The sequence below is a fragment of the Megascapheus bottae genome, chromosome 17, assembly GCF_031878675.1.
Source record: "Megascapheus bottae isolate mThoBot1 chromosome 17, mThoBot2.hap1, whole genome shotgun sequence".
Taxonomy (NCBI): Eukaryota; Metazoa; Chordata; class Mammalia; order Rodentia; family Geomyidae; genus Megascapheus; species Megascapheus bottae.
The window spans coordinates 14273871-14823135 of NC_143525.1; the positions used below are offsets into that span (position 1 = coordinate 14273871).

At 41.9% G+C, this 549265-nt stretch overlaps 4 protein-coding genes and 1 pseudogene across 5 annotated transcripts; 2 read left to right on the top strand and 3 right to left on the bottom strand.

Moving 5' to 3' along the window:
- Positions 1–4662: 4662 nt before the first annotated feature.
- On the bottom strand, positions 4663–18253 carry Apoh (apolipoprotein H). 2 transcript variants are annotated; one of them, XM_090349885.1, is made up of 8 exons: positions 18136–18253; positions 17207–17383; positions 13962–14058; positions 13158–13234; positions 10505–10693; positions 8733–8912; positions 6567–6764; positions 4663–4795 (listed from the first exon to the last, which is right to left on the bottom strand). In XM_090349885.1, exons 1-8 carry the CDS (start codon positions 18197–18199, stop codon positions 4686–4688), a joined length of 1092 nt encoding a protein of 363 aa, XP_090206011.1. In that variant the 5' UTR covers positions 18200–18253; the 3' UTR covers positions 4663–4685. The 2 variants fall into 2 exon arrangements, with proteins under 2 accessions (XP_090206011.1, XP_090206012.1); XM_090349886.1 differs by lacking the exons at positions 13158–13234; positions 13962–14058.
- A 46164-nt stretch (positions 18254–64417) lies between these two features.
- On the top strand, positions 64418–441491 carry Prkca (protein kinase C alpha). The gene is made up of 17 exons (XM_090349887.1): positions 64418–64654; positions 68052–68083; positions 223169–223251; positions 331332–331443; positions 335125–335253; positions 371427–371583; positions 372248–372382; positions 372601–372697; positions 394926–395063; positions 396096–396269; positions 398670–398761; positions 400824–400886; positions 401655–401793; positions 417924–418004; positions 424057–424164; positions 426581–426721; positions 439558–441491. The coding sequence occupies exons 1-17, from the start codon at positions 64482–64484 to the stop codon at positions 439720–439722; spliced, it is 2019 nt and encodes a 672-aa protein (XP_090206013.1). The 5' UTR covers positions 64418–64481; the 3' UTR covers positions 439723–441491.
- LOC150051140 (actin, cytoplasmic 1-like) lies at positions 250685–251419 on the bottom strand. The gene has a single exon (XM_090349889.1). The coding sequence runs from the start codon at positions 251402–251404 to the stop codon at positions 251078–251080; it is 327 nt and encodes a 108-aa protein (XP_090206015.1). The 5' UTR covers positions 251405–251419; the 3' UTR covers positions 250685–251077.
- LOC150051141 (actin, cytoplasmic 1 pseudogene) lies at positions 251574–252240 on the bottom strand (annotated as a pseudogene).
- A 20349-nt stretch (positions 441492–461840) lies between the features above and the next one.
- Positions 461841–501129, top strand: Cacng5 (calcium voltage-gated channel auxiliary subunit gamma 5). The gene is made up of 6 exons (XM_090349890.1): positions 461841–461995; positions 492782–493078; positions 494474–494560; positions 495962–496102; positions 497762–497907; positions 498174–501129. The coding sequence occupies exons 2-6, from the start codon at positions 492883–492885 to the stop codon at positions 498429–498431; spliced, it is 828 nt and encodes a 275-aa protein (XP_090206016.1). The 5' UTR covers positions 461841–461995; positions 492782–492882; the 3' UTR covers positions 498432–501129.
- The last annotated feature ends 48136 nt before the right edge of the window (positions 501130–549265 follow it).

Below are 549265 nucleotides of genomic sequence, written 5' to 3' on the forward strand. Positions count from 1 at the left end.
AAATATGTTAGTTCATTTATAATCGTTACGCTCAAGTTTCCAAAAGAAGTCTACTTTTTTAAGGTGTTTTTTTTTCTCCCCCCTTTCTCACTGAAAGTAAACACAGCCTGTTCCTCATTGTTTTGGAGAAAAATAAATATATAAAATGCTTTTTTTTTAATGTTCAGTTTCCTTCTCTTTTTTTATTTAGTTGTGGTATTTCCATACACATATGCAATCTAGTCTGACTACATTCTTGCCCTCCATTAGGTTTTCTTCCTTTTTATTATTGTAATGTATTAAAAGAAAACCCAGAAGTGGAACTGCAGCTCAAATTAATAAAGCATTAGACTCGAGTGAGGGGCAGTGGAGGAGAGGAGGGTGAGAGAAAAGAAAGAAGAAAACAAAAAGAAAGAAACAGAAGGCCCCAAATTACCTTCCTCAATATTATTTTCATCAAATGTCAATCCTATGAGCTCCTACTATAGTACGTGTGCTAGACATAGGAATGGATGAATGAACTAATAAGCCTCAACCTCTCTTTAAACAAAATTATGAATGAGACTTAACTAAGCATCTGCATGTCTCTTATTTGGCTCATTCTTCCTTTGTTCCTACTGTTTCCATTAGTTTGTAGATATTTGTCCTGTTTGAGGCTTTGTACCTTCTAGCCAACCTATTTCTTACTCTTTCCACCATGGTCCACTGGCAACCATTGTAGATAAGGATTTGAAACTTTATGATTTTCTGCTTTCTAAATTGTATAGATCCATGTAGAATTACTTCTTGATCTGTTCATGGACATCAGAGAGACTCACCTGTAGGGGCCTCCCACAAATTCCAGACTTTTCATGTATAGGTCCCATTAGTCTAACAATAAAAACTTGAAAATCAGCTCACTTTACCTCTGGAATCGTTGTAGGTGCTTGGGAGCCATTCCACTTGGCTTAAGTGTCACATAGATCGATGTGTCATGTGCAAAATAGAATGGATTTCTCAATAAAGGAATCAAATTACAAAAAAATTCAGTTTTCAAAACTGAAGTTGAAGTCGAGTGCTGGAGACTCAGCAGGAGACTGCGATCTGAGGAACATGTTTTGAACAGCCAGTTGGAGCAGGAAAGTCCCTGAGACTCTTATCTCCAGTTATCCACTAAAAGAGCCAGAAGCAGAGCTGCCGCTCAAGGTACAGAATGCTAGCCTTGAACAAGAAAAACTGAGTTCAAGCCCCAGACATTTGAAAATATTTACAGCAAATGATTGATCCATAACTCATATCATTTGCACTGAGAATCAAAGAAGCCACTGCAGTAATGTGATACTCAGTGAATACATTCTCCACAGAAAATTATTTTTCTCCTGTAATGGATTTCCCTCTCCTTTTCCCTCTTCTCCCTTTTCCTCTCTCCCTCTCTTTATCAGTGGGGCTTGAACTCTACCTTTTGTGCTTTACTAAACACACGCTCTACCATTTTGAACCACACTTCCAGCCCTTTCTTTGTATTGATCATTTGAGGTCGGTTCTTGTTTTATGCCTTGGTCAACCTGAGCCTTGAGCCTTTTATTTTTGCTTCTCCACGTCCCTGAGGTGTGATAGGCACACACCACTGCGCCCAGCTATTGTGCATGTACCACTGCATCCAGCCATTGGTTGAGATGGAGTCCAATAAACTTTTATGCCCTGGTTGCCCTTAAATCAGAAATTCCTGATCTCCACTTCCCAAGTGGCTAGAATGACAAGTTTAAGGCACCATGCCCAGCTCAGCATGAATTTATCTGACTTTTGTTCATTTTAAGAATTTGACTTGAGATTGATTAGCATAGATTTTCGTATTTTTTAAAATTGTTTCAAAACTACACAGTGCTTATTCACAAAGCCAATAATAAACATAATCTAATTGTATTCACCATTTTGTATTATTAAGCACTCTCATTATTATAGTGAAATATTTGAATGATTTAGCTATCTAGATGAGCAACAATTTATAAATACCAAGAATTATTGCAGATCATATAAACATATTAATGATAAACATCAGAAGAATTCCATAACCAGTAAATTCCTTAAATTGGATGGGAAATGACTCAGAACTTCCTATTTTGAGACAAAAAAAGTATAAATTAGCAAGGCACAGTGACTCATGACTAATCCTAGCTATTCAGGAACCTGAGATCATAAGATTAAAGTTAGTTCAAGCAAAAAATGTTCCTGAGCCAGGTACAGGTGGCTCACATTTGGGTAGCTGAGATCTGAAGATCATGGTTCAATGCCAGCCCATGCAGAAAAGTCTCTGTGAGACTATTATCTCCAATTAACCACTCAAAAACCATAAGTGGTGCTGTAGATCAAGTGGTAGAGTGCCAGGCTTGAGCACAAAGAGGCTTGTGGACAGTGCCCAAGCCCTGAGTTCAAGCCCCACGACCGACAAAAAAAAAAATGAGATCCCTATTTAGACCAATTCAATATAGGCACAGTGGCACACTCCTGTCATCTCAGCTATACAGCAAAGTATAAATAGGAAGATCGTAGTCCAGGACAGCCTAAACCAAACAAAAAGGCTATGAGTGTGGCTTCAGTGGTAGAGCATCTGCCTAGCAAGTCCTAGTACCTGAACTCAAGACCCTGAGTTCAAGACCCAATACCACAAAAAAGAAAAGAATATAAATTATAGTATAAATAGAAATACAGAGTAGAGACCAAAGTTTTGGAGGCATATTTTCTCCATTAATGAAAAAAGTCAGTGCTTTTATTAGCATGAGGATTCTAGATTCCTTCTTTATGCCATAAGTAATATTCATCATTCAATTTCTAGTTCTTTGGTTTATTTTATCTGCTTAGAGCAGGTAACATTCATTTTAAAATCCAGAGATAAGCTAACTCTTCCTTTCACTCCTTCAATAGTATATACATTGCCCTAGACAAAATATCCTTACAAACTAGTAACCAATTAATTATCTGAGTGATTCCCATACATAATTATCTTTCTTACCTACCTGTTCCAGTACTAGAATGTAGAATTCCAGCTTTGTACAGGGATTTCCATGAAATTTCTGAACAAGTCATAGCCTAGCTAGAAGTACAAAAATGGGTCAGCCACCAGTGGCTCACATCTATAATCCTACTACTCAAGGGGCTGAAATTTACAGAAATGAGGTTCAAGAACATCCCAGACAGGAAAGTCCACTAGATTCCATCTGAAAATAACCAGCAAAGGGCCAGGCTGCAGGCATGGTTCAAGTGGTAGAGCATCAACCAAGCAAGCAAAGCATGAAGTCCTAGGTTCAATGTCTGGTACCAGTAAAAGAGCAAAATATGAAAGACATAGTTCTAAAGTCTGAATAATTGATTCTGTCACTTATTAGCTATGGTCTAGATCAACCAAATTTCATAATTTCTTTGATTTCCTTCTGAGACTACTGGGAAGGCTGAACTAATGGAAGACAGTATATATGGAAAAATGTTCCCAAGATCCTTACGCAAGGACACTTCAATATCACATATTTTTTGGCTCTTTGTTCTTTTGCAGTACTGGAGCTTAAACTCTGAGCCTTGAACATGTCACACACACACACACACACACACACACACACACACACACAGAGCTTTTTTGTTGTTGTTTATATTTTTTTTGTTTGTTGAGATAAGGTCTCAGTAACTTTGCCCATGCTAGCATTATCCTCAGTTCTGGTTATATTGTCTGCAGTGTGTTATCTTGCCCTTAGTTTTGTGAAAATCTGCCTCCCCAAAGCAAATAGTATTCCCAAATCTGAAGGCAAAAGTTAGGATAATCTTTTCAGACCCCCCAAAAGGAGCATGTACTCTGCTTAAATTAAGTGATAAAATAAAACTTTTGGATTTTTTGAAAAGCAACACACCTTCAGAAGAAGTTTTATAGAAGTATAGGAAAAAATAAGCATCTGCCAAATTCAGGACAAAGATCATAAAATAAGATATTCTTTTGTGAAATGTATTAAGGTGTACAACATCCTTTTGTGACAATTCTGTAGCCTATAAATATGATTTCAACTTATGGGTGCCAAGACCTACTATATATACAGTATAGGCAAAATTGAGTAAATTGGAGTATGCATTTGATCATCCGTTTGTTTTTTTTTTCTTAGTGATGTTCTTCTTGAAATCATATCCCCATGGATATTAAGGATAGATTGTAACTACTCCCTACCCCCAGTTACCAACAGAAATCCTCTACCTTTGCTTATTCACAGTTTGACCTATGGTCTGTTCCACTGGTTTCCTTCCAGATGAATGGGGCTCATACAGGAAGGTAGCTCAAGGAGACAGATAAAGTCTTGGGTGAGTCTAGCCAGCGGGTATTACAGGGAAAAAGAAGAGGAAAGTTGTGGAGCATATACAAAGAAGTAAGGTCAGAGCTAGCTCCTAAAATGTCAATAGATAAGAGAAACCAAATTTTGGCATCATGTAGACACACCACCAAGGACTCCAATTTGGTTCTGTTGCCCTGGAAATTCATACATATTTCATTATGAGGATATTTCTCAAACTTAAGGAAGCATAAAGAAGGAAGTTGGAACTGGGTCAATCAGATCATTGTTTACACTTTCCATGTTATAGCCATGAAGTGGTGTTCCAAATATTTGGTTTTTTTTAAACCAGGGAACATAGCTAAAAAGCAGGTCATCATAAAAAGCAATGCTATAATGGTAGAGGCAATGAATTCAGTAATTTTATTCTTCTGCTTTCGTTGTATTTGTTGCACAAACAGAGCTGGAAATAGGATCTGAGCATGGTGTTACGTCCCATGCATCCTTTTTCCAGAAAGCCAGAGTACTGTGTTCTGTTAAGGAAGATAGAGAGAAAAAAAACCAATTAATTTAGTTTAATTGTATTATTTTTGCTGGTCCTAGGGCTTGAATTCAGGTTCTAGACACTGTCTGTGAACTTGTTTTGCTCAAGGCTAGCTCTCTTCCACTTGAGCCACACAGCTCAACTTCCAACTTTTTGGTGGTTAATTAGAACTAAGAGTTTCACAGTCTTTCCTGCTCAGGCTAATTTTGAACCAGATCTCTGCTTCGTGAGTGGCTAGGATTATAGACATAAGCCACCAGCCCCCAGTGAGATAAACATTTTAAGAGTAACAATCATGTCCTAATTTGTTAAGTAGCTAAGCCAAATCATACACATTTTACAAATGTGTATAATAAGTTTAATGATAGGAGAGAGACTACTTAGTGTGAGGATTAAGTGATGGGAACAAAACAGATGGGCAGTGATAAGACATTCATTTCCAGGAGAGAATAATGAAAGGTTTTGCATAACTCTGACAGTCAAGATTAAAACAGGAATAACTATGATCAGCCCTTTTTTTATTTGCTAGTGCACCCAGTGCTGCTGCTAGCTGAAGATCTTAAGGAAGAGAAGCCTGCAGAAATACATTAACAGAGCTCTGGATTTTGTTTTGTTTTTATTTTATTTTTTTTTACCAGTCATGGGCTTTAGCTCAGGGCCTGAACACTGTCCTTGGACTTTCTCAAGACTAGAGCTCTACCACTTGAGCCTCAGCACCACTTCCAGCTTTTTTCTATGTATGTGGTACCAAGGAATCGAACCCAGGTCTTTGTGCATGCTAGGCAAGCACTCTACCACTAGGTCAAACTCCTGGCCCTGGATTTTTTGTTTTAATTATTTTCTATTTTTTTCCTATTTTTTTTTACCAGGTTTATTTCACTTTATCAGTTTTAGTCTTTAACAGCTCACCAGGATTCTACTCTCTTCTGAACAAGAACAATTTATTCAATGCAGTTCTGTGTAAGTTATGATGATAATAATGTTATTGGTTGAGTCATTATTCCATATCTCAGAGAACATTTCTAATACTCAAACCAGCCCTGTGATGTGGGGTTGACTAAGTTGTTCTAGCTTTCTTCTCTATCTGCCCACTTCTCAGACATCTTCTCTTTGCAACTTCTGCTGTCAATTCTTCTCTTCCCAGCTATCAGTATGAGCCCACAGCATTCTTGAAACTTCTGCACACCTAGAACCAACAATAGCTTTCCACCTCTGGCTGCTTCTTCCTTCATAACAGAAAGATACTGAAACCATAACCCTGAAACCTACATATGCATTTATTTTGTAAATGCTGGCACACTTCTATATACCCCCACTCATCAACAGTATCATCTTTCTGATAGTTTGTTCTAACAAATGCTTCACACTAAAGAAATCTGTCAAACTAGGCCTTGCCAAAGGCAGGGGGAAAAAAACTAATAAGAGATCTGTAAAGCCAGTTAGTTGCCACCCCTTGTGAGTGTTTTATAACTTGGAACCAAGAGATAGTTTCAATAATTTAGTATTATTACTCCAGCTTAACTAAGAATCACCCAAGGTGGTAGAAATAACCTCAACATCTATTGAATAAAACAACACTGACTTGTCAGGAAAATATTTGTACAAGTGGACTATAAGCACCCCTTGCTTTGCTTGAGTTGATCATTTCTCCCCGTCCCTGATTTTAATGCCTTCTTATGGTCATTATGTGTAACAAAGCACTCATTATAGCGAAAGACAAACAGCAAAAGTCCTAACTACGCTTTGCAGTGTAGACTTACCCTTGAAACATTTGGGGATTTCGATGGTGCCATCTATGCACTGGGCCTCCTCTGTGTAGCTACATTTCTTTTCCTTATTTTTGCAAAAGAAACAAACCTTGTCCCCATGCGTCATTCCATTCTTAAATTTTTCTTGGAGCTTTACTCTCTGCCCTTGGTAGAGCACAGTGGCTCTTTTAACAGATACTTTACAAGATGCTGCAAGAGAAAATATTTGTAGTCAATATTCATGAGTTCAAGGAATCTTTCTCCAATAGAATCTAGATTTTTGATCCAGTAGAGGAGCACACCTGACACAAATGGGTCAAGACAGGAAGATTCCACAATGCACCGTGTAAGCGGTACCAAGTTGATTGCTAATGGCATCTAACATCATGGCTTCAAGAAGACCTTTTCTTCCCTCACAGAAGACCACACAAGGTCATAACAGGAACTCCAGGTTCTTACTTCAGTGAATAAAAACTTCTTTATTCAGACATAAACTGCCCCATCTAGATCTCATTGATGGAGCTGGTGCATCCCTTGGCCAGAGACTATACATGAGTGTTGATCATGACTCCTGAGTTGTCCCTTTTCAAAACCTTACCTTCAGCCATGATGGGAGCCACTTCTCCCAGGGGGTTATGCAAACCCACCCAAACCTAACCCTGCTCTCAGAAATGGATAGAGAAAAGCCCACAGGCAATGAAAGACTAATAGGGTGCCAGTTTCTTTGTTTTCTTGCTAGTATTGACTCTAGGGGATAATTCATGCACCCCTGGAACTCCTCCTGGAATTAAAGTAAAACCATACTGTGGCTGATGCCACAATCCTATTTAAAACACAATCGCCAAACAAGCAGTATTACTAGGAGACATGGTCAAAATGAAAATTCCCAGGTCCCATCTCAGATCTGTTAATCAGAAACTCTGACAGCAGAGCCAAGAAATCAGTTTTAACACATCTCTAGAAAACTCTGATGCCATGTCTGTGGACTGGTGCCTTATCTCAGCCCTCTTATCTTTCTTATCTTCTGAGACACTTTCTTAATAAATAAATTGCACTCAAATGCCCATTTCAAGCAGAGTGTTGTGGCTCACATCTGTAGTCCTAGCTACTTAGGAAGCTGAGATCTGAGGATCATGGTTCAAAGCCAGTCCGGGCTTTGAGACTCTTATTGCCAATTAATTACTAGAAAAATGGAAAGCATGGCTGTGGCTCAGAGGTAGGGTGGTAGTTTTGAGCTGAAGAGCTCAGGAACAGTGCCCAGGCTCAGAGTCCAAGCCCCATGACTGACAAGAAAAAAAAAATGCCTGTTTCATACTCTGCTTCTAGAGGATTCCAAAAGATGTCACTGGTCCTTCATCATCTTGTGTTTGGTGCACACTTTCCTCTTCTGCTCAAACTCTCAGACTAGAGCAACCTGAGCAGACACAGCTCTAGATTGCTGTTCCTTGCATAAGCGTAACACCTCAGGGAACTCACACCAGCTAGTGAACTCTTCAGTTGTGTGGTCCTGGTATAGATTCAATCTAAGTAACCAGAAGGAAACCAAAATGGAAGTCATCATGGAGAGAGGGAAAGCTAGCTGTAGTTCTAATTTGTTGCAATCCTCAGGAGCACCAATTGTATCTCATTTCCTTATCTCCATATTGCTTGTATCCTCTTTAAAAAATGATAAGCACAAGATGATTGGGAGGGGGAGGGAGGAGGTAAATGGGGACAAAAACATGAGAAAGGGTATCAGTGTGTGATAAGTAATGCACCTACTATCTGGCGAATGTAACTAACCTCTCTATATATTACCCTGACAATAAAAAATAAAATGGTAAGCACTATTTCCTCAAACTTACCCAAATGTGTGGCCAAGTTTTGTAGCACGAGTCTAGACTAGACAAAGAACAAAGATGTTTTGCTGGAGATTTGAAAACACATACAGACAGCCTATATGTACTTTCGCATCATCGGTGCTCAAGAAGGAAGGAGATGGTTACTTTTTCTAGGCAAGGGCCCATGCTAAACAATAGGCTTCCCATGTACCAATGAGACCTAGAGCCTCTGTCATGCCAGTAAATGGGAAGCAAGTCTGAGCAACAGTCAAAAGTGAATTCAATAAGAAATTGGCAAGTAATATTCTCCATTGAGTAAATTTAGAAACCTCCTAGGATTTTATCTTTATTTCCATACCTTTACAGCTTGGCTGGGCAGACCAGTTTCCTAGCTTTGTACATTCCACTTCTTCTGGACCATCCAGGCTATACGTATTGTGGCAACCATATGTGGCTTTATCCTTGTAAAGAAGGGCTTCTTTTGCTGGATAGTTCACAAATCCATTGTCTGGTCTTGATGGGAATGGGCATTTTACTTCTAAAAGTTGATCCAATGAGACAGAAATTGTTGTGAAAAGGTTATATTGTCATCTCCATTAAGCCATTGGGTCACCCATGAATCAAATGCTATTTCTGGGTATCTGTGCTTAATTCTGGCCCCATTCTTTTATACATATATACATTTTTATATATCCTAAATATTGTTTAAAAAGAATAATGTTCTTAAGAGATACTTAAGAGATGTGTATGACAAAACCAGGCACTGGTGGCTTGTGTCTGTAATACTAGCTACTCAGAAGACTGAGTTCTGAGGATTTCAGTTTAAAGCCAGATTGGGCAGGAAAGTCCATGAGAATCTTTTCTCCAATTAACCACCAACAGTAAGAAATAGAGATGTGGCTCAATGGTAAAATGCCAGTCTTGAGTGAAAAAGCTAAGTGACAGTACCCAGACCCTGAATTCAAGTTCCAGTAATGGCATACAAAAAGTTATTATTTATTACAAATTCCCACAGTCTAAAATGCTAGGTTTGACAGAAAAGGATCAAAGTCTTTCTTTCAATCAACAAACTATGAAAACCCAAGGACAGTGCTCAGTCCCTGAGTTCAAGCCCCATAAAATACATAAAATACAATAACATGTCTATGTTTCTGAATCCACTGTGAAAAATTATATCTGAACTAAATTTTTCATGATATTGTTATTATTTAATTATGATGACATAAATTATCAATAATTCAGATGTGTTCAATTGGCTTGGGTACAGAAATACTGTAGAATATCTTTGTTATTAATATATCCATGCTGAATATTTTTATGGGTGTCATGATGCATACAGTTTATTTTAACATGATTCATAGATAAGAAAATTATCTGTCTATGGAGAGAAGATAACAAGGAGAAAAATAGAACCTGCTGTTTATGATTTTGAAAACTTAGTGAGATGACACTTTTATAGTAGAAAAGCACTGCCTGACCAACAATGGTGTAAATTATTATAGTTCTTGAGAATTCTTCCATGTTCACAACCACATATGTTTTGAATCATTCAGTAGATTGAAATGGGCACCTATGGCTCACACCTATAATCCTAGCTATTTAAGAGGCAGAGATCTGAGGAACACAATTAAAGCCAGTCTGTGTAGACAAATCAACAATTCTCTTATTTCCAATTAACCAGCAAAAAGCTGAAAGTGGGGATATGAGTCAAGTGGTAGGGAGCCAGCAAAGTGTGAGAAAAAGAAAAAAAAAACTAAGTGAAATCACAAAGCCATTACCTTCAAGCCACAGTATTGCCACAAACACACCAGAAAAACATTGAAATATTTATCATTAGAGATATACCACCCTGAGAAGAACTCTGAGTACATGATAAACTCTATAACTTGTTTACTTGTTACGCAGTTGACAAACTCAAAGATAGTAGTGAGGGATCAAGTTTGAGAAGGATCACATACATGTTTTGTTCATCTGATTTCTTCAGTGCTAAGCACACTGCCAGGTACATAATATATCTGCTCATTAATCATTTATCGAAAGAGGTAATTTTAATACTCCATAATTGTTGGGCTATTCAATACTTTTCAAAAATGAGTAGCATAATTATTTTGTTCCCAATCATTCACTTACCCCTACATTCTGGTAATTCGGTCCAGTTTCCATGGGCTGTGCAAGTAATTGTATTGTTTCCAAACATAGCATGGTGTGGCAAACATTCAAAGACTGCTGTGTCCCTGTACAGGGAGTTGTTTCCAGCTGATGGCTTGTAAAATGAAAGTGTTGCATATTTAGGTATTGGTGGTGGAGGGCAGGAGATGGCTGAAAAAGAAATAGAAAGAACTATCATTTTTGTAAAACAAACAATAGCATCATAAATGTTCTTTCCAGAAAGAAAACAAATCCAAACATATGGTGACAAAAAATGTGAAATTTGAGCCAGGTGCGGTGGCTCACGTCTGTAATCCTAGCTACTCAGGAGACTGAGATCTGAGGATTGAGGTTCAAAGCCAGCCTGGACATTAAAGACCATGAGACTCTTATCGCCAATTAACTACCAGAAAATCAGAAGTGGTGCTGTGGCTCAAAGCCTTGAGCTAAAGAGCACAGGGAAAATGCCCAGGCCCAGAATTCAAGCCCCACGACTGAAAAAAGAAAAAGTGAATTTTGATCCAATCACAAGGCTAAAAAAAATGTCAGTTATAGTGGACAAGTAGGAAAGGGTGATCCCAAAACAGGTGTGTCAGTTTATTAAAACCCTCAAACATAAAATAAATGAAATCTTGCCACAGTGGATTTGCCTTTTACAACTTTTACAACAACATGGTGATTGGGTTTCCAGCTCTACACAGTCCTGACATTTGACCTCATTGTTAGTTCAGTTTGTTCCTACTAAAATACCTCCTGCTTTTGAACTCTGTGTGGGGGTGGCTTAAACACAGAGCTTTACCAGACATCTGTGGCTCACCTCTGTAATCTTAGCTACTCAGGAGACTAAGATCTGAGATCATGGACAGGAAAATCCATGAGACTGTTATCTCCAATTAATCATTAGAAAACTGATATGGTTCAAATGATACAGTACTTGTTTTGAACAACAACAACAACAAAAATAAAGCTCACAAACAGTCCAGGTACCAAATTCAAACCCTAGGCCTAAGACACACACACACACACACACACACACACACACACACACACACACACACTTAAATTAAAACATAGCTTCAAGGATCCAGAGACATACAGGAGTGGTTTATCTCCCTGCCCTGATAGAGTCTACGTAAGCTCAGGGGAAAGTATATTAATGTATGATAGAGCTGACCAACATGTGATTTAAGTTGCATTATCTGCATTCTTACTTCTCAATGTGTGGACTAGTCCCCTGAGCATTGCCTGGGAGCTGGTTAGACTTGCCAAAAGTTCAGAACCACCTCAGATCCATGAATCAGAATCCAGAGTTTAGCTAAACATGTACACATTAAAGTATAAAACATGCTCCATCAAATTCGATGGAAGCAAAATAATCTTTTTGTTAGTAACTAAGAAGTGAATGAAAAAAAATTGGGATAAAGCTCCTTAAACGGGAAGCTGCAAGGAACCATGACAATTCTTATCACTAGGTGAAAAACTACTTAATTAATCCTTAGAAAATCTTTAGCGGGACCAGGCATGGTAATGCATGCCTGTAATTCCTATTTTGTGAGGTAGAGGTAGAAGGCTGGTCCAGTGAAAATCTATGAAAACGTGGAAGTAGAAGGAGTCCAGTCCAGTGAAAATCTGGACCAAAATAAGAAATTAAGAGGCAAAAAATGACTTGGGCATGGCTCAAGTGGCAGAGGCGAGTGTGAGGCTTGAGTTCAATCTCCAGGACCACCAAAATCACACACAAAAAATCGGGAGCTGGGGTTGGTTTTTCTTCAGCTATTTCAAATTGTTTAACTTCTCCATTTGCTTTTGTTAGGACAGATCTCACTGAACACTTTTAAGAACCACAGCTATTCCTGTGATGCCAGGGCTTCCCACGTTAGGGAAAAGGAGCATATTCTTCCCTAGAGATGCAGACCCCAAGCTTCCCCTGACTGCTTGGCTGAAAATAGCCTGAATAAACCACTAGAGGAATCTGTCCTTGCTAGGATGCAAGGCCTGTGAGTGGCCACTTAACTTATCGGGAAGAGGACTTGTCTCCATCCCCAGACTCACTCCCATAGACCAGTACTTGACGTCTTCTAGCCTCTGGTTGAGAACGGGATCTGGCTGATCCTCAATTCATGATTATTAAGATATGAATGAATGAATGAATGAGGACCTAGGTTGTAAGATTTTCATCTCACTGCTTACATAAGTTCTCCTAGCCAAGAGTAAGGAGATAACTAGCTCAGTGGTTAAGCCTGTGCCAGGATGCTTGAAGTCCAATTACAATCTTAATCAAATTGTGGCAACTTCCCGTTACATATATTGACAGACATACTTAACCCCTTGCCTAAACAGCAAGAGATCTTGTGGTTCCACCTAGAGGTGATGGGCTCCCGCAGGTAGTGGATATAAAATGGGTTCTTGAGTAAAATGCTCTGAGGTTTCAGGATGAGCTGTTTCATCTTCTAAAATAGGATGTCCTGAGGATGAACCCCTCTCCAAGAAGGGGATGAACCACTTCCTTGATCCAGGATTGAAGGCTTTGTGGGATTGAGCGGTTTCTGGGATGTGGGGCTTTCAGTGCTAAAACCAGGAATTTCAAGCCAAATCAACTGCTCACCCTACCCAGAACTGGGACCCATGGACTCACGAGTACAGACAGGAAGTTCCGGACTCCATTTCCCTTCCTCAGTGCATTTGGCAGAATTTGTACCAGTCAGGTAAAATCTGCAAAAGGTAATTTTCATCTATCAAGCAGTGAAAACATCTATCATTGGCATCTCATATGTACTGGAGAATGAAACCCTGGGGCTTGTATGTGCTGAGCTTGAAGTCTACCACTACCACAGCTACACCCCCGCATGGGAGTGGGGTATCACTTCTTCAGTTAAATGGTGGCCCAATGGACAACCAATGTGCTATTTACAATGTCTCGATAGTGTCTTTTTATTCAGGGGCCAGCCATAAGCACTTCCTTTCTGGAAATGTTTTACTGCACTGAGGTTTAAGAGAACTATGTTCTGCATCAATGCACTCCCAACATTCTCTACAGAATATGCTTCTAAAGGCTACCAAGTTGGCCAATCCAGTTAGCCTTATAACTAAAATCCAAGCCTTAGTTCTAATGTATTTTAATCCCACGCCACCATCTGGCCCCTAGATTTTAAAGTGGTTTTGTCCAAGTCAGCGTGCCTCCATTTCAGTGTACCTCCTCAGATAAATATTTAATATGGAGCAGAAAGATTAGAGTGATGATTTCACAATGCATTTTAGATTTAAATCTTCCCATTTCTTTCCCTACCCTCAATACCCTCAAGAAAATATATTCAAAGCAAGGCTAAAATTTGTGCCTAACTTAAAACTAGACATAAAAAGGGTCTAATCTTGAAAATTATCATAGAGATACTAAAATATGTTCCATCTGTCAGCTGCTTCATCTCATGAGAGTCCTTACCCTGGGTTACAAGTAAAACTGATCGTGTTGGGATATTCAAAAGTTGTATAGCGTACAGATCCATGTTCTAGGATTCCAGCAAAAGGACATACTCTGGCTGTGATTTAAAGAAAAAAAAAGGTAAATTTCTACTGGTAGAATATCCCATGTACATAAACATATACAAACTCATTGCTACCCTTTGATCCAATAACTACAAAGTAACTACTTCAAGAAAGAAATTCAAAGACACACAAATGATGGATGCATCCAGGTATTCACTACACTGTTATTGCTAGGAACAGAAGTTGGACACTCTAAATGTTCACCAACAATGGATTGTTTTTTGTTTTTTGTTTTTTTTAATTTTTTATTTTTTATTGTAATTAGTAAAGGGGTTACATGATATTTGCCAGATAGAAGGTGCATTAATTCACATATATTGATACCCTTTCACATGTCTTGGTACCCGTTTCCCTCCCCCCCACACCCCCCACCCGTCTTAACAATGGATTGTTTTAATTAGTCAAAGTAAATTGACAATTTAACTATTATGCAGCCAATAAAATATGAATTATAAAGAACATAAATGGTGTTTATTATATGCTGATGAGTATAGAAAACACTGAATTTTACACACACTGTGCATTACTGAAAAAATACACAGTGTTCCAGAGTTATTGCTAAGATAAAGCAAAATGTTTCCTGGTAAGAGTATATGGAGTTTTCTTTTTTTCCCTCTTTTTATATAATTTTATATAGTTTTATTTTTTATAATTTTTTATTGTAATTAATAAAAGGGTTACATGATATTTGCCAGATAGAAGGTACATTAATTCACATACATTGATACCCTTTCAAATGTCTTGGTACCCATCACCCTCCCCCCCACCCACCACCCACCCCCCGTCTTGGTTTTCCCCCCTTCCCTATCAAATTTCAAATAACCAAGACATTGACCCATTTGTTAGGAAATGAAAAGACTTAGAAAAAATCATATTAAGTGAAGTAAGCCAGACTCAAAGGAACTTAGGCTCAATGGTTTCCCTCATTTGTCATAATCAGTAGAAACCTTGGGCTCTACTAGCAGAGATCTGCAATAGAGCAAAACCTTGATATATAAGGCCATATAGTATGAAGCTAATTGAAAGGACCTCCAGGATACTGAAACAAAAGCCATATAATGAATGATTGTTGTCCTTAATGTACTATGTTATCTTTCATTTCCTTTGCTGTCTCTTGGGTATCTCATATTGTTACAGTATCTCACTTTGTTATCTGATATATGGAGTTTTCATTTGAAAACTATGTTTATGGGCAGGAGCATGGCTCAGTTAGTGGTAGAACACATGCTTAACAGGAGCAAGGTATTGGATTCAATTCCTGGAAGCAACAACAGCAACAATAATAATAAAATTTAAAGTTATAATTTTTTTAGAATAAAAAAAGCACACTAGCCAGGTACTAGTGGCTTATGCCCGTAATCTAGCTAATCAGAAGGTTGAAGGATCTCAGTTCAAAGTCATCCTCAGAAGAAAATTCTGGAAGTTGGTTACTTAAGTTAACCAGCAAAATGCTGGAACTGGAGGCATGTCCCAAATGGTAGAATGGCAGTCATGAGTAGAAAAGTTTAGGGAGAATGCAAGGTCCAGAGTGCAAGCTCCAGTACCAAGCACAGATGAACACACACACACACACATACACACAGGCTTAAACCTACACTACAATTGCTTGCATGAACATATGCAATTGTGATAAAAGTCTTATGTGTCTACATAACACAAATATTTAGAGGTTAGGTAGATCTACGTAGCTATTATTACTACTTGACTTCTATATATATTTATCAAAATTATATGTTTGATTACTTAATATTTGATCATAAAAATAATGCTTTATCAAAATGAACTCCAAGCAATTTTCTCCTTTGTCGCTGTTTTTGAGTTCTGTATCATTTGTCTTGTAGTAAGTTTATATGTCTGGGGGAGCACAGAAATGGTGGGACCAAGGAGGAACAAAGGCACCTGTCATACTCACTAGACACTATGTTGAAAATGAACTAGCTGGGTAAGGGTGATTCACAACTGCAATTCTGACTACTAAGGAGGCTGAGATATGAGGATCATGGTTCAAAGCCAGTGAGGGCAGAAAAGTCCCCATGAGACTTTTTCATCGTTGTTGTTGGTAATGGGGCTTGAACTCTGTCCCTGAGCTCTCCAGTTCAAGGCTACCGCCCTACCCCTGAAGCCACAACCCAACTTCCCCACATTTTCTAGTGGTTAATTGGCTATAAGAGTCTCATGGTCTTTGAACTGCGATCTTCAGATCTCAGCCTCCTGAATAGCTAGGATTACAGGCATGAGCCACCGAGCCCGGCTCCCACGAGACTCTTATCTCCAACTATTCAATCAAAAAGCGGAGGTGGCACTGTGGCTCAAATGGTAGAGCACTAGCTTTGAGCATAGTGCCCAAGCCCTGAGTTCATGCCACACACACACACACACACACACACACACACACACACAAGACCTGAACTATATAACATGTGAGAGAAAAAAGTTAGAAGGAAAAAAGTGGAAGAAAATGAGGAAAGAAGTAATACTGTTCAAAATGAAATAGACTCATTACCTGACTTATGTAATTGGAACCCCTCTGTACACCTCTATAATACCAAAAAATAAACAAACAAACAAATAAATAAGGTTTTCATAAAACCATGTTCTGAGGAATAAACAAAGGCAACCATTCCCAATAAAACAATAGTGAAATATGTCGTTTATATTTTAATTTAGTATATGACATCTAGATTTTAATATAAAAGTATATGCAAATATGTAAGTTAGATGAAAATTATATTCATTTCAATGACAATTAAATCTGTTTTCATTCTGAGGCAAAGCCTAAAGATGGATAATTCCACAAGTTGTGCTTGTCTAGGGGTTTTTTGGCATCAAGTTATATCTCAGAATATCTCACATGTTCATTAACATCCATAATATTTCTCTTCCCTTTAATTAGTCCAGGTCTCTTTTTTGAATTTCTTGAGTTCCCGGTTACAAACTTTTTTTTTTCTACTTAGCAACTATTGCACTTACTCTCTTCTCCCATGGAGAAGTTTCCAGGCTGTTTTGTTTTTCCATGGCCCCACTCTGTAGTCCTTCTTGGCCCTTTGCATCTTGAGCAAGACAAACTAGCGTATCACCCCCATTACCAAAAAAAAAGTCCAAAACCCAAATGGAAGGAAAGGAGAGAAGATTGTGACTTACGTATGCATTTCAGAGTGTTGATTGGCCACATTCCTGAGAGAGGACAAGTAAACCGTCTCATCCCTCCCCGAGACACATAACCCGGCTTACAGGAGTACACTATCTGCTCTCCTGGGAGGTAGAATGTTTTGAATGGGACAACTTCAGCAAATGGTAATTCTTCTGGCTGGGGACAGGCTGAAATTGAGCACAAAATGGATGGTTAAGAAAGCTAATCCAGGATGCACTGTGGCTCAAGTGGTAGAGCACTAGCTTTGAGCACAAAGAGGCTCAGGGATAATGAAATACAACCCTAGCATTTGGGAGGCTGAGGAAGGAGGTAGTGAGTTTGAGGCCAACCTAATGTAAGGCCTTTTTGATCCTAACACCTAACATATACAGAGAGACAAGGAAAAAGAGAGAGAAAGAGAGAGAGAGAGAGACAGAGACAAAGACAGAGACAGAGAGACAGACACAGAGAGAGAGAGAGAGAGACAGAGACAGAGACAGAGAGGGAAGGAAAAAGGAAAAGAGAGGAATAGAGAGGAAGGAAGGATAGAGGAAGCAGAAAGAAGGAAGAAGGAAAGAAAGGGAGAGAGGGAGAGAGAGAGAGGAAGGAAGAAAGGGAGAAAAAGAATGAGATATTTATTGCTAGATATGGTAGATGAGTATGATATATGTGGTACCTCATCTAATCCCAAGAATCATTTGAAAGTAGGTATTATTATCCACATATTTTATTATCCATATATTATCCCCTGACATAAATCAGTACAAGGCCAAAAATGCCTTAATATATTTTGGTAGAGCAATAAGCTAGCAATACTGGAGTATCACTGTAGTCTCTCTAGCACCCATTTTGCATTTAAAACTATCATCATTAGTCCCTGACAGAGACTACAGGACTGTATATAGTAATTACTTTTTCCCCCCCAAATAAAAGCACTTACTCCGTCCAGCAATAGCAACATGGTAGAGAAAACTGGAGAATAAGACAAGCACTGGAGAAATCATTGTGAATGGCTCACACTGGCAACGCCAAACTGGATTTCCTCTGCTTAAGGGGGAAAAAGAGAGAAGAAAATATAAAAAGAGCTTAAATATTAAACCATTTTGGTGGGGGGTGTACTTTTATCTTTGTAAGCAGAAGATAAAGTGTAATGACTGGAAAGGAACACAGATCTTTAATCATTTACTCCACTTCTGTGAGATGTTGTGAAATCTTTCCTAAGTGATTCTCCTTTGATAGAGGACATTCTGATTAATGATATTTATTATCACCAAAGGAAAAAATTCTGGAAACTGCCAAATTGTCAGGGCCACTCATTCCCCATCTTTCTTTCATGTATGTTATAAGTGGATCGCCAAATGGTTGGAGTTGTCTCTAGAATCTCAGGACTATCACCTGCTCTCTGTGCCTCAGTCCCCTAACCTTTCTACATGTTCAAGCTTCTACTCATAGGATTTGAAAGAACATCTTCAAGCAGAAACAAATCTAATGCCCAGAAAACTGGTTAATGACAAGATCCTCTAGAAAGTTCCAGGAGAGACTTTGTAATTGTCTATAAATCTTCTATTTTCTCTTATATCAAATCCACATGTTAACCTTTTCACCAAGTCCTGCTCAAGCACTCAGATCTGTCTAGGTAGATTTTTATGACTGCATTGGGGCTAGGACTCAAAGAAGCAAAGTTGGGTGGGAAGACAATGGGCCATCTCTGATTATATTGCTTGGGAGTGTTTCACTAAGACCTCTTGGGGTCCTGAGTTCTCACATCAGTCACTCAAAGGAGTTAAACACAGAGAGAGAGACAATGGCGAGGCTATTCGAGAACACTGTGACTCATGATCTCTGTAGAAACCAAGCTAGAAAGCCAAATGGCAATCTTTGTAACCACTGACCCAACAAAAGAAAGTCCAACATGTTCCTCTAACCAATACCATAAGATGGCCTCTATCTAGTTAGTCTGCTTCCATTTTCCTCCTACCAACAACGAATTAAGGCATAGTGACAGTCTCCCTTTTTTTCTGTTATAAAGTTTTCCCATTCCTCTACCTCATTTTGAGTCCCTGCTAAACACAAGTGGTACTAGGTCATTTCCTTGTAGCAAGCTTTGAATAAATGACCTCCGCTTGTTCTTGTTGGGGAGACGTGGTTTATATCCATAGGTCTAAAGTTCCTTGAAATACATCACTTTAAAAAAGTTCCTGTCAGGCAGTGGTTCTTAAATTATGCCACTAATGAACATTGTGTTCCCTGATAAGAAAAGTGCACTGCTGCCAACCAAAAATAATGGTGGTCCTTCTCCCTTTGTCCTTCGAAGGAGAAAGATGCTCATTGGCTGGAAAATGCCCAGCTTCTGCTTTATTGTGAAGAATTCCCTCTGTGGGTGCAAAAGAGAGAAAAGTAATGATGTCAAGATGAGCCATTATGTTCTACATAACACAAAGATGGAGAGGGAAACGAAGCATGCTTGTCTGCAAGGAAAGACGATTTGAGAACATGAAGGTGGAAATGGGGAGGAGAATGTTTTAGCAGAAGCTATAAATGTAGTGCTCAACTTTAGGAAGAGAGCTGATGGGAAAAGGAGGCTTTAATGTTATTTGCTAATAGATAGGATCCCTTGCACAAGGGAATTTTCTAGAAGGGTAAAGATATGCTCTACTTTATTTTAGGTACTTGTACTTGGATCGTTTCATTTATCAAAACTTTTGGAAGTAAACATTTAAAAATCTATGTAGTTATATATTAATTGAAAACAATGTATCCTTTCCTCCTGACAAATATATGGAGAGATTAGAAGGTTCCTCTTCACAGGAGGATGCCAGCCAATTAATAAAGTAAGAATACTTGCATTAAGATTTGTAAATTTTCAATCATCATACAATCATTGAAAATGAGGACTGTAATGATGCAATGAGAAATACGATGCTCACTAAGTCCTAAAAAGTGTTCCCCCAAAATGCAATTATTCATTGCAAAGGGAAAAGGGAGAAAGGTTGAGTACAAGAAAGGAAAGAAAGAACTTGGAAGATGTCATCTTAATCAAGTAATCAAAATTAATGCCATCGTTAATTGGAGAAATTGGTACTGCATGATTCTTAGGATCCCATCTGTCTGTTAGGAGAGAACGATATAGTATAGTATAGCTTGCTGCAATGGTCCTATCAAAGGAAACGTTCTGCAATGTGGTATCAAAGGAAAACATTAGGGCTGACGGTGTGGCTCCAGTAGTACAGTGCCTTCTAGGCAAGCTCTGTGTTCAAATCCAGTTCTACCACAGAAGAAAGGAATGAAGGAAAAGAAAGAGGGAGGGAGGGAGAAAAGAAGGGGGAAAAGGAAAGAAAAAGGAAGGGGAAGGTAGTAGAAGAAGGAGGAAAGGAGAAGAATGGAAGAGGAAAGAAGAAAAGAGAAGGTGGGGGGAGGAAAGGAGAAGAAGAAAAGAATGGATGAATAAAGGTCACTGTACATACCTAAAGACCCCAGAGACATTGAGCAAAGTGACTGTCCTGTAATCTTCACAATGGCCAAGTTTGTAAAGGGCAAAGAAATGACTCAGGGAATTTAGGGAGACATAGTCATCTTTTTTCTATAAACCTACATTTGGTAGAATTTAATTGAAGATTGCTGAGATAAGAATATATGAACATTTTTCTTTAAGTATTGCATTCAAATCATCTGGAAATACAATTTAAAAAGAAAGATACACTCCTTTTGTGTTTTACTTGAGAGTATTTCCAATGAGATATGTTCATTTGCTCTTATTTGGGTGCCAAGGATTGAACCCAGGGCCTTGTGCATGCTGAGAACTTGCTCTGCCATCTGAGCCACACACTCAGTCTTAAACTATTTATAAATAGTACAATCTGAGGTCTCAGATTCCATTGGTATCACATTCTAATGATCAATACAACCAGAATTATTTCAATTTTTCCCAAGAGGTCCTCCTTTCCTCTCTCCTTCCCTCCTTGCCTTACTCCCTTCCTTCCTCTCTCCTTTGCCCCCCCTTCCTCTGTGTGTGTTTCTCTCTCTCCATCTCTCTGTCTCAACATTGAGACCTTGCACCTATTTGCCAGCTACTGAACTTTGGAAAATGATACAAAATAACAGGAGCATGAAGAAACAAGCAGATGAAACAGGCTGATAGGAAGTCACATGTCTTGTAGCTACTGGGCTTTTGCTTTTCTATCTGGTATATTTTTCTCTTGTCCCTACAATTAAATTTTAAGATGATGGAAAATAGTCCACACAATTAATAAATCATGATCATTCTTCATCCTGAGTTCTTTGCCACTTGAAAATGTGAACTACAAACTGTTCCCAGAATCCTTCCAAAGTCACATATGGGTCCAATGAAATGCCTTTTGCAGAGATGAGATAAATTGTACCTTGAATTATGTCCATCTTCTGGTTTGGGGATACATGGGAACATTTGCTTCATCTGTTGACTTTTCCATCTTTTTCTTCACATACTTCAACTCACACTCCAAAATCTGACCTAGGATAATAATCAAGCAGCTGATCCGTAATCAGGAGATGTCAGTTGACATCTTCTAGACATGTTTAAATGTACTATTAAAGTTTAATTTGGCAGAGCAAGTGGAAGAACTGGTAAGAAAACAATGCAAAGAATCTTGGCAAGTAAGTGGCTGGCTTGTATGGCTGGAGTTTATACTCACTGGAAAAGATTAGCAACTCTTTTATTTAACACTCACCTTTGATGTTACATGTTAGGTTATAGTACTAAGCAACCTTCTTAGGACTCATATACTGAAACATTCCGATACTTACTTGAACACATAGCAACACTGATCTTACAAGGGATAACAGTTTGTGCTTAACACTCTTCATGACTTTGTGTTCTTCCCTTCTGTAATTGTTTTTGTCAGTCGTGGGACTTGAGCTTTTGGCTTGGTGTTCCCTGAGCTCTTCAGCTCAAGGCTACCACCCTACCCCTTGAGCCACAGCACCACTTCTGGTTTTCTGTTGGTTAACTGGAGATAAGAGTCTCACAGACATTAGTGTCCAGGCTGGCTTTGAACCGAGATCCTCAGATGCCAGCCTCTTGAGTAGCCAGGATGACAGGCATGAGCCACTGTGCCAGGCTTTCCTTCTGTAATTTAAAAATTATGGTATAGAGAGGCAGAATTCAGAGTCCAAGGTCCTGCATTCTTGAAAGGACATTGCTTCATACCTTCAAAAACTTTCTTATTTACTTTATAAACATAGACTTTGACTACATCATTAAGCATTTAGCAACAGTGTAGGTTTTAAAATAAATGCTCCTAACGTTGTTTCTTTCTGGATTGAAATCCTAGCCAACATCTATCACCAAGATGCACAGGCAAATGCAAATATTGTAAATATATTTGTTCCTATAATAAAATCTATTGATAATGCACTTGCAAGGGAATGAGGAATATGTTCCAGGGTTTCACTGAAATGATTAAACATGTCTAGAAAGACATAGTAAGCTAGTACTGAGACATCTCAGCATGGCTACTGGATTCTTCTACACATAAATAGCTTTTACCTTAAAAAAATAAGAATAATAAACAACAAAAACCTAGTACCTATACCTTAAAATTTTTTTGCACAATCTTTTGTTTGGAAAAAAAATAATGAATGTGGCCTAGAGTGCTTGCCTAGCATGCATGGAGTCCTAGGATTGATGCCTCAGTACCACATATACAGAAAAACCAGAAATGGTGCTGTGGCTCAAGTGGTAAAGCACTAGCCTTGAGAAAGCTCAAGGAAAGTGCCCAGGCTCTGAGTTCAAGCCCAGTACAGGAAAAAAAGAATATAAAGCATCAAGATGTGGGGCTCTAGTCTAAAATACTGAAATGATTTCTGGGAATAGGTCCATTTTACATGTACAGTCCCTCAGGTCATTATGACTGCAGTGAGGATCAGGACCCACTGACATCCAGGCAATGTTTACCTAAGTCAAGTTCAACTCATAAGATTTCACCACACACCTCATTCTTGCCAAAGAAACACTATTTCTGTATTACACAATGCCTGATCTCTTGTGAATTCCACACCCCTACTAAGCCTCTACTGAGCAGTAGTTTGTGGGTAATACTGGAATTTCAGAAATAAACAAGACCTCACTATTATCTATAAGGAATTCACAGCTTACTAAAACTGAGATGCAAGACTATAATATAATAGCAGAAAATGTTAAGTACTTCTGTTTCCTGTTGGGCGAGGATGTAAGGATTGGAATTCCCCTTGTCAAAGCCAGGAGGTATAAAACAGCTTGATATATCCAACAGCTACAAATAATTGAGCATTTGCAGATAAGGAATATCAAGAAATGGGACAAATTTCCGAACTAGATAGCTTAGGCTCTTCTATTCCGTGTTAAGAACATACAACTCACCTTGAAGGCAAGAGAGACAGGTACAAGGTCCGGTTATTATTTCTGAAAGAATATTGACAGAAGTATAGGAGAAGTATAGAATATTGGGGTGAGAAGGTAATGTAGGAAGAACAAAAACCAGAGTATTTCTCTACGTAAATTAATGTTTCAGTCTCTGAACCAATGGTGTTTTCTGTGGTGCTAGTGAGTGGCAGACATTTCTGTGAAATGCAGGAAGGGAAATTGGCCACTTGTACATCAAACAAGGCAGATTCATCAACTCAGATGTATTTAGATCTTAGATTCGAAAGGGGTGCCTAGATACCAGGATGTCAAGCTGTGGAGAAGGAAGTAGACAAAATAGGAAAAGGACCATAGAGTGTGACTTTTCATGGGATTATTACCAGAACCAGAAACAATGTAGGAAGGAGACCTCCAAGAGTGGGGGAGATCATTACCACATGGGTGCCAAGTCTATGATGTTACAAAACAAGAACTCTAGAACACACCAAGGTAGAGACAAAGAAAGCTAATTAGTATAAGCAAAGAAAGGATGGCACACAATCCACGCATAGGTACAGGTAGATATGATAACAGTGGAATTAGTGCTTTAACGCCAGTGGTGTTTGTGATGAAAGAGTTGTAGTCCATCTCTATGCACAGTGCCAGTGGATGTTGTACTAGGCAGGCAAATATGGAAAGCTTCAATCTCTTCTCTTTTTCTATTATGTTGGACTTGTTTTTTTCTTTTCATCTTTACTCTAAAAATCTGGGCACAGTGGCTCATGTCTGTAATCCTAAGTACTCAGGAGACTGAGATCTGAGGATCAAGGTTCAAAGCCAGCCCCAGGCACAAAAGGACCTGAGACTCTTATCTCCAATTAATCTCTAGAAAATGGGAAGTGGGGCTTGGCTCAAGGGTAGGGCGGTAGCCTTGAACTGAAGAGCTCAGGGACAATGCCCAAACCCAGAGGCAGGGTGGTAGCCTTGAGCTGAAGAGCTCAGGAACAGCGCCCAAGCCAGGTTCAAGCCCCATGACCCACAAAATAATTATCAATAGATACACCAAAAAATTAGTCTCTCATTTGAGGTTTGGCTCAAACTTGGCAAGGAATTAGTGTCCCCTTTGTTCTGTATACCATACATGTCTGGACAACACTGCTTGGTAGATTGGGCCCAGAATATGAAGGTTGGTCTGTTTATCACATTTGGGTTGTTATGACACACATGGTTACCCATCCTTCTGCTGAATGTTCCCTTCAAGACAGTTGTCTATCCTTGAGATGCATATTTTCTTTTTGTAAACACTTTGGCAATCAAAGGAGTTATTTTCTCCAATGTTTTGTTCCCCCAAACAAGTGTCTTTCTGTAAGATCTCCTTGCCCTGTCCCTAAGATGCACCAATTATTTGGACAAGTGAGCGTGGTCAGAGGAAGAAAGCTAATCTTTTTCTTTTATTATTTTTCAGTCTTTCTACTAAATGGTACACTTCTGAAGAAGTAAAGAGCTCAAAGCAAATAGTGTGTATGTATTTTGATTCAAGCTACTCATCAATGTAGAGTTTATCTCTGAATTTCTGGATATTAACTGTCATTTCTCTGATTTATCTTGCTTCAAGGTGAGTCCATCCCCCCCCACCAAAAGAGACAAATCCATCAGCACAGAGGTAATGGTGCTATGGCTAAGAACAGAGATTTGAGTTATGGTGTACTTGAGTTCGAATCTTGACTATCTCTTACTAGGTTGGTCATCATGAGAAGTAACATGTACATGGTCTAGTCTTTTCTCTAGAGTGTGGGCCAAATAAGCTATTGTTCACGAGTTGTTATGACTAAGTACACACACACACACACACACACACACACACACACACACACACACACACACAGAATACTTACAACATGCTGCCCTGGCCATATAGGGAATGTTGGGTGAAATTTAACTTTCATTTCCATTCTTCATACCAACATAAACGTTTCAGATATCTTACCCCCAAATACTTGAAATGCTTACACCAACGATCTAACCAGTAGAGAATAAGATTCAGTGACTTGGTATGCATTAGGAGAACACAAACCTATGTGCTATTCTCTACTGCCAGGCATAATTGGTGTTTCAGTAAGCAGTCAAATATGTAGTAGCTTAACTCTTTTCTTTCAGTATGTTGGAATTTTGTTTTATTTGTGTAAAATTGATAACATTCATGGCAAAAAGAAGATATGCCTATATGAAAATCCACAGCATGGAGACACATAGTTGATGTGTGTTACGTGACAATTGCTTAATGCAGCTGCTTACCCAGACTCTGCCCTGAAGAGCAGAAAAGTCACAGGAATTGACACTTCCTATAACTCAATAGTGCCATTATCTCACCCAGCCAATAGTCAGTGGTCATCACAAGTCCTAACCAGTCCTAACCAGGATCCAGCTAGTCATTCCCCAGCCATATTTCTCAACTCTTTGTCCAGTCCTTATGTACAGACTGGGATCAGAATCCTATTTTTTTCTCCTATTTCATGTGAAGTACACATTACAGACACTTTGGACATAAGAAAAGAACACTGGGATTTTTAATTTTGACATCATATGTTACTAGAGAAATAATGAGCAGGGCTAGGTAAAGCATACCTGTAATTCCAGCACTTGGGATGCTCAAGCAGGAGGACTGCAATTTTGAATTATATAGTGATAGCCTGTCTTAAAAAAATGAAAGAAGGAAAGTAAAAAAAGAAAAAGGAAAGGGAAGAAGAAAGAAAGGGAGGGAGGAACATCTGAGAGAAACTGAAGGAAAAAAAAAATCAGTGTGATTGTATCACTAAGATCCTGAAAGGGAATGAGGCTTAACAGATGAGAATAGAGTGCTGAGAATGCATGCAGTAATGATTTGATACAGGCAAGAAAGAGAAGGCAGCTAAAAAAGCTAATGTGACTTCCCATGAAGATCTCTGATGAACTCAGACTTTAAAAAAATGAAAAGACCATGTGTTTTAACAAAGGATGGAGGAAGAAAACTATTACATGAAAGGTCTTTAAAGTGTGAAATGAACCAAGTCCACAAAATGTCAGGAACTCTGCTGACTAAACTAAACTAAATCCAGGATGAGATAAAGATTGCAAAAAGATGCCATGAGAAGCAATCGGTAGGGTCAGAAGGGAGAGAGAAGATGGCGAAGTACTTTACAAAGAAGGGCCCCCACCTATGGGAACTGGGTTTTTCTCAGAATACTGTATCATTTAAACTAATCTTCAGTGGGGAATGATGGTACACACCTGCAATCACAGCTATAAGGGAGGGACAAGTAGGAGGACCACAGTCTGATGCCTGTCCTGGGTGCAAAAAGGAGTGGTCCTGTGGCACAAGTGGTAGAGCTCTAGCCTTGAGAAAGCCTAAGGACAGTGCTCAGGCCCAAGACTACCAAACAACCACAACAACAGTAAAGCAAAAAGTGGAGAGGAAGGCGTGGATCCCAGCAAACACAAGGACCGAAGTTTAAACCTGACACTATTTTTTTTGATGTATAATAATCCTGATATATATATACTTATATATATATATATATATATTAGGGTTGCCTTTTTGAAAGGTTAAGCCAAATGTATGTTTCTACTTTGCAATATTGAAAGATTTTAACATAAAATGTCAACAGCTGAAAAATACCTCAGTCGTTTACTTTTGGTTCTCTTCTAGCTTATCCAGTAAAAGAAACTGTATTCATATTGAGAAGAATAAAATGGACATAAGGATGGAGTAGAAGCTCAACCAGAAAATACTAAGACCATTTAATTGTCCAAAATGAATTTAAGGTCTGACTATCCAGGAAAAGATAATTCATGTGGCAAAAATTTGGAACTATGACCCTACAAATATTCCTGTCAGCAATCTTTACAATACAGTATGGTAATAACATGTACATTTCATCTGAAGATATGTACAGTTATATTCTGATGCTATTAAGAACATGTATAGAAACAAATGCTGGCAGAACATTAAGAGTAGTTGAGTTGGGAGAAGTTTTATTCCTGTTTTTTTCTCTGGTTCTAAACCATATGTGATTTGTTTGTGACAATTTTATAGTGGGGAGAAAATGGAATTTTCAAAACTGAGAAACAGAAGCTATGCCTGAGCACACAGGAAGAAAAGTAATAGATCCTGACACAGAACATCAGCAAGTTCCACATAAATCTACAGCTTAATATCAGGAACTGCTACCAGATGGCTTCTGAACATTCAGATGAATGTGAGTGATCACTGAAAAATAACATTGCCTCCTGCACATGGGTAGAAGGTTACAATAAATTAATCCTCATTCTGTGTTTGACATAACTATTGAACTCATAGAAAAGAAGGAATACTCTAATTAAAATTACGCCCCCTACCACCTTGGGCTGGTCTTGGGGCTTGAATTCAACATTTCTTCCATTCATTGAATAACAACATGTGTTGCTGGATAGCTTGTGAAAAAAAAGGCATTCTAAATGAATGCCTTTCAATGAAGTGATCCTCCTGAAGAATCAACCGGGCCACTATTCTAATTAGAATCTCATGGTGGCCCAGTAAAATTAGAACAAGATGCAAGCTCCTCTTTGTGGCTTACAAGGCCTTCTGTGATCTGGCCCTTCCATGATCTGGTGCCTGCTGCTGTGTCTCTTCACCTCTCTCCCCTTCTCTAGTCTTCATCATTTGTTCTATGATTGTTCTTTAGAACTGAGCCATGCTCAGAGCAGGAAAAGCTCTGTCTGAAGGTAGCTGTCCCACTATCCTAGTAGGACAAGAGAGACGAAAATTAAATAATAAGTAAAGGGATGAAGAGTCAAGGGATAATTGCTGTGAAGAAAAATAAGTAGAAAAAAGGGAATGGAGGGCAATCAAGGCAGGGCTCTTAAAAGAGGTGGGGGCATTATATCAGGGATCTGAGGCAAGAAAAGGAGGGTTCTGAGGAAGCATTAAAGGTCTCTGGATGGTAGTGGGTGTGTCCTAGGCAAAGACCACTGAAGCTGGAGAGGAGAGCAAGCAAGCTCAAAGCTGCCACAGGTGAGGAAATCCTATATTGTGGGCCTTGTTGGCCATTGTCAGGATATAAATTTCATCAAGTGACATGAGAAACTTAAATGATTTCAAGAACTGACATAATGTAGATATTTTCAAAGGCTGTGAGGAGAATATTATCATCTGTACAACCTTATCCCCATTTCCCTATCTCCCATTCACCCTCATTTATTCTGCCTATGCCACCCTCTTTAGCCTCTCCATTATACTTATTAGTACCTAAAGTTATCTTTACTAAATATTTTCAGACAGGGTCTCCCTGTTGCCTATGTAAAAATATTAATTCTGCTTTAAGAAAATAAGAAAACAGTTTGTTCTAAGTCAGCTACAAATGATTATGACTGGAAACAGATTCAAATCACCCTAAGTGACAAGTTCTGCCATCAAAAAAAGTTACATAAACTGTTATAGTCACAGGAAATTCAGTGTTGAATGAATGTGTTCACCGTGCAAGTGGGATCATCAAACAGTGGGATGAAGCAAGGCAGGGAAAGCTATAGAAATTAGATGCTGTCTTGGTCACATTCTTAGCTAGTGGGTTGGTAGAATCTCAGTGCATAAGGACTAGCTATCTATTCCAAGAGTTTTGTGTAAAAATGAAGAGGCTATTAGGCCAGATACAGAGGTTGATAGGAAATAGAGGCCATTAATAGAGGCTAAAGATAATGTTTGGCTTCTGACCTACAACATTGCATTTCTCAATAACAGTTAAGTAGACTGCAAGATCAAGAGCTTTACCACAGAGGCAAGTTCTTCTGAGAACTTTAGCTCACTCTGTGGAGACTCCAAAGCCCTCAGAGTCATGATCCTTCTGTCTCAGCCTTCCAAGAGCTACTATTATGTGTGGGTACCTCCCACAATACCCTTCATCTTTATTAATTTTCATATCTATTAGCCATCTGCCTTCCATAGGCCCTTGAGGGACTGACTCATTACTTGCTCTATCACCGGCTCCTTGAATAGTACCTGACCCAAGCCAGTGCTCCCATAAGTGACTGTCAGCTGATAGACTGAGAGAAGAAAGGGTAAGGTAGCAGGGATGCCCAAGGCCATTTCCCTGGCAACAACTGACAATAGAAATCCATTGTCACTCATAAATTTCTCTTTGGAAATGACAAATGCTTCTTGGAAAAGACAGGCCTCTTCCACACTGTGCTATGAATCAGTTCATTTAATCAGATTGTCTATGCGACAAAGTAGCACTCCAGAAAGTAGCATTCGGATAGACACAGGTGGTAACTTCAGATCCAGAGTGGGGACCAGAGGCTTAGATGGAATCAACATCAAGAGTAAGGGTAGAATGAGGACCGATGTGACTTGCTCAAAGAGCAGGGATGGGAAAGATGTAGAAAAGGTTAGGCTCCAGACATATAAACCCTAAATAGGGCTGCAAAATAGCACCCCAAACTAAGCTTGGCAGGATATGAATTCCCATAAGCTGATTATGTTGAGAAACTGCAGATCCAGAAGTTGCTAGCTCTGGAAAGCTCTCTCGGTAAGGAAATTTTGATCCATAAAGCCTGCATTTGTAAGAGCCTCTCCTTTTTTTGCCCTGATCAAGGGTGACCTAACTTCATCACTGGAGACTCTTAAACCATAAAAAAGCACGGACTAAATCCAAGCAACAGAACTTTGGCTTCTCAGTGCCCTTCCAGGTTGTCTAGCTTTCCCTCCATATATTTCTTTCTTGGTTTAAGAAAGAAAAACAATGAATGCTATTTAAACCTGAACTTGAAAGCATTTCTTTAATGTTTACTTATATTTATTTATCTGGGATTTTCTCCCATGTATAAGTGTTTCTAAACTTTTGTCTGTCTCTTATTCACCTGCCCAGAGAATCCCAGTTAAATACAAAGAAGAGCAGAGGGAAAATTATTTTTTCCTTCCCTACATGACCAAATCTAATTTTATGGTTTCATGTCTTTTGAGGCCCAGATTGCAGTTTCTGTTAAGCCTGAGTGAACAGGTCAAGACTCCACTGAGTAGTTTTTTAACCTTTTGCAAACTACGATTTTAAGCATATCAATGCAGTTTCTCTTTCTTTCTCTTTCTTCCTTCCTTCCTTTCTCTCTCTCTCTCCCTCCCTCCCTCCCTCCCTCTCCTCCTCCTCCTCCTCCTCCTCCTCCTCCTCCTCCTTCTTCTTCCTCTCTCTCTCTCTCTCTCTCTCTCTCTCTCTCTCTCTCTCTCTCTCTCTCTCTCTCTCTCTCTCTCTCTCTCTGTCTCTCTCTCTCTCTCTCTCTCTCTCTCTCTCTCTCTCTTTCTTTCTCCAGTCCTGGGGCTTGAACTCAATGCCTGGGCACTGTCCTTGGGTTTTCTCAAGGCTGTCACTCTAACAGTTGAGCCACAGTACCACTTCCTTTTTTTCTATGTATGTGGTACCGAGGAATTGAACTCAGGGCTTCGTTCATGCTAGGCAAACACTACCACCAGGCTACCCTCCCAGCCCATCTTTCTTTCTTTCTTCCTTTCTTTTTTTCTTTTCTTTTTCTTTCTTTTTTTTATTTTGCCAGTCCTGGTTCTTGAACTCAGGGTCTGGGCATTGTCCCTGAGCTTCTTTTGCTCAAGGATAGCACTCTACCACCTGAGCCACAATGTCACGTCCAGCTTTTTTCTGTTTATGTGGTACTGACAAATCGAACCCAGGGCTTCATGCATCCTAGGCAAATACTCTACCACTAAGCCACATTCCAAGTCTCAGTGCAGTTCTTATTCAGTGTTCCTCATAGCAAGACAGAACGGTTTCATGCATTGAGGGCCAGGGAGAAATTACTGTATTTCAACCTTTCCTTTCTTCTGCACATAGATGTTAGTCATTAAAATGTATTTATCAGACTCTTCACTTTTTACAAATATAAAAATCTTATGTCCTCATTTCACATTATTTGACTACTATAGAATAACTAAATTTAGATCAGAGCAGAAAACAAAATTTTATTTTGAAGTGACTATATTTTAAGTGTAGCCATATGATACTATCTACCAAAAATAAAGCCAACCTAGCAAGAACAAGCAAAATTGTATCTATTTGGGGATAATTAAGCTTGCAATCTGGGAAAGCACAGATTCAAGCAGTCTTAAAAATGTGCTCTGCAGATTTGTGAAATGCCAGTTGTATTCATAGATATAGACTAAAAAGGGAGTTGGAAATTGCATTGTTAGGATTTAGAATGGATGCTGGGAAAAAGTAAGCTTTCTTATTTAAAAAAAATTGGGCTGAAAGGCAGTCACATATACAGGTCAGAAGAGGTTCTCAGTAGCTCAAAGGTGAATGTGTATGGGGCGGGGGGGCATGTCTATAGCTCAGTTCCAAGATTCAGCTGCAGATGTGTATGGGATCAGACTAACAATGGACTCTAGACACCATTTTAAGTGTCTAGAACCACTATTACCCCATTCTCACTGTTTTCTTTCCTTGACACTGTTAGTTTGAGCTTTGCCCCAACCTGATTGCTTCTGGGTTCTTTTATTTCCTCCCTACTAGTGAAAAACAAGGAGAATACAAGGAGATAGTTCTGTGAGTAGTAAAAAAAAAAAGGAGAATACAAGGAGATAGTTCTGTGAATAGGAACATTCTGGGTGACCTTGTTTTCAGTAATAGTACTCTACTTCATTACTATAGCTCTATGGTAGAGTTTGAAGTCTGGTATTATAATATCACCTGCCAATATTGCTCTTTTTGCCAAGAATTGTTATTCCATCTGAACTTTTGGATTACACCTTCTATTTCAGTAAAGAATGTCTTTGGGATTTTGATGGGGATTGCATTGAAATTGTATATCAATTTTGGCAATATGGCCATTTTCACTATGTTGATTCTCCCTGTCCATGAGCATGGGATGTCTCTCCATTTCCTGGTATCCTCTTTGATTTCTTTTCTTTAGGGTTTTATATTTTTCACTAAATAATTCCTTTACATCTTTGGTTAGGTTAACTCCTAAATATTTTATTCTTTGGAGGCTATTGCAAATGATATCATTTTTCTTGATATCTCTTTCTGTTTATGTACTGTTAGCATACAGAAAGGCTACTTGACTTTTGAAGGTTGATTTTATATCCTGCCACTTTGCCAAAGTAATTTATTAGTACTAGGAGTTTGGGAATTGAAAAGGCTTGGTATTGGCACAAAATAGACCAGAAGATCTATGGAACAGAATAGAAGATCTAGAAATAAAACCATGTACATATAGTCAACTTATATTCTACATAGGAGCCAGAGATATACAGTGAAATAAACACAGCCTCTTCAATTATATTGGTGCTGGGAAAAAATGAGCAGCCACATGCAGAAAACTAAAATTGATCCCAGCCTGTTGCCATGAACAAATATTAACTCAAAATGAATCAAAGACCTCAATATCAGAACTGAAATTCTGAAACTGCTATACAATAGAGTAGAAGAGACACTGGAACCCATAGGCACAAGCAAAAACTTCTTGAACAGAGTCCCAAGGTCACAACAGGTTGGAGAGAGACTCGACAAATGGGACTACCTAAAAAACAAGTTTCTGCACAGACAAAGGCATAGATATTGAAGTAGAAAGGCAGCCAACCAACTGGAAAAGGTATTTACCAATAATACATTAGACAAATGCTTAATATGTATTATCTACAGGGAACTCAAGAAACTAATTCCCCCAACTCAACAAACCAATCACTAAATGGGCAAGGGGACTCAAGAGAGACATCAAAAGAACAGGTTAAAATGGCAAAGAAATATATGAGAAAATGCTCATCATCCATGGTCATAAAGGAAATGCAAATAAAAGCAAGCCTAAGATACCATCTTACCCCAGTTAGAATGGCCAATATTCTGAACTCAGACAACAACAAATGCTGGCGGGGATGTGGAGAAAGAGGAACCCTACTGTACTGCTGGTGGGAATGTAAACTATTACTGCCACTCTGGAAGGCAGTTTGGAGATTTCTCAAAAAAAGAAAAAACAACAACAACAACTGAAAACAGACCTTCCTTACGATCCCACCATACCACTCCTGGGCATCTATCCTGAACATCATAACCCAGGATATGATAAGGACACCTGCTCAGCTATGTTCATCTCTGCACTATTCACAATAGCCAAGCAATGGAAACAACCCAGATGCCCCACTACAGATGAATGGATCCAAAAAATGTGGTACATATATAAAATAGAATTCTACATAGCCAACAGACAAGATAAAATAATGATATTTGCTGGGAAGTGGATGAAACTAGAGCAAATCATGTTGAGTGAGATAAGCTAAGACCAAAGGAACAAAAGGTGCATGGTCTCCTTGATATGTAGATATTAGATCCAAACTCTACAAGAGTGATGACTCAATGCTCGGTACTCAAGGTCATTGACATGAACTGGGAGATATAAATATACTACATAGACATAAAAATCTATGATGGGCTGTATACTCTATAGACATAATGTTATATCATATAAATAGCTATATATCTATGACATACCAGCTCTCAGCTGAATTTTAATCATGGTCTTAAATTTATGTGCCAGTGATTGCCCATGGACACTCCCTCCTTGAATACTTGTTTGTTACACATGACATTTGAAATACGATGTAAAAAATCAATGTTAATAAAAATCTTTTAAAATTAAAAATAGTACTCTACTTCCTTTGAAATTCAAACCTTCCAGAACACAAATTCCCCCCAAATGTCACTCATTAGAAACACTGCTGTTTAGGAACCTTAATCATCTGCAGGACTGAATTCTTGTTAGCAGTTACTTTACTTTTGATTCAATATAATCTCTATGGTTCAGCCCTTGCACCTCCAAACTGTCATCCTAGAGGGGGAGGAGATGAGGGGGATATTTTACTTGTGGAATTTCTATGTATAAGAAGTACAGAAAAGATGAACCAATACAACAGTGATGCTCATACTCATAAGTCACTACATTGGAAATGAACTTTAAAACTTGGAGGAAGAGGGGAATTGGGAAGGAGCTAAAGTGGGAGAAAACAAGGGAGGGGTAATGTTAAGACAAAAATGTACTCATTACCTTACTTACATAACTGTAACCCCTCTGTACACCACCCTTAAATAAAAGGAAAGAAAAAAAACAGAAACAGGACTGGGAATGTGGCTTAGTGGTAGAGTGCTTGCCTAGCATGCATGAATCCCTGGGTTCTATTCCTCAGTACCACATAAACAGAAAACTTCAAGAATGGCACTGGGGCTCACGTGGTAGAGTACTATCCTTGAGCCGAAAAAGTTCAGGGACAGTGCCCAGGCCGTGAGCTTAAGCTCTAGGACTGGCAAAAATAGATAAATATATGAATATAAATAAAAAGAAGTATGGAGGCTCTGAGCTAGGGTTGTAGCTCTAGTGGTAGATTATTTGCCTAACAGGTATGATCCTGGGTTAACCCCCCTGTACCACACACAAAAGGAAGTATAGGATGTTATATGAGTACAGTAAAATCAACTACAATTAGAATCTCAGAATAATACAAGTGTTTACATTTTGAGCAGGCAAGACACACACTGAAATTATTCCAAGCTGGCCACCAGTGGCTAATGCTTGTAATCCTAGCTACTTAGGAGGCTAAGATCCAAATAATTAAAAAAAAAAAAAAAAACAAGAAATTCTCTCTCCAATTAGCCAGAAAAAAGTAGGACTGGAGGCATAATTCAAATAGCAGAATGCCAGCAAGTGAGAAAATTGAGCAAGCATGGGACCCTGGGTTTGAATGCACCCCACTCAAAAAGTATTCCCATATCATGCAATATAAATAGTGAGAGCTTAATAGATTTGCTTTAGTTCTTAAACACCGCATGGTATCCTGTTATATGGATATATACACTGGTTATTTAACTCATACAACTCATACCCTATTAGTGGGACAGTTGTCTTGTTTCATTCTTCTGTTACAAACAGCTGTTAAGACTCTCCTCCCCTCCCCCCCCCTCCTCCTCCTTCATCTCCTCCTCCTCCTTCTTCCCCTCCTTCTCCTCTTCCTCCTCCTGCTCTTCCTCCTCCTCTTCTTCCTCTTCTTCTTTGGAGCTGGGAACCCAGGGCCCTGTAGATACTAGGCAATTGTTCTACCATTCAGCCTTGCTCCAGCCCCAAATATTCCTAGATGCATTTCTCTGTGTATATATGTTCAAGTATATGAGATAAAATCCTAAAAATATAATGATTAGATCAAAGGTATGTACGGTTTTCATTTATATACATATTTTCATACTTCCTTCCCTTAGAATTTGGCAACGATTCTGGGATTGCCTTTCACTGAGACTAACAATTTCACACCTACCCATTGCTAAAAATGTCTAAGAGAAACACTGTTAACTCATAATACCTCATGGACAATTCCTTCAGTGAACACCAGAGGGCAGAGCAGACCCTACTATGTGACTTGCTGGTAAACTGAAAACCTGAAAATTCATTTGGTTGTATACATTCCATAAATGAATTTGGCAAATGAGTATTAATGAATCTCTCTAGGTAAATGTTTCAGCTCATCATTGGTGGCAGATGGTAGCCTGTTATTTCCCTCTTTTACTTGAAGACACACTAAAATGATTTGCTTTGTAATTCTTCATCTCCTCAAGCACTACCTTTTCTTCAATGGAACAGAAAAATGCATGAGCCACATACAGAACATAAGTGAACCATAACAACTCTTGGAGTTGCTTTCATGTGCAAAAGTGAGGTATTTAATTCCATGTTGCTACAACAAGGAAATGTATGAGCATATGTATGTCACAGAAGAATATATTTAAGCAAATAAGAATGAATAATTAAAGTTGATGTATTTACTGTGATAAGGCTTCCACTTGGCAGAACACCAGCAAACCAATCTCAGAGCAGAAAGATGTAATTTTTTCTTGGAGAATGTGTCATTTGAACAGAATAAATACAATTAGAGTTGTTCCTGCTTTGCAACTTATTATTACACTTTTCGATGTAAAAATAAACAACTGATAGACAGTGGAGAAAAGGCTCTTGGCTTGTATAAACTCACCTGCAAAACCCTTTCCTGTCTTCAAGATTCATCATTGTCCCCAAAGGCAAAAGGTTAATAAAACTGGTCTCTTGTATAAGGCCAATACTGACTCTTCTTATGGTGTCTTCTATCACTCTTCAACAGACAGATGATATCGTCTCTAAAGTATCTAAGAGTAGATGTGCATAATTCAAGGAGCAAAAGAATCTAATTGCTATATTTGGGGGTTGGGCACTAAAAGTCCTAAAGCTAAACAGAAAAAAGTAACCCTTTTCTTCCTTGAAGAGTAATAAATTCAGGTTTATGAAGACCTATTAAGTGTTAGATTTCTTCCAAATATCATAAATAATGTAATGTACTATTACATTTACTGTTTACTCTATTTGTGGGGGGGCGGGCACTACTGGGGCTTGAACTCTAGGCCTGGGCTCCGTCCCTTAGTGTTTTTACTCAAGACTGGACCTCTCCCACCTGAACCATAGCTCTACTTCCAACTTTTCTCTGGCTAATTGGAGATAAAATTCTCAGACTTTTTTTTTTTTTTGCCCAGGCTGGCTTTCAACCACTGTCCTCAGATCTCAGTCTCCTGAGAAGCTAGGATTACAGCCATGAGCCACTCATGCCCAACTTTTTTACTATACCTTTATGAAGAAGTTAGTATGTCCATTTTTCAGATGAGAAAACTATGGCTCTGCAAAGTCAGTGATCCCCAGATTAACATTACTACTGAATGACTTAGCAGGGCTTGGATCCCTGCCTTTCAGACTAGTAGTTCTTAGCATCATAACAGGGAGGGTTCTTCTTTAAAACCAAACTCCTTTGTAACTGGTAAAATATTGTGTGTGTGTTTTTGTGCATGCATACACATGCATATGGATTTCACTTTAGTTTCAGCAAAATGTATGTGCATAAAAAATTTAAGTGCGTCCTTGTGATTATGACTCTATGATGTCAAACCCGTCAATTAAAAAATAAAATTAACTCAGTCTTTCTCAAAAGAAAAAACTTCTTTGAGTCAACCTATACCTACTGAGTCAGAAACCCTAGATGAGGAACTGAACAGTCCTTTCCTCCACCCTAGAAACTCAGATGCAAGTCCAAGTCTGAGAATCACTTCCCTAGACACATTCTTCCACAACATCCTAATACATGGGAAAGATGAAAGATGCAGAGAGAGAGAGACAGAGACAGAGAGAGAGACAGAGAGACAGAGAGAGAGAGACAGAGACAGACAGAGACAGAGACAGAGACAGAGGGAGAGAGAGAGTCTCCATCATGCATTCATGGTATTTGTGAGTATTTGAATTAGGCCTCATTATGAACTATGAGTCTTTTCTTTTTCCTTGTACTGGTAATTGAACTCAAGGCTCTATCCTTGTTAGATAAATGCTTTACCACTTAAATGATGCTCTCAGTCCTGTTTTTGTTTGTTTGTTTGTTTGTTTGACTTTACTTTTCAGATAGGTCTCTTGCTTTTACCTGGGTAGCCAAATATATATATATATATATATATATATATATGCCATTGTGGTTAGTTCAGTGTGATTCTTGAAATCCTCAATACAGCAACACAAGTTAGGGGGGTATTTAAATTATTGTTTTGTACTAAGGAAATTGAAGCTGAGAAAAATCAAGTTATTTGTGGACACTCCCAATACCAATAAGCAGCCATTTATACTTTAATCTATCTGATACCACAGCCTAAACTTACATGATCCACTCTAATGTGCTAGCCTAAAAGCCATATTGATTAGCTAAGTATGTGTTTTTCCTGAGGGTTCTCTCCATATACAACTGCAATAAGCGGGATTGTACAGTTTTCCAGCCTAAATCCAGATGAATGATAACAAATGAGAGGGATGCTGCTAGGAGATTAGAGAGACAAAAATAACAACAGTAAAACAATCTGGAAAGAGATAGTAAAAGCAATTAACAAGATAACTTTTAAAAATATTCTAAGATTGTTTCATTTCAGAGTTTTGTATTTTTTAAGTAGTTGAGCTTGGCATGTGAATTAATGGTAAAATGCTTGCCTAGCATGCATGAAGCCCTGGGTTCAAGTTCTCAGAAAAAAAAAAAGATGTGTCGGACCTTCAGGATAAGGAAACAAAAGCCATATAATGAGTGACTGTTGTCCTTAATGTACTATGTTATCTCTCATCTCTTTTGTTATCCCTTGGTTATCTCATTATTACAATATTTCACCTTGTTATCTGATATATTTTATATGTGCTTAATTGGTTATTTGAAATTGGATAGGGAAGGGGGGAAATCAAGATAAGCCCGGGGGATGGGGGAGGGAAATGGGGGACCATGTCATGAGAAAGGGTATCAATGTTTGTGAAGTTATGCACCTTCTATCTGGTGAATATAATGTAATCCTTCTATTCATCACAATAAAAAATTATTAAATTTAAAAAATGCCAAAAAAAACCCCAAAAGTGTCACTGTGACTCAAATGATAGTGTATTAGCCTTGAGCAAAAGAAGCTCAGAGACAGTGCCCAGGCCCAGAGTTCAAGCCCCAAGACTGGCAAAATAAAATAAATAAATAAATGTGGAACCAACCCAGCTGCCCCTTAGTAGATGATTGGATCAACAAGATGTGGTATTAATACACAATGGAATTTTATGCCGCCCTCTGAAAGAACGACATCTCTTTATTTGTAAGGAAATGGAAAGACTTAGAAAAAATCATATTAAGAGAAGTAAGCCAGACTCAAAGGAACATAGGCTCAATGGTTTCCCTCATTTGTCATAATTAGTATAAACCTTGGACCCTCCTAGCAGAGGTTTACAATAGGGCAAAACCTAGATACATAAGGCTATATAGGACGAGGTTAAATGAAAGGACCTCCAGGATATGGAAACAAGAGCTATATAATGTGTGATGTTGTTAATGTACTATGTTGTTTCTCATCTCTTTTGTTGTCCCTTGGTTATCTCATGTTGTTACAGTATCTTAGCTTATTATCTGGTATATTATGTATATGTTTATTTGTTTATTTGAAATAGGATAGGGAAGGGGGAAACAAGATGAGGGGAGGGTGTGGGGAGAGGGAAATAGGGACAAAAACATGAGAAGGGGTATCAATGCTTGTGAAGTAACGCACCTCCTATCTGGCGAATATAATGTAACCCTCCTGTTAATTACGATAAAAAAACTGAAAATAAAATAAAAACAGAAAAAGTTATTAAAACAAGAAAAAAAGCTGAAAGTCTAGAGCTATCTTATATAAGGATCAACACTTTGATTATTCTTGAGACTATCAAGGGGACCATGAATATGATAATGATTATCATGAAATCTACTGACAACAGATTGAGTTTGCCATTCAAGTTGCATGAAGTGCATTACAAAAGATCTGCCTGAAAAATAGTGAGAAACCAGGCACTGGTATTTATAACTGGAATGCTAGCTACTCAGGAGACAGAGAACAGAGGATTGCAATTCAAGGCCATCCCAGGCTGGAAAGTCTGTAAGACTCTTATTTTTAATTAATGAGCAAAAAGCCAGAAGTGAAAGCCTTGAGTGAAAAAGCTAAGGGATAGCACTCAGGCCTAGTCCCAGCCCTAGCATCAACAAAAGAGAAAAAGGAGACAGGGGAGAGAGAAAAAGTGAGAAATACTTTGGCTCTTGATTTTCTTGATTCAAGATTCTACTTGTACAATTTTTTTTCAGGTAGAAAATTGCATCCAGGGAGGGTAAGAATATTAAAGGAGGTGATACTGATCAAGATGCGTTGTCTTCATAAATTGCTTTGTTAAATGGCATCTCCTTTGTGCAATTACTTAAAGATTTTTTTTTAATTTTTAAAATAGTATCTACCAGGGCTGCCTCAAACCAAATTAGTCTTGAATTCTTACATTTTCCTGCTACAATTTGAAAATTCATTCCAAAATTCATGGTAAAAGTTAATACCCAATGTAACAGTGCTAAAAGAAGGGATATTTATAGGTGATTAGCCCATGTGGGCTCTGCTTTCAGAGGATTGGTACTCTTATAAAAAGGAGAGTGGGGGGGAGAAGAATTTGGCTCCATTTTACCTTACCACTGCCCGAAGATGGAGGACTAAGGTGCCATCTTGGAATCAGAACACAAGTCCTCACTGGATATGAATTTTGCTGCCACCTTGATCTTGATCTTCCCAACCTCCAGAACTGTGAGAAATAAATTTTCATTGTTTATAAGTTATCCAGCCTATGGTATTTCTGTTACAGCATTTTTCTTATTAAAAGAACCTCTGCTGCATGCAGCCCTGCAATTTATCCATTATATAGATCAATATGTATCTATGACATCCAAACTCTCAGCTTAATTTTAATTATGTTCTTAAATTTATGTGCCAGTGATTGCATATAGAGATTCCATTCTTGAATATTTGTTTATTAAACCTGACATTTGAAATATGATGTGAAAAATCAGTGTTAGTAAAATCTTTTAATTAAACAAAGATTAACTACCAATTACCAGTTTTAGATATCTAGGATACAGACCATCTAATGAAGAGGTGACACTGACAAGCCAGAAGGCCTGAGTGCAGGTAAAGCAGGATCTCGGAGTCCCTGGGCACAAGGTGCAACTAACTGGCATAGCAACCAGCACCATCTCCATCATACAGCTCTACTACTACCTCTTACCTGAGTAGTCCATGAAGTCTCACCCAGGAGAGCAAAGCCTGTACCTTTCTGCATCCCACTGGAGTTATTACGGGCTTCTATACTTGAACTGAAGCAACAGGAGAGTAATTTCAAGATAGCTGACTTAAAGCACATCGAGGTGGGCTGCTGAGCAGGCACAGTAGCATGAAATTCAAGGGAATTCCTTAAATGGCTCTACCAGCAAGGGGGATTTGGCGCTTTATAACAGTGTCATCCAAATAAATCCTGTAGCAAGTGAAGATCATAAGGCAGCACCATTTCCCATGGAGACTGACATGTGGAGAGGTGAGGAGGACGGTGTAGAATCTATAACCATGCCTGAAGTCTACTTGGTCCCTGGTCTATGAGTTACTCAGCCTCTCTCCCAGCTTTTGCTCACTTCAGTCTGCTTGTCAACATTAGTGTGCAGTTCATACTAGGCATGAGGAGCTGTGCTAAGTGCTTCCATATTTCATGGTACGTAACTCTCACAATTCTAGAATGTAAGGACCAGCATTTCTCCTTTTCTCACATATAGAAACTGAGGAGGATCCTAGTAATTAAGCATCATGCCTAAGTCATGCAACTTCTGAGCGAGCATTCGTACTCAGGCATTCAGATTCTAGAATCTGAATGAGAGGGGGAGATGGGGGAGTTGTTTAAGGATACAAAATTATAGTTAGGTAGGAAGAACAGGGTGTGGTGTACTATGACACAATAGGGTGACTGGTTAACAATATTGTGTTGCATATTTCAAAACAGCTAAAAGATTCTGAATATCCTCATCATGAAGGATAAATGAGATACTGGATAAGCTAATGCTCTGATTTGGTCCTTGACTATTATTATATTATGTATATATACAAATCCGAACATCACACTATGTGCCACGTAATAGGCATGATTGTTATTTTTTGGTGAGCAAAAAAAAAAAATTAGAATGCTGAATCTCCAGTCCCTCTGCCATCCCCACAATCAGACTAGAGTCTTGATTCTGGCACTTAGGAAAGCTAGAGTGGGAGGGGCTAGCCCCACACTCACTTCCCACTGCAGCCCTCTTCCTCCACCTCAGCTCAAACACACCCACAGGCTGCAAGTTAAGTGCTTGGGCCAATGGGGACCAGCAAATGCTAGAGGGCAGGGTGCGGATGGACTGGATGTGCAATTGCTGGTCCAGGCTAGTGTCCCCGAAGCAGTAGGGTTTACTGGGCCGCTGATCTGTGGCCCATTATTTCTGTGATTCTGGAAATGGGTTGTTATTACTACTTCCTGAGCTTGGCAGTGTTTCTCGATGCTAATGTGCTTAAGTGCTCATTGTCCTATCATCTCTCTTCAGTGCTGTAGTTATCACCAAGATATAGCCGCCTACCACGGATCTGTTTCTCAGAAAATCTCAGTAGTGCTAAGAGCTCCTCTCCTAAATGAACTAGAACTTCAATTCTACCTGAGATGACTGTCCATCCGCTTACTCATACTAGGAGAGGAGGGATTAGCTGCCATTTAATTCAGTGGCTCCTAACCCCAGGGTACACTCCAGGTTTCCAAAGGCTCCCCATACAATATACCCCCCCTGGATTCCTTTTAGATTCAATGAATCAGACAGTGGTGGTGGTTTTGAAATAAAAATTTCCAGGGGTCAGGAATGTGGCCTAGTGGTGCAGTACTTGCCTATCATGCATGAAGTTTTGGGTACCACATACACAGATAAAGCTATGGTTCTTCAGTACCATATATGCAGATAAAGCTGTGAATGGTTCTGTGGCTCAAGTGATAGAGTGCTAGCCTTGTGAAAGCTCAATGACAGTGCACAGGCCCTGAATTCAAGCCCCCAGGGCTGGCAAAAAAAAAAAAATCCCAGGAGATAACATACACTAAGGCCAGAGATAATCCCTAGCATCACACAACAAGCCTGACAATAGAAAGCTGTTACCTTCTCCCTCTGCATCATGGGAAACTGTGTTTCAGTGGCCCCATCCCCATCCTCTGTGGATACCAAATCCCATTATTGCTCAAGTCTTTTATTAAGATGATATAAGATTTCCATATAGGGTCGGGAGTTTGGCCTAGTGTTAGATTGCTTGCCTAGCATGCACTAAGACCCGGGTTTGATTCCTTGATACCACATACATAGAAAAAAGTGGTGCTGAGGCTCAAGTGGTAGAGCTCTAGCCTTGAGAAAGTCCTAGGACAGTGCTCAGACCCTGAGCTCAAGTCTAGGACTGGCACCAAAAAAAAAAAAAAAAAAAAAAGATTTCCATATAAACCCTGTGACCCTCCCCCACACCCTTTACAGTTTCTCTAGATTCCCTATAATACTTGATAGAATGCAAATGCTGCACAAATAGTTGTTACATTATTCTTTAGGAAATAACAAGGAAAAGTTTTCCCATGGTCATTACAGATATAATACTGATTTCGTTCCGTGACTGATGGAATTATGCAGAGGTGGAACCTAAATTCACTTTATACCTAATCCACAGTCTCCCCAGGTCAGATTGCAGGGACTAATCCAGTTTGTCTGGTCACCTTCAGGAATAAGGAACTCAATTGCTTGTGTTAGGTAAGATCTTTTTTCTTTGGGGTCAGCTACACTTGGATAGTTTTTTTTATTTTTTTCTAATCCAGCAGATCCAGTGGGATTTGAATTTACTTCTCCTGATATGTTTATTGGAGATCTCATTGGTTTCTTTGGTTTTTATGATTTGGAATATGAATGTCCTCGAAAGATCATGTATTAGAAAGGCTTGGTCACCTTCCTGTGATATTATTGGGAAAATAATCGCTGGGGGTGTGCACTTGAAGAGAGTATAGGAGCTTTAGCCACTTCTCTTCCTGGGCTTCTGCTCTCCTTTTTTTCCCTTCTCTTCCTTTCCCTCCCTGACTTCCTCCCCCACCCCCACCCCAATCACCCAGCCCCACTTCCTTGGCTTGGTTGGAGATGTGGCTCAAATGGGTAGAGCATAAGCTTAGTAAGCATAAATCCCCGAGTTCAAACCTTAGTACAACAGAAACAAAATCTCTCTGTTTCCCAGCCACTGAGGTAAGCAGCTGTGCTCCGGCATGAGTTCTCACCATGAGCTTCTGCCACTCCATAAGCATTGAAACAGCAAAGGAAAATATGCTTAATTCATTTCCTGCCTGCCATTCATTTGAATGTTTGAAGGCAAAATAGGAGAGGAAGGAATATGGTTTGGTAATGCGTTAGAACTGGGTTCCTGGGGCAGCTCTGTCTGACATAGAACATATGGGGATGTCATCATGGTAAATGAAGATAGGCATGTAAGGTCAAGCATCATCTGATTCTACTTACAGGAATGGTCAAGTACATTGAGATAGAAAAGGAACAGTGGTTACTGTTAGAAGGGTAAGTACACAGTCTCTGTTCCTGGTGAGAAGGTTTGGGAATTGGATGGGTACACAACAGGAAAAATATGATTAATGCCACTCAATTCCATTGGTAATATAGATACATTTGGTCATGTATCTTTTATCACAATAGGAAGTTTTAATGCACGGCTCTGCCATTTACTCACTGTGTCATTTCTCCATGGTCTCATTTCCTTATCTGTAAAATGGGTGAATAATATCTACCATATGATAGTGAGGATCTGAGAACTTTAGCCAAATAGAAAACCATTTTTTGTCTCTTCACAGAAATCCGTAGAGTAGAAATGCTCAGCTGGAATGAGTGATGGGAATGGTGAGTTGACACTACTTGATTTGTTATCAATGAGCTGCCAGGCAGGCACCCATGTCACAGTGTGACTCAGTAACAGAGCCTCAGACCTCTCGCTTGTCCCAGTCCTGAGGCTCTCCTCCCTTGGATCAGTTCCAAAATAAACTCCTGACCCTTAATTCTTGCCTCTGGTTCTGTTTTCATGCATTCCAGATTCAAATATGAAAGTTAATCATTTAAATCTATTCATGTACCTGTTGTTCCAGGCATCAGGGAGAATCTTGTGGTATCTGCACCTTCCATAAAGACAGACAGGGAGCTGGGCACGGTGGCTTACCCCTGTAATCCTACTCAGAAGGCTGAGATCTGAGGACTACAGTTCAAAGCCAGCCCAGGCACTAAAGACTGTGAAACTCTTACCTCTAATTAACCACTAGAAAACCAGAAGTGATGCTGAGGCTCCAGGGGAAGGGCAGTAGCCTTGAGCTGAATAGCTCAGGGACAGCACCCAGGCCCAGAGTTCAAGCCCCACAACTGACCAAAAAGAAAAAAAAAAAAGACAGGGATCATTACTCTGATGTAAGCTAGAATAAAACAAATAACAAAAAGCACTAAAAAAAAAAAGTCCACTACAAGTTGATGCCCATATGTGATGAAAGAGGATTGTTAATGTGTACTACATTAACAGGAACCCTGTACCCTTTTTCTATTTACTTCTCACCCGGCCCCCAAAAGTTCGGGCTGGTAATTTGCCCAGGATTATTTCGAAAATGCCAAAATTGACAGTCAGCTTTATCTGTTTCAAATATCTGTCTTGGTTCATCTCTTTCTGCTCTCTTGTTCTTACTTCTCCCAGCAAAACAGTAATTCTCTAATGCCATCAAAGTGAGAATAGCTCTTTGGCTCTATATCTTCCTGCAAATGAAGCCAATGTTGTAATTTTTATTCCTGCAAAGTTCCCATTCCTGGCAAAGTGCTTGGCTCCTCTCACTGTCCCTGGATAGAACATCATTTCCATCTGCTTTCCAGCAATCATTGGTTGAGCCTGGGCTACATGTCTTCATCCTTGGTACAGTGCCTCCAACACAGTCCTTCAGGGCAAGGGTCATCTTTGTGGGAGAGGAGCATTCAAATAAGGAAGCATGGCTTAGGTAGTAAACTGTTTCAACCCATTCCTTGGTTAAAACTGTAAGAACCCAGCCCCACCAGCTACTTATAGGACACTTCTGGAGCTGTAAGTTATAAAGTCACTCAACTTGCTGAGCCACTTGTCATCCAGTGCCAAATGAGGTATTGATACAGATTAAAGAAAATTCTACTTGTGAACGTTTTGTACAATGTTAGCATTGTTACTACTGCTCCTGTAAATCAGGGCCTTATATATAGTGTTTCTTACAGGACAGGCTGATACCTGAAATATAGGGGGAAAAATTAGTAATAGTATCTTTGTAAATGTTTTTTCAATCATGTAAGCAATGTGACAGATGAGATGATAGAGCCTGAAAAGGAAAGACAAAAGAAGCCCATTAACACCAAGTATGACAATTAGATAAGTGCCTGTGGCTCACACCTTTAATCCTATCTACTCTAGAAACTGAAATCTAGAGAAATCAAGATTTACGCCAGTGTGGTCAGCAAAGTGTAAAAGATTCCATCTCCAAAAGTAACCAGCAAACAAACAAGGCTGGAGGTGTGACTCAAGTTATAGATTATCAGCTAAGTAAGCAAACTAAGTGTATGAGAAACTCTGAGTTCAAACCCTGGTCCTGGAAAAAAAAAAGAAAAGAAAAAATAGAAAGAGCTTGAATGCTTCAAAATGGTGGTTCTAGCAATCCCATCTGAGAACTTGTTCACATTTTCGACTCTTAGACTTCCTTTCCCCTGCCAAACCAATTCAATCAGGAGCTCTAGGGAGAGTCCTGAAATCTGTACCTCAACTACAGGCCCTTTAAATTCACTTCAGTTAATCTTACAATCCTAACAGGCATGCTTTATTATTTCCATCATGTACTCCAGTAAAAGGAGGCTCAGGAAAGAAATAGAACCCTCCCCAATCTGAAGAATGTGTTTGATTTGCCGGTGCTCCTCTGCTTCACTGAAGATTACCTTTTAGAGGAATTACCTGGCTAGGACTGTGATTCTAGTAGATGACTGGGTAGGCTGGCACATTCTAGTAGATGACTGGGTAGGCTGGCACAAACTTCCCAGCTGGCCAGTTGGAGTGACCACAAGCTGTCAGCAAGATGTATCACTAAGAAAACAAAGCCCATAGAGCTCTGTGTTATGCCCCAGTGACTCACCGAAGCCCCAGGCTCAAGCTTTGACTACAAGTGTTCCCCAGTGACCTTTAGTGCCTCGAGGATCTTTTCTTACTTGGCTCTGCTCCACCCTGCACGCTGGGCCCTAGGTTGCCCCACCCACTCCTACTCTACCCTGTTCCTTGGTAGAGCCTAGTTTTCCAGGGAGCTCCAGAACCAACCCCAATGTGGTCATTTCTATCTTGCTTTAACTAACATGTCTCCTTGCAGCCTGGCTCATGCTGGTGCTGGGATGGTCAGGCTGTCCCTTCCCTTCTCCCTGCCCTCCTCGATCCCCCAAAGCTCTGGACCACCCACTTCCAATACTTCATTCAGAGACTGTTGCCACCCAAATGAACCCGATGTCCCTTCCCAGGAACCCTGGAAGCTAGAGCGACAACCATCATACCCCAAACCTCCCAGGCTACATACTCCATAGGAAGACACTGACCGCAGCTGTGTCAGGGGCAAAGGGAGGATTTCATTAAGACTGAATTCCTGTACTCTGCTGGAGACAAATTTCCTTAGGGGCCTCGAGTCTCCAAAGCATTACTTGGGTAGATGAAGAGCTCACCATAGAATCAGGGTTCCATTGCAGCAAGAGAAGGGCTGGTGACCTACTTGCTAGGCTGCCCTTCTCTCTTCAGTTTGTCTCTCTTCAGCCTCTTTCAGTTGCAGTGAAAAAGCTTTAGAGGGGATGAATCACCTCCAGAAAACAGCAGTAAGGACAAAGGGGGAATGGACTTGAGTGAACAGGAAGTATCCTCCTGAGCTGGGGCCACAGAGAGCTGTAGGAAAAGCCAGTTGGGGGAGAATTTTGAGGTTAGCCATGGTATCGTGTAGACTAAGAAAAGCTGCTATGATTTGGAAATAAAGAGGTTACTCATGACCTTTGAAAGGACAGGCTCAGAAGAGCTTTGGGTTGGGCATGAGTGTGGCAGAAAACACTGACAAGGTTGAAACACTCAGAGAGGGAGGTGAAGACATGGAGGCACAGGAACACAGATTTCTCCACTTCAGGGGTGTCTCTGTGGAAAGGGAGAGGCAAGGAGAGAGGAGGGTGGAAAAGGAGGAAGAAGAAGAGGAGATTGGAAATACACACATCATTCGCAACTTCTTGCAACTGCTTCTTTTCTTTCCCCAGCTCATTCTCCCTGCAAGAGTCAATAACAGCAAAAATCGACTGGCCTGAGCTTCCATTTCTCTCTCTCTCCTTCTTTCCAGACAAGGTGCTAATGAGGAATGAAATGGCCAAAAGCTGAACTGCAGGAGGGAGGAGAAAGGAAGCCCTTGAACCTGTGCCAGCTAAGTATTTGAGCACTGAGACTTTTCTCTACACCAAAAAGCATTCTGTCAAGTTTATGACTGCTTCTACTGGCCCTTACTGTTCTGTTTCTTGTCTCTTTATTTTTTTTTCATCATCGTCTCTCCCATCTTTAATATACATTTTGTAGGTAGGGATGTTTACTTACTAAGCATCTACTATATGCCAAATTTACTGGGCTTGGGACCAATAGCCTTTTTGGAGAATGCAGGTTATTTTTCCTATTGCACAGATGAAGAAACTGAAGCTTAGGTAAAACAGTATACACACCAAGGTCATACTCCTAAATGGACTGCTGCAGGAAATCACATCCAGATATCTGTAGACTCTAAAACTCTTACACTCTGCTTCTTTTATTTGAGGGATCCAAAAAAGTGCTAGTCAGGAGCTACAAAAATGTCCATTACTTTCTTGAATATAAACTCACATGACAGCCATGGTCTTGCAAAAGGCAGATATTTCTGAATCAGCTGCTCCTCGTCTGCTAGTGGAATTCCTGCGGAATCCCCATGTTGTGCTCTGTCTAGGTTTCCTGTGTGTCTGTGCACACAAGTGGACACTCCATCAGCTCCTTCAGGGAGGCCAGCCACCTGTCCACAGAGATAGTGAGCCGCAGCTACCGCCTCGTGCATCTGTTTGAAGGCTCTCCCAGACAACGGACAAGAGTAGAAGCTTTCATAACAACTTGGCATTGATAGAGTTTTTAATATACTTGGACGTTTTCTACTGTTACTACTGTGATTCTTTTTGTTAAAAGTAGAACAGGGTTCGAGCCCTGCTCTGAATAATAAGTATTAAAATGTCTGGAACGGATCTACTTGGAGCTTTCCCTCAAAATCTCTCTCTCTTTGTGAGCATGTGTTTGGGAATGTATCTTACAGGCATGGTGGCCTTTGCCTGTTATCTTAGCTACTCAAGAAGCTAAGATTTGAGGATTGTGGTTCAAAGCCAGCCCAGAAAGGAAAGTCTATGAGACTCTTACATCCAATTAATCACAGAAAGAGCCAGAAGTAGAACTGTGACTCAAGTAATAGTGCATTAGTCTTGAGCGAAAAGAAGCTCAAAGACAGTGCCCAAGCCCTGAGCTCAAGCCCTAAGATCGGCACCAAAAACAAAAACCAAAAACATATTTTATGCAACAAAGGAAGCCCAAAGTAATGGGTTGGTGCTTTTTTACTACATTTTTTAAGTAATAAAAAAGCAAATGCAACCTATTTGATTGTCAAACATTTACTGATCACTTCCCAGGCTGAGTAAATATTAAAAGACGATATTTGAGCTGGACAGTGGTGGCTCATGCCTTTAATCCTGGTTACTTAGCAGGCTGAGTGTAAGGTCTACCCAGGAAGGCCCATGCACACTCTCAGCACCCCCTCCCCCACCCAGCTACTGGTGCAGACACTTCCCCCTCCTGTATAAGCTTCCACCCAGTATCTCTGTTACCTAGGTAACTGTTACACCTGGCTGCAGGCTCCTTTCCTTTTCTGAGGTCACATCATGGACCACCCTGGTCATACCTCCTTATGCCCCCTCCCTACTTAAATTTGGACCCAGACTGGCTGGCAGTTTGCTCTCTTATAAACTGTTTTCTGCCTGGAACATGTAGTAGTTTACTCTCAACAAACCTTTCTGGTCCCAAAACCTGGGAGGGGACAGAGTCAGAGTCAGGAGTTGGATCCCTTCTATTTCTTCTTTTTCTGAGGATCATGATTCAAAGCCAGCTTAAGCAAGAAAGTCTATGAGACTCTTATTTCTAATTAACCACCCAAAGGCTGGAAGTGGAGTTCTGGCTCAAGTGTTAGAGCACTAGCCTTGAGCAAAAATGCTGGGGGTGACAGTGCTTAGGTCCTGAGTTTAAAATCTCAGTACCAGCAGAGAGAGAGAGAGAGAGAGAGACAGACAGACAGACAGAAATCAATCATGGAGATAAGCACTAGTGGCTCACTCACATCTGTAACTCTTCTTAACCGATACCTGAACATGGTGGCATGTGCCCATCATCTGAAGCCATTCTAGAGACTGAGATTGAGGAAGATCATAGTTCCAAGTTAGCCTTGGTAGAAGAGTCCATGAGAATCTGTCTACAAAGGGAAACTGAGTGCCGTGGTATGAATCTGTCACCCCAACAATGAGAGGCAGATTGAGGGTCCCCCACTTCAGGTAAGTCAGTGAGTTAATGGGGTTGGAGTGTGGCTCAGGAGTAGGGAGCCTGTGACTAGCAAGCAGGCCTGAGTCCAAACCTTAGTACTGCCAATATATATATATATATATATATATATATATATATATATATATATATATATATGTATACACACATACATCTATACATGTAAATATAATATTAAATATAAATGAAATATAATCTATAGCATATTATAGTAATATATAATACATTATTTTAATATTATATAATTTATAAACATATGTAAATATTGTATAAACAAACATTTATTATTTATCATATATTTACATATAATTTATAAACTTACATGTAAATATATAATATATAGATACACATCTATATATACATATATATACATATATGAATATGTATGTATACACACACACACATGTACATACACTGATGATAAGAAGGGCAGGAAGACCTCCTGTCCTCCAGATTTTCCCTCATGTTCATGCTAATTAATTTCTGTAAAAAGACAATTAATTGGCAGAAGAAAGGAGTCTTATCCTCCCGCAAAAGACTTTAAGATGCAAATAAGATCTAAGACCACTTTAGTTATTGATCTCATTATTTAGTTACTATAGTTAGAAGGGGTTGGATTAAAGAATGAGGGGCTGTTACCAGACTCAGTTTGAATCCTGATGGTTCAGTTTAGTCTAGCCTGCTAGAAGGGAGTCTCCTCAGAGCAGGGATTTTATTTTATTAACCATTGTGTTCCTAGTGCCTGGTGCATAGTGGGACATTTATATTTGCAAGGAATATTATTGACTGTGGAAGGAATAGGCCTGGGATATGTTTGATATGGTGGGGGAGGAAGAGAAAGAGAAATTTTCTGAAGCTTATACTTAGTGAACTAAATTTAAATGATTATTTCCAGAGTGGGCTGGAGATAAGCTTGAAGCATTGTTAGAATAAAAAGAAAGGAACAGAAGGCTAGGAACCTCATGATAATGTTGAGGCTCAGAAAGACAAAAACAAAAATGTATGTATCTCTTAACTCCTACTTCACTCCACAGCCAGGGTGGGGCTTCCACTGCAATTCCTTCCTGGAATGTAAGTGATTGCTGTGAATTCTCATTAACCAGGAGCCATGAGCTACAGGAGAGAGCTGAGAGTAAAGGCCCAATCCTCCCTCAGGATGCCTGCCAGGACAGACTCTGCCATCCTCTCTTCCAAGGGTTGATCCGTAGAGACTAGCTACAGCATTAACCCTTCCCCTTCCACTTCCCTGACAACTTATCCTCTCCACACCCCTGGTGACCCTCAGCTTCTCCCTACCCAAACGTCAACCTTATGGTTTGCAGAGTCTCACCTTTTGTGTAGGATTCCCAGACTGTGATAAGAAGTTTGATATCTTTTCTCCTATTGGATTGTCTATTTTCAGTTCCTTCCAGTGAGCCCCACAAAAGCCTTCTCCTAGCTCCCACCACAGCAAACAGGAGGCTCAGCTTCCACTGAGCTGGGAAGGAGGTACCTGGGAGGTTCACACAACAAACTTGGCTGTCCTAGTGCTGTGCCCAAGGCATTTTCTCCATGCAAAGCCCAACAAAAACTGTTGAAAGAGGGCTTTTCCCTGTTTGTTTTTGTGGTGGTGGTTTTGGAGATTGAGCTCAGAACCTCCATCTTTTGTTTATATCACACCACAGTCCTTTTGCTTTTGGTTTATTTTTCAATTTTGTCTTTTTGCCTCACTAGCCTTGGCTTGAGGTCCTCCTACCTATATCTCCAGCTAGCTGGGATTGCAGGAGTACACCACAATGCCCAGCTTGTTTTGACTGAACTGACCTCAAAGCACAATCCTGGGTAGCTGAGATGACAGGCCAGCTACCACACCTGACTAGTATTTTAACTTCTTAGGTGGAACATCAGCAGATCTCACGATGACAGTCTCTACATATCCATAGTATAAAACTAGGTGCGTCTAGACCAAGCTTTATCATCTAAATTCTAATCCTTGAGATAAGACATTTGCTTTGTGGTAGCAAAGAGAAACAACTTTATCCATTTTAGTGCATTTGCCAAGTCTGTGTCTAAGAACCTGTGGAGGACAAACAATAACTATCACAGTGGCCACAATATCATCGATCATTACTTCATCCTGTCAATACATGAAATCATTGAAAATAAAATCAGAAGCCACCAACTGGGTATCCATGGCACATGCCTGCAGTCCTGTCTACTCAGGAGGGTGGGAGTAAGAGGACTAAGGTTCAAGGACAGCCTAAGCAAAACATTATCAAAACACACACTCCCAACCAGACGTGGTGGCTCACACCTGTAATCCTACCTATTCAGGAGGCTGAGATCTGAGGATGATGGTTGCAAGCCAGCCTGGGCACTAAAGACCTGAGGCTCTTATCTCCAATTAATCACTAGAAAACAGGAAGTGGGGCTGTGGCTCCAAGGATAGGACAGTAGTCTTGAGCTGAAGAGCTCAGGGTCAGTGCCCAGGCCCAGAGTCCAAGTCCCATGACCAACAAAAACAAACAAACAAACAAACAAAACAAAACACATTCCCCCATCTAAGCCAAAATCTCCTGGAATAGCAAAATGATCTAACATTGTGCGTCCTCATTTTTAGGGCCAGTCCTAGTGCACTAAGGTAAATTACACACTGCAATCAAGGAAAAGCCAGTGGCTAGCTGCCAACTCACAATCAGCAGGAACACTTGTCTTACTTGTTTGGGACTACATAAGGAAGGTCCATGTTGAAACGCCATCGTCATTCTCACAGTGCCACATGGACAACGTGGCTTTGCTCCCACTCTTCCAATATTTACATCCTGTCTGCAGCAGCTTTAATTCTCCACCAGAAGAGCTCCAAACTGGAAAAAAGAAACATCTTTTCCCCAAGAGGACAACTTGGGAAAATTCCTCTTGTCAGAACAGGAAGGTTCTGGGTGAAAGATGAAAAGGATGCCAGCCAAGTGCAGCGAGCCAGTTAGTGGATGGATTTAGGGCTTGGCTGTGGGTCAGGCTGCAGGCTCAACAATCCTTGCAGGGTAGGTGTGGTGGTGTATACTTGTAATCTCAGCTGCTCAGGAGTTGGAGGAAGGAAGATCTCAGTGTGAGACAAGGTCTGGTCAAAATCATGTGACCTTATCTGAAAAATGAACCAAATGCCAAAGGATTGAGGATGTGACTTAAGTCATAGAGCATAAGATCCTGACTTCAAATTCCATTACTAGTTGATTATATGGTCTTAGATTGGCTATGAAAGCTAATAGCACCCCACTTTCCATACCATATAAGCCCCTACCACATACATGGTGAAGATGGAATGAGTTAAAAATCTGCCTAAAAAGTGCTTAAAATAATTCTTAGAACATAGTAAAACAACAACAACAGCAACAACTTAGTAAACACTACATGTTCTTTACTACTTTTTTTTCTCTCTTGTTAAACTTAGTAAATGATGTAGTTACATGAACTATTGGGAATGAAATCTGGAGTTCACTCAAGGTATTTATTGCAGACAATGTTTACTCATTTGAAAATAGTATGTCATTGGTTGAAATGAGCAAACAAATAGTGCTATCTTGTTGCTGTCTCTGTCTCTGTCTCTGCCTCTCCCAGCTCCATCTCTACCTGCACCAGTTTTGTCTGGGTACCATCATTTCTGGTAAAAAGAGTTCTCAACAAACAATGTGCTATCTCTACTTGGTGTGCTTCTTTTAAAATGCCACCATTTTTTCCCCTAAGGCCATAGAGAAATTTAATGGAATAGGTGTTTTTCTCTAAAATTAGATTTCTGCATGTTGTGTGTGCATGTGTGTATATTGACGTACACTGGTACAATAGCTTGAATGTTCGCACCTTGAACTAGCTCAGACTGCTTGCTAACAGCTGGTGTTCTACTACTTGAATCATGCTTCCAACTCATCTTTTTGTTGGTTCATTGAATATGGAGTCCCATGGACTTTTCTGTCCAGGCTAGCTTTGAATCTCAATCCTCTGAGGAAGTCTCCTTGAGTGGCTAGAATTGAATTACAGGCATGAGTGATGAGCAGCCAGCATCTCTGTGTGTTTCTTTTTAGCTTGAACTGTTTTCTAATCACTGACACTTAAACAAGTACAAAAAGCACTCCATTTCCAAGGTCATGAATCTGCACTTGACTTACAGACCAAGTTCACTCGGAATAGGTGTTTGATAACTACAGGCTCCGAATCTTATTAAAGGTCAGGGGAAAAAAACTCTATATTGGCCAGTTAATGTGCTTTGGCAATGTAGGTCTGCCATCCCACAATTTGGGATTCTGAGGCAGGAAAAACATCAGTTTGAGACCAGTATAGTTCTGTAAGTTCTAGCCAGGTGTGTGTGTGTGTGTGTGTGTGTGTGTGTGTGTGTGTGTGTGTGTGTGTGTGAGAGAGAGAGAGAGAGAGAGAGAGAGAGAGAGAGAGAGAGAGAGAGAGAGAGAGAGACAGACAGACAGACAGACAGACAGACAGAAAGACAGACAGAAAGACAGACAGACAGAGACAGAGGTGGAGAGACAGAGAGACAGAGGCAGAGAGAGAGAGATTGAGAGAGAGACAGAGAGGCAGACAGAGACATAGACAGGGAGAGAGATTTAAAGTTTGAATTACATTTTTAAAACAGATTGCTTCCTTTAAGCCTTATTATTCAGTTTGCCAATTGTATTCTACTTACAAGTGATGTTTGAGCAAAATAATAACAAACAATAATAAACATTCAATTGTCTGGCAAAGATTTCCTTGTTAAGACTTCAAACTTAGCCATAAAGAAGAATAAAATCCTGTCATCTACTGCAAAATGGATGGAGCCAGAGAACATTATGTTAAGTAAAATAAGCCAGACACAGACAAGAACTGCATGTTCTTTGTCATAGGAAGAAGCTACAAACCAGTTGGCCTGAATGTAAAATGGTGGTGATTAGAGGTTGAGAAGGGAGGTAGAAAAAGCGGGTGGATACAGAGATTGGATTTGATCCATCCATTCTGTGTGCACATGTGGGGATAACACATTGAGTCTCATAAATACATACAATTAAGTCATGCTAATTTAAAAAATAAGTGGTGACAACTTGGCACAGTGGCACATGCCTGTAATCTCAGCACTCAGGAAGCTGAGGCAAGAGGATCATGAGTTTTGAGGTCAGCTTAGGCTATAAGTGAGACTGTATCTCACTCTACCCTTCCCCCCAAAAAAACCCCCCAAAACAAAAGTCTGTAGTAAAGTTACGTTAGTGGCATTTGAAATAAAATAATTCTGTTTCATTTTTCTTAACAGCACTGAGACTAGATTCAAGAGTCTGGTGAACGCTAGGCAACTGCTTTACCATGGAACTATACACCCAGCAATAAAATAATTCTAAGTGGTATATAAGAAAATAAAAGAAAAGTAGTTAGAAGGTAAACTGCTATGAGACAGGAACATTTTTATGTCTTTCTATTACAGTCAGATATGGCTGCAAATGGCCATATAAAATATCGTCTCTGTCTTAGATTTCCTGAATCGTGGGAATTTAATTTATCCTAGTGAACTGACATGTTGTAATAATATTCTCAGAATCTGTATCATCCAAACTTAAAATCTCAGTTTAAGTTCAGATACCCATTTTTAACTTTGAATCACAAATTTAACCTGTTTAAAACCTAATATGCCAATGTCTCTTAAACACACATAGACGCACTTTTGTTTGCAGATTTACCTCCAAAATACAAACATGGTCGGTTTGGTTTAGTTCACCATCTGGATAGCTCCCAGATCTCACTGCTGAATGAAGGATGCTATGGTGGGCACATGCAGGCTGCAACTCATGTGGACAGCTGTCTCCCCTGCCTCATGGCCACAGCTGGGATAGAAGTGAATTCAGTCTGGGGCTGTAACACCCGGGGTGACTTTCCACAAGTCTGCTTGTTAGGGTTGGGCCCTTTCTGACAGTTGCTCTACTACAGATTTCAAACTATAGATGGCACAAAAATTATTTTAAGCTGAAGGCATGTGAGAGTCAACAGATGTGGGAAGAGGCTTTTTTTTTTTTTTTATCATTTCTTCTGAATCTCCCTTATCTGCCTGAAAGCAGGAGCTCTCTAAAGAACTCTGCTGTTCTTAATCCTCAACATAGTATTTTTGGGAGCAGGAAAGGTGGTTATTATCACTGGAGATATGTCAGCAGTAGGATAAGAGATGGCTTACACAGACTGACCATAGATCAGCTTATCCTGCCTTCTATCAACCTTCCAGAGAATCCATTTCTATTTTTCTTTTTCTTACTTTACAGAATAATAAGCTAGGCTCACCACACCCAAACATTGGTTGAGATAGAGTTTCAGTGAGTTTTATGCCAGGCTAGCCTCAAATTGCAGTTTCTTAGTCTCTGCTTCCAACTAGTTAAAATTACAGTCTTGAGTCACCATGCTTGACTAGGGAACTATTTCTTTTTCCTGAAAGTTGTAGCTGGTTTCTCCATAAGCTATTTTCCTCCTAAAAAGATGATACATAAGACTCAAATTCTCTCTTGGAGAGGTGAAGTTAGGAAGATCACAGTTCAAGGGTAGCTCAAGCAAAAAGTTAGAGACCTCATCTCAACAAGTAAGCAGACTTCCATGCCTATTATCCCAGCTACATAATAGGCATAGATAGAAGGATTGGATGCCATCTGGGGTAGAGGGAGGGGGAATAAAAGAGCTTATCTGAAAAAATAACTAAAAACAAAAGGGGATGGGGTGTGGCTCAAGCAATGCAGCACTCCCATCACAAGAAGAAAAGCTGAGTTCAAAACCCCAGTACCACTAAAACAATAACACCCAAGTTCTAAGTATTGTGTATCATTTTGTTTTATGTGTTTTACATATACACATGAAAAAACATGTCTTTTCTCAAGATATACGCCTTGTATTAGTTTAATTCAGAGGCTTCCAATCCCTGAGTCCTAGTAAGATGGGAAGCAAAACATTTTCCTCTCCAATGCACATCAACTGCATGTGGTCCACATAACTACTTAACATATCTATTCACGGCTCTTTTCCCTTCTACAGTCATTCCCAGTTTCATACAAACATGCTTCTATTTTCCTGTTAAGATTTCTTTTGAAGTGGTTCGCCAGTGGCTCATGTCTGTAATCCTAGCTACTCAGGAGGCTGAGATTTGAGGATCGCAGTTCAAATCCAGCCTGGGCTCAAAAGTCCATGAGCCGCTTATCTCCAAGTAACCACCAGAAAGCAGGAAGTGGTGCTGTGCCTCAAGTGGTCAAGCACTAGCCTTGATCTGAAGAGCACAGGGACAGCAAGTTCCCATGTCCAGAGTTCAAGTCCCAAGACCCACAAAAAAAAATATTTATTTTGAGCTAACTAGCTACCCTACTCTATTTATGGCAATCACATTCTGACATCTCTAATGCCAATCTCTCTCTTTCCTTTCCACCTTAAATGCCCTCTATATCAGCTTTGACCCCATTCCCTGATTACCCACTGAAATGGCTTTGATCACTCTTCATCTCCAGTACCTATTTATAACAATGCCTGAGTGGGTTATAAAATGCTCAATTGCTATTTATTAAATAAGTCATGCTTCTGCATGCTTTAAAAAATTCTTTTTACAGTGGCTCATGCCTGTACTCCTAGGTACTCAGAAGCCTGAGATCTGAGGATACCAGTTCAAAGCCAGCTCAGGACTAATGTCTATGAGACTCCAATTAACCTCTGGAAAAGCAGAAGTGGTGTTGATGCTCTAGGGTTAGGGTGGTAGCCTTGAGCTGAAGTGCTCATAGACAGCTCTCAGGACCAGAGTCCAAGCTCCACGACCAACCAAAAAAGAAAAATATTTTTTTTACTTGGTAGAATTGTTTCTCTAGACATTTGAATGGCATTCAAATGGGTTCCAGGGCTTTGGGAGGTTCTCTAATTCTGTTTCTGAGGCCACCTAACCACAAGACACAATTGCCAATGGTAGAGCATGCAAGACAATATTAGGCATGCATTGTAAACAACCAGGAGGTCACCATTGCAGCACATTGTGAAATAGCTCCAAAGAAGGGTATTATTCCATGTCACCCATATTTGTATATGAAGCTCATTGAACAGAATTGGCAAATGGCCACTGCAGGAAGATTGTGGTCAGATCTTTTATATGCATGTGCAACACACACACACACACACACACACACACACACACACACACACACACCCATGCTTATCTAGCCATAGAGAAGGGGATGGATGTGACAATGTAAACCTTTGAAAAAAATACCTTACTTTTGACTTCCTTCACTTACTGGCATGCTATAGACTTCTTTCAATACAATATAGTCAGTCAAAATTTATAGTCGTTGGTATTTGAAGACTTCTAATACACATATATGCATATGTATATATATATATATTCTCTTTCTGATACTAGGCATACATTTTCAAAGGTACAATCAGGCAGACATAGGAAGTAAATCTTCAAGACTCCCAATCACTCACTGGTATCTCTGGGCAACCACTATTCTTTATATAATTTTCTGATTTGGAGATGTGGTTAGGATGAAATTAATTGAACCAAGGCTTCCCACATATGCACTCTATTGAAGAGCTATGTTATCATCTTCTAGATTTTAATATGATGCATAATTATAGAAAGAGGTATGCATATCCCCCTGCCTTTTCTTTGCTTCTCTTGTCTCTATTTCTCTTCCTTCCTCCTTCTCTCCCTTCCTTCCTCTCTCTTCTCTTACTCTCTTTTCTTTCTTTCTCTTTCCCTCCCCCTCTCTCTCCTTCCCTCCCTGTCTTTCTCTTTTTCATTCCTTCCTTTCTTTCACCTTTCCTTTCTTTCTTTCTTTCATTTTTTTGTTTTTGCCAGTCCTTGGGCTCGAACTCTAGACCTAGGCGCTGTCCACGAACTCTTCAGCTCAAGGCTACCATTCTACCCCTTGAGCCACAATACCACTTCCGGGTATCTGGTGGTTAATTGAAGAGTCTCATGGACTTCAGTGCCTGGCCTGGCTTTGAACTGTGATCCCCAGAGCTCAGCCTCCTGCATAGCTAGGATTATAGGCTTGAGCCACACCACTGGGCTGCTTCTCTTTTTTATGACTGAGAGTTGGACCCTGTGCTTTGTACCTGTTAGGTATATACTCTACTACTGAGATACATACCTAGCCCTATCGTTTGTTTTTTTTTCACATACACACATCTGCACTTTGCCCTTTCCCTCATGTATGTGGAAGATATTTCTTTCTCACTTTATATAATTGATCTCATTTTGAAAATAGCTGAGATGACTGTAGCATAAGAATGTGTCATAATTGAGCCAGCTAGTCTCTATGGCTTGACATTTAGCAATTATTTGCCATTAAAATCAATTTGGCTTATACATACATCTTTCTTTCCATGTTCAGATTTTCATTTAGGATACATTCTAGAAGTCTACTAGGTCAAAGTGTTTGATACATTTTAAATTCCAATAGTTGCTAAATGGCTCTTTATGTCTGTATCAATATTCAGTCTTACCAATGACATATGAAAGTGTTTCCTTGCTCCTGCAGTGAAACAGTGTGTCTCACACACTTTTAATCACAATGGGATTTAGCATGGTCTTGTTTTACATCTATCTTATGAGTAAGATTGAGGATCTTACTTTAATAACTACTTGTAGTTCCACTTTTGAAAACTAGTGTTTTTGTTGTTGTTTGTTTGTTTGCCGGTCCTGGGGCTTGAACTCCGGGCCTGGGGACTGTCCCTGCTTTTTTTGCTCAAGGCTAATGCTCTAGCACTTGAACCACAGTGCCACTTCTGGCTTTTTCTGTTCATGTGGTACCCAGGGCCTCATGAACACGAGGCAAGCACTCTACCACTAAGGACATTCCTAGCCCCGAAAACTAGTTTTTCTTTCTTTCTTTTTCTCTCTCTCTTTTCTTCCTTTTCCTCTCCTTTCCTCCCTCCTTTCTTCTCCCTCCTTCTTTCCTTCCCTCCCTTCCTTCCTCTCTCCTTCCTATCTCTCTATTTCCTTCCTTTTCTCCCTCTCTCTTTCCCATCCTTCCTTCTTTCTCTCCCCTTGTCTCAGCCTCCTCCGTGCTGGGATTTGACATATGCTACCAAATTCATTCTATCTCTTTCTACTAGGCTTGTTAGGCTTTTATTTCTTGATTAATGTCTGATAGGATATTTAGCCCTGCATGTTTTTGTTTTAATTTGTACTTTTTAAATTCATTGATCTACTCTTAGTTTGTTGTAAGTAGCTGTTGAAAAAAATACCAGAGTTCAAAATGATTATAAAGAAAGAGGGTTTATATGTCTTACACTGTGTGTGTGTGTGTGTGTGTGTGTGTGTGTGTGTGTGTGTGTGATGGGGCTTAAACTCAGCCTGGGTGCTGTCCCTGAGTCAAACCATGATACTACTGTAACAAAAAAAAATCCATTTTTATCAGGCCATGTTATACATATAGTTTAAGGAAAATGCACATTACATATTTCTTCCTATATAAGGCATGTCTTTGCATTTATTCAAGCTATGAAGTGGATTTAAACAAGGTAGTGCTTTGGGTGAAGAGGGCAAGAACAGGAGCAGCAACCCAATGAAGTGGTCCTGCAGTGCTCCAGGAGAGACAGAGAGCACGGTGAGAGTGGGAGCCATGGCAGATTTGGTATCTACCCACAATGCAACACAAACATGATTGCATGAGGGAGAAAAGGAAAGGGAAGAATCAGATAATGCCTGATTTTTCCATTTGAGCCACTTGGTGGCTAGTGGTGCTGTGTGAGAGAGGATAGAGAGATTCCTGGAAAAATAGCTTGCCTAGAAGACAGACCTCAAACTCCAGGAAGACTGTCCACAGAACCTCTTTCTAGAAAGATGGCACTGACTAGAGCCATCTATGTTTATTAGGGTCTTCAGTAGCCCTCGAGGCACCTTTGTGTGAATTAGAAAATGGAGCCTATTGAGGAAGACAAGAGTGCATGGCTTTCTTAGGAGTGATATAGATTTTAGCATCTTCTCAGTCTCTTTACTGGGCGCTCTTACGCTGTGAACAACTTGTGTAACAGTACCTGGAGGTCTTGGAACTCACTCATTTCTGATTGGGGCTGCTGGCTTGCCAACTCCTATATAGAATTCTACTGCTGGTTAAGCTCAGTCAACAATGCCCCTGCCACTTATGTCTATTTATTTCAAGATCTACCAGACACTTTGAGTCTAACTAGCTGCTGCCTAGTGAATTATGCACTGGAGTAGTTTCAGTAATTACCTATCCCTAACTCTGACTATAATGCCTAGAATAAAACATGTCTTTAAACCATCTTAGACACTATACTCCTGAGAACCAGTTATCAATTTGAAAATGGTCTGGTCTATCTGAAAACAAATTGGTTGTAGAACCCAAGTTTTATCTCCAAGATTATTGGTCTTAAGTGAACTACTCTGGCTCTAAATAATTAGTTTAGTGTCCCAAATTGGATGCAATCCCCAGCCTCTGGAGGTCCTCTTGGCCTCAGCCACACTTCTCCAATGAACTACAAATGTACTCTTCAAATGTAGGTGCTACAGCATGGATTCTGATTAAGTCTGTGTTCAGTACTCCATTCCCTGTTCATATCCTGTACCTCCTCAATGAAACTGCAGACTCAAAATTACTAATGCCCATGACTGGCTCTCCTAATCTCAGAAATTTTCTCCTTCTTCCTCTCTGCCACCATGAAGGTTTCTCAGGTGAGCTCCATGAATGAACAGTGGTCCATCATTCCCATCAGTCCTCGGTAACTAACAACCCTCACTCCAGGTATACCCCTCCCTCCTCACTCAATGAGCTTAGATGTAGGCAGTGGATGTATTCATGCCCAGCCCAACTACCTATCACCCAATTTAGACAGACATCATTTGAGTCACAATTATTACATAATAAACATCAGTCTAGATGCCCATTGTGGTTTTAATAATTTGATCTATTTTCCCCAGCAGGCATTGCTTTTCTTTGCTTTCCTGCCTCTTCCTTTTTTTGCCCAGTTGGCTTGGAAGGGCCCCAGTGAGTGATGAAATTTCTAAGCAGTTAGAGTATTATCAAGCAAATGCAATCTCTTAAAGCACCAACATTATTGCCCGAAGAGATTGTAAATGGGTCAGCCAAGCACAGGCTCCAGGAATCCATAGCTTATGCTCCCAACCTAAAAAAAAAAAAATGCACATTGGTTTTTATATTTCAAATAGGAATCTAAGTATCTTAGAAAAGTTTTCTTTAAACAATTCTTGAGAGCTTAAACAGGTGTTCGGTGTTCTCTTTGTTGGTTCTCTTCATAGTTCATGAAGTTGTTTTGTGAATTTAGTCAATCTGGCAACAAAACCAAGAATAATAAAAGCTGGGAGATGACCATTTCCCTTCCGTGGTAGTTTAGAATCCTGGAGGCAGACCTAATCAATATTCAGCAAGTGATTAGTTTGTCCATCCTCAATGTGTCCTTTGCATATCCACTGCCAGCTACTCTTTCATAGGCAGTTTTATTTGGTAATTTACAAATGTTCTGGCTGCACTCTGCACCTGCCAGCATTGCAGCAATTAGCTTGGGGGATGCAAAATGATTTCTAAATTAAGGTTCTGGACTTGTGAAATCAAGAAAGCCTGATAATCAACATTAGAGCTCTGATGGCCAAAGGATACTGAGATAAATAATCAGGAGGAGACCTATAAGTACCCTGAGCAGTGACAACGCCCGACCTACAAATGGGTTCTCCAATCAACACGTGATGTGTAGGTCAAAGATCAAAGGTTGGCAGGTTATTTAAAGTTACGTAAAAATCCCTCCTTCTCCACTTGCCTACACAAAGTGGAGAAAGTCTAAGGTTTAATCATGATTGGAGCATCCTGGATGAGAGTTCATGTTAGCCAGGTAAAACCTCAGACAGGTACAGGCTCATAAAATGTGGGCATCGCGCCCTCTAATTACGGGTGAGTCCAGGAAGCTGGGAAAGGGCCACCTGCTGAACCCGCGGAAAGGGAGGAGGAAGACAGCATCTGGGACGGTGCGGTCCAGGGGACTCAGTCAGGGACGGGGGGGTCCTCGTGGGGGGATGATCCAGAACGTGAATCCCTGGAAGGGGAAAGAGAGGAGAGAGCAGGAGAGGGAGGAGGAGGAAGATGGGGAGAGGAGGAGGCCAAGCAGAGGAGCGGAAAAAGTGAGGGGAGGAAAAAGCGGGAGGGGAGCGGGGAGGAAAGAACAAGGCGGTGGAGAACAGGCCCGCCCAGCCAGCTTCCTCCTAAACTCCCGCTGGCCCTCCCCGTGCTTTTGCTCCTCTCCAAAAGCGCGAGGGCGTGGGCCGCCCGCTGCCCTGAGTCCCCGGCGCCCCGATTCCACCCATCAGCACAGCCCAGCACAGCGCAGCCCAGCCCGGCGGCGCCCAACCTCCGCGCCCCGGCAGCTGGCCTGGCGCGCGCCCCCGCCCCCGGGCGCGTCCCCCCGCCGTCTGCGCGCGCGCGCGCGGCCGCCTCGCCCCTCCAGCACGCGCGCCCTCGCACTCCGAGCATGCGCGGTGGGCGGCGCCGCTCGGGGCCGCCTCTCCGCCCAGAGTAGGAAGCGCTAGCGCCGGGCTGTCAGTAAGCGTGAGGCGAGCAAGCGAGCCAGCGAGCCAGCGAGCGGCTCCAGCTCCAGCTCCGCTCCGCTCCGCGCCCGTCCGACTCTCCCCGGCCGCAGCCGCTCCCGCCTACCGCCGTGGGTGCGCTTCCTCTCAGCGACCTCGGCCACCGGCCCGCGGCTGTCTCCCGGGGGTCGCCCGCGGCCCCGCGGCCCTTCCGCGCCCGCCCGCCCCCGCCCACCCGGGCCCTCCCCGGTCGCTGCTCCCCGGCGGAGGCAAGAGGTGGTTGTGGGGGGACCATGGCTGACGTTTTCCCGGCCAACGACTCCACGGCGCCTCAGGATGTGGCCAACCGCTTCGCCCGCAAAGGGGCGCTGAGGCAGAAGAACGTGCACGAGGTGAAGGACCACAAATTCATCGCGCGCTTCTTCAAGCAGCCCACCTTCTGCAGCCACTGCACCGACTTCATCTGGTAGGTGCGCGCGGGCCGGGCGCGCCCTCCCGCCCCGCGGGGACCCCGGCCTCCCCGCCGCCCCAGGGGTGGGGACGACCGGGGCACCAGCCCACCTCAAGTCCAGGCGCGTCCACTCCCCGGCTGACTCACTCGGAGAACTTGGAGAGCCGGCGGGAGTCACCCAACTCTTGCCTGGAATGACACGCGGCGCGCGCGCCCGGCCGCCCGGGTCCCTGGCACCCACGCGGGCAGGACTACCCGGGAAGTCGCCGCCCCGCCACGCGTCCTCCCTCCCCTCCCTCATTACCCTGCCGCCGGGTCTGGACGGGGGCGGGAATCTGGTCTTGGTCCCCGGGGATCGGAGTCCCTGCACCGGGCCGGGACCTCCCCCCTCTCTCCTCTTCAACCTTTCCAGGCGCAGCCCTATGTAGACAGTGGAGGATCCTTTAGCCTCCGTGTAAGCAAAAAGAGAGAGAAAAAGAGGGGGAACCCCGGGGATCTGAGAGTTTCCTGGAGAAACACGCCCTGGAGTAACTGGGGAGCCGCGGCGACTGCGCTGCGGGCCGTCCGTCCAAGTTGCTGGCGAGCCAGGCTGGGCGCGTTCTGGGGAGAGTGTTTGTGTTTCTCATCGGGCTGGAACTCCACTGGAACCTTGGGGCCCTGCCTACTGTAGGTTGTATCTGCTGGACAAGCAGACTTTCTCTTTTCGGGGTGAGGCGGGGAGGGGGGGAAGGGGGTAGGAGGTGGAGGTAGAGAGAAACAGAGAGGGACAGAGAGAGGCATAGAGAGAGACACACCGAGAGCAAACTGTTGAAAGCTTGTAGTGGGGGAGGGGGGTCAAAGCAGAGCAGGCAAATGGCAGAAGGGCAGAGGCAGGCATTTAAAATAGACCCTGTCAACACGAGATTAGACCTGTAACCCTGTTGATGAGGACAGAGGGCTTATTTAAGAAAAATACTGTAATGGCAAATGGTGCCAGAGTTCAGGTGATTTCCAGCGAACGCCAACATTGCTAACTCCAGGAGCTTGTGGGGAGACTGGTAACTGGAAAGACTTCAGGGGTCTTCAGATCCTGCAACTCTAGGTGAAATTATGTTCGTGCACAATTCTTTCTCACTCCCTCCCCCCACAAAGGTCACTGACCCGCCCATTCCTCCTCCCCCAAAGAAAAAACGTTTAGGAATTTGAAAGTAAGGGAACTCTGGGTCCTTGGTTTGCATAGCAGAATTTCCTTCCTCCCCCTCTCTCAGGGCACCTTGTCCCTTCTCTTTATTTGTGGGAATTAGAAGCTCCTTAAAGGGAGGGCCGAGGCTTTTGTTTTTCCCCTCCAGTAGGAAAGTTAACACCCCTGCCTGTGCAGTCGCAGGTGGTGACAGTGCTACAGTGTACAGTGTACCCTGCCACCAGCGGTGTGGCACTTGTTTTTGGTTGAATAAAGGATGGGGAGTTCTGTCTGAAACATCCCATCTGGAGGAAGGCATCTCCAACACAGAGTTCCGTTAGCACAGTTCCGAAAACGGCTTGGCTTTTTTCTTTCTTACTCCCAAGTACACTTTTATGAAAACCCCAACTCCCTCTAGGAGTGATTTCCACTGTGCACTGTTTGAAGCCGTTGTGCTCAAGGAGTGAGTAATTGTAGATTTGTAGATAAGTCTATTTAAAATGGGATTTTTTTTTTTGAGCATCAGTACAAAGAGGATATTGCATTTGAATAAGGAGAGGTCTTCAGTTTCCCCTCAGCCAGGAGACTGACTTCTGATTGCTTTTTCAGGCAGTAGGAAAGTTAAAAATGAGGCATGTAGCATTGCCCAGGCTAACTAATGCCTAGTCACTATCATCACCCTGGCAAACCCAGGGGTCACTCAGGGTCAGCAGGTGTACAGTAAATAGGAAAATAAAGGGCTCTTCCCTTCCTCCTTACTGAGCAGCCAGCCCCCAGAGCTCTGCTCCCTTTGATATTAAAGCCAGTGCTTGAAGCTTCCCATGGTATCTCCACCAATAATATAGCTTGTAGTTTCATTTTTCTATTTTCTTGCAGTATTGCTACTGGGAGCTTTTGATTTACAGTTTTGTTTCTGTGTTTAAGAACAGATACTTTAAAGCTAAATATTTGAATTTAAGGCTAGATTTGGGGGTGGGGAAGGGAGTGAAACAACTCTAAGTTATAGTGTTTGAAGTGCTTTGCAAATTTAAAAATGGTATGTAAAACAAGAGTTATGACAACCTGAGAATATTTTAATGCAGATCATTCAAGTGGAACAATGTTGGCAATTGAATATCCACATCAGGATTCTCTGTTTATGGAGTAAGCTCTCTAATGCCATTTACAAGAACAAAATAACCTCTGTATGTGCTTTGGATGCTATTGGGTCTCAGTAAAAATTAGATCCTGATAATCTCAAATGTGAACAGTAGTAATGTTATTTCATAAAATTGGTTCCTCAAGCCAAAATTAAATGTTGAAAATATTGCTATTTGGCAATTTTTAGACATATAATGCTTTTTAGACATATAATTTTAGACATTTAAGTGTGTGTGTGTGTGCACGTGCGTGTACGAGTGTGTGTCAGTTTTGGTTTAGTGCTCTACCACTTGATCCACATCTCCACTTCTAGTTTTTGGTGGCTAATTGGAGATAAGAGTCTCATAGACTTTCCTGCCTGGGCTGTGGTCAAACCTCAGTCCTCAGATCTCAGCCTCCTGAGTAGCTGGAATTACAGGTGTGAGCCACCAGCATCACGTAGACATACAGTATTTTACTTTTTTTTTTTTTTGGCCAGTCCTGGGCCTTGAACTCAAGGCCTGAGCACTATCCTTGGGCTTTCTCAAGGCTAGGGCTCTACCACTTGAGCTATAGCACCACTTCTGGCTTTTTTCTATGTATGTGGTACTGAGGAATTGAACCTGGGTCCTCGTGCATGCTAGGCAAGCACTCTACCACTAGGCCAAACTCCCAGCCTCAGACAGTATTTTAAACCACCTCAAAGTGAGCCATTTTTCAGTTATCTTTAGAGATAAAAATTTTAACTCTTTAGGAACAAAATTATACCGTTTCCTTAGTTTAAAAAAGTGAAAATCTATAAGCTCCTTTTCGTTACTTACTTCAGTATTATAGTCAACAACTTTGAATATGCAGGCATATTCTTGTTTCGCATTTAAGTATCAATGGCAGTGTAAAAAAATTAGGAAGAATCTTGGTATGTTGAAACAGTTAAGTGGTCCATGATGGGCAAGATACTTTTTCAAAGTTGAATTAGCACTGTAACGAAATGCTTAGGCATAGCTTTCCTGTGAAGCCATTCGGTTTCATGTTTAAAGACTTTAACACTGTAGGATGCTTGGTCATATGACTTGCTTACAATGTCTTATCAACATAAAATATGCTAAGATGTTTGTTCTTGTTTCTGTTTTCCAGGGGGTTTGGGAAACAAGGCTTCCAGTGCCAAGGTAAGCTGCCTCTGTGGGCTTCATTTTCACGTAACTCATGACACGAGTGTTCCAAGTAGGAACTGTATTTCTAGCCATCATTTCTTTGTGATCCACAAGATATGCTGTTTAGATAACATTTTCTAAATCTGAGGTGTATAAATTTAGGCCTTTAAAAAATCACACGCATTGCCTAGTAATCTGTACACAGAACTGCCTTGTTCTCATTGAAGAAACAAAGAAAGGAAAAAAAAAAACCATCCTGTAATTTTACTTTTGCTGAGAACATTCTTGTCAGAAACTGCTGTCTTTGTGTGGGTGTTAAGAAAAAAATGGAATCACTCTATATTCATGTGGCATTTCTTTCTTGTTCTTCCTTTTTGTTTTTGTTCATCATCTCTTTTAGGCTGTACATCGTGCTAGTATGGTTTTGCTTAGGTTACCAGTTGTTGGCCAGAACAAAGTTTGGACATTTTAAGGTGATGCCAGTGGTGTGAGAATGACTGACAGCTCCAGTACTGATGATGTGATGCACTTTTCCTTCAGCTTAAGTATCCAACAGCCCATATCCATAGTACCCAGAAGGAAAGCCATTCTTTTCCCTCTGATCTGTACTTGCATTTTATTGAATATTTAACCTTCCATACTCTCCAGTTTATTTGTATAACTACAGAAACATTTTATAGTTTGCAAAGGCATTGAGGGTTCATTAGGTTACTTTTTTGCTCCTCTGCTCATTGTCTATATTATGTTTATTTAGTTCTGGTTACATTCCTCATCTGGGCATAGGTTTATTATTAGGGCAAGTGGAAAGTACATTCTAGCCTGGAAAATATTATCTTAACACTGTTTAAAATTAAGTGCATTAGAGAGGACAGGGGACCCAATGTGTACTTTTATAACTGAAATTGTTCTAGCTAGTTGGTTATCTTTTAGAACATTTCTGAAATTTGTGAGGATTTTCTCATACACATATTAGACTGGGTGGGGGCATTTTTATGATGATGATCATTAATCTGCTAAATTTCTTGCTTTCAAGGTGTACCTAAAATCCCTATTCAATGAATCATTTAGAGAATTACATTTGGAAATAAGGAACATTTCATTTATTTATTTATTTTTATTTTTTGTACCAGTACTGGGGCTTGAACTCAGCCTTCACTCTTACTTGGCTTTTTCTACCTAACTCTGGCACTCTACTACTTGAGCCACTCTTCCACTTCCTGCTTTTTACTCTGGCTAACTGGAAATTAGAGCCTCTGAGATTTGTATACCTGGACTGGATTCCAATTATGATCCTCAGATCTTAGCCTCCTGAGTAGCCAGGATTAAAGGCATCTAGCTAAGAACATTCCTTTAAAAAGTGAGGAGAGCCAGGCTTGGTGGCTCATGCCTGGTTCAAAAGCCAGCCCAGGCACTAAAGTCCATGAGTCTCTTATCTCCAGTTAACCACTAGAAAACCAGAAGGGGCGCTGTGGCTCAAGGGGTAGGGCAATAGCCTTGAGCAGTGCCCAGGCCCAGAGTTCAAGCCCCTCTACTGACCAAAAAAAAAAAAGTGAGGAGACAGGACAGGCATATCATACCAGTCACTATAAAACATAAAAGACAGATATTTTCCTTTTTAGGCCTTTGGGCCTGAGGGATGATTTTATTCAAAAAGCAATGTACTCATTACCTGACTTATGTAACTATAACCCTTGGTATATCACCTCTATAATAGCAAAAAAAATGTTAAAAAATAGTTATGGGCCTGAAGTTTATAAGTGAGATTTGAGTCTGTAGTTGAAGGTGATTTTAGGAGGTTGAAATTTGTGAGACTTTGGGCCAACAGGATTGAAGTCTGCTATTTTGATGATACTTAGGGCATTTGTGGAAACCTATAAGAAAGATATTTACTGAATTTCTTGAATATTACTTGCTTAGGAAAATGTGAACATGTTATTTTTATTGTATCACTTATTTCATAAGAAATAATTTGAAGTAGGGTGGGTTTCTCTTAAAGCCACTGATCTGACAAGGTTTTGTTGATAAAAAATCAGAGTGGCCCCAGTAGTAGTTTATGGGGGTGAGCTGTGGTTTCCTCCAGAGCACAGATCAATGATCTCCTATCTGCATAACTCCATTTTATATATATTTAAGAAATGATACTCAAAAATTCTGTAAACTGTGTAAAATATAAAGTGAAACTGTATTCCCTTTTCTCTTCCTACTCCCAGGGATAACTTCTGTTCAAGACAGCCATTCAGCTGGGTGTGGTGGCATATGTTTGTAATCCCAGCACTCGGGATGCTGAGGCAAGAGGATCTCAAGTTCAAGGCCAGCCTGGGGCTACCATAGAAAGTTTGAGCCTAGCCTGAGCAACTTAGCAAGACCATGTATCAAAGAAAAACAAAAGTTGGAGGCATAGCTCAAGTGGTAGAGTTATCTCTGTAGCAACTGAGAATCCTTGAGTTCAAATTCCAGTATTACCAAAAAAAGACATCCAGCCATTCAATGATTCACTTCTACTTTATTTTTCAAAAGAGAGAAGATTTTTCCATCATATTGGAATTTGCTTTTTTTATTTACTTAGTATGCTTGCATGTCAAAATATCAGTTCTTTCTTATTCTAGTTAGTGGTTGCTGGGACAGTTAATTCACCCCTACTTTCACTGGTGTGGTATTTCAATTGTTCCTAAGTTATTTCTAGTACAAATATGATCATAGAGAGAGTATCCTCAGACACTAGGTATTTCTATCATAGATTCTGAGAAGTGTATATATTTATGTGTAAAATTTTAATGAGTACTGTGGAATTGCTGTCCTAAAGGGTTCCAGTTTACATCTTTAGTATTAATGTGAGAGAATGTTTGCTCCTTTCCCTACACTTTTGCTAGAGAAGATATTTGGGTAATGTAAGTTTTACATTTTTGCCAGTTGAAAGCTAGAAAGGACCTCTTGTTTCTGTTTCCATCTCCTGGGTTATAGGTGAGAGTGAACACTTAAAAATGTACTTGTCGTCATTTATATTTATTATGTGAACTGCTTTACTTTACTGAATATTTGAAATTCAAGATAGATAACCTGGACACATAAGAGAAGGGAGTATATGTTTTTATACTGTTCTTTGCTTTGGTGAAGGATTTAATCTCAGATTTCTTTAAATAATAAAAATCAGTTTATTTGTAACATGCTGTCTGCTTGTTACATTTTGTTTGGTATGTATCATCTGTATTTGACTCCTAATGGCCATGTGATAATCCATTACATCTGGTTATTTGTTGTAACTTCATTAAGGATTCACTGAGGACATTGCTTAAATCCCATAAATACAGTTACCCAGTATTTCCTGTTTTGACTGCTTTCTCCACATCAATCTTTCTCTTAACATCTAATTGTTTTAGAACATTTATATTTCTCTCTTAATGTTTCTTTTATTTTTCTCTCTGGTTCTGTTTAATAGAGTGTTATTCAGGAGTAAACTCATTCCTATTCATACCACCTGTACCCCATGGACCTGAAGTTTGAAACTTTTTATATTTCTCCTATGTCAGAGTTTCCTTAACTAGACAGGCAGAATTTTGTAGCTACTGGGATAGGATGTTGCTTTGGTGAATAGATAATACTGTAGCAAATCTTACTTTTTATCTTTCCTTTCTCTTCCCCTCTTATTCCCTTCTCTCCTATTCTTTTTCCTCTTCTCCCTCCATTCTTCCCTCTCTTCTGCACTCTCTTTCTTATTTCTGTGTTGTCCAAACATGAGTCACATGTTCATATACTAAGTTATGTAGCTTTAACATCCACATATTTGTCAGCATTTTACTCAAAGAATAATAAGAAGTAGAAGAAAATAATGAATTACATTTTAATAAAATTTGTCATTTATGGCATTAAGAAATCATTTTATTTTATAGGCATGTGAAATGCTAAGGTTATTTCTTGCTTCTTTCCTTCCCTTAGATTCAACACAAATGAATACAGGAGACTTTTCTGGAGAAGTGCTTGTTGGGTTATTCCCATTTTCTCATAGTAGGTGCTATGCCATTCTTATTTATATTGCAGTGTAGGTATATAACCCTGAAAACTGATATTACTGAGGCAAGTAATTCAGGAGGATGCTGTTATAAGAATGCACTACCTGAAATTATGAAAGCCAGGTCCTTCAAGAAAGAGAAATCACAAAATATTTTGTTAAGGATCTTAGAGATAAACAAGTCTGCCCCTTTGTAGCTCTTAGTTACATGGCTTAGATTTGCCTTTTTATTTTTTGCTCACTGTTGAGATAACTGTATCTCTTTGAGACTAGCAGAGAGCTGGAGTCCTCACTTTATCTATCTATCTATCTATCTATCTATCTATCTATCTATCTATCTATTTATTATTTTCCACAGAAAGGGAACTAGACTTGAGTGTTGTAGGCACGATAAAGTTGAATTTCAAGTCTGGAAGGCTGCTTTTCAGGCAGAAGTGTCTGTCCTTCACAGGCTGCTTCCAAAAGTAGTCGTTGTGGGTCAGCATGGCCTCTTGTACTGCTCACATGTTCCTGTCCTCTGGGGCAGTGGAGCTGAAATAGTTATCTGCTGCTTTTACTACTGGAAAAGGGAATGAGCCAACTCGATTATTTTCCCTCCTCAGAGTCAGCAACACCCATGTGCTTCTCTAATTACAGTGGTAGAATCAGCCTCTGAAAATGTGACCTGCTTATTTGAAGCGCCAGGCAGTTACTTGCATACTTTGTTACATCTGGCTCTCCTCCCTGTGTTTTCCTTACTTTTTTTCTGGCACTGCTCTGTGGTTTAATATCACAATTGAAATGAGCTGCTAGCCCAGGCTCTTTGATTAAGATACTCCCCAAAGAAGGTAACCTATGTAAGCCCTGCCAGTAACAACTGTCACCAGGAGCCTGTGGCTCTGACTGATCTGCACTGGATTCTGCAGAGGTCTTCAGGGACTGAGTTCCCATTTGTTTACTTCTGCGATCACACTGCTAGGCAGTTATGAATCTTATCATTATTGTGCTAAGAACACACCACATGTTGCATTTTACCTGTGATTCCAGCCTAAAGGTCTGAATTTTTCAGAGGCAAAGGGCTAAAAAAAATCAGCTTATCTTCTTTGCTTGCGACATTTTATTTTTTTTAAGTATAGTCTCATTGCTACCTCTGGTTACCATTTCATAGGTCAGATAATGAGTACAATTCTTTTTGTTACCCCTTCCTTCACTTTCCCCCAGTTTTCCATCCCCGTTCATTTGTTCATCCGTCTTCCTTCCATTTCTGTACCCTACCTAATCTGCCCCCCCCCCAAGTCAAAGACAAGAAAAAATCCAAAAGACAAAGCCACTACCACCAACAAAAACAATAAGAAAAGTTCACATTTCTTGTTTTAGGGTAGGTGCTGCCATCAGCTCATGTGAACAAGGTGGGTTTTGCTTTCTCAGAGGAAAATGAAAACTGGTGTTTGAGGGAAGAGACAGAAAAGAAGAAAGGTTGCTCCTGAGTGTAAGTGGAAGAAAATAAAACTGATTTAATGAAGTGTGGTAGTGGAGGTTGGGTTCTTATCTTTTTAGGAGAGGAATGTCCAAGTGTTCTTATCTGCCAGGAAGAATGGGCATTAGGTGAGGTACAAGTTGGGCAGAATTGTGAGGTTGGCCAGAGTATTTATTCTTCACATATATCTTTTATCTGTCCATCTGTCTGTCCTTCCATCCACTTGTCTAAACATTGGTTGGGTAATTCTCTGGGTTATAGAAATATTTGGAGGAGGCACTGCTCACCCACTGTCTCCAGAGACATCCAGTCATCACACTTGTGAATCACAAGAGTATCTGATCATTTTTCAAGTCTCCAGGATCACCTCCTACTAGTTATCCACTGGATTTGAAGGTGGTGCTCTGATTTTCCATCATCTTCTGTTTTCAAAGCAGGGATTTATAACTTGATACCTTATTGCTTGTCCACTGCTAAATCAGGAATTATTTTAACTATAGATAATCCCTTTGAAACTATCGCTCCCCAAAGAAAAAAATCAATGCAAGAGTAGGTACAACTTGAGATCCTGAGGGTTTTGCACCAATGTCAAGCCAAAATATGGTATTAGTCTCAAAATTGTTAGGGATGCCTGAAGTTCAGAGAAAAGTGCAATGGAAGGGGGCTGGTACAACTTGTTTTCTTCATAATGTCCTTTTTCTCCTATAAATGCATTAATGAATATTAAAAGTAGAGCTACTTAAGCTGAGTGTTGGCTGCTCAATTCTGTAATCTTACTCAGGAGGCTGAGATATGAGGATTGTGGTTTGAAGCCAGTCCCTGTAGGCAGGTCTGTGTGATTGATCTTCAATTAACCACTAACGAAAAGTCAAAAGTGGAGCTATGGCTTCATCATGGCTCCATTTTTGCTAGGACCTGAGTTCAAGTTCCTAAACCTGCACATATGCACACATGCGTGTGCACATATATACATGCCTACACAATATAACTGCTTGTCTAGAACCGTTATCAGATATTTTCATTCAGTGCTCTGTTCATTCTGAAATAATTGCTAATTATAAGCTATGCAGTGATTATTCATCCTAATAAGCAGTGGAACCTACTAAAGGTTTACTTTGGCAGATAGATCTCACATATATGATTAAGTTTTTTTTGTATATGCCAGGACTGGGGCTTGAACTCAGAACCTCATGCTCTTACTGGGATTTTTTTTTTTTTTTTGCCAGTCCTGGGGCTTAGACTCAGGACCTGAGCACTGTCCTTAAGCATTCCTCAAGACTAGTGCTCTACTATTTGAGCCACAGCACCATTTTTGGCTTTTTCTGTGTATGCAGTACCGAGGAATCGAACCCAGGTCTTTGTGCATGCTAGGCAAGCACTCTTCGACTAGGCCACGCTCCTGGCCCCTTTCTTGGCTTTTTTGCTCAATGTTGGTGCTCCATTTGAGGCACATCTCAACTTCTGGCTTACCCTGCCCCCTTAGTCTCATGGACTTTTCCGCCTGGGGTGCCTTTGAACTGCGATCCTTAGCTCTCAGCTCCCTGAGTATCTAGGATTACAGATGAGACCTACCAGCATTCAGTTTTATTTCCTTTTTTTCTAACTTCATGGTGATGTGATTTCCTGTTCTCTAATGAGAATTTCATTCATTCAAGTTACATTTTTTTAGGCATCATAACTCTTAGCTTGTGGATATGCTTTCTTTCACAAAGAATCAGAGTGATCTGTTTATAAAATATGCTTAAGTTCAGAGGTGCCCCATCAGGATGAATTTCAACTTCTTAGTGGGACATTTGCAAGCTCCTGCCTCCTGTTGTGTTTCTTTAGGCTTACCTAAGGAGGCTTCCATTCTTATAGTTCTCTGGCTATTTTATGTTGAGGTTGACTGGTAATTTTTTTTCTATTTTTATCAAACCATTAGCAGGTGACACCTCTTTCATGTGCAAGTCTTACTCCCTAGTTTAGCTCAAGCCTTTCCCAAGCTACCTGCCATTGAGGACATGCCTCCTATCTTAGAACCTTCTCAGCCACAACCTCTTTACTTCAGTGTTTCCCCTGCCAGCCCAAGTATAAAGGACCAGTCTTCTTTCATTTCATGTCCCAGAGGTCAGTGTGGTTATTGGACTCAGAAGCTCATATGTAAATATTTGATATGTATGTGATTGCATGAATAATGGAGCAAATACAATATGGATGCTATTACCAGAAAGACTGTGACTTCTGCTCAAGCACTATTCCTCCTCTTCCTTCTCCTCTTCCTCTTCTTCCTCCTTCTTCTCTCAATTAGTTTATAACCTAGAGGTATGGTAACTAGAATAGTGCTTTAGATGGTTTTTAAAATGGTATTCCCTAAAGCTAGAAGACAGATCAGAAAGTTCCGAATTGTATTCTATAAGTGTGATAATAAACCTATAAATGAATACAGTGGGACTAAGTCACTTAGCTTCCTTGCTTCTATCTTTAGAAAAGTCTCTAGGCATCAGGAATGAATCTTACTGCTACAAATAAAACAGGAACACATTGTGGGCTGTACAAAGAGGGAGATGTCGTGAGTACAGGGAGAAATAGTCAAACCAGTTGTTAGTACACGTGTTTAGTACATTTAGGTCATTTGTTTTACTTCAAGACTGTTAATAGTTGGAATCAAATTGTCATGCTTCAGAGGGAAGAACAAATGAATTTCACTGATTCTGTTATTGTTATTATTATTATTATTATTATTATTGTGCTATTGTTTTTCAGAGGTACTAAGTAAGGTTTGAAGTCAGGACCTTGCCCTTGCTATCCATTCTACCACTGAGCTATGTGTTCAGTCCTTTTATTTATTTATTTATTTTGCCAGTCCTGGGACTTGAACTCAGGGCCTGAGTGCTGTCCTTGGGTTTTCTCAAGGCTTGAGCTCCACCACTTGAGCTGTAGCACCATTTTTGGATTTTTTTCCATGTATGTGGTACTGAGGAATCAAAACCCAGTCTTCATGCATGCTAGGCAAGCACTCTACCACTAGGCTACACTCCCTGCCAGTGTTCAGTCCTTTTTGTACTGATTGTTTTTCTAGTAAGATTCACTTTATGCTTCCAGCTGGCTTGGATAATAATCTTCCTATTTGTACTGTCCCTGTAGCTGAGGTACCACTGCACCTATCCACTGGTTGAGATGGATCTCATGGAGTCTCCCTACCTCCCCCAGCCTATCTGGCCTTGACCTGTGATCTTCAGAGATCCATTTCCCAAGTATTTAAGATTATAGGCTTGAGCCACCATACCCAGCAATTCTGTTATTTTAAAACTTCCACCTGACAAGATTTTTATCTCTTGATATGTTAAACAGGGCATGAGAATGTGGCCAATACTGGAGTATAATTGTTTTTTTTCTTGTTGGTTGTGGAGTTGAACTTGGGCCTGGACGCTGCCCCTGAGCTTTTCAGCTCAAGGCTATTGTCCTACCACTTGAGCCACAGTACCTCTTCTGGTTTTTTAAATGGTTAATTGGAGATAAGAGTCTCTTAGTCTTCAGTGCCTGTGCTGGCTTTGAACCACAATCCTCAGATCTCAGCCTCCTGAGTACCTAGGATTACAGGCGTGAGCCACCATTGCCCAGCCTTGGAGTAGATTTTCTAAAAAATTGAATTGTAATTCCTTTAAAGGTTTTTTTTATTCCATTGAAAGGAAAGAAAAACTTCATGCACTTCCCTTCCAAAAGCACCCCTTAACGTATGGTGAGTTATCTTTGTTTTAGAAAGGAGACAGTTGAGCTTTACCAGGCTGGTTGAGGTGGAACTTGGGTTCAGGATTTAACAGTTTTGTAGCAAATATTCTTCAGAGCCAAGTGGAAACTTCCCCCCTCCTTCATATACACACTTCAGAAGTCTGGATTTCTACTAGGAGAGGAAAAAATGAAGCCATTAGGGGAAACACTGAACATTTCTTGGTGCCCTGAATTATTAAGCCTTTACTGTCTTTATATGTGTCTCAGAATTTCCATGGCAAGCCCTGTATTTCAGATCTTGTTTTCCATTGAACTGTGTAGCCTTGTGCTAGATTTTAAACCTAAGGTACGAACAGGATGGCACAGTATTAATAGTCAAATCTAGTCAAAATTGCTAAAGATTGATTTAAAAACCTCTATTAAATTATACAAAGTGGGGAAATGATTTCTGGAAATAGGTTTCTATAAAGAATGGAATAAAGGCAGATGATTTGATTAATTGTCAGCACAAGGTCAAAATTATTTAAGAGCATGCCCACAAAGTAAGATTAGCAGAAGGGCAATTCATCTTTCCTGCTTTCACTTTCTATGTCCCTACTCTCTCCTGCCCCCAAGATCTATACATTTCTATTTGTGATATTATGAGAGATACACCATACAGGTCATTTGTCTGGGGTAACTCTAATGAGAGCTTAGTAAGTAACTAATGTGGGGTGGAACTATGGGACCCGGAAAGATGTTAAAAATACTTTAGATCTGACTTAGACAAAGTTGAATGAGGCATTAAATAGCAGGAAAATTCGGCTCATAGCTGAAATCTAGGAACAAAATTTTGTTAGAAATTGCATTGATTTTCCTCTTGGTGAAACTATGACGTTTTAGGTTTCCTGTGCTGGGGATCAAACTCAGGGTCTCACATATACTATGCTACTGAACTGTACTTGCAACACAATAATCAATACCCATGTAGCAGTCACTGCTGGGCACTATTGGAAGTGTCTTTAATGTATTTTATTTTGCCAGTCCTGGGCCTTGAGCTCAAAGCCTGAGAACTGTCCTTGGGCTTTCTCAAGGCTAGAGCTCTACCACTTGAGCCACAGCACCACTTCCAGTTTTTTTTTTAAGTATGTGGTACCAAGGAATTGAACCAGGTCTTAGTAGATGCTAGGCAAGCACTCTACCATTAGGCCAAACTCCCAGCCCTTTAATGCATTTTATTCTCAATTAGGTTAACAAATTCTGAAGAGATAAGCAGGATTCCTATGTTACAGAAGAGAAAATAGGCACTGAGAGGGTTAGTGACTTGTCTATAGCTACCAAGTTAGAAAATGATAGATGCAAACCCAGGTCCAATTTGCCATACTATTAAGCCATGATGGACTCTATTACCTCTTAGAATTTCTTGTTTGTTGATGCTTTTTCCACATATCAGTTACATCATTAACTTGATGATCTAGGTCTGGAACAGTGAAGTGTGGTTCAATGTGGTTGCATTTAGGGACTACCCATAGTAGAAGATTATTCTGAATAGGAGACATCCCATATGTCATTCCAGATCCTGCAGGACAAAGGAGCTCTGAGTGGTTAATACTCCATAGAGAATTTTATAGTATTCTAGTCTGAGTTAAATTTTTGTTGAAGCAGGTGGGAAGGAAGGGAACATTGTGTGGGTTAATTGTGGTGTTGATTTGGGCTTTAGACAATGGGTAGAATTTTCTTTGATTTGGAAGACAGGAGAAGATATCTTAATATGAGGAAATAGCAGGCTCAGCAGAGAGGGTTGAGAGTGACTTGTGTGTCCTGGGGTCAGAGTAGACCAGACAGAGGTCCTAGTATTTAAGGTGCTGCTGGCCAGAATCCCCAAAGGGAAGAGCAGACTGGAGACCTGTGGGAGCTATTCTGCACTGCATACATTGTTTCTTCTATATCTTCTTAGTTTTTATTAGGTTGTATTCATGTTTCAGAAAAAAATGTCCAATACAGAAGATAAATCAGAGTATCTTCACGTGAAGAATATATTGTATCAAATCTTGAAAAGATCTCACTTTTAGAAAATGTGCTCCCAAGTATCTGTGCATTCTGTAGACGCTGGCAATACAGGTGATAGTGTCTCCTTGGGAGTCCAGGTCTTAATACATGGAAAGGATGATAGGATATGAGGCACTCAGTTATCCTAGGTCTAATAGTACACACTGATAAGGGAAAAAATGAATGAAAGCATTTACATATCTAAGATCAGCAATATTATTTTAGGAACTGCTTTCTTGGTTAGAATTTTTGGTTCATTATCAGTAGTTATTTATTTATTTATTTTTGCCAGTTCTGGGGCATGAGCTCAGGCCTAAGCCCTGTCCTTGGGCTTTCTCAAGGCTGAAGCTCTACCACTTGAGCACCACTTCTGGCTTTTTCTGTGTATGTGGTACCAAGGAATTGAACCCGGGTCTTCATCCAGGCTAGGTAAGCACTCTACCACTAGGCCAAACTCCCAGCCCCAGTAGTTATTTTTTCTTTTCCTGTGAGTTGTAAACTCATTACCCTCCCCCGCCCCATATTGTATACATATTGTACTGGTACTGGGGCTTGAACTCAATAGCCTTGATCTCTTTCTCAGCTTGCTTATTCATGGTTGAGGCTCTGCCAGTTGAATTGTGCCTACAGCTTGCCATATTGATTGTTTTTTGGAGATGGAATTTGTGAGTCTTGAATACTTTTTTCCCCCTGGATTGTCTTTAAACCTTTATCTGCCAGGTCACAGCCTTCTTAGTAGTTACAATTACAGGCGTGAAACACTGGTACCTGGCTCAATTGATATATTTTAACCATATTAGTGAATCAGTAACCTTTGCAAAGTAGGGATGGAGTTGTGGTGCAAATGGTAGGTTACCTATCTAGCAAATATTGAGCTCTGAGTTCAAACTCCACTATTGCACCTCTCTTTTGAGATTGGAGGTGTTTTCAAGTGGTAGAACACTCTGTAACAACTATGAGGATGTGAGTTCAATTCACCACCACCACAATCAACAACAACAATAATAGTGTTCCTTTGCAAGAAAATCAAAGAAGATTCACTAAGTTCTAGGGCTCTGGGTTGAAACCCAAGATGGTCTTCTATCTGGTCATACCATTGGAGAAATAAAAGCTCACAGTGGTACTGCCACTCTGATGATAGGTGATTACAGTGTGTTTCATTACAGTAGTTTTAGTATCTGAAGCTGTACAGATATGTACAAATGCTTTGACTTTCCTCTCTTTCCACTTGACTTCTTGCCTTCAGAGTTTCTAATAAAGTATGATTTGTGGTACTCTATATAGTAATTAGAGTAGTCAGGATCTCAAGAAACTTAGCTCACACTGATAAAGGGCTGCCTTAGTTCCTATTAGCCCATTGTCTTAGGGCTAAAGATGTGGCCTAGTGGGCTAGCACTTATCTAGCAAACATCTCACCCTGCAAACCAAAAGGGGTCTTGAAGTTAAATGGACATAAATTAGCTTATTTTTCATTCATTCACACAATGGTGTATCATCTGCGAATGAACTATCTTAAATGGAAGATTATTTTATAACTTAAATACTTACAGCCTTATCTACAATATAGAGTATGTTCAAAAATTCTTAGCATAAAAGTTTTCAAGTCAGTTGTTATAATCAAAATGGAAGATCTTGTGCATAGAAGATTTAAAATCTGATGGGTGGATTTAAAATAAACATCATATTGAGTCATTTATCTAATAATTTTGAAATTTTCTTTTGAGTATGTCTAGTTTCTTTTTTCATGAAGCTAAATTTGATCAGTCAAGTGATTTTTATTGCTTCGTTTTACAATGATTTCTTCCATTTAGATGACTCCTTAATGCATAAATTTGCTATGATTTAAAAATGAGGCTTTGATTTTTGTTTATCTCTGTATCATGCCTATATGTGACTTTGAACATCAAATGATCGTTAATTGTACACAGCTTAGAAATGTGCTTAACTTATTTTTGGGTTTAGGCCGAAGGTTAGGCCTAAGAGATGATAGATACCCTGTTTTTATTTTTATCTTTTGCTTCATTGTGCAGCTAAACACCCCAATACCTGCTGGCATTGGGCTGCACATGATATCAATGAACTTGTAGTGGTTAGTAAGGTAAGACACTGTGGTGGTCCAAAGTAAATCTATCGAAATGCTGTGGAATAGTAATGTAGAAGCTCTGGGTTCTGTAGTTAAGGTTTCTAATTAAGGTGATAATTTGAGGTGCATTATGCATGCTTTTCTAGGGATTTTATTTTTCATTTGAACTCTGGAAAAAATGAAACACCCATGATACTACAAAGAACTGGGTAGTTTTCTTAGAAAGTACTGCCTTAATATTGATGCAATTATAATATAGTCAACCATGATAAACACACATACTGATGTGTGTTTATGCTTATAAGTATGGACCTTTTATGACTCTTGGGTGGATCCCATGGTCATAGAGCCAATAGGGGCTATTCCCATAGAATCTGAGTTTAAGAAAGGTCTGTGGAAGCCATCTAGCCTATGTCTTTGAATTGCAACTGTGGGACTGGTATTGAGAGTTAAGAGACTTGTTGCAATTTCAGCCACAGTGACTAGGATCCCAGTGAGTATTTTCGTCTCCAACCCCCATCTCCATCAGTGCCTTTGTGTCCACTGTCACATTGTCCTATGTTCTGACAACTGGGGAGCCATTGTATTATCTGTATTAGAGTCCTAATGTGAGTGCTATTGGTGGTCACTACAGTTGTCAACCAACAGCCTCTGTACTACAAAAACAACAAGCAGGCATGAGGGGTATCTACAATCAAAGCAGGTACCTGATTCTTGCTGAATAAATCAGGACTATATTCTCCTTTATAAAATATTGGTCTGGAAACAATATATAATAGAGTATGTTAAAATACCAGAGACTTTTGAATTTGTATTGATGAAAATTTACGAATTCCTTTAAAATTATCTATTGTTTTCTTTGACCATTGTCTAATTTTAACTGTTTTTTTTTTTTTTTTTTTTTTTTGGTCATGGTGCTTGAATTCTGGGCCTGGGCACCGTCCCGAGCTCTTCAGCTCAAGGCTACTTCCCTACCTCTGGGCATGGGTATTGTCCTGGAGCTCTTCAGCTCAAGGCTACTCCCCTAGCCATGGAGCCATAGCACCACTTCCAGTTTTCTAGTGGTTAATTGAAGATAAGAGTTTTGCCCTGGGCTGGCTTTGAACTGTGATCCTCAGATCTCAGCCTCCCAAATAGCTAGGATTGTAGGTGTGAGCCACTACCCTTGTCTAATTTTAGCTCTTATGATTTTTTTTCTGAGGATAGGCAACAGATATGTGTGTCTACTGTTGATCTTACCTTGATTTTATACCAGAATTGATTTTGCATTTTATCACCTAAAATATATATAGAAAAATAAATTATCGTTTGGTTGATCTGAACATGTGCATGGTTTTAATAGTTTCCTAAGTAAAACTCAAAGGGATGGATTCAATTTTGTCACAGAGTTTGTATTTTGTAGGTTTGCCTTTGATAGTACAAATAACTTTAGCTTTAAGACTGTTTTCTTCTGGACAGTGGTATAAGCCAAATACAAAGCTAAACCTTTGTTTCCTCTAATTTCTGAGGTTCTGATCTTGGAAATATGGATACAGATAATAGATGCATGTAATGAACCATCCGATGATCATAAATTAAGCATGGAGGAAGTGGCACTGTGGCTCACGCACTAGCCTTAAGCTGAAGAGCTCAGGGACAGTGCCCAGGCCCAGAGTTCAAGTCTCACGACTGACAAAAAAATTAAGCATGCACATTTATGTATGCTTTTTTCAATGTTTACTTTTCTAGCTATAAAAATCTTGATAATATTTTTCATAAAATTTCCTCCATAGGCTAGATTTTTTTAGTTGCTTTAAAAAACTATCCCCAAATAATGGTTTGTCCATTTTTCTTGGTGAGTTTCCTTGGTATACTTTTGGACATTATTTATCTGAGACTTTTTACACGTGTTCTAAATTAGAAACTGAGAACAGTTATTCTGAGGCTAGTCTGAAGACAGTTATTGTCACATGATTAGATGTGCCTGAATGATTTTGGAAAATTTTGTTAGGCTTAAAGTACCAATGGCCAACAGTTTTTGTGTGACCTACAGTTTTCTGTTATCTTTCCCCAAAGGAAGTTAGTGACTCTTTCAAATGTTGGACTTCTTTTTTAGACAACTCGATCTCACTTTTTTTTTTTTTTTGCCAGTCCTGGGGCTTGAACTCAGGCCTTGAGCACTGGCAAGGCCTTGGGCTTTCTTAAGGCTAGGGATCTGTCACTTGAGCCACAGCACCACTTCTGGCTTTCTTCTATGTATGTGGTATCCAGGAATCAAACCCAGGCCTTTGTGCATGCTAGGCAAGCACACTAACACTAAGCCAAACTCCTGGCCCTCATCTCATCTTTGTTGGCCCTGTGGTAGAGGAGATTTGTAATCATTCTGTGGAATCTAGTTTATGACAAGCTGATATGGTCGGGCTGAACTCTGGCTCTAACTGGCTTTCCTATTAATTTTCTCTTCCTCTTTTTTTTTTCTTCCTACTTTTTTTATCTTTAGAAAAAAGTAGATTTATTTTCTCCAAACAAGTTATCTGGAGCTAATTTAGACACAAAAAGTTAAAATAAAAGATACATAGAATTTCTACATATCTCTCACCCAGCTGGTACTAAAGTTAACATACAGAGTCCTAGTGCACTGGTAAGGAAGAGGAAATGAGTGTTCACACAGAATTAGAAACTCAACTACAAAGCTAACTGAATTTTATCACATTTTCTACCAATGTCTATTCTCTGTTCTAGGATCCTGTCTAGGTCCCATTATAGATATAGTTATTTGTTCCTTAGTCTTGGCGGTTTAAGAGTCTTATACTCTACTGAATTGATAAGGTGACTGGAAAATAGAAGTTTTAGTGTTCAAGTTTTACGGGTGTTGTCAATCTAAGCATGTGTCAGTGTTATCAGATGTCTCACTCCATGACAAATAGGACCCTCACCCCTTCATTGTGTTGGAGTAATGCTACTCCGGGTGAGGTCAGCGAAGTCAGTATGGTTGCTGGGTGGTTGTCTCTATGAGTTTACACCACTACTCATTGGCAGGGATCATTTATATAAGCCAGATTTATAGGAATGGAAGCAGCTGAAGGACCAGGGTCTGTATTTGCTGGTCTTAGGAGAGATGAATGAGGAATTGATGGTGTTTCAGAGATCTGAAAAGTTAGCTCTACCTGGACTAGCATTAAACACTCTTCAAAAAGGATTCTGTGTCATGGAAATCTTTAATCTGCATTATGTAGCTTAGCCATGGGTACCCTCTGGCTGCTAAACACTTCAAATGTGGAACTGCATTTTTTATTACTTAATTTTAATTCATTAAAGCTTAAATGGCTACATGTATATCAGAAAGCTCAGCTTAGGGTTTCCTTAGGGAGTCAAATTGGATCATATTTTTTTAATTTTTCATTGTAAAGGAAAACAGATAAGCAGAAGATCACATAAAACAAATGCATTGTTTAATGAATGATCATAAAGTCAACATTCCTGTAACCATTACCCAGACCAAGTAAAGGAACTTGGGCAGTCTGCCACAAACCTGACCCCCCCTTGTGAAAGTCACAAATATTGTAGCTTTGAGATCCATTGATTTATCACCATCAATGTTGTTATTATTTCACTTTTATAACTCAAGTGTTATCCGTACACATTATGGTTTAATCTTTCACTTTTAAAAATAATTGGAAATGTCCTTGAATCTCTTCTCATCAACAACTTGTCCTTCATTTCCTTCTTTTGCTTAATTTGGGAAGCTCCTTGATTTCTGGACCTGTAGACTTTACCATTGTCAGAGTTCTGCAGATTGCACATTCCTGGTAAGATTCCTGTGCTATTCCTTTGCATTTTCTGTAGGTTGGAAACTTGATCCAGAGGTTTAATTGAGTGAACCCAGGTCAATCTGGGCATGCACTTCTTTCTTTCTTTCTTTCTTTCTTTCTTTCTTTCTTTCTTTCTTTCTTTCTTTCTTTCTTTCGTCTTGGGCCAAGGCCTGAGCACTGTCCTTAGACTTTCTCAAGGCTAGAGCTCTACCACTTGAGCCTCAGCACCACTTCTGGCTTTTTTATATGTATGTGGAACTGAGGAATAGGACCCGGGTCTTCATGCATGCTAGGCAAGCACTCTACCACTAGGACAAACTCCCCTTGGGCATGCAGTTTTTGAAGATAACTTTAAAACCCTTCCTAAAGCTGGGCACCAGTGGCTCATGCCTGTAATGCTAGCTATGCAGGAGGCTGAGATCTGAGAATCATGGTTCAAAGCCAGCCTAGGCACAAAAGTCTGTGAGACTCTTATCTCCAGCTGACCATCAGAAAACCAGAAGTGGTGCTATGGATCCATGTGGTAAAGCCTTGAGTTGAAGAGCTTATGGATAGCACCCAGGCCCCCAGTTCAATATAAAACAAAAGGAAACAAAACAGAGCCCTAGCTACTTGCTAACTATATGCCTATTTTTAATGTAGGAAGAACAACAATGGAGTGTGTTCTATCAAATGAAGTATCTCAAGTTGAGAGCAGTTCATGTAAATAAGTTTATGTTAAATTTTGCAGTACAGCCTGGAAGTTTGGCCTAGTGGTAGAGTGCTTGCCTATCAAGCACAAAGACTGGGGCTCATTTCCTAGGTACTCCATACATAGAAAAAGCCAGAAGTGGTGCTGTGGCTCAAGTGGTAGAGCACTAGCTCTGAGAAAGCCCAAGAACAGTGCTCAGGTCCTTAATTCAAGCCCCAGGACTTAACATGAAAGTTTCCACTGCACATGACTTGAAAAGTGTACCGTCAGAACTCTTTCTTAATATATTTAAATATATTCACTTGTCTTCTCTGAAAACTTTAGTCTTTTTCAAGTACTTCAATGGATAAGAAGTGTGTCTGTACATGTGGGTGTATGTCTGTCTTTTAGGGGTGGTGGAAAAGATTGCAGAATGAGTTATTTAAATTTTACCCACATGACTATATAGACTGTCTTTTTTGTTCTGGTCTTTTATTTTCCAACAGAAGATCAAAATTGGCTTGAGAGTTTCTTTTTGTGAGAATGAGTGTTTGAGAGATGAGGTATATGTGTTCCTGTAAAGAAGCAGAGGCTCAACAGCTCTTGGGTCTACTGAGTTTGGAACCATCCTTGAGGAAAGGTTTTCCTAAAAAGTACAAGCCTTGGTACTCTTATCAAAGCATTTTAAATGTAACTGGATAACTCTGACTTAGACATAACACCAAAAATGTTTTTAGAAGGAAGCATGTCAACACATATACGTTAATGTACTAAAATGAAGTCGTTCTAAAGTGAAAAATGAGCTCTTGCCTGAGAATTACCGAATCTTGACCCAAATCCAGGTTAGGCCTCTGTCCTCGTATTTGTAATAGAGGAGTGAGACTCAATTACTGGCAGCACATAATGTGATTTTCTTGCCAGCTCTCATGACAGGTAATGATAATTATCCATGCTTCTTGATCAACTTCAGAATTCTTCTCAACCCAGTGTTCCAAGTAGCCATTACATATCTGTTGATTAGAAATGACAGGAGAGAAAAATTTCATCTGTCATTGAGTGTAGACTTTCCAAGTTTCCTCTTGGCTCTTGCTCTTCTTGGAGGATGAAGAAGGTCCTTGGAAGCACTAAATTATCTTCCTAGTTGGTGCCAACATGCCATGGCTCTCCCACCTAGAATTCATGTTAGAGACCCCCCCTAAAGAAAATCTGTACAGGAAATAACAAAATAAGTAGGAGGAGTAGACCTTTGTGTTGGATCTTGTAGAAATGACAAAGAAGTATACCCCTCACTGCAGGGGTGCTTGATGAACATGGGGCTATGGACAGTTGTAAATGATGAAGATGTAGCTCAGTGGCAGAGGATGAGCTTAGCATGTGTGGAGCTCTGGGTTCAGGCCCTGTGCGTGCGTGCGTATGTGTGTGTGTGTGTGTGTGTGTGTGTGTGTGTGTGTGTGTGTGTAAGACATGTTGGAAATAAGTCAGGATGACAATGTTCCTAAAACTGTTTTGAGTGCAGGGAGGGGGGGAAGTTTTTCAGAGACAGGTAGCTATAATTTTTTGAAAGCTTGCTTACAATCTCTTGAGCTTGCTAGAGCGCCCTAAGATTACTTTGAGTTTATAAGACTGCATGCCTTTGCATGTACAAATCCTATTTGTGCAAATTTGACCTTTAAAATGATTTCCACTTCTGTCTCCCATCCCTCTCTTCTCTCCCTCCCACCCCCATTTAAAGCTGGCTTTTTGCATGAAGGTTTAGGCTTTTGGGTTGATGTTAGGGTCCCCAATATCTCCATTATCTCCATTTATTTGTGGTGGCTGTTAGGTATCCACATACCTAGTAATTCACATATTACCCACCAGGCACCAAGTGAATTGCTGGAAATAATAATAATAGTAATTATTATTATTTTTTTTTTTGCCAGTCCTGGGGCTTCAACTCAGGGCCTGAGCACTGTCTTTGCACTTTCTCAAGGCTAGAGCTCTACCATTTGAGCCACAGCACCACTTCTGGATCTCTTTTTTTTTTATGTATGTGGTACCAAGGAATCAAACCCGGGTCTTCGTGCATGATAGGCAAAGACTCTACCACTGGACCAAACTCCAGGCCCCTGGAAATAATTATTGTACCTAACCACTATTGAGAATCTCCTTCATTTATTGACTCAGTGTTAAGTACTTTACATGCAGTTTTTCTTCCTTTTTAATCTTCATAACCACATAGGCATGGGTTATTTTATGGATAGGGTTAAGAGAAGTTGAATGGGCTTAAATCTTATATCTTAGTTGACTGGGTTATTATTTGATGATAGATTTTTCTTTTAAAACTAAGGTCTATGGGCTAGGAATGTGGCCTAGAGGTAGAGTGCTTGCCTAGCATGCATGAAGCCCTGGGTTCGATTCCTTTTAACACACAAGACCAGGACTCCAACTTGCTTTCTGACACTTTCACTCATGGGTTAGCACTCTACCGACTAGATAGAGTGCTAGAAAAAAGCTGGAAGTGGTGCTGTAGCTCAAGTGGTAGAGTGCTAGCCTTGAGAAAAGCCCAAGGATAGGCCCTGAGTTCAAGCCCCCGGACTGGCAAAAAATAAATTAAAGTAAGCTAAGGTCTACTATGTTGTCCAGGCTGTTCTGAAACTGTGGATCTAATGTCTCAGCCTCCTGAGTAGTGAGAACAGATAGCAGTCACCATGCTTGCATAAGGTCAGATTTTTTATTTATTTATTTTTTTGTGGTGCTAGGGCCAAAACCCAGAGTCCTGTGTATACTGAACAAGTTCTCTACCATTGAAGGTAGACATTTATCACCAATTTTTTTTTTGTCTTCTCAACTTAAGGACATTTTGTGGTATTTTCACAAAAAAAGCATTTTGAATGGAAAATTTGTATTGGATATGTATATTTTTAAAAGCAGATCTCCTGTTTTAACAACTTAGGTCTGAATGTTGTCTTCCCTTACAGCTCTGTCCCCCATTGCTCATTATAAAATGTGGAAATATATCTGTAAGAACATGCTTTTTAATTTCCTGTCCTATATTCTGGTGATATATGGTAATGTTATAAAACAAGTGCAGTCAAGCCTGGGAAATGTTAGATGGAGAATATTTCAAAGGTACATGGAAGGGGCTTACATTTAATCAAAGGTGAATTCAATCCTATAACTTCTCTTTTCTATGTCCCTATCTGAGGTTGGGAACTACTAGTAGTTCTAGAAATAGCTTCATATCTCAGGCTTGCTGTGTGTCTACTCTGTCTGTTCTTTTTGAGCTGCTGAGATCAATTATGTTAAACTTACCCAGAGTAGGGTACAGTCCTGTCCATCAGAAAAGCAGCTTGTCTTAAAATTCAAAGTGTGTACTTACATCTCACATGTCCACTAGATTTATATGTTGAAGTTTACATATTAGCCAGCTGTTTTATCTATCAGCATTTATAAATTCTTACTATTATAAAGTTAGATGGGAGGTTTGATTAAAAAGGTTTCAAACAGTGGTTTCCTTTTGTTTTTTGATAATCAAGCAATTAAAAAGTATTCCTAGGGTCACAGGCAGTTTCACACCTGTAATCTTAGCCACTTGGAAAGTAAAGGTCAAGAGTACAAAAGAAGGAAGTTGAAGGCCTGGCCCCATTGGTGGAGTGTTAACCAATGAGTGAAAGTGTCAGATAGCAAGTTGGAGTCTTGGTCTTGTCTGTTAAAAAAAGAAAAGAAAGAAAGAAAGAAAAAGAGCACAGAGGATCAAAGTTCCATCTTGGGTTGGGTGTGAGGCTATGTGCCTGTAATCCCAGTTAGTCACAAGGGAGGGCTTAGGAGGATCTCACTGTGAAGCTAGATTAGCCCCTATGCAAAAAGCAGGAGGGAGACTCTGTCTAAATACAAAAACCAACACACTTGCATGTGTGCATGAAAACACTTGCACACCCATTCGCACATTCACACACACACAACACACACAACACACAACTAAGACAAAATAGCTGGAGGCACAACTCAAGTGGTCAGATGTTTCTTGCCTAGCAAACTTGAAGCCTTGAGTTCAAACTCCGGTACTGCAAAACAAGAAAAACAGTAACAAAAATCTTGAATGTTTTTATCATCTTCTACTTCAGTAACCTCTAGATATCTAAAATCAGTACTGTAAACTTATGCTGCTTTACCAATACAACTCTCATTCTTTTGTTTGTTTGCTTTAATTTTGGCCCTCATATTCTTTCTTAGCCGTCTTGCTCATAATTGTCACTCTACCACTTGAACCATGCCTTTTTTGCCCCATAGTTTGCTAGTTAATTGGAGATGGAGTCTAATCTAGCTACCTACTGTGATCTTCAAGGTCTTAGCCTCCCTGGTAGCAAGGATGATAAGCAGGAGCCACTGGTACCTGGCATGATTTCATTCTTTTTTGAATTTATCCTTCCTACTCTATCCATATTTCTATTTGCATCACTCATCTTCTGAACTCAGGCATATTAAATAGCTTTTATTTCAGCATAAAATATGACAAGCTCAGAGGATCATTACTTTTATATAATATAATCTAAAATCCAGGTGACTGTTTAACAGTTTTTGTTAACCTTGCCCTGTCTACCAGGTACTGAGATTGACTGAAAGAGGAGGCCAGAGGTGACAAACAGCAAAAGGCAGCATGTGGACTTCCAAAGGAAAGGGTCCTGGGACATAGCTGGGTCATGTCAGGACATTATTTGGAGGGAACAGCATTGGAATGCACTTAACAGGGTGAGAAGAAGTTAAATACTGGTGAAAAAGAGGAGATGGGTCATGCAGCCAGTACTAGTAGAGTTCATGACAAGGGAGAGACTGAGAGTTTCTGTTTGGATTGTTTGGAGTGTGGGTAGGCAGGGGCCACCTTACAGACCACATTGAAATTGTTAGTTCTTAGCCTAAGAGACATAACAGCTTTTCAGAGGGTTTTGATTAAAGGGGTAATGTGATCAGAAATTTCCTGGAAAGGATAATGTTGGTTATTTCTAATTTAGAAATGAGAAAGAATGAATGTTGTTATCTGCTGGGAGGTCATTTCTTGCTCTTCTGAGAGATTCAGTTCCTGAAACCAGAGAGGCATTGCTAAAGGAATACTTAATAAAACCAGGGCCTGTTTAGGAGGTGAAGTTAGCTGGATGAACTGGCTAAAGGAGGGAGGAAGGGATGAAAAGTCAGGATGGTGTGAAGCTACTCACTGTTGGATAGTGTGTTAAAGGAGAGGAACTTTAGTAGTCTCTGAAAGAAAGGGGTGATGCCAGGAAGGCAGCTGGATGTAGGAGCTGAAACTGAGAAGAGCAGCCAGGGTTAAACCAAATGAAAAGCCAGGCATAGAGAACATGGACAGAAGGCACAGAGAGCAGAAGGTTGAGAGGGGCCACCATAGGCAACATGGAAGCCTAACATTTGTCAATGATGTCAATGACAGTGAGCCTACAAAAGGAGAGGGGAAGGGTAGCCATTGAAGCGGGTATGAAACTAGAGCCAATAGAAAGAAAGGCAAGGGAGGAGAGAGGTATAAGCAGGAGATACCTATTATTGCAGTTAGGTTGGGGTAGGGAGATGTTTTGATGACCTGTTGGTGTATTGGATTGTGCATGTAGCAGCGCACAGAGTAAAGGAGACAGCAACTTTGAGCAATAATTCCCTGAGGATTGTGAGTTAATTAGATCACATTGATCTTCAGACTTCTCCCTTTCCATACACTGTCTTTGGGCTCAGGCTCCCTATGACATCTATTTTTTTGAAAGGGGTGTTAACCAGCATTTTTGTTTTTAGGGAGAAGGAGGCAACATAGACCTTTGCTCTATTCATTCTGTTTTTTCCTGCATTCATCCCCCAGTCCTCACTGAGTTGTTCTTAGCCCATCCCTTCTCTCTGAGTGTCTTTGGATTATTGCTAGAGAAGGAAATCTGATAAGCCATCTTCCCAGAGAAAATTGACATGTGTATGACGTAGGGAGGTACCAGCATAGCCATAGTCTCTCTGTTTCCTTAGATACCACATTTATGTGAATCAGTCAAAGAATTTCTTAATGACTATATTTTTAGTTATATAGCTAGAGTATCTATTCATCTTAACAGAAGAGATAAAAGGGATAAAATGGTAGGCATGCAAGCATTTGTCAGTGTTTGAGAGATTATATTAAGCTAGAATATTGTATTAGAGACCCAATTTCATTTTCAAGTATTTTGTTAAGAGGGTTTCAGGATGATTGTAGGGATATTTGGATGTCATGTCCCTTGAAATTGACTAGATTATGGAAATTTATAAATTAAGAGCAACTTTAAAATAGCAACAGGAGGGCCCGGGAGTTTGGCCTAGCGGTTAAAGTGCTTGCCTAGCATGCACAAAGACCCGGGTTCGATTCCTCGGTATCCCACATACACAACCAAGCCGGAAGTGGCAGAGACGAGACTGCAACAAGCGACAGAGAGCGAAAGCAAGCAAGCGGAGCCCAACCGAGTGGTGGCCGGAGCGAGCGGGGGCCAGAGCGAGAAGGGGCCGGAGCGAGCAGAGCCAGGAGCAAGCGAGCGGGGCCAGAGCAAGCTGGAGCGAGCCGGGCGGAAGCGAGCAGGGCCGGAGCGAGCGGGGCCGGAGCGAGCGGGGCCGGAGCGAGCGGGGCCGGAGCGAGCGGGGCCAGAAAGAGAAGGGGGCCAAAAAAATAAAATAAAATAAAATAGCAACAGGAGAAGTAGTTCTGAACCATCAGGGAGTAGGGGTGAGGGTGGTAATGGTGGGACTGATAGCTTCCTGTGTGGTAGCATTGGGGAGGAAAGAAGCAGTACCTGCTTGCCTGTGTTTCCTTCTTTCTGCTTTTGGACTGGTTATCTCTCTTCTTGTTTCATTCAGTAAGAATTTTGCTTCTATTAGTAACTGTTCCATAGTTTTAATCCCTAGGGGGACTCTATACATTAATAAGTATGTGTAAGATGATGCTGACAGGCCTGAAGCATTTTTTAAAATTTATTACTTTTTTTTTTCGTGCTCTTGGGAGTAATGTGTAGATCTGAATGTCAGAAAGAATGGTGTGGATCTTAACTCCCGCTTCTTGGATGCAGGTTATCAAGGAAGGGAGTTACCAAAGGAGGGTATGTGGCTGTCTTAGATTTCTGATGACAGTCTTGGCAGTCAATCTTGGCAGTCAGAGTTGAAAGACTGTGCATCCTACGCTTGCTTCTACTCCTTGTAATTTTTCACTTGATCTCATTTTCACAGTTCATATGCATAGGACCTTTTCATGCCTTTTTCTTTTAACCCCCAAAGACTTTGATGTGCATGCTAAACTTCTATGACAATGCATGAAACACATACCCCTTCCCCTCCTTGACAGTAGTGGTTGTGTTTGTTGTGCCAGTCAGTACAGGTCATCTTCTCTACACAGACCTGAAGGATTATAGGAACTAGAGCCTGAGACCAAATCCTAGTGGAGCTAGAGAAAGTAAAGACCAGAGGGTTGGCCATAGGCTCTTCAACTCAGAAATAGTTCTGCTTGAAGTTCATTGGCTGAGGCAAGTTACCTCCCAAGGGAAGAACAGGAGTATTTGGTGAGTTTTCTTGTTTTTGTCCTCCCATATCATTTTCATCACTGTCATTTCTGACAGGCTTGTCCTTAGCATGGCTTTCCAGTTGTCTTGAAATGAGCTTGATGATCTTGAAGATACACATAAGCTTTTGAATCCAATAGTAGCACATTATTTCTTAATGACAGTATATCAGGACAAAAGAAAATAACTTTCCTCATCTGTAACTATGTAAAATCAAGACACCTCTTGGAATAGATTGTTGTAATTCTATTGATAATGTGGTATTTATTGTGTGTGTGTGTGTGTGTGTGTGTGTGTGTGTGTTACTAGGGATGGAAGGGAAGGCCTTACATGTGCCTGGCAAACACTCCACCACTGAGCTACATCCCCAGCCTCAAGGCATGTGTTCTATGGTCATTGAGTTTTTTTTTTTTTTTTTTTGCCAGTCTTGGGGCTTGAACTCTGGGCCTGGGGCACTGTCCCTGAGCTTCTTTTTCTCAAAGCTAGCACTCTTCCACTTGAACCACAGTGGCATTTCCAGATTTTCTGTTTATGTGGTGCTGAGGAATCAAACCCAGGACTTTATGCATGCTAGGCAAGTACTATCACTCAGCCACATTCCCAGCCTAGAGAAAATACTGGAGTGGCAGCAATTTTCACACTAACAGCTAAAGTTTCACTTTTAGTTACTTGACAACCTAAATTAATTCACCAGAAATGACTGCTGTATATTTACTTAACATATGTTACCAAGGTTTCTGAATATATTCAAGAAGTGGATTTGACACATAGGAAACTTGTTCCTTTGTCTCCTGAGGACTTACATCTCATGATGATATGAGCTTCTCTCACATCCCCAAGATTACCCTTCCTTCATGGATTGACTCTGCTGATACATTTGCTCCTTTAATGTTGACGACAGTTCCTTTTTTTTTCTTCCCTGCCTGTCTTGGGGTTTGAACCCTTGGCTTATGTGCTGTTTCTAAGTCCTTTTGCTCAAAGCTAAGCACTCTCACTTGACCCACAGTGCCACTTCTGGCTTTTTTTTTTCTTCTGTGATTAATTAGATATAAGAGTCTCACAGACTTTCCTGCCCTGGCTGGCTTCAAACCATGATCATCAGTTCTCAGCCTTCTGAGTAACTAGGATTATAGACATAAGGCACTGGCTCCCAGCCCTTTTACTTTTGCTTTGTTTTGTTTTTGCCAGTCCTGGGCTTGAGCTCAGGGCCTAAACACTGTCCTTGGGCTTTCTCAAGGCTAGAGCTCTACCACTTGAGCCTCAGTACCACTTCTGGCTTTTTTCTATGTATGTGGTACCGAGGAATTGAACCTAGGCCTTCATGCATGCTAGGCAAGCACTCTACCACTAGGCCAAGCTCCCGCCCCGCTTTTTACTTTTTATACAAAGTAATGTTCAGAATCCTGGAAGATAAGGAGGCAGGGTGGAAGAGTTTCCCTTGAGGGAACACTAAGCATGAAGGGTGGAAGTTTGAGAAAGGCTTAGTAATTATTGTCTATTCCCTGCACCATGTGACTTATCTCTCAGTCATCAAAATTGGTAATATTTGTTTTGAATCTGGTTGAGCTAATTACAAAATCTAGTCTTTTGTTAATACATCCCTATACTGTTTTTTTTTTTTTTTTTACCCCCAAAGAAGTACCAGAAAACTTGATCCTGGCCTTTTGACATTGTGTTGAAGGAACTCAATTTAGTGGAATTCTTAAAGTTTTCAATGATGATATTTTTAGCCCAGGCTGAATTGTCTCAAAAGAGACAATTTCTTTAATTCTTATTGCTAAAATTTGTAATCAGTGTGGAGATTTGTTTGCTATGTATTTATTTTTAAAATTTGAGACCTTTTCCCTTCTTTCCTCCCTTCCTTTTTCCTCTTTTCCTTCCTTCTTATTTTCCTCTTCCATTCCCCTTTTCTGCCCCTTTTATCCTTCCTTCCTTCAGTCCTTCCTTCCTTCCACATTTCTTCCTCCTTTACTTTTTATTTCTCCTTAAATTCCCAGTTAAGTAGTTACTTATTCTGGAAAGGTGGTTTTAGCCCTGCACATTCCCCCAGTAATCTGTCCAGTTTTCCTGAATGGTTTCATAAGGCATTTTGGAAGTTCTCTTGCATACTTTCTAATTTGGTATCATACTTACACTTTATCTATCTTTTGTTCTCGGGATGTGTGGATTTGACACCATCTTCAAGGCTCCTGTCCAATTCCCATCACCAGAAAACATAGGCTTTCTTTGGTCATTGACTAAGCCTGTTATTGTTCATTTCTGCTGGCTCTAGAAGGAAAGGTTCAGTCCAATTTTCACAAATGCCTGATTTGACTTACTCTGAAAAAAAAAGAAAAAAGAAAAAAAAGAGAAAAAAGACCTCACTTTGGCTGTGAACCACACTCTTAGTATCAACACACATCTAACATCTAATGCTGCCTCACTAAATTGTTACTGTAGAGAAGTGAAGGACAAGGCTGGCACAGGAAGTGGCCACAAGAACTTTTCACACTGAATTAATTTTTTCTGGATTCCAGGTTAATTTTCTGTACACAGCTTTTTAATAAAGCAAATTTGGTTTGTGAAGGACATAACATTTCTCCCACTAATTTTAAACACAGTTTTTGGGGGAGGGGGCTATTCAAAGCTATTTTATATGTTCAAATTTAAAAATATACTAGAGCCAAGATTCTGGTCTTTGGCAGTGTTCAAGGAAGCTAAGGTGGTGGGGGGGGGGTGGTGTGGCACACAGCTTGTGGTAAAGGACTATAATCAAAATCAATTTTTCTTTTGGTAATTTTAATTGGCTCTTGCTGTTCCTCTGAGACACTGACAACTAATTATGATAGGAAATTTTGGTAGATGACAACAAAATTCACAAGAGTGTTGCATTTTTATTTCCTGATCTGAAGGTAATGGAAGAAATGACAAGAAGACACTTGTGAAGATCATTCTGGGCCTCTCATCTCATTGGTTTTCTATTTTACCCCTCTCTTTATAAAATATTCAGAAAGTCATTTGGCATTCCATAGACTTTTATTGAGGAGGATATGCAAATGTGTTGGGCAAAGAGATAAGTTGAAGAGTGGACCTTAACTCTGATTCCTGGAGCTCTTTGTAATGTGAAGGAATGGAATGGATTGTTTTATGCTCTGCTGTGTAGTGACAGCATCCTGGGTGGCAGGTTTTTGCTTTGACTACTAACACTCTCTTAGTTTAAGGTTGAATTCCAGAGTGTTACAAAGTTTCCAGTTGATATTTTTCACATCTTTGTCTCAGGGACCCAGCTCTGTGAGTTGGCTATTTGCTCTGGAAATTAATCTTTCTTTCTTTTAAAATTAGGCCTTCTGAAGACAGAAAGGACATTGAATTCTTTTGTGAAATTTCAAACTCTTTGTTGTTGTTATTGTTTACTGAACGATTTGGAACTTCAGTTCAATTTTAATGAATGCGAAGATTTTTTTCTTATGTGACTCCTCCAGTTTTCTAGCGTTATTTAAAAAAAAAACAAAAAACTGCTCCCATAAAGGAAGAAATTTTCTTCTTAAACTTAGGCCCTTAATAATCTTTTGTCATTGCTACTTGAGAGGAACTTAAAATGGAAGAAATGAAACAGCTGTTCTGATGCACATTGAGAGAATCACAGACTCTAGAATCTCTTGTTTGTTTCTTGGCTCCCTTCTCTCTCCTGAAGACTTTTTTTTTTTTTTTTTTTTGCCAGTCCTGGGCTTGAGCTCAGGGCCTGAGCTCTGTCCTTGGACTTTCTCAAGGCTAGAGCTCTACCACTTGAGCCTCAGCACCACTTCTGGCTTTTTTTCTACGTATGTGGTACCCGGGTCTTCATGCATGCTAGGCAAGCGCTTTAACCACTAGGCCAAATTCCCGGCCCCATCTCCTGAAGACTTTTAAATGGAAGCTGTTTCCTTTTGCTGCATTAACCCCACACTCTATCTGATTTTTTCTAGTTACTGAGCAGAGTGGCAATTGTTTACAAAGGCCACCACTGAGGACCAACGAGTTTTATGGAAATAACATAAGAATAACCCAATATCAATAGCCTACCTCGAAATCTGACAATTATGGGATCGCAAACCTAATGAGATTTTGAAATGTTTGTTTTTTAAATAAAATTACATAATAATGGTGAAAGTGAAAGCTCTAAATTATAACTTTTGATGACATGACTTCAAGAGGGTAAGCCTCACCATTTGACATATACTTTATTAATTCCAGGCTTAACAATAAGGATCACAAATGTAAAATGATGTGGATTAGTTCTGTGTTTATCATGCTGTCATCTCATTTGTGTTTTGCATTAAGCTCCTAGAGGGAACAGATCAAAAGGACATTTAAACCTTACAAACAAGCTACAAATGTTTGTTTCAGGTATTGTTCAGTTAAAGCCAATGGACTTTTGCTTGAAGGTAATCTCACTAATGGGAAACAAGTACCTGGGCTCTAGGTAATTAGGTTTTGGGTAGATGGATTAGCCCTGGGCAGGGGACAAGGAATTTTGGGATTCTTCAGGCTTTTCAGACAATAAATATTGAGTAAGATCTTCAAATTAGGTCATATTACATCAGAACATGGTAATGTTTTCCCTCTGTATTTAATTTCTAAGGTATAACTTCTGCTGAGTATTTTATTAAAAATGTATCTAATATCCTGATCTCTCTGAAGGCTCTGAATTATCCTTTGAGGGGTATAAAATTAAATGTGATATTGTTTTGCAATGTGTACATGGGATTATTGCATGCAGTTCTAGAGAGAATTGCCTTGCATTGTAGATGCATGTCAGTTTTGAGTATTTCACCTTGAAAGAAGTTTTCTGAAAGGTAAAAACACTTTTAAGTAATACTACAATTTAGAATTTTTGAAGAGTTATCATACAAAAAGAACTATTTTGATGCGATAAATAATTAACTTAGTACTTGACCATGTCGGTATGATCCTAGTACAATGTATTAGTAGCTTATAGTTTAAAATTGAACTTGAACTCATTATCTTCTGAATGATGTTAGTTTCTCTCATTTTAGAATTTACATAATGATCTACACGTTTATCCTTGAAAAGCCACCTTGCAGGATTTCTTGTTACAATTTACCAAGCAAAAATATAAATAGGAGGCAGTGTGTAAAATTGTGATAAAGATTACAAATGAGTTATGTGCTTACTGCTATTGTACAAGGAGTTCAAGATTTTGGATTATTTTAAATGGGCTACAGATATACTGAATGTGGCTTCAGAAGTCGTAAGCTATTTTGACTCTGTTTTGCAGTTATAAATTCAACCACTCAGCAAAGCTTTTTGGAGCACCTGGTACCCACAGACACTAAGGATGTGGCAGCATCTAAATTGGTTGTACTCCTTATTTTGAGGCTGTGTTGAAATCTTTCCAATTTAGAGCTGAAATTAAATAAGGAATTCAGAAATGGAGCTACTTTGGGAGGCAAGGTGAGTGTCCCAATCTATAGATGTTCAGGAAGGACTAATGGTGGATAACTACCTGAGAGAAGTAAGCAAATAGGGTAGAATGTGAGAGTTACAAATGTAAGTACTGTAAAATATAATGTTGTTGAAAATAACATATTTTACAAAAAGGAAAAATGAGAGTAGGATTAGTACACTGGGGGCCACCTCTTTGAATGTAGAATTCATCAACTCTGCCTGAAACTGAAGAACACCATTCAAAAAGTTTAACTCCATCTCTTAATCAACTTCCTCTCCCCCTCCCTCCCTCCCTCCCTCCCTCCCTCCCTCCCTCCCTCCCTCCCTCCCTCCCCTCCCCTTCTCTCCCCTCCCTCCCTCCCTCCCTCCCTTCCTTCCTTCCTGTCTCTTTCTCTTCTTTTATGCTAATACTGGCGCTTGAACTCAGGGTCAGGGTACTGTCCCTTAGGTTTTTCACTCAGGCTGGCACTTTACCACTTGAGCCACAGCTCTACTTCCGGCTTTTTTAATGGTTACTTGGAAAGAAGAGTCTCACAGACTTTTCTTCCTGGACTGGTTTTGAACTTTGATCTTCAGACCTCCAAAGTAGCTAGGATTATAGATGTGGGCCATCATTGTCCAACTGTTTATTTGAAGTACTGGGAATCAAATTCCACAGCTCAAGGTCTTCTGTATGCCAGGCAAGCACTCTGCTACTGTGTTAATACATCCAGACCCAACATCTCTTAATCTTAAATTTCTTTAGCTTTATTTTGCTAGAGTCAAGAATATTTGATCTCTATCTATAAAAAAGCAAAAATGGCAGGTGAAATAGGAGCCCATTTCATAAAAGTACTTAATATGTACCTCTGTCTCTGTCTATCGACTTTCGTAGAAAGACATCTAGCATGACTTTTGCTTAATTTTAATAGCATTCCTGCTGGTTGCCACTTGAACTGGTTTATTTTTACATTGGCTGTTCTACTCTGTCTTGTAGAAATTCATTAAAATATTTTACTCTTTTCAAATGGTGCAAACACATGAAGATGAAAAAGCAGATAGTGTTGGGGATATGAATAACTTTAGGGGGTACTTTGAATTTCCAGAATTAGAGTTTGGACATAGGTGAAAATCATTTTTTACTGTGTTGAGTGCTGGTCAAAGATGTTTTGCTCACAGCCCTGCTTTCCTCAGTAACTGGCAGCCCACCAAGGGGCTAGTGATCATATTGGCATACAGTACATCTCTTCTCTGCCATGCTTTTTCCACATTACTTTTTTCTCCCTCTGATTTGTTCCAGAGTTATGTCACTTTGTTATCAATTATAGAATGGTATAACTTTCCTTCAGTGGGAAAAACCTTCCTCCTGTGTGTTGTTTTCTTGGTAAGCTACTGACATGATACAGGTGGGTGCTGGGTGGTGGAAGGTGGCTCAATATGATTATTTTTAGGAGCTCATGTAGCCTGCTGTGCAGAGGTTCACATTGGAAAATGGCTGGGGTGACCATGAATCTACCAGTTAGATGTGATTGACACGGTTCTACTATGGTTGGTGGCAACTGGGGCAGTGGAAGTAGAGGCTGACTGAAGAGGCTATACCTTCAAAGTGGAAAGGCTTAGGGGGAAACTAGCTCTGGAGGGGGACTGAAAGAGGGGGGGCAGAATGATTCCTAGGTTCAGAGCTTACACAGCAGGGTGAATAATGCTGCCATTTGCTGAGATAAGATGGAAGAGGAGCTTGTTGTTCCTGTATCTGAACCATGAGGCTGGGCTGGGTGACCTTGGGCTTCATATCCAAATCAATAGCACTATAATGTTTAACATCCTCTGTCTTTATAGGGGGCTTATGAATGGGGTTTTGTTTCCCCAGCACTCCCTAGTCTTTGATTTATTTATTTTAGTTTCTCAGCAGCATTTCCTGGGGAGAGGTTCCTTTGCTATCTTTCAGGGAGAGCCATGACTCAAGAAAGGTTAAGAACCACCGACTACAGTGTGTTTCATCACAATGACCGCTCAATAAATACTTGTCATGGGCTCCTGAAACCCAAGAACAACATGATGAGTGGAAATTTCCTATTCAGTCTTTCGAAAAGAAGACTGAAACTCTCCCAGAACATCTTTCCCTATCAAGAAGGATCAAAGTGATTAGCTTTGATGTTGTTGGTGTTAGTTCTTCCAGCAATTATTAGGCACATGTTATTTCTTGCCTTGATTATTCTTTTTCAAGCATAGTCTTTCCAGTACCAATAGTTAACTATACTAGCTATTCCCATGCTGGCTAGTAGGTAATTATCTTTGTGAGATTAGTGTTGGCATTTTACAGATGAGGAAACCATGGTAGGTAGCAAGTAAGCAGAGCTGGTAATTGAGTCTAGTTGACAGAGTTGATGGCAGAAATCACTCCTGCCATTTGTATCTTCTATTTACTGAAAGGATGCAGGTACTGAAGTATGATCAAGCCTTTTGTATTTACTGGCCTTGTATATGCTTGCAATTAAAGACTCATTTGCTCTTCTCATTTGGCTCTTATTCCTTTTGTAAGCAAAATGGTTCCCCAGCCCTCCATCCTACCTAGAAGAGCTAGGAACTCTTCTACTCTGTTTTGCTTTGGAAGCAGCCAAGTACATTGCAGAATTACTATGTGTAAGTCATGGATTTGAGATTGATTTCTGTATAACCACCATTACCCCCCTCACCAGTTTTCTCTTCTTTTCTTTTCTTTTTTTGTCAGTCTTGGTGCATGAACTCAGGGCCTGAGCACTGTCCTTGGACTTTCTCAAGGTTAGAGCTCTACCCTTTGAGCCACAGCACCACTTCCAGCTTTTTTTTTTTTTTCTATGTATGTGGTACCAAGGAATTGAACCCGGGTCTTCACGCATGCTAGGCAAGCACTTTACCACTAGGCCAAACTCCCAGAGCCCTTCACCAGTTTTCTAAGCTGTTCTCTCTGTATTTTCTATTTTTGTTGCCAGACTTAGGGTATGAACTCAGGGCTTGAATACTATCCTTGAGCTTTCTCAAAGCTTGCTGCACTCTATCACTTGAGTCACAGTATCACTTGGGTTTTTCTGTGTATGTGGTAGTGATGAATCCATCCCAGGACTTCATGCATGCTAGGCAAGCACTCTACTACTAGGCCACACTCTAGGCCTACTGTACATTTGTGTGTGTGTGTGTGTGTGTGTGTGTGTGTGTGTTTGTTTTTGTTTTTGAACTCAGAGCCTGTTGCTTACGAGGCAGGAACTTCTACTACTTTAGCCAAACCTCAGCTCTTTTTGCTTTAGTTATTTTTGTGATAGCGTATCATGTTTATGTCTCAGCTATCGTGGAGTCTGACCCTCTTATTTGTACTTCTCATGGATCTGTGATGACAGGGCTTTTTGCCAGTGCTGGCCTTGGACTTTGATCCTCTTTCAAATCTTAGGCCTTCAAGTAGCTAGGATTACAGGTGAGCCATTGCACCAAATTAAACAATTTTTATTGTATATGGTAGTGCTGTATGTGGTGTGTGTGTATGTGTGTGTGTGTGTGTTTGTACACGCGCTTGAAAGTTGTTATTAAATTAAAAAACCTAGTTAGGGAGTTGAATTTCTGAAGCAGTCATTTAGGTTCAGTCTGTGTAACTAATGGACAATTATCTTTCAGTTTGCACTGAAAGTTGTTTTAATGATTTTCAGAGTAGTGTTTATGTATACCATCACTTGCCTAATTAGCTTATAAGGAAATCCATGAAACCTCTTATCATATTGCCACTTTCACTTTATTGACGCTTCCATTGACGCTTCCTTGAGGGTGGTCTCAGGGACCTCTTTCTGTTGCTGAATTCTTGCTTTACAAGTGTGTGTGTTGTGGGGAGGGGTGGTTCTTCTTTTATCCTAGAAGCAAAGAGCAAATGTGTGTCAGGGTAGAAATGGTGTATTAGTTATTTTTGTCCCAAGTTGTGGGAAGGAAAAATGGACTAGGCAGTAGTCTTCCGATTTAAGATGAAGAAATCTCTCTGAATTTCAAGGGAATTTTGAATTGGCTAAAAATTTTAAGAGCACATGAAAATAGAACTCAGAGCTGTGATAAGAAGTTCAAATGTAGATACATCAACATTTTAATTCTGAGGAGGAGGTCAAGCACTGCGCCTGGCATGGCACAGATGGTTAGTTAATTTTATTGAATGGATGCACAAGTAGGTGGGTGTATAACAACTCCTGGAATTTAATGTTTCTTAGGACAGAGTTGTTGACTCTCTAACAACATCTAAAAGGGGCTAACTATGGTTTGATGACTGATAAATACCATTAAAAGAAGCTGCCCAGCTAGTTTACCATAAAAACTATAGATGACAAGCAAGGATCCCTAGGAATAAGAACAAACTACAGTAAACATTTTATTTTAAACACATGAATTTGTTCCTCTAGTGCCTGGGATCAAACCCTGGGCTTCAGGCCTCCTAGGCAAGTGCCCTACTACTGAGTCACAATCTCAGCCCATAGCATGTATTTTATTTATTTATTTATATTTTTTCATATACAATTAATATTTTAATATATGATATTCTATCACTTGAAGAGATAGAAGCACTTATTTCCTTGTTTTGTTCATCATACAGTGTATAAACATATCCAAGGATCATAAATATCCTATATAGATACATAAAGATGCCTCAAACATAAGTCTGTCCCATTTAATGACTAGAAAAACACTTTGCTTATTTTACTAATTGCCATATTATGTATTTTAAAAAAGCCAAAATTATTAGGAATATTATTTATGTCCTATAATAACAGAAACCCACTTTTATTTGGATATACTAAATCAAAGGAGTTGACATTTAATTTTTTAAAATATTAATTTAATTAAGCCAGTGATTCTCAGACTTTCAGGTCCTGGATACCTTCTTATATTCAAATAATTATTTGGAGCTAAGCACTGCTAGTTCATGCTGCTCACAAGGCTGAGACCTAAAGATCATGAGGCTGAGATCTCAGGATTCTGGTTTGTAGCCAGCTCTGGTGAACAAATTACATCTCCAATTAATGAACAAAAAGTTAGACTTAGAGGCTTGACTCAAGTAGTATATTTCCAGTCATGAATGAAAAAGCCCAATGAGAGTATGGGGATTTGAGTTCAAGTCCTTAGTACCAACACACACACACACACACACACACACACACACACACACACACACACGCACACAGAGGGAGAGAGAGAGAGAAACAGATTCTAAAGGGTTTACATAGATTTTCATATGCCAGTATTTACTATGTTAGGAATTTTGAAAATGGGAAATATTAACTAATTTAAATGGTAATCCCTTTGTAGGTAACATAAGTTATACATATTTATGAGAAATGAAAAAAACCATTTTTTGAGAATTAATGAGAATGATATGTCTTTCACAGTTGGGCTCTCAGCTGTTGCTAATTTCAAACTGCAGAGATACATGTGGAAGTCCATGTAGCATAGGTATGTAACAGTCTTCGTAACCTTTGAGATCCTAGAAGATTTTCTTTGATAGTGACAGTTGGCAGCTTCTGGCTCTTAGGTTTCCTTGTAATGTCGGATGAGGAACCTTATGTGCTACCATTGGTCTATCTGCTATCTGGCATGTTGAGGCCTTTTTTTTTTTTTTTTGGTGGGTCATGGGGCTTGAACTCTGGGCCTGGGCACTGTCCATCAGTGATTATAGGAGTGAGCCACTGCGCCTAGCATGTTAAGGCCTTTTTAAAACATGTTTTTGTAACTTCATTCTCTGGTTGTTTGGAACATGCTATTTCACTGAATTCGGCAGGTCTTCTAAATGTTGACACAAGTCATTGTATCTTATTAAAAAAAAAACTCCACATGTTAATGTCACCACCAGTCTCATTAGAAGAAAACACACAAAACATGTAAATATTTGCAGCCATCAAGCTGATGACAGAGGTAAGTTTTATAAAACTCTGTTTTGCACTTGAAAGCATGGATTTATCATCAGCAGTAATTACCCAGTAAAGCAACAGGGTTCCTTCATTCATTTTGAAGAAAGCATCTGCCCAATATCCAAGTGTGAAGAACTATTCTTTGTCTCCTGATTGTTCTCTCTATGAAGGAGTGACTGTTCTGCTCAGGACCGCAATCATACTGGGATGTTTTATGTGTTTCCAAGCAGTAATATGAAACTGATATGTTATAGGTGCTTCATCAGGACCTTAGGTACAAGTGGCATTTTAAAAAAAGGCTTGGGAGTTGCTGGTAGGAGAATTTAATACCTGTTATTGCAGCTTTACTGCCTTGCCTTGATTGCCGTGAAAGCTTCTGCTGCTTGCTTTTGATGCACCAAAAGAGAAATGTCAGCTAGGAAAAAGGGAAGTAATGGCTGAATATTATCCTGAACACAGCCAGATCATGAGCAATCTCCTGGGTCTGTGGAGGATACTTAGAAACACATCTTGCTCGTTTGATTTTTCTTTTATTTATTTTGTGGTTCTGGCAATCTAACCCTGGCACATTAGGCAGGTACTTTCTACGAGTGAGCCACAGCTTTAGCTCCTTGAAGGATACTTTCACTTAAGGCCTCAGAAACATCACATTAAAGCTCTTTTTTTTTTTTTTTTTTTTTTAGTGGGAAAAAGATGTATATTTATAAGTAGCCAGCTGGATGCAGTTTAGATTCCAATTTTGTTGGCAACATCTAGAGAATCATAGTCAGGAGTCAGCTGAACATATGCCTTCTCTCCATCAGGCCTGATCAGGGTATTGATCTTAGCCACATCAATATCATAGAGCTTCTTCACAGCCTGTTTGATTTGATGCTTGTTGGCTTTGACATTCACAGTGAACACAAGTGTGTTGGTGTCTTCTATCTTCATCATGGCTGACTCAGTGGTCAGGCAGAGTTGATAATCGCATAGTGGTTACGCTTGTTTCTCCTTGGAGCACTCTTCTGTGGATATTTGGGCTATCTCCGGAGCACAAGGTCTTGGGCTGCCGGAAGGTGCTTTCTTGGCTTTCAAAGCCTTTTCCTTGGCTTTGGCTTTAGGAGGGGCAGGAGCTCCTTTCTTCACTTTTGGCACCATTTTGGCAAAAATGCTAAAGTTCTAAAACTGAATGTCAGTGACTCAACTACTTAGGAGGCTGAGATTCAGAAAAATCTTCAAGTCTCCATTTCCATTTAATCAGCAAAAAAGAAACAGTCCTGGAATGTGGCTCAAGTAGTAGAGCACCAGTCTAGCAAGCAAACTAGGCAAGTGCAAAACCCTATGTTCAAAGATTCCACTTTCAGTTAACCAGCAAAATGCAAGTCTTGAGGTATGGCAAGCGGTAAAGTATCAGCTTCACAAGAAAATCAGATTAAGTACAAGAGCCAGTGTTCAAAGAATCCATTTCCAGTTAAGCAAAATGCAGGAGTGGAAGCATGGCTTGAATGGTAGGGCACCTAGCTAGAAAGCAGGCTGGGTTAAGTACAAGACTGTGTAAAACCCTGGTGTTGTAAAAAAAAAAAACAAAACATCATATTAAGTTGTACCAGTTGCTCAAATAAGAGAATGATTCCAGTCAAGTATTTGTCTTAAAGAAATGCATGCAAGGCTATCAACTACCTCATTTCCTTCTAGTGTGTAACAATTGGTTCACATAACATACTTTTGCTCTATAATGGTAGGCAGTGGCAATGTTCTCCAGGAACTGACTGAGCAGTGGAGGGGGAGAGCAGTTTGAATTTAGTATAATCTGACGAATGCATATCTGCACATGGATATTAGAGTTATAAAATTACTCTCACCTTTGATCAGCAGAGTACTTGAAAAGTAACAAAACTATAATAGTTAAAAACTGTAAGTCTCCAAAATTGGTACTTTATGAGAACTTTCAATATGATATATAGCTGAGAATGTATCCAGGGTTTGGATAAGAGTTTTCACAAATGTTTCTATTTTGGAAAGCAACTTTGTTAAGAGCTTCAGCATTTCCCCTATAAAGTCTTCAGAACTTACCAGACCCAGAACACAAAGAGATAAGGCTAGCTTGCAGTTTCAGGGACTGTTTATTCTGCTTTTAATTTGATAGTCTTTTTGACTTAAAGTTGACAGTTGTCTAATAAAAAGAAATTATTTCATCCCTATGCCAGCAGGCATAAAGCAACTATTTTACTTTTGTCTCAGGTTGGGAATAATGTGGTCATATTGAGATTTTTATGATAAAGAGACAAGTTAAAATTCCTGCCAGTTTCTGCCCCACTACTATGAGGTTAGGTGTGAGACTTCTTAAGGCTGGGAAGTGAAAACCAGTAGCTGAACTGAGCCCAGATCCTGCCACATGGACCTGTCTCAGGAAATACAGAGCTATTGGGCAGAAAAACGTTGCTAAGAACCTGGTTTCGATCTCCTGGTTTTTCATGGTTCTTTTGACATAATGGATGAGAAAACGAACGGGTTCCAGACAGCTCTGGCATGGCACAGAGGGTTTCCCTAGACCTGTCCTGTTATCCCTACCCCCTGTTCTCTAACTTCTTCAGGCTGCTGTCTTCACATACACACACACACACACACACACACACACACACACACACACACACACACACACACACACACACACACACACACACACACACACACACACACACACACACACACACACACACACACACACACACACACACACACACACACACACACACACACACACACACACACACACCCCCAAACATCCTCCCATGGAAAAATGTCTGGCCAGATTCCTAAAACCTTCTAATGCTCTTGCCACCATGTAGCTCTGATTGAGTGTTAGGTATCCCTTTGGTTGTCTCCAGCACCTCTTATTTTTAGGGCCTTCGTTAATGTCTTCTCTGTGTGAAACATGAAAATTGAGCCAGGGTTTGTGGAACTGGAAACTTTGGGTTTTTAGGCCACTTGTCCCTTATCATATGGCCCCATCTAGTTCTTCAGTTACACAGGTTAAAAAAAATCCACCCCAGAGGCCCAGTAAGTGGGTGCGGGGACGAAGAGAGGGCAGCTACTCACTGATGGGCAGTGAAACAAGATATTGTAACTAAAACTCCGGCCAGTGTCCTCAGGGTGATGGCCTTTCAGGTGCTGGTGAGAGTCTGCTTTCAGCAGGGGATATAATTGTGTGTGTGTGTGTGTGTGTGTGTGTGTGTGTGTGTGTGTGTGTGTGTTCTTTTTCCTCTTTCCTTTGGAGACTGGCACAGGGAAGTAGACTTGGGGAAAGAGCTTGGATGCCCATTTGGTGACATGCATTACGATCTGAGAGGAGGACTCTAGGGCACAACCAAGACTCATCCTGGCAAAGAGCTGGGCTCTTTCCAGGGTATCTTTGGGTCTATAGGTGATAGAGAGGAGGGGCTTGAATAGAGGGATGACTGTGTCTCTATTTCCCCAAAGAAACAAACATGAGATGAATGCCTTTAAAACTCTTTGGAGCTTTTGTATTTATGGCCATTTCTTTGATATCCCCTAGAGTTAAATGAGAATATGTAAGTAACTTCATGTAGGATCCAGAGGCCTGTTTGTTTTCTTCCCTTCCCTTCCCTCCCAGTATGTGGAACTTGACAGCTTTCTTTCTCTATACTTTGTCAGTCTACCTGTTTCTCCTCTCTCTCTTTCATAGACTGGTTCTTCATCATTGTTTATCAGTTTCTTTTCTCTTACTGAAGTATAAAGGTTTGATGGGAGGAATCCTGGGTGAACAGGGACTGTCATTGTCATCACTGTACTCCCTACTATATGGTACTGAATCTTGTCTCTGGTGGGCATGGGTAGACCTGACTTGAGTGGATGGATGCTTGAGTGGGTGCAGTCAGATTTCTGGCTTGGAAAAGCATGGGATGGCCGCACTACATTGCCTTATTATTACTATTATTATTATTTATTTTTAATTTTTTTGCCAATCCTGGGCCTTGAACTCAGAGCATGGCACTGTCCTTGGGCTTTCTCAAGGCTAGACCACTTGAGCCACCACATCATTTCTGGCTTTTTTCTTTTCTATGTATGTGGTACTGAGGAATCGAACCTGGGTCTTTGTGCATGCTAGGCAAGCACTAGGCTAAAATTCCGGCCTCAGTTTTATTTGCCTTTAAGTTAGTTGGTAGATTCCAACTAATGGGACAGAGATAGTGGCCACGAAGGACTGTGTCTTACCTAAATGCTAACCTTGTTCTGAGCCCTAGTATGAATTTCTTTTGGTTCCTTGGCTTTATGGTTCATGCCTGAGAGACCCTTCCTAACTGTGATGGTTTGAAAGTAAAACCTTTTCTTCATGGTTGTTAGATTTTACAGTTTACCACTTAGGATTGGGAGACCGTTTACATGAATACTTACTGAGATGCCCCCATTCATGTAGCTGGGTTTAGAACAGACTGTGGGGAACCATAAAATAGACTTTGAAATTGGAAACAAATATATTTTAGTACGTGCTGTTGGACAAATGTGTACGATAAGCTATTCTGCGGGGGTTCTAAATCATTAGATCTTAGCTTGTGAATGATTTTTAGCTTATGATTATATCCTGTTGCTTACAAATAATAAATACCTACTACTCAAACCAGCGGAAGCCATGAAGTTAGAATCTTTGAAAGGATGTGCAGGGCAGTGTATGGGGACAAAAGTAAGAAGCAATGTCTGGCTGTGGGGGATCTGATAACACAGGGCCAAGAGATGATTGATTCTCTGTTGGCCAGAGTGAGGCCTTGGCTGCTGCTTCTGAGTGTCACCCTTGTTCTTTTACATGACAGCCACTGGGCTTCCTCTGCTTTCCTGGTTTTAGAGTCTAAAAAGGTAGTATGAGGTCTTCAGAATACTGGATTCTAGTTCAAATACTAAGTCTAAGTTCAGGTTCTTGACAGAGAGATTTTGGATGGCTGAGACTGATCAGATGCTGACGACCCTACTCCCGTGAACTTGGGCCATAGGAAGAAGACAGAGTTATGGGCATGGCTGAGGGACTGAAGTGAGATCCCACAGTCCAGAAGCCATTTCAAGGTTCTGAAAATAGTCTTCCAGGGCTACAAGACTCAGCTAGCCATAGAGCCTTGGCATAATATCTTGTATTTTCTTTCCTACAGTTTCCCACAGTTTTGTGCACTCCCTGAGCAGAACAGAGTCTCTTAAAGAAGGCCCAGAAGTCTCTGTCACAGGGTGTCTTAGCAATTCTATCAAAGTGGTAGGATTTCTTCTGTGGACAGTCCAAAAACAAATGAAATGAAAGGAAAGAGAACACTGGTTCAAGTTCTTTCTGAGCTGTTTTATTTCCGAGATTTGGAGTAGAGAGAAGAAGAAAATGGTTTATGGGTTTGCCCTTGATGTTTCTCTCTCAAATGAAATAATTTTGCTTAACCACTTATGTTTCAAAACTAAATCTTTTTGTTTTTTGGAACTAAGTGTTGTTTACTGTTATCACAGGCTGGCCTAGAGCTCATGAACTTTCTCCTTAGCCTTTTGAGTGCTTGGGTTATGAGTATAATGTATGGCTCAAAAGAATTTCTCCTTCCCTTCCTCCTTTCTTTCCTCCCTCCCTCCCTTCCTTTCTTCTTTTCTTTCCCAAGAAAAGATCTCACAATGCTGATTAGTCTGGCCTCAAACACAGCCTTAAGCTTCTCAAGTTGTAGAATTATAGCCATGTACCATCATACCTAGCTTCAAACCTTTTTATTTGTGGACCTTCAGTGATTTATTTTTAATATTTTATTCTGTAAAATATTATTGCTCATTGTCAACTACCTGGTTGCAGTGAAGATTTTTCAGTTTGTGCTGTGCTCCCAAGAGATCTGTCCAACAGCTGTGTGCTTTGATTGCATTAAACTGACATTCCTGGTTAAAGGGGTATGTCCTAGATTTCACAATTGGAAATCCTTTCCATTAAGTATAGTACAAGCAGATCTTTCTGCACATTTTGTTGGAGCTTAATCATTTTTTGATGACTCATGTTAATTATCATCTTTATTTTAATTTTTCTGATTGCTTTGGTAACCTTCTACACAATGGCTATAATCTGATCATTTGACTCACAAAGAGAGTTTTCTTTTCCTCCTCACTCCTGAAAAGCACTGAGGAATTCCCTCATAGAAACAGAGCATGGAAAATTTGGGGAATGAAAGATTTAAGGCAATGTCAGGTCCTTATGGTTCACTCAGAGTTTTGTAGCCCTGCTAGGCTGTTTCCAGAATCTGACAACAGAGCTAGGATATAACTTCATCCCAAGAACTTCCCATGGTCACTAGATACATGTTTCTTCTAATTTTTTTTTAAAGCATCAATGTTGCCTTCACAGCTTCTAGAATTGGCTTTCTTTTATCTTGAGTTAGCAATCTGCAAAATCAAATAGAAATAGGCTCCTTGCTGCTTGGCTAGTAAGAATCACCATTGTACATGTTGCACCAGCTTGAAGTCCTCTTATATTTTAGGCATCAGATTTCTTCAAATAAATCTGTTTCATCTGTTTTGTGGAAAGAGTTCTGAGCTAGGATTGTAGATATAAGTACTACTTTTTCAACAGATGCTGGAGGAGATGTGGCCAGGAGGGATCACAGGTGGGAGTGCAAACTCGTTCAACCACTATGGAAAGTAGTATGGCACTGTGGAAAGTAGTATGGCAGACTATACATAGAACTCCCCTATGACCCAGCAATTCCACTATCTGGCATTTACCCAATCGTCCAGAAACAAGGACATACTAAATCCACTAGCACAACGATGTTCACTGCAGCACTGTTTACCATAGTAAAGATATGGAACCAACCCAGATGTCCCTCAGTTGATGAGTGGATCAACAAGATGTAGTATTAATACACAATGGAATTCTATGCTGCTGTCAGAAAGAACTACATCTCCCCATTTGTAAGGAAATGGAAAGACTTAGAAAAAATCATATTAAGTGAAGTAAGCCAGACTCAAAGGAACATAGGCTCAATGGTTTCCCTCATTTGTCATAATCAGTAGAAACCTTGGGCTTTACAATAGAACAAAACCTAGATACATAAGGCCATATAGAATGATGCTAAATGAAAGGACATCCAGGATATAGAAACAAAAGCCATATAATGAGTGATTGTTGTCTTTAATGTACTATGTTATCTCTCATCTCTTTTGCTGTCCCTTGGTTATCTCATATTGTTACAGTATTTCATCTTGTTATCTGATATATTATATATATGCATATTTGGTTATTTGAAATAGGATAGGGAAGGGGGAAAACAACATGAGCGGCTGACGGTGGGGAAGGGAAATGGGGACCATGACATGAGAAAGGATATCAATGTATGTGAACTAATGCACCTTCTTATCTGGTGAATATAATGTAACCCTTCTATTAATTACAATAAAAATATATATGAAAAAATAAGTACTACTTCTTATTACTGCTATTCTTGTTAGAATGCATGTCTGGAGTTAGAAGCTGTCTTTGCAAAATGAAGGTGTTAGTCTTTTTCAGTGACCTTCAAGATAATTCTATCACCACATGCCAGAACTCAGGACTGAGAAATTTGATTCTTGTTTTGTTATGAGTCCTTTTTTATTTAGGCAGAATAGTGACTTTCATCTACTGAACATTCTGCAGACTGTCTCTGCTCTCCAGGATGCTATTTACCCACTGCCTCATGTGGTAAATAGTATTAGTAGGTAGTGTTGATTTAGTCTATGAGTTGAATGGATGAACTGGCTTTGTAGGATGTAGCTATGTTTTGAGACAACATATGTCTGATGTCTGTCATTTGGAGTAGAATATTAAACGCCTTCCTGTAAATTGTAAATTGCCTGTCCTGGACAGGGGTTTTAGGTTTCTTCCTCTGCAGGACATTGCCTGCAGAAGCCCGGGCTGTTCCCATATCTGTCATGTTTGCCCTAGGAGTGCCTACTTGACTAATCAGTTTAAGCTCTTCCTTCTTAGGCCACTAATCCTATTTCTCCAGCCGAGAAGCAGCAGGATAATAGTAATGTGTCCCATAGTTATTAAAAGATGATATTGCCTTGCACATAAATAAAATGCTTACTTTTTTTTTCTGCAAAAGGATGATTAAGCAGAAATTTAATTTTCATTTGTGGTTTTTTTTTTTTGCCTTTGTGTGATATTTCTTTATCTCCTCTAGTGTAGTCAAGGGAGAAACAATTTTTATTATTATTGTCATTGCTGATTATATTCTACTTATTTTCTGCATTGTAATAACTGGATGCTTTTCTTCTTCGTGCATACATTTTACCAGTCTATTATTAACTGTTGGTGCTATGTGCTGATTTTCTGAAAAGAAAAAAGAAAAAACTGGTTAATTTGAAATAAGCGTATTTCAATGGTATTTGTTAGCTGTAATGGTCTCCAAAGTCTCACAGGCAAAATTTCACATTCAGTATTCATGTTTGCTTTTTCTTTAGTGTCTATGTGAAAATTAGTCTTCATTAAAACCAAGGACATTCTGATTCACTTGAACCAGCAGCCCACCCAGAAGCTTTTTTATTTGCTAATGGAAACATAGGGAGGTGCTAATGAGAGTCAGGAGGAAGACTCTTCTTGCCTAGAGGTTTAACCAGAACCTTCCCAGGCTCTTCAGAGTCCCATGTTCCAACTACTTGTCCATCAATGTTGTTCCTAATAGACTGTGTCGTTTGTTGATGGGGCATGAATTTCCACTGTTCAATTTTAGTCTTCTGGTGGTGGGTATATGGTGTTCTTCTGTCATTTTTTTGGACCTTTCATGTTTCTGAAATAGTTCATCATCCTCCCCTTTCATGGCCTTCTCCATCAATTTATCTTCTGTATCAGAAGAATCTTCTCTTAGCAGCAGACCTAAAGAAGCAATCTTAAGAACGGAGATACATTTTTGCACAGTAAGCCTACTTCTTGTGTATGGTTTACTTATAATAGCAAAACTATTGTGTATAAACCTCCTTTATGGCCAATTTTAGGGGAAATGATTCAGTGATGATCACCAGGTCATTTCCATGTATTATACAGACTATTTAGACATTCCTCAGAATCACTGCTTACAGTGAATCTGTAAAAATATTCATGAACATATCCTGCCATGTGTAAGAAATATAGTGAATTATAACTGTGGTATGATTCTGACTCCCTGCCTGGGAGTTTGGCCTAGTGCTTGCCTAGCATGCACAAAGACATGGGTTCGATTCCTCGGTACCACATACATAGAAAAAAAGCTAGAAGTGGTGCTGTGGCTCCAGTAGTACAGCTTGAGCCTTGAGAAAGTCCAAGGCCAGTGCTCAGGCCCTGAGTTCAAGGCCCAGGACTGGCAAAAAAAAAAAAAACCCCTTTGTCCTTAGAAATACTTGAGAGCCATGGTGATGAACGGTAAGAGGAAGGGAAACTTTTTGCCATTTAAAAAAAAATTTCTGTAATGTCTAGCCTGTATAAAGAACCTACAGAACTTGCCAAGCACCTAGAAATGATTGCTGTGGTAATAAAAAAAATGTGCTTTAAAGGAATTCTTTGAATGAAGAACTTGCAAGTTTTGTGAAGAGATATTCATGGGGCAGTTCTCACTGTGAGCATCCTTCCTGAGTGACAGCCTTGGTAGGCCAGGTTGCTGGAAGTGGTAGAGGAAGGGGCTAAAGCGACTAGGAGGAGAGCCCCAGAGGCAGAGGTGGCTTAGTAGTACTTGTATCTTGAGCTACTCGACTTGCAAGTCACCTTCATTTAGCTTTATGTCTCTATTACTTTTATTTATTTATTTATTTTTCTATGTATGTGGTACTGAGGCATCAAACCCGGGTCTTCATGCATAGTAGGCAAGTACTCTACCACTAGGCAAAACTTCCGGCCCTATTACTTTTATTTCTTTTAATATTATGGGCTATGAAGGCAATGCTAAGAATACTAAGAATAAGGTCTGTTCTCGTAATAGAGGCAGAACAATATAAAAAATCCCAATAAGTAATACAAAAATTTTATAGTTGGATTTTGAATGCTTTATGATTATTTTTATGAACATATACACTTCTATTTCTTATCTAAGAAAGGTACAGTAGCTTAAGAGCTCTGAAATGGAAGCAGATATTGCTTTCTAGCATTGCATTTGTAGAAACTGATTTTTCTGTTCCTCTCTGTCTGTCTCTCTGTCTGTCTCTCTGTCTGTCTCTCTGTCTCTGTCTCTACCTTTGTTCCCCCCTCCTTTATTTATTCACTGGTATTGTAACCTGAACTTAGGATCTCATGCTCTCGTTGAGTCCTTAGAGCTGGTACTCTTCCACTGGGGCCATGCCTCTAGTGGTTAAATGAGCCGTGCCTTATGTTGGTTAATTGGAGATGTAACATTGTAAACCTTTCTGCCTATTCTGGCTTTGAGCCAAGATCCTCCATGTCTCAGCCTCTTGAGTAGCCAGTATTATAAGCATAAGCCACTGGTGTCCAGCTAGAAGTCAATTTTTTTTCTAGTAGAGTTTTCTCAAAACTACTTCCCCCCCCAAAAAAAACTACTTTTCTCTTAAGGGTTTGTGTTAATTCAATCAGATAACACATTACACAGTAGATAATGATTATGATGAGCTGTTTGTCAAGTAAATAGTATGCTATCTTTTCCCTGTCCTAGGGCTTTAACTTGGGGCCTGGGTGCTGTTTCTGAGCTTTCTTGCTTAAAGCTAACCACAGTTCCATTTTTGGCTCTTTTGGTGGTTATTTGGAGATAAGAGTTTCACAGATTTTCTTGTCTGGGCTGGCTTTGAACTATGATCCTCAGAGCTCAGCTTCCTGAGTAGCTACAATTATAGATAGGTGTTAGCCACTGTCACCTGGCCTAAATAGTGTTATTTAAAAAGCCTTGAATGATGGGGCTGGGAGTTTGGCCTAGTGGTAGAGTGCTTGCCTAGCATACACAAAGACCTGGGTTTGATTCCTTGGTACCACATATACATAGAAAAAGCCAGAAATGGTGCTGGGTCTCAAGTGATAGAGCTCTAGCCTTGAGAAAGCTCAAGGACAGTGCTCAGGCCTTGAGTTCAAGGCCCAGGACTGGCCAAAAAACAAAAGCCTTGAGTGCTGCATTATGAGGAACACAATCTAAATTGTTCTAACTTGGAAAAGAAAGTCAGTCCAGCACATGCTACAGAAAATGACAGCAGAATGATTAGAGATGAGTTGCCCGATAAGCCATTCTTTCTGGTGCACATGAAAACAGAGAAAAGGATAAAAATTTATAGTGCTATCAATTAGAATTGTATGACAATTATGATCGAATTGTCTTTTGTTTTATTCTCCTTCATTTAATGTTTTACAATTTATAATTACTTGAGCATTTTCAAAGACATTCAGGAAAATGTATTAGTTGGTGTCAAGCAATGGTCTGTTTTATGGAATCTGCATCCCCCTACCTGTGTATACATACATCTCCCCTACCCCCAGAGCTTTGTATGCGAGGTAAATACTCTGCCTGAGCTATCTATCTCCTCTTCTCCTATGTTAAGGTAAAAAATTATTAGTGTTGGGTTGGGATATGTTGCACCAATGTTTTTCCTGGACAAGCAATATATAGCACTGTAATATTTTCCTTAAACATTTCTTCCAAGAAGGTCAAAGAAAGTCTTCATAATTGAGTCATTTTGTCATCTTTGGGTATTAGTTGGACTGAACACTTAGCCAACAGTTTATGCATGTGCTGAAAAATGCATAAGTTCTTTGAGTTAGAATCTAGATCCATTCACATTTTGTCTATACCTTGAATATTTTTGTAAATACTAACAAATCTATGGTAATATATTCTAGTCTACAAAATTTCTTAACATTTCAAGACTAAAACTAATGTCTTTATAGCACAGCAGGAAATTCATAGTATCACATTCAATGGTCAGCATACAAACAGTTTGTTGTTTTTTTTTTTTTTTTTTTTTTTTACTATTCTCACCAATGGGGAGCAAAAACCTGTTTCTTATTCCTTTTAAATTATTTATTTATATTTATATCTGCAGAGTGATGTTGGCACACTTGCTTTGCTCAAATCATTTTAAGGTCTCTTCATGACCATTCATTTAATGGTTACAATCATAACAGTCCCAACTCCTACAAAGAACAGTGTCTTGTATTTTCATAGTAAGAAGCCTGCTCTTCTGCCTGATTGCCATAATTATTACAATGAGTCATTTTGAAGAGTTGGGAAGAAATTTACCAGGTTATTAGCATGACAGTACCTTTAACACACACACACACACCCCTTCTGTTAAGGAAATATTTTACTTTGGTGAACCAGGAAAGAAAGCTAAAATTTTCCATAGATTAATGACTTTTAGCATAGTAACCATCATTGTTATGCTTCCTTGTTTGATTTCTTTGTTCATCTTGGTTAACTTAAAGCTAAAATGAAATGATTTGGAAACAGTGTAACTATTAAAAAAACAACAAGAAAACTTGTCATTCCCCGAACAAATCTGGCAAGAGCCATGTAAATTTAAGCATGTGAACTGAGATGTAACAAAGAACTTTAGAGAGAATTATTTTATTGATTGATTGCCTGTCCTGGGGCTTGAACTCAGGGCATGGATACTGTCCCTGAGCTTTTCAAACCTAGCACTCTACCACTCAGGTCACAGCACCACTTCCAGCTTTTCTGTTTATGTGGTGCTAAAGAATCGATCCCAGGGCTTCATGCATGCTATGCATGCTACTCTTCCACTAAGCCACATTCCCAGCCTAGAGAAAATTCTTGAGTGGCAGCAACTTTCACCTCTAACTTTAATTACTTGAAAACCTAAATTCTTCAGAAATGATTGCTGTATGCTTATTTAACAAATGTTACCAAGGTTTTTGAATATATTCAAGAAGTGGATTTGATACACAGGAAACTTGTTCCTTTGCCTCCTGCGAACCTATCTATCATAATAACATGAGATTCTTTTATATCCCCAAGGAGATTAAGAATTGACAAGATTAAAGCCTTGTCTCATTCCTAAATTGGCCACATGGGTCTCAAACTCTGGAGTGCTGTCACCTCTTGGTAAGCTCATTGTCACCTCAGAGAAGATTTGGTGTTTTTGTTTGTTAGAACATCTAAGGTATTTGGTGTGTACAGGGTAAGTGGAAAGATAATGATGTGCAACTTAGTAAATTTTGTCCCAAATACTAATAATATATCATTTGGAACAAGCACCAAAAATATTTCATAATTTTTAAGGTTTCCTTTAATTAGTTGGAAACAGTAAAGTATAATATTGTGCAAAAACTAACCTATAAACTCAAAGCACTTTAAAGAAACTTGTTGCAAGTTATTATCATTATTATTTTTTGCTAGTCCTGGAGCTTGAACTCAGGGCCTGGTAACTGTGCTTGGACACTTTTTTGCTCAAGTCTAGTGCTGTGCCACTTGAGCATCACTTCCAGCTTTTTCTGTGTATGTGGTACCGAGGAATCAAACCCAGGGCTTCATGCATGCTAGGAGAGCACTCTACCACTAGGCCACGCTCCTGACCCTGCAAGTATTCGAGAACTGGAATAATTATTTTTTGTTGCTTCTGACTGTTTAATTCCAGTCAACCTATGCCCATTGTTTAAATATCTCTTACTTAGCTCATTTTTTCCATGCCTTAAATTTAATCTCTAGATCAAAATAGCAGCAATAGACAGGGAATTTTTTGAGAAGTTAGATAATGAGGGGAATTTACAGGAACATATAAGTTAGAAATGTTATATAAATATCATTCTGACATAGCATAAACATTGTTTTGTTTTGTTAGTGTATATTAAATTGTATATGAGGTTTGGTTGTGACATTTCCATACATGCATACAGTGTGCCTCAATCAAATTCACCAGTACTCTTTCTTATTCCTCTCTATTCCTTCTTTTTTTGCAATTTTTGTTTGTTCCATATATCTTTAATGGAGTAATTATTTTATTAAAATTAATATGCGTATTAAAACATTAGTATAAATGTATGTAACTTTCATCAGACTCACTTCCTCTGTTACATAGTTCTCCTGGCCTTCTTTCTTTTCCCCCATTAAAAAAACAGTATTTTTTTTTAGTGATTTTCATTATATTATCTTTGTGTGTGTGTATATATGTAATGTAGTTTACTCATGTTCATGCCTGAGCAATTTCTTCTTCCTCCTTTCTCCTCACACTAGTACCCCCACACCACATCAGACAGATCCCCTTTGTTAATCAACTCATCATCATCCTCATCCTCCTCCTCCTCCTCCTCATCATCATCATCCTCAGCCTCATCTTCATTTTAGTTGTATCTTCCACATATGCATAAAAGCATTCAATATTTGTCCTTTGAGCTAAGCTTATCTCATAATGCCTTCCAGTTCCAACAATTTTTCTACAAATGGAAAATTTTCATTCTGCCTTACTGTGGTTGAGTAAATTCCACTGTATATATGTATATATACACATAACATTTTCTTTATCTGTACATTTTCTTTGTCTGTTCATTGGTTTTCAAGTACTTAATTGATTCCACAGCTTGGCTATGATGAGCAATGCTGTAATACACATGACTGTGCAGGTATTTATCTCTATTATATGTTAATTTATACTTCTTTGGATAAGTGTCCTAGAGTGGTATACCAGGGTATAAGGTAGTTCTATTTTTAGTATTTTATAATGAACTTTTATACTAATTTATACAGTGGTATACTATTTTATATTCCCACCCAACAGTATATATGAGTGGTTCTGTCTCCCTAATATCCTGCCAACATTTCTTTTTTTTCTTTTTCCATTTTTTTCAGTTTCATATTCTTTTTTTCCATATATTTTATTGTAATTAACAGAAAGATTACATTATATTCACCAGAGAGAAGGTGCATTACTTCACAAACATTGATACTCTTTTTCATGTCTTGGTCCCCATTTCCCTCCCCCCACGCCCACCCCTCATCTTGTTTTCCCCCTTCCCTATCCTATTTCAAATAACCAAATATGCATATATACAATATATGAGATAACAAGATGAAATACTGTAACAGTATGAGATAAAGGGACAGCAAAAGAGATGAGAGATAACATAGTACATTAAGGACAACAATCACTCATTATATGGCTTTTGTTTCTATATTCTGGAGGTCCTTTCATTTAGCATCATTCTATATGGCCTTATGTATCTAGGTTTTGTTCTATTGTAAATCTCTGCTAGGACAGCCCAAGGTTTCTACTGATTATGACAATGAGGGAAACCATTGAGCCTATGTTCCTTTGAGTCTCCTGCCAGCATTTCTTGATGGTTTTCCTAATGTCCACTATTCTGACTGGGGTAAATGATTTGTATTTCTTTTGATTGAGAATATTGAACATTTATTTCCATATTTATTAGTCATACTGAACTGTTCAATGTATTTCTCCATTTATTACTTGCATTATTTATTCTCTTAATATTTTGGATTCTTTGTATATTCTGTGTGTAAATCCTTTATCCTGTGAATAGATTGGAAAGATTTTCTGCCATTTTGTATGGTCTCTTTGTTCTGGGATTTTTCTCCAGATGTGCACAAGGTTTTTTAATTCGCTGCCCTCTTCTATGTCAAGGCTTGCTTTTCATTTCCTAAGCAATTCTAAATAGGACATTATTTAGAGTGTAATTTCTCATATTTATATCTTCAAGTGTTTTCCTGTAGGAGTTTCAGATTTTCATGTCTCACATTAAGAATGTTTCAGTCTCTTCACTACATACAAAATACAGGAGGATCTGTAAACCCATATTTGTCTTCTCCAGGGCACAGTTTATTGGCTTCCCCAGAACCAGGTTGAATCCAAGTGTCATGTGCAGGAATTGCTGGAAGGGAAGTCCTTAAGTAATGTTTAGGGGAGAGAAAGTCTTAGTGATATGGGAAATTTAGAGAATGAGTTTGAATGGGTGGTTTTCCTTCATTATTCATTTTATTTTATTTTGTAATTGGCTGGAGAAATTTAGTAGGTAGTGAAGGTTTGTTTGTTTGTTCGAGATGGATCTTCTTGCATAGTCCAGGTTCATTATTCTCAAGCCTCAGCCTCCTCATTACTATGCTCAGCTAAGGTACCCTGTTTATCAGTGCCTTTGTTCTGCTTTCCTTTTCATGTACTAAAATCAGAAAGAAGAGAAGGAGACAAAGTTAGGTTTCCAGCTTTTAGTGAATGGTGACTATATGGTTTTCACCGAAGATTATTTAGCTGATTGATAGCCCTTGAACTGCTTGGCTGGTTCAGGGCAGTTGATAGTATGGATGTTCCCAAAGGGTATAGAGTATCTGAGTGAACTTATCCTTGTATACATTGGTAACAAATATGAAAAAAATCAAATATCTCTAGACTTCAGCATGAAGCACCCATTTTAATTTTTGAATCTTCACAGCTGAAAGGATCATCCCTGTTTTTCTCATCCTTCTCTTCAGTGGTGTATTCATTAGAATTGGCCCCCCACCCCCAGCCCAACTCAAGGGCATTGACTCTGTCCCTTTTCCTTATTCTATTTTTCAGTCAGTTGTCTTTTATTTTTAGTGTATACAAAGATTTGCTATGCTTTCCTTTCAGAAATCAAGTAAGTCTTGTACTTGTCTTAATGGAGTCATTCAGGTAATCACAGTGCTAGCATTTCCCAAAGTGGGTTTTCTGAGTCATGCATCAGCTCAATCCCACTACACCTCTGCTAGAATCTGGTTAATGGTGAACAATATGAGACAGTGTTTCTCACTGTAGAGGCCACGGCTTCATCTAAACATTTCTACCTCACACTCTGCTGAGTCACTTGTTATGCTTTAGGTTAGCTGGGCTTTTAATGCCTTCATGCTCTTTGACTTTTGTGTTGCTTCCTCTGAGTGGTATGTCCCATACTTTGTGCCTAGGTAATGGCTCTTGGCTCTTCAGCTTGAATGTATTCTTCTTACATCTGCCCTGCTATTCCATCACTCCCAGAGTTTCCATTGAGGGTCTGTGTTTCAGTGACCTGGTCGTGTTAATCGTCTTTGAACCCTGAGCTCCTTAAGGGGAAATCAAGGGTTACCTTTGTCTTTCAAGATGGCACTCAAGAGACAGTAGACAATATCTGTTGAGTTGTTGATTCTGATGTGATGAGAATAGTTTTCTTTAATCTCTGCATCATTTAAAATGGTGCCTTGCACATTTTTAGATGTCTGTTTTTCTTCTTGTATAGCATTCTAGAGATTTTAGAAATCCTAGGATTTCTTATATTTTGAAGGATAATAGACAGGGATATTGTGCAGAGAAATGTGAAAGTACTTGGGTTCAAGCCCAGCACCCCTCAGCAAAAAGTGCCTTGCAGTTTATATGTTCTTTCACTCTCATTAAAATTCATCCTGGTTTGCAGATACATACATCTGTATTAAGGGGTGTTGTAAAACAGCATCAGATAGTACATGGTATGCAGTCCATATCATAATAATTCCTGTATGTTTCATTGTTTCATATAGTCATTCAACTGTGGTACTATTTTTTCATAAGTTTGTTTGCAAGAGTATTCCTTTCTCATTACCTTTTTGTCATGGAGTGAATCCTAGAAGAAAGAATAGTAGTGTGAAATCCATAAAGGGAAGCAATTGCATCATGCTCCTATTAGAATTCTGTCCTTTAAAGCTACCTGGATGTAAAGGCAGCTCCTTACTTTCTATACATAATGAGTCATGACTTCTTAATGAAGCAAATTGTCTATTATTTAGTGAAATCCTAGCATTTGTTAAAAGTAAATTCATCAAGTGTCAGCACTGCCAATTCAGTTTTTCAGACAATTACGGAGTACATCTTCTGTGTACTCTGCACTGTGCTAGCCACAGGGATAGTATAGAAAGAAATAAGCTAGAGATGAGCCTTTTAAAGGTTATGTTTTCATGACTTCAGCAGACATGGGATTATCTTCTAGTCAAAGGAAACAATGGTCAATGTTGCCAAAGAATAAAAATCAAGGAAGTGATACTGACTTCAGTTTTAAAGGAAGAATATCTTTTAATAAGTAGCAGTATGAGGAGAAGAAAGCTATCTTGAGAGGAGATGGACAAGTGAGAACAAAGCACTACATAGCCTGGAAGATGCCCCATCTACCAGAAGACTAGCAAGATATCTATGGAGTTGGAGGACAGAAAACACAGGAGCAGGGAGGATCTAGTGCCCTCTGGCTAGCCAGGACATGTTAAGGGGATTGTTTTACCCTGATTGAGGATTTCCAGTTCTTCATTGGCTACTGGTTGCTGTCCTTGTATCTGTGTTCTTTTCTTTGCTTGGCCAATGATTATCCTAATTTCTCTCTTACATCCCATCCCAGCCAATTTCTATTTTTAGGCCATTTGGTGTGATTTTTGTTCTGCATGAGTGCCTCAGTGAACATTTTCGAATACTTACTTGTTTATGGGCTATTTCAGAACTGAAGAACATTAACATCTAACTGCATCAGGTTTTTGAGAAATAGTGGTTTCAACTGTTAATTATTCTCTAGAAGTCTATAAGAGTCTTTTATAAGAAATACATCCTAAATGTGAAGAGAAAGGATTTAATATTTTTAAAGCAGTATTTAATTTTTGCAACTTCATGTTCCTAGAATAGGCTTTTGCCTTTACATAGAGTTTTCTTGAGGCTTTTGGGGGAGGATCAACTGAACTAGGAGGGTAGTTTTTTGTTTTTTTGTTTTTTTTTTTTTCCTGGAAAGTCCACCAGAGCAGCTTTATGTTGGTTTTCTAGTATCTGTTGAACAAGTATTGTGGGCTGCTACATTTTAGCACTCAGTAAAGGGGAAAAGGAACGGTTTATAAGTCTTTGTGGCTTCCTAAAGCTTGATGATAAAAGAGGAAGAAAGAGAGAGGGTGTGAGTAGATGATCCTAGCCCTAGAATAAGTGCTTTACATGGGTGAGCTCATTTAATTCTGGTTCATCACAGAAAATTGTGTACCTTTAATATAAGAATGTGATCTTAACCACTAACCTAAGAGTAAGTATACTCTTCCCTTATCTTCTAGCTATTTACAAGTTACAATATTTATTTCCCCCATGTGTAGATTCCAGAGCAAGTCACATGTCATGCTGAATGCTCCATAAATGTTCAGTAAAGGAAGATAATTCTTCCCTATAGGTAATTGATTCTATTCAGTGATTTTATGTCTTCTGAGAAAATAGATATCAGAATGTTTAATATTCTCATGATCATACATTCTCTTAAGCAGAAGTATAAAATTCATGACAAAGCTTAACATAAATGATTTATTATGCACTATTTAATGCTATCTGAACTATGATTTTTCTAATGTTGTTATAAATTGAGCACTGACAAAGATACAACATTCATTTTCTTTTTTATTTATATGAGAATGGGTGAATTATTGTCTTCCTGACTGCCCAGAAAATGTGAATGGGGATTTTATTTATTTATTTATTTATTTATTGTCAGTCATGGGGCTTGAACTCTGGGCCTGGACGTTGTCCCTGAGCTCTTCAGCTCCAGGCTACCACCCTACCCCTTGAGCATCAGTGCCACTTTTGGTTTTCTAGTGTTTAATTGGAGATAAGAGTCTCATAGTCTTTACTGCCTGGACTGTCTTTGAACTGTGATCCTCAGATCTCAGCCTCCTGAGTAGCTGGGATTACAGGCATGAGCCAGTGCACCTGGCTGAATGGTGACATTTTTGTTATTAATTATGCATCCAGGATATTCTGTACTTTGTGGTAACTACTAATCTGCCAGTTGAACTATGCCCATAGACTTTTAATCTTTCTAATATAAAAAGCTCCATTTCTGTGTTCCTTTATTAATAGGATTTAAGATAGTTATCACAAAGATGACCTTTTGGAAGTCAAACTGTTGACCTGTGTATGTATTGTAGGTATGACGCAACTTACAGCATTTAACAAAATTCTTTCCAAAGCCAAAAGTTTTACAAGATCTTCACTAAATACAAACATTGATAGTGTGCAACCATACCTTAAGGAAAACATAATCACCCTTTCTCCTTTCTTCCTTCTTTTCCTATCTTTATTTCCTTCCTTATGTTTTTTTTTACTATTTCCCTTCCTCCTTTCCCTTTTCCCCTTCTCTCCTTTAGATTAAATCCAGGGCCTATTTTATTGAAATGCATTACCAGGGTGGAGAATGTAGTATGGTAGTCTAGCAGGAGCTGGATTCTTGGTTGGATCCTTAACAAACCAAAAAGAAGCAAACCAAAACATTTACGAAGGGTGAAGGGGCAGGGGTTGGTCCTGAAGCTTGAACTTTGGGTCTGGGTGTTGTCCCTGAACTCTTCTGCTCAAGGCTGTTGCCCTACCCCTTGAACCACAGGGCCACTTCTGTTTTTCTAGTGGTTAATTGGAGATAAGAGCCTCCTGGACTTTCCTGCCCAGGCTGGCTTTGAACTGTGGTCCTCAGATCTCAGCCTCCTGAGTAGCTAGAATGACAGGTGTGAGCCACTAGCACCACCCAAAAACAAATTTAAAAATGGTCTTTATGTTGTTAGTTTCAGGACCTGATATTGAAGGGCAGTTGCTTATTGGGTACTTTTATAAAAATAAAACAGTGAGAGAACTCTGAAGAAATTTGAATTGACCCAACAACTGTGTTGAGCATTTGAATGAGTTGTAAGAAGTATGTCAAAGTTAAATCGTTTGTGGAGATGTGGCTTCAGAACCACAAGGGAAAGGGAAGAGGAAAGATAGAAGGATCCTTTCTAGGCTAGTTGTACTTCCAGTACAATGTGCTGGCTGCAGTTGTCCAGGAAATGTTCCATGCAGATTATAAGATCAAAATAATTTAAGATAAAAACAAAACATACCTACCAATTACCAAAATCAGTTTTTAAAAAAGCACTTCATAGTGGGCAAAAATTTAAGGCAATTAATACCTAAATTATTAAATGATTTGGAGAAGCCTATTTGGAGCTTTTATTCCAAGTTGGCCTTTCTATAACAATAATTTTCATGTCAATGTGATCTTTCCAAATTTCCCTGTTCTCCTCCCCTCCCCTACCTGTTTTCAGATAATTACATTGTCAGGACAAACACAAAATTGTTTGAAAACATTGCTTTCAGGGTTCCAAAAGCAGAGCTCTCTTAGCTGACTTCAATTTGCAAGCAATTTGGAAGTTAGATTAAGTTTTCAACAGGACCATGTCTAGTTCATAGAATCTGGCTTCTGTGAGGGAAACAAAAAAAGGTCCCAGTGTTCTCTGTGGAAGTCCGGTATAGGGAAAAAGAAAGAAATCTGCTGTTCAGCCTCTGAGCATTAAGTGCTGGGCCACTGGCCAGGAGTTCTCCACCGGGAACCTGAGCTAAGCCCCTGTTAGTGCTGGCTGATAAAAGACTTAATGAAAACTCCCAGGACAGGTGAAAAATTAATGTCTGGAAGCCAGAGTCTGTGAAACAGGTATACAAGAGTGAGGTAGGAAAGCCACTGTGTCTACCTATCAGAACTGTTAAAAATGTTTAAAATTTGAAGGACAAGCTAGTGTAGTCACAATATTCAATGTGAGACATTGTGAAACATATGTGAAAATGGAAACAGGGGGGATGCATGGGGTTGGGAGAGATGAAGGAGAATGATAGAAGGGATGCCATGATCAGGATGCACTGCACTCACAAACTGACATGTTGTATTGATACCCCTTTGTATAACTATTTAATGATAACAAAAAATTATAATTCTGAAAAAAATGAAGTTTTAGAAGACTGAAGCTTTGCTCTTTGTGAGTTTTTGTGAAGTTTCTAAGAACTCTTAATAGTAAGTGGAATAAAGTGATCTCTTGATCAGCGACTTTTTACTTGGAGCAAACCACATATGTGTCCATTTATTGTTTCTCATTCATAATCTAAGGATAGGGAAAGGGTGCTCCTGGGAGAGACCCATGAACAAAGTTACAAAGTTAATTAAGCTTCATCCAAATGCAAACTTTTGTGCTTTTAGTTTTAGAGTAAAGAGAGTAGACAGAAATCTGACTTTTGTTCTTTTGGCTGGCCTGAATTACCTGAATCAGGGAAAAAAAATCTCAATACTTCTAGGTTTTAGTTTTTTAATCCATTACTTATAGGGGTTTGTTTCTGTGACTCTTGGAGCCCTTTCTTCCCAACATCCCATTCTAGTCTATTCCATTCTCCTGTGACTGTCACCTGCTTCCTAAGTGGTTGAGAAGAGATGCTTTCCAGGCATCCGGTCAGATCTTGGTGTTACCTGTAACTCAGGTGTGTTGATCAGTCCATCAGAAATTTTGCCTGAGGGACACCTATAATGAACAGTCTGAGTGTACTATAGAACCTCTAGGGTTTGTTTCATGAGCTTCAGAGACTGCACTGACCTATTGAGGTCCAAGTTGCGTTGGCAGTTCCATAGGAGAATCAGTCGATCAGTGAAAATAGGCCCAAAGTTTCCTCACAAAGCAACAGGAGAAATGTCTGGGGTAGGGCAGGAAAGAGACCTGGGAGAGTAAAACCCACAATAGGGCAGGTGATCTCTTCTTATTCTCTGACCAAAATTAATTCTCTGAAATTGACTAGTTCATGGCAATCACATTATAACAATGGATGAAACTTGAAAATTTTTAACTTGGTAGCTTTGAGGTATTTATTTTCATTTTTTTTCCTCTACCCAAAATACTCTAGTAAATTTTGTGAAATAATCTAACCATAAGCATACTGCCTGGTCCTTTATTTCCCCTTTCTTTTTCTTTTACTGTTTGGTATGATGCTGTCAATTGTTTTCTGAGAGTTCACAGGGGATGAGTAGAGTAACTATCCCAGAATAGTGGAGGTGTTGACTTCTCCATCCTCTGTCTGAGTTTGCTGTGACTTTATTCTCAGCATCCTATACTTATAACAAAAAATATATAATTCTGAAAAAAATGACCATATCCTTCAGGTCTTGCTGAGCTGATGCCTACTGCTTCTCCCAGATACTGTACTTCCTGCCCTCTACATGCAGAGAGGACCTCACCACCACCCCCACCAAAGTCTGAGCAGTCTGTCTATACCACTGTTGCTAGATGATCAGCTCCTGCCAGGAACTACAGTCACCCCCCTCCTCCCATATTTGGCTTTTCACAATGGTGAACATGTAATTTATCATCCATCCAACCCAGGACACTTGAGAGTGACAGGAGGAGAGCCATTAATAATGGAGCAGGAATAATAGGCATAAATCGGGACTGATGGGGACAAACATGGACATGTGGCAGCCCTGCTTGTCCCCCTTCTCCCCCCACCCACCAAGTCTCCCTAGTAGGTAAGGACAGTGGCACAGATGTAATTAGTTTATTGAATGAAGCAATGAATAAAGCAGACTCGTTTGAATAGGCTTTAACTATGGACAGACATAGTAGATAATCAGAGTGAGAACACTTTCTGAGTACTTAGGTGCAATATGTCAGGAAGACACTTCATATGATAATCTAATCCTTATAATGACTCTCAAGGATACTGTTTTCTCTCTTTTTTTGGAAGATATAGATGTCTAGATAGTTAGATAATTTGTCTGAGGATAAATGGTAAGCTCCTGAGCCACAGGCTAAAACCCAGAGTTGAAGCTGATAGGTCCTGCCTCTTGCAGATAGTGGAGGGATGAGTAGGAGAGATACAGACCATACAGTAACAGGGTAAGGTGTTGGAGGGCACTAATGGTATGAGGTTATATGCATTTCTGCCTTGTGAATCTCAGAAAGAAATTGCTTCCTTTTATTTTCAGCAAGAAGAGCAAATTCATAAATTTATATTATTATTATAGACAATAAAAGAAAAAATGTATGCAATTGTTTTGTATACATTCTTTCCAAATTCCCTCATTTTTGTCCAAAATGTAGACTGAAGTGTAATCATTTGTCATGAGCAATAAAGCCAGAACTCTGATCTCTCCCTGAAGTCACTGAGGAGGTAGAGTTGCTTACAGTGAAGAAAATTGTCTGTCAAGTGTCATGGAGCTCAGACCTACAAAGATGATTTTGAAAAGTATCTTCCTAAGTGAAAACCAGGGGTGAGCTTTACACCTAGGAGAAAGTCTGCCCTGATGGTAAAGAGGCCCGGACTTGAAAGGTTAAGTCTTAGCTCTGTTACTTCTAACTCTTCAACTTCAGGCAAGCCTTAGATCTTGTCTTGATACCAGTTTTTCTCTCTGTTAGACATGAATGATGAACAGCTACAGCTACAGGGGATTGTCCTGGGAGTTAAAGCAAGCATGATAAGTAAAGTCAAGTACAAGGCCAGCCATAAGCAAGGAGGGGGGTGGGGAACTGATAGATATATTTACACTTTTCAGTTTTTTGCCACTGGCTTGAGCAAGGAGTAGACCATCTAATGGTTCAACTCTATGGTATCTGGCAGGATTACTAAGAAATTTCTCATTAAAAATGGTTTTTTGGGCTGGGAGTGTGGCCTAGCTGTAGCTTGGTTGCCTAGCATGCACGAAGCCTTGGGTTCGATTCCCTAGAACCACACATACAGAAAAAGCTGGAAATGATGTTGTGTCTCAAGAGGCAGAATGCTCCCCTTAAGCAAAAAATGTCCAAGGACAGTGCCTAGGCCCTGAGTTCAAGCCCTAGGACTGGGGGTGGGGGAAAGTGGTTCTTAGGGCTCAAGGTGTCCTTGATGTTCCCTGCCATGAACCTAGCATGTAAAAGTTATCTGTGTTTGGTATCTATGTGTTTTGCTTAGCTCCTTGCCCCTCCCCCTCCCCCTTTCCCTCTCCCTACCCTCTCCCTCCCCCTTTCCCTTCTCTTTCTCTCTCCTCCCTCTTCCTTTCCTTTTCCTTTTCCTTCTTCCTGTTTTCCCTTTTCTCTTCTCTCTCTTTCTCTCTTTGTCTCTCCATCTCCATTGAGGTGAAGATTTTAAATAATTTAGTGTCCAAACAAATATAGAAAGATAAGAAGCTGTACCCAGGCGATGAATTTGGAAAGATTAAATGTGGATAGAGACATCAGGGGTGATGGAGATAGTGGAAAAGCAGTATTCATATATGAAGATAGTACTTGCTGTACTTCCCTGTGTGTAAGGATCTGAAAGGTGTATGCTTAGCATCTGATAATCTGACTCAGTAGGCTTATATGGAATGTTGGAATCCTTATTGGCATGGGTGGTGGTTGGTGGATCATCTTTACTGTTTTCAGTCCAGCATGTTGAACACATATGAACTCACTATAATAGTAATATTAGCAATGTTAAGTAAAACTACTTAAAAGTTAGAAAAAACAGTGGTGGCAAATGTTTGGTATATAGCTAAATAAAGAAGCTTGTAAAAGAATATTGTTATAAATGTATAATAATAAGTTTGCATTTACTTAGTCTTTACTGCATGACAAGCACTTGGTATACACAGTTTCATTTAATCCTCCAATTTACCCTAGGAATTGGAAATGCTATTTTTCCTGTTTTCTGTAGAGGGACATGACCTGGTGAGTGGAAGTGACTTATGCAGCCTGAGTCCCTCCAAGCCTTGGTGCTTCCACTATTATGTAAGACTCCATTTTGCCTTGCTGGCTTCATACTTTTCTTCCCCAGTGAACTAAAGGATACACACTCAAAATGTGCACTATGTTTATACAAATGTTAAGAACTTGCTGATTTTTTCTTCTTGATTCCCTGAATTTTCTCACTTTTAATCCAACCATCAGTTATTATTTAAGTAAACCAACAAATGATCCTAATGGCTAAGTTGGTTAATGGGTATTGCCAATTATCACTCCTCTGGAGACAAAGAGAAGCTAAACCAATAAGCAGTGTGGGAAAGGTACCATAAAAATTCTTTGTCTCGTTCTCACTGTGTCCTGCCTATGGACATGATAATTTGGGGTCTTACCAGAACCCAAATTAAAGGTCCTTAGGATTTATCATCTTATCAGTTAATCCCAGTTCGTAGGCCATCTTTAGAGTCCATAAATAAAACGGTCTGTCAGAAATGACTTTCAAGGCAGATGTCCTCCTGAGGAATGGTAACATCCCTTGGCTGGTGGCACAGGCCACTCTTTGGAGAGGGAAAGACTCTGCAAGGAGGACTTTACTGGTGATACTTGCCTGGTGAAGCCTGCCTCCTCCTGCCCAGAGCTTTCTTAGGGACTTCCTCCTTCACCCCTATTTCAACAGCACCCACTCAACCTTACCATCTCACCCTGCACAGCCATCTCTTCACTGGCTGTTCAAGGCCTTAGATGACACAAAGTGCTGAGGTGACCCCGGCCTCCTATCCATATTGGAGAGGGCCGGGGTATTGTCCTGAGAGGCTGTTTACTGAGGGCTTGCCACATACTCCTGAGGTTACTGCTAGTGAGTTTGGTGCTGGTGTTGTTTCATCTCTGGTGTTCACCTGGCCTCTTGCTCACTGGTTGCCATGGTGCCAGCTTAGCCTAGAGAAGACTCCACTATCTAATTTCCTCCCTCATCTTCCAGCTCCCTCTGCCCCTCAGCCCCCTGAGTTAATTAAGCAAGCAGGCAAACAAGTCTTGGTTGACCTTGTTAAAGGGCAGAGGGATTCCTGGTCTGAGGAGCCACAAGGGAGGACTGTAATGACATAATTACATCTGCCACTTTTCCAAGAGTCTGCTGAGTGCCCAGCATCTACCATGTGCTCCATTTATTCTGTCCAATCTTCATCTCTCTGAGGGGTATGTGGCCCCAGGGAGAAAGAGCTTAATGGAGGTGCTTATTGTCTAAGGGGAGAACTGAAATTTCACCTGTGGAGGATTTCTGCTCAGCCAAAGTTCTGGGAGGATTAAGCAAACAAGGGGAAAGAATGTGCAGAGCTGAATTAGAAATCAGTCTAGTTGTAGGTTAAGCTGAGGAAAACGACATCCCATAGCCTGGTTGAATATTTATTGCTGGTTCTATGGTACCCTATAAAGCCCCAAAGACTTGAGAGCATCAGCTTTACACTACAGTAGCTTTTGCATTGGATTTGCTGAGCTAGGTCAGGAGTCAGAGGCCATCCAGTGAGGGATGGTTTGCACTTCCTTGGTTGGTCATTTTCAGAAGTGGAATTAATGGTTCTTCTTGCTGGACTCCTTCCTTCTGGATTTTGACTTGGTGAGCTGACTCCTTGGTGAAGCCAGTTTAGGTTTGGAAGGCACATCCTGTACATACAGCAGTCCACATACTCTGTGTAAGCTGAATGTTCCAATAAGAGGTCAAGTGTTATTAATGCCCTGGGGCAGTTCCTTATGGTAGCAGGCATGGGTATGTGCCTTTGCTGCCCTATTGAATATAGCAGTGTTTCCTTTGGGCTTCTTTTACCATTCATGCCATGTAGTAGGAAAACACGAAAGAAACAGATAAAGATACATAGACTCACAGAAGCTCCTGGTGGCTCAAACCAGCCCTGAACAAAAGAAACTTGTATATGGATGTGACACATTGCTTCATCCTTGTAAGCAGGGTCCCCAGGAGAGCTGCAGAGGTGTTGCTACTTGCCTGGCTGAGCTGTTAAGGTCAGCCAAGGTCACGGGTAATGAAGTACCAGGCACTTGTAAAACATGATTTATGATTTCAGCAAAGATTCCATGGGTTAGTCAATGTACATTTATTGACTTCCTTCAGTATGCTCAGTTCAGTGTTACCACCCACCCTCCTCAGGGTGCCATCTCAGTTAAGCAGCTCTGGCCTGATGAGAGATGGGGTTGTGGGCCACCCTTTGGCTCAGTGTTGGAGAAACAGCCCACCCAGTGCCCTCACCTAAGGGTTTGGCGCCCTGGATCTCATGTTCCAGAGGCCTGGTGAACAGTCCTAGGCAACTGGGAGAGAGAAGATGGGGTCTACTTGTGATCCTTATTTCGGGTTGTAGCATCACTGCCCGGCTGTGGTAGAAAGCAGGCTGGATTGTAGCTTCACTCAGGAAAGGGGACATCAGGCCTCTCAATCTATAGTCCTCATGCAGCACCTGCAAGGGACAGACCATACTTGCAAAGAGATGGCTTGGGAAGTGTGACTGCAGACCAGCTACAAAGCCTTGGCATTAAGGCCAAGAAACCAGGTATTTCTGTTATTATGGTTGTCATGGTTCACTGTGGATGGATGAAAAACACAGTTAAATCATTGGTGGACAGGCTAAATTATACCTACATGATATAAACACTATTCTAGTTATTATTTTTTGCTGTGATATATATGCATTTTTAAAATTTACCACTTCCTGAGCAGGTGCTCTTACCGCTTGAGCCACACAGTCAGTCCAGTCCTTTTTGCTTAAGTTATTTTTCAGATAGGAATTCATGCTTTTTGCCTAGGTGCTTTTAGAAGCTAGCTGACCCTTAGGCATGAACCTACTACCCACAACTTCACTGTAACTGTTATAGGTGTGAAGCATATTGCCTAGTTTGTTCTTTGCAGTAGGGTCTTGTTAACTCTTTTGGCTGGATTGGCCTTGAACTGTGATTCTCCTGATCTCTGCCTCCCAAGTAGGTGAGGTAAATGTGAGCCACCTTGCCTGGTTATGTACCACTTTTTAAAGTACTGGATTAAAAGGTGAGTGACATACCGGTTGTATCTTTAGTATATTCACACAACTGTGGAACTGTTAATACCTTCTAATTTTAGAGCATTTTCATCATCACTGTAGAGGGGATCCTGTACCTAGAGAGAATCATGTTCTATTCTTTCCTCCTACTAGCCTGTAATAACATCAAACTTACTTACTATGTATGTGAATTTGCCTGCTTTGGATATTTCATGTAAATGTAATTATACAATACAACTCTCCCTGGCTTCTTTTTAATTGGCATAATGTTTTCATCATATTGTAGCATGACTTACAACTTCATCTGTATGGTTCAATAATATTCTGTTATATGGGTTTATCCATTTGTCAGTTTGTAGAATCACAAGTTTCCATTTTGGCTATTAAGAATTTTGCTGCTGTGAAAAGTTCATTTGTATACAAGGTTGTTTTGGTTTTTTTGTTTGGTTGTTTTTTTCTTTGCCAGTCCTGGGGCTTGAACTCAGGACCTGGGCACTTTTCTTTTTGCTCAAGGCTAGCACTCTACCATTTGACCCATAGCACCACTTCTGGCTTTTTCTGTTTTTGTGATACTGAAGAATGGAATCCAGGGTTTCATGCATGCCTGGCAAGCACTCTACTTAAGGCACATTCCCAGGCCTATTTCAATTTCTTTTTTTCTTTTTTTGTGTGTGGGAGAGGTATGTTTTTCATCTCTTGAGTTTAGGCCTGGTTTGACATTACTATTTCTGTTGCCTCTGTGTTTAACATTTTGAGGAATTGCTGAGCTATTTGTTAAAGAAGCTGCCTCATTTTACAATCCCATATTGTAAATATTTTTTTTCCCATCTTGCAAGTTGTTTTCTCAAGTGTTTTCTAAGTGATGCTCTCTGAAACACAAAAATCTTGATTCTGATTATAGTCTTAATTGACCAATTTTCTTTACCACATATACTTTTGGTTTCATGTCCAAATATAAGGTCATAGCAATTTATTTTTATTGTTTTTTCTATAAGATTCTAAGAACGAGTTCTTAGAAAGAATTTCATAGAAATCCTTCCAAATTACACTTAGACATTATTCTTAGAAATTGTGCTGTCAGTTATACTTGGGTTTGTGATTTATTTTGACTAATTTTGAGATCCTCCCAATTTGTATTATTAAAAGTAATCTTTGATTAGGGATATTCAAGGTTAAAAGTAAATAAAAGTAGCCTTGAGTTTATAAAGGGGATTATGATATTCACTTCTGTCCTGTTGTTGAAATTGCTAGTCAAAGGATACTAAAATTATAGGTTGTGTTTCCTTATGGAACAAATAAATGCCTCTTCCACTTCTAATTTTATTTTGAAATTGAGCTGACTACTAAGATAAGACAAGCTTCCAAAGTGCGTTTGATGTTGCCCTCAGGGAATGATTCTAGAAGCAAGGAACAAAAAATAAGAACGTGAACACTTGTGATTTTAGAGGGACTTTCTCAAGTATCTTACTTGACATAGGAAACACTCAAAAGTGTGTGACTTGGATGTCTGCTTGCACTTGGTGGATTCTCATAGGTAAATAGAGTCCCTATTGCTTTGCTCAGGGCCTATGTTGATTTTTCTTAACTTCCTGTTATGTTTTGCTTTGTTTTGTGCTGGTTGGGAGGCTTAAACCGTGGTCTGGGTGCTGTCGGTGAGCTTTTTGGCTTTTTTTTTTTTTTTTTTGGTAGTTAACTTTTTTTTTTTTATGGTAGTTAACTGGAGATAAGATTTTTTTTTCCAGTCTGGCTTTGAACCATGATCCTCAGATCTCAGTCTCCTGAGAAGCTAGGCATCTGGCAGAGTTTCCTGTTTTTTTTTCTTTTCTTTTCTTTTTTTAATGAAGAAGGCAGTAGTATGTACCCGATGGAGTCCTTGTGAGGATTAGATGAATTGATATGTATGTATGTATGTATGTATCTCTTTCTCTTTCTCTCTATGTATCATCATCAGTCTGTCTGAGGCCTAGATTATAACATGATAGGAAATGCTCATTAAGTGCTTATTATTAAATTTTTTTTCTTAATATTTCTAAGATGCATTTCAGTCACCAGCAGAGTCAGTACTTCTCTCCTGATATTACTACTGTATATATTAATTATTCTATACATATGTCAATTTATGACTGCAAAGTAATAATTTACTAAAGGAACAATTCTTTATTTATTTAATTTATTTTGTACTGTGGGGATTGAATCCAGGCTCATGCACATGCTAGGTGAGTACTCTGATGCTGAGCTACACCCAGTGTGTGTGTGTGTGTGTGTGTGTGTGTGTGTGTGTGTGTGTGTTAGACAGGGTCCCACTATGTAGTGCAGCTGAACTGGAATTCTAAATCCTGCCTCAGGCTGCTGAGTATTGGGATCACAGGCCTACATCACCATCATTACTATTTTGCAATACAACTCTCGTTTAGTTGTAATAATTTAGACTTAGAAAATGAATTGTAGAACTGGTTGGCAGAGAAAGTTGTTATGTCCAGTCACTTGTCCTTAATCATAGCAGAGTTGAACTTTGCTGCGTCTTTAGTAAATGGTACACATGAAAATCAAAAGTAAAACCACAAGGGCAAAACATATAGCCTGGTATGAATGCTATCTTTGCTCCTTATAAAGGGTTGCTAGGAAATAATTCACTTAGATACATGCTTCTTCTTCCAGACAAAATAGGGGAATGCTTCTGAATACTTGAGAGAGTCTCAAGAACTTTTTTGGTAAAAACAATCAAAACCCCTTTATTCATGCCATTCATAAGTCAACCTCTCTAGCTTGAGATCCTACCTCTGTCCTTAAAGTGGGTTCTGGCTACACGTGAGCAAGGAGAGCTTATAGGAGTAAATGACCTGTGAATGTAGTGAATTCAACTGGTGAGAAATTAAGGATAAGATTCCTGTAGGCTTCTAGGTATAACTATCCAGTAGGCAGCTGCAACAGGAGACCATGAAGCCGACACTTGAGGTTTCCTGTGGCAAGGTTAACAGAGGTGCTTAAGGTCAGTATGTTTATTCTACATCTTGCTTTCTTCTGCAGTCAACCAGAGGGATTTGTCACTGTACTTACTTAAGCAGCAAAATAGATATGGATTGGCAGCTGTGTAATGTTAAGATTTAGAAATGACATAGTTTTAACATTTTTACTTCTATGCTTATTGGAGTCTAAAAAATAGCTTAATTTGTTTTTATGCCACTTTTGAATTATTCTCTAATTTTCTCTTTGGCCTATAGTTTCCAAAGCAATAGCATGTAGCCAGTCAATGTACTACTTCCTTCTTTGTTTGTGGCACTCCATTTGAAATGGCCACTGGTGCCACAGTGAGACATTTCATGTTTTCTTAGTAGCAAATAAAGGCTCCAAAAACATGACTGTACATTACCAGATGTTAGAAAAGAGATGATGTTTTGTAAGTTCCTTGGTCAGTCTCCTTTCTGGAAAACTCCATATGTGTTGATTTTGTGGGAAGGGAGCAGTGCCAGGCAAGGCAAGTCTCTCTTGGATGATCTGCCTCAGTGGAGATGTGATGTCATCTCAAGTCTTGGTCTTCAGGGTGACAGGAGAACTGAACCTAGCTGCTTCAATAGAGATCTCTTTGTTTTGTGTTTTTGACCATGTGTGGGAAAGAGAAGAGTTTTCAGCTTTGACTTCCAAGGTGGTGTCTGTGATTAACACTTGTTTTTTTTAAATTTAAAGATGAAGTGTAAGTGCATAATAATAAAACAAAAAGAGACAGAGTGGGGGGGGGCAGAGAAAGAGAGAAAGTAAGTAGAGAAAGAAAAACATACCTGAAATCTAGTAGTTCTTAATCAGACTGATTTTACCCTTAGACCCTCAGGGGGCTTTTCACAATGTCTGGAGATACTTCTTATGTGATTAGAGCTGGGGGAGGGGCCTTACTGGCTTCATTGAATAGAAGTTAAGTTGCTGGCCAGCATCCTTCATTACTGGGTAGACCCCATTAAGTACTCTATTCTTAAAGAAAGGGTTATTGTGCAATCTTTAAGTATTACAGCCTTTGTTTCTGTTCTGTATTATTATTATTATTATTTTCTAACTTACTGCCATTGCAGGTGACTTATAATGAACAAGTTCATGCATTTTGTCCCTTTCTGAATTCCTAAGTATTTCTTGATTTATAAATGTTCATGTTATTATTTTTAAGGAAGAGTAAATTTTTTATATTTCTTGGCATATATTTCTGAGTTGCTTCCCCAAGGCACAGTATTAATTTCACAGTGTCAACAGCAATGCACAGATTTCCTACTTGCCTGTGTTCTTGCCAGTACGAAGCATTAATTTATAATGGGAAAATCACCTTTTCCCCCCTGATTCAACAAGCAAAAGTGGTGTATCTTTGCTCAGTAATGCTTTTCTGTGGGAGAAAAATTGTCCTTATAATATTCATCAGAACCATCAGAAGTCATTATAAAATTGTACCTTTCAATTCAACAAGGATTTTTAAAAGAGTAATTTTCTATCGGTAGAATGAAGCCTCTGTATCTTGCAAAGAATTTTATTAAGGAAATAAATTCCAGTTTCAACTTTCTAAGAGAGCTTTTAAAAGACTCCAAATCATTCAAACCATCATGGAAAAACCCAGTCAAATCCTAACAACGTAAGTAGACAGAACCCATTCAGGTTACAATTAACATTTCTTTGGATTTGAGTGGGAACTCCATTGCACTTCTCAGCTTTTATAATTTATGGAGCACTTAGTACTCTCCAGTATTTCATATATACTGTATGCATTTGTTGACACATAGAATGAGTACTAATGTGTATTATATATGAATGAATAAATGTAGGGCATATAGTAAAGTTGACAAAGGATTATATATATATACACATCATTGGTCCTTGTTATAATTTACTGACACTGTAGCCTTGATCAAGACCTCCTCCCTCAATAATACTGTGCCAAGCCTATTTTATGGCACAGTGAGTATCCTAAGTTTCCCTCTATGGTGATGATGATGATGACGATGAGGATGACCATGATGTGGTGCTGGTATGACTTATCTGGAATAGTGACCATTCAACAACCACTAGCCCAAGTTATATCTGTCTTTGCTTTTCCCTATTGTAGCTTGACAGTCAGAGGTACCAGAAACAGGATGGACAGTAGGACTGCTAGTACCAGTCAAATGTTGAAGTCTAAGTCTAGTTGCCCTACACAAACATTACACCACGTTTCTCTTTCACTAATGATCAATCTTTAGGTCTATAAAAAATAGTTGCTTTCTTTTTCATTGATGTTAGTACATAACAACACATTGTATGAAATATTGATGTGACAATAACTTCATCACGTAGCTTCCTCATGGAAGGAATTCTGTAGATTCTCAATGGTCATTGTGGTTGAAATGTCCTCCCTCATTTCAACACAGTGTGCCCAGACTAACAGAGTAAAGGTTATTTCCTGCATGTTTAATGTTGCTTGACATTTGCATATGGGCAGGTATATCCTGCTCGATGAATACTGTTGAAAACCATCCGGTTGATTGACACCAACTTGTAGTCAAACAGGAAAACATTCCTAGATTAATTTTCCCTTTCACTGGGCAGGGTTAGAGGGCAGATGCAAGTGAAATGTGAAGCCACAGTTAGAGGAGATGTCTTAAATAGCTTAGCAGCTGTGTGGGCAAAAAAAACAGGTTTCTGCAGGCAGTACCTGGGTAGGCAGGCTCTATTATAGGGTCAAATCATGTCTAATCGCTTGGCTGTCCCCACTGCAGAGGAAAATTGGAAGAGGAGGGAAGTGAGCAGGAGGCAACTGGGAGATTTTTTGCAAAGTGGAAGCAGGATCTAGCATCATAGAGTCAGTGACACCTCTCTTTTTTTGGTAGACTCCTGACAACTCAATGAAAGGGGCCCATCCTTGTGACCTACCATAGGCATGACAGTCACTGGAAATATGGCTATTAGGTTGGGCCCTTTTTCTTGCCTTGCAGCTTCTTAGGTTTTAATTATCCTCAGCATTTTTCCCGAGATCTCATTTGCTCTAAAGTGTGGAGCTCCCAGCTGAATTTCTGCCTGCTCCCCAGGGGAGCCCCACAACCATTTCACCAGCTCATTGAGAAGGAATCCTAGGAGCAGAGTGCATCTAGAGAAAGCTCCAGTGTAGCAACTAGACTGGGCCAGCCTGTGCCGGAGGTTTTCCACACTGCTACCACTTTACTTGGGATGGACACCCTCTTCATATGACACTCAGCTTATGAGTTCTCATAAGCTTCTCATGTTTTAAGATATCTAGAACCTTTGCTTTCTCCCCTGTGTCTTCTTTTATTGGTGTGGGATGACAGCCTCTTTTGAGACAGGTATATGAGGAGTGGGCAGAGACCATGGAGCAGAGGTGGGCGCACATTTCCTTGAGATTCCTGGACCTGCCTGAAGTCCCCTAACTGTAACTTCCTGTATGGATTTGCAACATAAAGCAGAGAGAAGAAAAGACCCCAGCTTTCTTCAAAATCATAGATGTGCTTTCATTGTTTTGTAGACAAAAAGAATCCTAGAGACAGTTTGGATTTAGAGATAATCTGAATCAGCTAATATTTACTTTGTGTTGGTCCCAGTTCTCTCAGAGCATTTGGAGAAGGTAATTGCCTTTTCCCTAGAAAAATGTCTGCACAAAAACCATGCATGAACTGAGTGCCAGTGGCTCATGCCTATAATCCTAGCTACTCAAGAACATACTCAATAGAATAAGCTGCTTGGAAAAATATAAGATTATGAGGGGTGGACCATTTTATGTACACAGTTCTTGCATTCTAGGATACTTTTAATGATAGCACAAATGTTCATGTTGATAGTTTTAAATTTCTGATCTCCTTGAGCTACATTAGCCAAAACTAGCTTGTAATAAAACAAATATATATAAAATACCTGAGCCAACAAATAGCCAAATAAAGAGGAGATAAAGGAAGAATATAAGGTTGGCTCCCATTCCACTTTTTGGTCTCATTTTTTTAAGGAACACTGATTTCTTTCTTTAGAATTTCATTTTTTTCTTTTTGAAGTATTCATTTATCTTTGATTAAAAATTATCTTTAGATAGTTATACCCAAGATTTCAATGTACCACATTCATTTATGTGTACAGTTAATCTTGACCAGTGTCATTCATTCAACATCATTGCTTTTTATCCTAAAAAGAGGAAGGGAACGCCAACTGATTCTACAGATATGTTTTTATCCATGAAGCTGTGCAGCGGTTTTGTGGAGAATGAAAGGGAAATGCCATGTGATTTTCAAATTGGCATTATTGGTGAAGAACCCCACCCTGAGTTCTGTAAAGGACAGTGGCCACTTCTTGATTAGACGCTCACTGGGTATATGTGAAGGACGGGGGTCACAGTACCTGCTGTTGGCTTTCGCCCTTGTTTTAAACAATACACAAAGCCATGCCAAACTCATCTTCTATGAGGGGAAGCAGACATGTGTTGCCAATCAGGAAGAGGTTACTCCATTCTTTCTAGTGAGCCTTATCTCTGCAACCTTCAAACAAGCACCCAGATCTGGGTAGCAGAGGGAGCTTAGCAACCTTGGTGCTTCAGGCAGGACATCAGACCCTGCTGAGGGTTTTCAGTAGACTCTACCCCTGGGGTAAAAAAGGACTTCCCACTTGACAGATCAAACGGACCCATTCACAGATAACTAAAAGCATAACAGGACCTCCAGGTGTGTTCTGCCTCCCTCCCTGTAGGTTCTAACTATGGCTGCTCTAGACCTTACATCAGTCACCTGCCTGGTCCCAGTCCTTTGAGAGCTTTGGGAGGAAGAACCTATCATCATTTCCTTCTGTTTTGCTAGTATTGTTTCAACTGTAGCTGGTTGCTAACCCATTTCCACATAATTTGTGATTTATTCCTGTGTTCTAAAGATATGTAGTTATAACATGTCTTTCTGTTCCTTCTTCCTCCTCTAAGAATAAATGAGTGTTTCCTTCCTCTATACCAGCACCTCCAATTCCAGATGTGAATAATGGTCTTACTATTGGGGTTATCTGTGGCTGCGCATGTGCCAAGGGCCCCTGGGGGCAGGTTAGAGGCTGGTCCATTGGCTGTGCCATCACAGCCTCTGGTGGCAGAGCTTCAGCACATGGTAGAAGAAAATCTCCATGCTTTGATTTTCTGTATCCTTAAGAATTCTTTTAGTAACAGCAACAAGAAGGCAATTCTTTGCTCTAATGAACCATTGATAGCATGTACTATGTCATTTCACTTAAGAACTTTTATTTTATTTGGGAAATTGCAAACTGATTCAAGTTTAGTGTAGGGAACATTTTCCTGTTATGATCCACTAGATGATAACTTGACATACTTATTCTACTATCTTTCCTCTCTATTTGTGTACATGCTCAGGTGCCTGCACTTGTACACATATCATGTGCACACATGCACTCATACTCCTAAACTTAGTCAAATCATCAGTAAATAGGCACTGCACCCTCTAAATATTTCATTGTTAGGAACTGATTAAGTAGTGCTTTGGGTATATGGAGCAGGAAGACATGTCTTTTCAACAGACTAGGCAGATGGATATGGCTTCTTAACACCTGAGCTGACTCATGCATAGTTGTAAGTTTGCAATATCCACATCTGTAATGTCAACATCAGAGGCAAGGTACAGTTTTTCACAAAGCATTTACTATCTTTTTGACAGATCATTCAACTGTACCATGTCTGGAGCTTCAGCTCTTAAGATTCTTCTTTGGTTTTATAGTAACCGCCCTTATTATTTCTTGGCCTCTTAGGTGGTGTCTTGAAAAACTGACTTTAATTTTGCTTGCATTCACTGGCAGGCTTATTAATGTGAGTGTGGAGAGGGGGGGTCATGGACTAGGGATGTGTTTTGTCAGCAGAGTCTCTTAGCCCTACAAAATGCTTGTCAAACAATTGGGGTTGACTTTTCAATCAGGAGATTGGAAAAGCAAGGAACAGGAGTAGATCCTCCAGCCTGCTGAAACAGGCTGTTTACCAAAGAAATATAGTGTCCCTTAGCATGTGTGTTTGTTTCAATAAATGGTAAAGGCCAATTGGGCTTTTTCAGAGGGCCCTTGTGAAAGGGACAAGAGGCTCTAAAGGAGCAAGCATCCCTAGAAAAGAGGAATATTAGCTTAGCATTATGCCAGGAATAAAATTCTGAGACATCCCAGGTGCAATTAGAACTAGAACTCATCCCATATTCAGCCGTCTTATCCTGGTACCCACAGTGGGAGTGCATGGGCAGTTAGTTCATTAGGGATCAAAATGAATTTTCAAGGAAATATTAACATCCCAAGTATTGAGATGGAAGAGGAGGTGGCCCATATTGGGCAACAGTGACTAATGCTGGAATAGTCATTTATATACACATAACCAGGCATGGCAGCAGACAGTTTTGCTGGGTTCTAGGTACAGAGTATATAATAGTGGTTCAGGAAGTTAATCTTTGTTCTAATGGGTCTTCTGTTCCATGAGTGGGGAGTTATGGTATATAAGTAAAAGCAGACAATTTTAGATGGTGACAGTTGCTCTAAAGAAAAATATATACTGATGTTTAGAATACTAGCTATTCAGGAGGCAGAGATCTGAGGATCACAAAGACGGCATGGATGGGAAAGTCTGTAAGACTCTTATTTTCAATTAGCTAGGAAAATACCAGAAGTAGTGCTATGGCTCAGGTGGAAGAGCATCAGCCTTTTAAGCTAAAAAGCTAAAGGTCAACTCATAGGCCCTAATTTCAAGCCCCAGTGCTGACACAAAAATAGATAGAAAGATAATTAGACAGACAGACAAGCAGGCAGACAGAGAGAATATGGTAATTTTGAACATGGGATTGAGTAGGGATATAAAGCAAGACATATGCATCTTAAAATTTTCTGAAAACCATGCTATATAAAAAGAGAAAGCCAGGGAAAACAATGTAAATAATGTTTTGATATATTACTAATATGTCATAATGTTATAATATGCAGTCAATAGTAAATGGAGATACTTTGCATATTTTGACATGTCTTCTAAATCTGGTGTGCAGTTTTACTTAGTGAAATCTCATTTTGATTTAGATGCATTTCAGCTACTCCTGAGGGGTAGGGTTTTTGTTTAGGGGTTTTGGACAGTGTAGTCATAGCAACTGAAGGAGTTATGGATGGCAAAGTGGTCAAAAGTGACTATTTTTGATGAAGTGTTCTCTCTTGAAGGTCCCTCCATTAGCTGAGTGATTGATTGTGGCTCTTATCTCCAGTTAACTATCAAAATGCCAGAAGTGGATCTGTGGTAGGGCTCCAGCCCTGAGCAAAATGGCTAAGGGATATCCCCTACCTAGTTTAAGTTCCAGTATCAGCACACACAAAAAAAATTTCCTTTAATCAGGAGCCATTCCTACCACTAATATATGTAGCCTTTTATTGGTTGCCAATTTGCTAATACTGGAATGTTTTGTATGTGTGTTTTGTATGTATGCGTTTGAGGGAGAGGGAGAGGGTTCTAGGAAGAGGTAGGGCAAAAACAGCTTGTAAACATAAACCATTTTTCAACATCACTTTCCCTTGCTTTCATGTGTAAAAGTAATGTATGTTTTTGGAGCCAATTTGAAAAATAAAGGAAATTATCTGAAACTTCCAGATGTCTTTTTTTTTTTTGCCAGTCGTGGGCTTGAGCTCAGGGCCTGAGCACTGTCCTTGGACTTTCTCAAGGTTAGAGCTCTACTACTTGAGCCTCAGCACCATTTCTGGCTTTTTTCTATGTATGTGGTACCGAGGAATCAAACCCGGGTCTTCATGCATGCTAGGCAAGTACTCTACCACTAGGCCAAACTCCTGGCCCCAGATGTCTTTTTTTTTTTTTTTTTCTTTTGTGGTCATGGGGCTAGAGCTCTGGGTCTGGGCAAGGTCCCTGAGCTCTTCAGCTCCAGGCTAGTGCTCTTCTCCTTGAGCTACAGCACCACTTCCATTTTTCTGATGGCTAATTGGAGATAAGAGTCTCACAGACTTTCGTGCTCTGGCTGGCTTGGAACCACAATCCTCAGATATCAGTAGCTAGAATTATAGGTGTGAGCCATTGATACCCGGCTTATGTATGACGTTATTTTTATGCAGTTTTACCTTGGTCATTCATTCTTAAGAAGATTTTCTTGTGTTCTTATATCTTTAAGAACGTAATTTTAAAAGTGACTTGTATAATAGTTTTTCCTTTTTCACATGGGCCTTGCTCTGTGGTCCAGGTTGGACTTTTTGAGCTTATGATGATCCTGCTTTAGCTTCCTGATTAGTTGGGTTACAGATGTGTGAGTCAGCAGACCCATTTTTGTTCTATCATTAGTTTAACCTTTATTTAGTGTTTGTATGTGTGTGTTGGGGAGGGGGTGGTAGAGTTCTAGGGCTTGATTGAACTCAGGGCCTAGACACTACTTAGGTTACAACTCTACCACTTGAGCCACAGTTCTATTTCTGGCATTTTGGTAGATAATTAGACATAGATCTCAGCTTCTTGAGTGGCTAGAATTATAGGTGTGAGCCACTGTTGCCTGGCTACTTAACCTTTAATTGACCCCCTGTTGTTGTTTTCTACCCTTATTATCATAAGCAATGCTGAGATGAGCACATTCCTTCATAAATATTCGTATACACATCTGATTGCAATAGAAATTCCTAAAAGTAAAATTATTGGGTCTAATAAGATAGACATTTTTCAGAACCCTAAGTATGTACTGCTAAATTGCTGTTTGTAAATGTAACACAGATCTAATTCTTGCCCTCAGCATGTGAGTGCCAGTTCTTCAAAGCAGATATTTTTCTTAGGAAACTGAGGGATGCTGGGTATGCAGGTCACAGGTAAATTTCATTCCTCTCCTTCTTATCTCCCCTCCCTTCATTTCTCACTCCTGCTTCCTCTTCCCCTCCCCTCTTTTGTCAACTGGAGCCAAGTTGAGAACTATTGGTGGCGACTGATAACCTTTCTGAAGACTTAACTCCATCAAAGTAGCCCAAGCTTTGTGGTAACTTCAAGACATGTAATCTATTATACATTTTCAAGGGAGTATGACTCACTATAAAGAAGATTATTCCTGTTAACTATTCCTGATGAAGAGTTGATGCTTACATCCCAGACACCACTAGAGTCTGCTTTTTGAGACATTTTTATGACCTGTGCAGAAATGGTGAGCTCTTAGGGAGCTTTTCAGAGTAAAACACTGTGATGTTGTTCAAACTCCAAAGGATAAGAGTCACTGTTTTCTTCCTCAAGTTGCTGGTCCCCTACCACCACTGATGTGTTTTGAATTTAACTCTCTCCCAGGGTGTGGACCTTGGCACTTTTTTTCCATGATTAATTCTAATTTCAACATAGGTGGCAAGTAATATCATTTTCTTCACTTTATTGATGATACAATTAAAGCTTACTGTTGAAATATTTTTTCCTTAGAGTGGGACAGCCAGGAATGGGTAGAGCTAAGAACTGAATTGTCTCTAGAGCTGGAGTTCAAAAAGCCAAACTCTGAGTTCCTGAGAAGTGGAGGGATATGAAACAGAAGAAGAAGAAGAACCCTTAAAACAATTATAATTTCAGTTCATAGAGCACTGTATCTATAGACAACCATACCCGTAGAGGGAAGCTGAGGAAATGAGGTGGTCATACAAAAATCTTAGCCTTGACTATCTTCTTCTAAATAGTAGTGTCTTAGATTGTTTTTAAGATGTCATGGGAGAAAAATCAGAGTTGGGTAAGTTTATACTGAAAAATTGACTGAAAAAGATTAAGTGCATATGAAATCTGAACTGATTGAGATGAGGAAGCAATTTGGGAGTGGAGAACCCTAAGAAAGAGAAGGAAAGTTCCCTGAGAAAGTGCAGGACTGGACGCTAGAAGTCACATGGTTTAATCAGGCAATTTGAAAGCACGACACAGAGGGAACATTCCCCATTGCGAGGGTATGTGTTAGTATTCAGGGTATCCAGGAAGAGAAGCAGAAGCATGTGTAATTAGCCAACGGGGAAGGCAGATGGATGATGGGGAGGTGGGTGGCGTCACGCTACTCGTATGTTCTTTTAATAAGTAAAATTATAGCATAATTTCATCCACTCATTGAAAACAAGGTTATGCAATTAGGGTCCTGCTGCTGTTAAAAGCTTCTCTAGATTTTAGTGCACTGGGCAGACAGAATTATGATGTTTACTTAAAAAGAATCAAACTTGTTCTCTTTCCAGAGACTTAATTATATTTAATGCTCAATTTTTGTGTTTACTGTTTCTGCATTTTTATGTAGATTAAGATCCAATTTAGAGATGAATATATGGTTACTTTGGCTGTAGCAAGCACAGAGGAGCAGTGCTGTGAGTACTGAGTTGCTTCGTTTGGGCAGAGTTTTCTTGGCATTGTCTGGAAATTTTTTCGATACCTCCAAATCATAATTTCTCTAAAGTAGTAAATGAAGTATTAGGAGCTCCTTCAAATTGTGTACAAATTTCCAATGTATAGTTTTCTCTGGGGAGGGCTGGGGGGGTGATGAAAGAAAATAAACACAGCATTGGCTATGTTGACCATTTTTGAGTACACAGTTCAGTAGTGTTAAATATATTTACATTTTTGTGAAAAAGACCTCCAGAACTTTCTCAGGTTGCAAAACTGAAACTCCATAGTCTTCAAACAACTTCCCATGCCCCCTTCCTCCCATCCTTAGGCAGCCACAACTCTACTTTCAGTTTCTATCAATTTTATTTTAAATATTTCACATAGGTAAGGTCCTCCAGTGGGCATAACTGGTTTATTTCACTTTTTTTAGTGTGTCTTCCAAGCTCATTCTTGGGATAGGGTGACAGAATTTCTTTCTTAAAATGCTAAATTGTGTTCCATTATGAATATGCTGCACTTTGTTTGTTTGTCTACTGATGGGGTTTTGGTTCCTTCTACCTCTTGGCTGTTGTGAGTGACTGTTGTAAGTAGCTGTGGTGAAAGCACTTTAAGTTTCTTACATACTGCATCAAACTTTGCCTTGTGGTTACAGACAACTATTAAAATGTTATGATTTGAGATTTATCTATTTTTTTCTGTTTTATGACCTAAAAGGAAGATGTTTAAAACATCCATACACTACAGATAAAAGAGAAATCGTGAGTTAATATTTCTCAGCTTTTGTTGAAAAATATTACCCTGGGGATATCCTGAAATCATTACAACGTGGTTTACTATTACATGCTTTAAAATTCAAGAAGCTCATGCTATCCTCTGAAAGATGCCCACACTTCAGTTGAGCCCATAAAGGAGACATTATTCTTCACTTTGAAATGGTGGGGGAAATGCCAAATGCCTGAATCAGATGATTTATTGCTCTGCATACAACATATAGAGTATGGCTATAGAGACTCAGCTCTGTAGTACATCAGAGTTAGAAATGGGCAAGTAGGAATTTAAAACTAATATTGCATCATAGCTCAAATAAGGTGCTGTCACTATCTATTTATGAATTTACTCTGTGAACTAGAATTCATGTCCTTGGCCAATCAAATGGAAAAATAAACCACTGGGAGTAGTATTTTACTTAGAAACCATTAAAGCAATTTAAGTGAAAGTTTTTCCAGGTATACAGACCCAACTGACTGTGGGAGGGCAAATGTAGATGTAGGAATACCTTTATGAATGTGCTGGTGAGATTGGGGGAGGGTACATACAATACTACCTTTCAGAAAACCCAGCAGCTGCCCTAAATCCATTTATAAGCAATTCAAGTAATAGAGCTTTGCAGCATAATGTTAGTTTTCAATAATGGTGTTATTTAAAAGAAATCAGAGGTTTGAATGTAAGGCATGGAGAAATGGGGCATTATGAATTTGAATACATAAGCCTCACTTTTTAGTGGGTTCAACAGAGTCCCTTATTATTTTACTTCTTTTTCATGATGTGGTTCAGTTATTCAAATAAGAAAGGAGACATAGTCTAGGAAAGAGTACTTTTCTTGTGCTCTATGGTTTAAGGTCGGCTGCGGTTTCCCTCAACCCCCCTTCACCTCCTAATACTGGGGTAAATGGAAAGTTCCATGTCAGCTAGTTGTTTGTTTTGTGTTTTAAGAAGTAGGGCTGCAGAAAAGCACCAGACTTGCTACTCACCCAGGTCCCCAGCCCACAGTCCTCAGTCTCTGCCCCACTGCATGCAGGGTGTCTGGAAGGACATCAGTTTACTCAGAGACCACATCCTGTGCAGAACCATAGTCAAGGAGATACCCAGGAATGTCTGTTGGGAGACTTCATTTAGTCAATGTGGAAAAGCAGGGATACTTTTACTCTCAATGTCAGTTTTTAATTTTGTTTTTGTCAGTCATGGGGCTTGAACTCAGGGCCTGAGCACTGTCCCTGAGCTCTTCTGCTCGAGGTTAGTGCTCTACTACTTTGAGCCATAGCACCACTTCTGGTTTTTTGGTTGCTAATTGGAAATAAGAGTCTCATGGACTTTCCTGCCCAGGCTGTCTTTGAAGTGTACTCCTTAGATCTCAGCCTCATGAGTGGTTAAGATTACAGGTGTGAGCCACCAGTGCCCAGCTCAGTGTGAATTTTTAAACACTCCTGGAAAGGCAAATAAATCCTTCCTATTCTTGATTCCTGCAGTGAAAACTAAACCAAGCCAAAATAAGAAACCCACCAACCAAAATCAAGTAAGTTTCCCTCGACACATTATGCTGCCAACATGCCAAGAGTGATCATGTAATATTCTTACTTTGTCTTTCTCTAAGTACCATTGCTGCTCATTTTTTCCCCTAAAGTGGCATATAGACATAGGGACATTGTAGCAGGAGTCAAACCAGCAGTGTTAACTCTACTTTTCTTGGATTTACTCCATCACTACCCACTCCACTTCTGGGAGGCTTTCTGAATCAGATCCAGCTGTGGCTTTATATACAAAACACCTACCTGTATTTCATGTCATCACTAGACATGTTTCTTTATGTTCATTAATAACATAACTGGGAGAACCCCTGCTCCCACCCCTTGTGTAATTGCTTTTGAATTTCACAGGTAGAGAAGACATTTAAAGATTTAGCTGGTGTTAAAAATCTAAATTTAGAAGTTCTTTGTAGGCAAAGCATTATTTCTCCATGGGTTTGTAATCCGATAATCCAATCTCTGTTTCTTTCCATGTAAAATGAATCCTTCCCAATAGGTACTAATGCCTGAATGGAGTAAGCTGCAAGCCCTTGGCAGATGGCTCTCTGTGCTCTTCATTAGGAAGGAAAAAGTCAAGCATTTTGGTAGGAGAATGTGCTTTGCTGGATGCTGCCAGGTTTCTTGTGGCTGTGTTCCTAGTAGCGGGCTTCAGGGGCTTCCTGTGGGCAATTATTGCAGTGGCTGCGAGGAAGAATGGAATACATTATTCTCACCTCTTCATAAAAAAGAAAAAAAAGAATGTGGCTTCCTTCCCTCCTCTCCAGCCAGCTGTCAGATTTGAATGCCTGCCCCAGTTTGCTCTGTCATACATTGAGTTCGTGGGTTGAGTGATGAGAGCTGGCATCATTCCAGTAGCATGATTGCCAATTGCCAAACGTAACCAGAAACTTTTGCTGCAGATGTCTGAGAAAACAGGATAGCAGGGATTTGTACCTGGGTGGATTTCTTGCGCATTTTGAACTATGAAGTTTACACTGAAAAGGGAGAAAAGAATGGTTTGCATTAAAAATGTGATTTCTTTATGGGTCTAGTCTCTTTACTAAGATGCCTTGCTCTAAAAGAAAGTTTCACTAGAAGATTGTATGTGTGTGTGTGTGTATGTGTGTGTGAAAATATCCCATTGTACAGATGCCAATAACCTAGGTCCAGTTCACCAGAGGGTATGGTCAAAATCCAAAACTGATTCTCAGCCACCTATTGACTAGTTCTTCTGTCAGGCCTAGAAAATGGACAGGAACCCATGGCAGGGCAGAAAGTTCACAAAGTGTTATGGAACTTCTCTGGGTTTCTCAGTGTCAGAGAAAAGATGTGGCTCAAGGCGTGATCAGTTGAGCTGAAGTTGACTGGCACGTGGGACGTACAATTTAAGACCATGTATCCAGTTCCTTGGGCTAATGACTTTAGATGGTTCCTTGACACACAGGGAGTCAAAGTCAAGGGCCATTCCCTTTCTTCTTCTACTTATTTGCTATCCTTGAGTGAATGGGAGAGGCTTTGAGGATGCAGGGTTTTGTTCTACGTGGAAAAGGAAGAACTCATATCTATTTCTAGTGGACTGTAACTCCTTGGCTACTTTATCTTTAAAGGACACTTCATTTCCAGGAAATCATATTGAATATGATTTCATATGTGAACATCTTTCCCAAGTGACGTCTAGTCAGTCACTGATACTTTGAAAACAAAGCCTGATTTTCATGCTTTTACATCATAGTACAGATTCACTACAACTAATTTTGTACTTGTCCAATCAGTGAGTATCTTGTTGGAGTATGAATTAAGTTTATAAATGGTGACCTTCATTTGCCTGTTTATTCATTTGTTTTATTTATCTATCAATAATTTATTTGGTCCTAGGCATGTGTTAGATTAAAGCCATATAGTCTGCATATTCACATTTGAAGTTCATATGATTCTGCTGATGTGAATCGTTTTTTTTCCATTTCTTGGAGGAAAAAAAAGATTCCTTCTTCCTTATGCAATGAGGCATAAGTGGCATATCAGTAAAACTGCAAATCATTGTTTTATCTTATGGTGCATTAACAGAATTTTACAGTTTCTCAACTTGGCGAGGGTTATGGTATTTATAGCCAAACACTATAAGCATGGTTTAAAGTGTATCTTTAATGTAAATATCAGTTTTTAAATGAGTTTCTTAGAAAATGTTTCTTTAAAAGCTGAAATTTGTCTTTCTGAAATGGTTTGTTTGGATGGCAGTTTGAACATTTGTGTAATTTGTTGTTAGAAGGTTGTTCTCAGTTCCATATTATAAAAATTAGTATTGACATTAACTCACTTTCTGTCTCTCTTTGGTGTAGATGGATGATATACAACATATGAAAGAGTTACTGGAAAACATTCTCTAATCAAAATAGACTGTCAGAGGTAACTATAGGTTGATGATATACAAAAGAAAAAATATTTGGAAGGAAAAGAATTTCAATCTGATTATTCAGTGTATAAAAAGACCTTCTAGCTGTGAGAGTGTGTGGATTAGATTTCATTGATTGTTAGTTAATTAGTACCTTTGTGATGGTATAATTTATTCAAATCATTGCATTTTCACACATTATTTTAGTCTGAAAGTGGTCAAACATTTTTAGTATTATAACCTGAGCTTTGAAACCCAGTTTGTAGAAATGGAGGAATGCATCAATCACTAGATGTTAAAGCTCTGGGTGAGTAAGCAATCACCCAAGTGGGAAGGTCCAGAACTTTAATCTATAATCTAATTTTGCATTTTTACATTTATCTAGCGTTATAAGGTTTGATATTAGTTGTATCATATCCATCTTTAGTGAAATGATTCATTCTATTTAAACTAACAATTAGGGATGAGAAAGAAGATCAAGTATAAGCCTTTAGTTTCTGGTAGTTATATATGACTTACTACTTGGAAATGATGATGGGAGGGAGTTTTAAAAGCTTCATGAAGTTTGCTCATGAACTATGGAACATGTAGGGATGGGGTCTGATGGGGTCTGGTGAGGAGGAGGGTAGTTAAATACTTAAGGATGTGCCTTTCTTTCCTCCTCAAAGGGAAGGGAATATTTTGGCTGTTTGCACTAAGTGTTAGGGAGTATCATGTGAATCTTCTGTCTTCTGTATTGCACATAATGTAGGGAATATCCTCTTTGTCTTGGAGTTTGAGGTCTGTTCCATTGATGAATTGCAATTCATGTAAAGATTCTTCATTTTTCTTGGAGAGTGGCATGTAGGACCATGTATACCCAGTAGCTCTATACAGTGTGTTCTCTCATTCTCTCACATGTACTGGGGATATTAGAAATGATTGACCTCTTTAAAAAATCAATATTTTAGAATAGATTGGTATTTAGAAAGCTGTATGTCCTTTAGTCTATTTAAAATCGATGAAATTATTAGTCCTCAAGACTCCATTGATAGAGTCTACCCATTTGTCTATCATCATTGACTTTGTTCCCTCTTTTCCTCTCTTCCTGTTCCTTTCCTTCTTTCCCAGTGCTACAGTGCAGTAATAGGCTGGAGTGAATGGTCAGAATTTCCCCAATTCCTTTCACAAATATTTTTTGTGGGGTTGGTCACAGGGCTTGAACTTGGCCTGGGCAATATCCCTGAGCTCTTCAGCTCAAGGCTAGCACTCTACCACTTGAACCACAGTACCACTTCTGGTTTCCTGGTGATTAAATGGAGATAAAAGTCTTAAGGACTTTTACACCCAGGTTGGCTTGATCCACAGATCTCAACTTCCTATTTAGCGAGGATTATAGGAGTGAGCCACCAGTGCCCGGCCACAAACTTTTATGAAAGTGTCATAATAAATTTCTGCTTTGAATGTCTCTAGTTATTTCTTGTGATGCTGGTGAGCAACCCCAACTTGAGACAAGCATTCTACCATTGAGCTAGTCCTCTTTAAAAGGCATTCTTTTTGTATTGCTGAAAATCATTTCTGTCTCCATCGTTCTTTGGAAATACTTCATTGTTGTAGAAGTAATACCTGTATATCATGTGTACTTGAGCACTGCAAAAGTTTCTGTGTATAATTCAATAATTCACTGTGAGTGAACTCAGTATGGAAACCCAGTTATGGGCTCATCAGAATTGCTTATAACAGAAAATGGTACTAATGATTAGTCTCTGGTATGAGGGATCACTTCCAGTTGCTAGAATTGCTAAATAAAAATGCAACCAGGAGAAAAGTGCACCTTAGCCTTTGAAAGTGGTAAAATGTTGCTTCTGGTTTTTGAAAACAACTGTGTAAGTCTGGTTCCAGTTCACAGACATTGTTAAGTAGCTGAACTCTTGAACTTCACAGCAAATGACTTCCTTAGATGAATGCTTTTGACTGGAGGTTTGCCTGTCCTCTGGCTTAGGAATATTTCCATCTTTCACAGAGCCAAACTTTGCATAGAATTAGTGTTGCCTGTGTTTATTATTTGAAGACTATTTAATCTTTAAAAACTTGAGAGCACGTTTTGTTTGCTTATAGCCCTTTTAAATATTTTAAGAGTTTTCACTATAAAACCGTGACAACCCCTTCTGAAGTTACGTTTAGTTCTTTTGTTCTCTAAAACTTGTGATTCTCAAAGTGTGGTCTGTGGAATCCTGGAGGTCTATGTTCACAATAATAGAAAGATGGATTTTATTTTTCTATTTTCATGGTGTTGACATTTGTTCCATTAGTGTAAGAGCCTTGGTGGGGGCACAGCTGCTGGTGCCTTGGTGAACATCAAGGCAATGATAGCTCCTGACTGCTCTGACAGCTACTGGCAATGTTGTGATCTTCACCTTAACCACTTACAGAATTAAGAGCAAAGCCAGGATGGCCCATATGATTCTATTAGACCTTGACTGTTGAATCACATGGTTTTTGATATTTTTAAAAAACTTTATTGTAAAGATGATATACAGAGGGGTTACAGTGAATGAGTCAGGTAATGAGTATATTTCCTTTTGAACAGTGTCACCCTCTCTCTCATTCTCTCCCAGATTTTCCCCTCCCAAACTCCCTTCCCTTAAAGTTGTGTAATTTATTTGCAACATAGTGTCTAGTGGGTTTCACAGCTGAATTGGGTCATTCTTTTTTTTGTTGGTTTGTTTCAATTTTTTGACTTTTTTTATTAAAGAATTTATTAACATTGATTTTCACATTATATTTCAAATGACATATTTAACAAACAAGTACTCAAGAAGGGAATCTATATACAATCACTGGCACTTAGATTTTAGAACATAATTGAAATTAGGCTGAGGGTTTGTATGTCATAGATACATATTAATCTATGTATTAAAACATTATATCTATAGAATCACAAATTTTTATGTCTATGTAGTTGTGTTGATAATTCCAATACCATGTCCCTAGCATTCTGTACGCAAGTATTGAATCTTCTCTCTTGTACTGTTTAGACCTAATAGCCACATATTAACGATACTATGTGCCTTTTGTTCCTTTGGTCTTGACTTGTCTCACTCAACATGATTCGCTCTATATTCATCCACTTCCCTGTGAATGCCATTATTTTATCTTGTCCATTGGCTATATAGAATTCCATTGTGTGTGTGTGTGTGTGTGTGTGTGTGTGTGTATACACTTTATTTTATCTTGTCATTGGCTATATAGAATTCCATTGTGTGTGTGTGTGTGTGTGTGTGTGTGTGTGTGTATACACTTTATTTTATCTTGTCATTGGCTATATAGAATTCCATTGTGTGTGTGTGTGTGTGTGTGTGTGTGTGTGTATACACTTTTTGTATCCAATCATCTGCAGTAGGGCATCTGGATTGTTTCCATCGCCTGACTATTGTGAATAGTGCAGAGGTAAACATACCTGAGCAGATGTCCTTATCATATCCTGTTTCAATTTTTTTATTGTATTTTATGGTTGGGGTAATATATAGATAAGTTACAGTTACATTCGTCAGGTAATTGATTCGCTGTTTCTATGCTTCCCCGTCTCCTCTCCAAATCAGATTAACTTATATATAAGACAAACTGTGCAGAAATCAAAAACAGTGACAGAAGGGAATAAACCAAAGGGGAGTGGTAGGAGAATCACAAACAGTATAATTAAAAGAAACCATCTTGTTTCCAGTCTTGGAGTTCATTTCCATATGCATTATCTTATATGATCTTATACATATAGCTGTTGAGCCCTTCTGACCCTTTCTTAAGAATGTCCTTCTTTGTTCTCACTGTGTGAATGTTTAGATTGCTGTGAACTAGTATGTGTATATGAAGCATGTGTGTGTGAAGCAGGTCCCTATCCACCCTCCATCCTCTTCTGAGGCACACTCTGCTCAGGATGACTAGTAGATCAAGTTCTGCCAACCTGAGCATTTCTCAGATGTTTTCTTTATAATGAGCTTAGGTCATCATTTCAAATGAAATAACTGGTAGTCTTTGGCAAGAGCTCAAGGTCTGAACATCACTGCTCTAGGAAAGTGGGAGAGGTCCCCAGGAGACCCAGGCCCATTTATTCTGCATATCTTAAAGTATGAATTCTGTTTACTTTGTGCATGAATTCTGCCTACTTTGTGTATTTCCCAAGAACTTAGTAGCAAGTGCTCTGAGTCTGGCTTAATTATTTCCTTCCTCTTTCTCCTATCTGTAAAACAGAGGCTAAAAAAAGTTTTTCACTCTCAATTCAACAAAGCATATAGGGATTTTTCCTCATCAACCAGTACTCCAGAGAGAATCAGAGATTCTAACCAATGATTAGAGAGAGTAAAAAGCTATTTTCCATCTTCTTAAGTACCATCCAGCACTGTGTGTGTGTGTGTGTGTGTGTGTGTGTGTGTGTGTGTGTGTGTGGTGTGTGTGTGTGTGTGTGTGTGTGTGTGTGTATGTTTACCATGCCCTGCTGCATCCCGTAGCGGTGATACCTGCTGGGTGGGTGCCCACTGATGGGTGGGGTCTACCTGGTTCTGATACTGTCAACCAGGAGGTAGTGTTATATTAGGCCTCAGTCTCACAAGACCACCCTATCCTGTCAGTTTTGTGCCCCTCTATTTCTCACCTGCTTACCTCTAAATTGGGATTCCAACAACCCTTATCCAGAGTTTGATTTATTTGTCAGAGCAGCTCACAGACCTCAAGGATGTTGTTAGGACTGCTGGCTTGTTCTAAAGCCTATGATAAGAAGTAGATTAGTGGCCAGGTAGAAGAGAAGTACTGGGCAATGAGCATAGGAAAAGGATGGAGCTCTCATGTCTTTTTTTGGGTGTGTCCCTCACCTTCAATGTGTTCAAAACAAAGAAGTTCTCTAATTCTGTCATTTGGGGTTATTTGAAGGCCTCATTATGTTGATTGATTATATCATTGGCCATTAGTGTTGGGCTCTGTCTTTACCTCCTCTTTGCTCTTCTTCAGAGGTTATGCCTGGAACTTCCAATCTCTAATCATATGGCCAGCTCTTTGGTGACCAGTTTCCATCCTGAGGCATGGCCTGTAGCCCTCAGAGAATCACCTCAGAACAACAGAAGATGCTCCTTTCAGCCATGAAATTCCTAGGGATTTCAAAACTCTGTTAGGAGCTGAGGAAATGTAGACAGACACAAAATGTTTAAAGTTGTGTGTGTGTGTGTGTGTGTGTGTGTGTGTGTGTGTGTGTGTGCACACGCGCGCACACATGCACCCCTCCACATGCACACTTGCGTGCCATTATCAGGGCTTAAACTCAGAGCCTTTGCTCTTCATTAAGCTGGTATTCTACCACTTGAGCCATGCTCTACTTCCAGCTTTTTGATGGCTAATTGGAAATAAGAGACTCCAGGGACTTTTATTCTCAGGCTGGCTTTGAACTGCAGTTCTCTTATTTCAGCCTTAGATTCTAATCCCCAGATCTTAGCCCCCTGAGTTGCTAGGATTATAGGTGTGAGTCTGTCTCAATATCATGTCCCAGTATTAGGCTAGGTGCCTCATCAGGATGTTTGTACTATGTAACATAACCAGCTTGGTGGTGTGTTTTTATCTTTCTGAACTTTCCCCATTGATTCTAGTTTCTGCTTATGTGTGTGACCATGTGATTCAGTCAGATGTAAAAGCTCACAGGCAGGCAGCAGGAACTGAAATAAAGGAAACAGAAAATGTTTGGGGTGGCAGGAAAGGTTGATTAATTCATCCTGGTCTCCTGGCACAAGACTGATCCTGGAACCACCAGAAAATATGTTTTCAAAGATTAGTTTGTGACATAGTAATGTTAAGAAAACTGAAGGATACAAATGTCTGTAGCTGGTCTACAATGGGAATACATTAAAATGCATCCAGGAGACAAAGGGCTGCAAGGGAGCACATCAACAAAGTAATATGTATTTCTAGTTGTCGACATGATTAATGTGTAGGGTTTATTTATTTATTTAGTTTTGCCAGTCCTAAGGCTTGAACTCAGGGCCTGGGAAAAGTAGTCACTTTTTGCTCAAGGCTAGCACTTTGCCATTTGAGCCACAGGGTCACTTCCAGCATTTTCTGTGTATATGGTACCAAAGAATCAAACTCAGGGCTTTGTGCATGCTAGGCGAGCTCTATACCCCTAGGTATACTCCTGGCCCTAATCGGTAGTTTTTTTAATATTATTATTATTATATTCTCCCACATTTTCCAATTTTTTTTTTTTTGCCAGTCCTGGGCTTGAGCTCAGAGCCTGAGCACTGTTCTTGGACTTTCTCAAGGCTAGAGCTCTACCACTTGAGCCTCAGCACCACTTCCAGCTTTTTCTATATATGTGGTAACAAGGAATCGAACCAGGGTCTTCATGCATGCTAGGCAAGCACTTTAACCACTAGGCCAAACTCCCGGCCCATTCCAAATTTTCTAAATTAGGTTTTGCTCACTTTTATAATCAGTAACTCATATATTATTATTTTTTGATGGGGCTAGTTATGATAGCCTGTGTGGCTGAGATGAGGGGGTTCATAGCTTGAGGCTAGCTGGGGTAAAAATTTGTGCGATCCCATCTCAACTAATAAAAATCTGTGTGTAGTGGCTCATCCCTGTCATCCAGCTATACGGGAAGCATTAGTATGAGAATGGAGATGTGTGGTCCAGTTGGCTCCAGACATGTACAAGACAACGCTCATATAATAACCATTAATAGTCAGGTGGTGGAGACTTGCTAACAGGTGCAGGGTCCTGAATTCCAATATCAGTATTGCCAAGAAAAACTCCTTTTTAAAAAGGACACCTCTGTATTTCAAACAGTTATATATATAGTCTCTGCTAGCCTCAAATTTACCAATCTTATATATCTGACTGTGAGATAAGTGCTGTTTTTTAAAATTCATTCACATTATTTATTGTCAAAGAACATTTATAGAGTACTTTGTGTGTATCAAACAATCCTACACTCTAAAATATAGACATATAACCTTAAATTTCTAATTTTCCACACTCTTCTTTCAAGAACAAGTCAAGATCTAAAGACAAAAAATATTCTATCACCCACTTTCCTGTTTTGTGTCTTCCAGCCCTTTTAAGTAATCTTACTTGCATTTCAAATCTTAATTCTAATCAGCAGATCAGTAATTGGCCAGGATAAACACACAGGAGCCATGATGGTTAAAAAAATACATATGTTAGGTGCTTTTTTTGTATTTTAATTTTAGTCTAATATTCATCTAGAAAATAGCAAAGTTGTTATTGTTATCTTCCATAATAATAGTACAGACAAGAAAGTAACAAGACTTCCTCTACATGGTCTTCTTCAGAAAGAAATCTATATTAAGTGTATATTGGGCAGAGTTGGTGGGGAGGGGAGTTTCACCTGAAGTGAATGCACTTTGTAAGTTCACAGTATTCAGGAGAGAATGGAAGCTTGCTACAAACTGGCAGTTTCCCTTAAATTGCTCAGGTGTGAATTATTAGCTTTCCACCCAGTGGTAGCCCTGAAAGTCTGGAGCTATTCATTCAGAAATAATACCACAGAAGCCAGAGGCTTCAAACCCACAAGGCCAGTTCCCAAGAGCATTTAGAAAGCATTGTTTCCACTAAAATCAAAGATTTCCTTAAATTGATATTAGAGAGACATAAAAAATCTATCTTCAAGGAAAAAGGGTTGTAAGGTTTCTGGTCCTCCCCAGTTCAAAATATCCTTAGGTCATTTGGTTTTGGGGAAGATTGGGTGATCAAGATTTTGCCAGGCTACTATAAATGACAAGCCAGCAGTGCTCTCTGGCTCCATGGTTTTCTCGGAATTCTAGAGGTATGCCTGCCTGGTACACAGTGGGCATTCCATAAATGTTAGTTCAGTGGATGATGATGAAAGACACTCTTCCTACAGCAGGTTTTTTTTTCTTCTTTTTTTCCTTTTTGGCTTTACTAGGATTTAGATTCAGGGCCTTATACTTGCTAGACAGGTACTCTACTACCACATGAGTCATTCTCCCTTTTGCTTTGTTTATCTTTGAGATAAGGTCTTGCTTTTTGCCCAGACCATGCTGGACCAAAGTCTTCCTAGTTTATACTTCTCATCCTAGCTACCATGACAGGCATGTACCAAAACTCTATCTGGTGACTGCCACATGTACTCTTGGTTGGCCTTTTAAAGGATGGACAGAGAGTGGACATGTAGAAAAGAGTGAGATAGGGCCTTGCTCTTGAAAGCTGGAGCAGAAAGGCCTGACAGCCTTGTCCCAATGGGCTGAGACAGGGAAGGGAAGATGACAGGAAGTTTACCCAAGCAGGGATAGGTAGCCTGGGCAGTGGAGAAACCACAGTGGTGGGCTGGTAGCTGTAGAGACCTCCTGCCCTTTGCCCCCTCACTTCCCAGAGGGACATTGCCCTGTGTGAGCACTGTCCATTCTGGGTGCCAGAAACTTCCTTGTGGCATGTCTGTGTGTAATATCTTCTGTCTGCATGCCACAGTATCAATAGTTAATCACCCTTTTTCCTAATTTTTTTTTCTTACAAAGAAAAGATTAGTTGAAAATTATGCAGTCCACAGTATAGTTTACTATGCTATTAAACATCATTATAATCAGTATGTATCACACACATGTATATATATATACACATATGTGTGTGTGTATATATATATATATATCAGTATAGCATTAGTGTGAAACAGTCTGGCTACGTGGTGAACTTTGGTCCCCCTAGTTAGTGCAGTGAAGATGCTTGTCCTGCTGGGAGTTATTTTCTCTTGTCCCTGCCTTGAATGTATCTGTGGTATATCCATTTTGTAGCTGCATGCTGGCCCCTAGCCACTCCTGCTGGTGGAGAGTGGAGTTCTTTCTGTAATGGTTGTGCACCCAGGTTTTCAGTCAAGCAAGCATGCAGCAAATGCACTTAGAGAGAATTTCTGCTGTTTTTCCACTGTACGCACTTCTTGGTAAGGAAGGACCCCATGTCTCCAGTGTCACCGTAGTGACAGCCATTTATTTCTCATTACTCAGGCACACGTTTACAATTTGGCTGCTTGTCAGGTAGTAGAGATGAAAACCACAAACTGTCCTATGAAGATATGTATTCCTCTTCTGAAGTCTGATGTAAATATTGTTATCTCTTTGGGAAAATATAAATAAAACCTAGGAAGGAAACAGGAAGCTTTTTTGTCTATAGTCTTCAGAATGCATGAGGATTGGATTTTCATTTTTAACTACTCAATTCTTTTTTTTTTTGCCTGAAACAAGCCTTCATTTATTCGTTACTTACAGTACAGTGATTTCATATTTTAGCTGGTACTCAAAGATGGCTTTATATTGAGAGAAGACATAATCTCTCTTCCAGGTATCACTTGTCTGAAATTTAGAAAATTCAACTTTAAGAACTTGTACACTTGAATCTCCTGGTGGCAGCTGTCACCCTGAGAACAGGAACAAGGCAAGGGAAGTGTACAGGACTTTGATTCTCCTACACAGCTGCACATGAACTTAAGTTTATTAATGACATTTTGAAGCTGGCCATTATGTCCAATATTTAAATAACAAGCTGTTTAACATTAAAGTAGAAGGCACTGCCATATGTGACAGAAATACAGCTTTGTCAATAAACCCTTCACACAATTATACAGTAAATGCTATTTTTAAAGAAAGACACCCCTACTTGTTCTAAAATATGGGATGTAGTACCCACTGATAAAGCAAATGAGGAGATTACATTTTTTTCCTTATCTAGGGCTGGTTTAATTAACTACTCAATTCTTATTTCTTCTAGTCAAACTCTTGTTAGCTATTTAGCCTCTCACATTAGAAATATAAAATATGTTAACTTGCACATGATCACACACACTGTGTACACACATGGTATTGTTGTTTCTAATTTAGCCATGTTGAAAGTATGGTCTTTTTTTACAGGAACCACAGATTGCTTAGCACACCTGGGAACTGCCCCGGGAGCTGGAATTTCACCAGCCTCTTCCAGAGCTGTGTACTCCCAATTGGAAGACGAGGAATTTCAAAACTTGATTTAGAAGCCATGATGGCTTGTAGATTTCTAGGAATGAAGAGTTCTAAAGTCTCTGACAGAAAGCTGCCTATGTGCAAAGAAGTCTTCTTTAGTGATAAACTTTTGGAGACTGAGGTAGAGGCTCTGGGACATGATCAGAAAGATGCTTTTCTTTTTGTGTGTGTCAGGGGGAAGGGATAAACTTTTCTCCATTACAGGTTTTTGTTTTATTTATATTTAAAGCTGGGCACTGGTGGCTCACACCTGTAATCCTAGCTACTCAGGAGGCTGAGATCCAAGGATCACGGTTCAAAGGTAGCCTGGGCACTGAAGTCCATGAGACTCTTATCTCCAATTAATCACCAGAAAACCAGAAGTAGCGCTGTGGCTCAAGGGTTAGGGTGGTAGCTTTGAGCTGAAGAGCTCAGGGACAGTGCCCAGACCCAGAGTTCAAGCCTCATGACTGACCAATATAATATAATATATATTACATACAATATTATATATGACATATATAATATATCTAATATATTATATAACATATATGTTTAAGTAGTTATATATCCAAAGGACTTTTGATTTACTATATAAATTTATGAGTACAATACATCTTGATCAGTGTTGCCCCTTCCTTCCTTCTTCCCATCTATCTCAACCTACAGATTCCCACAGGTTTCTTGGTTCCATTTTCATATATGTGCAGTGAATATTACAACTACATTCTCCCACCTTCCTCCTCTCCATTCATGTGCCCTCTTCCCCTAAACATCCTCCACACACACTCAGAAAGATTTTAAGGAACAGATTCATCTTCATTCATTTGTTAATACTTTTCCGCAACACTGACTGAGGTGGGAAATAAACGTATTTGGTAGGAAAGCGGATAGTCATTGTATCACATGTTCTTGAGGATGGTGAGGCTTTGCCTGATCTTTGAGGGCAGTGAGAATCAGTATGCGGACTTTTTTTGTTTTTGTTTTTGTGTTTTTTGGTTCTGGTCCTGGGGCCAAGGCACTGTCCTTGAGCTTTTTTGCTCAAAGCTGATGCTCTACTACTTTATTCACATTTCCATTTCTGGCTTTTTGGTGATTACTTGGAGATAAGAGTTTCACAGACTTTCCTGCCCACATTGGCTTTGAACCCTGATCTTGAGTTCCCAGCCTCCTTTGTTGCTAGGATTACAGGAGTATGAAGGACTTTTGACAAAGATTGTATCAGTTTGGATCAAGAAGATCCCAAAGGGATCTCTTTCAGCCTGAAGTTCTGATAATGAATGATGTTACTGTGCTCCCACATTCTTCCTTTTTCTGGAATTTCAAAATACCCTGAAAAAAAATAAAAAGAAAGGATTGGAATTTCTATTGCTCTATTGATCATACATTATTTTTATAGCTAACAAGGTCCATAGAAACCTGATTCTGGCCTGGCACATGAGTGTCTATGACACAGTCCACATCAGTTTCAGTGCAAGACCCAAAGAGCTCATTTGACTACTTATTCACCTTTAGTCACATGTAAATTGCCTTCTCTTGTTTTTACTTTGGAGATGAGACAAGGGAAACTGAAAGGGGTTGCTTACGCCATTTACAGAGAAGGAATAACAGTAAGAAGAGACTTAGGCTTTTGGGGAAACAGGCTCTTTTCACTGCCTTCCCAATCAGGTTTAGGTTTCTCTTTGTCTGTCAGGAAGGGGTTGTCCCTTCCCCTTCCTCACTTTCTCCTGCTGTCCATTTATTCGAGGATGTCAAAACTCAGTCAGAAGACATCTTTTGTTAGCTGTATTATATTGAGTATTTTTCAGCAATATAGGGGATTCTTTTGTCTCCACCTTCCCTTCTACCACTGTTTCAGCTGTCATATATATGACACCCTGGGATGATAAGTTGGCTGGCTTCAACATACAATTCATTTTCTCATAATTTTGGCCAAGGTTGTTGGCCAATTGATTTCTTCTTGGCTTTTGATTGCCTTTCTGCCTGTGTCTTCTGAGGTACTCTAGGCATGTCAGGAGTCCTAATCTCATTTTTATAAAGATGTCAGTCATATCGGATTAGGGCCTATCCCCATGACCTTCTTTAACTTAATTACCTTGTAAAAGGCCTGTCTGTAAATAAGTTCACATTCTTAGGAAGTGGAGGTCAGAACTTTGAACTTTGAATATTATAGGGGATACAGTTCAGCTTGTGGGGACTCCTCTTTGATTTTCCAGTACTCCTGGGACCCCTAAAGTAGATTTCTGAGGGTCTTGAGAGCTTAGGAACAATTTAGACTTAGTGTGCCATGAACTGGAATGTAGCATCCGTAGGGAGAGGATTTTGTCTGTTTTTGTTCATGAAAGTATCTGAAATGGAGAGCAGAGAGTAAGCACTCAGCAAATATTGGCTAAATGTTCTTGGGCCAATATATTATATATACATGTTTGTGTGTGTGTGTGTGTGTGTGTGTGTGTGTGTGTGTGTGTGTGTGTGTGAAAATGAAGGGTATGTTAGTTTCAAATTTTCTTAAATGATCAGAAAGACAATAGTGGCAATTATCAGCTTTACGACTCTAAGCAGTAACCTTACAATGGGAATTCTAATGCTGAAGTTAAAGACACAGGATAAACTACAAATATCCAATCCTTTCTTTGCAACATGGCCATATTTCATAGCAGGTCATTTCTATGTACCATGACATTGTATTCTAAATGGTGATGGGATTATATGTAACAAAGTTAAGGTTGCTTATTTACTAGTATAGGTGAGTAGCACTTGCTCAAGTGTTCTTTACCTTAGAGAAGCAGAGCTGTTAGTACTCTATACAATGCAGCATACCTTACCATAAAATTTGAGGAGCATTGTCTAGCCAGAGACTGAGAACAGGGTGGCTCTTGTCACTTGATGTGAAGAATGCCTGATGCAGCCTTTGAAGTATCATTGTAAATAGCCATTCTTCACATTTTTCTCATCCCTTATTGTGGAAATCTTTGATGCATTGGGAATTTCTAGATCTGAACTTTTGGTAATTTAGAAAGTTTGACCCCATAAACCAGAGACTTACCTATACAATTAATAAAATGAAATATTACATCCAAGAAATACTTGTTTGGACATATTGTTCGTATATGGTAATTGTTAACCTGACTTGATAAGTCTTCTAAGGGTATTACCAAATGGTCTGGCTACTATGTGTATTGAGAGGGAGCTGAGATTGAGGCTTTTAATGCCTCTTCAATTTGTTTCTAGGTAATCTGCTGTAATAATTATGGTTTACTGGAAGACCTGTCCCTAGCTGAAAAATATAGTCACATTATAAAGTAAAACAATTCTTAGAGCACACTTACAGTTCTAGAATCTTTCAGAGTTGGTTGCATTTACACAGGGAGCACTTATCTGGAGTTGAGTATTTTTAAGAGTCCATCTTTAAGTGTTATTGACATCAGTTTTCGAAACAGCAGTATGCTGTTCGTTCTACTGTGAATCCTTTGCTGACTCTGTGTACTTTAGCTAATAGAATCAAGTACTTGTGTTTGAGTTTTTAAGAGCATAAAACCTCTGTTTATTAAAACAATTCTCTTTGGCACTTTCTACCATTATGATAACATTGCCTTAGCAGAAGTAACAAGGAGCTCTGAACTCCTTTGGGGAGGCTAGGAAGGAAGTATAGTCTTCTTCAAGGCCTGATTCTGAAAGAAGTTTCTAGACCTTTTCTCTGCCAAACACAGTTTCTCTGCATGCACCACATACACTAGAATACCTTTCTGAAGAGAAGAGACAGCAAAGATCTGGCTTTCAGATTTTCCTTGGTGTTTATGTAACATAAACTCCCAACCTAAAAATTTGAATGTGAAAAAGAAATCAATTAGTGATGAGGAAAGGACTGGCTCTCTTATCATTTGAGCTACAGCTCCTTCCACTTTTTTTTTTTTTGCTGATTAATTGGAAATAAGAATCTCACAGGCTTTCCTGCCTGGGCTGGTTTCAGACCACAATCCTGACATCTCAGTCATCTGAGTAGCTTGGATTGCAGGAGTGAGTCACCAACTCCTGGCTTAGTGAAAATCACAATTGAAGGTATATTCATGATATAGTCTAGGTAAGGAGAAATGGAGGCAGTGAAGGATTGACAGCAAAACTATTGTTTCTGTGGTTGGTTAATCTGATTTGGAAATAAAGCAGTGTTGTATAGAAAGCAATGATAAGGAATTTAGAAAAGAAGGCTTTGCAAACAGCAATAAATGCTGGTAAGGATATGACTGAGGAGTGTAAAAGAACCTTCATACAATGATAGTGGGAATATAAAGTAGTGCAACTCACATGGAAATTAATGTAGAGGTTCACAAAAACTAAGAAAAGATCTACATTATAACCCTGCCATACCATTATTGGGTATATATCTGATGAAGTGAAAATCAATATACAAGAAAGACATCTGTTTAGATACCATGATTATTGCAGCACTGCTCACAGTAGCCAAATTGTGGAGTCAGTGAAGATGCCTGACTGTATAAATAGATAAGGAAATTATGGTACATATTTACCATGGACTATTATACAGCCATAAACAAAAAAATGAAATTATGTCATCTGAGGAAAATGAATGGAAATGGAGGTCATGTTCAGTGAGCTAACTCAACTTAAAAAATCAAATAGTGAATAATGCTTTCCTCTTTGTGGAATATAAACCTAAAAGACACACACACAAAACAGATTGAAAGAGTGTATCAACAGGGCAGTTTTGGAGAATGTGGGGGAAGGAGGAAAGGGAAAGAGTATGATGGTGGGTGAATGATGCTGAAATACTTTCACTGCATATAAAAGTAATAAGGAATCTCAAAGAAAGATGTCAATCAACAGGGGAGAGAAGATGGGGAAAGAGAACAATAGAGGAAATTATTCTGATTACAATATAATATAGCCATGTCTGAAATACTGTAGTGAATCCTTTGATACAGTTAACAGTGATCCTTACAAGGCAAGTTAGAAATGAACTTTGGAACTTAAGAGAAGGGGTTGAGGGAAGGGGAAGTGGGAGAAAAACAAGGGAGGGGCATAACAATGTTTGACAAGAAATGTACTCCCTACCTTACATATGTAACTGTGACCCCTCTGTACAGCACCTTGATAATATCATTAAATTAAATTTAAAAAGAAAATCAATTAAAATGAATGACAGGAAAATAAAACAGACTGTTTGTGGGAGGTAGCAGGGGAAAAGGTAAACAGAGAGGGTGAATGAGAACAAATATGGCCAAAGTAGTTTAATTACATATATAAAAATAGAACACTGAAATTATATTAAGAAGGGAGGATAAGGATAAGGGAGAGTAATAGAGGGACTGAGTGTGTTTGAGGAACATTGCATGTATATATGGGAATGTCTAAATGAACCTCATCTTGTACAACTAACATCTAATATATACTAATCAATCTTTTTCTTTTTTCATGTGCTGATACTGGGGCTTGACGTCAGAGACTGGGCTCTGTCCCTTGGCTTTTTGGCTCAAGGTTTACATTCTGTAACTTGAGCCACAGCTTCACTTCTGATTTTTGATGGTTAATTGGAGCTAAGAGTCTAGCAGACTTTCTTACATGGGCTACTTTCAAATTATGATTCCCAGATCTTAGCCTGCTGAATGAAAACATTCAGATATATGCGGTAGAGTTACGCTAATACAAACAATATTAGCCTGTGGACACAGGAATGGTCTTTTTTTCCCCTTGAAGAATGGGGGATCCAACAAAGGCTTTGTCTAAGCGAGGCAAACACTCCACAACAGAACCACACCTTCTGCCTCAGGAATAGGCTTAAAAGGATTTTTGATGGTGGTATGGTTTGGGAAGAGGAAGAAAACTGTTGTGTGGATGAGTTAGTGTCACTACATATATTTCATGCTTATGGCTGTGTGAAGTGCTTGAAGTACAATCCTGGGGAGACTATGAAGTCCAGTGTGGCTAAGTCATGCAGCAGCAAGTGGCTGAGCTGGCTGGGAGACCAACCAGGTCTGACTTGATATAGCCTGCCTCATTAGAGTTGAGAAAGATGCAGCAATGGAGAAGAAAACAGAGGGGACATTTCAGGTAGTGCAGCAGATAAAGTGGAGGTGTGCGAGAGAGGTAAGTTTGAGCAAAGACATCTAGGGAATAGTAAGAAGACAAACGCCTCTGAGGAGAGAGTTTGTGTTGTGTTGAGCAACAAAGGCCTGCAAAAGGCGGGGTTCCTGCCAGGCTGAGGGCAGATTGAAGATAGTTTTCATTTCAGCAATGGCCTTTGTGGTAGGTGAGACTGTAGGTTGTTCAAGGTGAGATTCTAGTGAATGACAACTTAAAAATGGTGTTCTTCCAGCAGTTAGTCAGGGTGTGTATGCAGAGTGAATTAAACAGAGAGAAGATGTCAGGTGGTACCAGCATGCAATGTGGTCATGGGCTCCAGGAAAGTAGGCCCAGGGATAGTAAGGAGTGTATGAGAAAGTGAAAGAAAGGTTTGGGTGGTTATAAAGGGGAGGTCAGGGTCTGGTTTGAGAATGAAGAGCACTGAGATACAGAGGTGTGCCTAGAATGTCCATTCTAGTGGACACTCCTCCCTCTTCTGTGGTGACAGAGCCTAGTTTTGGGGTTCAGTCCTTTCCCTGTGACTTGGACAAATGTTGGCTGATCCAAGACAATAATGGGGATATTTGCTTGGAGGCAATCATTTGATTCTTGCTAATGGAACAGGTAGCTTCTGGGGAAGTTTCTTTATGGCATAAGTTAAAAATTCTGTCTGGTTCTGCTATAGTTTTGCATGTAGCTCTGGGAGCTGTTGTAGTGATCTTGTGACCATGAGGAGAGCTAGATGACAAAGGAAAGTTGGACCTTATTCCACAATTCGGTGGCTGAATTAACTAACCTTGGATTTTCTGTTTCAGGTCTTGTTTGATAAGATACATAATCTTTATTGCTAAGTAAAGGGCTGGCAAACTGTGACCCATAGGCCACCAACCACCTGTTCTTTGTAAATAAAGTTTTATTGGAACACATCAATGCCCTTTTGTTTTCATGTTGTCTATGATTGCTTCTACAGAGCAGTGGTAAGTTGAGTGATTAAGGAAGAGACTACATATAAACCTAAGGTATTTACTGTTTAGCCATTTGATGGCTTCTGGTTTCAACCATGTTAAGTTAGCTTTGCTATTTATTTGCAGCCCTCTTCTCCCTCCAAAAAAGAAAGAAAAGATGCCTGTATGTTTGTTGTTTTTTTGTTTTTGTTTTTGTTTTTGGTACATAGTAACTGGAAACAAGAACTCAGAAGGTCAATCCTGCAGTCAATCCAGAGTGAAAGTATGCATTTGGGATTCAGTCGCTCATCTCAGGAGCTAGGTAAGAAAGAATTTCTATGAATGGACAGGCAATAATGTCAAGCACAGGCTGGTTACGTTTCAAAATGGAAACAGTGAGTGACAAGCTGGCGCCAAATGTCAGGCACTTCAAAACAGGGAATGATGGGAATAGGAGGATAAAAAACTGGGAGAGAGCAAAGGAAGGGGCAACATTGTCCAGAAAGAAACATACCAGACTTATATAACTATAAACCTCTCTGTACATCACCTTTATAACAACAGCAAAAAAATAAATTGTATTTAAAAAGAGAGAAATGGATAAGAAGAAAAACCTCTGTGGGTAAATGAACCAAAAATTGAAAGTGAAGACCAAGATATTTCCGTTGAGAATATAAAGATGCATCATCATGGACCTAGATATGAAAGTTAATGTTTATTCTGACTTGTTCCAGATAAGGATAAAATTAAACAAAATTACTTTTGTTTCTACACATTACAGCTTTTTTTGAGTCCTGGCACTGTAATCCTAGACAAAAAGCTATGGTATGTCTGAGCTTATGCTGTGTTACTAGTCATGCCCTTACTTTATGATTTTATGTTCTTTTCTTTTTCTTCTGTCTCTCCTTCCCTCCCCCTCCCTCCCTCCCCCTCCCTCCCCCACCCTCCCTCCCTCCTTCCCTCCCTCCCTCCTCCCTCCTTCCCTCCCTCCTTCCCTTCCCTTCCCTTCCCTTCCCTTCCCTTCCCTTCCCCTTCCTTCCTTCCTTCCTTCCTTCCTTCCTTCCTTCCTTCCTTCCTTCCTTCCTTCCTTCCTTCCTTCCTTCCTTCCTTCCTTCCTTCCTTGTTGGAACTCTGGGGCTGGGCATTTTCCCCAAGCTCTTCAGCTCAAGGCTACTGCCCTACTCCTTGAGCTACTTCCAGTTTTCTGGTGATTACATGGAGATGAGTCTCACAGTCTTTAGTGCCTAGACTAGCTTTATGATCTTTCTTATAATAAATAGCCCCATATCCCGGGAACGACCAGCTTGTGTGACTGGCTTCTTACCATAGCTACAGCCCATGGGCAGTGTGGCTCTGAGTAAGCTGGGATGTGGAGACTTAAGTGATAGGCTTGGTGATGGCTCTGTGGTTAGAGAAGGCAAATTCACAGCTCTTTGTATGAAGCAATTTTAGCAAAAGCATTGAACTGACTTCTAGATGCTAATATGCATGTGAGATGAGATGTCAGAGGAAGTTAACGTGAGCCAAGGGTGATTTATTTGATCATTTCATGAGGGAAAAATGGTTGGCATCACACTAGAATTCAGAGGAAACTACAAACATTTTTTTAAAGATTGAAAAGTATTCCAGAAGTATTAAGCTGAAACTTTTGGAGAAGGCTACTATTAGCAAAAGACATCTAATTTTAATGAAACAGGAAGTGGATATTGAAGAATTTAGATTAATCATGGACCATCAGAGGACTTTGAGCTGTTCATTGAGTTTACAGTTCAGAATTTTAACTAGATTCTTGGGACATTTCCTTTTTGTAATCACTTTACTGAATCTTTTACTAGATAAAGACTTCTGAGATTAGGGACTAAGTCTGATTTCGTTTAGTTAGCATCTGGCATAATTCATACCTACAATGGGTACTCTATAAATGTATATTGTATAATTATGTTTTGTGACATATATTCTAAGACTTGAGGTTTTAGGACAACTCAGTCAGCATCATATAGTAGAAATATTGTCCAAACTGAGAAGGTACAACTTAGCTTTCACGTTGTTTAGTTTAATAAAAAGGTGTGCACAGAGTTTAATGAATGGGTACATAATCAGTTTGGGTATATTGAATGTATGGAAGGGATTTCCAGAAACAGAATTTCAATTTATTTCGTATAATTCTAGGAAATAAGGGCTTTCCACTTTACTGTGGTTTGATTTGAGATTATTACTTAAAAGGGAATTAGTAACAAGTGGGGAATTGCCTGGGAATTGCATAGACTGTCAGTGCTTGGAAGGATTTACCAATGCTTGCATCCACTGTGTTTTGTAGATGAAAAAAAAAACAATTCTAAGCACAGCTGCTGTCTGTTCTTAGGAAGGGATTTTGGTTCCCTCTCTCCTTGCTGGAGGCATGTACTTACCTCTCCTGTTTGTACCCCTGGCGGTATCTCCCTGGAAAGATTAGGTAAATGTATGGTGCACTCCATGGAGTACACGCTTGATAGCAGAACTGTTGTGTAATGAATGGGAAGGAGTAACTATAGGGATGTTGGAAGGATTTTCCTGGTGGTTTTTCTGGTCTTTTCCTTGAGCTGTAGTTATAGCTCAGTGACAGAGCTTACCTAACATGAGTAGCCCTGTGCTTGATCCCCAGCACTACAAAATGACAAAAAATAACTTTTTCTAAAATGAAACATTAAAACATACGTGGTGGTACATACCTATAATTCCAGCCGTCTGAGGGCAAAGATAGGAGGATGACTAGTTTCAGGATAGGCTGGACTACATGGTGAGAGACCTTGTCTCAGCAAAACAAAGCAAAACAATAACAACAAAACATTTTTGTTCAAACTGAATCTGGGGCTGTGGATCTAAGTACATATGTAGGCTTGAAACCATCTTTTCTTTGGTCTATGTGACACAGTGCTGCTTTTCTCTGCATCCATATAGGACCTCTGAGCTACATATTCTTCCTTTTTGTAAAAAAAAGATAACATATATTTTGTGTGGTTTTAGATGAATGATCCCTTTTATCCATACTCTTCTGGTGAGCTCCCTGCTGGCAGCTGACCAGCTCTCATTCCCCATCAGGCGTCCTCTTTGGTCTTTATGGAGAAGCCTCTGGAAATAGAAGGGTCTCCTGCCTTCCTCATTAGAAGTCCATGAGCCTCCTGGCCATTTGGTGTGACCCCAAAGGCAAATGTGGTGTCAGTCTAGCACCATCAGCGCTTGCACATTCAACTACCTAGCTCGACCAGAGAGACATCTGCCAGGCTGAAGACGAGGGCTTTGAAGGAGCCAACATCCTCAGGTGTGGTTAGAAACCTCATATGCATTCACAGTAAGTCAGTGCAAGCATCTGCCATATTTCTGCCTTGTTCTTTAAGCAATGGCCTCTTCCTTGGGGTGGAAGCCTTCATCTTGTGTAGAGAGCATCTACAGGTCCTCAGAGGAGCAGCCTTATGGTGTGAGCCTGATGGGGGTTAGCTTTGCTAGGCTTCTAGCAAAGCCTGATATTTATTCACAATATGAACAACTTGGAGGGTTGAGGACAACTTCTATCTCTTCTCTACATTGCTTTTGTCCATACCAATGAGAGGTGAGGGTGGACCTCAGGAGTCCTTCTCAGGACATAGGTACTGGGTAAGGGATTGAGTACAGAGTGGCAGATGACTGTTTCTGGCCAAGGCTCACTGCACTGTAGCTTGATTACTCTTGAAAGCTTCTGTTCTTTTTTGTAATCCTTTGCCTTCCATGCAGAGAGGAAAAGTCCCACCTGCTGATGGGCAGAGGGTTTTCCAAGGAAATCACAGGACCAGGGAGAAGTGGAAAAGCAAATTTACTTCTTAGAGGGAAAACTGCTTTCTGGAAGAATGGCTTAGGCTTCTAGTTTGTAATAAATGCACAGCCAGCCCTTATTATTCTCACTGGAAAATTTATTCCTGTTTGTGTACCACTAATGATCAGCTTCCAGAATGCTTCTTATAATTGTCCACTGATTTGCTGTCCTTCTGAGGGGAGGAGAATATAACAATTCATTGGATGTCACCTCTGCTCCTTGGCCTATTGGGCTTATTGTTTTTGATACTTTTAGAAATTTCAGATGTGGACCTTTTATATGCTTTATGTAGCATAATATTCATATTTATTAGGCTGTTTAATAGGAATGTCATGAGTCCAGTGCAGCTGTGCAGGACAATAGTCACAGAAATGAATTCATTTTGTTTCCTTTCTTTCTTTCCTCTGATAGTTCAACTCTTTTCATATTTTTCTTGATGGAGCAGAAAAAGGTGCCCTCACGTTTTCTTCCTTTTGCCCATGGGGAAGCAGTTTGCATTCATTGCTTTTTATGGTTTGCAAGTCCAAGCAGGTCAGAATAAAACTGATTGTATCTGGAATATTGCAGAAGTTTACATTCAGCTCCCCAGGGGCCTGAAAAGAAAGCACAGCTCTGGTTAGCTGTGGCTTCGATCCCCTGAATATCAGCATCTTTTCTGTCCCATTCCTGGCACACAACCCTCTTCTGTGCCCCCATAGCACCATTCTAAAATTCTTGCTGAAGCAAAATTCATCCATAAGCAGAGTTAATCCTAAAATGAATGAATTGGTAGCTCAGCTTTTTGAGGACTTCTGTGTCTCCCATGATTGTCAGTTTCATCTCTTTGTCCATATTGTTTATAGCTTTTAGTCTTTACTAAGTATTAAAAACCAATAATTAAATGGATTGGAGTTCTATCTAAAACAAGACCAAATTGCATCGGGTAAACCCAAGTATCCATGCCATGGAAAACCAGGAACAGTGTTCCTCAACGTTCTCTTTTTTCATTTCCAAAGCACTTGCAGGACCATTCCCTCCTTGCTCCCTTAGTCTGAAGTGGACTCTGAAAGACAACTCAAGAACATTTTCATGATTCATATTGGAGAAAGTGACCACTGCTTTATATTCGTAGCAATAAGGCAAATTTATTACTTGGGGAAGAAGGAGAGAAAGCTCAGCTTGGTGGGCAGTTTTTCTCATCAAAGCTGGAAGCTGAGCCTTTGTAGGACTTGGGGAAGCAGGAGTTTGTGATGCTGTGGCTTTGGGAAGTGGAACAGAGTAGCATTGGGAAGATCCCGGGGTGAATGTTATGCTGATGGAGTGCTGACAAAATGGTGGGACGGGGTGGGGGGGGGGGAATGCACAAGGCTCTGCACTGGGCTGAGCTGCCATTGATGAGAGCCTAGTGGTGTCTTGTTGCCATGACTACAGAGCAGTTTGGGAGTTTTTATCTTTGCTTCTCCTAAGCAAACCCCTCCCCCACCTCGCATGGCATTTAACTGCTTTTTTGGTATTTTCTTAAGCAGTGCTTTAGGGAAGACCTTCAAGGAATCTGCATTATTGCATTATGGTAGGATCTGCTTTTTATTTGCATTCAATATTTGAGATCACATGGCTTTCCTTAGCTTCTGCACTTGTTCATGTGAAAACTTGATTGTGTAGTTCTGAAGATATTTAGTATCTTGATGCCTTTCTCACATGTGAATCTTCTGGGCATGTAAGTTGACATTTGTGAGTTAGACAAGGTGAGACCTCTGGTGCCACTGAGGAGTTTGCTCTTGTTTTTTCTGATTGCCTAGGACTCTAGAGCCACGTAGGCCATCAACCCCCATATGGCTGCCCCATCAACCTTTTAGGGATGTTTTAGTAGGTAAGAGGGTAGGGGGATGAACTAGGCAGTTCATGAGTTGGAGGTATTAGAAGTTGAAATGTCTGAAGTTTCCCGTATACAATTAGCAGGTAGAGGGAAGTGAGCAGAAAACAGGAAGATGGGGTCCAGAATTCACAAGTTCTGCTCCTAATTTGACAATTCCACCTGTGCCCACCCTCCCTCTCTCCCTCTTGCCCTGAGCAGCAAGGAGAACTCTAGAGATCAATGTTCCAATAACTGGGTTATTCTCAGAGGGATGTGAATACATTTGCCTGCATATTGTGGTAGCACATGTTCAGGAGGAATCCCCAGAGCTTCCCCTCAGCCCTGGCCCTGGCAGCATCTGTAATGAAATTTCCTGCCAGGATGTTTCTGGTAAAAAGAAGCCGAGAAGCTTCATTCCCTTCTAAGGGATTATAAGTGTCTTTCCTTTTCCCGCTCATCTCTGTTCTCTGGAACCCATAGACAGGGGGTTTGGTTTGTTGGCTAGTTTTGGAAGGACCATCTCCAGTTCTCCCATTCCAAAGGTTTATATGTGGAGTGTTTCTGAAGCCTCTGCCTGCCTTCCTTCCTGCCTTCTTTCCTGCCTTCCTTCCGCCTTCTTTCCTGCCTTCCTTCCGCCTTCTTTCCTGCCTTCCTTCCTACCTTCCTTCCTGTCTTCCTTCCTGTCTTCCTTCCTGTCTTCCTTCCTCCCTCCCTTCCTTCCTCCCTTCCTTTCTCCCTTCCTTCCTTCCTTCGCAATACTGGGATTTGAATTTAGGGATTTCTACTTTCTAGGTCAAAGAACGTGCTCTACCACTTAAACCACACCTCCAGACCACTTCTGCTTAAATTCTTTTTCAGATATGGTCTTGCTGAACTTTTTTTCTCCCCAGGGTCAATCTTGGACTATGATGTTCCTTCCTGTGACCTCCTGCTGTAGCTGGGTCTAAGGGCCTATGCCACCATGGACATTTTATTGATTGAGATGAGGTCTTGCCAACTTTTTGCTAGGGCTGACCTGAGCAGATGAAATTATAGGCATTCATCACAGTGCCTTGCCCCAAAACATTTTCTGACTCAGAATCCGCTGCAGTGTAGCCTGAATACCCATTCTCTTAGACACTTCCTGTCATGCAGTCCTCTTCACTGTGTTCTGGAACTAGTGGGCCACACTAGGATAAATTTCCTGGTCTCGAAGTAGCAGAACCAGGGTGGAACCTGATGTCCAGCCTCCATCTTTTCAGCTCTTTTTCTTCTACAAAGTCCAGTGAGGATTTCTGTAACTAGGCTAGGCTTTTCAGAAGCCAGAAAGAACTGTGGTCAAATGTGTCATGCTTCTGCTTGAGCCCTTTGAGGTTTGAAGCCACTGGACTGGGGACACAGATAGTGGGCTGATGCTTTATCTGCACCACAGCAACTTCCCGTCCTGTGATGGGCTGTCATTCCTCCTGTAAAGGGCTGAGATGGGAGTGTGAACAAAAGGAAGCCAGCCCCACTTTCCAGGCCTCTATAGTGTCACTTACCAAATGCAATTTACATTGTCCTCTTTAAGATAGAGTTGGCCTCACAATGTTAAGAGGCACTTAAATCAGAGGAAATTGATGCTAGGGTTGGATAATTCATTGCTCTGACTTTATGGACTCTTGCCCATGTGATAGGAAGTGGGAAGACATTACACTTATCTGCACTCAATGTTGCTGGAAAAATTTTTTTTTTGCAAAGTTCCCCATTTCTGCAGTTGGCTTTGACATTTTGGTGATCTTCCCCTTTGATTGGATAATCAGAAAACACAGAGCCAAAGTTGCAGCTGCTGCAACTCTGCTGGCAAAGCTCCAGAAATTTAGCTGTGGTGTCAGATTGCTTATATTCAAGCTGTAGGTCTATAGTTTATCAGCTGTGTGGCCATGGTAGGTTGCTTAACTTCTCTGTGTCTTGGTTAATGTTATAACATTAAGTAGTCATGGGAACCTAGTACTACAACCTGCCTCATGAAGGTTGTGGTGAAGAAGAATAAAATAAAAATAAAGGCAAGTAGGTCTGTGATCCAGTCCATCTCCGGTAGTGGCACTTATGTTCAGTGTAGACTGTGTGAAAGTTGGAGAGTCCCTTCAAAGAAAGTAGGTACTGTACATCCCTAGTTAGGAGTTTGGACACTAGACTCCCATCTTTTGATTTAAACTCCAGCTCTACCAGTTACTACCAATGCAATTATGGACAGATTAACTTGTTTCTATGTCTTTGTTTCCTCATTTGTACACTAAGAATGAAAATAGTACTTAACTCATGAGGTAGTTACAAGGACCAGATGAAAACACACATGAAGAGCTGGAACAGTACCCTGGGTATAGTAGGTAAGTAGTTAATAAATACCAATGCCTTTACTACTAACAGTAGTCAGTTTAGTAAGTATAGAGTCTGACATGGGGTGAGGGTACAGCTAGATTTGGAACACAGTCATGGAAATGTGGGTGATGAAAGTAAACATGGAAGTTGAGAAATGAAGGGCCAGTGAAAATGGAGATGGACACAGTGCTTGAGGAACACCTCCACGGATTAGTAAGGGGATAATGAGAATCCAAGACAATAAGTAACTGGAGAATTAAGAAACAAATCGAGACTCTGTTGTCATGGAAACCAAGGAAAGAGCTGTTTTGGTTTGTTTTTGTTTTTGTTTTTGAAGATATTATTCGAGTCAGATACATTGAGGCCTGAGTGAAAAAAATCAAAGGTAATTTAAAAAAAAAAGTACCACTAATTAGACCTAGATACTATTAAAACTACTAAGATACTTCAGTTGTAGGATGAATGATTGAAAAGCCATAGTTTAAGGGATATGAAACTAGGATGGGAGAGAGTGGGGTAAGATAAGATGGTACTTAGAAGAGACAGCAGAGCAAATGAAACATCTCTCCATGAGAGAGTTGCTATATCTGAGGATTTATAAGCAGTAGCAACCAGTAGAGGGCAAAGAATTAGGAGGACTAGTGTGCAATAAATGTGGAAATGCAGACCTCTATGGATGTTGGTGCTTCTGGTGATTCAAGAAACTTGTAATTCTTTTTGTATGAGTGATAAGATTCCAGTTCATAATGCTTCTAAGCATTGGGGATGCAACTTAAGGACCTGTGAAAAGCCTCTTGATTCAAAGAGGTCTTATCTTCTGAAGGTATAAGGTAGGAAGCAGTTCACAAAAGATTTTCTTTCCTTAGTGCATATGGTGTGTGTTGGCTGAGAGCCCATGGTCAGGGGACCTGCTTTCTTGTCATCACCCAGCAGACTCCATTTAACAATATAAAACCCTAGAATAACCCTAGTCCAGATACTATAAATCCTAGAGCCTTGGCACTAATGTTTAATTTTCTTTTCATGATTCAGCAGATTAGTTAAATGATCCAGACATTTCCATACATGATCCAAGCCATGTAGGTGAACTTGTCTTCAGCCCTGTTTCTGATTACCTTTCTGAAAATCTTTTATGTGCCAATTTTTTACTGACATGTCTATTAATATCTTCTGATAGATTCTTTCATCTCTGGATAATGAGTAGTTAGTAGATCAAGTTATTTATTCTACTTCACACTGGAACTATAGATTAGATGTTTTGGTGCCACTTATATAGGAATGGGGGTATGTGGGGAGCAGAGTTTCAGAGAACAAGGAACCAAGTCCTTAATAGGGCTAGATCAGCAGAAAGGCTATGAGGTCCTTGTTCTGAAGGGGCTCTACTTTTCTCTGCCTGTTGTCTGGTGTGACCAAGGTTAAGGGAGGCCCTTAAGGATTGGAGACAGTGGTATCCCAGATCCCACTGTGGTGACAGGTCTTCAGGTTCTCCATTCTTAGAGCAGCTCGGTAAGTAAAGTGTCACAGTGTCTCCTGTCAGTACTAGTTCCAGTGTTTCCAGTGAATTGATGGCTGGACTCACATGCAAGTGAACTAAGCAAATAATGTGTGAGTTCCCCAATCTGCCTTCCCAGCCAGGCTCTTTTTGGCTATCAAAAAAGCTTTATCTGTAGTTGGTGCTTTGAAATCTTTCACGTTTGAGACTTGTGGAAGCCTGCAATTGGAAACAGGGAAGGGACTCTGCTCCTCTGGCTTTCCTTGAAGGGTTTGACAGGCTGTGGTATAGTCTCATGCTATTGTACTTTTGGGGCAAGGAGCAGAATTTTTCATCACGGTGCTTCCATGCATTTGAAACCTTTCCTGCATATGACCTAAAGGAGCTGAAGAGCAGAGACAGGACAAGGGAATAGGTGTGGCCATGTTTCCAACACAAGCCCTGGAAATCCTACCATTAGTGGGATTCCTAAATCACTCTAGGGCAGAGCCTGGTGATCTATTCTGCATGTTCATCCTGGGTAAAGGTCTTAGCTTTTCCCATCCTAAGATGTTCTTTGCTTTTTCCTTTGGAAAAACTACCAGGAAATTTAGGATTTTGGATGGAAGTTTTTGGCTTATAATTGATTATGACTACCTTGAGTCGATAAGTTCAAGTCAGGGTAGAAAACAAAAACATTTTTTAAAAAGTTGAGGCTCTGTGACTTTAAGAGGTTCCCCTAGAGCTACAGGAAAGAATGCATTCATGTTCAGTGATGTTGGCATGGGTTAACTCATAGTTTTAATGTTGCCTATTGTTTCCTCAGGTTGGTTACTTTTAATGAACTTGGTTAGTCAGGAAGCTGCTAGAAATCTATTAAGGTTCCATTTTCTCAAGCCCTGAAGAGGAAAGGGCTCCTGCCGTTATTGAATTTAGAGGTCAGCTGGGAGATGGAGAGTCAACAAATGGTTCCATGTTTATAGTCTTGATGTCCAGGATATAGACATGAAGATGTATGGAGCCCTGGAAGGGCCTATGATGATGGCTTAGCAGTAAGAGCTGGCAAGGGACCATGAGGAATAAAGTGATTCTCTGTGTGGCCTAGACACATCCATCCTACACCAGCACCCGAACAGCTAGTTTGGCTGTCCCAATTCCAATGGTCTCTCTTTCCAGAGTTCAGGGGTGCCTGAACAGACCTACTTCCCTGTTCACTAATGAACCACAGCCACATCTGTTTGTCCATGTATTTGAAAATATATCTTATCTTCACACATCTCCCTGGACTCCTCTCTCAGAGCAGATGTTTCTGCTGTTTGAGTGGTTTCACTGTTATACTGGAACCTGCAGGTGTTTCCTTCTGAATCACAAGCTAGTGTCTGTGAGCTACCTTCCCAAGGCAGCTACCTAATAGTAGCTGGGCTGGGGCTTTAACTTGTGGTTAGATGTTGTCTCTCTCAGCAAACTGAATCTTACCAATGATTTCTCCTTTGCTCCTGGTCCTCCTATCTACAGTGTGGGTGTGTTTATACCATTACAGAAGCCTACTTAGTAGCATGATCTGTGGGTGATGTGTTTCTTCAAATGAATCTGCACTTGTTTGTGAATGTCTGGTTTATATAATCCCACCCCATATCTCACACCGCTGGTCAGTGATGGATGGATGGAGGGAATGAGGGAAAGATGCCAACACAGGAATATACCTAGGTATCAGTCAGATTGACTTTATGTCCTCAGCTTTGCCAAAGGATATTTTTGATGTGACATCATAGTTTTCATTATGATATCAGGCTTTTTAAAATTAGGTCTAATTCCTTAGCCCCTTGCCTGGTCTGCTTGCATCTTGGTCCCTTTCTACTCCCTGATTTCTACTCTACAGAGTGATCTTTCACAGTCTGACCTTCCATTCCAAGCTACCTCTCATTCTTGTGAGTGGCTTCCCTCTGCCATTAATGTGCCCCACTTTTTCCTTCCTGCCCTAGGGTGTTTGCCTTGGCTGTTATATCTGTTGAATGTTCCTATCCACTCATTTCTTGCTTAACTCTTTTCCTTCATTTAGCTCCCTGTTGAAACTTTTCCTTGAACATAAAACCCTTTCAGGGCCTCTCTGATTTAGTGTCAGGTTACCCACAGTATTCTTCAGAGTATTCATCAGTAATACAATGAGATATTCCTTTATAATTAGTTCACATTGCATCTCTGGTTAGACTGTGGGCTCAGTGAGGGCCACTGCCCAACTTCTTCATTTGTCCCAACACACAACTTATATAAGAACTCAGTAAGTATTTACCACATAGTTGTTTTTTATATCTATTTTTGCCTTGTCTGTCTGTCTGTCTGTCTGTCTGTCTCTCTCTCTTTCTCTCTCTCTCTCTCTCTCTCTCTCTCTCTCTCTCTCTCTCTCTCACACACACACACACACTTTTGGAGATAGCTGCATTGCATTGTTATAGGAAACTTCTAGGTTCTTCTCTCTAAGAACAAGTAAGGATTGTCAACATTCAAGGGAAATGTAAGTAATAGTACTGCTATTGACACATGAAAAACTATGGTAGTAACTCTGTCCATTACCCCTTGCTGGTGATCATTTCCTGTGTATTCTCCTTCCAAGGAGGAGTAACACAGATGGCGAGTCCTGTAAGATCCTATGGAATTCCCCTTGGTTGTTAAAAAGGTGATTTCATGAACCAACAATTGATATTTGAAGTCATGGTCAAAAATTTAGCACGGAGACTTTCTGATTCTAGTTTGATACTGGGCTGTCCTTTCTCAATTGTTTTCTGGTAGTCTGTTAAACTGCATAAGGGTGCATAGGCCAGGCCCTCCTCACCAACCATTTTTGGACTTGAGGCTAAACAATATGAATATGAAATAAAATTCTGGGGGAAAACTGGCATGGGATTGCTGGCATCTTTTACTCATAGGAAGAAACCTAGTCTTGGAACCAGAGGCTGAAAGAGACAGACTTCTTAGATGTCACTGTGTATTAAACAGAAAGCTTGGTTGCTCTGGTTGTGGAGTATTCTCATGAGAGCTTGTGGAAAAAGAAACTTGATTCAACAAATAACACACTTTAACAGGCTGCATTCTTTCCTTCAGCTGCAAGTGAACGTCTCAGTTATGATGAGAGACAAATTGTGGTATGTTGGAGTAAAGCAGGCAACACAAAGCCTGCTGTATAGCCTCTCCTAGAATGAGAGGCCAGGTCTTTGGTAAGTGACTCACTGCTCAAGGGCTGCTGACGTTGTGACCTGTGTGGTCCACTTAATAAGAGAGGAACAAAAGATGCAGTGGATGGAGAACAGGGCTGAGGAAGAGGTCTAGCTAGTACTAAATTCCTGACCACCCATGATCTACAGAGAAAGAATGTACTCCTGTTGCTAGAAACAGTGAATTAGCCTGGTGAGTTAGCAAGGGAGAAATGTAGAGATGGTGGCTCAAAGACAGTCAGGAAAAACAATGCAGGCTTGAATGGATAGTCATATATTTCAGATAAAGATGAACTGAAGCTGGAATCTATGTCTTGCTTCATATGGGCTAGAACAAACTGTTTGGTTTCCTTCTGGGTCTGTTTCTCAGTCTGCAAAGTAGGGGCAAGCATAATACCTAACAGCATAATTGTAAGACTTAAGGCTGTAAGTACATAAAGCTTCTGTTGTTGGTGCTGGCACAAAGCTTAGTCATGAAGCTTCAAACAGAGTGAAGCTGGCTTGTCATCCTCCTATCAAACCAAGGGCACAATGTGCTTTTGCATTTCAGGAGGTATCTCTCCTGATGGCATGTCATGGTGTCCTTGGCAGTTATTTTTTTATTTTTCACAGGAGCATCTTACAGTGCGCAGTGTTTTGGAATTCCCAAGACCCACTGTCAGGTGGCTTCTTGGAGTGACGTTTTGAGGTTGGACAGTGATGAGGCCCCTGGGATAAGCACCCCTTGCTTAGGACCTTCAGCGGACTCTCTTTTTCATGGAACTGAAGGCCATGAGAGGGCTTTTCCTTTTGTGTTTGCCTGTGTAGGAGTTTCATTTTAGCAATTGGGATGTAAGTTATTCTGGGAGAGGTTCTCCCACCTATGCAGCTCTTGTTTGCACCTGATGGGACAATAAAGCTCTTAAGATCAAGAGCAAAATACAATGTACTTTTCTTACTTGTTTCTTTTCTTAGCATTTTAGAAAATCCCTTTCTAGAGTCTTTGAAGAGCCCCTTTCTCCATGACTGACAACATACAACTGTAGCTGTCTTCCTCCCTCCTACTTTCTTTCCTTTACTCCTTCTCCCCCTACTACACCTTCATCTACACTTACACCTACACACACACACACACACACACACACACACACTACACCTTCATCTACACTTACACCTACACACACACACACACACACACACACACACCTTACCTATTGAAACTTTTAGTTTTTTGCACAGCCAGCAGAATTTGTAGCAATATGTACCTGTCCCCAGATAAACCACCTGGACACCCCCTATCCGTATCATGATCTGTGTCCTGTGTTCAGCTTCTGGATGAAGTCTTGAGCAAAGCCATTGCCTCAGCTTCCCATCAAAGGGAACTGTCTGTGGTTTAAGTCCCCACTCTTGAAGGTTCTTAAGATTGCTGCCAGGCCAGAAACCACTTTGGACTGGGAGGAAAACCCGAGCTCTGTTCCAGGCAGAAGAGAATCAGATGTTTACACTGCAGGACCAGATGAACACCACAGACACATGCTGATGTGGACACATGGGAGGCAAAGTATGTGAGGCTAGAGGCCATTCAGACCAATTACCTCCAGTGGAAGGCTTCCTGGTCAGGAGGAATTCTGGATTATCAGATTGTTTGGGCTCAGGCCTAATTGAAGCTATCCTAGAGATCTAATTAACTTTGACTCCTTGGAGGGCTTTGAAGAAGTGCTAATTCTGTGACCTTATACATGGCTGGAGGGCTAAGATCAGGATGGAGCTCACATCCCTTCATGGGCTACTGGCATGTTAGCCAGCACACTTGTCTTTTATGTTCCCATGGTCCTGATGCAGGCAGAAGGAGGCAGGATTGCTGTGCTTTGGGCAATGTTTCTATCTATCCAGTTAAGTGTTATTTAGGTTTTCCTTCTGAATTAGGAGTTAGGAATTAAGGTGGAACTTTGGAGCCCAGGCAGTACCTACTTTGAGTCAATCTCTCCTTGGATCCATTCCTATGAAGCGTAAGACCATGGTGCCTTTCAGAACTAAGCTGTACCCCTGGGGCTTTCAGTGCTTAAGTGGAGGAGCATCTCAGGTCTCAGCATCCTAATTACCTGCCAGTTCTGCGAAAGAAAAACAGCAAGAGGATGGCAAGAGAATTTGGTGTGTGTGTGTGTGTGTGTGTGTGTGTGTGTGTGTGTGTGTGTGTGTGTGTATGTGTATGTGTGTATGTGTGTGTGTGCACGTGTGTGTATGTATGTCTGCATTAATTCTGAGGATGAAAAACTAACTTATAAGTTGCTTTTATCATTTTCTAATTTCTACAGACAGAACCCTGTGCTGTTGAATCCTTAATAGTGAGAAAATTTTGCTCATTTATTTTATTACTAATTACTTAATTTAATTTTGGAGATGAGGTCTCACTGTGTAGCCCAGGTTGACCTCAAACTTATGATTTTCCTGCATAAGGCTTCCAAGTGCTGAGATTGCTGGCCTGTGCCAGAAACTTCACTCCTTTGTTTTCAAAGCATATATATTCAAAATATATTAGAGCTTATTAAAGTTGCAAAGTAGTGGTTTCACTGTGATATTTCTGTGCATACAATTTTTTGCCAGTCCTGGGGCTTCAACTTAGGGTCTGAGCACTGTCCTTGAGCTTTCTCAAGGCTAGAGCTCTACCTCTTAAGCCACAGCACCATTTGTGACTTTTTGTATGTATGTGGTACCAAGGACTCAAACCTGAGTCTTCATGAATGCTAGGTAAGAACTTTACCACTAGGCCAAACTTCTGGGCCCATAAATGTACTTTGATTACCTTAACCTTAAATTAAAAAGTGTGGGCTGGGAGTTTAGCCTAGTGATGGAGTGCTTGCCTAGCATGCATGAAGACCTGGGTTTGATTCTTTGGTACCACATACACAGAAAAAAGCCACAGAAATGGTGCTGTGACTCAAGTGGCAGAGCTCTAGCCTTGAGAAAGCCCAAGGACAGTGCCCAGGCCCCGAGTTCAAGGCCCAGGACTGGCAAAAAAAAGTAATTTAACATAACCTTATCTTCTAGAAATACTTCAATATCAAGCTACCTAAAGTTAGCTAATAAGCTAACCAGAATGTCATTCCTTTGTCTGAGAGGCAAACTCCCTGTGAAAGCTTAGGCAAGATGCCTTCTGAATATATCCCTCTTCATTCTGCCCTCCCCTTGCAACCCAATGCCCAGCAAGAAAAAGGAGAGATTACTGTGTTTCTGAGTTCTTTCTTGGGCTATCAGCTCAACAAACTGTGGTAAGACATTTTCTTGTAGAAACACCTGAGTTGTTAAAAGGAGACTATATACATTTGCAAAGCACTGAGTTAGGAGACTTGGAGGGAGTTCAGACTCTTCTACTAAACATGAAAGGAAATGTTGATTTAAGAGTTTGAGGCCAGGAGTTTGGTCTAGTGGTAGAGTGCTTGCCTAGCATGCACTAATACCCGGGTTCGATTCCTTGTTACCACATACATAGAAAAAAGCTGGAAGTGGTGCTGAGGCTCAAGTGGTAGAGCTCTAGCCTTGAGAAAGTTCAAGGATAGTGCTCAGGCCCTGAGCTCAAGCCCAGGACTGGTAGAAAAAAAAAAAAGTTTGATATGAGTGCTGGGAGCATGGCCTAGTGGTAGAGTGCTTGTCTAGCATGAATGAATGAAGCCCTAGGTTCTATTCCATGGTTCATACACACACACACACACACACACACACACACACACACACACACACACACACACACACAAATACCAGAAGTGGTGCTGTGTCTCAAGTGGTAGAGCACTAGCTTTGACCTGAGTTCAAGCCCCAGGACTGGCAGTGGGGGGGGGGGGGTTGGGGAGAAACTACCTCTGAGCTCCTCTCAGCTTTCAACTTTAAAGATCTTATAGTCACCTCTGCTAGTTTTCAAGGTGCCCTTCCTCTTTTGTGTTCTGACTCTACTTACTGTCTTTCCAGCTCTACCTGCAACCCGGTTTCCCATCTTTAGTACTGGGATGGCTTTCTTGTTCTTGTTAGAAAAGGAGCTTAAGATCAAACTCAAGGCTACCCAGTCCTAGATAAGGACTTATCAGCCCACACTTTTGTGTTGACCTTTCAAAGCATTGTGCATTAGGTTGTGCAGATATTTGGTTGATTTCTTGCCTTAGCTGGGCCATGTGGTATATGTGACTCTAAGTAGGCTGGCTGTATATGCAGCTCAGATACATACTAAGTGTGAATGGATCAAATTAAATAAACCCTTGAGTTACATCATAATGTTATATTAGGCTCTTTAGAATGAAGTCTTGATGAAAGATGGCCTTTGTGTTTCGTTCATTTTGTCCCTTTAGAATCACACTCAGCTATTTTCTTGGCTTCACAGCGCCTACTTAGTACTTCTGAACTTTAGGAAAACAAGGAGCATTAGTCATGTTTGTCATATTGCAATCTGTCCTAATAAATGTGGTAATGCAAAAACAAGTTCAAGGGAACACTGAATTTTTCAGCCTTGGAGCTTAGTAAAAACTGAAAGTTGGTTTGGGAAATCAAGGTGCTTGGTGGAAGATAGTATGTCAGTCAGCTGCTTTATGATCCTCTGGTCCCTATTTGGCTCAGTGTCATGAAACTGCCAAGTGTAAAAAGAGTGGAGGGCAGGAGCATAGCCTAGTGGTAGAGTGCTTGCCTTGCATGCACAAAGCCCTGGGTTCAATTCCTCAGTATCACATACATAGAAAATGCTGGAAGGGATGCTGTTGTTCAAGTGCTAAAGTGCTAGCCTTGGACAAAAAGTATCCAAGGACAGTTCCCAGGCCCTGAGTTCAAGCCCCATGACTGGCAAAAAAAAAAAAGGAGTTTAATGCAGTCCCACTTATCCAGCCTTTCTCTTATTTGCTGTGATTCTTGGTCCTTATTAAGAAAGTTTCGACCTGTGCCAGAGCTTTTGTATGGCAAAGGACATAGCTAGTAAATTAATTAGGAAGCCTACAGAGTGGGAGAAGATCTTCACCAACCAAACAACGGACAAAGGCCTCATATCTAAAATATATCAACAACTCAAAAAATTGAGTCACTCCAAGACTAATCCCCAAAGTAACAACCATCCCATTAAAAAATGGGCCAAAGACTTAAAGAGAGTCTTCTCTGAAGAAGAAACAAAAATGGACTATAGACACATGAAGAAATGCTCAACATCTCTGGTCATAAAAGAAATGCAAATCAAAACAACTCTAAGATTCCACCTCACTCCAGTTAGAATGGCCAGGATCAGGAAAACGAATAACAACAGATGCTGGAGGGGATGTGGCCAGGAGGGATCACTACTACACTGTTGGTGGGAGTGCAAACTCGTTCAACCACTATGGAAAGCAGTATGGCAGTGCCTCAAAAGGCTAAACATAGAACTCCCCTATGACCCAGCAATTCCACTACTTGGCATTTACCCAGCCATCCAGAAACTAGGGCATACTAAATCCACTACTACAACAATGTTCATTGCAGCATTATTCACCATAGCAAAGATATGGAACCAACCTAGATGTCCCTCAGTTGATGAGTGGATCAACAAGTTGTGGTATTTGTACACAATGGAATTCTATGCTGTTGTCAGAAAAAAAACGACATCGCCCCATTTGTTAGGAAATGGAAAGTCTTAAGAAAAAATCATATTAAGTGAAGAAAGCCAGACTCAAAGGAACTTAGGCTCAATGTTTTCCCTCATTTGTCATAATCAGTAAAAACCTTGGGCTCTACTAGCAGAGATCTGCAATAGAGCAAAACCTTGATACATAAGGCCTTATAGTATGAAGCTAATTGAAAAGACCTCCAGGATATTGAAACAAAAGCCATATAATGATTGTTGTCCTTAATGTACTATGTTATCTCTCATCTCTTTTTCTGTCCCTTGGTTATCTCATATTGTTACAGTATCTCACTTTGTTATTTGATATATTGGATTTATTTGTATTTGGTTATTTGAAATTGGATAGGGAAGGGGGAAAAAACCAAGACGGGGGGGGGGTGGAGGGTGGAGGGGAGGGTAATGGGGACCAAGACATGTGAAAGGGTATCAATGTATGTGAATTAATGAACCTTCTATCTGGCAAATATCATGAAACCCTTTTATTAATTACAATAAAAAATGAAAAAATAAAATAAATAAAAATAAAAATGCAATTGATAATTTAAAAAAAAGGAGAAAGAGGAAACATTTTTTTTTTTTTTTTTTTTTTTGCGAGTCCTGGGCTTGAGCTCAGGGCCTGAGCACTGTCCTTGGACTTTCTCAAGGCTAGAGCTTTACCACTTGAGCCTCAGCACCACTTCTGGCTTTTTTCTGTGTATGTGGTACCGCGGAATCGAACCCGGGTCTTCATGCATGCTAGGCAAGCAGTTTAACCACTAGGCCAAACTCCCAGCCCCAAGAGAGAAGAAACATTTTCTTGGCATATTCTGTGTCTGTCTGCACCTATCTTTATTTTGAAAATGACCTGCCTAAAAGCCCAAATTTAATGATCAATTGTAGTAGAAGCAGATCATTCGAAGTTATACTAAAGTCTGTGCCACCAAAGGAATTCACTATGAGTTTCCCAAGCTATTGGTATAGAATTTGATTTATCCAAAACCCAGTGAAACAAAATCCAATGACATTCCAAACAAAATTTTACCCAGAAGTGTGCTTTGTGAGAGTAAGGTGAATCTATTGTTATCACATAATGCTTATGTGGACTCAAGTTTTTAAACTTACTGACTTTGCCATTTTGGCTTAGTGTTTTGTATTGTTTACAACATCTTGAAGAGATTTATCCCAAATTGAAAAACTCTATAAACTGAAAAATGTTCCTTGGGCCTTAAGGAAAATAAATAGTTGTAGATATGGAGTTATTTTTCTTGTAACTCTTTAGTCATATTGCAGTTTTAAAATAGTGGGTTCTTGTAGCTCATGCCTGTAATCATTACTCAGGAAGCTGAGATCTGAGGATTTCAACTTTAATTCAGTCCTGGGTTTGAAAGTCTGTGAGGCACTTACCTCCAGTTAACCATCGAAAAGCCATAAAAAGAGCTGTTATTCAAATGCAGAGTTCTAGTCTTAAGCAAAAAAGGATTAAAACCTCCTTCCCCTGACACACAAATACTGTATCTATAAAGTGGCAAAGAAACATATCAATCTTGTCCACCTTTTCTGAACTAACCCTTTCTGCCCTGGCAGTAATTCTACCTCCCTCTTGCTCTGCCTCCCTGTAGCTGACCTACCCTTAGCACTGTGCTAAATGCAAATGCCAGTTCTTGTCTATCAGTCAGATTCTATGTAGGACCACATGCAGGTCCTTTGTAGACTAGGCTGCGAATGCTGTAACAAAAAAAACTTATCACCTAGTCAGGGCCCCACATACATGGGGAGAGAGGCTGCCCTCTAGGTTTGGGATTTGCTGCTGCATGCACTTGGAGGAGGTGATTGAGTCACAGCAGCAGGAAGAGACAAATCTGTTTTGTCCAGTGTTCCCTGTTATTCTTTTTGGGTGTAGGTAGTGGGTTGAGTAATTTTTTGTCTTTTTTAAGTTTTTTTTTTTGTATCCAGAATTTTGCTTTGGAGAAAATTTGCAAGTACATATTGTACTTATTTATTACTTATTAATTCAACATTTCTCATTTGGTTTGGTTTTCACTTCTAGGGAGATGTTCTCTGGGGAAGGCGATTGTTTTGTTTTTCCTTTGATTTATAGCCCATGACATTTCGCTGCAAGGAGTAGAGTCTTGGCAATGATGTCTTTACTCCCTCGATGAACTGGTAACCTTTGGCAAGATAGAAAAGTCACACTCCTGGAGCAACACTATGTTGTGTGGAGGAATCAGGCTGGGCCCTCAAATACCTCATGTGTGGAGAGGCACGAGGCCATGTCAGGTACATAGAGCATTGGGCAGAGATCCTTCACCTACCTCTAGTCGGTAAGGGAGAGGCAACAGTACCTCAGCAGTTAGGCAGGCCGAATGGATGGCAATCCATGGTTCCTGAGGAAGGCTGGTATCCAGCATGTGTGTGACAGAAAGTGCCAGTCACAAGGGAGGTGAAACACAGACCAACAAATTCCAGGACAAAGAGGGCCAGGAAGGAAGAGAGTGCTTGTGACTAGACAAGGACCCTAGAGTAGGCAGAGTCTTCTTTCTGTGAACCAGTCCTGACTGTGGAGACTTCTAGGCAGTCTTGGCACTGAGGGCCTAGGGTGGGAAGGAAGACATCTGCGCCTGCTGTATGCAACAACTTGGCCGCTGCTGTCTACTTCTGTGATTACTCAGTAAGGGGTTCCTGCAATGTAGCATACTTGTCTTAAATAAATTATGTTGAATTATTTATGAAAACCTCTAATGGAGTCAAACTAGTCCAACCTTGTATGTTTTCCACTTTAACTCTTGATGAAGATGGTACTTTTTGGAACGGCTTCCTGGGGTTTTCCTGCTGAGTGACGTTTTAGAACTTTGCTGAAAGCAGAAAGGGCCACTGCATGTTCTCCCTCTGTTACTTTGTTACACTCAGTGTTTAGTGACTGGAAGGAAAAGATGCACTAGTGAGTTTCAGATGACGTGGGAGTTGGGTGGGGTGAGGTGCGGACAACTATAAAGCAAATATACTCCCTGGATTCTATTCTTTACTTCTTCTATGTTTAATAAGCGGTGGTGAGTTTCAGATGACCTGGAGTGAGGTGGGGTGGGGTATGGGCAACTCTAAAGCAAATACATTCCCTGGATTCTATTCTTTGCTTCTTCTATATTTAATTGAGTAGTATATCAATTAAAATTGATAAAGTTTAGGGGTAAGCAAAGTGACTCACACCTGTAATTCTGGCTACTGGGGAGGTAGAGTCAGGATCATAATTTTAAGAGTAGCCTGGACAAAATGTGAGACCCCATCTCAACTAGCAAACTGAATGTGGTGATATGAGCCTGTCATCTCAGATATGTTGGAGCTAGAAAGAGGATTAAAGTTTGAGGCTGATCCTAGGCAAAATCAAGACCTTATGTGAAAGAAAGCGAAAGCAGAAAAGGGACTAAGGGTATGAATCAAGTAGACAGAGCACCTGTCTTGCAAGCAGACAGCCCGAAGTTCAAACCCCAATACTGTCGTTAACAACAACAAAATAGGATGCAGTTTCAAAAATTAGACATTAGTATCCATTTTTAGAAGGAAGTGAAGTATTCATGCTAATCTGTTGAAGCTTCCTATTAAACTTTCTTAATTCTTAAACTGTCTTTATTGGGTTCTTTGCTTTTTGAACTTGATCTGTAAGTAGAGACTCAATGATAGAAAATAATAAAAGAATATGATAGACGTTAATGTCAAATAGTGCTCATGGATTTCAGGGTTTTTTTTCTTGTTTTAATCCAGAATTAGAAATACTTTTATACTTGAAGCAAACGGAGTGAAAGAGACTTTATGAATTGTTTCCTTCTTTTTGTTTTTGGTGTTTGTTTTGGTAACGTATGGGCCGCAAATGATGAAAAGAATCTTAAGCCCATAGGACAGGAGGGGATTTAATTTTCATGTTTTCTCAGTGCTGGAGGGGATAGCCAGGTATGTGGATGAGCTGTTGTCCTGGAGTCATCTGCTTCTCCACTGAAGAGCCTGGAGCAGGCTGCTTTGTAGTGCTGGCAGGACAAGGTGAGGAAGGATGGTGGGTCTATCCTGTGTCCACAGCTCTGCCCTCCAGGCAGGATCTGGAAAGAAAACTTCTGACACATTCGTTTTATGAACCCTGGGCTTCCTGTACACTTTGGCTCCCTCTGCCCTGATGTCTAATAAAGACAAAGGCCAGGGGACAGAAATATCTTCCCTTTGCTTCTGGCAAATACCATTTTGATTCCATCTCAATCTCACTGTCCAGAAAATTGGATTGGAAGCAGGACGCTGCTGGGGAGTAAATCAGATTAGGGCTTCCTCCCCCACCGCCTCCAGCAGGCGCTTCATTTGACAGCCCGCTTCCTTTGTTTATATGAAGTCATTTATATAAAGTCATTTATGGCCCCCCTGTATAGCAGAGATACTTCCAAACCTACCAGACTAACATAGGCATTGGGTGGAACCCCACCCCCACCCCATTGTCCACTGATCCTGGAGGATTTGCTTTAGTAGAAATACTTCTGATGGCTTTGTTTTTTGTTTTTGTTTTTTTTTTCCCAAACATTTGCACCTCTGGTCTTTTGGTTTGGGCCTCTCAAGTGGAGCTCAATGGAGCCTTCATCTCTCTCTCTTAGCTGATGTGGCTTCTGTCCATCTATCATCCAAGACTTAGGGAGGCCAGGTACTGCATATGTCTTTTTAGAACCTTCTATTTGGATGCTTCTGGAGAGAGTAATCTATTCTGGGGAAATTAGCTGGAAGACAACTAGGGTAGAGATGGTGAGGAGCTTCATAACACCACTAAATGTGCAAGAATTGGGAAGTGTCCCTATGTGTCCTGAGGCTTCTATTTTCTCATGAGACCTTTGGCCCTCCAAGAATCCAGAGGAGTTGAGTTGTGCTTGTTCACATGGAAGCTCTAGGGGATAGGGTTCTGCATACCTCCAGCTAAAACAAGAACCCCAATATCCTCTGGTGAGCTCCAGAAAGGCCTGTTTGGGTCATAAGCACATAAGTGTAGTTAGTTGTCCCTTAGAAATTATGGGACTTATAGTGGCAGGGCTCCCCAAAGTGTCAAAGCCCGTTTGAATCTCCCACTATGCTTCCTCAAATACCAAGTTTTGCCATGGACATATTTAACCATGTTTGTTCAGCATTCAGGAGTCTGTACCGGAAGGCCAAGAATCATTTTTTCCATAGTGGCCTAGGAAAGGAAACCAGAAGCTTCTCTTCTCTTCAATTTCCAATCAAACAAAGAGCAGATTGGGTAATCTGCTGAGCCTAAGGCTGCAGGAGCTGGAGCCGTGGCTGAGAGAGGCTGTGAGGAGAGGCAGGATTAGGGTGCCAGAGGCTCCCTGGAAAGCCATGCTGTCACCTAGTCTTCCACTGCCAGCTCTTTTGCCTATTCCTGTGATCTCTAGAACCAAACCAAACTTGCTTTTCTTCTCTACATACTTGTGGGCTTTGGGATATTGGATTTGCTGGTGGGGCTCAGACCCTGAAAACTTTCAGCCTTTAAATTGTTAACAACCATCTTTATGCTTAGCTATGTGTATTGAATGCAGCCTCCTTTAGACTTTATTTATGTCTTTTTTTAAAAAAAATCTATAAACAGTTTCTCTCATGCCCTAGTTTCATGATGTCACATGTTAAAGAGTTAATCTGAAATCACTCAAAATCATTACAATTAAATAAATTCAGCTTTCATTGCAATTTGTGCTAGTTGAGTAAGATCTACTGCCTTTCCTGGGCAGCTATTTGCTAAGGCCCTGTGGATCCTAGGGAAAGTAGTCTGGAGTCAATAGTCTTAGGTGGGCAACATTAAGTAAAGGTTGAACATGGGACTGACATGACAGGGCAGAAATAAAAGAAGTGAGCTTTATGGACTTTGAGGAAAAATGGGTAGCTTCAGGTACCCACTTGGAATTGGAGGAGAGACTATCTACATGAGTTCCAGGTTTAAAGGTAGCCCAAGGCAAGGGGGCTTCTGTGTGGGATTCCTGCATCACTGACCCTGGCCAAGCAAGGTGAGGAGCCTGATCAGGAAACAGAAGGTCTGGATGATATGTTCCAGGGGACACAGAAGTCAGTGGAGACCAAGGTGCTGAGTGGCAGTGGAATAGGAGCCTCTGGAGCCTCTGTGGGTGTCCCCACTGTTTTACTCAGGTAAGGATATCTTTAGATCAGTGTGTTCAAGGCAGGGACAGCTTGTATTCAGCTTCTGCTCCTTTGGAATGTTCTTATTTTTTTCACAAGCTGACTTCATTCACTGTCTATTTGGCAACACATGACCGAATTTGGAGCCTAGTTCTTTTTGGCAAGAAAAGTTCATTAGTTTTAGTTGGCTCCAGACACCCTGCACAAATGTGCTTGAAAAACTGAAGTACCTTTCATCACTAAGCAGATACCATCATATTGCCAGGACCACTGAGTCCCTCAGGCATGAAGCATGACCCTTTAATATGGGTGCTCTGGGGAAGGAGAGTCAACCAAAGCATTTTGAAGTCGAGCTGCCAGGCCGATGATGTTAAAGTATGGATGATGCTCAAGGGTGATGAGTCCATAGTCTTCATTCTCATTTCCAGATTCTAAAAGATTGACTTCATCTCTTGGACTCTGCAACACTGAGCCACTTCATGGGTGATGTGTGTCTAGCTGTGTCAGTTACTTGTCCAAGCTTCATAAGCTTATAGAAAAACCCCTGATGCAACATTTGGATTAACTTGGTTTTTACTTGTGCGTGAGTTTCCTTCCATACAATACCTGAGACCTCATGGGTAGGGAGGAAGTTAAATGCATGCCTTCATCTGCTCATTTCTTTGTCTATAAGTGAGTATGTGAGCAGGGAGGAAACTCTCATAGAAACCTCTATGTTATAGGTCCTGCAGCTCTCATGTAGTTTTTCTCTCTCCTCCCCTCTGTCTCTCTCTCCTGTTCTCCATCTTCCTTTCCATCCTTTCCTCCCTCTTTCCCCTATTCCTTATCCTCTGCCTACCTGCCTCCCCACCTCCCTGCCTCCATCCTTCCTGATTTTTCCTGTACTGGGTAGAACATTACTTTCCAAAATTCACATCCACTTGGGATCTCACACTATATGACCTTTTTTATAAATAGGATCTTAGCAGATATAACTTGCAAAAGTGAGGCAGTTGGCCTGGATTTAAGTAGACCCTAAATTCAGGAATAGTTTCCTTCTCAGAATGTTTTGGTAGGACCCAGAGGGGCCCAGGGGAAGATGGCCAGGAAACAACAGAGGCATGAAAAGTGAAGGGAAGGAATTGGGAAAGAGACATGGAACAATTTAGCCCTCACAACTTCCAGGAGGAGCAAGCCCTATTGGCACCTTGATTTTAGATTTTTATCCTGCAGATTGTGAGAGAAAAACTCTTGCTGTTCCCATCCATTTATTTGTGGTGCTTTGCTATGGGCATCTGTTAAGTATTCCTTTGTACTTCTTGGTCTTCTTTGCGTACTTGAACTCCAAGACTCCTGTGTACTAGGCAGTCACTCTGTCGATTGAATCACATTTCTGGCCCTGTTTAGCTTTAGTTCTTTGTCAAATAAGATCTTGAGTTTTTGTCTGGTGTTGGCCTTAAACAGCAAATCTATCTAGTCTCTACCTCCTGAGTAACTGAGATTACAGGTGTGCATCACCACTACCCATAACTATTTTTAAAATTTATTTATTATTTTTTGCCAGTTCTGGGGCTTGAACTCAGGGCCTGGGCACTGTCCTTGGACATGTTTTGCTCAAGGCTAGCGCCCTCCACTTGAGCCACAGTGCTACTTCTGGCTTTGTCTGTATATGTGGGGAATTGACCCAGGGCTTTGTACATGCTAGGTGAGTACTCTACCACTAGGCCATGCTCCCGGCCACACTGCCTATATCTTAATTAACTTATGATATACATTGCTGCTCATTCTGTTTCCCTTTGTCCAGTCTGAATTTATGAGCTCTAGGTGGTCTATTCCAATTCTCCCTCGTGTTTTAGTCTCTGCAGGAACTCCTTGTCCCCAGACCCAGAGTTGGAGTCTGATGCCCTGATATTCTCAACAGTGGACTAGGGACCAGTTTTGAACACCTGTACTTTAAAATTACCATCTTCTGGGCTAGTTTCCAGCCATAACTTCTGTGCTTGTTGGATGCTCCATTTGCTGTTGCTTGAAACAAGTTAGGGGCTGATTAGAGGTAAGTGAGAGAAAAAGGTGGCTGAGGAGGTGAAAGCCTCTTCTACCTAGCTATTTACCGGTGAAGAGAGTGCCTCAGGCAGGAACCATCTTGAACCACACCAGATTTCCATCCTCATTTAAGACTGCATTCCATTGAAGACTGCATACTAGCTTCGCAGGAACAGCTTTCTATGCGGAAAGGAAAGCAAGCACAGAATGGAAAAGGTACAGCTGACAAGTGGTTATTCCAGTGGCATAGACCAGGCTGGTCAGTCTAGCAGTAGCTTGAAAATCAGTGGCTTTCTCAAGTATGGCCCTGGGGTGCTTGATGTGACTGGGATAGAAAACTTCTTGCCCCAAGTAATCATGCCTGCAATTAGATGTGTTTCAGATTTTAAAGATTTTATTTTTTTAATTTAGGAAAATTTACATTGATGTTACTAGCTGAGCATCTCTAATCTGCAAATCTAAAATGCTTCCAAATCCCAGACTTCTGATGTGTCAAGCTTGTGCTCAGAAAGTTGCCAATTGCAAAGCATTTTGGGTTTCAGATGTTCAGATATTCATATTCAACTTGTGTGGTGTTTCTTAGAGGTATGGGTGTTACGAACTCTGAGAGTCCTGATAGATAGCTGTGTTATACCTCCAATTCCTAGAGCTTTGGTGGACCCTCTCTAACATGGAGACATGAATGGTATAGTCTCAGAGGACTGTAGATAACATCAAACATCAGCTCAGCATTTAACTGTGACTGTTAACTAGCCAGCTGTTCTGTTGGGAACCTCTCTGCTGGACAATGCTGGACTTCACCTTTACAAAGTGATAGAATGTAGCCTATTGTCCTCAAGGGTTTTGTATCACAGAATCTGTGTCCTCACTCATCATCAAGATGGTTTGGAGCAAGCAGCTTGACATATTTTTTTTTTGGTGGGGGAGGAGGGTTGGTTGTGGGACTTGGACTCTGGGCCTGGACACTGTCCCTGAGCTCTTCAACTCAAGGATACCACCCTACCCCCTGAGCATCAGTGCCACTTCCAGTTTTCTAGTGGTTAATTGGACATAAGGGTCTCATAGTCTTTAGTGCCTAGGCTGGCTTTGAACTGCAATCCTCATATCTCAGACTCCTGAGTAGCTAGGATTACAGGCAGAAGCCACCTCATGAGCCACTGCACCCAATGTGACATCATTATTATAATCTTTGGAAGTCATGCTGTGAATGTTGCCATTTCTTAGATGAAGCTGTGTGTGACAGCTGTAGGTTGCTTCCTGGGTCAGAGCATAGTCTCTGATTTTTTTTTGTGGGGGGGCAGTTCTGGGGCTTGAACATATGGCCTTGGTTTTATACCTGTATTTTTTTTTTTTTTGCACAAGACTAATGATCTACTACTTAAACCACACCTCCACTTCCAGATTTTTTTTCTTTTTTCTTCTTTTTTTCTTTTGGTTTTTGTTTTTGGTGATTAATTGAAGATAAGACTCACAGATTTTCCTGCCTGGGCTGGCTTTGAACCAAAATCCTCAAATCTTACCCTACTGAGTAACTAGGATTATAGGTGTGAACTACTGGTGCTTGGTTAGCTCTAATCTTGGAAAGCTGAAGAAGTATGGAAAGATAAAAGAAGTCCTGTATTGTAGAACCACACAGTAAGCTGCCTCTCTCTCTCTCTCTCTTTGTCGGGATCAATCCTGGGGTTGCTATGTGCAAATGAATCCATGGTCTATTTAGGCCATTGGGATAAAATTGTATTTGAAATATTGACATAGACACAAAGAAATCTACAACTTTCTGGAACAGAGTCTAGATTCTGGAGTTAAACAAACATGGAACACTAGAGACAGCTGTCACAAATCCCCCGACACAATAGTATATACCATTAGTATGTAGGACACTTTCAGAATCTTATGAGAATGATTTTATCATATATTTGTTACATGGTTGCTTTCTAAGTAGCTAGGATTACAGGCATAAGCTATGAGTGCCTGTCCAAAGTATATTATATTTAAGTATGGAAAGATCATACCCAAACTCTTTACTTTGTATAATTATTACACACTAATTAAAATATTTTAATTATTTTAAAAATAATTAAATATTTTAAATATTTTAAAAAAAGACCCAGAGAAGTAAGAAAGAAGTAACATTTGTTGAGTATGAACTCTGTGTGTGGTCCCTGACATGGTACTTACCACTCCCATTTTATGGAGAAGGAAGTAAAGGCTCAGAAAGGTTGGGTGCAGAAATTTTCCTTGGTAGGAAATGATGGAGTTGGGATTCAAATCCAGTTTTCTGCACCACACTTGGCTGACAAAAGGCCATCTGACTTGTTCTCACTGTCCCTTAGAACACAGAAAGAATCAGTGCAAAACTCCTTGAAAATATAATTTGAATTATTCTCAAGTTTCAATGGGTAAAGGACAAGTTTCATTATTATTTCTTTGGAAAGTTTTTCTATGGACTCTCTCTTATTCTCTATTAATGCTGAATAAGTAAGTGATTTTGCTTGTTTCTGCTGCTACCTCTCTGTCTTGTACTTCCTTAGTGACATTGGGAGATAACAAAGGACACATGGTTGTATGCTAAAAGTGTTTCTGTTTATTTTTCCTAGTGTTTACTGGCCTGAGTCTCTTTGGAGAATGTTTAAGAAAATAGTTATTTGGGGTCTGTTACTCACTTTCAGTATTTGAATATTTCTACCTGTGTCCTGACATATTTTTTTAGTACTTAGGCAAAGAGGCATGTGGACAGCTGGGTGTTGTCTCAGTCTTACACAGTGGACATGCAGAAAGAGCCTTATGAGACCTTGAGTAATCTATCTGCAGTCTCTAAGGATGAATCATTCATGACAGCAGGTTTTCCATCCCTCTCACAGGATGCAGGCCTTTCTTGCAATGAAAGTTGTCTTAAAGAAGTCAACTTTTACTTTTTCCCTTGTTTTCCATACAGTTTTTGAATTCTGAGTCCAGAAGAGTTATTGTTGTTGTTTTCTGATTAAGTAGAGAGGAATGGGCATTCTTAGTTTTAATTTTTTTTCACATTTGTTTAATGACATAATTTTAGTTTTCTCTCCTAGACCATCCAGGCAGCCAGCTACCTTATAACTTCAGATGTGTCAGGTTCAATACTGCTGTGGAAATTTCGCTTCCAAATGAAGTAATAATTGTCCACCTGCAGTTATGCTGGTTACTCCTCATTGGGAATTGCACACCTTGTCCACAGAAGTATAGGCTCACTCCACCACAGCTTCACTGTTAAACCCCATCCCTTGGCTTAAAACCACCTTGTATGCTGATGGTGGTAGGGAAGATTTCTCATACCTTTATTTCAGATTCTCCACTTGGCACTGAAGAGCAAGTGGTGCACAATATTCAAGCAAGTAGTAGAATCTAGCAGATACCTCAAATAGCATGTATGAGCTTCTTTTTCCAGTAGAGCCTGCACCCATGGCTAGACTGGCTTGCTCCTCACTGCCTCATTTCTCAACCTTGACAGTCTTTTGCTGTCCACCGTATGCCATCATGCACACATTGCACATACTACGAGCCATTCCTACTCACAAGCTGCAAAGTCCCAGTGCCAAAAGCCTTAGTTTCAATGTTTGCATGAGGTAATGGATTCTCCATAGGAAATCCATGAAGAACATGAATTATGGGTTTAAAGATGCCAGATCTTGAGTTCAAAATGGTATGTCTATGAATATGTTTTTGATCTATATATCTGAAGTTAGAGAGAAGTCTCACTATATAATTACTTGAGATTTTACCCAGATTGAACATTTCAAGTATGAGAAAGGGTTTGTGTAAATCCACTAGCACAACAATGTTCATTGCAGCACTATTCACCATAGCAAAGATATGGAACCAACCTAGATGTCCCTCAGTTGATGAGTGGATCAACAAGTTGTGGTATTTGTACACAATGGAATTCTATGCTGCTGTCAGAAAGAATGACATCGCCCCATTTGTTAGGAAATGGAAAGACTTAGAAAAAATCATATTAAGTGAAGTAAGCCAGACTCAAGGGAACTTTGGCTCAATGGTTTCCCTCATTCGTCATAATCAGTAGAAACCTTGGGCTCTACTAGCAGAGATCTGCAATAGAGCAAAATCTTGATACATAAGGCCATATAATGTGAAGCTAATTGAAAGGACCTCCAGGATATTGAAACAAAAGCCATATAATGAATGATTGTTGTCCTTAATGTACTATGTTGTCTCTCATCTCCTTTGCTGTCCCTTGGTTATCTCATATTGTTATAGTATCTCACTTTGTTATCTGATATATTGGATTTATTTGTATTTGGATATTTGAAATTTGATAGGGAAGGGGGGAAAACCAAGACGGGTAGGGGGTGTGGGGGGGGAGGGAAATGGGTACCAAGACATGTGAAAGGGTATCAATGTATGTGAATTAATGCACCTTCTATCTGGCAAATATCATGTAACCCTTTTACTAATTACAATAAAAAAAAGAAAAGAAAAAAAGAAAGGGTTTGTGTTTGAGGAAGAAAAATATATATATATTTAAATAAAGTATTCTTAAATGCTTAATATAGCCAGCCTTGGTAAGTTAATACATGCCACCCTCCTATGCCTAACTCTTCTATTGCTCTCCATCACTTTACAAACTATTCATGTACTTGTGCATTTTTTAATTTATTCTTCCTGGATTTCAGCAATGCAAATATCAGGAGGACTAATATTCTGGTCGATATCTGGTAACTAGTACTCATCAAGGTTTTGTGAGATAAAGTATTATTCTATCCTCCGAATGATCCATTTTGCTACAGCTTTGGGAGGTCTGGAGTTTAGGTGGAGTTTTTCAAACTGCTATTACTATGTTTTGTGCCAACCCGTGGAAGTGAAGCTCTAGGCTCTAGCATCTCCTTTGCTGTGGCAGCAAATAGCATCCTTCAGATTTCACATACTAAGATGGTAAAATTAGAAGAGCCGCAACAGAAAACTTCATCTCCCAGCTTGTACCTTAGAGGTTTATTGCAACTTGAGGTTATAAAATATAAGCATAGGGAGCCTTCTGTGATATCATATCTTGGTTGATCTGTTTATTCTGTAGGAAAGTACATCCACATACTTTTTAAGGTCACCTGCCAAATTGAACACTCAGCATATCAACTGTATATTAAAATTTCTCTTCCAACCAGTCTTTCTAGTTGTGTTTTAATCAATGCCTACTTACACAGTATGACCTATGTGTACACTGGAGCAGAGATCAGTAACTTTCATGATAATAAGATGTTGTACAGTGGAAGGCTAGTGTCATAGGAGTGACAAAGAGCAATTCAGAGACCTTCATTTTGCAGCATTCAGGATGAGGACATGACCTCAAATTCTTGTACTATAAAATTTGCTCCAAGTGGCTTTTAATGCTGATTTGAGGCTTCAGGATTGAGATTGAGAGAGTTTAAGCATTAAGGAGATAGTAAATGACTAAATTGATGGAAAATTTTCTGGGACAGAGGTCAGGATATACTAGAACTCAATGTTCACTGGATGCTTCACTTAGTGTTATGAGAAAGACTAAAAAATGCTGGCCTGAGAGCCTTCTTGCCTTGGAGGTATCATGCAAGAACACAGTGGTAACTGGGATCTTCTGGAATTGGCCCTTTGTGCAAAGCAGAAAGATATAATCCTTTAAATAAAGTTGACCCTGTTTCCATGAAACAAGGTGCCACCCAGGCAGGACTTGAAGTAGCACTGACAACAGCAGTGAAAATCTTTATTGATGTAGCATTCCTAGACATTGGAAAGGCAGGATGGGGATTCCAATCACAACTCTTCCTTCATAAAAGACCATTGAAATTTTTCATGTCTTCGGTTTCAGTTTGGGATTGGAGTTTGGTCTTATAGAGGAATTCGGTTCTCACTATAGCAAGCAATCTTGAAAAGCAGAAGGTATGCTAACATCTCAACAAAAATGTGGTAAGGGATTGTCTAGGGCAGCTCTGTTTTCCCCAAAACCCATGTGGCTGTCCAAGTAGCAACCCCTCTCTTTTGGATCACCTTGGTGGTAGGACAGCCACACACCTCAGTTTTCTCATCTATAAATGAGAGTGTTAGACTCCTTATGTGTTATCTTAGTTTTCACAGTGAGCAAATTGCTTGGATTACATTTTACTTGAGGTAGAGGATCAGGTGCTGAACAAAGAATCTATAATGACCATACTTGCTCTACTGTATTTTCTCCATATTTTTAATAGTATCCATTGGTTGTTCAGGGGACTTTCATTCTGATATGTCTAAATATATGTATAATACACTTTGGGATATTTTCCTATTCCCTTCCCCAAACCACACTCAACAATGGTTGTTTTCTTGTTTTTTTAAAGTTAGAATGGGGACTAGGGATCCCACTCAGTGGTAGAATGCTTGCTTAGTCTACACAACCCTGGGTTCTTCTAGCAACACAAGATAACAAAATAAAAAATGATTCAAATGAACTTTGGTTTGTACTTTTAAAAATATTGTTGTCTTTGAGGAATTTATGTGACTAATCTCTTCACTTAGAACTTTCTCTCTCCTTGCTGATACCTGTTTCTCTGAAAAATATTTGACGGAGTTAGTTTTCCACTTAGTGTTTCCTTAGCTGTCTTGGGGAGTTGGGTAGTATCATTCTGACACTTTTCTTCTGATTAGTTATAATGGAAAGTGAATATGTGAGGTCTTTTAAATTATTAAGTTTCTTAAATAAGTATGTATTTTCTGTTTGACCTTTTGGCTAATCCCAAAATGACTTTTTCCTCTGTCTGGTGGTATGCTACATAGTTTAATATGAGAAAAGATCATGCACATGCAAAAAAAATTGTAAGTAACTGAGAAGAAAATAAAGTACTTTTTGTTAACTGTGCATTGTAACCAGCTTTGCTATGAGCTTCTGTAGTTGAGGAAACCCAGGTTTTCATTCATGTTGGCTGCTGCTCTTACCGCCTCAAACACACATTTTCTATCTTGGTTCTGCAGGGGGCAGTCAGCTGACTAGTTTGTTCCTGTAGCTGCATTTTATCATAATTCGTGTTCTTCCTGAGGTTCAATACTTTTGCAAGTGGCAGATCTCATTTGGCTGAGACAAAAGCATCTTGCTTTACTTGTGTGAGGATTTTTAAGATAGTGGTGCCCTGTTCAGCAGGAAAATGACCTGCAGTAAAATCCAGGAAGTGTTCTTGGGAGGTCTCCAAATGAAAGGTGCTGTTTGAAACAAAACACCTGCAGCATCCTTGGAACAAGAGCCCAACATATAAAGGACGATGAAGTAGAAAGAAGATGGGAAGAGGGCAGAGGTAAGGCAGAAAGAAGGCTGAAGGCTTTGCAAGTCTCTCTCTGAGGATCTGCTTTTCAGCCTCTTTTTGCCAGTAGAAATGTTGAGAGGAAACTCAGCTTATTTCCCTACTGGGCTGTCAGTTTCAACTTGGGCTTTCTGGTCAAGACCAAGAAGGCCACAGCTTATGAGCAGGGGCATCTTAGACTCTCCAGCATGTCTCATTTAGTCCTTTTCTGTAACAGATATCCTCATCTCTGTAAAATGTCAGCATCTCTGGGATCCTCCTCTTTCTGTGGGGGCCATGTTCCCGTTGTTCATGATCTTAAAAGACTGCTAGAAACCCTCTCATCCATGGTCATGGCTTCCATGGAGGGTTGTGTGCACTTTTTTCCATGGGCCTTCTGGTTATTTGGTTGTGATCCATCAATTTGCCAAATATAAAGCTGCCTTGTACCATTTACCAGCACTTGCCTCGAACCTATCTCTTCTACCCTGTAACTAGTGATGGTTTTATTAATGTAGGAGTAGACATGATGGACACTGTGCTATTTAAAAGTTTAGAAAATAGAAAAATAGAAATAAATTATAATTTATCAAACATGATCCCTATATCAGATGATAACCACAGTATAGCACTGTGGTAAAGGCAGTGGCTCACGCCTGTAATCCTAGCTACTTAGGAGGCTGAGAACTGAGGATCACAGTTCAAAGCCAACCTGGACCTGAGACTCTTATCTCCAGTTAACCTCTAGAAAAAAATGGGAAGTGGGGCTTGGCTCAAGGGTAGGATGGTAGCCTTGAGCTAAAGAGCTCAGGGACAGTGCCCAGGCCCAGGGGTAGGGCATTAGCCTTGGGCTGAAAAAGCTCTGGGACAGTGCCCAGTCAGAGTTCAAGCCCTATGACCCACCCCCCCAAAATATCTCTGTAGCTATCTGTGGAGAACTGACCTACTATCCTGTCATTTTTATGGCTTCCTACTAATAGCGTGTTTCATAAATTGGAATTACTACTCTGTGAAATCTTTCGTTTCTTTTCTTTTTCTTTTCTGTTGGTCATGGGGCTTGTACTCAGAGCCTGGGTGCTGTCCCTGAGTTTTTTCACACAAGCACTCTACCACTTTGAGCCACAGCACCACTTCCAGTTTTCTGGTGGTTAACTGGAGATAAGAATCTCATGAACTTTCCTGCCTGGGCTGGCTTTGCCCACTGAGTAGCTAGGATTACAAGCATGTGCCACCAGTGCCTGGCTGACTGTGAAATATTTTAGAAGATATTTTACATTGAATTGCCTGCCAAGCTAATTCTGTCACCTGTATTTTTTAGGGGACATTTGGAATCAGGACAAGGAGCTGTCTGCAGCCACTTAAGCTTTCAGAATCAGTATTTTATGCTGATTTGTCATGACTTGATTTCTAAAATGCAAATGTACAGTCTGCATTAAGTCCCCCCGCCTCTGCATACAGGCATTTATGACTTTTCAGGAAAAAGAGAGACTTCCCAAGTTGGTCAGAAGTGCCAGGGGCCAGTGGACAGTCTTGAGGAAACACCAGCCTCAAGATTCATGGCATATCGTGTATCCTCACAGCTAGAGCCCTACAACAGGAGCTACTAGCGCAGCTTTTCACTATGAGAGTCTACAATAACTTGGGGAGTTACCTTCTTCAAGGTGGGGACCCCAGCTCGTGTGTCTCTCAGAGCATGCTATACATATTCACATTTTTCTTGTCTTTCTTAGTTTGGGGAATGGAAGACCCATGGTCTTGGAAAAATAATGCAAGCTGATTACTTGTCCCAAATCTCAGAAATGAAACGTCAGTGATCACATGCCACAAAAGAAATTTCCCTGACATATTTCAGAGCTTCTGCTTAATGGGCCTGAACTCATTTGCATTTTCATAGGGCACAGGCAGAATGGCAGTTGGATCTACTTGGTCCTGCTCAGATTTGGAACCTGATCTGTGTAAACCTGGTAATTCCCCGTGTGTCAACACAACTCTGACTTAAAGGGCATGATGACCCTTCATTTCAATACCAAGAGTTGCCCTTTTGAAGTGGCCTTGAAGGACTTGACATTCTAGGATTTAATTATTAGGGAGACAAGCAAAGACACTGAGCTTCACTCTGAAACAAATGTTTAAACACTTGAATAGAAGAGGAAACAGTAAATTAAAACTTGAAAAGCAATCTTCTTTGTAGGCTGACTAGGCAACTCACATCTCCAATAAAATGTGTATTCTATTAGACAGTATGGTGGGGTGTATTTCAAGTGACAGAGCAACACACCCTTGTCCAAACCTTCCCTTATGATTGGCATATTTGGGGAAGCTTTGCACTTTTATTTATTTTATGATATTGTATTTGTACAGTGTGTTCTGAGTTCTAGAACATGAGGATAGAATAGATAAAAGATCATCAGTTAAGGCATGTTCTTTATTTTCTACAAGATTAATTTTACATTTTCTGGCCTAATGCTTCCTTTCTCCCAAATTACATTGCTATCAGTAGCATTTATGAGAGCCCAGTTTATGTTGGAGACATTCAGCAAGTAATTTATCACAACAAAAAAGCTCAGACACTCTGGCAGATCAAATAGCCTTTGACTCTGTTAATGGGTATTGCCATTGGTTGTAACTGTTGCTAACAACCTGGACCTCTTCTCTGAGAGGAGAGCTTGATGGCGTCAACCATGTTTGGGTCTGTCTACTGAGCTCTTTGGGGTTATTTGTGTCATTCAGGGCTAGTCTGGCCCATGATACACACCAGGGAAGGTACATTGAGTGGAAATGAGGTATGTTCAAGACAGTTGTGTCTCAGGAAAATTCTGTCATCAAAGAGAATGACTGTGTTTTCAGAAGAAAGCAAGTATAAAGCACATATTTCCAAACTTGTGAGTCTGAATAAGTTTGGAAAATTGAATAAAGTGTTATAAATTTTCTATGTCTGGACCATATTGAAAGTAATAGCGAAGCTCTGTGTGGTCTCATGCCTGAAATCCTAGGTTCTTGGAAGGTGAAGGTGAAATTGTAGTTTGAGGCCAGCCTAGGAAAAAAGTTCATAAGATTCAAAATATTTTTTTTTGCCAGTCCTGGGCTTGAGCTCAGAACCTGAGCACTGTCCTTGGACTTTCTCAAGGCAAGAGCTCTACCTTGATCCATAGCACCACTTCTGACTTTTTCTGTGTATGTGGTACCAAGGAATTGAACCTGGGTCTTCGTGCATGCTAGGCAGGCACTCTACCACTAGGCTAAACTCTCGGCTCCTCAAGATTTTTTTAAAAACCAATAAAAGGTGAATGTGATGGCACTTGCCTGTCACCCCAGTTAAATGGGAAGTAGTAATAGGATAACCATGCTTTGGGCTTGCCAAAGGAAAAATATAAGTTCCTATTGGAAATGTCACTAAAGCAAAATGACTTAGGGACATAGTTTATTTATGTGGTAGAATACCTGTCTAGCAAACATGAAAGTCACCTTTTAACATGGGGTGCAGAGCTAGAAATGAAACCTGATTTCTTCTGTCCATAGAGGGCTATGTTTGTTATTGTATCCCTTTTCTAAGTCCCTTCCATGGAACCTACTTGGTTCCATGAAAAGTTGTGATGGTAAAGTTGAACTTGGATGCCACGCAGGACATGCCTTACCTTTAGTTCCTGTAAGCCACTCAGGAGTGGTCAGGAGGCACATAACCACTCTCAGAGATTTGGTGAGGAAAGATGAAGCAGCAGAAGAGCCAGACTATGATTAGTCATTCCCATCAACCAGCTTTAAACCTTATTCCCAGCTGATGAGACTTCCATGGATACAAAAGTAGGGTTGGTACCTTTTAGAAGTCCTTTGTTTCTGGTTCCAGAGTCTGTGGTCAACAGGGTAGGATGTCAGATCTGCCTATAGCAAACCCAGCCCAGTACAGGCAGATGCCTTGGGTTTCTTAACTGATAATACAGTATGGGCATGGTTTGAATCATTACTCAGAGCCCATGAATCCTATTAGAATTTCTCTAATTTTCTGTTTTTGTCTAGGGAACAGAAGTCCATTATCAGATATTTCCATAAAATTGACCTCATATTTCCTTCCTGGATTTACTGCTTGGTTGCCAGAAAGAAGTGAAGAGTCAGCAGAGTTTATGTTACGTCACTGGAATGGAATGTTTCCAAATTCACAAGATTCAAGAAGCCTTTAGCCCATGGATGCTTTCCTCATCCAAGCCTTGTCTTGCAAGGGAGATTTTTTTTAGGGACAGGGGAAAGATGTCTTTTGAGGTCTTCTGTGGGCCTTCCATGTAAAAGTAGCAGAATAGTTGGTTATCTGTGAAATTAATATAGTTTTTTTACTATTCATAGAAATATTGGCCTTGGTGAGGAGTCGTAGCATTTCCTGCTATCATCCAAAGTGCTTGAATCTGGACTTGTTTTCTTTTGGTGGTGATGAGGCAGTTTTTATAAGACAAGGCCATGAAGTATGACAAGCCCTCTCTTCTTTCTTATTGTAGAAGCTATTGGCCAGGACTAGGGGGAACTGCCTGCCTCTCCTCCCAACCTTTCTATCTCTCTTATTGCACTCTCAGGTAGTCCTTCCTGACTGCCCAGGTGGGCTTTATAACTTGCAGCTCATACAGTTTCTGGAGTTCAATCTCTTGACCTAGATGTCTAGTCATTGTTTCTATGGTGGCTATTCTGGGTCCATCTGCCAGGGCCAGGATCCTTGCTGCCATTGTGGGTCTCATACCTGTGTTCCTGTTACATTTCTTACTCCTTCATGTTTCTGGGATGGCATGGGCTTGTCCAGTTTTACTCAGCTATGACACTGTGCTGCTCATCTGTTCCTCTCAGATAGGGCTTCTCTGCCCTTCTGAGTGTCTCACACCTAGACTTCCAACACCTTTCTCACAACATTGGAGCTGAGGAAGGGGATTGACTTTTAGCCTGGACCCTCAGCCCTCTCTATATTCTATATATTCTTTATATTACTTTCTGTGTGAGTCAAGTTCATGTAAAATGGCATAGAATGTTACAGCATAAGCTCAGCACCCCTCAAAATAATAACTATAGTAGCTAGTTATGGAGGAAGCACCTAGTGTCCAGCAACTTTTAGTTTGGGAAATCTCTAGTCTTCAAGCCAGGCCATTAAGGGTCAAGTTCAATCTTAGCATTTTCACTGAGAAACGTATAGTCATTTACTCTGTGACACTGTGTTTCCTCTCATTTTTAATCAAGAAAATAATTTTTGGTGTTAATAGTATCAGTAAGGCATATGAAAAGTTAACTGCTGTCATTGATCTCTATTTTCTCATGTGACTGATCAAGTTTAAGTGACCTAACAATAGACAATATAATTTCAAAAGCCTTCTGCAGTAACATGTTCAGACCAGGGAAAAATAACACCAATGGCGTGACTGACATGATCAGAAATCTCCAATGACATTGTCTCTGTTCCTTTGTGTGTATGCGCATGCATGCATGAGAGCATGAAAAATTGATAGAGACCCCAGACTGCTGGCAGTGCAGCCTCCTTCCTGGTGCCCAGTTTGCTATCAGTCTATTTGAAAGGCTATTGTTGTTAAACAAATTAGAAAAGCCTACATGTTCTTGAGAAATGGCTGAAGGTATCCATGCACTTGGGCTGCTGTGTGAATTTAATAGTTGTAATGAATCAGATGGAAAAGGTTCAGGCTTTGCAGCTTTAGGAGCCATATTTCACTTTTAGTTCTAAAATGTACCAAAGGTACTGTTATAGCCCTACAAGCAAAGTGTTTTCCCTCTTCACTTTTTTCTAACATGCCCTTTAGGTGTGTTTTGTTATATTAGAAACCGATCTATCTAAATGGAAGAAATAATTAATAGTAACTGCAGATTTTGCTCACCAGGATTATGGTGGCCATTGTTTGGGCTGACTATAGGTTTTTTTTGTTGTTGTTTTTTTTTTTATTTAGGAGTGAATTTGGAAACATTAACATTTGAGTGCTGACTGTTACACTGGTCAGCTCCATCCAGTATCTGATTGCTTTCCCCAGGATTGATTCACTTGAAGTACTTCCCAGACTCTGCTAAACAATCCATGCTCTTATTAACTAACACTGTGCCTTTACTTCCCCCATAGGCAATGTGATCCTCTCTTATGGGGGCTGGAATCTAGCACACTTCTTACTTCTTTCAGAGTTCCAAAAGGATTTACATCCTTTAGGAAAAAAAAACCACATAATCCTTCCTTTAAATCCCAGGCCTGCAAAAATGTTTGAAAACCTCAAAGTTATAGGCTGAATCTCTTCTTTCTGGTGGATTCTTCATTCCTGTTAGGTTATAGTTCTGAGTCCCATCCTCTTGTGTTTGGATATCTAAGTCAAAGAAGCAGAGAGCCAGGATCCATATCCCAGTCCTTTTAGTTATTTTAAAAAATTTTATAGATAGGATCTTGCATTTTATCTAGGCCTATCCTCACTTGTAAGCCAAGTTTGCACTGAACCAAGCCCCCCTTCCTGTACAGAATTGCTGGACTTATTATAAGCCACAATATCCAGTAAGAGCAAAAACTTGGTATGTGGAATTATTTCCTTCTCAATTCTAGATACTATATATAGTGAAGGCAGTTTCTTCTCTTAGCTCTTTTGCCAACCATATGGCATTGTTAATTGTGTAATTAAAAAGCTTTCTCTTTTCATTTCTTGATCAACCTCCTCTTAACTCTGCATTTCTGTGATTTTAAAGGTATTTGTTGGGATTTGAATTATCCTTCTTACTTAATGCCACCCCTACAGGGATGAACTTTATCCAGTTTTGGAGCTTTCCATTTGGTATATAATTTAGTCTCATCTTTCTCAGTATCTCCTTTCTCCTTCAGGAAACTTACTCAAGGTAGTCTCATCAGCCTCTTGGTTCATCTAAAAGGGTTATGGTCTTATCTTGGTTATTTATTAGAGGATCATTTCTCTGCCAGACAATTGCTTCCATAGGTACTGATTAATATTCATGAGATTGAGTGCTATTGCATATGACTGTGGGATGAGAGATTTGAACTGCAATCAGTGAACATGTGGAGAAGTGAAGAAACAAAGGCAGTTGGATAAACTTTTCTTTGATTGTAGTGGGTCCTGTAACTCTTACTACTTTCTACCACTGCTGCAGAGGTTACTCAGCACCTTTGTTAGGTTTATTTCTAAGTAATTCCTTTGAGGCTATAAGTGAGATTTGTTTCTTTCGCTCATTATTGGTGTATAGAAAACTGATTTTTCTTGTATCTCGTTACACTACAGAAAATGTTTAGCAAATCTAAGAGATTTTGATGGAGTCATTAGTGTCTTTTAAGTGCAAGATCATATCTTCTGTAAATAGGGATAATTGGACTTCTTTCCTATTTGTATCACCTTCTTTAAGAAATACTACTGTGATAGCATATATTTCTTACATAAGGGGAGTTTCATTGTGCTCATTGCCTACATGTTTATGATATACTCCTCCTCTCCATCCTTCTCCCCACCTTTGTATCTTTTTATTTCTGTCTCTTGCCTTATTGCTTTGGCTAATGATTCAAGCACAACATTATGTAAGAGTAAAGAGTGTAGATAATTTTTTCTCATTCTGATTTTAGAAAAATTAGTTTCATTTTTCCCCTTTTTAGTATGATATTGCTATAGGTATATAATCTTTAGCTCTTGGCTTGTTAAAATGCATTCCTTCTGGGCCTGGAGTTTGGCCTAGTGGTAAGAGTGCTTGCCTAGAGTGCACAAAGACCCAGGTTCGATTCCTTGGTACCACATATATAGAAAAAGGCTGGAAATGGTGCTGTGGCTCCAGTGGTAGAGCGCTAGCCTTGAGAAAGCCTAAGGACAGTGCTCAGGCCCTGAAGTTCAAGACACAGGACTGGCAAAAAAAAAAATGCATTCCTTCTGTCCCAAGTTTCTTTAGGGCTTTCATCATGAAGGGATGCTGAATTTTGTCAAAAGATTTTCCTGCATCTACTGATGATTATATGATTTTTGTCCTTGATACATTTGTGTGCCATATTTCATTTATTTATTCATATATATTGAACATGTACATGTTTTAAAACTATAAGGTGGTGGCAAGATTATCTTTAAGCATTGTACATAAGTATAGATTTAAAAAATATTTTCATTATCTGGGTAATGGCTTAACTTTTTTCTTTCCTGTTCCCAGGGCTTGAACTCAGCCTGGGCACTGTTCCTGATACTTGAGCCACAGTTCCACGCCTGGCTTTTTTGTGTGTGGTTAATTGAAGAGAAGAGTCTCATAGACTTTCCTGCCTAAGCTGGCTTTGAACCACTTTTCTCAGATCTTATCCTCCTGAGAAACTCGGATTATAGATGTGAGCCACTGGTGCCCAGCAGTGTATTAATATTTTATAATCCACTTCAACTTACATTTTCTGGGATGTGGTTTGGAATTTTAGTTTCTGCATCTTGTAAAGATGATTTTCTTTTGCTTCTTAAAAATTTTTCTTTATCCTTTAATATTAAAAAAACATTTCTTTATTGCTTTCCATGCCTTGATGTCCTTATTTGCAGGAACACTTCCCTATCCTAGCTGCTCATTGCTGTGGACTGTGGGTATTGGAAATCCTGTAGATACTTTCACATTTCTTTGCTGTAAGCTCCTGGCTTCCTTACTTTGTAATTATGTGGTGTTCCACATTCCTGAGCTTTCTTACTTCCCAACATACTTGATAAAAGAGAGGTAATTAGTTTATTATGGCTTCTTTTTTTTTTTAAAAAAATGTTCTCCAAGATAAGCAAAGGAGAATGCTACATGGGTAAGAATTTGCATCATAATATGAACAGACTTATGAACATAATATGAAAGCCCAATAGAATCCTGACAAAATGAAAGCACTTTATTTATGGAAAGTTTCAGCATGTACTTATCTCTAAGAATTAAAAAAAAATTATCACTGGGTTACGGTGGCCTCCAATTGTTTCATGCTGTACTTTGAAGGTGTCTGGTCTTTGTAACTAAACTGGTATCCAGGCTTGGTTCTGAGACAATCCTCAGCCCCATTCCAAGACTGATTGCAATCAAAGCCAAACCAGAACATTGAATATGAAATCCTTTCTCTCCAGTTCATCCACAGGAGCGTCATAATTACATGGGAGCACTGGATTCAAACAGAAAATGTTTGGTGAAATGTTTGGGACAGCTTTGTAATTACCTTCTGTGAACCATGATCACAAATAACATTTTCTCTAGTGCTGTGAATCTCGTTCCTTTCCATCTGTGCTCTGTTTTCCTTTGACTTACTGCTACCTCTCTCTTTACAATTTCCCTAAGGTAGCTCAAGCTTCTTTTTTTTGCATAGATGTTACTGCCCCATTCTGTCAGATGGCTGCCTTGGCTTAGAGGAGAAAAGCCCCTGGACCTGTTGGCATTTGAAGCCTCATTACCAGCATCATTTCTACTCTGGGCTGGGATGAGGACCTTGGCCTATGTGCCCATAGCCCGTGCCAGATGACTGCAGAATCCTAGAGCCATCTGTGAGTGTTGTAGAAGTAACGCCACCTGAAGCTCTTTATGGGTCCTGAGTCTCAGTGCTCTTATACTGGAGAAAGCCTAGTGCCATTTCTAGGCTGTAGTTACTGCTCAATAGATCTGTACTGGCCAGAATCTAAGTAATCTAAATGTTTCTAACCAAAGAACAGAGAGATGGAAATGGTTCTTAGCCTTACTTCTGACCTTGAGCTTACAACCAAGTAACCTGTTTACTAAACAATATGAGCGGAGACTGAAAATACATGGAAATGTTGGCTTAAACCTATTACTGTTGCCTGAGACTGAGTAAGAAAAGACTGGATACAGGAAGGAATCAGCTTCCTATTATGAGGCCATGCTGTAGACCACCCCAAAGGCGTCTCAGAGACATAGATTCTTTCTGAAGTCTCTTCTGATTCTATTATTCTTAGACTGTGTGATAATAGTCCTTTTAAATTAGGAATACCCCTTGCAAAGATGGACCCTTCACATTGCTTCACTGGGCTCTTGGTCCCTTGAACATTCCAAGAGCTGGTTTTCTGGGTGGTTGTAAACTTTTACAGAAGTCACTTATCTCACCAGTAACAACCTAGGAAATGCTTGGAACAACCAGAGGCATCATGGGAATGTGATCATTGTGTGATGGCAGATACCAGCTGGTGTATTAAGCAGAACACACTCAGAGAAGTCAGTGGTGTGTGTGTGCCTGCACATACATGCGTGCACACACACAGCAGTCCTGGAGATTGAACTCATGGCAAGGGTGCTATTCCTGAGCCTTTTCCTGTACAGCTAGCACTCTACAACTTGAGCCACAGCTTTGCTTCTGGCTTTTTTCTTTTGGTAGTTGGCTGGATATAAGAGTCTCAGGGACTTCCTTGCCATGCTGGCTTTAAGAAGCAGTAAACACTCAGATCTCAGCCTCCTTTAGTAGCTAGGACTACAGGCAAGAACCTCCAACATCCGGCAAAGCCAATGATTTTAATTTGGACTTCTGATTACATTTCTGTTGAACCCTCTAAAAGTCTGACTTTATTAAAACTCATTCATAATCATGAGCAACTGAGGGTATGCAAATGCCCCAGTTATTTTTGAACTTCATAATCTTCATTTCCTATCAGCAATTTAGGTTTGACTAACTTTTCTGCTATCATCGCCTATAATCTTTCTGGGCTCTTATTTTTTCCTGCGGAAATCTTAACAGAAGCCTAATTCATTAGACTGGCAGTAACTCATGATTACTTTGGACATAATATTTATTGGTGATACAAGCTGATTGGATGGACACACAACTGTGCTCTCTCATGGAGCTGTCAGGGGAAAATGTCTCCAATCCCTAACCACTTGCACTTTTTGAAATCATTTAATCTTCATGGATTAAATCATATACTTTCTGGAAACTGCCTTGGTGTGTGTATATTAGTTAGGGCTGCCATAATAAAAGATGGCATGTAGAGCGGCTTAACGAACAGAAATTTGTTGTCTATCACTTCTGAAGTCTAGCTGGTGGGGGAAAATCTATTCCATAATAGAGATTTTAAAAAATGTTTGGCCATGTTTGGAATTAAAAAGAATGTTTGGCCATGTTTGTAAAATTCTCTTGTTTTTAACTTTATATCATGTATATTTTCATAGATCCATGAAAGTAGAGAGAAAACAGTGTACTACTTTCAGCAGGTTCAGCCTTAGTAGTTGTGACCTTGTATAAACTGAATGTCATCCATCCTGCCTCTGCATTTCTTTCTCACTGGAGTCTGTGAAAGAGATCTTAAGACTTCATATTATTGTATGTGTGTGTTTTTTGGAAGATGGAGATCTATAACATGTTGTGCTTTCTCACCATTGCAGGGAAGGATGAGAAAGTTCATAGTGCTCAGTACAGTGTTACAAATATGCCATGATGTTTTTCATATTGTAACTATTTCTAAAAGTAGGAGATAAAGGGGATCCAGGTGATAGGGAGTGAGAGGGTGTGGGAGATACCCACTTTTTGACACTCTCTTTCTAGACTTTGAGCTCTCCATGGGCAGAAACAAAACCTTGTCCATCCATTATCTGCATATACTATCTGAATGGTATTGGCGTATGGTAGGAGCTCAATAAACATTGCTGAATAATTAAAGAAGAGAATGAACAGTATTTCCTTGCACATAAAGGAACATACACACTTATAAGTAAAAAAGAACAAAAGTATCATTAGAGTTGCATTGCTTCTCAAATTCTCCAGAATGTGCCACCTGACATTTAAATCCCTTTGTTACATACCTGCACCCTTTGGTAGAACTAAGTTGCCCTCCGTGCTGAGTATCTGTACAGTTAGCTTGATGAAATGAAATAGAAGGCTACAGATTTTACCCATACTGTTTGGAGTCCATTCTTCATTTGCACCAAGTAAGAATTACAACCTGAGTCCCAAGTGTTTGAACTATTTTCAATCCTCCCCATCTCCAGAGACAATGTTCCTTTTGCAGGTCCTTAGGAGAAGGAGTAGTATCACAGTTCAAGCCAGCCCTGGCAGGAAATTCTGTGAAACTTCTATGTCCAAGTAATCACCCAAAAATCTAAAAGTAGAGCTGTAGTTCAAGTAGTAGAGTGCTATCTTTGAGGAAAAAAGTTAAGGGACACTGTCCAGGTTTTGAGTTCAAGCCCAAGGACTGGCACAAGCATGTGCATGTGCACACACACACACACACACACACACACATACACACACACACACACACACACAGCCTTTTAAACCCTTGTGGAATTGAAAGGAATGCTGGGTTATTCGGGTGATTCTGAAATCAGTAAAATAATGCAACTTTTAGTCTGAGTGTCATAAAGTAAACTTTTGGCTTCCCCTCCAAACAGGACTTGATTATGTATGAGCAAGAGGTTTAAACCTCCTCCTTAAAGAAGTATCTTAATACCACATTTATTTAAGTCATTAAGATTTTATTAATGCATATTTATAGTTGTTATTATGAAAGCCTACTTTATTGCATATTTGAATGGAGGAATCTGGGAATGAAGATCAGAGATCATCTAGCCATTTTCTGTTGGCATTGGTATGGTTGTCATCATCTGTAGTCTTCCATGGCTTCTAGAGCATAATGTATCAGAAATGATCTTACTATCCACCTCTTTTTCCATGTCTTGAAAGAATCCTTGTATCTTGTGATTGCCTGATTGTTCTTCAGACTTTTCTTCTCTCCTCTTTTTCTATGTCTCAATTCTTTCTTGTTGACTTTTCCACCTTTCCAACTAACCTCATTCCTCCTACCACCAACTATAACATGTAGATTTACTCAAGACTTCTGTACTCCTTGGAATTCTCTTTTATCACATATATTTCTCTCAAAGCTTGGTTTGTAGTCCCTAGATGGCTTCTGATCCCAAAGTTCTACCTGCTTGCTTGACAACATTTACCTGGGTGATTTTGTAATACATCATACCCAACTTGTCAAAAGGGAGACTTCTGTCCGAAGGATGACATGGAATAGTTTCTTCTGCAAAATACCTGTGTTGCAAGTCCAGAAGTCCATGTCTATTCTGACCTGCCCTCTTGTCTGTCCTTTTCATACTCTGCAGCTTGTCCATTCTTCCTTTAGCATTTAGAATCCATGCTATTTCAAGTACAGAAAACTTAAGCTGGCACAAACAATAGAAACACATAATAGGTGATCTTATATATTCAAAGATTCAATATAGGAAATGTATGGTATGCTGGGAACTTAATGGGAACTTAATGTCTGACATGATGGAAGAGCTAAAGGTAAATGCCATGCCAACACTAAGATCTGGCATAGTTATTTTTCTCTTTGGTCTTCTAGGATCCTAGCTACATCCTGAGGCTTCCTTTTTGATTGCAAAATGATAAGGCCACTTCCTCGGTTGCTCTGGTCAGTGACTTAATAGGTGCCCCCAAATCTCCTGACTTTCAAGTCCCATGTTTGGTCTTTTGTTTCTCTGTCTCAAAGTGTTGAATAAAGAAGTTTAGATGTACTTGGTGAAGTTACAACAAAGGAATTTGAGAGGAATTAAGGGTGATTCTCCTAGAAAAGTGGGAAAGAGGAGTGCTTGGTAAGAAACATGGATTCCAGGAGACCAAGAAAAATGCAGTGGGAGGGCTTAGAGACAGAGCCAGCATGCCATCTGATGGATGGTATGCCTCCTACTGTGTCATCAGGCACATTGATTTGTTTTCATACAACTCTAACGTGTATCCTAGAAGAAGACTGTTTTCATTGTTATAAATTTGAAACCAATAATTTTCTTTTAACATGCAAATATAAGTTCAAAATTTCATTACTTTCCTAACAAAGCTGAAAGAGATCGGCTTGTCTTAGAGATTTTTCATTTCATTGTATTTTGATGTGACGTTACCTCTCATTAATCCCTTCCAGCTAAGTAAAATTTAATTAAAATCATGTCACATGATGGCAACCATTTATGTATTTAAAGAAAAAGGGCCCCAAAAAGCTCAACTACCAGGCTCCTATTCTAAATAAGGTCTATTGCATTTAGTGGATTCTTTCTTGAATTGAGAATTTGTTATGTCATAGACTTCTCTCCAGCAATTTTCAATAATGGGGAAATTTTCTTGTGTGTGCCATTCATGGGACTTGAACTCATGGTCTGGCTTCTGTTCTGGAGCTTCTGTGCTCAAGGATAAGGTTTTACCACTTGAGCCACAGCTTTGCTTCTGGCTTTTTTGGTGTTTAATTCAAGATAAGAGTCTCACACACTTTACTTCCTCAACTGGCTTCAAGCCCTGATCCTAAGATCATAACAATCTTAGCATCTTGACTAAAATTACAGGCATGAAGTACTAACACTTGGCCCTAATCAAGAGTTTTTTCTTCTAAAAGTATGTTTTCTTTTTATTAACATATATTAGTTGTACAAATGGGGCAGTTGCTCATTGTGTTATTTCCATGAATTGGATGTACTCCATCCAATTCACTCTTTCCATCTCTCCCTCATTTCCCCTTCTTCAAACCATTACAACAGATTTCATTATTCCATTTTCATACAGGCAAATAAAGTACTTCAACCATATTTACCCTCATTTACTCTCTCCATTGGGATTTTTTAAAATCTGTATTCCCTTTTACGTGACCATGACCTGAATTTGAAATGACTTGGACTTGAGAAAGAAAGGAAAGGAAATTATGTTTAAAGGAGAAACAGAAAGTAGTCTGTAGCAGCAGATAGCTTTTCTCCCTAAACAAACACGAGGGACTGAGGGACCTTGTCAGGTGTGAAAAGGGACAATACTACTTTGTATATAGAGGAAGTGACACATTCTCCAAAATTTAGTAAGGGAACTACAGTCCCAAGGGGTTCACTTCCATTATCTTATTTTATTTATTTTGCTATATTTCAGTGCTCTGGAAAGGATGAGAAAGTACATATATAACTCTTAACAGACCCGCAAGTTTAGGTTATGAAACAGGCTGGAATTTCCCCATGTCTTCACTCTGTTCTGACACTGATTTCATTTAGAAATTAAGGTAGTAGACACAAACTTCTCTCCTATATGGGTATCATGGTGTATACCTGTAATCCCTGCTACTTGGGAAGCAGAGGTGGGGGAATGTTGAGTTCTCATGGAGCCTGGGCAAACGTAATAAGACCCTGTCTTTAAAAACAAAACAAAAATCAGGAAGTAGCATAGCAGTTCCATAGTGATGGAATGTTTATCTAATAAGTTTATGGGCTTAATCTCTAGTTGAACAAAAACAAAATTCATAAGGTAAATATTTTGGTATATTTTCCTGAGTTTTGACTAAAACTCAACAGTAAACAAATATCACAAAAAATTCACAGATGCAGTATTATAAGGATATAACTCGTACTGTCTCTGACTTCCTTTCCCTCGTGTTTATAATTTCATAAATATTATTGTTGGTTAAGTAAATTTTATTGTGGTAAATATGTCACAAAATTTACCATTCAAGCCATCTTAAATGTATAATTCAGTGGCATTAAGAACTTTGTAATGATGTAAATGTCCAACATGTCCATTTCCAGAACTTTCTTTAAGATCTCCCAATTTTCCTCATCTTTCATCCCTAATAACTTCTCTTTTACTTTCTGGGACAAGTGGAGTCATGCGCTATTAAATGTGTCCAAATGTCAGTCCTTCCTTGGGCCGTGTGTGTGTGTGTGTGTGTGTGTGTGTGTGTGTGCGCGTGCGTGTGCGTGTGTATGTATATATATATACATATATATACCACGTTTTGTTTATCCATGTACCTATTTGTGGACAGTTGGGTTATTTCCATGTTTTGCTTATTAGAGAGAATACCTCTGTGGACACTGGCATGCACACATCTGAGTTCCTCCTTTCAGTTCTTTTGCATTTACACTTATGAATGGGACTGATGGGTCATATGATAATCTATTTTTCATTTTTAGGGAGTTTTTAAAATGCTTTGTAGGTAGTTATATCCCTTTATATTCTCATAGGTTCTGATTCCTCTTCATTCTAGATACCACTTGTCAATTTGCCTTTCTTTTTCTTTCCTAAAAGCCAGCCTAAAGGGCCTCAAGTAGTGTTTAGTAGAAAGAGCCATTACTGCATTTACTGTCTTGGGTATGGCCAGTTTTGGTTGAAATTCCTAAGGAAGAATTTGCTTATACCAACTAGGGAACATTCTGTAGCATCAGTCCATCATATTCTTTTTTGGTAGACATGTCTGCATGAATGGAGTATTGAAGAAGAATCTGGATTTAGCATTCTTTAGGATGCTATAGGAAAAAATTGTCCAGAAGCAAGAGCTCTGAGTGAGGCATACTCAGATGGATTTTGACATAAAGGTGATTCTCAGACCCTTGGTGTATATCTTATGGATCAAGATTAGTTACAATTGTAACTAAGTTAATTCTTACCCAGTTCATGGGGGAACAATGTTTTTCTCACTTTATTTGATTTTCCCAGTAACTACTGGTCTTTCTCTTTAAACTAGCCTATACCATCGAGAACCACTGTTAGCATCAACATTATGGTGTCACAACGTACTTATATTTCTTATTTGAAATTTTTATAAATTCTTGAGCCAAAACGAGATGACTGCTATTTGTTCTTCTTCTAAAATACAATCTTGACAGATGGAGAAAAATACTCCTTAATCTCCATTTACTTTATTTTCTTCTATAAGCATGACTGGCAGGTGACAAGAATCACTAGAATGAACTTTCTTTCTAGACTGAGATCTCTCTGAGACCCTGATCTCCAGCATCCTTACTTGATCAAGCCTATGGACTCTATTACTTTGTGTCCCACTATATCATTTGCTTAGTGTGATTTGTGCCTTTCATATATCATTCATCACTGCCAGGCTATACATAGAGGATTAGAAGGAAGTGGTTTTGTGCTCAGAAAATAACAGAAAGAAAATTTACATTGTCATTTTAAGCTACTGGAAAATTTTCTATTTTAAGACTTCTTTTGCTTAGGCAAACATAGGTGACCCATAGTCTGTGAAAATAAGGGTCTTTTTCAGAGTTTTGCTGGTTATCCAGTATTTCCTAAGTGGAGACATGTTCAAAGGCCCAGAATCTGCTCCAAGGTACCATGGAACAGAAGGAAGCTGACATTATTTGTGTGTTCATCTTCTTCCACTTCAATGACTGCCGCCTTTAAATTGCCTTCCTGTCTGCCAAGGTCAGGAGGTATTTATTTAGGAAATACTGTGTGATCAGGTGTTATCTATTTCTTCTTTTCCTCAATTCCCCTCATCCCGCATAATATGCTAAGATGAATTCTTCAATAATATAAAATAAAACTGATAAGAATAGTTGTTCTTAATGTTTAGCTGGAAGAAAACCTACTCCATTTATCTCTAGGTAATCTTAATGCTTTCTCTCTTTATGTTGACCCACTCTTTTCTTCTTTCACCCAGTACTCTAACAAGACTACTCAAATGTTTTGATTATATTGTCTTACAAAATATTAATTACCAATTTGGTTTTAACCAGAGATCAAGGCTACCCATCAGTGATTTTGAGTCTTTGGCCATGGCTCAGAATTTCTGGGGAAGCCTTTTCCAGCAAAATGCGGCTGTTTCTAACAAGAATCAGCCCAGCTCCCAACAGGAGTAGGGTTGGATAAAGTGGATGAGCAACAGAGCTTTCTTTCCTTAGTCGCCCAGCCATGACATGATCTCTTTCCTCTTCCTTCAGAGAGCATCTGATATGCATCTTGAATGCCCAAAGAGGCTTGGGGGGTGGGCTTTATTCCTCAGTTAACTCACACCTGTTACCTTTGACCTGCTCTCTAGAAACACATGCCCTCTGTCTGGTTCCTATTGGTAAAATCCACTCATAGAAATGGAAAGCTTCCACGGGAGAGGAGGGGGGCTGGCTCCCTAGGTAGGCTGGGAGAAAGGAGTAATTTGGGGGTAGGTGGAGATTTTGCTCTCTTCAAATTATATGGGGTAGTGAAGACATGATTCTTTTCAGGAAAATACTTGAAGAAATATTTTTGAAGTGTTCAGTGGAAATACTTCAACTGGATGTATGCAATTGCATTGATGTGAATGCAGATAAAATAGATACAGATGACAAATTATCTTTTCAGAGATAAATATAGGCTTTCTAAACAGTGTTCATCTGAAATGTAGAGATGATTTTTTAAAGTTGAAAAAAATCTGAATGTTTAAATGATCAAATGAGAAATCAGAGTGTTTATTTTTCTCTCATAATAAGCTGTGATAAGAGATTGTAGCTACTATAATCTCTTTCCTTAAGAAATTGATCTTTCTAATTCTAGTGGATGAGAGGTGACTTTGTGCCTGGGGTGAGTCAGCTGAGATTAATCTGTACCTTCAGAGCCATGCCATGTTATCCATACTTGGAGGGTTTTGCCATCAAGATGCTTTTAGCAGAAATGTGGCACCAGACACTCTTCTAAGGGCCCTTGGGAGCCCTGTGGTTGTCTCAGTACTGCCTCAGCAGCCGTGCGGCTTTCCTCTTTGTTTCGAAGTCACCTTCCCTTGCCTCTGTGCACCACACACAGGTGCATTGGGCATGGCAGGCAGTATTGTGATCTAGAGACATCCCCACGCCTCCGAGGCCATGGGCCAAGACAGCTCAGCATCTAAAGTTGATACTGCTCTTTGTTCTTTCCTTTTTTTCCCCCTGTGGTCTATCCCATGTTGCCACTGTTTTCTATTTTGTTACCCTTTGTCTTGTATGTGTTTACCTGATTTGGGGAAGGGAAGGTGAATAACAAAATGGTGAGACAAAGACAATGAGTGAACCAATGCAACAGTGATACTCACAAGACACTATGTTGGAAATGAATTTCACAAATGGTGGGGGAATGGAGAAAACAGGAGAAAATGAGTGAGTGGATAACACTGTTGTACTTGTTACCTTACCTAGGTAAATATAAACCCTATGTATACTACCTTTATAATTAAATTAAATTAAAAAAAGAAATCTTCCTATTTTTCTCAGATACGCTTCTTATCACCCATTTGAGAAATTTTGGCATCAGCACTTAACATCTTTTCTGCCCCCCAAGTTCTGTCAGTGACCATGACATTGGACAGAAAGGAGACTGTGGGACTGAACAAAAGTTAGTGTTAATGCTGGTTCCACCATGCTGTAAAAGGCAAGACAATCTGCCTATCTCTTTGCATTTTTTCTACCTCCCTCCTTCTCTCTCATGATGAATACTCATTATGTGCTTATAACATGATATATGCTAAGGACCTGTACTATGCTTCTATCAAAACCATATGACTATGAAAGCATATTAAATAGTGTTGATATGAGGACTCACTTTAGTAATGTGCATGAAGGGACCAAAAAACGTTCATGGTGAACAGCAGAATACTCGTTAAATGTCCTTCTGTGGTCAGCCAGTAAGTTTCTTCTCAGTTCTTAGCAGTGTGAATAATGATAAGATAATTAGGTTTATACATGCAGCCTCAGATTTGTTCCTTAAATTTTTCCAATCTCTTCCATCCACACTTATGAAGCATTGTTTTTCTCTGTGTTGTTCTTTGTTTAAAACCTTTCAGTGGTTTCTAAGGCTTATTGAAAATGTGTTGAATTCCTGGCCTCTCAAGGTCCTTTTAGTATTCTCAGTACTTGGCTCAGTATTTGAATTCCTCTTGGGATTTCAACTTTCAACAAATCTGTGGTCCTTTCCCACCCACTGGAATGACTCATCACCGTCTTTGATTGCCTTCATCTACTAACATGCACAGGACTCACATTATTATTGGTGAGAGAAGAAAATGGCACAAGAGCAAGGGAATGTAAGAAGTGCTAGCTTTATGTCATGCCTCAATTCCTCTCTGCAACTGTAACAGAATACTTTAGACTGGGTAACTTACCAATATTACTGATTCTACTTCCTCACAGTTATGGGGATGAAAAGTCCAAAATCAGGGTAATGAAATGTGGTGAAAGCCTTCTAGCAGCCTCCTCAGGGGAAGGGGACACTGAATTCACAAGAGGGAAAGTGAAAAGGCCAAGAAACAACAATGTTCCAAACATACCTTTTTAAAATGTGTGTTAATTCCATCCATTGTAGCTAAGTTCTAAAAGGCCCAATCACCTTCTCACAGTCCTACCTCAACCTCACTACAACAGTAGCCATATTTCAGTTTAAGTTTTGAAAAGGAATAAACATCCAAATGATGGCATATAGGAAAACATATGCCTTCCCTAAAACTCTGAGGATATTTTTGTTTCTTTAATACTTTTTTGATAGAGTAGTAGAGCTAATTTTGTAGCTTTATTTTGAAGGTTTTCTTGTTGTTTTGTTTTGGTACTCAAGGCTTCATGTTTTGAACTCAGGCTTTGTGCTTGCTAGGCAGATGCTATACCACTTGATTCATGTCTTCCACTCCTTTTTAATTTTAGTTATTTTTCAGATAGAGCCCTATGCTTTTCCTTGGGCTGACTTTGGGCCTTAATCCTCTTACTTCCACCTCCCACACAACTGGGATTATATACATACTCTTTCCACTCCTCTGTTATTAAAATAAGGTCTTGCTAACATTTTACCCATGGTGCCTTAGAAATTTGATCATATTATCTCTACCTCTGCATAGCTAGAATTACATGCATGTATACTGTGCCTGTTCTCAGTATCAAGCTTTGAAGGCAAATGAATCTTTAATATCCTTCACATTGCACCATCCATGAAAATCTCTTATATGATTATTACTTATTCATTAGTATCACTGATTCTTATTACTTATTCATTCCTCTAACACATAAATTTTATTGATTAATTTGTAGGATTCCTTAATATTTTGAGCTTGGGAAATATTTCAATGCAGAAGATTTAGCTAGATTTTTTTAGGGACTCCCCCAATCAATGACAGCATTGGAGGCAAACAGGCTGACACAGAAGGTATTGGGGTGGACCCAGTGAATTATAAATTCAAAGGATTGTTTTCTATAGATTAGGTTCTAGTGTCTTAATGATTTCCTTAAGTTCAAAATCCTGCCAAGGATATTAGAGACACTTGTATGTTATTTATAATCAGTTATTTTTTGTATTTATGGGTTATTTCACCACAGAATATACTGTTATATTCTCTCTATGAATGTGTGTATATATATGTGTGTGTGTGTGTGTGTGTGTGTGTGTGTGTGTGTGTGTGTGTTGGAATAAGGCAGAACAAAGTACTTTAAACTTAGACTACTGGTTTATACTTTGGTAAGCTGTTGGATGAGCTCAGCATGCTGTCTCCCTCAAATTGAAAGAGGAGGAATCATGGCTTATGTGTCTTTTGATTCCTGTCAGCACTAGAATTTTGTGACTTTAACTATCCGTGAGTACAGACAATATAAAATGAAATGCCTTCTGATTGCTGCTTATAAGATTGTGTCTATATCAAAATTTAAATGAATACTAGTTACAAGTATCTCTTTGGGGTATATTAAATCTAGTGTTCTAATTTTTGGTTTCCCTTCTCTCTTCAGTTTGCTGTTTTGTGGTTCACAAGAGGTGCCATGAATTTGTTACTTTTTCATGTCCGGGTGCAGATAAGGGACCCGATACTGATGTAAGTACTCTCAAAACCATTGTTTGGTGCTAACGTGGATTTCTAAGTTTTATTTTTTATGTACACATACAACTGTTGTTTTGGCACATACTATTAATGAGAAGATTTTTTAATTAGTTTCCTGTAACTTTGGCTTGTACTAGTGAACAAATTTATTGTCCTTTGGAGCCCTGAGCTGCTTCTCAGAGACATTCAAAGAGAAGAATCATTAGCTTCTGTTCTTCTACTCTGGGTAGGCACACTGACTAAATCCATTTACTTTATGTTAATACCTCTAGTAACAAATTTTACAATGGACATAAATCACCTAATGGTTTGTTTCTAAAAGTTTGTGAACTAATAGGAGCATCACTGGTTTTAGCCAATGATAAAAGCTAGCTTGTTTCATGAGATTCGCCCTGTATTGTCATGTTGATTATAAGTGCTGCTATTGGTAGAAATAGCTTCGCATCTGGCTCACTGAGCTATGGTCTCTGCAGCTGCCCCATACTTTCACATATCTGTGTCATTATTCTGCTCAATTAGTCTCTATTAAGTATCTCTCTTTTGTCTTGTCTTTCTAGGGGGGGAGGGAGGGAGGGAGGGGGGAAGAGGAGAGCACAGTAAAAGACAGTGAGCATTAAGAGACAGGAAAATACCAATGTGTACATGTACTGGTCAGAAGGAATGAGTTGCTTTTCTCTAGATCAATTTATTTATTCATCCTTAAATTCTGATTGTCAAGTGATTCCTACTTTACTACTTGTTCTCATCAGAAAACTTTGATTTTGAAGTGGCTTTCTCAGTGCAGGCAGGGTTCAAATCTTTTCTACCCTTCTCAGAAGATATTTTTGTGATGATCTGTAGGATTTAGATTTGTATTCTTGTAACTCATGTAACGAAGGAACTTAGTGCTTGACTCTCTGTGCATAGTTAGATTCAAATACTGATAGCGACAGTATTAAATGGGTGCTGTGGGTTTCTGGCCACCAGGGTTCTGCAGAACCTTGCGGGATCTGTAGCTAGAGTATGCTTCACAGAGTTTCCTTATTGTGGGGGAAACCAAATTCATGAACATTGAATGCCTTCCCTACAAACAAACAAAACTAATCAGTGCCATTACCTTCCTTTCAATAATTTCTATATTCTTTCTTTATGAAAATATTGTCTCTATTTGGGACATTTTCAAGATAAAATAGATGGAAGGTACCATACCAGTTGTTCGTTCGTTCTTTCTTTCTTTCTTTCTTTCTTTCTTTCTTTCTTTCTTTACTTTTTCTTTCTTCTTTTTTTTAACCAGTGCTGGGGCTTGAACTCAGGGCCTGGGCATTGTCTTTGGGCTTTCTCAATGCTAGAGCTCTACTACTTGAGCCACAGCACCACTTCTAGATTTTTCTGTATATGTGTTACTGAGAAATCAAATCCAGGGATTCCTGCATGCATGCAAGGCAGGCACTCTACCTCTAGGTCACACTCTGGCCCTGTCAAATATTCTTTATTGAAAAATCTATTAAGTGCCAATCCACATTCCAAGCCTTGGGATACAAGTGTTAAAAGAAAGATGTGCCCTTTGTCCCCAGGGGCATCTTCTAGGGAAAGATGGACACTAAAATGACACTAATTAAAATAGGATTCAGTTACACTGAGCAGATTTACCTAAAAGATCTACTCTGTTGACAGAGAAGCCTGCGTTATAGGAATGGAAGCTAAAGCCAAACTTTGGTGAGACAAAGGACAAAGAGTGAACTGATGCAACAGTGATAATCTCAAGACAATATGTTGAATATGAACTTTACAATGTGAGGATGTTTGAGAGGGAAGGAAAATAGGAGAAAAATGAGGGGGGTAACAATGTTTGACAGAAATGTACTCACTACCTTATACATGTAACTGTAACCCCCCTTTACATCACCTTGACAACAAAATTAAATTAAAAACAAACACAAATTTTGGCAATGGGTAGAAAATAGGCAAGCTAAAGGAACTGTGAGGTGTGTGTGTGTGTGTGTGTGTGTGTGTGTGTGTGTGTGTTCATGTATGTGTACATGTGCGCATGTACAAATGCATGCACCTGTGACTATGGATGTAAGGGGCCCAAGAAGGAACTGTTACAGACAAATGAAAAAAAAATGTGAGCATGCCAAGATGTGGGAAGTAGTTCGCTGTATGAGAACCCAAGAAAGTAGAACATCAGATGTCTTGTGAAAGATTTGGAACACATCTTAGGAGCATTGGGGTTTAGGTACAAAAATGGTTTTAAACAGGGAGTACTGAAATTCCATGTGCGCCTTATACAAGCTTCTATGGTCTCATTGTAGGAAACAGACCAGGAAGGAGGTAGGTTGATATACTGGCAATGTATCAAAGCTACGCTTTTGGACATGTCCCTGGGAGCTTGTTGGAGGTGGATGCAGTGAGGATGGGCAGAATGAACACATTAAATAACCATTTAGGAGCCAGATCCTTACTTCTTTGTCATTATAAGTTTAGGGAGATAGGGAAAATGAAAATGGTTCTCAGGTTTCTGGGAACAGTATATGAATGGATGGAGATACATTAACGGCCATGAGAGTATGGCCCTTGGAATGAGAGCATGCATTTGAGAAAGGGTATTGGGACAGCTCAAAACTTCACTTCAAATGAGTTCAGTCTGACACTAAAAGTGTGTGTGCACCAAGTGTGGAGGTCAGAAATTATGTGGGTCCTGAAGATCCAGATCCTTGTACTTTAACCCTGGGGTTGTGTCCTTTGCCCTAAGAAGAGGTGAAAGTGTTAGATCTCAGCATAGAGCTCTATGGAACTATGGGAAGAATGGATGGCAGAGGAAAATTAGGGAAGGAGACCAAGAAGGAGCAGCCAGAGAAGTAGGAGGATGTGAGTCTATCTTAACAATTTTCTAGAGACTGTAGAGCACTTTGGTGTTCATGTTGAAGAATTTGTAAAGGATTATCTAGGTTCTTTATGTTTCTCACAAATAAGCAATACACAGTTTGCACAGGACTGTCTTGTTTACATGGGAAAGACTTGGTTTGGCTCAAAGGTCAATTAATACATGTTAATTGTTAAAAATCTCTGTCACACTCAGCCTACTTTCTTGTTTGGATGATCACCATAAGATTATCATATATCCTATTTACAGAGTAAAGAGATAGGAAAATAAGTTTTAGGGAATTGTTGATTGGAGTGCATTATAAGAGGAGCATACCTGTGACCTGGGTGGTTAGATTCTCTTTCTGTGCATGTTTGTCCTCTTGACTAGAGCTATAGGTGCGGAGGTTCATATACAAATATCCTTAAAAGTGATGAGATTTTTGTTCCCAGTATAGAATCAGAGTTGTACAGTCCTGCCTGACCTGTTCACAAAGAATGGTCATCCATGGAGAAATTTTGCTGTTTGCTTTTTAGACTAAAAAAATGTATTTTTAGGGGTTTGGCAGTTGTGGCATGAGAGATGTCATTTGTGTATGGGTGCAAGGCAGTTTTACTGTGGTATGAATCTTCACAGAAGTCTTACGGAGCTACGGGGTGGGGTGGGGGGTGAGAGTGAGCTGTATAAGGGAGGAATTGGAAAAGTATGAGAACACAGAGAGATGTGTATGACCATGGCAAGATATTCTCCGTCCCTCCATCCCTCCCTCCCTCACTCCTCCCTCCCTCCCTCCTTTTCCCTCCCCCCCCCTCGGGTCATGGGACTTGAACTCTGGGCCTGGGCATTGTCCCTGAGCTCTTCAGCTCAGGGCTACCACCCTACCCTTGAGCCATAGCGCCACTTCTAGTGGTTAATTGGAGATAAGAGTCTCATGACTTTAGTGTTCCTTCTGACTTTGAACCTCAATCCTCAGAACTCAGCCTCCTGAATAGCTAGGATTACAGGTATGAGCCATGTGCCTGCCTAAGATTTTCTTGTTTTCACTTAAAAAAATACATTTTAAAAGCATAGAATTAGAATGCTGAAGAGGATTAAGGTATTATCTAAATTGGATTTTTTTTATTTTGTGAGTTGAGAATATTGGAGAAAGCCATAAATACCTTGGATGCCATTGTGTGTTGTCTCAGGTATTAAATAGATTTATGGTTGACTCAAGGAGATAGCCTTGAAGGAAGGGAGATGGGGGCAGGATCAGAAGAGGGAGAGGGGAGGGATAGGAAAATGAAAGAGGCTAGGGGATGGATTGTGGGTTATACAGTTGATGGAGCACATTGAAAGCTACCTGGTGTATTCATAATCAAAGTACTTTGTATACATGTATGGAAATGTCATTATGAAACCTCTTATTGTGCATAGTTGTATATATACCTATTAAAAATATAGTGAAAAGAAAAGTTTTGACCCAATAGATAGAAAAGTAGTAGAGAATATGAGAAAGATCAGTTAAGAGATTGGAAGGATGAGGATAAATTAAAATAGAACTTGAAAGGAAAGCTTTGTCCCCAAGCATTTTTCCCCTTGAAAAATTAAAAATTTTGAATGAAATTTTTTAATACCATGGAAAAGTATTAAGATGCATCATATGGAATAACAATGCCTTCGTTGAACTCACAGACCCTAAACCATTTGCAGATTGGGAAAGAGAAGGAAAAGAACTTGTGAATCCTATAAATAGTGAACCATCTTCAAGATGAAAGGAATAGAAAAGTACTGAAAAATCAACCAGTAGTACCCAGATAACAGCCAGATGGGAAAAGCATTCTGAGTTCTTTTGAATAAATGTTCCTCAGGGTTCAAGGAACAACCATAGTTAAGAAGAAAAGGCTTCTGTGTTCAATGGAAGGACCCTTGAAGATTTTCAGGTCAATTTCCCAGCCCTTTGCCCAGACTGAAGAAGCAGCATACCCCGGGTAGGCCATCCCTCTCAAGAAGGAGGAAGAGATCAATACTTCCTGGACTCTTCAGTGTCAACCCATACACACTGAGTGAACAGAAAGAAAGAACTAGCATTAGAGGTCAAGTCAATCTTGGGAACCAGTGCTCAGCTGCTTAAAAGTGGGGATGTTGTGGTATGGGACTCATAGAACAAGTGTGCTCTTATTTGCTGATGAAAAGGCTCTTGGAGTCGGGCCAGAATTTCTGTTTCAGGTGTACTGCCACTGAATGTAGCCCAGGGTTCTGCTCACTGCTCCTGCATCCAAGATTTGTAAGACAACAAGTAACCATTAAAAAAAAAAAAAGTGGTTCATGTTTAGAAAATAGCTTCTTTTGACTGGGGATGTAGCTCAGTGGTAAATGACTTGCTTTGGGAATGGCTTTTCTTCTTCCTCCACTGAACTAAGATGTGGACTGGGACACAGTAGAAGAGAAACATGACCTTGTTTTGCTTTGGACATTGGAAGTAGTGAGCGAGAATTTGCAGAAAAGCAGTAAATGGTGTTATGCATGGAGCCACCATTGATCAGGTGCTCTTCCCAGCCATAGCCACAATGATGTGGGGTGGGAAGGCTCTGGAGGGTTCTGAGGGGCTGGCCTTTCTCTAGACTTTTTCCTCTCACTTTTTAAAAATCTTAGTTCACAAGCTCTGTCTCTCATTCTTGAATACCTTCCTGTTTTTAGAACCTCCTTTTATTTTTAATTATGCCTGTTTACAAGGCCCAAATTGCTAGAGAAAATATCAGATACTTGAATGTTTCAGTGTGCATGTATGTATATAGGTGTGTGTATGTACGTATGTGTGTAAACATGTGTGGTTATTAGCCCATTCAACCTTTCTTTTATTTTCTGTTTTGTTCTTAATTGGGAATAAAGCTGTAAGACAACCCTTTCAAGGGAATCTTATCCACCTCAGTCCTTCTTTTAATGCCATAAACATCACCCACTAAGATTTTTTAGCTTGTGAATTGTAAGAAGAGAATCTATTCTTATATAATATATACAAAATAACACTGATTCTGAACAATTATTTACTGCACATGTAATCTTTGGATTGTCTATTTTTTGTGTTGGCTATAGGGACTTTTGGTTATGTGGTCATGGTGGAATCGACCAAAAGACTTCAAAGATCCTGAGGGTATAAGCTTCCCTTGCATTTCTGTTTTCAGAATTTTTTTGTCGACCATGCTGTTTTTCTTTGCAGTAAGCATTTTCCCCAGTGTTCTGGTCCTGTCTGGAGAGAGACTATTCACACAGTATTTTTGCATTTTCTTTATCTAAACAGTGCAGTAAACTAGAATTCAGATGACTTGCTGGATCCTTGCTGCATCTCCTCTCCTGGGAGGCAGCCAATGCACATCTAGAAGTCTATCTGCCAGCATGTTCAAAAGGGCACCTGGTGAAGAAGTTAACTAACTTGCTAAGATGTGAAAAGTCTTGCCTTGAAGAAGCCAAAAGCATTGACTGTCTCACTTACGGATGACCCACAAGCATCTCTGTTCTGTGCTGAACTGCACGTCCAGCAGGCAGAACAACTACCTTTTCACTGCTATGATCTCAAGAATTCTTTTATGCTCCACTCCTTTTCTGTGTCTTAGAGACCAGTCAAGTAAGAAAAGACTGCTGTATTGCTTAAAATTCAACATTTCAGAGATATATTTATGACAAAACTTAAATAAATTTAGGCATAAATTTTAGTAAATTTTCCATGTCATTTCAAGTATATTTTTACATTTATTATAGAAATAAGATGATTTTTGTGAGCAAAGGCAATTATAGCTTAGAAACAACTTAAATTTCTGGGATGACAAAAGAAAGTGAGATTTGAAGAAGGTCTAGTTACTACAGAGACTTATACCATTTCTCAGAGAATCCTGAAGGGCTGATTGCATTCCTGCTTGAGCACATCACTAAAGCTCTGTCTAGACCTTAACTTTCTTATTTATAGATGTAGACATTGAGCTTGATACTCTTTAAAGTTGTTTCTGCCCTAAATTCCTTTCCACTATTAAATGTTGACTGAGGAACTCCTGGTATGAAGGATACTTAGGTAAAGAGGTCTTACCCTCTCAAAGCAAGGTTATTTTCCCATTGCAAGTCTACACCCATGCAAACAATGACACTGTAAGACTGCATAGGATAGTTGCCATACTTAGGATAGAAGTCTATTACTGTCCAGTTTAGAAGAGAGAGGAAGGAAGGGAGAGGGAAAGAGGTGCAGAGATACAGGGTGAGAAGAGAGAGACACAGAACAGGAGAGGGAGAAAACACACATATGTATCTCACAGGATGATAGATGGAGGCCTGATGAAGAAGGTGATCTCTAAATTATATTTCATTTTTTGGTATGGTTTCTTTAGAAAATAACTTGGGTAATCGTTCCATGTTTATTGTGCTAGCCTAGGTACATGTCTCACCTAAAGACACTGTCATACAGCAGGGAAACTTGGATGACCTGCATCCAAAGAGGACCTGCTTACAGTAAGAACACAAGAATGGAGACCTTCCATATTCTGCACTTGCTGGTGGGAAGCCCCAATGAGCCTCTGAGGGACCCCCTCTGTACTCGCCCACAATGCCCTTCCTCGTGTGCTGTGTGGTGCTGCGAGAAACCTGGAAAAGAAAGTTATTTCAGGGAAACAAACCCAATACAAAATCTCTAGGGCTAATTCTGCTCTGTAGTGGGTGGATTATTTTATGTACCAGATTCACAGTAACAGAAGTATTTCCTGCAAGGGAAGGGACTCCTGCTACATTTGTGCCAAATTAATTTAGCTGGGAATTAAAAATAGTCTCAGAGTCTTCCATCCACATCCGCAGCTCTAAGGAGCTGCAGGAGACAGCTGCTGGGTGCTGGAGCATCTATTATTCTGACCTACCATGTTTTAACCAATGAGAAGACAGGGGGCCAAGTATAAGCTCTGTGGTCTGTATGTACTTGATAAACTGAAAAAAAAAATTCCTGGTATAACTGCAAATAAGACCACTTATATTTAACTAGTTATAGGGAGGCAAGTGTTCTAGGGAGTCACCTAGGTGCTTTTCCACTCAGTCCAATGGTTGAAGTTACTGCAGTTTCACCATCTTTGGAATTAAACTATAGAACTGCCTAGAAGGCAGTGCTACACATTCTTTCCCAAATCTTTGCCTTTGGCAAATCATCAGCCTCTGAGAATGTGACAAAAGTGTTTAGGAAAGCCAGCCAAAGTTCATGGGAACCAGGTCAGCACAGGAGTCCCGTAAAAAGTGGGTAAATTTGGTTTGGGTCAAAGAAAGAGGTAAGATGATAAGGTAAAAAGAGTTATTTTCTTAAGAAACATAATCTCTGACAGCAGATCTGAAAGAGACTTTTGTGTGTTAAGCATGAAGTGTAATTATGCAGCTTCCCAGGTATCTGTAATAAGCTGCCTTATCTCTTCTTTCCTCCTTTCCTTCTTTCCCTCTTCCCTTCCTCTTTTCCTCCTTTCCTTCCTCCTTCCCTCCCTTCCTTCATAGTAAGTTGTTGTATTACTTAGTGATTGTGCTTGTAAGTAATTTTTTTTCTAGATAAGTTTTGAGTCTTTTCACTTTGAAAACTAAGTAAACAGTAGACAGAAAATATTTGTCCCTTCAAGGAGAATCTGTTGGTGAGGATCTGGGAATCTATTTTGGTTTCCTTCAATTACTTGAATTATTTTTAGCAGCAGATGAGACTTTCCTTGAACTTCCCCTATACCTAAGAATGGCTATATGGAAATTTTATTTGCATCATTATCATATACCTTAGGTTATGGAAGGGAAGCACACATGCATGTAGGGCTTTCCTACTTTTCAAATCTTTGTCTTCATGTTTTAGAATTTAATTTTTAAAAAATAACAGATCTAGAAAATAGCTGTTGACTATTTTAGACAAAAAATTATTTTAATAAGCATCTTGCTTATTTTTCTTGAGCTATCTAATATTGGACAGTACACAATATACCAATAACCAAATTACCTGGACCTGAGTGCTGTTGTTAGAAATGGTGTTTGAGGATCCTATTCCAGGAGCCACATAGCCACGAGATGTACTGCACAAGCCTTTATGTGTTTATGGTATTACCTGACATTAAGATCTCAGGCATGTGGTGATTTTCTTGGACTTGTTCATCTTGTATAGTCATTAAATGTTTCTTGAGCATTTATTTGTACAGATGTTAAGAAAAAATGGTAATTTCTTATGTACAGTGGAAGTTATGTCTGCAAGTAAACACTATAATTCATATAATAATACACTAGGCCCATATTATTCCCATTGCACAAATGGGGGAATTAAGGCTTAGGTGTGGTGAGTTCCTTACTGGAGTTCAGTAGTACACAGAGCTCTAAGCTTTTGAACTGCATTTTTTCCTTTTTTCCAAACCTATCCTTTTTTTCCATGGAACCACCTGATTGCTCAGCAAAACCAACTGGAGGGGCAGCTTTGTAGTCAGTGAAGAGGGACTCTGCTCTTGAGCAGAGTTTGGCATCAATACAACTTAAAGACAGGGGCTTGGCTTTTTTTGCTTAAGGTTGATAACTCTTATCACTGAGCCATACCTCTACTTCAAGCTCCCCCCCACTCCTGCCCCAGTTAATTGGAGATTAGAATCTCAAGGATTTGTCTTTCTGGACTGGCTTTGAACCTTGGTCCTCAGATCTCAGCCTCTTGAGTATCTAAGATTATATATGCCAGCTACTGATGCCTAGCTCATCACCTCGAGAGACTGACAGTGAAGTCATTACAGGAGAAATCCACTAGTGCTTTCATAAAGGTTGGCACATGCCTGGCCACAGTGATGGTGGAAGCCTACAGCAGTTTTGAGGCTTGCTCTGACTTCTGGAGAGGATGAAGATGAGGGCTTTTCAGGATACCATGTTTCTGCAAAGATTTAGTTCAAGTGGCTTCTCCCTCTGGTGAAAGCTTGCCCAGAGAACTTTTTGGCTCATGCCAGAGGCTTGTTCCTGGATTTTATTGAGTCACCTTTTCTTCACAAGTTGAATGTAGAATACAATTTGATTAGCTGTTCTTTCCTCATCTTGGCTCACTTTCTAGTTTTCACTGCTCAGAAAATTTTCCAAAAGTTGGCTCAGAAAGAGTCTAGGCTAGAAACATGTATTTCCTAGGGTCTAGGAAGGAAAGAAGGTTTCCTGAGACATTGCCATTGTGCCATTTCTTTATTTACAGTGGGATCACAGGCCCCAAAACTGCCAACTTTATTAGTGGCTTGAGAGATTTAGTAAATGAGAACCAACCATTCTTCATCGTTTGCCTTATGTGGCACCAAAAGCTGTGAGCAAACTATAGTCCTAGTTTGCTAGTAAGAAATGCATGGTAAGAAGGTGGATTGTTGTTGTTATCCATTCATTGTGGTTATTTTTATTTTTTATTATTGTAATGTATAGAGGGGTCACATTTGCCAGACAGAGGATATATCACTTCTCACACATTGACACCCCCTCTCATGTTTTTGTCCCCATTTCCCTCCCCCACCATCTTATTTTCCCCCTTTCCCTTTCCAATAAACAGACATATATACTCTACACCAGGTAACAAAGTCAGATACTGTAACAATATAAGATTAACCAAAGGGCAACAAAAGAGAAGAAAAGTAACATAGTACGTTAAGAACCACAGTCACATAATACAAAGCTCTTGTTTCCACATCCTGAAGATCCTTTCATTTAGCCACATTCTATATGGCCTTATGTATCTAGATTTTGCGTTTACTTTTATAATCCAACGTAGTCTCAAGCAGTTGTTTTTTGTTGTTGTTGTTGTTTGGTTTTGCTTTTTTTGAGAATGATTTACCAAGCTGTAGGTTGGGAGGGAACCAGCTTCTATGAAGAATATTATTGTCTTCATATTAGCATTTACCGTGATGTACTGGAATAGTCTTGACCCCCTGAAGACTTCCTAGATTCTTCCTGAGGGAAGACTGACTGTGAACTGTTGTGGAGTACATCACTGTCCATCTTTTCTTCACCTTGGCATTTCCAAACTAGAGCTTACTCCTGTTGTTCTCATCCATGTAGGAATAACCAACTGGTCATCTCTTCCCAGTCTCCCAAGCTAGAGGCCTTTGAGTTGTCTGAGCTGTCTCCGTCTCCTGTCTCCCATATCCAGTAGGTCTAAGTGCAGTGGGCTCCACCTTCACCTCTACCTCCTCTCCTTCCTACGAAGGTAGCTACCACCTGGTGAAGGCTTCCTGGTGTCTCAAAAGTTGAACTCTGGCTCAGAATTGTTTATCTTTGTCTAAAGATCCTAGATATTTCTTTGTCCAAAATCCTGGACATTTCTACCCGAAATTACTTTAATTTATTTAATTCTGCCACTCCTGTTTCACATTTTCCATGTGTTTCTGCAGGGTCTCACACTGTGACCCCATGGGTTATTAGTTGAGGCTGTGTCCTAGGGCCCTTACCAGTCAGGCAACACTGGTGTCAGTCAGTTTTCCAGTTTTCCAGACCTCAGTGCACACACACTGACTGCCACTGCTTTGCTTATGCCCTGTTGACCAAAACCCAGAATTGCTCTAAAGGTACTAATCAGGGTTCTCCAGAGAAACAAAACCACTAGGTATGCTTGTATGTTTCTGGATACGGAGGCTACATCTCAATATTTACAGGTTAAGGTGGCAAGTTGGAGACCTAGGAGAACTGATAGTGTAACTCCAGTCTCATTCTAAAGGCCTGAGAACCCAGAGAGATGATGATGTGAGTTTGGTCCCCATCTGAAGGCTGGGTAGCCTGAGACCCAGGAAGAACCCATGTTACAGAATGGATCTGAAGGCAGAAGGCTTTCTAATTTGAAAGCTTTGAAGAAGGAAGAATTCTTACTCTAGGGATGGTTAACCTTAAAAAAAAATCTATTCAGAACTTCATCGGATTGGATGGGGCCCACTTTATGGTGATCTACCTGGTGTGTGTGTGTGTGTGTGTGTGTGTGTGTGTGTGTGTGTGTGTGTGTGTGTGTTGATGTGTGTGGAGTGGTAATGGAAATGGAACCCAGGACCTAAGTCATGTTAAGCAAGCACTTTACCACTGAGCTGCACCTGTAGCTCAACTGTTATTTTGGACTGATATTCCTGGAAGTGACTAGTAATTATACAGCTGTTTATCTGAAGAGGTTTATAATGAATCACAATTCAAGAGGAAGAGAAGTGATTCAGAGATTTCCTGTATGACACAACTCTGCTGCCTGCTTGACTATCCCATGCCTACCTGTGCTAGGATACACTATCTTCGCAAATTTGCCGAGTTTTTGTGCTTGTTCGTGAGAAATTTTATTACTTTTGGATTGATGTCCAAAAGAACATATTTTGAAAGGTACAGATTATAAACTTTTTTTTATCTGTGTGGCTTATTTTTACATATCATGAAACATATCTGGAACCTAACCTTTCAGAAGGCAATTGGCTGGCTATTCCATCTCTGTAGTTTCAAGACTCTAATTTATCCCTCTCAGTCCCTTGTAAAGCATGGGGAATAAATGTTTAAAACATGAGAGTTTCATACTTGGAAAGTGATCTTCTCTGTGGAGGATGGTGATTTTATGTTTCTAGATATTAAGCTGTATCATGACTCATTTGTTCTTAAACAAGTCATTCTCTAGTTACTAAAATTAATCACAAAAGACCAGGGAAGCTTGAAAAAGTAAAGGAGGACACAGCAGTTCTTAAAATTAGAATGACAGGGATGCTCTTTTTTGCATTTGTTAAGTTTGAATGATGAGCCCCGATGAAGGTAATTCAATTTTACCATTTCTTTCCAGTAAATATTAGAAATTTAGAATAACTGAAGATACAGAAGCAGAAGTGGAAGAAAACTAGTAGGTAAATTAAAAATTGAAAAGAATCAATCTATATTGGTGAAAGGAACATGGCAAACCTATTTGGATTCATGCGTCTGGGTCCGGCCGTGTTCTCACAAAGTAAACTGCTATGTGTCTAGGAACCGAACAGTAGGGAAGTCTAAATAATGTTGCCTCTGAAGGAGAAGTTCACAGTTTGCCAAATGGTTATCCTCTACCCAGCAGCCAGAGTGGTGCTGTGCATATATTTGGTAGATCAAGTTATGCAATAATCCCTGTAAACCCATCACCTCCATGCCTCAACCATTACAGTAGGATTGTAATCTGACTCCTGCCCTCTCCCTAACCAGAATAGGCCAAGGTCATCTGGTCTCTGCTGATATGATGCCTCCTGAGAGACACCACACTTTCCCTTATTTTTGTCTATTGCTCCATAGGTCTTTCGCCTACCTCTAGGTCATAACTTTATTATTTAATTATTCTCTACCTTTCCATTAGTATATATGTACACGACAGCAGGAACCTTATCTTATTCTTCCATTTAATCTAAAACAATGTTTAGCACATAATGGTTGGCTACCTAGATGAATGTATCTACAAAGAAGAGAAAAACATCTTAACAGGGGGTTGTTTCTGTAACTACAAGGGAATTCATGTCAAGTCTACTGTTCAATTTTATGTATTGTCCAAATAAGAAGTATATGCTTCATAATCCTAATGTTTATGTGGTAACAGTTATTTTATTTTAAAATATATGATTGCCCTTAATTAGATTTCGAATTAACAACTAGATCATGAATGTTATCCAGTCTGGATACAAGAGACAACTGTGGAAATTAAAACTTTGAGAATAATTTCTATCTAATAGGATCTTAACATCTCAATTATGGTTGCATATTGCCTTGGGATCAGTGCCCTCTTTCTTAAATTTTCCTGTGTAGCAATTGGATTTCTCATACTGATACTCTTGCTAAACAGGAGAGGGTTATTAAGTAAACTGTGATTCATCAGCATGATAGAACACGCATAGCCATGAAGAACAATGACTATAAAGATGCAGCAAAAATGCTTATATGATGCTAGGTGAATAGTTTTTAATGTAAAGTTATTGCTGTACTTATTTTAACTATGACAGAATTTGTGGGGAAACAGAGACTAGAAGGGAACATAAAATTGAAATGGCCAAACTGCCAGAGACAAACTGCCTTCTGGACAGGAACTAACTTCACTATATGTATGTGTTGCATGCACATCCCCTTATCTCTACAGAGAACTATTGCCAAGACTTCATCTCAGTAGCACAGGAAAGATTCAGTTATTCACATGATAGGTTTGATATACAGTTGAATTAACTGGAGTTTCTTAATTTTTTTTCTTATTAGAAAAAGGGATGAGGAGGTATTATGATGAAGTTTTTGTTTTGGGAGGGGTTTGAACTTTCTTTTTATTAAAGAATTTGTTAACATTGATTTTTACATAATATTTCAAATGATGTGTTTAACAAACACATATTCAAGAAGGGAATCTATATACAATCACTGGCACTTAGATTTTAGAACATAATTGAAATTAAGCTGAGGGTTTATATGTCATAGATATATGTTAATCTATGTATTAAAATATTATGTCTTGGTCCAGGAGTTTGGCCTAGTGGTAGAGTGCTTGCCTAGCATGCACGAAGACCCGGGTTCAATTCCTTGGTACCACATACTTAGAAAAAACGGAAGTGGTGCTGAGGATCAAGTGGTGGAGCTCTAGCCTTTACAAAAATCCAAGGACAGTGCCTAGGCCCTGAGCTTAAGCCCAGGACTGGAAAAAAAAATAAAATATTATGTCTATAGAGTCACAGATTTTTATGTCTATGTAGTTGTGTTTATATTTCCAATACCATGTCCATAGCATTGGGTACGTGAATAATGAGTCCTTGCTCTTGTTCTGTTTGAATCTAATAGCCACATATTAAGGATACCATACACCTTTTGTTCCTTTGGTTTTGACTTGTCTCATTCAACATGATTCGCTCTATATTCATCCACTTCCCTGTGAATGCCATTATTTTATCTTGTCTGTCGGCTATGTAGAATTCCATTGTATATATATATATACCATATTTTTTGTATCCATTCATCTGCAGTAGGGCATCTGGATTGTTTCCATTGCCTGGTATTGTGAATAGTGCAGAGATGAACATAGCTGAGCAGATGTCCTTATCATATCCTGGGTTATGATGTTCAGGATAGATGCCCAGGAGTGGTATGGCGGGATCATAAAGAAGGTCTATTTTCAGTTCTTTAAGAAACCTCCATACTGCTTTCCAGAGTGGCTGAACTTGCTTACAATCCCCCCGCAGTGCAGTAGGGTTCCTTTTTCTCCACAACCCCGCCAGCATATGTGATTGTCTGAGTTCAAAATCTAGGCCATTCTTACTGGGGTAAGGTGGTATCTTAGGGTTGTTTTTATTTGTATTTCCTTTATGACTATGGATAATGAGCATTTTCTCATATGCTTTTCTGCCATTTTAACCTCATCTTTTGATAAGTCTCTCTTTAGTTCCCTTGACCATTTAGTGATTGGTTTGTTGAGTTTGGGGGGGATTAGTCTCTTAAGTTCCTTGTAGATACTGGATATTAAGCATTTGTCTGATGTATTATTGGTAACTATATTTTCCCAGTTGGCTGTCTTTCTACTTTAGTATCTATGCTTTTATCTGTGAAGAAACTTTTTATTTTTAGGTAGTTTTTTTTTTGTGGGTCATGGGGCTTGAACTCTGGGCCTGGGCACTGTTGCTTATCTCTTTAGCTCAAGGCTACTGCCCTACCCTTGGGCCTGCGCATTGTCCCTGAGCTCTTCAGCTCAAGGTTACTGCCCTACCCCTTGAGTCATAGCCCCACTTCCTGTTTTCTAGTAATTAATTGGAGATAAGAGTCTCACATTTTTTAGTGCCCCAGCTAGCTTTGAACTATGATCCTCAGATCTCAGCCTCCTGACTTGCTAGGATTACAGGCGTGAGCCACCATACCCAACTTATGATGAACTTTTCTTAACAATTTTTTCCCTCTAAACATTTTATGAATTCTTTCTATTTGGTGATTATACTTCTAAATACTTTAGGTTTTGAGGCTCATTTCCCTATAATATGAAATATTTGGATCTTCAGTAATTGTATTTCATTCACATATAATGTTTTTATTATATAATAAATTTTGAGAGTAGATATAAATGCTGTTTGGAGCAAAGAAGATATATAATAAACCCACAGTTCATGAAAGTAGCTTTGGCAATCTACACAGTCAATAAAATTCCATGGCTGAGGGAGACAGAGCCCTTCTGAGACCACCAGACTTCATTTTCAGTGTAGCATGTAGCAAGAGGCAGCAGATCTTAAGGAGGTATTGAGAAATTGGCATGCATATGGCACCTACCTTTGAGATGAGAGAGCAGAAAGCTGGCATAGAGCTCTAGCAAATGAGCCAGGTATGTTCAGCATGAAGAGAGGAGTAAGTTATAGGAGGTGGTTAGAACATCCTTTTCTTTACTGAAGTGCTTTCTGACATAGAATAGTTGACTTGCCTTCAGAGACCCAAGGGCTGGTCCAGACCCAATGGCAGGTGTTACAAGATGTCACTGCTTAGCAACCCCCCATCCTCTAGACATACTCACACACACACACACACACACACACACACACACACACACACACACACACCAAGGAGAAGCCCCATGGAATGATGCTTATACTCATAGAACAGGAGCTCTCAGAGCTGTAACAGGAGATGCTAATTATGAGTTGTGCCCTGAAAATGATGATGGCTCTTACATTCAAATTTGACAAGAAGCTAGACTGGGCACTGGATTTTCTTTTCAGAATATCCTTCTGTTCCATATGGTTGGTTTTTTGTTTGTTTGTTTGTTTGTTTTCTTTTGTTTTTTTTATTCCTGGTAAGTTTCAGCATGTCTTAGGAGATTCCTGGCCAATCTCTTCCATGCAGTTTATTCCACAGCTCCCCACTCACAGCCCAGTTGGCCCCCTTCCTCCCTGTAAGGACCACTTTAGAGAGTTACCCACCTTTGTGCTGTAATTGTTTCTCTAGCTCTCCTTGTACATTCTTCCATTTCCCTATTCTCAGTACATAGACAGTATTGAGCATGTAAGTAGCTCTTGATGTTTATTGAATTATCAAGAAAATAAGTAGGTATCTGAATGGTCCCGCTTGAGTTGACCTTAACATCGTACAGGATTTCTGCTTTAAATGAGTTAACCTTGACATTGTACAGAATTTCTACTTTAACTTTGTTGGCATTCACACTCTTCTTACAGGTTGTCTTTGAGCCAATCACTGATGGTCCTTAGCATAATGGATGGGCATTGAGAATCATAGTTCTCACATAGTTCTTTGTGCAAGTGCCATCAAGTTTTAATGTGCAACTTCCATGCTGTGTGAAGGTTAAAAATTACTCATAAGGTGTTTGTGGGGAGCGCTTTATGCATTTCAGTAAATGGGAGAAAGGTCCATGTTCTGTGCTGACAATTGTGATGTGGCCCAAAGAACAGCTGGGAGGCTGAGAGTGGATGTGTGTACAATAGGCCTCCAGGTTCGCTTGGTTTATTGAAATAGAATAACTTGAGAAGAATGAGGCAGGCTTTAAAAATAACTTGGTATACATTTAGGAGAAATAACCTTACCTCACAGAAGCAGAGGACATAAAAAGTAGGTTCCAATGTAGCTGTTATTCTAGGATATGTTTAATAAAAGGGCACTTTCTTGTTGATGGTCAACAAGAAAGGAAAATAAAGGCAATTTATGGTAGAAAAATAATGAAGTGAAATGAAGACTACCCAAGTTGTTTAGTATTGTATTTTATCTCTCTCTCATCCACAAGAAGGGAGATATAAACAGAAGATTGTTCATCAGCATCATATGAGAGGAAAATGTGAGATGCAAATTCTTCTATTTGTTTAGCACATATGCATGTGCTTTGGGGGCCCTCCTATGTAACTCTTGTTCATAAGACATTTTACATCTTTATTTTATTCAGGAAAATATATGAAATTTGGAGTTTCTTGGTAGTTTTTTTTGCTTTCATTGAGTTTATCAGTGCATTTCAATTATGAGAACTTCAACTATTACTGCTATCAGAAAGGCCTGAAGCATTTTTTTTACAAATATCTTCTAGAAGGAAATTGATGAACCTGGTAACCTAATTTTAGACCTCCTGAAATTTGGCAGATGGAGGGTATTTATAGTGTTCTGAATCAGTTCCTATTAGATGTTTAAAAATAGTTGCATCATTAGAGAATACTTTCAAGAAAGAAAAGATTTTTAACCCCCAAATCTAATGCCCAGAAATTTGATTTTGGCCTCCTAAGCCAGGTATGTATTTTGGTAACAATTTCTAAAGAGGCTTTTGTACTCTCTTCGTTCTCTTTCCTGTGTGATGCTGCTGTTGCCATGGAGACAGATCTTGAAGTTGCTTTGTTACACAGTGTAAGGGGACTCCCTGATAGGGAGATTTACTGCAGGTCATTTTCATCAGCACATTGTCTTTATTAAGCTTTTTTAGTTTTTATTTTTATTTATTTATTTATTTTTGTGGGTCATGGGGCTTGAACTTGTCCTGGGTGCTGTTCCTCAGCTCTTCAGCTCAAAGCTACCACCCTACTCCTAGACCTGGGTATTGTTCAGCTCAAGGATATTGCCTACACTGGAGCCAAGCTCCACTTCCCATTTTCTAGAGGCTAATTGGAGATAAGAGTCTCAGGTCCTTTTGTGCCTGGGCTGGCTTTGAACCTTGGTCCTCAGATCTCAGCCTCCTGAGTAGCTATGATTGCAGGCTTGAGCCACTGAGCTCCGGCTTTATTAAGCTTTTTATATAAAACATCTTGTGCAAAGCATAGAACTCTGTGATTGGGGAGGTTTCACAAAAGAGGTGGAAATTGGATGCTCATAGATGGAACACTACATGAGGGATATAGTGTTTTGGACCCTCGAAAAAAATCCAAGTAATGGGCACATGCCATTTCTATTATAAGAGGGTGAGGACAGGTTTTACCACTACTTGTCCAGTTAGGACTGGCTCATTGATAAGAAATGGTCTGGGAAATTTGTTGAGTAGTACAGAAAGAAGTTTCCTGATAGAAATTTCTGGCTGTGTAGATCCTTGATGTGAAAAATAAGGTATGTTTGAAAAATAACTGTGTTTGAGTATCTGGAGATGTCTGAGTAGAATAGTTTATTAGTGAGTTTGCAAGTTGCAGCATGGCTTTGTTAGGTGCTAACGCAGGTTGCTTTGTAATGTATATGGTCTACATTATTGGAGTTGAAGCTGGGAGTGAAGCATTGAAAGGTGTAGCAAACTCACACTGTTCTGGGATTGTTTGTCTCAGTTTCCTCACCTTTCAGTTGGTGGAGTTTCTAACAGTTACTCTGAGGTTTAACTGGGGGGAATGCTGATAAAAGACTTGTACTAATGATGAAGGTGTTAGTATTCCCTAAGCAAGTAGTACTTAAAGGGCTTACCAGACCTGCAGTTTCAAAGCCCCTGGGAACTTTTTTCAACATGCAGACTCAGGTGCCACAGAGCATTTCAGGAGTAGGGTGAACATCAATCTGTGTTTACCTCTCTTCAGACATCACCTTGTGCATGGGAGAACCACTCCTGGAGGACAACTTCCTGGGCTTGGTTGGCTTTTGGTGGACAACTGGGCTCGGAGTTAAACCAGAGGCCTAGCAACACTCAAAGAACACGTTGTAGCACAGAGCTATATGCCTGGGTTTAATGAGGGTATGATTGAACAAGCATTCTTGTCATGTAAGCCTCCTGGCTCTTCACCAAATTCATCCACTTTGCTGTTAAAAAGATATTGAAGAAGGTGGACTTGGGTTCTTGAATTTGGGAAATCTAGTTAGCTTTGAACAAAAACCTCTGTATTTATCTTCCTATCAAAGAAAGCCAGGCCAATTCAACTTATTGAAGTCAATACAGCTAGCAACTATTCTCCTCATAAATTTCAAGTGTCCAGCGGTATTTATGTTTGACATATACTTTTTGCTTAGGCTAAAGAAACAATTGACTACCCTCTTTTCTAATTCTAATATCCTTCTTTTTTTTTTTTCCTTTGTGACTTGATTTCTGGGCTTTGCAAACCAAAAGATTCATCTCAGGCTTATCAGTAAAAGTAGAATGATTCCAGTACCACTTGCAGTTGTTATTTTTTTAGAGACAAAGAAATTCTCTTAGGTCTGTCATTTCTAATTCTATTTTTTTATTTTTTCAAAAGCTTACTGTAGAATATTTCTTTAAAGAAGAAAATAAATAATCTTCAGTGATTTAAAAGTGTTCAGCCAACGCATTCGGCAGACCTTAGCAGACCAGGACCCTTCATTTATGAGATGTTTCTAGTACTAGATGTCATGTGGCATTGGCAGGACTGTCTGAGGTTCTGCCTACTCAATTCAAGCCAGCTTGTAGCTTCAACAGATTTTGATTTGGATCCTGTCCCCCCAAAAGAGAAGGTACCAAAAATGCCTGACATTTACAGGATTTCTTCAGCTATGTGCAGTTTTTCTTGCAAGTGAATTCACTGACATTGGAAGACAGTGTTTGACAGTTGCTAACTTGGTTTTTAGATTGTGTAGGAGTACAAATATAGTTCTAATGGCATTTTATGATGATGAGTATAGTGGCTATCAAATCAGTTCTCACTTTTACAGTCTTTAAACCCGTTTGCAGTGTCCAGATATAAATGCATCTACAGAGAAAATGGTGCATAACCACAGGCATATTTTTCTTTAATTCTTGATTGCTTTTTACACTTTTTTTCCTAAATAAGCACTTTTTCTAGGATCAGAGAAGATAATATAAATGACTAGATGAGCAATTCAACTGCTTTCTAGAGAAAATTGAAATCCACATTTTCTTTTTACTTTCCTGGCTAATTAGGACAACTAAAAGTAAACATTCACTTATCCAGTGATAAATCTAGACTGTGTCTGTATTCTGTAAAGAGTCCTAAGGTAGAAGAATATATTTAAAATCAAGAGCAGCCTAGGACAAGTTCTGACTTCTTGCAGAGAATAAATTCCTGGGCTTATAGATTTATATCATATGGGTCAAGAATTGTTTTATTCTTCTACTTATTGGGAGGCAAGAATGCTGGCTCAGGAACCAGGGAGACCTGGTTTCTAGTTTTAGACAAGCCCCCAAAATACTTTGTTCTTTGAAATAAAATACTTGAGTGAAGAAAGAATTGAAGAACAAACTTAAATTTAGCTTTTCAAAGAAGGCCTCCTTCCATCCATGTCCCCTGAGCTAATGTTCAGTCTCACATTCCCTTCTTACCCGTGTCTATGTTTCTATTCGGCATAGTGGAATCAGGAGAATTTCTCTTGATATGGACCATAAACCCTTCTGGATTTCTAGCAGGGGTCTTCTGAGTAAACTGTAAAGGAATGTGTAGACTAGGAGCTAGGAGGAAGGAACACAGCCATATATCTATGAGGAATATTGATGGGCACTAAGATGGTAGGCAACCAAGGGAAAAATCAGTGAAGACAGCTATGAGAGGTATGTAGAGCATCGTCCACTGCGTGTGCTTGTGTCTACTATGAACTTTGGGAAACTAGTATACAATTAGCTTGTTGGATCTGTCATTTGCTGATGTGTGCTATGTGTCTTTAAAGTCTCTTAGAGTGACTGGATATGAACCTATCTCACCAGGGCTGGAACTCTGCTCCCATCCTGGATGTGGTTGATAAGACTCTAAGTGATATTTCTTCATGCATTCTGTTACTGCTTCTGGAACAATTATCTGCTTCCCTCTGATTCCTAGTAGTGTCCAGAAATTGCTGTGGAGTACTTGGTCTATGGAGAAGGCTGTGAGGTTACCTACCTCTTGTCTCAATGTATGGATGAATTCTGTCCTGTACTCTGTCTTGACTTGTCTCAGTGTATGGAGGAATTTGGTCATATATTCTGAGTACAGAAGAGAAGATGGAACTTTCTGTGTGTATGGCAGAGGCACCTAGGAAAGACAGGCTGTGACCATATTTTGGTCACACAAACTGTTTGAGTTTCCAAAAAACAGAAACAAAGCCAATGAATATAAGACTTATATGGAGGGCAGAATGTAAGGCTGTACATCTGAATCACCTGGGATTTTTTTCCAAATGTTTTTGTTGTTGCTGTTGCTTGTGCAAACTTAGGCAGATTTTTCCCAGGAAAGACTAGGATGAAAGCATGAACATTAACATTAATTAGTCCTTTAATTGACATTGTCTTCACTAGCTCTATGACTTTGAGCAGATCATTTAGTCTCTCAGATCAGTGTCTTTATTTGTGGGTATAGGACAAAGATTCCTATTTGTGATGTTGTGGAATGAATTATGCTTTTAATTCAGCTCATTGCTCATTCCATTAGTCAATAAATATCAGCTAATTATTATGCATACTAAAATGAGTGTACTACGTGCTTTGGGGGTATTATGGAAGCATACAAAAAAAAAAAAGGAAAAATCACTTCTACTCTACCAGTATTGTAGAATTGAGAAGGCTGAAGAAAGCAAATGCACAGAACTGTATGGAACATTGGGTTGAAGCTGTGACTGTTGAAAGTGCTTAGAAGGATTCAGCCTGGATCGGAAGGGGTCCAAAGTGGCACTAGATGATATAAAAGGGAAGAGGCCCGAGAGATGTTTCAAAGCTAGCGTCAGAGGGGCTTCTAATGAACAGAATTGCCTTCTGATGATGTCAATGTATCTAATAGAAGACTCTGACTAATTGCTATTTATAGTTTCTTGTATTCAAAAGCTTGTTTATGCCACACGTAAGGCTGTCAGCTGGGTGGAGTGGAACGCGCTCAGAACTCAGAGTCTGGGCTGAATTTGTGTTCTAACTCTGTTCCTAGCTGGCATAGCCGAATGATCTTGTGCAAGCCATGGGATTCTGAGGTTGCTGTTCTCTCACTACAGACAGGTTGAGAGGAGAGAGTGTGCTGAGTGACATTCATTATCCACCATTCCACAAAAACCTTCTATCCTTCTTTTCCAAAATCTTGATTGTTCATCCATGGTTGCTTTTAATTCGATAGCATGTGAGGTCCATTGTTTAAGGAAAGACTTTGTCTTGCTAATTTGTGGCTATCTTGGCCAATCTCTCATCCTTCTCAGCTGCTACCACTGTAGAACTGTACTGGAATTCTCAAATCATTTAGGGAAGGCATCTAATGTAAAATGTGTATCTTGCTGTCTCCCCTGTGAAACAAGCTCTCTTTTATGCTTTGGGGACTGACCAGTGAATTAAACAGACATATGCTAGTGCTTCTAAGATGTAAGGCCTACTGCTACTAGAATGGGAGATTAGCTACCCTATCATTCTAGGAGCAGTAACCTCTGGGGTCTTTCTTTATCTAAGGCCACTTTCCCTCTCACTTTATAGGAGATCAAGTTGAAAAAACTGCCCTGCCTTCATAGAGAGAGATGATAGGATATGTGGATCCTGAGTATGTGCCACAAATCCTCTATCCACATTTTTGTTACATGTCTTTGCTATTCTTTTCATTGGGGGTGGAATCTGTTTTCCTTCTCTTATGAGTCTAGTGGCTTTGTGACTTCCTTGGACCAATAAATTAGAGCACAGGCAGCAATGTGAACATTCTAAGCAGATGTATTGAGACCTTGTGGTTCCCACTCTTGACATTTCTCCTGAAGCATCTGCACCATAAGCAGCAGCCCGATTGTCCTCCCAGAGGAAAAGAGGTACATGAAACAGAAATGAGATTTTGGACCAGGGCCCTGAGACCAAGCTGCTACTATTCTGCCAAGCCTGTTAGGTGGCTAGCAGAGGTACCCAGCCCCCTTGAAGCTGCCAGATGTCTGTAGCTGTGCTTTTGGACAGCTTAAAATCTAAAGGCATTCACTATCAGCATCAGTGTAACTGATTTTTATTAATAATTGAACGTTATAAAGATCTACATGTTCACTAATATGGGTGTACCGACATCTGCCATCTGTTATGAATGAAGTAAACTTTGGAAGGGTAGTTAGGGGAAATGCCTGTCACATCTTAAGGCATTCGCTTAGAGACAAGTATTTAGAAGCAAACCACCTGGAACTTGATGATTAGCTGTGTTGTGTGTTTGGTAGAGGAGCAGTTGTTGATAAGGATGAAATACTTCAGTTGTTGAATGGTAGAAGATTTTTAGGGCACATGGATCTGCTTCACATGGTGGCCGATAGAGCACACTCTGAGAAGCATGAACCTAAGAGATGCTTTGGTGGGAATTTACTTCCATTCTGGGGACTAGGACCTATTGATGAAAGTTATGAATCAGTGGTATCAGATGTAGAAAATGGATATCTGTCTCCACAAATTAAACATCAGGGCCACTCCACCCCCTCACACGGCTCCCTCTTTTCAAAAGTCATTTTAAAAAATTAGAAAAAAGACTGGGGATATTGTGTTCACGTAAGTGCTTTATAAACAATATTTAACTTAATGCCCTTGCCAGTAACACTTCCTATAAATGAACAATAAAACCCAGCTTGATCTGGATTGCTGTTACAGTGATGATAAGCCATGTATTATAGGAAATGGTTTAAAAATGACATACCACTGTGATGGAAAACTTTTGGAAATTATGTTTGCTAACTGTGTTAGAGATCTGTTTTATGTAGTGGATAAAATCTGCTATTGAGAAAATGTCTTAGTAATTAGGACTAGCAGAAAGGACTTTTAAGTAAATATATAGCTGATATATATGTTTATATATGTTAGTGGGCATGTATATTTTTTTTCAGAGAATTCTTTCACAGAGGTGATTTTCTATGGAAGTGATTAAGTGGATTTAAAATAAAAGGTGTTCTGTTATAATTGAAATCTGTACCATATACTGTGGTTACCAAATAAGCCATTTCAGAGTCTATGGTTTTATTTTACTTACTCAGTCATTGTGTGTGTGTGTGTGTGTGTGTGTGTGTGTGTGTGTGTGTGTTCATATGTGCATGTGCATGTGCTGGTACTGGGACTTGAATCCAGGGCCTTGGTCTCTCATTTGGATATTTTTTATTTTAAGGCTGGCATTCTTCCACTTGAGCCACATATCCACTGTCAGCTTTTTACTGATTAATTGGAGATGTGAGTGTCTTGGGTTTATCTTCCTGGGCTTGCTTCAAACCTTGATCCTCAGATCTCAACTTCCTGAGTAGCTAGGATTTCAGATCTAAGCCACCAGCACCTGGTAAGTCTGTGGTTTCTAAACAACTATTATATTCTCTCTTATATAATCTTAAGACCTGTGAGGGCCTGCTGGTTTCACCTGGATTTAGCGGGGCCCGCTCTATTCCATGGGTCTCTTGTCAAGGCCCACTCTATTCCATGGGTCTCTTGTCAAGCTTGAAATGAGGGGACAACTAACCTGGGTATATTCTTCCCAGAGCAGCTGTCACAAGCCACAGAAGATGGATAGAAGCAACAAGGGCTACAAACCTGTTGGGCTTGTCAGGTACTCATCACATTGTATTAGCCCCAACGTGTTATATATGTAAGCTCAAAGCCTAGGGCAGGGAAATATACTCTACCTTTATGGTATGCACGAAGTATTAGGGTAACAACGCTTATTATGTATCACAGTGACTTTAGAGGCATCAAGAATTGTTAAAGCTGAGCAAAGAGGTAAATTGGGTTAGAATGTTCAAGAAGCACTTTGGGAGGTACTTCAGTGGATGTGTTACATGAAGACACCTGTCTTCCTCCTACACCCAAGTTGGAAACTGCAGCTCATTGAGCCCCATCCTGGGGAAGGCCTGCTCTCTATATCGTGTGTCATTGGAACACAGCTGTGCCATTTGTTAGAATGTATTACTTGCATCTGCTTTAATGTGACAGCAGTGCAGCTGAGTACTAGTGATAGAGACTACAGGGCTTGCAAAGCTGGAGACATTTTCTGCCCGTCCCTTTGCAGATCGTTTGTCGATCCCTGTGTTACATGATGCAGCTGAGTAGTTTCTGAGAAACAGTCAGCTATAATCTCTACCTTGCTCCCTACTCTCTACCCCAGTTCCTAGGAGGGGTTTTCCAGTGTGTCAGGAATTTTTGTTTTTTTCGTGATTTTATGAAGTAGGTAAAACAAGGTGACAAAGTCATCCTAGTATTTGGATTTTGTTCCAGACAGCTAATACAGTTCACATCCACAAGCTCTAATCCTTCAACCAAGTTTCACACATTGACAAATTGCAAATCACAGGACACACAAGTGAGGGAGACAGTTGCTGCTTTTGCCTTTACTGTGAATGCTTTGTGGCTGTACACGTTATTCACACTGCCAGATAATAGAGCAATTGTTTCTGTTCTGCTGAAAGAGAGTCTGATTGTGTTTTGTATAGAATGAAATACAGATCTGCTCTCCCAACTTCCCATGAGATGTATTCAGACCTTGATCTCTCAAACCTCCTTCTGTTAGCTTTGGTGTTGTGTAGGGAGGTGGCTCCCCAGGACTCATGGATCATCATATATTCATACTGCCTTTTATATTCTTTCCTCCTTCTTTTCATTTATTTATTTTTATGATAATGGGATACAAATGTAGACCTCGTGAATACAAGCTCTCTCTCTTTGAGCTATGCCCTCAGGCCACTCCTTCTTGAGTAATACAATCCCTTTCTTATACATATTAAATAATAATAATAAAGACAAATACTAACCAATATATCTTACTGAAAATCCCTTAACATGTTTTCCTAAAGGTTTTATTAACTGAGTGGAACTTTTTTGTTTTAAAGATAATAATCTTACCTCTTTTACAATTACTTAATAATAACTGAAAGATTAAAAATAAATAATTTGAAGACAACGATCTCATTTGCTACATGGGAAATGTAATATAGCATTCTATTAAAAAACTAATGTCACAGATATATATTTTGTGCATGTATGTGCCAGTACTGGGGCTTGAACTCAGACCCTAGGCACTGATTTTAGCTTTTTTGCAATCCACACATCTCAGCCTTAAGTAGCTAATATTTCAGACATGAGTCACTAGAGCCCAGCTCACAGATACATTTTTGCAATAAAAATGTATATATGTAGCAGCCAGGTGCTGATGGCTCACACCCATAATCCTAACTACTCAGGAGGCTGAGATCCATGGATTTCAGTTCAAAGCCAATCTTGGCTGAAAAGTCCCCATGAGACTCTTTATCTCCAATTAACCACTCAAAAACCAGGAGTAGAGCTGTGGTTCAAAGTGGTAGAGAACTAGCCTTGAGCACAAGAGCTCTGGGACAGCACTTAGTCCCAAGTTCAAAAAAAAAAGCATATATGCTTTGTATATAAAATAAGAGCATTCATAAAACATGATGTCCTATTATCTAGAACATCCAAATAAATGTATTTCTTATGTGGCAAGAAGTGTTTTGTAGCTGCAATGAACTGAAGGGTGTTAGGGTAGAAAGATTTTTCCTGAATTATCTGAGTGCATCCAATATAATCATAGATTCCTTTTATTTTTTTTGTTTGTTTTGTTTTTCAAGATGTGCACTTTTATTGAACTGGTCTCAAGTCAGTGTACAGGGGAGTCCTGGCCACTTTCACTTCAAGCCACTATCAGGGAGATTTTTTAAAAGCCTTTGTTCATACATCTCACGTTGGGGGGGAGGACAAAAAAGGGAAGGAGGGCCACCATGGCTGACCATTCAAAAGAAAACAAAATAAAAAAGTATTAAGGCGATTTAAAAAATGTCGCATTACACCATGTACACCATGTACATGTTGTCTCTCCCCTGAAAGACTGGGCAAGGGAGGGCTGACAGGCCACGCTCCTTCCCAGGAAGGAGGAGGGGGCTGGGGTGGCTTTTGGGAGAGTGAGGGACTTCCTGTAACAATGCAGTCTCACAATATTTGGAATGACTATTCAAAAAAAAGACAATGTACAATCAAAGTCCTGGCCACATTGTAGAACTTTGGGGGTTGCTTGCTCCTGCTCCTGCTGCCACCTTCCCACCATTCCAGTTTTTAAATCCTGAGTCAAAAGCGCCAAAAGAAACAAAACAAAAAAATTAAAAAAAATAACAAAAGAAAAAAAACTGAAGCCATGCCAATCTCATCTGTTTTCTGTGCAAAGTTAGGTATTTTTTTTTTTTGGTCAAGAGAGGATGTATCGCAGCTAGGTAACAGTCCGCCTAGAAGCACTTGCGGTGCACGATGGAGGGGCCAGACTCGTCATACTCGTGCTTGCTAATCCACATCTGCTGGAAGGTGGACAGGGAGGCCAGGATGGAGCCACCGATCCACACAGAGTGTTTGCGCTCAGGGGGAGCGATGATCTTGATCTTCATTGTGCTGAGTGTCAGGGCTATGATCTCCTTCTGCATCCTGTCAGCAATGCCAGGGTACATGGTGGTACCACCAGACAGCACAGTGTTGGCGTACAGGTCCTTACGGATGTCCACATCACACTTCATGATGGAGTTGAAGGTAGTAGTTTCATGGATGCTGCAGGATTCCATGCCCAGGAAGGAGGGCTGGAAAAGGACTTCAGGGCAAGGGGAAGCACTCGTTGCCAATGGTGATCACTTGCCCATCAGGCAGCTCATAGCTCTTCTCCAGGGAGGAAGAGGAAGCAGCAGTGGCCATCTCCTGCTCGAAATCCAAGGCGATGTAGCACAGCTTCTCCTTGATGTCAGCTGTTTTGGTGAAGCTGTAGCCTCTCTCGGTCAGGATCTTCATGAGGTAGTCTGTCAGGTCCGGCCAGCCAGGTCCAGATGCGGGATGGCATGGGGAAGGACATACCCCTCATTGATGGGCACTGTGTGGGTGACCCCATCACCAGAGTCCATGACAATGCCAATGTTGTGACCAGAGGCATACAAGGACAGCACAGCCTGAATGGCCCCATACATGGCTGAGGTGTTGAAGGTCTCGAACATAATCTGGGTCATCTTTTCACGATTGGCCTTGGGGTTCAGGGGGCCTTCGGTCAGCAACATGGGGTGTTCCTCGGGGGCCACACGCAGCTCGTTGTAGAAAGTATGCTGCCAGATCTTCTCCATGTCGTCCCAGTTGGTAACAATGCCGTGCTCGATGAGGTACTTCAGGGTCAGGATGCCTCTCTTGCTCTGGGCTTCGTCGCCAACGTAGGAGTCCTTATGGCCCATGCCCACCATCACGCCCTGATGCGTTGGGCGTCTCACGATGGAGGGGAAGACCGCGCCGGGGGCATCATCACCAGCGAAGCCGACTTTGCACATGCCAGAGCCATTGTCGACAACGAGCGCAGCAATATCATCATCCATGGTGAGCTGAGTGTGGGTGCGGACGGTGGCAGGAGTGGAGAGAAGGCGCTCGCGGCTGGACGCGGTCTGGACAGGCCATAGATTCCTTTTAAAAGTGAGGCAAAAGGGTTGAAGTCAGAACAGGATATAGAGTTGTCCTTTGAAGATGGGGAAGGCTTTTAAATGTTAGAGAAGAGGATAAGGTTGGAACTTGAGTTTTGATGCATGAGTATGGAAAAGGGCTCCAGCCTTATGGATGAAGCCAACCTTTCTCCTCCTCCTTCTCCTTCCCCTCTCTTCCTCCTTTTCCTTTTCCTTTTTTTCCTCTTCCTTTTCCTACCATTTGTCTATCTACAACCTCTGTCTGGTTTTCAGCCAAGGCTCTTTGATATTTGATGTATCTGTGCTTCTTATTGATATTTTTAGAATTAAGGACCTTCCAAAAGTGCATGCAATTATTACCTTAGAAGCATACTTACAGACTTTCATCCAGCAGTATGAAGTAACAGTAGGATTCTGTATTATAGCTGTTGCTATCTCTGTTCCTCTCTGTGGTCTGTTTCCAAGTTAGAAGAAGCAGCTATTAAAAAAAATAAAAAGTTTTGGTACCTCATTGTCACTAACAATTGATTTGGTGGACTTTTGAATTGAAGAACAGTTTTCTAGTCTTACCTTCTCTTCTCTGCAGCGCTGGGACCTCACAGCACCTACTTTCCCAGTAGTAAAGCTTATGTGCTTTCCATGCCTCAGGGAGCAGGGGCTTGAGCCTTCATGATCTGCAAACTCCTTGAATAGAGGTGGTACACTTGCAGGCAGAATGGTCATGATGTAATGCTCTCTTTCTGTGTGTGTGTGTGTGGTGTGTATATCTATCTGTGTTTCTGTGTGTGTGTGTCTGTTTATCTATTTCTGTGTGTGTGTGTGTGTGTGTGTGTGTGTGTGTGTGTCTATGTCTGTGTCTGTGTGTGTACATGGAAAGGGAGAGGGTTGCCACAGTGGGATTCCAGAATCTCATAATCTTTTCATTTGTCTCCAGAGTAGAATGAGATTTTGAAAATTCTCATTTCTTTTTCTGTGTCCCAAGCTTAGTTTTAAATATTTGGAGCAACAAGAAGAGGTTCATGATGGAAACGCCCTTATGTAAGTCCTCGAGGGCTCCTGCTCATTTTTGTAAGCGCTCATGTTAAGTCCCTGAGTGCTGTGGTTCATAGCTTAGCTGGCTAAATCAGAGTCAAGATTCTCTTCTTAAGCCTTAAAATAAGCTGCTGATTATACTGTCTGATATGCAGGCTAATCAAATGCACTTGATATTTCGGCTGACTCACCCTGGATACTTCCGTTCACTCCAGTTGATCTTTGTGTCATGCCAGATCTGCAACATGCAATATGGAAAACTGAGTCAGGAGAGACAGAACTCCTGTCACCACGGACGAAATCATGAATCATACTCGCCTGGCTTTCCATTGTCAATATAATGTCCCGATGATAACAGTTCTTAGAAAGTAGATGAGGTTAATTTGGCTCCATTCCTGAGTTTAATTTCCTTTAATGGGCTGCTGGATCTAAAATATATTGTCCTGAGGCTCATCAAGGAAGGATTCGAACCATCAGACTAGAGATACAATCCAAAGTACAATCAAGATTGTGCTTTGATTGGAGTAAATGAGAGAGAAATAAGCACATAAATATACAAATTGAATATATTCCTTAACTGAAATGCATGGGACCAGAAATGCTTCAGATTATGGAGGAGGTTTGTTTTTGAATTCTGGAAATGCTTTCAAAGGTATTACTACTTCAATATCCTTAATACAAAAAAAATTAGAAATATGAAATGCTTACAGCACATTAGATTTTCAGGTAAGGGATGTTCTTTCTATATTTTAATTAAATCAGACACATGCAGAAGTGAATGGCAGAATAAACCTTAACATTCAGTGTATACTCCTGGCTTTGAATTTTTCCCCAAAGTAATGAAGCTGAAAAATACTTGGACAGAAAAAAATTCAACTAACACCAATTAATTTTCAGCAATAGAGATGGCTAGATATTTTTTTAAAAAGTAACAAAACAAAAACAGAGCAGGATCCTTGCAATTCATTGCCTCTTTTACAACTCTTGGTTCCACACTCCGTTTTCACCAGAGGAAAAAAAATGCATGTTTTTCTAGCATCCTCTGTTCTCTGTTCAAGAGACTTGAAGGAGGCATGGACTCCCAACCCTTCAGCAAGTCTTTTGTTATTGTTTGATAGGTCAACTGCATGTTTCTTAGGAACAAGGGAAAAGGGCTCCCTGACCTATTTAAAGGTATCCTTAGCACAAGCCAGGACAAAGAACCTCAGAATTTCTTTTTCAAGCTTCTGCTGTGATTCCTGTGACATTACTAGCTTGAGTTGCTAATATCCCTTCCCTACCTTTCAGAAGTGATGGTACTAGGAGAAATATTAAGGGATCCAGAAAAATTCTGTCTGTGTTCCCATCATGCTCTGAGTACGGAATAAACAGGACCCCCTCCCCCCAACAATAGTCTTCGCCCAGTAAGACTCAGTTGGCTCCTGTTTAATCAGCAAAGACCTGAACATTGGCTGCAAGAAGGCCTGTGATGCCAGGAGACCCCCCCATCATACCGTGAGCTTACCTCTTCATGTGTTTGGTGAGATGCTATCTACAAGGCCCAGTGAACCACATTTGCTTCAGATTTGGAACATACACCATTTCTTCTAAGTATTATTTAGACCAGTAGTCTTCAACCTTGACTAAAGCTTAGATATTTTTGTTAAAAGGTCAGGTTAATTAGAAAGGTTTCAGATTAATTCAGGACACATCTCTGAGGTGGGGTGGCATCAATGTTGTGTCTGAGCTCCCCCAAATGACTCTAATGGGAAGCCAGAGTAGAGAGGCCCTACCTTAAATACAACCAAATTCATGTGACCACATGAGGACAGAGACTGTCTTGGTGACTGGTATTGAAAGGTAGGAAGAATGATTGGATTGTTGGCTCCCTGGATGAATTACACATGCTTATGGAGTTTCAGGTCCCAACACCTGTCCCACTTTTTCACAAATCACTGTGCAGTAGTCCATCTAAGGGAGCATAGCAAGCCACAGCCCAGACTTTCCTCCTGTCCATCCCTTTTAATAATCCACGGTCACCCTCAGCTGATCTCAGTCAGCCTTTAGCATAGCCCTTGGAGCCCACAGATACATACCAAGACACAAGGATATCTGCAAGTCTGTGTGGCATCTAGAACTTCATTCCCATAGTGTCTTCCTACTATTCCCTCTCCTGAACCTTTGTGTCTGTATTTGGAGTTTGATTTCTCTGGAGAGGAACTATGAGTTGACTCTTGGGTCCAGGAACTAAGCAACCATGCCTTTCCCTCAGTGTGTGCAGCCAGACACCCCCACACCGTCTGTGGATTCACTCCTGCATGAGTTAGCTCCTTCATGAAGGAGTTCCGCTTCTAAGCACTTCAGGGTGAATTTCCAGGAGGGAGAACCACATGCGGTTTTATCTATAGTGAGTCGTTTTCTTCCCCCAAGTGATTCCCTTCTGTTACAAAAGTTTAAAACACACACACACACACACACACACACACACACACTCCCCTTAGGGCCCTTGAGTCTCTCTCTACCACCCTTGCTTAGAAGAAATTAAAGAAGCCATTTGAGTGCTTGGGGGAAAAAAAGTAATGCATTATCTATGTGGTGGTGATTGTTTTTCATCAGACTCAACAACTTTTCTGTTAATTGAATTGCAACCTTACCATATCCCTGTTTCCCCTCAGTTGTCCTCCTTGGGTATATGTATCCAGCTTCCACCTCGTGGGTGGTACTGACTGGATTTCCTCCCTGCCTCTGAACCACTGTGGGTAGAACTGGTGCGTGTGTAGCACACACTGGGTGGTCTTGGTGCTTTATTAGCATGAAACCTGTTCACCTGCTTTCCTTCTTTCCGGAAAGGGGAATTTGACCTCAGAAATGTCTGGATCATAACCTTAGGCATGTAGCAGCACTCAGCCCTTTAGAAGTAATTTTTAGGTAATAAAAGACATCAAAGGTCAAGGTTGATGCAACCTATCCTGCAATTAATGCCCCTCTGATTCCTATCTGTTCTCCTTTCTGACCAAATAAAACAAAAAGGGGTGTTCACAAATTTGCAGGAAAAGAAAAACAGGGGCTCTTTTTTAATTAAAAATTCACAATATTGGTTGTTTTTATTCTCTTCTACTCTTCTTAATTAGTGTGCCTGCACTTGACATGCCTGAGAAAGAATATTTCCTCTATACCCAGGTTTGTTGCAGATAAGACAGACTTCCCCATACACTTCACAAGGCAACCGAGCATGGCTTGCATGCCTTGTTTTATAGCGTCCTTCCTGGGGCTTAGAGTTTTCATGACCTGCTCCAGCTGGTGGCTTCCTGTTAATTATTTAGGCAACGTATTATGAAACAGATCACTTGTAAAGCTGGGAGTCACATTAACTGCTTGCGTTATAGTTAATTCTTCATTTGACCGGACAAATTAGGACTGTTTTAAGAGTCTGCCTTTTTGCCTACCACTGTTGATTTAGAGACCAGTTTTCCTCTATGACATTTTTTTGTCCCTCATGGGTAAGCCATAAGCACCAAGGAAAGATCCAGAACAAAAATGACTCCAGGTTGCCTCCATTCCCACCTTGGCCCAGCAGACTCTTTTGTCTTGTTGCCTTGGGAGTAGTCAGTCATCTTTTTGCCCCTGCAGGGAAATTTGTTCCATGGCAGAGGCCATTGGGAAAGCAAATCAGATGAGCCAACATCTTGGAATTTAGTGAGGACTGCATTTGAACAGAATAGGAGCTTTCCACATTCAGAGAATATACATAGAGGGTGACCTTTCATAGACCTCTTTCCCTACTTGAAAATAATAAATTCTCATTACATTTACTTTAACTACTTACTTTTATAAGGGATTGACTTTTATAAGAGACAAAATTTCATGTCCTCAGAAATAACTGGGGACCTTGGATGGAATCTGTGGGTGGGGAACTTTAGGGTTTTGTTGTTTTTTTCTTTTCAGACATGGCCCTTTGAATATTTATAACATCATTTGTGGGTCATGAAAAAGTGTCAGTGCAGTATAGACAGACAGGCCAGAGGCAGCCCACAAGAAGCATGTGTGCCTGTCCCATCATATAACAAATCATTTTGTGGTCCTTATCTGGCCCTCAGGCTGGATGTTTCCAATGCCCTCTGCATTGCCTGGGTTCTTCCTATCAGACAAAATCCAGGCACATGAGAGACATTTCACTGTCAGCTTTCCATCCTCGGAATATCTGATGAAAGTCACTTCTCATCCCTTCTCATCACTTCCTCTTGTGGTTTTTTTTTTTCTGTCGTTATTGATGTGTTTCGAGTAAGTCACGGGTTGAACTTTCTGAATTCGAGGGCCAAGTGCACTTGAGTAATAAACTTCTTATATGAAGGAAATGGATAAGTAAACTTGAAGGCCATGTCTGTCTTATTCCTCACTGGCATGGCATAAATAAGAATTACTTTGGGCCAGCATGGCAACCTAGTACCCTGTGCTGATTATATTGGTCCAAAGATTTCTGACTTGAATATATTTTATTTTTAGAGCAAGTAGGGTATAAAAAGTGCATTGCTGTATCATTTACTTAAAACAAGTAACCTAATTCATAATTATAGTATTTACTCTATACCTGATAAATACCCAATGCTGTGCCCAGAGCTGCACTGATACCCTTTTCTTTTACTGTAAAAGGACTGTAGCTCAGAAAATATTCACAAATCATCCAGGATTTACTATGGGTTATACTGGATGTGAACACAGAATTTGCAGTCTGATTTGTGAATTCACTTTTCAAGCTGCTCTTCATTGCTAGTCCTTACTGTGTCTTACATGTCTCATATTTTGCCAGATGGCAAACACTCACCAATGATGAGTCCTACTTAAAATATTCTTGAGTATAAATAGGCCATCTGTTGATGTATGTGTCCATCAAAGGGTATCTTACCTCAAGTCAGCACATGGCATACAGAATATGAAATACGTTGATGTCTTGAGCAATAGTTACTGTAATACAGCTTCTCTCATCTGCCCCATATTGGACCCAAATCTTCTCACACTTGCCTCAAACAGACTGCTAACTGCTGACAGTTATCACCAACTGTGGATGTGTAAGAGATGTGAGCTATTCATCTGGGGAACATTCTAGGAAACCAGACCCTTCCTGCAGCACCATGTCCAGTTCAGACCATCTGACCAGGCATGGCAGCTAGATAGATTCTCTGTTAGTCAAGGAGACTTCATCCAAAGAACTGCCAGAAACAGGCAAGATAAAAAAAAAAAGAACATAAAGCTCATAAGGAAAGGCTTTACAAGGTTGCAGCATGTATTAGATTGTATATTCTGTGAAAAAAAGAATAATGCAAATTAAAATATCTGAAATGTGATTGGTGCCATGTAAACAGAGTTAACATCAGAGTCTGAAGATCTGGGGTGAATTCTGCCTTCTATACTTTCTGGTTCTATGACATTACACTTCTTGCTTATTCCCTTTGGAGAATAGAAGGGAAATACTGTCCCACAGTGACAGCAGTAGCAGCTATAAATGGCAGTGGCTATTCTTCTTATTATTATGGTTATTAGTAGCCAGGGCTAATAAGACAGACACCATCTGTTCTTCCCCATGGGAATTAGTTTCCCCACAGTGGGTCAGATAGGAAACTCCTGTGTTTGCCTGGGACAGACATAGAGTGTGGCTCCTAAGCACCTCTCAGATCCTCCATCCTCCTATGCACATGAGCTTGAGCAGGGCCAGTCCTCAGGTTGAGTGCAGGATAACATGAAGGAGAATAACTTTATGTTTACCTCAGCCTCTAAAATTCCTTCAACAAGGTGCCTTGTTAGCGCAGTAGGTAGCACGTCAGTCTCATAAAATCCTTCATGGATTAAATATATGAGTGTGCAAACCTTGGGAATATTTCTGCCTTTCATCCAGATAATTATTAGTATCCCTGCGATGCAGGTTTTCATGACTCATTGTTGGAAACCTAACTCTAGGGAAGTCCCTCTGTATTCCTGAAAGTAGGGTTTATTGAACCTATGCATGGTGGCCTCTTTGCTTGTATAAGAGGTGGCAAAAATCTTCAACATTCTCCAATTCTTTTTTCCTTCCTTTTTTCATATATTTTTATTGTAATTAATAGAAGGGTTACATGATATTTGCCAGATAGAAGGTGCATTAATTCCCATACATTGATACCCTTTCTCATGTCTTGGTCCCCATTTCCCTCCCCTCCACCCCCACCTCTCATCTTGTTTTTCCCTCTTCCCTATCCAATTTCAAATAACCAAATACAAATATATCCGATATATCAGGTAACAAAGTGAGATACTGTAACAAAATGAGATAACTAAGGGACAGCAAAAGAGATGAGAGATAACATAGTACCTTAAGAACAACAATCATTATATTGCTTATGTTTCTATATCCTAGAGATCCTTTCATTTAGCGTCCTACTATATGGCCTTTTGTATCAAGGTTTTGCTCTAGTTCGCCAAAGTCTGTCCCCTCAACCAAAGTAAGCTACTATTTTAATTTATGATGGAAGTATTTGAGGCCATCTGTAGTGTGATGTTGCAGGTAAGAATCATTGACATTGTAAAAAAGATGTAGAAAAAACTCTAAACTTGCAGATCAGTTGATCCATGGATGAATCTTGGGAAATGGTGGTCAGTCATCCTGTTAACTCTAAGCACACTCTGATTCTATTAGATCTGTAGCTTGGACACTTAAGTTGCTTATGTGAGATACCACTTAGAAACAAACCTTGGGTCCTGGAGTATGGCTTAGTGGTAGAGTGTTTGCCTAGCACTCTCGAAGCCCTGGGTTCAATTCCTCGGTACCACATACACAGAAAAAGCCGGAAGTGGTGCTGTGGCTCAAGTAGCAGAGTGCTAACCTTGAGAAAAAGTTGTCCAAGGACAGTGCCCAGGCCCTGAGTTCAAGCCCCAGGCCTCAAAAAAAAAAATCACATGATTCATACTTGGATTCAATTTGTACTTACATGTTAATGGCTTACCATTTTTTCCTGTCTGCTATAGAAAAGTGCATATTAGCTGGGCTCTGGTGGCTCATGCCTGTAATCCTAGCTACTTAAGAAGCTGAGATCTGAGGATTGTGGTTCAAAGCCAGCCTGGGCCCAAAAGTCCATGAGACTTCTATCTCCAATTAGCCAACAGCAGAAGTGGCACTGTGGCTCAAAATGGTAGGGTCCTAGCCTAGAGCTGATGAGCTCATGGACAGCACCCAGGCCAAGTTCAAACCCCACAGTCAACCAAAAACAAACACATACCACAGATGGTTCTTGCACTTCAGATTGGAGGCCTGAGTTTCCTTGGCCTGGATTAAGCAGTTCGTTCAGAGGCAGTCCTCAGTGGCACCAATTAAGGAAGAGTGAAAAGCATAAAACAGTTTTAGAAAAGGTCATCACACTTAGAAATAGAATCCGCCGTTGCTCATGCAACCTGAGGGATTTGGAGACAATTTTAAAAATCAATTAATCAATTTAAACATGTAGGCCACCATCTCATAGAGAAAGCACCTCTCCTGCAGATAGGGAACTGCTGCATTTGTTGCCAAGATGCCTAAGTTTTCCCCTTGGGAACCCTAGGCCAGTAAACTTCTGGAAGTATCTGTGGCAGGCAGCTTGAATGCTGCTATTTAAGAGCTGATGAAGAGGCAGCTTGGAGAAAAACCTCAAAAATAAATACTCTGATTCATCGTTGTTGTTCAGGCTTTCCAGCCAGAGCCGGCCCAGGGCTCCTGAGACAAAGGGTAACATTGAGCACAGAGCCATCAACCCCAGTCAGGAGCAGTGGCTGTCATGAGGGGGTGGAGAGGGAAGCAGCTCACTGCAAAACCTGGAGAAGCCGGAGGCTGGGCAAGGAAAGGACACGTGCTAATTTTGGTTGATGGGGTCAAACAGCAAGACACTTCCCTACCAATCCCATAGCCCTGGGACCATAATTCTATGCTGGTCTAAGGAGATCCAATGGAAAGCCAATGGGACTGGAAAGAAAAATGTCTGTGTTTTGTACAACTGGCAGGCATGGAATTTGAGCAGGATAATTGGTTGATCTTGTATGGAAACTCATGGTGCCTTCATCATTTTGGGTGTTGTTTCTCTGCATCTCTCTATAGCCTCATCTGTGGAGATAGACTGTGATAGCATGTGACAAATATATGGACTGCAGGAGTTAGAGGTATTATGGTTTGACCTCCAGACCTGATGTGTACCAGGCCCAGTCTCTTGTACATTTCTGTGTTCTTCCTGAGCCTCCATTTCTCAGATGAGAAATGCTAGCACATAACCCGGCCCTCACTCACAGTGATAATGAGCATGTGGACAAGGTGTGTGAAGGTGCAGGGGTCTGGGGGAATCCTGCCAAAAGAAGGAAACAGCTCTTCTCAGTAGTTTCCACCTAAGTCCTGGGGTCATTATAACCCTGCCTGTGGGGATGGTCAGAGATTTAGTAGAGAGTTTTTGGCTCTAGTTGGAAAGGTTGATGAATAAAGAAAGACATGAGAGGTATTAAAAAGAAAAACTAGATTTTAATCAGTTGTGTGCTATTTTTTGATGGCAAAGATGAAGTAAAGTTAGTTGCAGATTTCAGTTCAGTCAAAAAGTCTTATGCGAAGTAGGCTTGCTGGCCCTCACCTCATTTTTTAAGGACTACAAAGGAGACTGAAGAATTCCCACAGCACCAATAGAAACCACAAGCCTTTAGAGGCTTAACCCCTTTATTATTGTTAGTATTATTGTTTTACATCTGCAGCTTACATGATTTCTGAAGCAAAGAAAATTGACTGGGATTCAAAGCTGGCTTGCCCTTCTGAGTAAACACAGCAAATCCTAGGGCTGTAGATGAGACAGTGGCAGTACTAGAAATAGGAATTGTCTTTGAGACATGGACCTCACTTCTAAAAGCCATAGCTTGTGCCACTCAGAAAGAGTGGCTGCCATGTATGAAAAGCTACAGAGGCCTTGTGAGGTGATTGGCTATGCCAGTTTAAGTAAAAATGCTGCTACTCAGTACTACATTTACATATCTGGATTCTGGGGGTTGCAGAACAACCAGCATAAGTCCTGTAAATATGTACAACTATGTTGTTTAAATCCCTTCTGCATCTGCTAAGACTTTCCCTCTGTGCTGCCTCCTGGTTTATCACTTAAATGTCAAAGCCTAAGCTTATATAAGCCCCTAAAATGTCTCTGAGTCCCACAGCAGATTTTTATAGATGGTTTGACCACATTTCTGCTCTGTGAGACTGATAATCAGCCACCATGTAGACCCTGTAAGTAGGAGTTTAACATCAGGTCCTCACAGAGGCCATGAGATCATGTCATAGTCATTATGGTGCTATATAAAGCCATAGTGTGTGGGGGGGAATCATTTCATGCTTTTAAAATTTACTAGTTAACATTTAAGGAGTTTATATTGAGTGGATTAAGGCAAACATATTTTCCTAACCTCTCAATTATTTCAGAGCAGCCATAAGGAACTGCTCTCTATTAGACAATGTTAAAAATAGAAACTTTTTTTTCCTTCATGCTTAGGATTTTCATGACATGGTTTGCAGTTGCTTGGGTTGCAAGTCTGAGGCATTGTTATGTACAGAAGCTTCAGTCTGGCTTCTGTGGACATGGAATGGTGGAACTTGGCTTCAAGTGGCTCCTGTCTGTGTGGATGGGAAGTGCGTGACTGGAGCACGAGGGATGTGCTCTAAGAGCACAGAGGTTAAGATGAGATACTGAGTGCAATCAGGTGCTGTTTAATGATGTTTCTATCATACGTTGTAGTTGTAACACATTAATCACAGGTTGGTGATGCTGCTGGTATAAACAAAGATATTGTGTTCCATTCCTGTTAAAGTATAGAACATCCACAATGTTTCATAATGATAAATGACTGTATTCATTATATATTCATTATATATATGCACTTTTGTTATTTTAGCATGCATTTCTACTCACATAATTACTATAAAGCAATATGGCATGTTATCCTTGCAATGTTTCTCATGTCTCTTGATGAAATCATCTTCTCTTATGCTGAACTTAATGTCATGTTGATAGTTCATGATAGCTCTAGGGGCAATATGTGGTTGCATACAGCCTGGTGTATGAGAGGCTATACCAGCTACACTCTTTAAGTAGACTCTATAGAATGTTTACAAAAGCAGGAAATTGCTTAGTTATGCATTTATTGTGAGCAACACATGACCCAACAAAGTACTATGGAAGTGGGAGCAGAAAGGCATTATTTCTTTTTTTTTTGCCAGTCTTGGGCTTGGGCTCAGGGCCTGAGCACTGTCCTTGGACTTTCTCAAGGCTAAAGGTCTACCACTTGAGCCTCAGCACCATTTCCAGCTTTTTTTCTATGTATGTGGTACCAAGGAATCGAACCCGGGTATTCGTGCATGCTAGGCAAGCTCTCTACCACTAGGCCAAACTCCTGGCCCCAGAGAGGCATTATTTCTATCCAAAGCTGGCTTCTTAGAAACAGTAGTTTCTAACAGATGCTTCAGTTCAGCTAGCTAAGTCTTAGAGGAGGAAATACTGTAGGCCAAATGTGGTGCACAGAGTACAGGCATGGTATTGGGAACTGTAAGCATTCTCAGCAGGGCAGGATTCTACTGAAGAGCCCAATGGTAGAGCTGAAGGCTGGACAGGCAAGTGGAAAGGTCTGGAAGTATTTGATTCATGTGCCCTGGGTATTCCGTGTTGTATTTATTTTCCTTGGACAACTTTCATCGTTCCTATGAAGTAAAAAGTTACAGATTCGTTGTGTGTATTCCATTTTACTGGCTTGCATGTCTGGCACATCACTTCTAGTGTGTGCATGTAATCTTTGGAGAACAGGAGTGTCATTTTAAAGATAGAGTTTATTGAGTAAGAACTGTTTTAAAATAGCTTACTGTGCTTGCAAAACACTACAATCATCAAATACCTTGGAGTTCCAAATAAAGTCAATAATGGTTGTTTCACCTGTAAACATTTAATAAATGTTTAATTAGGCTGATATTTTCATTCAATTTCTAAAGCTTCATATTTTGATAATTCCTACTCATGTACTCTTATTCATAGCCAGCAAAATATTTAATGCAAGTTGCTTGATTTGGTACCTTATGTGTTTTAGTGCCTGATAAGTTTTTTCTGATATGCCATCATCTACTTGTTCCTTTCATATCATGGCAGATGTCTGTGAAGCAAATGGAGCTTAACATATTTATATAAAATAAAATTTGGGGAAGGTTCCCTTATCGCATAGTTAGATTTTACCAATTGAATGTTCAAAAGGATGCCAGTGTTTCCTGGATTCCTGGCAACACTTGAATACCATGTGGTTTTTCTGTCCTTTCCCTTTCTTATTTATATGATGAAATACTGTAAGATGCTCAAACATATAAGTTCCCGTGAGTTCCTTTTGATGCTTTTGAGTATTTTTTTATTTGACCCTAAGGGAAATCAGTAATTTCTAGTCCATCTACTACCACTAGTAGAAGGCAGCCTGGGACAATACTAGACACTCAGCAATCATAGGAGTTATCATATAGCCTGTGTACCCTCTACCATAGAAGTCAGAACCCAAAGGCCATTACCTGAAACAGCCTTGTTTGCTTGCTTGTTTTTAATGTCAAAAGCAGAAAATAGGAGGGCAATGAAATGGTCATGTCCTCTGAGAGCATGGCTAAACTTCAACAGTTCAATCATTGCACATAAATGATTGTTCAAGGCCACTTGGCAGCATTGAGTGTCCTGTGTAATTCACAAATCCATTCTTGTGGACTAAATTAGTATTAATATTGAGTCAGTCATCATTGTAATCTTTGAGAAAATGTTATTACATAGTGATTTATTCTGTTAAGTAAAACAAGGTAAAGGTACTTAACAGTACATTCTAGGGATATCTGTACATTGTTTTTTTTTAAAGAAACTAAACTAAAATAAATGATAGTATCTAAAAAGAAAATGATTATTTATCTAGAAAATGCAAACATTCCCCTTAAGAAGAGTTAACTGAAGCCTTGTTATAATGCTTTCTGAATTGTTTATTCAGGAATAATTCCCAACATATATTTTAACATACATTATCTCTTGATGCCTTATACATATAAACTGACATGTTGAACAGTAACCCCTTTGTACAACTAATTAAAGATAATCAAAATATAATATATATATATATATATATATTAGCCAGGCACTGGTGGCTCATGCCTATAATCCTAGCTACTCTGGAGGCTGAGATCTGAGGATCATGGTTCAAAAGCAGCCTGGGCACAGAAGTCCATGAGACTCTTATCTCCAATTAACCCCCAGAAGCAGTGCTATGGCTCAAGTGGTAGAGTGGTAGCCTTGAGCCGAGGAGCTCAGAGACAGCACACAGGTTTAGAGTTCTAGCCCCACGATGTGTGTATATATATATGTGTATATATATATATACATATATAAATATATATATACAAAACTACAACTATCCTAGGTAGGTCACTACTATTTTCTGTTTCACAGTGTGGAAATGGAAAGTTACTTGCCTACAGTTACATAATTTCAGTCAATCAAATATTTATTGATTGCCAGACCCTTTGTTTTTTTTGGCTTAAACCAATGCTATGAGTATTTTCTCTCTAAGCTTCCCAAATGTTATTGCTACTTGTCAGTAGTCCAGGAGTTACAAATAGAAAATTTATCTACATACTGTATGACTTTAAATTCAAGAAGCAGCTTGTATCTGAGAATTATTTATAAGCAACAGCCTTTTCTTCGGAGATGTTGTCCTTTGTGGGGAAAGTTCTTGTCTATTCAATATTAATTTTATCAGTATGTATTGGAGAATAAAGAGTTATTTTGATAATTCCACATTTTGGCAGAAAGACATGGATGTGTTTTTTTGCCTGGCTAAAATGTATACTAATTCCCCACACTGATGTTGGAAATTACCAACCCTTCATGCCTCAAGTTTGAGGCATTTTCCTTGGCCAATACAATTTTTATTTTTTTTTAATTTTTTTATTGTAATTAATAAAAGGGTTACATGATATTTGCCAGATAGAAGGTGCATTAATTCACATACATTGATACCCTTTCACATGTCTTGGTACCCATTTCCCTCCCCCCCCACACCCCCCACCCGTCTTGGTTTTTCCCCCCTTCCCTATCAACTTTATGATATGTTTGAACACATTTAAACACTTCATGTAAGAAAATTACACAAATACCTTTTAGATAATTTTGGCTAGGAACATTGGATGGTATTAATGGCAAATCATGACTGCTTAGAAGTTTTCAAAATACGTTACTACACTTTTTCCCTCCTTAGTCTTATCTACAAATCTCAAGTCATTCTTGAAAGATGTGATGTTCCAAGCTTTTTATTTTTTTCTAATTAGAGAAACCAAACCTAGTCTGCCTGTAATGGCAGACCTATAGCCTAAGGGAATATTTTTGTGACTTTTATTCAGGAAGACTCCTTGAAGTGAAGACTATTACAAAGCCCAAACTCCAGCTACTTACATTTCTCATTAGCTATGAGAATAAATATAGAAAATATACTGAGATAGAATGTGAACTCCACAGAACCACAGGGCAGATTCGACCAGCATGGATAAGAGAGCATTTACTTCTTCCAACTCTCTTACCCTTGACAGAAGTGGTACTTAATGGCTTTAATTTCCCTCTTGACAATTATGTATAATGACTGAGGATCCATGGCTAACAAAGTTCAGCATCCGTGCAAATAGATGGGTGCTGATAATTGAATATTCTTTAAATTGCAGGCTCTGTACCAGGCACAAAGGTAAATTTTCCATTCAGGTATTTTCTCAGTGCCATTAAGACACAGAGCTGTGGTAGGATGAAATATATAACCCTTTCCTGAAGCATACAAGTTGTTCTTAGAACTTGTAAATATTGTCTTATTTAGAAAAAGTCTTGCAGATGTCATTGAATTACAGATTTTGAGATGGATAGATTGTCATGTATTATCTAGCTGAGCCCTAAAAGTGTTCTTATAGTAGAGAGAGCAGAAGATCAGAAGAGCAAGAGGACAGTATGTTCAGGAAGGCAGAGACTGCAGTGATGGTGGTCACAAGGCAGGAGTGCCAGCAACCCAAACATCAGTGTTGGAAGAAGCAAGGAGTAGTCTCCTCTGAACCTGCAGAGAGAGCAAGATTCTGCTGCTGACACTGGCTTCAAGCCCAGTGATGCTGATTTTGGACTTCTGGGCTGCAGAACCATGAGAGAATGCATTTCTAATGCTTTTCAGCCAAGTCTGTGGTAATAGAAGCACATACATGTGCAATGATTGCCTCAATTACAGGGCTGGATATGAGGCTTAGAGAGATGGATTAAGAGGCCCAAGGGCATAATGTTGGGTGTTGGTGAAGTTGAAACTCTGTCATTCAGTCCTTTCTCTAGAGCCTTGGGGTGTCAAATTCTGGTAACTTACTTCTACAGCTGGGAACAACTGGATGGGAACCAGGCCGGGTCTTACCAGTGTTCAAGTCACTGTCTTCTACCATGAGACAATGAGATCCAATGGAGTTCCATGTCTGCTCACAGGATTAGCATGGTAGACATGGGAGGGTTCTATCTATCCTGGGCTTGGGGTAGAAGTCGCCATGGATTTGACTGTGTTCAGGCTGTTCATTTTTAATGTGTGGTACAAAGGGAGCTGAAACCACAAATGCTGTACAAAATGAAACTCAGCAGTTGTGTGGGTTCCATTTGGACCTCCTCTGGTAATTTCTAACTCAAATTATTTAAAATATTTGGTAAGAATGCAAACTACTTGCTGATGAAGGGGTGGAGAGAGAAAGAAAGGAGAGGCATTTATGTTCTATTTTTGAAAATTATTTCATTTCATTAAGAGACTATTGCTTTATTTGCTTCTATGTTTCTATTCATATGTGCTTCTTTTTATTAGGAGTGGAATAGGCAGAATAACTCCTTACTAGTGAGGGTACAGATAGAATACATTTTGGACCAAAGCGAAAGTGAAGGGGACTACAAAGTCCAGGAAGAATGAAATTTTTGTTATTGTTGTTTTGTTTGTTTTTGTGGGTCGTGGGGCTTGAACTCTGGGCCATGCACTGTCCCTGAGCTCTCCAGCTCAAAGCTACTGCCCTACGCCTTCAGTCCAGTCCCCCTTCCCCTTTTCTAGTGATTAATTGGAGATAGGAGTCTCACAGTCTTTAGTGCCCTGGCTGGCTTTGAACCATGATCCTCAGATCTCAGCTTCCTGACTATACAGCACAGCTCCCTCACTCCCACCCCCCAGTTAAGAAATTCATCTCTACTTTCCAATAGTGTTTATCTTAGAGAGTCTTGAAGATGTCTGTATACTTGCACCTCTACTTGAAGCAAGCTGGAAGAATCCCAGGACTGATTGGTCCCATATCTTTCCTACCATCATAAATAGACAGACATGCATTTTTGATGTGCTCTTCTTTTCCTGGGGTCATAAGCAGTAGCCGTGATGGGAAAGGAGCTGCCTGATCTGAAAGGACCAGTTGTACTAGACTTCCATCTGGTTCGGAGTCAACATTCTCATACAGGGGCTTCCTTTGAGATGTCTCTAGTTATAGGTCCTTGGGGAGAACACAAGGAGTTTCTGTACAAACTGTTGTATTTTGATGACTGGAAATTCCATTGCAGCCTGAAGAAGATATGAGGAACACAAGTGGAAAAGATTTCTCCCAGGAAATCTTGAGCCAGGAAAATATCCACCCCTCATTAGATCTCACCAACATCAGAGACCCTTTAGTTAGGTGCTTCCTTCTCAGTGCAGACCTGGATGATAGGAAAAGGAGACATTTGTCCCCCCAAGGACACAACAATGTTCTCTTCCCTGTGGTTATAGCATTGTATGTTTCTTTTTAATGAAAATATCTTTAGTTACCAAGCATGCCAGCCTCTTCTGTTTTAAAACATACATAATTTGTAAATTATGTGGACGGTTATATAAATTTTGCATTGATATGTAAAAATCTTAGCCCAAAAGCGAGTAGCTTAAGATAGTAATGTCTATTATCTATTTCTTTGAGTCAATATCTGGACAGCATTGATCTGATTGTCTGTGTCACGTGTGCATAAACACCAGGGAGATGTCAGCGTTGTGCTCATCTCAGGGCTTGACTAAGGAAACAGCCATCTTCCTGCTTGCAAGGGGATGAACTGAAGGACTCTGTTGGTGGAAGCCTCCCTTCCATCCTTGCCATGGGCACAGCTCACAGCATGAAAGCTGGAGTCAAGACAGAACCCAACATCTTCCCAAAAGTAGAGCTCTTGACTTACCAAGCTATGTTATGAGAGCAGGCCTTCCCTAGCAGGTATGACTCAGCCTGTTGATTGTCTGCTGTCCCTGAGTACTTTAGAAAACTATTCAGACATAGCCCCATAGTCCTTAAGACCTCAAGGATGCATCCTTAAGTGGACTATCAATTCATTTAATTCAGGGATTGCATCTTACATTGTAGACCAGGTGGCGTTTTGAACATGAGCATAGCTGCTTTTCTTTCTGGATTAGTAGAGGTAGAAGATAAGTGGAGTTGTTTTCTTTTCATGGATTGGTAGAAATGGCAGCTGGAAGAAGCTGCTTTGTTGAATGCTACCAAGCTTTTTGTGGCCCCAAACTGCATAGCTGCACCATGCATGGGGCTTTCTTTTGGAAGTCGCCATCCACGAATACCTCAGAATGATGGAAGTACCTTTCCATTATACTGTAGAGAATTGTGGCAGAATCCTCCTGAGTTGTACACGCCTCCACTTCTGGGGTGCTACTGGAGAGACAAGCAAGGATACTCCCTCTCTCTCTCTCTCTCTCTCTCTCTCTCTCTCTCTCTCTCTCTCTCTCTCTCTCTCTCTCTCTCTCGTGCCAGTCCTGGGCTTGAGCTCAGGGCCTGAGCACTGTCCTTGGACTTTCTCAAGGCTACAGCTCTACCACTTGAGCCTTAGCACCATTTCTGGCTTTATTCTATGTATGTGGTACCGAGGAATTGAACCCGAGTCTTTGTGCATGCTAGGCAAGCACTCTACCACTAGGACAAACTCTCAGCCCATGGATACTGTCTCTTTGCCAATGTGGTGGATGCTTTTCACACGTGTCTTATAATAAAATGTCCCTCTTTGGAGATATAGCCTACAGAAATCTAATTCCTAGCTTCAGTCAAGAGATTTCTATAACATAGTGACTCTTGTACCTTAGTTGTTCTTTAAAAAACCACTCCACTTGTGCTTTGGAAAACTACTTCACCCATTTTCTTATTTAAGTGACAGGGACAAGAAGTCTTTTGGATTTAAAAAAAAAAGTTATTTCTGGCACTTCTGCTACAAACTACCACAGTTGACCAACAGATAGTTTCCATAGTAATTTCTGACTGTCCTTAGGTGCAGAGCTACCCAGATACTGTGCATGATTTAAAAAATGTGTGGAATCCAAGAAGTCATAAAAGACCTCATTTGTCAGACCTTGGCAATGACTACTACTATTACATTTTTTGTTCCCGTCATTAAATATAGAGCCTGGTGATTTGTTTTGCCAAGTGAATTTTTGCTGACCACTTTTTCATAAGAAGAAGGATGCTTTGTGAGAAGGCTGGCTTCCATTCAGCTGTGTTCTGAATGGGAGGGCCAGCTGGGAGGCCTCCTCCCTAAGGCTAGAGTTCTTCTCAGTTGCTTTGCCAGCTCCTGGGATGCCTTCAGCCATCGCATTTCTATTTACCACCTTAAGGCTTTCATATATATATATATATATATATATATATATATATATATATATATATGCAATGTCATTGGAAGGCACTTTAAAAATTCAAGATTTTAGTGTTATCACCTGAAAGCACCTATTAAAATAAGCATTTGCACTTAGAGTCCTATAGAAGTGAATCTTCCCAACACTAAGAATAACCTTTCCTTTCTTTGTCTTTTTTTTCCAGTCAAAACAATGGTTTTCTTGGGCATTAGGTGGCAAAAGCTGTCTCAATTCCATTTTAAGCTCATATATCAAAGAGACTGTTGACTGGAGATAGCAAAATAGAAATATTTAGCCAAAGGAAGAAAAAGCTTGAAGACCAGAAGGTTTTTAAGCCTTAGGAAGGCAGCTGGCTGTAGAACAGGAAAAACTGCTTGGTGCTCCCCAAGAAAGGAAATAGGGAAGCTAGTTTGGATCAGTGTGGGAACAAAATTATCAGTCATCTGAATTGCAGACAAGTGTACTCTATAGTTCCATGAAGCTGTGAGCCTCCAGGCTCCAAAAATGTCAGGACTGAATGACCACGTTCGCTAGCTCCATGACAGGTAGGAATGCTATAGGGAGGACTCCAAAGCTTCATTTAACTTGATCATTTATGTGATTGATTTTTCCCCCTCACTTAACAGGTATAATACAGTGCCTCTGATTTCTTTAAGGGATTTGGAGAAGGATGTAATGAATTATTCAGAGACTTCTTTCTGTGCAGCAAGTTGCACAAAGACAGACAACTTGATACAAATTACGATTCTAAAATTGTTAGTAATATATTTTATTCATGTACTTCACTTACAATGGAAGATTTCCTGCTGACATTTCTTAGACAGATCACTCATGATCCCACAGTTACTCTTTGAATGGGTGAGAAATCCAATGCATAAAGAAAGCCCATATAATAATGGACTATTCTAGTCATAATTTTTCAGGAAAAGATTATCATTAATACAAAATGTTTTAATATTCATTAAAATAATATGTTCAGTATAATCATTGGTATAACTATCGTGTAATAGGTACCAAAATATGGTCCATATTTTCTGTAGGGATGGAGAGGACTTTTCTGAACAGCTTTAGCAAAAGCAGATGCCTCTTTTAGGGTGCTTTGTGGTAGCAGACACAATGATTTTTCTCCCAACACTTTGAAAACTTGGAAATGTTTTTCTAGTATTTTTTTCTCTTTTCTTCAATGAATAGTAAGTTTTACCTTTGTATATTTTCTAAAGCTTGTGAACAAGTGTTAGCCAGAGAGTGATGATTGGAGCTCATATGCAAAATAGGTAACCCCTAAATAGAGATTCAGCTTCTGTTAACCTGTCTTCAGGCTCCCATGCCACTTGGGAGGAAAACAGGGTTCCCAAGCAGCCAGCAAGCACACCCCTTTGTTACTGTAGGGAGAGCCTCATGGTAGAACTTCTGCCTCTACCTAAATTTCACTGCTTCCAGAAGTCAAGATATTTAAAAACTTCATAACCCTAACCAACATGTAAACAGCTTAACATTCATTCTAGTGAAGCATAGAAAGGGCCCACACCACTAGACTTGATGTTAATGGTGGTTGCTTTAGTTCGCTGTTCATGTACCAGCTATTTATTTAGCGCTATTTATTTAGTGTAGACATCAATCATAAATTAACATTTCCCTTCTGAACTAGTTGAAGACACTGACATTGGGCATGCACACAAATAGGTGTTTTATCTAAAGTACTCTAGATGCTGTGTAAGCATAGACTATATAGCATTGATCTAGGCAGGAACAGAGGTGATAGTATTCCAGGGAAAAAGATACTTTCAAACGCTGTGGCCAAAGAGGTGAAGTGCATTGAGACAGGTGACCTGGGCAAACATGACCAGTGGCAGAGGGCCACTGATTGAGCTGTAGAGGAGGAGAAAACAAGTAAAAAAATGTGAGAAGAGCAGTGGGTCAAGTCAAGGATGATGAAGTCTATACCTGGGGGAGGGCAGTGAAAGTGATGGGAAGGGAAAGTGTTCAGGAAGGTTCTGCTTCAAGTCCATTTGTGGATCACCTTACTCTGTAGCTCTGTACAGAGACTCTCAGAGTGGATGTGTTTCTCAAGTCAAGTCATGTCTGAAGCTCATGTACTAGAGGCAAAATAGACAGATCCAATACAGGCCAAGAGGAACACAGTTATGTGAGGCCAGAAAAACACCAAGAGCTCTGACCTCTCCCTTGGCATTGCCACACATCCAAACAGGCGTGGTGTCTGCCCCTCTGGACTGAAGTATAAGAGCACAGAGAATTTTTTTTTCAGCTTTAGAGGATCATAAGAGATTCAGGCAGGGGAATCCTTGACTCAGAAAGGAAAAAGGTTGTGCATGTAAAGACACAGTCACTGAGAAGCAATGCTGGAAAAGAACCCATCTACTAAGGCAAACTTTCTTTTATTGAAAATTTTGAGTGATACTTTTGTAAGTCTTCAATAAATCCTTTTAGGGCCCATTTTTGTTTTAAAAAAAGATCCTTTCAGAATTAATTTATTTAAGGATTAAGCCCATCCAAAACCCAGGACTGTTTCAAGTAAACAGCTTTACAAGTGGAATCTTAATGCTACCCAGATAATTTTCCTTGTATGTGCACTGTGGTAATTGGGCTCTGGTCTCTCATGTGAAAAGCCAAACAGTTTCAAATCTAATGAGTCCTGGCCGCTGGGGCAGATAGATTTTTGGAATTCACTATTTATAGCTTCTTCAAGTGTCACTTTCGCCTTTTCTTTTAATAAGCACTGAGCTGTAATGCAGCCCACAGGAGTGTGGAGCATATAGATGAGCGAGCTGGGACGTCTCAGCCAAGCGATTCCCTGCTACCAGTTGGAGTTTCAGGTTTAATTTGGGATAGTGGCTGCGCCTTGGAAATGAGGATTTGTTCTTCCAAATAAATGGCAGATCAATCTCTACAAATTGGAGAGCTGAGGATGTGGGCAGGCCTTGGCAGAGGTAGGCTCTTCCTCCCTCAGTGGCTCTTGCATGAGGAGTGAAAGGGAGAGTCAAATGTAAATCCAGTCACTATGAAGATATTGTGAAAGAGGATTCCAGAAATGAACCAAGAATACAATTTAAAATGTGAAATACGAACTGAAACCCAAATCCATTGTCTATAATATTAGAAGTTATGCATAAGAGGTGCTGATCACTCAGGCAAATTAACAACAAATCTGGCAGTAGCCTATTTGTTGGGGAGGGAATTTCTGGTTGTAGTCAAGGGAAGAGTATTGAGGCCAGGACTTTGTAAGTCAGCTGAGACCAAGGCAAGTTGTTGAGTCTCCCCAAATCTTCATTTTCTAATCTGTCCAGGGAACCTCACTCAGCAGCAATCCATCTGCCCACCCAGAATTGTTGAGAAAATAAATTATGGTGATGTATGAACAATCGGTTGTCCACTGAACAGCCCATTCAGGGTCTGCACTTGCAGCTCTGCGGGCATTTCATTTTCTCAGTCTAAGCCATGACAGGGATTTGCAGGTTTTGCAAAGCAATTAACATCATTTTGCTAGGCAAACTTGGCTGCAACAAGTAGGAGGCACTCTATGAAGCTCGAAAGCTGTCCTGGTTTTATCTCTGGGATGAAATCAGTAGTTCAGAGAATCAGCAGTCCCAAATCAGTGTTGCCTTCCTACCGCCTCACTTCTGGTTTCTCCTAGGTTTTTTCCTGTAAGTTTTCCCACTTAAATACCAGCTGCAACATGCTGGGTTTTGAAGTACTAACGAGTCTACTGCCCAAGGAGGTATCCTGCATAGAGCCAGAGCGACTATTTTCCTAAAAACCTATCATTTTAAATGATTCTCATGCTTGTTAAATTAAACTGATGGGATTAATCTGATAAAATGGTAGCAAAGGTAAATGTGCAGAAATGATCATTTTCACATTCATTTTTAACTCAGTCAAGACTTACGCAAGATCCTATTTACTGATAGAACTGGAGCTTAAAGTGCCAAGTATACAGAACCCATTGGCTTGTTTTAAGCCAGAATTGCAAGTTCCTTGTCAGTGCTGAAACTGACAGCCTATAGTTCAGTCCTATAACTTGGAGTTATAGTAATTGAAGGGAACAGGAAAAGGGAAACCACATTTTACTCCTGAAATTAGTTATTTTTTCTTTCCTTCCTTCCTTCCTTCCTTCCTTCCTTCCTTCCTTCCTTCCTTCCTTCCTTCCTTCTTCTTTCCCTCCCTCCCTTCCTCTCTCCCTGCCACCCTTTCCTTCCTTCCTCTTTTTTCTTTTCTTTTTGTATACAAATCCTAAGGGTTGAACTCAGGGCCTGGGTGCTGTCCCTGAGCTTTTTTGCTTAAGGCTAGTGTTCTACCATTTGAGCCATAGCTCCGTTTCCAGTTTTGTTATGGTTCCTTGGAGATAAAAGCCTCACTGAGTATAAACTTATTCAACCACTATGGAAAGCAGTACGGCGATTCCTCAAAAGACTAAACATAGAGCTCCCCTACGACCCAGCAATTCCATTCCTTGGCATTTACCCAAATGTCCAGAAACAAGGACATACTAAAGCCACTAGTACAACCATGTTCATTGCAGCACTATTTACCATAATGAAGATCTGGAAACAACCCAGATGCCCCTCAGTAGATGATTGGATCAAGATATGGTACTTATCCACATGGAATTCTATGCTACCATAGAAAAGAATGACATTGCCCCATTCGTAAGGAAATGGAAAGACTTGAAAAAGTCATATTAAGTGAAGTAAGCCAGACCCAAAGGAACAGAAGCTCAATCAATTGTTTCCCTCATTTATAATAATTAATACACATCTAGGACTCTCCTAGCAGAGGATTACAGTAGTTCAAAATATAGGTACATAAGGTCATATAGGATGAGACTAAATGAAATGAACTCTAGGATATGGAAACAAGAGCTTTATCTTGTGTGATTGTTATTCTCAAGGTACTATGTTATTTCTCTTCTCTTTTTTTTTGCCTTTATTGTTAATCTCATATTGTTACATATGTGACTTTGTTACCTGGTATATTATATATACGTTTATTTGTTTATATGAAATAGGAAGGAGAAGAGGGTAAAACAAGATGATTTGGAGGGAGTGGGGGGAGAGAAATGGGGACAAAAACATGAGAAGGGTTATCAATGTGTGAGAAGTAATATACCTACTACCTGGCGAATGTAGCTGTAACCCCTCTATACATTATCCCTACAATAAAATAAATAAATAGCTTCATGGTTCTGTTTCAGCCTCCCTGTGCTGGGATTTATAAGTGTGTCCCACATTGCTAGCTAGCCACACATTTTACTGATACCATTGAAAACACTTTTTATAGTCTAAACATAGTGAATCTTTTTGCCTTTATGTTTGTCATTTGTCATGTACCAGGATAATACCTCCCTTAAAAATGCAAGGCATGTGCTGAAGATGAAGCTCAGTAGTAGAGCACTTGCTAGCATGCACAAGGCTATGGATTAGATTCTCAGCATTGGAAAACAAGTAGTCTTCTGATTCAGACATTTTCCTTGTGGGTATAGACCCAAAAAGAAGAGAGTGCCAAGTCTGTAGTGATATGTACACCTACACTCACAACAGGCAAGAGGTGGAAGCAATTCAAATGTCCGTGGGCAGGATGAATAGGTAAGTTAGTTCATGTGCACAATGAAATATTATTCATCCTCCGCAGTCCTGACACATTCTACAGTGTTGAATGAACTTAGAGACATTATAGTAAATGGAAAAGCCAATCACTAATAGTCAAATATCCTGTGATTCTTCTCCTAAGGAGGTACTTAAGTAGTTAAAAATCATAGTGGGTAGAATGAATGGTGATTTTCAGTGTGATATGGAAGGGAAGAGAATTAGTTTCATAGGTACAGAAATGAGTTTGGGAAGATGAAAAGTCCTGGAAATGGATAATGGATGATAAGGTTTTCAGAATAATATGAATGTGCTTATACCACAGCACTGTACACCTAAAATAATTTGTGGCAAATTTTATGTCATATATGCTGTACCACAACAAAGTACATGTGAAACAAAGTAACAAAAACAGAAGCATCTATAGCCTTCTTTGCCTACTCCAGAAAACTTCACTTTTGAACTCAGTATTGTTACCAACATGATGGCTGTATTTCTCTTCCTTCTTGCACAGTGCCAATGGTACCTGAATTGATAGCTGACATTTTAAAATGTGTTGTATACCATATCTTCTGGGAACAGACATAAAAGATTTTATTGCCCCTGCTGTGGAGATGTCCAAATTGAGGACAGAGAAGACAGTTTGTTGCCCAAGGCACAGATCTAGCCACTGGAGGCTAACCTAGGTACTCTGCAATTTTAGTATTCCTATCTCCAGTCCACCTCTTTAAAGCTTTGCGGCATTGCTGCCTCTATCTTTCTGCAACTTCCAGGGCATTCTGCACTTGAGAGAGTTGATCTGAAGTTCACTTTGCATTGCATCTTCTCCATTTACATTTTTTGACCTTTGCCTTTCTCTAGCAGCAATCCCCAGGGAGGCCTGTTTTCCCAGGTGCCCACAGAGCCTAGTCCCTCCTTTTAATCTCTGGATGCTTCAACACCAGCTAAAAGCCTTAAAAAAAATCATGGCTCTGGAATTCTAAAGGGGGACTTTCTAGAAATTGTTCTAGCAAAGACAGCAGTGGTCTCCTGATTTGCAGCCTCATGTTGACTCTATAGTTTCTTCATTTGACTCTATAGTTTCTTTATTTGCCCAGGGCTGGAACTTCTGAGTCTCCCAACATCTGTCAATGTTGGAGACAAGGTGTATGGTGATGAAATTAAAGGAATCTGTTCTTAGGATGATTTCTGTTTCAGTCCTTTATGTGCTCTCTTGCCTTGACAGAAAACTAACAGAATATAGTTTTGGAACAAAACCAGTTTCTATTAGTACCTAGCCAGCGGACCACTTATCTGCCTACAATATGTATTCATTCTAGTACTCTATTTGAGACTATCATGGGAAATTGATGGTCACAGTCCTGGTCCAGGTTAGCTGACCATATTAGTGATAAGATACAGAAACTAAAATAAGAGCCCCAAGAGTGATCACACCTGACCAACTGGTTATACCAACTCTGTAGATACTGGGGATTTGAATTTTAAGTGGATCCTTGTAACTGAGAATGGAGGAAGAAGGGGAGGCAGGGAGGATTCCAGAGGGTCCTTAGATACTTTATGGTCTGGGCCTCTTGTTCCTGTTCTTGGGCTAAGGGGCAGCCCAAGTGGTTCTTTTCTGATTTATTGCTAGCTCCTGCATTCCTTGTTTCCAAGAGTGACCCAGTCCCAGCAAAGGTACAGGTGTGAGTGGGGTCTTTTCTCCAAGCTCCTTCTGTTCTCAGCTGAGGTTTATTTAATGCAAAAGAAGAGAGGTGTATAGACTACTTGCTTTGGGAATATTTTGTATGTTTGGGGGGAAACAGAACATATTTTAGAAGAATACACCGTCCTTAAGGATTCAGTGAAACAGACGGTGTGTTGAAAGGAAAGATTGTGAAGACAGGATCTGTTTTTTAGAAATGACATTTCTCATTTTGGGGTAATGAAAACATTCTTTTTTCCTGAGTGTTGTATTTGATGGGCCTTTTCTTAAAACAAAAAGGAAAAAGGTAACTCTAGACATCACATTCGCTTTCCTGGCCTCACTGCCTTTGCTGCCCAGTGTTGCATTGCTGCCTCTTCATAGTCCCAGAAGCAGTCAGGCCTATGAATTTTCAGCTATGAACCTCTCACCATCTCCCAGTGACTTGGAAAGGGAATGTCTGGGGGATAATGTTTAATAAAAAGGAATTATATTCTTTAGTAGGGAAAAGAAATTTAGCACATGGGGTTATTGAAGGCTCAGTAGGAATAGTAGGAAACAGAATGGTCACATTATGTAATGTGTAGACATTAGCATTGCCAGTGAGCATGTGTACTGTACTTAATTGTTAAAATGTGAGGAAAAGTTGTCCTTTTTGCTGTTATAGTATCACAACGGAGACTTGTCTATACGCAGATATGTAGCCTAGTGAGGTTGAGTGCAGTCTTTTCTTCAGCTTAGTATGAGAGTAGACATGGCTCTAAAAAGCAACTAACTTCTCCGAGTATTTAAATGTAACAAAGAACCGACAAGAATTTGGGTCCAACATGACTAACACAAAGTGGAAAATATGTTGTATAATGTGACCCAGCAATTTCTACAACTCTCTGGTGTGGCTGTGTAGCTGAAGAGTTTCCTGGCTCCTGGCTCCTGTATGATGATGACACTGACCCCTGCTGGTGGATTATTACTAAACAGTGGATGGTAAGGATCTTGGACTTGGGTCTCTAAACAGATCTGTTTAGTCTGTTCCTGAGGTTGTGCCTTGCACAATCTCTGATTAAATTGCTAGTTCCCAATGGGAAGAGAATGACCCTAGATAATCATAGTCTTTTTGTCTCTGCTCCTACCATTTCTGGCTTTCCTACCTTTCCTCACCCAGGATTTCATTGTTTCTGCTCTTCAGTTTGCCCTTGTTATCTCAAGGTTTTATGAAAACAAAAAGTGGACCCTTCATGACTTTTCAGAGGGGTTGGAGTTCCAGTTCCATCTCTGTGTCACCCACTTGAGAAATCTAATACTCAGGCTGTGGGCTGGGAAAATATCAATGTAGTATTTAAGAAACAGTTAAAGCCAAACAAGAATGCACATTCCTATAATCCTAGCACTTGGGAGACTGAGGCAAGAGGATCAAAAATTTGAGGATTATCTAGACTACAGAGTAGGGCCCTGTATCAAGAAAAATATTTTTCTTTTTAATTCTTACCTTACAAATGAAAATCAGATGAGAAGAAGCTCAACAGTCACCATGCTCATGATATGAGAGCAGAGGTCACTAGATGGGGGAAGGAAAACAAACAAATGTCTCATATATGTATGTGTTTCTTAGGGAAATACTTTAAAGCATGAAAAAACACTAAAAATAAAGGGGAGGTTATATGTTGGAGCACATTTGTAAATAGCTTTGCAGAGTCATTGTTCTATTAGAGGTTACTCTTTTGCCCACAGGGCTTTCCCACAGCTTGTCCTGGAGTGATTGTGGGACACTGAGTGAGAAGAAATAAGCTGAGGGTCCGGGGACTCCGTATTCCCCACATGTTCACAAGGGTATCACAGTCCCAGAGGCTGCCCTGCAGAAACCTGATTATCCTTAACTCACTCAGCAAACCGTGTTGCTTGGACAGCTCTTTGAAATAGCTGATGTGGAGTTAATGAAGTTGGGATGTTTTTAAAATGAAATTTTAAAATTGGGCCTTGAGAAATATATAAGCAGTGCCTAGTGGTATAAAATGACATAATCATTTCATTTTGAGATGATTTGACAATCATTTCCTCATGCTCTGCTGTCTGCAGCTTCCCAGTCAGGGAAAAGAATAATTTTCTGTGTCTTGATGAAGTGATGGGATTGGGAACAAAGCCTTTTGTCTTTGCATGTGTGTCTTCATATTCCCGTTGGGGTTATGTAAGATATTTGGGAGAATGGAAGATTGGGAACCTGCAGTGTAGAATCTTTGGCACTCTGTTCTAGGAATATTCAAGGCGAACATATTCATATGAAAGCTTTGCCTTTAATTGCTGAGCAGAGGAGAGCAGGATGGTCTGCTTGATAAATGAGGCAGGCCCGTGGGATATTGATATAAAAAGTTCAACCCCAAGTAAGACACTACACAAAAAATAAACAATTACAGATAGACAATCAACCTTATTTTAACACAGTACATATGCCAGGAAATGACAGAGGGAGGATATATTTGTGATCCTGGGGTACAAAATCATCTCTTAAACAGAATGTAAGTAGCATTAGCCATAAAGGAAAAGACTCATATGCTGAACTGCAATGTAATTCCCAGTTTCTGTTAATTAAAACATAAAGAGAATAAATAGTAAGCCAAGGATAGGAGAAAGCATTTCCTATCTGTCTAACTCTTAAAGGTCTTTGGTCTAAAATAAACAGAGAATACTCAGATTAGTAAGACATTCTAGTAGAAGGGCAGTGGGCAGTTCATTTTCACCCTTTCTAAAATGAACAATGGAATGTTCAATATCAATCATCAGGGAAATGCAAATTAAGGCTATAATCAGATAGTCTTAAGAAACTCTATCATGACAAAGACCACAATGCTCAGTGGTGGCAAGGACATGCCAATGGCAGGTACTTTGATGCAACTACTCTGGAAAACTTCCCTGACACTCTTGTTTCTAGGTATGTGCTCCAGAGAATTGCATGTACGCACATATACACCAGAAGTCATGTATAAAAGTGTTAACAGCATTGTTCATAATTACCTCACCCTGGAAACAACTCAGCTAATTCCTCATACCTGGGGTTGATTCTATAGACCTATTGTGAAGTCTGTGCAATGCTGAATGAAACATAAATGTGATTCTCTCAGACGTGATGGTGAGCTAAGGCACCCAGCACGAAGTTAGTTGCATATTTTGTATGATGCTATACATATCACACTCACAAAGAGGCAAAACTCAGACATAGTGATATGCAGGATAGCACCATAGAGGAGAGTGACCGGAAGAGGCATGCAGGTACTTGTGGTGTCCTAACTCATTCTGTTGACAAGCTTGGAGATCCCAAATTTATGTTGTGATATTGCATGAAGCTGCACATTATTATTCAAGCATGTGCAGATTATTTTTTCAGAAGTGTCTGGAAGCACCCAATTTCCTGTGCAGTTTGTTGGGAATGTTGCTCTGGCAAGAAGAGAGATGATGACAGCAAGTACAGAGTAGGATCGTGATATTGCTAAATCACTTACTCATGGTGTGAAACACTTGGATTTAAATGTTCCTTTTTTTAAAAAAAATCAGGCTTCCCTTCTATTCCTTACAGTCTTGGCAGTTTTCCTATTAAAATTATATATATTGTCTTGATATTACTGTAGTCATTTGAAGCTGAGTATTTAAGTAACTGTAAATGTCTCAACTTGAATAATGGCAATTAAATTTCCATTAGCATATTGACATTATGATCTACTGGGATGTTTTCTGGCCAAGAGCCAAGAAGCTTTGAGTCCTTAGTTCCAGTTTACCTAGGCTGCAGTCCTGAGCTAGAGCAAGTCATTCAGCAATTCTCTGTAAATGCCCAGCCCCCACAGTAATATTAGAGGTACTATAGGCATATTATCCTTCATCTTGTCATTCTCTAAGAACACTATGAAGATAAAGTAAGAGTTTTGCCTTTTCTGGGACACAACTTGCAAACTAAAACTGTAAAGTAATAAATATGCCCATGTGAACCACACATTCCAGCGAAGCTCTACTCGTATTTACCTATGCTTTCTAAACCTCTCTTTCTTTTTTTTCTTTTTTTATTGTAATTAATAAAAGGGTTACATGATATTTGCCACATAGAAGGTGCATTAATTCATGTACATTGATACCCTTTCACTTGTCTTGGTACCCTTTACCCTCCCCCCCACCTCCCCTACCCCACCCCCGTCTTGGTTTTCCCCACTTCCCTATCAAATTTCAAATAATCAAATACAAATAAATTCAATATATCAGATAACAAAGTGAGGTACTGTAACAATATGAGATACCCAAGGGACAGCAAAGGAGATGAGAGATTACATAGTACATTAAGGACAACAATCATTCATTATATGGCTTTTGTTTCAATATCCTGGAGGTCCTTTCAATTAGCTTCATACTATATGGCCTTATGTATCAAGTAAACCTCTCTTTCTTTTCTTCTGGCATGGAACCTAGAGTTTTGCATACCCCCTAAGGTATATGAAGTACTCTGCCTCAGAGCTGCACCCTCAATCCCTGCTTCTTAAGTTTCTTACTAGATGTCTGTCTACATGAAGAAGTGATCATGAAAGCACACTGGAAAGAATGGACACAATGGAGGACTTTGGGAGAAATCTTAATGTGTTGTGATTTCTTGTCCTAATCCCTACCATTTTTGTGTCAGTACATATATTTCTGTGTTTGCATGTTACTATCTGAGTATGTTGGATGGTCCAGTACTCAGGAAAGAAGCTGTTCTAGTAAAAAACGGGTTCTTTACCCATATTTCCCAAGTAAATTTCATCAGTATAGACAAGTATGTTTAAATTTTCATGATTTGCTGGTTCACAAATCATAATGTGCCAAATTAAGAATAAGTTTGCCTCTGCTGCATAATTTTAATTCTCATCCTCATTAACATTTGGAATGCTTTCTTTGATGGAATAAAATGTTCACTTGAGCTCTTTTAGTCAAATTAATTGGTCAAAAGAAATACATCAGAGACGGAAGGATAGAAGAAAACAAATCTGTGTTTTAATCAACTTTAATCTAATTGAACAATCCTCTTAATGAATTCTTTAGAAATTGTTATTCTCTGAAAATAGATTATTGATCTAGGCCAGTGGTTCCAAAACTTTCATTTAGCAGTACACATGTATTTTTTTGCAAATGTAACTTTCCACAGGATCTTAATATACCAAGCAGAGCAAAGAGAAGCTGGCTACTCTGGTGGAAATGAGGTTTGGGATATATAAAAATGGGTAGTACATTTTTTGTTGTTGAATACTACTGAGGTTTGGAGACTAGATAGAGCGGAAAGTGGTCACTGTGGTTTCTTGTCATGAGACCGGGACATCCATGTTTGTGATATGCCCTGTCACTTTTCTGTCCTCACAAGTCACTCCATCACTGGGCTGCACTCTGTTAGGAATTGATAGAGTTGGAATTCCATGGCTGTGGTGTCCATGATGCAGTGACAAGCTATGCTTTGACAAGTTATATCCCCAATAGCTTGATGTGGAGAGACTAAATATTATTCTTCATTTTGAAGGGCCATATCCACTCATCAGAATATACTCTTAGCTAATAAAAATATTCTACCTTTTTAACAGATGAAATACAACTTATAACTAAATCTCTAGAAAAATCTCCTCAGGGTAATAAACACGATCCTACTTATTAAATTAATGGAATAGGGTTGGGAAGAAAGCTAAAAATGGCAATTTTATTTTCCATTGATATGTAACCTATAAATTTATACTGTATTTTTGGGAATGAATTTGTTTAAGTGTTACTACTTACAGCCTTGACCTGGTACCTTTGCTTCTATATTTATTTCCCTAGAGTCAGTATTTAAAAAGTTATTTGCATTTAAATACTGATTTCAGTAGAGTAATATGTTAGTTTCTTATGACTGGGACAAAATACCCATGAAACAACTTGAAGAAGGAAGAATTTGTTTTTGTCTTATAACTATAAGACAAAACTTCAGAGGATTTAGTCCGTGGTTGACTGGTTGACTCTGTTGCATATTGGCCTACAATGAAGCAGAAGAACAGCAGAGAGATTACATGTGACAGGGGAGGCTGCTCACCTCAGGGTGGCCAGGAATCAAAGAAAAATAACCAAAATGAACTAGCACCAAGGCATACCTTTTAAAGACATCTCCAATGTCTTTAAATATGCTTTAAGGGACGTACTTCTAACTACACCCTGACCTCCACATTGCCATCACCTGAACTGTATATTCAGATTTTGAATCCATCAATGGATGGAACTGAATCAGGCCAGAGTCTTCATGATCTAGTTCTTACAAGTTAATTGTATATGGAAAGGCCCTCAAGGAAAATTTACTAATCTAGGTGTCACTCTCAGTCCATTTAAGTTAATAATCAAGGACTAACTAGCACAATGATATGCACTGGAGGTGGGGAGTAGCTCATTTAGGATTGAATTCTAATAGTTATCTATGAGAATTGTGCTAAGCAAGCCACTTAACTTTTAGTCTGTTTCCATAATTTTCAATTATGGTTAGCCCCTGTCTGAGAATATGAAGATTATTTTGAAACTCTAACATCTGGTACACTGAGTATGCAATCAAGCACAAGGAAAACAGGTAACTAGAGCCACTATTGTGCCAAGGAAAGGTAGAGTCTGGCTAGAGTAAATGAACTTTCCATGATAGATGTTATTGTTCATCATATTAGTATATGACACTCAGAAATGGTTAATCACATAATAGTGGGAAGAAAGGCTTAAAGGATCATGGTAGGTTTGAAGGCTGACTGTGAAGATCATGTCAGCATGCAAAAAGCAGTGGTAACAGTGTTATATAACACTGAATGCAGCCCTGTGTTTAGAGGTATAGGAAGAGATAAGGAAAGGAGGTTGATTTTACAGTCTGTGGTGATTGACATAGTATGAAGAAGCTTGGGCTTTAGTCTCAGGAAATTACCTCAAGGCATCAGAGAAAAGTAAGCCTCCATATGGTAGATTGACACAAAGATGGTGGAAGAGCTTGAATAATTCTGGACCAGTCTGCGATTTGAAATCATCTTTTGAAGTGTCAAAGCCCAAGACTCTACTTCAGTGTGTAATTTGCTTCTTATTGATCTTTGCAACGTGCTAGAGGACTGCATTCGTGCTGAAATTTCATTTCTGCTGTTCCCATGACAAGAGAAATTTGATACCCATGTACAGCTTGACCAGGCTTGAAATTTCATTTTATTTGATTGCTCAGCTGGTCACAGATGAATTAGTGGATGCAGACCTCCAGAGGGAGCACACATAACCCCCTCCCACACACCCCACTGTGTCCTGAAAGGGGAGCCCTTGGACATTTTTACCACCTGCAAAAAAGCTTTGAAAGCTTTATTGCCAAAGCTGTTTGTTCCATGGAAGATGGTATCACAGTTTTCATTTCAACAATCTCTAGACAAAGGGAATAAAAGATATTGGAACAGGCAGGCTCTTGGGTTCAGAAGTATTCACCAGAGGAAGGTTGGTCTACTTCTGGGTCTGGAAATGTATGCCTTTCCATTGCCAAGGCCTACTTTCTACTGAGAAGGCCAGGCTCTCTATCCAGTGCAGAATCAAAGAAGAGGATCTGAAGATCAGAAACCTGTCAGGATGTATACTGTGGCCCAGCCAAATGAGCTCCATGAAGCTATTCCCCCTACTCCAGCCTGGTTGCTAGAGTGATCTCAGGATTCCCCCTTGCTCAGGCTACTTTTAGTCTTTTCATCAGCAGAGGCTAGAGCTATCCACCTCTCCATGATTGTTTCAGACCTGGAGCTCAGTGGACCTGCAGTGCCAGCTCTTCTGGTTCACCTTGGGGTTCTTGCCCAGTTCTCACCCCCTGAAGGCGGTTCTTTTACACCAGCATGAAAAATACCTTCAAATTTTCTAGGATTTTTTTGCTTGTTGCTATTCTTTCTATTTCTTTTATATTGTGTCTTTGTCTTCAGAGTGAAAGGAAAGAACCTCACCCATGAGCAGAGCAAGAAGTCCCCTCACAGGCTAATACTTAGATCCAGGAGTGACAATGGGAGAGGGTGGAACCTTGGGAGTGGGGGCTACCTCAGGCCTGTTCTCAGTGACACCTGAGTCATCGTGTTTAGCCCTGTGCACTCAGTTTCTGATCCTTTGGTTCCCTTGCCACCCCCTCAAGCTGCCAGCATACTCCACACTTGCTCTGCAGCATGGCTCTCAACATAGACCTGAAGTTACAAGCCGCATCTGCCTGCTTTAGTTCTCTCTAACCTTTCCCAGCTGTTCCCCCTCTGCTGCCCTGAAAATGCCAGATTCACAAATCATTTTTCTTTTCATCGGTCACAGGGAGGAAGCATCTGGATTTATAAAAAGCAAATTTCAGGGCTGAGGCTGCAGCTCAGTCAGTGGAGCACTTGTTTAGCACGCACAGGTCCTGGTTATAATCTCCAACACTGAAAAAAAAAACCCCAACACTTTCTGTTGCTTCTTGGTATTGGCCTTTCGTGTCGTTTTTGGTCCTCCTATCCCCAGCCCTCTTAAGAGACACCTCACCTGAGCAAGTAGAATCCCACTGCTGCATCAACACTGGCTGGTCTTCAGGAGCTGGAACTCCAACTCAAGTGTTTGAGAAGGAATGCGTGGGAAGAATCTTGAATGAGGGTCTGACAATTTTTGAAGTTCATCTTAATGCCCCTGCAGCTGTCTGGTCAACAAGAACAAGACAGATATAGGTCACACATGCATTTATGGTTGGTTTGGTTTGCACCAAGAGATGGATATATAAGGAAGAGAATCCCTTTACTACTCTTCTAAAAAAGTAGTCCAGATAATAACTGACCAACTCCATCCTTTCTACATCTTAACCTCCTAGCAGGTCCCACTCCTGCATCCTGGGACAGTAGTTTGTGACCTCATCCTTCATACTTGGGACACTTCTGGCAGCATCCTAGCAGCCTACCTGTCTCAGGTCCTATCCCTTCCACTCAGCCTTCCCTCCATACTGTGGATCATATCCAGGCATGCACATGTCTCCCAGTGGCTTTTCTACCCAGTCTACTAGGAGAGTCTATGAGCTCCATCTTTTGTACCTTATCTCTGTACACTTACAACAAGCTACTTGCTCTTTTGGCATGGTCTCTCAGGAACTTCCTTGTGCATGAGCTGTTGCTTTCTGTCTGGAGATGGATCATGTGCACTTTCTCTACTGACCCACCTGCTGTGGTACTGGAACTCTGCTGTGGTACTGGAATGTAGCTTTGTATAGATGAGCAGTTTTGCCCCTGTGGCATGTACAAAGAGGCAAGACAGGCATCATGAAAGGCATTAGAACCATAAAGATAGGAGCCAGAGAAGTATACATCAGGGACAGAATAGCTATCTCAGAGTGTAATGGTTGGTGAGTTTAGGTTAAAATTTGAGAAAGACACTGAAGACATACTTTTCTAGTACTAGGAACCAAGAAGGTCATGAGTAGCAGAAGTGGTTGTCAGAGCTCAATGCCTTTTGGGGCTCACTCTGTGTGTGTCACCCTGTATTAACTCGCCACATCCTTATGTCACCCCATAGGATAGATGCCTCTTCCATCCTCTCTGAGTGAGAAATTTCAGCACAAAGAGGCCTGTGAACATTACAAGGTCAAGTGATAGCATGATAGGATTCAAAACCAGGTCATCTGGACTCAAAGGCTTGAGTTAGCCACTACATTATCTGTCCTAATCATGCCATTGCTAGTTGGAGCTAAGGCCAGTGAGGTGAGGCTAGACGACAGGTGAGGCCGAGACAGGCAGCCTGCTGGGGATTCAAGGTGAGGCAAAGGGATGAAGCAAAGGGCAGAAGGGTATTGCACATTTTAGGTCAAAATCAAATATTATATAATCTCTTTTCCTACATGCCCTTTAAGACCTCCAAGTGTCACCTTCTGCCTGCGACTCTCTCCTCCCCTGCACTGAATTTCCCCTTCATCAAGGAAGGTCATCTTGGCAGGTGCACTATTTCTCAGGACTGCCTTCTGCACTGTGGAGTCTCTAGAAGTAGGTTAAAGGAATGGAAAGGAAAATAAATGTACACATCTGGGAAGCAAAATGTTTGCTTCCGTCTCAGAGTCTTCCATGTGACTCTCATGCTGTAACCTGCTGGTAGCTTGTGCCTTCAATGAAGAAACTTACCCATATGATACCAGTGGCCTATTATTAAAGCTAAAATTTCCATTTCCTTCATAGTCTGAGTGACCGGGCCATTAAGAGTAGGATGATTCCTCCAGCTCCACATTCCTCCCAAGTCAAGAGGTTGCTTGCTGGTGTTACAGCATTCCTGCTGGGTCTCTGGGACCCTTGGGAGTCTGCAGTGCTTGGGGAGCTGGACAGCAGGTTATGATGGAGACCAGCTGTACTTCTTGACTGTCTCTTTAGAGGACCTTAGAGCACATGTGGTCTAACCTGAAACTACTGAGCAGTGTTTGAGTCAACCTCCAGGGTTCTGTGCTTTCTTAGCATCTGCAATCTAAGACCAAGCACATTGGCTTCCATATGGTGAAGTGTAAGAGAGGTATCCATTTCTTAATGTCAGCTTTTTAGTAGACATTGAAATATCCCCACTTTATAGGTATGCCTTATCCTACGTATACACCTAGTTTTTACCAGCTAAATCTACTCAAGTGAACTCTACCCAGATCAAAGAACAAAACATACCACCCTGCCCCACCTTTATATCCCTTCTGTTGACTTCCTTCCTTATAAATATAGCTCTTCCCACCATCAAGATATTGAGATTTAACCCTAGATCACATGCTGGGCACATGCTGTACCATGGAGATACACCCCTAAGTCCCTGGAGGTAACATTTGCCATCATTCTAGAATTAGTGTGACCTGTTTTTGGACTTGTTAACCAATAAAACTATATACTATGCAGAGAGGATATACACAAAGCAAAATCTGTTTATTCCAGCTTCCCCCCTTCCCTAGTCCTTGATTTATGACAGTTTTCTGGAAATAAGAGGAGTGAGAAAGACCATCTCTTTAGAGGAAGCCATACATGCATACCAAGCCACACTTTAGAATTTAGGGATTGTAATGACCTTATTATTTGTAATTTAGGATCTTACTTCTTTTTTTCTTTTTCCTTTTTATTTAATACTGGTGTTTGTTCTCAAGGCCAGGACACTGTCCCTTAGATGTTTTTGCTCAAAGCTGGCATTTAACCACTGGAGCTATAGCTCTACTTCCAGCTTTTTGGTAATTAACTGGAGAAAAGAGTTTGAAATAGGATAGGGAAGGGGGGGGAAACAAGATGAAGAGTGGAGTGGGGGAAGGGAAATGGGGACCAAGACATGAGAAAGGGTGTCAGTGTTTGTGAAATAATGCACCTTCTATCTGTTGAATATAATGTAACCCTTCTATTAATTACAATAAAAAAATGAAAAAGAGTTTCATAGACTTTCTTGCCATGGCTGGTGTCAAATCTCAATCCTCAGATCTCAGCTTTTTTGAGGTGCTGATTATAGATGTAAGCCAGTGGCACATAGCTTCTTTCTTATTCTTTGTCATTAGAATGCTTCTAAGTAAAATTTCTAGACCAGTGTCCTGCAAGCCTTTTTTTTCTCCAAAGCACCTTATAGTGAGTATTCTCGGCATCACAGACCACATGATCTTTGTCGAAACCATTTAACTCCCTTGTCAGGGTGCAAAGGCTGCCACAGAGAGTGTGTGCACAAAGGAACTCGCTGTTCTCTAGAGCACTTGATCCACAACATGGAAGGATGAAGTCCACATAGCTACCACTTGTCATAAAATATTAATCTTCCAACTTTAAAACATTTAACCATATACACACTTATAAATACATTCACTTTAATCATAACTGAGAGGAAATTTGCCTGAAGTTTTAAAACACTTGTCTGCATTCTCTGAGAGCTGAGAACATTTTCTTAGGGAATCTAGATAGCATGGATAATACTCGATGACCTGATGATTTTGTATGGGATATCATTGTTTTATTTATTTTTTATTTTTTGCCAGTCCTGGGCTTGAGCTCAGGGCCTGAGTACTGTCCTGGGACTTTCTCAAGGTTAGAGCTCTACCACTTGAGCCTCAACACCACTTCCAGCTTTTTGCTACGTATGTAGTACCACTAGGCCAAACTCCCAGCCATCATTGTTTTATTTTATTTTTTTTTTTTTGCCAGTCCTGGGCTTGGGCTCAGGGTCTGAGCACTGTCCCTGAATTTTTTCTCAAGGCTAGGGCTCTACCACTTGAGCCACAGCACCACTTCTGGCTTTTTGCTACGTATGTAGTACCGAGGAATCGAACCCGGGTGCATGCTAGGCAAGCACTCTACCACTATGTCAAACTCCCGGCCCCCATTGTTTTATTTTAAATAGTTCTAGAATTTTAAATAGTTCTTGAGTTGCCCTTTTACTGTTTGGAATCTCATAAAGATTGTGAAATGAAGGAGTTAAGAACTGCTTTGCGCAAAGGATTTATTCCTCTGAGAGTTAAAGCAACATCTCAGAGGAAGTCACAGTTAATGGTTAGTTTCCTTTAGGAAAACATACTTAAAGAATTATAGTGCTGCTCTCACATAGCTATGCCAGGAAATCAAACAACTCCTGAGTTAATGTTTAGTTAAGTGAACCAATAAAGAAAAGTGTATGTATCACTTTATATAGTTAAGAGAAGAGGAAAATGAATTTAACTGAGAAGTAATATTTTAAAATGAGAAATAATTCTGTTATTGTAGTACAATCATGGTTAGTAAGTATTTTTTAAGATAGTTTTATCTTTTACAGTGGAAGAAAAATGCCCTGGAGCTATTATGGTATCTCTCCAAAATTAATTATTTTCACTCTACATTATAGAGGTGTGTGCCATAAAATTAAGTCCCAGGCATAGGGGCTCATTCCTGTAATCCTAGCCTTTGAGAGACTAAAACTAACGAAACTAACGAGACTGAAGTTTGAGTTCAAGTTGGTCAAAAAAATTGTGTGACCTCATCTCATTCAATGAAAACTGGGCATGTTAGCATATGCTATGATCCCAGCTCTTATGGTCTAAGGCTGGCCTGGGCATGAGCACAAGGCTATATTTGAAAACTAATTAAAGCAAAAATCATGATGCAGGTGATAGAGCACCTACTAACCAAGACCCTGAGTTCAAACCCCAGTACCACCAGAAAAGAAAAAAAAGATACAAAGCATACCCTAAAAGTATTCTGAGATACCAGAAACACCCATGAGAAGAGTGCTTGGTATTTGTGTTGTCAAATTGTTTGGCTGATTTCAATCTTGAGTTCCACATTCAGGATGACCTCCTATGAGATCCTTATTTAATTATAACTATAAAGGCCTTGTATCCAGTGATGATCATATTACCATGTACTAGGAGTTAGGACTTAGGCATATCTTCTAGGGTCCGTTACTTAGTTTGGCTTCACAGATGTTTTAGGTACCACCAAATCACCAAGGAAGCTCACCCATCCCTAGACCCCTGGCCATCTCTGTAGAAGGAAGCTATGAGTGTGGCTCTAGCTACCCAAGTTTGGAGGCAGCTCCTATAATCTCTAGTCTCTGATCCAAAAGATGTCACTTGGCTCTTGCCCTTGGCTCTTCTCTTTTCCAAAACAAAGAACTGATTTCATGTCTGTCTCTCCGGGTCATAGGCAGAATGTGGGAGAATGTATGAGAGCAGCTTGTGAACATGGAATCTGACCTCTTCAGTCCATCCCATCAAACACTTGGACTCCTTTCTCAGCACCCACTAGCTGATTAGTTCCCATTTCCCAAAGTGGATTATACAAAAGCAGTCATTTCTGTTACAAATTTCATCAAAAAGCAGAATTGTACCCAAGACAACTGGTGGTTTACACCCCATGGTTTATACCTCATGTTTTAACATGATGAGGGTAGGGTGGTTGCATGGATCTCTCATTCAGAGGAGACATGTTTAAATCCCTTTTGTGTACCAGATATTTTCTGTGAGTGGGGAGTATAGAAATAACCAGGGATTCCAATCCCTGTTCAGAGGGGCTCATTGTCTGGCGGCCAAAAGAGGCATTCAAGTAGGAAGGCAAAGGACTTAGAACAGGAGGGAGGTGTCATGAGAAGAAAGGGGAGCTGAAGTTAGTCTCATGTTTACAGGGCTGGTGTTCAACAACTGAAAATTCTCTTGTAGTAATACAGCTTCCCTCACTACACATCAGCTTTCTGTCCAAATGACATCAAAGGTTTTCCTTGACTAAAAGTACAGCCCTACCTATATTTGAGATGAGTCAAAGAACCTCTTATACTTCAGTTCCTGCAGTCAGTCAAGGATAATAATGGCACCAACCTTATCTGCCTGACAGATGTGAGATTCAAGTGCATAATGGATGGGAACATGGTTTGCTGACTGCCAAGACTTATATCAGTGTTGAATAAACAGACTCACTAATGTCATCTGGGGCCAACAACAAGGACACTGGATGAGTAAGAGCTCTGCAAGGACTTTAGGAAGGGTACTGCTCCTGAAAACAGACTTCTTCCTGGTCCCACCCCTCTGCTCCCTGAGCAGGAGAGTAGACAGCTGCAGGGCCTGCTAGTAGAGCTTGGAATCAGCCTCAACAGGATGCAGAAGCAAGGCACCATGGGCCTTGCTCTGCTAGTTAAGAGCTCTGTCACTTCACACAGGTGATGGTACCTCCCCCATACTGGATAGGTTAATCCTGTATCTCTGCATATTTTGATTGTAGAATTCTTGTGAAGACTGGCGAAGAATGATCATATTAAGATCCATGTTCTGCTCACAAACCCTTGGCACAAAGCTAGTCATGAAACTTGATTGGACATGTCTCTCACTAGAAGCTGAAACCTGCAGCTAGAGTGAGGAGGGCTCCCTATCCCCAAAAGGAGAGAATGGCTACTATGGAACAGATAGCACATTTTTCATACAAGCCATGGGATTTTTTTCCCCTCTTCACTGAACTAGGAAAGGGAAAGCCCTGTTTTAAAATTTTTGACTCTCAGCCCATTTGACCAGGTACTACCTATACTTTGGAGGGCAAATGTCTAGATAGGCATAGCTAATATGAGAGAAAATCTCCCCCAAGGTCGGTATAAAGAAGGGTCATAAGTCTCCATTTTGCCTTTTCCCTGACTCTCCCACTGGAATGTACCACAGAGTCATGCAAGGACACACCTTGTGGACAACTCCCGCGTCTCCAGAAGACCACCTGAATTCATGATAACATGTCACCTTGGCACATGTCCACTGATAGGATGGCCTAATGACTTCAAGAAGATTCTGAACCTGTATTTCCCATCTCTTGATCCCTGCATGATGATGCCCAACAGAATAAACAAAGCTGTAGATTACACTTCCAGATGGCCTCTGTATTTTTAGCTCAGTGAAAATTTTCTAGGATCTCTTTATTTCTTTGCAATGATGGCCTGAGTGGCTTCAATCAAGGGCAAACTTCGCACTCCAGGGAAAAAATGTTTCTTAATATGTTTTTATATGGCATGGTTGGGAAAATCATGTTCAAATACCATGCATATCTATTTTACCTTTGGTGCATTTGCAGTTCAGTTCTCTAAATCCAAGGGCACATTCTATCAGTTCCTACGAAATTGAAGAAATATTGAGGGAAAATGATGGTCAGTTCCGTTCCAGGAACACTGTGCAAAACAGCACAGCCACTGTCAGTCCTCGAATGTCATGCACTACCCTCCACAGCTGCACAGTTCAGTTCAGGTGGGGCTACAACCTGCAGGAGACTCACTGATCCACATTCAGTGACAAGCCAAAGAGAAACCTGTGGATATGTTCTCATAAAGAGAATTCGTATCTGTCTTTGTGCACTGGGACTGCTATAAGACTGGTGACGGAAAGCAATAGAAAAGTATTCCACCACAGTTCTGAAGCTCTCACAAGTCTAAAGACCAAGTTGTTGATTCCTTTTATTCCATGACTCCCTCCTAATCTCTACAGGTGGCTTTCCATCTTTCTCATATATCATCCCTCTGAGAGTACACAGCACAAGAGGGCATGATTGCCCCAGAGGCCTCACGTGAATGGTTTCACAATTAAGGCAAAAAATGATGGGAAACCTTAAAAAGATCATTTGATACAGGTACCAATGCCTCGTACCTATGCTACTAGCTACTCAGGAGGTTAAGACCTGAAGGATCTGACTATAAGCCAGCTTGGGCAGAAAATAAATGAGACTGTATCTCTAACCAACCTAAAAAGTAGAGATGGAGGTATGACCTATGTGATAAGAATGCCAACCACTGAGAAGGATGTTAGCCTTGAGCTAAGGAGATCAGGGACAGTGCCCAAGGCCAGAGTTCAAGCCCCACAACCAGCAAAGAAAAAGAATGTCAACCACTGCAAGAAATTCAAATGACTTCAAGAACCTGAGCTCAACTTCAGTACCACCTCCCCATTTACATATTTAACTATACCTACATATTGTTTAAAATTACTGAGAAAAAATTGTGAAACAAATCCTGTGTTTATACAAACATATTTATCTCCATGTGTATATAAACATGTTTATAAAATGTATTTATCTTCAAATGAAGCTGTACTCTAGGACCACTTCTGCTGTGAGTTGGGGCAAGGAGAGAGAACTGAAGGCCTATACTATTTATCCCTTCTCTTCTTTCTAAGTATTTGTTTGTTGTGGCCAAATATACAACCCATAAAATTGACCATGTTAGCTATTAAATGGAATCAAGCACATTCACATCATGGTTCAACATTCGCCGCCATCCAAAGCTCCCTACCCACTTAACATCATCTCATCTCCCCTCTCCCAGCCCTGGTACCCTTTACTCTAACTTCTGTCTCTATGAATCTGTCTAGTCCAGGCATCTCATGCACATGGGGCTATATGGTATGTACCCTTTTGTGTCTAGCTTTATCTTTAGCATAGCATCTTTAGGGGTAACCCAGACACCAGAATCTCTTTGCTTTTTCAAATAACAGTTCTCCATTGCTTGTGCAGACCCCATTGTATGTACCCACTGATGGGCACTGGAATGCTTCCCCTTCTCTTGCTACAGCATCCTCCTTGCTTGTTCCCACTCCAAGTGAACTTGCCTAGAACTGATATCTGCAATATGTACCAGCTAAGTAAATATGATATCCAGCTGGCTAAAAAACAAAAAAGAAAGATAAAAAGATCAGATAACTGTTCCAAATAAACCTGCTCCCGGGAAGCTTTGATAAATTACTTGGAGATAAAGGAAGTTCCCATTACTCAAAAAATTAAACATAAAGTTACCACATGATCATTCCTAGGTAAACACTCAAGAGGATGGAAAATCAGGCATCTAAACAAACAGACAAACAAACAAATAAATAAATAGCTAAAAGGTGGAAATAGCTCAGATGTCTAGCCACTGATACGTGACTCACTAGATGTGATATATTGTATTGATACTGTGGAGCATGATTGGACAGTGAAAAAGAGTGAAGTATTTGTAGCTGCTAGGCTGTCACACTGAGTAGAATAAGACAACAACAGTCATATAGTTTATTGTTTCATTTATATAATTGTCCAGAATACATCAGAGTGTGAAGTAAATAGGTTAGTGGATACCTAATCTCTGCCCATCCCATAACAGGGAAACAGAGGATAATTGAAGAGGAACGAGGAGCAGCTGCTAATAACTTTGAGATTTCCTTTTGAGGTGAAGAAAATTAGATTATGAGGTTGCACAACTCTGTACTAAACCATTGAAATAAATAAATGGAAGAATTTATGGTTTGTAAACACACAAAGTCCGTTACTGAACATCCCTTCCTGCCCTCAACAGCCCTCACTAATGATACTGAGTTCATATTACTCATTAAAATTCCCCATGGCCTCTTAGGACATTGCTTTCATGTCCCCATTTCACCTTAAGGAGTTGTAGGAAATCACCTATGAATGTTGAATGGTAGAAAAGAAGCATCACAGAAGCAATGCTAATTGTCAAAGACATGTTGCCTGGGTTTGTTTTTTTATTCATTGTCATGTTCTCTATCAAGGATTCTAATGAATCCCCTCAGATGACCTGCTGTGTGGGCTGTTTAAAGACACCTTTCTGGCAGGCAGAGAGTTTCTGCCTAGAAATGATTCCATCATTCTTCAAGCTTTGGGGGAAACCAGGGTTCTCAGCAAGGAGCCTCACAGATCAGCTGCCTCCACACTCCTGTTTACATTCCATCCTTTTAGCAAATTGCTGTCTTTCAGTAGACATGATGAAACAAAGCTCTTGCTCTGACACCTTGTCTTTCCTACCCAAAGCCCTTAAAGATGCACATACTATTTCAGAATTTTACTACATCACTAGGACCTTATGTGTTCTCATCCTTCCCCTTTTATTGATGAAGAGTCAAAGCTCCTAGCTACAGCCAAATGCATTGAGTGTTCATCAATGGATTTCTTGCTGCTCAGACAATTATTAACACAGCAGCATATCCCTAGCGGCCATTTGAGTAAATGTGGGTTTTTCTTCAGAGATGAGGTTGGCAATGTAGTTAAGTTGCATTTTAAGAGCAGAACCCTCAAAGGTCCAATGCTGGAAATTCCTCAGCATCTTTCAAGAACTAGTACATCCACCAAGCACTGCTCCATGTCCTGGGTAAAGGCTATATAGTCCTTGGGCCTATGTGTGGAAACTTGCAGCTATTCTTTGTATAACTCCTTGATTGGAATTCCTTGATTGTTCATAGTTTATGCCACTGTCTATTAAGCTGTGTGTTTAGGGATGCTGGGGATAGGAGGCCACCATTAGAATAAAGTTCAATAAGAACAGGATTCTTGGAGTTTTTTTCCCATTGGCCCATATCTAAAGTATAGTAGACACTCAACAAATACCTGTTGAATCAGAGAATATTAAAATGGTGTAGTTTTCTATAGTGGATCAGGAAAAAGGGGGAGAAATAAAATATTTTAGGCATTATGGAGTCTATCTAAGTTAGTTAACTAAAACTGTGATGACATGATAAAGGTGGCTATGTGCTTCTCAGTCCCGCCACCAATGTGTTTTGATTTCATTAATCAGACCCAGAACATAGCCTACTATTCCAGTGGACTAAACAGTTATCCAGCTCTCATTTTCCCTCAAAATATTTCATGTTCTTTAATACATAAATACATACCTGGCTACAAATGTACACACACACACACACACACACACACACACACACACACACACACACACATTAGTTCATTCGTTAGTTTACAAAATAAGATAAGATAATAGTGCCAAGTTTCTTTCTTCTTTCTATGCCACCTCAAGTTGTTCATATAGTCACCCTGTTCGATTCCTCAGTACCACATACATAGAAAAAAGCCAGAAGTGGTGCTGAGGCTCAAGTGGTAGAGAGCTACCCTTGAGAAAGTCCAAGGTCAGTGCTCAGGCTCTGAGCTCAAGCCCAGGACTGGCAAAAAAGAAACACACATAAAATAAAAATACATTTTGCATATTTAAACACATTTGATTTTTAAAGGGATTCCTTTGTACAACTTTAGATAATTTTAAGAGATTGAGAGAATAACAGAGGGTGAGCTGAGAAAGTACATCACATCATTTGCTCTCCTGTATGTCTTGACATTGACCCCCAGAAACAAACTCCACTCTACAAAAGTAGCAACATCTAGTTCATATGTCAGCTTTCTTTGCTGTTTCCAGGGTCCACATTCTGTTAGCTGCTACCATGAAGCCTGATTCCAAAGTGCAAAGTTGTTTGGGACACTCATAGGGCTAGCCAACTCTCAGCCTCTAGTTACTTTTCATTCAGTGAGTATTCTCATTTTTATGGCATATATTCCCTAGTTCAAATAATTTAAAAACAATATTACAAAACGAGAACAGTTCATTATCTGTTTGGGTAGTTGAATAGTTCTGGAAGTCTGTTCCATTTGGGGAATTTTAGGATTTATGATCCAGCAGGCTTTCATAAGGATCTTCCTGTGGTAGTTGGAAAGCTGAACACTTGGATTTTAAATAAAGTTGTCTATAGGAACTCATTTGTTCTAAGACACTGTCAAAAGATTGGATTAATTTGAAAACTCAGATAAGTATTGGGACTCTTTTTGAAGATAAAATTGCCAGTATCTTGTTATCTGGTTTATTGTATATACGATTATTTATTTGAAAAAGGAAAGGGAAGGAGGGGAAACAAGACGAGGGGAGAGGGTGGGGGAGAGAAATGGGGACAGAAACATGAGAAGGGGTATCAATGTATGTGAAGTAATGCACCTTCTATTGGCGAATATAACGGTAATCCTTTTATTAATTACAATAAAAGAAAAAAATGTCAGACCAAAGTGTTCACCAATTCAGACCTTCATGATAAAGGCAACATGCATTAAACTTTTGGTAACATCATTTATTGCCTCTGATTGCTGCCAACTGTACTCAATGAGCAGACACAGATCTCTTTATTTTTAGATTTTGAGAGGAAATTTTTCCTGTACCTAATCATCACTTTGCTGGTAGTAGCAAGGGGTGAGGTTCACTCTAATTATAAGCAAGTATTTAGAGCTATCAGATTTTTGCACTTCTCAGTTCTTGAAAACTTCATTGAGCAGAATTTTTCCTTCTTTCGATTCCCAATCTACATTTTTTTTTTGGTCTGTCGTGGCATTTGAACTCTGCCTGGGCACTGTCCCTGAGCTCTTCAGCTCAAGGCTACTGCTCTACCCCTTGAGCCACTGGTCACTTCCAGTTTTCTGGTGGTTTATTGGAGATAAGTCTTATAGACTGCCCTATCTGGACTGGCTTTGAACTGGGATCCTCAGATCTTAGCCTCCTTAGTAGCTAGGATTACAAGCATGAGCCACCGGTGCCTAGCTTTACACTTACATTTTAACAATGAATATCTTCTCCATCAATGGTCAAATGCATGATAAATTATATTATACTACACACAGAAATGCATTGTTATATTTTTTATTAACTTGTCTTAAGGATTTGTTGCTGGGTTCCTTCTATTTGGATAGAAATGTGTTGCTAGAATTTAGAAATTCAAGAGTCTTCCAAGTTAATGCTTTTCAAACCTGACAATTGAGGGTAAAAATATAACCCTAAATAAGAGACCCATATGTATGGCCCCAGCATTTGTACAACTGCTTAAAGATAATAACAACAACAGTTATTAATTAGTTAGTTAAAGGCCAAAAGGGGAAACATAGGAATTTATGTAGCAAGAAAAAGTAAACCAAAAGCTGTTTCCTCCTACTATACACACTCAGCTGGTATATCGTCATCGGTCTTCCAGTAAATACTACTAGATATCCTACAATTTAATTTATTTAACTGGCTACCTTGAGTTATGATCAGACCCTGCAGGTTCATGGTTCAGTCCCACTGATATTCCTTACTTAGAAAATAAATCACAAGACATGAGAAAAGGTATCAAATGTTAGTGAAGTAATGCACCTTCTGTCTGTTGAATATAATGTAACCCTTCTATTAATTACAATAAAAATATGTGAAAAAAAATCAATCACAAATACAAGGTCGCCAAGAACTTCTGTCTAGCTTGGCTACAAATCATAAGTTATGATGACTCCTTTTGGGATTTTATTATTTGCTAGAATGGCTTATAGAACTCAGGAAATCATTTTATCAAAGGCTTACTAGTTTATTATATAGAATGCCACAATGGGCATAAGTGGGCACCCAGATAGAAGAGATGCACAGGACAAGAGCACAGGAATTCCCATGCCCTCCCTGAGTATGCTATCTTTCTGGCACCATCTTGACAGCCTAGGAGCTCTCCAGACCCCAGAATTCAAGGAATGGTATGGAGGTCCTATTATTCAAGTATAATTTATTTATTTTAGTTCAATTCCTCTGTTCTTCCTGGAGGGTATTTGGGGCCAAAAGTTCCAAGCATCCAATCATAGCTGGATGTTTCTGATGACCAGTTCATCCTGCGGCCACTAAGAGCAGATAAGTAGAAACAAAAGATATTCCTATCACCCAGGGTTGGCTCTGTGTTTAGGAATGTATCAGGAACTAGGAGTACAGAGTAAATGGACATTTGTTATTTATTATAACACAGTACTGGCTTGTAATTTATAGCTTTTTTCTGTTTTACTGTGTCTTTCTTTGCATTGAATAAACTACAAAAAATTGAAGTCTTGTATAAATTGCACATAGCTGTTGTCTCATTATTTAGGAGACTGAGACAGAAAGATTGAGAATTCAAGGCTAGCCTTGGCTGCATAGTAATTGCTGTGTCAGTCTAGCAACATAGTAAGTCAAAGAGAGAAAGGGGGGGTGAGAGGAAGAGAGAGGAAGAAGGTGAAGGAGGAAGTAGAAGCCAGAGGGGAAGGAAGAAGAAGAGAGAGAAGAGGCATTGAATGTAATGTTAATAAAACTGATATTATCAAGTGTTTAGTTTTAGGATAAAATTTGAGTACTGAATTGAATATGACTGTACTGTCTGCAATTTTTCAAACCTGATTATTTTGTGTAGACATTTTGAGATTTCACATGCCATCGACTTTACCCATTTATGGTACATTCATGGAGTTGTGAAAGCATCACCATAATCTAAAATAAGCATAACTTCCTCACACTAAAGAAACTTCAAGTCATTAACAGTTATTTCCTATTGTTCCATTCTCCTATCCCTTGGCAACCTTCTGCCACTATGAATTTGTCTGTGCTGGGTACTTAATATAAATGGAATAATGCAATATGTGGACTTTATGTGTTTTACTTCTTTCATTTAATATCTTCTCAAAGCTCACCCAGGTTGTATCAGTACTTCACTGTTTTAACGACCAAATAATATTCCATTATATGGGTATATGACAAATTTTGTTTCAGCATCAGCTGAAAGACATTTGCATTGTATCCATACTTGGGCCATTGGTAAGTAATGTTGCCATGAGCATGTGCCATGGCTTCATATTAGACCTGAGTTTTCCATTTTCTTGAGTGTATACCTAGGAAAACTCTTCATTTAGCACTTTTAGTAACTATCAAACACTTTTCTGAAGCAACTGTACCATTTTACAGTCCTGTCAGCAATATGTGAGAATTCCAACTTTGATACATCCTTGCCAACATGCAACTGCTAGATTCTAACTGTCTTGATGGGTGTGAAGCAGTATCTTATCTGTTTGCTTTGCATTTCCCCATTAGCAAATGATGTCAAACACCTTTTTAAATGTGTCTGTTGATTATCATATATCTTCATTGAGGAATATCCACTGTGATCATTGACCTATATTTGGCTTATGTATTTAACTGTTGGGTTATAAGAAGGTTTTCTTTATTGCGAGCATGTATGAGTAGAAAAATGAATTTAAAAAAACAGCAACTATTTTAAACATCTAAGAAACATTATGTACAGTTTGATTGACATCCATTTTATATATCCTAACTTTTAGGGATCATTTGGGTAATAGGAGCAAACTGACACTGATACTGATACTGTGTAAATACAATACAGATATAGAATCCTGAATCTGTTTATAGCCTCTTAGCCATAGGCAATATGCCTACTGGAGAAGTAATGAGTTCGTAGGGATAAGTGATATATGTTGTGAATGTTTTGATATTTATGAATGCCTCAAGTTACATAAATTCGAAATTCATATGTGCAGTAGAAAATATTTCACTGATTCTGTTGGTGGATTTTGTTGTTAGCTAAGTTGTATGGAAACTGAAGAGCTAAGTATCTCATTTGTGGCATTGTGAATTTTTCTAAGGGAGGAAAACCATTTTTTTTCCTTGCAAATCGTTGAGGGAAATTATCTTTTCTGTTTTTAAATGACCAAAATTGGATTTCTACATCACAGATTTGTAAAACTATGAAGCATGTATAAAATCATGTTTATTCATTTGATATTCTAAACATAAGTATACTAAACTTGATTATGTTAATTTCCAAAGAAAAGAACATTAAGCTTAGAATTAAGCAAATATACAGAAGTTGCAATTGTGTACCAGGGTTGCTTCAGTTTCTAGGATTACATCAAATCTTATTCCCAGATCTAATTAGCAACTATTTATTGGTGTATCTGACATGCAACAGCTGACTTTTCTCACCTCAACGACTAGCACATCATTGACAGAGAAAGTAAAGCACTGGCTGTTAATTAGTTGAGCCAGAATCCTCCAGCCTCATTGAAGCTCTTTAGAGCAGACTCAGAGATGGTGCAGCAGTGGTTCTGAACCACAGGGCTAGAGGGCAAGTGCTTAAGGGACTACATAAGAGATGGCTATTTTTAGATGTACAAAGGAGGATTGAAGTATCATAAACACTGTCATTCTCAGTGCTCTGTGCTACTCTAAGTCTGTGTCCATAACATCAAGTTCCTAGAGCTATCCTAGAGACTGGTAGCTCAAACTGAATAGTATTCCTCACATTTCTGAGACTAGAAGTGGAGAATCAAGGCATTGTCAGGGCAGTAGTCCTTCAGAACCCTCTAATAGACCATGCTTCCTTGCCTCTACCTAGGTTTTGGTGTTCTGTGGCAATTCTTGGCATTCCCAGCTCCCAGCATCCCCAGTCTAGTCTCTGCTGCTGCTGTCTCCTGTCTTTTTCCTATGGACCACAATCCTAATCCACTCTAATACAGTATGACCCCCAAGACCCTATTTTTATTTTTTTCACATATTTTTATTGTAATTAATAGAAGGGTTACATGATATTTGCCGGACAGAAGGTGCATTAATTCACATACATTAATACCCTTCCACCTGTCTTAGTCCCCATTTCCCTCCCCCTACCCCCACCCGTCATCTTGTTTTCCCCCCTTCCCTATCCAATTTCAAATAACCAAATACAAATATATCCGATATATCAGGTAACAAAGTGAGATACTGTAACAATGAGATAACCAAGGCACAGCAAAAGAGATGAGAGACAACATAGTACCTTAAGGACAACAATCATTCATTATATGGCTTACGTTTCTATATCCTAGAGATCCTTTCATTTAGAGCCAAGACCCTATTTTTAAAAAAATATTTTTATTGTCTTTAAATTGTTACAGAGGACTTGACATTCAACAAAGCAGTTCAAAGACCCTATTTCTAAGTAAGTTCACATCCTGAGAATCCCAGTGGGAATGAATTTTGGTGAGGGAGTAGATACTATTCCAACCAGTACAGAAACTTAGCCATTTTGTATTTTTTATTTTCTTTCTATTTTTACATATATTTTCATTGTAATTAGTAGACGGGTTATATTATATTCTCCAGATAGAAGGTGCATTACTTCACAAACATTGATACCCTTTCTCATGTTTCAGTCCCCATTTCCCTTCCCCCACCCACCATTTTCTTTTCTCTTGATTAGTGTTGATTGTTGTTGTAGGCAGTATTGGAGTTTGGACTTATGAGTCTTACTTTGTTTAGCTCTTTTGGAGGTGTGCAACTGGTTTTTGTCAATATTGACAGGAGCATTCAGGGACAGGTTTATTGCATATACCCTGTAAGACATTCATTATCGTTTGTGGGCATATCATTAAAAACTGCATGCATGTGTATATACATATGTATACAATTAAAATTCCATATTACAGCAGCTTAAATAATTGTGTGTGCTCCGCTTTTGTAAATGGAGTGTGAAGTGAGTGGGTCAGGGTTTGTGGGGCAGTCTCCATGTCGTCTGAAACAAATCTATGGCTTCTATGCATAGACAGCCCTGGTAAAAATGTCTGTCCTATTGCATACTACTGTCATGTAGAAAGGCAAGAAAAGCTCCCCTCCCCCAGGACAGTTGTCCCTGTAAACAGCCTCCTGTAACAATTCCATGAATGTTAGCAGATTTTTTTTTTAACCTTAGACTCTTTGTCCTCTCTGAATGGTAGAGCCAATAATGAGACTACTGATTAAATAACAACTTTTATTTTTTGCCAAGAATAGGAGAAATGGAAGATGAAGTTGCAAATGAACTTCTTCTGGGGTTTGGAAGCTACAGATATACAGTAAGAGAAATGAAAAGAAAGGAAAGCCTATAAAGAAGAATTTCTGGGAAAGGGTGGGGATTTTCTAGGGATTCAGGCCTTACCTGTGTTCAGTCCTTTTATGGTTTTTCTTTTCTCTTCTGGTCAAATGTCATTATACTAGGTGTGTGTCCTAGTGTTTAGACAGAATTGTAATGAAGTTAGAGGTTTTCTGGTAGGCAAGCTGGAAGTTACCTTAGATCCAGCAGTCTGGTCAGCCCATCCAGTGAGGGACTTCTGGTCTACAAGCATCCTGTTCTTCAAGGTAAGCAAGATTGGAGTGAAATAGAAATTCACCTGTCACCTAGGCAGTATAAGATTAGGTGGGGTAACACTAACATCTCATTTGTCCTGTGATTACATTTGGCATGAAGGAGGGAGATCACTGTTTTCTTTCCCTCCAAGTTTTAGTGTTCTCAGCTGTTCTCTTAGGAAGACTAGTGGGGGAGTGGATGTAGACCATGTAGAAGACAGCATTGTCTGCTGTCAGGGAATTGTACTTCCTAATATTGTGAAGATAGTACTTGGAGACCAAGGATCTGGAATGAGAAGTTACCATATATGTAGCCCTGTTCCCTGGATAAAAACATTTTGCTGTAGAACAAGAGTTTTACAAATGATTTATGAGACACCTGTTCATACATAGAGAACATCATTCTCTCCTTCAGGCCTGAGTGAAAGTGAATAATTTACATTTCCATTTGGATCAGCTCCCACTAAACTCTGTGGTGCTTCCATGTGTGCATAGCCACTGGGAAGGCAAAGGAAAACATGGCCACAGGTGGCTTGGCTCTATACCCCATCCCAAACATCACAGTGTGCAAAGAGAATTCCAACAGGAACCATGACCTTTTTCCTAATACTATACTAGCTTCTCCCCTATAGGCTTCCTTTCCTCCAACATCTCACATGGTGGGACAACAGAGAAAACTGTACTTTCCCTTTAAGTTATTTGAATTTGAATGGTTAATGTCTTACTTTCAGATTCAGAATGAGGAAAAATTGCTCCAATGCTTTGTCAGCCATTTTGATGTGTGTGATTTTAAGTAATTAGCCAGGCATCGGGTGGCATAAAAAATAGACACATCTTTTCACAAGTCACGGCTCTTCCTGTATGGAAACTCCAGACTGGGCCCCAAGATATCACTATAGCATTAGATAAATGTCCATGAATGTCAGTTCTAGGAAGAATGAAATGGGAAACAAAATCCATGGAAATCTACATATTATATGGAATTAGTTTACCACATTCAAGTGACTCTATGGGGCCTAACCTTCCATTCTTATACCTGTAATGATGTGGATTTTAGTTCTTCCCAGATAAACAGGATGTTGTAGAGCAAGTCCTTCCTCAAATGTAAAAATATATGAGGAACAATGACAAGGACCCTAGTGGCACTGAGTTCTATTTTCTGATTGCGTTCTTCACTCAGTTCACTTTGCAGTCGACAACTGAATATCTCCTATGCCCAGGGAACTGATGAGCACTGGATGTATGACGTGAGTAAGGCATCAGACCAGTCCATTCATCTCTGAGAATGAGGCAAAGATTGAAATTAGAGTTGTGTACAGAGAAGTATCTTCTCCCAGTTAACAAAGCCCATTCCCAAAAATGGAGAGACTATTTGGTACAGTCCAACTTTTAATGAAACTAATTTGCTCTGAGCTATCCTATAATGAATTAGACAATTGTGATAAATGTCATAAATCTACTGCAGTAGAATTCAACTGAGATTAAAAAAAAAAAACAGCCAAAGAGGTTGCAAGTTTAGATGGTGAGGAAGCAAAGAGATAGAAGAATATTAAAGCTGTGAGATCGTCTTAAGGGAACCACCACAGGCTGCTTAGGGTGAGCCACAATCAACTTCTTGATGGGAACAAGAACTCTAGCTTTTTCATGGTTCAGTTGTAGGGTGAGAAAGCTCAGAATACAGGGCAGAACAGCTCAGAATTAAAAAATAAATAAGTTCCTCATGTATAATTCTTAACACAGCGTTTATAAAGTATGGCCTCTGGAAACATGACACAAAATGCATTATAACCTAACATTCCCAGTCTTTTCCTAATGAAAAAAATGCAAGGAGACTGAGATCAAAGGGGGAAGATATTTGGGGAGCTGTTTCATCTCAGGTCCTAAGAGAGAGATGATGGGCTGGATTCTGAAATCCAGTCTTATCTTTGGTCAGTGTTATGTCTTTTGACATGGTTGTTTTCTTCAGGTTTATAATCTGGTTTCATGATTTTTCCCCCCTTCCTGGCTTATTGGCTGGTTTTGAAGCCACACTTTGTTCTTCAGCAGGTTCATAACCTGTCTGCCACCAGATGTCTCCTGTTGTTATCTGACTTAAACCAGCTTCATTGATGTCAAAAGGGGGAGGATTACAGGACGATTGAGATCAAACAGAGAGCAAAATTGATGGTGAACCTGAGGAAAAAGGCCAAGATTTGTCTCTAATGGCTCTGTTTCTACCATTTGGGTGAATTATGCATGCTCTGGCCTAAAGCTGCCAGTCCAGGCTGATCTGCCTCCAGCTAGACAAGCCCAGAGAGATCCAAACATGGAAGAAACTAAAAGCAGCATCCTGACTATGGCCACAAATGGGCAGATAGGCTTGCCTTGGGACAACATCCATGGTATTAACTGCTGACCACCGGGGTGTGTGTGTGTGTGTGTGTGTGTGTGTGTGTGTGTGTGTGTGTGTGTGTGTTTGGGTGAGTCCTGGGGCTTGAACTCAGGGCCTAAGCACTGTCCCGAGCTTTTATGCTCAAGGCTAGCACTAGGCACTAGTACCACTTGAGCTACAGCTCCATTTCTGGCTTTTTGGTGGTTAATGGGAGGTAAGAATCTCAGGAAGTTTCCTGTCCAGGCTGGCTTTGAACCACAGTCCTCAGATCTCAGCCTCTTGAATAACTAAAATTATTGACATGAGCAAAGATTACTGACAGGGCCTTCTTTTCTAAAGCCCTCCAAGTGAGAACTTGGAAGTAAAGCATGTTTATTACTGCCTGAGGTGAAAAGAACTTCACAGTAACATGAGAAGTAAAGCACTCATGTGTTTTGAGCTCATGTTTTTCTGAACCATGTTGTCTGGTCATAAGATGACAGGCTAATTTCTCAAGTTATTTCTGATACCTATGAAGAGTTTAGTTGGCCCCACATGGTACCGTCTTTGAGCAGGCCCAATCAGAGGAAGCAGGTGGCACATTAATTTTTTTAATTGTCTTTTGTTGTCAGGGTAACGTATAGAGGGGTTACAGTTACATTCATCAGGTAGTGGATACATTGCTTCTTGAACACTGATTCCCTTCTCTTTTTTCTCCCACTTCCCTCCCCCCACCTCCTCCCAATCATCTTGTTTTCTCCCTTCCCTTCCCTATTTCAAATAAATAAAGAAATGTATGTACAATATACCAGGTAACAAACTGATACAGTAACCACATGAGATTAACAATAAGGGGAAAAAAAGAGAAAAGGAATAACTTCACGTAGTACATTAAGAACAATAGTCACAAAGATAAGCTTCTTGTTTCCATATCCTAGAGTTCATTTCGTTTGACTATATTACCCTATGTACATAGGTTTTGAGCTATTATAATCCTCTGCTAGGAGAGTCCTAGATGTGTACTAATTATTACAAATGAAGGAAACCATGGAGCCTATGTTCCTTTGGGTCTGGCTTATTTCACTTAATATGCTTTATTCCAAGTCTTTCCATTTCCTTACAAATAGGGTAATGTCATTATTTCTGATGGGGCAGCATAGAATTCCATTGTGTGTAAGTTCCACGTCTTCTTGATCTATCCATCTACTAAAGAGGATCTGGGTTGGTTCCATACCTTAGCTCTGGTAAATAATGCTACAATTAACATTGTTGTGGCACATTAATTTTTAAGTCATGGATAACTTCCATGTTGAAAGAGTCTTGTGCTAGGAATGTTGGAATGGCCTCCATTAAATGTGTTCATTTTCATTCCACTCTCTAAAGATGAATGTACAATCTTTACTCTCCACCTCTACTCTTTATATAAATTTCAAGTATCATTTTGATTGGTTGATTAATCAATTTATTAATTATCTTCAGAACTATTTTGTGATTCTTTTAAATCATGGTTTATAACATTTTATGTGATACCAAGAACAATTTTGAGACTTCTCTACAGCTCTTTTAATGCAGTCATCAAGACATAAGGAAATACAGTTTTTGAGATACAACTTACAGATTTTAATACATGAGTCTGAAGCTGGGGCAATTTTATTGTGAGACATGCTGTTCTTGTGAGCTACATGCCTGAAATCTTCATACAGGCTAGGATTAGACATAGAGCTTTACTTTGTATGTACCCAACTTCTTCTTCCTGTTTCTTTTGTTTCTCCTGCTGAGTCTTTTCTAATCTGTCCATTTTTCTTTCTTTTCATTCTTCCCTCCTTCCTACCTTCCTTCCTACCATCTTTATGGTTCTCCTTTATTAATTCCTAGTGCCTTCAGCCCTTCCCCAGGAAATTAAAAGAGGGAACCTATATAAATGAAATTGATTCTATTAAGTATATTTAGCTCATTACTTGCCTCATGAACTGAGAAAGTAAGGCTTATGGATTAATAAAACAAAATCATATAATCTTGACATTTTTCTCTAGAGTCAGGAGAACAGTTTTGCAGAATGGGCAAAAGTTATGGTTTCTTGCTGAGTCTCATAAAATGTTGCATTATAGAAGTGGGCATTAGGCACAAAGGGAACACAGTGAAGTTTCTCTCTTCACTCTATAGATAGATAGATAGATAGATAGATAGATAGATAGATAGATAGATAGATAGATAGAGATATATACACTATCACATGTTCCATTCAATGTATATATATATATATATATATCCATTAAGGCTGGTTTATATATGCAACAGAAGGGTATAATATTCCCTTCAAATGAACATCATTACCTCACTCTAACAATGAAATGAAAGGCTGGTAGGGATGGCAGTGTAAACTCAAAGCCATGGGATTGGCAATGTGAAGCTATTGAAACCGGTGTCTTTTCTCTCCCCACTCAGTGTCTCAAGGCAAAACCTCATTAAGCACGTTTGAAGAGGTTTATCACTGTCTCGTTTAGACCTCTGAAAGAGAGGGAAGGAGAAGCAAAAGTACAGGAGTGAAGGAGTCTGTGGGGGGTCTATAAGACAATTTTCTCCCTTTCTTTGCTCTCCTAATCCCATGGTAAAGTTTAAGGTATCTGAGAACTGATTACAACACTTGTGGTTGCTACTTAGGAATAACTTCAAATATCTAAGTATATAAGCATCCTAAGGAACATTTTTTAAAAATCCTTCAAACCAAACACACTATTACATGTTCCATTCAATGGCCACAGTGGGGTCATAGAAAGCACAGACCCACAAGTATGTGTTCCACATAGAGTGGATCCTGTAACTTTCAAAACACAGTCCTGAGAGACAGTGAAAAAGATGGATAGAATCTGCTCATTGAACAGCCTGTTAGCTGGTGCCTATTTTTGGAGAACTTTGAAAAAATATACCTCCCTCTTTAAGTAAGATTGTTGGCAAAAGGTTCCATTTCCAGACAGGGAGTGGGATTGTCTCTGGTCAAAAAAAAAAAATAGCGTTTTACGTCCAGTTAGGCAAAGAGAAAAGGAAGGAGGTGCTTGTAATAGGCTAACACAGCTCTCCTGAAAGTACAGACTTGGAATCGGCTTGGCCAGAGCTATGTCCCATGATCACTAAGAGTCAGAACCCATGCAGATGGGAAGAAGAGAAATAGATTTGGGTTAAGTGCCTGCTCAGGAGAGAGGACATTCAGATCAACGGGGTAAACTGAATGCTTCTAAGAAGACAAGCTTAGCACATCCTCCACAACCCCACTGACATAGCTCATGGTTTGTGTCCTGTCTAGATAATTCACTGTGGGAAGTCCACAGGAAGCATGCAAATGTTTACTCTCTCTGAGAGCTGAAATTTCTGCCCAGCTCCTGTCTTGTAGCAAACAAAATAGCCTTGAGGCTTGGAATATGCTTTATCATAGAGCATCTGAAAATAACTCAACTCTGAAGTTCCATGATGAAGCTGTCCTCTGGCAAGAGGGTAAAAATAAGTCTTTATCCATCATCAGCACATGCTCAGCCAGGCTCTTTCAGTGACTAGATGCTAATGTATGTGTCTGCTTTGGGCCAATGTTAACCCCTAATCACTTGTCTTCAGAGGAGCTGGCTGTTCTCTGTGGAAAAGACTCTGACCTGAGTTACTTGATGTTCATTGAGTAGACGGGCTCTCGTCTATTCTTGAAAGTGGATTCATTGAACTGTTCAGTCATTGAAATCTTGATACAGCAGAGACCCACTAGTGTTTGAGTTGCCTTAAATGACATTTTCTTCACTGGGTGCCAGTGGCTCCTGCCTGTAATCCTAGTTACTCCGGAGGCTGAGATATGAGGATTGTAGTTGAAAGCCATCCCTGACAGAAAAGTCCCCATGAAAATCTTATCTCCAAGTGGTAGAGTGCTAGCCTTGAGCACAAAGAAGCTCAGGGACAGCACCCAGGCCCTGAGTTCAAGCTACAGGACCAGCAAAATAAAATAAAATAAATGGCATCTTCTTGTTTTGTTTTGTTTTTTAAAAAAAAAGTCTGAATTGAAATTCAGGTATGTCTTTAAGGTATTCTCATTGGAAGCTAGATAATTTGATCCATCGAGACATTTTGAAAACTTAGTTATTTCTTTCCTGGGGCCCAAGAAACCACCTTCTTCTGTCTGTCTGTCTGTCTTTCTTTCCTTTTGTCTGTCTGTCTGTCTGTTGTGGGCTTGGACTCTGGGCCTGATTACTATCCCTGAGCTCTATAGCTCAAGGCTACCACCCTACCCCTTGAGCCACTACGCCACTTTCAGTTTTCTGGTGGTTAATTAGAGATAAGAGTCTCACGGACTTTTTAGTGCCCAGGCTGGTTTTGAATTGAGATCCTCAGATATCAGCCTCCTGAGTAGCGATGATTATGGGCGTGAGCCACCCCACCCAGCTTAAACCTCATTTATTTCTATTCTTTGTGGCTAAAGACCTACTTTGCTCTATGTTTACATTATAAAAGCTGTTACTTTTGATTAGGTAATACCACCTATCAGATCACTTAGCATTCAACAAATGTGTTCCACCTAGGAAGTAGAAATCTGTCCATGTCTTCTTTAAAACCCAAGTTCCTTACAAAAATCTGTAGTTCTTGGAGTAAAGTTAGGAGAAAATTTAGGTTTACAATAGGGCAAAATCTAGATACATAAGGCCATATAGGATGAGGCTAAATGAAAGGACCTCCAGGTTATGGAAACAAGAGCCATATAATGTGATTGTTGTTCTTAATGTACTATGTTATTTCTCATCTCTTTTGTTGTCTCTTGGTTGTTTTCATATTGTTACAGTATCTTACCTTGTTATCTGTTACATTGCATATATGTTTATTTGTTTATTTGAAATAGGATAGGGAAGGGGGAAAACAAGATGAGGGGAGGGGTTGGGGGAAAGGAAATGGGTACAAAAACATGAGAAGGGGTATCAATACTTGTGAAGTAATGCACCTTCTACCTGGCAAATATAATGTAGCCCTTCTATTAATTACAATTAAAATATTCAAAAAAAGAGAAAATGTAGTTTTAAAATATATGCTTCATAAGCCAGACTCAAAGTAACATAGGCTCAATGGTTTCCCTCATTTGTCATAATCAGTAGAAACCTTGGGCTCTCCTAGCAGAGATTTACAGTAGAGCAAAACCTAGATACATAAGGCCATATAGTATGACACTAAGTGAAAGGACCTCCAGGATATAGAAACAAAAGGCATATAATGAGTGATTGTCATCCTTAATGTACTGTTATCTCTCATCTCTTTTACTGTTCCTTGGTTATCTCATATGGTTACAGTATTTTACCTTGCTATCTAATATATTATATCTGTCTTTATTTGGTTATTTGAAAGTGGATAGGGAAGGGGGGGAAACAAGATGAGGGGCGGGGGTGGGGGAAGGGAAATGGGGACCAAGACATGAGAAAGAGTATCAATGTTTGTGAAGTAATGCACCTCTCTCTGGTGAATATAATGTAACCCGTCTTTAATTACAATAAAAAATATATGAAAAAAATATATATGCTTCATTGGTAGAGTCGGATATATTTTTTCCACCAGAGATCTATAAGTGATCAAATATTTTCTATGAAAATGTCACTGAAATTTCAGAGGGTGGCAAGTAAGGATAAGAACCAGTACTCCCTCTACATGAATATAGGCTCCAGCAATTGTCAGGAATATCCTGACCGAAACCATGTGTTTAGATGTGTCAACATGAATATCTTATCTTCAGATGTCATATTGAACCCTAACAGAAATTGTAGCTAAATTAAAAGATATCATTAGGTTTATAGTGTCTTAAGCATGCAAACCTAACAACTTGGAGGCAAACTCAGTTATAAAACATTCACAAGACTCCACCCACAACCAATGGCTAAGGGAGTTATGGGGCTAATGCTCAGTGATGTGGGCCTAATGTATCATTCTAGAGACAAAGAGAAGCACAGATTGGGAGGATTGCAGTCCAGGACCTGTGTCAAAAATAACGCATTAATAAAGGGGTTGATAGAATGGCTCATATTGATATGACATGTGATGGCCTAAGTTCAAACCACAGTTCAGACTCCTCCCATCCCACCATCCCCAAAGAGAGCCCAATTAGGAAAAAGGCCCTCAAAATATGTAGAATAACAAGAACAGCAGTACAGCAGCCTTCCTGCAGACACTTGAATACTTAGTTGTTTTTGTAGATAAACTGGATGCAAACAATAAACATCTCCAGCTGTAATCTGAGCAATAAGATTAACAATAACAGAGGAAAGCTGATTACAAACAGATATATTTACAACCAAAATGTTAGCCCAGAAGAACAGATGGAAGGCCTAGAGAATGGCTCATTCATTTAATTTGTGTTCAAGAGCATAAGAACAATAGAACCAAAAATTTTAAAGTGAATTGTCCTAAGGCTTAACTTGCGACATTTACATTGCCTTAAGATTATATTAATGTGGGAAATAGCTCCAGAAAATAAAATATCAGGTATACTATTAGGTGATTAGGTCAATAAGTCCATGAAGACTTGACCTTCTTCTTAAAACTGTTAGTGTGGGCCAGAAGTTTGGCCTAGTGCTAGACTGGTTGCCCAGCACGCACAAAGACCCGGGTTCAATTCCTTGGTACCACATACATAGCTGGAAGTGGTACTGTGGCTCAAGTGGGAGAGCTCTAACCTTGAGAAAGTCCAAGGACAGTGCTCAGGCCCTGAGCTTAAGCCCTAGGACTGGGGGAAAAAAAACAAAACTGTTGGTGTGTGGAAAAGCAAACTGCAAGTCTGTTACATACTCAGACTGCTCTGCCTGTTTTCTAGAGGCCAGATGTTAGTTCTCCTCTCTCTGCCTTCTACTGGTGGAAAAGTCTTAGCACAGCCTGGTTCTTCAGTGAAAGATGTGGAAGTGTTCCCTCTTTGCATCAAAGAACCAGTTGTCAAATGAAAGGAGTAGAATTCTCCTAAGCAGATAGCAGCGTAACTATTACTTGATTAACTCCTCCTTAATCTTGACCTCAGCCAAATGTTTTTCCTACACATGCTTTTCAAAAATGAAAAATAGAAAACAAAAGAGATGTACACCAACAGGCTTGAGGTCTGTTTAGAGACCCCTAGAGGCTAATTTGCCGTCAGTTCATGTCATAGCATTTCATCTGGGTGAGCAAGAAGGTTGAAGACTATAGCTTGAGTTAAGCTTTGGTATTGTCATGGTCTTCAGTAAACATGCATTGGGCTCTGAAAGGTCTCAGATGTAGTCCCTGGTCTCTTAACAGATTCCATCCACTGGAAAGGAATTCAGTATTTGTTCATCCCATCATTTGTGGAAAAAAAAAAAAACCTGCTTCTGTGGAGACTGTTCTGTAAGAAGTTTAGCAGGAAACAAAGCAGACAAGGTCCTTCTGCTCATGAAATTTGCATTCTAAATGAAAAATTTAAGTCAAGACAAATGAGAAAATCAATCTTAAATTAAGTGATGTGAAGAAATAAATGAAAGAGGATATTGTAGTAGGGATCTGGAAGATCTGGAAAACTCTTTAGACAGAGGAAGGGAATGACAGCTGAGCTTCATCCTGAATGACGAGGCAAACATCCATGAGAAGAGTTGCCACCTGCTTCTAGGCAAAGGCCTGAAAGTGGAGACCAATGAAGAAAACAAATACCACATTTTTTGTAAATAATTAGAAAATAGCAGATTTGACAAGAACAAGCTGGGGAATAAAAAGGAGACTGGGTGGTGGCAATCAGAGAAGGCCTGGTGGAGAAGGAAGCCTGGAGAAGCTGTTTAGAACCTCTGATGAGATGTGGTGGAGGAAATGGAAGGATGGTTTTTCTGATGGGGAGGCGTGTGCAGTGTGCCAGAATACCAAAGCAAATTTGTACACGTTGTGGTGGGGAAGGACTTTGTACAATAAGTCTGTACTGGATTGTGGCTTGAATAAGTAGGCAGGAGAGAGCCACTGGAGAGTTTTGAGCAACAGAGTACCATGTACCAGGTAGTGAATAGAACAAGTAATCTGGCATCTGATGGGATCTGGTGGTGGCACGGTGGAAGAAAGCCACTTGAATTCAAAAACAACCTTAAAGCCTGGCTTAAGGTGGGAGCATAAAGTTAGGAGTAAAGGGCAAGTTCAAAAGGGAGACCTGCCCAAACATTTCTGGAGTGTTAAGTCCATTGCTGTCATAAATGGTGATTTGGGAAAGGGATCATGGACCTGAAAAAAACCACAGTGATCCCAGGATTCTAAATTTGCATTATCAAATTCAGTAGCCACTAGCTATCTATGTAAATGTTATTAAATTAAAAGCCAAGTAATTTTTACACATTAGATCCCCAGTTGAAGGCATCTTATTTCAGAGGTTTAGATGACATGGCAGCTAATGGCATTGGTTAATGCAGATATAAAAGATGCCCATCGTTGCCAAAGAGCCCAAAGCCAGATCACTAATCTTTCAGATATACAATCCTTCCTTCTGTAGAAGGTGAGAATATCTCCCATGCTGTTTCATAACAGACACTATCTTCCTATTGAAATTTTTATGTGTTCAAAGCATATCCACTTACATAAACCATTTAGATTCTATGTAGTATCCCATTGTTTTGACTGCTGATTGCTCTAGGGTTGACAAAGAACAACAGGAAAAAAAAAATAACCCTTTCCAGAAAGAGCAGACTGAGTTTCACTCATCACAGAGGATGAATTAAAATCTCAGCCAGACTCTACCTGTCTGACTCAGACAGTGGCCCCAGGGGGGGGGGAGGGGAGAAGGACGTTCATGCTGTAAAACCCAAGCTCATCATCCAAGAAGTGACTGAAGGAATCCTCTCTAGTCTGGTGGAGACAGACTTAAAAACTAGCATCCCTGGATGCCACTAGTGGAATTCATGGGATCTGTGTTTCTACTTGAGCATGGACATGTTTGTAACAGTAGAAATGGAAATAGGGGATGGTAAAGATGTTGTTGCCATTTGTGTCCATGTCCTGATAGACTGCTTCTTGATATTGTTATCATTTTTTTCTGTTCTCAGGGGAAAATAGCCTTGTACTCTGTGCCCATTTGAGTTAGTTTGGGATAAAACAACAACAAAAAAGTTGGGCTGTCTGTCCCATGTACCCCTGTTCATCCTGAAATCAGAATGAGTCTTACTGCCCAGTGTATTTCTAGAATCCAGTGTTTGCCCAGCATCAAGCAAGAATGAGACCAATTGGCTGAGTCTAAAATGTAGATTAAAGTCATAATTTTACTAGCTGTGGATTCCATGAAATTACCTTACTTTTCTAAATTCCTGTTATTTCATCTTTAAAATGAGGGCTATCCATTGATCTTCTATGACCATATCACAAGATAAGAGGAAACAATTACAATTCCCTTAGAAACTAAATGAACCCTAACTTTTCCTGGTCCTCCTTCTTCCTGCCTTTTCTTGATAGCGTCCTGTTGGAAATGCTGGATGAACAGGGAAATGGGTGGAGCACAGGAGGATAGGCTGCCTCTAAGTTGGTTAATAGACTTCAGGCTACCATTTTGTTTTGTTGTAATTTTCTTTGCTCTTTAAATACTGAACATTTTTCCTAAGGTTTAACAGAGAGAAATAGTTTTTTAGACTATTTACTATTACAATATTTCTCTACCCCCAAATAAAAAGAACATTCTCCTTACAAGTCTACATGCAATGTAAGGCTGCTCTCCTCCTACTCCTCTTCATCTCCAGTACCTTTTCATAGCTCCCTCTGCAGAAGGGAAAGTACACATGAGACATAAGTATTTGTCTTAGGAAACTCATGCATTTTCTACCTTTAAAAAAATAACTATGTACCACTACAAATATTCAATTATTCACCAGTATATTTTTGTGAGGTATTTGTTTTTTATTTTAAAACAAACAACAAAAAATGAATTTCCAATTTGCATAGTAGGTTTCTGCCTCACTAAAGGCAAGCTCTGCATTCTCATTAGAGCTGAATAAACATTGCCAGCAGGTTAAGATGTAGGATTGGAAGCCTCCAGGGAGGTATCTCAACTAGTATTACTATTTTTGTCCGTATTTTAAATGGAGTTTTAGAGGCATTGTTTGGAATGCATAGAAAGTCACAGTTGGGAGAAAGTGCATTAGTGTTGCCTCCTATTGTTTAAGAAAAGAAAGAGAGAGGGAGGACCTCATACCTGAGTTCAGTATTTTTGCAAGTTCCACAGCCACCTGTGCCCAGCAAGCAAAGTCAGAGATACTTGGATAGAAATGAGGAAGAAAAATGCCAAGATAGACACAGAAGAGTCTACATTTGAAGGGCGATGCACCTGTCCTTGGGACAGTGCTTTTCATGCATGAAAGCCAAGATGGAAGGGATTTAATTCAGTTACATCTAGAAAATGACTCCACTACACCAATGTGAAACCTCAGGGCAGGCTAGAAAATGACATGCCTGTGTGTAGTTTCATTTGTAAGTTGTTCTACTTTATGGCTTGGGATCAACCATCCTTAACTAGCAAACCGTTGGAGATCTCCTGCCCCAAAGGGTAGAACCTTCACTATGTCTTAATTCATACATTTAGGGAAAAAAAAACCCTGCAAGTTGGGTGCTGAGGGTTCATGCCTGTATTCCTACCTACTTGAGAGACTACTGAGAGTGGGAGGGTTGCAGTTCAAGGCCAAACAGATCAGAAAAGTCTGTGAGACTCCATTGTCAAAGAGGAAAGATCCAAGCATTGACAGGAAGTCTCAAAGTAGATATAATGGGGCCCAAGTAAGCACCTGGACAGAAGGCTAGACTTTATCTTAAAATTAAGGTGTGAAAACCAAGTAGAAAAAGTGGTTTGGTGACATCACACCAGCTTACCAAGGGAAAAGCCCTATGTACACGTGTGTGCGTGCGCGCGCGCGTGTGTGTGTGTGTGTGTGTGTGTGTGTGTGTGTATTGCAATAAACTCATAAAGACAGAAGAGTTCGATGAAATTGGAGGGAAGAAAGCATCAGCTGTCAATTTGTGAAGGTTTTTTGTCACTGAGCAAATGGGGGAAACCTGGGACAGATACCCAAATGTAACAAAAATCAAGAAAACCTCAGTGCTAACACAACACTTTTTTAGCCAAAATAGAAAACTGGTTACTTTCAAACACACCCATAAGGCTCAGAAGCCATGCAGTATCAGACCTCTTCTATCAAGGCAGACTCTGGCTTAGCCGTGATGTATAGCTCTTACATTTAATATTTTATATCCTTCTGTTTGGCTTAAGATTTCTACTTTTGGCTTTTATCCCAAGACACTAACAAGATTCTTGCCAGGGTGTTCTCATAAATAGTTCTGGTCATATTGTTTAAAACAATGAAAAATTGGAAATAGCTTAAGTATTTAGGAATTGGGGGTTGACTAAATCAGTTATAATACATCCATATGATGAACTGTTGTATGATGACATATGATGTTGCTTTTATATTTAATGGCATGGAAACATTTTAAGATGAATGGATGTAAAATTTTAAATGTATAGACCAGTCTATCTAGTATCATAACTAAAGAGATTCTCTCTCCTCCTTTTCCCCTACCCTCATTTCTATCAACCCCAACTCATCACTCTCACCTTGATCTCCAAAATTTATTTCTTTCAACTGTGTCTTATGTAAATTCAACAGAACTGTATCTAGCTTTGTTACAGTGATATGATTTGCTTATGTAAATTAATGTGAATAAACAATTGAAAATTAATTACAAGTAGTTAGAAGAATATTTTATCGTAAGCTGTACATTTTTATTATAAAGTGAGGTTAGAACTAAAAAGATCACTGAACACCAAGAAGTAAATATATCTTTGACATGGCTAAGAAAAGGGCTTGGGAAGGTTATCCAGAGGTAATGAACAATCTGCATAAAGAATCAGAAGTATCCAGCCAGACACTGGTGTCTCATACCTGTAATCCTAGCTACTTGGGAGGCTAAGATCTGAGGATTGCAGTTCCAAACCAGCCCAGGCAGGAAAGTCTGTGAGACTTATCTCTAACTAATGAGCAAAGATCTGGAAGTAGAGCTTCCAACTCAAGGATAGGCCTCAGGACTGTGACATTCAGGTTCACAAATTTCTCTATCTCTCTGTTTTTTATTTTAGTTTTTTTTTTATTGTCAGGGTAATGTATAGAGGGGTTACAGTTACATTCATCAGGTAGTAGATGTATTACTTCTCACACTGATACCCCCTCATGTTTTTGTCCCCATTTCCCTCCCCTACCGCCTCCCAATCATCCCCCCCACTTCCCTTTCGTATCTCAAATAAAAAAGTAAATATATATACCAAGTAACAAAGTCAGATACAATAACAGTAGGAGATTAACTATTAGGCCAAAAAAAAGAGAAGAGAAATAGCATAGTACATTAAGAACAACAATCATACAAGATAAAGTTCTTCCCATATCCTAGAGTTTCTCTCTGTTTTTTATATTACCTTTAAGAGCTGTACAAAAATTTGCCACTTAACAAAACAAACTTACTTTCTATTTCCTTGATCCCCAATCTTATCTATTTATCTATTCTATTTATATCGAGTGTATTCCCATTTTTCTCAACTACTAAAAATACTAAACCATATAAATAAATTTCATGGCATAGATGGGTGCAAAGAGAGATTGAATAAAGCATATTTAAAATTTAAAAAGAAACAGAATCTGAGGTATCCAAAGAAGAATGTTATCAGTAGATCTTGCTGGTAATCATAGCTACACAGGAAGCTCACATAGATCTGGAAGATTTCAATTTGAGACTAGCCTGAGCACAAAGGTTTCCTAGAGTTCATCTCCAAAGTAATCAGCAAAAAGCCAGGCAAGTGGTATAGCTCAAATGGTAGAACACCAAATACAAGCAAGCAAGTGAAGTGGGCATGAGACCTAAGTTTAAACCCCAGTACCTCAAAAGAGGAAGAAGGAAGGAAGGAAGGAAGGAAGGAAGGAAGGAAGGAAGGAAGGAAGGAAGGAAGGAAGAAAGGAAGGCAGCAGAGGTACCTAAAGAAGGAACTCTGCCTATTTGAACTTTAGTCACAAAAAGACAGTTATGCTTTCTGGCTGTGTGTTTAATCAGATGAGTAAATACCAGCTGCTGGAGAACCTTCCTACATGATATACTTTTTCAAGTCTATGATAAAAATAAGTTCAGAATCTCAGACTTATTAGCTAGTTACCAGCAAATAATAGCCTCCAAAGTTTGTCTCAGACCATCACAGAACATCAGAGTATCTCACACAAATTCAATTCTTCCTTACCTACCTTAAACAAGGAGTATATGGTTTTTAGAGTCTTTTGAAGAATATGTTTTCATTTATCACAGATTATTTTTCTCCAGTTAGCCATGTGCTCTTGGCCATGAATTTTTGTAGGAAACATAAAACTTTGTGCGGGTCTGGCAGGAGTCTACATAATTAAGATGCTTCCTCTATTCCTGTTTATTTTTCCTTTCAAACTATAACATTGGTGCTAACCAGCTCTGTAATTAGCATAGCATCATTTGGTGCTAAAAAAAAATGCTATAGAACTTTCATAGTGAACAGATTTGGTGGCTGCTGAAGCTACAGGCAGGGAGGAAGTGACTATACAGAGAAAAACCTATGCTTTGTGGTGGAGGGCCAAATCCTGTATCATTAGAAAGAACTTGATAAAACCTTATATAACTATGCATAGACCTGCACAATGAGGGCTTCTAAAAACCAGTATAAAAACATCCAAGTAAGGTTTGTTCATAACATGAAGCCTATCTGTTTCAGAGCCCTGATCATGCACTATGATTATGTAAAATGTTATCATTGGAAGAGACGGTGGGAAGAGGGAGGGTCATAGAAACTCATTGCACTGTTGTTACTATTTGTGAATCTAAAACTATTCCCAAATGAAAACTTCAAAAATGTAACTGTTCAAAAATATGAATGTTTCTTAACAAGATTACCATCGTCAGGGTTATCATCAATCTTGTGAAAGTAGCTTAATCAAGGGGGCAAAGACAGTATTTCCTTAGGGCAGTCAGTATGACAATAGAAAAAAATAATGGTTAGTCTTTGAAACAAAACTCCCATGCACTCCTAGGTATATAGGGTAAAGAAATAAAGGGGTCTTTCTGGAAGATTGTATTACTGTCCCCCTCCATTTGTCCCCTTCATTATAGAAAGACCATAGAGGGGGGAGGGTAATGGGTACCAAGACATGTGAAAGGGTATCAATGTATGTAAATGAATGCACCTTCTATTTGGCAAATATCATGTAACCCTTTTACTAATTACAATAAAAAAAATGCAAAAAAAAAAAAAAGACCATAGATCCCACACTGCTATGAGCCTTTAAGCTGCTCTCTAAAACAGAACAACCCCCAACCAGAGCAGGCTTCACCCATGGGGGGAGTTTCTACTTGTAAGAAAAAATAGCAGATTGTGTAGTTCCTTTCCACCTCTGACTCTTCTTTTCCTCTGCCACAGAAGTGGTATGTGCCACTTAGCAGTTGGACTTTTTTCCCTTGGTCCTAGAATGAGCAGACATCTGCTCCTCCCCTGTGACCACTGACATGGAGCACAAATAAAAAGTAAATATGGTAGGAAGCCAGTGTAACTTAGAGGTTGGTGGTTACTGCCTCACCACTGCCAATCTCATATAATGGCTTCACAGTGGATGGGTTCTGCTTGACATCACCAACTTCACTGCTTCCACTTGAGCTAAAACTGTTAAGTTTTCAAAGCTGAAAGATCTAGCCACTTCTGTTGCACTCCAGTAGATAAGAGAAAATGTTTCTTAAGGGTCTTTGCAGATGATGATGCTGTTCAAATTATTTGCTGTCCTTCCTTGAAGAGACCATAGGACCTTGCCTTTTGGACTTCTAGTTGGCCTATGTGTCTTATGTATTTACATGAAATATGGGCAGAAATGATGGTTCTGCTCCCATGTAAGGCTGGAAGAGCCCTTGAGCAGCCCTGCTGTTGCTCTATCGGGAGTGCCCAGGGCAAAGAATGAGAAACAAATATTTGCTGTATTTAGCTGATGAACTTAGAAGTGGTTAGTTTGTACAGCATTAACTAACTTCTCCCTAGTGAGACAGAACCTGAGCCCTACCTGGAGTCTTCACCACCTGACACATTCCACTAGCACATAGTAAGTGCCCAACAAATAATTTTGAAGCTAAATGAAGAAATTGATAAAACATTGGGAAATAATTTTATTGTTTAAATGTGTAATGTTTAGACTTTAGGGTGTGAGCATTTGCGTATCAAATATTATTTTAATATCAAAAATCTATACTAAACCATACATATTCTTTTGGAATTTGGAAGCCATAATGGATAAGACCTTGCCAGTATCAGTACTGGAGAAGGTCATGACATAAAAAAAAATCACAAAATAGAGGCCGGGAGTTTAGCCTAGTGGTAGAGTGCTTGCCTAGCATGCACAAAGACCGGGGTTCAATTCCTCAATACCGCATACATAGCAAAAAGCCAGGAATGGTGCTGTGGCTCAAGTGGTAGAGCTCTAGCCTTGAGAAAGCCCAAGGATAGTGTCCAGGCCCTGAGTTCAAGACCCAGGACTGGCAAAAAAAATTACAAAATAATAGAATGCTAGCTATACAGTTGCATTGATGACAGATTGTACCCAATACCTTATAGTTTTCCCATATGGTACCTTCTTAGCAGATGCTGGGGAAATTGTAGACAGAGCCCATTAATGGGCAGGTGTGACAGCTATGGTTAGTTTTTCTCACATGCTCAGGCTCTCCTTCCAATAGCATCTTATGATTCAGCTGATATGTAACCAGATATTTTCAGCTGGGCTTTTTGCTCATTTGGATTGCAGAAAATACTGCATGGATTCCTTTTTGTTTAAGTTGTTCTGTAATGTTAAAGTGTCCTCTCTTGTTCATCTCTGAACCCATCTGTCTCCACATGTTTCCAGAGGCATATGACTTACAAATCTATCTAGAGAAAAGCTGTGCCATTGTTCCCTGGTATCTTTGCTTCCATTCTGCACATGTCATTTTCATGTTTCCCTCTATAACTTGCTCTTTTCATGAGACAATAGATCTTGGCTATCAGTCCTTGCTGTTAAGAAAGATCTCACTCATTTGACGCAATGGCTATGTTGTATTCTACAGTGTAAATATATTACATTTTATTTACTCATTGACTCACTAGTAGATATTTATCTAGATTTTTTTAACAGTTTGTGGTTTCATATTTAATGGTGAGAGCATTTATTTAGCTGGGCAAACAATCCTAGGAGTCCTTCTATCAGTAAAGCCTGTGTTAACAAGTCTTTCTGACTATAACAATGGCTGTTATTTATTAGAACATATCAGGGTTACATTACAGATCAAAAATGAATTTCTGTTTCCAGAAGTCCTTTGGCACTTTCTTAGAACAGGCAACACTTAACAATACTGGTCTGCTCAAAGGCAAAGTACATGCTGAAGCCCAAAACAAGCTAGGTTGATCCTGCAGCCTGAGAAAAGCCAGGGAACATCACTTAGAAGATGAGATTAAATTTGGTTATTATAGTGATACACAAGTGATAGAAAATCACCCTATTTTTAGTAAGAGTTCTATTTTTTGCTAACAAAAAAATTAAAAGAGGAAAATTTTTGTCCTGTAGAGTTAACCAAAATAAAAGCCTGCTTCCTAAGAAATTTTACTTTACAGTAATGATGCCAGCTTCACCCTTGGAGCAGTGTTTTTAGTGTTGCTTATGTAGTCAGCATGTGGGTGACATTTAGACCCAAGCTTGGCTTACAAGTGTGATTCATAGGAACGCGTCAGATGGTGAAAGCAGGGAATTTTCCTTGGTATTTAGAAGGAACAGCCTGAAGGAGACACGCTGCTCCGGGTGCTTCAGGAAATAACGCCCCAGAGCTTCAGTGGGTTAAAAGCAGTCTTGCTCAAAAACTCCAAAAGCCTGTACCCCCCCCCCCCCCCCCCGACCTTAAGGACAAATGTTTAGGTCCTCCATGAAGCCTCCTGGGCATTTTGGAAGCATTCAGATATGGGTGGAAAATGCAAGCCTCCAGCTAAAACTCAGCCATTGTTTTGCTCATCAAATTAAAAGGACAGAAGAAGTGATGTGTATGCACACAGACACGTCATTGTCACAATCGCTACTGCTGTGGCCTCCTAGAGCCTGAGGAATGTCAGTTCCTCTAGAGTCATCACTCTACACATGGCTGGACAGGGCTTCATCCTTGAAGACTGTGACTTCAAAGTTAGCCAGAACATATTGCCTTTGGATACTAATAGATAGTCCAGCGCCAAGGCACCTAGGAAGTATAAAGCTCAGGGAATATCAGCGTCAGAGTTCTATATGTCCAAGGGCTTATTTGTATTCCATCCCAAATGGTATTGATAGTGATAATGTTGGCATTCCTGTTGATGATGATGAAGAAAGCATTTGAAAAGTCCTGGGAGGAATGTTGAGATATGTTTCCAAGGAAAGCTGATCAAATTGCTGTATTATAAAAGAAATGAGAAAAAGCTAGCAGATGCTTCCAAGAGGACTTGCAGTTTTCATTGGTTGCTTTTTTGTAAGAAATTTAGATTTAGATTTGCGAATTCAATTTCATTTGTACCTGTGAAAAAAGAGTTTCCCCCAGCTGCATATCCGGCAGAGATGTCTGAGCTAATTGTGTCACCTTTTGTTTTATAATGTAACATTGGGCTGGTAACAAAGACAGCAGTTTTCATACTTCACATATAAAGAGACTGCCAGTGCCTGTGGAAGAAAAATGTAATATTTTTATGTATTTCCTTAAGAGGAAAATGCCATTGACTTAATAGTAAAGAAGACTCACTGTACCCTGTCCATTTTTCTGTGATTCTAAGCATGGCCAAACTTACGGTAATTCACCCATGGGATGATCTTGCCTACCCTCCAGGTAAAAGTGCTCTTTGCTGATGACATAGTAGTTGCATTCATCCACATTTGGCTCAAGGTCCACCATATAAGAGACACAAGTGTTTAGAGGATACCCAGATGGATTTCTGCACTCAGGTAGCCTTGCAGCCCCAAAGAATCCCCTATTTCTCTCCCTTTTCTTCTTTTGGTTTTTCAGGAGCTCAGGGGTAAAATTCATACTTAAAACATAATATTCATCCTTGGTTCTACCATTGTTACTACTTTAGATGTTGGGATCTCTCTTTCATTTCTTTTAATTGCCATGACCCTCTCTCCTATTCTGTTCTCCCCCTTCCTTTCCCTTCCCTTCCCTTCCCTTCCCTTCCCTTCTCTTCTCTGTGCTTCTCATCCCATTTGTCCTCTTTTCTCTTCTCTCTTCCTCTCTTTCTCCCTCATTCTCTCCCTCTCATATCTATCTCTGTGTACATGTGTATGTATGATGAAAAACATGAAAGGAAGGTAGACATAGTCAATAATTATTATGAGTGACAGATGTGGTAAATGGCATACAGAGACAGAAGTGAAAACACTCAGGAACATTAACTAAAGGGAAAATCTGTTCTGGGTACTGCTGTCTGCGGGAGCTTCCTAGAGGAGGCCAGAGCTTCTTTCCTACCTTGATGGATGTTCCAGCAGGTGGAGCCTTGGCATAAGGTGGTTATAGCAGGTGGAAGCAATGTTAGGGGAAGATATCAATGAGAGAAACTGGGATATTGTCACCTAAGAAGAAGCTTGGATGCCAGGGCTTATAGACATGAGAGAGTCCTGAGGTTGCTCAGAACCTGAGGACAGTGACACATGGACATGAACAAACATGAGCTTCAGCTCCTCTGGGGCTGGCTCCTCTGCACATATTTTCCTGACCACCACAGGAGTGGCTCATCTGGTGACTATTTTCATAAAACCTAATCTCAGACCACAAAGGGACAGCTTGTGTCTTGGGATTCTGTGGTCTACCTTATTTTTCCCTCCAGGGCCCAGCACCACCTGGAAGTCCACAATTGTCCTACCTTTCACTCTCTCATCACCCAGAATGGCTGCATATCTGACTAAGTGCCCAGTCACCCTGGGCTTTGAAATTACTTCATTCTGAAGAACTGATTGGAAGAGTTTGGTAACGGCATGTGTTTATGTAGACAAGAACGTTCTTTTTCATATATTTTTTGTTGTAATTAATAGAAGGGTTACATTATATTCACCAGATAAGAAGGTGCATTACTTCAAATACATTGATACCCTTTCTCATGTCTTGCCTTCCATATCCCTCCCCCACCCCTGCCCCTCATCTTGTTTTTCTCCCTTCCCTACCCAACTTCAAATAACCAAATATACATATATACAATATATCAGATAACCAGGTGAAATACTGTAACAATATGAGATAGCCAAGGACAGCAAAAGAGATGAGAGATAACAGTACATTAAGAACAACAATCACTCATTATATGGCTTTTGTTTCTATATCCTAGAGGTCCTTTCATTTAGCATCATTCTATGTGGCCTTATTTATCTAGGTTTTGTTCTGTTGTTCTCTCTGCTAGGAGAGCCCAAGGTTTCTACTGATTATGACAAATGAAGGAAACCACTGAGCCTATGTTCCTTTGAGTCTGGCTTACTTCACTTAATATGATTTTTTTCTAAGTCTTTCCATTTTCTTACAAATGGGGCGATGTCATTCTTTCTGACAGAAGCATAGAATGTCATTGTGTATAAATACCACATCTTGTTAGTCCACTCGTCAACTGAGGAGCATCTGGGTTGGTTCCATATCTTTGCTATGGTAAATAGTGCTGCAGTGAACATCGTTGTGATAGTGAATTTAGTATGTCCTTGTTTCTGGATGGTTGAGTAAATGCCAAGTAGTGGAATTGCTGGGTCATAGGGAAGTTCTATGTTTACTCTTTTGAGGAACTACTATACTGCTTTCCCTAGTGGTTGAGTTTGCACTCCCACCAACAGTGTAGTAATGATCCCTCCTGGCCACATCCCCTCCAGCTTCTGTTGTTATTAGATTTCTTGATCCTGGCCATTCTAACTGGAATGAGGTGGAATCTTAGAGTTGTTTTGATTTGCATTTCTTTTATGATCAGAGATGTCGAGCATTTCTTCATGTGTCTATAGGCTATTCTTATTTCTTCTTCAGAGAAGACTCTCTTTAAGTCTTTGGCCCATTTTTTAATGGGATGGTTGTTTCTTTGGAGATTAGTTTTGGAGTGATTCAATTTTTTGAGCTGTTGATATATTTTAGATATGTAGCCTTTGTCTGTTGTATGGTTAGTGAAGATCTTCTCCCACTCTGTAGGCTTTCTAGTTAATTTGCTAGCTATGTCCTTTGCCATACAGAAGCTCTGCAGTTTAATGCAGTCCCACTTATCCAGCCTTTCTCTAATTTATTGTGTTTCTTGGTCCTTAAGAAGTTTCCGACCTGTGCCAAGGAGACCTAGTGTATCTCCTATTCTTACAAACTTTCTGATGCTACTTTTCAGATAGATCCTTAAACTAATCCTCCCTCTACGCAACCTAGGATCTAGCAGGCGATAGATGTCATAAAGAAGTAGCAGATGTTCCTTGGCTGCTGTTCTTCTGAAACTAGTGGTTATTTACCCAGCAAATATTACCATATTCCCTGTACAGTACACAATATATTTAATTCATAAGTCGCACAATGGAAATCTTTGCCTTGGAACTAGGCACAGAAAATCTAGTAGCCCCTGAAGCCCTTGGTTTGGCTGGTGGTGCAGTTGCAGTTGCAATGCCCTGATTGTGCTTATGTGCTGTGATTATTTAAGACATTCTCGCTGAAGAAAGCTAGATGAAGAACATGCAGGAACAAGCTGTACTAGATTCACAAATTCTTTTGAGTCTTAGATGATTTCAAAGTAGAAAAGTTTCTTCTCTCTCTGACTCTGCTCTCTCTGTGTGTCTCTCTCTGTCTCTCTGTGTGTCTCTCTCTGTCTCTCTCTCTGTGTCTCTGTCTCTCTCCCTCTCTCTCTCCCTCTCTCTCTCTCTCTCTCTCTCTCTCTCTCTCTCTCTCTCTCTCTCTCTCTCTCTCTCTCTCTCTTTCTCTTTTAATTGCAAGACAAATATCAAGGAGACCATCCAGCCCCATGGTTTTCAACTTTAATTGTAGCAATGGCCTCCTCCCTCTTCTGCCTACTTCCATCCTCTTCCTTAGCTGACCCTGGCAGTACCTCCTGGAAACCTTAGGGATCTGTGAAGTGTCATTTAAAATGTTGTCCTCCCACCCCACATTTTCAAGGAACTGATGAGGAATTTAGGGCCCAAAGAAACAAAACGCTTTGTTCTTTAATGGCTATTGATAGAAGCACAGAGAGCCCGGGAGATTTTTAGTTCCAGTGGCTCTCTGCACATCATCATGAGTCACAGCTCTTTAGCGAACACCATGGTCTCTTTTGTCAGCCTAGGTGAGATTAATTAGACTGGGAGAGCTTCCATGTCCCTGCATTCCACTCCTCTAGCTCCTGTGACAGTCACCCTGATGGTGGGGATGGCACATGCTGGTGGTCTGGGCAGGCAGATAGTTTTATGTTCACTGCTTGGAGTGATTGCCAAATGACTTCCTTGGAGGGCCAGGCACAGGTGTGGGGAGCTAGAATGCAGGACCAAATTAAAAGTCCTCTACCTTTTGCTTGTTTGGCTCCACTCTGACCACCAGTGACACCTGGTATTACCTGGCTTTCCTGCTTCATTCTTTCAGGTCCATGTTACTAAACTACTTGGGGAAATCCTTGGGTACTTTGTAATTTATCTCCGAAGATAATATGATGATAAGGTTGTATATTTGTTCCATGATTTTCAAGGTGCTAGCCTTTTTCCTAAGCTTCCTGAATTGAGCATCACCCTCAGGGCAAACTGCACTTATTTCTTCTTTATAAATAAGAGGCACAATTGCTCAAAGGTCACAGAGTTTGTATCAGTGCTAGGGTCAGAATACAGATCTCCAGAGTACTGGTAAATAGTCTTATTCACAAGAGACTTTTGTTCTAAATAGAAGTCTTGGAAATTGAAAAGCATCTACACACACGCACACACACACACACACACACACACACACACACACACACACACACACACACACCAGATGACCAATAAGTAGATATTGTGATGGTTGTAATTCGTCACTGTGTCTGTGGCCAAATATGGACTTGGTAGTGTGAAAGACTCTAGACTTGCAGGAAGTAAAGCAATGGTTGTCTAGTCTCTTCTAAGCACCTATAGATGCATACATGAATGAGTTAGCTTTCCTGAAAAGAAAGTATGTTGCCTATGTCTCAAGTCAGTAGAGAGCCATGTGACAATCAATTGTCAGGACAGCCATCCTGAGGCTGCCTGACTTGAGCACACTCCAGAGGGCTCAGAGTGAGCTGCCATTCTTTATTTACTGCCAGTTGTTGATGCCTTCTTTCTGCAGGGAAACTAGTTGCTTCCTTTCCCCCAGCATCTTCTTTGCCCTTCATTTGTGGGATACAACCTTTCCTGTCAACATGAGGACTGTTAATTCATGTTGAAGCTGGCCTGTTTTTTTCAGTGTTCTTCCTTACGCATAGGAAAATGTTGGGCTTCTATAACAGTGGAAGCCTTATGTCACTCCACCTTCATAGGTACTACTTGATTGAAAAAGTAATCTCTCAAGGAGAACACCTTGAGAGAGACATTTAGAAGGTAAACCAGTGACTGGCTTCAAGAAGAATGTGAGTCTTCTACATATGTATTCCATTTGTACATGTTAGAAACCCACCAAATATCTGTTGAGTGATATTCTGAAGCAGGAGTTCTCTATCTGTAACATGGCTGCCAATCTTGGAATCACCTGAAGGACCTCTGGATGCACAGCCTGGGAGACTTCTCCTCCAGGGTTTCGATTCATTTGGTCCATCAGAAGCTAATGAATGTGTATTTCTAATGGGATACGGGTAATGTGCATGCTGAAGCCCATTGTCCTTAAGCTGGAATTGGCAATTTTTCCTGTAGAGAACAGAGAGTAAATACTTCAGGTTTTGTGGCCCATACTACTGTGTCACAAAAACTCCCCTCTGCAACTATCACCACAGAAATTGTGTCACAACATAAGTGGAGCAGTAGTACAATAAAAATAAAATCTTGCTTAAGCCAGGTGTGGTGGCTCACACCAACAATCCTAGCTACTCAGGAGGCTAAGATCTGAGTATCAAGGTTCAAAGCCAGCCTGGGCAGTAAAGAACTTGAGACTCTTATCTCTATTTAATCACTAGAAGTGGGGCTGTGGCTCAGGGATAGGTTGGTAGCCTTGAGCTGAAAAGCTCAGAGACAGCACCCAGGCCTCATAACCTACAAAAAAAATCTTGCTTATAAAACAGGTGGTAGGGCTGGTCTTAGTGGTAGAATTCTCACCTAGCATACATGAAGCCCTGGATTGGATTCCTCAGTACCATATAAACAGAAAAAAGCTAGAAATAGTGCAGTGGCTCAAGTGGGAGAGCAACAGCCTTAAGCACAGAGAGACTCAGTAACTGAAGGTGGTAGACATTTCTTTAAAAAAAAAATACTGGGGCTGGGAGTTTGGCCAAAATCCCAGCCCCAGTGGTAGAGTGCTTGCCTAGCATGCACGAAGACCCGGGTTCAATTCCTCGGTACCACATATGTAGCAAAAAGCCAGAAGTGGTGCTGTGGCTCAAGTGGTAGAGCCCTAGCCTTGAGAAAAAAATCCAGGGACCATGCTCAAGCGCTGAGCCCAAGCCCAGGACTGGCAAAAAAAAAAAAAAATACTGTTGAAAATGTAGAAATTGAAAAACAAAAAGGATAATAAGAACCAGATCCTCATTCTAAATATAACTCTGAAAACCCTTGTGATTCAGATCAGATGTGGATCAAATCCCATTTCAGATATCAGTTTGCCATGTGGCTTTGGGAGGGTCATTAGCATCTCTGCAAAAGGCAAATAATAAGATTATAATGAAAAATAAGGAGGCATGTTCTTTATCAAATCAAAATCTGGATAGTACAGTATTGGATTTGCTGTTCTTTTGACTTATCTACATAATTGAAGTATTTCAGAATCTTCTAGTCTATGCCTTTGAAAGGTATTCATAATCACTCACTATGTAAATAGCATATATGTGCTTTAACTTTTAGATCCCAAGGTCAACCGTACCAGTTTCTTCTATTGAAATAGAGTCTGGTGGGATTTTTTTTTTTTTGCCCAACTGGAACCCCCATCCTCCAGACCTCAGCCTTCCACATAACTAGTTGATAGACATACACCACTGTATCCAGCTATTGGTTGAGGAGAGGGATGCTGGCCTCTTACCATAACCCTCCTGATCTCAGCTCACAGATAGTTACGATCATAGGAATAAACCATGGGCAACCTGGTGGAGAAATACATGCTTTAAAACATTGTACTTCCCTGTAAGGATATTGGTGATTGACTGTAGTCTGGAAGCGATAGCTTTGGTAGAAGCCTTGTAGTTGGGTGTGTACAAATTAGAAGGAAGGAAACATGGATAAATTTTCCATTAAAGTATGGCATAGCCCCAAGTCCCATTAAGGATTATGTGGCTACACAAAACTGTGTACTCTCTACTGAGTCTTAACAAAATGAGTCTTACTTCAAAATTGTGGCCCTTTCATGCCTTTAATAAGCATTGTATTTCTTCTTCTCTAGGACCCCAGGAGCAAGCACAAGTTCAAGATCCATACTTATGGAAGTCCGACCTTCTGTGATCACTGTGGGTCGCTGCTTTATGGACTCATCCACCAAGGGATGAAATGTGACAGTAAGTAAGTTTTCTTTTCCAGTAGCTGGGAGGCTCTGCAACTTAGGCCCCTGACCCTGGAGTGCTCAAGGCTTGGTGGCTTCTCAATATCAACTCATCAGTAGAAGTCCTTCAAATACAGACCAGGCTGGACACTGTCCAAAATTCTGCTTTCGTAAACTCCTTACTTGCCTAAATACGAACAATAAAGGGCAGTTTATAAATGAAGTTAGTGGGTGCTGTCACTTTTTTTTAACATGGTAGAAATCTTCAATCCTTGCAAAACGCAAGCTAGTCAAACCCCAAAGAAAACTCTCCACCTCCAGACTCTACATTTGGTTGGTTTCAAAATAAGCTAAGCAACCATAGTCATTATCTTCCTATGTCTCTAATTAGTGGGTGGACTGTGGAAAAATCCAGTAGGCTCTCCCTAAAACTGAAGCTCAAATGAACATAAAAACTAGGATAATGTCTTTTTTCAGTTCACACATCCTGGCTGTTTATGGATCAAATTTATAGCAGCCTTGCTTGGGATGAAATCACTGAAGACCTCTGCGGAAGATACCAGCCCTTTCCCATCTTTCTCTTTTCTCTTTCTGCATCTCCATCAAATTACCAGGAGGAAAAGGGGGGAAAAATCACTATGGAAATCTCTGCTTTGCTAATTCTTACATTATGAGATTCCCTAGGCTATTCATTTAAATGAAAGTTTGGGTTTTTAGAACATGCAAAGGCAATTACTAAGCCTGTTTTTCTAATAGACAGGCAAATATTATGGTAATTGCAGCATATTCTTCTTCATTAATGGCTGTTATAATGGCCCAAGCCTTTATATTTGTATCCTACATAGAGCAAACACAGTATATAAAAATCAATATGTAAGAACATTATAGGGTAGATGGAGGATTTCTCAGAACACAGGGATGGTTCACCTTATGAAGCTGTACAATTTAACAGCCAAGTGAAACTGTTAACTTCCGGGCCATTAGTCTCCACTTTAAGAAACTCTTAGATACCAAAGAGAGGGTTTTCAGAGTTTCTGCAAGTACTGAGTTCGTTTGTAAATGCATGTTTAACCATTTTGAAACTTGGCACAAAAAAATGAGCATTTGAATGTGTTACATGCCAACCTTGACAAAGTGAGACACTGGAGCTCTTCCATTGGCAGCCTCACTCATGAGGTAGAACTTGCCATCAAGTGTTCCCCGTGATACCCACTGAACTGAAGAGTGTGCTGTTCTGGGAAGGCATGCTGCTCAGCACTTCACACCTGCATGAGCCAGGGATTCTGTCACAGTTTTAACAAGATGTAGAAATAGATGAAATGTTGGGGCTGCTCTGAGTTGTTTTCCAATCTGTTTGATATTTCTTTATAAAATATGTGAGATTGTGGCAATTTATAAAAGAATAGATGTTTTTGTAGCTTAGAGTTCTGGAGTGTGGGAATCTACAAGCATGGACCAGGATATGGTGAGGTCCTGCTTGCTACATTATAAACATGGCAGAGCCCTTGTGTGGAGCTGCCTACACAGAACTTTATTCATATAAAAGCCACTGATTCCATCATGGATGCCCCCCCTTCACAATCTTATCTAGTCTTATTAAATTACCTCCCAAAGGTTCCCTTTCCAACTACAGTGATGATCCTATGATTTGGGGAATAAGGTTTCCAATCTGTGAACTTTTGTGGGACATACATCCACAGCATATATCAACTAGCATCTTCAGAGGTTTGTTTTGATTAGAGGGCTGTGCTGGTTGTCCTCGAATAGCCTTGTAATAAATAAATCCTGGGCCTGGAGTTTGGCCTAGTGGTAGAATGCTTGCCTAGCATGCACAAAGACCCAGGTTCGATTCCTCAGTACCACATAGAAAAAAGCTGAAGTGGTGCTGTGGCTCAAGTGGTAAAGCTCTAGTCTTGAGAAAAGTCCAAGCACAGTGCTCAGGCCCTGAGTTCAAGGCCCAAGACTGGCAAAAATAAATAAATAAATAAGTCCTATAAATCTGAATTTATTAGCTAACTGTATGTTAATAATACCCATCTCTTTTATTAGGATTCTGCTTTAGATGTTGCTTGAAAGTTGGTTCTTATTATTTTGAAGTATTGAAAACCATTTACCTGGATGAGTGCTATTTTGTTTGGTTCTGAACCCTTTGGTTAGACTACTCGAGTTTTTAGGGTTTTTCCTTCTTGGAGGAAGAAGACAGGCTGATGGACTAAGACCTCTACTCCTACCTGAGCTCTTGCAACCCTACAGCCTCCTCCACTGCCCTGTAGGTCATATAGATGTCTGTGAGCAGTTCTTCTTCTAAGAAAAGAGTTAGCCACCTCTGTATACACCACCATCTTAGTTTAGTTAGAAGAGGAAATGGAATCAGTGTTGCCAGTGAGCTTCCCAAGGTAAAAAAAAAAATCACCTCATGACAGATCCAAGCTGAGACAGCACACAGTCCAGTAGTCTTTCTCCTCCACCGCCACCCCTACTGCCACCCCATACACTACCTCCTTGCTGTTCAAGTTCTTTCCAGAGGCTCTGGAATTTATTTTTATTTTTCTTAAATTGCCTACTCTATCTGGGCAATCGAAGATATTACTCAGTTAACCCAAGTTATATTGGCTAAGCCAAGGAACATGATCTTGAACAGTCAGCTCTACAAAGAGGAGCCTAACAGAATACTTATTTGTGAATACATTAATCCTTCTCTTCCCTAATGGTGTCCATTATGCTGCTTTTACTGTTTAATGACAGCATACATGTCTTACACATGATGCTTTTCACAGTTTACTTTGCCATGTTCCAATCCAGCACTGAATGTGGAAAGGGTAGGAAGGCCCCACCTGGATGGTTGTAGAATGATCTTGTTAGCACCACCGGCAGTGTTTGTGAGGATCCCAGCAGCCAATCCTTTCCTTAGGAACCCCGAAGGTACCAGAAGGATGGAGCTGGAACACCTACACAGTTTCATGTTTGTAGTCAGTGCTCAGGATTCTTTTCAGGGTTTCTTTGGTTCATTGCAATAAGACTGATCTTTTTTTATCCTCCCCCTGTCTCGCCCACATAATGTCAGCTGTAAGGAAGGGCTTCTGCCAGGCATGTATTTGTTTTACTTGGAATAATATTTAAATATTGGAGATAGGTTTAAAATATCAAACACAAGTTCTTTTAAAGAAGAAGAGGGGGAAAAAAAGCAATATACTTGCACCTTCATGGAAAATACCAGATTAGTTGAGGAAAAGGAAATTTTAGGAATTTCCTAGGTATTTCCCACAGATTGTTAACTTTCTCAGTGGCAAGCTCCAGGAGACAGAAGGAATTCTTTGGCAAAAAGTATCTTCTGTTTAAGATTTCCATTTTATTTGCTCACAGGTACATAAACTATTAATCAGTCTGCACTTGGTGCACATTTACCTGTGTGGATTTTGCTAAATATTTGAAACTAACAACTGAAGAACAAGCTGGATATTTTGCTTTGGTGAAGACTTGAGTAAATATGGGATGGATATTTTAAGGATATTGTCACTCATACGAAGCCTGTGCTGTAAAGGACATCTGCTAGCAGTTCCTTATGTCACCAAAAACATTATAGCAAAGTATCGAGTTCGGGGCTAGCTCACTGTCACTTTTGCCTGGATACCAAAACACAGAAGAAGTGCCTTCAAGCCCATATGGCTGCCTTACCCTTTGCTTCCTTGATTCACAGCCTGCGACATGAATGTTCACAAGCAATGTGTCATAAATGTCCCCAGCCTTTGTGGGATGGATCACACAGAGAAGAGAGGCCGGATTTACCTGAAGGCTGAGGTCACCGATGAGAAGCTCCATGTCACAGGTAAGACCTGTCTGCTTGGCCAGCAGTGGCATTTTCATATGAAAGTCAAGGTCTCTCAAGGGTCTGCCATGATAGATTGACCACTATAGCTTGCCCTGCTTACACATCTCTAGGAGACTGTACACCTGAATTCCCAGGTGCTCATTGTCATGTATCAGGTCACAAACAGATCTTGTGTAGATCCTTCTACTTGGATAACATGGCCAGTGTGTTCTCCCTCTGGTGACAAGGTGACAGGGAAGGTAATTAATCAAAATGCCATTGGTGAGATTAGATCTAGGATAGGGAAAGCTGATGGATGGAAGATGAGGATGTGAGTGACAGAAGGCTATGATGACCTAACAAATCTATCTCCAAGATAGCAATAATTACACACACACACCACAGAGAGAGAGAGAGAGAGAGAGAGAGAGAGAGAGAGAGAGAGAGAGAGAGAGAGAGACTTCCTCCATGCTAATATGGTGTCAGCAATTTAAATGGATTACGTCATCTTCACAACTACTTGATTACTAGCCTCATTTTCCAGAAGATGAAACTGAGTCACAGAGATAGGTAACTTACACCATTGTAGAGCTAGTATGTAAGGAGCCAGGACTGGAAGATTTGAGTCCAGATGCTCTGCTTCTAATCACTATTCCAAGTGCAATATACTTCTAACCGCAGCCTTGTTTCCTTTGGGCTCCTTTGTGGAATGCCTTTCTATTTAAGAGAAAAAGAAAAGAGTGAAAGTTTCAGACAAAGCTTACTTTGGAAACATTCTCACTTTTTTTCTCTTTGAAAAATAGACACATTTTCTTCCTCTTATTGTCCTCTTGGGTCAGAATACAGGGAAACCAAACAAGGGATCTTGACATGTTGCTAAGAGGAGGATAGCATAGCTTGTTTCTGGATAAATCATGAAGTGAACCAGTCAGAGCTCTCTGAAATGAAGAGGAAGCTCAGTAAAATCCCTGCTATCAACACAGATCACTTTTTGACATCTTGTGTTTTAGAGAAGTTTCTTATTTTCTCCCTCATCCTTATGGAGTCTGTGACTCTCACTACAGTGAGCTGATGCTGTCAGAGGCCACTCTGCCCTTCTCATTGCTGACAACCCAGCCCCCTAAATCCTGTAGCATAGCTTCCTCCTCAGAAGAAGTAGGCTTCTCTGGGCCATGAGGTTAGCCTTGAGACCATTTGCGAAGTCACAACATCATTCTTGATCTTCTCTCTTTTCTCCTAAGATTTCTACATTGTCAAAGCCATGCATGGGGCACAGGGAGAATGTAGTGGGAGAATGGAAAACCTAACCTCATAGATAGGGAGGAATTGAGGAACATCAAATAGAATACATACTGTTGAAGGTAGCTGTGCCTTTCCTTGCCTTTTACATACCTTTCCTTACCAAAGCCACTGCTGTTGGCAATAGAATGGACCCCACAGGTGAAGAGAGGTTGATTATGGAATTTACAGGTGACACCATGTGGTGTCTTGCTATAAAGCAAGAATGCCTGATCGGGTTTTTTTTTTAATATTTAGCTGTTATCCTTTGTGTTTCTGAGCAAAGTATAGCACACATTGTGTGTGCTGAACTTATCCCCTGCCTTCTGAAATAAAAACAGCAACAACCTTGTGTTGCCTGGATCATTCGATCTCTTCCATGAGCTAACAGGGTTCTGCAGGTGAAAAACACAGGATGCCCTGGCTCAGGTGGCACATGGGTTGAAGAAGAAGGTGATCTCTTCTTGGTGGGGCTCATATCATATTTGTTGCTCCACCAAGAGTTGGACTGGACTTGTGGTTTCAGAAGCAGTTCAGGAGAGCAATCCTGTCTTCAGAGATCACACAGGAAAACTAAGCAGTATAACTAATGTCAGCCAAGGAGGTCATGGCTCTCAAGAATTATTTTAAAATTATTGCACAGATATAGTTCTACTCTAGGAATGCAAATTCGACAGTAGTTTAATAATGATAATGTCTTATTCCATTTTAGGCTGGATAATTTATAAATAATAGAGCTTCATTTCTCTCATGAGAAGTTTGAGATGAAGGCAAGGGAAGGTTCGACATCTAGTGAAGGCTCACTCTCTGCTCTTTAGATGGCATCTCTTACCGTGTCCTCATATGATAAAGAGGAGAGAAGGGACAACATGCACTCTGCAATCTCTAGAAGAGATCCAGAGGACAACCCACTTGTGAGAGTGGGGCCCTCAGACTAGTCACTTCTCAGAAGCCCCTGCTCCCTTCTTGCCCCCAGCCATTTTATATTGGGGACTTATTTTCAGCATATAAATATAGGGACACAACTATTCAGACCAGAGCAATCAATAGCAACAGCAACTAACAAACAATAGTTTCGACAAAAGAGCCAGTTTCTAAGTTCTTTTCATGTCTAACTTAAAGCTGAGTGGAAGTTTATGATCATTATTTTATAGATGAAGAAACTGAAGCACTGAAACCAAAACAACTTTCTAAAAGTTACATGGATGTTCACTGATTAAGTATTTCAATTGTATTTAGTTGTAGAATCAACAGGACTAGAAAACTTTTTTGTAATTATATTTTATTGTCGGGATAATTTTAGAGGGGTTACAGTTACATTTGCCAGGTTGTGGATACATTACTTCTGGAACCTTGATACCCCTTCTCATGTTTTTGTCCCCCTTTCCCTCCTCCCACCCCCTCCTAATCATCTTGTTTTCCCCTTTCCCTTCCCGATTTCAAATAAACAAATAAATGTATATATAATATACCAGGTAACAAAATCACATACAGTAACCACATGAGATTAACCATAGGGGAAAAAGAGAAAAGAAATAATTTTGCATAGTACATTAACAACAACAAAGATAAGCTTCTTGTTTCCATATCCTAGAGTTCATTCCGTTTAGTCTCATCCTATATGTCCATATATGTACATAGGTTTTGAGCTATTGCAATCCTCAGCTAGGAAAATCCTAGATGTGTACTAATTATTAAAAATGAGGGAAACCATTGAGCCTATATTCCTTTAGGACCAGCCTGCTTTACTTAATATGATTTTTTGCAAGTTTTTCCATTTCTTATGAATGAGGCGATGTCATTCCTTATGATGGCAGCATAGAATTCCATTGTGTATAAGTACTACATCTTCTTGATCCATTCCTCTACTGAGGGGCATCTGGGTTGGTCATATCCTAGCTATGGTAAATAATGCTGCAATGAACATCGTTGTGCTAGTAGCGTTAGGATGCCCTGTTTCTGGACATTTGGGTAAATGTCAAGAAGTGGGATTGCTGGGTCATGGAGGAGCTCTGTGTCTTAGTCTTTTGAGGAATCATCATACTGCTTTCCAGAATGGTTGAACAAGGTTACACTCCCACCAACAACGTAATAGCGATCCCTTCTGGCCACATCCCTGCCAGAATTGGTTGTTATTAGATTTCTTGATAATGGTCATTCTAACTGGAGTGAGGTGGAATCTCAAAGCTGTTTTGATTTGCATTTCTTTTATGGCCAGAGATGTCAAGTATTTCTTCATGTGTCTATTGGCCATTCTATTTCCTCTTCAGAGAAGTCTCTAAGTCTTTAGCTCACCTTTTAATGGGATAGTTGTTTCTTTGAGGATTTGTTTTTGAGAGATTCAATTTTTTGAGTTATAGGTATATTGTAGATATGAGGCCCTTCTCTGTTGTATGGCTAAAGATCTTCTCCCCCTCTGTAGGCTTTCTATTCAACTTGTTAGCTATGTCCTTTGCAATACAGAAGCTCTGAAGTTTATTGCAAACTTTCTTTAATTTGTTGTGTTTCTGAGCCTTTATTAAGAAAGTTTTGACCTTTGCCAAGGAGTTCTAGTGTATCTCCTATTCCTTCTTGTAAAGTTTTCAGGCTATCTGCTTCTACCTCATGGTCTTTGATGCATTTGGAATTAATTCTGGTGCAGGGTGAAATATAAGGATCCAACTTTAGTTTTCTACAGGTGCTTAACCAATTCTGCAGCACCATTTGTTGAAGAGGCTGTCTTTCTTCCATCCTATTTTTTGGGGTCCCTTATTGAAGATTAGGTGGCCATATGTCTGTAGTTTGATTTCTTGGTCTGTCTTTAGTTCTATTTCTTTGGTCCTCAGGCCTATTCTTGTGCCATTACCAAGCAGTTTTTATTACTATAGCTCTATAATGGAGTCTGAGGTTTGGTACTGAGATTCCTCCTGTGATGTTCTTTCTGCTAAGGATTGTTATTGCTATACTGGGTCTTTTATTATTCCTATGAATTTTTGTATTGCTTCCTCTATTTTCTTAAAGAATGACATTAGGATAATGATGGGTATGGCATTGAATTCATAGATAGCCCTCAGCAGGATTGCCATTTTCACAATGTTAATTCTTCCAATCTAGGAGCATGGGAGGTTTTTTCATTTCCTCAGTTCTGTTTTCATTCCCTTTTTCAGGTTTTTAAGTTTTCATCATAAAGATCCTTTACCTCCTTAGTTAAGTTAATTCCTAAGTATTTTATTTTCTTTGAGGCTATTGCAAAAGGAGTTGATTTCCTGATGTTTGCCTTGCTCTTCTCATTGTTGGCATACAGGAAAGCCATTGATTTTTGAGGGTTAATTTTATACCCTGCTACTTTGCCTATGTTTTGAATTAGCTCAAGCAACTTGTGAATGGAATTTACAGGTTTCTTTAAATGTAGAATCATGTCATCCACAAAGAGGGAAAGTTTCACTTCCCTCTTTCCCCATTTGGATCCCCTATATGTTTGCTTCTTGCCTTATTGTTCTGGCTAGGAATTCTAATACTATATTGAAGAGGACTGGAGAGAGTAGGCATCCTTGTCTCATTCCTGATTTTAGAGGAAATGACTTTAGCTTAAGAAATGCCTTTCTTAATAACAGCTGCCACTTATAGAGTGCCTACTGTGTGCCCACTGTGGATAGAACATGGCCTTTTCTTTGTGTAGTGCTCCTGGTACTCATCGAATCTTCAAACTATCCGAGGATAGAAGTGTTGCTCTTATTCTCATGTTTGAGATGAGCCCAACAGTTATAGAAAGGAAGGAAATTTTTCCAAATCATGCGGTAGAAACTGCCTTTCCATATCTACTCTGAGTACCTCAAGTCTTTCTTATTACATAGAGACTCCTTTTGAACTTATAGTAAACCCATAAATATTTGCTAAGTACACATTCAGCCCTCCATGATGTTCTTTGAACACCACTGGTTATAGACAGCCCACAGGACTTAAAACTAGGAAACAAACTGAGATCACAGAAGGGAGTTAAAGAACAATTCAAGTCCATGTGCATTTAACTGCCAAATTATGTGGCCCCTAAATAGCATACCACAGGAAGGTGCCTAAGGTGAGTAGGGAGCTGGGAAGGAAGAGGCCCCGTGGAGAAGGAGACTGGAGGGCTATGGGTATTTGTTAGAGGGAAAGGAACTCCCAGTGAGGGTTTAAATGGAATGTGAGAATTAGCCTGGCTTTAATGAGAACACAAATATAAACAATAAACTATAATGAGCAGAGCTGCAGGTCCAAGTACAGGTGATTTCTTGGAAAATGCATTTAAACTTAAAACCCTGAGCAGCTGTGTTAATTGCTAAATTAGTTCAGTCCCATTTTTACCTGTGTAGAGGTACTCAGGTAGAAAATAATTTCCAAAGTAACATAGAAACTCACAGTGAGAGTTCTACTTTGGGATGGAAATCTGCCTTTTGAAATCAGAGATGAGTTTGCCCCTAGATATGTATGGTATTTATGAGAAAAGGCCTTTGCTTTTATGGTGTGTTTTTATTTTATCATCTTGGGGCAATGATGCTGATGGTATCACAATCGTATTTTTAATCCCCCTTTCTAATAGGTTATTTTAATAGGTTTTCTACATTCTTATGTGTTTTTTTTTTCATTTGGTTTGGAGGAATAGTTTCAAAAAAAATTCCTCATGGGAACCAGATTTCAATTTAATGGTGTAGGTAAATTGGGGGAGAAAAAAGTACCATGTGCTTTAGAGCTGTTTCAAGAATATGTCTTACCCACAAATAGATTCTGAAGAGGAGTCCGAATTTCTGCCATAGTTTGGGTTGTTAATGCCACATGGCATGTAGAGCCAGAAGGGAGGACTTCCTCCCCAAACTTGGCTCCATGTAGTACTCCTTCTGTCCTCCCTCTGGGATATTTTATGGTCAGTGTCTGGGTCCCATCTCCCCTAACATTGAAACTTTCCATCATAGTACTGTGGTTAGGACACTATTCCCATTATGGACTCTTTTATCTTTCTTCCTCTTCTGTGTGCTTACTACAGAATCAAGGAAATGAGCCTGAGCTTTGTGTAGGAATCCATTATTCTTTCACTTATCCATTCCTTGACCACTGCTCAAGCAGGTGTCTAGATCTCTGCCAGGTGCTACGGATGATAAGATGATGAGGGCATGGATCTCATTGTGGAATGCATTTTTTTAGCTAGATATGGGAGTTAGTTGGAAGAAGGGTACTTTAGCCAAAGAAGCTACAAGTCCTGGCTTGCCATAGGCCATGGAGGAGAGGCAGGAAGATAGAGAAGGATGACATTCCAGGCACAGATAGAGTGGGTGTAGAAGGCACCACACATACCATCCAGGATGTCAGGAATTTCAAGTAACTGGATGAGAGAGATGTTCAAAAATGTGTTTCTCTCCATGTTTAAGAGATTAGGACTACAGTCATCACAGGTTACAGATTGGTCAACCCTATGGGCCATGTAGTCTAGTCTTGAAATTCAATTTTACTTGCAAGTGCCTACTTTTCAGCATGACAGAGCATTAGTCCTCCAGCCTGAGCTCAGGCTTCACCCGAGGTTCACAGCCACTTTACTGGAGAGGTGGATGGGGCACAGAGGTAGCCCATTGTTTTTACCTGAAGCTTTTAGCAGGTTCTTTCCCAAGGCCAGGCAGCTATGGAACAGAATTGCCAGTGTGGGGATACACACCAGCAGGAGTTGGCCCAAGCCATGCACTTAGTTGGAGGTAATTTCTGTTCAATGTAATCTGTGGGGGATCGGGACTTTGGCCTAGTGGTAGAGTGCTTGCCTAGCATGCACGAAGACCCAGGTTCGATTCCTTGGTACTACATACATAGAAGAAGCTGGAAATGGTGCCGTGGTTCAAGTGATAAAGCTCTAATCTTGAGAAAACCCAAGACAGTGCTCAGGCCCTGAGTTCAAGCCCCAGGACTGGCAAAAAATTAAAAAAAAAAAACACTACCCACACACACACACACACACACACACACACACACACACACACACAATCTGTGGAATTCAGGAATGCAGATGCTGCAGGTCCCTCAGTTCGGGATAGAGGGAGGGTACCAGATTACATATTCTCAAGTACAATCCAAGTGTCCATTATTAGTGATGCTCTACTTGGTCTTCCAAATGTCTGTGAAATGTTATATATGTCTAGAATTTTGTTCCGTCTCATCAGATATTCACATGCTCTTACGAGAGCAGCTGGAAGGAACCCCCCAGGGATTCCTGTCCACCCACCTGGTGATTCAGCTTCTCATTCTGGATTCTCTTAATCTACTGATCCTCACTGCCACTGTTCTTCACTTTAGTGGACAGCAGAACAAAAGGAGACAGGATTGTCGTGCGCAATCTTGAATGTTTTGTGGCTCTACACTGGGGCTGGTACCTTAAACCCTACTTGTGCAGATCTTTCCTATAGTCCCTGTCCTCGTTAATACAGAGCCTCCCAGGGATGGATGCCCAGGACCTAACCAGTATGCATCCTGCCAAATGCAGAGGCAGGATTCTGAAACCCGCACATCTTCATGGATGAACAGACAGTGTCCAAGATCTGGAAGCTACCCATGCATGGTCTGTGTCTCTGAGAGCTTGTGCATTTATATCCATTTTCCAAGTAGCATAGGCAGAAAATAAAAGAAACAATCTGAGTAAGCTAACTATAAGACTCCTATCTAAGCATATATACACATTTTTAACAGGCAGTGTAGGCGCAGTATTAACAGAACTAAATCTAAATGTGGCTGATACTGAGTCTCTTATAGTCTGCACCTGCCTTTCTTTTGGGTGCTAGTCTTCACCTCCTGGGGTTTTTCTATACCTGTGTCAAGTACACCTGCTCGGTAATGATCTGTGTAAACTTCAGTTGCAAGCTTTTCTGTCTCAAAACAAGTGTCAATTTCTAAAAATAACATTGGCGAGCTTTATGTCCCCCACATATAAGAAAAAAAATCACTTTCAGTTTGGGCTTAAATACAGGTGGAAAAATATCTTTAATCTAACAAAACACTGCTTTTTATGGCCAAGTATACTTTCTCTAGAAGACTGCAGAACTTTAATTATGGTTTGACTATGAATTGTGACTCAGATGTTGAACACGTGGGCCCAGCTGGTGGCACTATTTTGGAATGTTCTAGAAACTTTAGAAAGTGGAGGTTGGCTATAAGTGAAATGAGTTGCTGTGATGTGTCTTGGAGGCAACACTTAGTTACCAATCCCTTCCTTGCTCTCTGCTTCCTGGCTACCATGAGGTAAAGAAGCTCTTGCCCTCATGATAGTCTACCCAAGTGCATGGAACCAAGCAGTCATGGAATATACCTTCTGAAACCATGTGCCAAAATAAATTCTTCCTCCTTTCAGGTGTCTTCTCGACTATGCCAAAGTAACTCTTACTTTAGTTCTTCAGCATCCTTCAACTTTGAAAGCACTGTAGAGCATCATTTTCCATGGAGTGGTATTTAGCAAGCATGGACTCTTGTTTTGTAGGTGGGTAAGAGGTGACAAGGAAACATTCTTGGTCTTCCTCACATCCCCCGGGAGAACTGACTTCTGTTTGGCTCAGGAAGAAGTAGATGCATCTGGATAGGAGTGGCTTTCTCTTGCTGTATCCCCATGCTTGAGTTTTTGCAAATTGTGGTGCTAATGAATGGATACCCATTCCAAACACAAATTGTAGATGCAGAAGAGGGAATATTGAAGACAAACTAAAGGTATTTCTGGAATCAACTGAATGTTGACATCCTATGAGAAGAGACCCCACACACATGCCAGGGACCAGGCCAAGTAGATGCTTCCTATATGATGTTTCATCATAATCACCCTTTGAGGAAAACATGTCATCGTCATCAACATCATCATCATCATCATCATCATCATCATCATCATCATCACCATCTTGTGACTGAGGAAACTGAGACCTGGAAGTAGCAGGGTCTCCATGTCATACAGCCAGTACACTAGAAGAAAGTTGACTTCTAGCTCCCCAGTACCTCCCTCCGTGCTCTTTTATATACTTGACCCTTAGTTCTGGCCTAGGGAAGGTGGTATACTATCCACAGCAATTTCTTTAGTGCACACACAGCCCACACCACTGCTAAAATGATTGCAATTTCATGCTTCCATCCTGCAATTAATAGTTGAGGTTCCTCTGGGATGGCTTTGCTACCCCTGTAATTATGGCAGCACCGCTGGCACCACTGTGGATGAGGGCCCATCATCACATCCCCCCGAGCCTCCATTTTCCAAGCTTTAGATAATGGCTAGGAATAAAAATGTCAGCAGGGAATCTGGCTGAAGCCTTCTCTGCCTGACATTGATGAATTAAAATGGGCAAGAAAAGGATGGAAACAAACGCCCCTTCAGGACACAGGGTGACAGTACACAAGTTGGCTGGGCATGCTCTCTCTGACTCTGCCCACATGGCCTTTTTTTATTGCCCTGGTACTTCTCCCTTGTGGATTCTTCTTGTGCTTACATTCTCAATCTTTGAAGGAATCATGTCTAGCTGTCACTTGCCTTAAGTTCACTGGTGCTCAATATGCAGGTACATCTTTTATAAAAGGAAACAAGAACCTTCTTGTAGCTAGAAACACAGCGATATGCATGCACTAGAACCTCCATTTTTTCTGTATTATCCCATGTATGTTTCTGGCTCAAATGCATATAATTCCAGGTCATAACTAACATGTTTTCAATGGTTTAAGTCTATCTTCTTCCTTGAATGATCACTTTTATAAATATTTCACTGTAATGATTAAATTACCTGCTCAGTGGCCAGTGTCTTACCTGTCTCTCTAGCCTTATCCCTTATATGCCCTACCCCTTTCTACTCCATCTTCTAGTTAAAAAACAAAAACGAAAACATCAGCCAAGATAAAAAGGTTGTATCCTGTTGTAAAGACACATCATTGTTCATATCCTGACTTGAGTATCTTATCCTGACTTACTAGTGGTCTAGCTAAATGTCAAATGTGTACCAACTAGTTGTGTGCCCTCCTACAGATGGTTATTCATGCTCAGTTCTCTTTGAAGTGGAGCTTAGTCATTGGATATTTGTGGGAGGCAGCAGGTTTTGGGTGAGGGGCAAAGGGCTGCCAATGTCATTTCCTTAATATAATGTTTGCCTTTATCTTAAAGTATCTGAGAAACCATAGGCAAATCGTAGGACTTCTCCTTCCCTACTTAGAATGATCCCAAGCCCTAGATGCTTTGCAAGACAGTGGTCATCCATTTTCTTGGACTCCAGTGACTCCTGCAACACGGAAATAGGCCTTGAGTGCCTGCATCCCTAGAAGGGAAGATGCAAATTATGTCTGAGGCCTTTCTTTTTTTTCAAGATTACCCCATTAGCATACAGAGACACTGACATTGACTGAGCAGGTCATCCTTCTGCAGGATTTTAATTGCTTCTAATTATAGGATTATCATTTAAGTACAAGATTAATTGCCATGAAATTATTGCAAGGAACTTGATCTTCTTTGAGAAAGTCAATGCATTAGCCAAGTGAAGAATCTCTTAGAAGCTTATAAATGTTGTGTGTTTTCAATCACTTCCATAGAAACTTCCTTTTAACTCTTTGAAGAAGGGTTGGGGATTAAAAGACTCATATTAAGGAGGAAATAAGTAACAGACAAATGTTCCCTTTTGTTTCCTCACCAAAAGAAAACTTGAACAGTATTTATGAGTCATTAGATTCAACAGTGGAAATGTCCTAGAATAAATATGGGGACATTTTCTTTCTCTTTTGAGCTATCTATTCTTCAAGGGTGTGTCAGAGCAGTACAGTAAAAAGCCTAAATAGCCAAATGAGCCCATTCTAGTACATTATGGTTCTTTCTACCAATAACTGTTTTGCTATAAGGAAAGTTGTTCAGCTGTTTTATAAAGAATTCTCTAATTAATGCTCTGATTACTGGCATCAAAATGGCAGAAAAACATCAAGCTGTACTCTTCTTAGCTTCTCGGCATTTCCACTTGGAAAGATGCAAGATTTCCTGAGAAAATACAAGATAAGTTAGCTCCTGGGGTGGTTCTAAAATACCCCTACTAGAATAGAGTGGGCTGTAGCCACCTGCAGGAAGCTCAGTGCCTGAGCTTCCCCACAGGGGACTTTCTGAATTGAGAAGAATGGTACTGGAGCTCTACCTCCCATTTTCCTTTGTAATTAATGCAAGGTTTGCAGTTAATTAAAGACAGTCAGGGTCCCTTTTCAAAGCAAGGCATTTATGTTGTTTCTTTTTTCTATTTCCCTAGAATAATGAAGAAAGAACAGTAGAAAGCGAACTTCTTCTAAAAGTTTTCAGAGTGAGAGTGCCAGTGTTGAGGGAGATAAATAACATCAGGGAAGTGATATTTCACCAGCTTCACCTAGTGAGGAGTCAGACTGTGTCAGTCACTCCTGCTTGTCTGCACACCCACCAGGTGTTCAGGAGATGATCAGAGATGGCTCTTGCTTTGAGCAATACAGAGGTGGCCTCTCTCTCTCCCTTTATTAGGCCACTCTTCTTGAATCAGAGTTCAGAGTATAAGGCCCATACTTGAACAACTACTCAGAGACTCTGTGTGTGTGTGTGTGTGTGTGTGTGTGTGTGTGTGTGTGTGTGTGTGTGTGTGGTGGTGGTGGTGGTGGTTGCTACTCTAGTAATGGAGTTTTGTTCTGGTCCCATTAAATCACCTAGTTAAATGAATTGAAGTGTATCACTTTATGGACACATTAACTGATTCATTCAGGGTGTACCTATAACCACAATGAGAATCTAACCACAACCAGAGAAAAAAGTGTCTTCCTGGATTTCATTTGTTTGTCATTCACCATACCTACAAGCAGACACAAAACTGGGAGCGTGACCTAGTGGTAGAGTGCTTGCCTAGCATGCATGAAGCCCTAGGTTTGATTCCCCATTACTACATTGACAGAAAAGGCTGGAAGTGGTGGTGGAGTGATAGCCTCGAGAAAGCCCAAGGACAGTGCCAAGGCCCTGAGTTCAAGCCCCAGGACTGGCAAAAAAAAAAAAAAAAAAAAAAAAAACCTACCGAGAAATCACCTTTCATCATAGAAGTGCCCTGTAAATGGAGAGTCGCTTGCATAAAAAAAAGATAATGAAAAAATTTTCTGCCAGAAAATCTATCAGTAATCTCCCTCTGTGTCCCTGTCATCTGCATATTCATAGCAAGGCACCAGAACTATATGGACTCTGAGATTCCCTTTAGTGTAGCATTTCATAACCAGGAGAGTTGTTTCACAAAGGAAGTGCCATCTGTACCAATCAGTGAGTCCCCTCTGGAGGAAGCAGATATAAAGTCAGAGACCCAAGGACTCTGCAATGGGACAAGGCAAGTAAGTCAAGTTCAGTGACTTTTTTTTTTTCATTTTTTATTGTCGGGGTAATGTACAGAGGGGTTACAGTTACATTCCCCAGGTGGTTGATGCATTACTTCTCACACATTGATACCCCTTCTCGTGTTTTTGTCCCCATTTCTCTCCTTCCACCACCTCCTAATCATCTTGTTTCCCCCCTTCCCTTTACTATTTCAAATAAACAAACATATATATAATATACCAGGTAACAAAGTCAGATACAGTAACAATATAAGATTAACCAAAGGGCAAAAAGAGAAGAGAAATAACATAGTACATTAAGAACAACAATCACACAAGTTAAAGCTCTTGTTTCCAGATCCATTCATTTAGTCCCATCCTATATGACCTTACATACCTAGATTTTAAGCTATTGTAACCCTCTATTAGGATAGTCCTAGATGTGTACTAATTATTACAAATGAGGGAAACCATTGAGCCTATGTTCCTTTGGGTCTGGATTACTTCACTTAATATGATTTTTTTCCAAGTCTCTCCATTTCCTTACAAATAGGGCGATGCCATTCTTTCTGATGGCAGCATAAAATTCCATTGTGTATAAGGTTCAGTGATTTTTTTTCTAACAAGTTTGAATGGCAAAGGCTTTCGATGATGTTTTATTTTAAAATATATCCCCACCAAAGACTCCATTCTTCTTTTCCTTCTCCGTGATCCTTGAGATCAGCCAAACCCAATTTGAAAGGCACAGATGGGATTTCAGTCTTCTCACCTCTCTAACCATACCTTAGAGAACTTGATTACTAGATTGCATATGTGGGTTTGGGAGGAATTAAAACTCAAATCACTCAGAAAGAAGAGAGAAATCTGAGGTGTCTTGTGAAACTGAAGGTAGGGGAGATGCCGTGAGTCCTTAGGAATGCTTACAACCAGATGCTGGTTTTTTGTGTGTCACCCATCTCCTTTCTCTACATGCTATTGTCATTTGTCACTGTATTCCCTACCAATCAACTATGCCTGGAGGACATAGAAAGTGGAACAGGACTAGGAAGTAACATTTCCTATAAATGGGAAGATAAGGGGTTTTAAGCAGACTAAGCATACTACCACAAGTCTCAACTAAGCAGGAAGTTGGTTTGGGAGCCAGGTTCCTGCTATCTATTTGGGTGCCTTATTCTTTAAACATATTGCACATCCATGTAACTCCTAGAGACCTAATGTCTGAGCCTCTATACAAAAGCTTAATAAGATTCCTCAGTTCCTGTTGAAAGAATGAGTTTGTTCCTGGCCTTGCCAGTTTCCAGAAACAGCCAAGGATAAGACAGAAATGTTTGCTCAGTGACATTTGTCTCACTCAAAGTCCTTTGAATGGGATCACAGTTGGAATGTAGAATAAGGAGGAGCTGGTTGATTAAGGCTCAGGAACTGGACAAAGCCCTCCAGACTGTTTTAAGCTGTTAGCCTTCAGCTTTTTCTCCCCCATGTCAGCTTTGTCTGCAGGCTGTGTTGCTTGCTTGGCAGGTCTATGCCTCTCACCCCTACAGCTCCGCTTTCATGAGGAATTCCAACTGTGAGAGTGAACTAGTAGGCAGCATGCTAACAAAACCTGAGTTCTTAGCCTCTGTCCTGAGGAAAGCCAGACTACCTGGCTTCCATTCATCAAAGAAAAGCAAGGTACATTTTATCCATGAATCACAGCCATGAGGCCCTCCCACGGTTCAGAAAATGATGTGACTCCTGCCTGGTCTGTAAATTGTGTGGGCATAATGCCCACAATGTTGCTGCCTCTCTCCCATCCACCATGAAAGCTTAGATTACAGGTGCCCACCTTACAAGGCTGCATGGGGATCCTTATCCCCTGTGCAGTCTCTGATTTGTGAGTTCTGCAATGGTCACCATCTTCCCATTGGACTTTCCTTCCCATTTGGCAGTTTTGCCACTTCTCTGATTATTTTGCCAGCATGACTCAGTGGTACAAACGCATCTTGGGAAATTAAGGATTTGGGAAGCCAACCGTGAACCAATTTGGGAGACTATGAATGTACGGGAACGTCATGGATCCTACAGGTGGCAGAATCTGAAGCTGCCTTGAGGTTGGACAGTCTACCTTTCCTGCATATTGATGGAGATAAGAGGCTCTCACTCTGTCCAGAAATAGAGCTCAGCTAGATCACTTGCAGTAAAGAAGTCCAACAAATATCACTGGAGGCTGGGGCTGCCACAGACAAGCAGGAACAACAGATTCTAGCTTGTCACCAGTTTGAAAAGTTTAGGCACTTGGTCACTTGTATGAAAATATTAGAAAGTTGGTCTTAGTAGCTTTATCTCCTCAGGGTTCAGCTTCTTCAGTCAGGGGGTGGGGTCTAACCAACAAACATTTTTGTCTTTGTCATACTGATGTGAATGCTTATGATTTTATTAGCAACTACCTGGGAGCCAGCCCTGATTTAATTTAATTTAATCTCCTGGGTTCAGTTTAGCATAGTCTATTTTAAGCACAGATGAAAGAGAAATAGTCAGACTAGGGGGTGGAGGAGGAGGGATAGGTCAGGGAGGGGGCCCTCTTGCTCTCTTCCTGGTTACTCTTGCCTCAGCCTATCTTGGTATAAAAGGGAAGTACTTAATGGATGTGGTTCCGCCCCTAATAGTTCTCCTTCTGTAAACAAAGAACCATTCTGCCAGCTCTGGAGTGACAGAAGGATACTGATTATGCAGCCAGAAATACCAATGGAAACAGTAATAACAGATTCTCTGGCCACTCCTCCTTGAACAAACTGCATTTATCATTGTGTTGTTGAGTATTACAGTAGTACTGTTTATTTTGGTGATGTGTATTATTATGTTGGTTTCTTGTTGCTCTCCTCATTCTCTTTGCTGCTCTGAGGTCTGTAACTAGGGAAGCAAGATGACAGAGTCTCAGTTTGGCCAGTATCACCAGAATTGAAATGTTGCTTAGGTATTGGTGAGACCCAGGACCAGAAATTCTTATCGTCTGGGACTGCCATGCTATCCCTGGGACTAGAGACAGCATACCATGGCCTCCCCATCATCCCTTGCTCATAGGAGGCTCCTGAGTTTGTTCATTCAATTTGGTACCTACAATGATCAAGAATAAGAGGATCTATGGGCCCCATTATAGAGAGATCCCAAAGGCAAGAAGAGCATCCAGTTTCCTTTATACTCTGGTTGAGATACTGAGTTTTGCTGGTAGAACTCTCTTAACTCTGGCATCATCAAAACCCATCTTCCATTGTATTTCAGCCCTGGAGGTGGAAAGCTCACCCCGACTGGAGCACAGGTGCCATGTGGCCAGGGTACAGAGGAGTCTTACTGACTACAGAGGTCCTGATTTTATAGTGCTCAGAATGTGTCCATGACATCCTGGTTTCCCTGATGGTACTGATAATAACAACAAAAGTTCAATGTAATTAAGTACTGTTCAGGTGCTAACAGTATACCAAGTGTTTCCTTTGCATTGTTTCATTTAACACTTACAAAATTTTGAGTTAAGACTATAGCTGTCTTAATGAGGAAGTAGAGACTTAGAGGATTTGGGGAAGTGCCAGATGACAAACACAGAGCTAGAATGTGAATGTAAGTGGAACATTTATATTCTGTGTCCTGGTGGATTCCATGAGAACATGACTGGAAGGTTTTGTGGATACAGGTGATAATAAGTAATTCGCTTCAGTATGTGGGTTCAGAGCTGTCCCCCTTGCTGTGAAGTGAAGAGTCTCTGAAACAGAGCCCTGGTTGGAATGTGCTCAGGTGAGCCTCGCACCTTCCATGACTCATCCAAGACTTGCTAGGCCTATCACCCTACAGTCTGGCTTTCTCAAAAGCTGCAGCTATTCTGTGGCTGCTGCTCCCACCTCAGGCATACTGAGTCACATTCTCTCAGGCCAACCACACCAAATCAGCATTGTTAGTGAGGTTGCCACCATGGCTGTTGTATACCCTAATGTTAGAGAATTGCATCGCTGGGTGTTTCTCATTCTAGCCTTGGTGTAGATTTGATTAAAGCAGAACAAAAAGTGTCTCTGGGGATGGGGATGAAGGAAAGTTACCAACACCACAGCTCATCATTTCTTACAACAGATCCAATATTGGGAAAGACAGAGCAGTATGTAAAGGTAGGGAAAGAGATGTACTTCATTCTGCCCTTCCATGTCGTAGGCCCAGAGGTTGACTCTTGCTGCCATCAAGAAATGGCCAGGCTCTTGGAGGCGAGTTCCAGCATAGTCCTGACTGGGTTATAGAGCAGAATATCACTTTATTAATTTAAGAGAGAAACGCAATTAGTCATTTGCTTGTTGACAATCAGAGTTGTCTCAGCATCGTCAAGACTCTGAAGAGGGCAATTTCCAGGCATCTATTTTATTGGTTCACCATTTAAAATACTGTCCCGTAGGCCATAAATAATAGAAATCTACATGCATAGTGCCTTTCCTCCCCTTAGACAGACCATGGGAGACTCAGAATACCACCCAGGGAGCATTCTATTATGATAGGAGTTAGATAAATCTTTAATGGACTCAGACTAAGATTCAATGCTTGTCTCAAAATAGAGGCAGATATGATCCTGTGGCCAGAAACACCGACAATCAAATGTCTGGCTGCTTCGTCTTAGGCCAGTCTCATAGGCACTGATGATGTTAGCCAAAGGTCTTCTGCTTATCTGGATATATTTGTACTGTCTATAGGCTTGACCTGTACACCTAGGTGTCTTTGGAACTCCCTTTTTAGGAAGCTCTTCTCTGATCCTGCATTGATCCATCAGGAGTCTTTGATTCCCAAGGAAGAATCTTGCCTCCTTTGTTTCCTGGCACTCAAGTGATATTGTTTGAATGCATCTTTCAATTTTTTAAATTTTTTATTGCTATTGTAATGGTGATGTACCAAGGGGTTAGTTACATGTCAGGTAATGAGTCCATTTCTATTTGAACAGGATTACCTCTGTTTTCTCCCAGTTTTTCCCTCAGCCCACTCCCCCCAACAAGTTCCGAAGTTAATTTTCACTCACTAGTGTCTAGTGAGTATCATCGTTGCAGTTGTTCACCTTGGTTGCACCATTTCTGTGCTCTACCTCACCCTCTCCCAAACAGATAAACTTACCTGCAAAGGATACAGGAATCAAATACAGTAACAAAAGAAAAAAAAAGAAGCAAATTTGCTCGTTTCCATTTCTTGAAGTTCATTTTGATAAACAGCATTTTATGTGATCATCCACCCATAACTATTGAGCCTTTTATTCTCTCCTAAGAATATCTTACTTTGGGATGTAGCCAAAGGGAATGCTACTACACTGTTGGTGGCAATGTAAAGTTGTTCATTCACTCTAGAAAGCAGTATGGAAATCTCTCAAAATACTAAATATAGAGCTTCCTTATAACCCAGAAATCCTACTTCTGGGCATTTATCCAGTAGACCACAAACAAGGCCACATTAAAGCTACCAGCACATGTTCATTGCAGCATTGTTTACACAAGATATGGAATCAACCCAGATGCCCCTCCGTGGATGAATGGATCAAGAAAATGTGGTATATGTACACAATAGGATTCTATGCTTCCATCAGAAGGAATGATATTGTACTATTCATAAGGAAATGGAAAAACTTGAAAAAATTATACTAAGTGCAGTAAGCCAGACCCAAAGAAACATAGGTTGTATGATTCCCCTCATTTGTTGTATCTAGAAAGTGCCTACTGAATGGTAAAAGACAAAAAAAAGTACATTTGGACATGATAAAGGATCCTTTAAATTTTATGTGTTAGGGCCAGGAGTTTAGCCTAGTGGTAGAGTGCTTGCCTAGCATACATGAAGACCCTGGTTCGATTGGTTGGTACCATATACATAGAAAAGTTGGAAATGGTACTGTGGCTCAAGTGGTAGAGTGCTATCCTTGAGGAAAGCCCAATGACAGTGCCCCGGCCCTGAGCTCAAGCCCCAAGACTGGCAATAAATAAATAAATAAATGTATGTATGTTACATGTTAGACACTTGATCATCAAAGTCATATGTTAATGGAAACTGGAGGGTGGAATTTAGGGCTGGTAATTGGGCCATATGGGTTCTGACTAGAAGATGTTCTTTTAGTATGAAGGTTTTCTTATATCCAGACAAAAATATTGTTTTCTCTCACTTTCTTGTATAATTTACAAATATATTATGACTTCCAAAGTTACAACAAACTTGACTGGCCTGGGCAGAATCAGCTCTGTGAGCTGTGAAGGACAGTGCACAAGTGCAGAGAGCTCCATGACAGTGAGGTCTCAACTTCAGATGTGATCACAAACCATTGTAAGTTGATTATGGTCCAGGATCCAGTGAAAAAACACTAATCATGGAACTAAAATAATGAACATCAGTTTGCAATACAGATTAGTTCTAACAGTGTATATGCAGACTGTGGACAGAGCCAACGGGGAATTCAAATAGCATCTTTTGGTAAATATCAAGTCTGAATGTGTCTTTCTTCATTTGAGTTTAAGAATGAAAACACACGTGTAATACATGGCTCATTTAAGAGATAATGTTGAGCTGGGCATGGTGGCTCACGCCTGTAATCCTAGCTACTCAGGAGGCTAAGATCTAAGGATCAAGGTTCAAAGCCAGCCTGGGCACAAAAAGACCTGAGACTCTTATCTCCAACTAACCTCTACAAAATGGGAAGTGGGGCTTCAATCAAGGGTAGGGTGGTAGCCTTAAGCTGAAGAACTCAGGGACAGCACCCAGGCCAAGTTCAAGCCCCATGATGCACAAAAAGAAAAGAAAAGGAAATAATGGTGAGGAATAAAGGGAAGGAAATATAATCCAGGAAGTAAAGCTGTGTGACTCAGTCATAGAGTGTTAGCCCTGAACCAGATGAGCTCAGAGACAATGCTCAGACCCTGAGTTCAAGCCCCAGGACCGGTGCAAAGGGGGAGGTGGAGTAGGAAATGGAAGACTGAGAATAGGATATAACTTGAAAAATAGCATTTCATGCCATGGCTGAAAGAATATAAATTAAAACAGATACAACAAAACACATGTTTTGAGTAGTCAAAAGAAGTAAATGTACTCTGTTCTAGAAAAATCAGTGGAAGAAATTGTGCAACTAGATACATGCCCAGAAAAAAATTAATTACAAAGAAAAGAAACAAGCATCATTTCTTAAAATTATAAGAGACCTACAGGAGAACAAAAACCAGGCTGGCACAGACTTCTCATTGTCACAGAACTAAATCTGAAGAATAAAAAAAAACATCACTCACAGAATTTAGACTAAGTTCCTGGCCCCAAAATTTGTCATGTAGACAGAGTGTCATTCTGTCAGACTCTTAGATATACAAAAATCCTGAGTGTACATAACCTTTCTTAGAAAAATTAAAGGCAAAGTAAAGAAAACTGCAACATGAAGTAAAATGATAGTCTAAAGAACAGGGAAGTTATGATATATATAAAGACAAGTAGTGCTTGTGATACTTACAAGAATCATATAAAAATTATAATAATAATTAAATATCCCAAAGTCCAGATAATTTTATGTCAGCAGGAATGGATATCAAATGAGGGTAGAAGACTTGACATACTCAAATTTTCTTCAAACTTTGAGAGAGGTCAAAAGACACTTCCTTTCTTTCTTTTGATAGCAGGATAAATGCAAGGTGAAATATATATATAATATATAAATCTATAATATAAATATAATTCTTTAGATATGTAATGTATATATATAATGTAATTATATATATGTGCAGAGAAAACACAGGGTTCACAGACTGAATACCAAGGAGATAGCAGAGGCAGCTAATCATGGTTGAACAATGTCCTGGACCCACTCTTTCCCTTAAGTGTACTCGTGTACATAATGGTGAGGCTACTTCTGGCCTTTACCAGACCATAGTACTACTACTTCACTCTGTATCTGTGAGCTGAGCTTTTTTTGTTTTGTTTTGTTTGATTTTTGGGGTTTTTTTTTTGCCAGTCCTGGGCTTCAGCTCAGGGCCTGAGCACTGTCCTTGGACTTTCTCAAGGCTAGAGCTCTACCACTTGAGCCTCAGCACCATTTCTGGCTTTTTTCTATGTATGTGGTACCGAGGAATTGAACCCGGGTCTTTGGGCATGCAAGGCAAGCACTCTATCACTAGGCCAAACTCCCGGGAGCTCAGCTTTTTTTTATTTCCATAATTTTTTAGATGATGAAATATTTGTCTTCCTGTGCCTGATTCAATTCACATAACGTTCAGAAGGCCCATTTGTATTGTTGCAGATGAGATTCCATCCTTTCTGTAACCAAATAGTATTTCATTGTGTATATATAGACCGTATTCCCTATCCACTTATCTCTTATTGAATACCTAGGCTGAGTCTACCTGTTGGCTATTGTGAACAGTTCTGCAGTGAACACGAGAATTATAGGCTATTCTTCAGCATTCTAATTTCCTTTGGATATATACCTAGGCACAGGGTTGCTGGATCATACTGTATTCCTATCTTAATTTTTGGATAATCTCCATGTCTGTTGTACAATAGGGAGACTATAGTTAACAATATCATATTTTCTGTTTCCAAATATCTACAAGAGGATTTCAAATCCTCAAAGAAATGAAAAAATGCTTGAGGTGCTAGATACGAGAAACACCTTGATCTGTTTATTATATAACATATAACACACTGTATCCCATAAGCAAGAATATACAACTACTACATATCAGCTTTACACAAAACAGAACAAAATAAACCAAAGCCTAAATTATGTACTGAACTTGGGCTACCGGTATTCCTAGCCTTTCCCTTACAAGCCCAGAACCTCACAGTGAGTTTCTATGGACTCTCCCTAAGCCTCTTCTCCATCAACAACACATAAACACTAAGTACAGTTACTACAAAGGTTAGTTATTGTGTCCAAAATGTTGACCACCTTACTGACTTGACTGAATATAAGGGAACACCTTAAATCTACAGCTCCCAAGAGTTTTTAACATAAAGCTTCAGCTATCTGCTTTGACTAGAGCTTATACCAAAAAAAAAAAAAAATCCACAGACAATAAGAATAAAGGATGTATGGAGATTTGTCCAGGGATCGAAAACAAACAACTCAAGTGGAGTTGCCCAGGTCATGCAGTTCTGTGTCCGTGGATGGAAAGAGCCACGTGGGGTGTGCACTGATATCTTTTAAAATTCACTGGAAATCTAGAACTGAAGGAGAGCCTTGTTGTGGGGACAAGCAGGATGTTGGAAAAGATGTAGTGAATGGTCTTAAAAAATCAGAGCCTGCTACAGACAGATAGCAGCCACAGGAACCAATGAAGAAGGTGCAGAGGGCTCATTCCACAAATGTTGTTAAGGAAATTGTCCAAACAGCTGGAGGAAAAAAATCAGTGAGATCTTGCTTCATACTGTATACTCAAATAAATTCCAAATGGATTTGAGTTAAATATTTTTAAGAGAGAGAAAATATTAAAAGAAAATAACTAGTGTATATTTAATCTCAGAAAGGGCAAGGATTTTCTAAAAGAAAAAGAAGTATAAACCAAAATACTTGGCAGCTTTAACTGCCTGAAAAATTAAGTTTCTATGGGTCCCGCGCAGGATAAATTAAATCTAAACATCGCTTTTGGCAAATATGAAAAAGGACTATTAACATACATAATTATACAATTCTTCTGAAAATCCTTTATGACCCTCTAGGAAAATTGAATAAGAAGTCAGTCAAAGAAAAAAACAAATACATATGGCCGAACAATTTATGGGGGGAGGAGGGTTAAATTTCTAAAATAATCAAAATCGTAATATTAGTTGTTCATTTTCTCACCACACCCTCAATATGACCTTTTTATTATCTTTGAGTATTTGTACAAGAAGCTTCAATTTAACAGGTCAGTTTGTAAATACAGTGCATTATTCTCCCCCATCTATCCCAAATTCACCCTTCTCAAGTTACCTGGTCCCATTTTCGCAGAACTTCGGTATGACTTTTGAGAGAGTCATTTGGCAATATGTTAAGAGTCTTAAGTGATTTTATAACCTTAAGTCTACTAAGAATACAGCCTACAAAATAAATCAGAAGTATAGCTGGACATTTAATCCCCTTTTAAATGATGTAGGTAGCCCCCAAACTGGGTGAGGATTTGAAGAATTAGGATATAGCCAGAAGATAGAACATTAGGCATTAAAAGGGTCTTTTACATATGTTGTCATGTTTATGATCTAAAGCTGTATCATAAAATGGTATAAAAAAATGAATATTTCGGGGCCGGGAGTTTGGCCTAGTGGTTAAAGTGCTTGCCTAGCATGCATGAAGACCCAGGTTCGATTCCTCGGTACCACATACATAGAAAAAAGCCAGAAGTGGTGCTGAGGCTCAAGTGGTAGAGCTCTAGCCTTGAGAAAGTCCAAGGATAGTGCTCAGGCCCTGAGCTCAAGCCCAGGACTGGCAAAAAAAAAAAAAAGAATATTTCACTTGGGTAGCTATACAGGAAAGATTCACAATACACCAGAATGCCAGAATTGCTCCTCTCTTCTTGTGGAGATTAGGTGCTTTTAATTTTCTTCTTTATACTTCTATGTATTGAAATATCTACTACTATTATAAGGGAAAAGGGGGATTTGAAGAATGCTAAGGGAATATAAAAGATGTGCACATTTTGTGAATTTCTGGAATTATCATAAATGGAACTTTCTTGTACTATTAGTGTATGCTAATAAAAAAGAAAAAGCAATGGGCTATATACTCTATAGACACAATGTTTTATTATATAGATTCACATGTATGTATGACATACAAACCCTTAGCTTAATTTTAATTATGTTCTAAAACCTAAGTGCCAGTGATTATATACAGAGATTCCCTTCTTGAATACTTGTTTGTTGAAATATGATGTAAAAATCAATGTTAATAAATTCTTTAATAATAAAAAAAAGCATGAGGCCTAGAATTTGGCCTAGTGATAGAGTGCTTACATACATAGCATGCACAAAGACCCGGGATTGATTCCTTAGTACCACATACATAGAAAAAAGCTGGAGGGGCCGAGACTTTGGCCTAGTGGTAGAGAGCTTGCCTAACATGCATGAAGACCTGGGTTCGATTCCTTGGTTCCACATACATAGAAAAAAGCTGGAAGTGGTGCTATGGCTCAAGTAATAGAGCTCTAGCCTTGAGAAAAATCCAAGGACAGTGCTCCATCCCTGAGTTCAAGGCCCAGGACTGGCAAACTAAATAAATAAATAATTTAGAAAAGACATGTTTACCTAGTATTAATATTTTACTAACCTTTAAAACAGAATAATATCAATTTCTCATCACTTGAAAATGTTTCTCTCATAACCAGATTCTATTTCCTTTGGAAACATCAGAATTATAGAGTTTGGGTAGAAAATTTTATCTCAATCCTTTATAAGAGGAAAGTTAATGATCTTTCCCATATCACACTACAATCCTCTGAATTTTCTTTGTAAATCTTATGCTAGTAAAGCTTTGGTTGAAGCGTTCCTGACTCATATGTTCTAGCCACTGAGTTTACTGTGAAAGAAATTCATCCTTGTCACCAGGTGGGGGCCAAACAGAACCTTTGTTCAGTAAATAGATGCTAAGAGGTCAGGTTTCTAGAGTTCCTGAATGCAGACTTGTATACAGTCTCTGGTCAAGGGGAGGAGCCTAGCTGAGCAGGCATGTTTGTCGTATGTTCCGTTCTTCTTGCCCTTTGCTATGGAAGCAGATATCACAAGTTTATGCATTATGCTTTTTTGACATAGAAGAGATAGACCTAGAAGTTCTCTGAAGTTCATAACACAGAGAGCACCATCACACTTGATACAGCACCCTAAGAACAAATATAGCAAGATGGGTGTTAAGACCCTCTATTGGTTTACCATCAATAGTTGTCAGTGATGACTTTGCTTTGAGTTTCCTGGAATCCAGAGAAGTTCCACATGTTGTTTTCCAAGAGCAAATGGTCCTGTCTGACGCATTTTTCCTCAAAGCTGGAAAAATATCTTACATCCTTTAGCCTCTGGGGGATCAGAGACTCTGCAGAGCATTTAAACTTTTTTTTCAAAAGTGTTTGGCTCCTTTCAGCCTAGCTTTATTCTCCCTAGAAAGTCCTGACAGCTTTTCTCTTGTCCTGGAGTCCCTCCAAATGGACGCTTTGTGAATTGCAGCCAAAAGATGCTGGCTGCTTTCTTTTCTCAGAATCAGTTATGCAGTGTGGTCATATCTTACACTGTATTAACTCTGCAGAGATGCCTTGATTTCAAGCTGCAGGTCATCTGCATGGACTGGGCTGGCAGAACAATGGAAGGTCTGAGAAGGCATGTCTTAATCCCAAGGTAGGGGATAGTGGAACGGAGAGAGGTAAGGAGTGTGTTTTAGGTAGGATGTGCCCAGGGGTGCAGCAGCATGATCCCAGAAGCACGGGGCAAGGGAACAGAAGGATGCATGTATAAAATAAATAGAACTTTACTCATAGACGGGAGGGGCTGTGCTAGACAGTATGGGATTCAAAATGGCAACGAGTGACTTCCTTATGTGCCAAGGGTCTCTGGGGTTACATAAGTCTTAAATAGGGTACACAGAGTACAGTTAACTATTTAAACTCCTTAACTGACCCATTGGAACAGATGCCAGCTTCTAATTGGTGATGTCACTGTGTGCTCAGTGGAGTTGGGCCAAAAAGCAAACCATCCCTAAAACTGAACTGGAATTATTGAAGTAAATGGTGGAAAACTCAGGTTGTTGGCCTGTTTCCTTATTGGGAGCCTCAAAAGTATTGTAACCAAGTGCCACTCAAGCTCTGGTTGAAAACCTCTCCATTCTAAGTTTTGTTTTGTTTTTTGTTTTTGTGGCAATATTGGGGTTTGAACTCAAGGCCTCATACCCTTATCCCTATATTACTGATTTTTATGTACTATTTTTCATATTTGCCCAATGTGACCTCAGGCCATGATCCTCCTACCTAAGGCCTCCATATAGCTGGGAAGACAGAGACGTTCTGCTCTAACCAATGTATCGTCAGAGATGGGAGCCTTATGTGCTTTTCACCTGCTTGACCAGAACACCATCCTCTTGATCTTCACCTGCCAAGTAGCAGAGATTACAGAATATACCACCATACCTAGCTTAGTTCTAAGTGTGTGTGGGGTGTGTGTGTGTGTGTGTGTGTGTGTGTGACAGTGACAGAGAGAAGATTGTCATTTTTTGGCTGTTTCTAGACAACCAGTTCCATTGTAATAGTCTGATGGGTGGTGATTCATAGGACTTTTTAGGATTCTTGTCAACTCTTCCGTTACCCAGTTATGCCGGAAAGAGCTGACTGCTAGTGGATGTCAACCAGTGGGGACTCCTACTCACACTGTGCTGATAGGCTGCACACACACACTTCCCATCGGCCAAACCTTGTATTTACAGTTCCCATAGGAGAGCAGGCCTTAACCAATTCTTTCCTATTCCCAGCACACCTTTCCCATCTCTCAGATTGTCTTGCTCTGTTCCATCCTCTACAACAAGATGCCATCAAATGAGTAGCCTGTAAATTTATTTCTTACAGTCCGGGGAGTGGGGGGGCAGGACATCTAATATCAAAGCACTGGAAGATTCAGTGCCTGATTCCATAGATGATTGCTAACTCATAGATTATGCCTTCTTGGTGGGTCCTCATAGAGAGAAACTTGCCACCAATCTTTCTATGGACATTTTTATTTATGTGGAGGCTAATTCCCTTCAGGGAGGGCTCTACTCCCATGGCATAATCATCTCCCAAAACCATACCTTTTAGCCACGACATGGGTTAGAACTGTGACACATAAATTGAGTGGATGGAGGAGACAAAAACATTCAGACCATATTGCTCACCTCCTCCCAATCCCAACAGAACAGAACAGCCTCAAGAATACTGTACCTCTTGGCCACAAACTCTGCAAGGCATAGAGAGAAGGCAGTTGCCATATCCTCAGAGAACAGGGCTGTTGTGCATACTGCAGAGGTCTTCAACCCAGGGCATTGGAATTCCCTCCAAGGTTGTAGAAACTATAATATTACATGAAAGAGTTGGTGTCTTAAAGGATGGAGTATGTGTGACCCAGGTACTTTTTAGTTTTGCCCACTACCCAGATCTAGCCCATGAGTCTCAGACACTCTGCCCTCTCCTAGTGCCAGCTGGTTCCTACCTCGGCCCCTTTCTCTGCTGGGAATTCTGTACCCACTGGATGGCCTAAAGTCTTGCCAGTTGTAATTCTTCCATCAGGCTCCATGCCAACAAGCCCACCATCACCTGTGGTATGTCCCATCTATGCCAGGGCTTGTGTATTTGAGAGACTCCAAGTCAGAACCCATAAACCAGACAACTTGCCCACCCCTGTCATATCATGTGGGAGAAGGGCATTCTGGAAACCCTGTTCAGGAAGCAATCTGTCACCTGACCCGTCTGTCCATCAACATTTGCTGAGGAATTCTGGCTCCTGGTGCAGAACTGATGTGCAGCCATACAAGGGAACTGGCAGCCTTGCGGCATCATCAGAAAGGCCAGAATTTAGGCTATAAACAAACCTCCAGAACAGTGTGTTCTTCCTGGTCATGTGGCCAGAAGACTGTGGGCTCATGGAAGGCTGAGAGTCTATGGCATGGTGGAGCGAATACCTCATCCTTTCTGATGCAGTCCTCTAGCCAGTTGGGATGTTCTCAAAGTGGGCAGCTAATGATTAGAATGATAACTTGTTCATCAGGGCTTGCAGAGAGGCCCTGTTTATCCCTCCTCTCCTTCAACAGGTCAGCTTTTACCCTTCAGTGCTCCTGGGTACACATTCCTTTAAAATTCTCATTTGCAGAGCAGCTTTGATAAAGAATGACCCTATTGATGCCTTGGCTTGCTCACTGTTTGCAGTTGGTGTGGCTGAGGTGTGGGATGGGCTGGTGGAGACTGAACAGGGCGGAATTAGCCTATAGCAGAGGGTCATGGCCAGATCAGATGCTCCAAGGAGGCTGGAGTGCAGACAGCTGCACTAAAGAACATCACACAACCAAGAGAAGAGAAGAGACACGAAGCCAGCACACCTCAGAGGCACAGCTTTGGAAGGGTCTGCTAAGACAGAAATGACAACAAAAGATACAGTATTTTGGGGTTCTGTTGGAGGACACACTCTTTCTCAGCTCAGAATAATCCTGGCTCTAAGACAAAGTCAGAGTTCAAGAGCCTCAACTCTAAGCAGAAGGAATAAGCATCTCCTCCAGAAATTCATTGTTGCTGGGGTGGTGGAGTGGTGTTAGCATTGTGCTCAGAAGCAGAAAACTGTGGTCTGGGGGCCACATTTGGCACATGGTTTGTTCTTTTTGTTGTTGGTGGTGGTGGTGGTCATGGGCTCTGTTCCTGAGCTGTTGAGCTCAAGGTTAGCACTCTACCACTTTGAGCTACAGCGCCACTTCTGGTTTTTTGGTGGTTAATTGGAGATATGATTGTCACAGACTTTGGTGCCCTGGCTGGCTTTAAACCATGATCCTCAGCTCTCAGCCTCCTGAGTAGCTAGGATTACAGGTGTCAGCCACCATGCAAGGCTTACTGTTTGTTCTTTTAAATAAAGTTTTATGGAAACAAAACCATACTCATTTGTTTACATGTTCTCCACTGCTACTTTTGTTTAATAACAGCAGACTTGAGTAATGTCTATGGTCTATAAAACCTAAAACTATTGATGATCTAGTCCTTTACAGGGAAAAAAAATACTGCTAATTGTCACAAATTGTCAACAAATATTGACACCAATATGTCAACCTGAATATGACAGCCCCCTTGTGAGGACTGAGAAGAGCATACTTCTCAGGCCTCATAAGATTTAATTCATCCCTTACTAAATGTCCAACCTTAAGCAAAGTACTGTACCTAATATTTCCATGCCTTGGTTTCCTCATCTAGAAAAGGAGTGAGTGTGATAAGGCACAAGGAAATCTTCCAATAGATCCATCTTTTTATTGCACTATAACCCCCTCCTCCTCAATAAAATTCACCCTTTTAAAATGTACAGTGAAGTGGTTTCTAGTACATTCACCTTAGATTGTACATGCATCACCACTGTGACTCCAGAACTTTTTCATACCCAAAAGAATTCCAACATTGCTACCTGTAGTAGAGTGCATAGTGATCACTCAAAGATAACAGACTCTAATCCTAGGACATGTATAATGTGCTGAGACAAGAGGATGGGGTTATATCTGGTAAACCTAAGAAGCTTTCTATAAAGAGGCTCTTCTGGACTAGAATCTAGGTGATGTTTAGGGCAGAGGGAAATTTTACCACAGGTAGCAGGCCATGTGAAGATAAGGCACAGGTCAGAGTGATGCAGCCCAAAGCCACGAAATAGTAGCAGTCACCCGAAACTATAAGAGGCAAGGGACAGAAAATTTCCCTGGAACCTCCAGAGGGACTATAACCCTGCTAACACCTCAGATGTGACCTGACCTGCTGACACTACTATGAGGCTTCTGGCCTCTAGGATTGTAAGAGAATGAGTGTGTGTGTGTGTGTGTGTGTGTGTGTGTGTGTGTGTGTGTGTGTGTGTGTGTATGTGTAGCTTTTCCTGCCAGTATCGGGGCTTGAACTCTGCCTTGTACTTTCATTCCACTTTTCTGTCACAGCTAGAGCTCTACCATTTGAGTCATACTTCTACTTCTGGATTTTGGGCTAGCTAATTGGGAAAGATTCTCTTGGGTTTGTTTGCCCAGGCTGAACTTATATGAACCTCAATCTTCAAATCTCAGAACCCTAAGTAGCTAGGATTACAGGCATGAGACCTTGGTACCTGGCTTCATGCTGTTGTGAGCTGTGAATCTTGTTTTAATTTGTTCCTTCAGCTGCAGGAATCAAATGTAGCACCTAGTATTTATTATTAGTTATTATTATTTATTGTTGTTGTTGTTGTTAGTATTTGATGGTACTGAGAAAGCTACCTAGCAGTTTCTCCAGAAATGCACTACCATCAGAGCCTTGTGCTTATTAGACAAAATATCCTACTACTCAAGCCACACCACAATCCATAAGGTTATTTTTTGTAGCCTCCTGGCAACAGAAGGCAGGCCAAGTAAGAGGCATGTCTGTATATCTCCACTGAAGCTGGGTAGTCTTTACCGCACAGAACTCCATGGAGAAGCCTGCCTCTGCCAGCCAGCAATAACTTGACAGTGGCCAATCCTTTTCTGAACCTAAACCCTTCCCCTCATTATTTTCTTCCTTCTTCCTGGAGAGGGCTAGAGAATGCTTGTTGACCAAAAAATAAAAAATAAAAACCCCCACAGCTCTGTCCCCCAGCAGGCCTCTGATTGCAGACACAGTTTGGCATTTTAAGTAATAGAGCAAGGAAATCACTGCTGTATTCATGCTATTTTGCAAAACATCATTTTCCCTAGTTTCAATGTTTGTTTTGTGTCTTAAAAGCCTTTCTGTCAGTGAAAATTTACCCCACTTTTCCACCTACTATCATCTTCTCTGTGAGTGTGTGTTTTTGCGTATATATATGTGTTTATGAGAGAGAGGGAGGGGGAGAAACAGAGACAGAGGCTCACCAACCTATTTGTGCTTATGCAGAGCCTACCCTCGTGGCCTCTTTGGTATCTTCCACTGAGTGCTCTTGAGTCCTGGGACTCAGTGATATTGTGGTCTTACCTGACTCAGTCAATGGCCTACTGGTTCTGAAGCAGCTTCAGCATGTTCCAGCTGCCAAGGCCACTCAGAAATGTGAACACAGTGTGCCATATAGGTCTGTGGTTTTGGAATTGCACCCCAATTTCTATATTCACACTTTTAAGTCAAGTGCTACAGTGTCCTTCTCCTACTTCAAGGCACTGAAGTAGGAAAAAAAAAAACAAACCCCAAATGTGTGTACCCTTCGTCCATCCTCCCTCTCCTCCAGCCCTGCCCCATGTGTATTCAGAGTCCTCTGTGCCCCACCTACTATCACTCACCTCTCCAGGGGTGGTGTTGGGTCTCTTCTCTTCTACCCTGTCATGGGGGGAAGATCTCCCACCATCATCCTGTTCTAGCTGAGTCTCACTTCCCCACTTCTCCGGGGCTCTATCTTGTAGAAGCCATTTTTATATGCTAGCATGTGAAGGTTAAGTTTCTGAAGCCACAAGCTGACCATAGTCTTGGCCACTCATTAGCTTTGTATCATGAGCAGTTCTTTTGCCTTTGTCTACCTTTGGGCCAAGTCTGCAAATGGACTTGATAAAAACATCTATCTTATAATAAAACAGCTCCTAATACCTAGTAATCTCTCCAGAAATGCACCACCATCACTGCCATTCTCTTTATTAACTTCCTGGGTACCAGAAGATCTGAGTTCATCCTCTGTCATATGGTCTAATCTTCCATTCCCTCCCTTCCTTCCTCCCTTCGCCCCCCCCCCCACACATACACACATAGCCCATGCACAAAATCATATATGCCTAAGCTGTAAAGGCAGATCTCCTAGAGATGAGGCATTCTATCAAGTTTCTCTGCCACTAAATCGATATTCAAATGTGATGATATCTTCATAAGAAATTAATGTGTAGGTCTAAAGTTGTTTTGAAAGAGCATTGTCAATATCTAAATGTCATCCTCATAACTACTTTCATGGGCTGGAAATCAGTTTTTATTAACTAACATGTGGTTCATGGTGCTGACAACACCCACAACCCTGTCACCTGGTGTGGATTGGCCCAGGCTCCATCCATCACAGACAAATAGCTTCTTTTTTTTTTTTTCAGCACTTGGCTGCCCGCCCTCTCCCTCCAACTGTCCTGCCTTCACATATCTTTTGATGCTGCTTGCATCAAACAAAGAAGACTCACTATTGTTTTTCTGCAGAATCAGAGAAGCTTATTTTGCTTCTGCCTGGTGAGGAGTGGGATTGCAGAACTTGTTTACTCTCCATTTTGCTAGAAGGAAAGGGTAGAGGTAGGAGGGCATCACCCAGTCAGCTTGCACGAAACAATCTTGCCTTTTGAATCAAGTCCTTGTTTTGAGCCTTTGTTCTTTTTTCTGCCTTTTAAGCATAATTCACAAACAGGGGGATGCTTCGAGGGGAAATAAGGCAGTAAGAAATAGAATGTTATTTGTTAAAGCAAAACAGATCATTGGAAAAGGCCAGGATGTTGCCAGACTTAGAGGTACTTGATTTTTGTGCATCACCAAACAATGTCCCTGTGTAGTTCTGAGTCCTGAAAGGGTAAGGTTACTGTGGGTCAATGCTGACAAATCCAGTCTGCAGGCTACAGGGTTGCAGCTGGCTTCCACAAAGCCTCAAGCTTTTGTGCTTGTGGGTGGATCCTTGGGGGCCTCTCTGTGTTCCCATTTTGACCTGTAAACAGTCAGGCTCACCCCAGCTTGGCCACTCATTAGCTTTGTGTATTGAGCCGATTATTCTGCCCTTGGCCCCCTCTGCAAATGGGCTCAGCAGAAGCATCTATCTCATAATCGTACAGAGCTTAACACAGTGCCTGTGGTACTTAGTAATCTCCCTAGAAATGTGCTACCATCACTGTCATCATGTTCAGTATCTTCCTGATTACCAGAGGGCCAGGGATCTGGGTTCATCCAACTTTGCTATGTAGTCCAGCCAGCGTGCCCCAGGGAAAATCAGAGTAAGGTTAAAAACCCACAGGGGAGGAATGGAAGTGGGACAGAGGATGTTAACCTTCATCTCACTTTTTTTTTCTTTTTTTGTGGCTCATGGGGCTTGGACTTGGCCTGGGCACTGTCCCTGAGCTCTTCAACTCAAGTCTACTGCCCTACCCTTGAGCCAAGCCCCACTTCCTGTTTTCTAATTAGAGATAAGAGTCTCAGGTTCTTTTGTGCCTGGGCTGGCTTTGAACCTTGACCCTCAGATCTCAGCCTCCTAAGTAGATAGGATTGCAGGCGTGAGCCACCATGCCCGACTTCATCGCACTTTTATGTTAGGAGGTGAACTCCTGGTGCTTATGCCTACCATTATGCCTTATAATTAATGTTACAGAGACTCTCTGGATTGAGAAACTATCTGAAGTATTCTATGAATACATCAAAAATTGCACTGACTTTTTTTTTCTGAAATCTTGGACTCTTTGAAACGTTTAGAAGCTGACTATTTAACTCTAGTCTAATCTAGTGGTCTGGAAACTCCAGGGCCATATGAATTATTTATTCTGACATACTTACTCTCTTTACCCTGAGGAAATAACCCAGCCTACTGCACCAGACAGTAGGTCTGGGTGGTGGAGGTGGTAATAACACTGATGAAGATAGCAAACATTAATTTAACCCTCCTGTTTGTACTAATAGCAAATACTTATTTAATATTTCCTTTATTCCAGCTGCTCTTCTAAATTATATTTCTGTATATGTATATATGTATATATCCAGCTTCCCTTCTAAATTATATAGATCCAGCTTCCCTTCTAAGTTATGTATATCATATATACATATTTGCATATAAATGTATATATACCCCCTGTAGACACTGTTTTTTTATTTTGATTCTGGTGGTCTGTGTCTTGTATATATGTTTATCTGATTTGGGAAAGGGAAGAGGCATAACAAAATGATGAAACAAGGACAAAGGATGAACCAGTGAAACACTGATACAAGATACTAGGTTGGAAATGAACTTTACAACTTTGTGGTGTGGGGAAACATAGTGGGAGAAAAACATGGGAAGGGGTAATAATGTTCAACAAAAAATATATTCATGGGCCAGGAGTCTGGCCTAGTGGTAGAGTGCTTACCTAGCATGCACGAAGACCCAGGTTCGATTCCTCGGTACCACATACATAGAAAAAAAGCCAGAAGTAGTGCTGAGGCTCAAGTGGTAGAGCTCTAGCCTTGAGAAAGTCCAAGGACAGTGCTCAGGCCCTGAGCCCAAGGGAAGGACTGGCCAAAAAAAAATACATATATATATATATACATACTCGTTACCTTACTTATAACTGTAACTGCAGCCCCTCTGTATATCACCTATATAAGAAAATTAAGTTAAATTTAAAAAATAAAAAAGCTATAGGATAGTTGCTGGGCTGATCTTCTTGGATCCACACAGCTCTTTGGCTATGGAGCATTCCACACTATTAATAACCTCAGAATTGGCATGTCCCCCCCACTTGCAAAATAGAAGGCTTTTGGTAGCACTTGAGATGTCTTTGGAGGGTTTTGAATTGACATTAGTAAGTTACATGATGAGGAAGTTGGTCCTTTCTCAATTTTATTTCCATCTTGGATGTAACATGGAGGAAGACAGTCTAGTCTGGGGCTAGAAGATCCTTAACATTTGTTAATTTCCCCTTCTATATAGCTAAGAGAGAGCAGGTCTCATGCAACTGCATCCACCAGAAATACATAGCCCAGATTTTCTTTGTATTCCATTTGCCTTAGTGATCCTTCTTCCTTTTAAAATGTTGGACATTAGAATGTGAATGATTTTAAAGGAAAATGTCAATGACAGGTCAAGCCTGCAAGTGATGCCAAAGCATAATAATAGTTCAAGGAGCACATTCTCAAAACAGTTGTCCATGTACCGAACCCTGGCTTGGCATGAGACTGACTGGGATCTAGACCCTGGTGGCTCACACCTATAATCCTAGCTATTCAGGAGGCTGAGATCTGAAGAGCAAGGTTGAAAGCTGGTCTAGGTAGACAAGTCTGTAGGACTCTTATCTCCAACTGTTCAGCAAGACAGCCCTTTCTTGTGCTTGGAAAGTGTCCCCACTCTTGGTTTCCTTATGCTGATCACATCTGCATTTTTCCCTCCACCACTCCCCACTTTGCTTCTAGACATTCTTCCTAATCCACTCCCCCACTTTAACTTCCTCTGTTTCCTAGCCCCTCCTCCTCCTCCAGACAGAAGGAGAACTTTTATTGCTGGAAATATCCTCTAGCATTTTTAAGACCTTCAACCACTTATAAAAGTTTCACATTCTACTCTTTTCTACAGCATTTGTTTGCCAAGTCGTAAGCCTGAAACTGGAGTTTTAGACCCCCAGGACAAAACTTAAAGAGTTCCACATGTCAGATGTAGCCACTCACCCCTACCTGCCAAATAAAGAGGCATGGTAAAGAATAAAGACATTTGCCTTGCTGAGCTTAAAAACAAAATAATAATAGAGAAACACTTACTATATGATGCCAGCAACCAAGAGAAGACAATGCTTCAGCTTATCTTTAAGCCATCTTCAGAGAACAGACATGGGCTCTGGGTTTAAGTAGATAAATAATTATGAGGAGAATGTGAATGCTGTGTATCACTAACATCCCTTGTCATTCAGGGTGGGTAAAAATGGTAGCAGCTACTCTGACTGTCCATTGCCTGAGGCTTTTTCAAGTGAGGCCTTGTTACAGTGAGCATTGACACCTGGCAGGTAGTCCGGTGTCCTTCCAGAGTTCCACAGTGGCTGCAATGTGACTGAAGGAGAGACTACCTCTGGACAAGGGACACTAATAAAATTGAGGTTTTCCCCTGTTTTAGATAATCTGTGGGCCCAAGTAAGAGGTGGTACTTTTGAACACAAGCAGCTTTCAAAGAGTTTCTCTTAATTTGAAGATCTAAGCTTTTGGGGTTCTGTTTTCCATCAGAAACCGTGTTAACAATGATGAGAATAGTTATTGATCACCATGCACTTTACCTATATGAACCCATATCATCCTGGCATAGCTGGGCAGTATCGTTCTTCATTTGGGAAGATTGAACCTCACAGAGATTAAATATCTTGTTCACAGTCATAAAATGGCAGAGCCAGAATTCACATACCTAGTGCAATAGTGAACATTCTCGTTGAACAGACCCCAATTCGATTGCTTATAACTGTGATTCAGGTGTCCTGGCCCACCATGACTCAGCTCAAGATACTATTGCAGTCATTGGCATTTTTGACCACAGTCTGCTCCCATGGTGTTTGCAATTGATAACTCTTTATTTTCCATTTAAATGATAGAATCTCAGCAGGACTACAGCTTCAAATCCCATCAAGATTTTCTCTCATCACCATTCAGAAGAGAGTCACCTTAAATGATTTTATGTGCACTCTCTATCAGGGTTATAAATTGAAGATGCAAAAAGCAGTACCCACAATAATTCCACAAGTAGCAGGAGGCAACTCTGGAACTCCCAGTGACCTTCATACAGGTCTTCATTAGCTTATCTACAGCCTCAGTATTTGGCATTCCAGGGCATTCTGCCTTTTAAAAGTGTCATGTTCTCATTTTGGCATTTATTTATTTATTTATTGTTGTCATGGGGCTCGAACTCGGCCTGGGCACCGTCCCTGAGCTCTTCAGCTCAAGGCTACCGTCCTACCCTTGAGCCACTTTCCGTTTTCTAGAGGTTAATTGGAGATAAGAGTCTCAGGTCCTTTTGTGCATGGGTTGACTTTGAACCTTGATCCTCAAATCTCAGCCTCCTGACTACCTAGGATTACAGGCATATCATTTTGACCTTTAATCAGAGAGCTCTGAAGGGTTCACCAGGCACCCATAGTCTCTACCAGGGAAGATCTCTTGTTGAACATTAAGGGATTTTACTCCTCATCTTATCTCCCCTTAGACATCACACTGATGTCTTTGATTCAGCTTACTGATTCTGGGCAATGTAGGTGAAGTGAGTCTTCTCCCTGTAACATTTTTTTTCTTCTCTCTCCACAGTTCGAGATGCAAAAAACCTAATCCCTATGGATCCAAATGGGCTTTCAGATCCCTATGTGAAGCTGAAACTCATTCCCGACCCCAAGAATGAAAGCAAACAGAAAACCAAAACCATCCGCTCCACATTGAACCCTCAGTGGAACGAGTCCTTCACATTGTGAGTGCTTTCTTCTCCCCTATATCACATTCCACTCTCACGTACCTGGCACCGCCAGCCTTGTTATTAGAGATAACCAGGAGAGAAGTCTATGGCAACGGTCTCTAAACTTTGCCTCTTCTGAGACCTTCTCAGACTACTGTCATCACTTGTTTGATTGACAGTAACTTGATTGTCAGGAATTACATTATATGATAGTAGGACAGAGAACACTGACAGCAGGGAGCACAAGCTAGTAATCCTCTGTGAAGATGAGGGCTCAGAAAGCAATTTGTCTATAAACATCCACAGAGGAGGCATACTCCACTCTGTAAAGGGAAGTAGTCTATTGTCTTAGCCTTTTTGAGTCCTGTTTCCTCTACACATCTCTGAAGTTCCAGCGCCAAAGTAGTGCAAATGGCCATGAATGCATTCTAATAAAATATTATTGACAAAAAAATTGTTAATCTCTAGTCTTTGAGCTTTAATAGCTGGTTTGAGGTCTAGTATTTTGGGGAGTGTAAGAAGTGAATTGAATATACAGTTTCTCTGTCTCAGCCTCAGTTTATGAGCACATAGTATTTCCCTAGAAACCATGATGGAGCTAACCTAAGTGTGTGTGTGTGTGTGTGTGTGTGTGTGTGTGTGTGTGTGTGTGTGTGTGTGTGTGTATGGTATCTTGTAGCAAATTGAAACCTGCAGACAAAGACCGACGACTGTCCGTAGAAATCTGGGACTGGGATCGGACAACAAGGAACGATTTCATGGGATCTCTTTCCTTTGGTGTTTCGGAGTTAATGAAGATGCCAGCCAGTGGATGGTAAGAAAGCTCTGCAACTAAGCATGACTCCCAAGACACTGAGGGATACCCAAAACTGGCCTGTCTCGGGCTCTGACAGGCTGACTGGCTGTCTGGTCCTCTGTCCCCAGTCTTCTTCCACAGTGACATTTCTCAACCAGCCCCTGGCTGGCTATGAATTAAAGGAGAATTGTTGCTGAACTTATCTATAACCCTCCTTCTCTCCTGTGTCCTTAAAGGTACAAGTTGCTTAATCAAGAAGAAGGTGAATACTACAACGTGCCCATCCCGGAAGGGGATGAAGAAGGCAACGTGGAGCTCAGGCAGAAATTTGAGGTAGGGATCCCCACAGAACCATGGGCCACACTTTTCCTTTGCTTGCTTTGAAAGACAAAAGATAATTTCTCATTAGTACTCGTTTTCCTTCTTTAAAAACACAAATAACATATGAAGTCGCTTTCCTCTACAAATGGTTGGCATTAATGGTGCAGAAACGAGAATGTAGTTGATTTCTACCTAAGACATTACTAGGGGAAGACATCACTAGGGGAAGCAGCATGATCTGAATTGAGGATGTTTCTTTTTTTTTGGGGGGGGGGTAGATTCATGGGGCTTGAACTCTGGGCCTAGGCACTATCCCTGAGTTCTTCAGGTCAAGGCTAGCTACCACTTTGAGCACAGTGCCACTTCCGGTTTTCTGATATTTAATTGGAGATAAGAGTCTTGTGGAATTTCATGCCCAGGCTGGCTTTGAACCATGATCCTCAGATCTCAGCCTCCTGAGTAACTAGGATTACAGGCATGAGCCACCAGTATGGGTGAGGATGCTTCTTACATAAAGGCCTGGTATCCCTCCAAAAAGAAGGATATATTTGGAATGTTCCCTAGAAGGAATTTTCCTGTAAATCAGCAGTTATGCCTGTATCAGAGACTTTTTCTTTTCCTTTCTGAAAGCAACAGTTTTGTTGTGAGAGTTAAGTTCTGATAAATATGCCTTTGTCTTTGGGATTCCTTTTTATTTTTGCTCCACATGTTTAGAAAAAGCCAGCCTTCTGTTCTTGTTGCTATGTGGTGTCTGTGTTTCTCTTCTGCCCCAGATTTCATTGGCTACTTTTCCCCTCCTTGTCCTGCTCCCTGCTCTTTTTCTTCTCCATCCCTTCTTCTTTCAATGTACCAGACATCTCATACCATTGTGAACACTCTCTCTAAAGAGAAATCCCAAGTCACCAATTGATTAATTTTCTATTTCTTTGATGCTTTTTTTGTCTTGTTTTTATGGCTGTTAGAGTCCGTGGCACAGCCATTCTATGTTGTTGTTTTATTTCTTTTTGATTCTTTATCTTCTTTAGACTAAATAGGATTCCCTGGAATTACCCAACCCTAGCATGATGGACCCCTAAATGTGTGAGCCAGTGACGTGTTACTGAAATGTCACACTAATGAGGAAAATGATCTTATTTTCTTTCTTGTGTTCTTCCTAAGGGTACACATAGATCCAACCAGAATGTTCAGCTTATTTCATTGTACTAATAATTTCTGGCTAAAGTTGATCTTGGTGGCAGATACTTAAGGTCAAGAACTAAACACCATATGTAAATGAAACGAGTCATAGATAGAAGTGAATGATATCTGGCAGCAGGCCTTGTAGTTTATGAGATGGTAGAGAACAGGAAGGGCTGGGGTTTGCTGCTGAACTCCAGCCTTGATTGACGGTAATGGCCACTCTGTTGGGGCCAGCTATCCTTGCCATGTATATCCATGGGCCCAACACCACCAGATCTCCAGTTCTTCAAGAGACACACTAAGCACAGGTGTTCATATGACTTTGTTCTGGTTTCTTTTAATATTGGCAGCTAAGTTAAACTTAATTAAACTTACTTCATGTACATCAAACAAAAATCTACTGCTTTAGACACTGGTGGGAACCCACAAATAAAAGCCAGCCTACAGCTTCTAAAATGCAGGAGGAAAACAAAACAATTAAAGGAAATGTGTACACATACCTGTGTGTGTGTGTGTTTTTCTAAAGAATTATGTTCTTTCCAAACAAGCCTTATAATATTTAGAATTTAAGTACCAAGATGTATGTGAAGCTTTTGCCAACCATGGGCTCTTGCTCTCCTATTCCCTTCCTCCCTTCTCCTTGTTTCTCTCTCTCCTTCCCTCCCTTCCTCCTTCACTCTTTTGCTCACCCTCCCATCCTTTTCTCTCATTTTCTCTCTACCTCACATACCCATTGTCTCTTTTTACCTCATCCTTCATTTTCTGCTTTCACCTCTGCCCTACTCCATCCTGGCTGAGGACATCGGCTCGAATCCTTGGCACTTCCTTGATACTCCCCAATGCCACCCCACCTCCTTGAAGGATGGACCCTTCTACCATTGCAGGACACTGAGTACCAAGATCACTTAAATATCTCGGGCCACGTGGGAACCTGAGAAGCTCAGGAGAGCTATCCTAAACTTATCTTGTAGTTGCACATTCAGACTTCAGGTTGGGCCTTTAGGCACAGGATGCAGTTGAGGGAGGAACCGTGATAAGACATTATGGGGTATCACAGTGATGTGATCTGTGTCACTCACAGATGTGGCTTTACTGATAGAGTAATATCGACCCCCTTTTGATGCTCCTTTCTATGGCTTCCTGGTTGTAGCCTTTCTATTTCTCTGGGCAATGAGTCCAGCTTTTTATAAAGGTTGAACTTCCAAGTTTTAAAAAAATAAAAACTATGGGCCAGAGGGCCTGAGGCCAAAAACAAATTGTTCCTCTCTAGAGGCTGTATGAGTTGCCAGTTGCTGTCTCCCTCTTGGGAGAGCTGAACTTGGCAGTAGAGCACTATCCCAAGGCTGAGCAGTATTAGAGCGAGAGAGAGGGGATGGGAGAGAAAGGCCATGGGCTAAGGGTTACAGCTGTAGTCCAGCCCACCCTCCAAAGTGAGATCCATGCTTACAGCACATGCAATAAACTACACCCAACATTCTCTTTACCTAGCTTCCAGCTTGCATTTCCTAAAGTTTACTCAAGTTATGCTAGCTCATTAGCACATTTTAAACACACAACAGCAAGAGACTAGGCAGTAAGCCACTTGATCATGGTGTCATGAAAATGCTGAGAATTTCATGATGGCTGCCATGCTACATTTAACTGGAAAATTCTGGTGGAATGGTAGGCAGGTATTGAATGTGTGATGGTACTTAGTGGAGGTCTACAAATGTGAAGGATGCAATTCACTGATCATGAGAGAAAGCTATGGTCCCATGTGCCAGGACAGAAAAGCTAGAGTCTGCATTTGAGCAGCTGTGTGGGGCAGCCACCCTTTCCAAACAGGATGTCAGCTGGGATCAGGTTATAAACTCCCTCTCTCTACAATTTATATATCCTCTACTCCCTCTCTCTATCTCCATGCCTACCTCTCCCTTGCCTTTAGCCCTCAGTCCACATAGCTGCCATGCCGACTGCTTCTGTCGTTACTCCTCTCACTCCCCAACTTGATCTTACCCCAGTTGTAAGGGTCCCACCCAGCTGCACACTTCTTTCTGCAAGTCTTTGCAGGTTGAGACTCTGTACCAGGTTAGTCCTTTGAGAAGCAGGCATCTCTCTGTGACGAGATCTTTTTGGTCAGGTTATTCTTTCCACCTCCAGATCCGTTGTCCATAGAAAGCTAACCAATGTCTGTTTTACAATTCTTCCTTCAAAATCAAAAGTTCATGCAGTCTGACAAAAGAAAAATCAAAACAAACACTCATTTGTAACTCTGACCACTGTGTTAGGATTCATCTGACAGCCAGGTAGAAATCTTTTTCTAATTTAAGCAGTTGCTTCTGGAGTCCTACAGAGAGAATCATCTACAAGTGAAACTCTTGGGAGCTAAGGAAAATTCCAGGATGGCTAGAAAATCCTTTACTCTGTCATATAGAGCAGTTTATGGCCTAAAAGACTGCGCACCAGAGCCTTGCCATGTTAGCCAGGGCAGTGTCTCTGACTGCTGTGGACACTGGGTCTGTTTCTTTTCATCTTTGCCTAAAGTATGCCTGGTCTCCGCATCACAAATGAAATCATATATATTTTTACTTGTTTGGTAAATAGGTTCCAGCAGTGAATAAAACAGAGTCTCTACTTCCTGTGGGGTTTATCTGCCCTTTCTCTGGACCCTGCTTCTGATCTTTTGGGGGATGAAACAGGGAGCTTATTCAGAAAGATATGCTAGCATCCCTTTCTGTTGGGCACTTTTTCAGAACCTTTCATGGCTGCTGAGGACAGCCGGGTCCTGTTTCCCTCTGTTTGGGCCAGCTCTGCAAGCATTATCTGTAAAAGATCAGACATTGAGTGTTACAGTCTTTGCAGGCCACACAATGACTGCTAACATATTTACCTCTCTCACCATAGCATAAAAGCACTTTTAGACAAATGTGTAACTAGTGAACATGATGTATTCCAATAAAAACTTATTTATAAGATGTGGTAGACCAGATTTGTCCATGGCCTATAATTTGGTAACTTGTAGTGTAGCCATGAGCACTGGAATCAGTTCTTGATGTTGCTCTCTACAAACCATATCACCTGTCTTTTTCCATAACTGCACTGGGAACAATAGCTCTATTTACTGAAGAGAACTGTCTTAGTGGAAAGCCCCTATACCTTCCTACTATTCAAATGCTGCATCTTAGAAGCATCATCACCAGAGTAGTATTATTGTAGATAATGGCTTATTAGGAAACGATGGTTTTTAACTTCTGAGGTTTTGCTGAAGTGAATAACTTCATTTTCCACACAGTGGCCTGGCATGTTCTCTGCCTTGTAGTCTGGCCATAGTATGAAGTAGAATTTATAACATCCTTTGAGTTTTTGGAAGGAGGGGGAGAGGACCTTTTTTTTGTTTCTCTGAGCTCTTTTGTGTTGTTTGGTCTTGTTTTTTAGACAGGCTCTCTCCATGTAGTCTAGGCTCCACAGTCTCCTGCTTAGGCTTCCTGAATGATGGGATTGTAGGTGTGCCCTGCCCTACCTGACTAATTATTACCTGGCTGATAACATGGCTTTCATTGAAAACAAATGTATCATGATTTACATTCTGATGGCTTTCTGGAACATGGTACATCTATAAATTGGGAGCTGTGTGAGTGTGATATCTAGAATATATGATAACCTGTGAAACAAACAGGTGTCAGTGCTTGTCAAGAATGTAGACACTATCCCACAAGGAAAAGTCGGTTTACAATGACATTTCTCAATTCAGTCATTGGGTTTAGGGTCCTAATTAAAGACTGGAAGTGAGCACATTGGGTGTGATTAATGGGAACCACCCCAAGAATAAACACAAGTAGCCCCATAACGATAATAGCCACTTATAAGTCATTAGAGAAATGATAATGTTAAACAACAGAAATGTCATCATTGATTTATGACTAATTCCATTCACACAAAAGCCAGTATATCAAATGGTGTAGTGCTGCCATTTTGATCTTTTGAAAAATTCAAGGATGAGAATTAGCCCCATCTAGAGCTATGCCCAGGGAGTTGCATACTGTGTTCAGCTTTCTACTTAGGAAGGGAAAGGATCTTCCCTCTCTTAAAAACAGTTCTAGGGTTTCTTACAGCTACTTGCAGTTTTATCACTATAGTTATTAAGGAACTTGCAAATCTTTGTCTTGTGTCTGTCAGTCAGTGGATTCTTTTCCTGAGCCCAAAAGAGCCAGGTCAACCCCTAAAGCTAAAGTTGCCTTAGACTTAGGAAAATAAGAGGTGGGTTCAGGTTTCTCATGGCTGTAATCCTAGCTACTTAGGAGGCTGATATCTGAGGATCTCAGTTTGAGGCCAGCCCAGGCAGCAAAGTCTATGAGACTGTTATCTCCAGTTAATCGCCACAAAGCTGGAAGTGGAGCTAATAGTAAAGGACTAGTCTTCTGTGTAAACACAAAGTAGCTTTGCCTTTCTGGGGAAAGTAAGTGTCTCACCTAAGGGCTTATAGATAACCCTCAGGCCACAGTAACTGTGCAGATAATTTAGGAAACAGTAATACTGAACATTGATGGCTGAAGGATTTCATTTGAAAGACTTCTTTTAAGAGATTCTGTACAGAATCCCTTGTTCAGATCTAACACTAGTTGTCAGCAAAATGGCAGAAGGGGGGTTTCTATCACCAACCCTTTTGACAATGACTGAGGGATAAGGGTCCTTCCGTAGAAGTCTAGTTGTCTGGCCGAAAAAAAAAAATCCACCAGTGTTTAGGTGAAAAAAAAAATCCATTGGTAGGTACACTGAAGAGAATAAGAGCAATTTTACATTATTGTGCCATCCATCTCTAAGGCAGTATAGTCAAAACACAAGAGAGACCCTCGTGGGGAAATGAGACCATGAATAGTGAATTAGCTCCTGGCTCCTCCAGCCAGATGGGCTGGAATGGTGCCCAGAAGATCTATTCACCTCGCCCAGGTTACTGACATCTGCAGAGCTAAGAGGCTGGGAGCAGAGAAGAAAAGGCCCTGAACTGCTCTGTGACCCTACTAAGAAAACCCATCCAGGATCCCCTAGCTGGCTACAAGCACCTCACACATATGCAAAAAACAGATGATATATGTATCTTCATACTTTTTATTCTTTGTGACTATTCAGAGCGATGCCAGGGTCAAAGCCAAGCTAAATGGAGGGCCATGAAGGGACTGTTTGGTGGCAGTTGTGCTATAGATAGATCCAAACTGTAAGGAATGTGGCCCTGGAGAAGCTGCCAAGTGCCTTCAGCTCTTCCTGGGTGTATCTGTTTTTATTTATTCAAGAGAAACATTTGGAGATTATCTTACTGATTAGCAAATTAATCGGATCCAGTGCTGGGATGGTTAAGTACTTAAATCCATGGAGATGAGACTTGGTTGCTAGGTTATATGTGGAACGATCAAACAAGGCACTTTTCTCTTCTTTATTCTTGTGGAAATTGGATTTTTTGAAAGCCTTGTTGTCTTTGAAGACTTTATCTAATTCACACTGTTCTTCTCCGATGAGCAAAAGAAAAAAGAAATAGTGCACTGGAGACCCTCAGATAAATTGTAGCTATTTGTTGATTTGATCTGCCGGGCTATGGTTACTATGGAAACTTGAGGACTTTCAAATGACCTTTTAGACTCAAAACAGAAAATCAATTTGCCCCAATATGTGTTCTGGGGGGAGTGGGAATGTTAAGGTCCCTAAATAGCTACTTAATTACTTCCTGAACTGTGAGGTGTTAAGAGTGGGGGGAGCTCTAGTAAATGTACACCAATTGACAGATTTTTTTATTTTTTTTTGGCCAGTCCTGGGGCTTAAAAGTCAGGACCTAGGCACTGTCCTTGAACACTTTTTGCTCAAGGCTAGCACTCTGCCACTTGAACCACAGCACCACTTCCGGCTTTTTCTGTGTATGTAGTACCCAAGGAATCGAACCCAGGCCTTCGTGTATGCTAGGCAAACACTCTACTTTAGGCCACACTCCCGGCCCCAGATATATATTTTCTTTTATTTTTATTAAAGAATTTATTAACATTGATTTTTTTTTTTTTGCCAGTCCTGGGCTTGGGCTCAGGGCCTGAGCACTGTCCCTGGATTTTCTCAAGGCTAGAGCTCTACCATTTGAGCCATAGCACCACTTCTGGCTTTTTGCTATGTTGCTATGTATGTGGTACCGAGGAATCAAACCCAGGTCTTCGTGCATGCTAGGCAAGCACTCTACCACTAGGCCAAACTCCCAGCCCTAATATTGATTTTTACATCATGTTTCAAATGCCATGTTTAACAAACAAGTATTCAAGAAGGGACTCTATACAATCACTGACACATAGATTTTTAAAACATAATTAAAATTAAGCTGAGGGCTTGTATCTCATAGATACATATCAATATATGTAATAATACATAATGTCTATAAATAATGTCAATATATTTTTTAATGTTTGTACTTCAACGTGATTTTAGAAGCAAAGACAGATAGAAGTAGGACAACTCATTACGTGATTGTCAATAGACTTTAACACTGCCCACTTAGCTGAACAAACTCAGAGGAAGCCTCTAAAGGCAGTGGCCCAGGATGAAGATCAATCTGTTGTGTGTCCTCTTCGGGAAATAGTTTTGTTGGAAAGGGAGTAAAAAGGGTATGCATGCCACTTGTCTAATCTGTCCTGAAACACTGCAAAGAGCTTTGTGTTTGTAGTTACAGTGGTGACTTACAAATGGGTGCTGCTAGTTGAAGAAAGAGAGGAAGCCTAACACCAAATGTTAGAACAGCTGTGTACCAAGCTATGTGTCCAGGCTGTGCATCAGGACCCTGATGTACACAGAGGATAAGTGAGGACCAGGAATCTTCCAGCTACTTCTAGAAAGGACCACAGAGACCATATCCACTGGCACAAATAGAAACATGGAGATTAATCACCCACATGAGTCTCTGTGGCTCTAGGTCAATAACTTCTCTCATCAAAAAAAAAGTTAAAGCTCTTAAATTTTAAAAATAACTATTATCAGACTGCTACCCCACATCATGCTGTTCGTTGTTTTCCTAAGGACAAGTCCTAAAGAGACTGGATTGCTGCTGGAGATGGATGCTCTTGAGGGTCAGAGCTGCCGTGGCCTAGTTGGGCTATTCAGAAAAAGAGCCTCTCTGGCATCATCTGTCCAAAGCCCCCCACACTCCTACAAACCTGAATTATAATCCCTCTTATGACTTCTTATTCAGAGTTCTTGGTTAAGTTAAGGTCAACTTAATTTCCTCATTTCACTACTTGAGAAAGTGAACTTAAGCCATTATGATGGGTTTTCTTGGAGCGCAGTGAAGAGCGAGGAGACTAAGCCTGATGTGCAATACGTGATGAGCTCGTTTTTCAGTCACACAAGCTGATATTTCATTAACAGACTGATGAACAATACTTGATGAGCTGGCATTTCATTAACATTGGTTAACACCATTATGTCTCCTAATTATGTTTCACTAGTGATCTCTGGTACTTCAAAATACTGAATAGCCATATGAACCATCCAGAAATTTTTTAAAAAGAAAAACATGGTTTAAGTGAGTTTGGTTTTGAAGAACTACTTTCGATGTGTAACATTGTTAGGAGCCCAGCTGTGTGCTACCTTGGCCATGTAGCTTTAATAAATGCCCAGTTTCTCCAGTGTATTGATTGGCAGCTGGCAATATTTCACCTCAAAATTCAGTGGAGTGTTTGATGTGCGGTCATATGTGTCATAAATGCCACCAAGAAGGAAAAAGAAGGAACCTGGCCTGAAGTGGATTCATCCCAGTCCTTTCACTGTTCACACAGTGAACTCCTCCAAAGGCCAAATCAAACCTGCCACTGGGGGACCCCCAAATCACCACACACCCAAAGGCTCACCTTCCCTGTCTCCTGCTATGTTGGAGTTAACTGCCTGTCCCTTGTGCTTTCTGCCTCGCAAATGAAGCTCATAGTGTGCTGTCTGTGTTATGTGTCCTTACTAACCTGGCAATTTGTCTCCTCCCATCTTTTATAGAGATATCATGTCCATTTTTTAAAGGTAGTTCTCTTCCACTCTCTCCCTCCCAAACTGGCTAGCCACAAAATAACTTGTGTCTGTTTTTGTGGCTGCAGAGCCTCTGACTCCAGCCTGCTCTCTACTCTTGAGGATGCACTATGTGTTCTGGGGGCCTGAATCTCATGCTGTCATGTGTCTCAGTCTGGATGCCACAGCCCTCCAGTGAAGAAGAAATGATTGTGTCTTAACTCCCCAGAAGATGTATACCAGTCTCCTCTCCTTGCTTCATTTGGGGTTTTAAAACTGACTACGGAAATGTTGAGATCGCCCATCTGTGATTAACACTAACTAACTCTGTCTTGAAAGCATCCCATGAGCAGAAAAGAGTGAACCTCTAAACTGATAACTCATGTTCCTCTCTGTTAATAGAGATATGTTGATCACACATTAAGACGCATTTCCAATTTGATTTGGGCAGCCATTCACATCAGCATATGGCTGATGTGTTATATTTAAACTGCACATGTGTATTTAGATGGAAGATGTAGTATAATACATTATGGACTGAAATGATCAGATCATCTGCTATTCTTAATGCTTGGTTTAATACTTCTTCATGGATATCATTTTTTCTAATGTTTTAGATTTTTTACCCCCAACTTAATTGTTACAGCCTGATCAACCATTCTATCCCCAGACTATCTGGTGGAATTTTGCAACTTGTATGTGAGTTATCTTCAAAACTTGATCCATTATTGTCACTTCACCTGAGGAACTGGCTAGGGATGTGTAGCAGCTATGTTCTCAGTGTACTGCCTTTAGTAGCCTTAAAAGCAACTGTGGATTATAAAAGAAATTGTGCATTCATATTGCAACAAACTGGAAAATGCAAACACCTAGATGAAGAGAAAGCCAGGGGAAAACCCTATCTCTCACTCTGAGCAAGGCTCAACATATAATTCTCTCATATAAAGACACCCTAAAGAAAACATTTTTAGGAAGTGGCGCTGTGGTTCAACATGGTAGAACAATAGCCTTGAGCTGAAGAGCACAGGGACAGAACCCAGATCCCCAGAGTTCAAACCCTATGACTGACCCCCCCCTCAAAAAAAAAGAAAAGAAAAGAAAAGAAAAAAGGGTCTGAAAAGAAACCATTTTTAGATTTTTCTCATCTTTGCACATGCATATGTGTTCTCTGGAGAATTCCTCAAGAGATTAGTGGCCCAGGGAAATTGGAATGGACAAGAGAGAATGAATGATTCTTGAAGCTACAAAAACCTTGTAGAAGCCTAGTGACCAGTGCAAGTGCAAGTGAGAATTGCACTGCATAAGAATTCCACTCCACTGACCATGGCTTGAACACTTATCTCACAATGCCATGCTACTTTGGCGAGACATTCAGGAACTCACCTGCACTTGAATACATTGAGCCATCGAGTGATTCCTTTCCTCGGAGTACATTTTCCTATGTGCTCAGTTTAGTTACCCCACCATCACTACAAGAGGTAGAGACAGTTCAGCAAATAAATCACCTGCCATTCCTGCTCCTCCACGCGGCACCGCCACTCCTCTCCTCATGCCTGAGTCCTTGAACTTGCAGAAGTGTGGCCTAAACCTTGTCTGCCTATGATGTAACATACCTGAACAATATGCCTTGGTCTTTATGGCCATGTTAGAAATTCATGATTATATACCAATTAGGGGGCTGTGTTTATTTCATCACATGTGGAAAAGCTGGATGCTGGTTTGAAACAGATATGACGAAAAAGAAAAATAAAGAAAAGGAGAGATAAAGGAAAAGGCAGGATCTTGACCTAAAAAACAATAGTAATAATATGCCTAATTTTTAAAGGCAGTGGACTTTTTCCACCCAGACCAACCAGATGGGTAAACTTTATAGAAATATGTACATACATGAAAATGGAAGAATGAAATGCCCTAAAACTCTTATGAAAGGAAGGGGGCACGAGGGATGAATTGGATCAAATGTTTCATGTGCATATATGTAACTGTAGGGAAAAAAAACCTCTGCACAACTGATTTATGGTAATGAAAAAAGAACAGGACTGAGAGGTAGCCCAGCCACTCAGCCTGACATGCTTTGTGTGGTTGCCTAGTTTCTATGTTTCCTGTACCTCTTGTTAGGGCTCCAAGAACAAAACAAAAACAAAAAGACAGATCATTCTACCTGTGAGAAAATGTCACCTGTGTGCTGGGGATGCAGGCAGTGAAAATGGAATATCATTGCTCACTCACACCTTGTTTCAGAGTAGCATTGCTTGCTTGGCCATGAGCTAATCTTCACGCCTTGGCTTTTCCTGAAAATAGACTTGTCAGTAATCAGTCCATGTCTGGTCCCCAGGGACCAGTTCTCTCTGCTGACAGGCTGGGCAGAAACAAGCAGGAATGCTTTCTCTCACCACACAGCAGAGGCTCTGGGTGGGCAGCTCAAGTGCAGAACTGATGGTATGGGGAGGGAGGAGCAGAGATGGAGGAGATATATCCACCCATGGCCTTGTTTCCTATTAGGGAATATTCCTTTTGTACTCCACACTTCTGCAGGCCCCAGCAGATGATGGGGACCCATGAGGGACACAGTAATTGTCCTAATGAAGACCTTACTGACTCCTTCTTCATCTGTTAACACAACCCCATTGAGGTCCTAGCAGCTACCTACATCCAGGGGACCCCAAGAAGCATCTAGTGTGTGCCACAGCCATCTGCCTGCCTGCCTATCTCTATCATTTGAGATTCTCTGCCCTTGAGTCAACTTGCAACTTGGCTGCTTCCTGCAGAGGGGAGCTAGCTGGGAAGTCTATGCCTCTACCTTGCATGGCTCCCTCTGTCTCCAGATCTCATGGAAGCCAAGTACAAAGGTGTTTACACCATGTAGGAAGCCTCTCATGCCTCCAGACCCATGTCCATGGACAGAGACAGGCAGGACCCTTCTAGGCCTACTCTTGCCCTAGAACAAGAAAATCTGGGGATTGCTTAGCCATGTCAGAGTGGAAATGCCACCTATTTGCGAGTGCCACTCTGTCTGTGGCTTCATCTCTGCCCCTCTGCCTCTTCTTTGAGAAGAGAGGGGGATGACACTGTGGTTGGGAACAGGTGATGGCTGTGCAGCTCCCACCAGCTCCTGAGCCTGCCCACCCCTTTACCCCCAGAGAGGGGCTTCTGTGTATGCAAGATGAACTGGGGAATTTTAGTCCATTTTATAGACATGAAAACTGAGGTCTCTAAGTATCTAGCAGTATCCTGACTTTCTAATCACACCCACCAGACTCTAGCTCGCACATACAACCACACAGCAAGTGTTCACCAGCTTCCACGTGGGCTGACTTCCACAGACCCCAGAGAACAGCCCAGAGCCGTACAGCTGCTACTGTCCTTGGGTCAGGTGTCCCATTAAATGTCTGGTTTTTAAAAACTGGTGTGGTTTTAAAAGGCAGCCCATGCAGATGGAATGAAATAAACAATTATGGACATTTTATATTGGACTTAATGACAGTTGGCCCTGTTTTCAGAATGTTTCCTCCTGCCAGTGAGTGCTGTTTTTATAAAAGTTTTAAATTGTGTAAGTTAATAAATGGATCCAGCATTTTGGGGACCTTTCTGAAAAATTTGGGTCCAGTCATATTTGAGTCCCTTTGGCTAAAAGTCAAGAAAACCCCAGCTCATCTTTTCCCCAATAGCTGTGAGGCAATGGAGGCAGGTTTCTGGAGTCTTCTTCCCTGTGGATCAAGGTGGTTTGATGAAGGTTTAGTTATTATGGCATAGGTGGTTTAAGGGTTGTTGGTTGTTGTTGTTAATTGACAGAGTAACTGGTGTCCTGTGCTTATTTACCTCCAATTAAATTCCCCAGTAGTGACTTTTTCATCGAATTCTGTTCTTAAGTGATTATCATCACTTCTCATCATTTTCCAGGTTATTCTTTGCTCATAATATCTCTAACATAGAAACAATGGCTCTCTCAGCCCAGCCACAGGACCACTGGCTCTCTGTTCCTTCTGCCTTCTGATCCTTCCTTGGATTTGCAGAGTTATGATTTGATTTCTTGTGATTTGCAGAGTTAAGAACAACTGAGGACTTGGGAAGAGCCAGGAAACACTAAGAAGCACAGAGTTGCTTAGGTTTTTGTAGTTTTCTATAAATAAAATACCTGGCAATTTTAAAAACCGCTTCTGAGATCAGCTCTCACCTGGAACTTCCACTGGCATTTTGCAAAGGTCTCACAAGAGTGATTTAAGTCATTTATAAAAAGGTACAGCTAGGAATATGTCATTTGTGTCTTGTTTGTGACATCTCACAAAATGTGGTGGAACTTTGACTTATCAGTCACTCTAGTAAAATATGGGTACATTTCTGCTAAAAGATCCCAGTCATGATGCAATCACTCTAGAAAATAACTTCCACTAGAGGGCAGTAAAGATTTGAAAGTGAATGATTCCCTGTGCCCTCACAGGCGCACCCCCCCCCCTCCACCCTACACACAGGCATACACACAGAAAATAGCAGTGAAGTTTTTAGACCTCTTTTTTTGTTAATAGATGAGACTGTGGATTTATGCTCATGAATAATCCTGGATTTTAGGCGTCATCAAGCTAAAATACCAAGAACTTCATGGCTTTTCTAGGTCTGGATGGCTTCGTTGATCTATTCTTTCTTGCCCAGGGCCTCTACTTTCTTAATAGCAGAGAATTCCCCACTTACAGGCAATATTGCAGGCAGTCTGCAAAGCCATTTACTTTGATGGTATCTGTGAGTTCATGTGCCTCCCAACCCTGCCACTGCAGACTAGCAAAGCCAGTGTAGTGTGGATCTTGCCAGAGGGAAGCACTTTAGCTGGAAAAGGAATCATTTTCAGGAAATTACTAAGTGAGCTGCTGTTTGAAAAACAATAAAGGGACTGGGAGCATCATTCTAGCAGTAGAAACCCAAATTCAAGCCCCAGTCCCTCCTACCCCCCACACCCCAAAGAAGAGAATTTGTAAGTGCCCTAGACAGTCTAAGGACAGTGTACCATGTCCTTACCTGCTCACTTCAGCCTTGCCTTGGTGTGGGCATCATTCAGAGGGTGAACTGTGCTCCCCTGGTGGAAAGGCACCCTCAGCGAGTAAAAGTTGGCTGGGATCCTCAAAACTGGATCCACTGGAGGTCCTGGGATCTAGCCTCCCCAGAATGTGCTTAGCAGGCAAAATATGTAGAACTTCTTCAAGATGAGCCAACATGTCAACAGTCAACCAACAAATCTGAGAAACAGAGGAAGAAAAATAGATTAGCTGTAAGGAAAACCACACACTGGGATACTTTAAAAGTATATGATACTTGGCAGGGAAAAAAAAAAAACCAAAGCACTTTTCTGTTTTCCAAACTGGGCAAAGTGCTAATAGGTCCCAGGTCCCACATTTCTCCATGGAGTATGGCTCAGTTGTCATGACAACAGAGGCCGTGATGGCTTCCTATGACTTCGCTTTCATGGTGCCAACAGCCTAAGTGGATGTGTTCATAAAAATATTGCTCATTAAGAAAGCAGCTTAATGTGTTTTCTCTTAAATTCTTCCTCTGCTGAGTAAGTACAGCTTGTCTGGCTCCAAAACTTTAATTTTCCTGTACCAGTCAGCAAATCAAGCCTCTTGGAAAAGATTGAATAGTAATTTTGTTCAGGTGCAGTTGAGGTTCTTCACTGTGACTGTTCTGATAGATTGGTAAGGAAATAGTGACCTTTTTTTATCATTTAAGTTCAACTGCGAGAGAAGAATGGTTTGAGGGACTTTAGGAATGGTTGGTAGAGTGATAGCCAGTGAGCAAAAAGCAGCAGGTACTGGGTTTTGAGTCCTAGTCTCAGACCTTGAGGAAAGAACGGTTTGAAAATCTGCATGATACCTCCAAGACAAGGGTGAGCAAGCCACAGCTGACCAACCAGGCACAACCACTGTTTTATTGAAATATATATTCACTTGCTTGTGCAGCTTTCCTACCCAAACAGCCGAATTGCACAGTTACAACAGAGACAGTATCTGGCTTACAAAGCCAAAACTATTTCCAGACAAAGCTTGCTGATCTAGAAGAAGGAGCACTGAATTCAGGCTAGAGTTCAGGATGGAGCCAAGGGAGGAAAACCAACATGACTGATCACTGAGCATCATTTTAGCTTGTTGCCCAGTCAGTTACTGAGTAGAGGTAAATAGGTGTCATAGCTGGTAGCTCATGAGTAACACAAAGGACATCTTCCATTAGCAGTCTTATTGGAAACTCCCCCCATCCCCAGTGCTCTTGTGGTCTTCTTCTTTTAACTGACATAGCAGACGGCACTAGTGCATATAGTACCTTAGATGTAAAGCACATGCTTGAAGGCCCTTGGTTATGTAGAATGTAACCATTTTATGAATCACACCCTGGTTTATACAGTATCACTGAAATACTGTTAGTCTTGTTTCTGTCAAGGTTGCTTAGATATGCCTTGAATGTAGAGTGTTTGCCTTTTACCCAAACAGAAAATTTTTAAAAAGGAGGTTTCTACAATGATTTATTGTTATTGTAGGAGCCATTGTTGACCTGTCTAATGACAAAGTCTTAGAAAAAGGAAAAAATAATTCTAGAGCCTGTGGTTCACCCCTGACATCCTAGCTACTCAAGCGAATGAGATCTGAGGATCACAGTTCAAAGCTAGCCTCGGCAACCAAGTCTGTGGGTCATCTATCTGCAGTTAAGACAGAAGGAGAGCTGTGGTTCAAGTGGTAGAGCATTAGCCTTGAGCAAAAAAAATCTAAGAGACAGTACCCAGGCTCTGAGTTCAAGCCCTAAAACACACACACACACACACACACACACACACACACACACACACACACACACACCCATGAACCAAGTAGGAAAAACTTTCCATTTCTGTCAAGTTCAGCAGCAAGAACACAGCAAACATTAAGGTCGTATTTTTGTTATACTTGAAGACACCATTATTGAAGGTACAGTCACAAAATAAGTGGGAGTGAACGCAGTTAAAGTGGAATGCAGTTACATGTCAACCCTGAGGCTTACTCATGGTTATAAAAGCAGACTTCCTGCAAAACTTGGGGGGTCTAGCCATACCCTGTGTCCTCACTGTAGTCCAGGTTTGTGGACTTGGATTCATTCTGAATGTAAGCCAGCACTTCCTATTAGAATTTCAAGGCACTGTCCTGTGAGAGCTGGGGATTGATTCATAACAGCACACTACCTTTGGGTCTTCTGGGTCTGTTTGTTTCCCCCACACAGCAGAGCCAGTGAATATTCAACCCTGCAGAGTGTCTAAGGCATCTTAAGATAAGCCATCTGACGTTGTTTCGGGTGAGGTTTGCACAGCTCAGCAGCTACAAGATAACATTGAACCTAATGGAAAATGAGTCTCCTGCCACCTTCCCTCATTCAGGTGGAATGAAACACATGAACACACAGAAAGCTCCTCAGACCCCAGTGATTTTATGCACGCATGCAGTGTGTCTGTAAATAAGACCAGCCTGAGAGGATTTGAGTTCGTACTGCTCACTCACTTTGTGTGAGTTGCTTGATGGAATGCATCTTGAGTGATTGCAGACTGTATGATGCTCGGGTGATAGATCTGTCAGACAAAGTGAGATGCATTGTTCGCTCGATCTTAGATCCTTTTCCCACAGGGAGAGGATGCTGTCTGGTCTCACAGCATGGAAATCCAAGTAGCCACATGAAGCTAGACTCAAATAAATGCTAAGGCACCATCCTTTAAGGAACTGAAAATCTGTATTCTCGGTCATTTAGTCTTAGCCAATAAAACCTTTGCTCTAAGACACAGAGACCGAAACAGACATAAAAACAGGATGAAGGGGCCAGGAGTTTGGCCTAGTGGTAGAGTGCTCGCCTAGCATGCATGAAGTCCCGGGTTCGATTCCTTGGTACCACATACTTAGAAAAAGCCAGACGTGCTACTGACACTCAAGTGGTAGAGTGCTAGCCTTGAGAAAAATCCAAGGACAGTCCTTAAGTCTTTTCTTGGAGCAATCTTTTCCCAGCCCTTCTTGGGAAATCAAGGTGGAAGCTTGGCTAGCGCTAAGACCTGTCTCCTCTCCTGGCATTCTCCCCTGACATAACGTGCTCAGCCTCCCCTGACAGAATGTGCTCAGACTCCAGCAACCTCACATATCTCTACTCAGCACAGAGATGATCAGCCCATTTTGTTTTTGTAACCGAATGGCCTGGGAATGGTCACTTTAAAAAGAAATGTTGTTTCTTTAGCTCACAATTCTGGAGGCCCAGAAACATGATTTCTGCCCCTAATTGGCCTCTGGTGAGGACTTTTTCACCTCATGGAAGAAAATAAGAGATACATAGCACAATGGCAGAATGTATGCTTAGCAAGCAAAAATCCCTGATGTCAGTTCAATTCCTAACAGATTTTGAAAGAGACACACAGAGATAGAAAGAAGGAGGAAGAGAGGGAAGGAGGGATGGAAAGAAGGAAGGAGGAAGAGAGAAGAAGGAAGAAGAAAGACACGGAGGAAGGTTTTCTGACTGATTTACTGACTTTTTAGCCAATAAGATTTGTCTTCTTACTAACTTAGCATCCTTCACATCTGATGCCATATCTAAAACACACCAAATACACATCACTTTGTGGAAAAAAATGTCTTGCATCTCACACAAGGACTCAAGTTCAGCAAGTATTTCCTGAGCAAGTGCTCTGAGCCAAGCCTTCAGTAGCCCTTCCTGAGAAAGGGGAATGGAAAAGGAAGTTAAAAAGAAAAAAGAAAGACACTCAGCATGAAGAATCTCCAGGGGCTGAAGCAAACACCCTCATATTAACTCTTTCCAAGCCCATGAGGATTCCTTCGGAATCCTGTCATCTCACAGATCAAGTGCCAGGGACTCAGCATGACTGTGGACCCTGTGTTAATAAGTCAAGATGCAAACCCTGAGCTCTCCGCTGCTCTGCTCTACAAGCTTAAGAAGTATCCTCAGAGCGCAGAGGGAGTTTTGTCTGTCCCGGGATGGAGAAATCAAATGCCAAAGGTCTCTGTCCCCTCCGCTTCTGCTCAGAGCCTGATCCTCCAGCACTTTTTGAGTATAACTTGGAAACAAATAAAGTAGAAGCCAAGATAGCAGATAGATCCACAAAGATTTTCATTGCTGGGCTAATAATATCCACATAAGTCAACAGGCCTCAGGGGTGTTCTTCCCCGAGCAACCATTCTTGGGATCCTTCCTGCCTCACAGCCCTGTGGCTTGAATCCTATTTGCCCCTGTGAGTTTGCACAGGACCATGTTTGTGTTGCTGTAATAAAAGATACCAGAACGTTTCTTCCCATGCCTCTTTGGATTTCTGAGATCTCTGCAGTTAGGCTGTGGGCTCCGACTTTGTCCCTAGACACACTGGTGTCGTCTGAATTGATCTTCATGACAAGCACTTATATCTACACAAGGCTAGCTGGAAAAAGCAGATTCCCTCTGTCCTAGTGGGGGTCTGGGGAAACAGTTGTCAAACAACCCATTAAAACAGAAAGAAACAGTGGGCTCAAGGGCTCAGTGTTGCTTCTCAGACAGCCCTGCTGGTGCTTTGGATGAACAAGATTTCTTGTCCAAGGAATGTCCCTTCTCAGATACCCTTCTAAGAGCACAGTTTCAGCTTGTTGCCTAGTTAACTCAGACAGGGTGGCCTCTGGAGAGCAGTGCTCTGAAGCTTGACCCCTCTGGAGATAAGAGAGCCCTCAGAGCACTTAGTAGCTGACACCATGCTCCATTGTTTGCTTGAGGAAAAGAGTTCAGGTGACAGGTGAGCAGGCCAGGGCATACAGAGTCCAAATGCAATTATCTGCCAACAGCCTACCTGATCATAACTGCTTTCTGGAATAAAGCTTGTCTTGTGGCTGAATAGCACTGGCTATATGTTGGCCTCTTCAAGTTCTGTCAGTTTTCCACTTCATGAACCATACATGAGTGAATGAATGAGAGAGTCTGTAGGTTCTGTGTGCCTAGTCTTGGTCTAAAGACAAAAGGTTGAGCAAGACACACACACTCCCTTTCCTACCAGGGTGGTGAGTCTAATGAGAAAGACAAGTGGATAAGTCCAGAAAATGGTGGATCTGTTGGTCTAGATGCAGGACTTGAGAATAGGACACTGTGAGGAGCAGGATCTCAGATGGATTTGGAGACAAGCAGGAATTCCATGGGAAAAATGTTCCTTCCAGGCAACTCCTAGGAAAGAGAAGGGAGAGAATTTCGGGGTCCTGCAGCTAAGCTGAAGGCTGTGGCTGGCTGAAGAGGCAGTAATTTAAGGAGCCCAAAGAGAACCCCAGACAACCCCAAGATACCCCATTTGCAAAAGCTATCACCTTGGGGGCATTGTAAGGCAAGCAATTCCAAGCCTGGAGGGTAGGATGTGGAGAAGGACTGAAGCTGAGTCTTGAAATTGAACAAGAAACTGAGGTTCCTGCCCACCTCTGCCCCTCACCGGCCTGCAGTCCAGGGTGATATGTGCAAGGAAGAAAACAAAAGCAGAAGAGGCAGAAAGGGAAAGGAGGGTGGAAGAAATAGGGGCTGGGAAGATTGTTCTATGTCAGCCGCTTTGAGCAGATATAAAACCATTCTACAATGAGGAATGTGAGGCCTAGGACCTCAGGTTAAAAGACAAGAGGTCTAGGAGCCTGGCTGAGAACGAGGCCCAAAGCAGGGTTAAGCATCCTTGCCTTTGTCCCAGAGATGCTTTTACAAACTCAATCTGACCAGGCTCCATGTCCTTCTGCCACTATGCCTGCGGGTGGCAGCATAGAGTCGACTTTGGGAAACTCCAGGGAAACCAAGAGGAGCACCACTGTGGGTGGAGACAACCTGAGCCACTTTTCCTTCCTGGAAGGTTCTGGCTAGGGAGGAATTTATTCCCACTGGGCCAGGCAAAAGCAGCAGGCTTCTGCCGTAAGTGCAGTTGACTTGGCCAGCATCGCCTACTCAGGATCCTGCACACTCCCAGCCTCTCTTCTGCTCTGACAGCCACAGAAAAACAGCCTAGCTTCTGGCCGAAATGACAGGATGGCCGAATCTGCACCAGAGGCTCAGGAAGCCAGTGTTTCCTGCTCTATCCACCTTCACCTTCGAGAGCAAAAGTCTCCCTTGATGCTTTCTTTCCGAGCATCATGACTTGGTCTCAGACCAAGTCCAAAATAATAGTGTAATTGAGCTCAGAAGTGCTCGATGCAAAATGCTATTGTCTTTTGAACCTTCGAACCTGTCTGTGAGCATATCGTGTCCCTCTGACTAGGCAAAGGTCACAGCACAGAAATCACTATGTCAGGTTATGGGACCCAGTGAAGGCAAAGGAAGCATTCTGGGAAGAAAGCCCTCTAGCTTCTGTGGAGACCCATCACTCATATCCCTCCTTCGCCTGTTTTTCCTGCCTGCTGTGTCACAGGAAGGAGCAATGGCTCAGTAGAATTTCTCTCTTGAGTCCAGAAGGGCTGCCCTGAGCTCCAGGCTGCAGGTAGAAACTGGGCATTTCTCATAGGCAGTATGAAGGTTACTTCTTTCAGGTGAAAATGCTCCTCAACTGGGTTAAGACTCAGAACCACATGTCAGCAGTAGATGTGGTTTCTTGAATATTATTCTTATGAAGTTCCTAAGAAAATAAAAATAATTTTTGTGCTTCTTTTTAATAACGGGGGCTGGACAGGTGCAAAAATGGAGAACTATGGTTCTTTCAGGTGCTTTACCATTTGGGTCATCCTCCATCCCTTTGCTTTGCTTTAGTTCTTTCTTGGTTAGGTTATCATATTTTTGCTCAGGACCAACGTTGGACTTCAACCCTCATATCTCCATCCTGAATTACAGGAGCATGCCACCATACTCAGCTGCCTCATAAAGTCTGAGCTTCCTAACAGGCACAGTCATATTAATATTTTTATCTTTGGAGCAAAAATTCCAGGACCACCCATCTTTCCTCTATTGTTTCCAAGGCTCTGCTTAAACGGGCATGTCATTTCATAATACACATGCTCAAGCTGTGGAATTGAACCTTCTCAAAGGAGTTACTTTTATCAGAGAAAAAATGAATATCAAGCCAGGCACCAGTGGCTCACACCTGTCTGTAATCCTAGCTACTCAGGAGGTCGAGATCTGAGGATCATGGTTCAAAGCCAACCAGACTCTTATCTGCAATTCTTTTTTAAAGCAAGACCCTACCAGGGTCCTGTCATTGTCAGCAGCTCTCTTATCCTTAGGCAGATATTCAAAGTGCAGAATCTGGGGAGGGATGGGATTGTACACCAGTTCTAGGCTTCTCCAATGCCACCTCAGACTTGTTCACTATGGGGACATTAATCCTTAGGGGATTCCATTTGCCATCCCTTTCGACAGCGAGCTTCCATCTCTCCATGAGCGTCACGCCAGTGTGGCTCTCTCCAGGGCCTTTGTGGAGGATCAGGCTAGCATATGAAAATTGCTTGGAGAAGCTCCAGCATCAGTTAGTAGAAGGTCCTCAGGATCAAAGGGCACAATGGAATTCATGGGAACTGGATTCCTGTGTGCGTCACTATTCTTCTCATGAGTTTCACTCTTCAAAGCAGAGAAGAACCCTGCTCCTCCTATAGTGCCTTTGAAGACAGCCAGGAGTTGCAATAAGAGCTTGTCACTTCCATCTGTCCCCTCAGACCTTCTACTCTCCTTTTCCTGCTCATTTATACAGATTTATTTTAAATTGGAAAAATCAACAGATAAGAGAAGCATCCAACCACTCTTTACTTCCTCAATTATCAGTCTCAAAACACTATTTTCCCATAAGAAGTAAACTTTAGGTCCCAGTATTAGAAACCATTCCTATGATTTGATGCTCAGTTGGCTGTGTAGAAAGGTCCCATGTACTGACTAGGTAGAGGAAAGCTCTTGCTACTTTACAGACTTTCTCTTGGGGTGAGGATAACCATGAAATATGAATAGATTTTAATTCTTTATCCTCATCTTCCTTTTTGTTTTCCATTTTTCCCATTCCTCCATCCTAGCTGGCCTCGAGTTTACTTACAATGTACTGTTTACCGTTGTTCTTTCCTTGGAAAACTGACCAGAGCCTTCTCACACATTTGTGCTTGTTGTGTAGAAAGCCAAGCTTGGTCCCGCTGGTAACAAAGTGATCAGCCCCTCGGAAGACAGGAAACAGCCTTCCAACAACCTCGACAGGGTCAACCTCACGGACTTCAATTTCCTCATGGTGTTGGGGAAGGGGAGTTTTGGGAAGGTAAGATGAGGTGGGGCCTATGGTGGCCATGTCAGCTCAAAAAAGATTCTCCTTTGAGTGTCCCCTGATCTTGTATATATTCCTAGCTGTTCTGGTTAATTTTATTTTTAAAAAAAAACTTTATCTAAAAAGCTATAACAAGTTTGTGATTGTCGCAGACAGGATGCTCCAGTGTTGTTTCAATGAGTAATAACTTTCACAACTAAAAGTCATAGGTGACCTTGTAGTAAAATCAAGGTCATCAACAAGAGATATGCCCACAGGGCATGTAGCTGTGAGCTCATGTGTATGTGTTCAGCTCTTGTGACCAAATCTCATAACGGATCCAGTAAGGATTTTTGTTTCCTGAGTTCCTGACCTGTGAGAGTACCAAAGCCAGTCACATGTTACCCTAGGAATACTCTCAGAAAACATGGATAATTCTTAGATGAATGTTGACTGCTCCCTTTAGCAGCCAGAGGAGTACCTCATTGTGGAAATAGCTCACACAGTGGACAAATCTTGATGATTTACAAGGGTAAACAAAGGCTGGAGGCATATCATCTCTGCTGACATGCAATGTTTCAAAATTTATGCATAAGGTTTGTGTTAGTTAGCTTTCCATCACTATAATGAGATGCCAAGGGCAATTAACTTATAAAAGGAAAAGGTTGATTTTGACTCTCATGGTCATAGAGACTCCAGCCCATGATCGTGTTACCCTTTCTTCCCTCCCCTACCCCCCACCCCCATTCCCACATTGGTCTGTGCCTCTGGCAAGGCACACTTCATCAGCCAAAAAGCAAAGGGAAAATAGGAAAAGTCTGAGGCCCCACAATTCCCTCCAGGGACCTCCACAAGGCCCCACCTCCCTAGGGAGTTCCTTGGAGCCAAGGCTTTACCACATATTGCCATGGGGGACACTTACATATTCAAACCATGCCAAAGATGGACATGAGCTGTTGCTTTCTTGTCACCTGGCTGGTTTATCACTCCCAGAACCGGTTGGTTATCTGCTTGGAACTACACATGGTGTTTTTCATTTGTTCCCAGGTGATGCTGGCTGACAGAAAGGGAACAGAAGAACTGTATGCTATCAAAATCCTGAAGAAGGACGTGGTGATTCAGGATGATGATGTAGAGTGCACCATGGTAGAAAAGCGCGTCCTGGCCCTGCTTGACAAGCCCCCATTCCTGACTCAGTTGCACTCCTGTTTCCAGACTGTGGTAAGGACCCTGGACTGGGTGTGTAGGTGGTACAGCATGCAGCCTGCCCTGGAGGCTGGGCCTTGAATTCAGCACACATTTCTAACTGGGCTTCTGTGCCCTTGGGTTCCACATTCACAGATTCTACCAATCACACATCAAAAATGTTAAGAAACTGTATTAAACATGTTCAGATTCGTTTATCATTATTCCCTAAACAGACAGCAAAAGAAGCATGTGTAGCGTTAGTGTTGTAGTAGGTTTTATAAGTAGTCTAAAGATGATTTAAAACGTGTGGGCAGATCTGTGTAGGCAATAAGCAAATACTATGCTGCTTTATATAACGAATTTGGGCATCTCAGGAGTTTGGTATCCTCAGGGATCCTGGAATCAGTCTCTAGGGATTGCCATACATGAAATATCTGCTTTATGACAATCACTGTGCAGAGACTTGGGTGATTCAAAACCACTGGCCCAGGTGCTGGCATTGGAACATTAGGAATTTCATTTCATGATAGTATTCATTTTGGATGATACCCAGCAGAAGTGGAAAACCCTGGCCCATGAGCTCAAAAAAAAAAAGTCACCAAAAAAATTCACAGAAGAAATCCAAACGTTAGTGTTGGTTGCTATGTGAAAATTAGATGAAATGTCATAAATAGTTTTCTACAAATCACAGTCATTCACTTTACCTGTCAACTGTGGCTGCTTTCCTGATACAAAGGCAAAATTAAGTGGTTGCCAGAGATATGCCTATATTTACTGCCTGATCCTTTATGGGAAAAGTTTACTAACCCTGTCATAGAATGAGACTAAAGAAAAAGATGAAAACCCAACGCATTTGTCCATCAGATGTGGGGCTGGCAAGTGTTCCACTGAAATCCAGGCATTTGCATGATGCCATAGAGAAGCAATGCTTGATAGGCTCTTCCATCCAGACCTGGTCCCTTTTCAGCATGGTACAATAATCAATAGCTGTCATGACCATTACTATTTCCAACGGCCTGTTAATTAGTCAGAAACTGACTTTGTGTTTTATGCACCTCCCATCCCCCACTCAGAAGTACTGGGATTTGAACCCAGGACCTGTTACTTGCTCCATAGGTACCTGGAGCCACACCCCAACACCTTTAGCTTTGGTTATTTTTCAGATAGAGTCTCCTGTGTTTGCCCAGGGCCAGCCTCAGACTGAGATCCTCCTAACTTATGCCTCCCACCTAGTTTGTATGATAGGCTTTGCCTCTAAACAAAAAAAAAGAAAAAAAAATCTTGAGAAGTATCTCAAAATGACAGCACAGCTCTCTATACCATATCAGGGTGGTTGGTTGAGGGTGCAAAGCCTGCGCTGGCCACTGTGTGGCAGCCTTGCACTGATCCCTGGGTCAGTCAGCTTCTGCCTGCTCTCAGCCCCAGGTAGGAAGAGCAGAAGCCCAGCCCCAGTTCCCTAATCCAGTTTACACTGATTGAACTCCAAAAAGCTATGAAGCCAAGAAATGAAGATGAAATTAAAGTTCATAACGGAAATGCTAGAGTGAAGCTCCCAGAGCTATCTCCTGGCGGTTAGCTCCAGCTTTATCATTTTCTTTATTCCCCCACATGATACTTTAATGGTCAATAACCTCCATGAAATGGGGATGTTTTCTAGAAGAGAACCAAGGTCAGCTTTTACCACGGCATAGTGTGCTGTTAAGTTATTTCAGTTAAATTCCTCAGTCTCACCCATCTGCCCTGGCATAATGTCCTTATAAATATGCACACTCATTTGGCTGTATGATGTATGCCCTTCGTGAGGCCAAGGCATAGCATACCAGTGACAGAGAAAATAAAAAAGCAATATTTGAACGCATTATGGATGCAAAAGAACATTTGATTAGCCTCTCTGTTTATGGTCTTCCCTGCCCAGTAAATATCATTTAGTATGTATCATTTACAAACCCAATCTAGCCCAAGAGATGTTTTCAGAAACATTCATTTAAACACATTACTGCATTAGTAGGTCATGCCTTGGAGACATTACCAACCAGATTTTACTGGTCTTTTGAAGAAGCCCTGGTTTACTCAAAATCACTGACCTGTGTGGATTATTTTGTAGCATTCTCTAGCTTAAATATATATTATGTGTGTAGGAGAAAAGGGGGAAATGTTTGAGACTACTACTCTAATAAGAGGTATCCACAACCAGGAGATAGACACACTGACAGCCAATAATTCAAGTTTAAGGAATGACTTCATTCCTCCTCAAGCCATTGTGCAGTGGGGTATATTACTTTTGCTGGGGGAAAAATTGAAGTGCTCTAAAAAGAGCAGATGCACCAAAGCAGCCTCTATTTTGCCCATGAGAAAGCAAGATGGAGTTGCTCTGCTGTGGTGGAAAGGAGCGGAAAGGAGGCCCCTTCCTCATATGTGAACCTTGCCCTGCAGGACCGGCTGTACTTTGTCATGGAATATGTCAATGGTGGAGACCTCATGTACCACATTCAGCAAGTAGGAAAATTTAAGGAACCACAAGCAGTGTAAGTATCCTCTTGTTGAAGTCCTGTAATCTGGGAAAACCCAAGAATTACTTGGACATTTCACCCAGCTGGAAACGTCTACTGGATGAAATGTCTAAAGGTAGTTCTGTTCATTTGGGGCCAACCACTGTAACTTCTGGGTTGGGGGAAGATGTATTGACGGTACTTTATCTAGATGTTTGCTAAGGAGCATTCGATTCTATTCCCAGTAGATTGGTAGCAGTTCCACACTTGTGGATAGTTACTGAGCCTATGGTGATTGTACCAGACACTGAGAGTGTGGACGGGATGAGATGCCATCAACCCTCAGGGAGCCCAAGCTCTAGCCTAGCCACAAATATGCTGCATGGCTGTAACTGTAGAGGCGGGCTTGGGATACCAGGCGAGCCCCCAGGTTGAAGAAGAGGAGCAATAAGTCCAGAGGTGAAAAAGGAGCCTTCATCCAAAACAAGGATAGGAGAAGATGCAAAGCTAAGCATAAGTGGGAGATGGCAGGAGGTGGTGAAGAAGAGGTAGGGGCTCTAGATGAAGTGCCTGTGGGGTGGGTAGCTAAAGAAGAGGGCAGAGGGAAGGGGCTTCCATGAGACTGGTTCTCAGTGTTTCATTACGATGTACCTTGGATGGTGGGGATCCAGGAGCAGATGGATGTGAGGTGGTGGATTTATCCAGGAGTAGGGAAGGGAAGAGTGAGGTGACTGATACCTGAAATGTCATTTCATTTCTTAGAGGGCAAGAAGTCTCAGGAACCTCAAGGCAAGCGAGGCTAAGCAGCTGACTGTTTTATCTCTCTACCCGAGGGGTGTTGAGTGGGCATGCACATTGAGTTAGTCAAGTCAGCCAGTATGAATAGGATTCTGGCCAGGGTGCAATCTAAAAAATAATTCAGGAGAATTTTTGGCCTGTGTGGGATCTTCTGACCTAGAGAAGAATAAGTCAAAGCAAAGCAGGAAACCCTGGAAGCAAGCTTAAAGAATATAAAGGGAGATTTTTCTTTTATTCCTACTAAAAACGCAAAAGCATTTCTAGAAATACCTGCCCTTATCCCCTCTTAATGTCGCAAGTTATAGAGCAGTAAGATGCCTGCATTGAAAGATACAGCTTGATAGCACAGAGCCATAAAAAGCAGATAGCAAAAGAGCTGCCTTATGCCCTAAAGCCACATAAAACTACCTTGTCCAATTCCTCTCATTGCGTTTGTATTGCCAAAAAGTTTTTTTTAATTCAGAAAACCATGAAAAAGAATAGAGAAATCACCCATAATCCCCTCTCTCCTCCCTGCTCATCCCAGCTTCTCCCGTCAACCTTCAGAGGCAGCCCAGTAGAGGCTTGGTCTTCATAAGGGATTTCTTTTCCTTACTCCCATAGACAATGTGTTTATTTTAAGCCTCATGGGTGAATTTGTCAAGGCTCTGTCTTGTGGCTGTTCAGACTTCAAGGACTTCTAAATACTATGCAAATTTTAAAACATCTTTCTGCATTTTATCTCAGTTCCAGATATTAACCTATTAATGATGTTGAAGTGATGGTAGTAGCTTCTTTTTATTATGAATTATTTAAAAGGGCACACTCAGGCGTGAATCATGGAGCGTGTCCCATTTATCTCAGCACTTGGGCTATGAATAAAACAGATAAAGAATTCATGGTGCACTAGACTTTGTCTTCTCAAGAGCAAGTATATTTTCAAACATCAGTGTATTCTGTACATGAATAGGAATATAGAAAATACCTCCATTCTACCATATTCCAGACATACAATAGTCCAACAGCTATCCAATCCTTAAATTATTATATTAGCAATTATTTTATAGGCAGTAAATTACCTAGCCTCCTCTCCCAGATCAGAAAAACAAGTCTGCCTCATTGACTTTATTAACAGTGTCTTTTGGGGGTGAGTTGGAATGAGGAAATGACAGAGGAAGGGATCAACAACTGGAAGAATTAGGTGTGACATAATACTGATTCCAGAAAACCTTAGGATTTTGCATTCTATCTCTTTCGTGCCTAAACTTGAGGCAGAAACAAAAAGTGAGCCAGAAATCTGAAAACATTCTTTATTTTGCAGATTCTATGCAGCAGAGATTTCTATCGGATTGTTCTTTCTGCACAAAAGAGGGATCATTTACAGGTGTGTATGAAAGCACACTGGAACTGCCCAGCAGAGAGGTTTGCCAGGCCTCTGTGGGCCTGAGATTCTCTGATGGAGACTTCATATATGAAATTGATAACCGGGAACACAGACTTGTGGAGACCCACCTTGCTCTACAGCCTCAAGGCAACCAACCCATCACCCTCTGTTCTCTAGACCTCAGAGGTTCTGTCTCATTTCTTCTTTGCAGAGGAATCCATATTTCCTTCTCTGCAGACACTGCCTCCCTCGCTTTTGTTTGGTACAGAGGTCAGAGAGCAATGGAAACTGAGTTATTATAGATATTCTACAAGAAAAAAACATGGGAGAGAAGCTGGAGCAAAACAAGTCAATTCAATTCTTTTGGTCATTAGCTACTGCGATTGTTTGGTGCTGGAGGAAGAATGCCAGTGGTAATTGAGAAATACTTAGAAAGATATCGGTACATGCAAGAAAAGGAGTCTTCTGAATTGGTCTAACTTCACATCTTGTCAACCTATGTGCCAACCTCAAGGCAAATGACTAGAATCTCCTGAACCAGATAGATTAGAAAGCTCCAGATTTTCAGCCCTAGCCATGTTTGGGAATCACTAGTTGGGCCATTTAGTCACTCAAGTAATTATCTATCATAAGCTCTACACTAGGTTCTGGAGACATAAAGACATGAATTCCTAGGCCTGGGGACAAAATGGCAGCCTTCTCTTTCACCAGCTCCAGGGTAAAGCATGTCCTGTATGAAGTGCTCTGACACTCACCTGTTCCTTGCAGGGATCTGAAGTTAGATAATGTCATGCTGGATTCAGAAGGGCATATCAAAATTGCTGACTTCGGAATGTGCAAGGAACACATGATGGATGGAGTTACAACCAGAACCTTCTGTGGGACTCCCGATTATATCGCCCCAGAGGTAGGGATCCCCAGTTCTTGTTTTATGGACCAGGAATTTCAAACTGTCAATACAGTCCCACCTGGGATATGTGGTTATTAGTAAAGACGAACTTTATGTGTGGTTCATGAGACTGAAGAAGACCATGGAGACTCAGAGAGAAAACATCACATATACACAGGAATGTCTTATTTCTCAGAACTTTGTGTTGGTTCAGTGTACACATGAGCCAGTTACATGGGAAATGAATTTCTTATATGGCATGGTCAAAATAACAAGAGATACTGTTGCTGGATTCGTTTTTAGCAGCACCAGAATGATTAGTGCACCAGGCTACCTGTTGTTCTTATAGGCTGTGTATGTTTACGGCAGTGAGATGTACTTCTCTTTGACATGGTACGATATATATTGAATAACTCTCTTCCTAATTTATGAAGCTTCCCATGTATCCATGATAGAACAGTTTTAATGCTGAGTCACCAGGATTTTGCTTCTGTCCATGCCCAGCCCTGTGGTTGCAAAAGACCTTCCCAGCATGGGTAGAGACAGTGAACTCAAAGTTGACCAGCCTCAGCTCTTCATTGAACCCCTCTATTAGCTGGTGGAAGCACTACTCACATCTGTTCAATGTGGGAGCTATGCATTTATCACGCTCAGCAGGGATCATGGGAAGACAAGCTCAGACGTGAGAACAATGTAAACGGTAAGCATGACTGTTGCTCACAGACTGAGAGGACACAGATCCACACATACTCCTTCCTCAGTGGAAAGTTTGGGATAATAATATTCTCTACATAAGAGTCACTGAAGAGAGTCTTAGTAGATTCCCCCTCCCTGCCCATTCTTTGTATTTACTGTGACCCCCAAGACTAGACACTTTCCAAAAAGAGAAGGTGAGTTTTGTTCCTTGAGACTTGTTGTTGATTATATTCCTAGGCAAACTGAAAAGAGACTTCACTTAGAGATTCAAATGCTGAATTCATGGCCAGAGCTGACATGCTATCTTGATAGACAATTTACTGGTTTCCCTGCTGCCCTTCCATAAGCCTACTCATTAAGACCTCCGAGGATAATGGGAACTTAAACATACTTTTTCAGTGGAAAAGAGAAGATGCACAGGAAATACGACCTGTGGATTTGGGTGTTCTCTGAGGCCTCCTGCTTGCTGACAGGTGCTGAGCAGGCTATGTCTGTGAGCTGTGCGTGCTCTGGGCAGCTCCCAGGTGTCTTAGCAGCTTAGAGACACAGAATGATCCAGGTATAAAGGCGACTTTGGGCCTTGTGTCCATTGAGACCAGGTCTCTGCTGACACAACAGCAAGCTCCTGGTGTGAAGCACTTTAGCGGACTATTATGACAGGGGACAGCAGTGTCACACAGTTAGGAAGTTCAGAGCAACTTGAATTGGGGGTCTTGGCCATTGTAATCGATTCCTTTTGGGAGTGTAACAAAACAGCTACACGCTCAGAATCTTAAAATACAAGTTTAACAAGTTCTGCCGGCTGAAGTCCAAAAGTCTTGTCAAATTGTTAGGCCAGTTGTTTCTAGAATCTTTCAAGAAGACCCGATCCTCTGAACTTGTCTAGTCTCTAGAGGCAGCCTGCATGCCTCAGCATGGTGCCTCCTTTACCCATCATGCAACATACCATCTATGGCTTTAGTTCTCTTGTGAATACCTTCAGAATACTGAGGATCATCAGTAAAAGTAACAGAGTCACAGGTTCTAGGGACTCAGATGTGGACTGCTCTTTGATGAAAAGGGTCATCATTAAGTCTGTCACACTCATTTTGGTAGCTCTCTCTGTGGGAGAACCTTCCTCACCCTCTTGCACCAGACATTTGGGCCTCTTCATACACAGAAAATAACGTGTTCTCACTCTATATGCCTTGGTTCCTGGAGGAACCTGTTCTGAAGCAACCATAATAAAGGGAGTGACCACCATTTATTGGATTATATTGGGCACCAGGTACCAGATATAATTCCCCTCACTTCACCTCTGTAGCAAGCCTCATGAAGGAGGTGATGTTGATCCTTGCCTCAGATGAGCTGACTAAGGCAGTAACCATATGTCTTTGGGCTACATCACTAAGATATCCCAGAATTCCTCTCTAGCTGCAAGATGGCTCAGGCTATCTCTCAGCCTTGCAAAACTTACCACGTGAAACCACTCGAACATGAGTGACTCGCATATACTGACTGCATTCTGTTTTTATTATTTCTGCATTATTTTTCTGCACTTATTATTTCTTAAGCCTAGCTAAGGCTGGCCTCAAACTTGCAATCCTCTTACCTTGGCTTCCCAAGGGCTGGGATTACAGGTGCATGCCTCCATGCCCAGCACAAAGCACATTCTGTAAGTTCACTGTAGCAAGTATGGTGGCTCCAGGGCTACAAAAGCACCTCAGACAGGCTCCCTACAGTTTAGAAGGCTCACAGGATCACAGTTTAGAAGAGGTGAGAAGGAGTGAGAAAGCTGTGTTTAGCTTGTTGACTCATTAGAAATGCAAGCTTCAGTGCTCTGAGAAATTAGTCAGTAATACCTCTGAGTTGTTTCACCTTTTGCCAGCACTTTTTCCTCCTGGTGCTGGCAAATCTGACATACATAGCCCCCAAGAATCCTTTCAGTATAGAGAAAGACCAAATAAGATCAAGGTTTCGGAATTTTCTCATAAAATAATTCTGTGCCCTGTGTAACTCTTCCTGTCAGGCCAAGGTGAAATAATCATCTTAGATGGTATTTTCACTAATAGGCAAAGCAGAGGCTTAAGTGTTTATGGCGATTTATTCAAAAACCTTGAAATTGATTAAAACCATAGCCTGACTGTAATGGGCTGAGGCAGAAAATGTCACTCATAGATGTGACTTGGGAGTACAGATGAAAACAGAGGGACACTAATTAGAAAATGATTCCTACAGTAATCATGTGAGCCTTTCTTAGCTTGTATGTAGAAAGAAGTCCCATGGTCCATAAGAGTCCCTGAGAAGGCTTAGAGTTATTTTAGGCACATCACATCTGGTCACAAGGAAACTATCTCATGACAGTCAAGAAACAGACTTTGTGTAAGAGTTGTTTTCTCTCCTTGCCTGAAGATGAGTGTTGCTTTTGCAAACATCCCTCTGTGTGCCTGCTGCTGTGGAAGCAAAGCTTGTTCCTATGTGTTATGTGCGGGCATCCTGGCAGTCTTTTTGTGATGAGGACTACATGCAAAGGATTTCATTGTGGGGTGTTGACTGTCTAGCCTGTACCAAGCCCTCTGAGCATATTTTATTAATCATATGTCAAGCTCATGCAGTTAGTGACAGTCAAAGGTAGATTTGGACCCAAAACATTCAAACCACAGCATCTATATGCTCTTTTCATAAGATGCCTTGCTTGTAGTATTATGGGGAGAAAAGCAGTTTAAAAACGAGCAACTTGCTGCAGATCATCTTCTCTTTGCCATATATTAGAAGAGGCTGGACCTCCCCCCCATCCATCCAACCAAGAACCAAGACCTGAGTGCTGGCCAGCATCAGTCAATGAGTCTGACAAGCTCCTTAGAACTCAAGGGCAAGTCAGCAGTGTGTAAGCCCCTGCCCACAGCACGGCGCTGACCAGTCAGAATATTTACTGGCCCAGGTCATTGCCAGTAAGATGCTTGGTCAGAAAGGGGTGCTTGGGAGGAGACCCGCTAGCAGAGCCTCAAGGGGTTGGGGAGGTTAGAGAGCATTGATCACACTCCAGAAGAAGCATGAACTACACAGATGAGCCAGGAGTGCCCTTTGGCATTTCCAACATGGCTGAAGTCACTGGGGAGAAACGTTTCAGGTGTGTTTGCCTGCCCTGGAGCCTGCTGACTGGGAGCAGATGGACCCTGTCCTTCAAAGGCTGGGGGTTTGCATGATTCAGGCAGCAGGAGACCTGTCCCTGGGGCATGGCATCTGCATCCCAGCCCTGTGGGAAAGCCAACCCCACGATACAGCATTTTGTATACAACTCACCAGTTTCTCTAAGTAACTCCAATATCTACCAAAAGAAACATTTGCAGTGAGAATCAGTCAACCAGCCCGTGGCTAGGGACCTCTCTCTCAAGGACCCCTTGGTGGGTATTCTCATGTTAGGACTGGGAAGGAAGAAAAAAATAGGGGATACAAAGAGGTAGAGTAGGGAGCTGAAGCCTTAGATAAGCATTCATAAACTCAAAGGCAGCCACGATCTCAGAAGTCAAAAAGTGGGAGACCAGAGGTCCCTGGGAGTTTAGTTTGGTAGTGATACTTACTACATAAAGCTGAAAGCCAGCATCTGTGATCAAGAAGGATTATCATTCAAAGAATTCTTGGGAAAATGGAAGAGGGAAGGCCTGATGAAAGAAACTGCAGTTCAGCTGCAGAAAAGGTGTATTTCTAGGAGGAAAGGAGGGAAAGAAATGAGTGGGGAAAGGAGAGAGAGAAAAAAAGAGAGGGGGGAGGAGAGAGAGAGAGGAAGATGGAAGAAGGAAGAAAATAGGAGGAAGAGAAGCAGCAGCAGCAGCAGGGTAGGGGGAGAAAGAAAAAGAAAAGAGGGGAAGGAAGGAAATTCCATCAGGGAACAAGAATGGGGAGATAGGAGACAAGGGCAGGGAGAGAGTGAAGGGCAGGTGAGCCCCCAAGGTGGTAAGAAAGCAGGAATCTAGCCATTTGGAAAAGCCACATCTTCATCATGGCCCCCAAGACCCTTTGTCAATCGGCTCCCATTGCCATTGAGACGTCACGCATTCTTCAGCGGTACATGTGTTCATTCTTCTCATGGTAGCACGGGGAATTGGCATGACCTTTAAGAGGTGGAACCTAACGCAAAGCAAGGAACTCCCTGTGGATGCTGCCCAGCTCTCTGCCTTCCTCTTTTGGTGTGATGTCTTCCTCACACACAACCCCCAGCCATAGCTGTCATAACTGAAGGTGTCCTCAACAGAACTGGACAGATATTAGTATCAGGTTCTTTTGTGAGCAAAATAAACCTCTGTTCTTTATACATTACCCAGACTCAGGTATGTTGCTATAGTAACTTTCTTCCCTGGTCTGCAGACCAGCTGTGCTGGCTTTCTTTATGCCAGGCATGGGGAGCATAAAGAAAGCATTCCCACCCCCCATCATCCAGGCTTTTCTTCCTCTCCTTCCCTCTGCCTGGGGCGTCCTGTTCCAGGCATCAGAGGAGCCCCTTCCTTTGCTGACTTCAAGCTTTCACCTCTCATCTTGGGGAATTCTCCTGTCCTGAAGAGCCTCTTTAAACCTGTATCCTCATCCCTCCATGAGGGCCTAGGATGCCATCAAAATATGAGGCTGATGGCAGAGGAAACCTGTGCTCTGATTAGCCAAGGAAGAGGCTGATGGGATGAGGGACCTGATGATGAGACATCAGCCGAGGTCCCCAAACTGCCTGTACTTCCCCCCTGAGTTGGCACCCCAGAGACTGCTCACGGTCCTGAGGAATGGGCTGACAGACAAAGAGAGCCTGAAACTTGATAAGAAAAGAAGTCTTACAGTGTACACAGGCAGGCAGCCAGGCAGCCAGGCGGTAAATTAGCACTTGCCAGGGAGGAGGGGAGATGAGAGAAAAGCCCAGCACTACATGGGCTCTTCTACGAGCAGCCACTCACCCTCCGGCAGGACCAGAGGCCCCACACCGGGTGTGGGCTGGTACGAAGAAAAGACTTGATTAAAGAGAGAAAATGACTAACTTGGCGTGGCCCTCTTTCTATCAAAGGCCAGTTTCTCTCTTGGAAGGGTCACAGACCAATGGCTCCATCAATAAAGAGAAAATGAAATAGTGCGTTCCTTTCAAGAAATATTTAAAGAGCCAAAGCCAGGCTTTCCTTTGGGGTCTTCCTTAAATTGTGTAATTCTCCAATCTTTTCTAGGAATTATATAGGTTACATGAGCTCATATTTTTTATTGCCTGCTTGCAGCTCTCTAAGTTTCTCATCAGTCCCCCCCTGACCTCAAAGCCCATCAATTCAACCCTGTTTTCTGAAGCCCTAGGCACCTTCTGGGCTTCTGTGGCCTTGGAGACGGCTGTGCCCCCTCTGCCTAGCCTCAGCCCCTTCCAGTTTTATCCAGAAAGGACCAGATCCTGAGATCTGCGTCCTGTTGGTGAATGCTGACAGAGTCCTAGTCCAAGATGAGCACCTTGCTTGCCTTCATTTGTTTAATGCAGGTCAGTTCTCTTTGCCAGATGATAGAACGGGGGCACAAAGAGATTAGTTCATTTTTCCCAAAACCTCATTGCAAAGCAGACTGAGGCTTTGAACTCAGAGATGAGCAGCTTCCTTTGCAGCCTTAGAAGAAGGACTGTGGCTTCTGGCTCAGGGGTAACATCACTTCATGGAGCCTAGAAGCTGCTTTGACAGGCTACGACTTGTTCTCAGAGCCCTGACAATACTCTCATATACTTACCTTCCCAGTGATCAGAGATCCACATCCATTGATGCATTTATGGATTTGTTTAATCCTAGATATGGAAAAATAAAACTGGCCTGGAATTTCTGAGTTTTATTTTACCTCTTTCTGTGTAAAATTTGCCTCAGAAGCAGTGAGGAAGGGGTAAATATCTTGAGAGATTACTAACACTTATCCATTTTCTGACATGGAGCATGCACTTACTTGTTTAATTCATAAGTAGTCCTTGGAGGCAAGTTATATTGTTCCTGTTTTACATATAAGGAAAACAAGACTCAGAGAGGAAAGGTGACCTGCCCAAGGCTCAGAGATAGCAGCTGGCAGGGCCTGTGGTGCCTGATTGCCTGGCTCTGTGTATCACTTATTGCTCCAGAGGCACAAAATGTATTCCTAACTGCTCATTCCATCGTTGCACAAGTAGTTACTTTGTCCTAATGTACAATTAGCATTGTGACCAACCCTCTAGGTTCAGCAGAAGAGACCTGATTCAGGGTCTCACAGGCGAGTGCTTAGTACCAGCCATCCCCGGACATCCATGAGCAGACCTTGACGGTCTCTTGGAGGGAGGTCAGATGACCAGTGACAGTACACTTCATTCTGGATTGATTCATGTCTTCATAGTCACCCCTGAGGGGGAAACTGCTGTGTGTATATGTAATTGTAATTCCAGGCTTTTTCTTCATCATGGGTAAGAAACTCTGACTATAACTCTTTTATTTTAAGAACCAGCAGCACCATCCGTATAAGGAGGATAATCATAGCTTCTTTCCAAAGTATCACTTTGAGCAGTAAGTGAGTTTGGCTGGTAATGAATTTGCCTTGCCCTTGTTTCTAATTGATCTAACAGATAACAGTTTCTAATGGACTTGGATTAGCTTTAAATGTGTATTACAAGATCTAGGGCACCCACCAAAAAATAAATAAATAAAAAAGACATATAACTCATAGAATAAGAAGGAGAGAAATGGAAACACACAATGCTATGTTAAAACCACAAGAAGCAGTAAAAGAGTAGAAGATAAATAGGAACAAAGTTCAAGGGTAAGAAACAAAAAGAAATATGATTGGGTTTTTTTGCCAGTCCTGGGGCTTGAACTCAGGGCCTAGGCACTGTCCTTGGACACATTTTGCTCAAGGCTACAGCCCTGCCACTTGAGCCACAGCACCACCTCCAGCTTTTTCTGTGTGGTACCAAGTAGTCAAACCCAGGGCTTTGTGCATGCTAGACGAGCACTCTACCACTAAGCTATGCTCCCAGCCCTGAAATAAGATTGATTTTAATCCAACTATACCAACAGTTCAGCTGTCACCTTGAACATTAATAAGCTAAATGCAACTAAAGTGCAGAGATTGTCAGAATGGATCAAAAAAAAACACTACCTAGACAGGTGCTTGACTCCCCTGAAATCTCAGCTTCTTGGGAGGTAGAGATGAGGAGGATTATAGTTTAAGGCCTGCCTGGACAAATGTAGGTGAGATGTTGTCCCCTCCCTATCTCAATAAGCTAGGTGTAGTAGAATATAACCCCAACTATGTGGGAAAGTGTTAAAAAGAAGTATCATAACCCAGGCTGACTCAAGCAAAACACTCAAGACCCTACCCCAAAAATAACTAAAGTGAAAAGGGCTGGAATATGGTTTAAGAGGTAGAACACCTACCTAGACAGAATAGGACCCTGAGTTGAAACTCCACTACCATTAAAACAAAAACTACATGCTTTCTATATGAAAATCATTTCAACTATAATAGCACATGTAGACTGAATGTAAGTGGATGGAGAGCTAGAGGCATAATTTAAGCAGAAGCAAACCTAAGGTCCAGAGTACAAATCCCAGTACTTCCAACAAAGAAAAGTAAGTGAGTGGGAGCAAATAGACTAACACTAATTTGAAGAACACAAGAATGGCTATATTAATTTCAGACAAAGCAGACCAGATCAAAAAGTTATTAGGAATGTAGAGACACATTACATAATGGCAAAGAAATCAATTCTATCAGAAGGCAGGACATGCATTTACCTAGCAACAGAGTATTAAAATACTTAGGCAAAAACTGATTAAAACTACAAAAGAAATAGATAAGTCCACTATTGGAGCTGAAGACTTCAATTCCTGTTAGATACAGAAAGCAGAACTAAGCAGTAAGGATATAATCGAACTCAACATCGCCACGAGTCAACCGAATGCACAAAACACCTACAGACTACTTCAACAGCAGCAGGGTATATATTTTTCTCAAGTTCACATGGAACATTCACTAAGATAGGCCACACTCTGGGTATAAAACACACTTTAACAAACTTGAAAGAATTGGAATCATACAGATGTGTCTACTTGCAGACCACAAAGGGATAAATTAAAAATCAATAGCAGAAAGATAGCTAGAAAAATCCCTAAATACTTTGTTTAATACAAAACACTCGTAAATAACGAATGAGCCAAAAAAAAAGAAATTTTAAGAGAAACTTTAAAGTAGTTTGAAATAAATGAGAGTAAAACCACAACTTAAATACTGTAGGCGATTCTTTAAAATGCATAGCCATGAATGTGTATATTAGAAAACATTCAAGAGGAGAATTGTGAGTTTGAGGCCAACCTGGTTTGCATAGTGATTTTCAGCCTGTGTAGAAAGGAGAAGAAAGACTAGAGGATGGGAAAGAGAGAGAAGGAGAGATGAGAGGAGGGGAGAAAGGGGAGGAAGGGGGCAGGAATGAAGAGAAAGTGAATGTATAAGATGATCTAAAATGAATTATCTATGCTTCTGTCTTGAGAAACTACAGAAACAACAAGTTAAAGTCAAAGTAGAGAAGTGAGGGAAAGGGTGGGGTGGGAGGGGTTGATAATAATGTCAAAAAAGGTGCCAATGAGCCAGAGGCATTGCATTCATAAACTGCTGAATAGCAACTCCTTTGTACAACTACTTAAAGAAAATAAAAGTATTTTAAAAAAACAAAGTCGAGGGGCCGGGAGTTTGGCCTAGTGGTTAAAGTGCTTGCCTAGCATGCATGAAGACCCAGGTTCGATTCCTCGGTACCATATACATAGAAAAAAGCCAGAAGTGGTGCTGAGGCTCAAGTAGTAGAGCTGTAGCCTTGAGAAAGTCCAAGGACAGTGCTCAGACCCTGAGCTCAAGCCCAGGACTAGCAAAAAAAAAAAAAAAGCAAAGTCGAGAAGAAATAATAAAAATAATGAAGAAATCAATGAAATTATAAAAGAAAATCGATACAGGAAATAGTAAAACCTAAAGCTGATTTTTAAGCCAAAGATAAAAGGACATAGATTATTAACATCATAAATAAAGTGGGGGCTACCACTACAGATCCCATAAGGATTAAAAGGGTCATCAACACCATGAACCATGTTATACTGCAGATTATACTGAATGAGATAAACCAATTCCTTGAAAGACACAATCCACTAAAACATACATGAAGAAATAGGCTATCTGAAGTAGCCTATTTAAAAAAAAATGAGTAACTTTCCAAAAGAGAAAGCAACAAGCCAAAGTAGGTTTACTCGTAATTCATACCAAAAGTTAAGAGATAAATTATACCTATCTTTTACAATCTCTTTCTGAAGATCAAAGCAGATGAAACTCTTCCTCTTTCTATGAGAACAGCTTTAAGAGTAAAACCACATGAAGACACCACCAAAAAATAAAAACAGAACTGACCAATATCTCTCATGAAACATGGACAGAAAAATCTCTCAAAGGTATATTAATAGATTGAACCTAGTGATGTGGCAAGAGAATAAATGGCTATTTGGAGCCAGTGTTCCTAATTGCAGCCACTTCCTTGTATTGTTTAGTCATCTTCTGGCCTGTTGTGGGAACAGACTTGGGTGATTCCTGCCAACTGCTTTCTGGTCTCCTAGTGGGAGCTGAATAGGAAGAAGTGGTTACCATGAATAGATCTTAAAGCCTTATCTACTCATTACCATTAAAGAAGTCATTTTTTTTCTTTCCACTTCTAGATAGAGCCACAATTTTTGTCTAAGTAGAAATAGTAGCTTAGACTCCTAGCTTTCCAAGTTTTTCATTTGGGGTAATACTTTTTAATCCTTACCTATTTTTCCCAATGATTTCAAATATTCACATTTCTCATATGCTAGACCAATATCCTTGTTCTTGGATATCACATTTTCATGTTTTTACCTATTTCACACCTGTCTCCACAATTAGATTCATAATCCTTCATGACTAGCAGAAAGCCCAGTCCCCTGGAAAGAGCTAGAGGAAGAGGGGATGAGAAGGGTATTCTGACATGAAGGGAAAAGCAAGAAACCTATCATTTTACTGCTCTGATTTTTTTAATGTACTTCCACGAGTGGTGGTCCTTTTTAAATCATTTTGTTCAATTCTGTGCCTCATGCTTAGATCACTGGCACATACTAACATTTTCTGAACCAGTGAATGGAAGAACAAATGTGGAGAATTTCCAGGTGCCAGCAGAATGTTTTAACAATGTATCACCTCTCACCAAAATGTACTATGGATCGGGGTTATTTCACAGCCTTGAATACCTTTCAGTCACCTGCCCTGCCTGGAGGCTAGTTCTCATGAGTTCTGTTCATTCCACCCACCTGTAGTGAACATGTTTTGGTATGCGTAATGTCATTTAGCACCCTCACCACATACTGCTGGGTGAGTACTGGGATTCCAGTGTGACTGTTGAGGAAATGCAAGCTCAGAGAGGCTAAGCCACCTGCCCAGGGGTGGACAGCTTTTGAGAATCAATGCTAATCTCCTACAGTTAGTCTCAGAGCCTCAGTGTGATTCCCAACCAGTAATCTAGTATTCTATACGTAATCCAAGTTGAATTTGGTTGAGAGCTGGCGTGTATCACCTTGTTTATCTCCCTATGGTCTCAGGCCTGATGCTGAAGAAAGGGACATGTATTGGAGACCCAAGGCCTCTGTCATCCTGAAGTTGCCACTGAACTTAACCAAGCCACTTTGCCACTCTGACACTTAGACTCCTTTCTAGAGCTGAAGCTGCTTTTCTAAATCAAGAGCCCTTTGGATGTTGCATCTAAGAAGCTGGTGAGGTCTGAGGGCCGTGGTTGGTCTGGATATCACTTATTCCTTCAACACAACTATGTTCAGTGTCTGCCCTGTGTTGGGGTGCAGTCTGATATTGCCTGCAGAGGTAGCTAGCCCACCTACAGGTGGGATCCAGGAGCTGGCTAAGATAGATGGACAATCTCTCCCAATATAAGATAACAGAGACTCCCAGTGCTATTTAACCCCTGTGCTTGTAGGAAAGGAGACATGAGAGAGAGCTCAGGATCCAGCTGTCCAGACAGAACACTGAGGCAGGGGCATCTTCTTTCTTCCCATACTAGGCATGTTTGGACATGTCATGCAGTATTTTAACCATGTACACAAAGAAAGTCTTTCATGTCCTATGTTCTACCCTTGAGAACTGATCATGTTTTTCAAAACAACCATACATTCACAATCCAAATAAAATGCCTTTATTTTTTTTTAATGAAAGGGGATATATTCTTTATTTCCTCTGAGAATAAAAGGGATTGAACATGTTTGATGTATACAGGACATTGTTTTGTAGTGACCGCTTGGAAAGAGCCTTCTTTTGTAGTCAGACAATTTATTGAGGGTTGATGAGTAAGGATAACATGGAAACGAAGCGTGGGATCTATTTCAAGTGCATGCAGAAGGGCCAACAGGCCTACTGTCATTCCTTCCACTCTGTGGTCTCAGAAACTACCCTGTGGTTCCACAGAAAGAGAGCATCCCAGCTACTGGCTCCTGTTAAGCATTTGCACCTTTTTTGTCACTTTTACTTGGCCAGCTTCCACAGAACCTACTGGGGCAAGATCATTCATGTGGAAAGTGGTCAAAGGGCCAGGGATCGAGTCCAGCCTTGTTTCTGTCTAGCTTTGTAGCCCTGAGTAAGCTACTTACCCTCACTGTCCCATCACTGAAATGGCCTTACAAGGGCTAAATGAATTCACAGAGGTGAGGATCCCCTAGCATGGGGACTGCCTTGCGATGACGATGACACTTCCAGCTACTGCTGTGATTTTACCAGTAGCATCCAAACCCCTTCCATTGCTGTTGCCGAGCCATCAGAAGTCAATAAACCTCTGAACTCTCCTTCTCTCTTCTGTCCTGGCAGAGGGTAGAAAGCTGGGTGGCCTTGGAGCAGTGATCTTCCAACAACTCTAGCCCTTGGCCTACAGAAATGAGACACTGCCTCCCCATCCCTTTTTCTGTTCTGGTCCTGTGCCCAGGCAGAAGCAAGCTTATTCATATCTCACTTTTCCAAGACAGGCAGCCATTTGTAACATCCTGACATCCTCCCCCAAGCTATTGGCTTGCCTGAGTATAATCATAGTGATCACTATGACCAACAGCAGCAAAACAGAATGACAGTGGCCCGGTGGGGGTCTGTCCTCAAAGCCCAAGTTCAGCCTCCTATGTGCTGAACGTTGGCTCATTCTAGCCATGCTTGCCAATCCTGCCTTTCCTTTTGTGAGCTGTGCCCGCTATGGAAACCAAATTGCCATGGCAGCTCCTTGCCAGGGGCTTCAGGATATCAAGCTGTCCACACTTGGCAGCAAGCTTCCATTGGCCCAGAAGTGTCAGAGACACCTGGGCCTGTCCCCACTGGGATCAGATCCACGAGTCTATGCTCTGTAAACCTTGTGCTAGGCCCAAAGCTGGCTTCCCACTGAGAAGCAGTGGAACAGAGTGAGTTGTGGGAACTGGTCACAAGTGGAAGCATTAGGCCAACACTGCCTGTAATGCAAGGCAAAATTTCAAAAAGTTGAAAAAGAAACAGATGAAACTGACACTGATTTTAATGATTTTATTTAATCTAGTAGATATAAAATAAATTACTAATGATACATATATATATGCATATACACACTCTTCAAATTCTGGTGTTATTTTACACCTAGAAACACATCCCAATTTGGAGTTGCCACTTTTCAAATGTTTGGTAGCCTGCTGTGGCTCATGGTACTAGATTGGACCAGGTAGCTCTATTTAGCTCAAAAGATGCTGTAACGGACATCTCAAATCAATCATATCTGAACATGCACCTTCGACTGGCGATCTCAAGCGCTGTTTCTTTCTGCCCTGGAGTTTGGGTTAACTGGAGCTATTTGTGAATAGTGCCTGATGGCTGAGGAGAAAGTATGCCTGGTTGTAAAAAGGAATTTCCAGTGAAGAAATTACTCTTATAACTGAGATCTGCAGAGACTCACTGCATATAGCCAAGGGTGACAGAACTACCATGAAGAACTGCCCCAGCTTCCTTTGACATGACATGCCATTGTCATGATAGAAGGCACTTGCAGGGGTCAGAGCCACTCGGACCAGTATCTAAGCAGACTGACAATGCAGGCACCAGGGAAGCAGAGCCCCTGACACTTGGCGTTCTGCTTTTCTAAATTTAAACAAAGTGAGTCTTGGGTACCCACTGCTTGTGACAGATTTTTAGTCAGGTGTGACTTTGTACCATTGGAGCAGGGGGGTGTGGTTGATATGACTGCTCAGACTATAGAAAACACCAAATGGAACTGAACAAAATGCTAAGACCACAAATGTGCCCCTTTCAGTAATCACACTGGCACATCTATAACAATGATAATACTATGTGTTAATGAGGATTTGAGGACACAGCCCACTCATCCACTGCTGGTGGGTGTCTACTTGTGGCACTACACATGAATAAATCTGACATGTTCTACAAGTTTTACTGTTGATTAAAGTATAATTATTCTAACTCAACATTGCTACACTCGGAATTTATCCTGCAGAAATAAGGTCTTTCCAGAGATACCTATAAGGTATTGTTTTATAAATAAACAGATTATGAACCAACAGGTTGGCATAATCTCATTTTTAAAAACATATATGCTCACATATTCCACCAAAAGTGATGGAACTATTTTATATGTGACACTAATATTATAAATATTGCTAGGTGGTGAGACTAGAAGCAATTTTACTCATTTAGGCTATTTTTCTGCCAACTTTCTTTAATGAGCATTCATGACTTAGGGAATTAAAAATAAATTTTAAAAGGTTGGTTAAAAAAAGAGTGATTTCACACAGGCTGACAAATATAAAATTGGCATGAGCACAGAGATAAATCAGTCCAGCTTTTTTTATGAAAACTATTTGCCATTGTATCAAAAGTTAGAATATAGGCAACTTCCTTTGATTCAGTAACAGATTATAGCCTCTAATCTCGGTAGGCTTTGTGGGTGTGCTTGCTTTCTAAGTTTCAGAAGAAAGCAAATGTAGTAAGAACCTAAGAACGCATAGGTTTCTATAGTTACCATCTCCTTGTCAAGGAATTGAGCCACAAAGCTACCACATCCAAACAGGTACTCCTTTGTGCATAGCCAAGGTTAGGTAACCACAGGGGCTTGTATTTCTCACTTTGTGTGGAGGAATATTAGCCATACTTTTAGGAGATGGGAGTGACGTTGGCAGATGTGTGGGAAGTTTTCTTTTGTCCTATGATATTTAATTAGCCATTTGGAGGCATTAGGAATATCCCAGATTATTTCAAGGTCACATTTGTATGTAAAATGACAAAATGATTGTGTTGAATATTGGTTAGGATTCCTTCACTTCCAGTCCTAGCATGCCATCTACAATAAGTCTCAAAAGTGTGAGCTTGAGCCCCACCACCTAGCTGAGAGGGAATAAAACCCATTTTTTAATAAACCAGGCCACACTTAAAAATTGAAATCCATGTTACTCCATATTTCAAAATGAGAGGACTATTCTGCTGAGGAAGAGAGAAAGAGAGACAGAGGCAGAGAGAGAGAACACCACAGGGTAGAAGAAGAATCAGATGAGCTCCCTGTGAGCCCATCAGCCAGCATCAACAGCTGCCTGTATTTGTCTAACTTCTTGTAACACTGACATATCATTTCATGCCTTGTACATTCCATTCATAGATATACTCCTCCCCAGCTTGAGAGGACACTTTGTAACTAGCTGCCATGATAGCTGCCACCTATCAGATTGTACAATAACCCCTTACTATGTCACCTGATGATGCAGACTTCTCTACATTAACTTTTCCAGTTGTCTCAAGGTATCTTTTATTGAAGTTGATTGGTTTGAATCAAGCAAGGTCCAGATATTGCCTTTTATGCCTTTTTTGAAGATATCAACTATTCAGCTAACCACATATAGAGCATCTTACCTCTGTGAGCCACACAAGAAAACTGTAATTTTCACATCAGCCATCCTTCTTCTTATTCCTCACACCATCTCTCACCATCAGCATTGTCCTTAAGACTTTTTGTGATACTTATATAACTGTAACCTCTATACATCACCTTTACAATTAAAAAAAGACTTCTAGCAAATCTCAGTTTCATCATTTAACCATTTTACCTATCAGACCGCAGCTCTAAGTGACCTCCCTTATTTTCCAGGAACGAAATCCAATTCAATGTCTGGATATTGCTCACCAATGAAAGTAGTTAAATCTGTTAACAAATATCTATGTGGATCAGAAGCGGAGCCCCAAAACACAATGTGACAGTGCATTGAAAGTGATAGTTCTTAGTGTGCTGATTCAAGGGATCCTTTCCCTAAATGTAGAAATCAGATACAGATTGTACCACCATCTCATCTGAATGAACTGAGTTTATGCCCAAACACCTGTCTGACTCACCCTGTTCTAAAACAAAGCCCTGGGATTAACTGTTAAATATAATCAATGTATTTTTTCCACAGATAATTGCTTACCAGCCATATGGAAAATCTGTGGACTGGTGGGCATATGGTGTCCTGTTGTATGAAATGCTGGCTGGCCAGGTAATGATCATTCCATTTTCTTTATTCATTGCTGTTGCTTGTGAGGTGGCTACTTCTCTGCTCTTGAAACTAGCAGGTTATACCAAGGTCATGTGGCTGGTGTTGGTCAGATTTCCCTGCTCCAAAAAAAGTGGGAGAAATTTCCCCTTAGAAATGAGTTATACTCTGTGTCTTGGAAATGATCTGTGATCATAGAAGCACCAAAGAGAAAGCTGGATCGTGGAATGTACCATGACCCAAGAGCATCTGCGGACTGATGGCTGCCGTGGTTGCTTTGGGTTTCTGGTATGTCAAAACTGGGCTTGGGTTTTTATTGTTCCCTCCAACTTTGTGGGCAGAGATTGCCTCCACTCCTGCTCAAGTGTATAGCTGCTGGTATCCCTTAAGGAGGAAGCCTGCTATGTTTCCTTAAAGAAGGTAGTATCTCCTTTTTCCTCCTGCTTCACCATTTGGCACTTCACTGTCGTTTTCACCAAAATCCAGTGACGCTGAGGCCCAATTAAGAAAAAAATTTGATTTGGCTTAGAGAAGCAAGTGCATTGCTGCCTAATGAGACACATTCTAACATAATGACTTTAATATCTCTATTATTCCAGTGTCTTGACAGCCTTAACAGCCAACTTCCAACACAACACAACAGGTTTATAATGCCTTCCTGGCATGGTCCTTACACTGTGGGAGCAAGGAGTGACTGACCCACACAAGTGACCAATGAAAACTCTCTTTCGCATCCATTCACTCTGTCTTTGAGAACCTTAGACTCCTCCACTGAGCCCTCCTCATTCCAACAATCAATGGAGAGAAAGTGAGAAGATAGTCATTTGAGGACCAGGCCCACACTGGGAACATGGTTCCACTTTGTTACAAAGTGGGATAGGTACTGAGAGCCAAGTCAGGGAAGCATACTGTACCAGCACATCTAGCAGATATCTGCCTTTCAGCATAAAAACACACCCATTGTGGGCAGCCTTTAGAATTCCCAGAACCCAAGTTCTAGAGCCAAGGAAGTTTGGCCTCCACAACCAGAACCTTGGGAAGACAGAATGGACATAAATGCTCACAACAGCAGCTGCACCAACAAATAAATCATGGTTTTCTGACCCACTGGATCCATCCACTCATTTATCTACTGTATTGAATGTATACTGTGTGCACCATGGTCAAAGTGCAAAGAAAAGACAAAAACCCTTGCCTTCATGAAGCCCACAGCTAGAGAAAGAGAAACAATGATAGATTGGTTAGATAAGGATAGCACATAATATTATAAGGTAAGAGGAAAGGAATAGGCAGAAAAAGAAAATAGAAAGTGTTGGAAGAGGGCTGAACTTTTAGCTGGGTTGTCCACAGAAGAATGAAGTTTAAACCCAAAGTCAATGTGTGTGTGTGTGTGTGTGTGTGTGTGTGTGTGTGTGTGTGTGTGTGTGTTGCACAGTGAGATTGTAGGAGTGGGAGGCCTAAAGTCAAACAGGAAGAGCTCCTCTGGCCCTATAAGCATAGATGTCATTTCAAGGCCATAGACTTTCTGACTTTCACCCTGCTCTAGGAAGCCACTGAGATGTCTATCTCTTAAATAACAAAATTGTCTATTACATATAGAAAGATTTAAGGTATTAGCCTACATTTACTCATTAAGACTACGTTTGTTAAGTCTTAGAAGACATAAAACAGTTGGTCATTTATTAAGGTTTTTCTCCTCAGTCAAAGCATCCTTCTTTAGCCTGACACCTCCATGTTATAAACATGGAAAAGCAGTTTATATACAGTTTGCTGACAGTGAGACCAGCTAGGAAAACACAGGTTACCCACACCTAAAGCTGATTTCCTCTCTACAATTTTGACAGTAAAGTTTGACTGTGAATTACCAGCCCTTTCAGAGCAGTGCTGTTCATGAAGGCATAAGGAGCCAGCTCTCTCCTTAATCTCACAAAAAATGCTTATCTTTCAAGCCCAGGAAACACATCTTGCCTTCATTAATAGTCACATTTGCATAGCTGGCAGCGAGTGAAATCAATGGGGCAGAAACAAAGGCACTTTACAAGAGGTAGCACATGTCAACTCTTTATTGGCCAACAGACAGTACTTTGGGAACTAGCTTGCAGTGACATCCCCACCCCTCTCCCTCTTTCTGCCTCATCCCCTTTTCCTCTGAGTCTTCCTGGGACTGCATTCCCTAGGAAGTCCCCTGGGGTGCATTCTGAAGTCCTGCTTGCTTCAGGCCTCATGTGAAGACTGGCCTTGCGATGAGGACGCCCAGGCCTTCCTGGAAGGTCCCTTCTCTTTTCCCATTCTCCCTGAAGAGTGCACCCCACACACCCAGGTCTTCTATAAACACATAGAATGATTCGATGGTTTTCAATCCTTCTTCTTAGAACCAATCTGTTGAAGCTCAAATGTTGGTATAGTGTAGGCTCATTCCCTTGAGTCTTTACCTATCCACCTGCAAACAAGGTACCATTCAAAGGCCCTTCTTCCTCTTCCTCACTGGCTCCTTGATGCAAAAGTAACTGAAAGCCTCAAAAAGGACAAAACAGCTCTAACCACCCATGTCACCCAAAGTCTCCTCAAAGCTTCAAGGACACAGCAAAAGAATAGGTTCTGTCAGAAGAAAGGAAGGTATGAAGTTGTTGGTGGGACTATAGCCTCAACTTGTCTTCCTTAACCATGGGATGAAGATATCTTTTTTTAAGTAATTTATTACAATTTTCTTCTCATTTGGTTTATTTATTTTCAGCAGCCACGAGGGGGATTAAGCATAAATGTATAAAGAGCCCAAGTCTCCATGGATTACTTGACAAGTACGATTACTTTGGGGGCAAACATAAAACTTGCTTAGCACACTGATAAAGATATTACAGCTCCAAGTACTCTCAGTATTAGTCATTAAGGGACCAACCCTCCCCTCTTTATGGCCTTTTCTGCCTGGGTTATTTATGCTTTGTCTTCATTCCTGATGAATCAGTAATGGGTACTTTATCTCAGTAATTGGAACTTCAGCTTGAGTGGTCCACATGTGCTCTCCCACCCCCCACCTCAGGTTCTCAATCTACAGTAAGTATAGCAGGGTCCTAACTCCTACTTATTAGCAGGTGATTTAGGGATCATTTTGTCTAGGGTGGACTGTTGCCCCTCATTTGTCTGTTAAAAACTCACAAATTGCTTATAGCTAAAGCAGGTGAAGGGTATGGACCTGTTCAGAAAATGTCTATGTGAACCCAAAACTTGTTATAGCTTGCTTAGCCTGGAATATTGCATCCAGATTTAGAGAAATTAAAAAAATAACCATGAGATTTGGAGGAAGTGGGGAGAGAAGCAATCTAAAATAGTCTTGTACTAAGTACCTAGGCAACATATTACCCCCCATTGTACTAAGTACCCAGGAAACATATTATGTCCACAGGCTAAGTAGCTGGCACTCATTACTAGAAAGGAAAATGAGTATAATTACAACCTGTCATTGCTGACTTGCCGTCACTGTCAAGGACTGAGAGTAGGCAATTACTTGTAAGAAGGGTTCCAGGGTGAACTGTAAAGACAATAGGGCATACACATGTTCACACCCTGTGGTACTTAATCCTACACCTGGGACATTATTCCTAAGAAGTAATTCAGAAAAGCGAAAAGCCATATGTACAAAGATGTTTCCAGGAGCGTTCTTATTAGGATGCAGTGCTGAGAGAGATTGTCAGTGTACCTGTGGAGAAATGAATCAGGCTGTGATGATGTGTCACCTCGGTGTCATTCAGCTCTGAATGGGAACATGGGTGACTACAGACAAAATATGTTTGCATCAGTCAATGGAAAACAAGACCTCTGATTTATGTATCGTATTTGAAAACAATGTAAGAAAGCCTATGTTAAAAATAAGCACATTGTTATGTTTAGATGAAGGAAATATAGATGTTCCTTTCATGAACTTCCTTTCCTGCCCCCATCTTATATAATTTTAATTGAAAACAGAGCTCCCAGAAGCTTTTCTGGATGTAATGTCATGACCAGTATTTACCAAAGATTTAGTGTCTTCCTCCCTTCTGGCACAAGATACAATTGTACTTCTGAGTTATCTAACAATTGGACACGGCTTCCCACTGATTCTGAAGAGCTCTGAGTGGCCGTTCTAGAGGAGAATTATGGTATTTATGCTGGTGGGCTGTAGCTCCCACTTCTGCCACAGCACATCAAGATGGTGACCACTCCATCATAGTGGAGCTAAGGTGACTCCACTCAGCACAGCCCTCTGGGGATCCCCAATGGAAAGAAATGAGTGGCCCAAGTTTTGGAGGTATTCTTGGGGTTTCCTGGCCTCAGTGTGATAAGGTCTTTGGTACCTAAAACAGTTTGGATACCTCTTAAAACATGAAACATAGGTTGTGTGACCCCACTTATGTTAGATTCTTCGAATAATCAGATTCATAGACTCAGAAAGTAGAATGGTGGTTGCCTGGTGCTGAAGGAAGAAGTGAATTGGGGAGTTTGGTTTAATGGGTGCTAAGTTTCAGATGAGAAAAGGGACAAATTCTGAAAATGGGTATGGTGATAATGGCAGAACAGTATGAAAGTGATGTCATAGGACTGTGCCCTTAAAAGTGGGTAAGATTTTGTGTGTGTGTGTGTGTGTGTGTGTGTGTGTTGGACTGCAGATGGAATCCAGGGCCTCACACATCGTAAACTGTATGATTTGCAACAGAGGAGGCAGAGTAGGAATGGTAGTTGTTTAAGTGGGTGGCATGCCAAATCCAGGAGGAAAGCTTTCCCACTCATGAAGCTTTTATTCAAGAACAGTCCTGTTCTGATTTCTACAGAGCTCATCCTCCTGCATAGGTAGCTACAGAAGCAACAGGCCTGCGGCTGTAAGGAAAGGTGACCTGACCAATTCCCACTGATTCATGGACCGATTGCTCTCCACACAATGTTCTGAGACATCTCAGACCTCTGGGACTGCCCTATCTGTGCTTTCAGAAATTTCCATTGCCTCTGGTGCAGAATGCGACTTGTCCCCATAAAGCTCACCAGGACAAGCTTGTCCCTAGCAGACTCCTATGTGTGTGCTGGCCGGCTCACCACTGAGCACTCTCCACATGTCACGGTTCAGTTCCAGGAACAAGTGTGGGGCAGGAGTAACGCTCATAATGGCTGAGAGCCTAAGTCTGGTTAGCATCCTGGTTCTTACTCAGGAGCTCTTTGCCCTGGACAAAGTATTAACAGGACTACATTGGCCTTGCCTGTGATAGGTCATTGGTACCCAAATGGTAAGGACAGTTTGAGGACTGGGTGATACTTATAAAACACTCAGCAGATGACAAGAAGAACCTGAGAGTACCATTATCTACCTTTCTATCTACCCATAAGCCCATCATCCCTCCCCCCACTTATTTCCTGTGTAGAAAGGATGCTAAAAAACAAAACAAAAACTGGAAGGGTGAATCCATGTCCCCTCTCTGAGGTGTGATGACAGGAGATTCCCTAACTTTTGAGGCCTCCAGGGACAGAATGCAAAGGGAGTCTCCAGGCTTTTGGTTGCCAGCCTTTGTTGTCACTTAGGAATCCTGCCGCAATGAACTAGAGGCTTAGAGAAGCTCCTTGTGAACAGGAGTTCCCAGCCTGAGAAAAGTCCTCTTTGCTTCAGTTCTGAAATTCCCTGTCTCAGTTCAAAGCATTAAGCATTCTCTACCCTCCCCCTACTGAACACAAAGCCATCTGTGACCTAACTTGTTCATAATTAAATTTTTAGCATATAATTGTAAGATTAGTGGATTAATTACAATTTATTTGTGAATCATTAATAGCATTACTCAAAAACATTTTTCCCTAAAGATTGTTTTGGGGTTGCTCAAGGCAAGATAATTAAAAGGACAGAGGTAAATATGAAAAACACCAGTCACCAGCCTAATTAAAGATAATCAAATAAAGCCTCAAGTTAAGTGAGCTAACCCTGACTCCTACAGTGTGCCTGGAAACCTGGTCATATTCTTCATGCTGTATCTGACCTGTGAGTGCCATGTTAATGAGCTATTTCTCCTAAGTGTTTTCCTGTCTTTTCTCTTTTCTGGACCAGCCGCCATTTGATGGTGAAGATGAAGACGAACTGTTTCAGTCTATAATGGAACACAACGTTTCCTATCCCAAATCCTTGTCCAAGGAGGCTGTTTCCATCTGCAAAGGAGTAAGTCCGTTTGAATTCTTTGTGTGTGTGTGTGTGTGTGTGTGTGTGTGTGTGTGTGTGTGTGTGTGTGTGTGTTGGTAAACCTGACTGGGAAATACTTTTCTAACTATGTAACTCAGGCTGGTCTTCTCAAGTGTATAATCCTTGGCCTCCCAAATACTGGTAACACAGCCTTTCCCATAGTTCTGAGAGTGTAGAAATGTCACAAGTCTAGGCCACTTTCTGTATTGGGGCACAGAGGGCAAACCCTTGGTAATGTGGGGGCCTTGGGGTACAAGGGAGACAGAGACTAAACTGAACTCCCAGCATCACCGGGGGATCAGGCCTAGTCCCTTATGGAACTACACTTGTGTTTCTAGTCCATTTTGTAAAACTGTGGAAGTACAACAGTTGTAACCACAGGCCTTTGGAAGGTTCAGGTTCCCACTAGTTCTAGTTCTAGACCTCACTTGTACGGTGCAGTTAGTTCCTTATTAGTTGTTTTTCTTCCCTACTCCCATTTTTTGGCAGGGGATCAGTTTGGGGGTTGAACTCAGGGCCTGGGCCTTGTCCCTCCCTGAGCTCTTTTGCTCAGGCTAGCTCTCTATCACTTCGAGCCACAGTGCCACTTCCTGTTTTCTGGTAGTTAACAGCAGATAACAATCTCATGGCCTTTCCTGATCCTGCTGGCTTTGAATTATGATCCTCAGATCTCAGCCTCCTGAGTAGCTAGGATTATAGGCATGAGCCACCAGCACCTTCTCCTTTTTCTTTTTCTTTTTTTTTTTGAGATATACATACAAAAATGCACACAAATGACTTTGTCATGAACTTGTACCCTGGCCAAGAAACAGAGCCCTAGAAGCCCCTCTTCTCTCACTCTACAGTTGTTCCTATACCCATAACATCATCTACCGTCACCCCAACCCTTTGACATCATCTACAGTCATTCCCACACCTACAAGATAATCAGAATTCCTACCTCTTGTTTCCTGGATTAATCTTGGCTATCTTGCACTCAGTACAGTTGTGATTTTACAGTCTGTGTTTCTGGGCCTGGCTTCTTTCATTCAACATGGCTCTGTGTGGTAGCGGCTCCTTCTTTCATACTGCTGAGTAACATCTACCAGCATTCTTCAGTCTGCCTACCATTCCACTCCTAGTGGAGTATTTGGGTTGTTTCTATGTCCACTTGAGGCTGTTATAAGTATAGCTGTTATGAGCCATCTTGGTCCTGCCTCTCTGTGAACATACAAGCAGTTCTTTCAAGGAAGTGTCTAGGAATGGAGTTGTTGGTCATGACCTGAATATTTGTTTAATGGTTAACTTTTAGGTCACAGAATTCTTTTGAGACCCAGTGAAATGAAGTGCAGCACACTCTCTAATGCTTTAAAGCTAGTTCAGTCCTTGGGGAAGCAATTGCCTCATGTGTTTTTAGGGGAGAGCAGTTGGCAAAGATGCTAAGGGTAAGGAGGACTGGCTTTTGCCTTGCAGGAGTTCAGCTCAGCAGCTGCATCTGTACCAGACATGGGGAAGCCAACCAGCTGCCATCCTAGTGACTGTGAATTTTTCCAGCCTGTTGAGTCTTCGATTGATCATTTTTTTTTGTGCCAGTGCTAGGACTTGAACTCAGAGCCCAGAAGCAGTCCCTTAGGTGTAATGTTCAAGTTTGGCACTCTACCATTTGAGCCACAGCTCCACTTCCAACTTTCTAGTGGTTAATTGGAGATAAGATTCTCATAGATGGGCCCGGAGTTTGGCCTAGTGGTTAAAGTGCTTGCCTAGCATGCATGAAGACCCGGGTTCTATTCCTCGGTACCACATACACAGAAAAAAGCCGCAAGTGGTGCTGAGGCTCAAGTGGTAAAGCTCTAGCCTTGAGAAAGTCCAAGGACAGTGCTCAGGCCCTGAGCTCAAGCCCAGGACTGGCAAAAAAAAAAAAAAATATTCTCATAGACTTTCCTGCCAGAGCTGGCTTTGAACCATGATCCTTACATCTCAGCCTCCTGAGTAGCTAGGATCACAGGCGTGAGCCACTGTTGCTTGGCTGATCATGTTTTGATCTTGGCAGTGAACAGGTATGTGATGCTATGTGCTGCTTGCCTGTGATGCTTTATGTATACATAATTTTTAATGATATGGGGTTTAACAAAAGAAGCAGATCTGCAAAGTTCTAAAAGAAGGGGGTATGAAGATGTCTATCTGACTTCTTCCTATCCATTTTGGCACTGGCTTCCATTTTCTACCTTTTTCCTGCTGTAACAGTAACTACAGAAGGATGGCCTCGCTTGGGTGACTTCCTTGGTGAGCATCCTGACTACACCTGACGGTATCTAGGCATCCTCATCTCTGGAGCTGAAAGTTCAGCCAGACCAAAACAAGGAAGTGCTGTCTCTGAGAAGCTAGTGTTAGCCAACCTTCTTTCTTTTCTTTCTAGCTGATGACAAAACATCCAGCCAAGAGGCTGGGGTGTGGACCTGAGGGAGAGAGGGACGTGAGAGAACACGCCTTCTTCCGGAGGATCGACTGGGAAAAACTGGAGAACAGGGAGATCCAGCCTCCATTCAAGCCCAAAGTGGTGAGTTCTGAAGAGCAGAGCTGTAGACAAGTCTCCCCTCATTTCTAGGTGTGGCCCTCCTACCTTCCTTCTTGGAACCAGGAAGCATGTGACCCTGGCCTTGGCAGGGTGGAAAAATAGCCAGATACCAGCCCTGGATTGTGCTTCATGCTGGAGTCTGAGCAGTCAGTGTTCTCACTGACTTTGTGGAGTAAGGACAGACAGAGGGACCTCTCATGCTTGTCACTCACAACAGGGCAGCCACAGAGAGCCCTAGACCATTGAAGCCTCACAGGGCATGTCTCTGCTAGGCAGATGTGAGACTCTGAGGCCCCCACACCTGGCAGAGCTGACCTGCTCTCAGATCATAGGGACTGGCTTGCCCTAGGGACTCTTAAGCCCATCTAAATTTCTGGTGGCTCTCAGGCAGGCATGGACACTGGCTCCTACTGGGCCTCTGTGTCTGCTACAAGGAATGAGCAGCAACCATCAGTTCTGATACTGCCAGCTTTATTCAGACTCTGCTGGTGTGGTTGCCATTCATTTTCCTTTATTTAATTAATTCTGTGTGGCAGGCCCTCTCCATTGCTCTACAAATATTAATTCACTTCATCTTTCCAGCATCCCTAGGGTATGAGCATCTCTGTTCCCAGGTTATACTTAAAAAAAAAATCCAAGGCACAGAATGGCTGAATAAGTTGCTGGAGGACACAGAGCTAGTATGTAATGGGACCAGGGGCAGAACCCAAGCCTTTTCCACTGTACCATTGGGCTAGCTCAGTGATGGCTTCACAGCTGATTCTGAGACGTGGTGGTAACTGTGTGTGCCTTCTTAATGTTTCCATCTCTAGAGGTAGAGTGAGTATCTTTAAGATGCCAGCCTTCCCCGTACTGGTTCAGCCTAACTGTATCTCCAACAGGTGTCCCATGAGAGGTCAGGAGGACCCCTGGGGCGGCAGAGTTACTGCCTGTGCCACACACAGCTTTGTTCTCAAGGCAGCAACTTCCTTGTCAGCTGGTTCCCTGCATGCTCTGCTCCCAGAATAACAGTGGGTGACAAGCCCTTTGGACTTTATTTTTCTAAGACATTTTTAGCACAGACTGAAGACAAACTAAAATTAATCAGGTCAGTTGACTTCCTTCTGAATCATCATTTCAAATAGGCCCTTTGATATCTGCCACCCGCGCCCCGCCCCGCCCCCCCCACACTGTCTTCTTGGCCAGCCCTGGACCCTGGGTGCTCTCAGAAGATCCTCTTCTTCAGGGCATAAAGCCTGGATCTGGGGCTTATAGAGGGTCTGGACAGACTAAAAAATGAGGCTGCAGGTACCGCTGCAAAAATAATTTTTAAAAAGTATTAGAAAGTTTCTCTGTTCCCTCTGTCTTTAATATCTATTATTATCTTCTTAAAGGTGAGTGATACCACCTTGATGTAGAAAAATGTGGGCCTTCGGGTCGAGAGTTTGGCCTAGTGGTAGCGTGCTTGCCTAGCATGCACGAAGACCCGGGTTCAATTCCTCGGTACCACATACATAGAAAAAAGCTGAAAATGGTGCTGAGGCTCTAGCCTTGAGAAAGTCCAAGGACAGTGCTCAAGCCCTGAGCTTAAGCCCAGGACTGGCACAAAAAAAAAAAAATGTGGGCCCTGCTTTCAGGATAGAGCAAGATGAATTTAGTTGTCACTCACTTTCCAAAAAGATATGGGTTACAGCAAGGCTACCCATAATACACACTTCCTTTCTCTCTTTATTCTCACCTGGATTTCAAAAGAAACTATCGATTTTCAGATTCTCCCACTTTTAATGGATACTTGGCCTTAAACTCATGGAGAAATAAACCAGGGGGTGACACTTAGGCAGCCAAGAATGTGACCTGTTCTGTGGTGGGTCATAGAATCCACTGGAAACAAAGTGGTTCCCATAGTAGACATTTGAGTGAGGCAGGAGCATTGATTGTGTTTTATTCTGGGAGTGACTCTGGTTGCTTCGTTCCTTGGTTAGTTAGGTCTTTGGTTTGTTGGTTGGTTTGCTGGTTCATTGGTCTGTTGGTTTGACTGAGTGCTGGTTAAAATAAAAGGGAAGAATAGATTGCATTTAGCTATGAAGAGGAAAAAAATGAAACTCACAAAAAGAAGTAGAAATTGTGAATGACATACCTAGAATTGGAGGGTTTTTTTTTGTGGAAAGTTATGCTTGGTCAGAGCTCTGGCTCTGTTCACAAGGAATGGTTCTGCTGGAGAATCTGTGCAAAGAGGAGGAAGGGACCAGACAGAATGCAGGGGACAGGAGGTGGACTGCAGGGATACATCAACAGAGGAAGTCAGAAGCAAGTGAGTAAGACAGGTCAGTTTGTCACAAAGCAGAAGAAAGTCAAAGACAAAGAAAAGCTGGGAGAGTTCTGGTCCCTGAGAGGGCAGCAAAGAGCCCTGGGAGCTCACTTCTCCCCACCTATCCTCCATGCCAATCTCAGGGGAGGGGCACTTCATGTAACGGCACCTACAACACCATGGCTGCAGCCAAAGTACCATACCAAGATCAGTTCATCAGTTAAGCATGACATGGATGATAGAGGAACATGACCTCTGACAAAGATGCACATGCACTGCAATGAACTCAGTGGGAAAAACGAGCTGAGGACCAAAGCTGTAGTAAGATGTGGCTTTACAGCTTTGTTGGTGAAGTGAGTTCCCTGATACAGAGCTAACTGGGAAGTCAAAAGAAATTGCAGATTCATACAGAGCTGAGCCTTATCAAACAGGCAGTAGTGCTACTTCAAAGACAGGCATGGTCTCACTGTGGCTACTGAACAACACCCTGACAATATGGCTGCCAGGGAGCCTGCCTCAGAAGGCTCTACCTCTAAGCAGCTTTCCCCACCCCTCCTTCATGACTTTGTATGTCTTCTCAGTGAGGCAGTTTACCCAGAATAAAAGCTCTTACTCTTCCTACATGCATACTGCTCCTGACTCCCATGGAATTAAGCCTTTGTTTATAGTTAAAGATCAGATAGAGGACGTCAGATGCTCACAACTGTTGGCTGGATGCTTCTGGTGATCTAATTTGTCCTAATAACCTAGTTCCAGTGGCTCAGACCTGTAATCCTCACTACTCAGGAGGCTGAGATTTGAGAACCATGGTTTGAAGTCAGCCCAAGCAGAAAAGTCCAAGAGACTCTTAACTCCAGTTAATCACCCAAAAGCCAGAACAACTCAAAGGATGGAACTAGCCATGTGTGAAAAAGTCAAGCAAGAGCAAGCAAGTCCAAACCCCAGTTCTGGCATACACACACATACACACACACACACACACACACACACACACACACACACACACGCACACAGAGTAATTTGTGCTAATAAAATCAAGAGTCTATCATCTTTATTTTGGTTTTATTTTTGTTTTCCTTTTGAATCTTTAAAGAAAGATTATTCCCAAGCTGAAGAGAGCATCAATGGCTCATGCCTGTAATCTCTGGAGGCTGAGTTTAAAGCCAGCCTTGGGAATAAAATCCATGAGACTCTTATCTCCAATTAGCCACCAAAAAACTCCAGAAGTGGCATGGCTCAAGTGGTAGAATACCAACATTGAATAGAAAAGCTCAGGAATTGTGCCCAGGCTGTAAGTTCAAGTCCCAGGGCCAGCTCCAAAAAATACACAAAAAGAAAAGAAAAGAAAAAGAAAGGTTGTTCCAGAATCACTGACCTCCCAGGGAAGGGTAGAAGTATTATAACAGTGGACACCTACAGTTCCTATCAAGAGGAACTGAAGTGTCTGTAGTGTGCATTATATGTATCATCTTTCAACTGCCAAAGTGACATTGGTGAAATTAAAATGTGAGACACCCATTGTGCAAAGACACTTCCTGGTGTGTGATCCATCAGGAGGCTTTGAACAGGATTTTCTGTCTCCGGTGACGTGAAGGCCAGGTCTACAGCACAGGTGGGGCCTGTGGCCCGGATTCTATGTAAGGTCACACGTAGGGGAGAGGAGACAGAGGAACAACAGACATCAAGTACACAGGACCATAGCTATCTCACCAGACAAATCTGGAGGCTTAGAAGTTTGTCCGCAGCAGCCCATGGTGAGAGAGACCCATCCTGGGTAGCACCATATTTATCCCTAGTTCACTCTATACCACCATGAAGACCGATGAGTTTCTGGAAGATGGGACAATTGCTTGACAGACTAGAGACTTCCATGTGCTGCTTGATTTTATCAAACAAAAGCCAAGACAAAACAAGTCAGCTGTGCTGTCCTATCCTAGCCACAAGCAAGCTGGAGCAGGCGCATCTGAAAGAAACATGGTGGAGGTCCCTGCTCTATAGACAAAGAACGCCAGGCCAGCCTTCAGCAGATGTACTTGCAGCACACCTGAGCCATTAAAAGGAAGCCCATTCATATTCCCAAGACTCCCTGTTAGAAGATGGTGTTTTTAAGCAGGATGTTGCCTTTGGTACATCTTCATTTTCAGGAGAAAAAGTGAGAGTGTTTACCTGCCTACCACAGCATCAGAGAGGCAAGGAAGTACCACGTGTGGGCTTACACAGCCAGTGTGCCTGGCCTCCTGCTGGGATGGACTGCTCTTTCTTTCTGTTTTGCTCCAAGGTTCGGATCACTTTGACCTCTGCAGACTTTTATCCTGATGGAGGATAAATGGCCAAGAACGGCCTTCAAATATCCATCACCCTGCCTGAGATGAGGAGCAGTTTGTACAGCTACTTGGACATGTGAAGTGAACGGATATTTTTCCCTGAATTCTAGCTGTTGATAGTAAGGAGTGGCTAGCTAGCTCGCAGGCAAGCCAGGGGCAATCGCTGGATGGTACTGGTTATTGGGAAGGAGAAATCCATCTAGAAAGCCAACATCTAGAAATACTCTACAGCACACAGTAGGGCAGAGCATGTGGAAAATGGGCCTGTCTTTCGTAAGAGATGGTTCTTGGGGAAATACTGTCAAGGAGAGGTAGGAAAAAAAGATAGAATGACTTCATCACGGCTTTGCTATCTTTGCAGCAAGAACGTCATGGAATTAGAACATTGAGAACAGGATAGAGCAAGAGTTCCCCAGTAAGAGGCTCGATTCAGAGGCTTCTCAGTAGCTTGCTCAGAGCGTCATGATGGTTTGATTACCAAAGTTAGTACCATCCTTTTTCTATTAGAAAAATGAATTAAATTCTAGTTTTATATCAGACTTGTAAATGAGTTGGGAAAATACTATAAAGAATTTCTCTATTCCCTATACACAATCTCTGAAAATCAACATTTTATCATGTTTGTGCTGTTCTTTTTCTATTCTTAGTGCCTGTATGTATGTACACGCGTGCACACACACACATACACACACACACACACACACACACACACACACACACACTTTTCTAAACCACTTGAGAGTAAGCTGAAGATATAATGCTTCCTTAAGTACATATCCTATGGATGTTTTCTAAACATCAGAATGTCCTGTGGTACCATTACTCTCATGGAGCAATTACTCTGCCAAGTTAATTGTACAGAGAAGCAGCTACCCAAGATAAGAAGAGGGGCCTGCGGTGACTGTCTGCTTCATAAGGTAACATGGCCACATCTAATCAGTTCCCTTGAGTGGCAGGCAGATTTGTTCTCTTGGCCTTTCCCTTGAGTCAGTAACAGTAATGCTAATTAAAATTGAGATTCTCAAGACTTAGGGGAACTTTGCTGACATTATAAAACACTAACCAGACGTGGATATGAGAAGAAATCTCATCATGGTCTATTCGGGTTTGATTTAAACCTTTAAGCCAGTCTAGAATTGCATTTTTACTTGGTAAATTAGAAGCAAGCAGTTTTCTCTATTCTTTGATAATTATTCCCCCAGAATACACTTCTCCTCGGAAGAGAAACTGGAAGAAATGAGACATTGTAAATTATAATCCATATAAATAAGTAGTATTATTGCAAACTTAAGGGTTAAGGGTTGGTATAAATTGCAAACCCTGTCTACCTCAGGCATGTAAACTGACAAGTGCTAGCCATCTGGAGTAAGGGTCCCCAATGGAAATGGTTAGTATACTGTTCTTAAAAAAGCGGCTTTGCTGGGGCCAGGAGTTTGGCCTACAGGTAGAGTGCTTGCCTAGCATGCATGAAGACCTGGATTCGATTACTTGGTACCACATACATAGAAAAAAACTGGAAATGATGCTGTGGCTCAAGTGGTAGAGCTCTAGCCTTGAGAAAAGTCTAAGGATCATGCTCAGGCTCTGAGTTTAACCTTACAACTAGCATAAAAAGAGGCTTTGCTCACTGATGTTGGCCTTGACATGCAGAAAGACCAAATGGAGCACATGATTTCCTTCTATAGAAATAACTTTTTTATTTCATTTTTTAAAGAAAAGGAATGGTATCAACTTTGAAACAAAACTATCATGACACTCTAAGCATCATTTCTTTCTATAGGAATAAAAAGCCTCAGGCATACATAGCTCTCACACCTACAAGAACAGAACTTAATGTAAGCTTATATCCTGTGTCTATCAGCAAACTAAACCAGCCTCTCTGAACAGCATTTGCCATCTCTTGGAACAAACAGTACGTTTAATGGTATCCAACAAAACAAAGCCCTTCTCCAGGCTCTGACCATAGGAAATGTTGGCAGGAAGTAGAGAAAGTCACAATCTCTTTTAAAATCATATTATTATTGTTTTTAGATGTATTTCTGGGAACCGGGAGTTTGGTCTAGTGGTAGAATACTTACCTAGCATGCATGAAGACCCGGGTTCAATTCCTTGGTACCACATACATAGAAAAAAGCCAGAAGCGGTGCTGAGGCCCAAGTGGTAGAGAAAGTTCAAGGACAAGGCTCAGGTCCTGAGCTCAATCAAAAAAAAAAAAACTATCTCTGTGTAGTAATAAAAACAGTTAAGCAATGGGAAATGATATAAAAGATTCCAAGCCTCTTATAAGTACTTTGGGAGACAGCAATCTGGAGGATCAAAGTTCAATGCCAGCCTGGGCCAAGAGTTAGTGAAATTCCATACCAACAAATAAGCTGGGTGTAGTAGTCACATAGGTGAACCCAGCATAGGTAGTTTGAGGATAACAGTCTGAGGTCAAACTCCCATAAAAAACAAACAGAAAAACAGGTAGACCCTATCTGAAATGAGACAGACATACAGAGGCATACACAGAGACAGAAAGAGAAAAATAGAGACAGTAAGAATATGAAAGTAATCTCCTCCCCTCCTGCATGACTATTCCTGATCTTCCAGAAAGTTACATGCATGTATAAACATACATAGAACATCTGGAGTTGTAGTTCAAGTGGTAGGGCATTTGCCTACATGCATGTGGTCCAGGTTCAATCCCCCATGAGGCAAATGAGGTTGTGCCATGGTTTTCAACTTGCATCTTTCCCATAATGACAACCATGAAGGTCCACCATCTGCTCAGGTGGATCCATGGCTCTTCACTTAGCCATTCCCAATTCTGAGGTCCAAGGCTAGGAACTGACTATTCTCCAAACCCTCTCCTCTGTCCATTCCTGTTCTCCAGACTATCTGTACCAAAATGCACTGGCTTCAGTGGGCATCCAGGTCCTCGGTGAGCACGTTTCCAGAACCTTGAGTGACTAAACGAGCAGACTAACCTTGCTCTGTAACCCTTAACCGTGTGCTCCTGCTTGTGTGGGTCCTGCACGGAGACCATTCCCTGAGCATGCTGAGACCCATGAGAGGACAGAGCGGCTGCCACAGGCCCTCACTGCAAGGGAGGGGAGGGTCTTGGAGGAGAGCAGCAAGCTCTGGCCTCGCAGCAAGTGCAAGGCAACACGCACCAGCTTGTTTCTGCTGCTGGTTATTGAAAAGGACGGTATGTACTCGTGACATAGGGAGCTGTGCAGCGACAGAGGTGATGTTCTCACTAACGCTCCCACTATACCGCATGGTGGACTCTCCCAGAATTGGTTCTTGAAGCACATGTGGCGGTTTCTGTGCTACCCAAGACACCTTGCAACATCCAGTAATGCCAGGAGAGCCTTCCTGCTGTTCTGTTTTGCTTCTTCTCTGAATTTACCCCAAGTCTTTATGCTTCATTAGTTCTGCACTCTGCCCACTGTCCTGCTTTCGTTTGGTTTTGCATTCTTTCTAATGGCCATTATTTCTGAGCTACTCATGTTCCCATACCAATGACAGTGAGGTTGCATTCTCCATGACCGAGGCATGGGAGCAGGGGGCAGGGCTGAGAACAGGATGGGTATACAGCCCGTGCCCGGCAGCCTCTCACAGGTAAGCATCCCAGGCTCTGTAGTGCAGCAGGGGCTCTTTCCTACAACCTGTCATGAACGCAGGGTGTGCGTGAAGCCACTCACCACAGCGTGGGAGTCTGCATCATTCCATGCTTGAGCATGCTTACCAAGCCTGATGTTTTCCAAAGTACATTTTATGCATTGATGAATTCATCAAATTGGTAAGCATTTCAAAATGACAAAGGTATCCATTCTGTAATCCAGCGATAAAGAAGGTAATTATTCATAGCATTTTCATTTCATCCTTCAAACATTGACTCACTGCCTTTTACTTGTTAAGTACTTGCTATGTGTGTTGTACCTGAGACCCCTCTTGTGCCATGTCGTCTAAAAGGGCCTCACATGCACTGGCTCCTTCTTGCTTCGGAACAGCCTTGGAAGGTGTGTGGTCACATCCGTAGGTAGATGTCAAGGCTTTCCCCAAACGACGGCTTTAGATCTCTCTGATCTGTCCTTCTATCCTGCTCTGCCCCAGTGTTCCCTCAAGGGTCAGTGTTGCCCAGTACATACAACGCACCATCTGATCCCAGTCCAGCCTGCCTCTTGTTACCTTCTTCCCTTCCACTCTTGCCCCTGCCAGATGTACGGTGCATCATATCCTACCTAGCAAAAGCATCAGCTGGTGAAATGTACAGATAGACTTTGGAGGTGAAGACTATCTACACCCGCCCTAGGGATTTGCTCATGCACCATTTTGGCTGTTTTGTATGTTCAATGGCCTAGAGCTCTCGGGCCAGGGACAACCCATGGCTGCCTGTTGTCAATGACAGCCATCCTTGTGGTGGGGGATGTGAGGACCTCTGCCATCATTCCTTCCCTTTCTCATCCACACATCCTGGTAGGTGATTCCTTGACCCTTTTGTCTCTGTGCCTCTTCTTGCTTCCTACTGGGCTCCAAATAGTCCCTGAGGCCCACTAGCACCAAGCCGATGGTTTTAAGTTTGGATTCTAGGTGGCAGCAGACCCTTTTTCTGTGTGGAGAATGCAATGGCCCTTGAATCTCTTGTCTGACTTTTCTCAAGGATCTAGGGAGCTCTGGGTTTCATGGTCCTTTCCTGAGCTCAGTGGTAGGAATGGTGGAATCTTTTAAACACAAGTAGTTCAATACCTCCTCCAGTGTCACCTAAAGGAGACCTCTGGTTCCTAAAGGAGACCTCCGGTTCTACTTTTGCTAAGAAGTGGGCCAGAAGGGTAATTTTTAAAACATTAAGCAACCCTTCATAGAAGAAAAATAAGTGATTTGTTTCTGGTAGCAAACTTGGAGTGGTCATTCTTCTCCTGTCCCTTTGTAAGAGGCAGAGACTCCTTTCCACTTGGATATCCCCCAGATGAAAGCAATCTTCTGAACTCATGCAAATTTCAGACTCAGCCTCCAGGCTTTCTACCACTTCCTTCTCCACATCTCACTAACCTACACAGCAGTCCCTTTTGTCCCATGATTGATGTTGTCTGAACATTAGTGGTTTCCTTTTGACTTTTTGTCCTTATTTTGTCCTTACCTCTCTGGTCTTTCCACCTAAGCAAGCCAGTTTCAGAAACACTTTCTTTTGCTAAAATGTGACTTCTCTGTCTGAGTCAGGGAAAATTCCAAGGAAATTTCGAGTGAGAAAGGAGAGGAAAGTACTTCCAGTTTCAAGTCTAACATAGTCACATTACCATTCAGTGTGATCACAGACAGTGATGAGATCATCTGAGCTCCATGGTTTCTCCTTAACTGTGCTGTCATCAGCACAGTTGTGGCCTGAGGTTTCCATCAAACAGGTTTTTCTCTCCCTTTGTTACAATACTTGGCTTTAGAAGCTGTGGAATCCCTTAGGAACAGCCCTTCTTGCTACCTCAGCTGTAGAACTTATCCTCAAGAATCCATCCCTGTTCTCTTCCTTGTTTTGACTTTTAAGAACTCACCTCTCAGAGAATTCCCTTGGTTTTTCTCTCCTCTTGGTTTTCTTTTCCGTTTTTCCGTTGGCAGTAAAACCATGGCTTTTGTAAACTTTTGCAACTAGAAGCTGATTTGTGAGTACCATAAAGACAGACTTCATAGGAAAAGATCACATTTGTGCAATCTTTTCACAGAACATATCAATACATCTAAAGCTAGCCAAGTGAATATCTAGCCAGAGCAGAAAGAACATTTTACCTTAGCTTGCTGTGCTCTTCCTTGTAGGGCAATATGTGATTTTGTTGTTGTTGATGAGGTTGTTCCCAAAAATTCCCTGTGTCCTTTGTGTGGTTGATGACTACCCAGAGAAAGACAAATGATGCTGCATTCAGGAGGCACGTGGTTCTGCCTCTAGCAGTGCCAGCAGTAGATTCTCTTGCATCCCTGCAGTCAATGTACATACATTCATTGGGTTCTGAAACCTGAGATTATAACATTTGCTTACACTGTTCTTGCTTTGTGCTTCTAAGGCTTCTCTGTTCTCTCCTCACATGTGGCTGCCTCTTTCTAATTTCCTTCGTTTGGCCCTCACCTTTACCTTTACATTGACCTGAAGACGGACTCATCTTCACACAATAGTTTGGATATATCCCAGCATTTCTAACAGCAGTGCTAGGGACATTTTGAGCCAATAATTCTTTGGGAGTACTGTCCTGTGCACATTAGGATTTTTATTAGCATCTCTGATCTCTACCCGTTAGCTGCCAGGAATAATACCCCTGAATCAAGTCATGACAGTAAAAAATGGATCCCATGGGGCAAAATATCCACACTAGTATGAAAAGAGGACTCTTTCTTAGCTCTCCATCATCACAGCAGTATCTGAATATGGTACCCAGAGGAGATTGGTTTCCATTTGCTTATCTAACGGATGAATCAAATACAGACTCCTGATTAAGTCGATGGAAGAAGCATTGCACCCTTATTTATTTCACAAAGAGCCTTTTTCAGTGTGCATGAGGGGTGATGTAAAATTACAGGCTCTGCCTCGGCTGCTTTTGCTTTAAGTGCTTTGTGCTCCTCAAGGAAAAGCGTCATGGAAACTTGGAGTGTGAAAGTGGATATTTTGCTGTCGCCATGCTGGGAGACAGGACTGGTGGGAGCTGTAGGCCTCCACAGAGTGACCAAGAGGCCCCACCGTACCCCACAGCCCTGCTGCTCACACCGCACATGCATACACACACACACACACACACACACACACACACACACACACACACACACCATTCACTGCAGGGTGAAATGTCCTCACATTCATAGTAGATGGTCGAGTCATAAAATGAAAGTAACCCAGAAAGGGAAATTGTTGTTTATGAAGACTTTACATTGAATTCAGAACATGCTTTCCACCTCAACAGGTTCTTAGGAACAAGTTGTATGTGATGAAAAGAAGGTGGGAAAGTTACGATAAAACTAGCTTCTCTAGAGACTCTTCTAGAATCCAGAGAAAGGAGGTGAAAGAAGAGACCAGCAAGCACAGCTTGGAGATAGAACTGGTCTTCTGTACAAACAGGCACAGCAGTGTGTATTGAACTCTGACCAGGTGCTGGGCTGTGCATGAAATGGCATGTTTAACCTTCCTAACAGAAGCCTGGGAAGGATATGAGACTATTCTCCCTCCTTTACCAATAGGAAAATTGGGGTGGACTGCACTTTGCAGATGACCTAGGGCTGTCTTTTGTTACAGATTAAAGAATGCCAGCCTGGGTTCAACCTATACAAACTCAGAATTAGTACCTGTTGCCCCCATAGTGTTACCAGCATAGCAAGGGACAGTAATCTATTCTGAGTTCCAAGTCTCTATTAGTAATGCAGTGGAATTGGTTCAGAGTCACCCTGAGAACCCAGAGACTTGGATAGGCCATAGCCCTTCTGGGTGGCTGGAAAAGTGAGGGAAACAGGTGTCTCCAACTCCTAAGGGTATCACAAGGCAGCTCTGCCTGAAGCCTCCATTTGCACAGAATTCCCTGTTGGAACATCAAGGACACCAGTACTCAAAGCAGCCAGCAGGCTTTCCAGTGTCTCCCCAGGCACCCCAGGGCACCTGTGCAAACCTCCTCCAGCCTGAGATCACCCTGCAGAGAAGCTCCATGTTGACCTGTGTGTAGTTCTGTCTTGCTGTCCGGAATTGCAACTGGGCCTGGAAGTCATCTCCACCCTCACGACCATACTTAATATTATTAAGAGATCTTGGTTGGATGGCAAAGATACATAGTTTTTGCTCCACCCTCTCAGTTTAGGGGGTGCTTACAATCCCAGCCAATAACTTGGCTTTTTCAACATGAAGCCATGACCACAGCCCTGTGCGTGCAACATTCACGCACATAGCTTGCTCAGTGAGGAGAAAGTGAAGTGAGAAGGGCTTGTCTTCCCATGGCTACCTTCTTGCCAACAGTGCATTTCTATGTGGAGTTTTCATTCTGAGGGTATGCGAATCTTTACAATGGAGTCCCTGTGTTGTTTGCTGTGCCTGGCTTCTGATTCCAGTAGGCCTGCAAGTTTTCTAAGGTTCTTCCCACCTAACCAGTCCCAATTTCCCCAGCCACACCTTTCTTCAGCCAGTGCTCCCAGAGAGCTGCTCCCTGTGTTTTGTAATATTTACTGAACTCTCTCTCTCTTTTTTTTTTCTTTTTTCTCTACAGTGTGGCAAAGGAGCAGAAAACTTTGACAAATTCTTCACACGAGGGCAGCCTGTCTTAACGCCGCCAGATCAGCTGGTCATCGCTAACATAGACCAGTCTGATTTTGAAGGGTTCTCGTATGTCAACCCCCAGTTTGTGCACCCTATTTTGCAGAGTGCAGTATGAGACTCACCAATGAAAGCAAATGCCTCCCTACCCCTCAGCCTCCCCAACAGTGGGAGGTGATCCTTGACCCTAATATTTTTAAGGCCACGGCCTTATGTCTTACTCCATATGGAGGCCTGAAAATTGTAGGGTAATTAGTTCACTCGTGATCAACTTTTCAGGGTCTCTCTCTTACAACCAAGAACATGATCTTAGTGGAAGATGACAAAATATACAGTGTCCAGTTTAATTATGTAGATGTCACATCTGACTATAGATTTACCTTTCCTAGAAAAATGAAGAAACTCTTACCCCCTTTTTGGTACGATTTGATATATTCTCTATCTGTGGATTTTTCACCATGAGGCTCCCCATACCAGACATGTTGAAGTGAACTTGCCCTAGTCCAAGGGACTGGAAACATCTCCAACCCACAAAACCTTTGAGATGAAAGAATGGGGAGCCCAGAGCATGAGCAAAGAGGGATTGGGGATGGGAAAGCCTTCAAGAGACCCACTGCTTCTGTTCTCTGTGTCGATGGAAAGTCCTGAAAATCCGAAAGACCAGGATGGGACCTAATCACTGTTCTCCAATATCATAGTAAAACAGTAACCCAGTAGTTTAAAAACACACACAGGAGAACTTCAGATGAATGTTGTGGGGTGACATTGTTATCTGTTACCCTATCTGATTGATAACTGTCTCGATATTTGCATTCTTTTTAAGAGGCCAAATCATCTAAGGACTTTTCTAAATGAACCAGTGAAATCATTTCAGATCAAAGAAAGAACCCAGTGTGTATGTATGTTCATTTAATCTCTGGGAGATTATTCTTCGATCCAGGGTGCCATTAGTAGCCATGCCACCACCCATGAGTGTCGTTAGCCAACCCCCATCCCCACACACAACAATATTTTGCTACCTATGTTGTTCCCCTTTCTAAGAAACTAAAGTATACACCCCCATCCCCTTTTGTACTTATTTATTTAAAAAGCTGCAGTGTCGTTTATGAAAGTACGATGTATAGTAACTTAAAGCATTGATTCTAGCATCCATCCCTTTGGGTTCATTTGCCTCCTTCCTCTAGCCCTGTGGTAGCCATGTAGGGATGAAAAACAATACAATGTGTTTCCCACTCCCAGCTCCTGTTGAAAGACAAGCTCTAGACTGAGACACCTGGATGCTCATCAGCTCAAAGATGTTTTCTTGCTAGAAAGATCTTAATATGTTTTGCAGATGCATCATGCAATGGATTTTGCATGTTTATAATAAACCTTAATAACAAGTAAATCTATATTATTGATATAATTATATCAAATATAAAGAGTATTATAATACTTTTATAAGACACAATTGTGCTATATTTGTGAAGGTTCATGTTTCCAATCTACTATTATGATTAAGTTTTAGCTTAATATTTGCTACTGTGCTTTCTCTTCCCCTCCCCCAGCACTGTATCAGATATATTAATTTTTAATGTAGATCTAATTTCAAAAATGAATGACTATTTTACATGTTTAATTAGGCTTTTACTATATATGTGTATATGTGTGTGTATAATATATATATATTTGATTCTACCTACAAACCAAAATTTTGTTTGTGGGGATTATTTTTGAGATGACACTCTCTTAGCTTCTTAATGTCATTTTCCATTTGAGTTTCACCACCATTCTTCCTCCTGGGGGTTCTAATATGTCTGGTATGTTTGTGAACATGTCTGGTATTGTTATAGCACTGGACTGGGGAAGGAGGGGGGAGAGAGAGGGAAAGAGGGAGAGAGAGAGAAAGAGAGGGGGGGAGAGAGAGAGCGCTATCTTTAAACCTGTGACTGTTGGGACTGTTGGATATTTTGACTGGGGGAAGAGCTCTGGGAGGTGAGGGTATTCTGTGTATTTGAACACAACAGATGCACACAATCCATCTTGTTGTCCTACTGTTTGCTCCAGTAAACACACACACACTTCATGAGACTCACTGTAAGTCAGTCCCTGAACACAGCCATTCTCTACAGCAGCCCACAGACTCTCTTCATAGTCTTCAAATCTCCTTCTAGCTGTCACTAAAATTGGCCATGCAAGTCTTGTAATGGGCCCTAATTTGGCAATATCCCTTCCTGATGCAGTATCCTAGGAGGAGCCAGGCCTCCAGTGAAAAGTCACCATCTGTCCTAGAAAGCTGTTCTGTTCCCTTCCCCATAGCACCTCCAAGTTAAGTTCTAAGTATCACTCTTGGGCTGTTTGCCTGAAGTTCACATAACATACAACCATCTTTGAGGCAAGAGGCACAGATAGTATTGGAAGGTGAAGTAGGGAATGAGCCAGACCAGAATAGAGTGGTTTCTTCTGTCATATTTGATGGACTGTAGACTTCTAAATTCAGAAAGAGTTCATTTATTGATTGCTCAAATGCTGCTTGTCAGAGCACATTCTAGGTGTATGTCTACATCAGAATACTGGTGTGGCAGTAAAGAAATTGATTCATAGAATGAACAGGCAACAGGGCTGGTCCCCAACTCAGAAGCGAGGTGAGCCAAATCCCAGAAGAGCACCTGGCCTTGCAGACGATCTATCCCAGTGTGTCCAGCTGCCTGCTTGTCTCAAGCAAGCAGCAGTCCTGGATTTTGTATTGGTTTGGAAGGTTTGGGTTTTCATTTTATAGCCAACAGAGTTCCAGGTTACTAGGAAATAAATTCTACCTCTCAGCTGGCTTGTATCCTTAGAAAATATAAAATGACATTTTGAAAGAAATGACTCCTACCTGGATCCATCACTCTTCATGAGGAGCAGCAGACTCGACGGACAGACTATGGGAATGAAAGTAGTAACAGAAAAAATGCAGGGGGGCTAGGAGTTTGGCCTAGTGGTAGAGTGCTTGCCTTGCATGCATGAAGACCCAGGTTCAATTCCTCAGTACTACATACATTTAAAAAAGGCCAAAAATGGTGCTATGGCTCAAGTGGTAGAGCTCTAGCCTTGAGAAAATCCAAGGACAGTGCTCAGGCCCTGAGCCCAAGCCCAGGACTGGCAAAAAAAAATGGCAGCCTGAGGAATTATTCATGATGTAGTCTATTTTGTGCATTGCTGACCATGAAATTTAGACTAAGCTGATGATTTAAAGATCTGAGATAGTTACTGCAGAATACCTAACTTATGTGCATTACCATTATCCACCATTCTCCACACAATTGATTAACAACATTCTATACCACTCCCCCTACTCCACAGACCTGGTAGGAAATGGAGTGGCCAGGAAAGGACTGCTATTTGAATTTCAGCAACTATGTTGGAGGCTGGCAGCAGGAGATCCAGCTTCAAAGGTTTATTCTCTAGGAAATAGGAATACCTGCTCCTGACCACTGCCTGCCTCACTAGGTCCTATGGAAGAGAATCTAACACACTCTGAGTCTCCACAGAACCCAGAGCTGTGACCCAGAAAGGCCATTCAAATTGTTGTCTGTTATTTTTCCATTGGAATATGGCCAGTGCTCAGCTGCAGAGCCTCCCTCCATGGCTGCAAGCCAGTGGGCTGACAGCTCTGCTCTGGGCTCTCCATCTAGAGCTGTCTGGTGCTTGATTTGAATGGCAGTTGCTGAATGGCACTGCCAGGTGCAGTGCTCAAGAGGTTAATGAGAGACCCAATCATGGGCAGGAACTAGTACAGAAGGTGAACGGGAAACACTAGGAAGCAAGATGGTTAGTACTCTACACATCAAACTTGGAGTCCTGTGGCCTAGTTGAAGCTAATGCTTAATCACACTCTGCATTTCTTAATGAAATGTATTAGACTTTCTATGTGAATCTTAATAGAAAGTTCAGGATGGTCAAGAGCTCTCTGGAAGCTTAACCTAAGAATACTGGTAGATAAATACCACCTGGCCAAGGATTGTTGATCATTTCTGTGAACTTAAGTCCACAACGATACTCGTGACTTACAATCCATTGACATGCCAAGAAGAAAGAGGTGGGTGGAGCTGAAATCAGACAGGATAGAGAAGAGTAGGATTGTGTTGCATTGGGAAGGATACAGCAAGAGGGAGACAAAGCTGCGTCATTTCAGAAGCTTTACACTGGACATCATTGGTACTAATGGAAGTCACCTTCTGCCGGTCTTCAAGAATGTCTTTTTGCCAGAGAATCCTCAGAAAATCCCACCAAAGGCCAACAACAGTCATCAGCTTCTCAACAACTGTGAGAAGCCCTTTTCCTCTCTCAAATTTCAAGTGACATAGTTATCTGGGAAGAGCCAGACCATCCACCAAATCCTGGAAGCCAGAAGGTTCCATTCTTTACTCTGTTTGGCCTCCTGCAGAGGATTATGGTTCTGAGCTGAGGATGGATGGATTGATGGATGGATAAATGGGTAGATGGATGAATAGATATGTAAATGAATTGTCAGATGGACAAATGGGTGGATGTGTATGGGATGAATGGATACATGTGTGAATGGATAGATGATGGATGGATGGATATGGATGTATACACGGATGAATGGATGGTGGGTGGGTGCATGCATGGATGGATGGGTGAGTGGATGGATAGGTAGGTGAACAACTGGATGGATGTGTGGATGGATGAATAGATGCATGGATGCATGAGTGGATGATTGGATGGATGGATGGATAGATGGGTGTGTAAATGGATAGATGGGTAGGTAGATGGACAGATGGATGATTGGATATGGATGGGTGGCTAGATGGATGGGTGAGGGATGGATGGATGGATGGATGGATGGATGGATGGATGGATGGATGGATGAGTGGGTGTATGGAGGGGTGAGTGGGTAGACGGACAGATGGATGAGTGAATAAATAGGTAGGTGGATAGATAAGTGAGTAGATGAACAGATGAGTCACAAAACAACCAATACTGCAATTTCTACCAGTATCTGTGAGCAGGAGAAATAGGATTTTTTTGCTAGGCTTTAAATGAAAGTCTTACAAAAACCTCACACAGACAACAGCATCTGACACCATCTGACAGTCATTTTCACACCTTGATCCTCAGGAGTCGCCCATTTCTTGTGTGTATATCACATGTTTGCTGTTTTGTTTTTGTAGTCCTGCAAAGGTGGGGAGCCTGTTTTCCCACTGAGGACACTAAACAACCATAATCACAAGATGGATGCAGAGCAAGGGGCCAGAAAGTAGGATACCCAAGAGAGTTACAGGTACCATGATGGGGTGACAGTGATAAGGGAGGGAAAAGACATTCTGGTATTCATGGCTTTACATGCTGACTTCACAAGGAACACTGGAAAATATTTTATAATGGTTTTCCTTGAGCTGCTTGAGCTTCCATTTGTGAAACACTCCAAACTGCCAATGTTCCTGCCAGGTCCTGTTTGAGCCGATGTGACTGGCCCAGGGAACACGCATACATTTCTGCTGTTAAAAAAAAAATTCAGAAAGTTGCAAAAAAAAAGCTGCCTGAGTTCTATGTGAGTGAAACCAGTGATGTAGAACTGATGTGGACTTCAGAGCAGTTAATCTGATCGTGTCAGGGCTGGCAGAGATTAAAACCACACACAGCTGTGATCCCTGGGCCTCACATCTGGGCGATCTGGTATCCCTTAATAACCATGACAGTCACTCTCAGTCATCAGACAAGCTTACAGCGAACCGACATTCAAGCCCACAAGTTCCAAAGACTTTTCTTAACCTTGTTAATTCCAACAGAACCACTAACGATACAGCGCTATTTGTACTTTTTTTAATGGGGAACTTTAATAAGTCGATTCTTTTTAAAATATGAATTTGTAAAGCTACTAATGATTTCATAAAATTCCAATTTCATGGAGCTTGATTCCTGGGTCAGCTAGAACACCCCTGACTGCCTTCCCACTCAGGTTCTTCCTGTGCAGCGGGGTATGGAGTTCTCGTTAGAATGACTGCGAGTTCACACAGAACTCACTAACAGTCTGTTTTTTTAGTAGATACTGGGGACAACTGCATAAAGCTTTGAAATGGTCAAACTTTAGGCAAGATGGCTTGATCATTTCCCTTTCCTCTGAGAGGCTCTGTGAGCACATTTTGTGAGGAGATAGAAGGGACTTTTTCAGCTCTGTTCTCAGTGCTCTCTGGTTCTCAGGTCTCTCATACAGATGTCCTGTGAGGCTTATGCCCATAGGGCAATTGAGAAATGCTTCATTTGTCCTGAGAAATAATAAGTGCATCCATTTCACAGTCACCATGTGTGTGAGTGGACAAACTGACTTTCCAGTCCATTTTATAGAAATCCTTTTATTCTGAGATGGCTTTGCACTCTGACTAAACAACCATGTCCCTGTCTCTGTTTAACTTTAGGAGTATCTCATCTTGCTGTTGGTTGTAGATTTTTGTTAATAGTCTTCCTGAAAGAATGTAATTGCTTCCTTGAGGGGCTTAGTGGACTATTCAAAACCATACATGGAATGGATGTTATTATAGTCTCAAGATTTTCTAAAAAAAAAAAAATCGAAATCCTACCCTTATTATTAAGGTATTTCTGAATATCTTTTACAAATGGTAAGAAATACTTGAAAATGATTTTCCCACATGATTTGTTTTGTTTTGTTTTGTAACATCCATGCCATATTACAATCTTCTGAGAAAAAAAAAACACCATACAAAGAGCCCTAGTTTGTACAGAGGAAGAGACAGAGGCTGGGATTTTGCCTTCTGCTTTAATCCCTATGGCCAAGGGGTAGAGGCCATTGGGCTGACAAATACGGTTTGTTTGTACCGCAGAGAAAATGGATGTTTGAATTTCTGCATCATTTTCCTCAATTTGTATCACCTCTAAGCTTTGTTTGCATGATATGCTTTGTTTAGACATTAACTGTAGTTTGGAAGCAAGTGTGGACGAATAAAGATAGTAATCATCCCTCAGCAGTCTCTTTTGCATTTTATTGCACCATTAAAATTCTAGTTCATCAAGTGTTCACCTAGTAGTGTTTGACTCTGGACATATTCTATAGCTTTCTTTCACCTTTTTACCCAATTCAAGTAACTCTTTCTTCCTCCTTAATAAGTGCATGCGGTCAGCAAAGTATGGTTTCTCACACCAAGCACTCAGGAAGCTGAGATGAAGGAACTATGCATTTTAGGCCATCCTAGGCTAGATAATAAAACCTTGCCTCAAAAAAATTAAACTACTACATGTTTTGAGTCAAACACCAAACAGTAACTGGGATAAAGTAATGGCAGATCCTTCATCCATTAATCATAGATCATTTATTTGTTTTGGACCAGCCAGGAGTCATGCTAGACCCCAGTGCTTTCTCAAGGTTAGTGCTCTACTGCTTAAGCCACAGCACCCCTTCCAGCTTTTTCTGTGTATGTGGTACTAGGGAATTGAACTCAGGGCTTCATGCATGCTAGGCAAGCACCATTCCACTAGGTCATGCTCTTCCCCTTGCCCCCCCCCCCGTGCCTATATTCTTGTACCTCAGAACTTCAATGAAGGGCCAGGAGTGTGGCCTAGTGGTAGAGTGTTGGCCTACCATGCACAAAGACCAGGGTTCAATTCCTCTGTATTACATACACAGAAAAAGCTGAAAGTGTAATGCACCCACTACCTGATGAATGTAACTGTAACCCCTTGATACATTACCCCGACAATAAAATAAAATTTAAAAAGAAAAGGCTGAATGTGGTGCTGTGGCTCAAGTGGTAGAGCTCTGGCCTTGAGAAAGCCAACAATAGCGCTCAGGACGTGAGTTCAAGCCCTAGGACTGGCAACAACAATTAACAACAACAAAAACTGCAGGGGAAGATGTTGCAGACAGCATCCAAGGATGGGTGGACCCCTTCCCTTCGAATGGAAGGTTCCAGAAGGAATTCAGCCAAAATCTGGAATTTTCTAGAGAAGTAGCTATGGCTCACACATCCTGTCAACCAAAGTATGCATTCAACTCCAGAGGGACTGTCTTCACTGTCTCAACAGCCCCCAGCTGGGATTTATTCCTGAGTGAAAAACGGGGACCAATTTTCAAATGTGGAGCATTCAAACATGTCTAGTGTTTTAGAAGGTATTACTCATGAGGGATGGATCTCACAATGAATCACAATGACACACTGTCTCTAAAAGCCAAGGACTAGCCTTGGCAAAGTTTGTCTTTGTACCTTTCCTCACCTCCTCCTTGGGGGCTGCTCTATGCCTGCACTCACAGCTTCATCCCATGCTGCTCACCTCCCCACTCACCCACAGCCTGACCTTCCCAATGCCCAAACTTGCCTGTTTTGTGCTTGCAGTCCCCTGGGTAGATCACCAAGTGTCAGCACCCACTGACTTAATAATCTGACCCTAAGGTGCTATTGTCATGCTGACCTGTTAGCCACTGAGCAAGGCATTACTTTATAAGCAGGATCCTATATTAACACTCCTCCATAGGGTCCTTGCCTTTATTTTAGTGCCTCTAACGAACGCCCTACTCTGAAATAAGGTGGCTCACACCTATTGAACACCTACTTAGGAGGCTGAGAATTGAGGATTGAAGTTCAAAGCCAACCCCAGTGGAAAGTCCATGAGACCCTTATCTCTAATGAACCACCAGAACACCAGAAGTGGAGCTGTAGCTCAAAGTAGTAGAGCACTAATCTTGAGTGAAAAGGCTTGGGACAGAGTCCAGGCCTTGAATTCAAGCCCCACAGCTGACAAAATTAAAAAAGAATCTTCTTCCATGTCACTGATCTCCCTGCTCCACTGCCCAGAGCTCAGCCTTCTTCTCCCCACCTCTCTCCACCTCTCCCTACACACAAGCCTGCAGAACCTGGCTAATGTCTGCTGATGACTTCCTACCACAGACTCCCCTCCCCATGAGAGCCCTGGGGGGAGGCTATGTGTGTGTGTGTGCTTTCCCATCAGAATGTAAGCTCTTCCAGAGGTGCCAGCTTGTCTGTCCTTTTGTTCGTCTTTGGGTGCTTGATTTCAGCAATGACAGCAGTATTTGTGCAGTATTTGTGTTTCTGGGGCTCCCCAGAACATTTGTGGAAGGAAGGAAGGAAGGAAGGAAGGAAGGAAGGAAGGAAGGAAGGAAGGGACGGAGGGAGGGAGGGAGGGAGGGGGAGGGAGGGAGGGAGGAGAGAGAGAGGGAGGGAGAAGATGAGTGGGAACCTAGCAAGATGTCTTAAAAATCATTAAGAAGCCCTGATCCTTGCCTAGAAACAAGATATACACATAACCACCACTAATGAGCTATGCCTACAAAATCCAAGTTCTTAGCCTGCGATTCAAACCAGGATCTAAAAGCAATAATTGCCTGAGCTTACACTTGAGAGACTGATGCATGCATCCCTGAGCTTTTTTAGCTCAGTTGCCCCACTGAAATAGTGATGTGAATGGCAAAGGACATCCATTTTCTCTGTCTGTCCCCATTCTGAGAGCAAGCTGGGCAGGGAGCAGGGCTTTACCTGTGGGGAGAGGACAAGAAGTGATAGGGGCTCAAGAAAGAAGTGGATATCTCCCCACAATTCCTTCTTTTTGTGGGTGTGTGCCAGTCCTGGGGTTTGAACCAGGGCCTAGGCACTGTCCCTGAACTTATTTTACTCAAGGCTAGAACTCCACTACTTGAGCCACATTTTCACTTCCAGCTTTTTTGGTAGTTTATTGGAGATAAGAATCTCATGACGTATCTGCTGTCTTTGAACCATGGTCCTCGGATCTCAGCCTCCTGAGAAGCTGGGATTACAGACATAAGCTACCAGCACTGGGCAAGATTCCTTCTTTTTAAAAGCATTGTATTCATAAGCTAATATGTTGAATTGAAACATATTTGTACAACTAATTAGCAATATTAAAAAATTATATATATATATATGTGGCTAATTCTTAAATATATTGCCAGCAGGTTTCGTTAAGGCATAAGAAAAGAAAGTAGAATATTTAGAGAGAAGAAAAGCAGGCTGGGGACTCACAAACAGGTGGAAATGATAAAAAGCAGGTGCATAAGTCACTAGATAGCACACATGCACACATGTCCTGACAGATTACCAGAAGTATGCCAGACACACCTTCAGGTACTTTGCACATACTTAGTAAAAGCCTACAGCCACTACCACCCCACATACCTATTTACCTTGTGTATGAGAAATACCTAGGGGAACAAACACCAGACAAACCAAAACGACTCGAAGAGCAGAGATGTAAGCTGTTGCAGAAGCTTCCTAAAGGGAAAGGGAGGGAGGCCTGAGTCTGATGGAGGAGGAGTTGGGAGAAGGTCACCAGAAATCAGAAATCAGCCAGTGGGAAGGAAGGGACGGACTTGCATGCCTCCAGGACCAAGTACATCATGGGAACATAATTATCTCAGTCTTTGGGGTGCTTCCATGGCTGGTGGTTATTGCTCACATTTCCGTTGGGGAACCTAACACTCAAGTTAGCTAGCTGGCTGCTGAAGACAAAACCCCTAAGTGGCTTTTATCTCTTTTATCTTCCTGACTTAAGCTCGGGACATCAAAGATGCAGTCATGGTAGCTGCTCTGAGGATTGAAGTTCAAAATCAGCCCGAACAGCAAAGTCTATGATACTCTTATCTCCAGTAAACCAGCAGAAAAGCCAGAAGTGGAGTTGTGGCTCAAGTGGTAGAGCTCTAGCCTTGAGTGAAAAAGCTCAGGGATAGCACCTAGGCCCTGACTGCAAGCCCTATTACCAGCACCAAAAAATATAATCCAGGACAGGGGTGCAGGTCCCCAGGTCCCCTCCCGTGGGTGCCTTCTCTCCCTTCCTGGCTTCCCTTTCACTCCATGCCATTACCAAAGACCACATTTCCTTCTCTTAGCCGACTTAATACCTGAGAGATTAGATGCCCTTCTGTAATTGCTCCCAGAATCCTCTCCTTCCACCTTCCCCTTCTTCTCCTGACTTGTTTTTTCCCTTTTTGGCACTGTCTGGGTGTAGGAGGAGAGAAAAAATAGCATTGCAGTTCTCAGAACCCAGCAGGTACCTTGCAGCTAGCCCCACCTGGCTGACTTGTCTGGAGAGTCCCAGGAAGAGAAGAGGAGCTGTGAGAATGGCGAGAACGGTGAGCTGGATTGAGGGTTTGCCCCTCCCCGCAGCCAGTCCTTGAAGGAACAGTGCTTTCTGTAAGGATCAAAAATAATCCAAGAGGAGCTTAGCCTCTTAGGTAAGGGGCCCAGAATCAAACACCTGATGTTTTGGCAGCTCATGGAGGAACAGTGGGGCTGAGGTAGGGCAGAACAAAACAGTACTTTCAAGTTTCACCTTTTCCTAGGCTACTGATGGCTAAGTAGCTAAAGAATCCTTCTATATTGTGAGGCCATGGCTTCTAGACCACTCGATTTGTAAGGGGAAACAAATTGGCCCTCTACAATATAAGCCATGACTTAGGGGTATGAAACATACTTTCAACTTGTATTTTTTTCCTTTTTTGGCTGATATGTTGGGATGAATTCCCATTGTATGGTCAAGGGAGAACTTGTATAGTGAAATTCTGGGAGAAGAAATTGAATTCCAAAGCAAAACTTCGTGGAAATGTGAAGAAAGAAGGATTTGGAGAAAATAAAAGAAGATGGAAAAGTGGTGGTAAGAATGGCAGTAAGTCTATCAAGAGCCCACTGCCAAACTCGAATTTTCATTTCCCAGCAACCAAATAAACCTGAGAACCTTTGTCCCCAGAAACCAAAAAGTCATCCCTGTCCCTCAAACCTTTCCTAGCACCGACTTCCAAAAGAATGTCTCAGGAATTATTTTTTTCTGGATCGAAGAGACACTGAAAATATAAGAAATTACTTCCCTGACTTACATGTGTGTGTGTTGGGGGGGGCGGCGGGGGGTGTTTTGCCAGTCCTGGGGCTTGAACTCAAGGCCTAGGCATTGTCCTTGAGCTCTCTCAAGGTCAGTGTTCTCCCACTGAGCCACAGCACCACCTCAGGCTTTCTCTGTGGGTGCTAGTCAAGCACCACAACCCACGTGTTACATTGTGTTTTGTTTTGTTTTATTTTGTCAGTCCTAGGGCTTGAACTCAGGGCCTGAGCACTGTCCTTGGACTTTCTCAAGGCTAAGAGTTTTTACCACTTGAGCCACAGCACCACCCGTGGCTTTTTCTATGTATGTGGTACCAAGGAATCGAACCCAGGTCTTTGTGCATGATAGGCAAGCACTCTTACCACAAGGCCAAACTCCCAGCACATGGTGTATGTGTGTGCATTTTCCTATCCAGTATTTTTATTATTATAAAAACAATTTATTAAGATTCTTAAGAATTTTTTTAATTTTTAATTTTTTTATTGTTGGGGTAATGTATAGAGGGATTACAATTACATTTGCCGGTAGCAGGTGCATTACTTTTCACACATTGATACCCCTTCTCATGGTTTTGTCCCCATTTCCCTCCCCCACCCCCATGTTGTGTGCTTTAACCACCTAGGCCATAGGTAGCAAGCTTCCCAAGGCCTGTCTTTAGTTATCTGCATCAACTAGAGGATGCAGTCGCTGAAGGTAGCCCATAGAGAAATTCAGCACCAGCACCATTCAGTGAAGCGGCCAAGGGCAGAGGCCCAACTCAGTCCAAGAAAAGAATGGAGAATTCCTGGAGAAGCCAGAGCCATGAGATGACATGTTCATTTGTTGGTGGTGGTTGGTTGTGTGTGTGTGTGTTTAATCTGTCCACTTGGCAAAGGCTAAAAGCTTTCTTTAAAGATTAAAACCCAATTTCGGCAAGAGTTGCGGAGACCAGACTTCTCCTCTCTTGTGGGTGGGAAATCAATTGGTGCAAAAACTTTGAAAGGCAACCTGGATCTTTTAAATGTGCTTACAGACTGATTTTTCTTTGGGGAAATTTTTTTCTCAAAGTAAATAACCAAAATTGCACTGCAAGCTGTCTTTGGTACTAGAAGTTTGTTGTACTGTTTGGGTTGCAATCAACACAGATGGGCCCAGCCAGGGGCTGCGCTGGGAATCTCTAGATCACACGTAGATGCAGATTTTCACAGCACTCATTTCAACTTCTCAGCCATTCTCTCTTCTGGCAAAAAATAGACCAGATGATTCCCATATATTCTTTATCCTGCTTATATAACCAGGATGTATAATAGAACCAGGATGTTAGCAAACAATAATGTCAAATGGCAGGACATGTTTAGCTTCCACCAGCTTTTACATACACTCGTGTGTGTGTGTGTGTGTGTGTGTGTGTGTGTGTGTGTGTGTGTGTGTAGCACGCTATGGAATTCCACCATCTGTACAAACTCATACAAATTCATAGTCAGGATGTGCGACTGCTAAGCTCACCCCAGCCCCACAAAACCACCAGCCTGTTCTCCACCTCTAGAATGGTGCAATGTGCATCCATACCAAATACCACTGTCCCAGTATGGTTTTTCTTCCTGAGTCTGCTTGTTTTCTCAAAATTTCAACTGACTAGCCAAGCACAGTGGCTCACGCCTATAATCCTTGTTACTCAGGAAGCTAAGATCTGAGGATCATGGTTCAAAGCCAGCACAGGCACTAAAGTCCGTGAGACTCTTATCTCCAATTAACCACTAGAAAACCAGAAGTGGTGCAGTAGCTCAAGGGGTAGGGTGGTAGCCTTGAGCTAAAGAACTCAGGGACAGCGCCCAGGTCCAGAGTTTAAGCCCCACCCCCCGACAAAAAAAATTCAACTGACCACAACTCCCTATGGAAACATCTTAGCTTCTGCTCCTCTTCTCAGCTTCCTTATGCTCTGGATTGTATGTCTCCTTCCTTTACATTTCTTTCTGAGAGAGGAAATCCAACTGTCTAATGTACTTCAGGGCTGTGCACCAATATGGCTCACTAGCCAGCCATGGATGGACTGGGTCAGGCTTCTGTCCATTCATCTGTAATCAAGGGGAATAGCGTGTTTGGTGTACACACACACACACACACACACACACACACACACACACAGACATAAATGGCCACTCATCCCATCCTGTCATCAAAGAGATGAACAAAAAGAGATCCCCTCTGAGGCAGACACATGCTTTAACTGGTATATTAGCCAGGTATGGTGGTGCATGGATTATAAGTTCACGGCCAAATCTGAGAAATATAGAACTTCCTAGGCTCCCTCAGACTCCATTGAAAGACTATGTTGCAAAACAAACAAACAAAAAAAACCAACTGACTAGCATATATCTCGTCAGTTCATTGGAAATCATTGAAATGCTGTAGCTAGCTGTACCTCTGTTTGCATGTAGAACCCAACTCAAGGCTGATAATGGGACTGCCAAATGGTCTGCAGTTTGGTAATGGATGCTTATTGGTACAAACCGATATCCTTGGAAACTCTCCTTGTCAAAGGCTGGTTTAGCCAAAACCTGTGATATGTGAGACCCAAGCAAGGCCTCTTCTGACCAGTTCTCAGCCTCCTAGAGGCCTGTGGGAGTTGACAGGTGGGGGGGATGAGTCAGCAGGAGTGAGTACCTCAAAAATCCTACCTAGGGATCATCACCCAGGAACCCAGAGCAAACCACAGTGGCAGCAGGAATGATTTACAGCAGAACAAAACACAATAACCTAACAATAGAGACAAGATCCAAGGCCAAGGAGGAGACATGGGGAAGTTTTACGAGGCTGCTGAAGAAGGCTGTGGTCTAGTCCTAATCCCCTCATGACCGTATGGCGATTGCTCCAATCAGGGAGCATGGGAAAGCAAACGAGAGAGCTGTGAATTCTGCCAGGGCCTTGCACTCTGTCACTCTGTCCCTCCACACCCTAAGCACGTGAGCGTGTAGCTTCATCTACTTCAGGGCATCTACCCCTCGGCACCACTGCCATTTGGGGTTATATTACTCTTTTGAGGGGAGATGATCCTGAGTACTACAGGATGTGTAGTAATGTCCTGACCTCAAGCCGCTGGCATCCCTCCCTCCCCCGCCTTAGTCCCTCCCCCATCTAAAAGGCATGTCTGCACCCAAAGATGGGCTGGAATGCCACCTTTCTTGGCCACCCACTGCCACTCCTCTCATTACTTGGCATATTGGGCTGTGTGGTAGGCTCTGAGAGTTGGGCCTGTGGCTTTGAACTCTGGTTACAGACAAGTGGAAAGCGGCCACTAGGGATGAGCAAAGTGGGGTCTCCCAGGGAGAAAGAGAAAGATGAGCCTCTTTCCAACATAAGGACCTCTTCCTGTCATGACCTCAGTCTCTGATGCTCTGTAGAGCCAATCACAGCCAGAAACATACCCTCTTATCACATGAAACACTGTGACAGGGACCTCGTTTCCAGCATGTTGTCTGTGTGGGTGAGTGAATGAATGAATGAATGAATGAGTCCCAATTCTGTATTAATTTTCTCAGATCTCTACCCACCCCATGGTGGGGTGGGTGAAGATATTTCCTCCCCCCCTCTCTCTCTCTGTCTCTCTCTGCCTCTCTGTCTCTCTCTGTCTCTCTCTCCGTCTCTCTCTCTCTGTCTCTCTCTGTCTCTCTCTGTCTCTCTCTCTGTCTCTCTCTCTCTCTGTCTCTCTCTCTCTCTCTCTCTGCCTCTCTCTCTCTCTCTCTCTCTCTCTCTCTCTCTCTCTCTCTCTCTCTCTCTTTCTCTCTCTCTCTCTCTCTCTCTCCTGCATTTTGGAGATCCTAAAGCTTCTACCTTGGGACAGAGGAGGGGTCCTGGAGTCTGATGACCGCCTGTTTAGCCATTCCACAAGTCCTCGGTCAAAGCCAAGGTTGGGGGAGCAAGGCTCCTTCCTTGTATCCCCGCACTCCTGGGGACTGCAACAGAAATCTAACACTTGCTGTACTCAGATGCTTGGCCCTTCCATTGCCATTCCTGTCCCTGGTGGAAGGAGAAAAAAAATTCAGGATCTGGAGCTGGGAGGGGGGTGAGACAGAAACATGAGGGGCTGCTCAGTCTCTTAAACCAGCCACCCCAGGTTTAAGCAGCCATGTCCTGTGACCCATGGCTGCAGATGACTGTCACCTTACAGTGGGACATACACAGAGCTTGTGTTTTGTTTTTTTCTACCGGGATACTCTACTTTAGACCCTGGCCAGTAGATGGCAGTGGTGGGGAGCCTGGCATCTTTTCCCCATCCCCACACAGGCACACAATCAGTGATCTTCACGGGGGAGGACTTTGTCCTGGAGCCCAGTTCCCAGCATCTGGAGGTTTCCAGGTCTTTTCTCAAAGTCCTATTTGTCATGCCTGAAGGGAGAGCTTCCTCTCAGAGCCCCGCTCACCTGCACCCTGCCCACCCCTGCTCACAGGGAAGGACAGCTGCAGCTGGTGGCAGAGTGCCCTGGGGGGAGTTCAGAGCCATCCCTGCCCCCTCCCCACCCCCATCTTCTCCACCACCACATCTGGGTCACACACCCCACAATCACTGGGGTTATCAGCCAAAATAAGATGGTGAGGGGGATGCGAGGTGGGGGGAATAAGTGCTGGCAAGGATATGAAGAAATTAAAACCTCCTTACATGGCTGGTAGGAAGGCAAAATGGAGCTGTCGGTCAATTCCTCACCTCCAGTTACCACCTAGAACCAAGAATAGGTATTCAAACAAATATATGTCATTGTGGTCATAACAGCCCTAGTCTCAGCCAAAAGATGGGGAGATAAAAATGTCCGCTTACGGGGCTGGGAGTTTGGCCTAGTGGTTAAAGTGCTTGCCTAGCATGCATGAAGACCCGGGTTCGATTCCTTGGTACCACATACATAGAAACAAGCCGGAAGTGGTGCTGAGGCTCAGGTGGTAGAGCTCTAGCCCTGAGAAAGTCCAAGGACCGTGCTCAGGCCCTGAGCTCAAGCTCAGGACTGGCAAAAAAAAAAAAAAAATGTCCGCTTATGTGTGAGCAGTTAAACAAAGGATAATATATGTATGCAAGGGAATAGCATGCAGTCATAAAAAGGAATGAAAAACTGCTTCATTCTCTATTCGAGAAGTCAGAACAATAACAAGAGAAGTCCTAGGATGCCCCTCCCCCTCAAAAGTACCAAATTCCCCCCCCCAAAAAAAGTACCAAATTCTACCAATGCCCACTCCCCTTATCTAAAATGGAAGGGTAGGAGCTCGGCTCAGGCTGGCCTGTGGATCTGTGGATCTGTTAATGATACTATAGGCCTGAAGACCCTGGCCCCCACCACTGCTGGCTCCTTAGAAATGGCCCCCAGTTTCCCTCTCAGATGCTGCCGACCTCCACGTCTCCAATCCATGTATTTCAAAGCTTTCGTCATCCACTTCAAAGCTAGGACATGGCTATTTAAGATGCTATTTCCTGAAACCCCAGGAACCAGGTAATTGGGAAGGTGGCACAACCCTGGCCCAGCTTTCTTTGAAATACTTTGAAATTCTCTCCTTTCTCAGCCTCCCTTTCTCCTTCTCCCCTGGTGCCCCCCCATCCCCTCCCTGCAGGGCTCTTACCTTAGCCTTGGCAGCCCTCCCTCACTCCAGGTTAGCCCCCAGGTGGGGAGAGAGGCAAGGTACCCAGGGCTTGACCCCATTTAGGGGAGCTGAGCTGCCTCCATGGAGCCACTGACAAGCTTGCTGGGTATATTAACTGCCAGAATCACCCTTCCCATCTGCTGGGTTTCTTTAAGGCCTGGCACACAGGCGGCCTGACCGAACCTCCTTCCTGGCGATGCCTATGGACCTGTGCTGATGTTGGCATAAATTATCTCCACTGATGAGACTCATATCCCCTGAAGCCCTGGGGCACAGCCATAGGAAAACTTTACAGAATCCCTGAGAACAGGCAAAAATCTGGGCTGATAAGATTCTCAGCACACTTTGCAAATTTCCTCTAACTGCCTCTTCCTCAGCCTTGCCGGGAGCTGTCCAGGTGCTGACCTGTCTCCCGGCTTCATCCTCAGACGCTCCCTGCCCAGATTTTCTTTCTTCTCCACCCCTGAGGCATTCTGCTCCACCCAGGATCTCCACACAATGTTCTTTCCTGTATCCTTAGCACTCAAAAACAAGGGGTGACTTCATTTTGGGGAATGGTTCATCCCCCTCGGAACTGTTTCAGAAGCAATCCTCTTGTTACCAAGGGGACAAAGTATGGAGCAGAAGCAGAACAGCTGGTGTTGAGGAGCAGGGAGGGCAGTGGGGAGAATGGCCTCTGGGTATGCCAGCTGCTGTAGCAGGGACAGGGACATGGGCACCTAGCTTTTCCACGCTGAGCGTGTTCCCCTTTAACAAAGGAGCCCCACTGGAATCTCTGCAGGGCGCTGGAAAAGGCAGGGGGTGGCTGGGAGCAGGCTGAGAGAGTGACACGACACTAAGGACTTGCAGGGAAAAGGCCCAGCCAGCGCCCCTGCACACCACAGCCCCACCCAGGCCTGGGCTGGCAAACTCAAGTCAATTCACAGCGCTGGCACCATGGCTGAGGAAGAAGCGGTCAACTGTCCTAGGAAGTGCCACGGACTGAACTAGCACCCTTCATGAGGAATGATGGGCAAATCCCGAAGCTGTGTCTTGCTGTTCCAGAATTCCTGGACTTCTACTTCAGCCTTATCATTCCAGGCCTCCCTCTGCCCAGCAGTCCTGCCTGGCAGCTCCGCTGCCTGACCCACCCAGCTCATGACCCACTGCTGGGGCTGGGGTGCCACTTCAAGCACTAGAATGTGGTCATTTCTCAGAGCAAATGCTTTAGATCCCATTCTCTATCTGGAAGTAGGAGGACGAGGAGTAATATCCCCCCAGGTGACACAGGTATCCAGTGTGCTCACACATGGAAAGCACTTGCCCTGTGATCGATACTGGTTGAAATTGATATGAATAGTATTGTTAATCGATCTTCTAGAGGAGAATGCTGTGCAGAGCTCAGCAATTTGCTCAGCTACGGAGTTGTCTTCCTGCTTCCCTGGCTCCTCCATAAGCACACATTTACCCTTGCGTGCCCACAGGCCATGCCCATGGCAAACTTGACCTGGATCTTCTGAGAACTCCTGAGTCCTGACCACCACTGAGACCTGGAGTCTGCTTCCAAACACAGAAGTCACGGTGCAGGAGAGGTGTCAGGGAGGCAGAGGGAGGGAGCGGGAGGAAGGAGGTATGCTCTGACCATGGTGACTTCAAACAATAAACTTTCTCCACCCCCCTTCCTGCCTTCCTCTCCTTCTTTCTCTATCTTCCTTTCAACTCTCTCTGTATCAACCCCCTTCTTTATCTCTTTATCTCCTTTCTTTTCCTCCTTCCCTCTCTTCCTTCCTCTCTATCTTATACTAGTACTGGGGCTTGAACTCAAGGTCCGGGAGCTTTTCCATTCGGGATGGTGTTTTACCACTTGAGCTCCACTTCTGGTTTTTGTGGGTTAATTGCAGATAAGAGTCCAACAGACTTTCCTGCCTGGGTTGGCTTCAAACCATGATTCAAGTTACCCGAATAGCTAGGATTATAGACATGAGCCAGCCACTAGTGCCTGACTCAACAAACTTTCTTTTTCCTACTGGTGACGTGTCTGTCAGAAGTGAGAAAGGAAGTCTATACTTCATCACCACATAGAAATTCAGAGCAATAGAAGGCATCCTGTCACCTGTCCGAGATCCAAAGGCAGGGACAAGGAGGTGGAAGAGCAGCCACAAGGAAGAGACACCTGTCCCTACCTCCTCTTCCTCCTCCTCTTCCTCTTCCTCCTCCTTTCAGAGCCTGGACAGGTTCCCAATGGGAATTCCTTTCCTCCTCTTCATGTAGGCAGACATTTCCTATGCTCGCATACATGTGTGTGCATACACACACACACACACACACACACACACACACGCTCAACTCATTCTATAAAGCCAGTTGTGCCCATGAAGAGGTGGCTGTGTGTTTCTAATTAAGACCTAACACATGAGGCCATCATTTGCTCAGATTGGCCCTGGATTCAGAGAAAGCGGGTGTTTTATAGAACTCTTCAGCCAACAGGGAATGCATGAATTATTGAAAGGCTAGACAAACAGGCACAGGGAGGGAGGGCTGCTCCATTATTCATCAGGCCAGGAGTCCCCAGGTCCCCAAGCACCGCTGCTGGCTTTTACACCGACAGCATTTTCCCATTATGTCTACAGCAAACATCCCAGGGCCACAGTGTCACTGTATCACAGCCCCTGCCAGCCCCAGCCAGCCCCAGCCCACCTCATTACCTGTAGCCTCCGGCTATGGATGCAGGGTGGGGGTGCTCATAACTACCTGTCCTAGACCCCTGATCACCCCTGATCTCTGCCCTGAGGTCCAGAAACCTTCGGGCCTTTCGCACTGGTCTCTGTCTATTTCTGCAACTATATACACTGCTCCTGCCACCTGCACCCTACCCAGGCTATTTGCCTTTTCTAGTCTAAGACTTGGGCAGGTGCTGGCAGCTGCCTCTGTGGGAAGGCCCCCTCCCAGGCCTCTGTCTCCTTGGTGAACTTCTATTCATTCTTGAGAACCAGATCTCAAGATGGGAAGGAAACATCTATGGAGAGCCTTCTTTGTGTCAGATGCCATCTCATACACTGTTAGAGTAGCTCAGGCAGCTGCGAAATCTCATGGGCCCCAGCCACACAATGGCAAAAGCCAGCACAAATATGAAAATGCACAGCAACTTGATCAGAAACCAGTACAAATTTCAGGATTGCAAAAACACATCAGCAAGCCAAGCACAGAACCTTCCTGAGACAAGGCTGTGCATCTGCCCAAGTCACACACCCATGAAGCCTAGCCCAGGTTACACAAGAGTAAACTAAAGCTCAGAGAAGGTAAGGTAACTTGCCTGAGGTCACACAACTCATTATGAGCTCTCAACCACCCATGACCAAAGTCTCCTCTACCAGAGAGCCCGGATGCATCTCTGAATGACAAAGAAGGACTTCCTCTCCCTATCCAATCACCCAAGCAAGCTGACCTTCCTAGACACACACACACACACACACACACACACACACACACACACACACACACACACACACAGTGTTTGTAGCAACTATATTCGTTACTGATGCCTCTGTAATTTGACTACTAAACCTATATAGGATGCACAACTCTGACCGCTTCACAGCCAGCTCCTGCATCACAGGCTAGAGGAAGCTCTCTGGCCAGGCTTCAGTGTTTACTGGGCCCCCTCCCATGTATAGCAGGTCACTAGTGAGCTGTACACAAGGTATACAAAGAGAAGCCAAAGGCATCAAAAGTATCCGATGCCTTTGCAGAGTTGGGGGGGGGGAGCAAATATTCTAGCCAGAAAGCATGAATGAGTCCTGGCTCCAGGAGCCAGCCTGGCAGAACCGCTGCCCTTCCTCCAGCCGCAGCTTCCAAATTGCCCACTGATCTCTCATTGAAATAAAAGAGACAGAGACATGGTAAGAGAAGAGTTGAGCATGTGGGGTCCACCATGTATCCTTTCCTTTTTGTAGTGTAAAGGAGTGACCAGTTTTGCTTAAAATCACATAGGAATGGGGGCAGTAAGGGGAGGGGTGGTAAAAGCACCACTGGGCTTTAAAAACGCAGGTCTTAGATGCAGACCTAGGCTGTGGTGCTGGCTCTGTCTTCTCCAGGTGTGTGTCCTCAGAGGCATCACCACCTCAGTGCTATCTGTAGAATGGGATTGCTGTGAGGGGGAAGGGACTCACATATGCTAAGCGCTTTAATCCGTACCTGGCACAGGGCAAACACTACCTGGCAATGCTGTCTCGGTCGTTATCACCGAAATTAAAAAGCAGTTCAGTAGCAGCTGCAGAAGGCCTCAACTCAGGTGTCCTCGACCACACCCTACGCAACCTGGAAAGCAGCCCTGCTCCCATCTCAGCTTCCGGCTGGACCCACACAATCGCCCCAAGAAGTCACCACTTCCAGGGCTAGGCATCACCTGCGGGGTCCCAAAGCCCACTAGCAGCCTGTGGTGTGAGGCACAGGACTGAAGGGGGCAGAGAGGCCCCGCCCCAGGCCCCACTCCTTCCTACCAAGGCCACGCCCCTCCCCAGCCTCTTCACAGGCCCTGCCCCCGGATCCCGCCCAGGCCCTGCACAGGTCTTAGCTCCACGCTCCGCCCCTCTGTGTTCCGCTCCAGGCCCTGCACGGGCCCCGCCCAGGCCCCGCCCCTGCCTCTGCACAGGCCCCTCCCAGGCCCCGCCTCAGGCCTCGCCCCTGCCTCTGCACAGGCCCCGCCCAGGCCCCGCCCTAGGACCTGCATATGCCCCGCCCCAGGCCCTGCACAGGCCCCGCCCAAGCCTAGGCCAGGCCCCGCCCCATGCCCTGCACAGGCCCCGCCCTCTCCCCGCCTCTCCGGGACCGCGACGGCCACAGTCACTGCGCCCAGCAGCTCTCGCGGACCGGACGGGGCGGGCGACAGCAGCCCCTGGAACCTCCCGCCTCCTGCGCACCTCTACCGAAGACTTTCCATCCCGATCCTGGGTCACAGCCGCCCGGGCCAGGTAAAATCGACCGGCTCGCCCGTTTAAGAGGCTCCGGGAAGCGGGTCGCTTTGCGCGAAGCGCGCGCCCGGGCAGCGTTGCCGGGGCCGGGCCGGAGCGGTCCAGAGAGACCGGTCGGGGGGGCGGCGCTTGGGGAGGGAGTGGGCGTGGGTAGGGGGGTGTCGGGTCGAGGGGAACGGGCGGTGACGCCCCCTCTTCGCGGACGCTTCTGGGCACTTTGCCCACTTCAGAGCCGCGGGCACCGTTCCCTCCACGGGCTCGGATGCGGCCAGCGGCGAGGGCGGGTAATCGAGAGGGAAGGCGTACCACACCTGTTGAGCTGGGCCGCGGGCGCCCCGGGCACCGCCTGTGGGGGACCTCCCCGCTCCGGGGGTCTCCACCGCGCGTCCTCGGTTCCGGCCGCCGCGGGGACAGCGAGGATGCCCGGAGCGGATGGATGCGGGCGAGAGGTCTTCTCCAGGAAGGGGATGGGGAAGAGGGAAAAGGAGAGCGGCGATGGGGATCCCGAGAAGCTGCTGGGAAATACCATCAAACTCTCCCACCTCCCCCCCCCCGTACATCCTAAAATAATCAACCCAAAGCCTCTCATATTAATTATTTGATCTCTTTACCTTCATTCTAATTTGGCAATTGATGGAGGTGCTGCGTGTTTGAAATTTTACAGGGAGATCGATTTGTCCCCTCCTGGGACCCGCAGGTATTTGACAGGCATTCCCCTGTGCTGGGCTGAGGCCTGAGGAGGCTGCATTTAGCCACTGGCTGTCATCTGCCCCTGCCAGCCACGCCGATGTTCCCTTTTATGGGCCAGCATTACTCTTGCTCTGAAAAGGGAAGGGTTTTGGCCACTTTGCTCTGGCAGAGCAGGATCCACACAGGAGATCCTGAGGGGGTCCTTTGACAACCATCACACCCACCTCATCCCAGGAACACAAGATGAGACCCCTCTCTGCCATCTCCAGCCTAAATCCCTCTCTGTCAACCCAAGTCCCGAGGAATGAACAGCCTGGATGCCCCTGGGGTTTTCAGGGAGCTGTCGGTAGCCCATGTCTTGGCTTCAGGGCATCTCAGGACCACCAGCATCTTGGTGACAGGCTTCCCTTCTTTGCTGACTTGGTTGTCAGGCCCTCATGCTGGTGTCTCTTGCCTGCCTACAGAGCTCCAGCTCTGCCTGCTTCTCTATTAATGAAGCCCCTCAAGGCAGCTGAGTGCATCCACCCCTTGGCTGGGTCTCAAGGTGCTTGAGATCTGCCTCTCAAACCCCTTCTTATGTGAAAAGCAGTGCAGGTACTGAGTGAGGTCCACATGTATTATAGCCACAGAGTTTTATTCATGCGTGTGTGTGTGTGTGTATACCAAGGCTTGAACTCAGGGCCTCATGCCCTTGCCTGGCTTTTTTACTCAAGGCTGGCACACTACCACTTGAGCCATACCCCCACTTTTGGCTTTTTCCTGGTTAACTGGAGATGGGTCTCATCGATGCTTCTCTCTGGGGTGGCATCAAACCTCGATCCTCAGATCTCAGCCTCCGGAGTGGCTGGGATTATAAGCATGATTCCCTGGCTTCTGGCTCACCTTGTCTAGTTTGACAGAAAGAAGGGAAGTGGACTGCTAAGGGTGGGGTGCTGGAGGCCCCAGCATGCTAAGGGGTTGCACCTAGCCCTATTGGTCATTGATAAAATGTGGAGCCTAGCCATTCTTAGAATTTCTGGATTTGGAGATGTGGAAGGAGCCGGCCGGGGAAGAGGTTGGTCAAATTGTTCACACATGGCTGGAAGCAGGGCAGGGGTGGGAGGGTTAAGTTAGGGCAGAACTCCACAACCTCACTGTGTGATCCCCAAACCCAGCCCGGTCACCCACTAACCATGCAATGATACCCCACTCACAGGATTCCTCGGGGAATCTGGCTCGCCTGGGGTTGTCAGATGACCTTGCACCCCTCTCTGTGAATCCTGGTTTTAGTGAATGATAGCTTGAATTATTCACTGGAAGTGGCCAGGGCTGCTCACCATGCTTCTGCTACCTCAACCTGGGATTTGGAGGCCCTGGGGGCGGAGGGGGGTGGTGATCGTCCAGGAAGGTGCCCCACATACCCTTAAAGTAAGGAGAAAGCACTGTGAGGTTTGCAGAAGGGCTTGTAAGTTCTGCCTCTGGGGGAGCTGGCACTTTTGTCCCCCAGGTTCTAGCCATTAACATCCTGGGCCTGCTCCATGCACACTCCTGGCCCACTTCCAGGGGCTTACTTAGCCTGCACCCACTCTGTCATTCTGTCCAGGACTTAGGACCTGCTCTTTCAGCTTCACGTGATTTTCAGGTACCGCGAAGAAAAGCCCCTGCCCAGCAAACCTGATCCCCACCCCACCCAAACCTTGCTGTCTGATGCTCCTGGCCTGGTACCCACTTATGTCGGATCCTACGCCTTAGCAGCACCATAACATTTAGAAGCTTGGAGGACCTTTGAGAGAAGACAGGGACAAAGAAGCAGAGTGGAGGAAAGAAAAGACTCGGGGCTGCAGTAGGGGGAAGATGGGACTTGGCAGAGAAGAAGGGGAACCTCACTGGGAATCTCCATGGGAATGCAGAGAAGGCGCCTGCTGAGGAAGCCTGTGTGAGCAGTGCCTCCCCTCCCCCATCCTTCCCCCTTCCCCCTCCCCTCAGCACGCAGCCACCTCCCCCAACCCCCAGGCAGACTCGCGTTCTATGCTAAGGATGCTTTGCATCTGTAGCTTAGGTCATCACCAAGGCTGTTTCAGATGTCCATGGCAGTTTGTTGGGTCAGCAGAAGGAGGAAGTGCTCTCGCTTCTGTGCCTCTAATTTCTAATCACATTTCTGGAGGTGCAGAGGTTTCCTAGGGGGCCCCTCTGAGTGTTTTGTGGAGGTTCTGCATATTTCAGCATGCCGAGAGGGTGTGAAGGGCCAGGGTCCCTGCCCAGGTGACCCATGGACCAGGCTCATGGTGGGGCGGTGTGGGGAGTACTTGTGGACCCCCCCTCCTGGCTCATGACGGCCTTGTGATGAACGGTTTCTAGCTCATTTTGGGTGCTATGGAGGGCAGAACCCAGCCCAGAGGGGATACCTGACAGGCCACCCATATAAGCTCCCAAGGAATGACTGGTCCTAAGTTGCAACAGTGATGACAGCCTCTCTGGGGTCCCACAGTGAGCATCTATTGAGCACCTACTATGTACATTGGCGTACTGATCTAAGCCCCAGGGATACTGCTGTGGTGCCACCGGCACTTGGGCGGATATTTTTGTGTTCAGCAGCAGGAGGGCTGTGCTGTGGGTGTGAGGGGTTCTCTAATGTGCAATAGCCTGCTCGCCACTCCGTAGCTGTATCCCCACCCTTCACGTGTTTCCTATTGAGACAACCAAAAATACGTCCCCACATGGCCCCTGGGGAAGAAGAAGACCTGCTGACAAGAACCACGGGGGGGGGGGGGGAGAGGGGGGATGGTAGTGCAGATAGGAATACAACAGAAAAAGAGAAATCAAAATCAATCCCATGCCTTAGGAGCCACAGTCTACAATGACATAGCCAATCCATGAACACACTAAGGAAGTTAAGATGTCAGCGACATGGTAAAAATGCTAGAAAGCCAGAGCAGGGTCAGTGCAGGGAATGGGGGAGAGGGGAGGAGGGCTGCTATCGTGAAGAGGGAAATCCAGAAAAGCCTCATTAGGCAGGTGAGTCAGCAGAGAGGAGTGTGAGAGGTGGGGACAGGTATGGAGAGGGAGCAAGGACCCCATCCCCTTCCCCAAGCCAAACAAGGAGGAGACAAAAGCTGAGGAAGATGGTGGTGGCTGAGTGGGTGCCATGATCTTTTTTTTCTTCCTTGAGTCAAAGGAGACTCGATGAGTGCTCTCGACCTGCTAGGCGCCAATGCCATCCCGAATGCTTATTCATGGGAAGTATGATCCTGGAACTTAAGGACGGTTTCTCTGACTTTGCCATTCATCAGAGAACAGCAAGCCTAAGAAGGGGAAGGGATTAGGGTGGAGGAGTTGAGGGGTAGAACCTTGAGTCACCCACATTCTGCCACACACACTTCAGGTGAACACGTGGGCACTGTGCAGAGTTCACGCCCCTTTCTTCACTGTGAGCATGGCAACTAGTCATAGTCTCTGTGCACTACTCTTTTCCCCTGGGACGGTGATCCTGACTGGACTGGGCACTTGGCAGGACATGATGTTTGCCCGGCATGCCAGGCTCAGCCTGCCTGTCTGTGATGGATGCCAGCCAAAGAGCCCCAGGGCAAGCAGATCTCCTGCTCTCAATGAGACCTCTGAAGAGAGGTGAGGGAAGGTAAAGGGCATATTGGGTAGGGGGTGTCTGTGTCTCGCTGGGCCTTCAGGGTCATTCTGATGTCTCCCCCTGGCCTCTCCTTGGAACAAAGCCTGAATCAAAGCAAAAAAGAGCTGTGTGGCTAAACAGGGGCTGTTGATACCAGCTCTGCTCCCAACACCTCGTCACCCCAGGACCTTGCATTTCAGAGTCAGAGTCTTAATTAATCCACGGGGCAGCAAGTTGTTGGTGTTCAAATGGCACAAGATACCTCCCTGGAAATAAAGGTTAGAAAAACACCCAAGAGAGTGGAAAGAAGAGAGCAGCTCAGATTAGCTAGAGACTATCTCCCTAATAACTGTGCCCTTTTTATTTACTTACTTATGTGCCATCCTAAGGCTTGAACTCAGGCCCTGGGTACTGTCCCTGAGCTTTTTGTTCTCAAGGCTAGTGCTCTACCACTTGAACCACCATAGCTCCAATTCTGGCTCTTTAGATAGTTAATTGGAGATCAAAGTCTCACAGACTTTTCCTGCCCAGAGCTGGCTTTGAACCCTGTTGCTCAGATCTCACTCTCTGGAGTAGCTAGGGTTGCAGACAGGAGCTGCTGGCTTCCGGCGTAACTGTGTACTTAAACAATAACCACGGTGACAGCAATGATAACCAATCTGTTCTTCCAGAACAGGAAGATGGAAGCCCAGAAGCAGGCTCCACTTCCTAGGTGTGCTTATGGGGAAGGGGGGATACAGAGGGCACCCCCACTTTCCAGGGGGGGTGCGCTGGTGTTCTGTGGAGGATGCCAGTGAAGGTAAACCTGCATGCAGGAGCAAGGGGAAGGGGACTGTGGCTTGCCAGCAGAGAGAAACAAGAGGGTGAGATGGTGGTGGCATCATGATGGCCTCCTGGCCTCACTGCCCACACCCTCAGAATTTTCCTGTTCCAGCTTGGTTTTCCTCTGGGTGAAAGAGACCTCACCACCTTGTTGGAAACGGTTTGGGATAGCTTTGCTTTTGTCTCTGCAAATAAAGAAAACCACACAGATGCATTGCCTCAGGCTCAGAGAGGTCAAACCGCAGCCAACCCATGCATCGTTGGCAAAGCCATGATTTGAACCCAGGTCTCTTCAGGACCCAAGAGGATGAACTCTTTCTGTAGAAGAAGGGCAGGTTAGGCGCCCAGGCATGGTTTGGGTACCAGGCTCATTTCTGTTTCTGGCAGAATGTTTATGAGAGCCATAATTCCTCAGCAAAGCTGAATTGGCAAGAAAATGAAGTTACCAGAATGTAAAGCTGGTGTGACCAACCCCAGAAAAACTTCTGTCTGTGTTGTGGTTTGGGATGATATGGGGCTCCCAGAATCCCCAGTGCTCAATCCCAGGCTGGGGGAGGGTCATTGGCCCATGGGGAGGACAGAGGGGTGGGCCTGGCCCCCGAGACTGGACTTGAATGAGATTCATGGAGGGTCATGAGGAGCCCTCCAGCCAAAGCCCTCTGATCTGGGTAGTGGGGGGTGGAGGCTGCTGCTACTGCCCAGAAAGGAGCCTGGAAGCCAGCCCAGCCCACGAGGGCGGTGGATGCTGGCATTGCTCTCCTGTGGCCAGGACCCCCTCCCTGCAGCTTGAAGTGGAGACACAGGCAGATCGAGAGAGCCTAACTGGGGTGAGTGGAGTCTGGAGGGAGGGAGTTGGCCCCGACCCTCTGGGGTCGCAAGCTGTAAGCCAGGCAGCAAATGGATACGATCCACTCAAAGGGAATAGGGCAACCCCAGGAACTGACATTTATTGGAAGATGATGGCATTCAAGGCCTGCTCCTGGCCTTTTAGAGGCTCACCTCAGCACTGTGCCCATTTTCAGAGCAGAACTCAGCAATGTGGCCCAGCACTCGCATGGAATGAGAACCCAGGTGGTGTGGCACCAGCCCTCCTGCCCACCATCTGTGAAGTGGACGGTGAGGAGTGTGCACACAGAGCAGCCACTGCATCTGAGCTCGGATCAGGAAGCTTGATCTCTTTGGGCCTCAGTTTCCCTAGCCCTAAAATAAAGTAGCTACAGCCTCAGGGTTGTTGGATGACAAAAATTAAAGGTGGGAACACAGGCATCGTTCAATCAGAGGTCCTCAGCTGCTCACTCTGTGTTCCCCAAGATATAAACAAGTACCCCACTGCCTTGCCCTCTCTGGGGCGGGGGGTCTAGCTGGTAAAGAGTGAAGCCAGCAGGTCCTAATTCACCACTATGCTGCTGGTCCTGGCCCCAAAGGCACCGACGGGGGGGGGGGGCGGGAGGGGTTGCAGCGTTCAGAGTGACAACAGCTCCTGGAAGATTTCCCATGCTGTGCTCGATTGGCCTTGTCTAGCTGCTGCCTGAGTCTGTGAGGTCATTCTCATGAGCCTCATTTTATGAGTGAAGACACAGAGGCACAGAGAGGTCAGGTAACTTGGTCCCAAGTCAGCCAGCTTAAAAGTGATGGAGCCAGGTTTTGAAACCAGGGGGATCCCATGTGTTTGCTTTGTTCTCTTCTTCCTCTCCCAGTCCCCCTTCCTCTTCTTTTTCCTCCTCCTCTGTCTCCTTCTTTCTCCTTTTTTTCTTTGGAGGGGGGAGGTCTGAACTCAGGCATTGCTCCTGTTGGCAGGTGCTTTACCACTCGAGTCATCCCCCGCCAGCTTTATCCTTTTTTTTTTTTTTTTCTAATAGGGTCTTGCTTTTTGCCTGAGCCAGCCTGGATTGTAATCTTTCCCACTCCTTGCACAGCTGGGACGACAGGCATTCATATCTGTGCCCAGCCTTTTACAGGTGGATAAAGGGGTCTTAGGAACTTTTTTTTGCCTGGGATGGCCTGGTCTCTGACCCTCCTGGTCTCACTCACTAGAATTACAGGTGTAAACGACTATGCCCAACTTCCACATGCTGCTTTGACTTCTTGGGGTTTGTAAAGTGAAAATGTAACCAAAATATTTAGCATGGGATACCTAGAATATTTTCATCTCCCTCCCCCAAAAATGTACCCCATTAGACAGCCACCATCAATCCTCTCTATGCCTATGGTTTGGCCTTCCAGGGATATTGCATATAAATGAACCCAGAATGATATAATACATTTCATAGCTCACTTTTTTCATTTAGCATGTTTTCAAGCTCCCCACATTATAGCCTTCCGTGCCTTTCCAAGGCTGAATAATATTCCATTGCGTGGGTGTGTGGGTGGACTACACTGTTTATCCACTCATCAGCTGGTGACCTTCAGGGTTGTTTCCACTGTTCCAGTGAACAAGAATAAGGCTTTTGCAGTTGAGCATTTGCTTTCTCGTCTCTCGGGGATTTTCTAGGAATGAAGTTGCTGGATCCTAGGATAAGGTGATTCCATGTGTAACTTATGGACACCCCATCACTCTTGCCACCCTGGCTGCACCATTTTACTAGCAGCAGGGTGCCCTTCAACCCAATACCTGTTCTCACCCAATCCCCAGGCCCAGATCCAGGCCCCATGTTCCTAAAAGTGCCATCTCCTCCTCCCCGCTGGTGGCAGTGAAGAGAGGTGTGGTCAGAGCTCTTTATTGGCATTAGCAGAGAAAACCATTTACCATAAGAATCCCACTCATGCGCAGATGCTGCTCCCTCCGGGGGTCCTCATGGCCATCCTGGTCCCCACACAGCTCTGTGCTGGTGGAATACCTCATACCTGCCATCAGGGCAAGCCCCAGGGGCTCCTCTGCACTGGCCACAGACCTGGGCACTATTTCCACCCGAATGGCACACAAATTGATGAAGAGCGCTCTGCTTATCACTCCTTTGTAAGTGCAGAAAGTAAGGTACAGGAACAGGAAGTGACTTGCCAAGGGCCACTCAGCTGTAAGTGGTGGGAGCTGGGATTTGACCTCAGAAACCCTTGGCTTGCTCAGGGCAGGTTCTTCCTATCTGTGTGTATTGTCTTGGCTCTGGATGGCCTTTCCCAGAAGACAGAGGAAGGAGTCCCCAGCTGGGACTCAGATATCTGAGAGTAGAGACTAGTCTGACACCTCTACACCCCATTTCCCAGTTCCCATCTCGGCACTAGGCACTTGGTGTTGGTCAGACCTAGCTTGGCCTCTTCACCCTCCTCAGCCTTCTCAGGGGAGGCTTCTCTTCTAGAGGCTTGATGGGCAGGGGAATGGCTGGTACTGTGCCGAGCCCCACATACACGTGGACATGTTTTGTCATCGTAGTACTTCCAGTAGGAAGTATGGGGAGCATTCTCACCTGGGAACGCCAAGGAGCGCTCCCAGGAGACAAATGAAGGTCCCACAGGTTAGCTAAAGTTGCCAGACAAGAACACATGGCTGGCAAACTGTGGAAGTGCTGGAGGGCCGGGAGCAGCCGGGGCATGAACAGCCCTGGATGACCCCGTCCAATGCGGGCTGGTTCCTGAGCACCTCCCCAGGCAGGGCAAGTCTCTGTACATTCTGACTGAAGTGTTCGTGGCTGATACTACTACAGTGCACCCATTCCAGATCTGCGCAGTTTTCAAGACATGGCAAAGGCCTGGCAGGCAGAAATGAAGGGGTGATAATAAATGGCCTTGCTCCTTTCTGACCTTCTCCCCCAGGCCCAGGGACCTGAGCTGAGCAGAAAACCAGTTCTGGGGTGGGGTAGGGGGGTAGTGGATGCAGAGCATGGATTCAGATCATCTCTTCTACCCCAGGAACGTTGATTGACAGCTCATCAACCCTGCACCCTGTGCCAACAGGCAAGGGCTGGCCATTAAGGGAACACTGCAGGGTGACCCCGCTTCAAGATCAATTAATATCAAAACCACAGCCAACATTTTTTTATCCCGTCCTGCCTCTGCAGAGAGAAATGAAGCAGGAGACAGCGTCTAGGGCCATCATTCTCTGTTATTGATTTCCTCTACTGGCTCTTCCTTCCCTCGGGAGGGCAGCTTCGGTCCCCCTCCTGATGAACGTGCTATTGTGGGCCGAATGAGGACACTCATCATCCCGAGTGCCAGCCAACCCCAGTGGGCACAGGTGGGGGGAGCCATGGGTAGGGGGGGAATGCTGGAGCAGGCCCCTGGCAGGAAGGCTACAGACTGGGAAAGCAGCCATGCCTCCTTGCCTCACCCATCACCACTTAGGGAGGACACATGTCTGGCAGCCTAAAGCCCCAGACCCTGCATCTTGAGGAACCCCAAGACTTGAGAGACCCCAAGATTGTTCTGGGAAACAGAGGGAGTCTGCCTAGAAAGCCCCTGCCTCTGCAGGTTAAATGACATGAACACAGGCAGAGGGTCGTCCCCCATAAGACACAAGTTCAAATTCTGACCCTTCCTCTTGGCTCAAGGGACTCTCTGAGTCTCTAATATCTCCCTTATAAGATGAATCTTGTACCTATAATGCCATCTGCATTGGCTTGGTCAATGAGATCAGAGAGGTCACAAATCCTTATGACACCATCAGGTATAGTGAATGTCAAGGTGGATTTAGTCAATCAACAAACACCTGCTGTATAATGTCCCTTCTTTCTTAATGACTCACTCCATGTATTTCCAATCTATGGGGGTACAACCTCTGTGAGGTCAGATGATCAGAAGATACAGCTCAGATCACAGTGATGGTGCAGCCCTGAAATTATTAAGATGAGGAAGAGCTGGGGACTGGTGGCTTATGCCTGTAATCCCAGCGACTCTGGAGGTTGAGGTCGAAGGACCATGGTTCAAAGCCAGCCCAGGCAGGAAAGTCCATGAGACTCTCATTCCCAATTAGCCAGCAAAAAGCCAGAAATACAGATGTGGCTCAAGCCATAGAGTGCTAGCCTTGAGCAAATAAGCTAGGGACAGCACCTAGCCCAGTACCGGCATAAAATGTGTGTGTGTGTGTGTGTGTGTGTGAATTACACCCTCCATTTGAAATTAGGGTGTAATTCAATGGTAAAGCACTTGCTAAGCATGCATAAAACTGCAATTACATTGCAGCATGGAGATTAAGAAGAACAATCTATGAGATTCAGGATAGCTCTTGGCTAGTTTAGCCTGGATCTGACCATAAACAAGAAGCGAAGTCAGTGGCCAGATGGCCCCTTGGTGCCTGAGAGCTGGCTGCAAGCAGGCTCTGCTCAAGGCCCATCTTCCCAGGAGTTAACTACAGCGAGCTCCCAGCCTTGGACTTCTGCTGGGGAAGCCTCGGAGCTTCGGGGGAGCTGGTATTTACAGACAGAGTCAGTTGTCCATGCAACTGCAGAGTATATGGGACACGGCTAAATAGAACACTGCAAGCCTGGGGCAGGCGGGCTTGTGCCCCAGGAAGATGTAGGGAAAGCCAGGGGGAGGGCAGGAAGCTTCCCATTAGCCTTCTCTGCCTCCGAGCTGCCTGGTATAAAGTATGTGCACAGTCACCCCTTGGCATCTGGGGGGATCGCCTCATAGCTGCCAAGGATGCCCGCATTCTTGGGCGTCAAGTTCCTAATATGAAAGGACAGCATGTCCACATCTAACCTGCACCAGGACTAGAGTATTGATAACGCTCGGGTCAGGTGAAGCGATGTCTCTGCACTGCAGTGTGGAAAAATGACAAAATAGGTCTGTGCATGTCCAGTGCAAGTCCAGTTTGGAAAAAAGTCATTTTCACCTGTGGTTGGTTGAATCCACAAATGTAGAACCCTCCTCCATTCCAGGGCCCACTGGGATGAGATGATGATGATGATGATGATGATGATGATGATGATGATGATGATGATGATGATTTATTTATTTTGCCAGTCCTGGGGCTTGAACTCAGGGCCTGGGCATTATCCCTGAGCTTCTTTTTGCTCAAGGCTAGCACTCTACCCTTTGAGCCACAGTGCCACTTCCTGTTTTTTCTGTTTATGTGATACTGAGGAATTAAACCCCGGGCTTCATGCATGCTAGGTAAGCACTGTACCACTAAACCACATTCCCAGCCCTAGATGGTTCTTATATGTAGGTTGTCTGTTCATTTTTATATTGAAAAGTAATTAAAATAAAGCATTTGTTAACTTTTTAAAGTTTACATATATATATCTTACCATATGACATATACACGTCCATGTGCACGTGCAAGTGTGTATACACACACAACCAGAGACATCATTCGTGCCCATTATGACATTATAGTAAACACAGAAGAAGGTGAAAAAGTGCAGCAGTAGTGCTCACTGGACACAGATGAAAGTGAATTAAACAATTTGTGGGTGGAAATGGAAAGAAGGAACTTGGAGAGTGAGGGAACAGAAGACACTGTACAAAAAGAAATGTGCTCATTACCTGACTCATGTAACTGTACGCCCTCTGTGTATCACCTTCATAATTACAATAAAGTAATTTAATTTTACAAAAATAAGACCTGACAAAAAAGAATATACACAGTCCCTCTCCTCCTCTACCCATAATTTGGGGTGGGGTGGTCATAGAGTCTGTCTGGTGTTGTCACTGGAAAGGAGAAGGGATGAAAAAAATATTACTGACTTGGAAATTTCTAGTTCAACAGAGTAAGATCAATCCTCCTCTGCCCTCTCAAAATAAGACCCTAAGATTTTACTGAGCCTGTAAAGAATTGATTATTTCTGTCTATCTTATACAAAATTCTTTAGGAAGCTAATGCAACTTTTTAAAAAAGATACAAGCCGGCGCAGTGGCTCACACCTGTAATCCTAGCTACTCAGGAGACTGAGATCTGAGGATCGAGGTTCAAAGCCAGCTCGGCACTAAAGTCCATGAGATATTTATCTCCAATTAACCTCTAGAAAATGGAAAGTGGGGCTATGACTCAAGGGGTATAGCAGTAGCCTTGAGCTGAAGAGCTCAGAGACAGCACCCAGGCCCAGAGTTCAAGTCCCACAACCAACCAAAAAAAAAACATAGGATTCATACATAATAAAAGTTGCAGGTTAGGGCCGGGAGTTTGGCCTAGTGGTTAAAGTGCTTGCCTAGCATGCATGAAGACCCGGGTTCGATTCCTCGGTACCACATACATAGAAAAAAAGCCGGAAGTGGTGCTGAGGCTTAAGTGGTAGAGCTCTAGCCTTGAGAAAGTCCAAGGACAGTGCTCAGGCCCTGAGCTCAAGCCCAGGACTGACAAAAAAAAAAAAATTGCAGGTTAAAGGTTCAATAAGTGAACAATTCTCTCCTGCATCTTCATAACCTGTCCCTTACCCACTAATCTGCTCTCTGTACCTGACAACTACGGGTCTGCTTTCTCCTCCTAAAGTTCAGCAGTTTCTGTATCATAAATAATCGAAGATAAGAATCTTTGATTCAACATAATGACTGTAAAACCGACCAGTGAGGATGCCTAACTTACATCCCTATTTCTTGCTGTGTTGTGTTCTATTAAACCACAAGTTGTTTTATCCATTTACTAATTTTGGATGTTTATGTTGTTTCTATCTTAGAACTGTTATGGATAAAGCTTCCAGTGTATAAGTTTTGTTCTCATTCCTGTTGGCATCCCATAAAAAAATAGAATCATGGCTTGTATGGAAAGTGCTTATTTAACTGAAAGCTTAAAAAATGTTTTCCAAAGTAGCTGTGCCATTTTGCATCCTCAGCTGAGATGTATAAGAGCTCTGGTTGCTCCAGGCCTTCCCCAACACTTGATATTACCAGTCTTTAATTTTTGCCACTATAGTGCAGGTGTGAGGGAATCTCATTGCAGTTGTACTAGAATTTTGCTGATAACAGACAAAAAATGTATAGCTCATAAATTGTTGGTAATATATGTGTGCATCTATATGTATGTATAAAAAACAGTAAAATGTAGTCCAGTAATGTAAGTGGTCTGACACTATGAAAAATTTATCAATATAACTTATCCCTTCATAAGTTAAAGAGGAAAGATAAAGAGGTTCCATCAGTATGTACAGAAAAATAAATTTTAAAAATCACATAATTTTTTGAACTCTGGGCCTGGCTGGTGTCCCTGAGCTCTTCAGCATAAGGCTCATACTCTACCACTTTGAGCCACAGTTCTACTTCCAGTTTTCTGGTGGTTAATTGGAGATGAGAGTCTCACAGAGTCTCGTGCCCAGGATGGCTTTGAACCTCGATCCTCAGCTCTCAGCCTCCTGAATAGCTGGATTGTATGTGTGAGGCCACTGGTACCCAGCGATATGTTGTTTAAAAAAGAAAAGCCAGGCACCAGTGGTTCACACCTGCATCCCAGCTACTTGGGAAGCTAGGATCTGAGGATTCAGTTTGAAGCCATTGAGGGAGGGAAGTCTGTGAGACTGTTACCTCCAGTTAACCCCCAAAAGCTGCAAGTGGAGCTGTGGCTCAAGCAGTAGAGCACCAGCCTTGAGCCAAACACTAAGGAACAGCACCCTGGCCTTGAGTTCAAGACTCAATACCAGCACAAATACAAAAAAAATAAAAATAAAAACATCAGCTGGGCATGGTGACTCACACCAGTAATCCTAGCTACTCAGGAGGCTGAGATCTGAGGATCAAGGTTCAAAGCCAGCCCAAGCACAGAAGGACCTGAGACTCTTAGCTCCTAGAAAGTGAGAAGTGGGGCTTAGCTCAAGGATAGGGTAATAGCCTTAAGCTGAAGAGCTCAGGGACAGCGCCCAGCCGAGTTCAAGCCCCATGACCCATTCACACAAAAATAAATAAATAAATAAATAAATAAATAAATAAATAAATAAAATAACATCCTTTAGCAAACTAGCAATAATAAATCTATTTCCCCTGACAAACTGTATTTTCAATAAATATCATACTCCTGGTCAAATATTAGAATAATTCCTTTCCAGAATCAGACAACAATTTCAGTATCATCCCTCGTATGTCCAAAGGTTCCTTAACAGTGAACCAAAATATGAAAAATATAAGGTAAAAGCCATGGAATGAAAAACACAAAGCTATTTGGAAGCTCTCAAGAGAATCACATTCAGCAAAATGTCTAGACACAAGATCAATATGCAAAAGCCAGTAATAGTAATAGTGTATTAGATTCAAATACCATTAAATATATATTCAGATATATTAAATTTAAGAAGTTTTCTAAAGACACTTAGACAAAGGAAAAGACAAGTATGTACATCTGCCATTATATGACTCCCCATCTCTAAGCTCTTGACCCAGCTTATGCCCCCGTAAACTCCAGATTCCAGGTTCATCCAGCAGGGGGCGAGTCAGCTTCCTGCCCTCTTCACTGTCTCTCACCAATAGGAGACAGCTGATGAGAGAAAGAGAGGAGGGGTTTAGGGGAAATCTTATGAATGTTTTTTAAAACAAAATTAGAGAAAATAAATAGCAAAGCTGAGAGAAGAATAAACGAATTGATCTATAAAGCTACTCCCCAAACAACCACTGTTAATATCTTTATGCTCACCGTACCTCATGTTTAAAGACCCTTTTTGCAATGTAGCAAATGAAGTATAGTCATATTGCATTTCTGGTTTAACTTTACCTTCCTGTGTTACCCATCCATGTCTCCATCATGACCACATGAGTGGATAGATCATAGTTTAGGTAATTTTCCTCACAGACAGGCATTTTGGTGGTTTTGAGTAAATACGCATCTCTGTGTCTTTTGTCCTGACATACTTATTTCCTTGGCAGCAATTCTCAGAAGTATGATTGTCGGAACTAGGAGCAATGAAAATACTTAAAACTCAACCAAATTCCTTTTCAAGGGGTTCACTGTTTTATGTTTCTGCCAGTAAAGTTTGACACTTATTATTTCAGAGGGGACTTTTTTCTAATTACATCTTTTATTGTAGATTCACATGCAATTGTCATAAACACAGAGAGATTGTATGTATCCTGTACCTGATTTCTCCCCATGGCAACACCTTGCAAAACTCTAGCCCAATAGCATTACCTGGATTTTGACCTTGATACAGCAAGATATAGAGAAGGCTTCCTCACCCAGGGGTCCACACTGACCATTCTAGCCACATGTGGCTCTCTCCTGCTCTGAACTTTCCTCCCCAACCCTTGTAAACACTAATCCATATTCCATATCTTTGTGGGTTGTTTTTTTGTTGTTATTGTTATGTTTTTTGGTTATTGTTTTTGTTTTTTCATTTCAAAAACATTGCATAGGCTGGGAGTTTGGCCTGGTGGTAGAGTGCTTGCCTCGGTACCACATACACAGAAAAAAAAGTTGGAATTTGTGCTGAGGCTCAAGTGGTAGAGGTCTAGTCAAGGACAGTGCTCAGGCCCTGAGCTCAAGTCCAAGACTGTCAAAAAACAAAAACAAAAAAAAATTGCATAGCCAAGAGTTTGGCCTAGTGGTAGCATGAAGACCTGGGTTCAATTCCTCGATACCACATACATAGAGAAAAAAAAGCCAGAAATGGTTCTATGGCTCAAGTGGTAAAGCTCTAGCCTTGATAAAGCCCAAGAACAGTGTCCAGGCCCTGAGTTGGAGCCCTAGGACTGGTTAAAAACAAAAGAATGACTTTTAAAGCTCTAGCCTTGATAAAGCCCCAACACATTGAATAAATGGAAGTAAATTATTGTGAAAACCAATGAAACAAACTTACAGAAGAAACATAGAAACATATTAAAAAAAAATCTGGCTGGTCTGTGAACTAGTACTCATCAATGGAAATAGAACACAAGTCACAAAAGTTAAGAAGTCATTTGTGTATCAGATGCTAGTAGTTCACATGTGCAGTTCTAAGTATTTTGGATCAGGAGGCTGAGATCTAAGGCCAGCTTGAGCAAGAAAATTTGTGAGACTCCTATCTTCAGATAACCATCAGAAACCTAGAAAGGGATCTGTGGCTTTGTGGTAGAATGCTAGGCTTGAGCCAAAAAGCTCAGGGACCGTACCCAGGCACCAACTGCAAGGCCCAGGAAAGAAAAAAGAAAAGCTATTTATGAGATAATTTACATTTTTGTCACGTCAAGCCATGGAAATCTAGTGTGTCTTTTATACGTTCTGTATGTGTCAGTGTGAACGGCCATGTTTTATGTGCTCAACAGCCATGTATGGCTAGTGGCTGCCATATTGGATAGCTCCATTCTGGTGCAAGTTGATTAAAATCAAACCATGAGTGTGGGGTCTATATAATCCCAAGCTTGTGAGGTCAGTGGGTCTCAGCTTTAGCTGTATATTATCACTACCTTGGAATTTCAAACATTTTCAGTGGGGATCCCAGCCCATCCCCAGCAAGTGGTATGAAATGGCCCTTAGAAATCAGCATTGAGATTCCTTTCAGACTCTGAATGATGCTCTCAGTATGAAGGATCAAGTATCACTGATGTAAGGACCTGGAGTTATAACCTGTCCCGCCATGCCTGGTTGTGGCGTTCTGGAGTAAGTTCAGGACACACCGTTCTCTTTCTATCTTTTAGTCCCAATCTGACTTCCATGAAAGCTGCCGTTTTCCTCTCTGGAGGTTTCTGAAGAATTCTGGAATTTCTCAGCCTTGTAAAATCCTGAACCTGATTCCCTACCCCAATCTCTGTTTAATTGGAGACAGTTGTCAAGACAAGTTTGAACTGAAAGTAGGGGTATAGGCTTCCTCATCCATCATTCCCACCTTACAAATGTCATCTCATACTGGTATCTTCCACACTGGTGTTGGCCAACTCACTGGTCCACTTTGCATCTTTTGTGGACCCCAGAGTGGAAGTTGCCTTTGCCAAGACCCTAAAACCTACCTATGTCATGTGATTCTCACAGCAACTCTTGCCCCAAATGCATTCCTGCATTCCTGGATTATTGATGAGCAAGTTGCCCAAGGATGCCAGCTCCTCAAATTTGGAGGCAGGCGCAGGAAACAGTCTACGGGGCCTCACACCCCCCACGGCCCCTCCACACTGGTCTCCGGCAGCCCAGCCTGATAGTACTGTGGCCTGTGCACTGAGCACAGCGGAGAGAGTGCTAACCAGCTGAGCTTCACGCTTGTCCAGACTTGCACTGACTTTTCCAGATCAATGGTCTTCGATACTCAGCGGCTCTGAGGCCTGGGAGGTGGCATGGCTGACTGAGAAGGGGAGTAAACAGCAGCCCCTTTCCTTCCTCGCTTTGTCACCAGCCATCTCTCAGGGTCCCCTGTGAGGAGTGAAATTCCTCCTTCCCTGCCCTGTTTCCTCCCCAGACCTTTGATTCTGTCATCTCATCAGGAGAGTTCCTGCTGGGGGGTGGGCAGGAACTGGGGCTCAAGAGTGTTGTTCCTGGAGCCCCAGTAACCTGTCCAGCTTCTCTGGAGCAGGGATAGCGCCCATGGGAGAGGAGCAGAAATGCAGAGTGGTGGAAGGGAGGGGTGCTAGGGTGAGTGTCCTACATACAGAAATCATGATTTACAGTAAAATTGCTGGAGGCAGGAAAAATGCTGCCGGAGGAAGTATTTATAGCCATGTCGTCCCTGTGTTGTAACTGGCAAGGCCATGTTTGGTTGTCTTGCTCCAGTCTTCTCCCTGAAGCACGCAGCCTTGCACTGAGTGGCCACGCTTGGAACTTCTCAGAAGTCAGGCGGATTTCCCTGCCCTGGCTCCCTTACCCCTCCTCCTCACCCTCCTCTCCCTAAAGGAAGAATCAGCTGAGGGGAAAAAAAAAAAAAGATTGCTTTCTTTTCACAAATATTAACCCTAGACATGGAAGAGGGTGAAGCACCATGGAGAATAACTCCAGCCACCGCCACTGAGCCCCTTCCTGCCCCACTCCTCCCCTCCTTCAGGCACTGTTTTAGAAAAGAAATACCTGGTTGACCCTTCACCTGGGCCATGCAAAACTAGATGCTGAACGTCTGCAGCTGTCTGATCTTGGGCCAGAGGTTAGGAGATAAATGAGGTCAAAGTCCCTTGTTCGTCTGTCTAGAATTTGCTTTTGAGATGTGAGCATTTCCAAGGTGAGGAGCTGAGCAATCTATGGAAACTGAGCAGAACAAACCCACAGGAGCCAGGCTACGACATGGATAAGCGACACATCACCTAGCAGATGGTGGATCCCAGACCCTCCCCCCCACACTCTCTCTCCCTTGTCTATAAAGTAGGATGATAAGCATGGCAAAGATGAATTACATCAAATAGATGCCAGTGGTTCACACCCTAGCTACAAGGAGACTGAGATCTCTAGAGAGGATCATGGTTGGAGATGAGTCTGGGCAGAAAAGTCCTTGAGATTCCATTTCCATACAGGGAAGCTGGGTGTGGCGACAGCAAATGTCTGTGGTCCAAGCAATGACAGGAAGCACAAAGCAGGTAGACAGTAGATCGAGCCAGAAGAGAGACTCCATCTACACATAACCAGTATGTGTGTGTGGGGGGGGGAGTAACAAGACAGGAGATAGGCCTCCATCAAAGGCAAGACCCTGTGTTCAAACCCAGGTATATATATTATAATAAATATTATATATATATATATATGATGAACTACACCACATCCAGTCATATCACAGTGCAGAAGATGTAGGGAAAAATCTTGAAAACAGCAAGAAAAAATTGGCTGGTTATCTACCAGAGAACCTCAAGAAGGTTGAGCATGGAATTTTCATCAAACACGTGGGAACCAAGGAGGTTGTGAGTCTACCTCTTGTTTTGTGTTTTTGTTGGTACTAAAGTTTGTTCTTAAGGTTTTGTGCTTGCTAAGCAGGTGTTATCCCACTGAGCCATGTCTCCAGCCACAAGAAACCATCTCTTCAAGGGGCCAAAGAGGAAAAGAAAAATCATCCAATAATCTTTTGGCTAGTATAAGATTGTTTGTACAATATTATCTGTATGACCTACCAACAATGAAGATGGGATAATGATTCCCCAGATAAACAAAAACTTAGAGAACCTGTGGGACAAAATGTCTGATAAGCAATGCCAAACGATGGATTTGCAGAATGATTCAAATGGTAGAGTGCCTACCTAACAAGCATATGGCCCTGAGTTCAAACCCCGGGACCACTAAAAGAAAATGCTAAAAGAAGTTCTTCAGATTGAAAGCAATTGATACTAGACATTATATCAAATGCTCACTTAAAAGAAAAAAAGTAACATCGGTAAAGTTTATGCTGCTAATTACAAAATCCACAATCTCTGCATAGTTCTTTTCCAAACAGGTATAGAAGCATTACATAAAATAAACATATTGATTATAATAGAACTGTAGTATATTTGACAATGGCAGCATAAAGAAAAGGAGGGAGACCAAGTTGTTTTAGAAAAAGGAAATTCTGTCAGGTGATAACTGAAAGTCACAGGAAGAAAGGAGACTAGAAATACAAATTAAAAAGTTGGCACCTGGTGTCAAGTAACACTGGTTGCTCATACCTGTAATCCTACCTACTCAGGAGTTCTTTTGTTTGTTTGTTTGTTTGTTTTGCTGGTTGTAGGACTTGAACTCTGGGTCTACCATCCTATCTCTGAGCCTGGGCGTTGTCCCTGAGCTCTTCAGCTCCTGAGCAGCTAGGATTACAGTTGGGAGTCACTGTGCCTGGCTGCTACTCCAGAGTTCTAAGGATCATGATTTGATGCTATCCTGGGTGAGAAAGTCTGTGAGACTCATATTTCCAGAAAAAGGCCAGAAGCAAAGATGTGGCTCAAATGGCAGATCACCAGCCTTGAGCAGAAAAGCTAAGGGCTGGCTCCCAGGCCGTGAGTTTAAACTCCACCACCAACACACAAACATATGTACACACACAAAGATGGATATAACAAGTTCTAAACCACAAAACCTCTGTGCACACATCATGTGGCAGGCTCTTGCCACTATTTTAAGCTTGTTAGCTCACTTAATCCTAAAAACTCTGTGAAGGTGTTATTCTTGTCATCCCATTTTAATTATTCCCGTGAAGGGTTGTTGAGAGGATTCTGTGAAGTAATGTGTGTGAGTTGCTTAGAACTTGGCACGTGTCCTGGCCCAATGAAAGTCAGCCCTGGAGAGGCCAACTGCACACAGATGGGGAATTGCCAACCCACCATGCCAACACAAGGGGAGAGAGGACTGGTTGGCCTGCTGTCTCCAAAGGCCCCCGTGGCCTGGCTCTGATAGACGACCAGTGTCACCAGAATTAGATCAAGCCTGAGCATTTTTCCTGTCTTCATCTATTAAGACACAGGGTACAAAATTGTTTTCCATTCCTTGCTGGTTTTTATCGCACCCTGCGGCCACAAGGGAAGTGAATGTTAGATGCTCAGCGGGAGCTGCTGGAGGTGTGAGCTGGAGGAGGTGGTGGCAGAGCAGGCTTTTAATCACCAACAATTAAGACTTCATGTCACTGAATTATGGAGTTTGCAGCCCCCACTGGCTTTGCCTTCAGTCTCCAGGGAGAAGGAAGTATACAATGCTGCCTCCCCTTCGAAAAGGTGTTTGCATTTCAGAAAATACGGTAACAATACTAATGCATTTCTGTTGGAACAGGACTTTGGATAATGGTTCTTTGTGGCACTGGTGTTTGGTTGGACTGGTGGGTCTCTTCTGCTGCTGTGGAGAGCCTTATGGCCCCAGTGGCCAGTTGGTGACAGAGAGAAAGCTTGTACCTCCTGTGCCAGGCTGGAGTTAGCATGCTAGTAATCATGGGTCAGAAGGGCAGAAAGAAAGCTTTAAGGCATAGATAGGTTGATTCAAGAGCTCACTTCTGTGTCATAGAAGAGGGAGGCAGAATTTTTGTGTGTGTGTGAATTAAATGGAAGAGAGAATTTATTTTCATCTTTCCGTACATAGGAGTAAAGCAATGAGACATCAACAGACTCAAATCCGGATGTTAGACAACATGGAGCCTGGCAAGGCTATTTTAACCTAAATTGTTGCTAGAAATCTCTGTCTCTGTCTGTCTCTCTTGTCTGCCTGTCTGTCTCTTTGTCTCTCATTTTACAATAGATTAACAGTTTCTGCCAGCAGATTTTCTGTGTTGCATGTTTGCTTTCATTCACTCTTTAATGCTATTTTATTTCCTTCTTCCTGTTTTGTTGTTGTTTTGTCTTGGTTTTGGTTTTGTTTTGCTTTGTTTGTGCCTGGGGCTTGAATTCAGGGCCTGGGTGCAGACTCTGCACTTCTTTTGCTCAAGACTAGTACTCTACCACTTGAGCCACAGCTCTATCTCTGACATTTTACTGGTTCATTGGAGATAAAAGTCTTATAGACTTTCCTACCGGGACTGGCTTTGAATCACAATCCTCAGATCTCAGCAGTCACTTGAGTAGCTAGGATTATAGGCATGAATCACTGGCATCCAGCTTCCTGATCAGATTTTATTTGTCTGAAAGTGTTTCTATGTTGCCTTCAATGTTGAGGGATATTTTTACTGAATATAAAAGTCTCAATTGATGATTGCTTTCTTTAAGCACATTAAAAGCATCCTCGTAGCCAGGCATGGTGGCTTACGCCTGTAATCCTACCTACACAGGAGGCTGAGATCTGAAAATCATAGTTGACGCAATTTAGTTTTGTTTTTCTGGTAACTGTCACCTCAGGAAGGACTTCCTAACCAAGAATTGAGCTTCAAAGATGGATTTCAGTCAGTGTGAAGGCAGATAGATTATTTTTCCCCTAGAGTATGATTCCAGGTTCTCTGTTTAAAATGTTGGGTCATTTACCCGGTCTGCCTTCCTCGTCTCCTGAGCTCTCTCTCTCTTCAATGTCATGGATCGCAATTTTGCAGAAAGATCTTCAAGGCCCTGGCTCAACCCCTACTTCCACATTCTGTATTCTGTGTGAACAGCACACACAGTACCTCAGGTGGAAAAATTGTACAGAACGTTGGGCATACCTAATTTATCTTCCATTCCTAACCTGTAAAATCTTAGTTTTCTTGATATCTTCATAGAGGTTTTTCACATTTAATCCAACTTCTGGTTATTTTCAGCAGTATGATTGGCCTAATACATGCTAGTTAATCATATCCAGAAATGACTATTTTTAACTAGCTACTTACAGCCACAAATGGTTTTTTATAAAATTTTCCATTGATGGGTTTATTTTTTTAGCATGATCCCATTGTTCCAATTGTTATAGCTGCATCATAAGCATAAATATCTGGTATTTTCTACTCATCTTCATCTTTAAAAAAGGTTGCCTGGCTAATTATAAGTTTTTCTTCCTCTAGACTATCCTCAGAACCATCAGCTATTTTCTAAAAGAAGCTTCATTGTATAAGATTCATAGCTTAATTTAGAGGGAATACCTTATAACACTTTCTAGTCAAAATGATGGTATCTTATCTCCTTTATCAATCTTGTTTAATATTTGCCAATAGTTTTAAGATTTGTGCTTATATTGTACGCACATGTGATTTTTTTATTTATTCATTTTTTAAAAATTATTGCTAACTGCCTGAAAAAAAGCATTATGGTTATTCCCTACCATTGACAATAGGGAAATTTTCAGGAACAACCCAGCTGTTTCACAGTAGGAAAGTAGCTATATCCATTCTGGTATATGGAAATCAGAGTATATATATTCTGCAGGGTTCCTAAAAATAGTTTATAAAATATTGATACTATTAAGTAAAATGCAAGCAAGAACCACACTGATATATGCAAGATGGTCCCATTTTTAATGCATAGAAATTTGCAGAGAGAAAAAATACCTACCAAGAAAGAGTGATGGTGTGATTATTTTTGTAGTTTCTTGGCTAGTACTACCTGATTAGGTACTTCCATTCTCCCATGAGCCATGTGTTCCTGTCTGTGTCTTTGAGAAACATTGTAGATGCTTCAACAAAGTCTTGGTCATCTCTGTCTCCAGCTGGACCTCTGTTTGCAAGAGCAGTGACCCTTACTGGTTGTCTATGATACCCCTTCATCCCTATGGAAGTTGGTACATCGGCCACTTCCTGCCAAGTCCAGGGTGGTGGGGGTGGTTTACAGACACTGACTGCCACCACAGGAGATTTGGGGACCTAGTGTCACAGAGCCATGCCAGAGTTCTGTATTCTCTGATCTATAGTATAAATGCCTGGCAGACAAGTCTGTGTTTTGCTCTTAGTCTGGGGAAAGAGAGTGTTTCAAAAGCAGAAAGCATCTTCCTTGGGTCTTGCTTTAATCTAAGGATAGTGAACTCTTGCCTAGCACTCTCAGGCTCTCCACAGATCCTCAGCTAGGTGGCAGAGTGCTTGGTTTGACATTCCAGCCAGAAGCTTCATGACCACTGAAGTAGAAGGCAGTTTCTCTACCCAAGAAGAACCAACTTAGATGGTCTCTAGGATTTAGATGACAGTTAGCAGATGTGTTTGCTAATAGTCTGTTTAGAACCTGTCTGCAGAGGAGCCATTAGTCACCTGGAAAACATTCCGCACCATTAGACAGAGCAGTTCAGCTCCTCCTAAGAAAAAAAAATCAAACAACAAAAACTAAATCTCTCCAAATTAATTGATATGAAAGTGAGACAGGAGACAGGAAGGCTGAAATGATCCAGGGGTGAAAATGAAGGAAGTTCTCATTATGGAGTAATTACCATAATGAGAGATATGTTGATGATGACCCAGATGGAGATAAAATAGTACAAGCTATTTCACTTTTTTTTTCCCCAGGGGCAAATTCACCTGACAACTGTGCCCTGGTCCAGAACTCCTGTCACATGAAGTTGTTGTTTTCTTATTGCAGTGTTGTACAGAGAGGGCAAGAGTGAGCCCGGCCTTATTTGATTATACACATTCCAGGCCTTGCCACTCCCTGGTTCCATAACATATATAGGAAATGAGAAAATACAACTTACATGAGTAAGGAAGCTATTTTGGTAAGTTATATGTGTCAAATTACCTTGAAACATAATGGGCTATAACACCAACCACTTTGTTTTGCCTATGATTTGGGGGCACATGGGAATTGGGGAGTGCTCAGCTGGGAAGTCTTTTGCGGGGTCTCGTGCAAGTACAGTGCAGTGTTAGCTGGGGCTGCAGTCATCCAAAGGCTCAACCTCACCAGGCAGCCATCTCGGATGGCACAATCCCTTAGCTGGCAGTTGTCGAAAAGCTCAGCTAACGGTTAACCAGAGTATCTTTACCTAAGGATGTGATATTGTCTGTAGAGGGACATTTTTGTCTGTCACAGTTGAGGTGTGATTAATACCTTGTGTTTAGAAGATAGAGATACAGGTAGATATCTTGTGATGCACACAGCAGCACCTTTCAACAAGAAGTTGCCCCGCCCCAACAGACAATTGAGGAAGCCTACTTTAAAGCATGGTGATCCGAGGATTTCTTACGAGGTCTGCCTTCCCCTGAGTGAGCCCCAGAAAAGCAGGTGTGAGCTGCATCACTCCACGTGACCCACCACAGGCCACACTGAGACTGAATCACTGGACCCCCTCAGCAGAGCAGCTGCCATGGCTGGTTCTGAAGTCTGGCCAAGAGTGAGTCCCTGCTCCCCACACCTTTCATCAAATTGTAAGGTATTTCAGGCATGAGAAACAGGAAAGCCACATTTTTTTTTTCCAAGTCCAGGGCTTGGGCTCAGGGCCTGAGCACTGTCCTTGGACTTTCTCAAGGCTAGAACTCTACTACTTGAGCCTCAGCGATACTTCTGGCTTTTTTCTATATATGTGGTACCAAGGAATCGAACCCGGGTCTTCATGCATGCTAGGCAGGCACTCTACCTCTAGGCCAAACTCCCAGCTGAGAAGCCACATTTTGAGAGGTTAAATTGGGAGTCTTTATTAGAAAGCTTGTGACTAGAGGTGCACTCTTGTCACAGAAACCTGCAGCCCCTCAAATACACTTAACACTGTTAGGAAACTGAGCCATGAGAGCAGGAGAGAAAAGAAGGAGCAGAAAAACAATACCAACAAACCAGATCAATCCCAATGGAGAGCTAAAGTGGGGTACCATGATTACTGGAAAAGAGACAGGAAACAGGAGCACAGCACATGAGGCGTGGTATATTGGGGTCTGAGCCGATCTTGGCCTAAGTAGAGGCAGGGGGCAGGAGGCAGGGGCACAGGAAAAGCACATTTCAAAGGACTGACAGGTCCAGTAACCTGTCACCCAAGTCCCCATCCCTGCCTCTAAGAATTCATACACTCTTATCGCCTGGGAGGTGGGCTTCCCCTTCCTCCATCTTGAAGACACAATGGCACCAGTTAAGCCCAATATCCTATCTACCATGAGACTAAGATGGTTCTGGTGGACCCAGCCTCTCCATTTCAAAATCACTCCTAGGATCAGATCCTCAGCCAGTGGGAAACAAATCAGGTGACTGCATGTTAATTGTCCTTTCATTTCCTTTTTCCTTCTCTCCAAGGAAAAGTCAACCACCCTTGCATAGTTCCCTAGCTGGTCTTTCATGGGCACCTGTAACCTTAACCTACCTCTGAGCCACTGAGCACTTTATCCTGAGTTCCTTTATTTTTGGCTTGGGCAAGGAAATGTGCCATTAGTGATTTAATCTCCACAAGATATTTCTTCCTAATTGCTATTCACCGATGATAATTAGCATCTGCTAATTCCTGATAATTAACAAGCTAATACTTAGAGGTAATGGCACCGGGTAATCATCTTAAATAGCTCAGATCTGCCAAACTTCCAGGCCCCAGTTTCCAAAGTATAACAGTGTATGTTGGCATCTCAAGCCAGAAAGAGACAGAGAGACAGAGAGTGAGTGCTGATTGTAGGGCTTCAACTCAAGGACTTATCATCTTACAAGGCTAATATTCTACCAATTGAGCCATACTTCCATTTCCAGTTTTTTACTGTTTAATTGGAGATAAGGGTCTCATCTTTTTCGGCCCTGGGGTTGGTTTTGAATTGTGATCCTCAGATCTCAGTCTCCCCAGTAGCTAGGTTTATAGACTTGAGCATCAGCATCCAGCAGAGGCCTGCATTTTTGTTTATAAGGACAGTGATCATAGGAATTCCATTCCTTGGCATTTACCCAAACGTCCAGAAACAAGGGCATACTAAAGCCACTCCTAGCACGATATTCATTGCAGCACTATTTACCATAGCAAAGATATGGAGCCAACCCAGATGCCCCTCAGTAGATGATTGGATCAGCAAGATGTGGTAATTATATGCAATGGAATTCTATGTTGCCATCAGAAAGAATGACATCACCCCATTTGGAAGGAGATGAAAAGACTTGGAAAAAAATCATATATTAAGTTAAGTAAGCCAGACCCAAAGGAAATAGGCTCAATGGTTTCCCTCATTTGTAATAATTAGTACACATCTAGGACTCTCCTAGCAGAGGATTACAATAGCACAAAACCTAGGTACATAAGGTCATATAGGATGAGACTAAATGAAAGGATCTCTAGGATATGGAAAGAGCTTTATCTTGAGTGATTCTTGTTCTAAATGTACTATGTTATTTCTCTTCTCCTTTGTTGCCCTTTGGTTAATCTCATATTGTTACTGTATCTGACTTTGTTACCTGGTATATTGTATATACATTCATTTGTTTATTTGAAATAGGAAAGGAAAGGGGGAAAACAAGATGATTGGGAGGGTTGGGGAGGGAAATGGGGACAAAAACATAAGAAGGGGTATCAATGTGTGAGAAGTAATGCACCTACTATCTGGCAAATATAACTGTGACCCCTCTATATATTACCTCGATAATAAAAAATAAAATGAAAAAAGGACAGTGGTCAGAGAACTGATATCTCTAATCTTTAATTTCCTTTCTTCTCTGGCTATTGAAATAATATGTGATCTTTGAGAAGTCTCCTTGAGCACAAAAAAGTAAAAAGAGCATAAAATATACATAATCGTGTTACTTGTAAGCACCAACCACCAACATTTTGGTTTGTGTCTTCCCTGTCGATGAATTTTTGACACAATCAAGCTTACTTTGGGGTTTTGCCATCAGTTTGGCTCATGGAACTTACAAGAGAGAGCTTTTCTCATGTCATAGCAACTTATAAAAACAGTCTGCCACAAAAAATAAATGCAAATGAATGGATGAGGTAGAAAAAAAGAATGACAGAAATGGGTCAGAGAAATAGCAATGGGAAAGCTGAGCCTTGATCATGAGGGAGCTGGAGGCCATTCCTGACCAGACCATTTCCAATGGAGGTCTCCTGAAAGCTGGGTGGGGGACTATGGGTGCATGTAGGCATGAGTCCATAAGAAAAAGACTGGAAGACGGGTGGGGGGGGTGGGGGGGAGGGTAATGGGTACCAAGACATGTGAAAGGGTATCAATGTATGTGAATTAATGCACCTTCTATCGGGCAAATATCATGTAACCCTTTTACTAATTACAATAAAAAATTAAAAAAAAAAAGAAAAAGACTGGATACCAAGAACTAATATGTTGATAATGGTGGCGATTTTGGAAAGGGAACAATATACATAAATGAGGGACTTGGCTCAAGGGATATGAATGCTGTATCACAAATGCAAGGCCCTGAGTTCAAACCCTAATACTACTAAGAGAGAGCGGGGGATGGGGGGAGGGAGAGATATTTTCATTTTGTATTATACTTCTTTGTGCAGTACCAATACAGAGGTAAATTAGTGGATCAGCATTCAAAATATTTCCATTTCAAACTCTCATCTCTCTAAATAACAGGCTGGCTGATGTCAGGTACTTGAGTCCCCTGGAATTTGATTTCCTTATGTGTGGGTTGAATCCTTCTATCCTGACTCACCAATACTGAGTCACAGGGTACCACCAAGAATCTGCACCAGGAGGTACCGAGTCATAGCCCATAGGAAGCTAAAAACACCCAGCAATAAGAACTTATAGAAACCTTTGCCTCTTGGGAAGAAAATTTTTCAAAGATCCTGTCATAATCCCCCACCCGACGCTCACCCCGATTTCACTTGAACCTACTCATTATAACTTTATTTAGTAGGAGACAGAATAGTTCAGGTTATAGATTTTGCACTTAGACCTACTTTAATTAAATCCATAGTTTGCCACCACCTACAATGTCCTGCATGACATCTAAAAGCCTCAGTAGTCCCACTCATGAAACGAGTTACTATTACCTACATATGGGTGAGAATTAGGGACCTTATGAGATAACTGCACACTAGAACTTTGCTCAGCGCCTGGTACTGAATCAATAATATTTATTTGGGAAGAAATATGACATCATAAAAACAAGTATAATTTCACAGTGAATGTCATTTCACAGTGAATGTATGCTTTTCACTCACGTGGAGTTCTGTGACTCTCTTATATTCTGTGGGTGGGGTAGTGTCTCTCCAGCTTTCCTAAGCTCACTCCAGGGTCTGACGTGGTTTGGCAGGAAAGGTGACCTTCGGCCTCTTCATCCATGTCCTGCTTTTATGGATTCAGATTCAATCTCCTCCCCACTTTCATCTCTCCAAATCTCCGAGACCTGAATCTTTCTCATCTCTGTCAAGCTGAACACTAACATCGGCTGCTCAGCTTCTGCCAGACACCAGCTGTCGTGTTATGGAGTGTGCCTCTGTCAACTCCGCAGGAATTAGGGGCTTCGTCTATTGTTGCCTAATAATAATGCTTTATACCCAGACCGGGTTTTAGACTTTTACAGAGTGCGGTTGTATCTACATTGCCGCTAATCCCTGTGGCAATTTGATGGAGAGGACAGATTTTATTCGTGGGGAGGCAACATGGGTCACAAAGTAGATTTCCCAGAATGTAGTGTCATTTTGTGGTCAAATAAGTTTGGAAAACTTAGGAATACAAAAAATGAAACAAGTTTTTCAGCCCTTCACATAGTATATGATAGGTCAAGGGCAGTGTGTCATGAGATTTCCTGCCCCTAACAGCCCTTTGATCTAGAATACTTCATAGAAAAATTAATCTATGTTTCTCCCTATTGTGTGAAGAATAACTTGGTGTGGGAGTTCTTCCTTCTTAGTCAAAATTGGTACAGCCAGGGCCTCCACTCTTTTTTTTGTTTTTTTGCCAGTCCTGGGCTTGAGCTCAGGGCCTGAGCACTGTCCTTGGACTTTCTCAAGGCTAGAGCTCTACCACTTGAGCCTCAACACCACTTCCGGCTTTTTCTATATATGTGGTACCAAGGAATCGAACCCGGGCCTTTGTGTATGCTAGGCAAGCACTCTAACCACTAGGCAAAATTCCAGGCCCCGGGCCTCCACTCTTAAACTCCTGTCCTACCTGCATTGCAGACATGGTGTCTTTGCATCCCATAGGCAAATGCTCAAAGAAACCAACACATGGCTCATTCTGTCCATCTATTAACTCTCCTATGGTCAAATGCTAGGGCAGAGCTGGTTCTGTGGCATCAGAGCCAAGACACCCCCTTCCTGATAAGTGGCACCCATCCCTGCCACATCCCTCCTGCAGGGAGCTCAGCCCCCCCCCCCAGGCAAACCTGGCTCTTGTCACATTTTAGCTGCTAAGTGTCTACACTTTCAGACCTCAGTGAAGAAAGACCTGACTCCCTTCCTTGCTAGGACTCCTGGAATTCCACTGTGGGTCCCAGATAAGTGGACTGGTTCAATTGATGACATCCTGGTTCAACACTTCTGACTTCGTAATACTCTGACTTTGTGGATGGTGTGGGATCCTAGCATGCAGATCTGCATTGTCTCTATTGAGCCAGGCCCACCCTCTTCTATGAATGGCTCTGCCTGCCCTCTTGTAGGTTTGTGTACTATCCTGGATTTTCTGTCAGGACAGGGGCTTCCTGATGATAGCAGTGTCTATTTCCTTGGCACAGGGCTTCCCAGACATTAGCAAGGGACAGCTTACTTAGCTCTTAGTAAAATGATTCTTCTGTAGAAAGTGGAAGGGACCAGAAATTTTTCTACAGAGCTTCCTGGGAAGCTGGTCCATGGGCCAGTTCCAGGTCAACTTTGGCTTCCTATTGGATTGCATTTTTTTTTAGATGCTCAGACCCCAGCAGAACCCCATAAGGTCAGAATCTCTCTATGTGGTGCCTATGGATCAGGGATGCCTAGACACTCCCTGGCTGAGTCTAAGGCAGCAGCCAGAGTTCCCAAGCCCTGTAGACTCCACAAAGCTGGCATCCTTTTACTGCTTCCTCACCAAGCCACCTGCCCAGTGCCTGACATTGTAGAGCATCAGGAGATGGATTCCTGCCTCCTCTTGCAGACTCAGTGTCTCCCTTCTGGCTTGCTCAGAGCTGACTCCTGCGTTGTGGTGCTGTGAGCAGGCACCAGGACACACATTTCTAACGAGGTAGATTTAGGAAAGTGGTTGGACTTGGTCTTTGGTGTGGCTTCTTGGGTTGACGCAGTCCTGCACTTGCTTAGAGTCATATGAGGAAGAGCTGACTCTGCGCTGGAGCTTCTTCCTAAGAGTTGTCCCTCAGACTCCTCATCACAGAGGAGCCCACCTGGCAGAATGGTGCCATGCATTCTCCCTGTCTGCCATCTCTACCACGCTTCTCCCTGGCTGCATTTAACAGCTCCGGGGATGAAGGACACAACTGGAGGCATGTCTGTCTTTGTACTTCCCATTCTGGTGTATGGGTTTTGGAAGGAAGGTAGGCGGGCACGAAGGAAGGATATACTCTGCTGCAAGGGGGACTCACAGAGGACTAGTGCAATTTTACAATGGCCAGAAGAGAAACCTGAATTCCTGAATGGCAGAAGGAGAGGGACCCCCCTCTGTCACAATGGCCTAGAATCCCACCGTTTACTCATCCCCTGAGTTGGGCAGGATTAGGTTTGGTTTCTGGGTTACTTTGCCTTATCTTGACCTTTTCAGGGCTGTGACCACCACCAACTGGCCCTCCTCCCTCCTGTCCAACGGTCTACTCTGCTTCCATTAGACTGAGACTCCTGGCCACCCAGTGAACATCCAGGACCATGAGCGCATGCGGAAGGAAGGCCCTGACCCTGCTCAGTAGTGTCTTTGCTGTCTGTGGCCTGGGCCTTCTGGGCATCGCAGTCAGCACTGACTACTGGCTGTACCTGGAGGAGGGTGTGGTCCTACCCCAGAACCAGAGCACGGAGGTGAAGATGTCTCTGCACTCGGGCCTCTGGCGGGTCTGCTTCCTCGCAGGTAAGGGCTGGTGGCGAGGGGAGGGAAGGGGAGGGAGACAATTCTGCCCCAGGGGAAATCATGTCTCAGTAACTCCTCCCTAGGAAGAGACACCCAGATGGTTGGAGGAGGATACAAATAGACTCAGCTGCCTATCACAGCCAGGATCCTGGGCCAAACTTAGGTTGGTTCTGGGTTCCCACATCCGCCTGAGAAAACCTTTCCATCTTCCAAGACTTTCCTCCTGAGAGATGAAAATAACGCCACCTTCCCTGTATTGTACCTGCCACAGAGTCCAGTGGCAGGGATACTGCAGAGGTCTAAAATACTCCTGGATGCCTGAACCCCATAAGCTGTAGGTCACACATCGTTCTTTCCACAACACCATGAAAGAAAAACTTGTTATTATGTCCACTGTTCAGATGAGGAAGGCAGACGAGGAAGGGAAGTTATTTAGATCTCCTCCAATCAGCTTTGCAGTGTCCCCTAGTTTGTAACACAGCTTGTTTCTCTGTTCCTCTGTCCCTGACATGGCTCAGGGAAGACACGAGGGCAGGACCTTCTGGCTGTACACTAGTGTGCAGGATTGACCCCAGCTATCGGTCCACCTCCAGCTCACTAGGCCTTCTCTGTGACTGTGGGTCCACAATAGGTCCAAGGGCTCTGGCAGCTTATGTCTTGATCCTGGCCAAGCACCAGCCTATACAGGAAAGCCACCCCCTCCCCCCCGCCATGTCCCATGAGACCAGCTGCAGGCTACACCAGCCCAGGACTTGTCACTGGACTTTTCTTAGCGAGGCCCCATGACTTGGGTGCACATTGGCTAAAGGCATCACTTGGCCTTTCCAGCTATTCCTCCCAGCTTAATGGGGCCTCTGGGGATGGACTGATGGGCGGCAAGTAATTAACGTGGAGAGCACCCCCAGGCCCAGGCTCTTGAGCCCTTCTTTTTCTGCCTTGAGAAGAATACTCCACTCTGACCTCGCACCCTTGGACCCTGTGGAGCCCAACCTCTGCTTAAATCTGAAGCAAAGATTGGTTTGTTTTCCTGGGACTGGTTTCCAAAGGGGCTGACAGGCATGTAGGGGTCTGCTCCATAACATCCATATTCATGAGTTTGAGTTCACCACGCATCTTCCTCGGGCCCTTCTGTTCAGAAGCAATAAGAGCTGTTTCCTCGGCCTGGAGTTCACTGCACTGACACATTCCTTGTAACAATGGATGCTTGGCTCCATCCTCCAGGAGGGACCTGGTTCCCCAGCTCTGCTGTGGGCCATCAGCCAGAGACAGGATCCTCTAGGGTTTGTATCCAGCCTAGATGCAGAAACATAGTAAAAGATCCCAGAAGCATTTGGGGAGAAAACATTTAGTATAAATCCATGTTCAAGAAGAGCTTAGAAACATTCTCATCTGCAGGAGAGGAGCGAGGACGCTGCTTCACCATAGAATACGTGATGCCCATGAACTCCCAGCTGACCTCCGAGTCCACGGTCAATGTTCTAAGTAAGTATCTTGATTGTCCCAACCGAGACCGAGAGGACAGGGAAAAGAAAAGGGTCAGGCAATCTGCATATTCTTAGGAGCTAATGCCTTTGGCCTCCTCCTACTTTCCATGCTAGAGTTTAGTAGAGCCTGCTCTGCTAATTTAATCTTCTAGGGATAGAGATGAGCAGCTGGAGTCTCTAAGTCTGTGAGGCCAACCAATAAGAGGTCATTCGCACTCCAGGAACTGAACTAATCTTTCTAGACTATACAAGAATGATTTCATGACCTTGATCTCACGAGCTCCAGTTCTGTGAAGTTACATTGTTCTAGTACTATTTGTCCTTAGTCTCAGAGCAAGATGGTTCCAGAATGTCTCTGTAATGGCCATGAAAATCTGGGAGTGCTCAAGTCTTTTAAATAAAATGGGGTAGCGTTTACACATGACTGATACACATCCTTCTTCATAAAGGATACAAACCAAAGCCAGTCAAATGGAGAGACATTTGGGGAAAGGTCCAGGAGGGTCCCAAAGGCGAGGTTTCCGTGCCTTCCTTCTCCCCCCAAAACCAGGATTCAACACAATTCTGACACATGAATACATTCACCAACCAGAAGCTCTGCCAAGCTTCAGTGTCCAGCGTTTTTATTGGCTTTCATTGTGCAGATGTGATTGACTGAATTATTAGACACAAGACTGAACTCTTTATCCAACCCCCTTCTTCTCCTGAGGGATTAGGCTGATATCATCTGCCCAAAACCCCCAACCCTCTAATGTCATGGTGACTCCTTCCAGTCTCCATCCCGAGTCACCTGTTAGCCTTGACTCAGATGTGGGCAGAGACTTACAAAAAGGAATCAAGGTTAAAGCATGAGATGGAGGCATCAAGATGATCTTGTGGTGGGGGAGAGTTTGGGGATGTGCTGGTGTATTGGAATGGGTCAGTTTCAAAATTGCAATCTCTGTCATTAATAACAGTTTCCTTAGGAAACTCCAAGGATTTAGAGATGGTCTCTTAGGGTTCAGGGCAGACAGATTCTTCACTACAAACATCATTCCATACTGGATCCCTAAGGAATTATGAATTGAAGAAAGCAGGCCAGGCACCATTCCGTGTGTCTCCACTCAGAGCAGTCCAATGCTCTTGGAAATAACCTCTTCCCCTGGAAGAGGAAGTGAGATGGAATGAGCACAGCTACCATACAGCAGGCATCGTAGATTCCCAGAGAAGTGGTTTATGCCTACAAAAGACAGAACCCCAGTATGCTGGCATTTGAAGTCATCCAGTCCTGCCTCGGGGACTCATGTGGGGATGGGGCTTTCAGGACTTGTTGGCTGAAACTGCCAGAACATTCCAGTTGGGATAAGGTAGTGTCAGGCCACTGGAGACTGATGGGCTTTTCTTTTGTCCCCTGAATTAGAAATGATCCGGTCCGCCACACCATTCCCCTTGGTCAGCCTCTTCTTCATGTTCATTGGGTTTATCCTGAGCAACATTGGGCACGCCCGTCCCCACCGGACAATCCTGGCCTTTGTCTCAGGCATCTTCTTTATCCTCTCTGGTAAGCTTCGGAGGTATTTGTTTATTTGTTTTCAGTCATGGGGCTTGAATTCAGGGCCTAGGCACTATCCCTAAGCTTTTTCCACTCAAGGCCAGCACTCTGCCACTTTGAACCACAATGTGGTTAATTGAAGGTAAGAGTCTAATGGACTTCCCTGCCCAGGCTGGCTTTGAACCATGATCCTCGATCTCGGTCTCCTGAATAGCTAGGATGACAGGCCTTGAGCTACAGGTGCCCAGAAAGTTGTGTTTTTCTTCTTCTTCCTTTTTATTCCGTGCACATTATACTTAGTGATATTTAACTCCTGAACAAATTTTTGGGAAAATAATTACCACTTGAGCCATAACTCCACTTCCATCTTTTTGGTGGTTAAAGATAAGAGTCTTGTGCATGAACTTTCCTGCCTGGACAAGTTTCAAAGTATGATCCTCGCCTCTCAGCCTCTTGAGTAACTAGGATCATAGGTGTGAACCACCAGCACCTGGCCCAAATTTGCTTATTTTTTAATGACTCTCAGCCTCTCCTTTCTAACCAACCAGTACCTAAAATGTACAACCCTGAGACTCACTTCTTTGCCAGTTATTATTTTCAGAAGACAATGTCTCTGTGGAAGTGACATTCTCTCCTTATAGGGGAGAGAACAACTGACTCCCTTTATTAACCACATTCTTTTCCCGTCTTCCTCCATGCATTCCCCAAGTAGTGTGTGCTCATGGCTCCCACTCCAATCCCTGAGGCCTACAGCTCCCAAATCTGTCTTGAGTCCAACTGACTTCTTGAGCCCCAGACCCTGACCTCTAGCAAGTGTCTGAGGCTTCTGGGATACTCCCAGTTACACATCCCGACTGGTCTGAGCCCCAGTATGCTGTTTCAATTATAACTATATGTAACTATACGCTACGGTAGCACTGGAGGTAGGTACAAAGGAAGGTTGGAATCATGTTTGTGCCTTTTCGCATACCTCCTTTTTGATATTCCACTTGCATGAAATGATGCAAATGGGATGAAACCTGATACCACTCAGCACAGTAATTCATTACGTCTTGATTGATTACAGTGACTCATTGATGGAGCGGGTGCTGGAAGCCATCACTTGCACAGTGGCCAGGAGGTTGAGCCCCACGGCCTCTTGATTCAACCCTTGCCCAATTCTGGCCCAACTCTTTCAACCTTTCCTGCCTAAGGGTCTCTGATAGCTGTGGCTGTAGAGATTTCAGGCCCCTGGGATGGAGACACCAGGCCACAGGCCCAGGGGGACTTACTTCAGTCCTCAACTGAGTCAGAGTTACTTGTTAACTCAGAGTTCACATGAACATGACGAGGGAGCTTTGAAGACGACATGGTTCCAGGGCCCCAGCCCAGTTCTAGTAAATAAGAAAGTCCATGTCTGGGCACAGGCAGGTGTATCTGACAGGTAAGGGCAGATAGGGGAAAACCACTAAGCCTGGCCCATGGCTCAGGCCAGTGGCTTGTTTTTTACCTACAACTATCTATCCACTGTCTAGGAGGTACTAGTCTAAACAGGGTTCTCAGAAGGGAAATCTCCTGCTCACCTTGAACTCCGAATGGCTGACAGCTTCACCCCCAATGGACACCACATAGAAAAACTCCCTGTTCCTTTGTGCTAAGCCCTCCCCTACCTCTTCTCCTCTGACCTAGGCCTCTCTCTCGTGGTGGGCCTGGTGCTGTATATCTCCAGCATCAATGATGAGCTACTCAACAGGACCAAGGATGCAGAGACCTATTTCAACTACAAATATGGATGGTCGTTTGCCTTTGCTGCCATCTCCTTCCTTTTAACAGAGGTAACTCACTGTGCCTGTACCAGGTCGGGCTGGGCTCTGCCCCTCCAGGCCAAGAGGAGGGGGGCATTCCATAACCCACTGGACCCTTTCACTCCATCCCCACTTCTTCTCCAGAACATGTCGCTCTGTGGCCTTCCCAGGTCTCCCCCATTTAGGAAGTCCCCAGGGTCCACTCTGTCCCCACATCCCCTGATCATCCCCACTGGAGCTCCGTGTGGCTGTCCAGCCAGGACCCTAGCAGCAAGCTCCTCTGCTTCTCATTGCAGAGTGCTGGTGTGATGTCTGTGTACCTGTTCATGAAGAGATACACTGCCGAAGACATGTACAGGCCTCACCCAGGCTTCTACAGACCACGTCTGAGCAACTGTTCTGATTACTCAGGCCAGTTCCTCCATCCTGATGCCTGGATCCGGGGCCGCAGCCCGTCCGACATCTCCAGCGACGCCTCCCTGCAAATGAATAGCAACTACCCAGCTTTGCTCAAGTGCCCGGATTATGACCAGATGTCCTCCTCACCCTGCTGAGCCCCAGCCACCTTCCTCCCTGGACTGTGGACAGCTGGACAACCCTTCCCCCATCTTGTTCCCCTGACTGGCCCCTGAGCCCCAAGCTGGCAGGTCCAGGCCACCCCTGCTTAGCCTTTTGTGACTTGATTTGTTCTCTCCCTGCTTGTCCCAGAGTAGTAGGCCAGTGTATGTGTGGGAGCCTGGGATTCTGGAGCCCAGGGGTGCACGCTGATTGGCTGAGAACACGAGTGAGGCTCCTCCTCCAGAGTGCCAATCACAGCCCAGACTCTGGGAAGCCTGTAGGGCTCCATGCCAGGAGAGAGGCTTTCTTTGTTCTAGTTATATATTGTTCCCACACTCCCAACTTCCTGGCCCCAGCTAAGGCTAGCTCTAAAGTGCCAAGTTCCTGACACAGACACAACCGGACTCTGGTGCCTGCCAACTGGCCTGACCCTCAGTCCTCAGTGTGGGCCATCAGGGCCAAAAGGAGATTGATCTTAAGGTCTGACTGGCTCCAAAATATCAACTGGCCAGTTCCTTCTGTAATGCTTTATCCTTTTAGGTCACCTTCCCACCCCACCCCCACAACACATCTGTGTGTACCAGCCTGGCTCTACTTCTCTTCCCTCTAGAATTCAGCTGCCGTGAGCCAGGGGTCAGGAGTATGAGACCCAGCCGCCGCAAGAGGTGTTAATGGCTGAAGCTGTCTTCATCCGCATGGTCCCCAGATAACACTTGGACCACTGAGAACATGTCAATGCCTTAACCCAAAGGAGTGATTCTGACGGGGAGAATTTGAGAATCGGATTGACCAGAATTCAGAGTACCAGGCACTGTACGCAAGCCTGGGGGCACTGTCCCTGCTTATAGGGGTCATAGGAGTCCCCACCCAGGGCCCTGACATAGAATCATCTAGGCAAGTGTCCATACCACATAAGTAGAAGGCAGCGTTCAAAGGGGGCAGCCTGGGCTGCAGAGCCGATTGCTAGTACTTAGTACACTTTGACTGAAAACAAGACAGATTCAGAATGACGCAGCTGCCCTCCCAAGGCTGCCTGCCTGGGAACATTTTTCGACATTGCTTGTTTTATCCCAATGTCAGGAAGCATCTGCTACCCTGCTATGTGACATATGTAGGTAATCAGATGCCTCCAGAAGGCCAGGCAGTGTGATGGCTATTTTCCTGGTGGGAAACCTGAATGGAGAAGTTGGATACATCTGTCCCCCGAAGCCCCTGGAACCAACATGGTAGAGGGAGGGGCCACTGCCAGCTGCAATGGCCCGGTTCTCCAGGTGTCTGCTCAACTTAGACATCTTTGGGTTTTTGTGGGGATTTTTTTTTTCTTTGAAACTTTGAGAAGTGAGACAATGCCACGCTTTCCTTTTGCTCTGTATTTTTTGCTGTGCCCTGCTTTTGTCTTGCTATCCTCCAGATATCCAACCCAGGTTGGGTTGCACAAAGCCACAGTGGACAACTTAAGGTCATTGGCAATTGTACAAGAAGCCACACAGTAGGGGACCACACAATAGAAGGACACAGCTTTTTGTCAGCAACAGACTGCCATAAACGGCCACAGGCTGAGTAGAGTCAACAATAGAAATATTACTGCCGCACAGTCATGGAGGCTGGAAGTCAAAATCTCATTGCCAGTCGCACTGGTTTCCTCCCAGGCCTCACCCTGTAGCTTGCAGATGACCAACTTCCGGTTATAACCTAACATGGTCCTTCTGCCCAGGTGCCCCTGAGGGCTCTGAGTCTGTCTGTATTCCCTTTTATAAATCACAGTCGATTAGGATGAATTAGATGGTTCATTTTCATTTAAAGTACCTATCTCCAAACATTGTCGTGTGGGGGGTGCTGGGGGGTAAGGATACCAGTTGGAGGATAGAGTTCAGCCCCTGACAGGCAGATTCTTTCACAGCTAGATTATTTCATTTGCCTCACAGCATAGTAAGGGCAAAGGTAACAGAAACCAATTCTTGTCCCAATTCAGCCATAACTCACTGCAGATCCTTGGATGATCCCTCTGCGCTGAGGAATTGGGTGGAAATTGTTTCCGAGGCTGCTCCCCACGCAGCCACAGCTCTGATGATTGAGTTCCTTTTGCTCTCACAGGCCCCTTTCCAACCCTCTCTGTAAGTTGGCAGCAGAGATCAAGACCCAGCTTTCTACTCCATCAGCACCTTGCAATCATCATGGTTCCTGTAGTTGCTGATTACGCAATGACACCTAAACCCAGTTGTCCCCGACACAAGGGAATCCATCAATATGCTTGGGAACAACTAAATGGCACTTCCAAGTTGTGCCCACCTCAAATTTTTGTCTATGTGATTAACTTCTACAATGCACTTTTTGTTCTTCTAAGCACGGTTTCTCTGTCACTGTGGCAGGCTTGTGGTTGTGCACATGGAAAAAAATAGAATGCACTCTGAGTGTCAGCTGTGATGTCACTAGGGCCTGCTGGGAATCTGGAGCTCACACCCTGGGAACACAGCCCTGTCACTTTCTTCTCTCACCAGGGACTGGGTGATTTAACAATACCGTGCCACTACTGTACCTTCCTTGCCCTTGAGAAAGGCCTCGGTAGCCATTTCCATGATCAAAGGACTTTTATTTGCTTATTTTTGGTCCATAAACACTATGTAAAACAAAGACTTAGAGGAGTTAAGTTTTGGGGGTTTTTTTCCAAATAAATGAGAGGGGTGGGATGATAAACCGAGATGTATGATGTGACTTACTGATGTTAAGAGTCATGAGAAGAGTCAGCTCAACATGGGGTCCTTTTCATCTGAATGGCCACCTTCCTCCTTGCTGGTGGCCGAGTGACATGTCTCATTCCCTGAGGGGAGAACAGTCTGTTCTCATGGACATGAAGGGGAAGACTCTTGTGTACCACAGGCTTAGGAGTGTCGCCCTCAGAGGACCAAGTGGGAGGAGACCCTACTTAGGGGACTCCAACAGGACTTCCATGTAGAGAGAGAACTGAACAATTGGCTCATCCGATTGTGGAACTGAATCACTCCATCACAATCTGACAGGGGAGGTTGGCGGGACTGAGATTCAGGGAAGACTTGAAGGTCAAGTCCAGGGCTAAATCTCTGGGGAAAAGCCATCTTTCTTAAGAGAAACCTTTATTCCCTTCATCCCTTTAGCCAATTTTTATAGAGGATAACCTACTTTTATAAACATCTCCTGAGTAAATGTTAATCTCCTACAAAAATCACCTCCACAGAAACATCCAGAAGAAAATGTTGGACTAACTCTCTGGGCACAGTGGCCCACACACATGAAATCAATCCACACCAGTGGATAAAGGGCAAAGGGAAGAAGGGGAAATGGAATTCCACCCTGAGCTCTGAGTTAGTCAGCACACAGCACTCTCCCTTCTTGGGTAGCTGAGGTCAGCTGCATGATGCATACATGGGGCCTCTGCATCTCTTTTGAGTCTTCACTTTCATCTCACACTCTGTAAACACACTCATCTAAGCTAATCTGATACTGATGAGATTAATTAGCCCTTGGAATATACATACTCTGAGTAGTAAATGAATGCACACGAGGATGAAGGTGCTCGTGCTCTGGCCAGGACAGGCTGGGACAGAGTGGGAACCAGCTGGTGGCATGGGTCCAGGCATGGTGGCTGCTTGCTGTTCCCTGTGGTGAGAGAGAAGTGATGCTCAACAGTTCTTATGATGATAAGAGCTAGTAAACTCTAACCAGGTTAGAGTCCCTAGTATCCCCACAGGACTGTCCCTCCCGCACAGGGGCTGCCTTTGCTGTCAGGATTCCATGTGGATGAACCATTGATATTCCACCTAACAGAGGTCTTCTGGAACCCAAGGCTTCCAGGACACATGCTGGGGTCTTGGGCTTCCTTCATTCCTGCACAGCTGATGCCTTGGAATCCATGTGTGCTGGGACCTTGGACAAGCTTCAACTCCCTGCTTCAACTCCCTGGTGTGCAAATGAGAGCTCTCCCTTCAGGGATGAGAGACTGTGCCTGGATGGGTGATGGCCCCAGAGAGTTTGCACATAGGGCTTCTCCCTCCTAATTCCAGGGAAGCAGTAGCCCTTATCAGAGGCCTGGATCCCCATCAGGCTACTGTCCCCATGTTTTCTGTGTCTTAATAGCAGAGTTTTTTGTTCTTGTAATGAGGAAAGATGGATGAAGCCATCTCCAGCTCTTTCTAGCCCTGAAAGCTATCTGTTTAAAACAGGCAAAGTGCAACCAAAGGCTTTCCTTCAGCTACAGGGGGAGAAAAGTGGAGGAACTGTCAATCCTGATCTGCAATGCAGGGGGATGAGGCTCTGGGTCACTTCCTGACATTCATGAGCGGTTGGAAGGGCAGCAGGGACTACATAATGTGAGAATATGGGTGGAATGGAGAAAGATGGGGAAGACAGTGGAGGGGGAGATGCACTGTACTTGGTGAACTGAAACCCCTTTGTACAACTACTTAAGCGTTAAGAAAAAGATCAACGGACACCAATCTCACTCAAAGAAAGGCAGAAAGATGCTTGTCAGCTGGAAGGCAAGTGTTACCCAAATAGTAATCACGGTAGGGAGGAGACTCGTGGTTCTAGGCCTGCAGGTTGGGGACTTGACGCCCTGGGCTTTCATCTGCAAGTGCTACAGCCCAGCACTTGGCCAACACAAGATCACAGAGCCCAGATCATGCTCTGAGAAGCTGGGGAGCAGTGGCAGGCAAGAAATGGGGGAGATGGTGCTTTGGGGCAACTCAGGCGGCTGAAGCTTCCACTGTCTTCCTTGCTCCCTCTCAACTTGCACTACTGCCCCCACCCCACCCCCAGGCAAGACTGGCTGGCCAAGGTGTCAAGCCCATGGGCTCCTGCCCTGCTTCCCTCTTCTGACCGATTTTCCCCATGCTGGTTGAGGAAGGCCAAGAGATTTCACAAATGAGGCCTCAGAACTCCAGCTGATCTTTACCCCTGTCCTTTGCGTAATTAATTTTACACTAGTGATCATTAAGAAAATTAGTTCAGCTGGGCACTGATGGTTTATGCCCGTAATCCTAACTACTCAGGCAGCTGAGATCTGAAGATTGGGGTTCAAAGCCAGATAGGGCAGGAAAGTCTGTGAGACTCTTATCTCCATTTAGCCACCAGAAAACCAAAAGTGGATCTGTGGCTTACAGTGGTAGACCTCTAGCCTTTGAGTAGAAGAGCACACGGACAGTCCCCAGATCCTGAGTTCAAGCCCCAGGGATGACAAAAAAATAAAATCAATACTTGGAACTTTGAAGGTTCCTATTGGGTCACAAAGATGATACCAGGTATTGCCATGTTTGCAGAAAACCTAAACTTGAATCCATTTTTATTTTAAACTCATCCACACTCACACACCTCCTACTCCATTTTAGATACAGTACAATCTGTGTGAAAAATGCCATGAGACTTGCATGCAGTCCCTTTGGGATAAGTTGCTTTTTATTAACAACATGGTGAGGAGAATAAATCAGCTCCAACAAGTTCAGGGCCTGAATGTCAACTCTAGACAGGAGCCTACAATGTCAGCTCACAGGTTTGAAGTTTGCCCGAGAATGGGTTCATCATCTTGAATCCAGGCAGTCCCTTATGAATGACCTCAGCAGAAAAGTCCTGAGAGGCTCTTATCTTTAATTAACCACTCAAAAACTGGAAGTGGCCCTGTGGCTCAGCGTGGTAGAGTGCACTAGCCTTGAGCAAAAGAGCTCAGGGACAGCATCCAGCCCCTGAGATCAAACCCCTCTGCTGACACAAAGTAAAATAAAAACAAAAATAAAGGGGCTGGGAGTTTGGCTTGCTAGTAGAGTGCTTGCCTAGCATGCCCGGGGTTCGATTCCTTGGTACCACATACATAGAAAAAAGCCAGAAACGGTGTAGAGCGCTAGCCTTGAGAAAGTCCCCAGGACTGGCAAACATAAATAAATAAATAAAATACACTTTTTGCAAAGAATCTACTATATATATATACTACATACATATATATATTACATAGTATATATATATATATATATACTATATACTATATATACTAGATATATGGTAGGTTCTTTGCAAATGTTATACCTTTTCATTCCCCAGTCCTGTGCATAGAAGGATCCTGAGACCTAAAAAAAAATCACACAGCTGCTAATATATATAGTGTTCTGCGAGTTCTATTTCCAGGACCACGAAGGGCTGGGCACCTATAATTCTAACAGCCCAACTTGGCAAATTCACCATTGCCATCATCAGAGTCTATAGTCCAGGTGCCCATCACAAAGATAGGAGGAAGGTATTGTATTGGCCGTCGTGGAAAGCCCCTTCTCCCAGTTCCTTGCCAGGTATGGGAACGGGCCCCATGGGTCAACTGCTCAAATCCACCTCTTCCAAGGACTCCCTCCTGCATGCATGGGAGAATGCTCCGTATTCTCTCAGTGAGTCCTTGGATACTCTCTGGTGGAGAGCCGAGCGTGGCTGTGCTTGCCTGTAATCTTCCTGAAGCAGGAGGATCAAGGCCAGTGTGGTTTTCATTAAGAGACCTTGTTGTGATTTTTTTTTAACATAATGGGAAAGTGTTTCAGGGATTGAGAGAAGAGAAAGGAGATGAGGAAAAACAATCTGTAGAAATTTGTAACAATTTACTCATAATTGTTAAATTACTCAATATATAGGTTTGCTGATTGCTATCATTTATTTAACATTTCGTTTATGCCTGCTTTTAAGCTGGGCTGTTTTGTTTTGTTTTGTAATTATTGTTACCTTTAAGTAACAATAAAGGAGGTGCTTTTAACAAAGCAATTTATAAATACAGTGCAAGTTGATCAGTGTCGCTCCCTTTCAATATTCTCACCCACCCTTTCCCTCAGTTTTCTTAATTATATAGTATATACATGGCATTTTTTTCCGAGTACCAAATAAGTATTTATTTATTTATTTATTGTATTTTCCCAGGAAAAGAAGGGAAGGGAAGAGTCAGCATGTGTTACAAAAAAAAATGATTAGAAAAGGGGAAAGGAAGTACTCAGGTACAGCACAAATCAATCATGAAACAAAACACCCAGGGCTGGGATATACATTGCATTTTTTACTGCATTCTACCCCCCTCTTTTATTTGTCTATCCCTCTCTCCTTAGCTCCACCCCTCTCTTGCCAGCACTCATTTCCTGGTACTTATTTTGTTGGGCCTTGACTTTGCCTTTGTAAGGAATGACACTATTTGACTTCCGTCTTGACTCTACCGTGTTTCAGTTAATACCTTTGTCACCATTCGCACACCACTTAACATGTCTACTTGTAGGTTCAGAGGCTCATTCTACATTCCACATATGAGAAATCATGCAGTCTTTGTCTCTCTGGGCCTGACTTCATTCCCCCAAGTCTTTTCTTTTTTTGTTTATACAAATGGTCCCTGAAACCACGAAACTACCACAGTGTCACCTCTTCCCTTGCTCTCTCCCAGCTTTTCCTTCCCATCCCCACCCACAAGTGGTGTGTAATTCATTTTCAACCTAGTGTCTGGTGAGTCCTATTACTGTTTTGTTCACCCTTTGTCCCTCCATTTCTGTGCCCCCTCTTGCACTTCCAAAGACAGGTAAATGAACAAACAAGACACAAAAAAAGAAAACAGAAATAGCAACAGAGAAAGAAAAAACTTCTTGTTTCCATTTCCTAGAGTTCATTTTGATAAAAATCATTTTGTATGTGATCAGAGGCATGTAGGCACTGCACCTTGTGCCCCTTCCTAAGTGTTCTCCTTGGAAATATCTCCAGTCTGGCTTAATCTATCCTGTCCCTGTGTATTTTCCATCTTGCCTCCACCTGTGAGAGAAAAGGTGTGCCATTTGTGTCTCTAGAGTATGGCTTAACCTCACTTAACCATGTCCCTGCAAAGGATGTAAGATTCTTTTAATGGCTGCAACACAATTCTTAATTTCATCAAATATCCGGCTTAACCCTCAGATTTTCCCAGTTCTTGGGAATGCATATGTATGTCTGCTCGTCTGTGGAGGTGCACACAGGAGCTTCCCCTGCCGTGGCTCTTCACATCACGTTTCTCTGCATCTGTACATTTCTCCAGAGAAACTTGTCATTGCTGAACTTCCAACATCTGTCCTCAGTCCTCATTCTTTCTACAGCCACATGTGCCCTGTTGTATAGGTGCAATATCCTAATAAAATATCCTCATGTGGGTGCTTATGTTGGTTCCTGCCATATCCACTGGTAACATTGTACCAGCCCCTTCCAGAAACTTCAATCTTATCTTTATTTTCTGGCACAAATCTCAAGTTGTGAGATATTTGTGTTCTTATTTATCATCCTACATTTTCTTTTCTTTTCCTGGTGTCAGTACTAGGGCTTGAACTCGAGGCCTTATACTCTCGCTTCATTTTTTTTTTTTTCACTTGAGCTATACCCCCACTGCCGGTTTCATGCTGGTTCACTGGCAACTTGGAATCTTGAAGAATTTTCTGCCTGGCCTGGGTTTGAATTGTGCTCCTCAGAGTTCAGTCTCCTGAGAAGCTAAGATAGCAGTGCAGGAGCCAACTGCACCAGTCTGGTCCTGTGTTTTCTCTCGGCTTTGAGGACATTCAATAACATCACAGATTCTCCCGTAAGGAATCTGCTCTCATTCTTGACTGTCTCAAGAATGGCCCCTTCCTTTGCTAGGGCTAAAGAGGCCCAGAATGAGGCTGGCAGGCCTTTCCTAGGGAGGCTGGGCATGTTTCAAGCTCTCCTTGTCACAAGGCAAAGCTACCATGGAGCCCACACTCCCCTTCTTCTGTGCCCCCACCCCCCACACTTGGAGGGGGTCCTTTTCTGGAGCCTCCACCCCTCAGCTATGAGTCACTAGCTTCTCCAGTCCCAAATCCTGCAGGAAAAATGCAAATGGATCCTGGTGACTGGGGAACAAAATCCACCTCTGTGTGGGAGAGGATGTTATAATATCAGGCTGTCGCCAAATTAACGTTATTAAACAAATGGGCAAAAATAGCAACCATAATTATTCCCATAAAGTAGATCAATCTGGAGCTTTCAGTGTGTGTGTGTGTGTGTGTGTGTGTGTGTGTGTGTGTGTGTGTGTGTGTGTGTGTGTGTGTGTTATTCCCCCACCTAAACACAGGGCTGTCTTCATTCCTGCTCTGTGTGCTGCTGGTCCGTCCTTCTTCTTTCTTTCCAAGATGGTGCTAAGGAAGAGGTACCAGCCAGCACCCAGAACCTCTCTGAGGAGAGGAATATGGCAATAGGACATCTGAGTTCTTCATTGCCTACCAATGTCAGGACCTGGCATCTGGAACTTTATTTAATCTGTAGTGCAATCAAATGGAGAAAGCACTGTTATCCCACTGGAGAGATGAGGAAACTGAGTCTAGAGAGGTTGCTTAACTTGTCACTGGGTCATAAGTATGAAGGCCCCCCTGTACCCCTTGCCCTTTGCTCTTAGCCAAGCGTTACTCTGACTGACATCTCTCCACCTCCATCTGCTTCCCTCTAGAAGACTCTGGAAACAAAGGCCAGGTGGAATATTATTTGGATTGCAGATGTTTTCAGATTTTCATATATTCACCTATACATAATGAGATACCTTAAGGGGGAGATCCAAGTCTAAACAGAAAATTCGTGTGAGTTTTATAGACCCCCTTAGACACATAGCCTGAAGGTGATTGGAACTTCATTCCATATTTTCTTTACTTTCCCTAACTTCTACCCATCATGTTCAGCTGAGAGCTTCAACAACACATCCTGCCTCTTCAGGTCTTAGCCAGTGGTCTGCCCCGTGGCCCATGCAATCTGTCCTCTTCTCATGGGGAAGCTGCCACCTGGCTGCATTAGCTCAGCACAGACCTTATCTTTTACTCTCAGTGGTCGCAAAAGAATCTGGGCATTCACAGGAAAAATACATTGTAGCTGATGGACACTAGGACTTTTTTCCTCCCTCGGGACATTGAATAAGTGTTGTGCGCTTGTGGTTTGATTGTACCTTGTCACCAGAGGTCAGGTATGGAATTTTCCATTTGAAGTGTCATGTTGGTTCTCAAAATGGTTTAGATTTTGGAGCATTTTGGATTAGATTCCTGGCTTGGACATGCCCACAGCCCCCAGCTTTTCAGAGGGCCCTGTTACAAAGAGTGCCACACCTCCCCACGCTTCGCAGTCCCACCCTGAGCCACATCTGGACCAGAATCTCTCCAGGGACAGCAGAGCAAAAGCCTGGGGGAGGGAGGGGATCAAGCAGAGACTGCTTCCTGCCAATTTGGCATCAGGATGCAAGGGTAAGCCAGGGAATCTAACAGGTCCAGGCCAAGGGAAGAGGGGAGGGAGCAAGGTCCCTGCACAGATCTGATTCTTGCAACAACCAGACTTTCCTGGCTTGTCTCTTCAGGAAGGGAGGAAGGGAGGAATAGAGGGAGGGAGGGGGAGAGGGAAGGAAGGAGGGAGGGATGGAAGGACTTTCCCCAAGAATGTTTGCTCCCCCCCCACCCAAATTTAAATGCTTTTACATAGAAAAAAGTGCCAACTCTGCCCTCTTATGGCCAATTTGTTGTTGTCTCTTCCGTGGGTTTCCTTGGTATAAAACGGAGCATGCAGGGCCTTCCAAGCTCAGACAAGGGACTTATTACAAAATGGCTAGAGATAGAAACTTCAGGGTGCCTCACCCTGGCCATCCATCTGTGGTTGGAAGTGCTGCTGCGGAGAAAGTAGAAGAAAATGTGGTCCCTGAAGAACCTCCCTCCGAAAGGACTCTGAATCAAGCCAGAGGCTTGTCTTGAAACGGTCTGAAACTTACAGAAATGTTACAAATCTTGAGCAAAGATTCCTTCTGAACCAGAAGCTCCCAAACATTTCCAGCAAAAACATCTCTACAGTCTTTCAAAGGACTTAGTCCTAGGCCAAACAAGCACCCAGGCGTTCTGTTTATTAAGTAGTTTCTGGGTTTCCATCCCGCTCTACTCTATAGCTGCTTGGGTCTGTTGTGTGACTGTTCCCAGCAAGCATAGAGCTCATTGCATCAGGGCTCTCTAGGAAGCTAGTGGTAGAGCACATCTTCAGATGACACCCATCTCCAAGTCTTGAAGATTCCTCTTATTCTTTCTGGGCCCACCTGCATTCCTTCTGCCCCAAAGGCATTAAACAATCACACTAAGAGTTCTTCAGAAATGTACCCTGATTAAAATGGCTTTAGAATGGCTAGTTCTTTACCAGTTTGTTTGTTTTTTTTTCCTTCAGTACTGGGGCTTAAACTCAAGTCCTTCCTCTTGTTAGGCAAGTACTCTACCAGTTGAGCCATGCCTCCAGCCCCACTTTTATTCATTTTTAATAGGGTTTTGTTTTTAGCTTGCACTGGTTTGGACAGCAGTCCACCTATTTATACTTCCTCTTTGACTAGAATGACAGACATGCTCTATCTGTTTTTTTAATTGCTCAAGATGGACTCTCAAGTACATATATACATCATATATACATCCCTATGATACCCCTGGGGTGACCTGCTGCACTTTGAGGCACCTACGGACCTAGTTTGGGAACCATAGTCCTCGGTTGATAAGTTGCCCAGCTGATGTCCACCATCGTGTAATCTCTTTGGCCTATGTTTCCTTCAAGGTTTCAAGGCAGCTCCTAGGAACAAATGAAGTGTGGTTGAGGAATATTGTCACATTTTTTTTTGCCAGTCCTGGGCTTGAACTCAGGGCCTGAGCCCTGTCCTTGGACTTTCTCAAGGCTAGAACTCTACCACTTGGGCCTCAGCACCACTTCTGGCTTTTTTCTATGTATGTGGTACCGAAGAATTGAACCAGGTCTTTGTGCATGCTAGGCAAGCATCTACCACTAGGCCACACTCCTGGCCCAAACATTGTCACACTTCTCAAAAGATCAATCTCCCAGCAAAGGAGTTTCATTCTTCATAGACCAAGCCAAGGGCCAACAAAGTGCACCATGGGTAGTCTTAAGGAAGAGGTGAACTGAAGTGAAGAGGGGGCTGAACTCCAGGAAACCAGAATGCAGAAGGGGATGGGATGGAGCCAAGATGGCCTCAGGTTCTGTAGAAGGGAACTGACAAAGTGGGAAGATTCTAAAAGGGAGACTGTGTCTGTCAACAATCCATCAGAAGTGGTCACCAGGTATTTTGACACAAGAAGTGTGTCCTGCAGAGCAGCCCTGGAGCTGGCAGAGCCCGGGGTCAGAAGGAGAAGAAAGCACCCCCAAACAGTCCTGTACCTCTCCTTATCTGAGCACAGAGGCCCCATCCATCAAACTCCCTGTAGCCTCTGGGGACAGAGGGAGGCCATGGAAAGGATTTGGGACTTGGGAGTCCAGACTCAGAGAGCAAACAAGGGAGCCATTTTAACCAAGGACAATCTTAGTCTTGCTCTTTGGTGGCCAGGTGGGCTACACGTGTGTAGATATGAACAGATGGACAGAAAGGGCTTTAGTTGCAATGAGGGGAATTCACTGTATGAGACAAGGGATTTCCTTTGGGACAGTGGCCTTCAACGGACCTGAAGTATGTTTGGAGCCTCCTGTAAATCCATCTGCTGACATTGTCACCCCAACAGGAGGGTGGCAGGAGGAGTCTGTGAAGCAAGCCGGTCATGAGGGTGTGGTCCTGGTGAATAGGCTTAGTCCCTTTCTAAAAGGGACCTGTGTCCTGTGAGGATGTTATAAGCATAAAGTTGTGAATGTAGACAGGGGTAATAATGTGAAAATACTAACATAATGAATATGATGTGAAAATACTAATACAATGAATACAATTAGAATGAAAAACAATGGGATGAAATACAGCTAAAATGCTTAAAGAAGTATATTGTCAATGCAAACTTGTATGTAAGTGCATATGGTCATAAGAGATAAAACCATTATTTGGCAGTAACTATGGGTATGGCCAGAACCTAGGCAGAGTAATCATAACACAGCGAAGAGCCCAGACACATGGTCATGGGAGGTAGAGTAACGGCTAGAGTAAGACACCAGCGCATCACAGGGCATGACCGATCAGAAAGAGACTTTTCTGGATATTACCAACCCAAATCAAGCAACAAGGAGGAGCCAAGGACGGATATAAGGGAAGGACCCAGAATGAGGGGCAGCACTCCTGCTGGCCTTCACTGAGACTGTAGTTTGAGGAACTTTGGCCATGCAGGAGCTGCTCCTTGCCCAAGAAGACTGATGAGGACTGAGACTCATCACACAGCCTCAGAGCTCACACCACACCCCCATGACCAGCAAGCCCTGCTCCACTCCAGGACGGAGAAGTCAGAGAGGTGAGCGGGCAGGATTGCTGGAGAGGCAGGCTAGGATTAGCCGGGTTAAGATTAGAATAAAGTAACTGTGTAATGTGTTGATTCTGATAAGGCTATGTTCATCAATAAAGTTATGTTATACCATCTTACCTGCCTATTGGTGAATTACTGGGACTGCTCAGGACAGAGAAAACCCACCATCTTCTTTCTGCCACAAGAGAACACAGAGAGAAGTCAGCCCTGTGCAATCTGAGAGAGGAAGAACCTGACCACATGGGCTCCCTGAACTCAGACTTGCAGCCCTTTACCAACCACTCAATCTGTGATATTTCCTTATGACATCCTACATTGACTGAGGCAAGCCCAAAGATAAAGAGATTCAACACCAAAAGCCACTGCATTTTAAATGCATTTACCTGAACCGAAAAAAAAACTTTAACCAAAATAAAATGGATACTTGCAACACACACACACACACACACACACAACCAGGCTTTCCAGTGTAGAGCAGGTGCATCCTGCTGGGAAGATGCTGCCATCAGGAGGATCTGGCGCATAATTAAGCTGCAGACATGCATAAAGAGAACATTGCAGATTGCACTGAACTCTTCTTATCCATAGCCAAAGAGAAGAAAACTCAGAAGAATCTAGTAATCACCTCCAAAAGCTTCTGCTGCCAAATAGACTCTAAGAATGCGGAGCTGGGGAAGGGAGGTGACACAGGGAGAAGCCAGGTGAGGACGGATGACAGGCATTCAGCTTGAGCTGGAGTTGCTGAGGCAGAAGGCCTGGAGGCAGAGAGTAGGAGATAAGCTCTCTCTATTTTGGCTCTCAACCCTCACTTTCTATCTCTCCCCCCCTCTAAGAGTGTATTTTGAAAAAGCCAAGTTATAACTCTATGATTTCATGAGCCATAGCTTCAAAGTAAGTTTCCTGACATAATAAGAGGCCTTTCTGTAACTGACCAAGGGGCCATTTAAGGAAGTATATGCCCCCTTGGTATTGCTCAGGGTACAGATGCTTTTCTAGCAGGTTCTGGCATGTTCTGGGCAGAACAAATCTCCCCACTGTTTTGAAGCAATCATTTCAGTGCTCTGAATTTTCTGGCTGGGGCTCAAAGCCAAGCAGCTTCAACTTTCAACTACTGTCTACAGACCAAGTTCTCAGCCAACAGATAATGGGAAAGCTAGGCCTTATGTAAGCTAGGCCTCACATTGGGCAGTGGAGGCTTCATTAGGAGTAAGTAGCTGACAGACAGAGACTGGAATCTGACAAGGCTTCCACAAAAAAGTTTAAGTCCAGCCCTGAAGATGAGTGCAGTCCTTCTAGGGAAGGCGCAGGACCTGACAGATGCAAGGCTCTGGGGTAGGAGACGATTCCAAAAAATAAGCCTCATGCATATCATTTCGTACCTTGGGGGAGAGTAAAGTTGAAGAATGCTGAATTGAAACTTCCTCCCAGGCCAGACAGAGCAGTAAACAAGGGCCTGTGGTATCCTCTGCCAGATGTTCTCAGTTAATTATCTACTTCCAACACATGGTAGTGCCCTCCTGTGGGAAGAGTGTCAGGTCAGGTTTTTCGTGTCTGCCCTGTGTTTGTTCCAAATCAACACTCAGAAAAGTCAGGAGACCACTCACAATGGGTCACATCTCAGCATGTGCCAGGAGCCGGCTCAGCGTTTGGACATAAGTTATCTCTCACGGTGGCACAGTGACTACCCTCCCCACAGCAGCTTGGAGAAATCAGATCACTTGCCCCACACTGCCTGACCAGCCAGAGTGGACCTGCCATCTGAAGCAGGCTTATCCCACCTCACATCTGCCCTCTCTCCACAGCTACCCGAGTTTAACCACTGCATCACTGACTGAGCCCTTGAAGGATGGCTTTTGAGCGTCTACTGCTCACCAGAGATGCTTCTCAACATAACCCCTGTCCTCGAGGAACTGGCCTGCCTTCACAGTGAACAGTATGCAAGGTCAGGTCTCCCCTCCCCCCACCCCCAAACTTCTGGAGTCCCAGGGGGACATAGTACACTCACCATCAAAACCCAAGAGGTTTTCGTACAATGAGGAAGAGATTTCTTGTGTTATGAGAAAAATAAAGCAGGAGCAGGTAGGCTGGGAGTTTGGCCTAGTGGTAGAGTGCTTGCCTAGCATACATGAAGACCTGGAGTTTGAGTCCTTGGTACCACATACATAGAAAAGCCAGAAGTGGTGCTGAGGCTCAAGTGGTAGAGTGCTAGCCTTGAGAAAAAGCCCAAGGATAGTGTTCTGGCCCTGAGTTCAAGCCCCAGGACTGGCAAAAAAAAAAAAAAAAGGAGCAGGCCTGAGGAGAATCAGGGGAGCAGGGACCGACAGGGAGAAGAGAAGGAAAAAGAAGAGGGGGGAGGAGGAGGAAGAATGTAAGGGTGAGGAGGGGGAGGAATGTAAGGGTGAGGAGGGAAAGGGGAGGAAGGAGAGGTGGGGGAAAGAAGGAGAGGAGGGGAGGGGGAGGAGGAAGAGGAGTGAGAAGAAAGGGAAGAGGGGAGGGGAGGAAGAGGAGGAAAAGAAGAGGGGAGAGAGGAGGAAGAGGGGAAGAGGGAATGAAAGAGAAGATAGAGACAGGAGAGGAAGTGGAGGGGGGGGCGTGTTGAGGCAGACCAGGAGATCCTGAAAATGGCCGCTTAAGGAGAAACCTCGAGCAGATCCAAAGGGAGAGTCCCCATCTAGTGGTGAGATTCAGCAATTGGCTTGCTCCGTAGATGCTCAAGCGTGGGATGTATTTAACATCCACAAAATACAGACGAGACACACATAATCCTTTTAAAACCACTGTGTGATTCAGAAGCAGTCTTATGGGCATTCTTAAGCTAAAAATAAATAAGTCTTCAATTAAGAGCTCAGAATCCCTAAACTTCCCCTACAGTTGTCCCTTGGTGTCTGAAGGAGATGGAGGAACCAGAACTCTCAAAGATACCAGCATTCGACTTCCATCTATAAAATGGCATGGCATTTGCATGCAACCCAAACACATCACCTTGTGTACATTAAGTCATCTCTGGATCACTTCTAATATCCACTCCAACACAGACGTTCTGTAAATACTTGTACTGTTGTCAGAGAATAAAAACAAGATAGGAAGTAGACAGGTTAAATTATTCAGTATTTTTTATGTAAGGTTGGTTGAATCATGGATGGTGAGTGTGAGGAGACAGAGGGATGGCTACACGTGCTCTGTTCCTTTCCAGCCTCTGAAATCCACTTTTGATATTAACAACTTTCAATAGACCAACTTGTTTCTTTAAATAAGTTTCATTAAGTTTCAGGCACTGGTGGCTCACCCTTGTAATGCTAGCTACTCAGGAGGCTGAGCTCTAAGGATCTTGGTTCAAAGCCAGCCTGTGAGACTCATATCTCCAATTAAGCACCTGAAAATCAGAAGTGGTGCTGTGGCTTGAGTGATAGAGCACTAGTCCAGGCCCAGAGTACAGGCCCCACAACTGACAAAAACAAACAATGAAAAACAAAACTCCTTTGCCCTCTCCTGCAACGAATGGAAACCCAGTATCACACACAAACCAAACAGAAGTTTACCATCAAGACCCTACTCAGTCACATGGGGGAATTCTCTCTGGACCTGGGCCTTATGCTACTCTTGTTACCAAGAAGAAGATTAACAAATGAGACCCTGTTACAGACAGAGCAGCAGCAGAACTGAGCCTGGCCTTGATTTCAAAGATTGAAAGACACTGGGAAGGTAATATTGTTGTTGGGAGACTAAATAATATATATATGATATAATAAGTGGATAATATATACAATATATACCGTATATTCATAAATATCCTGCTGCATACGATATCATGGGGGGCAGTATTAGAGTTTGAATTAGGACACTACCACCACCTGAACCACTCAACTAGTCCTTTTTGTGTTGGTTGTGTGGAGAGACAGTCTCACTTCCTGCCCTTGCTGGCCTGGACTGGGATTCTCCTGTTGTGCTTCCTACTCCTTCACTACTCTCAGCCATCGCTCAGGATGATACTCACAAACAGGTTTTCCAGGCTGGCCTTTAACTGGGATCCTTGATCTCCACGTCTCAAGTAGCTGTGGATGAGCTGGCGCTCTGGCACCAGGCTGAGATTGATGTCATTTGAGGTCATTCCCTTGTCCACAGTCCTGGGGATTTCAAAAATATATGACTATGTCTGTTTGCTTACCCAGGCATAGAAGCCATTAGGAACACTGAAAATGGCGCTGGTGACAGGAAGCCAATCCCTCTACCTCCATCCCCAGGCTCAGAAAGCTGAATTGTCGAGTGTAAGATCACAAAAGTGTGTGAGCTTGCACAGAAGCCCGGCTCTCCTGACCCCACTCCCACGCTCCTTCTGCACACCTGGGAAGATCAAGGCCTCCACTAGGCCCCACAAAATCCACAAAAAGCTGTGAAGTCTTGATTCCACGTCTGACACTCTGGATACGCCTCACTGCCAGGGTGTACCTTCCTTGCACAGCCAAGGTGAAGAAAAAGGAGAAATCACTCCCCAGATTTAATTTTCTAAAGGCGAATTGTCAGAGAAGTTGTCACGGGCGATTGCTCTCCGATATTTGTCTCGTCACCTACTTCCTTGGAGTCTTCCAATGGTAGCCTGGGCTGGCCTTGAATTCAACATCCTCCCTGCCTCAGCCTCCTGAGTGCTGGGGCGGAGGCATGTGCCACCACACCTGGCTTTCACAAACGAGTTTCCGATCCATGCAGAGATTTGTGCCAAGATTGCTGGGGGAGGCTGCCAGACCTGCAGCCGGGAGCAGGGTGGCATTTTGTAGCAGCCAGCTGTGACTTACCGACACACCGCCAGGGCCAGATGATTCTAATCCATCATTTTCTGGTTTCCAGTCTTGGCTCAGACAATCCATTTGGGTCTGCTTATAAAACCTGGTTGGGATGAGAAGCAGGAAGAGAAGACATGACAGAAGAAATGGGGAGCTGGAGCTGCCTGGCACGTTCACTGCAGACACCCAGATGCTATCTGGGTCAGGAGTGGCTCTGCCCTGCCTTCCTAGGGGTCTTCCTACCAAGACACCAGAACACAGCATCTGAGTAACCTGGATAATGAGATTTTCTCGTGAGATTTCCACATCTCCTTGCCCCCAGCTGTTCTCCTGTCTGCAGAAGCTTCCACATGAAAACATGGAATCAGAAGGGACAGTGGCCCTGGCTTCTTGGGGGGAAGGGCAGGCAGGCCTGTGGCCCTGTGGACCACAGGACCCTGTAGGACCTTGAATCCTAGCTTGTCAGGGGGCTAGGATAGGAAGAATCCTTGTTCCAGGAAAGCCCAGACCAAAAATCCTAGCAAGATCTCATCTCCATAGAAAATATGGGCTCAATCATTTCCACTAAAATGGAGTCCTCTGTTGCTGGCGGGCCCAGGCCAAAAGCAAGAGCTTATCTCAAATATAATCACAGACACAAAATAAACAGAAAGCAAGGCTCAAGAGGTTGAGTGCCTAACTATTGAGTATAAGGTTCTGAGTTCAAACCACACACACACACACACACACACACACACACACACACACACACACACACACACACACACACACACACACGGCTGGACATGACTGATGGCACACAACCTGTGAGCTTTCTCTGACCCTCAGTGCCACAGGATCAATTTGTGGATCATTTATCACAATTGCATTTCCACAGTCACAGAGAGCAGAAATCTTCAGCATTCACCAGACATCAGCTTCTGAAGCCATTCCGACTCCAAAAGGCCCTCGACTACAGCATCGACTAGTGTATAAATGACACATAAGCAGCCGCCATGCTGCAATGCCCAAGGGAGAATTGCAAGGAAAATCAGTGTCAATCTTCAGTATAGATCCACCCACCCTCTGCCCCCCCCGCCCCCATTTCTACGTGCAAATGTGAACTCCCAGGACACAGAGGATTAAAGGCCGTTGTTGGCAGCTTGGCATTTACCCTGTGGCCAGAGCTACTTTTCCACAGGGACTTTGAGATCTTTGTACTCAGACACTGTCCCTTCAGGGACAGTGGGGGCCAGTTATAAAACAGCACATAGGTCCCAGACTAAATGATAACACAGGCACATGTGAACTACCATTGTGAAACCCCTGTGCACAATTAACACAGGAAAAACCATCAGTAAGGAAGACAGCTGTGTTGGGGGGAGGGGCAGATACCAGCAGAAGGGGGAGGGGGTCAGTGAGCATGAATGTGAAAGGATTGTATGGAAATAGAGCACTGAAATCTGTTGATATTGTTTTAAAAGGAAGAGAAGGAAACAAGGGAAAGTGATAGAGGTGTAAGGTTGATGGGGCACATTGGATGGATGGATGGATGGATGGATGGATGGATGGATGGATGGATGGATGGTTGGATGGATGGATGGGTGGATGGATGGATACCACAGTGAACCCTCCTTAAGCAACAAATATGGGCTAATAAAAATGGTCATTAGGGCTGGGAATGTAGCTAGTGGTAGAGTGCTTGCCTAGCATGCATGAAGCCCTGGGTTTGATTTCTCAATACTGCATATACAGAAAAAGCCAGAAGTGGCGCTGTGACTCAAGTGGTAGAGTGCTAGCCTTGAGCAAAAGAAGCTCAGAACAGTGCCCAGGCCCTGCATTCAAGCCCCAGGAATGGCAAAATAAAAAAGTTTTAAAGTTAAAAAAATAAAATACTTTTCAATTAAGAAGAAGAGGAGGAGGCGGAGGAGGAAGAGGAGGAGGAGGAGGAAGGAAGGAAGGAAGGAAGGAAGGAAGGAAGGAAGGAAGGAAGGAAGGAAGAAGAAAGGAGGAGAAGGAAGAAGAAGAAAAGGAAGAAGAGGAAGAAAATGACAATGACGACATGACTTTGCCTGCCACTGGAGAAAGCTACCCAGTGAACACACAAGGAGGAATTGTCTGATTTGAGAATCTATAGGGGATGTCAGCTTTTTGTCCCTTTATTGCATCAAAACCCACTGTGAGTCTTGATCTGCTTAATGCTGTTAAATTGCATCACAGAGCACATTGACGTGAATATCTGGGCAGAGTTCACACATGCAAAACAGGAAATTTTGCACTTATTAGACATGTTTGGTTATTGGCAAGGGTGAATCTTGTTAACTGCCTTTTCTCCTGAGGTGAGCCTCTAAGAGGCGAACTTTTCAGCTTGAGGGAGGAGGAAAGTCCTGTGAGAGCCTTCAGAACCAGGTCCCACATGAATTTCCCATCACGCTAGGGAAGAAACATGACGTTGACCCAGCCTTAACACATGTGGGTCCTACACATTCACACATGCACATGCATGCACACTTACCTGCACACATGGAGACGTGTGTGTGCACATACAGAACCATGCACATGCAGCCACATGCAAACACAAATCCATCTGCGTACACAAATGTGCAGATGCATGTGCACGCATATATGTGCCTTGTACAGCACACATGTGAACACATCTATTCCCCACACACACAAATGCCTACCACATGCATGTATACATTCACACATGTGCAAACGTGCAAACCTCACACCCTCACAAGTCTTTTGTGGAAGGCTGGTCCCAGAGCTTGAACTCAGGGCCTAGGCACTCTCTCTCTCTCAGCATTTCCACTCAAAGCTAGTGCTCTACCACTTGAGCCACACCTGTACTTAAATTATTTTGGTGGTTAATTGGAGATAAGAGTTTCATGGACATTCTTGTTTGGGCCTGGGCTGGCTTTGAACCACAATCCTCAGATCTCAGCCTCCTGAGTAGCTAGGATTACAAGCATGAATGACCGGCACCCAGCTTACCTTGAGTCTTTTCTGTAGGAGTGTTGGGCCTAGATTTATTTTTACATTTTGAGGCATTCCTTGCATATCAGCCTTGGACGTCCCAGGCCTGCTCCTCATCCACCAGCCTCTTTTCTTCTTCACAAACCAAGGGTGCAGTCCCCGTCATTCTCTGGCGTCACGCTGTGGTGGAACTGCTGCCTGGCCACATACCTAGAGCGGTTGGGACAGACCCTGTGGTCAGCACATCTGGCTTCTGCCCGTTCTTGCAGTCCCTGCTGGAATGCAGCTGTTGGGTGTGGCCCTCCCGCACCAAGCAGGTGTGATGGGAAGCCCTGAGGCCTGGCTGCTCTCAGGTTTTCTCCTAACCCAGTAGTAGAGTGGAGACGGCTAGGTCACTGGCTCAGTTTGGATGACTCACAGGAAAGTGATGCATGGGCCTAACGACGTGGACAGATGTTTGGCTGGATAGGAAAAGAAGCTAAGATATCCCAAGCAGCCAAGCATCCTTCATTGTCTTCCTCTTCAGCAGCTAGGATTCTAGGCTAGAGTCCCCTTACCCAGACGGATGTGAGACTTTGAAGGCAATCCTGATCTCCAGCTCCTGCCTGCCTTTCTCTATTTCCGGGTCACCACAGAATTCCCGCAGCCAGTGTTCTGCCAAACCCTCAGGCCCACAGCACCTGAGCCAACCAACCACCATCTGAAACCATATGCACTCCCTTTACATATGTTCTTACAGCCATGGAAAGCTGACCAACACAGAAGAGAAGAGACACAACAGAGGGAAGCAGAGGCTGGCTCTGAAAGGATGTCTGGGAAAGGGTGGGCGTGATTAGAATGCACAGTCACGGAGCCGTTTGCCCTGGAATCCAGTGGCAATGGAATGGGGACATCTTGGCAGGACATGCCCAGGGCCTAGCCTGAGTCTGCAGGCATGGAAATCATGGCTCCAGGGCTCTTCACGCAGGACTGGCTGGAGATTCAGAAGAAAGGTGCTGGCAGGGACAAGGATGGTGGAACTCAGCCAGTTTCCCAGCCTCTGGGTGTCCGGATGCAGCTGACTCTGAAAGGCCAGTCCCCTCCCCTCACTTCCCACTGCCTTTTCTTCAACTCCTTCAACAAATCAAATAAATCTCTTTGGCTTATGCTTGATGGAGTGCATCTGTCACTTACAACCAAAAGAATTCCAACTGAAATCCACTCACCAGAGCCGCATGATCCCCTGGGCAGCCAGGCCTCAGGCATCACCATGCCTTCTCATTGAAGAACACACAGTGCTACGCGGTAGGGATGAAGCAAAATTCTCCCTAACTTACTCGAATCGCAACCCCTGGTCCTCTGCTGATAGCTAATAGACCCACAACGGCTGGCATTTGCTCCGTGTACGTTACAGACGCTGCAACAGGAACTGGGTAAGTAGCATGACTTGTAGACAGAAAACTTGAGCACACCATCTTGCTCCTGACTGGTCCCCAAGTCATGTGGTATGTCAGAATGTGACACATACATGTGCCGTCCAGACTGCGGAATGAGAAATTCTGCTCCCCAATGCCAATCACCTGGATTGTCTCATTTGAGTAGTCACATGGTCCAGTCTCAAGAAATGCAAACAAGTCAAGGGCTGGATAGGGTGGCACATGCCTGTGACCTTGGCTACTTGGAAGGTAGAAGTAGAAGGATTGCAACCCTGAGCAAAAGCATGAGACCTTACCTAAAAAATAAATGTGAAACTCTGAGTTCAATCCCAAAGACTACAAGAAAGAAAGAAAGAAACTGAAAGAGAGGAGAAAGGGAGGGAGGGGGAAGGAAGGGAGGAAGGAAGGAAAGAAGGAAGGAAGGAAGGAAGGAAGGAAGGAAGGAAGGAAGGAAGGAAGGAAGGAAGGAGAAGGGAAGGGAAGAAAAGCTAACAATCCATCACTTTGGCTTCTTCCTTGCCTACTACCCAGCCATGGCATTAAATGAGATGTCAGCAAAGACAAGTCCAGGCACAGAGTTTTGGGACAAGGGGTCCCCTCGGGAGCTTTCTGGCATCATTAGAGAAAAGCAGGAAACCCTAAGCTCTGAAGCCGTGGACTGGAAAGAGAACTGAATGGAGAAACAACCTAGCCAGTCCCTGAGGAACCGAGGCGCCTACTTGGGGTCAAGAAATAACAGTTCCTTGCCCATCATCCTAGCCTCACAGGAGGCTGAGTCCTGAGCATTGCGGATCAAGGCCAGCCCAACCTGTAAAGTCAGCGAAACTTTTATCTCCAATAAACTAGCAAAAAAAAAAAAAGCCAGAAATGGGGCTGTGGCTCGAGTGGTACAATGCTAGCCTTGAGCAAAAAAGCTCAAGGACGGCACCCACACCCTGAGATCAAGCCCCAGGATCAGCACAAAAAGAACAGAAAAGAGAAGAAAGTATGGTTCCTTAACTGAGACAAGTTGAGGGTGATCTTACTAAGAAAAGAAATCACCCACCCATGTCGTCCTCATATGCCTTCATTGTGCCATTTTAGTGAGGCATGTATAAATCTCTGGAATAAATACCTAGAAAATAGTTGGCTTAGACAATCCCAGGACAATGAATTTTCTGTCTAAATCCTGCATTGGAGTGTTAGTCTCCACTCCCCTCTGTGGATTCCTCTAGGTTCTTTGATTACTTGGTGTTGTTAGCTAGAATGTGAACTCTGTTTCCAAAAGGGACCTGGCCAGTTTCATTTCTTTCCCCGAAGCCAGGGTGAAACCAATCAATGCTTGGTGCTGTCCACAAGCAAAGGTGGCACTGGAGGGCCCAGCCTATAACAGAGCTGCTCTGGTACAGAGGCCCTGCTTTCCATTAGGAAAGCACTCATCTGCTTTGGGTAGGAGGAGAAGTCTGGGATGGGTGGATTTGATAGGGTTGCTGAAGCCCAAACAGAAGTCTGATGGTGCGGGTGGTATGTGTGTGTGTAGGAGAGGAGCAGGCAGCATTATTGTGAGAAGATGGCAGGAAGATGGAATCTAAGTAAGCAGAAATGAGCTCCTGTTGTAAGGGCTCATGTAGAGTGTTGTAGAATTTCCCTTTGCAGAACCCTCAGAATGTCGCCGCAGTCCCTGTGGTGGTTTAGCCTCCAGGAATGGTACTTTGTGGAGGGCTACTGGGGAAAGATGACTGTCCCAGGTCTAGGCCAATATCAGGAAGGATCAGAGGGAATGGCAGGGTAACAGGAGAAAAATCAGGGGCTGGTATCTGGTGAAAGGCCTGTGAAGGTGGGATGGAAGTTCAAGCAGATCCCATCTTGAGTTTAAAACACAGGCCTAGATGGTATGTGATGGTGGATGGGACTGATATTCTGTCTCTTGGGAGCAGATGATTGAGATCATTCATGACTGCAGAGGCAGGGAGAGCTGTAGAGGCAGGAGCTCTGAAGAGCCCAGTGGGGACAGCAAGTAACAGGGATGCAGGAGATGACTCATCTACTTGAACCATCCAAGTTGGGAAAGATGGTACTCTGGATTGCAAGCACTTGGTATAATGGCTTTGTTGAGAAGAACATTACCTGGGTCATTTAAGCAATGAACCTGCAACACGTTCCTAACTCCATGTACAGATAACAGCCTCTGATTTTCAGCACTCTGTGATTTGAGGACCTGCTAGCAAGTACCAGTCATGAAACATCTTTCAGTAAGATCCTTAGTTTTCTATCCAGTCCAGAAAACTGGAAATAGCTTCCAACGTGTCTGGGCACATTGTACTTGGATGGTGGGGTTTATAGCTTCTAGGTCCCATTCAAAATATTTTTTTTCTCCATAAAAGACATCAGAGTGCCCATTGGCGGGATTGGCTTCTCTGAGCCCATCTCCTGCTGTCCTCTCTAACTCACACAGAGAACAGGTGAGGGGATCACCTGTACATCAAATGTATAAATGGGCTGTACGACAGTGACTATGGCTTCTCTACTTAGGAATCTAGAGAATTTCAAGATGGCATCTATCCATCCATCATCTTGAATTCCCTCTACCCCCATCGTGGCCACAACCTCTTCTTGAATATCCCCAGAGACAGAACATGCCTTGAGGGAAGCCATTTTCTGCCTCTGATGAGTTTGGGATAACCTGTGTGGGCTTTTTGGAGCTAGAATCTTCCAGCCTCTGGGAATGCAGCTCCAGTAGAAGCTGTGAGAATCTATAGTGGAGAACCCAAAGCTAAAGTGGTTTGGAGTGCTTGGCGGTTAAGGCTCCTCTATACCCTAACACCAGCCAGTGTTCCGCTGGTTGTTAACCAGTCATCATGTGATAAACAGTTTATGTGAGTCATCACACGCTACCTCACAGCAGTTGTACTGCTGCCTCTTGCACGTGTGCAAAACTTCGTAGCTCCTGCTTGCAAGCTTTGTTCTTAAGGCATGGAACCACAAGAATCCTAATCCTCCCTCCAGCACTTTTCAGGTCCAAGGAGGCTCAATCTGCCTCCCTCCATTCTTCCCTCTGAACCTTGCAAGAACTCAGTGTGTTCTGTGTTCACTGGCCATGAAAGGACCAGCAGTACAAGATGGTGACTTCCTGGGCATACATTGTACAAGAGATGCAGTGAGATGTTCAGGGGGTTGGGGAAGGCGTTGGCTTTCTGGGAAGTCCAGAATGGCCACACTTTCTGCCTTAGTGAGCTAAGCAGCTGCCTCTGAAGGTGCAGGGCCTAGAGACAGATGCAGTCAGTAGATTCTGTGCCAAGCTGCTACAGGCGCCTTCTCCCTGGAGGAGGGAGGGGGCCCCAGGGATGAAGTCCTTGGTTTAATCTAGGCAAAACCTAGAGCAAACCTACATCTGTGCTCTGTGCTTGGAGATGAAAAGTGCTCTCTTTGTCTCTCTCTGTCTCTCTCTGTCTCTCTCTGTGTCTCTATCTCTGTCTCTGTCTCTCTCTCACATACACACACACACACACACACACAATGCATTTACACACAGTATGCATGCACACATACACTGCATTTGCATGCATGCACACTATGCAATGCACACACATGCACCACACACACACACACACACACACACACACACACACACACACACACTTTTCAGCCTCCTCTCCACTGTCCTTGTCTGGGACCCAGCCTCCCTGTCTTCTGTTTCTCCTAGACTCACTATCAGTGGCAACATCAAAGGCATCTATTCTTTTCCTAAGTGTATTGTCTGCTTGTGTCTGAGTCCAGAATGATGATGACTTTCTCTTCAATAAATACACTGTCACTTTTTGGTCTCATGTGGGTCTGAAGTAGAGCAGCAAATGGCTTTGCTTTACTGGATCAGACTCTGTGCCCTGTGATAAGGCAGCTTAGAAGAGTCCCCATCCCCCTTTGCAATCACACGTGTGCTTGCCCCAGAATGATTTGGGGCAATGATGTGGTGGATCCATAGGCCAGGGGGAGGAAGAACCAGGCTCTACGAATCTTCCCTGGCCTTCTATTCGGTGTATAGCATCCCTGGGGGGTACAATGTACCCCAGTAGCTCTCTCCCTCATGCAGAACAAAGGTCACAGATCTAGTGCAATACACAACAGACATAACTATGTGTCAAATGAGTAGACTGTAGAAAGCACACTGGAACTTACATCTCTGCCCACTGAGAGCTGGACTCAGCAACTTCACCACCTTGCTCAGTCTGCTGGGATCTTGTCTTGCTTGGATTAATGGAATGCCACAAAATGAACTCTGTCATTTCCAGCCATGTCCCCTTGCTTCTCTGGGAACCCTGAACCAATTATGCAAAGGAGGCCACAGTGGCTTTCTGGATGATGACACCCACACCAAGGACTGCCTCTTCTTCCCAAGGAGCTGAGATTGCAGGCATGCATCACATACCTGGCCAAGTAGGAAATGTTTTCATAGAATATTTTGAAAATATTGTATGCACCTGTGGGCATGTATGTAGAGCCTGGGTGGGCGCAAACAACAACACACTTTTGTACCATGAGAGAGTGGAGAGAACGAAGTATTTTCCCAACTCTTTTCAACCGTGGCGACACCAAACCTAGTGACACAAACCAGGTAGCCTTGGTGTTCACACACACCCAGCCATTCTTCTGCAGGCATCAACTGTGTGTCTTTTAATTCCATACAATCAGAAGAAGTGTCAGATCTTATGTGCTGAGTGCTCAGTCCCCCCGAACTACCCCTCCCTACCCCAAACAGCTAAACCAATAAGTACCATGATTGTTATTATTACGATTTGTAAGCCAAGCGTTTATTGAGTTCTTGCTGTAAGCCTGTATTATCTTCTGTCTCACTCACATTGCTCAATAACTTCTCTGTGAAGGAGAGTTTATTAGCTCCGTTTCTCTCCCCCCACACAGATCGTAAGAAATTATTGTTCATTGTTGGTGCTATGGAAAACAAACAAATGAAACCACATCAGCCTCAAACCCACAGAGTCGGCAAGATGTTCCAATGCGAGACATCTAAAGACCATCACCCCTTTATTCTTCTATTTATTTCTTTTATAAACATTTTTATTGAGCACCCATATTGCAGCAAACTCTGTTGCCAGGTCTGACAGGAGTAAGGGAGGACTGAGTCCCTCTGAACTGCTCAAAACCATGGGATCCGCTAGTGGCCTCAAGGTCCATCTCCTGAGTGCTGCGCCACTGGTTTCCACACAGATACATTCCTAGAACGTGAAGATGAGTGTGGGCAGGGTGCACCAGTCAACTTCGGGGGGGAGGCAGCAGTACTTGGGCTATGGGGGAGAGACTGTCATTTGGGAAGCACAGAGCAAAAGCAATGAGCATGTATGCCAGAGAGAAGAGCCAGGAGCTAGTGTTAGGGGGCAGGGAGGTCTGACTGTTAGGAAGGATGGGGGGGGGAGCTTAGATGACTTAGCATTGAAGCATTTCAATGGAATGGTCCAGAGACAGAAGAGAGGAGTTCTGTCTGCTGCTACTTCTTCAAGCTCAATGGCAGACACCATTAATCAACCAATTCCTACCAAATCTAGGTCTGTTCCAGCTCAGTGCCCCAGACAGCACCACAAAGCTATCTGAATCTGCATTCATAATGAAGCCTATTTCCACTGCTGGAATAGTCGACCCCTCTCTTTCTCTCTTCTGAGCACAGAAGACAACAATATTCAACCAGCTCCAGGTATGATGAGTCAGAGTTGAGAAGTCTCCAGCTTTGAAGCAGCCTTCCTGAGACTGCATCCTGGTCTCCCCCTATACCAACTATAAGACCTTAAGCACATATTTGATTTCTCTGGCCCTTCATTTCTATGTCTGAGGTACATAGAAACATAGAATTACTAACAGGCTTTCATGACATAATACATCAAAAACACAATACTGTTTTGCTCCAGCTCTCACACCACTTGATTTCTTCATCTTTGTCAACTAACCTCCAGTGTAGATGTCCCAGCTCTGTTGGTACACAAGGACAGAGCCTACCACACAAACCATACCAACTTCCACAGAAGCATCCCACGACCACATCCAACTAACACATCCATGTCTCAGTTCTTCCTAGGATGGAGGGATGGTACATGGGAATGCTCATTTCCTCCATGGTATTTGGAACTCTTGCATTGGCCTGGTTCCACTATTTTGTCTGCCTGGTTAATACGATGACTTACTATCAAGAGGGCCACGCTAGCCATGGAGCGCAGAGCAGGATAGAAAGCCAGTCTCCAAGACAAAAGATCCAGTCGTTCCAAATTCTCTTGCTGAGAATCGGAGAAGAAGACAGGAGTGTGGATGCCTTCTGTACCAGAGTTCCTTTTGTATCTAGAAGAATGTCATCTATAAGCCAGTAGAAAGCTAGAGGAAGATGAAATGATAACCAGTGGTACTCGCTGGAAATGGGAATCCTGATCGCTTCTAAATGAATGAGATGTTCAACCACTGCCATGGTAAGAGCAAAACTACCTTGAGAATATTTTTCCCATACAAGGGACAGCATCTTGGCTCCCATCATAATGGTGCCTTGAACAGATGCTGCCATCAGGATTTCACCATTGCTGCTCCTGAAGGAGGCTCGACCCTTTCCACTTTTCTTACTCTGACCTATAAGCAGGGCCTCTTTCTGACACTATCCTACCAACAGGAGGCATGGGTGATGCATCTGATTGGTGGAGATCAGGTCACCTGATAATACCATGGCTTCAAGGGAGGCTGAGAAGGTGAGTTTAGGTCTCTACTTGGAGATAATGAGAAGACTCATAATCATGTGAGAAACTCTGCAAGGCAGGGCAGTGTTGCACACAATCCACAGCAGGAATCCTGAATAATACACTCAACCTGTCCCATAGCTCACGCTATAATCCTAGGTACTCAAGAAGCCGAAATCTGAGTATCATGATTCAAAGCCAGCCCAGGCAGGACAGTCCATGAGACTCTTATCTCCAATTTCCACTAAAAAGCCAGCTCCATTTCTGCTGAGAGACAGACCCCAAGTCCTGTGTTCAAACTCCAGTACCAGTACACACAAACATACACAGGAAGAAAAAAAGAAAGAAAGAGAAGAAAGAACAAGAAGAAGAAAAGAAGGAAGGAAGGGAGGGAGGGAGGAAAGGAAGAAAAAAGGAAGGAAGGAGGGAAGGAAGGAAAGAAGGAAGAAAGGAAGGAAAGAAGGAAGGAAGGAAGAGTTTTATGAATAGCCATGCTAGGCCAGACTAGTGTTAAGACTGGGATACAATGTCAAATGTGACTTGACTCCTCTGGAGTCATGTGCTATATGACACTGTCCTTGACACGTAGTTGTATCTCATCATTGTTGTCACCCAGTTCAAAGCCCCCTCCTCCAGGGAGCCCTCCATATCAGTTCAGCCTGTGTACATGCTTGGTCCGCGTTATCTCTTCTTGAGCCAGCGTATATGGAGAACCAGGATGTTTACGTACGAACCAAACCTGGAAACCACTGAGATGTTTCATGGCAACCCCTTAAAGAACTAAGGGTAGCGTGAGAAGAAGAATTACATTCTTGAACAGCCTGAACACTTTTCCCAGGGGAGATGTTGCTGGAAGTGGTACTTGAGAGATGGACGAGTACATTCCAGGGAGAGGAGAAGAGGAAAAACAGCCGAGCTGGGAGGCACTGCACACACAGGGGCCTGGCAGGGGGAATAGCCTTTAATTCCATCACATGACCCAGAAGCAGTCCAGGCCTGTGGCTGACTTTTTTTTTTCTAGTCCCTAGGAATGTGAGAATCTAATGTCTTGGTTACGCATCAAAGGCTTTCTCCCATAGTCGGGTACCTGGTTCTCCTAGAACCTGGGAATTCTTGCTGGTTCCCTCAGTTCCCCACATCAGGACTTGGCTTTCCAGGTTCCTGTTTAATTGAAGATCCAAATCCTGGAACAAGAGGCATTTTCTTCCCTCTCCCTTTTTATATGAGCATTAGAAAGTGCCGTCACATCTCCAAAACCCCAATTGCTCTCTGGTGAAAATAAATAGATAAACAATTTTTCTACAAAACTAATTAGCAGATTGGAAGATGTTGATGCATCTTGCCAACTGTGTATCTCCCCAGCTCACTCCCAGCTGGCCTAGGCTGGGATAGGAGAGTGTAGTCTGGCTGTATGATGTTGGAATCATCAAATAACTGGTGATTCTGAGCCTATCGCGTGAGGACATCTCTCCATCTGCTGGCTGGCTGACTGTTCACCTGCAGGCCAAGTAGACTGCTTTGGTGGTGACTGGATATCAGTGAGAAAGATCCAGGCTGGCTTTCCATAGATATTGCCTGGTGCTGGTGGCTCATGTCTATTATCCGAGCTACTCAGGAGGCTGAACTCTCATGATCAAGTTTCACAGCTAGCCCAGGAAGTCAGTCTTGTGAGACTTTTATCTCTAATTAACCAGCAAAAAAATGAAAACAACTGGAGGCATGGCTCAAGTTGCAGAGTGTATTCTATGAACAAAAATGTGAGAGCTAAGGCCCCGAATTCAAGCCCTAGTCCTGGCACACACACACACAAATAAGTAAATAAACATGTAAATCAGGCACAGTGGCTCAAGCTTATAACTCAAGTACTTGAAAGGTAGGGATTTGGAGATCATGGTTCAAGACAGATAACAGGCATAAAAAACAAATGTGAGAGTCCATCTAACCCATGGTTGTGTACTGTGATGAATGCCTGTCATTGTAGGCTATGGAGGTAGCCGGAAACAGGGCATGTACCTGTCTTCCTAGTGACAGAGAGAAGCACAAACAAGGGGATCACAGAACAGGCCAACTTATGCATCAATGAGACCTTATCTTGAAAAGAATGGACACATCTATTGGTAGTGTGGCTCAAGTAGGAAGACGTCTGCCTGAATTCTAACCCCAGCATTGTCATTTTAGATACATATATGTATGTTGGCAGTATTGGAACTGAACTCAAGAGCTTGCTAAGTGAGAACTTACCCACTTGAGCCATGCCCTAGTCTGTCTGGTTTTAGTTTGCTTGGAAGATAGGGTCTCATGTTTTTGCCTCGAAACTCTCTCCCTCTTGAAGCTGGGATTACAGCCTCTATGTTATTTTACTTGGGGAACTCGAATGGCCATGGATTCTGGAATTTGTGGCGGGCCCTGGAACCAGTCCCCGAAGCATCCATGTCCCTCTTCCTCCTCAATCCAGTTCTAACCATTCTGATCTTCGCTCAGTTCCTCAGGTGCCGCACGTTCTGCCTGGATTATTCTCTCCCTGTTCAGCCCAACTGACCCCCTGAAGCTCCCTGGGTCCCCAGATGTTGACTGGAAAGCTCCCTCTGCAGTGCGGCCTCCCCGCCTCCCCCACTCCCTCCTCCCAGCCACCCGCTTGCCTGCATGCAGTGGCTCATTGTTCTCACCTGTCACTGCAGGTTTAATGCCTGTCTTCCCTGCTCAGCGCCAGCTGAGGTGAGGCCTACCTTGTGAATTAGCACACACCATGTCATCCCCTCAGAATCAGGGAATGATGGATGGTTGTGTGGGAAAGTTACTCGAAAGTCCTCCCATCCTGTGGAGAGGGTGAAGCTCTGTGCATAAGCCACTCAGCTCTGTTCCTCCATCTTGGAAATCACATAAAGTGAGTCATGACACTTAGAGGACAGTGCATTGGACCTGGATGAGAAACACTGGATTCATTGCTCATGAGACTCACTTGCTATGCAAGACTGCATTGGAGGTAATGGGACTTGGCCAAGGGTAGAGTGGGGAGGGGGGTAGGGGGAGGTTCTGTTCTCATGCTGGGGAGACAGAGGACTCTGGAGTCCCTGGGGAGGCCACTCAGGAGGCTGAACTCAACCCTCTGCATCCAGAAAAGAGGAGGAGGAGACTTCTCCTGCCATCCAGTGAGGCCCATCCAGCTGAATCTGTTGGCAGCAGAAGTGGTTGAGTGAGGAGAGAAAGAGAGAGGGAGAAAGAATAAAAAGGAAGAAGGATGAGGGAGAGGAGAAGCAAGAAGGAAGAAGATGAGGAAGAGAGAGCAGAGAAGGAAGAGGAGGAGCTGTGAAGATTAGATGGAAGGGAGATTCAGAAAGAAAAGGTATATGAGATGAGAGAGTAGGTCTATGCCATGCAACCATGAGATGTTAAGGTTGCGAGCTCCTTCATCACCTCCATAGAGGTGAAACTTAACCACTAACCCATCCCAGAGTTCAGGCCACTCGGCTGGGAGAGCATAGGTGAGGGCTCTAAGGGGCTCAGAGGGGAATGTCCTGCCTACTGCTTTAATGGGGGCTCCCCATTCATCTTTGCATGAGTCTGTGAGGCATGACACTCTGGCCCCCCACAGGGTGACAGCCAAAATGCCAACTGTTTTGTAAAAAGAGACTCATAGGGCATAGGTTCTTGGGGTCCCTAACTGCCCTGAAAAGAACAGAAACATGGGAGGTTAGGAGTAAGAATAAGAAGGATAGCAATGGCCTGCCATATACAAGGCCCGATGTTCCATCCCCAGGACCCTCGCTCATGGCAGAACCAGAAAAGTGGGGGGGAGGGGAACCTGTAGAGAAAAGGAAGGCCAGGAGAGCAGGAAGAAGGAGCCCCAGATGATTCTGATAGTCAGTGGTAAGGTGTGGCCTGCACAGCACACGGGAGCCCTGGGCTCATATCATCTCACCTGGACAAGCACAAGGTAAAGACGCCCAGGGAACTTGATAAGTTCAGGAACCAGGTGGCCTGGGTTCTGGGGCTCAGTCCTGCCCTGGAGTCTGTATCTGTCTTGGGGTTGCCTGGTGCTTCTGTCTTCCTGATTCTGGTCTGTCCTCACATTGAGTGGTGGGGTGGCCGGACATGCTCAGTAAACAGCTGACTCACCGGAAATGCTGGCTGCTGTCTCCCTTATAGCTCCTCTCAAGACTTTGATGTATTTGTGGGCTTTAATTTGTTCAATCGTTGGATAAAAGGATTGGGTCAAATGATCTCTAAGTTGCCTTCCAGCACTGGAATTGCCTGCATGCATCAGTTATGTTATTTGAGCTATGTAAACAGAGATCCAGAGGAAAGTGATGAGGGAGAGTTCTAAAACTGGAAAGACAGAGATCCCCATTTTCATTTCCACCTCCAGAGCTCCACTTTTGGAGACAGAGAGAGAGAGAGAGACAACAAGATGGACAGTCCCTCCAGGCTTCTGGTGGAGGGGTGGGGGAGAAGACTGCAGGGGGGAGATTGAATTCTGTTGCTCCAGTGATGGAAACTAAAAAGCCACAAAGAAAAGGCTGGCAGAAACCACCATCCTGGGTGATGTGGCCAGTGTCCAGGACCACTGACCAACACCCTGCCAGCAAGGACAGGTAAATGTGGGACTGCCTTGGGGGAGGCATCATCGTGTGCATGCTGGCAGGATATCTTTCCCTTGTCTCCACTTGCCTGTGAGCAGCTCCAAGTGCTAATTCCAGTCAGCACCAAGGACAGCACCCTGCACACAGTAGGTCAGACAGATGCCAGCTGAATGAGCAAAGTCAATCATACCCTGCTGGTGAAATGTCCAGAAGGAAGCAGCGAAGGCAGAGACCAGTCTTCTCTGCCAGGTTTGCCACAGATGCCTAGATCCTTGCAAGGCATGGGGTAAACATACCCCACCACCCCAAGCCTGCCCCAGGCTTGAGTGATTCTGTGCCCCATCCACTGAAGGGAAGGAGCATGTGATCACTCCTCCAGGGAGAAAGTGCATAGCAGGTATCAGAGCCACTGCTCTGCCTCTCCAGGGAGCTGACAGGGTGCCCCCCCCACACCTTGTAGACTGACAAAAGAAGCAGTGGCCTCTTGTCTCCTAAGGAGAAAAACAGAGGCAAAGGGCAGGAGAGGAACTTTGCACAGGATCTGTGCTTGGCCCTTCCCCCATGCTCATAAGCAAGCCAAGGTATTAAGCTCTGGACCATTGCCTTAATTTTTCTAAACATCAGTTTCTTCATTTACCAAGTAGAAATCATTTTGAAGGTGGCAGTGAGGTTTGATGGGCAAACCATTCATTCTAGGAACGCTAGATCAGCAAATGCAATACACAGAGACACATTGCCCTCAGAGCTACTAACACAACAGGAGAATGGACCAGATGCTAATTATCACTAAGGTGTGAGTGGCTTTCCTCTAGAAGCAGCAGCAGCCTAGCTATCGGGCACTTCTAGATCACATCTGTTGGGATGCATTCATTTGGTCTGATCACAAACATTTAGTTCTTCTCCTTCTGGCCAATGAGGTGAGAGGTAAACCAACACCTTGTTTTGGTCAATGGTGACATCTGTCCGGGGTAGAAGCTTTCCGAGCCAGCTCAATTTCTCCTCTTTCCTCCAGCTCCTTTCTCTGGAAGGCCTGTGTGAACCAAAAGCTTCCTGGGTAGCTGAGGGGTGCAGCACCCCCTTGTGGCTAGACAGTGACCACACATTGTAAGTGAGAGAACTTTGACATCCCAGAAATCGCTGCGATCTTAGGAGCTGCTTGTCATTGCAGCATCATTTGGCTGATACACTGACTTCTTGCTCCAACATGAACCTCAGGAAACTTCCACAGTCTAATTCTTGTGCTTCATGGAAGCAGATCCACCTAAAGCAAATACATAAATGAGTAAATAAATAGATAAGTAAATAAATATAGAAATGAAAACGCAGGTCACCCAGCCAACAGTGCAAGTGCAGTAAGCTTGCCTCATCTGCCTGCTCTGTCAAGTGTGCACAGAGGTTTGTCTCCGAGTCACTCTGGGTGCAGTGGCACAGCAGTCCCACCCACCAGTGCAGGGTATCAGATAACTGCTGGTCCCTGCCTAGCCTGGAGGTCGCTGGGCCTGTGTCCAGGGCTCTTCCTGCCCTCCAGGCCCCTGAAGTTCCCACCTGTACCTGTCTTTCAGCCCTCTTCATTCTGCCAACTTCAGGGTGCCAGTGAGCTGCCCTCCCCATCCCCTTCCTTCTTCTGCTCTCTGCTCAGCTTCTCTAACCCAGCATCCATGTACTTCCCTGTCTTCTTAGCTCAGTTCACAAGGCCTCCTGTGAAGGATTCCAGGAAACAAACTCTCTTAGAGTTTCTCAGCCTCTTCAAACACAGATGGATCTGTGAGGGTCCAACCAAGAGACAAAAAGGCTTCTGAGTGTTTTGAACAGAGAGAATTTAATCTAAGGACTAGAGAGAGAGTGAGAAAAGCCCCACGGAGAGCAGCACTTGAGGAGGTAAACTTCCTCATAGTCTGGAAGGACAGAGGGACCCAAGCCTAGGGTCAGCCAGAGAAAGGTGGGGCTTCAACCCGCAGGAGCTAGACACTGGGGAGAAGGAGAGAAGCGGCAGTCAGCTGCTCTCATCCAGTGGCTTTTACTCTTGCAGACTTCTTTATTGTTTGAATAAAGCTTGACTCCAGAGCCAGAAAAGAACTGTACAGAGGAAAGAAAGAACCCAGAGCAGAGCTGAAAACAACAACCTAGGCACCATGCATCAAACCCCTTCCATCCGGCACCTGTATCCCCATCAATCACCTCAGGCAGGGGCGCCATTTTCTCCTACCTCCTACTCACTCAAGGGCTTAGGGCTGGGGTGGCTTTTCCTTTTAACTTCTCCATCTTGTTTTTGACCCCCAGTGACTTATTTCTCATTCCCAACCTCTTTTTATCCTTACTTCCTACATAGGTGCTAGAGAAGTGAAGAATCTGAAAAGTTCATTCTCCTATATCCAGACACAATCACACACACACACACACACACACACACACACACACACACACACACACCCCTGGAACCCCAGCACCCCTGAATTGAGTTGAGGTATGAATGATAAGTTCAAGCCTAATCTGGGCTGCACAGTGAGAGACCCTGCCTCAAACAAAACCAAACAACATCCTCACTTTTCCAGTCTCCCAATAGATAGAGACAGCCAATTCTTTTGTTTTCTTGACTCAAAAATAATTATCACGATGCTCGCATCATAATCCTAGCTACTTAAGGACATTGTAATCTAAAGGACCATGGTATGAAGCCATCCTGGGCAAACATGAGATGCCATTTCCAAAACAAATTGCCAAAAGCCAAGTTGGATGTGTGACTCAAGTGATAGAGCAGCCAAACAAGCAAACCTGAGTGAAAGCACAAGACCCTGAGTTCAAGTCCCAGAGAAGGAAGAAGGAAGGAAAGAAGGAAGGAGGAAGGAAGGAAGGAAGGAAGGAAGGAAGGAAGGAAGGAAGGAAGGAAGGAAGGGAAGAAAGGGAAGAAGAGAGAGAATGAGGAAAGAAAAGAAGAAAATAATGAAACAAAAAAAGGCTAGGGTATTGCTTAAGTGACAAAATAGCTGTGTGGCAAGCTCAAGGCCCTGAGTTCAAATCCCAGTACCACAAAACAAACCCTTGTTCGATTGTCTATAGTGCCCAGAATAAAGCATAAACTGCTTAGGAATGGCACCCATAAGGAGACTCAGGTTACCTCAGACATGCGTCCTATAGCACTTCCTTCCAGCCATACAGGCTGCTAAATAACCCCTACAAGCCACCACGTGCCATGCCTGCATCCATACACTGACCCCCCATAGCCTTCCCGGGTCCCTTCATCTACCTTCCTCTCTACCTGTTCTTTGTCTAGCTTGCAGCATGCTCAACGGCTCTATTATCTGTTTGCATTTTTTTTCTCCTTCCTTTTCCCAAAAAGTGAATTCCATGACAACAGGGCCTCAAGTGTTATTCATCTCTCTGTCCCCAGTGCCTGCCACGCTGAGAGGACTTGATAAATAATACGTGCGGAGTAAGAGAGTGAAGGAGTGAGTGAATGAATGTGGCCATGCATTCTGGAACCTAGGAAGTCGGCTGCCAGAGGATTCGAGGTTTTTCAAGGAGAAGTGAGCAGTGATGATGGAGGTCTTTAAAACCTTCCTCATGCCCTGGCTTTTTGGAACTCTGCCAGCTTTGAAGAGCTACCGCTGGGTCCCTTGCTTCTGAAATAAATCTTATTTCAAAACCATCTGCCACCAAAGATCTATCCTATAGCACGATTTTCCCAGAAATGTCCCCATTTGTCCCGGAATGCTGGGAGAAGGTGCTAGTGATTTAGAATTCATCTCTGAGATTCCTTTTGAGGTATTCTGTTTCTTGCTTTCTCCTCCAAGGAAAGACAGATAGGCTGGTCCAGCTCTGAGACTGACACACCTGTCTCAGATGGGGACAGAAAAGTGGCAGGAGGAGAGCCATATGTCCCTCTAGTGACACAAGATGCCATTGGTCCTGCTGGGAGATGATTGATCGCCGAGTAGATTACACAAACTCGCCTGTTACACAGCAGCTCTCAAGTCGTAAAGGAAAAGTGTAATAAAGAATTATGGGGCCTGGTAAAATGAGAATTAGCTCCCTTCAGAGGAGAACTGCTCACGGGGCATCCATTACCATGGCCTCAGGATGGGATGGGGAAGAGAAAGGGGGAGGGTGACTCTCTTACAAGTAGCCCTTGTTGCGCTTTAAAGTGGTTTCACTGCAGTTCAGTGCTTTGTCAAGGATTTTGTTTCTCCCTTTGGGACAGATACTAAAAATGCCAGTGCCGGGCCAAGATCCCAGAACACCTGATTCCAGCCTTCACACTGCCAAATCAAGATCCTCCCTGACTACAGTAGGTATGTATCAAGTCAATTAGACACTGGTGGTGGCAGAAGCCATGCTAGATTTCCCAGAGAAGGCCCCTGACAAGGCCCATGAATCCCACAAGCAAAGGTTTGGTTTGTCCAATTCTATGTGACTTCACCAAGAAAGCCAGCACTGGGATGTGAAGGGAAGCTCCCAATTCATTTCTAGTTCAGGTTTCCTGGGAAAATTCCCAAAGCCACTTTCACAGAAGCCTGGATCTCATCCTTGCCTCCTCCTCCTCCTCCCTCACCCTTGCACTGGGACTAGCCCAGTACCTGTCTCTCCCTCCCTTCCCCCCATAGCTTCCCCTCTACCATCTCTCACTCCTTCCATGATACACCTGAGCTTTCAAGACAAGATGGAAACTCCTTTGCCAGCCAACTCTTGGCTCTGAAGGACCTCAGCTCTCTCCTTTCTGGCTTGGTCTACAGCCATTAATCCCCTCACTGAGATGTTCCTAACTTCTATTCTTCCTCCCCCAAGCATCCAAGAGGTCATTCACTTTTCTGAGCATTCTGCAAGTCTCACGCTTTTCTAGACTAGGGAAGAGCCCTGTTCGGGGGGGGGGGGGCCTTGTCTTTTGCATCTGTCATATAGAATTGTCATCTGTTTTCTTAGAGCAATGAGAAGGCAGAGTCAGACCTTTGTGAGTTTAGCTCAGCAAGCAGTAAATGGCTCTTGTTGAATCAACATGAGCGTGCATAAATTTGCATGCATTCATTTGCACACATGAATTTGCATGTAAGAATGGGACTTCCCTGAGGAGTGTATGGTGTAAGGTAGAGACAGGAGAGAATGCCTGGGGAAGGAGGGGGTTCTAATTTGGTGATCATCGTGGAGGCGCAGTTGGGAGGTTGTACGGCTGAAGGCAGCTGGGAAAAGCTACTTCTGAACAAAGCCACACACCAAGCCAGAAATCTCCCCCTCTCAGCATCACCCCACTTTTGGACCCATCTAATGAGGATCTCTAGAGACTGAGGGATAGAGGCTGAGACTGTGGTCAGCCACAGAGAGAGGAGAAATCGGCTTGACAGACAGACATTTGAATCCTGACTCTGGCACTACTCACAAGTTAGTGGGAAATTGTTTGACCCTCAGGCTTCACATCTGTGAAATGGAACAAAAGAGTTGGCGAAGGAATTCTGTGGGAGTGTGTTTCAGAGCTGGAGCCATGATGGCTGGAAATGAAATCTTATTGTCATCCTGAGCACTCATGAACCTGAATGAACTGGGAAAAGAAAGTCAAGAGCCAAAAAGACCTAGCACCCATGGCTCATACCTGCTAACCCTAGCTACCCAGGGGGCTGAGATTTGAGGGTCTCCGTCCAAAGCCAGCCTAGAAGACAAAGCCAAGAGACTCTTAGTTCCAGTTAACCAGCAATGAGCAAGAAGTAGAGTTGTGGCTCAAGGGTTAAGTGGCATCCTTGAGTTAAAAAAGAACAAGACAGAGTAAAAGGTTCTGAGTTCAAGTCCTGGAGGAGCTTGCTCAGGAGGACAAAGACAAAAGTAGAGGGTCCAGAGCGGGGAGTGTGTGTGTGTGTGTGTGTGTGTGTGTGTGTGTGTGTGTGTGTGTGTGTGTGTTGAGAATTGAGGAAGAATTGGGAGACAGAATCCTTCAGCTTGGGCTGAAAGCAGGAAGTTTATCTGAATATCTGAACTTGACCCTGTCCTGCCAGAGCCTGATTCTGGTCCTGCTCTGACCTCGCACCTTCCCCACACTTCCACTCCTCTTTGCTGGCTGCACACAAATCCAGACATGGAGCCAGAAGGCCTGGAAGCCCAAGGCAGCCCCCAGAATCAGTACATCTGACCTGCAGTCCTCACTTCCTCCTGCAAGCAGCCCAGCCTCAGCTCTGGAAGGCTGCCAGCCTTGTGTGGGCCCCAGGCTGTTGGGCATGGGCCGTGCAGCGCCAGCTACAGCCTGGCATGGCCGAAGGTGGGCCTCAATTTCATAGCAATTGCTTTTTTAGCAGGCTGGTGAAATTAATTAAATGCCTCTCTTCACTCTGGCTCAGTAATCCATCATTGCATTCGTCCTGCTTTTTTTTTTTTACATTAGAAAATAACGGCAATTATACTTTAAATAATCAATTTTTACACCTTACATTTAATTTATGAAAAGCTGACTACCCGGCAGTCTGCCTGTGGCCCTGTGTTGCCTTCCAGCCTCCGTCTCTCCTTGATGCTAATGAGCCATAGGCCACAGAGCTGAGGGCAGCAAGCCAGTGTGTGGGGCTCTAGCAATTCCTCAGAAGCTGGGCCGGAGTGCACAGGACAGCCTGACTCAGGTGAGGAAGGAATGGAGGGGTGCGGCTCACCCCTCTCTCCTCCTGGCAGTTGGTGCCTATCTACCCAGGAAGCTTTTATTTTGATCTACTTGGCTCTATTTTGGACCTGTTCAGCTTCTGCCTGATTTCTCTGGCCAGGTTAATCAAAACCTGTCAGTCCCTCACCACAAATCCTTCAGCAGCTCCCCTGGAGCGCTCAGTGGATTCCAGTAGCTGAGCTGAGATCCTGAGCACTCTACAACACTGTCCACAAACTGGTTTGTAAGATGGTCCATGACCCAGCCCACCGTGTAGTCCACAGAATCATCCACAGCACAGCCACAGTGCAGTCCACAAAACTGGTTTATACGATGGTCCAAGACACAGACCACAATGTGGCCCTCAGTGTGATCTGCGACACAGTCTAAGCAATGTGGTCTACAATGGTGTGCCTTGGGTCAGGATTCGGGATGGATGGATGGATGGATGGATGGGCACAGATAGACATATCTGCGGGGATATATTCAGGGCATTGGCTCACATGATTATGGAGGCCCTCACAGCTCCTCCAGGATGTCAACTGTGTGGCTCAGTTCAAATCTGAGGGTGTCAGCAGCAGGAGGCCAACAGTATGACTGTCAAGCCTGAAGGCCTGAGAACACAGAGCTGCTCTGGGCAAGTGCTGGACTCCAAATACTGGAGGGCCTGGAGTTCCAATATCTGGAGCAGAAGGGGGTTATCCTAGCTCCAGGAGACAGAGAGGAAATCCTTTCTTCTCAGCCTTATGGGCTCTATTCTGGACCCACACCAACAAGATCTTCCTCATTCTGCCCATCGATTCATCTGCCTGAATCCTCTGGAGACATCTTCAGATGACCAACAGAGATAAGAAGTGCTTTATTGGTCCTCTAGGTATTCTTTCACCCAACCAACTAACATGACAACTAACATACCTTCAGGCCAGCTGATGCGTGACCATTCCACCAACACCTGCCCAGAGCTGTGCAATGCAACACCTCACAGGTTCCGAAGATGAGGGTGCAAGGATCCCACCCACCAAAGCCAGACACAGACCATGGCTGGGCAGTGCCTGGGTATGCCTGCATCGACAAGGGAAACCTTGCCCACGCTCTTCTCCCCCGATTAAGTGAGTTGCCCTTCCTCTACGAATCCCCCCCCAAAGAACCACTTCTGAAAGTTCACACCCCACTCTGATACCTTTGGTGAACTCTTCCATCACAGGTGGGTGGCTTCCATTCTTGAAAAACCCCACCTATCGATGAAAAATCAGCACTGGCAATAAGTCGTAGAAGTTGATTCCTCTTTACAGAGGCCTCCACCAAGTTTTCTCAATAAAGACTAAGTTTCAGGAGTCTTTGGATACAGGAGCTCAGTGAACAAGCTTGGAGAGTGACAGGTGACATTGTTTGGCATCTCTTAGCCTCTCACCATCTTCCAGATCTAAAATGGAAGGCAATAGAAATGGCAGGCCCAGCCAATGAGTCCATGGCTCAAATCCAAGCAAGCGAGGAAAAAAAGAAAAACAAGTCATGCTGGTCACGTGATACAGGTCACCACACTGTCTCCTTACTCTACTTGGATACTTGTTTCTCCCAGGCCTAGACCAGAGATAGCTAACTTCCTCCCACACTACTCACCCCCTCCCCATCTCTGCAACTTAACTCCCCCCAACATCTCCAGCTCTTCTATCTTTTTATTCTGGGGGAGAAGGGGAGTTAGTTGCTACAGCAACCAATTTCTTTCTGCAAGTGATTTTCCCCTCAGATCTTCTGTCTGACAGGAACCTTTCCCTTCTGGAGGTCTGGCTGACTTACCTGTGGCCTCCTTCCCCAGCTCCTGCAGGAAGAACTTTATGTTATGCCCTTCCTCAATGGGGGAAAAAAAAACAAGCTTGAGAAACAGAGCTCTGGGAGTGGGGGAGAGAAACAAAGTAATTTCATTTCTAAGCCTACCTCTATGTGATAGGAAACTTTCAGGATCTCAGGAACTGAGAATTTTGCCATGCAGCTATTGGGTTTTGTTCTTATTCTTTTCTACTCTTCCCCTCCTCTGTATGGCTCAGGAATTGCATTTGTTTATTTTCTCACTCAGCAAACACTAATTATTTCCATATGCCAAGTCCTATGGGGTGTGTGCGGGGCGGGGGGGGGTGAATTACAATGGCAGCAGCCCTCCTGAGGTTTAGCTTGGAGGAGAAAAATAGACCCCATGCATGTCAGCAGTGGTCTAGGGGTGTGATTCAATAGTAGAGCACCTGCCTCAAATGCATGAGGACCTAGGTTTGATCCTTGGCACTGCATAAAAACATAACAACCATGTTAGCACTCAGACTTTAATCCTTAAGTTGCCTTGGAAGATAAGAAAAATCAAAGAAACGCAGAAGGAAACATATCACCCAGACTAAGGAGTCTGGAAAGTTCTCTCTGAGAAGGTGACTGGTAAAGTAGAGACCAAGAGAAGAACTTTCCAGCTAGTGTCTGAGCCACAGCGTGATTTCTCTGAACTGGAAAAGGGATCTGAGGGTGGGAGGGAAGGAAAGTTCCATGTTGGCAGGAAGGTGGCTTCTTGGGGAAGGTCTGAGCAGCTGGGTTGGTACGGATGCTGAGGCCGTGGGAAGTTCTGGCATGTTCTCAACAGACATCAAGTGACTGACATGTGCACAGACCTTTGTGCGCTGGAGAGAATGTAGGTGGTGAGTGTGAACCAGGAAGGCAATCAGCTAGAGGGGGTTACCTCATCCAGAGAAGAGGTAATGCTGGCCCTGAGGGAGGAGGCTGCAGACAGGCTTATGTGACACAGGAAGACTCAGTGGAGGCCTGCGGTAGAGCGGGGACAAACGAAAGGTGACTTACAGGTGGTCCAAGCAATGGACCAGTGATGACAGGCAGGGCTGAGACAGAGACTGGGGAGGGGGTTCTACGTCACCCGCATCCTCCTTAGATGCCCTGTCACATGACTCCCCATGGAAATTCCCTACAAGATGCTCAGTCCAGTGGTTGGTGAAGCCAGCACCAGGCACCTGGGTCCCGCAAATGATTCCTGCACCCATTTCCTGGGCTACCACAACAAATAACCAACCACTCACGGTGGTAACAACCACTGAATTCTATGTTCTCAGAGTTCTGGAGGCCAAGTGCCTAAGGTCCATGTGTAGACAGAGTTGGCTCCTCTGGAAGCTGGGGTTGGGGGGGACTGAGGGTTCATGCCATGACTCTCCCCACCAGGCTGGTGTGCCTGGCACCTTCCTGGTATTCAACTCAACCTCTAAATCACATGGCTATCCTTCCTGTGACTCCTCCCCGCTCCCTCCCTTCCTCTTTCTTTCTTTCCTCCTTTCTTTCTGTGTGTGTGCCAGTCCTAGGTTTGAACTCATAGTCTGGATATTGTAGATAAGAGTCCCATGGACTTTCCTGCCAGGCTTGGCTTCAAACTTCAATCCTCAGGGCTCAGCTTCCTAAACAGAAGATTATAGGTATGAGCCACCAGTACCTGGCTCTTCCCTTTTTCTTGTAAGGACACTAATCAGTGGACCTCAGATTCTCCTTATCTAGGAGAATCTCAGGAGCCTAACATTGATTACATCTGCAGAGACCTCCCCCTACCTCCCAAGTAAGGTCACATTCACAGGTTCTAGGAGGCTAAGACATGGACATATATTTGAGAGGCCACACAATTCACCGCATCGAGATGAACAAATGAACCACTTATCTAGATGGCTTTATTGATTGGCTAAAGAAGCAAGTGTAAGTCTAATGTGCTCTAAAAGCTGTCTTCCATGGACTGATCATATCCCCTTCACTGTTGGTTCTTTCAGAAATGAGTCCAGAGCCCAGCAGTTCAGCTAGAATCAACTAGCAGTCAATAAGGTGAGTCATGGTTAAAAGCAGGCTTGATATTCCAAAGGTGACCATTGATCCAGCTTACTTTGCTACTTCTCCTTGCCTCGAAGAGAAGAAAAAGGCTTTCCATCCCCGAGTCACCTCCCGCTCTTCCCCCACTCCTTCCTGCCTGAACAACCCACCTTCTGCCAGAAGCAACAACATTCTCCAACCTCAAAAAAGAAACAGGTCTGTGAGTAATGCTGCCGGCAGCATCCTGGTCAAGGTCACTGTGACCTTCACACAACCCCTTGGATATGTTGGACCCTCTTTATTGCACTGCCAGCCCATACAGAAAGTCTCCTTCCATCAATGATGCCATCAAGTCTAGAAAACAGTGGGATGAGTGGCTGAAGATCAGGCACAAAGGGCCTTCTGTGTGGTACACGTCTGCCTGTCTGAGCTGCTCTTTGATTTAGGAAGATGGTGCTCCCCAGGTTCTGTCACCTGTAGATGTTATTCCCACCCACATGGAATCCATAACCTCCATTGCAAGTGATATTCCAGAAAGATAGGCAAGAAAGCAGGAGACAGGTCATGAGGTAGCCACGAGGCCAGGCCATCAGGATGGTGTGGCCACTGTGATTTCATGGGTGAGGCTGTGGGTGGTGAGTCTCTCTGATATCCAGACCTGACAAGACAGGACCCCCTATCCATGGAGTGCCCAGAACTCCTGACGAAGCTGCCCAGCCTTGCTGTGCCCCCTCCAGGAGAAGGCATAATCTCTCTGGCTGTCCAGCCTAAGAGTTTTTGTCTAGTGTGAACATCTGCAGTGTCCTGCTTGTCCCTTAATCCCCTGGGTCTCTTTCCTCCTCTGCCAGCCACTCTAGTCTGTGTGACTTGCCCCACAGTCCCTAGGCAGTTGAGTATAAAGACACAATTATGCATTATGGATAAAGGGCAGATTGCCCTCCCAGCCAGCCAGCTCAACATCTGCACATGCTCAGTGGGCCCTATGGGAGGGCCCTGGAAGTCTGTCCTCTCCCTCTTCTGCCTCTCAGGTACTCAGGACAAACTAAAGAACCTCTGGTGCCTTCATCTCCAGGAACCTAGCACCAGGGCTTCCAGCATTTACCCAGATCCTTCCATACACTGAAAACATGGCCAGCCAGCATTTCCTGTCCATTTGAAACAATGATTCTCTGAACACTGCAAGTTGAGGGTTAGTCCTTTTTTTTTTTAATTCCTTTTCCTTTTTTCAAATATTTATGAAGAGATCTCCCATGTATCCTGGCACGTCTTCTCTACTGTGGGTGTCAGCTGGGAGGACTGAGACAACAAACTCCAGAAGGTATTTTTCCCAAAGCAGCATCTGGCTCCATTGGCAAGTGTGGAGGGCGGGCGCTTGGCTGGGTTTGAGCCCATGCAGAATGGGAGGAGCTTCCGGCTGACAGTGACAAGGCCCAGCCTGGGCTCTCTGGCTGGGGATGGCCCTGTATGACTGGAGAGACAAGAACACCAGCTAAGTCTATCACTTGACATCTCACACACCAAAAGCCCTATGCTGGCCAGGATACCAGACTCCTGTGAGCATCCCTGCCCAACTTGGGGCTGGCCCTTCAAGCCCTGTCTTTCCAACTTTTCTAGGCAAAGTACCTGGTTGATCAACTTTATGCCATTGTGAGGGTCCTCCTTGGTGAAACTCCTAGTGAGAAAGATCGGTAAGGAATATATTAGCTTTGCCATACTGTGGGACTTCCATGAACGCAGCTAGAGCCCTCACTGTTTCTCATAGGTGGGCATTCCCTCCTGTATGGTTGGCATCCAGAGAGTGGTATTTTAGCATGGTCCATGGGAATGGAAAGATTCATCTGGGTCTTGGGGTGGGAGGTGGCAATGAGAGTCCAGAAGTCTAGAACCTCCCCCAATGACACAGCCTGACAGCTCTTGGTGGTACAACTGGTCAACCTGTTGCCAGGAACCCCCAGCCTTCCAGGTCTTCCCATTCCTCTATTAGGTATCTAGACACGGGGTCAGTTTTATCTGCTGGTGATAAATACAGTTGAAAACCACATACTTGCCCAGGAGAACATGAGTCCAAAGGCATGGTAAATTGGTGCCCTGGTTCTGACTAAGGCTACTCATTGGAAGCCACTTGACAATATTCAAAAATACAGATGGTCGAGCTGGGTGTAATGGCACAGGCCTGTGATCCTAGCTACTTGGGAAGCAGACTGGGAATGGAGCCTTGTCTGGATACAAAAGCTAGTGCTACTCCATCTCAATTCATGGTTGGGCCCCTGTCATCCCAAGCTTCAGGGGAAGCACAATAGCTGGGTGTGATGGCAGGTACCTGTCATCCCAGCGACACACAGAAGCACAAATAAGAGGATCACAATCCAGGGCAGCCTGAGAATAAAACAAAATCCCATCCAGGAAACAACTGATTAATAAAGTGACACCAGCGGTAGAGCTCACACTTCCCAGGTTCAAGATTCTGAATGAATTCAAATACCAGTACGAGAGAGAGAGAGAGAGAGAGAGAGAGAGAGAGAGAGAGAGAGAGAGAGAGAGAGAGAGAGAGAGAGAGAGGAAAGAGGAAGGGAGGGAGGAAGGGAAGAACGAAGGAAGGAAGGAAGGAAGGAAGGAAGGAAGGAAGGAAGGAAGGAAGGAAGGAAGCTATTGTCAAAGATACCTAAGGTGAAAAACTATTGAACTACCAGAAGAATGTACTCTCTGCAAAGTCCAAAACTAGAAGCCCAGCTCCTTTTCTTTGCGAGCTGTCTCTGGAGTCAGCTGCTTGCCCTCCAGAAGCCTCACCTGTATCAGCTACACAATGCAGTGACAACAGAACCCTTTCGCTGTTACATGGTGCTCAACACACATAACCATTTGGCAAGTTGGTCATATTCCATCATGATCTCAGCATCTAGGATTAATTGTTGACATCCGGCATGCAAAATAACCCTCAAAGCAGCCATCAGGCTGTGGGGAGCAGCCTGGTTCTAGGGCTGTGGGGAAGGATTCAAGCAAATGTGTCACTTCCCTTTCCCACACGGCAACCACAGGCCTGGTGTGTGGCACAGGTGCACGGGAGGGCAGTGCCATTACTGGGCAGCATAATCCACCAAAAGACAACACCCTCCCACTGCCACAGCACCAGAGAACATTTCTCCTGGAATTTGCAAGGCTTTTGGAGCCTCTGTGGTATCAACTCCAGGAAGCCAGTTCATTTTCCATGCTGTTTACCTGGAAACTAGCTGTTGTCAGCAAAAGCAGAGCCAGGACTATGGGTCCAAGAATTTACTCTGCCTTGAGAGTATCTTGGGACAGGGAAGAATGGAAAAGACCCTAAGATGTGCTAGTACTAGGGTTTGAACTCAGGACCTGGATGCTGTCCCTGAGCTTTTTCACTCAAGGCTGGAACTCTACCACTTAAGCCACACTTCTGGCTTTTTGGTAGTTAATTGGAAATAAGAGTCTTACAGATTTTCCTGAAGCCCAGACTGGCTTTAAACCATGATCTTCATATCTAAGTAGCTAGGATTACAGGCAGGAGGTACCAGTGTATGGCTACTTAAATCAAAATGATAATCTTTGAGTTCTAGAGAAAGACTAGAGCATCTCAAGTGATTTACCTCTGAGGTAAAATGAGATTATTTATAGGACTTATCTCGAGGCATTTTTGGAAAAACTTAAATGAGTTAAAATAAGCCACAGCATTGAAAAATGGAGCCTGAAATACAGACGGGTCAGAAAACACTCACTATGAAATAGCTATGAATATTTTTGTGTTTTGCTTTCCTTGGGCTTTTCCAGTCCATAAGCAACAATCCACAAGGTAGGTGTTTGGTTCCACGTGTTACCAGAGCCCAGAGTGATTCAGCCACAGATTCAAGGCCATATAGCAGCAGCAGAAGACAAAGCAAGCCTGGAATTCCAAGTTACCCAGAATCTAACACTCTTCCCTTCCCATCAACTTAAAAAGAAAAAAAAAAAAAAAAAAACAAGGGAGAAAAACAGCCGAGACCCAGAGCTCCTCCAGGCTGAAGAGAGCAGGAACAACCAACAGATGGGATAGGAGGAAAATAATAGTAATAATAATTAATAATCCCAGTTGTCATGAGGGACTGCACTATAAAGGAAGCCTTCCCATCCCAAAGCAAACAACACTCCAAGAAGACAACCTAGGCCCAGCGCCAGGCAAGCTGAGAACCCTGGGAGCTAAGGGCTGTAAAGGGAGGTGTGGTTAAGGAGGTGGAAGTACCAGGATCTTCCCTGCCCAGTTGCAGCCAGAGGCTTAGCAGCTGCCTTTACCTTCCAGCTCTTGCACAAGGCTGCTATATTTTAGGAATTAAAAGCTCTGCTTGGTAAAAGCACCAAACAGCACATGGCAGTTGAAGAAGATGCTGTCACTGACCAGCTTCCCCAGCACCCCCACTCCTGCCCGCACCCTGTTTTCAAAGCTTCTCAGCCTCTGCGTGTATTTCTTCCTTGGGTTCCTTCTCAACCTTTCCCAGTCGCTCTGTTTCTGAGGCTAGCCGAGGACAAAGCAACCTCTGGCCTGTTTGTCCTGTAGAGTGTTTTGAAAAGAAATGTTCTCAGAATAACCAGCTGACTCTCCAGCGTGCTGAGCCAGAGCTTTGGTCAAGCCAGGCTGTTAATATCAATATACTCATCAACCAGGCCGCCTCCTGGTTCCGGAACAACTTGGAGTAGGGGAGCCCGCCCAGAGCCAGCCCTAATGGGATGGGGTTTGAAATCCCACAGATCTTGAACAAAACCCACAACCAACTCACCCCACAGCTCATTGTTCCTGTTCACTATTTAACACTGACAGCTGGGCGCTGGGTTTTCCTCCCACATACAGTAATGCCCGGGAGACGGTAGCAGATCCGGCCTGTGCTTTCTCAAGAACCCACCAGGCTCCTGGGTTAAGGGCTGATTCTCTTCTTCTGCTCTGGCCAGCATATGGCAAGGCACTGGGGTGCTTTCTAAAAAGGCAAGGAAATAAATCAACTTCCGGCTCTACTCCATCCCAGCCTGCTAGAAGTGGCCTAACTTCTCCAACTGCCATGCAATTTTGATAAGTCATTTCAACTTCATTTCATCTGAGTAACTGTATATGGAGTGGGCTGGGAGTGTGGCTTAATGGTAGAGTGCTTGCCTAGCATGCATATGGCCCTGGGTTTGATTCCTCAGTATCACATAAATAAAACCTAAGTGTGTGTGTGTGTGTGTGTGTGTGTGTGTGTGTGTGTGTGTGTGTGAGCCTGGCTATGCTCTGAATGAAGCCGGGTTAACACTTATCTCCAGAAGTACTCAGTTTAACTTCAAGTTCATTCTTTACGATGGAGAAAAGCACACAGCTTCTAAGGTGGTTGTCACACTGAATGTCATCTCGATGGAGCCACAAGACTCCTTTACCAGAAGGCACCCACCAAATGCTGCCTTCCTTCCTTCTGGGAGGGGGACTTCTGAGGTGGGGTCAAAGGGGGAGATGTCACCATTTCATTCTAAGAAAGGATCCTGCTGGTTGAGCTCAAATGAGCTAAGAGCGATAAGCAAAGGCAACGGAATCAAGCTGAATGCATAAAGGGAAGCAGCATTTTCCACTGTACCCTCTCCCTCCAGGAGTCCACTGAAATCCAGAGGAGAAAAGCTGGTCTCGTGGTCTGCGTAATCTGACCGCACATTCTTCTTGAATTGTGAGCAAACTGGATGGGGTTATAGATAAGCTAGTCCCTTCCCTCCAAGGCTAGCCTGGGAACCTTCTGAGACTCAGCCCCAGTTCCTGGCTACAGAAACTAGAAACAACTGCTTCTCTATTCACCTAAGATTGTCTAGACTCCCTGCAAAACACACACACACGCACGCACGAACGCACGCACCCTGCTAAGCTTCCTGAAATCACCAGAGCCATCTGCTTTGAGCATAGAAATGAGATATTACCAAAAAAAAAAAAAAGTTGTCAGACAAAGGTCATTATTCTTAGAGGACACAGAGAGAAAACAAAGCTTTTAATAAAGGCTTCAGGCTGGAGCTGCCACAAGGAGCAAGCTGCAGCCCCTGGCTGGCAGAAGGCCGCTCCCTTCTCTCCTGGCTGCAGATGCTGGCATTGACGTTACGCAGCGTGAGCAGCCTCATACTGTATTCCTCTCCCTCCACCGCCACCCCGCCCCACCCCGGCTTCAGTCTGGACTTGGGATTGCTAAAGATTCTGAGCTCATCAGGGCTCTGTTTTCCCAGCCTAAGCAAAGCAGTGATCTGAGATAATCACTTCAAATGAGGAAAGAAGAAACCACCATGTGCTGAAAAATGATGGTTTGCAACGACTGGCCAACCTGCCTGTCCAATGACACACATGCTCAGCCATCCAGGAGGGCAAAGGGATCTGTGTGGGCCAGGATAGCAGGGCTGGGGGGCTGGCTCCTGGTGCTATATGCCAAGTGTCTTTTTGCTTTATTATTATTATTAGGGGGAGGGTCTTGATTTTATCCAGGATTGTCCTGAACTGAGATCCCCCTATGTAAGCTTTCCACATAGCTTGGATTTCAGGTGTGAGATCATGACTGGCTTGTTTCTTGAGACATGGTCTTGCTAACTTCCCAGATGTCCTTAGCAAAGACAATATAGCCTTCTTTGGGAGCTGCTAGAAATAGCAGGGTCCTCCAGCAGCAGTGAAATCCAGCCATGCAGAGCTCTCTCATCCAGCTGAGCAGAAGTTTCCAGATTCAAATTGTGCTCATTCGGGCATG

What these genes read in the sequence shown, in the direction of transcription:
- LOC150051140 (XM_090349889.1), bottom strand. Translation starts at nt 251,404, where the DNA reads ATGGAATCCTGCAGCATCCATGAAACTACTACCTTCAACTCCATCATG.
- Prkca (XM_090349887.1), top strand. Translation starts at nt 64,482, where the DNA reads ATGGCTGACGTTTTCCCGGCCAACGACTCCACGGCGCCTCAGGATGTG. An exon ending in ACAAGGCTTCCAGTGCCAAG is followed by an intron (nt 68,084 to 223,168) that starts GTAAGCTGCCTC and finishes TTCTCTCTTCAG; the next exon opens with TTTGCTGTTTTGTGGTTCAC. An exon ending in CCAAGGGATGAAATGTGACA is followed by an intron (nt 331,444 to 335,124) that starts GTAAGTAAGTTT and finishes CTTGATTCACAG; the next exon opens with CCTGCGACATGAATGTTCAC.
- Cacng5 (XM_090349890.1), top strand. Translation starts at nt 492,883, where the DNA reads ATGAGCGCATGCGGAAGGAAGGCCCTGACCCTGCTCAGTAGTGTCTTT. An exon ending in GCGGGTCTGCTTCCTCGCAG is followed by an intron (nt 493,079 to 494,473) that starts GTAAGGGCTGGT and finishes TCTCATCTGCAG; the next exon opens with GAGAGGAGCGAGGACGCTGC. An exon ending in GTCCACGGTCAATGTTCTAA is followed by an intron (nt 494,561 to 495,961) that starts GTAAGTATCTTG and finishes CCCCTGAATTAG; the next exon opens with AAATGATCCGGTCCGCCACA.
- Apoh (XM_090349885.1), bottom strand. Translation starts at nt 18,199, where the DNA reads ATGATTTCTCCAGTGCTTGTCTTATTCTCCAGTTTTCTCTACCATGTT. An exon ending in GGAACTTCCTGTCTGTACTC is followed by an intron (nt 10,694 to 13,157) that starts GTGAGTCCATGG and finishes TTTCTTTTTCAG; the next exon opens with CCATCTCCTGCCCTCCACCA. An exon ending in CGAATTACCAGAATGTAGGG is followed by an intron (nt 8,913 to 10,504) that starts GTAAGTGAATGA and finishes ATCAACTTTTAG; the next exon opens with AAGTAAAATGCCCATTCCCA.